We start from the raw sequence: 531,093 nt of genomic DNA, 5'->3' as shown, positions 1-531,093 counted from the left end.
CTGATTTGCGTTTTTAATGCGCTACAAAATCTAAGCCGCAGAAGATTAGCGCTACAAAAATGATTGCACTTAAACAGCGCTTCATTCCGCTACACGGCACAGGAACTGCAGAGGTACATGAGCTGCAGAACAATTTATAACCTCAAATATGCTACAAAGTAATAACAGCTGCAGAGGCATCCAAGCTGCACTGTTGGGTACTACAAAGAAACCAGCTGTAGAGGGATATGAGCTGCAGAGTAAATTTACTTTGTCTTCTTAGAAGGGGGACCCCACCCTTTGTCTCTTTTAACATACCTTTTTTGGAATGGCTCCCACTACGTTTTTCTGCAGGACGGTTTTCTGCAGGCTGATGGTGGTAGACAAAATGGAGCCCCAGGCAAAAATTAGTGTTTAATATTCTGCCCACACCGTTCCTGCTATAGCGGTGGAGTGGAGGGGCCCTAACTTGAGTGTAAAAGAGAAGAGTATTTTGGTGGTGGCAGAGCGGGCTGCCTTTTCTAGTTGCGCTTGATTGAAGTGGCGGTGTAGATGTAGTGGTGGCGCGAATCAGCGTCCAGCAACAGTTTGTGGAAACTGTTCGTTTGCTTGCTATTGGGGGGTGGGGGTTGGATCTGGAGGGAATTGCTCTTGTTGCACGAAATGAATCTGGCTGTTGGAGGCTGGTGGGAGGGGTTTGGGGAGGGGGATCCTGGGAGAGGCATGCAGCGAGTCTCATACCTGCCCCGCCCATTCTAGCACGCCTTCTCTGCAGTGTCTGCTCATAGTGCCCTTAGCGCCTCCCAGCGCCTACTTAAAGCGCGCCTCCTCTGCAGCGCGCCTTCCCAGAACGCGCCTTCCTCGAGCGCGCCTTCTAGACCCTGCCTCCCCAGGCCCCGCCCTTCTCTGAGCCCACCTCCTCCCTGGTGGCTCCCCAGACTCCGCCTCTCTCTGAGCCCGCCTCCTCCCGAGTGGCTCCGCAGACCCCGCCTCTCTGAGCCCGCCTCCTCCCGGGTGGCTCCCCAGACCCCGCCTCTGAGCCCGCCTCCTCCCGGGTGGCTCCCCAGGCCCCGCCTCTCTCTGAGCCCGCCTCCTCCTGGGTGGCTCCCCAGGCCCCGCCTTTCTCTGAGCCCGCCTCCTCCTGGGTGGCTCCCCAGGCCCCGCCTCTCTCTGAGCCCGCCTCCTCCCGGGTGGCTGCCCAGACCCCGCCTCTGAGCCCGCCTCCTCCCGGGTGGCTCCCCAGACCCCGCCTCTCTCTGAGCCCGCCTCCTCCCTGGTGGCTCCGCAGACCACGCCTCTCTGAGCCAGCCTCTGAGGTGATTCCCCCAGACTACGCCTGTCCAAAGCTTGGCCCCTCCCTGAGCCAGCCTCCTCTGAGTTGGCCAACGGCCCCGCCTCCTCCCAGAGCTCATGCGCCTGCGCAATACGAGCCTCCAGTCCCACCCTATCAGGCCCGCGTCTGTGCCTGCGCGCCTTCAGTACCTGAGCCTGGCGGCATAGCCCCGCCCTCCTGCGGTTTCTCTACTGCTCCGGTTTTGCTTTTTATCCACAAGTGTCTAATTAATATAAGAATAATAAAGTACAATTAACAATAATTATACCTGGAATTAATACGCACTTTTTATAAGTGCTTTGCATATTTACATAATAATCTCACAATTTAAAATCTTGTCAGTGGGTTATAAAGGATGCTTCTAAAGTGGCACGACTGGCAACTCTAAAGCCAATCCAGCTAAGTGTTTTTATACAAATGAAAAATAGAGTATTTTAAATACTTTAACATTTAAGGTTGGTTTTGTGTGTGTGTGTAACACTATTGGACCTTTGTGATGGTACCTACTGGAATCCTATGCCTTGGTGGATACAAAATAAGAACAACTTGAACTGTTTCATAGGAGCTTTAAGTGGCTTATTGGTGCTGCTGGCTTGGCCTCTGAGCAAGGATCAGGTGTTTTTCTGCGTGTTTATGAAGCTAGATATTTTTTCTTGGAATTCTAGGGTATTATCTGTGGCTAACTTAACTACATATTTACTAATTGTGCCTGGCACATGGTAGGCACTCATTATATATGTCTTAAATGACCAGAGTAAACTATTTTATTGTGTTTTCTTGGTGTCTGCAGGTTTTTTCTGGTGTCTTGCGCCTTGCTTTTTCCATTGCTTGCCTTATCTCACATTTAACAGGATCTTTAAAAATATTTATGCATTTTTAAACTACAATAATGTAAGCTGTAATTACAATACAAAACAACTAAATTTAAAATACTCTAAATAATTAGCACTTAAAAAAATAAAAACCAAAAGCTAATTATTTAAATTTGGGGCAAGTGGATTATTTAGTGGTAAATAATTGTCATACTTAAAATTTTTGAAATGTAACAAAGCGGTTACATTTACAAAATATAGATTAAACACCTTTATAAAACAAATTAATATTTTGCTGCCCGTGAGACGTACCATGTCTCTAAATAAATGAAAAAATTTAAAAACATGGCTTTACTTATTATAAACCATGAGCCAGATTTTGGGGGCTATGGCTCCCCAAAATCTGTCACACCCTACTCCACCCCCAACAAGTATACAAACATTTGCTTATAGTAATTACAGCTTTCAGTAAGTCCTCAGGTCTCTTTTACCCACCTTGGTACCCTGACACCCCCTCCTCTTGGAGATTTTGTATCTACATTTTAAAGAAGTTCAAAACAGTGGTAAAAACGTGTACATATTAATGAACTTGCATTTTACAAATAGTACAGACACATAGTACTCAAAAAGAAATTTGGACATTTGAAAATGTAAAACAATTAAGAATTGCTTAATGAAGTGTCATTTCCTAATGGAACATTTAATGTACAGTGGCTTTGTCATGTTTGGGGAATAGAAATGTTTAGAGGTCATCCTGATGAGTCAAAGATTAAATAAATGTATGTATTTAATTCCTAAATAGACTAACACAGAACTCTTCTCCATATGTAAAAATGGCGTCTGTCCCAGGTAACTTGGTTTTATGCTGGGTGTCCTTTCCCATTTTGGGAAAGGGGCCTCTTGACTCCTGCTTCCCCAGTCCAGCCCCTATTAAGGGGGCATTTAAGGAACTATAGTTCCGTAATTTTAATGCAGTCACGATGCTCCTGTTCCCTTGTTAACCCCTGTTCCAGTTGCTGTTAAAAATGTTTTAAAACTACTTACACTGATAGTTAACCTGCCTGCCCACTACACTATCACTTTTAATAGTTAAAGCACTGTGTGCTGGACATTAATCTCTTTCAGAACTTAAGAGTCCCATTCCAAAATTACAGTTTCTAGAGGTGGGGGTTCAAGGCCTGATATTAGTAAAGGTCAGGGGTCTCAAACTGGTGACCTTGCAGGCCAAATAAGGCCCTGAATTTGTTTGACCAGCACTAGATTAAAATCTTTTAAAAGAATTAAAAGAATTGAATGTATTTTGGGAGAGGGGCTTGCATCTCCAAGTTGCATAGTTGCAGCTCCTCCCTATTGTTTAAACTCCAGTCTCTTCTGTTTTATATTACTTTCCTGTCTACCAAAAGCATTTGAATTTTAAACCCTTATTGATCTTCTATTTCCCTAAACAATTCAGTGATTGTTTGCTAATTTCCTAGTGTTGTCATTTCTAACCTATTTTTGTGTTTTGCAGATGGTTAAAACTCTCAGATCTGGGCCTGAATAAAATGCACCCCATTGACTGATTGACGTGTTGGTTAACCTTCCTGACCTTGGTCAGGCTGCACCAGGCCTTTTCAGAATTCTGTGTTTTGAAAGTATTAATGTTTAGATGGTAGAAATGCACCTGAGTCACCTGACCTGTGCTTATTAGTTTCCTAATGGGACAGTAACACTCTTTATCCATTACATTTAATAAATAAAAATTGCATTATTTTGTGACCTTACATTGTAAGTGTCACCAATAAAGTTGTTTTTAAGATGTTGGAAATGAAATAAATGTCAAATTATGATGTGTTAATTGCATCTTCTGATTTTTTCTAAACTTAAATATTTTATCTTGAATGTCAATTATTTATTGTTTTTGTAGCCTAATTTATTAAAGTTATTAAATAGAAAGTTAACACTATTAAAATGGCATGGTAAATCTGTCCCTGAAGGATTTTGCTTGCTGTATAGCCATTCCTTGGAGAGGCTACACCAACATCACAGGGCATAGGAAAAGTAGCCGTGGGTGTCAGTATTGGGGCAAAGGAGGGTCCTAAAGGATTAGGAGGAGTCTTAGGAAGTAAAGAGGAAGGGGTATTTTCTCTATAGCCAGGGAAAGAGCTGAAGTTTACAGGTATATTTGATTACCACCACCTTTATTTATTTATTTTTACTTGTACCTTCCTATTATTTGAAATAGTAGCTATTTTTCACCTAACTTCTCTGAATAATACATGCTTATCTTTTTTGTTTTGTTTTATGTAGTTAATTTGGTATCCATTTTTATCTTTATAAGTCAGAGAGGAACAGGACTGCCAAGTTAAAACTTAGTGAATAGGTAGTCTGCTTGCTTTATACATATTGTTTCTAAACTTTTGAGCACTTCCCTAGAGTTTTCCAAAAAGAATCTGATGCTCATTAAAAAATCATTGAAAAGTTAAAATAATTTAAGTTACTCTACAAACATTTAACCCTATATTCAGGAAGTATATAGGCACTGTGTGATGATTTATTGTATGTGATTTATTATCACTATACACATAAATAGGACATTTAATCTCTTCATTAATATCAACTAATAGTTATTGAAAACTCACTATGTGCTTTCCATTTTCTTATTAATAATTTTATTAATAACAGCCAAAGTTATTGAAAACTCACTATGTGCTTTAATTGGATTATTTAATTAAATCCTTAATATAAGTTTGAGGTGTACTATTATTGGGCTTCTTCCAATGTCCCATTTTATATACAGCCCAGCTTCTCCTAGGAGGTAGCCACTAATATTTGTTGATTGCCTGCATGATGAAGTGGAAAACTGATATACACATGTTGCTGCTCAGTGCCATTTATGTCCCATAGAGAATTCTCTTTGGGAAATCAAATTATGGTCAGAAAAGTAATTTAGACAATCCTGTGGGTTTTATGGCATTTTGTTTTGTTTTGTTTTGCTCCCTATTGACTGGAATATTATCTGTTATTCAGGTAACTTCTTTAATTACAATTATCATTTTGGCTTTTTTGTGTGTAATTGAAAGTTTCTTGCTTGGCTCTCTGGATTCAAAACTACTTGTTTGGAGTGTCTCAGCGTTCTTTTATAGTCAGTAGAGTTAAGCAATGTACTGTTGATAGTTAGATGTTGTTGTGTCATAATGAACAGGTGACTTTTGAGGAGGTAAACTTCATTTGGACATCAAAAAGAGGGTGCTTTTTATGCTCTGTTGTCTCTTTGTAACAGTTTTGTTTGTTTATTAACAATGTAAACAAGTAAAGAGATACTTCAAATACATGAGTATTTAGTAGAGACTTTAAATGCTAAAATCTTTATATTGTTCTGCTTTGACAGTACATGTTCAATTATGCTTTTATCCTCATTTACAGAAACAAAAAGCTTTTGAAAACAAAAAGAAGAAAGAGTGGAAGAGGAGGCCAGGATCCAGGCCTCCATCCCCACAGGATTGAAGATACATCTGGGAGGTCCCCTCCCACCCCAACTTTCACCCTGGGGCCCGACTGCCCACCTCCTCCTCCTCCTCCTCCCCCCAACGACCCCTCCTCCTCCGCCAACATCTGCGAGAGCGACCAGTACATTCCCACCTTGGCTGAATGTGGGAGAGAGGAGCTCTCTGAAGAGATCAACAACCTTAGAGAGAAGGTCATGAGGCAGTCCGAGGAGAACAACAATCTGCAGAACCAGGTGCAGAAGCTTACAGAGGAGAACTCAAACCTTCGTGAGCAGGTGGAGCCCACCCCCCAGGATGATGAGGAAGACCTTGAGCTCCATGGCGCTGCAGCTGCTGCAGCCCCACCCCCTCCCGTAGAGGAGGAGTGCCCAGAAGACCTTCCTGAGAAGTTTGATGGCAACCCAGACATGCTGGCTCCTTTCATGTCCCAGTGCCAGGTCTTCATGGAAAAGAGCACCAGAGATTTCTCAGTTGATCGTGTCCGTGTCTGCTTCGTGACAAGCATGATGACCGGCCGTGCTGCCCGCTGGGCATCTGCAAAGCTGGAGCGAGCCCATTACCTGATGCACAACTACCCAGCCTTCATGACCGAGATGAAGCATGTCTTTGAAGACCCCCAGAGGCGAGAGGCAGCCAAACGCAAGATCAGACGTCTGCGCCAAGGCATGGGGTCAGTGGTCGACTATTCCAATGCTTTCCAGATGATTGCCCAGGACCTGGATTGGAATGAGCCTGCACTGATTGACCAGTACCACGAGGGCCTCAGCGACCACATTCAGGCTGAGCTCTCTCGCCATGAAGTCGCCAAGACACTGTCTGCGCTCATCAGCCAGTGCATCCACATTGAGAAGAGGCTGGCCAGGGCAGCCGCAGCCCGCAAGCAGCGTTCCCCACCACGTGCGCTGGTGTTGCCTCGTGTCTCCAGCCACCACCAGGCTGACCCCACCGAGCCGGTGGGTGGTGCGCGCATGCGCCTGACCCAGGAAGAAAAAGAAAGACGCAGAAAGCTGAACCTGTGTCTCTACTGTGGAAACCCAGGTCACTACGCTGACAACTGTCCTGCCAAGGCCTCGAAGGCTTCGCCGGCGGGAAACTCCCCGGCCCCGCTGTAGAGGGACCTTCAGCGACCGGGCCAGAAATAATAAGGTCCCCACCAGATGATGCTTCATCTCACCTGCAAGTGATACTCCAGATTCATCTTCCAGGCAGACACACCCTGTTTGTCCGAGCCATGATCGATTCTGGTGCTTCTGGCAACTTCATTGATCATGAATATGTTGCCCGAAATGCAATTCCTCTAAGGATCAAGGATTGGCCAATACTGGTGGAAGCGATTGATGGACATCCCGTAGCATCGGGCCCAGTTGTCCACGAAACCCATGACCTAGTAGTCGACTTGGGAGAACACCGTGAAGTGCTGTCATTTGATGTGACTCAGTCTCCATTCTTCCCCGTCGTCCTAGGGGTTCGCTGGCTGAGCACACATGATCCCAACATCACCTGGAGCACCCGATCGATCGTCTTCGATTCTGAATACTGCCGATACCACTGCCGGATGTATTCTCCAATACCACCAGTTCTCCCACCACCAGCACAACCGTTCTTCTACTACCCAGTTGAGGGTTACAGAGTTTACCAGCCAGTGAGGTATTACTATGTCCAGAATGTGTATACTCCAGTGGATGAAAACGTCTACCCAGATCACCGCCTGGTAGACCCCACCATTGAGATGATCCCTGGAGCACACAGTATTCCCAGCGGACATGTGTACTCACTGTCCGAACCTGAAATGGCGGCTCTGCGTGATTTCGTGGCCAGACATGTGAAAGATGGGCTGATTACGCCAACAGTCGCGCCTAACGGAGCCCAAGTACTCCAGGTGAAAAGAGGATGGAAGCTGCAAGTTTCTTACGACTGCCGAGCTCCCAACAGTTTCACAATCCAGAATCAGTATCCTCGGCTCACAATTCCAAATTTAGATGACCAAGCTCACCTGGCGACCTATACTGAATACATACCTCAAGTACCTGGATACCCAACGTACCCAGCATATGGCACATACCCAACCTACCCGGTTGGGTTCGCCTGGTATCCAGTGGGACGAGACGGGCATGGGCGGCCGCTCTATGTTCCTGTGATGATCACCTGGAACCCGCATTGGTACCGTCAGCCTCCGGTACCCCAGTACCCGCCGCCGTCTTACAGTCCCATGTAAAAACTGTCATGTCCTTCAGGATCTCTGCCCTCCAAATGTTCCTGTGCAGCTTCTCAATCAGTGACTGTATGCTAAATCGGGCTATTCTATCTTCAGGCCAACCTGAGGTGCAGTCCTTGGAAATGGCTACAGGTCAGGGCCACCCTGGACTGGCACACAACCTAAAAGCACCAAAAAAGTTCCACTATTTTCTGGGAGTGACAGAAATTTGACCAACAAATTATCTCTGTTTTCCACCTAAACTGCCAATCTAACGAGAATTCGTAATAAGTTTACTTCCCAGTAAAGCTTGGAAGCCTGGATTAGTATTTACAGAGAAGCTGATGCAAACGCAGGAAATGCTGATTTCTGTATGGAGGGGGAGACAAGGAGGAGGAGAACATGACTTGTTTTTCAGTTTCGGTACTCTCTTTATATGATTGGAGGACCGACGCCTTATTAAGGAAGCCGCGATTGGTGCAGTGTGAAATGGCTTCCGTGATGTTTTTGCTGCACCCTTAGAAACTTCACTGTCTACAAACTCTTCTTTCATGATTCTGTTAATTCTCAAGGAGCAGCAGCCCGACTGGGTCTCTCAGGAGCAGGCAAAATCCCTACACCAGATACACCTCAGGCTTGAGAAGGAAGCACCCTTTCAGACAGACTCTTGCATGCTGAGTGTGCCTTCACATCCTGGTGCAAATCACATGTACCCAAGGACTCTGGCTTTGTCACACCTTACCATCATCATGCCAGCAGTGGCTTCCACAAAATGTTACCCCTGGTAACCAGAAACTGTTGGTGGCTCCAAATGTGTTAGGTGTTTGTGAATGTGACCACCTGTCAATCACGAGGGCTAACAAGTAGCAAATCAACCACTGGAAGTCTTGGGAGCATCTACCCACGTCTCTGCCTCCTTATGCATCTGGGCATTTCATCATCAGGCCCCTCATTAAACTGTAGCATCAGGATGCTTAAGGAGGGGAAGTGATTTTAGCACCTACACCCACACTCATGCCTGGAAGGGATGTTTTTGAAGAAGAGAACTTGGGGCACTGGATATGGTCTGGAGATATGGACTTCTTTAGTGAGCCTCAAATCCAGCTGCCAATGAATGAGAGGCCTCAGAAAGCAACTCACAATGACTCAAAGCAACAGACAACACTTGTGTTGTCTTCAGTCCAGTGACATCATCTGGTGTCTCCTGGATGCTTTGTGCTAACCTGGGACTGCCTGACTTCCTTAGCCTGGTCCCTTGCTACTACCTTGAACTGTTTGTCTAACCTCTCTTTCTGTTTAATTCTTTACTACTGCCATTAACCCTGCTGCAGAATTGGCATCATCGTTTCTGCCTGGTTGCTGAGATTCCATTTTGCTGCCACGCACAGAGAAGAAAGAAGCAGGCTACAAGGAGCATGTGTTATAACACACAGTCTCCAATTGCCAAAATACAGTTTAGGCAGTAGAAACCAGCATGGTATATATTTTAAATTGCCTGTCAGGAAGAGGAGTTTCATTTTTCATCAGCATCATGTTTCACATCTTCACTATCATTCACTCTTATTCTTGCATGTTTAAATACGTAAATCTTTTAGCTCTAGATTAGTAGTGTTCTTTAATAGTGTTTTAAAGTGGTGACTGCTCAGAAATTATTTCCATTGAATTACAAAGTACTATCCAATTTTTACTGTGTTAGAGTTAAGCTAATTAAAATTGGTAAGTAATGTAGTATAAAATAGTTCTTTACTGTGAACTTCTCTTACAAACACTGTGAATGAAAGGCTCCTCAGAACTGGAGTTTTGTATAATAGTTCATCCTGTTCATCTTCAATCTTCTCTTTTAACATCATATATAAGTTCAGTTTTATCAATTAGGCCTTTAAAAGTCACACCAAAATATCCAAATTCAAAGAAGATGCCTGATTGGCTCTTCAATCCAAAATAATTTTTTTTTCTTTTTCAATGGAATCAGAAAAATCTGTCAGTCACTCATGTGTTTTAGAGTATGTGATTATTTTTTAAATGGTGCATTTGTGCTTCTGGATTATTTTGAAGCGTCACTCCAGTTTACCTCAGATATCAATACATCCTCCATATATTTGAATTCAAGTTGTGTTGTATCAGATTTACAGTTGTCAGTTGATCTTCAAGCTGCAGGGGGCCTAGAAACGGGTCATTGTCTGCAGCCGCAGCATGTGCACACGGACATTTGCCATCTCTGCAAGCAAGTCTGGAGATGTTGGCCAACAACAAGAACAGTCAGGGAGAGCATGGTGGTATGGGTTAACAACTCACGGATGAAGTCCCTGACACACATATGGCTGTTCAGTAAAGCTTGTGAAAATGTTTGGCAGTGTGTACTATGCCCTATTGCTATATATGCTATCTATAAATGTAGGTGTTAAGGATAAGTAATCTCAAATTTGTTGTTTTTATAGCATCAGAATTTTACTAAGTTTCCTTTCAATTGGTTTATTTTGTTGCTATTGATCAAATTTGTGTTAATTGGATACTTTTTAAAATTCTTGGCATTTCCACCAAAAATGCCTTTATTCGTAAGAAAGAGCAAAGTCAGTAAATCTCTAAAGAAGTTAGAAAGGGAGCAGAATGAGAACATAAAGGAGATAAATTTAAGTCAACATCAGAATTATTAAAGCCAATAGTCAACCCTTTGAAACAAATTGGCAATATTGATTGACTTTTGGCCCAAATTGGCAATGTCAATTTAAAAAGGAAGAAGTGATGAGCTCCCATTTTTTAGGCAAACTTGGAGAGAACTAGCTAAGGTCATCATGCTAGGATATTGAAGAAGTTTACATAGATTTCTAAGGGTTGATTTAGTTTGAGCAATGAGGTGCTTGTATTAGATACTGGCAAATGAAGAATTAGTTGATTAAATCATGTGAGGTAGCAGAGTGAACTAGCCAGTGAACAAAATAAGAGGGGCACATTGATACTGTGCAGTCTGAATTTCTGTTTAAGTTTGCAGGTACCTCTTAGACTCCTGAATCGATCCAGTTGTCATCCACCACAGACATTTAACATCAGATGGAATGATTGGCAGCAGAGAAGACTGATGGGAAAGACCTGGGCAGAAATGCAGGACAACCTGCAGAGATGAAAAGCCGGTGGGAACCACACTACGTTTTCATCGGAAGAAAGAATGCACATCTTGTGGGACTGAAAGTTCTCTGTTGTCTCAGATTGTAGAATGATATGGAATTGGTCTGTGGAAGATTGCGTTTTTATATCTTTGTGTAATCAGTTTAAGTAATAGGGGGTATAGATAATCATAAGTAATTTTAGGGTGGGAGGGATTATTAAGTAATCTTAGATGGGTGGGATTAGTTAAACAGCATGATTATATATTAGATATCTCTATAAGTAGACATATATACTTGTGATCATTTACCTTGTGATTGCTACCCTTAAAATTTTCAATCAAACTCGGAGGGAACTGCAGGGAGATTAACCTATTTAGGGTAACTTGAAGATGGATAAAACCTTAGAGAGATAAAATCCAAAGGTGATTGGATAGATCATTTAATAGAGGCTCTTTGCCCTGGGTATTAACTCCAGGGATCAAGATTGTGAGCAAAGTCTTTAGAGAGTTACAGGGTGGATAAATACTCTTTGAGAAATTGTTGCTGAAGTGACATTGATAATGATGAATGGTAATGAATATTCATGGAAGTTCTATGAAATGATGAATGGGAAATGAAAATGATGAATAAGAAACGTTGCTCCCATGAGTGGCCCTCCTCTTTACCCCCGCCTCTTCTCTCTACCCCTACATCTCCTCCCTACAACTGTCCCATATCTCCCTATTATGATTGCTGTATTCCCTTTATATTTCTCTCAAATTACTAATACTGCATTGATGTTATAATAAATTCATTTAATAAAGATTTAGTGGTTAAGTGCAAATTGTGTCCTGATCATTTCAGCGTCCACCACTATCAAGGGAATTGAGGGGGAGGGAGAGGGAGTGGACAGGGTTGGGGTGTTGGGGTTGGGGAGTGGACAGGTGAGGGAATGGGCAGGGTGGGAAATTGGGGGGTGGGGAAGTGGGTAGAGTTGGGAGTGGACAGAGTAGGGAGTGATGAGGGAAGGGGGAAGGAAGAGGGAGGAATGAGAAGGGTCGTGTAGGTGGGAGGAGTCCAGAGGAAGGGGTAGGGGATGGGAAGAAGAGGTGTGGAGTGTGGAGTTGGCAGTAAGTTTGGAAATGGGGCGGGGGGAGTGAACTAAAGAATACATTCATCAAGCAAGCCAGTATCAATTATCCAGAATACTCCAGGAAATCAATTAAATTGCTACAGCTGCAAAACTTGTAAAAAATAGTCACAATTAATAGTGACTATTGATATAGTATAAAAAATGAAAGCTGCAAAGCTTTAACACAGCATAAACCCACACAATATATTCTATTGACACATAAAACTTATTTTTATTATCAATTTTACTTGGAATATTTGAGATTTATTAATTGAAAATTATGAAAACATTAGGACAAAAAGGAAGACGTACCAAATGAAGCCAGGTAGTGAGTGATATGTGGGAAATTAACATACAGATGTTTTTAATACCAATTAATAGGACATCAGAGTGATTGTAGAAGTGATCTGAAGTGACAAATGAGGTTTGTTAGGCACTCATCATATTTTCAAAACAATGACATTAGTCAAGAGTTGTAGAATAATAGGGTGCATGTAGAAAACCTGAACTAAATTAATAGTGGTAATATTTCAATACATATAAGTCAAACCATTATGCTGCACACCTTAAACTTACAGTGATGTATGTCAGTTAGGTCCCAATAAAAAAGGGAGAAAAAAAAAAACAAGGCCAGCTGATTTCCACCCCCCAACCCTTCCCCACACAAAACACCCCAAAAAGGAGACTTAACGATGTGTCAGTTTTGAAGAGTTGCTGGTTTCATATGACATGGCGATCACATAAACATGGGTATTTATTGAGAAGGATACATGGTATATAAAGACTAAATGGAAAGATCTGGGGTAATATGAAAACAACTTAAAAACTCTCCAGCAGCAGGGTACCCTGAATAGTTGTCCTTCTAGCCCAGAGTTCACACTTACACGGGGTGCAGCGTGGATGGTGGAACTGGAGAAATTGGGAGGGGGGCTCAAATCAAATGACTATTAAATGCCTGCTTGAGGGGTTGCTTATTTAAATCATGTGGTATAAAAGCTACAGACCAAATCACTCTAAAATGAAATTGAAATAATATATTCATCCTTGTTCTTTATACCTAGACTCCTCCCCATCCCGACCCCCACTCCTTTCCATAAATTACATCATTAAAGAAAACAAGGGAAACAATAAAAGTTGCTGAGCCTCAAGAATGTATTACAAGGCTAGTCCAGAACATTAAACACAATTGTACATAACAATGGTAAAATTAGTTGAAACCCATACCAGTTTAAAAAAAGAAAAGAAAAAAAAAGGGCCTTCTCAGAGGGATATCAACAAGTCTCTCAATAGATGCAGAAATTGCTTAAAGAATCCCTTTTATCCAGTACAGTCCACGCCAGTCATTAACCAAAACAATTGTTTAAAATGAAAACCACACGATATTAACTTAAAACACTTAAATGTATGTTCATTTGTCAATCTTGAAAGAAGCTTGTTTCACTGGTTGGAGCTCTGAGTTACTGTTCTTGAATAAATTGTATCAGTAACACAAAATACAGCCATAGGAAAATACAGAACTTCAAAAAAACACAAAAACAACGTTAGTGTGGAGAAGAATCACTTTTGATACTTACCTCAAAAAATACACCAGTGAATTCCAGATAAATCAAGAACTACAAGAACTTAATGGTGAGGAGGGTAAACAGATTATTCAGGGAATAATACCAGCAATAGCAATCAAAACCAAGATGAATGGTTTTGAATTCATAAAGAAGGTGCACAACAAGAATGAGGAAATATTGGGGGCATAACTATAAATCATGTGATAACTTATTACCCAAGCACTTAATATTTTTCTGGAGAAATTAAATACCCAACCCCCCACCCTTTATTCCCTTTTTGGCTTCTTTGAATATATATAGAGAGAAATCTGAATGGATAAATAATAAATAAATACCTAGACAGATGGATTGGTGGATAGAGAGATAAATGAATAAAAGCGTGTGTTCAATTGCTTTCTTTAATGTGACAGAGGTTAAGTAACTACCTGATCCACACCCTTCACTCTTTTTCTGCCTTCTTTGATTATATGTAGAGACAAATCTGGATGGATAATTAATTAGTTAGGTGAGTGAATGAGTAAATGGATAGGTGGATGGACAAACAGATGGATGAATGGATAGGTAAATGAATTCAGTATCCTCTCACTTATCGAGGGTATTACATTCTAGACACCCCGCCCCGCGCTAGGTGAAAATCCATGAAGTAGGAACCTTACATTTATTTTAGTATTTATATATATTTTGAGGCTTTATAAACCCTTCCCACACACTTATAAACCATTCCCAGTCCCTTATTAACCTTTCCCACTCCCTTATTAACCTTTTCCACACTTTTATAAACACTATTTATGTTATTAAACATATTCTACACTCTTAAACCAATGTAACTTTAACAACATACGTATACAGTACCGCAAAATCCCAGCAATATAGCGAAAAATCCACGATAAATAATTAAATATAATATTTTTTAAAATCCTGTGATACTGTGAGGCCACAATAAGTGAACCGCGATATAGAGAAGGACTACTGTAAATGTGTATGTGTGTATTAAATAACTATTGATTTCTTCCGATGTGCCATAACTAGATTAAGTGTTGGGGCACACAATGCTGGGCACAGATCTTACATTGAGATACCTAATACAGTTGAAGGAGGAGCACCCAATGATTCTCCAGCCAGGTACCCCAACTTTCTTAGATACCATGGTTGTCCAAGTCATTTGGGAAGAGGCGCTATTACATCATCATTAATGCAGGAAAAGAATCTTAATTTTTGGCATTTGAGTTCTAGAATACACTGAAGTTCTTAAATGTTTATTTTTATTAGTGTTTGAGAATTCAAAAGGATCAACAAGAGAAAGAGAGACTACTTGGTTCTTTCTTCCCAAATTAACCTCCAAAGAAACCTTTTGAGCACTCTATAAAGCTCCCTTATTCTATTCCCAGATAATCCCTAGAGATAGCTGACACATTACATTAGGAATCCTGCTTCTTGGTAACTCAAAATAATTTATAGAATGACATTTGACCCAAAACAACCTCTCTAAAGAGAGAGCAAATGAACCCCTGGAAAATCATTAATTACTGTTTTCTATCTGATCTTAGATTCCTTACATAAGCAAATCACTGAACTAAAATTATCACCCACATAACTTGTATCATTGGCTAGTTCTTCTCAAGGAATCCCCATCATAAGCCAAGAAAGAAATAGGTAGATGCTGTATCCTGATACAGCCTCTCATGAAAATTCATTATAAATAAAATCCTTTTTTTAAATATGAAAACATACTTTCTATTCTAAGAGTTTTCATCATTATTTATATCTCATTTACATCAACCTGATGTTAAAATGCATCTAGTAAAATATCATAAAATCCTATCTTCTTTTGCCAAAATGATTTCAAAACTATGTATTTCTCATTTGTATAACTTTGAGTCACCTGAGTATCACCCCGACTTTTATCACTGACTGGAGTTCTTGAGATTAATTGCAGTACGGTGGTGGCATTTTACTAGCTTTAGGACCATAAAATTGGCATATCAAATTACTCCATCAGCCCAACACTGAAATAATGCCTAATTCTGAGAACTAGATGTAAACCTTGTTACTAAATACTAAAATCCAATGTTGGGTTTGAGAGACTGTTCACTAATCACTTCTCTTTTGAACCTATTTGAGAATGAACACAGGAAGTTAGATGTGATTTAAAGTGTTTTTTTTTTCTTTTTTAAATTAATTTTTAAACTGAGGTATAATCGACATATAACAGTTTCAGGTATACAACATAATGATTATATATATATGTAAACATATATATATGATCACAATAAGTCTAACACTCATCATCATACATACATACAAAATATTTTTCTTGTGATGACAACTTCTAAGGCTTGCTTTCTTAGATACTTTTAAGTATACAATACAATATTATTATCTATAGACACCATGCTGTATGTTATATCTATAGGAGTTATTTATTTTATAACTGAAAGTCTGTACCTTTTGACCACTTTCACCCATTCCCCCCACCCCAATCCATGCCCTCATCTTTACTAACCACCAATCTCTTCTCTGTACCTATGAGTTCTTTATTTTCTCTTGCTGTTTTTTTAAGATTCTGCATGTCAGTGGGATCATATGGTATCTTTTGCTGTCTGACTTACTTAGCATAGTTTCTTCAAGGTCCATCCATGTTGTCACAAATGACAAGATTTCCTTCTTTTATATGGCTGAATAATAGTTCATAACATTTTATTCATCCATTTATCCATTGACACTTAGGTTGTTTCCGTATCTTAACTATTGTAAATAATGTTACAACGAGCATGAGGCTGCAGATATCTTTTTGAATTAGTGTTGTTGTTTCCTTTGGATAAATGTCCAGAAGTGACATGCTGAATCACATAGTAATTCCATTTTTAACTTTTTGAGTAACCTCTATACTGTTTTCCATAGTGACTTCACCAGTTTTCAGTCCCACCAACGGTGTACCAGTTCCCTTTTCTCCACATCCTGGTCAACTCTTGCTATCTTGTCTTTTTTTTGGTAATAGCCATTCTAACAGATGTGAGGTAATATCTCATTGTGGTTTTGATTTGCATTTTCCTAACGATTAGTGATGTTGAGCATCTTTTCATATACTGTTGGTTATCGTATGTCTACTGTGAAAAAAAGTCTATTCGGATCCTCTGTCCATTTTATTAAAATCAGACTGTATTTTACTATTGAGTTCTATGAGTTTTATATATTTTGGGTATTAATCCTTTATCAGATATATGCTTTGCAAATACTTTCTCCCATTTGGTGGGCTGCTTTTTTATATCGTTGATGGTTTCCTTTACTGTGCAGAAGAAGTATTTTAGTTTGATGTGGTCCCACTTGCTTATTTATGCCTTTGTTGCCTGCACTTTTGATGTCATATCCAAAAATGTATTGTTATGGCCAATGTCACAAAGCTTTATCCCTTTATTTTATTCTAGGTCTTTTATAGATATTCCTTATCAAGTTAAAGAAGTCCCCATCAAATTCCATGTTGCTGAAAGTTTTTGTCCTGTATGTATGTTGGACTTTATCAAATGCATTTTTTGTCTAGTGATATGATCGTGTAATTTTTCTTTTTTAGCCTATTGATGTGATGCATTATGTTTGATTTTAAAATGTTGAGCAAGCCTTTCATACCTGGGATATAATGTATAATTACATATAATTCTTTTTATACCGTTTTTTGAGGCTTTTTGCACCTATGTTCATGAGAGAGGGACATCTGCAGTTTTCTTGTAATGTCTTTGTCTGGATCTGGTATTAGGATAATGCTGGCCTCATAAATGCATTAGGAATTATTCCTTCTGCCTCCATCCTTTGAAAGAGATTGTACAGAATTGGTATAGTTTATTCCTTGAATGTTTGGTAGAATTCACTAGTTGGGGCATTAGGCTTTCTGTTTGGGAAGTTTCTTAACCATTGATTCAAAGTCTTTAGTAGATATAAAGATTGTCTATTTCCTCTTGTGTGAGTTATGTCAAATCATGTCTTTCAAGAACTTGGTCCATTTCATCTAGATAATCAAATTTGTGAGCAGAGAGTTGTTCATAGTATTTATGTATTATCTTTTTACTCTCCATAGGATTTGTATTGATGACCTCTCTTTTATTTCTGATATTGATAATCTGTGTCTTCTCTCTTTTTTTCTTGGTTAGCCTGGCCACAGGTTTACCAGGTTTATAAATTTTACTAATTTTTTTAAAGTCAAGTTTTGATTCTACTAATTTTCACTAATTTTTTTTCTTTTCAGTAGCATTAATTTCTGCTTTTATTTTTGTTTTTTTCTTTATTTTTTTCCTGCTTCCTATAGGGTATAAATTGGTCTTCTTTCTCTGGATTGCCAAGGTTGATTATTAATTTTGGATTTCCTTCTTTTCTAAAATAGACATTTAATGCTATTAAATTTCTAGCTTAGCACTGCTTTCCTTCATTCTACAAATTTTGAAGTTATATTTTTATTTTCATTAAGTTCAAAATTTTTAATAATTGTTTGAGATCTTTCTTGATCCTTGCGTTATTTGGGTGTATGTTGTTTACTCTCCAAATATTAGGGAATTTTTCCAGTCTAAAATTTCTTGATCTGGTTTAATTCCATTGTGGTCTTACAGCACACTTTGTATGATTTCTATTCTTTTAAGTGTTTATGTCTTAGATTGTAGTCTACCTTCATAACTGTTCCGTATGTGCTAGAGAACAATGTGTATTCAGCTATTAGGGTATAGAATATTCTATACATGTCAATTAGATCAAGTTGATTGATAGTGCTGTTCCAGTCAATTATATTCATCTTGATTTTCTTTTTGTTTCATCTATACATTACTTAACAATGAGTTTTTGAAGTCTCCACATGTAATAGATTTACTTATTTCTCCTAGCAGCTCTATCAATTTTGCCTCATATTTTTGAAGGTCTATTGTTGTCTTCCTGGAGAATTGCCAACTTTGATATTGTGTGATGTGTATTTTTGCCCCTAATAATTTTCTTTTCTGAAATCTTCTTTTTTTGAAATTCATATAGCTAATCCAGCTTTCTTTTTTTATTAATGTTAGCATAGTACATCTTTTCTATCTGTTTACTTTTAATATTTTATAGTTACGGTAGCTTTTTTTGCAAACAACATACTATATAATTAGGTTTGATTTTTAACCTTTCTGACAATGTCTATATTTAACTACTATATTTAGACTACTCATAAAGTTATTATTAATATAATTTGATTAATATCTACCTTCTTTATAACAGTTTCCTATTCATTGTACTTGATTTTTTGTTTGTTTTTCCTCTTTTTCTGTTTTCTGTGGCTCAGTTGAATGTTTTATGATTTCACTTATCTTAAGGCACACTAATTATACTTCTTTTAAAAATAGTTTAGTAGGGGTTGCCCTGGAGTGTTCAATATTTATGTTTAACTAATAAAATTTTACCTTCAAATAACAAGGGAGGCTGGGAAAGCAAGTATCTTGGCTTCTTCCTTGACAATGCTCATAAGGTGGGAAATTCTGCAAATATTGAAAGAATATTGCTGGGCAGCTGGAAAGAATGGCAAATGTCTACTAAATATTTTCTTAACTATTGCTAAAAATATTTTCTACCTCTTTGCTTAGTGCCTAAAACAGCAAATTCCTTTTTACTTTATCTTCTAGTCATTAGGTCATTCTACAAACACTTTATTACTATGTAATCATACAATTTTCTTTTTCAAAAATATAGTGTCATGCTTTTACTTTTCAAGAACCCTCTTATTCTGATAGTTTTATTCTTTGGATACAATAATCTTTCAAATCTATTTGAAGAAATGAATTTTAAATACTTAGAAGGTTAGCTTTTCTTCTCTATATTTCTGATTCATGTTGGTGTCTCTTCTCTCTATTTGTCTTCCTCAAAATATCTGCTAACTCATTTTTTTTGGTATTTATGTAACAGAACCCCTGGGCTGCTCCGATTGAAACAGAACCCACAGGCTGTTTAGTTAGGGGTCCGATTGCCCGCCGCCAGAATCATAACTCTAAATACCAGAGTTTGGTGAAAAGAAAAAGAATTGTTTATTTACACAAAGTCCTGCCTCCCCCTCCCAGACCTGGCCAGACTTAGGAAAGTCAGAAACACCGTTTCCCTACTTCCTAGGCACAGTTCAGCTTTACCAGTAGCTGCCAATCACTCAGTTCTGATTGGGGAGGTCCTTTCTGTGCTATGGTGCTCTCCAGCTCTCAATGCAGGACCGCCTGGATTCTCAGCCTCCTTGTAAACTGCCTTCTTCCTGCAAGCCGCATGGATCTTCTCTCCTTCTCAAAACCGCATGGCGAGAGCTTCTTCTTAAAGCAGCCTGGAGATCCCTGCTCCTCCAAGCCAGATGGAGGGAGCCCACAAGAGCCAGAGAGTGAGGGCGTGAGGGCCAGAGAGAGCCTGAGAGAGAGAGAGCCTCCTAGAGCCAGAGCCAGCCCAAAAAATGTCTGCAGCTCCTTCTCTCTTCCTCTCTGCCTCCTCTCTCCCCCTGTGTCCTCTCACGCAGTGGGTGTTGCAAACAGTTCTGACCATTCACAGAACCCTATGTAGGCTCTGTCTCCTTCCCTACCAGCCCACAGTCCAAGATCCCTCCCATCTTCCTGAGTCTTAGAAGTAAAGCGGATCTTTGCAACAATGTATCCAGCCACTAGCTCCAGGCATGCAAGGGCATCCTGAAAGCTGCTTCCTCCTCCCTATCTCCCAGCTGCAAACTCCGGGGTTTGTTTTTTGACTCCCCTGTTTCTGTAACATTTATATATATAAATGAAGGACATGGTTCATCAGTTTTGGTGTCATGAAGTTCCTTAGCTATGAGATGAAACCTTAACAAAACCAGAATTATCTTCTGGAGGGCGGACCCCTTGTAATACAGGCTTCCCCTGCTAGGTGAGTGTTCTAGGAACCCATCTGTATCAGGATACTAGCAGGCATTGTTGTGAGAGGCTGCATTCGGCTTCATTGAATTTTTTTTGAAGACTCTTTCAATGCATTTGCCATTTCATGATAATGCACCTGCCCACATTGAGCTGAGGGTTCAGCAGTTTTTGACCAAAAAGCAAAATGCAAGTCCCCTGTGCCCCACCCTCTCTATTCACCTGATCTCGCCCTGAGCTACTTATTTTTGTTTCCCAGGATGAAAAGTCCTCAAAGGGAAATGTTTTGTGGATGTCGAAGAAGCGAAACAAAAAAAGGCAGAAGCACTAAAGAGCATCAAAATCGATCAGTTCAAACACTCTTTTGAGCAGTGGAAAAAACATCTCAGTAGGTGTATTGCATCAAATGGAGAGTACTTTGAAGGTGATTGAAATTTAAAGAATAAGTACACAAATTTTTATAAATAAATTCCTGTTTTTTTGGCTCCCCCTCATATTTTCAAGCTTTGTTTCTTAGCAATAACTGTCCCTTAAAGAGTAAGAGTAACTTTAGGGTTTCTTATGTGTAATGAGAAAAATCTTAAGAAATGCTTCTTATGACAGATAAAGAGCAGCTTTTCTGAAGGGCCCATGGATAATAAGCAGATGGATGACCTACTGACCTTCCTGTAAGAACAGTAAGATAAGGAAAGGATCACTGTGCTGCAACTCAATTAGCCTGAAGCTCCATGTCCTTGTTTTTTTCTTTATGTCCATTTATGTTCACTTGAGGGTCAGATTTTGCATTTTATCATACTCCACCCAAGTTGCTCATGGTGGATCTTTATTCTACACAAGTCTGGATTTCCACCTTGTTTCACTCTTCTAACAGGATTTCGCCTATAGGCCAAAAGTTGGGACTGTCCAATTATTGCACAACTGTTTAATGAATTGGCTCACTAATTGGCCTATGGCCAGACTCCATTACCAACTCTGCTGATTCAATGCCTTGCATTTTTCCAGGGTTTCTAGGACCCATCCTGCTATCTACTGTATATTTTATAGAAATTCTTCAAAATTTCTGTGTGACAATGGCACCCTGATGTCTCTAGTGCTGTTATTGATTTGTTCCTTTTCTTATATCACTCCAGTTTTTCAAGGTGACTTTTACAAATGGAAGCAAATAGTGTCTGTCATCCCTGTGTGGTGGCCACATTTGTTCTTTTCACTTCACAATGGGCAACTGAATCACTGGGTAAAATCAGAAAGAACAGGTTCACTTAGACTACACATGTGTTGATTTGATGAAAATTCAGATTTTTCATCTGTATATTTGGAATTTATGCTTTGGCCAAAACTCTTGGACATGGGTATCTTTAATATATTACTTTAAAATGCAAAGTATTATTTGACATTTATACAATTTACTTCAGTACCTCTGAGAAATGTTTTCTTAGCTCATCTGACCCACATACATGTTTATTAACATAAAAAATGTTAACATAAATATATTTTTATATGAAGATGAAAGTATTTGTTATGGGTATCGTGGAAGGTGGAATTTTGAGTGACATTTTTGTTTTTAGGTTTTATTTTCTAAATTTTCTACAATAAATGTATGTAATTAAAGAAGGGGCATTTAAAAATAAGTATTTTTAGCACTAGCCAGGTAGATCAGTTGGTTAGAGCATCATCCTGATACACCAAGGTTGTAAGTTCGATCTCTGGTCAGGAAACATACAAGAAGCAACCAACAATGAATGCATAAATAAGTGGAACAACAAATTGATGTTTCTTTCTCTCTCTTCCTTCCTCTCTCTCTCTAAAAAATAAATAAATATATAAAATAAGAGTGTTTAGTGTGTTTTCTTTCAATTTTCTAGACAAATACACCATGCCCATAGTAACAGAGAAGTATTCACATTTTGAGCAATATATTTAAGGTATGAAAATCTAGAAGCATTAATAGCCTTATGTGTATGGATTGCATAGAGATTTGTGTGTGTGTATGTGTGTGTGTGTGTTTATGAACTTTAAAACCTCATACATTACTTTTTCTGTGCTTTTTCTTGCCAGGTCCTAACTTTAAAAACAACATACTATTGAGATGACTCACAAGAATCAGTGTGAATTGAAACGTGTTACTGCTGGAAGATTTTCCTCCTCAGGCTGCTTAGTACTATTTGGCATATTGTATAAATCAAGAATAAGTTATAAAAACTGAGATTAGAAATTAAGTCTGTCAGCACACCTTAAAAGAACTATAATTTTGTTAGGAGTGTGCAACAAAATAATTAATGTTAATGATTCATTAAACAATAACATTTATTATGCAGGAGAAATACTGCATTACCAGCATTATAAGATAAGTTCTCGCAGGCCGACGCTCAATCCACTGAGCCAAACCAGTCAGGGCACATCAGAGAAGGAAAACTCTGACTCCAAAAAACCTCCGCTGCCTTGCGGCATACCTCTTCAGGGGAAAGGCTAAGGGAGTAAACCCCGACAGAAAATCCGGAGCCGGAGTCCCTAAGGCGGTTTGACGTTGTAGTCAACACCGGCAACTCCTGCGGCGCACCTGAAGCCAAGCTGTATTGACTCCGTCTTTCCCTTGGACCCTTCAGCTGCGAAGAGAGGGGGGGTCTGCTGCATGGGCAACAGCAGACCCTCCATATCACCCTGCCCAGGCTCTGTAGCTTCAGCTTCACTGGAGAGGACACTCCAGCGTCATCGCAAGATGTCGATTCAACACGGGAGGAGACAGATACCGTGTCACTCCCGAGTCGGACTGCACAACCATTCTCGGTGGTGCAGATGGACTCTTAAGAAGCTACACCATCGTCTCTCGAGACGGACGGCTGCCGACGAAGATAAGTTCTCTTCTAAGGTTGAACATGGCAAATACAAAGCTCTGTAGGCTCCATTATAAGTTGGCTAACAACAACTCACATCTCTCAAATTTCTCCATAAACTATATGAAAGTGTATGCACAAAGATTATTTTATTAAAATATTATAACATTAGCATTGTTAAAGTTTAATATTTGGGACTCAACTTTATCAAAGTGCCTAAATAAAAGATGGTCCTAAATGTGGAAGGGACATTGGGAGGCATACTCAAAATCTGGGAATAATAAAAGAGTACAAAGTGTTAACATATTTATTTGCTGCAAAAAAAAAAAAAAAAAAAAAAAAGGGCTACATTTGAAAGTGAGATGAAAAGTTGGGTACCATGTCCCTTCATTATCATACCAAAATGACAGCCACACAATGATTATCGGGAAACATGGTTCTCAAACTGCACTGTGCACTAGAATCACCTGAAGGATTTACTCACAGTTTGGGTGTAAACCCCACCCAGGGTTTCTGATTCTCTAGGTCTGGCATGGGGCCTGAGAATTTTTATTTCTAATAAATTTCAGGTCATGCAGATGCTCCTGATCCAGGGGCTACAGTTTCAGAAGTGCCTACTATACCTACTGTACACTATCAGTTTAAGTTTTCAGACATTAATTTATAAACTGTTAAGTTAATTAAGCCAGCAGCCCTTTAGACTGATGTGGTTCTAAATGCCCTGGTGGCCAATGTAAGCCAGCCAAAATCTAAGCCTGTAAATGCTTCAAGCTTCTAAAATCAGAACCTGAGGACAACCAATCACGAACAGCCAACTGGGTTTTAGCCAGGCAAACTATTTCCTTTCTTGGCTGCTGTTGCCTGAGTGCTACTAAACACTGCCTATTTGGAGTGTCTGATTTGAATCAATTTTTTACTTCTGCTTAAGTAAATTCTTAAAAATTTTTATATGCCTCAGTTTATCTTTTAACAAGACTTGTGTTCAATAGAAATAGCAATAGTCTCTGTCTAGTGAGGCAGATAACCCTAAATATTGTTGGCCTGCAAGACTTTATCTGTTTTGTATCTTATCCAATTATCTAAACATTTTTGTGTGAATGTGTGTGTACACTCATAGGTGTGTACAATAGCTTCTTAAATGCTTCTTGAGTTGATTTGAACAGCTTACTGGTTTCTTCATGAATTAGTTCAATAACACTTTAGTCGTCGTCGTCGGCAGCCGTCCGTCTCGAGAGACGATGGTGTAGCTTCTTAAGAGTCCATCTGCACCGCCGAGAATGGCTGTGCAGTCCGACTCGGGAGTGACATGGTAGTATCTGTCTCCTCCCGTGTTGAATCGACATCTTGCGATGACGTTGAAGCTACAGAGCCTGGGCAGGGTAATATGGAGGGTCTGCTGTTGCCCATGCAGCAGACCCCCCCTCTCTTCGCAGCTGAAGGATCCAAGGGAAAGACAGAGTCAATACAGCTTGGCTTCAGGTGCGCCGCAGGAGTTGCCGGTGTTGACTACAACGTCAAACCGCCTTAGGGACTCCGGCTCCGGATTTTCTGTCGGGGTTTACTCCCTTAGCCTTTCCCCTGAAGAGGTATGCCGCAAGGCAGCGGAGGTTTTTTGGAGTCAGAGTTTTCCTTCTCTGAATAACACTTTAGTACACGTTAATATTATATTTGTATGACAGTCATGATTTTTAAATAAAATTATACTTTAATACATACATATGAATCAATTTTACTAAATCTTGGTGCTCTTCTGGACTTCATTATATTATTGTAAACAAGTATTGTACACAGACCATCAACATTTTTAAAATTGAAAATTACATGTTTTGTGAAACATTAAAGTTACTTAAAAATTTCTTATGTTATTTCCACAGACTTCCTTACTTGCCTCAAATTTATGTGCCTTTACATTTTCTTAAACCTTTATCAGGAAGTTGTATTGTATGATGATTATCAGTCAGAAATAATTTCTGCTTCATTTTCATTAAAGTAGAGTTTTTAAAATGTTAACATGGTTCTATGTATGTTTTCCCTAAAAATTGGGTGGCATCCACATTAGGTAGTAAAAAAATACATATGTTAGCATAGGAAAAATAATAACAGAACATTGAAGCCAGTTTATGTGTGCTTCTAGGAATGAGCCAGGAGATCCATAGTTACAAATTCAACCACCAATTTATCATTAATTTCCTATGAATCTTGGAACATTACTAAGTTTCAAATTCCTTTGTAGTGTTATTTGCCAAGTATTGTAATATTTTCAGGTATAGGATATGGTGATTAATAAAGTTACAGGCAAGGTTTATGAATTGGATGGTCTAGTGCAAAAATAAAGTTGTATCAAAAATATAAATCTTCAAAACCACCATGAGATGGTATTTCATATCATTAAAATGACTACTTTAAAAAGAAAAAACAAATGTTGACAAAGATGTGCAGAAATTGAGAAATTGGAGCCCTTACTCTGTTGGTGGAAATGAAAATAGTGCACTTGCTATGGAAAACAGTGTGGAAGTTCCTTAAAATATTAAAAATAGAATTAACATATGATCCAACAATACCACTGCTGGGCATATATCCAAAAGAATTGAAAGCAGTATGTTGAAGAGGTATTTGCACACTCATGTTCATAGTAACATTATTCACAACAGCTGGGAGGTAGAAGCAACCCAAACATAGGTGGTATATACATACAATGGAAATTGTCATATACTATGACATGGATGAGCCATGAGGACACTATGCTAAGTGAAATAAGCCAGTCACAAAAGGACAAACACTGTTTGACTCCACTTACACCTAAAGCAGTCAATTCATAGAACAGTGGAGGAGTGCCAGAGGCTACGGGAAAGGAAACATGGGGAGTCCTTGAATGGTTAGTTTCAGTTTTGCAAGATGAAAAAGTTCTAAAGATGTATTACACAACGATGTGAATCTACTTAACCCTCAGGAACTGCACACTTAAAGAAGTATAAGATGGTAAACTAGGCTTTTTGAACCACAATTAAATATAGAAAAAAATATAAATCTTGCTGGGTAGAACTAACTTGATGGCTTTATAAGAAGGCATTTAGGGAGCATAATTTACGGCTTACCAAAGGCTTTTCTTCTCTCTAACCTGTCTTTACGTCTTAAATGTCCCAATGTCCCCCCACAGAGCATCATACCTGTGGTTATGCGCATATTCCCTACTGTGAGGAAATGCCTAACATAATGACCTGTAATCAAGTATTCACATTTTAAGAACGTCATGTCAGGTTGTTAGATAGGCTTTGATAGACTACGGGAAGGAAAAGAGTAGCAGGGCAGGGGGTCCCCGGGGAATGGGGAGTCAGAGCCTGATGAAGCCTGAATGTTTATCCCCAAATTCACCTATTTAACTCCACCTCCGACCCACAGAAATATTTTCCCTTCTTACTTCCTGTTGCCCTGGGGAAAGGTGCTGTTACCATAGAAAAGGGGTTCAATGTGTGTAACCTATGCATTCCTTTCCAGGGGCGGACAAAAGGAACTTTGTGAGCGAGTTCCTTGCACAGCTCCTCACCTCCAGTCCATTAGCATGCTCGGTTTTCAGCAGTATTTTTCCTGGATTTGAAGTTAAATCGTTTACTGTTTTTTCTCACTGCAGCACCTTCCTTAAGTTTAGTTGAAGAACATTATTTTCATTACAAAGAGACCAAGTGTCCACCTATTTTAAGGTTGATTTAAACACAGACCACTCACCTCTCAGCCTTGTGCTGTGGAACTAACTTCTTAATTTTGAGATTTTTACACATGTTCTCTTAAAAAAAAAAAAGCGGTTACCATGGAAACTGGGGAGTAAGTGACTTGGTAACTTTAACAGAAATGCATACTTACTATTGCCAAAGCTGGAATAACAATAGTGTGCTTACCAGGGGAATACAGAACTTTCTATCATAAAGTTGGCCATATTTTTTGCCAGGTGTTTTGTAACTCTTCAAGTGTATTCCCAATACAGAAACAATATTTTCTGTGTTAATTGACAAAGGAAATTTCTGACATAGCAGTATGGTGGTTAGTGAAAAAAATTAAATTAAGACTTGATTTATATTACCTTACGTGTCTACATCTTTCTCTTCTCTTCTGTCTGAGGATTCAAATGGGCATTCATGAATGTTTTGTGGATTTGGGTTCCCCTTATTTTTAATTAAACATTGAAGTGATTTATTATATATACGGAATTTGGAGAACAGAGTAAAATGTAAAGAAGGTGAAAAGAGCCATAAACTCAATATCCTGACTCAATTTTAGTTAATAATTTGATTTATGTTCTTCCAGAATGTTTTCTTAAGCATTTTTGTTTTTTAGCATTGCTGAGATTATTAAAGATTTTAATTGCACTTGTGAAAGAAATCGCAGACTCCTTGTTTAAGTGGCTGGGGCACATGTATAAAACTGCTTTCTTCAGTATTTCTTTCCCTTTATTCTTCAGCAGTAGGATCTAGCCAAGCCATCTATTAGTCAACATTTCTTTAAAATATGCTTTCAATTTTGCTATAATTTTTTTTCTATTTGATAAGTAAGGTTTATGTAATTTTGGATTTTTCATTTGATTAAAACATTATTATTTGATTGATAAATATTTGCTTTGAAGAAGAAATCAAGCAAAACTTTCAGTGCCAGAGTGTCAGAATCTGAATTTATCCGGAAAATACTTCCGCTGACAGGTGAGTGCTATGGGATTTACAATGCCAAGAGGGCACATGTGATGATGAGAGGAGACTTCTGTGGCTGAGGCTGAGTGTTGGTGATTACTTCCATCTCTTACGAGAATGTCTCTAGCTGTGGCTTATGGGGTTGGCTTATGAAGTTGTGTCTTATAAGGTGATGGGCCTGAGAATGTGTGCAACTGAAAGTTGCAAGGAACTAGAAAATGCTGTTATCAGAAAAAGGGTTTTGGACTTACATAAGTTTCCAACAAAATGTAACTCTGTATACGAAGGCTAGCAACAGTAATAGCCTCTTTCTTAGGATACTGATAGATAGCACTTACTGAATGCTTTGGTATGTCAGACACATACATTCATTATCTCGTGAAATCCTCTCAACAGTCCTATAAATTAAGTAGTGTTATTTCCCTCATTTTAGCAATGAAAAAACTGAGTTACAGAGAAAGAAAATAACTTGCTTCAATCAATGGCTAGTTAGAAATGAAGTCAGATTTTGAACGTTGGCAATCTGACTTGAGAGCTTGCTTTGTTAACCATGTTTTTCTGCATCCCACCTGGAAGAGTCAAATAAAAAACATTCTTAATGGAGAAATGGGAACCCTAGTGCACTGTTGGTGGGAATGCAGACTGGGAATCCACTATGGAAAACAGTATGGAATTACCTCAAAAGATTAAAAATGGAACTGCCTTTTGATCCAGTGATTCCACTGCTGGGATTATACCCTAAAATCCCGAAACACCAATTCTAAAGAACCTATGCACCCCCATCCTATGTTCATAGCAGTGCTATTTACAACAATCGAATGCTGAAAAAAAACTAAGTGCCCATCTGTAGATGAGTGGATCAAAAAACTGTGGTACATTTACACAATGGAATACTATGTAGCAGAGAGAAAGAAGGAACTCCTGCCATTTGCAACAACATGGATGGAACTAGAGAGAATTATGCTTAGTGAAATAAGCCAGGCAAATAAAGAAAAATACCCTATGACATCACCTAATACAGGAGACTAATGAACAACACAAACAAATGAACAAAATTGAACAAGGAACAGAATAACAGTTATCAGGGGGGAGGGGGAGAAGGGGGATAAGTAGGGGAAGAGTCTAATCAAGGAACATGTATAAATGACCCATGGACATGGACAACGAGGTGGGGAATGACTGTGGGAGAAGGGGTGGGCTGGGTGGGGGGGAACAATGGGGGGAAAAAAATGGGACAGTTGTAATTTAAAAAAAACAAAAAAACAAAAAAAAACTTCCAGCAACACACCATTGCTTATAACAACCTGCTGAATAAAATAAGCTTTATTAAAAAAAAAAAAATCTTAAGACTAGATTTATGAGTCTTGTTATCAGTCTTTTCTGAAAAAGTAAAACCAATTACCAAATGTCAGATTTAGAGAGTTTGTTTTTTTGTCAGTATTTATTTTAAATCTCAGGCAAAAAGTGAACTCAAAAATGTTTAAATTAAACTCATTACCTTCTCTCTTTTGAAATGAACCACGAAGATTACTGGATGTCTTCAGTAGGAGAAGCACGCCATAACCAGAATCTGATTTTATAGGCTCTCCATACGTTTCTTGTCTTTGAGCTATTTCAAAATTCTTATAAATTGTAGGTAACTGATGGCAATGCAGATAATAGCTGTCCGAAATTATGCAAATAGATTTTGTCTGGCATTAGTGCAGTTGATTTCTCTGTACCTCCTATGGAATAAGCCAGTTTTGCAACTATTTGTAAATTAATGTCAGCATACATAATCTTCATATGTGTGTGATTCTTTAACTCTCACTTTATGCAATTGTAACATTTATGACTCCCTCATTAATAATGAGTCAAATAAAATCCTTGGCATGTGTCCATTTTATGGTTGTATGGGAGTCACGATTACATCCTCTTTTAAAACCGCAAACTTCCTTTTCCTCTTTTACTCTGTTCAGTCTCCATACTGCAAATATGTTTTAAAGCTATTTTTCCTATTATGTTCTTGCAGAGGCAAAATAAAGAATTATTAGAAAAGATTTGGTCATTTGAATCAGGAGCACTATTACCTGTGAACAATAATGAGTTATAACCTAAGTCATCGTAAATCAAAATGACAACATATTTTACAATACAAATAAAAGAAGATAACAAAATTGCAAGGATTGTTAACTGGCCTGAAAAGAAGAACTTCTTAATCAAGAACATAATAAAGTCAGTAGAAATTGCAGGATATTATTCTAGTGATACACAGAATTTCTGCTAAACTTTCCGTTTACACAGAAAGTAATGAATAATCTTCTATTGCCCTTGTTTAAAGCAGATTAACTATTTCAAAATCAATATATGTTTTCACAGGGAAAAAATAAAATTCCAGTATTACATTAATTTAGTTTTTGGCAATAAAGACTACTAACATATCTTTATAAATAAGGCCATCAATATTAAGAACATTTTGCTTAAATTTTAACATACTTTATTCTCTTTCAGACTCAGATACTATAAAGTATGGCAAATAAAATTCACATTTCTTAAATCTTCCTCAACTTGCTATATACACTCAAGTTTTATCCTTCCCTATGTTCTTTAAAATTCTGGAACAATGTAAGCTTTACTATCGAATAAATCTATTCTTTTTTTTTCCTCAAAAAACATGCCAGCCTACCTCTTTTGATTGTCAGGGGCTGTACTTCTCTTTCTCATTTTGTATGGTTTCATTTTTTTCCTAATTTGATGAGATTTGTTATGTGACCCATAGTATGGTCTACTTGGAGATGTTCCATGTTCATTTGAACGATCAACATAGACAGTGTCTCTCTTTATCCCAAGTAATATTTCCATGTTTTGAATTTTCCTTTATATGATATTAATGTAGATACTCCAAGTTTCTTTTGATCAATGTGTACTTATACTTTTTAAATCATTTTAACCTATTGAAGAAAGAGTAATAAATTGCAAAGGAGCAGGGGGAAATGTTGGGATTGCTGGAGATACTCAGTATCTTGATTGGTAATGCTATCACAAGAGATATAAATCTGTTAAAACTCATCAAATTGTCTCCTTGAATTGAGTGCAGTTTTTGGTATAAAGATTATACTTCAGTAAGGTTGATTAAAGATAGAATATAATTAAAAATATCTAGAAACTCTCCACTATTTGGAAATAAATGCACACCTAAATAAACTTTGAGTTAAAAAAAGAATCACAATGAAAATCTAAAATATTTTGAACTGAATAATGAAAAGACTTCATATAAGTATGCAGCATGCAGCTAGAGCAATGTTTAGAGAGCAATTTATAGTTCTAAATATTTATGTTAGGCATATAGAAACATTTAACAATATTAATTTAAGGTTCTACCATAGGAACCTAAGTACAGAAATTAAATCCAAAGTAAGTCAAAAGAAAAAAAACAATAAAGATCAGAGGAGAAATTAATGAAATTGAAAATGACCAACTAATAGAGAAAATTAACAAGGCAATATTTTGTTCTTTGAAATTATTAATATGATTAATAAATTACTGGACTGGAAACATGCTGTTTGTTTTCTTCTGGGAAATGAGCACACTTACAAAAGAAAATTAGATATCTCAGTGTTCTAGATTATATTATTGTTTATCCTGAACATTGCCAGAACAACTGTGAATATTAGTCTTTACTAATAGAATTAGGTAAGATTCTTCAGTATTATTATAAACAGTGATGAGAGGGACATTCTCAGTTATCCATGCACAGACGTTAAATTATGAACAAGCATGTTATGGTCACAGTTTATGAAAAATTATCCAAAGCTTGGAAATAAAGCCAAGAGGGTACAGTATATATTTTCAGTGTGATACTGGACAATTATTTAATTCTTTAAGAAAACTTAACTGGCACTTTTACCTGACTTTTACCATTCTTTTTATTATTTGATTAGAGCCGGGATGGTGACATTCATATTATCTTGTGTGATAGAAAATTAACTCCCGGAATTATGTTGGATGTTTTTGTTTGTTGGTTGGTTTTTACTGTGAAGTAACCAGTTTTATATCTAAGCTAACAATCTTATTCTAACATTGCTTTACTCAAGTATCTGCAAATAGACATTCCTCAAAATGTTTTTTTTATTAGTTTTATCTTGTTTCACTAGGAGACAATTTTCCATGAGTCTCTTGCATTTTTGTGTGCAAACTGTGGTTTGAAGAACTGACAAGAAATAGGCTTGTGCTCAGGCTGCTTGCTGTGCCATTAGGGATGCATTTCTTTTTGCTTCTGACCGACAGACTTCTGCTGGCCATGGCAGGTAACTGTTTAGCTTGCAAGTAGGATAAAATCTAAGATCCTTCACAGTTCTTGCCAGGCTCTTCATTATTTAAAAAATTGGACAAATGTTTGACTTGGGTTCATTCTAAATATATATGAGAGCTATGTTTCAATTCTTTGAAAATTGTACTTTAACACGTTGGTAGGTCACTCACTGAGATACTCAGGTGGACTTATCTGCTGGATTCAATAGAATGGCACTGTGCAAGAAGTGAATTTTCATGAGCTGTGAAGCTGAGCATGTCTTCTCTTGGTTCATGTAGTGATTTCCAGTCAACTGTGGAAGTTTACCTTTGTTGACTGATTTTTTTTCCAGTTTTATCCCTTTCTTTTTTTTCTCCCTCCTGATTTTTGTTTTCTTTCTGGTCCTTGGTCAAAACATAGTTGGTCTGTGTTTTGTCTGAGTGTTTAGATTAAGCTGGTCTCTGCAACTGAGAACAAGAATGAATATCTAGGCTGTTGGTCTTGAGCTTCATCAGTCGAGCACCTTGTGTGTACAAGGATTTGATTTGTGTGTGGCTAATTGATTACAATAATGATTGGTAATTATTTGTATGGTCTTCTCATTTACTAATCTCTGTAAGGGTGTTGGGAATCTGCTCTTCATCGGGTAAGAGACAACAGAGAACATGGCTGGTTTTTCCTGTTTGGCTGTTTGTGAACTCCTACCAATTAAGAAAATATTTGTCCATTGGAAAGGAGAATAGCCCTTTGATATCTGAACTGTGGAGTTTTGTGTCTGTGTTTACTTTTTCCTGTGACTAAGCTTGTAGAACTAAAGCTACAAGCTCTCTGTGTTTTGTTTTGTTTTGTTTAATGAAGAAAAATCTTTAGCTCCTTTTTGGTAAATTCGAATATTTTCCCATCTCAAGAAGGTATTACTAAATTAAACTGTAAAGTCTCCCAAAAGGAATGAGTTCTGTTCTGCTTGATTTACAGAACTTAATAAATTATATCACAAATCTAAAATTCCAAGAATTTCTAGAAATTAATGAAGCTAGATTTTTACATAAGAATCCAAATTTATATTACCAAGATGAAAATTTTGGACAAATGAAACTGGATTCATAATTCTGATTTAACCTAGAGTTTCTCTACTTTGACACTGTTGACATTTTGGGCCAGAAAATGAGACTTTAAAAACTTAAACTTTTTCAAAAGACACCTTATATTACATTTTCACTTACACATCTTTATTTTTTATTTTAAAAATTTAAGGGAACAAAGATAACTTATTGGATCCATGGAACAAATGTAAGAAATCTTAAATATTTAAAATATGAAAAATTAAACTCACTTTGTATTAACAAAATATCTTGCTAAACATTTTTACATGTTGATAAAATTGGTAAAAAGACATAGTGTTGATTTTAAGCTATAATTAAATTACTCTAATTTTCTCAGAGTATTGTCGATTTAAGAAAAATATATTTTTTATTTTTAAATATAAATAGATTACTATAATAAAATACTAAAAATTTTAAAGACTGGAATTTTGCCAAAAGTTCTCAGCATGCAGTTTTTCTTTCAACTAGGAGCCACTTCCATTATTTAAACTCACAGGTAACTTTTCCTCCAAGTTTCACTCTTGGCAAAGGAAAATATACAAAAGAAGCACAAACAATTTAATATTTCCTCTGTCCCCCTTATATTTTGGAAATTCTTGACTTTATATCTGCATGAGATAGTCCTAGAATTTACACATAATGACAGAACAATGTTCATGAAAAAATTAATTTCCAAAGAGAAGAGAACAAGAAAATGAAAAGAAGTGGAAAAGAAGAATCAAGAGGAAGCCAGCTTACGACAGATATAAAGTTATCACTGTAAAAAGCTAACTGCCTAAATTCTCAAGGAGGAGAAGAGCTAGATGAAAGGAACCCCATTTTTACACATACCCATACTGGAGGAAAAACATTACAGTTTATTTAAACAATATCTGGGACCTTTAATGATTCCATCAAACCTCATGATTAAAAAATTAGTACTTAGTATTCAGCCAAGTAGAAAAATTTGAGCAGCTAATCTCATGTTAAACAGTGCTGTAATCTCTCATTTGGACACACAAGTCAGAGAATCTCCTCTGAAGGGTTTCTTCCTATTTGTTCTAATTTGTCCTTCAAATGATTCATCTCGTTCATTTTAGAAATAGCCTGAAGTGGTCACAGCAATTCTAAATTCTGCTTGGTGAAATGAGGTCAGTTAGAGAAAGAGGAACATGAATGAAAGCGTGAAGGCACACTTGGGCCCAGAACGTCAGAGAAGAGCTGCCTAGTAAGAATCTGCGCAATCAGCAAGTCTCACAGCTTCGAGACTTCCAGCTCCAAGCAAAAGAACCTAAGTGAAGTAATTACCAAAGGCATAAAGGCGATACTGAGAAAAGTTCTTAATTGGGTTTAGACGGGTGGCCCAAGGCTAACTTGGTATGATAAGGATGCTGGTCTGATGAGACCTGAATTTGTCAGTCCGTATGGATGGATTGAGAGATAAACTATAGAACCTTGCTCCTCTGAATTTTCTCTTATGGACTCACAACAGAAAAGTGATTAGAATAGAAAAAGAACCAAAACATTGTGTTATTAGTACCCACTCAGGTTTTCCTCTGACTATGAGTTTTCACATCTGACCAGAAAACCACAAGATTCCCAAGAGGACCCCTCATTCCCAGGGCACAGAATAAACTCAGTTTCCGTGGCTTCACATTAGGCTATTGGGCCTATCTCACCACTGCAACGGCAGAGACCCCTGAACATGAGGTTCGAGAAGCCTCAAAGGTATATGTGATTTCAGACCAGAGGGTTTTGAGCCCTGTCAACCATCAGATCTTGTGGCCTCCAGGATTGTCACTATCAATTTTTAAAAAAAAGAAGAAAAATCTGTTGATCAAACAAAGCTGTTTATTGCATTTATTGTAATAAGGAAGAGCATCAACTTGAAAGTCTTAGTAGTGTCTCCAAAGGGAGATTTGAAGATTTAATATTTGTAGGGTTTAGGGGGCAGGGCTTAGGAGGTTTTAAAGGAAGTCTTTCAGGGCAGGTAACTGGTTGTGACAGGATTAGGGGACACAGCAAGGTGTTTTTTTGAGTGAACTGCTGAAAGATAAGGAAGCTGTTTGCCCAAGCTATCTATCTATTGTCCCAGGAAGAGTTGCTTATCCAAATGAGCAAAGTAAAATATTTGCCTGGAGAAAACTGGTTTGCATAAATTCCCTGAGCAAGCAGTAAAATCTCCTGATTTTTGGTCTTATGTTCCTGGACCAAAGTTCTCTGGAATAAACAGTTGTGTCATGACAGCACAGGTGGACTGCATCCTAAGAGCCCTTCTGTTCTGTGACCTCTACTTTGGCTGGTTCAGTGGTGTGCCTGAAAGTTATGATTGCCTTAAGATGACTTTCCAGGTAAGAATCAGTTAATGTTTTTAGAGTAAAAATTTCCTTCTGTTTCTTTAGAAATACTTTTTCTTTAGAATGCTATTATCCTTTCATTGATCTGGGAATATTTCTGTTTTTACTTGCAAATAACAGATTAGAGTTAAAAGAGGTTTTACCAGAGTTTGACTCTCACTTTGTTATTTTGGGTACACTTCTATAACTTGTTCCCACTCGTTTCTAGTCAGATTTTATCACATTTCTAAGGCTGGTAGAAATTTCTTTTGACTTTAATAATTTGCAATTACTTCCATTAAAATCTTGGTTCAGAAAAATTAACAGCTTGCCTTTGTGACCATTTTCAAAGCAAACAAGGTGGACATTTTCCTTCTTACATCACTCGTGAAGTAAAAAATAAGATTACAGATCACAAAATCACTCTGGTCACTTGGTAATATGAGCTATTTTGTCATTTTGGACTGGAGCAAAAATGTCTTTGTCAATGGTAATGCCGTGAAGCAGTTACTGAAACAGAGAAACTAAAACCTAAATGTGACTCACTAAATTTTAGAAACATTTCTATAGTACAATCCCAAAAGCTTTTTAACTTGACAAGTCAGATTAAGAAGCAAACATACAGGCAACGAAGATCTATAAAGAAAATGATCCTACTGCATGTAGAAGTGTCAATAGAAAGATCTTAAATGTCAAGAGGGCAAAAGCCAGATAAAGCCATGGGGATGTCTGGGCTTTAATTAGGTATCTTCTAATATTTATAAAAACTTATTGTTGTAAGAGATAGGAAGAAAGAACACGAATAGAACGTAAGATATGGTGAATTCCAAAGGGTTTTGAAGGTAGGCAGGAAGATATTGAAATATCTTAGGAGACAAAGAAGTGAAAATCCAACGGAGATGATGAAGGAAGTGGCAATAGTCTTGAAGTGGGCTGTACATGCCTTTTAGAAGACAAAGGCAGGCATTTCCTAATTCATGTCATTAAACTGTTTCGACAATAAGCACTTACGCAAACAATTGTTAACAGAAGCTATGTCAATTATTTCAAGTAACAAAACTTTTAATAGTTAACAATTGTGGGTTTTTTTTAAAAAGTGCTTTTACTCCCACCTTCTAAATTCTTCTAGCTGGACTAATTAACAGAGAAAGATTAACAAGAGAAAATCAGATTTTAAGACATGCCCATGGGGAATTTACATAAGCATGAAAATTCCCAAGACAGTGAGGTAAAATTTGGCATATGCATCATTTTGGACAAAGGAGAAAAGAAGGATGGGGGGGGTCTGAGATTTCAAAGGAAGTAAGCAGTTTACAGGTAGTTGGGGAAGAGCAGAACATATGTGGTGGGGGAATTTTTGCGAGGTAACGCAGAAGCCGATGAGACACAGGCATGATTGGTAACACAGGCCTTTCTGCTTGACTCCCTCCCATCCATCATACTCAATTCAAAGTAAGCTGGTAAGATGAACATCCTAAGATTTCTCTCCCGGAGCAGGTCTTTCCTCTGAATCTCGTAGGCAGGAAAAGGGGTAGGGTCAAAGGTTCTTTCTGAAACTTCTGTTTCTTAATAACCAGCTTAAAATCAGTATCTTAAAAGGCAGCTTTTGGATAGCAACACTTTGCTTCCCTTCACCATCAATTCGATGCCTCCAACCAGTTTCTTCAAATACAGAAAACAGTTGCATATAAGTGACAGATTTTAATGTTGGGATGTGATTTTATTATAACTAAATGTTTCATTGTATGCAGTAATGCTGAAATGTCTCTTTGTACGCTATGGGCATCATAAGGGTCACGTCTCTTTTATTGATGTTATAGTATGCTTGTCAAGGCTTCTACACTGATTCTGTCATTCTATCGATCATATTTGGATCACGACTTGAGGAATTTTCTTTTCATCATTTCAGTAAAAAATATATTGCTTTGAGATTTTGGGACACAAATATACATTTTCCCTCATATAAACAAGAGCCTAAAATATTGTTTTGAGAAATAAATATGTTTTATGAAGTCAGGGGTATTAAAATCCAAGAGGCATCCGAGTGGGAAAATCTTAACTGAGGTGAGGACCAGCAGTATATGTAAGAAAATGTGTAACTTATTTGTGACCTGAATTCAGGATGATGAACTATGTGAAACTCTTCTCCACCCCTTTTTAAAAGTATAGTGATTATAGCTATGACTTAGTTTGAGCTCCTCACTGTTGTTATGAAGAGTCATCCTAGAATTCTGCCTTAACAAAGAACAAAATTGTGACACTCACGATACGAATGAACTTTTAGGACATTATGCTAAAGTGAAATAAGCAATTACGTAAAGACACACACTGTTTGATGCTACGCATAGGAAGTATCTAGAATAGTCAAATTCATAGGATGAAAAAGTGGAATGGTGGGTGCCATGGTTTGTGGGGAGGGAGAAACAGGGAATTGTTATTTAACGGATATTAGAATTTCAGCTTTTCAAGATGAAAAAGTCCTGGAGACTGGTTGCACAACCATGTGAATATAGTCACCACTACTAAACTGTTCACTTAGAAATGGTAAGTGGTAAATATTATGTTATGCATTTTTTACTACAATGAAAAAGGAAAAAGAAGGAAAAAATAATTCTAGAACTTCACCTTACTCAGAGGTGTAAAAAAAATTTTTTTTCGGTATAACATAATGATTTCTTTAGTGATTAAGCATTTTTTCACCAAGAAAGAATTAGAAAAATATATATATATATATATATAAATCTTAAGAAAATAAATACATTCCTTGACTGGTGTGGCTCAGTGGGTTGAGCGTTGTCCCGCAAACTGAAAGGTTGACTGTTCAATTCCTGATTCGGGCACATACTTGGGTGGTGCACCAGGTCCCGGGATGGGGACATGTGAGAGGCAACTGATCGATGATCGATGTTTCTCTTACACATCAATGTCTCTCTCCCTCTCTTTCTCTCTCCCTTCCCCTGCCCCCCAAAATAAATAAATAAAATTACTTTTAAAAAGAAAATATATAATGTTAATATTTTATATTAAGGAATCTTATGTATTTGATACTATATTTTCTTATACTGCTTTTTTGTCTTATTAGCTTTGCAATTCCATTTTATGAAATATACTTGTGTGAATCGTTTAGGTTTGTGACATTAAATTTAATTCTTACTAAATTTATGTACATCCTTGAAAAATTTAAGATAATTTGAGATATTTTTAAGTTTGGTTTATGAAATTCTTAAGAGTAGCGAGGAAGGCTGTGTTTAACTTAGACAATTGTACGGCTGAAAAGAAAATTAAATATTTTAATATACAATGGGAAAGGAAATTTAATAGGCTCAGATTTTAAAGGTATTTAATAAGGTTCTAAAATCCCCCTTAAAGGCTATTGTAAAAATTTGCTAGACTTTTCTAAAAAGAATTCAAAGACTATAAGGTAAGTTAAAAGCTTAAGGAAGTATCAAGCAAATGAAATTTTTATTTAAAAGGAAAGCCAAGTCAACCTCTAAGTGGTCTTTCCTACACATAAAAACTGTCCTTGAGGCCATCAAGAAATTCACTTTCACACTGGGAACAGCATTGTATGTACAAATGAGAACTAGAATTGGGTGGCAGTACTGCCACTCTCATGGTGTGGGCAGTTGGGTATCTCACAGAACAGAAATAGAACTAAATTCAAGGACTGTAGAGAACCACAGCAAAAAATGTAGATGTGGAGTATTTGCCTTCCTATTTTTTTTTTTTTCTGTTTTACTCATTGATTGTTTATTTTCTGATTCCTCCAATATAATATGAAAACTGAGAGGGTAGGGACTGTTTTGTTAGCTGCTTCATGACCAACTTTGAGGACATTTGTTAACAAAATAAAAATCTGTTGAATAAATTAATCAATATAAAATGATTATTAATTGAGATTAAAGAAATTATCCCAAACTCTTTTTGGTAATTTTTAACCTCAGAGTCTTTACTCGGTTCTTTATTCATTGACTGCCTTACCAGCAGGCAATTTGTGAGTTCTAGGTCGGCCTGAACCTGTGGGGCCAAGACTACCAGGAGCCTTGGTAATGAGCTGCCTAATTCTCTCTTCCTCTCCAGGACAGAGTAACTTATAATTCTGCTCAGGTGCAAAGCAGTTTGAAACTGACGCTGTCTCCAGTTCTCAAAGGTTTTTCTCACAGTCAAAAAATAGATTTTCTTTTCTTTTTAAGTAATCAGCAAAGCACCCTGCTCAGTAACATGCACATGGAATAATTTGGGGGGAAGATAATAAGGATGACCCGGTGTGATACCATTTTAATGAGCCAGTCTGTCTCTAAGAAGGCTCTGGGCTGTGGTGAATCTAAGGTACATTTTTAAATGAGTCAGAATCACTTATTGATCACCCTCTGTGTGTAAATGACTGTGTTAGTGTTGTTGACAATTTAAAAGAATAGCAAAAGGAAAAGCCTTAGACTTCAAAGTGTTTCCGGCAGCCTTTTTGGAATATGGAACACTTCTGGGCAGGCAAGGCCAGGGCAACCCGTGGCAGATGGATGTCAGGGCACGAGGTCACACAGCAGGAGACCAGGAAAGGAAATGAAAACTAGAAGTAGGCTATAAAATGAAACTGCCTCCACAGATACCCTCAGACTATGGTCCAATGGAGCATGTCTAGCAGGGACTAGGGAAAACCATCCAAAATTATACTTCTTACTAACTACAAGACTTGGTCCAATGAAGACTTCCAAATTAAAAAAAAAAAATCACTGATCTCCTAGAAAGATTGAAAATACAAACAGACAATGCCAGAATATATATGATGATATACCTCAGCCCCACACCCTCTGCTGCCCAAAACCATCAAGACTTGATCAATGACTGCCAGCTTCTTCTAATTTTCACCCCAGCTTCCAGCTCAGGACCAATCAGAGAAAGCCAAATATTTTCTAGCTGGCTATGCTCCAGCCTCCCTGAAGCCAACAACCTTCAATCAGAGCATACCTGAGGCCTGCTTTTTTTCCCCCCACTATAAATCTTCCCTGCTAATCTTGGAGTCTCTGCCAAAAACAATTCAGAGTGGCTGCCTTTTAAAGCTTTCTTTTGGGTGGTACTCATTTATTTCTACAGTTTTCCTGGAGGCCCCACCTAAATATAGTCTGCACTGCCTGTTGCCATGAACCCCAGGCTTCAACCAGCTGCAGAAGCCAAGGAGGCCCCGGTGCCTTGTGCTTGTGGCCTGTGACTTTCTCTGCCATGTGAAACTCAGCACTGGATCTGCACACTACTGTCTCTGCATTGAGTTCCTCAGCTATTTGTCTCCAATTTGATAAATAGGTTTTGTTATCAAATCCATTTGTTTAGCATTCTTGGTGCAATGGGTTCATTCCTTTTCACCTCTTTTGCTCTGTTTGGTGCTTCTATTGTGGGCTGTGCTTTCTGAAAGTGTTGCTTGTTGTAAAGAGAAGGATGGGGGATAGCACAGGCTGAAGTTCTACATGCCTGTTGTTCCATCGAGCCTCACACTCCTGAATTTGTTGTTCTTACCGGAGACGCTTTCATTTGGACAAATTCTGCTGAAAGTCATGAAAAACCATATGAGTTTCTCTTTCTATCTTGACATTTTGTCTTGAGAGCTAGGTTTTGATCCAGACAGAGTGTCTGCTCTGGTTTTCCACCTGCCAGGCGGAAAGTGGGAGGTGGGGGTGAGTGCAGATTATTGGGCTGTATTTGGAGGCCAACTTTTAGTTTGAGGCCCAAAATATGAGGTGCACAAACATCACATTTATCCTGACCATTGCCAGCTCTCATGGAGTCATTTAAGCCTAAATACTTTCTTCTCTAGGAAAAATTCCTTCTTATATACTCGTATACTCTTATTAAGAATTCTAATTCTTGCACCTATCTTTTTAAATGGCATAACTTCACCAAGGAAGGTCTGGGCTTTGGAAGCCACTCTGGGGAACATTTTACTTGAACAAAAGTGTTCATTTGAGAGGAACCTCAGAAAAGAAAAGGAATAAGATTTCTTGGTTCTAATGAGTAGCATTTTTTGATTAGGATGCAGAGACCTTTAAATGAAATTCTGAATACAAAATTGTTTCACTAAGTGAGTCTTCAGCCAAACAAAAACAAGGCCAAATTCTGAAGTCCTTGCCCAATTTTGTCTTCCACTACCTCCTTCTTCTTCCCTGATGCTCTGATCTCACGCCTCACCTCCATGGACTCCTCCTTCTCTTCCCTGGTCCAGATACTACTCTTCCTTTTGCCAACAACTCCCCAAAGACCTGAAAATTCCACTTCCCTCTGAAGGTCCATTCCTCCCATGAACCAGGTATGCAGGCAACTGTAGAATTTAAACCTTTGACTCTAGGTTAATTAAAAGCTGTAATTAAGAATTTCTTTAAACCCAGACAAGACCAGCAATGATTCATAGGTGAATTTAGAGTTCTTCTAGGTGCATACAACCCAGGGCTACCTGGCCTATAGCAACATGTACACGTGTTGGTCAGAACATTTGATGCTTATTCCTGGATGGCAAAAGTTGATTGGATCAACTCAGAAAGAAACCTACAAGAACCCGGTTTTGACAGTAAATTTGAAAAAGGCTCAAAAAAGAGGTCAAAGTCTCCTAAAAGCCAAGCTCAAAACATTTTCAATAAAAATTGATTGAACTATAATTGAATTATGGAAACAGAGAAAAGATGAAAGTATAGGAACAGGCCTTCAATCAAGATTTAAAACATCCAATTTCTCTTGTGATTCAGTTCTGATATAATATGTAGATGACAATGTGCTTTGTTCAGAGAACAAGGAAACTTGTAGAAAAGATTCCATTTATTTGTTCTCAGCCATAGCAAAAAGAGACATAAATTTTCAAAAGATGTTACCGTTTTACCAAAATACTGCCCATTATTTAGGGCATGACCTCATTAACAAGAGAAAAACACTCTCTCTTAATAGGCTAAGGACCATTAAAACTGATTTCACACCAGTTGTAAAAAGATAATTGACAGGATTTCTAAGTTTAACAGGATATTGTAGACACTGGTGCCAAATCTTTCTGAGTTTATAACACCTTTTTACAAATTGAAGTTCTTTCAGTGCCTTTGACTATAGAGATTGGTGAAGATCTGGATCACTAGCCTTCCCCGAATTGTTCAACATCTCAAAAGTGAAAGAATGACCCAAGGGGTGGGGTGGGGGATGAGAGATTAAATATATAAACTGACAATGGCCAGACCACATGTGCAATCCAACTCTGACACACAGACTCTGCTAAAACCAGCCCAGAAAGATCAGAACTTGGTCGATGACTGCCAGTTTCTCTCATTTTTGCCCAGGCTTACAGCCCCGGCTGAACCAGAAAAAGCTAAATAATCTCCCCTAAACCAATCACATAGGAATGCACCATTTCTAGTTAGTGCTTTTTTCCCACTGTAAAGCCTTGGCACTCCCCTGCCTGCCTTGGAGTCTCTGCCAAATGCCGGTGATGGAAGCTTGCCGTAGCAAACTCTTTATAAATAAGCCCTGTCTAATCTCACTTGGGTTGTTTTTGTTTATTTCCATATCTTCCACTAAACATTTTCCCATCTGAAAAAATTTGATTCCTAGTTATAAGTTCCTGAGCACCATTAATCATACCCAGAACCAGTATAAAGATTATACTGCTTGATCCTGAATTCCAGAGTCAACACATCTGAGTAATATTGCCATTTTGTCTTGTTCTAATGAAATATATACAAACATATCATTTATCTGTGCCCAGAGCTGCATGGTAACTGTCAGTTTACCCAAGAATGATGGAGGTCTCAATTCAAAGGTGTTTGGAGCCAAGCTGGCTCATCTATGCTTGACTATCTCTTTAATAAAACCAGTTTATGGTCATCTCACTTTCTAGACCAACCTCTGAAAATTAACCCTATAACTACATGAATCCTGAGTAGTAAAATTTCCAGTGACTTCAAATATCTCCTTTAGCAGAGATTAGGAGGGCTGCTGGTAAGAAGAGAAGTTTGGGGAACACATTTTTTAGATATGTAGTTTTATAGAAATGCCAAAATTATACTCAGTAAAACCAGCCAGCCCTGCAGAGAGGCATCATATTATCTCCACCACTGTGGTAGAAAAATTATCCAAAAGTCAAAAGTGAGTATTGGGTATTCTTTAAACACGGTACTGGGCTTGGAGCTTGGATTAACTTCCTGTCGCCTGCATTGTTTTACAACTCTGTAGGAACAGAAGTTAACATGCAGATTTTTGTCCAGTAGAGAGGCAGATAACTTCTACCATATATCCTTATTGTCCTGTAAGACATGAACCAGTTTAGTGTCTACCCCAGAAATCTAATACTAAAATACTTTTATTAAGATACCTACAGATTCCTAGTTCCTTGAATGCTCTCTTGACTAGTTTTAACATTTTACTATTCCCTCATTAGTTAATGAGTTGAATAAAATCTTTGACACATGTTCATTTGATATTTTCATGAAAGACATCATTTTACCTTTTTGAAAATTATATTTTTATCATTAAGAATTTATTCTCTTGAAGAAAGATAACATAGACCAGTTTTCTTCTTAAATATTGTAATATGATAATATGTACTAATAGTGACTCTAATATTTAATCAACCTTACATTCCTGGGCTTTACTATATATGATATTGTGGTACCAAATTTGGTTTGCTAGTATTTGTATTTAGTATATTTACAGTTATAATTATTAAATACTTTTCAGCAAAAGGGAAAATCGTAATGCTTATACAAATACAAAAATAAACATATGTTAAAGAATTTATTTTATTCTTCTCATATAAGGGAACCTAACAGATATTATAAAAAGTTCACAGGAAAAGTTAAAACAAAAACAAAAGTTGTGTGGAGTAAGAGAATGTTATGAGGAACTGCAAAGTGTGAAAATCTGCTGCTTTTTAAAGAAGGAAGGAAATCAATTAAAATCATTACCAGACAAGACAGAATTTACATAATTATCAGTTACCTAAATATAAAAAGAGATGCAAAATAGCTTAAAGACATTAAACTGGGCTAGAATCTGATGACCTAGAAGGGTGTGACACAGATGATAGGCAGTTTCTATTGAAAAACAATTTTTTTTAATGATATTGGTCTGTAATTCAAAATTTTCATGTAAACTTCATTGCATTTGGTATTGCAAAGGAAAGACTATATTTCTCCAACCCTTCCATCAAAGAAGAATTTCAAGACACGAACATCAGTAAAAATGATGGAGTATGAACATACAGGGGTCTGTGTCTCTCAAGAAACATTAACGACAGCAACAAAAAAAGCAAAAACTCCCAGAATTGACCTTAATAGGAACTCTGGAAAACGGTCAATGATTTGCAGCAACCAGGAGAAAGGCTGTTGATAGAGGGTAACAGAATTTTGTGACAGTTAGTTTAGCCTTGCCCTGCCCCTCTCCCCAGCACAACAGCAGTGTTGAAGACAGTAACCTGTGTTCCTCATATGAGAACATGGTTCCAGAGCGAACCAAGCAGACCTTGTTCTTGGGAATTGTGTTTTTCTCTTTTGACCTGACCGTGGGTTCCCTGAAGGAATGAGGCAAGGGGGCTGCCTTTATTTCACCTAACTTGGAACTCTCTCAAGGTGGAAAAGTAGCTACATGGAGGATGATCTTTTGAAACATGAAAAGTCAAAAGCCGCTAGGAGCAAAAATAACAGTTGGGACAAAGAATAGGCACATGGAAAGCTGGGAATAAAAATTTGAAGAGTGAGAATCTTTGGAGAATAAAGAGCTTTGAAAAGCTCCTGCCTGTAATAGGAAGCTAGAAATCCACACACATGCCCAGGGCGGGAAGCCTGCTCAGAAAAGACCTTAGAAGAACATAACCTTTCACTTCTGGCTGATCTTTAGGTTCAATGAAAGCAGGAAGTGAAGGCTGAGTGAATGTTAAAAACAGACTGGCTAAGCAATAAAGGGGTGCCAGTCTTCAAAGATCTGGAGCATATTGTTTTTCTTTCTTCCCTCTGTTATTATTATTAATATTATTATTATTATTATTACTATTATTATTATTGGAGGGGTCCAGGAGTTTAAGGAAATCTCTATCCAGCATTTAACTAACAACTAAATTAAAGGAATAGAGACCTCATAGACACATGTGATAAAGAATGTAGTCTTTACAAAAATAATTTAGAAAAATCACTAAAACAAACACTACAATTCACAGCAAGCAAAAACAAAAAATCCTGGAGAGAGGGGATAATTTAATTTTCTGAGTTATCATATCATAATTTTCAAAGTGTATATTTTTTAACAAAAAATTATGAGGCATACAAAGAAAGAAAAATATATGGCTCTTTCACAAGTGGGAAAAAGAAATGAACAAAACCTGTCCCTGAGTAAGTACAAACTTTGTGCTTAAGTAGACAAAGATCTTAATAAATTGTCTTATATATGCTCAAAGAGCTAAAGGAAACCATGGATAAATATATAAAGAAAATTAGAAAAGTGATATTTCAATAAATAGAAAACATCAATAAAGAGATAGAAATTATAAAAAAGGGACCAAATAGCACAGTTGGAACTGAAAAATACAGTAACTGAAATGAAATATTTTCTGGAGGGATTCAATGCCAAACTTGAGCAAGCAAAAGAGAAAACCAGAGAATTTAAAGATAAGTCAAACCTGAGGAGCAGAAAAAAAAAAAAAAAGAATGAAGAAAAATAAACAGAGCTTAAGAGAATTGTGGGACACCAAGAAACGTATTGAAAAATACATAATGGAAATTCCAGAAGAATAGGAGAGGGAGTAAGGGGCAGGAAGACTTTAAGAAGAATTCTCAATTCCTCAAAAAATAGTGGCTGAAAAATTTTCAGTTTAATAAAGGCATGAATCTATACATCCAAGAAAATTCAACACATGCTGTGATTGAGCAACTTTTCGTACTTTTAGTAGTCATTTCTGTTTTCTCTTCTGGTAACTGCCAGTTCATTTTTCTAATATTTTGGTATGTATACGGTGCTTTCTAAAATAAAAACCATTAATTTATATATATTTAATATTAGCCATTTATTAAATTCTCAAGCTATCCATAATAGTTTTCAAAACTGAGTCTCTTGGATTTTTTAGGTACAGAGTCATAGTAACTATAGATAATAATTTTCTTATTTTAATAATTCTTTGCACTTATTGCATTGACCAGAATGTTTAGAAAAAATTAATAATGATGATGATAACAGATACTCCTGTCTTTTCTCTGGTTTTAATGACCGACTTTAGCATTTTTCTATTTGTATAATTTTTGTTTTCAGTGGTGTTTTCTGGTAAAAACTCTTTTCATCTTTAAGGAAATGCTCTCTATTCCTTTTGATTAGAGTAGTAATCAAGAAAGGCTGATTAATTTAACCAAAATTTATAAAATTATCAATTAATATAATCACTTAGTTTAGCTTTTAGTAATTGTAAATATTACATTGATAGATTACATAACTATATTGACCTTTCTAGTGTAAATCTTACTGCTTTTTGAGTAGAATTCAGACTTCCCATGTTCTGCAGGATCTGGTTCTTATCTACCTCCAACATCTTTCCAAACCAGTTTCCCCCTTGTCCCTTGTTTACAACTATCTCACCCCACTGCCCTTTCTTTTAACTCCCCAAAATCATCAAACCCTTCTTACCTATTGCTGTCTTTGCCAGGAATGCTCCCTCCCTGGTTCTTCACATGTCAGACACGGTCTCAACCTGTAGACCTCTGTGTCTTCTCCAACTAGCTTTCCTTGACCAGTTCATCTAAAGATGACTCTTCCAGTATTCTCCTTCTCATAAATCAATTCCTTTTCTTTCCATCAGCTTTTCAAAACTGTAATTATTATGTTGTTTCTTTATGATCTATTTCAAGGTCAGTAAATTTTTTCCATAAAGACATAGGTAGTCAATATTTTAGACTTTGTGGTCTTTATGGTCTCTGTCACAACTACTCGATTCTGCCATCATTGTGTAAAAGTGGTCATAGACAATACATGACAATACATAAAGAAATAGATGTGGCTGTGTTTCAATAAAACTCTTTACAAAACAGGCAACAAGCTGGATTTGGCAGATAGGCTTGAGTTTGCTGACTCCTGTCGTTATACCCTCTACCTTTCTAGCCTGTGAGATGAAGATATCCTGTAGATAATGTTCATGTTGTATTTCTAATGCCAGGCAAATTGCCAGGTCGAATGGTGGTCAGTACTTTCCGAATAAATAAACTTTTATGTTTATATAGTCCAGTTAGCTACCTTTAGTTAACAAATTCAACTACCTACCCTATTGTGAGCAATTTGTCATGTTACAAATATTTATTTTGGGGGCTTTTACTTATTTTCTGTAGTCTAATTAGCTCAAATAAACAGAGGGTTTCTACTCCTGGGAAGTTAGGTAAGGTTTAGATGTAAAACTATTCTTGACTATCATCTTTTTTATTCTACATCTTTAACAACTGTTTCTTGATTTGTTCTGAATTTTCCGGTTCTTCTTGGGCATATAATTAAAATTTATGTTTTATTAAAAGTTTCCATTTGTGTCAGATTTTCAAAGTTATTTCTACAAAGTGCCATATAATATGCTTATGATAGATTGTAAAATGGCCCTAATTTTTTGGAACATTTTCCATCACCAGAAAATGGAATCTATTTCCTCAAATTGTAATTTGCTTTGGCCAATAGAATGCAGCAGAAATGACATGGTGTAAATTCAGAGCATGGACCTCAAGAGCATATGTATACTTCTGCTCTTTCTCTAGAACTCATGACATCTATTTGAACAAGCCCAGGAAAACTGATGGAGGATGAGAGATCAAGCTGAGAGAGTCTTCATTCCTTCTATTTGTCTCAGCTGAGGACTTCAAAAAACAGCCAGCCTCAACTGGCTGCCAGCTCACAGCAGGTACCTGAGGCCAGCAGAGATCAGCAGATCCCAGTCCACAGCAGAAAAAGAACCCCAGCTGAGTCCTAGCTCAACTCACATCGCCTAACTGCTGAATTGCAAACTAAATAGATACTTTTGTTTTAATTCATTAAATTTGAGGACGTTTGTCATACAACAAAAGGTAACTAATGCACAGTTTAATTAATTCATGTTCTACCTCTAATAATTTTCTTCTCTTTTTTTAGTTTACTTCTTTGTGACTTTTGTTGTGTTTTTCCCTAAGTTTACCAAATGATTCAAGACTCCTTAGCTATGTTCTTTTTGTTTTTATCCAATGTGTTATCTTTTCCATTACTCTCTTGGTGAATTTATGTTCCACTTTAAAGTTCATATTTTTTCTTGGGACCATATTAAAGGGTGCTTTCAATTATGAATCAGCTAAGTTTATATTGATTTGTGGGGAGTTACTGAATTCAGTTCTTCCACATTTTAATGAAAGAAAATTATTAACTCTTAATTTATACTTTTTCCCAGATTTTTATCTGCCTAATTTCAGGTTATTTTTATAAGTGTTCTATGAGTGTAATAAAATAAGAAACTATGTGATAGAGATAAATAGATACAAAATATCATATTCATATATATGTCGATCATTGTTATATTAAAAATCTATAGTCTTAGTTATTTAGTAAGTAAATAGTAGTGATTATCATATCAATTTTATTGTATTTTTAACATTATAAATATTCTTCTTTTTGTTGAGTTCTTCAAAATCCTATTACACCTTATATTAATAATCTCATTGAACAGGCTGCCTAGGCCCAGACTGGTACACGATCTGACGCCACCAGGGCCAGATCCAGGAAGTGCAGATCAATCTAAGAAGCATCAACAAACAAGAAAAGTCACAAAAATGAAGAGACAGAGAAACCACCAACCATCGAAAGGAAGGGAAGAATCCCCAGAAAGAATGCTAAAAGAAATAGAGGTAAGCAAACTATCAGACATAGAATTCAAAAGATGGATTATAGGGAAGCTCAATGAGATCAGCGAGATCAAAGAAAACTACAAAGAACTCCAGAGAAACTACAAGGAACTTACTGAGAATTACACCAGCATGAGAAAGGACATAGAAGCTATCAATAAGAGCCAGGAGGAAATGAAGAATACAATTTCTGAATTGAAGAACACAGTAGAAGGAATTAAGAGCAGGTTAGAGGAAGCAGAAGATCGGATCTGTGAACTGGAGGACAACATAGAAAAAAATTCCCAGACAGTGAAACAAAATGATAAAAGACTGAAAAAGAATGAAGAGGTTTTAAGAGAGCTGCAGGACAGCATGAAACGTAATAATATCCGTATCATAGGCATTCCAGAAGGAGAAGAAGACGAGCAAGGAATGGAAAACCTGTTTGAAAAACTAATGACAGAAAACTTTCCTAACTTGATGAGAGAAGGAGTCATACAAGTTCAGGAAGCACAGAGGGTCCCAATGAAGATGAACCCCCACAGGCCCACTTCAAGACACATCATAATTAAAATGGCAACATTCAAAGATAAAGAGAGAATCCTAAAAGCAACAAGAGAGAAACAGCTAATAACATACAAGGGAGCTCCAATAAGGCTATCATCAGATTTCTCAGCAGAAACACTACAAGCCAGAGGGGAATGGCAAAAAATATTCCAAGTAATGAAAAAAAAAGGCCTACAACCAAGAATACTCTACCCAGCAAGGCTTTCATTCAAAATGGAAGGTGAAATAAGGAGTTTCCAAGATAAAATAAAGCTAAAAGAATACATCTCCACCAAACCAGCATTGCAAAAGATGCTAAAGGGTCTGCTTTAAAAAGATGAAGAAACAGAGAGAGACAGAGAGGAATACAAGTACAAAATGAGGAAAATGACAATGAATAATAATTATTACTATTATCTCAATAATAACCTTAAATGTAAATGGATTAAATGCACCAACCAAAAGACATAGGGTAGCTGAATGGATTAGAAAGCATGACTCACATATATGCTGTCTACGAGAGACCCACTTTAGAACAAACGATCTACACAGACTGAAAGTGAAGGAATGGAAAAAAGAATTTCAAGCAAATGGACATAGAAAAAAAGCTGGGGTAGCAATACTTACATCAGACAAAACAGATTTCACAGCAAAGGCCATAAAAAGAGACAAAGAAGGGTATTTCATAATACTTAAGGGAAAAATTCATCAAGAAGATATAATCCTTGTAAACATATATGCACCCAACATAGGAGCACCCACATATGTAAGGAAAATTTTGAAAGACTTTAGGAAGGACATAGACAACAACACACTCATAGCATGGGACTTTAACACCCCATTATCAACAATGGACAGATTTCTGAAGCAAAGAAACACCAAAGATATTGAGACATTGAACAACACTCTAGATCAAATGGACTTAGTTGATATATATAGAACTTTTCACCCCAAAGAAGCAAAATATACATTCTTCTCAAGTGCACGTGGAACATTTTCAAAGACAGACCACATGGTAAGACACAAAACACACCTTAACAAATTCAAGAATATTGAAATTACATCAAGCATCTTCTCAGATCACAATGGCTTAAAACTGGAAATCAACCTCAAGAAAAAAACTCAAAAACATTCAAACTTATGGAGAATGAATAACATGCTATTAAATAACAAATGGGTTAACAATGACATCAAGGAAGAAATCAAAAAGTTTCTGGAAACAAATGATAATGAACACACAACAACTCAAAACCTTTGGGATACAGCAAAATCAGTGTTGAGAGGAAAGTTCATAACATACAGGCCTACATAAGAAGGATAGAAGAATCTCTAATAAAAATCTAACCCTGCAGCTACAAGAACTAAAGGAACAGCAACAAACAAAGCCCAGAGTGAGTAGTAGGAAGGAAATCATCAAGATGAGAGCAGAATTAAATGACATAGAGACTAAACAAACAATTCAAAAGATCAACAAAAGTAGGAGCTGGTTATTTGAAAAGATAAACAAAATTTACAAGTCTTTAACTAGGCTCATCAAGAACAAAAAAGAGAGGTCCCAAATAAATAAAATTAGAAATGAAAGAGGAGAAATCACAACTGATACCACAGAAATACAAAGGATTGTCAAAAATTATTACGAACAACTGTATGGCAAGAAATTTGACAACCTAGACAAAATGGAAGAATTTCTGGAAACATATAATCTTCCAAAACTGAATCAAGAAGAAGCAGAAAGCCTGAACAGACCAATAACAACTAGTGAAATTGAAGCAGTAATCAAAAAACTCCTGGCACACAAAAGCCCTGGACTGGATGGCTTCAGAGGTGAATTTTACAAAACATTTAGGAAAGAACTAACTCCTATTCTTCTCAGATTATTCCAAAAAATCTAAGAAGAGGGAAGACTCCCAAACTCGTTCTATGAAGTCTGTATTACCCTAATTCCAAAACCAGGTCAAGACACAACAAACAAAGAAAACTACAGGCCAATATCACTGATGAACATAGATGCTAAAATCCTCAACAAAATATTGGCAAACCGAATCCAGCAACACATTAGAAAGATCATACACCATGACCAAGTAGGATTCATCCCAGGGAAGCAAGGATGGCTTAATATTTGCAAATCAATAAATGTAATACATCACATAAACAAAATGAAGGACAAAAACCACGTGATCATATCAATAGATGCAGAAAAAGCATTTGATAAAGTACAACACCCATTTATGATGAAAACTCTCAGCAAAATGGGAATACAGGGAGCATACCTCAACATAATAAAGGCCATATATGAGAAACCTGAAACCAACATCACAATCAATGGGCAAAAACTGAAAGCATTCCCCCTGAGGTCAGTAACAAGACAAGGCTGTCCACTTTCTCCACTCTTATTCAACATAATCTTGGAAGTTCTAGCCACAGCAATCAGACAAGAAAGAGAAGTAAAAGGCATCCAAATTGGAAACGAGGAAGTAAAACAGTCATTATTCGAAGATGACATTGTAGTGTACATAGAAAACCCTAAAGACTCCATGAAAAAACTACTCAACCTAATAAGTGAATTTGGCAAAATAGCAGGGTACAAAGTCAATATTCAGAAATCAGACATTTCTGTACACCAACAATAAATTATCAGAGGTAGAAACTAGAAAAAAAAATCCCATTTACCATAACAACAAGAAAAATAAAGTACCTAGGAATAAACTTAACCAAGGAGGTAAAAGACCTTCACTCAGAAAACTACATTATACTGAAGAAAGAAATTAAGGAAGATGCAAATAAATGGAAGCATATACCATGTTCATGGATGGGAAGAATTAACATCATTAAAATGTCCATACTACCCAAAGCAATTTATAGATTCAATGCAATCCCTATAAAAATACCAATGACATATTTCACAGACCTAGAACAAATACTTCAAAAATTTATATGGAACCAAAAAGAACCCAAAATAGCCACACCAATCTTGAGGAAGAAGAACACAGTAGGAGGAATCACAGTACCTGATATCAAACTATACTACAAGGCCACGGTAATCAAAACAGTTCGGTACTGGCATAAGAACAGACATATAGATCAATGGAACAGAATAGAGAGCCCAGAAATAAACCCAGGTCTATATGGTAAACCAATATTTGACAAAGGGGGAAGGAACATAAAATGGAGTGTAAAGAGCCTCTTCAACAAATTGTTTTGGGAGAACTGGACAGGGACATGGAAAAAATGAAACTAGACCACCAACTTACACCATACACCAGAATGAACTCAAGATGAATCGAAGACTTAAATGTAAGCTGTGACACCATAAAAGTCCTGAAGCAAAACATAGACTGGAAAATTTCAGATATCCCACATAGCAACATTTTCACTGAAGTGGTATTTCAGGATTCTTTGGATATAATCCTAGCAATGGAATTGCTGGTTCAAAAGGCAGTTCCATTCTTAGTTTTTTTGAGGAAATGCCAAACTGTTTTCCATAGTGGATTCCCAGTCTGCATTCGCACCAGCAACAGTGCACTAGGATTCCCTTTTCTCTGCATCCTCGCCAGAACAAGTTGTTTGTTGATTTGTTGATGATGGCCATTCTGACTGGTGTGAGGTGGTATCTCAATGCGGCTTTTATTTGCATCTCTCTGATGGCTAATGATGTTGAGCATTTTTTCATATGTCTATGAATCCTCCGTGTGTCCTCTTTGGAGAAGTGTTTGTTTGGGTCCTTTGCCCATTTTTTAATTGGGTTGTCTGTCTTCTTGGTGTTGAGTCATATGAGTTCTTTATATATTTTGGAGATAAATCTCTTGTCTGAAGTATCATTGGCAAATATATTTTCCCATATGGTTGGTTCCCTTTTCATCTTGCTGATGTTTTCTTTTGCTGAGCAGAAACTCTTCAGTTTGATGCAGTCCCATTTGTTTATTCTTTTCTTTATTTCCCTTGTCTTAGGAGATACATCAGTGACAAGGGGGGAGCGGGGAGGATGAAGAAGAGGTTAGAAGGGGAAGGGTCTAGTCAAAGAACATGTATAAATGACCCATGGACATGGAAAACTGGGTGGGGACTAACTGTGGGAAAAGGGGTGGGCAGGGTGCGGGGAAGCAATAGGGAAAAATGTGGGACAACTGTAATAGAAAAACAAGCAAACAAAAATTTTTAGTGGGGGAAAAAAAGAAAATATAAAGAATGGAAATGAAATTTTAGTGAATATTAGAAGGACAAGGATTTTCCTTCACACTGTATATTTTCTCCCTACCTGATCCCTCCAGAATCTGGCATTCTGAAGAAGTAAGTAATGACATAAGGTTCTTTGCATAAAACTAATAAGACCAGTTGTTAATAAAGGTTTTGTTGACCAAGATTTTGACGTGAATGTCATACCTAAAGGAGACATGCTTGGGCTCTGGTTGTTACCAAAAAGCCCTGAGGAACTAGGATTGACTTCAAAAGTAATAAAAGCCCACGAGAAAAAAGGCCTGGTACCTTGGTTGGTTGTGCGGTCCATGGAAATCTCTCCACAGAAGGAACAAAGATTGCTTTCCTGAAAGATGGCTAGAAGGAACCTTAAGGCACAATGGAAAACCTGAAGGACTTGGAAAAGACAGGTATTTACAGGCAAGGCTGAAAGGCAGGTATGTGGCTCAGCTTCTGTGCCCTGAATGGCAGACTGAAAGTCACCTAAAAGGCTCCTAGTATAAGTTCCAGCAAAGCAGACTTAAAGATCATAAGTGATCATTTGCTGCTCTTGTAGTTTTATGCAAATGAACAGGATAAATTAAAAATGAACTTAATGCAGGCCCTTTAATGACAAGGAGGGTAATCTTAAGGAGAAAAATCGTGATTCAAGGAAAATCACAATGCTCAGTGGTAGACTATAAAGTAGTGCAGCTAACTATCTTTAAAGTTTCTTTTCATTTAAAGTTTGTTTTTATTTGAAAGTTAAACTATGTCTGTGGCATCATCAAAGATGCTCAATTTACAGGCAAGAAGAATGTCAAATGCCTTGCAACTGGATGTCTTTCCAATAAGACAGTCTTATAGATTTAGAGACTGGTTTGTGTGTTATGTTGCATAAATTAACATGTGTTTTCTATTTTTGAGCGATTGTCTGTACATATAGGCCTCACTTAATCCTGTCTGCATTGCTGCCTCCTGAGACTCAACGGTGTGGCTGAACTAAATGGCTGGAATACAACAAGGATGCCAGCCTGTTAAATCAAGCATGCCGTTGTCTGGGGACAGCCAACTGACCTGGAGTCTGCAAGATCCTTTCCCATGTGGGAAGGCCACCCTCCCCTCCAGACCCCCACTCTTAATAGGTATTTCTGGACCCAAGGGTAGGTAGGACGACAACCATGCCCAGCTTGAAGCAGCTAGAGGAGCATGAGACCTTCGCCCGTTGTCCTTTATAAGATTATATAGGGTCTTAAGTCTGAGAGGGAGATATTGTTATTTTTAATTGTTATAAAAAGTTAATTAATTAATTAATCATTAAGAAAAAAAAGAATAATATGGGATAGGGTGAAGCCGGAGAGCTTGTTTGCATGACACATGCACATGAACTAGGGGAGGGGGGTGGGATTGCTGGGGGAGGTAGGGTACTGGGAGGAGGAGAGCAAGGGGGGAAAAATTTGAAACTATTGTAACAATATAATCAATAAAATTTTTAAAAATCTCATCATCTTGTTTTTTATTTGTATTTGCATTACATATCTTTTCTCAATCCATTTATTTTCATTCTTTATTTGTTTCTTTTGTCAATATATGGCTATATTTTATTTCCTAAACCAATCTGAAAGTCTCTTTTCATAGGGGAATTTAACCAAATCAATTATTCAGTTTAATTTTTATTCAACATTTTTTATATTTGTTCTTTAGTATATTTTGTAATATTCTTGTTTTCTCTTCCCAGGTGTTTCTGCACTGATCTTCTAAAAAATTATATTTTCTCTTTATGATTTATTTTGTTATATAACTTTATTTTAATTAATCATATTTAAGCTTCTAAATTTCTCTATTGATATGCCAAAATGAAATAATAATTGCTGTATTGCTCTGCCTCAACTCTCTCTGCTGTCATTCTCTGCTTTTTGCTGATACAGGGGATTGCTGGTCTCTGAGCTACAAAACAAAGCTGTGGAGGCAAAATATCCACTACTAATTCTCAAGGTCTCTTAGATATTCTAAATGACTGTGGAAACAATGAGCTAATGAGGAGGGGAGCAAAGGGAGAAGAATCTCCTCCCTCAGAAAGTATCAGCAATGAGAAGGTGGTGTCCAGCCAGTTTCCATGTCCTTGATCCTCTTCCTGTCACAGGGCTGCATCCCTTCCCTGCAGCATTGCTTCAAGGCAAAAGGTCAAATGTACATTGGCTATGTTTTAGACTTGTTTAAACCTTAACATCTGCTTGTAATTAGTATGAATCCTTCCAAGAGTCAGATATGTATGATGAATTCTAATCATTAGTTTCCAGAGCCATTGCACATGTTTTTCTAAGATGGGTTTTTACATATATTACATAAAAGTTTTGAGGATATTTTTTAGTTATTGCAACAGTAAGACACAATGTTGACATTTGGAAGTTGCAGGATAGTCCCCCCAAAAGAAAATACCCATAATTCATTTATATAGACATGTTTTTAGATTTAGATATAATAATTCTGATTTTGTATCTATTCTTCTAATGTTAGAGTCAATATATTTGTGAACTATTTTATATTTTATCATGAATATGTAGTGCCAGCAGTATATTTTTTGTTATTTAGTATTCCACCTATAATTTCCAGAGAGTTATTTTCAAGTTTATTAGTAAAATTATGCAGTACTTCATCTTTTAATATCCTCTACACTCTGTATTTATCCACTTTCTCATTCTTAAATTTATTCATTTGTGTTTACCTGCTAATATTTTTTATAAGATTGTGGAGAGGTTATTATACTTATCTCTCTTTTTAAAATCAATACTTTAAAAAATTTTTGGTAAAATTTTATTTTAATATTATTTCAAACTTCTCAAAAGTTGAATGAATAGGACAGGAAACTCTCATATGCCCATTGTTTACATTTTACCCATTTGCTGTATTCTTTTATACACAGGGTGGGGAAAAATAGGTTTATGGTTGTGAGTACATAAAATAGAGTTTATTTTTGTATTCTTATTTATTAATTATATTATTTTTCATATGAACAACTGTAAATTTACATTTGCTCTACCCTGCTATATGTTATATATAAAATGTATATCATATATGTATTTCTACCACTATTCTCCATTATGCTATTTTTTTCTGAACCCTTTGGGAGTAAGTTGAAACTATCCTTTTTTTCTCCTTGAATATGTCCATGTGTATTACCTAAGAACAAGGATTTTTCTTACGTAAGCACAGTATAGTTGTAAAAATTAGGGAATTAGGCATTGATATACTATTGTTGAATCCATAGTTCATATTCAAAATTATTTATGCCTCAGTAATGTCCTTTAAGGCATTGCTTCAGTTATCACATCTCTTTAGTTTTTCTTTAGTCTGAAGAGTTCCTCAGTCTTTCTTTATTTTTCCTGACATTGACATTTTGAAGCAGGCAGTGCTGTTAATTGCCAAATGTCACTCAATGTGACTTTGTCTAATATTTCCTCATGATAAGGTTTAGGTTATGCATTTTGGTGGAAATATCACTAAAGTGATGTGTCATTGTCAGCGATATTAGTTTTGATCACTTAGTTAAGGTGGTATCTGAAGGGTTCTCCACTTTAGAGTAATTGTTAATCTTTGTCATTAAAAGTAATCTGTGGAGAGATAATTTGAGGCTATGGAAATGTCTTGATACTTTCATCCTCTAACTTTAACATCTTGATGATTTTTAACTAGATCATTCCTTTTGTATTCATTGACACTCTACTGGAAGAAAGACTGTTTATTCTCTCCTTTTAACTTTTATATGTATGGGTTTATGAATTCTTATGCTATTAAATTTATTATAATCCATTGCTCTATTTATCTTGATTGACAACTCATCCTGAGGTTACCCCATATGAGTTCCTTGAACTTGTCTTCTTTATTCCTTTATTTAACCTTCAAAATGTATTGCTTTTTTGGTAAGCTTTATTAACTATTTCCTATTGTCAAATGTGTTTCCATGTGTACTCATCAATTATTACATTGACTTGTGATGTGTAGGAGATAACTTTTGAAATTTCAAACTTTACTCAAACATATCCAATACAAATAATCTTAACTTGGTAAGAAATTTCCTGAATTAGAAAATAAATCATAGGTAAAACAGAAGATACTATCAGATATCAAACACACTAACTTTTTCTCTTGTTTTTTATCATTTTAGATTTTAATATGGTAACTTTTTGATAAGCATCTGTGTTTTTATTTTTTTAATTATTTTATTTTAGAGAGGCAAAGGGATGGAGAGAAGCATCTATCCAGTGTCCTGACCAGAATTGAACCAACTGAGTCACACTGGCCTGGGTGGAAAAGCAGCTGTTGTTTTTGGGCTTAGGATAACTGTCTTCTTTATATGACATGGCAGGAGGGCCTCATTGGATTTGTTAATATCCTAATAACAATTCTTTATTGTTTGCACTATGAATCTATATAATCTATGACATGCTTTTGATTTTCAATAACTATTTTACTCTTATTCATTTTAAGAGTTTGTAGATCTTTACTCTCTATGCACTCCAGGCTTTCATTTTAAAAAATGTTAACAAGAGTATTCTTTGAGTTTATCAATGTGTTTGTAAATGTATAAAGATAATTAATTTCTTCTGAGATTTTTATCCTAGGTATTTGAGAAAAGATAGAGAAATGGAAACATAGGCATGAGTCCAGACTTGCTTTTATAAATGTGTGAAGAGAAATTCTCTGTTACTTATCATTCTCTTTGAAAGTTTTCTAACCTTCTTTGCATGCATATTGGAATTCTTTCTTCCTTGGTCTCTAGTCTTGACTTGTTATGGTGGGGTTTTCTTATTTGTTACTTAAATGTTATTCAGAATATGCCTGTTGAAGATGTAAAAAATCCAGGAGGTATCTGTTGGAGACTTGGTTCCTTATAGGGTTGTTCCTAACCAATGCCCCTACCTGTCCTCTCGTCTTAGCAGTAGGGGCCACAGGTTGCAGTCCATGCTTCCACTGAGGCTTTTCTTTAAGTCTTTTAACACGTTCTTATTTGAAGTTTTTAAGAAATCCTAGTTATTTTCAGTCAAAAATGGCATCTAGATAGTAAGATCTAAGTGCCTTATGTATAATCATCACTACTAATGTGTTATTCATTGTCTCTAGTCTCTTTCAGCAAAGACAACTAGGATTTATTTTTGTTCATTTATATCCATATGCTACATCTGTATTTATTTTCATGCCTATGTTTCCATTTCTATATCTAAAAAAAAAAAAAAACTATGAGTTTCATTTCTGATTCAACACCACAAGGCATATACTTATTCTCTCCTTTTAATATTTTTATCCCTCTTTCACTGTTCCTGAACTTTTTACTGATCCAAAATCTGGATTCCATTATTCTCAACACTTTTTATTCAGTTTCACAAGTCTGGCATACACAGAGGTTAGTGTTGGCATTCTCAACTCATACCACTGAGAAAAGTAAGCCTACTAACAAGAACCTTGTTCACAGATTTGATTTTAAGCAAAACTTATATACATTTAGCCACACAAAACCTAAGCCTACAATTAATGACTTTTGTAAAGTATGTACACACATATAATACACATCCTATCAAAATAATTTTATATCTAAAAATGTACAACATTTGTATATATATATTAAAAGTAAAATTGTTATCAGCTTAAGTAAACTGTTTCAGACATATGATGTTTTATGCAATTCTCAGGGTAGCCATAAGGCAAAACCTATAGTAGAAACACAAAAGGTAGACAGAAACAAATCAAAACATGTCTCTACAAAAAAATTATCAAAACACAAAATAAGAAGGCAAGGAGTATTGAAGGAATAGAGGAATTACAAAATAACCAGAAAGAATTTTTAAAAATGGCATTTGTAAATCCATACCTCTCAATAATTACTTTAATTGTAAAAGCAATGAATTCTTCAATTAAAAAACAGAATGGCTGAATGGATTTAAAAAAATAATAAGACCCACCATGTATATGCTGCCTGCAAGAAACTAACTTCAGTTTTAACGACACACAAACACTGAAAGTGAAAGGATGGGAAAAGATATTCTGTGCCAATGGAAACCGAGAGAAATTAGGGATGGCTATATGTGTATCAGATTAAACAGATTTTAAGCCAAAGACTGTAACAGGGACAAAGAAAGTCATTATGCAATGAAAAATGAGTCAATTACTCAAAAAGAGATAACACTAGTAAATATTTATGCATCCAGAACAGAAGTACTTAAATACATAAAGCAAATACTAACAGGTTTGAAGGAAGAAATTGACAACAATACAATAATGGTATGGGATTTTAATATCCCACTTTCAACAATGCATAGATTGTCCAGACAGAAAGTCAGTAACGAAACATTGAACTTAAATTACATGTTAGATCAGATGAAACTAACAGACATTTACAGAACATTTCATCCAACAGCAGCAGAATACAGGATACATTCTTCTTAAGTGTGCATGGAACATTCTCTAGAATAGTTTCTATGTTTGGCCACAAAAGAATCTTTAAAAATTCAAGAAACTTAGACTCATATCAAGCACCTTTTCTTACCAGAAGAAATGAAACTAGAAATCAATTATAAACAGAAAACTAGAAAATTCATAAATATATGTAGATTCGAAAACAAAGAATTGAAAAAAGGTTTGTCAAAGAAAAAACCAAGAGAGAAATAAAAAAAATATCTTAAGACAAATGAAAATGGAAACACAAGATACCAAATCTATAGGATGTGACAAAATCAATTCCAACAGAGATATTTATAACAATAAATTCCCTACATTAAGAAATAACAAACTTAATTTTACACCTCAAGAAACTAGAAAAAGAACAAACTAGGCCCAATGTTAGTAGAAGGAAGAAAATAACAAAGATCAGAGCAGAAATACATGAGATAGAGACTAAAAGACAACAGAAAAGACCAATGAGACTAAGCTGGTTTTTTGAAAATATAAACAAAGTAGGCAAATCTTTAGTTGACTCACCAAGAAAAATGTTACAAGACTCAAATAAATAACAGTATAAATTAAAGAAGAGACATTATAACAAATACCACACAAATACAAAGGATAAGAGACTACTATGAGCAATTATACACCAAAAAAAGGACAATGTAAAAGAACTGGATAAATTCTAGAATAATACAAGCAAGACAGAATCATGAAGAAATGAAATATTGGAACAGACTGATTATTAGTAAAAAGATTGAAACCTTCCAGAAAAAAAAAAATCCAAAACCAGAGGGCTTCACTGGTAAATTCTATCAAACATTTAAAGAAGACTTAATACCAGTTTTTCTCAACCTCTTCCAGAAAATTAGAAGAGGATAGAACACCTCCAAACTCATTTTATGAGGCCACCATTATCCTTAATACCAAAACCAGACAAAAACACTACAAGTAAGTAAAATTACAGGCCAATATCCCTGATGAATGTAAATGAAAAAATCCTCAATAAAATATTAGTAAACCAAATTCAACAGTATATTAAAAAGATCATTCTCCATGATCAAATGGGATTTGTTTCAGGGATGCAATGATGTTTCAATACAAACTGATACACAAAACAATCAATGTGATACACCATATTAACAGAATGAGAAATAAAAATCAAGTTTATGTCAATAGATGGCAAGAAAAGCATTTGACAAAATTCAACATCCATTCATGATAAAAAAAAAAAACTCAACAAAGTGAGCATAGAATGTACCTCAACATAATTAATGAACCCACAGCCAATATCATAATCAATGATGAAAAGCTAAAAGCTTTTCCTCTAAGATTCAAAACAAAACAAAAATGCCCGTTCTTGCCACTTTCATTCAACATAGCATTGGACATCCTCAGCAATTACACAAGAAAAAGAAATAAAAGGCATCCAAATTAAAAAAAAAAAGTATAACTATCTCTATTTGCAGATGACATGATTTCATATGTATATATATATGTATGAAATCATGTCATCTGCAAATAGAGATAGTTATACTTTTTTTTTTAATATATATATGTATACAGAGAAGGAAAACTCTGATTCCAAAAAACCTCCGCTGCCTTGCGGCATACCTCTTCAGGGGAAAGGCTAAGGGAGTAAACCCCGACAGAAAATCCGGAGCTGGAGTCCCTAAGGCGGTTTGACGTTGTAGTCAACACCGGCAACTCCTGCGGCGCACCTGAAGCCAAGCTGTATTGACTCCGTCTTTCCCTTGGATCCTTCAGCTGCGAAGAGAGGGGGGGTCTGCTGCATGGGCAACAGCAGACCCTCCATATCACCCTGCCCAGGCTCTGTAGCTTCAGCTCCACTGGAGAGGACACTCCAGCGTCATCGCAAGATGTCGATTCAACACGGGAGGAGACAGATACCGTGTCACTCCCGAGTCGGACTGCACAGCCATTCTCGGCGGTGCAGATAGACTCTTAAGAAGCTACACCATCGTCTCTCGAGATGGACGGCTGCCGATATATATGTATATATATATCCCTAAAGATGATACCAAAAAGCTGTTAGGACTAATACATTAATCAGGTAAAGTTACAGAATAGAAAATCACTACACAAAAATTAGTTGCATTTTTACACACTAACAACAAACTTTCAGAAAGAGAAATTAAGAAAATAATCCCATTTACAACGGTATTAAAAAAAAGAAAATATTTAGAAATAAATTTTATCAGGAAGGTGAAATTTCTGTACACTGAAAATTGTGAGACATTGATTTAAAAAAAGTGAAGAAGACACAAATAAATGCAAAGACTTTCCATGTCCATGGTTGGAAAAAATGATGTAGGTTAAATATAGTTATCTTGTTTCAAACTATAGTAAGATTTAGATATTTTTTCATCATATATTTATTTGAATTAGAATTGCCATATAAAGTACTTACTATTTAGCTCAGTGGATTGAGCGTCGGCCTGCGAGCTAAGTGTCGCTGGTTCGATCTTCCAGTCAGGGTACATCAGAGAAGGAAAACTCTGACTCCAAAAAACCTCCGCTGCCTTGCGGCATACCTCTTCAGGGGAAAGGCTAAGGGAGTAAACCCCGACAGAAAATCCGGAGCCGGAGTCCCTAAGGCGGTTTGACGTTGTAGTCAACACCGGCAACTCCTGCGGCGCACCTGAAGCCAAGCTGTATTGACTCCGTCTTTCCCTTGGATCCTTCAGCTGCGAAGAGAGGGGGGGTCTACTGCATGGGCAACAGCAGACCCTCCATATCACCCTGCCCAGGCTCTGTAGCTTCAGTAGAAGCTACACCATCGTCTCTCGAGACGGACGGATGCCAACAACAAAAATTACAAAATCACAGAATCTCTAAATTAAGCTCTTACCAAAGTCTAATGTTACTTTTCATTTGATACTCGAATCCCTTGAAACAAATCACTTATTATCATATTTAACACTGGTAAAAATCCAGACAAAAAATATTGTAAATACAACCTATTCTAGTTATGCACATTTCTTCTTCTTTTTTAAAAATTTTATGTATTTATTTATTTATTTTAGAGAGAGGGGAAAAGAGAAAGAGAGGGAGAGAAGCATCATTGTGTGGTTGCCTTTCACGCGTCCCCAACTGGGCACCTGACATGCAACCTAGTCATGTGCTCTGAGTGGGAATCGATCCAGCGACACTTGGTTCGCAGGCCGACGCTCAATCCACTGAGCCACAGCAGCCAGGTAGTTTTGCATATTTCTGATGTACTCATTAACCCATTCACTATCTGGTTTGTTTTGTTTGCTACGACTTTTCCCATATTTATTTTTCCCCAACCACCTCCCCCACTCAAATTTTTAAAATAAATAATGAGAGAATGAACTTTTCATCAGCCCAAGCTAACTCTTTGGAACTTCTCTTTCTTCTTAATAATCAAACTAAAAGAAACAAGTCGATGATTGTATCTAGATCTTGCTCACTAATAAAATTGTATACCTAGAAAAATAAAAGGTCTCCAACTTGAATCAACCAAATCATATTAGACAAATACATATTTAAATTATTCTATTTTAGTATTTAAAAAAAACAGAACAAAGGATAATGTCAAAATCAAAAGCTCAAAATTGTGACAAAAGGAGTTTGAATTGAATTAGTCTTTACGTGAAAAAGAACATTTCTGCCCTGGCTGGTGTGGCTCAGTGGATTGAGCACTGGCCTGTGAACCAAAAGGTCACTGGTTTGATTCCAGGTCAGGACACATGCCTGGGTTGTGGACCAGGACCCAAATATGAGCAACTGATCGATGTTTCTCTCACACATTGATGGTTCTCTTCCTATCTTTCTCCCTCCCTTCCCTTCTCTCTAAAAATAAATAAAGTCTTTAAAAAGAACATTTCTTTACAAAAAGTATATGCTGTGGCAATGGATTAGAGTTAGTATAACCTTATGTTTAGCTTAATATAAATACAGATGCTTATATATATAAAGGTTTATAGTGTATGTCTATGCAGTGGTTCATAAGCACATATATTTCCTCATTTCCTTGCTCTGTCAGCAGAGAGTGCTTGAAACACTGACATTCCAGTAGAAGTAAGGACGCCTAATGCCTAGATCTTGGCTTCTATTACCTTTCTCAAAAAAAAATAAATAAATAAATAAATAAATAAAAAGAAAAGAAAAAGAAAAACAAACACATGATTGGGGGTATGTCTAAGGGACACATTAGCAAACTAAAAGATTTTCCAATGATCCAAGATGAAACAATTTGAACAATTACAAAAAACAGTTCTGGGTTATACCACAAAGTATGAAATAAATATCCATGAGCCCACACTGATATAACTAAACGACCCAATAAATAAACAATAAAGCGGAAGAAATAAATTTCCCATACAGAGAGTTCCAAATGATTTCTGTAGATAATTTGCTGTCATGAAATAGAAACGTAACCCCCCATTTATTTTTTTTAACAAGTAAGAATTGCCACCACTCTTAATGTGGATCGTGCATAGTGACCTCCAAAGGATATGGTATGGAAAGAGGGGGAGAAAGTAATTTTACAGTGGAGAAACCTGGCACACACTACCTCAGCCAGCTGATCAAGGTTTTAACATTGATGATGTAAGTCATATGAATAGTAAGTACTCTTGATAGAAGGTGATGGAAACAGCGTTCTACCTCTGTAGTTTTCCTTCCCAAAATTCATAACTCAAGTCTAAGGATGAGAAAAAATATCAGACAAATTCCAATAGAACTAACTTCTACAGAATATGTGGGAAGTGCTCCTCACAACTGCCAAGGTCATCCAAAACAAGTCAAGTCTGAGAATTTATCAGAGCTAAGAGGAGACATGATAACTAAATGTAATATAGTATCCTGGATGAAATCCTGCAACAGAAAAGACATTAGGTTAAACCCAAGGAAATTTGAATTATATGTGATTTTTAGATAATAATGTATCATATTAGCTCGTTAATTATGACAAATATATCATATGGATATATGAAGTCAATAAGGGAAACTGGGTGTGTGGTATAAGGAAACTATATTATCATCTTGATTTTCTATAAATCTAAAACTATTTTCAAAAGCAAAATCCATATATTTAAATTATATATTGAAGTATAAAAAGCCCACACAGTTTGGGATTGTATGTATAAACTCCTAGCAGTCTAAAGGTCAATTGCATTGAGTTATTATTCATTATTCTTTCCTTGGTTCGCAATGTTAACTGCATTCTTTTCACAAAATAATTCAAAGTTATTTACTTTCACTCCCTCAGGCAAAAACTTCCTCCTATGCTCTTCAATATGTTATTCAGTAACCTCATATTGCAATACTTTTTAATAAAAATCCCTTTCAAAAACAATACATTATGGAGTTGGGTTTTCAACTTTATTGAGTGAAAGACAGCAGTTCTTCCCGTCACAAGTTCTAATAAATCTTGCATTCAAGATTCAGATCTCACATATATTACTTTTACACTGAGAAGGAAAATGTGCTTTGTGAGATAAACATAATACAGTGCAATCTGTGACAGCTGTGGCTCTTCAGTGTTGAAAGTGACCCTGGAACAAGGAACTCCAAGTACAGCATTGTACAAATGATTCCAACAATGACTAAATCATGGCAGCCAGGGCAAAAAGAAAGTAAAATAAATTAATATATATATATATATAAACCTCAAAGCACATCATAAGTTTAGATATTTAGAAACAATAGTCATATAATAAGGTCTTTTTTATCAGGGTTGTCAATATAGCATAGAAATATACTTGGGGGACTGTTTGCCATATTCATATTACTGTAGTCAATTCCTGTGTCCCTGTTTTTGTAATATTAAGATCAAAGTGTCTTCCCTGATATTAAAATACTGTACAACCCTGGAAAAATTACAGAAGAAAAGTTATTTTTTCCTTTGTGCAAGAGTGTATATTCTGAGATGCCAACGGGTAGAATTCATTTCAAATTGGTTGCTTTCCCTTGTGTTAGAACTACAGAAGACAGGCACTTCAGGTATTGGGGTAAGAAACTGGTACCACCAAAGAAAATTATACCAATCCGAAATAGGAGAAAAGCATGACTTTATGCCTTTTTAATATCACAATGAAACATTGTCTAACAGACCACACAAGGGTGATCTAATTCTCTATGGGATGTATCTTTGCCCCCCTAGTTACCTTTGATTAAGGCCAACATCCTGCGAATTACATGTCAATGGTATGGATTTTTTTTCTTGCAGAGGTGCAAATGATTTCTCTCTGGTAGAAAAGATAACCTGAAGGGTTATAGTTTTATTGCCCTGTAGGTTATTAATCAATTTTGTCTCTCACTGAGTAAACTAAGCAAGTCCTCTTTTTCCTGAGTGACAATTAAAATTAATCACTCTGTGTGTTTATGTACACATATAATACACACATATATAAATAATATGCAGATATAATATATATTATATGTGTATATACACCTCAAATGTTCTTTGAGCCAGCTTAACTGTTTTACTGACACCCTTATTAATAAGTCAAACACATCTTTAGCACATATCAATTCTATATTTGTATGGGGGTCATGTTCTAATAAAATGATTTAAATTTATTATTTTTACTTCCCCAGGTGAGACATTCTACATATGCTCTTTAAATCTCTAAAATGGGTCACTGAAAAAAATATTTATCTGTACATGTGTTGGTTTAGAGCTACATTACCACCACTAGAATTCATTTCTTCCTTGCTGCTAATATGTCCTCATCTATTTACAATTTTGAGGTTGCTCAAGATAGTCTTTGTGAGCTATTATCAATGGTGTCAGGATATGCAAAACTGAACATTTTGACTTTGTGATGGATGAACAACTTGAATATACCATAAGCTTTCAGAGCTTATAAGCAGATATCAATTGGAGAAAATGCTTTTAACATTTACACTTTAAAAGAAAACCACTTCATTAATGAAAATCAATATTTACTCATCTTCCATCAAATATTATCCTCAAAGGAATGAAATGAAATAGATTTCAGTCTGTGAGTTATTTAGATGGGGTGGTGGTGGTGGTAATATAATCAATTAGCATAATTTATCAAGTAGTCAGTTCTTAAAATTCTCTCTTGTGATACAGTCACCACAGGATCAAAGTCCATTACATAAATAACTGAAATACATAGAACAAGGGTAAAATACTATTATGTTAAACTTCTTGAAATGATCATGTAGATAAATTAATGAACAACAAAATCACCTGGCATCTCTATCAGCCTAGAAATGAAGTTCCACAAAATGACAGTCATCTATGAGACTTTCCTGTATGTAACTTCTGGGACAAAATAAAAAATTGTTAGCAAAGCTATCTGTGTGGTGTGACCAGTATTGAAGATGAGAAAGGCTCAATTTTTAGGTGTCTACATACGCAGTTGCATTTCACAAATAAAGGGTCATGGAAGTACAAACCCTGTCCCAGGGGAAAACCTTTGCTTCTCCTGCTATGTTCACTTATCAGGGTTCTTACTGAATCTGTAATTTACAAGTCATCTTCAAGAACCAGTAAATAGCATGGCTGAGATTTGAATACAAGACTTTTAACTGTTTTTTTAGTGGTTTCTGCAAAAGATGATAGTATCTATATATTCAGCCCATCTTTTTTTTTAGCCTGGATGTTTTATTTTTTGTTATTTTTTATTGATTCTGCTATTACAGCTGTCTCAAATTTTTCCCTTTTGCCCTCTCCACCCAACACCCTCCACTCCCTATGGCAATCCCCCTTCCTTTGTTCTTGTCCTTGCAACATGCATATAAGTTCTTTGGCAACTCCTTATCTTATACTTGCTCTTAACATCCCCCTGCCTACTCTGTAACTACCAATTTGTACTTCTTAATCCCTTCATCTTTTACCTCATTTCCCCAGACCCCCTCCCCACTGGCCATCATCCCAATGTTCTCCATAAGTATGATTCCACTTCTGTTCTGCTTGTTCACTTATTTTGTTTTTTAGATTCAATTGTTGATAGTTACCATGTGTATTTATTGTCATTTTAATGCCTAGAGTTTTGATCTTCTTTTTCTTATATAAGTCCCTTTAACATTTCATTTAATAATGGTTCGGTGGTGATGAACTCCTTTCATTTTTTTTTTGGTCTGGGGAGCTCTTTATCTGCCCTTTGATTCTAAATGATAGTTTTGCTGGATAGAGTGATCCAGGTTGTAGGTCTTTGCTTCTCATCACTTCAAATCTTCTTGCCAATCATTTCGAGCTGCAAAGTTTCTTTTGAGAAATCACATGATGATAGTCTTAATGGGAACTCCTTTGTAGATAATTATCTGCTTTTCTCTTGCTGCTTTTAAGATTCTCTCTTTAGCTTTAAACTTTGGCAGTTTAATTATGATGTGTCTTGGTGTGGTTTTATTTGTGTCCATCTTGTTTGGGACTCTGTGCTACCTAGACTTGTATGTCTATTTCCTTCACCAAATTACAAAAGTTTTCTTTTATTATTTTCTCAAATAAGTTTCCAATTTCTTGCTTTTTATACTTTCCTTCTGGCATCCTTATGATGCAAATATTGGAATGTTTGAAGTTGTCTCAGAGGCTCCTTACATGATCCTCGATTTTTTGGATTTTCTTCTCTTCTTGCTGTACTGACTGGATGCCTTTTTCTTCTTATGTTCCAAATTGTTGATTTGATTCTCGGCTTCATCTACTCCATTGCTGATTTTCTGAAAATTGTTCTTCATTTCAGTTAGTATTACCTTCATTTCTGCCTGTGTTATTTTTATGCTGTTGAAGTATCTACTGAGCTCCTTGAGCATCCTTATAACCAGTGTTTTGAACTCTACATCTGGTAGATTGCTTGTCTCCATTTTTAGTTCTTTTCTAGAGTTTTGTTCTGCTCTTTCATTTGAGCCATATTTCTTTGTCTCCTCATTTTTGCAGCCTCCCTGTGCTTGTTTCTAGTATTAGGTAGAGCTGCCTTGACTTCACAGTCACCCCTGTTTCCCAAGCTGTGTACTCGAGGTGCCCCCTCTGTGTGGGCTGAGTACTCCCTCCTCTTGTAGATGAGCCTTGATTGTCATCAGCAGATCAGTGGAAAGAATTTACCCAGTCCAGACAGCAGTTATGACTGGCCAGCAACAAGTTTCCTCTGTGGCTTGTGGAGGGGGCTGAACAGTGCTCCGATATGGTCTGTAACTGTTTGCTGGGTGTGCAGGTTCTGGGGTTTCCCCGGTGGTGCAGGCCAAGGTCAGTCCATGCCTGTGTTCTGTCTGGAGTCCTTTGACATAAGCTATAAAGTGACCTGCAGATGGCTGCTGCTAGTGCCGGGTCTGGGACCACTCAGCAAGAGGTATGGGGCTGGGCTCAGCAGTTGCTTATTTGAGCGGATTTAGGAAGGTATGATGCCTGCGCCTAGCCTAACGCTTCATATGGAAAAGGCACTGTTACCAGGGTAGGAGGGTTGCTTGGGTGGGCCTGTAATTTGGATGGGGAAGACCCTGAGGCAATGGTCAGGGCAGGGTTTACTATGTGAGCCAGGTTGATGGAGATTGAGATATGGGGCCACTGGTCTGTGGGTCTATGTTCCCCAGCTCTTGGTCTGATGCCAGAAATTTCAGTTCCTCCCCATATGCCACTGGTGCCCTTCAAGCTGCTGTCCTGGTGCTGGAGCACAGAGGGAGTGAGTCTGAGTAAGTGCATGTGCAGTGTGAGGCTCATTAAGGGGAGAGGCCTAAGAATCCCGCAGTTTCTTCCACTAACCCAACTCCCACTGCTTTTCATAGCCAGAAGTTATAGTGATTTATCTTTCTGGCACTGGAAACTTTGGCTGATTGGTCTGCTGTGGGAGGGTGGGATCTGTCAGTCCTAAGATATCTTCAATTTTATATCTACCACATGTGGGTCTGGAACTAGTTGGTTCCACGTCTTCTCATCTTCACGTCTCTGCCCCTCCATCCCTCCTACCCATGTAGATGAATGTGGTTTTTAAAATTCTTTACATACAACTTGATTTTATGATGGTTCTGAGTGATGCTTGTTCTATATTTTAGTTGTAATTTTGCTGTGGTTGTGTGAGAAGGTGAGCTGTCTTTACCTATGCCTCCATCTTGACTGAAAATCATATTCTGCACTTCTTGACAACATCATTTCAGATCAAGGTTTATTAAAACCTTATTCCATGTTTCAGCAAGGGAAACAATATTCTCAAGGTTTTACTGCATAGGAACACAATGTATACATATAGAGTAAATTCTGAATTACCGAGGAAAATAAAGAACATTAGCATAAAAAATAAAAACATTATAACTAGTGTACCACTTGAATAGAGAAAGTTCCCAATTGCAAAGAAGTGAATGTATGTTCCATTCAGATTTATATGTTTCATGACAAAACCAAATAGTTAACTCCTAATTGTATCCCACATATTTTATGTCCAAAATATTCAGAAAACTTGAGGGTTTATTATTTTTTTTTGCTGAACTATTATCTTTATTACTGAGGCAAAATATACTTTTGACCAACTGGTCAACAAATCTAGTAAGTGTCTTTGAGTTTTCAACTACTGTAATAGACATATGAGGTCTGTCCAGAAGGTATCCAACTATGTAATATGAAAAATAGAGACATTTATTGAAGAAGATACAAGACACATGAAGCATTATATATAAGACAATAATACCTCAGTCACCTTCAAAGTAGGCACCTTGGGACTTCACAGAGTTCTTCCAGTCTCCATCAGCTGCCCTGTCAAATTTCCCAAATCTCATTGACTATCTGAAATCTCTTCTCTTGCAAAAGTGATTTTAGTTTTGGGAAAAGCCAGAAATTGCAGAGTGCCAAATCTGGGCTGTAGGGGGACTGAGTCACTTGGGTGGTTTGATGTTTTGCCAAATACTCTGCATGAGACATGATGCATGAACAGGCACGTTGTCATGATGAAGCTGCAAATCACCAGTTGCCCTTAGTTGCAGCCTTTTGAATCATCTGAGTAGTTTCTGTGGAGGAATATTCCAGCTTAACACAAAATTTGATGCAGATTCATTGTTCTATTCCCTCAGTCATTTTGAATGTGATGACCACACAGCATACATGCTCACTCAACTGCATCTACTGCCCCCACTGACTAGTTCAATGAAGTCATCATTGTTCACACATGAACATTTCAGTCCACTCTCCTTGGCTGCCAGGTTACATTGATGTCATACAAACCACTCTCATTATATTAACAATGGCTGGACTTTTTCTGACCATTTGGACAGTCTTCAAACATAAAGGTGACATAAATAAGTTAAGTAGAAAAGCCCATCACACTGAATTGGGGACTAAGAACCTTAGGTTCTATCTGTAGTGTGACAGGATGAAATTAGACAATCACCAAAAACTGTTCTCCTCAACAGGAAAACCAGAGGGCAGGATTGACTTCTAGAAAATATCTAAGTTCTTTCTCTTTCATATCATAATTCACTGACTTCTCAAATTTTTTCATTATGAAAAATGAATTCTAAATAAAATTCAATTTTTGAAAACATAAATAAGCATCTAAAATTTAAATAGATATTTCTACTAGGAGAAAAGAGAAAGAAGTTATTATAATTGCATCTAGTTTTTACACTTAATTGATAAAAGCTGAGATAACCTTTATAATACAATAATGCATTTTTTATTACTGAAGAAATTTTGAATTTATTGTAACAAAACCTGTAACTGTACCAAGTAGGAAAAAAATTGTAATTATTTCTTAAAACTAGGGCATTCTGAAGTATATTTGATATATTGATTTAAAATACAACTATATTCGACTTATGGCCAAAACGGAGGCCTAGACTGACACACTCCATCTCCCTCCACAACTAAGAAGGACTACAACTACTGAAAAACCAGAAATAACCAGAAGTTCCAGAAAATAAAGCTACATGGAAGTCCAGCGTATGAAGTTATAAACAAGTGGTGCTCATCCGAATGGGTAGGAGGGGCAAAGCCAGGGTGGAGGGGTCAAGCTGTGCTACCAGTGGCAGCTACAGCGACAAGCGGCAGGACTGTGATAAGCGCCAGGGGAGCATCCCCAGGTGCAGTCCAGACCCATCAGCTCGCGATTCCAATGCCTGGGAAAGCAGACCCCATTGCCTCAAACTGTGAGGCCCAGAGGGCGTGGGGACAGAGGAGGAGGCCCCCAGTCTCTCAGCGGAGAGTGAATGGCAGGAATCCATCTTGGGCCCCCATCCCCACACAAAGCGCCACAGTGTGGTGAGAAGGGTTGCCCGGTAGTGACGAGTGCACGGGGCTCTGCCCCCGATAGTGTAGGAGGTGTGACAGCCCTGCCCAAGAAGGAAAGGTAAACAAACCTGTCAGGATGGCAGGGATAATGATAGAGATACCAATCATGCAGCTGACCAGAAAGCAAATACACAAATTAACAGATGAACATATAGATAATCTTTCTGAGGCTCAGTTTAGAGCTATAGTTATAAGACACCTTACAGGACTAACAGTGGGACTTAATCAAGATGGGAAAGGAATGAAGGCTAGTCCTGCTGAAATGAATGAAAACACATACAAAACAAGTGGTGAGGGAAAGAAAACCAGGGATCAAATCAACAAATCGGAACATACGGAAGGAACAAACAGTCAACCAGTGCAGAAAGAAGAAACAAAAAGTGAGGAAAATGAGGAGAAGCTCAGAAACCTCTGGGACAACTATAAGAGAGCGAATATCTGAATTATAGGGTTGCCACAAGGTGAAGAAGAAGAACTAGAAATTGAAAAATTACGTGAAAAAATAATGAAGCAGAACTTCCCCAATTTGGGGAAGGAAATAGACTTACAGGTCCAGGAAGCACAGAGAGTTCCAAAACAACTGGACCCAGGGAGAACCACACCAAGACACATTATAATCAAATTGTCAGAAGTTAAAGGTAAAGAGAGAATCTTAAAAGCAACAAGAGAGAAGAGAATTATGTACAAAAGGGTCCCAATTAGACTATCAGCTGATTTCTCAAAGGAAACTCTGCAGGCAAGAAGGGACGGGCAAGAAATATTTAAAGTAATGAAAATCAAAAATCTACAGCCATGATTACTCTATCTAGTGAAGCTGTCATTCAGAATAGAAGGGCAGAGAAAGTGCTTCCAGGACAAAGTAAAATGGAAGGAGTTCATCAGATCCAAACCACTGTTATATGAAATGTTAAAGGGACTTGTTTAGAAGAAGAAGGATCAAAACTATGAACAGTAAAATGAAAACTGTATCACAACAACCAAGAACAGAAGCTAGGGAATCGAAACAAAGGCAAACTAAGTAGGCAATGAGAGTGGAAAAAGAATTATAGGTAAGGGGAACATATTGGGGAGAGGTCAGCGGGGAGGTGGGAGGGGAAAAGGGAGGGAGATGATGCAGGACTTAAGAAGCATAGTAGGAGGGAGTTGAGTAGACAGGAAGATGTTGAGAAGAACTATATGCACAACCAATGGGCATGGACTAAGGGGGGGGAGAACAACTCGAGGGAGGAGGGTCACTGGGTGGAGGGGAGAAGAGGGAAAAGAGATTGGGACAACTGTAACAGCATAATCAATAAAACATTTAAAAATGCAACTATATTAAATGCTAAGGATTATAAAATAACTTTTAAAGTAAGCATTTTACAGATTAAGTCACTTATTTATCCACCACTTATTTACAAACGCATGAATAATTATAGCATTCACTTTTCAGTATGACTGATGAAATAAATGGTAAAATCTACATAGCTGAAATGCCCAACTTTGAAAATGAAAAAATTTGTAAGTATGAATTCTATCAGCTTTTGTTTTCCAGAACTCGAATTCTTCTTTTCCCATCAAAATATTATTTTCTCACTTAAATATTTTTAGCATCATTAATAGCCAAGTCAATGTGGTCTGACAATAATTCGGCACCTTAGCTAAGGCTAAAAAATAAAAATTAAAACATAGCTTTTTCTATTAGTGCTGGCATTTTAGTTTTGTTCAGAGACCCTCTCAAATTTAGCTGGAGATAGTTTCCATGGTAACGGAAGAATGTACTCTTACTAGTCCCAAAACAGACAAATAAGAATCTTTGCTTCTTATAAGTGGGCAACAGTTTACCTTCTTAATGCTTAATGGAAGACATTTGAATCTATTTTGGTTTCAGATAAAAGTTGGAAAAAGGCCAGTTCTGTCAATTATACAGAGTCTGATGAGTAGATATTAGCAAAGTTGGGGTTAGTACAGAAAATTGGTATACATCTCAGCTGTATTAGCTTTTCCAAGATACATATTCTGAAAGGAGGAACATTGTTTTCTGGTATTAAATATCTTATGCTAACACGAAAAATTTCAGAAACTAATTTTCTTAGTTCAAGGAAATATATCACTTTCCACTGTAATTGTCAGTTTTAATGAATTACTTCTTGTGGAATATATAATGCAAAGTTATAACACTACAAAAAATAAAAATGATGTTTAATTTTTTATGGTTCCTTTTTGGGGTGGAGAAAAAGTTAGTATAGATTAATGGGAATGTACAAGTCAGTACGTGAAAGAGTGAAATACTTGCTAACTAATTGAAAAGCAGGCACAGCCTTTCAAAATCTTAAAAAAAACGTCAGGACCCTACTTGAAAGTCCCTCTGCATAAACTTGTAGAGCAAAGATAGTAAAAAAGATAAATCTACCCCAGCTCAAAGACAAAAATCAACAAAAAGACAGTCAGCTCCCTAGAGAGGAATCTGTGTTTCCCTTGGTTGCTACATTGGTTACCAAGGTAGTGATCGTATTTGAGAGGTCCCTGGCTAATAAACCCATTCCCTTGAAGACCTCAGGGGAATCTAAATCAAACAGACCTTTATAATGGATTAATTTGTGCTTCCTAGTGCTGAACACCTGAAGTGCAGCAAATGAAACTTCTCTGTTCCAGAGCACAGGCAAAAAAATCAAAGCAATTATTGAAAAGTTTGGTTTAAAACTGCTTTTACCTGAATTTTCTAGGACAAAAAGTTGGACGTCTGTCAGCATTTAGAATCCTGTGGCCCAGGATAGCTACTAGCCCACGTGTTATATTTATGTGACTGAGAGGATAGGAGTGCTGGTTGGGTTCAGAGCCAGTAAAGCATAAATTGGATTTAAACTCCTCCTTACACCTTTGTCCATACATATTTGTGCAGTATGTAAACTAGTGGACCTATTGTTGGGTCTTGAGTATGCAGTGATAAATAGAACAGGCCAAGAAATACCAATATAGAGCAATGATTTGGATCTGCTTATTAAAGGACTATTATTATTTAAACAAATATGATCAACATTTATTGAAAACCTACTGTGTGCCAGAAATACTGTGTAAGGAAGGCAGGGATGGGATCTAAGAAGTCTTAACAATGGACCTTTGTTTTCCAGGCTCTATGGAAGGGTGTAATCCTAACTTCAACCACTACAAAATGTATCTCAGCACATAAGGACTCCTAACAATAAGCCCTTGCCCACTACTTTCTTAGAATATTTATTAAAAAAGCAAAAACAAAAATAAAAAAAGCCTTGCAATTATAAGTCTTTCCCCATCCCTTTGAGATCTATATGTATATGCTTTCTAAGACCAAGAAATGTCTTTCTCAAGGACCTGATAGCCATTCCTTCAAAATGTGAACGTCAAGGGCAGAATCTCTGTCTCCCAGTCTCTGTGGGAGAATATATCTTAACTTCAATAGCTGCAGATGAGCAGACATAGCTGACTTAACTGCCTTTTACCCATTTTTTGCAATTTTTTACACCCCTGACACTGCTGAGCACTCTCCTCCCTCCCTCCTTCCCTCCATCCCTCCCTCATTCTCCCTATAAACAGTCACCTCTGCACAAGTTGGAATGGAGCTCAGTTCTTTCCCCTACTGTCAGCAGTTACTGAATAAAATCTTTCACCACTTTAAGTGTGGCTTTGTTTATCTTTGACAGATCTAAAGGAAATATTCTAGGGTGAAAACCAAATAGGTTCAAAAATGAACATAAAATACAGAAGAAAAATACTATGATAGTACATTTGATTAATTACATTGATAGTATGTAATGTAAGGCCTGAATATTGGTACAGATGATAATATCATAATATCTGAGAAGAAGAGAAACATCCATTGGGCAGAAGAGGAAGGCAATATGGAAGAAATGGAACTTTGTCTGGGCTTTAATAGTTTGCATTTGAACAAGGAAAATGGAGAATTTAATTTAGGATTGACCTAAGTTCATATTTTTCCAGAAGATGTAATAATTGTAATAACCGTACCAATAAGTTCCAAGATCCATAAGGGGAGAGATCTTTTCAGACATTTTTTTTTTTTGCATATTTGTGTCATCAGTATGTATAACACAAGAGCTCAACAAAAAGTCATTAAATTAACAAATAAATGAGCTATATTTAAGTAAAAAATCTAAATATGTGAACTAAAACACAGTTTATGTAAATTTTATCAGAAATAAAAGAAAAGACATTACAATTGATGCCACGGAAATAAAAATGATTACGAGACTATTGCCAATAATGAAAAATAGATAAATTCCTAGAACAAGACAATCTATCAGACTGAATAATTTTTTTAAAAGTCTGAACAGACCTATAACTAGTATAGAGATGGAATCAATAATAAAAATTTCCCAACAAAGAAAAGTCCAGAACTAGATGGCTATACTGGTGAGTTCTACTAAAGATTTAAAGGCGAATTAGTGCCAATCCTTATCAAGTTCTAAAAACTGTGGTAGGGAACTCTTCCAAACTCACTTCATGAGGACAGCATTACCCTGTTACCAAAGCCAGACAAAGTCAACACAGAAAACTGTGGGCCAATATCCCTTATGAACACAGATGCCACAATACTCTACAAAATATGAGCAAACCAAATCCAACAGCACATTAAAAAGAATCATACACCATTATCAACTTGGATTTATTCCTGGGACGCAAGATGGCTCGACATGTGAAAATCAGTTACATCATACACTACATGAACAAAATAAGTATAAAATCACATCATCACCTCAATAAAAGCTGAAAAAGCACTTGAAAACATTTAAAACCCTTTCATGATAAAAAAGTTCAAACTAGTAAGGTAGATTAACATAACAAAGGGGATATACGAAAACCCACAGCTGACATCATAATCAATGGTGAAAAATTTAAAACTTTCCAAGATTAGGAATGAGGCAAGAATATTCATTCTTGCAACTTTATTGAACATTGTACCAGAAGGCTTAGTGAGAACAATAAGCAAAAACACTTGGGAATACATCTGAAGAGGAGTCTATGATTCCTTGGCTTGAACCTGTGGAGCGTTGGTCAATAAATAGAGTGTATCAGGAATGATGCTCTAAAACTTCTGAGGCTTTGTTAACAAAGCCTCTGTTTAAAAGTAAATGCCTCAATATTTCAATATCATTATTATTGTACTAAATAAACTCGTTGATTTGCATAATGTGTTAGTACACATGTTTTGGTTAAAGTGACTAAAATGTATCTTACAATTAACACCTACAATTGTGCTTACTTTTACTTTTTAGAAAATTCCATAAACAAATTCAAAAATAGACAAAGAGACTCGTAGCTTTGCTTACAGCACTCAGCTTTCAAACCACATGAATCACAATCATTAAGAAGGAAAATAAAATAATTGCATAAGGCCAGTTTTTCCTGATTATTCTACAAAGAAGTTGAGAGGGGCTGGCTAGCGGCTGCACAGTTGGTAGAAGGCAAAGTGAGGGGTAGAGGAAGTTAATAAGACCAAGTCCAGGACAACAGGATACACAAAGGTCAGTTCGACACATCAGAGGGCTGAAGGTGGAAGTGTGATAGCATGGCATTGAAGTGGTCCTGTCCTAGACCAAAGTCCTTTATCTTCATGGCCTTAAGAAGGAACTGCATAGAGGTCCTGAAATACAGCCCATCGCTGCCACCGAAAAGCTGAATTCACAGCACCACGAGTCACTCGCCAGGACATGTGTGAGAACAAATGAGGGGAACATTGCTAAGTGGTGTTTGTATGTTGCACAGAACTAGGGCAGCTGCAAGCAGAGCATCCAAACCCAAATTCATGGAGAGAACACATAAACAAAGCTTGCAGTAAAACTGCTTAGCAACAGAATGTGGGTGGGTAGAAGTTGACAACAGCAATTAAATTTGCAGGAATCGGAGTCAATGTATTGATTTTTATCCCGCAGGACCAAGACATGCCGTACATGAAACGGAGATCATTAATGCACAAGTGTTGAGTGCAGAGACTATAGCTTCCCAGGAGAACAGCGTGAACTTTCTACATCTGCTTGTTTCTCTAAAACAAAACATGAAAATGTATCTACCTCCATTTTTCTCTCTCTCTGTTCAAGCTCTTCTTCCAATTTGAAATAATTTCTTTACTCCTGATACCACTACAAAGACTTTCTCTCCTTTAATGTCTGGTCCAAATCTCCTTGATTGAACCCTGCTCAATACAATACATCTCTCAAATGCTTTAACATTTTTCACCAATGTAATGTTGCTTTGTAAGTATACCTGAGGGTTATTAAGTGGGATCTATAATTTTTACTAGACTGTAAACTCCTAGAGATGAGTGTCCAAACTTTTTCCCACTTTTATTGAGATATAATTGACATAAAATTGTATACATTTAAGGTGTACACGTGTTGGTTTGATACACATTTATTGCGATATAATTACTACTGTAGCATTAGTTAACACCATCAAATCAGATACTTACCATTTCTTTGTTTTTGTAGTGAAAATATTTCAGATCTACTCCCTTAACAATTTTTAAGTATACACTCATATAATATAGCACTGTCAACTCTAATTACAATGCCGTGTATTCAATTCCCCAGAACTTGTTCATCTTCTAACTGGAAGTCTGCACTTTTTGACCAACATCTCCCTAATTCCTCCACCCCTCCGCCCCTGGTGACCACTTCTCTACTCCTAGTTTCTATGAGTTTGGCATATAAGTGAGATCATACATTATATATATACTACATCTTCTTTAGCCATTTATTCGCTGATGGATGCTTAGGTTGTTTCTGTCCCTTGGCTATTGTGAGTAAACGTAAGAGTGCAGATATTATTTTGATACTGTGTTTTCATTTCCTTTGGATATATTTCTAAAAGTAGGATTACTGGATCATATAATAATTCTACTTTTAATTTTTTTACCCTCCATACTGTTTTCCATCATGGCTGTACCAATTTACCTTCCTACCAACGGTACACTAGGGTTCTCTTTTCTTCACATCCTCATCAGCCCTCGTCTCTTATCTTTTTGATGATAGCCATTTTAACAAGTGTGAGATGATATCTCATTGTCGTTTTGATTTGCATTTGCTTGATGGTTTGTGATGTTGGACATCTTTTCATATACTTGTTGACCATATGTATATTTCTTTGGAAAAAATTAGCAAATAGAAGTCAATAGCATATTAAAAAGATCATACACCACAATCAAGAGGGATTAACCTTGGGATGAAAGGATGGTTCAACATACACAAAGCACTAAAGCAATAAATGTGATACATTACATTAACAGAATGGAAGATAAAATTCATATTTACTGAAAAGGGGACCAGACTGGAGTGGGTTCTTCACTTTGTGCAGGAAAGATTTCACAGAGGAGTCCACATGATTTTATTAAACCTGGGAACAGTGAAACAAGTAAAGACTTAGGATAGAAGAAGCAACAGGAGGGAGCCTATGCAATGTTGCTTTGGTTCTCTAAAAATATTATGGTAAAGAAATGAGCCTAGTCAAGGCTGCTTTGGCTCACTGAGAGGTCAAAGAAAAGGGGGCCTTGGAGACACAGGTTCAGGAGGTTGTCCCAAGTTGAGCTGTACCTGCCAATTGCTTCCCTGGTTGCAAGTCTCCTCGATTCCCTTAGAGTTTAGGAGGTGTGTGACTGGGGGGAGAAGAGGGGGAAGGGAAAGGCACAAGTGTGCTCCTGATAGGGAGAACACATGCTGGGTCTTTGCTTTGAGGGTTTTAAAGGCTGGGAGTTTAGGGGAGGTCTTAGAGGACGATCTCAATAGAATATTCATTAGCTTTATGCTGATTTGCCAAAATGAGATTTATTCCCTTAAATTCATCTGTGCTTGATTGTGGTTGGCACAAATGACACTAATTGGATTTCTGCTATCTATCTCCCTGGGTAGGGTTTACCCTCTGGTAAACCATGTATCTTTAAGTATCCTTGGTTTAGGAAAGATAGGATTTACTAATGGCTGTAAACTGCTTGGCCATTTAACTATCTGTCTCAGTTTCCCCTATTCCACTTGCAAAGGAATTTTCCTAGCTTCTTACTATCCTGCCTCAATAAGACCATCTCAATAGATCCAGAAAAAATATTTGACAAGATATAACATTCTTTTATGATAATACCCTCAACAAATTGGGTTTGGAAAGAACATTCCTTAACATAAGAAAAAACATATATAACAAGCCACAGCTAATATCATACTCAATGGTAAAAGATTGAAAGCTTTTCCTTTAACATCAGGAACAAGAGAAGGAAAAGGAGGCAGAAACAAGATTGGAAATGATATCCAGGAATTTTCCTAAACTAATGAGATATGTAAATAAATTCAAGAACCTTAGGGTATTCCAGGCAGGATAAATAAAGACAACTACAGATTAGGCCCATTATAGTAAAACGACTGAAAACAAAAGAGAATCACATAAAAACAGCCACAGGGGGAAAAAAAACCCCACTATTTACAGTACAGCAAGTCTTTGAATAACATCATTTTATTCAACATCATTAGTTGTAACCACGATTAGGAAAAAAAATTGATTTCCTGCCAAGGCCACTGTATGTGTGGAGTTTGCTGTTCTCTGTCTGCCTGGTTTTCTCTTCATACTGTGATTTCCTCCCATGTCCCAAAGATGTGCACATTATGTGAATTGACATGTCTGAATTGTCCCAGTCTGTGTGAGTGTATGTATTTGTGTGTGTGTGTGTGTGTGTGTGTGTGTGTGTAAGTGGCTCTGTGATGGGAAGACTTCCTGCTGGGATGGATTCTACCTGGTGCCCAGAGTTGCCCAGACAAGCTCTGGTCACCCATGACTCTGAACTGAAATAAGTGGGTTGAAAAAGAATGATCTGACTTGTTTTTTTTCATCTTCCCTAAATATATATAGAGGTCATATTTATTTCAATGTTTGGTATTAGAAGTGTTCGGGTCTTTATTTAGAAGTTTAGTTGTGTTTGTGACCAGAAATATGGCCTAGGAACTTAACGCTTGTTTATATCAATTAGCCTGTAGAAAAATTGATTTTGTTATATATTCTTTCACTTAAAGTCACAGTTTCCACAAACCTATGGAGGATGCTAAGTGACTGACTGTAATAGAAATAAAGTTTTCCCTTAACTTTTCAAAAGAAATAGTGCATGTAGAAGACAAGTGAATGACATCTTTAAGGTGCTGAAATAAAAAAAAAGCTAACTTGTAACTTTATACTCGGCAAAAACATCATTGAAAAGGAAAGTGGAATAAAGATGCTTAGAGATAAACAAAAGCTGAAATAATTGTCAGCACAGCAACAGTACAAGAAATACTAAAGTAAATTATTTAAGCTGAAATAAACTGTTACCAGGTAAAAGTATGGATTTGCAGGAAGGAAGGAAGAGTATCTGAAAAGATAAATATGTGGGTAAATATAAAAAATTACTTATTTAAATCAGGAATTACATTAATATCATACTGAATTTATAACAAATGTACAAGTAAAATAGATGTTGGTAATACTATCAAGGCAGGGAATTGGTAAATGTAGTAAAACCATTGAAAGCTTTCTAACTTATTCATAAAATGGTAAAATGACCAATATGATATAGTCTGAACCACTTAAAAATTAATACAAAGGTTACATCTAAGAATTTAGAAGAGATAAAATAACTTAAAAAAAACCTATTTAATTCAACAAAAAGGCAGTGAGGAAGAAAATTAGAGCAAAAGAGAAAGCAAACAAGATGGTAGTCATATCCAACTATACCAGTAATTACATTGAGTGTAATATAATAAAATACTAAAATTAAGGGAAGATAGACAGATTTTGTAAAATTATCCAATATATTCTATTCACAATAGACAGTAAAAATATGAAATTGATAGGGTGAAAGAACAAGAATGATAAGCTAAACCATACAAATATTAACCAAGAGAAAGCTGATGTGATATTATCGTAAGACAAAGTAAACTTTGATGCAAGTGGTATTACATGAGTTGAAGATAAACATCTGATGATAAAAGATTCAATTCACCGGAAGCATAAAACTACTACTTCTTTCCACCTAATCGTGGTTACAGAATAAAATTAGATAAAACCAAGAGGTAGAAATAGACAAATCAATGATCACAGAAGAAGATATTAACACAACTCTTCCAGCAAATATTGGAATGAGCTGACAAAAACATCAGTAAGGATATAAAAGAATTGACTATATCATTAAACAATGTGACCTAATGACTTGTTTGGCTAACACTTACTATAATTGTAGAATACATTCTTTCTAACTGCACAAGAAACTTTACCAAACAACATACCACACACTGGATCCAAAAACATGTTTCCAAAAGTTAAAAAAGGTTGAAATAGTGGAGTAATAAATTAAAAATCTATAGCAGAAATAAAAGCACAAAATCCCTCTAAATGTAAGTACTAATAAATTTCACTACGTAAGAAAAAAAATCATAATGAAAATTAGAAAATATGTTGAACTGAACATAATGTAAATAAACGTATTTGAGAAATAGTTAATTTCATGCTTTAAATTCATATATTAGAAAAAAATGGAAAAAGAGAGTTTCCATCTCAAGAATGTAGAAAAAGAAGCATAAATTAGACAAAAAAAAAATGTAAAAAGTAAGAAAATAATAAAGGTAAGAATGTAATTAAATAAAAAGCAGACACGCTATACAGATAATTGATAGAACATAAAGTTAATTATATGAAAATATTTAAAAAATTTGTAACCCCCAGAAAGGTAGATCCAAAATTATTTTTAAAAAATGAGAAAACTCAAATTGCACTATCAAGAATGGAAAAGGTGAAGTCACCACTAAAAGGGAGAGTAATATTCTATATACATTTTTAAAAATCAGGGGATATTGCAAATTTAACAGGTTGGATAAAATTTAAAAAAATCTTCTTAAAAATATAAAAACAAAACTAACACAAAAAGAAATAGAAAATCTGAAAACCATGTTTTTCTGCTACTATAACTGAAACCTTCCCACAATGAAAATTCCAGGCCAGAAGGGCTGCAATGGCAAATTATTTCAAACATTTAAGGAAGAAACAATATAAATTTTATGCAACCTCTTTGCCACAATAGAGAAAAATGAAAGACTTCCTAATCTGTTCTGTGACCCTAGCATAATCTTGAACCAAATTACCAAATCCTTACAGGGACATTACAAGCAAGTAATGTTACAGGCAATATCTCTCATGAATATAGATTTTAAAATCCTGAACAAAATATTACCAAATAATTCTAGCAATAAATATAATGTATATAAATATATGTAAATTATTGTCGTTGTCGGCAGCCGTCTGTCTCGAGAGACGATGGTGTAGCTTCTTAAGAGTCCATCTGCACCGCCGAGAATGGCTGTGCAGTCCGACTCGGGAGTGACACGGTATCTGTCTCCTCCCGTGTTGAATCGACATCTTGCGATGACGCTGGAGTGTCCTCTCCAGTGAAGCTGAAGCTACAGAGCCTGGGCGGGGTGATATGGAGGGTCTGCTGTTGCCCATGCAGCAGACCCCCCCTCTCTTCGCAGCTGAAGGGTCCAAGGGAAAGACGGAGTCAATACAGCTTGGCTTCAGGTGCGCCGCAGGAGTTGCCGGTGTTGACTACAACGTCAAACCGCCTTAGGGACTCCGGCTCCGGATTTTCTGTCGGGGTTTACTCCCTTAGCCTTTCCCCTGAAGAGGTATGCCGCAAGGCAGCGGAGGTTTTTTGGAGTCAGAGTTTTCCTTCTCTGATGTGCCCTGACTGGAAGATCGAACCAGCGACACTTAGCTCGCAGGCCGACGCTCAATCCACTGAGCCAAACCAGCCAGGGTTTATGTAAATTATATAACCACTATATATACTATATATAAACAGTGTTGTTTTACATTAGAAAAAATGAATTTTTTTTATTTCAGGAATGTAAGATTAGTGTAATATTTGAAAAGCAAACAATGTAATTTGCCACATTAACAAAACAAATTAAAATAACCACATGACCATTTCAAAAGATGAAAAAACAATTTAAAAAATTAAAATTCTATTTATATTATAAAGATTATTTTTTCAGGGAGCTAGGAATGGAATAAAACTTCTTTAATCTGAAAAAAATATATATATATATATACAGAAAAACTTCTTCTGTCATCAAATTTAATAGGGATATATTAAATAATTTCTCCTTAAAATCCAGAACAAGACAAACTAAATAGAAGCACAATTCTAACCAATGTTGTGCTAGAGGTCTTAATTCAGCAAGATTAAATTAATAAACAGGACAGGAGAGAATAGAAAAGAAAGAAAGAGATCTAACTCTATAATTTCATATATACAAAGCCCCCAAATACACTCCAAAGAAATCATTACATTACTAATGAATTTAGCAGGATTGATGGATTCATGTTAAGCATACAAAAATCCATTGGATCTCTATATACTAGCAACAAATTTTTGGATTTTTATTTACGTGAAACAAATTATTAGAAGAAAGTTACAGGTACCATTCATATTAGAATTTTAAAAATATTAAATACTCAGATATAATCTATTGAAAATATGAAAAACTTCTTCACTGAAAAACATAAAATACTGATAAGGTTTTAGTATCTATATTTATGTGTATTGTCTCCAAGTGTCACCGAACATGAGGAGTTTGTCCCAGCGTTAGCAGAGCCAAGCAGAATTGCAGTGGAGAAATATTGGCTATTTTATTATGAATGGCACCACCAAGGAGAACAGGAAGCTAATGCTCAAAAGCTCAGCTCTTGGATGGCTTGTAGGTTAAAGATTATCTAGTGCAAAATCACAAGACACTGTTGATGAGAGGGTTTGGGGTCCTGCTGGGAGCTGATTGGTCAGACTTCAGATAAAGTTAATGAGTCATTCTGTCACCTTTTGAGGATAGTTCCGAGGTCAGTTCAGGTGTCTCTCTGCGTGGTTTTGAAACCAGAAAAGCCGGTGTCCGTGCTGCCCGTCACCTACCAGACCCAATGAGCAGAGACAAGGATTGAATCTTTATGGGCGCTTTACTCAGGTGGTTGGTGGTTTGAGAAGACAGAGGATTTGTACCCCAACAGACTGTCTTAAATTCCATTATAAACAGACCTTTTTATAAAAGTGTAGGCAAGGGGTTTGGAATTCAGGGAAAAAGCTAATCAGATAAAAGCTTCAGCATTCTTTCATCTGTGTCCTGGGTGGTGGTCTTTATGTCTTGGGTGGTGGTGGTCTCTCCCTGGAGCACAATAACCCAGATACCGTCTTGATTGCTTGCCATCCTCCTGAGACACAAAGGTGGAACAGCTTATGGTCTCCTGGAGTCAAGGTGGGTCATACCTCCAGTTCCTGAAATAATAGCTTTTTACATACAATGATTACTAAGCTTATTAGCTGTTACTTGAAACTAAAATTTTTCAACATTTGAGTCCCCCATCAGTTTCAGGGGAAGTAGCCAGGGGGTTCATTTCTCCTTAGGGCTCAGAAGCTAAAACATAGCTTACAGAAAGATGTTATCTTTTACCTGCTAGGGTTGGGACCTTGTGATCTTTAGATCCAGGCTACTGTCTTCTGTTTCCTGGTTGGTGGGGAGGGGGTTACTAAGTAAAAGCTAGGCCTGAGAGAAAGATGATTTCTTAAGTGAGGACTTAAAGTTAAATTTAATCAAAGTCATAGGACCCTTGGTGTCAAAACTAACCATGAGCCTTCTAGAGCAGATACAGATTAAGTCCTTATATCAATAACCATATCAATTCCCATTTGTCCCAATTCTTCTTTATCTTCTTCTTCTCCTTCTCCTTCTTCTCCTTCTCCTTCTTCTCCTTCTCCTTCTTCTTCTTCGAATACATGGAAAAGTCAGATTAGATGTCACCCTGATGGGGGACTCAAATGTTAGAAAATTTTAGTTTCAGGTAACACTAATAAGCTTAGTAATCAATATGTATGTAAAAAGCTATTGTTTCAGGAACTGGAGGTATGACCCACCTTGACTCCAGGAAAGCATAAGCTGTTCCACCTTTGTGCTTCAGGAGGCCTGCAAGCAATCAAGACGCTATCTGAGCCATTGTGCTCCAGGGAGAGACCACCACCACCCAGGACATAAAGACCACCACCCAGGACACAGATGAAAGAATGCTGAAGCTTTTATCTGATTAACTTTTTCTCTGAATTCCAAACCCCTTGCCTACACTTTTATAAAAAGGTCTGTTTATAATGGAATTTAAGGTAGTCTGTTAGGAGACAAACCCACTGTCTTCTCAGATCTCCAACCACCTGAATAAAGCGCCCATAAAGATTCAATCCCTGTTTCTGCTTATTGGGTCTGGTAGGTGATGGGCAGCACGAACATCGGCTTTTCCGGTTTCAACCCTACCAGTATTGGGGTCTGTACTGTAGGCTAGGAACCATAAAAGTATAAATATATACATTTACATAAAAGAGAAATAGCTGTGTGACTTTACCTCCTGGGAGGAGAGGAGACTTTGTTCCCTAACTGTAAACATTCCCGGAGAAGATAAAGAGAATGATCCAGTTCTCCTACCTTTGAGAATGTAAATAGTCTTTAGGAAAGATAAGACTAGTGTCTTTGAGTTTTACAACCAAGATTGTATCTCTTAGCTTTAGAATTTATCCCCTTGGAGTGAAAACTCATACTTTTTTGAATAAGGCCTCATTGTCAATTTGGTTAACATTTAATTTCCAAGGTTTGTGTTGTAGCCCAGGTTTCAGCTTTCTTCACTTCAGGAAGCCCTAACCATGCAAAATCATTATGAAAAAAATTCTCTATAGCTCCATCAGTACTACTCAAATACTTAAAAAAAAATCTTAATAGGAAACCACAAAGATCTATAATACTCAAGACAAGTTTGAAAAATACAAAGATGTAGAGGATACAGTTCTAGGTTTTAATACTCACGAACAAAATAGAAACAGACTCATAGAGAACAGACTGAGATGTCAGTGCAGGGGGGGGGGTTGTGGGTCTGGGTGAAAAAGGTAAAGGGATTAAGAAGGAAGAAAGAGAGAAAGAAAAAAGAAAAACAAAAAATAACTCATAGACACAGCCAACAGCCTGGTGATTACCAGAAGGAAAGGGATGGGGGAAGTAGGAGAGGGTGTAGAGGTGATAAATGGTGGTGGAAGGAGACTTGACTTGGAGTGGTGACCACACAATACAGTGTACAGATGATGTATTACAGAATTGTACACCTGAAGCCTATATGATTTATGAACCTATGCCACCCCAATGAATTCAATTAAAAAAAGAAAACTGTAAAACTTAAGGCCCTATGATACTGAAACTGGAAAAGCTGGTGTTCATACTCCCTGTCATCTACCAGACCCAATAAGCAGAGACAGGGATTGAATCTTTACGGCCGCTTTATTCAGATGGTCGGTGATCTGAGAAGACAGAGGTTTGTACCCTAATAGACTGTCTTAAATTCCATTATAAACAGACCCTTTTTATAAGGAGAAGAAAAGTGTAGGTAAGGGGTTTGGAATTCAGGGAAAAGTAATCAGATAAAAGCTTCAGCATTCTTTCATCTGTGTCCTGGGAGGTAGTCCTTGTGTCCTGGGTGGTGGTCACCTCTCCCTGGAGCACAATGGCTCAGATAGCATCTTGATTGCTTGCAGTCCTCCCGAGGCACAAAGGTGGAACAGCTTACGCTTTCCTGGAATCAAGGTGGGTCATACCTCCAGTTCCTGAAACAATAGCTTTTTATATACATTGATTGCTAAGCTTATTAGCTGTTACCTGAAACTAAAATTTTTCAACAGTTGAGTTCCCCATCAATATTAGTGCAAGGGATAGGCAAAGAATCCAACAGAACTGAAAAATGTACGAAAATAGACCATTTATATATGACCAATTGTTTTAAGACAGATTAGTTAGTTAAATTTCAAAAGCGAATGGATTGTCTTTGCAATAAATGGTACTGAACCAATAGGTTATCCCTAGCCACATCTATATTGGAAAGCCCTACATTACAAAGGAAAAATAGTTAAGCTTCTAAAATAAGAGAATACTTATATGACATTGGAATAAGCAGTATTTCTTAAACAGAACACAACCCCAGCAAATTAACTATTAATAAATATCATTAACTGTCCAATATTATTAGTCACCAGGAAAGTTCTTATTAAAACCACAATGGGAGCACATTTCATATTTATTGGAATGGCTAAAATATAAAAAACTATATAGCAAGGTTGGTTAATATGGAGCAATTAGAACTCACATACATTGCTGATGGAAGGAAAACTAGCCATTGAAGAAAACTGGCCGTGCCTAATGAAGCCAAACCAACATCTATCCTATAATGTAGGAACATCCATCAATTTCAGCCATCAATTTCATGAAAAATAAGTTCATATGCCCACCAAAATATGTGTACAAGAATGTTCAAAGCAATTTTCTTCATCATAACCTAAAACTAGAAGTAACCCAAATGTCTATAAACTGGGGAATGGATGAATACATTTTGATTAATTTATACAATGGAATACTACACAGTAATATATAATTAATGCACTACTAATAAGTACGGGATGGGTACCCATCCCGTGGCTACCGTCCTCTGTGCCGTGACTGCATTAGGAAGTAAGTGGAGCGGAGCTGCATTTAGTCAAAATGGCCTAAATGAACATCCACAGCAATTCTGATTTTTTAAAATATCTATTATCAGCACCCCACTCCTTCAGTATGCACGCACATTCTAGTACTTGGTTTTGATATATTTTTCCACTTTCTGTTTTTTTTCCTCTTTCCCTAATGTCTGAAGACATTTCTGTACTACCCCTTTATATATTATTATTCTGAAATTTATTATTATTTATTCATATATTAAATATATGAATTGCCCTGGCTGGTTTAGCTCAGTGGATTGAGCGTCGGCCTGCGAGCTAAGTGTCGCTGGTTCGATCTTCCAGTCAGGGTACATCAGAGAAGGAAAACTCTGACTCCAAAAAACCTCCGCTGCCTTGAGGCATACCTCTTCAGGGGAAAGGCTAAGGGAGTAAACCCTGACAGAAAATCCGGAGCCGGAGTCCCTAAGGCGGTTTGACGTTGTAGTCAACACCGGCAACTCCTGCGGCGCAACTGATCCCAAGCTGTATCGACTTCGTCTTTCCCTTGGACCCTTCAGCTGCGAAGAGAGGGGGGGTCTGCTGCATGGGCAACAGCAGACCCTCCATATTACCCTGCCCAGGCTCTGTAGCTTCAGCGTCATCACAAGATGTCGATTCAACACGGGAGGAGACAGATACCATGTCACTCCCGAGTCGGACTGCACAACCATTCACGGCGGTGCAGATAGACTCTTAAGAAGCTACACCATCGTCTCTCGAGACGGACGGCTGCCGACGACTAATAAGTACAACTGTTACACAGACATTCTGTTGAGCAAAAGATACTGGAGAAAGAAGGGTATATAATTCTGACTGAAGAAAGCTTATCTAAACCATATCTGTTCTCCATAAGGCACATCAGGGCCTTCTTGTGCTTAGGAATACTAGAAAGTGCTACAACTCTGTGTTAGGGGTCATTTAGAACAGGAAGATCACCAACTAAAACAAAAAGGAGCAAAAACCATAGCATTAAATAGACCCCCAAAAGGACAGTATGAGAGCTGAAACAAGAAGGCACAGCGTCACCTTGTTCGACCTCAGCTGGGAACATGCCTGTCAGACAACTCATTTTTTTATTGTTGTTTGTTTTACCACTCTGTACAATGCCCACCAATGACCACAAAAGGTGATATAAATATTGGTCTGGGGACCACAGATACATTTTAGTGAGTAGGCAAACTTGCAAATATGGAATCCATGAGTAATGAGAACTGATAAATGTTACTAGGAGACTATACAATACACACGTCTTTCAAGTCTCAAATTTAGGAAAAATGTCCTAAATTGATTTGGAAGACCTCTAGGTAGATATAGAAGGAAGTGTGTATAAACTGATAAACTATCAAGGCAGAGAAGGAAGTAAGAATAATAAAGCAAAATTGCACAAAGCAATGAGGAAGAACAGAAGGGATCACTGATAGAATATTAAGGAGATAAAATGGGGTGTGTCATCTCATAGAATCGACTAAAAACCCAAACTCATCTCTTTTCTCCCTTCTAAGCTTTTCCATCATGTCTTCTGGAAAATCCATAATGACTTCATGTTTTACTAATTTAGTAGAAATTTATTTAAAAGATCTTAAACCCATGATAATAAACCACAATAATGTTAATGTAGATATAACAAAATTGACATTTAGAATGGACATACATGCACATTTCATACCTTATCAGTCAGGAGAGTAGAGATTATGGTGCACTAACAAACAACTTCAAAATCTCAGTGGCTTCACACAATAAGGGGATTTTTATTTGTTTGTTTGTTTCTTTAGTTTTCTCACACAACATGTCCTGATCAATTGGAGACTCTGCTTTAGCCATAACCTCACTTCAGGGAGGAGCCACCATATCAAAAATTGCCTCTGGAGTGTAGCAGAGGGAAAGAAATAATTTTGGAGAGTTTTATATTCACAATAAATGCTTCAACAGAGAAGTGACACACATAGATTGTACTCATAGCCTTCAGCCAAATATAGTTAAATATCTTCATTTAACTAAAAGGGGGCTTAATATTTTGTTAAGCATATTTATGACCATGCTTATGAAGAATATTGATCTATAGTTTTCTTATAACATTTTTATCTCATTTTAGTATGAGGGTAGTGCTAGCCTCATAAAACGAATTGATAAGAGTTTCTTCCTTCTCTATTTCTGAAAGAAATGTTCTAAAATTGGAATTATTTCACTCTTAAACATTTATTAAATTTAGCATGAAGCAATCTGAGCCTAGAGTTTTCCTTATACTTAAAAGGGATAAGAGCAATCAGATTTTTCTAATTTTTCTCAAGTCAGGTTTGATGTTATATCTTTCGAGGAACTTGTTCATTTAATATAAATAGTTGAATTTATTGGCATAAAGATATTCATAATATTCTCTTATAATCTGTAATCTGTAAGATGTATAGGTGATATCGCCTCTTTCATTCCTGATATTGGTCATTTTTATCTTCTTGTTTTTTCAGATTACTATGAATACAATTTTATAAATTTTATTGTTTTCAAAAAGAGCTTTTGACTTTATCTTTTCTGTTGATGGATGAGAGATAGGTGGTGTCTGGAGTTAGGTGACCACTCCCTCCCACCCAGCTCTGAGTCCAGTGTTTGTGGATAGGGTTGGGTTAAAAAACAAGGCATTAGTCCAAGGGGCAGCTCCCAATAGACACTGGCATCCAAATGCTAGAAATGCAGGATAAACTGGAATTGCTGAGAACATCAGCCAGATTAAAAGAACTCCTGGGAGTTTCTCTTACAGATCTCTAAGGTGGCTAATACCAGTGCCAGGCAAATACTGATGTTCATTCATTGTTTGTTAAATAAATCCCCCCAAACTGTAGATGACCCAGATGCTTAAGAGAAGGTATGATCAGAAAATGGTGGGCTGCCCCAGCAGAAGGCAATATCACCAAGAGACCCTACAATGACTGTCACCAGGGCGAGATGGTGGAGATGGGATATTGCCATCTGATTAAAGGGACTTAGGAAGCAGAGGTCATTGCAGCTGGTTAAGTGAGACATGCTCTAGAAGATGAGACTGAAACATTGGAACAACAGACTATTGTTATTGTATCAAGTGAATCTAACTTTTAACAAAACTTTACTCAAACTTTGTGGGCCATGTGTTTGCAAAAAAGGTCCCTGGTAACCGAACTTTGGTATTAATGCAGATGCTTCTATCAGCAGAGAGATTTTTCTAGATTCTAGATGGAATTCAAATCAAGTGATTGAATCAAGTGATAGATAATTCTCCTGTTTCTATCTTATCTCCCTTACCAGAATCTAGAATGTTATAATTATTTGAATTTCCTATGATGTAACCCTGGCTCATCATATTTTGAAGTGTAATTTTTTGAGGGAGTGTGATATTAATATATATCAACACACACACTATTTATCCTCCTCTTACCTTTCAGCCAAGTTCATAAACTATTTATTTTATTTTACCATTTTCTAGAACATTTCCCATATTGTCCTATAGGGAAAAATCAGAAGACTACTGAGGCTGGGTAAAGATGGAGGTTATGTGTATATTTTCAGTTGAAGTGTTGCGGCATAACAGTAAATGATACTCATATACTCCCAATCCTCCGCTAAGTTAATTGTTATTTTTCTTCAGCATTAGTGTGAATCAGTGATTTTCAGTCCATGTACCTTGGCAATACTTATTTATTCAGGAGCACTGACCTCTTTTCCCTTAGATTTTCAAATAAAAAATGACAACAGCCAACACAACAATAGCTGACCAGTGTGAGTGAATCAAAATTAAACCTATTTTTTGTCAGATCAGCAAAAAATAATTTTTTTGGTGTGCTGTGGAATTTAAATGTATTAGTTTCTGTGTGCCATGAGGTGAAAAAGATTGAAAATCACTGATGTAGATCATGTGCATTGACTATGTTTCTGAAATTAAAGGAGAAACTAAGCAAATGCTGCAGGGGAGATATTTAATCAAGAAATTCACAAAAATCAACATTGTAATAAAACTGTACAACTATTTCGCTAAATTGCAAAACTGCGATGAGTGTTTTCAGCATGCAATTTGGCATTATAACAAATCACAAGACAAACCAAGCCTTTGTGCAATAGCAAAGGTGAAATGAGTAAAATTATACAAGGTTGTTTGCAAGCTCTAAAACAATTGTTTACTTGAATTTTTTTTGAAGGTTGTTTAATTAAATACGCTTGATATCTTGTGTTGCATGTCATCTTCCATTTCTTAGTGCTTTGAAGGTTTCTTAATTGGGAATTATGCACTACATATTCTGAAAATAAAGTTTGGGATATCATTTTGACTATTTATGAATGATTAATTTTATTGCCAGTTCTTTTTTACCATTTACCAAATATTCTTCTGTCCAGTCATCTCTATCCTTATAATCCATTTTACAGGAAGAGTGGGACCTTCATGAATGTTTTCAACTAAGGATTGCAAAAACTTATTAGTTTAATAATGTATCTTGAATGTATAATATTGCTTACACTGATATAGGGCTTAGAAGAATGGGGGGGAAGAGGTTAATTAGAATATATATGTTTTAATAGCAAAATGATGATATTGAAAGTCAAAAAATAATTAGTTCTGTAGCCTTTTTTTTCTTCTTATTTTCACTGTATAGAACCACAACACACTTAAGAAGAAAGTCTTTTATCTGCACTGTGATTAGTTTTAATTTGGAACCCTGAACATATCTTATCAGCATCTGTCACTCTGAGCCAATTTTTCCAATCTGAATTTAAGGTCCCACTTTCTTTTCTTTGTTCTTCCACTCACCTGTTAGTTAATATGTGCTGCATTGCTACAGGTGCTTTTAAGTTTTGCTGTTGTTGTTGTCCTTGAATTCTTAAATTATTCTTCAAACCATTCTGTCCATTTATACTTGTAGGTATGTGAAACATGTAAATCTTACCATTTCCAGTTCCCTAGCAGTCAATTCCAATTCTATTTTATTTAGAATTGTGTAAAACTTAGGGTACATACCAATATGGACATACTGATTTTATACCCATTAATGTATTACATATCTCACTCAGTTCATTTATAAAATAAATATTGAGAACTGTTCAGATGTATTCATTTTGCATCGTGAAGGATGCAAATGAGAGTGATATTCTAAAGTTTGGTTAGCGTGAGAAATTATACACAGAAATGGTCATTAATCCATATTAAATATACAATGAAGTTCACAGATACATAGGATATTTAATCACTGGTTGCCAGATTGGTCAGAGAACATTTTATTTTTGAAATTCAGAGTAATAATACCAATTTTGATTGTCACATTTATGGAATTCAACAAATTTATGAATCATTAGCATAGTATCTTATTTTCCAAAAACTTAAAAGTGACTCTCATACAAATACAGAATGAATACTTGTCATAGATGTATAAAGTTATTGAGGGAATCAGTAATATGGTAAAGCTTGTTCAAAGACCAGTTTCTCCAACTGGCATTTTGGGAGCAGTGAGTGGACAATGTTAAATACAAACTAGTTAATGTCCTACAGGACAATTAAATCATAACCTAGTTTTGATTATTACCAAATAGAAATCTATAAGTTAACATGTCACTCACAGTACTACCTGCTCTCGGATCAAAGAGAAAAATAGCAGAGTCAAGCATGGGCACATTCTCTTAGAGAGCTAAGGGCCTTTTACATAACAGTCTATATTACATTGAAAGGTCATACTGCTCCCCTTCCTCCCATTTCCAAGTTTTAGGTAAATTTGCTTTTAACATTATTTTACCCTTTTGGTTGCTATAAGTAAATCAGAACTTCTTGGTCTCTCCTTCTCTCTCTCTCTCTTTTTTAATTTAAATTCATTTTCCTCACAATGGGGTTAATATGCTACTGTGCAGAGTCTTGAAAAGGTAACATACTTCATAGTTACTAATTATTAGTATATGTCCAACTCAATACTCATCATGGAATAGTTACATGAGATTCTATTTTTATCTTTTTTCTGGCATGTTTTGATTGGTTAGGAACCTGTCTCTTTCCTATATGAATTTCAGGTGTTCTTGCGCATTGTGACTCATGGTAGACATCTAATAAATGTATGCTGGATGAATACCTGGCTAGTTTTTGTGGAATTCACTTTTTGTTAATCAGTTGTATGTGGTGTTCAAAAACACCTCCTCATGAATTTTTTTTACTATGGCCATAATGTAATGGTTTTTCTCCTGAAGTAAACACCATGTTCTTTATTCCAACAGATCTATGTCTTCTTTGTAAAAACATTAAATTAGCCTGGAGAAGTATTTTCAATTTTGATGTCACACTTATCTTTAACTGGAGTGGGGATGTTATTCTATTTATTAGTAGCTGTTTGATTTATTTTATTAGCTAAAAGTTAATAATAATCCATCCACTTACTAGTTTTTTATAGCAACTAATGTCAACACTTATTATGATTAAGCATCAGATTATTAATCATTTTTTCCTCTGCAATTCTTTATTGAAACATTGAAACAAATATTTTTATAATTTATTCACTTGAATTAAAAACAACTTAATGGACCTTCATAATTGTAGTTATTCTTAATTCAAATACCATAACACTATTTTTATTTGTCATAAATAGTGTAAATCCTCACTATTGTTAGAGACAGCATCATTTAGTGAAAAGGAAAAAGTATTGAGCTAAGACAGAGTGTAAATTTTGGCTGTCTGTCTTGCCAGGTTTAAAAAATTACAGAAGATTAACTTTTAGGGATATGGAGGAACCTAATAAAACTTAGACAGGCACTGACCTTACAAATCCCAAATGCCAATATGTCTTATTCCTACAAAATATTTATGATTTCTCAGTGATAAGAAATAGGAATAGGTACAACAAAATTTCATGTTGTAATAATCATTTTACGGGCACCAGATATAAGGAGAAAAGCAAAAACATGTCCTAATTTCAGAAAATCTCACCAAAGCAAGCTCAGGGTGAATCTCTTAGCTTGAATTGGCATTAACAACATATCATAGACTGAGTGGCTTAAACAACAGACATTAATTTCTTATAGTTCTGGAAGCTGGGAAGTCTGAGATCAATCTGCCAGTAGATTCAGTTCTTGGTAAAGGCTCTCTTCTTGGTTTGCAGACAGCCACCTCTTTCCTGTGTCCTCACATGGCAGAGACTGGAAACTCTGGTCTGTTTTTCTTCTCATAAAGGTGCAAATCTCATCTACACCTGATTACCTCCCAAGGGCCTCAGTTCCTAACATCATCACATTGAGAGTTAGGGCTTTAACATATGAATTGGAGGTGGTGGGAAACACAAACTTTCAGTCCACAACAGTGGGTATCTATATCAAATCTTCTGCATTTGGGGAAGGATGGGAGAAGTCAAGGCATGGGTATTCTTCTGTGAATCTCCCTTAATGACTGTGAATAAAGAAAACATTGTATATTCTCTAGGTTAGCAAGTTGCTGTGACTCTATGAGAGCTTTTGATGTAGTATGTTTGGTGTAATTTCTGGGAATATCACTTCTATTAACCATTCTAACTGATTTTGACTCAGGTAGTCTCTGGACTGTATACTATGACTAAACACTGAATTAGATGATCTGTGAAGTCGTTTAAATATCTAAAATGCTGATTAGAAAAGCCTAAGAATTTGTTAAAATTCCATTTGATTTTTCTGTGTTCTAGTACAGATTGCCAAAGAAAAAACCTTACTTGTGAGTTATCATGATAATTACCTAAGGAAGATCAATACATCATCTTTGAGATTACTTTGAAAACTTAACTTAAATAAATAATTGAGGTCTTTTGTCTTTTGCTTCACGTAATACATTCATTTTGCCCTGGGAGGATTAGATATTCATTGTTAATAGGTCTTCCTTTTCATATTTTCTCATTTTCCATTTCTCATTTTTATATTTATTCACACTTCCTCTGGGACACTAAAAATGCAGCTATGCATAATTCTACCATAGCCAATATCATTGGTAAGTATTCGTGTGTCCCTGTACATACTAGTCATTATTTTCCCTTTCATTTTTTATTTAATTTTTATGAGGCAGTCTGGGCCACAGTGCACTTGTGTAGTTCAAATTGTTTCTAATTAGAGTATCAGCATCAGTTGCTTTTTAATAATGCCCTTGAGCTGTTCACTTCCATCAGTGTTAAAAAAGGGATCGAGAGTGATATAGAGGAAGAAGTTAGAGCACCTGACGTCTATAGTCTTGCACAGTCTGTAAAGCTACTTTGCTTCTCAAATAAGAACCTTTTCTATGTTTGCGTTGTTTTCTATTTTCCTGATAATATGTGCCCACCATTAATAATTTACGGTACACAAAAGCTCGACAAAACAGCAATATGTACTCAGTGATAGTTTTCCTTTTGCTCTGCCTCTTCATAGCACAAGAAATAAGGTTCCTTGGTGCAGTGACCACCTCTATTGTCAAGAGCTCTTGGCCAGCTTCCAGGTCAGTGAAGCTTCTGAGAAACCAAATAATTTAAATACCCTGGAGCTAAATTAAGGAGCTCTATTCAAGTAGACATTAGCAAAGGTAATAGTATTTCCACAATTCCGTTAACAAATCATGAAGTTGCAGCAAATGTTGATGAGTCAATTTAATCTCCATGGTTAAAACAAATACAGCTTAGGGGAGATCCAAGATGGCGGAGGAGTAAATGGAAGCTACACTAACCTCCTCCCAGGACCAGTCTGGATTTACAACTTAATTTTGGAGAAATCATCTGGAATAACCAATGGAACACTAGCTGGAAAGAAGTCTTATAACCACGGAGAGACAGAAAAGGCCGCTACATCACAACTTGACCGGTAGGGAGTGCGGAGACGCGGAAGGGCTGGCTGGGCTCACATGGGTGGCAGCTGAAGGGACTGAGAAACAGCTCAGCAGCCGGGGATTCCCCCTGAGAAGGGCAGGGTCTAAACCCCCAGCTGGGCTTCCCAGCCTACAGCAACAGAGTGGAAAGTAAAACAGTATCAGCTGTGAAAAGCGAAAAGCCACAGGGTTTCTTGCTAGCCGGAGAGAAACAGCAGGAGAAAAAGAGCTCTTAAGTGGATCACATACGAAAATATTTTCGCCACCACTTACCCTGGGCTCAAGCAGAGGGAAGGCAGAGAGGACTGGAGACACTTGGGGAGAGTTTGGTGTGGTGGCTTTGAAGGGAGAACTGGAGGAGCAGCCGACTGGGTCCCAGTGCTGACTCATCCCCAGTACTGCGGGTAGACCATTCCCCTCCAAGTGGCATCAGCCTGAGGGGAAGCAAAAGCCCTGCCTACAGGAATTAAGCTGCCACACCCACAGTCCTTAAGCCTGACAGCTAATCACAGATTGAGTAGATTAACAATCAAAGAAGACAGACAACAGCAGTAGATCCCTGGAAGTCTCCAACAGGCTGCCTAGGGCCAGACTGGTACATGATCTGACGCCACCAGAGGCAGATCCAGGAAGTGCAGATCATTCTAAGAAGCACCAACAAACAATAGGAGTCAAAAAAATGGGGAGACAGAGAAACAACCTCCCATCAAAAGGAAAGGGAGAATCCCCAGAAAGAGTGCTAAATGAAATAGAGGGGAGCGAACTATCAGATATGAAATTGAAAGCATGCATTATGGAGAAGCTCAATGAGCTCAGCGGAAACTACAAAGAACTCCAGGGAAACTACAAGGAACTCCAGAAAAACTACAAGGAACTCACAGAGAATTACACGAGCATGAAAAAGGACATAGAAGCTATCAATGAGAGCCAGGAGGAAATGAAGAATACGATCTCTGAATTGAAGAACACAGTAGAAGGAATTAAAAGCAGGCTAGAGGAAGCAGAAGATCGGATCAGCGAGCTGGAGGACAACCTACACAAAAACTCCCAGACAATGCAACAAAATGAAAAAAGACTGAACAAGACTGAAGAGGTTCTAAGACAGCTGCAGGACAACATGAAACGTAATAATATCCGTATCATAGGAATTCCAGAAGGAGAAGAAGAAGAGCAAGGGATAGAAAACCTCTTTGAAAAACTAATGACAGAAAACTTCCCTCACATGAGGAGAGAAAGAGTCATGCAAGTCCAGGAAGCACAGAGGGTCCCAATGAAGATGAACCCCAACAGGCCCACCTCAAGACACATCATAATTAAAATGGCAACATTCAAAGACAAAGAGAGGATCCTAAAAGCAGCAAGAGAAAAACAACTAATAACATACAAGGGTACTCCAATAAGGCTATCATCAGATTTCTCAGCAGAAACACTACAAGCCAGAAGGGAATGGCAAAAAATATTCCAAGCAATGAAAAACAAAGGCCTACGACCTAGAATACTATACCCAGCAAAGCTCTCATTCAAAATGGAGGCTGAAATAAGGAGCTTCCAAGACAAAAGAAGGCTAAAAAAATACACCTCCACCAAACCAGCAATGCAAGAGATGCTAAAGGCTCTGCTCTAAGAAGATAAAGAAACAGAGAGAGACAGAGAAGAACACGAGTACAAAGGGGAAAAATGACAATGAATAAGTACTTATCGGTAATAAACTTAAATGTAAATGGATTAAACGCTCCAATTAAAAGACATAGGGTAGCTGAATGGATTAGAAAGAATGACCCACATATATGCTGTCTACAAGAGATCCACCTTAGAACAAAAGATCTACACAGACTGAAAGTAAAGGGATGGAAAAAAGTATTTCAAGCAAATGGGCATGAAAAAAAAGCCGGGGTAGCAATACTTATATCAGACAAAACAGATTTCACAGCAAAGTCCATAAAAAGAGACAAAGAAGGGTATTTCATAATACTTAAGGGAAAAATCCATCAAGAAGATATAACCCTTATAAATATATATGCACCCAACTTAGGAGCACCCAAATATATAAGGAAACTTTTGAAAGACTCCAAGAAAGATATAGACAACAACACACTCATAGTAGGGGACGTTAACACCCCATTGTCAACAATGGACAGATCTTCGAAGCAAAGAAACACCAAAGATATTGAGGCACTGAACAACACTCTAGATCAAATGGACTTAGTCGATATATATAGAAGTTTTCACCCCAAAGAAGCAAAATATACATACTTCTCAAGTGCACATGGAACATTTTCAAAGATAGACCACATGGTAGGACACAAAACAAGCCTTAACAAATTCAAGAAAATTGAAATTATATCAAGCATCTTCTCAGATCACAATGGCTTAAAATTGGAAATCAACCTCAAGGAAAAAACTCAAAAACATTCAAACTCATGGAGAATGAATAACATGCTATTAAATAATGAATGGGTTAACAATGACATCAAGGAAGAAATCAAAAAGTTTCTGGAAACTAATGATAATGAACACACAACAACCCAAAACCTATGGGATACAGTGAAAGCAGTCCTAAGAGGAAAGTTCATAGCAATACAGGCCTACCTAAAAAAGCTAGAGGAATATCTAATAAAAAATTTAACCCTACAGCTACAAGATCTAGAGGAAGAACAACAAGCAAAGCCCAGATCAAGTAGAAGGAAGGAAATCATCAAGATCAGAGCAGAATTAAATGACATAGAGTCTAAACTAACAATTCAAAAGATCAACAAAAGTAGGAGCTGGTTCTTTGAAAAAATAAACAAAATTGACAAGCCTTTAACGAGGCTCATCAAGAAAAAAAGAGAGAGGACCCAAATAAATAAAATCAGAAATGAAAGAGGAGAAATCACAACTGATACAACAGAAATACAAAGGATTATAAGAAATTATTACGAACAACTGTATGGCAAGAAATTTGACAACCTAGAGGAAATGGACAAATTCCTGGAAACCTATAGTCTTCCCAAACTGAATCAAGAAGAAGCAGAAAGTCTGAATAGACCAATAACAGCTAGTGAAATTGAAGCAGTAATCAAAAAACTCCCAGCACACAAAAGCCCTGGACCGGATGGCTTCACAAGTGAATTCTACAAAACATTTAGGAAAGAAATAACTCCTATCCTTCTCAGACTATTCCAAAAGATACAAGAAGAGGGAAGACTGCCAAACTCATTCTATGAAGCCAGTATAACCCTAATTCCAAAACCAGGTCAAGACGCAACAAAGAAAGAAAACTACAGGCCAATATCGCTGATGAACATAGATGCTAAAATCCTCAACAAAATATTGGCAAACCGGATCCAGCAACACATTAGAAAGATCATACACCACGATCAAGTAGGATTCATCCCAGGGATGCAAGGATGGTTTAACATTCACAAATCAATAAACGTAATACACCACATAAACAAAATGAAAGACAAAAACCACATGATAATATCAATAGATGCAGAAAAAGCATTTGATAAAGTACAACACCCATTTATGATAAAAACTCTCAGCAAAATGGGAATAGAGGGAGCATACCTCAACATAATAAAGGCCATATATGAGAAACCTGAAGCCAACATCATACTCAATGGGCAAAAACTGAGAGCATTCCCCCTGAGATCAGGAACAAGACAAGGATGTCCGCTCTCCCCACTCCTATTCAACATAGTCTTGGAAGTTCTAGCCACCGCAATCAGACAAGAAAGAGAAATAAAAGGCATCCAAATTGGAAAAGAGGAAGTAAAACTGTCATTATTTGCAGATGACATGATAGTGTACATAGAAAACCCTATAGACTCCACAAAAAAACTACTCGACCTAATAAGTGAATTCGGAAAAATAGCAGGATACAAAGTCAATATTAAGAAATCAAAGGCATTTTTATACACCAACAATAAAAACTCAGAGATAGAAACTGAAAGAAAAATCCCATTTACTATAGCAACAAGAAAAATAAAATACCTAGGAATAAACTTAACCAAGGAGGTAAAAGACCTGTACTCAGAAAACTACATAACACTGAAGAAAGAAATTAAAGAAGATACAAATAAATGGAAGCATATACCAGGCTCATGGATGGGAAGAATCAACATCATTAAAATGTCCATACTACCCAAAGCAATTTATAGATTCAATGCAATCCCTATTAAAATACCAGCAACGTATTTCACAGACCTAGAACAAATACTTCAAAAATTTATATGGAACCAAAAAAGAGCCCGAATAGCCACAGCAATTTTGAGGAAGAACACAGTAGGAGGAATCACAATACCTGATATCAAACTATACTACAAGGCCACGGTAATCAAAACAGTCTGGTACTGGCATAAAAACAGACATATAGATCAATGGAACAGAATAGAGAGCCCAGAAATAAACCCAGGTTCATATGGTCAACTAATATTTGACAAAGGGGGAAAGAACATCAAATGGAGTGAAAAGAGCCTCTTTAACAAATGGTGTTGGGAGAACTGGACAGGGACATGCAAAAAAATGAAACTAGACCACCAACTTACACCATACAGCAGAATAAACTCAAAATGGATCAAAGACTTAAATGTAATCCGTGATACCATAAAAGTCCTAGAGGAAAATATAGGCAGGAAAATTTCAGATATCCCACATAGCAACATTTTCACTGATATATCTCCTAAGGCAAGGGAAATAAAGGAAAGAATAAACAAATGAGACTACATCAAACTAAAAAGTTTCTGCTCAGCTAAAGAAAACATCAGCAAGATGAAAAGGAAACCAACCATATGGGAAAATATATTCACCAATGACATCTCAGACAAGGGATTGATCTCCAAAATATATAAAGAACTCATACGACTCAACACCAAGAAGACAGACAACCCAATTAAAAAATGGGCAAAGGATCTGAACAAACACTTCTCTAAAGAAGACATACAGAGGGCCCATAGACATATGAAAGTATGCTCAACATCACTAGCCATCAGAGAGATGCAAATAAAAACCACAATGAGATACCACCTCACACCAGTCAGAATGGCCATAATCAACAAATCAACAAACAACTTGTGCTGGAGAGGATGTGGAGAAACGGGAACCCTGGTGCATTGCTGGTGGGAATGCAGACTGGTGCAGCCACTATGGAAAACAGTTTGGAATTTCCTCAAAAAACTAAAAATGGAACTGCCTTTTGAACCAGCAATTCCATTGCTAGGATTATATCCGAAAAATCCTGAAACACCAATTCAAAAGAACCTATGCACTCCAATGTTCACAGCAGCACTATTTACAATAGCCAAGTGCTGGAAACAACCTAAATGCCCATCTGTAGATGAGTGGATCAAAAAACTGTGGTACATTTACACAATGGAGTTCTATGTAGCAGAAAGAAAGAAGGAACTTCTACCATTTGCAACAACATGGATGGAACTAGAGAGAATTATGCTTAGCAAAATAAGCCAGGCAACGAAAGAAAAATACATTATGCTGTCACCTATTACAGGAAACTAATGAACAACACAAACAAATGAGCAAAATTGAACCAGAGGTATGTAAACATGGAGTAGACTAACAGTAACAAGGGGGGAGGTGGGAGCGAGAAAAGGGGGTAAGAAGGGGAAGTGTCAAATCAAAGAACATGTATAAATGACCCACAGACATGGGCAACTGAATGGGGACTGAATGTGGGGGAAGGGAGGGGCAGGATACAGGGAAGCAAGAGGGGAAAAAAAAAGTGAGACAATTGTAATGGAAAAACAAACAAAAAATTTTTTTTAGTGGGGGAAAATGAAAATATGAAGAATGGAAATGCCAGTTCAGTGAATATTAGGACAAAGATTTTCCTTCACATTGTATATTTTTCTCCCTATTTGATCTCTCCAGAGTTTGGCATTCTAAACAAGTAAGTAATGACTTAAGTTTCTTTGCATAGAACTAATAAGACCAGTTGTTAATAGAGGTTCCTTTTTCTGACCAAGCCTTTGACTGGAATGTCAAGCCTAAATGAGACATGCTTGGGCTCAGGTTGTTACCAAAAAGCCCTAAGGAACTGGGAATGACTTTCAAAGGTAATAAAAGCCCGCGAAATAAAAGGCCTGCTGCCATGGTTGGTTGTGCGGTCCACAGCAATCTCTCCAGGGAAGGAACGAAGGTTGTTTTCCTGAAAGATGGCTAGAAGGGACCTTAAGGCACAATGGAAAACCAGAAAGACTTGGAAAGGACAGGTGTGTACAGGCAAGGATGAATGCCAGGTATGTGGCCCAGCTTCTGTGCCCTGAAGAGCAGACTGAGGGCCACCCTAAATGTTCCTTGGGTAAGTTCCAGCAAAACAGAACTAAAGATCATAAGTGATCATTTGCTGCTCTTGTTATGTTTATGCAAACGAACAGGATAAATTAAAAATGGACTTAATGTAGTCCCTTTAAAGACAAGGAGAGTAATCTTAGGGAGAAAAATCATTATTCAAGGAAAATCACAATGATCAGTAGTAGACTGTAAAGTAGGGCAGCTAACCGTCTTAAAAGTTTCTTCTCACTTAAAAAATGGTTTCACTTGAAAATTAAACCATATCTGTGATATCACCAAAGAGATTCAAGTTGCAGGCAAGTAGAATGTCAAGTGCCTTGCAACTGGATGTCTTCCCAATAAGACAGTCTTACAGATTTAGAGACTTGTTTGTTGGTTATGTTACATAAATTAACATGTGTTTTCTGTTTTCAAAGGGCATAAGCCTATGACCGCATTACCTGAATGATTGTCTGTACGCATAAGCCTCACTTAATCCTCTCTGCAGCGCTGCCTCCTGAGACTCAACAGTTTGGCTGAACTAAATGGCTGGGTTGGTGAAGAATGGGGTGGTCTGTGGGCTTCACTTTAAAACTGAATTCTCTTTTCTATCCTAATGGCTTGGACAGAAAGGACCCAGAGGTCTGAGAGGGGGGAAACAGAAACTATTTCCCTCAGCCCAAACTAAATATAATGGGCAAAAGGGTTTTGGACAGGCGAGATGTGCCTAGCACACCTTCCTCCAAAGAAGCCCCTTTTTTTTTTCTCCTAATGTGGAACATTGAAAAATTAATTCCTGCCTTTTGTCACCTAGTAGTTATGGATTGAATGATGCTTTTTAACCCTTTTTGCCAAATCTGTTGCCCCCAGAACACAACAAGGATGCCAGCCTGCTAAACCAAGCACGCCGTTGTCCAGAGACAGCCAACTGACCTGGAGTCTGCACAATCCTTCCCCATGTGGGAAGGCCACCCTCCCCTCCACACCCCCACTATTATTAGGGATTTCTGGACCCAAGGGTAGGTAGGACGACGACCATGTCCAGCTTGAAGCAGCTAGAGGAGCTTGAGACCTTCGCCCATTGTCCTTTACAAGATTACAAAGGGTCTTAATATCTGAGAGGGAGGGATAGTTATTTTTTACGAACCATGGTTATGGACTTGGGGGGGGGGATTGCTGGGGGAGGGAGATGCTGGGTGGAGGGGAGTAAAGGGGAAAAAATTGGAACTACTGTAACAACATAATCAATAAAATATACTTAAAAAAAAAAGTCAAAAAAAAAAACAAAAAGAAAACAAATACAGCTTAGATTCTGCTAGTTTTTCTTCATCCACAAAACTTCAATTTGACTTTTTCTCTTTAATGAAGGATATTAAGGAGAAAAGAAGGCTTTGGAATTATAGTAGGTTGCTTCATATTCTAGACTTACTCCTTAATAATAGTTTTAGGGAGATTATGTAACATCTCTGATTTTTAGAGAGGTTATGTAACCTCTCGCAGCAAAATCGGAAAACACAGCCTACATCATAGAGCGATTGTAGGACTTGATATAAGACCCAATGCAACATGCTTAGTACAGTGCCTCCCATACACATTGCCCTTAATAAAAGGTAGTTATTTTTTAGCAAGAGGCCAAATATTGACATAGATGAATATGCATGCCTTCTTCCCTCATTCCCTTCTAGGCCTTTTTATTGTTTTCCTCCATCCTACCACTGGTGCTTGCCTATCTGCTTATTCTTGCTCCCATGACTTCCATACCCATCCCTTTCCCCAGGCCCCTGATGGAGCTCTGTATTTCCTATCCTGACCTTGTTCTTCCTGTTGATGTGTTGTTTTAAGGAATGTCCTGACTCTGTTGTAATTGAAATAGGACTTACCTTTTACATGATTTTCATTTCTTTATTTCCATATTCCATATATTTTATAGGGAATGTACCAACCAGTGTGGTGGATAATAGTAACAATGACTTACTTTAAGATAACATACTGCCATTTTTACCTGTATTTGGAAAAAAAGATCTCATCTCTTAAGAATGACTTCAGAGGGGACATTATAATCACCATAGCCAATCCAGTAAATGAGGTATTGGTTGACAGGGGAGACTCACATGTGAACCTTGTCAAGAAGGAAAACCTTTTTCTCTACTCTCTTAGGATCAGTACTGGGGACCTGTGAATTAAACAAATGGAGGACAGATTAATAGGAGAAAAGACACACAATTTTTCTTAATATTCACATCCATGGAAGTTCACAGAAAAGAGTTGAAACTCAAAGAAGTGGTTGGAATTGGGGGCTTATATACCATTAAAAAAAAAAGGAAAAGGGATCTGGGAGATGATAAGCCATAAGGAAGTGACTAGGCAATATATTAGGCAACAAATGCAAGATAAAGGTAATTTTAGTAAAGTTTGTTTATGTAAGTTCATTTAGGTAGATGTAAACTCTCCATATCTGGTAATAAAAGTTACTCTTTTCCTGGTGGGGAATAGGAAAAGGGAAGAAACACCTTCTCAAATGGAAATTTATGCCTTCTTTTAGGCAGATGATAGGGAGGGCATTTATTGGTTGTCAACTGCCTTCAGCTCAAAAATAATCCTTATGTCCAAGTGGCATATTTGGGAGTGGCATATCCTGCTCTTCAACTTTACACAACACCATATAAACAGATAGATGACTACTTTCATGATATATTCATAATAATCTCACAAATGCTATCAATATCATTGTGTGTCTCCTTAAAAATATAGACTAATAATCCCTCTTTCCAACCTATCTCTGGAGATTCTGATCTGCATTGTCAACAACCAGCCAAGGTGATTGTTATGCAATTTAAAATTTGAAAAATCCCCTTGTGTCTCTTTAGGTACATACATATAACAAAACAGCAATAATGACCTTATAAATAACATTTACCAGGTTTTCAGGAAGGCCTGATTATGAGTTGTAAGTTATGTCTTGCAAGTACTGTAAATGAAATCCTTCTGCCTAAAGTAAAAGAGATTGCTTGAGATCCTGCTGTTTTACTTTGCCCAATTCTGGAAGTTGGGGTTATAAACAGAACCAAGCTGAGTTCTATTTTGAGACATATTAACCTCCCCTGGAGAGCTATTAAAACTCCTGATGCTCAGGCCCTGACTGGTGTGGTTGAGTTGATTGGACATCGTCCAGCAAAGCAAAAGGTTGCCAGTTCATTCTTGATCAGGGCACATGCCTGGGTGCAGGTTCAGGTCCTTGGTTGGGGCATGAGAGGCAACTGATGTTTCTCTCTCACATCAGTGTTTCTCTCCCTCCCTTTCTCTCTCTCTCTTCCTCTCTCTCTCTAAAAGTAAATAAATAAAATATTTTAATAAAAATCTTGATGCTCAGGCCATACTCCATAACAATGATGTCAAGACCTTTGAGGTGGGATCCAAACATTTTTAAAAAGTTTTTCAAGGCATTGCAACATGCAGCCACCTTTAAAAATCACTGTACTTAGAGTCATGATTCTCAACCCTGACTGCATATTAGAATTACAAAAGACAGCTTCTTGGAGATCCACTCCCAGAGATTATCATATAATTGTTCTGGAGGTACTCAAATTATACAATGGACTGTGAACACAGGCACTAGAACCACAATTCAAAGTGAGACAAAGGAAGGGTAGTGAGAAGGAAAACTCACTTTTAGATTTGAAACAGAGAGGAGGAAAGGGGAAAGGGGAGGATCAAGTTTAGAGTTTCAGAGCAGAAAAGAAGCTAGTTTACATCAAATGATCCAGCATAGGCAATGTAATATAAAAGTGAGCTAACATTTCAAGCACCCTAATCTTGAATGCACAGTCCAGCGGCAGATTGTTTCTATTTGAAAGACTAAACGCTATAGTCTTCAGAGAGGCAATTATTCTATTATCAACACCAGGTGTGTTTTGAATAGCGTAAGAAATGTTAGAGATCTTTCACTGGTGTTCAAGGTATGTGGTTGACTAGGAAGACTGTCTAGGGCCTCCTGTCCCTGCATGAACAGAGTATTAGAATTTACCAAGATCAATGGTCTATCATGCTGATACTCAGAATATTGTCTAGGCTAGCAGCAACAGCAATAGGAGAGATTTTGTTAGAAAGGCAGGGTCTCAGGCTGCAATCCAGACACGAGAATCAGATTTGTGTTTTAATGAAATCTGCATATGACAAGATTTCTGTGAACTTTAAAGTTGGGAATATATTTAGCAGCACCTTAGACGTGATATTTTGAACCAGTCCTATATTTTGTCCTCTGACTCCTGAAAGGAGGAGGGTAGCTGAATTCTGCTGCTATAATATTGTATAGTATTCCCAAATGAAACTTTCATACAGGAAGCTTGTTGGAGGGTCTAGAAAAATAGAACAGACTATTGGGATGTCTTTGAACTTATGGAACAGCTCGTGTTTGCTTGCTAATAAGTGGGTGCACGTGTGGTGGAATTTGGTCTGAAATTTCCTTTGTTGTAATACATCTCAACTAATAGCAATGTTGTGTTAGCCTTTACCTCTAAATATTGGTGGCTACCTATAGCTATCAAAGGGAATCTAATTAATTATAAATTTAAAAATCAATTTCAGTCAGTCACAAGGTTAGTCCAACCTCTACACTTGACAGATTAGAACACTGGGGTCCGGAGAGGCTAGAGCCTTACCCAGGTCCCACTGATTTGTGAAAACTAGGACTAGAACCCAAAACTTCTGACTCTCAAGTTTAGTCTTTAGATTTATACCACCCAACTTCTTTAGGTGCTACTGGATCCTTTTTTATTTGCCTAGAAGTAGAGGAATGAAAATAAAGGTGAAGTAATAAACTTCAAGCTTATCAAGCTTAAAAAAAGAAACTTCAGTATTGCTTGCTTAGGCATTTCTTCTGAGCCAGCCTTATGCACAAGGAGAGCAGAGGCCACTTAGAAGATATGTTTTAAGAGCAAAAAGGTCTTCTCCCCTAAAGCATAGTTTTATTGATATCACAACTGAAGAATCATTTCAGTTTATGCATGGCACTTCTAAAATTCTGGGGAAAAATGTGTTAGCTAGCTAACATATCATGAATAACTATTTTAACTGAGTTAAAAGATAATTCTCAGAAGAAAGTAAAATAATGACTTTAATATAAATATTTAAAGATGACTCATATAGTGTTAAAGATTTTATTTTACTGGTTAATCAATGAGGGATTAACTGGTTCACCATTGATCGTGGTAAATTATAATACCCTGCTTGTGAAGGAGCAGACTATATACACAGTCTTCCTAGCCAACCACATAGTTTGAACACCAGTGAAAAATCTCTAACATTTTCTATGCTAGTTCAAAACATATCTGGTGTTGATAATACTTAGAATAGCTGTCTAGCTAAAGCAGAATATAGTGTTGCTTAGCCTTTCAAAGAGAAACAACCTACCCTTGGACTGTGCATTCAGGATTACAGTGCTTGAAATGAGGGAACTGGATAGATGTTAACAATGCTTCAAAGGAAAATTCAAAAAGCACAATTCATATGGAATAAAAGATCTGGATTACAAAGAGAGGCAGACTTTCTTTCCACAGGAGTTAGAGAAGTCAAACAAAACTCTCCTAGATAATAGTTTCCATACACATCAGTTATATGCAATTTAAAAAGAAGTCCAAGGTTCAAAGACAAATTTAACAGAGTTATTACTACACAACCTGTTGAAAGATGTATTACAGACAATGCAATTTTTCAGTGAAGTACAAAATACTTTTCTATTTTTTCAAAAGATTTTATTTATTTATTTTTAGAGAGAGGAGAATGGAAGGAGAAAGGGAGAGAAACATTGACATGAGAGAAACATCAGTCACGTGCCTCTCTTATGTGCCCCAACTGGTGACTGAACCTGAAACCCAGGTATGTGCCCTGACTGGGAATTGAACCAGCGACCCTTTGCTTTGCAGGACGACGCCCAACCAACTGAGCCACACTGGTCAGGGTGAAGTACAAAGTATGTATTATTAACTGTTTAAATAACTTATTAATCTTTATTTTTCCATATCTATTACAATGTCTATGTGTTCATTTCCCTTAAAAATAATTTAGAATAATAAAACATGATCACTACTTAACACTATTCAAAAGGCAAACTTCAGATGGATGAAAGACCTAAATGTGAAAAGCAAACACATCATATCAAAGAAAGATACTGTAAGAAAATATCTTTGTGGTAGAGAGATAAGAAAGAAGACCCAAAGTGTACAAATTATAAGGCAAAAAAGAATGACATATATCAATGCACCAAAATTAAAGATCAACACAGGTGAAGTTAGAGACATGACAGATTAGGACATGTGAAATTTGCATTGTCTAGAATCAGAAAAAGATTAGAATGTAATATGTGGGGAACTCAACAAGGAAAATCATGAACTCCAGTAAAATAATTGACTGAGAAGTTTATCTAAGACTTTCTTTCATTGTAACATATGAGTTTATCCCAAGGTCCAACCATTTGCCTTTAATCGATGAGGACCACTAATACTTTTTTTCAAATAATTCAACAATTGTTGAATGGCTAGATTCACTTAGCAACGTCAGCCAAAAGTTTCTGTGATGGAAACACTAGACTGGAAAGTTTTGACACTGGGAAAGAGGAAGTCAGGAACACAAAACACTGCACTGAAAGATTCTGCTGGGAAAAGAAATGTTCATGCCCAGGCGAAAACAAGGTGACCGGGACCTGGGGAGTCAAAGAGCATTAACAGAATCAGCAAGATGTCTACACAGATGAACACAAAGCATAATTTGCCATCTGGCTTGATCTTTGTTGCTCCTTACACCTTCTACTTAGCAACCTGAAACCTGAGAAGCTACTGCACTTACAGACCAAGAAAACCAAACCTAAAATTGTACATGCACATACAGTATATGTATTTACATTTGTATATTTAATCACTTAAGTTTAATATACTTTTCATGATATATTGTGCTTTATGCAATCAACATAAATCCCAAGAAGATAGTTAAGTTAAAATTTGTATTTTGATAAAATGAGTCGTCGGCAGCCGTCCGTCTCGAGAGATGATGGTGTAGCTTCTTAAGAGTCTATCTGCACCGCCGAGAATGGCTGTGCAGTCCGACTCGGGAGTGACACGGTATCTGTCTCCTCCCGTGTTGAATCGACATCTTGCGATGACGCTGGAGTGTCCTCTCCAGTGAAGCTGAAGCTACAGAGCCTGGGCAGGGTGATATGGAGGGTCTGCTGTTGCCCATGCAGCAGACCCCCCCTCTCTTCGCAGCTGAAGGGTCCAAGGGAAAGACGGAGTCGATACAGCTTGGCTTCAGGTGCGCCGCAGGAGTTGCCGGTGTTGACTACAACGTCAAACCGCCTTAGGGACTCCGGCTCCGGATTTTCTGTCGGGGTTTACTCCCTTAGCCTTTTCCCTGAAGAGGTATGCCGCAAGGCAGCGGAGGTTTTTTGGAGTCAGAGTTTTCCTTCTCTGATGTGCCCTGACTGGAAGATCGAACCAGCGACACTTAGCTCGCAGGCCGACGCTCGTCGTCGTCGGCAGCCGTCCGTCTCGAGAGACGATGGTGTAGCTGATAAAATGAGTACGATTCGGTATATATACATGTGTATGTATATATATATATATATATATATATATATATATATATATGCATAGCTTATTAATTAATGACTTGGTACAATTTATGGATGACAGTTCCTAGTGTTTAGTACTATGCATCACAAGTGGTAAATGTTCAGTAAATAATTGTTGACTGCAGGAACATAAGTATTTTATGTCTTGATAAAATATTTTAATGTCAATGAACAATTATTACCCCAACAAACTACTCATTATTTAATTATTATATTGTTCCCAGAAAGAATGGCTTAAGAGCAACCAGTATTACGTGAAAGTTACCATTTGTGGCAATATTTGCCAATATTTTATAAACTTATATCTGATGACCCTACATGGGAGATCGAGTTAATGAACCTAAGAATACATTTTGCAACTAGTTCATCTTGCAAAGTTTACTAGAATATTATATACTTAAAAAAAAAACAGATCTTTTAAAGGTGCTTTATTGAGATATTTTATGTATAACCTCCTGTAAATATTTCCCAAGCAAAAATAATTATGACAATGTGCTGTTCTCTCTGAAGTAAGACATTGAGGTCTCTCTCATCCAATTATCTAAGCATATATCAAGAAGACTCAGAATTACTTTTGGAAGAAAATCTTGGTTTTAGACCTTTGGCACATCTCTGTTGGAAGCAGTCTGATTTTCTCTACAAACATGTGCATGCTCAGTGGCCTTAATTTTCATAAGAAGTAACTTTCCCATTTTGACAGTGAGTTGATTGTCAGAACATAGCAGCCTTTCTTTATTTGGCGAAATTATTATGTTCATTCCAAATTCCTACCAAAGAGTATGTCCTAGATTGCTAATTGTCAATTCTTATAATCTTGGTAAGGAAAAAATTTTTAAAGGATTGATAGAATTATTTCAAGTGCATTTCTCCATTTATGTTACTCAAGTCTTATTTTCTGTATTTTTGGTACTTTGACATCCGGAGGGACTGCTCTTTCCAAAGTTAGCTAATTCCTAGAGATGGTAAATGACACACCCGTGAGAGTCCCTTTCAAATGGAAACTCACCAATCCACAGTTCACACTTCCAAACATTCCTTTTTGGGCTCTCACAGAGTTCTCAAACTCAGGGCCACTATTCGCTTGCCCTAATCACCCAAGGGCCAAGTATCACACAACTAGCATAGCACTTCACCCTAGAGCCTGCTGAAGTTATTCAAGGTAGCCAATTCTAAGCAGGTTTACCTTGCTTCACCTGTCTTCCCACAGAAAAATACAGGGGTGGGCAAAAGTATGTTTACAGTTGTAACACAAATAAATAATACAATAAATAGTAAATAATACAAGAATAAAATCTGTTTTGCATGCTCAGAACTGTAAAACTACTTTCTGCCCACCTCCTGGTATAATTGGCTCTTGTCATGTTTCTCTCCTGATCCTTCTGCCTCCCGGCGTGGTGTGCACTTTCTTCCTGCGAACTATGAGTGACTATCTCTCTTTACAGGGTCAGTCATCTCCTGATCTCCTGATCTGTTGCTTTCACCGAGTTTGAATAATAGCAAAACCTACATTTTAAAAAACCTCTGGAAAAACAGAAAAATAAAACACCATTGGAGCAAACCAGACATTCAAAATGTATCCAAATATCAAATCTAACTGTTTAGATCTCTTAGTGACTTGTGTTAATTGAATAATCTTTTTTTTAATTATGCTATCCACCTATGTTGCAGGATTTTAAAAGAAGCAAAAATGCAAATAATTGATTAGATAAAAGTGAAGTTGTTAATGGCATAATCCACTATTGTCATAAAATGTGTCTTTATGAATTTATACAAAAGAAATGTAGTTTCAAACATAGTTTAAATCTCATATTTTACTTTGAGCAGTATAATGCTCCAATTTTAACATGTCTTTTTGCTCAAAAATTTTCTGTAAAACTTTTTTTTAAAGAAAACCCGTGATCATTTTATTGAACTTATTACCTGTCAATGTATTCTTTTTAATGATACATGGTTTTCTTCATTGGTGGGTTGGAGCTGGTTCCTACTGGCTTGTGAGAGCTGACTGTTAAATTTTCAGGAATTATATGCTGGTAGTTTGTAATTAGCCACGGTTGGAGTAATTACACCATGGAAATTGGCAAATATTGCAAATCACAGCTTCCCTAATCTCTATGGAGAGTAAATTGTTAAACATTTACCAGCAAATGACTGGTTTTTCTTACATTTGTTGTATAAACTAGTATACCTCTAAATATAGAGAAGAGTTTTCAACATTTTTGAAACATCAGCCCTGTCTACGTAAAATATTTTTAAATTTGCCATTTAATGAAACCAAATATGAAGTTTCAGACCAATAGCAAAGCTGCTTGATTTTTTATTAGACAAATTAAATGTATTGATATAATCTGCTCTTTAAATGAATAAAGAAATTCAACTTGATTCCTTAGGTCAGCGGTTCTCAACTTGTGGGTTGCGACCCCTTTGGGGGTCGAATGATTCTTTCGCAGGGGTCGCCTAAGACCATCGGAAAACACATATATAATTACATATTGTTTTTCTGATTAATCACTATGCTTTAATTATGTTCAATTTGTAACAATGAAAACATACATCCTGCATATCAGATATTTACATTATGATTCATAACAGTAGCAAAATTACAGTTATGAAGTAACAACAAAAATAATTTTATGGTTGGGGGTCACCACAACATGAGGAACTGTATTAAAGGGTTGCGGCATTAGGAAGGTTGAGAACCACTGTCTTAGGTGAAAGTGAAACAAGTGAAATGAACATGTATTTGTCATTTATAGATGTTTAAGGCTAACTAGGTATACAGCTCCTACTTGGCTGCTAAGAATGGAAGAGAGTAAGTGAGAGAGAGAGAAAAAAAGAGAGAAAGAGAGAGAGAGAATGAATACAAATTTCAAAGTAGAAAACAAGAGTACAGCCCAATGACAGATATTCCAGAGTTCAGACAGGAATTGGAGTCTTCTATCACTCAAGTTCAGGGAATTAACTTCATGGCAAAAGTACCAGAAAACTGATGGTAGCTAATTCATCAGAGCAAAGATAAGTCTGAGTTAGGTTGCACCAGCTAAATTTATTTCTTGTCAGAGCAGAACATGTCTCCACCTAATCCCAAAGTGGAGTCAGAATCAAAATGGCATCTGGATTCATGATCAAATAGTTGTTTGACTTTTTGTTCTGCATTAGTAAAGTAAGAAGTCAGACCTGCAATTACGAATACAAAATTCAAGGTTAAAAGAACTTAAACATTATATACTTCCAAAGTATACAGTACTTAGATTTTTACAACACAGCTAAGTAATAAAATGCTTGAAAATTAAGGAAGCAATTTTTATTCTTTCTGAGGCATTTATAAAGTGAGGAATATGAAACTTGGCAAAGTACATTTGTGTATGAATTATTTTCTCCTGCCAATTAACCTTGATTTGGATCATTCTCTAGGGACTGTCATACATGTAAAATTATTTTTCTTTGTTATAGAGTCAACTTGTAGTAATGAAAGTACACTTTTTTCTCTATTAATAAAAATTCATAACATTTACTATCAATTTTTTTAAAGTGTACAGTATATACTATCAACACATTGTTGTGCAACTATTATCTAGAACTTTTTCAACTTCCAAAACTGAAACTCAATATCTGTACCATTTCACATTTCACCAACAGGGCACGAGGATTTTAATTTTTCCACATCCTCACTATTTTCTTGAGTTTTATTTTTTATTTTTTTAATACAGCTATTTATGGCTGTGAGGTGACATCTCATTGTGGTTTTGATTTGCATTTCCCTGATGATTAATGACGTTGAGTGCCTTTTCATATACTTGTTGGCTATTTGCATATCTTCTTTAGAGAAATGTCTACTCAAAGCCTATGCTCATTTGTAGATTGCAATTTTTTATTGAGTTGTAGGAGTTCTTTATATATTCGGGATATTGCCCTTTTATCAGATTTCAGGTTTGCAAGTATTTTTTCCTGTTTCATAAGTTGCCTTTCATTTTGCTGACTGTTTCTTTGCTTCACAGAAACTTTTAAGTTAATGTAGTTTTAAATGTATTTTTGCCTTTTTTAAAAGTATATTTTATTATGTTGTTACAGTAGTTCCAATTTCTTCCCCTTTTGCTCCCCTCTGCCCAGTATCCCCCTTCCTTCCAGCAATCCCACCCCCCTTAGTTCATGTCCATGAGTCGTGCATATAAGTTCTTTGGCTTCACCCTTTCCTACATTATTCTTAACTTCCCCCTGTCTATTTTGTACCTACCAATTATGCTTCTTAATCCCTGCACCATTTCCCCACTTCTCCCCCTTCCTCCTCCCAGCTGATAAGCCTCCAATGATCCCCTTAATTATGATTCTGTTCTTATTCTGCTTTGCTTAGTTGGATCTTTTTTTTTTTTTTTTTTTTAGATTCTATTGTTGATAGCTGTATTTGTTGTCATTTTAGTGTTCATAGTGTTGATCTTCTTTTTCTTAAGTAATGGCTTGGTGATGATGAACTCCTTTAGCTTCACCTTGTCTGGGAAGCACTTCAACTGCCCTTCTATTCCAAATGATAGCCTTGCTGGATAGAATAATCCTGGTTGTAGGTTGCCTTTCATCACATTGAATACTGCTTGCCAGTCCCTTCTTGCCTGCAAAGTGTCCTCTGAGAAATCAGCTGATAGTCCTATAGGCATCCCCCTGTAGGCAACTCTCCACCTCTCTCTTGCTGCCTCCAGGACTCTGTCTTTATCTTTCACCTTTGGCATCTCTGTCATGATTCATCCTGTTGTGGTCCCCTCTGGGTCCAGCTCGCCCGGGACCCGCTGTGCTTCCCGGACCTGAATGTCCACCTCCTTCATAAAATTTGGGAAGTTTTTCTCATTTTTTTCAATTCTTGCTTCCTCATTCCGCACTGGTTGACTGTTTTTTTCTTCCTTATGTTCCAAATCATTGATTTGAACCCCAGTTTTCTTCCCTTCACCATTGGTTTTGTGTGGATTGTCCTTCGTTTCACTTAGCATAGCCTTCATTTCTTCTCTTATGTGTTTGTCATACTCAAGCATATCTGTCAAGCCTGTGAGCATCTTTACCACCAGTGTTTGAAATTCTGCGTCTGTTAGGTTGTCTATCTCCTCATCTGTTAGGTTGGCTATCTCCTAGTCTGTGAGATTGTCTATCTCCTTGTCGCTTAGTTCTCTCACTGGAACCTTGATCCACTTCCCCTTTTGGGCCATACTTCTCTGTCTCCTCATTCTGACAGGCTCCTGTGTTTGTTTGCCTCTGCATCCCAGGTAGAGCTGTCGCTTCTATTACATTGTAAGGGGCGAAACCTTAGGGATTCATCAGTACAGGGTGACCTGTTTCAACATGTTGTGGCACTGTGTGTGTGGGAGGGATCTGAGGGGGAACAATGCTGCCTGCCCAGCACTCGCCCCCTTTCCAGGCACCTCTCCCACTTCCGCACCAGACTGGCTCCCCTCTAGCTGCTGCTCTGGCCGTCGTTCCCACAGTGGGTGGGTCTGCGGACGTTCTAGGACCTGGGGGCCCTTTAAACAAGCGGATTCTGCTGGTACCAGCAGTTTCTGCCTCCACCCCAACCCCCACTGGTCTGCACAGTCAGAAGCAATGAGGCTTGATTTTCCCCAGTGCTGGCACCGTGAGCTGCAAGGTCCGGTGAGGAGCAGGGAACACTCCCCAGGTGTCCCTCCTGACTTTTTAAAATGTGTGACTGCTCTTTCTGCCAGCCTGCCACTGCCGCCGCTGCTGCCACCACCACACCGCATTCTCTCTGCCCTGGCTCCGCCCCTCCTCCCTGTCTGGATGAGTGTTTCTTCTTTATACCTTTGTTTGCTGACTTCCATGTAGTTTGATTTTCTGGAACTTCTGGTTGTTTCTAGTTTTGAGGTAGTTGTATTCCTTCTTAGATGTGGAGGGAGATGCAGCGTGTCTGTCTATGCCTCCATCTTGGCTGGAAGTCTTCTATTTTTGCCTTTTGTTGCCTGAGCTTTTAGTGTCATCTCAAAAAATTCATTGCTAAATTCAACATCATAATGATTTTTCCCATATGTTTTTTTCTAGGGTGTTTACAGATTCAGGTGTTACATTGCGGTCTTTAATTCATTGTGGGTTAATTTTTGTATATGGTGTAACATAAGGGTCTGACTTCATTCTTTTACAGCTTTATATTGTGTTTTGTTTTGTATTATATTTGTTGAAGAAACTGTCGTTTCTCATTGTGTAGCACTGGCATCTTTGTTGAAGATCATTTGGTTATATGAGAATATATGTATGGGTTTATTTCCGGGTTCTCTATTCTGTCCCATTGGTCTGTATAAATGTCATTTTGCCAGTACCATACTATTTTGAATGCTGTAGCTTTGTAACATCTTTTTCAAGATGAAGTTATGCTTTTAACAATGAAAATGAAACAATGCAAATTGATTATGAGACAACCACATTTTTAACAATGAAAACTGGCTTTGATAAAATACTATGTGTCAATTTGTTACACACTTTTATCTAATGTGCTAGGAACAACTTTCCTTCTTATGATGAAGCTGTGTAGTATTACCTACTACATTGTAAATAGTGATTGTTGTTATTTGTTGGTGTAATATTAGTTATATAATAAATGCTCAAACATTGTTAACCTTAACTGTGTCAATAATGAAGTGTGATTAAAATACAATAAAACAAACACATAAATAATGCATTAAAATGAGCGTTATCCCCTTCCAAGAATATACTTTTTCAAATAATGCTATAAACCATGCTTTAGAGCTCTTTTTTTTTTTTTTTTTTGTTATGAACTGGCCTCTGATCCAGTGACCTACTTAATAAAATTGGATTCCTTACCTTCATTTCTTATATCATATTTGACTACAGATGACTTTAGATTATTTATAAATATCTAATTCTATTTCACAGAAGGCAGATCTTCATTATTGAGAGAAGACTTAGAAGATTGCTTTGAGGTAAGCCTTGTTTGAATGTAAATTTTGGATATAATGTTTAAAAATCATTTACATTGCCTGATATATACTTACTTATATGTAGAAAAAGTTTTGACTTTTTGTGAGACATCTTAGAAAATAAAACAACAACAAACAAATAGAACCAGGTATTTAGAGACGTTATCTGCCCATGAGTACCTGACATATTCCCTTCTAATTTTTAGATATGTCAAATTGGATAAAGAATTATTTTTATATATATTCATTTATCTTCACTGAATTCCAAAAATTATTTTAAGCAAGGTACAGATAACTTCAATGCCAGTCACAGGGATTCTGTAATCCCCAATACATACAGAGTGTAATTATTGATCTACTGCAGTGACTTTCAATGGTGGGCCATGGCAGGCATACTGGGGTGCTGCAAGAATTTTTAAAACATGCAATACCTGACTACTTAGGGGCACTGACCTCTTTCCCCTTAGATCATCAAATAAAAAAATAATAACAGTCAACACAACAACAGACACCTGGTGTCAATGAATCAAAATTATACATATTTTTTTGTCAGATCTGCAAAAAATATATTTTTTGGTGTGCTGTAGAATTTTAGTCATTAGTTTATGTGTCCCATGAGGTGAGAAAGGTTGAAAATTGCTGATCTCATGTTTTGATACTTAGATAAACTACATTTCATTTCCAGTTTTTTCTTTTTTTTTTTTTTGCTTACCACGTGCAGACTCTCACATAACTGTAAAGATCTGAGCTATTCTTTTTAATTTTGTTCAGCAGTTCTTAAGCTGCAATGTGAATTATTTCTGACCTAAATATTTAGTACTTTAAGAGAACCATTCAGTGATAAGCGACAGTGTTAGTCCATAAAGTTAACTTAATTCAAAATATAGGAATTGTACTAGACCTAGGCCCTTGGTGATTGACTTTTTTCAATTTAGCATAATGTTTTCAAGTTTCATCCATGTGGTAGTATGTATCAGTACTTCATTTATATTTCTTGCCACCTATATTCCATTATGTAGCTACAGTACATTTTATTTATTCCTTCATAATTTAATGAACTTCTGTGTTGCTTTTCATGTTTTGGCTATTATTAATAATGCTGCTATGAACATTACTATGTATAATCCAAAGATCCTTTATCTAAGTGTTTGGAAATAAAGAAGGGGAACTGTATAGAAACCCTGATGTCTGACATTGTAAGGAAAATATTACAGTTCAGCAGAAATCTATGTAATGTTTAGACCACATTCTTCCAGACATCTGATTTCAGTCTTCCTTTGTCTTTGAGTTATTTTACAACTCTGTGAAGCATAGATAGCTGATGGCAATGTAGGGTAATTCTTGTCTATAGTCCTTCAAATTCTTGTCAAGTCTGTAGGTTCATTTGCCTTCTCTCTCCTGCTGGAGAAGAGACTATTTCACTTTCATGTACACATTAATTTTAATATTGCTGATCTATAAATGTGTGTTTTTAAAAAATGATCTCCCTTGAACTGGTTGTAATATCTTGCCAGTTTTCTCATTAATGAATTAGATAAAATCATAACATGTTTTCATTTTTAAATCTGCGTGAGAGTCGTGATTTTACCTTTTTTAAAAACACTCTTTTTAACAACATGCTCAGTATTTGGCTGCCTCCCAAATTTCTCCATTTTCTGGTGGAATTAGAATTTCAGTGGCTCTGAGAAGTATGCTTCATTTGGTCGAAAAAATTTTGAAACCTCAATAAAGGCAGCTAACATATCACTGTATTCTCAAATTTACATACATTCTGTCTAAGAGACTAAAATTTTTCTGGATAGTCTTGAAGTTAGAGTAAAGTTTTGAGCGGAGAGACCCAAAAAGACTTCTCAATTCTTGGAAAGGTGAGTACCATATTCACAAGTTTTTCTAGGCTACTTGGATTAATATAGAGAGCCAATAAGGCTGTAACTCTAAAGCATTGGGTGTCACTATCATCTAAGCCAAAAAGCCAGGATTAGACTTTCATCACAAAAAAGCACATCAGGGAAGATGCGGCCAGCGTGGTTTCTGGTGCCTCTTGTTCATGGTCCCAGAAGCTTCCCTACGTATATTCCAACCCTGCCACACAGGGTTCATGCAATAGTGATTCAGGAGTGAGCACTATAGGTGTAAGCCAGACATTATGAACTTATTAGATTCTAATATCAGTTATATCCTCTAGTTTCATTTCCTAAATGTCCATCTTCTGTCCAGCTGCACAACAGAATCACCTTGGGAACAGTGTGGAGTTTATTAGATTCTGCCCAATGGGCTGGAGTGGGACCCAGGAATTTAAATCTGATTGAGCTCTTCGTTGATTCTGATTTTCACATTAGGTTTAGAGCCAGAGGATATGATACTACTAATGAAGATAAATAATTTCTAAATTTTGCAACATAATTTGTATTTTCTCATATTTATTTCCAAGCATTCTTGACAAAGACAAGGACAGCTGTCACTTAACTTTCATGTCTAGCACTATACCAGGGAATTAAATCCAGATAAACAAACTTTCTGTGAGCAAAGAACATCACAGAATTTTATTAACTTATTCAATAAAAACTTCAGAGGCCACATAATTGGTTTCTTACAAACCTAACTAATATATAAGACAGTTTACTTTCTTTTTAAATTGAATTATTGGGGTGACATTGGTAAATAAAATTGTGTAGGTTTCAGGTATACAATTTTATAATATTTATTTTAAAAAATTAAATCCTGCCATGGCCTGTGTGACTCAGTTGATTGGAGTGTCATCTTGTAACTGAAGGGTTGCAGGCTTGATCTCTATTTGGGTGTGTACAAGCCTGGTATGGGTACATACAGGAAGTAACCAATTGATGCTTCTTCATAGCATTGATGTTTCTTTCTTTCTATCTAAAAATCAATGAAAAAAATGTCTTCTGGTGAGGATTTAAAAAAGCACTTATCTCAAAAAGTGCTTTCAAAACATCTAAATCCTAAGAACTATACAAAATCAATTGTGCATTTGATTTATACAGGGTGAACCTACAAGATACTAATTTATTAGAAACATTTTGTATTGTTTTTATTGATCCCTTGGTTAGTTTTAAGTTGTGTGTTCTTATATTTCTTAGGTTTTACATATCCAAACATACAGTTAGAATCTTGCAGAGATATACCTTCCATAGTTGGAGACAATTTTATTTAAAGCAAAATAAATATCATCATAGTATGCAATGATCTTGTAATTAGAAAATCCCACAGAAACTATCACAATGGTGTTAATAAGGTGACCATGATGTACAAACATTTTGGAAGCTGTTCCTCTCTGTAAACATGTAAGTTTCTGGGTCAGCACCCCTCTGAGAGAGTAGTATCTCAGCATCAATTGGAAGCTTAGTGTTAGATTTTTGAAGGTGCATTGTTTTTCAGAAAACAAAACTATAACACATAATAAATGACTATTTGTTTATGCATCTAAATGCCTTATGTGGCCTTGGCTCAACTTTCCTATGGGTGAGCATGTGGTAGTCTGTCATTTGATTGTATGTTGCTGGCCTTGCTTAATTTCTGAGGCTCTTAATATGAGTTCAACTTACGAATTTGCAAAATATGTATACTTGGCACACCTTATATTATCGTACACTGTATTCAAATACATGTACTTTATTGTAAGAAAATTAAATATTCAGGCTTCACAAAATGTCAGACTAGATTGCTAGATTCTCAAACACAGCAAAATTTTTTAAAAATTCAGTGTTCCTTCCCTTTAAAGCTACAAAAGGTCAAATGTACATTCTCAGCAAAGATGATATCTTGTTTTTGCTTTTGAGACTATACTATTTAACCACCTTCTAAAATTTTAATTAATATCAGCTCAATTTCATTTCACATTAATGTGTTTATTTCTATTCTCAGTAACATAAAATATGATCCAGATAGGTATTAAGCTGTTTCCAACTATTAACTGTGCTGTTTCTATCTTCACAAAATAAACAAGATGTCTAGATTATTATTTCTGTTTTTGTCACAATTCAATATGGAAACTAAATAGCATATTTTCTATTTGCATGGACATGTGTCACCACGGTGCCCATAGTTTTCTTTTAAAAGTAACTTGGCAAAAGGGACCAAACACTTGGCTCATAGGGCAAAGAATTATTAATGTAGAATTTAATAGTGTTTTGTTCAACTAAACAAAAATCACAAGTTAGATAAGACACAAAATTTGTAGACTAACTGTTTTTTTTATTTTAACTTACACAAATACACTTTACAAAACTAAAATATTACAATTTTAGTCAGGAGAGTTTTCTTTTTTTGTAACAACAATACAAAAAAGCCGAGAAAGTGTGTGATTCATCAATACATTTAGACTCTAATAAGAGATACTAATTGAGTGAATAACTATATCATGGCTTAGTCAAGAAGAAACTAAGTCCAGCAACATTTCCAAATCTTATCACAGTGCTGAGTGACAGAACTAGACCAGAACAAGAGGGTTTGGTTGCTCAAGATCTGCCCACTGATTAGGACAAATACTTGTTCATAATTCATCCAAATCAAAAATTTAATGGTGTAAAAACATGTAAGGCATTATGATATGTTTTATAACTTTATTTGAAACAATGTGTTAAAATAGTGATATTTCATGAGTGTCTATGCTAGATATCAGGATTATGGCTAAGAACCTGTGGAAAGGGTGCTAACAATTTCATAGCAATTTTTTTATTATTTTTAAAAGCAGGTGATCACATGTACAAATTAAATACTAGAGTTTTCTTAAAATGCAGTGTGTTATAATTTGAATTTTGTAAAAAAGTGGGACTATAAGGGATCTCCTCACGGAGGTTTTATTTCTGGAACTAGACTGGAAATTGAAATAAAATCACAGAAATCTCCTGTTTAACTATAGGCAAATGAGATGTTTATTTACTTTGAATAATTGCTTCACCAAGGCTAATGCTATGAAATAAAGAAGCTATTGAGAAACCTTTGTTATTCTTTGATTCTGTCCTCCATATTTTTCACCACTAAGAGTGTTTTGGACAGCTATCATATAGCTCAAGAACTAGGCTTACCATCTCTAGAGTAAGAGTACTGAATATGAATTCCAGTACAATGTTTTCAATTTGAATCTCAGTTTGATGCTTTGCTAACTGCTCTCTCAGTGAAGGATCACTGTGTCTCTTCTGTTTGTTTCAGTTTTGAAATAATAAATTATTTTGAAGCAGAGTAGACAACAGACCAATCCCAAGGGTACCTGAGTTCAGGTATACCCTATGGTGGAGGGCAGGTAGATGAGAGTCCCCTGACTAGAGTCCTTCAGCCAGAGGGCTAATCTGCTGAAAGTAATAAAATGGGCATCTGTGGAAGCAGATAAATACCCACACTTGTTTTTTAAACATGCAATTTGTACCACTATAAAACAAAAATCTGAAAGAATGGATATAGCAGCTATTGTTTCAACTTTGGCAGCAGTAACAGTAATGAAAACATACCAATGTCTAGTCCAATGAAACTCTTGGTTTTCTGTGCTTTGTGTGGGCAACCAAATAAACTAAAAATAGGGTACAAAGAAGATGCATAACTTCAGCCTACACACACTGTGTAAATCTACTTTAGTTTATTTGTAGAACTAAGATATTAGTAATAAGTGAAAATGACTTTAAGAAACCCCAAGAAGTTCTGTAGTTTATTAGTTGTAGGAAATAAAAGTAAATACTCAAACTTATCATGAGCTTCCTTTCAGGATGTAAAGCCAAGATACTGGCTGTGTTGGAGAACGAGAAATAGACTAAGTTGACCATAAATTTTCAGTGACGTGGCCAAACCATTAATGTAGGTAGAAAGTCATGCTGACTCAATTTATTTGGACAGAAATGACACCTTTTAGATTGCAAAATCCATTTATTGATTTAAATTTAATTTTAGAGCTAGCATCACAAAATCAGACTGATCTGAGGGCAACAAAGCTCTCTGATATTTACAAATATAAAATTAGCAGTTATAACTAAACTTCTGGTGAAATGTCGTATTCTTATCATCAAGTTTTTCATATTAATATTGGTAAAAAACAGTAGTATTAGTAAAATATTCTTTTATGCCAAAGTTATGTGTAAAATAACCTACGGGTATCGCTTTCATTACTTTGCCTACTCCATAAAGATATTATTCTGGAGATGTGTAAGTTTATTCTTTTCTCCCTTTTATGTACTTCTATTAACTGAAAATCATCCAGGTGCCTCTTGCTATAAATTTAGGAGTAATAGGCAGTCTGCAAGCTCAGCTTAATTAATTTTCCTTACTCTTAAAATTTGATTAAGGCTTGATTTTAAGCTTAATTTCACAACTTCAGCCAATATTTCACTTATACACATGAAAGAAAATTTAATTCTTTGAATAGTTACTTAGAATACCCATTATGAAAATGTAAAAAAAAATATGTAGAAATCCCTAAAACAGTGTGAGATGCATTTTGTATTGTACTCTTTGTTTATCAATTAATCTTATGGTCTAGTCTTTTTTTTTTTTAAGTATATTTTATTGATTATATTGTTACAATAGTTCCAATTTTTTCCCCTTTGCTCCCCTCTGCCCAGTACTATCCCTCCCCCAGCAATCCCGCCCCCCACACCCCAGTCCATGCCCATGGGTCGTACATACAAGTTCTCTGGCTTCGCCCTTTCCTATATTATTCTTTTTAAAAATTAATTAATTAATTAATTATTTTAACAATAAAAAATAACAATCCCCCCTTCTCAGACTTAAGACCCTTTATAATCTTATAAAGGACAATGGGTGAAGGTCTTGAGCTCCTCTAGCTGCTTCAAGCTGGACGTGGTCATCATCCTACCTACCCTTGGGTCCAGAAATCCCTAATAAGAGTGGGGGAGTGGAGGGGAGGGTGGCCTTTCCACCTGGGGAAGGGTCGTGCAGACTCCAGGTCAGTTGGCTGTCCCTGGACAATGGTGTGCTTGATTTAACAGGCTGGCATCCTTGTGGTATTCTGGGGGCAACAGAGTTGACAACAGGGTTAAAAGGCATCATTAAATCCATAACCACTAGATAACAAAAGGCAGGTATTAATTTTTCAATGTCCCACATTAGGGAAAAAAAGGGCTTCTTTGAAGGAAGGTATGCCAGGCACATCTCATCTGTCCAAAACCCTTTTGCCCATTATACTTAGTTTGGGCTGAGGGAAATATTTTAGGTTTCCTACCTCTCAGACCTCTGGGCCCTTTCTGTCCAAGCCATTAGGACAGAAAAGAGAAACCAGTTTTAAAGTGAAGCCCACAGACCACCCCATTCTTCACCAACCCAGCCACTTAGTCCAGCCAAACTGTTGAGTCTCAGGAGGCAGTAATGCAGACAGGATTAAGTGAGGCCTATATGTACAGACAGTCACTCAGGTAATGAGATCATAGGCTTATGCCCTTTGAAAACAGAAAACATATGTTAATTTATGCAACATAACACACAAACAAGTCTCTAAATCTGTAAGACTGTCTTATTGGGAAGACATCCAGTTGCAAGGCATTTGACATTCTTCTTGCCTGTTAATTAAATACCTTTGATGATACCACAGACATAGTTTAACTTTCAAATGAAAACATATTTTAAATAAAAAGAAACTTTAAAGACAGTTAGCTGCACTACTTTATAATCTACCACTGATCATTGTGATTTTCCTTAAATAATCATTTTTCTCCCTAAGATTACCCTTCTTGTCATTAAAGGGACTGCATTAAGTCCATTTTTAATTTACCCTGTTCATTTGCATAAACACAACAAGAGCAGCAAATGATCACTTATGATCTTTAGTTCTGCTTTGCTGGAACTTACACAAGGAACATTTAGGGTGACCTTCAGTCTGCTCTTCAGGGCACAGAAGCTGAGTCACGTACCTGCCATTCAGCCTTGCCTGTACACACCTGTCTTTTCCAAGTCCTTCAGGTTTTCCATTGTGCCTTAGGGTCCCTTCTAGCCATCTTTAAGGAAAACAACCTTCATTCCTTCCCTGGAAAGATTGCTGTTATGGTCTAGTCTTACTAAGTGTGATATTATTGGTTACAAAGGAAATCAGAATAACAGCCCACAATATTTTATGTAACTTATGAAAGAAGTCACACATGAAAACCAACCCCTTCTCCCAAGTACATTGCATTTGGGTGCCTTGCATGTCAGTACTACACTTTTTATGTGGAAACACTGTCCCCGCTCCTTTCCATTGGAACATACAAAATTAAAACCTTGAATCCCCAATGCATTAATGATCTACTATTGAGCTAATTTTTAACCCTTATGAAGTCAATATACCTTTCCTAATTTATAGAAGTGCAAATGTTGTCTAGGATAACACTGTCCAGTAGAAATTTCTGGGATGGAAATGTTCTGTATCCAGTGTCCAACAGAGTAGCTAATGAGTTCTTCAAATGTGGCTAATATGGAACTGAATTTTTAATTGTATTTAATTTTAATTAAATACATATTGGATTATTACTGGCCTAGTAGGGCCTTCAAACATTCAGATAAGTGTAGAAGTGGAAAGTAGATTACGGGCAATCAGGAATCTTAAATTATCAGCATTATATTTTTAAACTCTGTTATTGATTCCCTCAGTATGACTTTTTCTAGGAGGTTTACATTTCAAAAAACAAAACAAAAAATAAATAAATAAAAGAAATACAAACCAATCAAAATTTTTAAGCTGGTTTTCTGTGTGAATCATCTTTTTTGCAAAGAGGTGTAAGACTGATTTTATTGCCAACTCTGCCCCCATTTCTATAGATAAATTCAGTGATTAGATCCCTGCATTTTTTTAGGTTATTCTTCTAAAAAAACATGGTTTCTTTACTGCAAATAATTGACAAAAACTTTTTCATTAAATTACTCCAGACAGCACAAACATTCTTTCCAAAAGTGGAGACTGGAACCACAGGCCCGTTACATTGCCTGTTACATCTGTTTACACTTATAGAAGTGACATCTACGTCTTAGACAGAGAATGCCAATTTCCTGGGAAAACACCCAGAATTTGGTGGGACTTGAAGAAAAATTTCACTGTTCAAAATAAAAGACACATAGATTAGCTACAAAGCCCTTTTGAAATTAAGGGAGAAAAGATTTTATTCCTAGATTGTGGATTCTGTGTACAGACTTGCCTGAGTTCCTAACCAGCCATAATCATTTGCTGCTGATAAAGTGTGGGTAAGTTACGAAGCCTAAACCTCAGTTTTCCTATCTGTAAAATACATATAATAACAGTTCTGTTGGGAAAACTTGTGCAAGACTCTGAAATGGGCGAAAGATTACTGGGTGTCCTTTCAATGGAAAATTGGATGTTATCTACAGGAATGTGGAATTTCGTGGTTTTACAGTAATCTGAACCTTAGACTGCCTTTGGCTAGGCTGTTTTACTAACCTATAAGCTTTAGAAATTCACAGTAATGTAAATGGTTCCTATAGATAAAGGAATGATTTTGTTTCTTAGAGACACAGTTGATTACTACCTGTGGAACAGATAATTCAAAGCATCATATTTTAGTACCTTATACAATATTAACCAGTTTTGCTTCTTTACTGATCGTCCATAAAGATCTCTTCCTCACAGCCTCATATGAATGTGTTGCAATATCTTGCTGGTTCCCTTCCTAATCAATGAGTCAAATAACATTTTTGACACATCTTCATTTTATGTTTCTATGAGTCATGCTTCCTGAAAAATTATCCGTTAAGAATTTCTACTCCAAAGAGTTTTTGAGAAGATTGGTTTAAAGGCCTGTATTGACTATCATGATTGGTTTCATCGTTTGCAGTTAGGTGTAACACTACCAGTATTTTGGGGGGTGGGTAGGAAGGAGGGGATACTGAGCATTTGTTTATAAAAGGGTGAGGGTCTGAAAAACAATGTCCTGACCAGCATGTCAGAAGGCCTCATCAGCCCTTTCCTATTAGCAGTGGAGGCTGAAGGCCAAGGTGGTTGGTAGGTGGGGTGCAGTGGCCTGGTGGAGCCACACGGGGCTCTGGGCCCTGGGCCTAGCCAGGTGTAGGCCTGGAGGGTTTGGATGCCCTGAGGTCACAGAGTTAACTGTAGACTTTTTGGGCTCCAGCAGCGCGCAGCCCAAGACCCCAGTTCCCGCGGAACCAATATCCTAGCAGAAAGGCGGCCAAGCCCCACTAGTGCAGGCTGTGCCCCGGCCCGCGAGGCCCGTTGCCCATCGCCGAGGGGGTGGGGCGGCCTCGCCTCGGGTCGGTGCTTTTCGCCCTCGGTTGGCCGCCAGAGGCTCCCTCTCTCTCTCTCTTTCTTTCTCTCCCTCTTCCTCTCTCTCTCTCTCTTTCTCTTTCTCTCTCTCTCCCTCCCTCTCCTGGGATTTTGCTGCCCGGCTCTCTCACTCTCTCTCTCTCTGCGGCCCTAGAGTTAATCCCATCAGCCGAGGTGAGGCACCTGTTACCCCAGGCCTTCCTCACCCCCGCGGCCTGTCCCCTATTACACCCCGACTCCCTGACCGGCCAAACGGCCAGTGCGGGTGACTGCACGTGGGCGAAGCCCCTTCCTGGGTCGGGACGTCCCGGCCCCAGGCCGGCCCGAGTGTGCGAGCGCGCCGGGCCGGCCGCCGCCCGCCCGCCGCCCGCCATGGCGTTCGGGAGCCCCGCGCGCCTCCTGGGGTTGCCCGCCGCGGCCAGGGCGTGCGTGGGGGCCGCGATGCGAGTGGAAGCGGCCGCCGCAGCCGCCCTCCGTGCCGCGCCGTGAGGAGTGGGTGGAGGGCACCAGGCGGGCGGCGGAGCAGCGGCCACCGGGGGGCGGGGGCGCCTCGGAGGAGGGGTGGGAGCGCGGCCGCCCGAGCCTCCCGCAGGCGGCGGCTCCCGCTCGGGTAAGGGGGAGGCTGCTCGCGGGGCGAGGAGTTGGGGAGGGCAGAGATGAAGAGGGAAAACCTCGGCATATACAAAGGCTGACTTGCAGGCTAGGGGTGGGGGTGGGCTGTGGTTGGGAGCGATAGGTTGGAGATCGGAGGCATATCAGTGGGATCTATTGTTTCCTGGCACAGTGAGAGGAAAAACAAAGGAATTTATGATCATTACCCTGTAATTTTTTTTTTCCTTTTTCCTTATTTAATGTGGCTAGGGAGCTCGGCTCTCCCCGTGCCACACTGGGATCCGCCTGGCAGCCGCTGGGAGCCGCAGCCAATGTGTTAGGACTTCAGGTGCTTCTTGGCACAAAGCTAGACTGCGACCTCCTACCATAGCGCTTGGCGTCACCTGCTCTCCCGGCCCTGCTCGGGGGCCGAGGACCTGGCTTAGGAATCGGCCGCCTCTCAAGTTGGTGTTATTTATGTTTGTCTTTTGTGAGGGCAGGTTTTGAATCCCCCGGCGGCCCCATCTCCCCCGCTCCCGCCCCCTTGGGCTCGAATAGGCGGGGGAGGCAGTGGGGAGAGGGTGGGGGAGGGGAGGACGTGTGAAGCTGAAGCAAATGTTAGGGCAGGTAGAAGGAGATTGTCGATGCCTTACCAAAACCGAGGCACCACACTCTAAAGCCATTCTTGTTTGTCTGCATGGGCCATGCATGCCTGCTGGGCCAGGAGCCGAGTTTGGAGATGATTTAAGTGGAAGTGTATGCATCCTCAGCCGATGGTGCATGGGGCTGATGTGGCTCGCCCTAATATTAAAAACCAAAACAAAACGAAAAATCTTTAGAACTACATTGTCTGTTCCTCAGAAGTTCTTGAAGTGTTTATTGCCACACTATTGATAGAAAATCCAGCTGTGGTCTCCAGGAGACCAGCAAGCCTGCCTTGCCTTGCCTTTTGAGCTTGTAGCAAGTTGGAGGCAAGTAAAAATAAACAAATCAGGGCTATGAAAAGAATTTCATGGTACATTTGCTTTCTGACCATCACATTCTCATGCTTTTATGCCCATGACGTTCTACATCCCTTTCTGTAATTAATAATTTCCATTCTTAGGAAATTTCCAAATATTTGCTATAACTGGACCTAGAGTGAAACTTATTGCCATTTAAGAACTTTGTTCTGCTTATTTTGGTTTGAAATTGTACTAGTATCACTTTGGGGGTGCTGTAAATGAGAACATTGGACCAGAAAGAGGGAAATAAGCCTCTATAGGCATGCTTTGAAGTTTGTAAACATAGATTCCAAACTTTTAATTGTACTTATATGGAAAGAATACATTCTATCTGATGTGGAGAGTCTGAATGAAGTTCATTTTTCTGGACAGTTTGATGATTTCTTAAAGATGTATGACTTGATGATTTATTTTAAGGTGATTCACAAAAGCAACCAAAACTTGGGCTAAAGTATTGCTTTTAAATGTACTTGTGTATAACTTGTATGTGTGTGAGTTTAGTAGAGATCTCCGAATTGTGTTTAAAACATTTTGTTACTAAAGACCAATCAGAGTTACAACTTTTAAAGTCTTTAAAGTTTTAAGTTCCAATTTCAATTAGTAATATCCTCTGCTTGAAGCCACTTTGAAAGGAAAAGTGTGTGTTAGTTGAATAAACATAAATTCCTGTAAGTAAATGAATTCAGAAATTCATTCTTTTCTGTTACAGATGAACCTCTAGTCTTGCTTTGAAAAAAAGCCATTTTGTGTAACTCTTGACCGAATAATTTCCTATTACACCTGTTGCGAGGATCACTGACACAGTATGCCATGTGAGAGGTACTTTTTCTTGATCAAATACTGGTGATTAGAGAAGAGAGGTGTTTTGTTTCTTTTTTTCCCCCCTGATCATTATGAACATTGGCTTTTCACCCTGAAGTAAAAATGTTGAAAACCGAGTCTTCAGGCGAACGAAGCACTCTCAGAAGTGCCTCTCCTCACAGGAATGCATATAGAACTGAGTTCCAGGCACTGAAAAGTACCTTTGACAAACCCAAGTCAGATGGGGAACAGAAAACAAAAGAAGGTGAGGGCTCCCAACAGAGCAGGGGAAGGAAATATGGCTCCAATGTCAACCGAATTAAAAATCTATTTATGCAGATGGGTATGGAACCCAATGAGAATGCTGCAGTCATTGCCAAAACAAGGGGGAAAGGTGGATCTTCATCTCCTCAGAGAAGAATGAAGCCCAAAGAATTTCTGGAGAAAACAGATGGCTCAGTTGTTAAGTTGGAGTCCTCTGTTTCAGAACGAATTAGTAGATTCGACACAATGCACGATGGCCCTTCATATTCTAAGTTCACAGAAACTCGAAAGTTGTTTGAGAGAAGTGTGCATGAATCAGGACAAAACAACCGTTATTCCCCAAAGAAAGAGAAAGCTGGAGGGAGTGAACCTCAGGATGAATGGGGTGGATCGAAGTCCAACAGAGGCAGTACTGATTCCTTGGACAGCCTGAGCTCCCGGACAGAGGCTGTGTCCCCAACTGTGAGCCAACTGAGTGCAGTATTTGAGAACACCGATTCCCCCAGTTCAGTTGTTTCTGAGAAGGCTGAAAACAATGAATATTCAGTGACTGGACATTATCCCCTAAATTTACCAGCTGTGACTGTTACAAATCTTGACACCTTTGGTCACCTTAAGGATTCTAGCTCTTGGTCTCCTCCAAGCAAACAGGGTGATGATTCAGAGGATGCTCAGAAGAGTAACACATCCCCAGTAACAGAAGTGGCTTTGAAAAGTACCTCTCTAGCTTCGATGCCTAGTGAAGAGACACAGCAGAGCAGGGAAGCTGAGGAATCCACAGCTAACCAAGAGACTCCTGACAGAGTTGACAAAGACATTCCTGAAGAACCTTGTGCTGAGAATAAGGCAATGCCAAAGTCTGACGTCCTTTCACCACAAAATGAACCTTTAGAAGATGCCAAAGCTAATTTGGTTGGGAGTGAGGCAGCAATGCCACAGAAGAAAGAACTTGCAGGTGGTGATTTTATCTCGGCTGATGCTTCTGGGTCCAGTTGTGAGAAGGAAGTATCTGAAGATATAAATAATGTTGAGAGTTCCCATGTTTACATGCACAGTGACTATAATGTTTATAGGGTCAGATCCAGGTATAATTCAGACTGGGGAGAGACAGGCACTGAACAGGATGAGCAGGAAGATAGTGATGAGAACAATTACTATCAGCCTGACATGGAATACTCGGAAATCGTTGGATTGCCAGAAGAAGACGATATCCCAGCAAATAGGAAAATTAAGTTTAGTAGTGCTCCAATTAAGGTAAGTATGTTTTCTCAGTTTGTTTTCCAAGTTTTTTCTAAGTCTTCTTAGTATTTGGGCCTAACTGTGTGCAGAACAGATTTTGACAACTATAAGGAACTCAAGGTTGTTGATACACAGAATGTTGTCAGGTGATTTAAAAAATTTGGAGTTTGAGATCTGGCCATCATATTTCCTAATGTGTTTTATACTTGCATAAGCCAATATTGAATAATATTAAAGTTGAAGAAGTTTGGGGATTGTGAGGTACTTTTCAATGGACTGGAGTGTGAATAATATGAACACTGAAAATCAGAAGTGTCAGTTTGTAATAGAATTACTTCTAGAACTAGTTTTACCTAAGATTATCCATAAATAATATTTTCTGAACCTAAACACTAGGATAGCAAGTGTAATGCAAAATGGGAGAGTTATGGTAACCTTGAGGTAATACTCTTTATTTCCTTGCTGAAGAAAATCTGAATTATCACATATGTGTAAGTGAATTGTGAGGAATGTTGGAGCTATTTTTTTTCTGCACTGCTACTTGGTAGTGAAAGTTTGATTCATGGAAATATATTAGTGGGCTTTAATTGGAAAGCTATGACTGTAAATAGCTTTGCGTTCAGAATTTGATAGGGAGTTTTAAAATGAAATTTTGTGAAAGGAAGTTAAATTGATTTGCCATTCATGGATTTATTTTTGCTTCTTAAAAACTGGATAAATGCCAACTGAATTCAGACGCTCCATTCTAACGACTTCACTTAGTTCACATTTGATATAGAGGAATAGCGCAAAGTACATCCGCCGCGAGTGGTGAAACATTATTAGCTGGTAATGACAACAGGGAGGGAGGTTGAGTGTCAGAATCTCCTGGAGTGCTTTTTCAAAGTGCACTTGCCCACCAGCCCCTTCCTGAGAGTCTGGCGTACCTCCTAGGAGGGTCTGGAGGGTTGCGGTGGCAGAATGTGTGGTCTGAAACCATTTTCTAGGGGCTTCTAGCTTACACAGTGTATTTATGATAGACTTGGAATTCGATAGGGTATCTTTGAAAATTTTCTCCTCAAAATCTCTTATCACTGTCTATTGTCATTTCCATCTGATGAAACTCCCATGTAAAGCTGTAGTATAGTTTACATAGCAAAGAGAAATCTGATTTTGTTTTAATGATGCAATACTGTTCTGAAATAAAGTAATAATCTATGAAATTGTCTACAGGTGTTAGCTGGGAAACTTTGGTTTCGCTAGTGTAAGGCAAAAGTTCTGGATCAGAAGGGGCCATGTCTGGTCCAACTGTGTTTAAAGTAACTAGAATTGGGAGACAGGTTTCTGAGTAAGCTAAGAGTCTCTGCAGTGCTTTGCCCTTTTCCTCTGCTATTCTCTCCCCTAGCCCCTACTTCCAGGCACTGTCTTTAGTGAGCCAGATCCAGGCCTGTTCAGTGAGCTCCTGAGTCTCACAGTTGTGTCCTCTATGCAAGTATTCTCCTTTGAACATCCTCTTTCTACCCCTTAGGAGAAAGCAGTAAGATCAAATTGTTTCCCACTGAGCAAGGCAAGAATAACTGAAATGAACTCTTCAAGGAGTTTGTTAAAACCGGTCACTGACCCCCTAATGAGGATTAGCAGTTTATGAAAATTTATCAAGTAGGACGCTACCCACTCAGCGCATTTGGACATCAGCCTTGTGTTTGGTTCCTGTGCTGCCCAAAATATAACAGCACAGTAACAGGTTTAATGCGTTTTAAAGGATTTATCATTGAAATATGGCTGTTCATATTGTGATCAAAAGAGGTTTGGGGTATGAGATTTTGAAATAGAAGTGATTTTTTTTTCTACTGTTGCTTATACCAGTAAGTATTTTGCCTTTTAGTTTTCATACAATAAAGATACTGTGTATTTCTTATAACAGAATGAAATAAATTACATATATTTAAGTTGAACACATTTCATCAAGTACATACGTCAAGCAAAAGATCTGTAAAACAGAGATAATGCCTTGTGTTTTAGTGGGCAGTTAACAGTACTAGTTGGAGTGGATTAATTTTGCAAACAGAAGATTCATTCTTTGCCCTTTGCATGAATAAGACTCTTTCTTGTTGTTCCCATTGTTTAACATGTAAGTGAATTCACTTGGAAATTTTGAGAGTTACTTTTCTACTGGGGGATGATGGTGATGGTAGTGCTTAGATTAATATCCAATGAAGATTTTTGCCCCAGAGACTGGTAATACTTAATTAAATTCAATAAGTATTTATTGAAGGCTTATCATGCGTCTATTCTCATGCTGTTAGCTGCAGGAGAACAAAAACTTATAAGGTTACCTTTTCCTCTGTGAGCTTGTAGAGTCAATTCTTAAACACGTGGTATTTAAAAGCCCTGTAACAGTGTAAAAACTTGTGCCAAAATGTCTAATGAATACTTGAACTGTCTGGCTGTGCTAGGTCCACAGAGTGAACAGGATCTGATTGATCATGTGGAAGGGAATACGCTCAGCTATTCCATATGTCTGTTTTTAAATTCTTTTTATAAAGCATTATTTATAGAATGGGAAGTTATGATTTCCAAACGAAATCTTTTCCTTTGAAATTTCAACACATTCTATCTTTCAGAAGCAATAGGAAGCATACTCCTTACTGAAGTGATCTTCAGAACTTTCACATAACTTTTCCTGGTAACTCCAATCTTATTCTTCACTAGGGTAAAAGTTCTGAACAATTTTAGCCTTCTGTTTTAGATCTTGTTTATGATCTCTATGTATGTGATGATGTCCTTGGTTTCTATTTCAATTCTTCTGTAGATGTTTTAAATAGATATTTCCCTTGATTTTAAATCTGATCTTCAATCTCGACTTAGAAAATCATGCCAATCATAGCTGATATTTTCTGTGTGGCATATTCCTCATACATAATTTTTGGTGACTTTTAGAAATGGTTGGATTGTTTCTTAATGGTTAGGTTAATGTGTTTCCTAGTGTCCTGGAAAACTATAATGAGATTAATAATAGAAAATGTAAATGATAACTTTGAGCTAGAGAGTAAAGGAGTATCATGAATGATGCTAATTTGAGATGTGGAATCATGCCTTCGTTCTAGGAATTTCTCAAAACCAAGGGATTGAGTTAATTAAATCTGTCTTAGATGAATCAAGGATAGGAAAGGTGATATTTTACATTCTTTTTCCTGTTAATTCAGCGTGTTTACAGAGCCCTTACTATATGACAGGAGCTATGCAAATGTAATAAATACATAAAATGACTGGAGTCAATCAAATCAGAAACTGCTGGTAGGTGCGTAATGTACAGCCCACTAAGAATGCTTCTAAGACTATTCTGCTCAGTTCTGTTTTTGAATAATCTTTCTAAGGTCACTGAAACTTTATAAAGGAAGTCATACCTCTTTCTCTGTTTCTGGTAGACATGTCATTTGAATTAGTGCTCTTGAAATATTGTGTATATGAAAAAGGGTATTTTCCCAGCAAGAAGATCACAGGGTTAATGTTGAGGTGCATTGTGCTCTCCTTTTCTGAGCGTTTCCTCAAACTCTACAGAGCTTTACAGAGCTGGGTTCATAGGAGACTTGCCATGGGCAGTGACATTGCTCTAAACCCTACATGATAAGTTGTTGAAAATGGTTCCCTTAGCGTTTGTCCCTCATTTGGGGCTTCACGTTGTCAGGGGTACACAAGGCCTTTTATTCAGGATGGTGTTCAGAGCATAGTTCTGAGATCCCAATTTCCATCTTTGTGGAGCTTTTTCTTTCAAATAGTCTAGCTCAGTGCTTCTTAAACTCAATGTGCATATGAATTACCTGGGGATCTTCTAAAACGCAAATTTGTGATTCAGTAGGTGTTTTGTGTGCAATTACCTTGATGCAATGGTTAGCCTCCACGTATACTACCAGCTATTTCGGAGGTTATGGCGTAGACAGGCTCAGCAACCGAATTAAAATGGTTGAATCACACAATTTATAAACGCAGCTTAAAACCAACAGCTAGACGCCAGAGGAAAGCCATGGAGTAAGTTCACATACTTGTAGAGCTAACAAGTTCAGAAGGACCACACTACCTGAGTCCCTGTACACAGTATTCATGTGTACTGTTCCTCTTTCACATCAGCCTTTCCTATCCGTGGTGTGGTTATGAGAACTAAAGTTGATATTTGAGCAAGGACTTCCCCGACTAAGGATGCCCTGGGCTAATACATACTTGCTCTATCCGAGAGTGGGGACCAATGCACTTAGGTATAGCTGTAGCCTTGCCAGTTTGCCTGCTGATGAACCAGGGGTTTATTTGCATTTCTTGAGTAGAGCACCTTTGCGTCTGGGATAGGACCATACTGAGTGTCCTTGGTTGGTGGCTGACATGGAGAAGACATAGCTGTCAAGAGATGACATGATTCTAACTTGATTTTTCCACCCCTTTCTATTTGCAAGCACACCTTTTGTTTGTTCCATCATATTTTCTATTTTGGCATGTCTTACAGGTTACTAACTTGTTTATTTTTTAACACATGAATTTTACCTTCCTCTTAAAGCTTTCATTACCTAAATTTAATCGAGCATCTGAGTGTTGCTTCTTTTATAAGCTACTAGCTTATCAGATCATCAAATATTACCACTTCCTATGAGTCTCTCAATCTTTGTAACAGAATTTAATATTCCCAGTAATTCTCAAATAATACATCAAGCTCACAAAACAGTAGGTCTGGGATGCGATTTTGCATTTCTAAGAAGCTCTCAAGTTCAAAATAGTCTCGTCTGGTCAACAGACTGCTCTTTGGAATATGATTTTGAATTACAGTCTCCTGGCTTCTGAAAGGGGCTTGTCCTAAAGTGTTGGGAAAGCTCATTTAACAAATCCGCTTTCCAGATGGGAGTGCTGTCTGTAGCTGGTTGTGTGGAATAATATTCTTTGAAGATGAAACAGGTGTAAACTTGTAAAGTGCATGGAGCACTCTGTAGATAATCATCCCGAAATTCATAAGGAGTTTGGGTCATCAAAAATTCTAGGCTCTTTATGTGGCCTAAGTTTTCAAGTATAAAAAGACAGGAGGAGGAAGTTTTTTATAGAGTCAGAAATTCTATTTCTTTCATTTCTTTTGGAAGTCTAAATTAATACATTTCTAGAGAGAGAGTAAGCATTGTCATCTTATTTAGCTTGTTTTTATTTGAATAACTTTGATGTCATAATATGTAACTTGGATTTCATTTTAAGTTTTGATGATTTGTTCATAGTGCATAACCAGATAAACATGTAAAATATTTTAATGTACTCTGTAAAATCAAATAATGAATATTTGTTGAATGAACCCCCTTTCTAATATTGAGTGTGTATACTAATACCTCTTTTTGTCACTGAACATTGATCATTTGGCATGTAAAAAGAGTTCTGTACAGCAAAACATTACAGACATTTGCTATTATTTATTTGTAGTAGAAAGATTTGAAGTTTCTTGCTTTTTGTATCATCCATAATATTTTATCTTTCCCTCTAAACATCCTCACAAAGGACCTTAGATGTTGGGTTAAAGGTAAGAGGCTGAATTTTGGGGAAAATAACTTTATTATGTTATTCATATGTCGTTTACCCAGTTATATGCCCCTCAGCAGTAATTTGATTTAAACCTCATTTACATTACCTTTTCTCTAACATCCTCTTCACCACTCAAAAACAAAAAGGTTTCAGAATTTCTGTAGAAATATACAATTAGTTAAAGGATAAATTCTCTATAAACAAAACAAACATTGCTGTATTAAACTCTGAGTATTACTTCTTGGCTGTTTGCTCTGACAGCACATATACTGAATATTATTTCTCAGTTTTTGTGCTGTTATCTAACTTATTTAATATTTTTTCATAATTTTCCTTTTTGGATCCATTTCATTTTGGTTCTTTTGCTTCCGTATAGTCTACAGTTTCTCATTTTGAATAGGAAGAAAACTTTTCAAGTAATGCTTTATACTTTTTATTCTTGGTCACTTAAAAAATTTCCCCTGGTTCTAACCTCTTCATTTTGGTTTGTGACGTAGCAACTTTAAGATAAAAAGTACTTAAGTGCAATCTAGTGTAATTTCCCACTCACTTCAGTTAGCCCTTCAGTAGCATATTGCTGACAGATGATCATTCAGCTTCTGCTTGAATGATTCCACTATGAGGAGTTTATTTTCTGCAAGGTCAAAAGAAAGTTAGAAGAAGGGACATGCTGTGTGTGAGAGTGCACATGTGCATAAACACGCATGTGCTTATTTTCATTTATTTTTAATTTGCAATTCTTTATTGAGGTAAAAATCAAGTAACATAAAACTCACCATTTTAAATGTGTGGAAGTCAGTGGTTCTCAGTATATTTGCAGTGTTGGGCAACCGTCACTATTTTCTAACTCTAGAAAATTTCCATCACCCTAGAAAGAAACCCTGTGTCTGTTAGCAGTCACTACCAATTTTTCTTCCTCGCATTCTCTAGCAACCACTAATCTACTTCCTGTCTCTCTGGATTAGCCTCTTCTGGACATTTCATATAAATGGAATCGGGGACAGGCTTTGTGAAATGAGTGTAGGACACAATGAGTATGACTTGGGATAGGTTAAAACTGAGCTACTGTGAGGATAGCAGACTATGGGAAAGTCTAGGGAGCAAAGGCAAAGAATTTTCTGGATTGTGGCATGGTCTAAAGATTAAGTGGCAATATGTGCAAGCAACAAATTCTGTCTGCCCTTTAATCAATGTCATGGAGCGAAAGAAGACAAGAAACTGAGGAGACAGCAAGATCCGGAAAGGATGAGGGTATGTATTTGGTAAGAGAGGAAGAATAATGTATGCAGCAAAGAGGATGACTGGAATGAGTCCCTTGTTTGGGACACTGCACTTCTCTTCATGTGATCTGAAACTGCTGTTGGTGAAGCTCAAGTCTTTGCTTCAGCAGAGCATGTCTTTAAAGGCACGAATAGCGCTAATGCTGATTTTTATCTTTACGTTGGTCTTTTCTAGCATGAAGGGACCCTTACTTTTTCTAGTGATCCGATACTTATTTCCATCCTACTGCTCTTATGTTGTTGCTTTTAGGATTCTTTTATGTTGATTGGAATTGTTCATGGACAAATGTCAACTCTTTATTTTTAAACTTCTCCTCATTCTTTATTATTTCAATATAAATTTCATATGCCATACTTGCTATTATCTGTAATATAACCATCCGTGAGTAAGTAATTTTGGGTGGGTGTTTATTTAGTTTACTGCACATTGTCTGTATATATATATATATATATATATATATATATATATACACACACACACACACATACATACAAACACTATTAAGTATTACTAACTGGTAATGAGAGTAACCAAGAGTTACTTGATATTCTGTAAACTTGGGGAAATTTGTCTCTTAAGGCTTTCGTTCTCTTATTTGTAATTGAGGCTATCTTACTTGTAATTTATCACTAAGGCCCCTTTATCAGCTTTAACATCTTGTGATTCTCTGATTATCTTTTAAACAGTTGTATAATATCACTATTATAAATGTGCTATCATTTCAAAGGAAACATTTTGGACACTTTTTGTTGAAGAATGTGCATAAAATTGCTCTTGGAAATATTATTTATGCTATACATTGTAGTAAGAACTTTAAAATGCTTAAAATATTCAGTCCAAGGGAGTACATTTTTATAGAGCGGCTCTTCAGAGCAGCCTGATTATTGAAATTAGTGGCTGAACTATATATTTGAAACACCCTGCTGAGGAACCTAATAATAAAGAAAAATGTTTTGTAATACAGTTACTGACATATTAATTGCTTCACTCACTTTTGTTCTGGAAATAGCTACACAGCATAGTTCAACATGATGGAGATATTGATAATGTTTTTGCATAGTTTCTAAGTTTTTAACCTAACTTGCTTTCTCTTTCTCATGCACCTATCCTTAGCAAAAGGACAATGAAATAGAGTATAAAGATATCTGGAAATGTAATATTTTAGGAGGGAAGTCTCATTCTTTGCTTATTTAATCTATTTCAGAGGGATTTTAAGAAAGCATGTGTAGAGTTAAATCCGTTCCTTATGTATTTATGTATAAAAGAAAAGTGGTTTTAGATGAAATGGCTCACAGACATGTTAGCCTACTTCTCTTTAAAATCAGGTAATGAGTTGTTTTCTGGGGAATGCTCATCTTCCAAATTATTTGCTATTTATAGTGAGCTAGGTTAGGACCTATAGTAGTTGACAAGGGTCAAAAAGAAACACAGAGTGAGGACCATGGAGGCTTCTTTCCTGGAGTGACCAGATGAGTAGGTATTTGGTGTTTTTCTCTTGATGCCTTTGGACTGGAATGGCCTTGAGAAGCCTTGAGTCTGTCACTTTATAGTGACATGGACCTTTCTCTTTCATCCACTTCAGACCCCTCCTTCAAAAATTACTTCTAATTTTCTTTCAAAAATTTGTCAGGACAGAGCTTTGTGGAGGGTACATTTATACTGGGAAATATGTCTAGTCTTGAATGCAGGGACTTGAAATAGTCCTCCAAGTCAGACGTGTCTGCTCAGGCTATTGAAAGGTTTTTCCTCTACTGTAAGAGACCTCGGTAGATGAGAGAGCTAAACAGCTTTATAGGTTGGTGTTTAAGATCCTCTTGTGAGTCAGTGCTATATTGATGGATTCTTTCACTAAGCACGTGTTTCAGACAAAATAGATGTACAAAGTTGTTACATAAAGGGAGAAAAAGGTAAATCCACATTTTTTATTATGAATCAACTGATAAAGATATTTTCTCTGAAGAAACCATCCCTCAAGGAGAAAGGCGAAACTTTGTTGGAAGGTGTTTGAATATCATCTTATGCACAAATATGTAAAATATATTTACCTTCAGAAGTTTATTCTGTAGGTGAAATAATAAAGGGCAGTAATTTCCTTAATAGAAATTTTGAGGTTGAGCACTGAACATTAAAAAAAATGCACAAACAAGCCTTATGAAAAATAAAAGCTGATTCAGAAATGAGAATCCATGATAAAACAGGAAAAGCAGAATACAAGAATGATAATAATGTAGATCAGTTCTTCATTGACTTTTGGTATCTGTGCATAATGCTGAATTAACATTGAAAGGAAATTAACTCTATATACTTTTTTTTGTTCAGCATTTAAAATTATTTAGACTATTTAGATAGATTACTCAAAGTAAAATTATTGGCTAAAATATTTTAAAGCTCTTGAATCGTGCTACCTGAATTCTTATTCAGAAGGTCTGTATTGGTTTATGACTAGCACTCCCTTGGAATGGTTTTCTCACAGTTTCTGAACCAGCGCTTGCTATTATTTATATGCTTTGTAGTTTTCCATTTGGTAGGTGAAAAATGGCTTTTGTTATTTCTATGTATTATGTTGATTTTTGGTGAGTTTGAATGTTTTCATGTGTTTACAGGCCTTTTTTGGATTGAATGCCAAATGTTTATTGCCCTTTTTTTTTTGGTCAGTGATTGTAATGATTTTATTAAAAGAACTCATGAATCCAATAAAAGGGAAGTGGATAAATTCATTGTGTTATATACATATAGTGTAATAAGATAAAGCTGTTTTAAATAATGTTTTCTGGAATTTTTTAAAATGAGAAATACTTTACAATATATAGTATAGGGTAAAAAGGCTGGTTAATAATTGCATTTTTATCATTATTTTATTTTAAAGTATATGTTTTTGCATCTAAGACAAAAACTGAAAGCACATATATCAAAATGTTAACTCTAGTTGTTTCCTGGATGGAGCAAATAAAGGTGATGTTTAAAACATTATTTTTATATTTCCAGATTTACTAAACTTTCTACAATGAGCATATTATTGCTTTAATTATATAAACATGAAAAAGGTGATGGGGTCATAATTGGAATGATCAGTAATAACAATTTAGGAAGTTGACAAAAACAAAATTTTAATACTTTCCAAGATTCTAATAATTTTTAATGTAATAGTCTTTGGAGGTGAATATGTCATAGAAAAACATTTTGATTGAGGAGTATAAATTTATGGAATACTGAAGAAGGTTTGGGTGAACTTTGACAGTTGAATTCATTAAGTGCATGGTTTTTAATCCTTGGTAAAACTGATCTCACATTTGTGGCTAAGCTTGTACGTATTATGGGGGGAAGACCTTCCATTGTATTTTAAATAATGATGGTAACATTTGCATATCTTTTAGATATTTTCCTTGAGTTGCTGTTGTGTTATTTAAAGTATGCTTTTAATATGCATGTATTCTGGATTTGAAGTGTAAAATATTTTAATAAGCAGTCTTACTAAAAATAATACATATTTGTTTAAAGAAAGCCTAACAACTACCCCAGGTGAGATTATGTCTTTCTTTTTGATCTGTTAAATTACTGAGCCTCAAGAGGGTTTCTCTTTCAGAAGCTGAGACAGTAGAGAAATCAAGTTTAAGTATCTTGCCTATATGTAATCCTATGAAAACACTTGCATGCACTCAGTTAAAAACAGGATTTTGAGTTCTAGACCTCCAGAGTGTCCTTTTGAATATGTTTCCTGTTCCAAAACCCCAGCCAGTATGTAGTTTCCTGTTGTTCTTCCTAACAAAACTTTTAGCTGAAAAGAGAATCATTTGATGTATGATTAGATTATATGGTAGTATATAATATTTTTAGTTGGAGACAAAGGGTCAGTTCCTCTCATACACTGGGTAGTGTTCTACCTTTGTAAAGCTTTTGTAGATAATGCTGGAGTTTATTATAAAGTAGAAAAATATTTTTGTTGGGTGGCAGAGTTTTTTGAAATTAGAAATTTAAAGTATTTCTCCTGGCCTAATTAGATCAACTGATAAATATTTTTAAAAATAGTTTATCTTTTACTGTATTTTTTTCCATTACAACTTATCTCCCTTATATCCTCTTCTGCCTCCACCCACCACCCCCTGCAATTACTAAACTGTTGTCTGTGTCCATGGGTCCTTTTTCTTATTTACTCTATCCCCCCACCCTTCCAAACCCCTCTCCTCAGAGCTGTAAGCCTGCTTTCTGTCTTTGAGTCTGTCATAACTCAAATCTTAACAGTTTTAAACAATGTGGCATTTTATAATTAAATTGTCTTACTATATAATCTGGTGCCACATTATTTTTTATTAGGTATACTTAAAAACTTACTATAATATGGCTAACCCATTCTGTTTGCATTTCATTGAATATTGATTTATAGTAATAATTCTTAGATGATGATATATAATTGTAAGGACAATTGAAAGAAAAAAAGCAATATTATTATGCATCCAACCAAGTTTGAGACGAGACTTGTTTTTGCATTGGAGACCACGATGCTTGTGGAATTATGTCGCTGGTTTCCTTTCTGAATGAGTTCTGCGCCTTGTATGTTTAAGAAACTCAAGAGTTTGTCCTATATGCAGATATAGAAGTTGGAAGTTTTAGTTAAAAGTTACTTGGTTTTCGCCCTTAATGAAATTCTTACCTTAATTTAGAAAGGAACCATTGACTATGTCGAGTTGATCGGTCTCAATGGAGGATGGTGGAAATAAACTATAAATATTGACATGAAATAATTTGAAGGTGCCTTTTTTACATGTCTTATATTTAATATTTAGGTAATATATTAGTCAGGGTTCTCCAAAGAAATAGAACCAATAGGAGGTGTGTGTGTGCGTGTGCGTGCGTGCGCGCGCATGAGCACACATGGTCTGTCTGGAAAGTATCCATCCATGCACTAGGAAAAATAGAGACATTTATTGAAGAAGGTACAAGATACAAGAAATATTATACAAAGGACAATAGTGCCTCAGTCCCCTTCAAAGTAGCCACCTTGGCACCCCACACAGTTCTCCCAGTCATTATCAGCTGCCCTGTTGTATTTTCCTGAATCTCATCGATGGTCTGAAATCTCTTCCCTTTCAAAGGTGATTTTAGTTTTGGGAAAAGCGAGAAGTCATAGGGCACCGAATCTGGGCTGTAGCAGGGCTGAGTCACCTGGGTGATTTGATGTTTTGCCAAAAATCTCTGCATGATATGTGATGCATGAATGACACATTGTCGTGATGAAGCTGCCAATTGCCAGTTGCCCATAGCTGCAGCCTTCTGAATCACCTGACTAGTTTCCATGGGGGAATGTTCAAACTTCATGCAAAATTTGATGCAGATTCACTGTTTTACCTGCTCAGCCATTTTGAATGTGACAGCCACACAGTACACATGCTTACTCAGCATCTACCACACCCACTGACTAGTACAGTGAAGTTGTCATTGTTCATGCATGTGCATTGCAGTCCACTCTCCTTGGCTGCCAGGTTACACTGATGTCACACAAACCACTCTCTTTATATTAACAATGGTTAGACTTTTTCTGGATAGACCTAGTATATGTATATGTATATGGAGAGAGGGAGAGACTTAAGGAATTGGCTCATATGATTATGGAGGTTGACAAATCCAAGATTGTAGGGTGTGCTGTCAGGCTAGAGACATGGCAAAGACCTGAGGTTGCAGTTCAAGTCCAAAAAGTGTCAAGCTGGAGACCCAGGGAAAGACCCAAGCTAGAGACTCAGGGTTCAAGCTCAAAGATTATCTACTGGAAAATTTCTTCTTGCTCAGGGGAAGTCAGTCTTTTGTGCTTTCTAGGCCTTCAACTGATTGGCTGAGGCCCACTCACATTGTGGAGGGCAATATGCTCTACTCAAAGTTAACCAATTTAAATGTTAATCTTATTAAAAAATAATCTCATAGAAGCATCCAGAATAATGTTTGGCCAACGTCTGGGCTAAATTGACAAAAAATTAATCATTATGGTCTGGGATTCTTATTTGGGTGTACCCTCTGCAGTTGTTTAAGGGAATAAAAACCTAAATTTTTCCCACATATCTCACTGGAGGAATTAGAAAACCTGCTGAAGAGTCTCTCCCTCTTGGGGCAGTATGTAGTAGAAGTAGGTTTGGAACGAGACCGAGATTCAGACCCTGCTGACATATGATCTTCTGAGGAAAGAATGTTTAAACTTTAAAAGCAGGGACTTTGTTTTATGGTGTGTCTCTAGGCCTGTTACATCATCAGGCACATAGCAGGCATACAGGTAGTGTTAGTAAACTTTGATGTCCATCTCTCATGCTCCTTCACCTTTCCTATTCCTTCCCCCCATAGGAAGGTCCAAAGTGGGGTGATGGTGATAATATTTGTACATGTATAATGATTGTATAATTTATTTGTAGGTAAAAACCCTTCAAGTTAGCAGTTATAAATGAAATCTGAGTGATTCCAGTACAGATTGTAGGGTTTCCACCCCCTCCTCTGGCTTGTGGAAGCTGTTGTGCTCCCTTCCATTTGGGAAATCTCAGTCTATTGCCCTATAATGACAGTTTATAAGTAAGCAGAAGCAGTCATTAAAGTATGGTTGCATGAGATATGGCTATGAGGATAGAAGGGGGAGGGTATTCATTTTACCTGAACTTTATTTCTGTTTTGAGTGATTGCTCAACCTTGTAATTAGTTGCAAGCAAATGTAAAAATTGAAGCTCTATATGAAAAATGTAAAGCTTCTTATTTAGAAATTGCAGTAATATACTACAACTTTGGTAATTTGAATATATGAGTCTATCTGTATTTTTACATGAAAATTTAAAGAAGGCAATTGAATTATTTCCTACCATTTAGTCTTTGCCCACCTTTTATTTCTTGACCTTCTTATTAAAATGTGTGTATTTTTTTGTTGTTGTTGTTCTTTTCAGTCATTAGAAGGGAATTACCCTTTTGATTATTTTTGCCTCCCTCTACCCTCAATAGTAATTTTAGAAATGTCCTTGGTTTTAGTTCCAGAGCTAAGTTATAATTTTGTAATTATTTTTGTAGTTATCTCATTCTCTAATCACTCTCTTGCTGAATATGACTTAGGCTTATCCAGAAAATCATTTTTAATCTTTTTCAGTGATGAAAGTAATGAACTTCATGGGAACAAATAATCCACAGTCTTGAAATCATATTTTCTTTTTGCCTGTATGTTTCCTCCATGAATTACCTTCTCTAGAAGATGTCTGACAGTTGTCATTAGGCTGAAATATGAAATGGCTTTGCTTGTTCATATAAATTTGTTTATGTACCTAATGCATATCATTTTCCCTTGGCAGAAATAGATTTTAATGGCACCTTAATGAAGAGAATTGCTAAGCTGTTTTCTGCATTTTTCTTTTTAAATAAAAACACAATAACTTTTCTTGAGTTTATATACATTTCTGGAGACACAAAAAAAGTATTCTGTAAAAAATAGCATCAGCTGTGAATGGTGTGGCTCAGTTGGTTGGGTGTTGTCCCGCAAAGTGAAAGGTCATTATTTCAATTCCTGGTCAGGGCACATACGTAGGTTGAGGTTGCAGGTTTGGTCCCAGGTTGGGGCATGTATGAGAGGCAACCAGCTGATGTTTCTCTCTCACATCAATGTTTCTCTCTCTCTCTTTTCACCCTCCTTTCCCCTCTCTCTAAAATAAATAAATAAATAAATTAAAAAACATCACCCTTTAGTACTAGTGATGTTGGTAAGAACGTATGACAGTATGAAAGTTCATCATCTTATTTGAATAAACTGAGTCAGTATGTCAAATACGATACCATTACTGCTAATGATATATTTTGTGTTGAGATTAATGTGATTATAATATTTGAATTACTGTGTGGGCCGTAGTCAGGGCTGATAAATCACATATTATTTGGTTGTTTATAAATAACTGGTTCGCTACAGCTACTTAGAGAGGCATTGTCTTCTGAATTGATAACAGGCAACAAACATTGAATATACTTAATATGTGTTGAGCATTGGGCTCTTCTGTGTGGATATTAATATAAGTAAAACAATCCTTTGTTCCTCAAGAAATTGTTAGTCTTATAAAGGAGATAGTTAGAGAAAACATTTATAGGATAGAGTGATAAGTGTTGTGATATAGGTATATACAGAAGGTGATCATATATAATATGTTGTCCAAACTGTGACTCTTTTCAGAAAAAAGGGGTGAATAATAATTATACATATTTGAGAAGTGAGTGTGTGTATAATTTTTTATTTACTTATTTTTTAATAATATCATAGACCATTGCTTAGTAGTCTCTGTAGCACACGGTATCTAGGGTGACTATGTAGTTTATGGTGAAACTGGGACACTTTTTGATAGTGAGAGAGATGCTATTAATACTCATGTTGGGACAATAGGCATAACCTAGTACTTACCCAGGGCAGCCAGTACACAGGGTCAGCTGTATGTAACAGGGTCCAGAGGTGCTCCTGAGCAGGGGTGTCTGCCTTCAGTGGAAGGAGGAGAATCATCACGGAGGGCTTTCTCAGAAGAAGTGATACTTGAGTCTTTAAAGATGAGTAAGAATTAATTAGGTAGTAAGTTGAGGGAAAAACATGTTTGAGGTAACTACAAATAAATCAGAACAGCTGGAGGAACAGGAGGTGTGTGTGCATAATGTGAGAAAGTAGGCAGGTAGTATTTCAGGGAGGGATCTGTATACCAAGGGATTAGAAATTAAATGCAAACTCTGGGAAGTCATTGAAGAACTTTAAGGGTGAGATGAGCTCATCATTTTGCTGTGGTGACTCCGTTCTATAAATCTTGGTGGTTACAGAATGTTGGAGGAAATGCATCGGTTCTCTTTCATTTTCTCTGTTCTTTCAGTTAACATTTATCTTAGAAACTTTCAGCTTGCTGGGTTAACTGATGCTTTCCTTTTGTGGGATAAGGCTTATTGACTGACTGATGCCATCCAAATGATTCAGGCTTGCAGACTGTACTTATGGCCTCACTACTCATCCTGCCAAGTTGAGTTGTAGGCTAACTATGGGTTAGTTATGTATTTCTTTAAATCTGTTTTTGCTCATGTTACTTAACAGTGTGTATTTAACTGATTATGTAAATTGATGAAATATGGTTATGATTATGAGAAGAAAGGTTTTTTTCCTATAAATATTTCAATTGAATTTTTGTAAAGATCTGATAAAGAGGCCACTTAAAAATCTTGCTGTTGAAATAAATAAGGGGAATATGGATGAATAAAACTTTTGGACCAATATCTACCAAGCTTATTTTGCAAGTGTCTTTACATTTTTGCTCCATTTGAAGAGGGCAGTCATAGCCAGTACAAGAAAGATAATCCCTATTGTTAATCTGTAAACCCAAACTCAAACAAAGGCCCTGGCTTGATGACTGGTGAGTGAATGCACCTTTAAGTATCTTACATTATTATAGACCTAATTAGATATATATCAGTTTTAATGGATCCCCACTTCAACTGCCTCTTTCAATTAACTGACAAATTCTTAGTCTAAATTACATTTGCTAAGAGCACCTCTTCTTGTAAAGAGTGTCTGCTCTAAGTTAGGCACTATGCCAGTTACCTAAATTACATAGTAGAACATACCCTCTCTCAAGGAGCCTGCATTCCAGTGGGAGGGATGGACATATGAGCCAGCAGGTGACCAGGTAGTGAGAGGAGCGCTGTGGTAGAGGTGTGCACAGGACATGGTGAGTGCAGAAAAAGGGCTCTGGGGTTCTGGAGGCAAGTTAGGGGAACCTTCTGGGAGGAAATTAAGCACTAGCTGAGTTTTGAAGGTTTGGTGAGTGTTTACAGGGAAGGGGGCAGGTGTGCAAGGTAGCAGGAAGGCACAGAAAAGAGAAAAACCTGCAGTCTTTTGCAGATCTTAAAGTAATTTAATAATTTTGGGACATAGTAAGGCACAGACTGATCAGGAGGGCTCCTTTGTCCTTGACATAGGAGTTCGCAGGCTTTTCTGAAAACTTATCAGTCGTTGGAAGGGATTTTGAGCAGCGAAGGTCGTGGTTGGGTTTGTGTATGAGAAAGAGCACTCTGATGGGGAGCGGACGATGGGTTGAAGGGACAGGTGTAGAGATGGGGGTGGGGTGGGGGTGAAGGAGTCCAAGTGAACCAGGATAAGGCTAATGAATGTAAGAATGGGGCTCAAGACAGGCAAAGGGCAAGCTGGGTTAGGAAGATGTTGAGAGGTGCTGGTTTTTATAAAATTAACATTTCATTGCAAAAATCACGTGCAACTATTTCTTACTCATCTATGTATTTCTCCTTCCCTGCAAAGGACCTTTCCTGGTGCTTGATTTATAAATCAACAGATATATAACTCAGCCAATGAGACATAATGAAGGAATTAGCCAGACATAAAGAGAGAGTTCACAGTCTTTGATCCAATATTTGCAATACAGGATAGGTGAATGAATGGTGCCCTTGGAGTGAAGGCAGTGGATCTGAGAGTTGGATCTTGGTATCTGTGCCATTGGGTACAATGAGAAGAGAAAAGACTGGCCTAAGGGAGTAAGACCTGATGGAAGTATTTGGAGACAGCAGATGGTGCAGGCCTACATTTTGGAGGAATAGAATTAGAGACAGTGCTTTGGAGAAAGCTCAAAAGAGGAGATTAGAAAGAGTTACAGAAGTACAAAGGTTTAACGGCTGACCTTGCTGGTGGGTTGATAGAAGAAGTAAAGAACTCTTGTGTAATTCCAATGAAAACTGGTGATAGTTGTGAATTGAGTCTGGGGGAAGAGCACTTCCAACCGGGGAAGGTAAAAGAGGTACAGAGATTTATTTCTGATAAATTAACTAAGTACATTTAAACTATACAATTGTAACTCTGGGCTTTGCACAAGGTTGGTGGCAGATTTGGAATCAGAGTTCAGGGCCTCAAAGAACCAATGCTGAGCTTAGCTGTCAGAGCCTTGAAGGTTTAATGTAGGTGGCTAATGTATCTATTCACAGTAGTCAGTTGTGCAAATTGATGGTGCCTTCTGTAGAATTACTTTGCCTGGTCACCTACAAGTTTTTCCTTTTTTCTGTTGAAGATTTTTTCAGCTGTATTTTGCCCTCTGATATGATGAATCTGTAATGATGCTAAACAAAGGCTGCAGAGTAACATATATGAATATTATTTTAAATCAGTAGTAGATCAAAATACTATGTCTTTTAACCTTAATTTATGTTGCAAAAATAAGTACTCATTAGTAGAATGTTGTGTTTGTTCTGTTTCCTCAAGGCACTGGAAGCTTCAGGTGGTTATCTGGTAACCCCTAATTTATGACCCAGTTGATTTCAAGCAATAGCCTTTTGACAGGTCATTATAAATTAAAATCTTTGTCCTATTGGCTTCATGTCACATAGTGAGATTTCAATCTAGAAATAGATGTTGCCTTATAAAAATACTAAAATTAGTCATGGAAATGCATAAAGAGAACGTAAAGTAAAAGTTTATGCAAATGTTAGGTATACTAACCAACACAATAATAATGTTCATGTTCCTTTTAGGGGATATTTCTGCATGAATTAGACTGACTGTGGGTTTTTAAAATACCACTTGTATGAGTAAGAATGTGTGCCTCTGAAAGTATTTAGATGGGAGTGGCTGTTTCCATGGCTATTTCTCCTCCAGTGAATTTTTGCTGCTAAATCTACACTGACCTGGCTTTTGGCATTCAATTCACTTGAGGTACGTGTTGGGCTGGGCATTCACCAGTTTTAAAGACAAGTTCAGTTTTATTTGCTGTTTATAAGATAAGCTGGCAAATGCTGTGTTTGAGCCTTTCTATCTCAGGGTGTCTAGAAACATCTACTTAGTACTGGCCCCTCTTTAAAAAGAATGGATTATGATTATTATTCTTAAACAAATCAGTATTTTCTAGCTGAAAGATGCTTTGGATTTTGTGCAGTTATATTTTGCTTTTTGAATTTGTAAAAGGTTGAATTGGTACCAGCTCCCTACTTGAATTCTCTATAGTGACGGTGCTGGATTACATGATCTTCATATCTAGAAGTCTCTTGTAGATACAGAATTTTGAGCCTATGTTGCATAATTCTTAGTTCACTTCATGAATAGTCAGACCCCTTACCTTTGTGAATGTTGTTTTGAAGTGTGAATTTAGTGTTTGCTAAATTTATTAGAACTGAAGCAAAGTTTCAGAGAGCTATTTCTGCAAGTTAAACTTGAGCCTATGTTAAAATTGAGGGATATGTATTCACAGCATTTGACCTTATAATTCTAGGTAGGAGTGATTGAGAGGAAGGGAAAGGGGGATGGTGGGACTCATTGTGACAGCTCATGAATTAAATTAACCACCTACTCTACCAATAATAATTGTGATACATCTTTATTTTTTATGCTGCTCTTCATTTACTAAGATGGAGATGGGGATTCCAACCTACTTGGGGCCTATGCTTGTTTGCCAGGAAGGGTTTTGATTCATCCACACGGCACTGACTGATTTCCTGTGTGACTGGTGTTGCATAACTGTGAAACAGATGGTTTGGCGTATACTATATATCTGCAGAACATCACTGCGTGACGAAATATGTGCCTATACGATTAAAAGTCAGGAAAGAATTGACTTTGATATAAAACACTAACACACATAGATTGCCTTTGGCAATATATGTAGACCCACATCTCTCTGCACATGTATGTATATAGCATATATAGTGTTCTGCCATCATTTAGGAAAATTTCAGTGCTTTATTTTTTAAAATTATATTTTATTTATTATGCTATTATAGTTGTCCAGATTTTTCCCCCTTTGCCCACCTCCACCCAGCACCACCCACTCCCACAAGCTGTTCCCCCACCATTGTTCTTGTCCATGGGCCATGTGTATAAGGTTTTTGGCCACTCCATTTCCTGTACTGTACTTTACATCCCCATGGGTATTCTGTAACTACCTATCAATATTTGTACTTCTTAATCCCCTCAGCTCTTCGACCCATCCTCCCACACCCCCTCCCATCTGGCAACCATCAAGACACTGTCCATATCCATGATTTCCGTATCCATGATTCTGTGTGTTCTTGTTTGCTTAGTTCGTGTTTTAGATTCAATTGTTGATAGATTTGTATTTTTGCCATTTTATTGTTTATAGTTTTGATCTTCTTTTTCTTCAATATGTCCCTTGAACATTTCATATAAATATTGGTTTGGTGATGATGAACTCCTTTAGTTTTTTCTTGTCTCAGAAGCTCTTTAGCTGCCCTTCAATGCTAAATGATACCTTTGCTAGGTAAAGCAATCTTGGCTGTAGGTCCCTGCTTTTCATGACTTTGAATATTTCTTGCCAATTCCTTCTAGCTTCCAAAGTTTCTTTTGAGAAATCACATGACAGACTTATGGGAATTCCCCTGTAGGTAACTAACTTCTTTTGTCTTGCTGCTTTACCTTTAACCTTTGGCATTTTAGTTATGATGTGTCTTGCAGTGGGCCTCTCTGCATCCATCTTGTATGGGACTCTCTGGACTTCCTGGACTTGCATGTCTATTTCCTTCACCAAATTAGGGAAGTTTTCTTTCATTATTTCTTCAAATACATTTCCAATTTATTGCTCTTTCTCTTCTCCTTCTGGCACCCCTATGATGTGAATGTTGGACTCCTTGAAGTTGTTCCAGAGACTGCTTATACTATCCTCATTTTTTTTGGATTTCTTTTTCTTCTTGTTCTGAATGGTTGTTTTTTGTTTCCTTATGTTCCATATCATTGATTTGATTCTCAACTTCATCCACTCTACTGTTGTTTCCCTGTAAATTGTTCTTCATTTCAATTAGTATATCCTTCGTTTCTGACTGGATCATTCATATGCTGTTGAGGTCCTCCCTAAATTTCTTGAGCATACTTATAACCAGTGTTTTGAACTCTGCATCTGCTAGATAGCTTATCTCCATTTTGTTTAGCTCTTTGTCTGGAGTTTTGATCTGTTCTTTCATTTGGGCCATGTTTCTTTGTCTCCTTGTTTTGGCAGCCTCCCTATGTTTGTTTCTATATATTAGGCACAGCTGCTTTGACTCCATGTCTTGGTAATGTGGCCTGATGTAGTAGGTGTCCCATAGGGTCCAGTGGCACAGCTTCCCCTTTCACCCAAGGTGGGTACTTGAGGTATGTCCTCCATGTGGGCTGAGTACACCCTTCTCTTGTAGTTGAGCCTTGTTGGAACATCAGTGGGAGGGATTTACCCAGGCCAGTCAGCTGCAAGGATTGGCTATGACCTCTGAATTATCAACCTCTGTCCTCCATGGAAAATCAGCTGTGCAGGGGCAGGCAGGGTGGTGGTGCTCTGATGTGGTCTGTAGCTATCCACTGGGTGCTCTGGCCCTGAGGTTTCCTGGGTTGTGCATGCCAAGGTCAGTTCCCTGTGCTTTGCCCAGTGCTACCCTACCTGAGCTATAAAGCAATCTTAGATGGCTGGTACTTGTGTTGGGCTTGGAGATTCTTAGGTGAAGCCAAGCTGTGAATCTAGGGTGGCTGCTGCTAGTACCAGGCCTGGGGCTCACTGAGGCCAGCTGTTGCTTGTTTGATAGGATTTAGGAAGATGTGACACATGAGCCAAGACCAGCCATTCGTATGGAAAAGCAGCTTGGATGGGCCATAAATTAGGTGGGGCAGAGTCTCTGGCAATCTCCGAGGCAGGTCAAACAGTTTTAGCCAGATTGATGGTCTCAGGTATGGCAGCAGCTTATTGGCTCTGTGGGGAGAGGGTTTAGAAAAGGGATAATGACCTCTGCTTGCCATGATGCCACACACTTCAGTTTCTTACTATATACCATTGGGTGCCTTTCAAACTTCTATTCTGGTGCTAGAGCTCAGAGGGAGTGAGTCTGTGTAGGTGAGTCCATGTTTGGGTTATTAAAAAGGAACTGCTTGGCGCTCCAGCAATTTCTTCTAGTGAGTCAATTGCCACTGGTTTTTGCAGCCAGAAGTTGTGGGTACTTATCTTTTTGGCACTGGAACCCTGGGCTGGGGGGTCTGGTGTGTGGCTTGGACTCCTAGTGTCCAAGATATCTCTCCCAAACTTTTATCTACCACACATGGGTGAGGGACCAACCCGTTCTGCGTCTGTGCCCCTCCTACCAGCCTGGATGAATGTGGTTTCTTTAATTTTGTGACTTCCATTCAACTCAATTTCTGATGGTTGTTCTATATTTTAGTTGTAATTTTGATATGGTTGTGCAAAGAGGTGAACCATGTCTGCCTATGCTGCCATCTTGACTGGAAGTCTCCAGTGCTTTAATTTTTAAGAACAGTTACATTTTCAGACTACAAAGTTGAAAGAAATTCTCTGGGATCACAGTTGACCATTAGTCCACTGGAAAGGTTTACACTTACAAGGCAATTAACAGAGACAAATTTATTATGGTTCATTTTTAAACTATAGGCTGCTCTTTCTCTGAAAAGTCCGAAATACAAATTGAAGTTAAAATGTTCTGACCTATTTTAATAAATGCCACTGAAGCATGTAAAATATCAAAATACTTCTTAACATCACTGAATTTAGATAGGCAGAGACATCATAATAGAACTAAAGTGGGAGTCATTCTCTTCCCTCTTTCAACTGTATTGGGCACAGAGTCAGTGTGGTTAATGTTATGTGCTTGTATTTGAAAGTCAGTGTGGTCAAAGCCTCCAACCTGTAGACTCTATGAGCTGAAGAGTGGCAAAATAAGGCAAAGGAGGGAAGTATAATGAGATTAGGGTGCTCATAGCCCCCAGATAAAGTCACCTGAGTAAATTTTAGTTTAATATCTTTGTTTCTATTCTGTAACCATAGAAGAAATTTTCCTAACCAGTTGAATACTTCACAGTGATAGAATAACAAGACACGGCCTTGATTTCCCAATTAATAAAATAGCCTCTGAAGGTTCTTGAGTATAGGTATTCTATGCATTACGAGTGAATCAACAGTCAAGCCAGTGTTAAGAGTGCCTACTTATCCTAGCCCCTGAGAGCACCAGGAAACTCATTTGTACTCCATCTCACAAACTTCTCTTTTAACGATTGTTTTGTTTCTCTGCTTCAACCAAGTAATCTACATGACTGTGAGCCCCATAAGGGAAGCTCTATGACTTTGCAATTTTATGTCCCCACTGCCTATGGCACCAATTATGTGCTCATTAATTAATTGTGAATGAATGCAACTTCATAGCCATCTACTCCTAATTTAGTTATATGAGTATAAGTCCTGATTTACAGAGTTCTGAGGCATTAATTAGAGTAAGGAAGCCTATGAATTACAGTCTATGGCAGTAAGTGGTTTGCTTTCATACAGAACTCTATGAATCTCATATAAACAGTTTTAAGAGAAAAATTGGAGAAATAAAAAAATACATTTCTTTTCCTATCTGAAATTAAAAACAAAAACCAAAACAAAACAAAAAATTTTAAAAAATCTACCTGAAGAACCAGGCCGTTATATAGGAGGCCCTGGTGATGGATATTGCCTTTCCTGTAAAGTGTTATAGTATTTTGGATAGGTTGCCAACCATGTCGCCTCTTAGATTAATTTGGAATGACTTTCACAGTTTGTTTTCTTGCATAGATTTGGAATATTGCATGTTCTCATTTGTTGAATATTTGCTTTGGGCATGGTAATATTTTTTAGATGTCTTTCCGTGTACTCACAGAGGGATTTGCTCTTCCCTTGCCATTATCCTAGCAAATTTATGACATTGCTTATGTGAGGGGAGCAGATATTTGACATGTTATTTATTTAAGTGACATACTTAACTCCTTTGGACAGTGGAGGGAGGTGCTTTATGAATTTCAAACATCTTGTTACTATACCTCGTAGAATTCTGGGGGTGTACAGAAGTGGTGTTTCCATTTCTTAATAGTTTAAATTTTGTTTTTATTTAAAATACTGTGAAATATATTGCTAAGATTTTAAAAATATTATGTTAATTATTATATGTATAACTTTTATTTTTTTCTCATTTTGTTTCTGTTTTCAATGTTTTTCAGTCTCCCCTGTGAGAAGGTTATTGGAGCCCTTGAATCTGCTGTCTTTGTCTTTTATAGCTTGTTGATATGATCAAATAATTTTTTCTTTTAGTTAAAAAAACTAAATGGTGTTTCTGTTTCAGCAACATAAATTTAAATTTGGTTTTATTTCACTTGTAATCTGGTTATAATTTTTGTAAGGTCCAGACTCCCTAGTTAAGTTGGTATGTGTACTTTTGTTACAAAATTGCTGTTTTAATGCTGCCACTTTCCCCTATAAATCTCTTCATAGAATTCCCCCCTTTGTCATATATGTAATAATCAGATTTCTACCCTTTTCCTAATATTTCCTGCTGTTTTCCATCTTATTTTATTTTGCTTACGTAAACATATTTTTCCTCATGGGAAAAACTTCACTTTTAAAAGTGGCTTTTAAAATAATTTTGCACATGGCATTTCACAAAGGATATCAAGTGATTTACAGCAAGAAAACACAATAAAAGCAAATAATAGCTAGAGAATCAGGGATAAAGCAGAGAGGACCCCAATATGGAGACTGTAAATCAGCAGAATTGGTTGCTCTGTTTATGTTTCGCATGTGATCCTAAATGTCCTCTGAATCATAATGAAAAGGAGATACACTCAGTTACATGCTTCTGTTATGAAGTCAAAGCAGCATTTTTTACCTTGGAAGCCACAAAACTCCTTAGTTTTGTTCCTAAAGAAGAAGTTTTTACATGGGATATTATCATGTTCATGATAATAAAAATATCTAGCATTTACCCTGCTAGGTACTGTCTTAAAGGATATTATTCGTGTTAGTTCATTTAGTCCTTAGGATAGCCAGTCAGTTTACAACAGCGGAAACCTAGACACAAAGCACTTGAACATGGAGCCCACAGCATATATGGGTGGACCTAGCATGTGGCCAAGGTAGTCTGGCCCCAGAGCCTGTGCTCTTTACTATTGTAAGACTCACTCTTTAGAGTAAGCCCTTCATAATAAGCTATTTTCTTCCTGTATTTTTACCTTACTTGGAAAACAGTTTTCCTATATGTGTTTTTAAGTTGAGTTTAGAACTGAGTACCATTGCATAGCATGATCAAAGTAAATTTCAAATTCTTAATTTGAGACAAATGAAACTCTATAACATTTTCAGTTTTTCTTTGTTAATGTTATTTTATTGACTAGTCTTTGAAAAATGTCTGTGGAGTAGTTTGTATTTTTTAAATGGGGATCCAGAATCAGGGTGTTGAATCCACCAGAGCAGGGTAATTTAAGAGATTGCCCAGGAGTAATTTGAAGATAGTGTTCTGTTTGGGCAACATTTTGGCCTTTTACAGGGTGTACTTTTTACATCCAGACTGCAGCATTGGATCATTGATCAGTTCATGTGTTTTTCCTCTATCAGACTCACTGACAGCTCAGTAAGTATATTGAGTCACAGCAGCATACCCTTCACAATTTAGACATCAAACACTTGCTTTGAACATATTGTCCTTTGTTTAATCTCCTCTAAAGTGACCTTTCAAAACCCTTAACATGTGGTATAAATTTGGGAGTTTCTCAACCTTAACTGCTAAGATCTATCTTGAGTTTTATTATCTAAATATTACCCCTCATATTTATAAATTATTATTTTTTGTCAAAAAGATCTGGCCTTTGAATTCAGAACAGATTCATTGTAGAGGTAAGAAAATACTTCAAAGCAAGTACAGTTAGCAATTTACTATACATGTTTAGCCTGCTATCTGAACCTTTGTCATTTTTGCCCTTTTATCTTTTTTTGTAGATTATCCTTGTAAAATACATGTTTCTGGAGTATTGAATATAATGTTGTGAGGTCATGCTGGACATGGCTCCTCCTACACCCGCAGTGGAAGGCTGGCCCGAGGGCCCCTGGCCAGAAGGAATGTGTACTACTTTGGAAATGGATTGCAGTTCCTTCCTTATCTCCTTTTGGGAATGTCTTCTTGTCCTGTGTGACTGCTTCTTGACCTTTTCTCTTTGCATGTACACACTGAAGTATTGTAGTTTAGTCATGTGCAACACAGGTGCCCTTTTTGTCTGGGACCCCTTAAAACAAGTCTCAGGCTCAGAGAGGGGCTGTCCTACTTTGCTGATCTGCTGCCATCAGTGCCCCTGTGATATGAATAATAAAGGCCATGTCTGCTCCATCCAGTTCTCCTTGTGGATGAACTTATCCAAATGAGCAGTCGAGATTCCCGGGCTGACCTCCTGTGTTACAAATGTTTTGATTAGGAACAATTTTAACAGAAGAGTACGTAATAAGTGTGAGAATAATAGATGGAGAGTTTTGAGCTTTAAGACATAGAGATTGTATACTCATAAATAATCTACCTTGTGTTTTCATATATTATCTCTGGAGAGGTAATTTTAACTGCCTGAAATTGGTCACCTTCAGTTCTTTCTTTTCTCTCTTCCAATGTAAATAAAGATGGTAGAGCTGTTCTATACCCTAAACAGTATTGCTTTCCATAACCCGTTATAGAGCACCAATGAGCAAGGGTTTTGTATAGTGTAGAGTCAAATGACAAGATGTGGTGGCATATGCCAGAGATGTAGATTATTTTACCGAATATTGGTTGTTTAAGGAATACTGTGAAAAAAAAAAAGTGATTCTGCAGTTAAATATGTTTGGGAAACTTTAGCAATTCTTAGAGAATCACAAGACAACCTACTCAAGGCTCCTTGGAGACCACACTGTTATATTAAAAAAAAAATTCTTTTCCTACCTTACTCTTTTAAATTTAGCATTCCATGATATTATTTAACATTCTTTGACTCATGGACACACTTTTGGAAAAATTTAGTACAGTTTTAATTATTTTTTCTTTTTAAATTATTTTATTTATTATGATATTACAGTTGTCCTGATTTTTCCCCCATTGCCCCTCCTCCACGCAGCAACCCCAACTCCCTCAGGCAATCCCCCCACCATTGTTCTTGTCCATGGGTCATGCTATAAGTTCTTTGACTACTTCCTTTCCTATACTGTACTTTACATCCCCATGGCTGTTCTGGAACTACCTATTTGTACTTCTTAGTCCCCTCACCTCTTCACCCATTCCCCTGCATCACCCTCCCATCTGGCAATCATCAAAACTCTGTCGATATTCATGATTCTGTCTTTGTCCCTTTAGCATTTCATATAATGATTTGGTGATGATGAACTCCTTTAGTTTTTTTCTTGTCTGGGAAGCTCTTTATCTGTCCTTTCATTCTAAATGATAGCTTTGCTGGGTAGTGTAGGGTCCAGTAGTATAGCCTCCTGTATCACCCAAGCTGGGTACTCGAGGTGTGCCCTTTGTGTTGGTGGAGTACTCCCTCCTCTTGTCATTGAGCCTTGTGGCTGTTGGGGGGTCAATGGGAGGTTTAGTCAGGCCAGTCAGCTGCAAGAATTGGCTTGACCACTGACCACTGCTCTCTATCCTCCAAGGAGGATCAGTTGTTCCTGGTCAGGGTGGTGGTGCTCTGATGTGGTCTGTAGCTGTGTACTGGATGCACTGGTCCTGGGGTTTCCCAAGTGGTGCAGGCCAAGGTCAGCCCCCACCAGTGTTCTGCTTGGGGCCACCCTGCCTGAGCTGTAAAGCAATGTGATATGGCTGCTACTTGTGCTGGGCTTGGAGATTCCCGGCAAAGCCAAGCTGTAAATCTACGCTGACTGATGCTAGTGCTGGGCCTTGGGTCACTTAGCAAGAGGTACAGGGGTTTAGGGTTTACTGAGGCCAGCTTTTGCTTGTTTGATAGGGTTTAGGAAGTTGTGAAGCATGAGTTAAGACCAACCATTCATATGGAAAAGTCACTGTTAACAGCTTAGGTGGGTGTAAGTTGGGTGGGACAGAGTCTGAGGGATCTCTAGGGTGGGGAAAACAGTGTTCACCAGATTGATGGAATCTTAGATGGCACCTGCCTGCCACCTCTGTGAGTCTGTGGGGTAGAGGGTTCAGCAAAGGGACAATGGCCCCTTCCCACCATTCTGTCTGGGAGAAAGCTGTCTACCAGCTCCCGCCTTAATGCCAGACAGTTCAGTTCCTCCCTATATGCCACTGGTGCCATTGAAGCTACTACCCCATTGCTGGAGCTCTGAGGGAGTGAGTCTGAGTAAGTCCATGGGTGGTTTCTTTAAAGGGAACTGCTTGGGACTCCAGAAGTTTTTTCCACCAACTCAATCCCTGCTGATTTTCTCAGCCTGAAGTTATGGGGACTTATCTTCCTGGCATTGGAACCCTGGGCTGGGGGGCCTTGTTTGGGGCTTGGATGCATCACTTCCAAGGTATCCCTCCCGAATATTTATCCACCACACGTGGATGTGGGACAACCTGTTCTGTGTCTCTGCACCTCCTACCAATCTGGATGGATGTGGTTTCTTTAATTCCATAGTTGTCAGACTTCCATTCAACTCAATTTCTGACAGTTCTTAGTGATGGTGGTTCTGTGTTATAGTTATGATTTTAATGTGGTTGTGTGAGGAGGTGAGCCCTGTCCACCTATGTTACCATCTGTACTGGAAGAGATGTACAGTTTTTAAAACCTACTTTTTTTCTTTTAAATTACATGACAAAAGTTCAGTTGCTCTTACTGCCTTCCCCTTTCTGCCCTCATTGATTATCCTAGAAATGTGAAATTTTATAATTATGAAAGTTTGTTATGATAAAATGGTTTTGAATAATGAAGTACTGCTATGATAAAGTACTTTCAGCTCTCACTAACACTTGCTGATTGAATTGCTATTTCATTTTAGAAATCAGAGATTCTGTGTTTAAAATTTTCTTTTAATCTGAATCAGCCTGGATTATAGCATGCTATATTTTCAGGTTCTTGATAACCATATTGCAATAAAATATAAGGAAAATTTTAAAAATCCCATTTTCTTACTGTTTAATTGGTAAGAATGAAGTAAATATTTTAGACTATGATTACATTTGGAAAAGGAGATCTGAGCAGTGATCTCACCCCATGGGGATAGCCTATTTGGATAACTAAGCCTAAATGAAGGTAGTTTTCTTCAATCACTAAGTTCAGTGATGCTGTGTAGAGGCTAGGGAAGGCATTGGGCTTGGAGTGAGGATACTTTTGGACACTCCTGGCTGTATTCTTCTATTGGTAATCATTAGCTATGAGTGATCCTTTCCACTCTCTAAAGTAAGAGTTCTATTAGATGATCTTTTTAGGATCTCTTCTAGCTCCTAAAATAAATTTTCCTTAATTCTGCATGTCAACAACAATTTTAGTTCTTTTTTTTTTTTTTTTTTAACCTGGAAAAGCTTTTAACACCAAATCGGGCTTAGGCTAGTAACATGCTTTATTCTTTGATAATACTGGAGGTCCAAAAAATAGAGCTTCTCTCTTTTCATCCTCCTATCTTCTCTTTCACTTCATGCACTGACTTCTTTAATCTGTGTACTTAAACAGAACTTTTTGAGGAAGACCCACTTATCTTGATTTATAGACAGTAAAACATGAACAAACATGAAAAAATCATTTGAAAGTAATTTACACTGAAATAATATTAAAATTGTTTACATCAATATATTAATAAAACTTTTTATTAAGTACAGGGAGAATGAAAAAATATATACCTAATAGGGCAGAAGTAGGTTCACAGTTTTTTGTGGAAAATAATACAGTAATATGTAATAATACAAGAATACACTTAATTGAAAAAATGAAGGGGGTTTAAGAAGCCTTTGAGACAAAGTGAAGCATAACAGCATCTGCATCAGAAGAATACCAGAAAGAGAAGAGAGTGAGCAAGGGATCAAAGACCTAGTTGAAGAAATAATGGCTGAAAACTTCTTTAACATGGTGAAGAAAAAAGACACACAAGTCCAAGAAGTGCAGAGTGTCCCAAACAAGATGGACCCAAAGAAGCCCAAATTAAGATGCATCATAATTAAAATGGCAAAGCTTAAAGACAGGAAGAGAATCTTAAAAGCAGCAAAGAAAAAGCAGTTAGTTATCTACAAGGGTGCTCCCATTAGACTGTCATCTGGTATCTCAACAGAAACATTTCAGGCCAGAAGGTATTGGCATGAAATATTCAAAGTGATGAAAAGCAAGGACCTATGACCAAGGCTACTTTACCTAACAAGACTATCACTTAAAATTGAAGAAGAAATAAAGAACTTCCCATACAAGAAAAAGCTAAAGAAGTATTGCAATGAATGTTAAAGGGCTTGCTTTATGAAGAAGAAGAAGAAAAAAACACACACACACACACACACACACAAAAACAGAGGAAAATAGTTAAAAATAAAATAGCAATAAATACATATCTATCCATAATCACTTTAAATGTAAATATCTTCAATGGATAGATCTTCCAGACAGAAAATCGACAAGGAGACAACAGCAGCCTTAACACACTAGCTCAACTGGATTTACTTGATATCTTCAGAGCATTTCACCCCCAAACATCAGAATATACATACTTTTCAAGTGCATATGGAACATTTTCTAGGATAAGCCCACGTGTTAGGATATAAAACAAGTCTCAATAAATTTAAGAAGACTGAAATCATATCAAGCATCTTCTTTGACCACAACTTATGCAACTAGAAATCAATCAAGAAGAACACTGAAAAACACACAACGATATGGAAACAAAATAGCATGTTATTAAACAATGAATGGGTCAACAACAAGATCATGGAAGAAATAAAAAGATACCTTGAAACAAATGAAAATGAGAACACAACAATACAAAATCTGTGGGCACAGGGAAAGCAAAGAGGGAAATTCATAGCAGTACCAGCCTATCTCAAACGAGAAAAAGCTCAAATAAGTGATCTAACTATACACTGAAAGGAACTTGAAAGAGAACAACAAAGACCAAAGTGAATACAAGAAAGGAAATAATAAAGATGAGAGCAGAAATAAAGTAGTCTAAAAAAAAAAAAAGATACAAATGACCTATGAATCCAAGAACTGGTTCTTTGAAAAGATAAACAAGATTGACAAGCTAGACTCATCAAGAAAAAAAGAGAGAGGACCCAAATAAATAAAATCTGAAATGAAAGAGGAGAAATAACAACTGACACCAAAGAAATGCAAAGGATTGTAAGAAAATATTATGAACAACTATATGCCAACAAACTGGACAACCTGGATAAAATGGATAAATTTCTAGAAATGTATAATCTTCTAAAACTAAATCAGGAAGAATCGGAGAATCTGAATAGACTGATTATGCCTAGTAAAATGAAGCACTGATCAAAAAATTCCCAACAAACAAAAGCCCTGGACTGATTGTCTTCAGAGGTGAATTTTACCAAACATTCCAAGAAGAAATAATACCTCTGCTTCTCAAACTATTGCAAAAAAATTGAACAAGAGGGAAGGCTCCCAAACTCATTTTATGAGGCCACCATTATTCTAATTGCAAAACCAGATAAAGACATTACAAAAAAAGAAAATCACAAGCCAATATTTCTGGTGAACATAGATGCTAAAACCCTCAACAAAATTTAGCAAAGTGAATACAGCAGTACATCAGAAAGATCATCAAGTGGGATTTATTCTGCGAGTGCAAGGTTGGTACAACCTTTGCACACCAATAAACAAAATGAAGGATAAAACCTACATGATCATATCAATAGATTCAGAAAAAGCATTTGATAAAATCCAGCACCCACTTATGATAAAAATTCTCAGGAAAGGGGGAATAGAGGGAACATACCTAAACATAATAAAGGCCATATATGACAAATCAGCTGCCAGCATCATACTCAATGGGCAAAAATTAAAAGTGTTCCCCTTAAGATCAGGAACAAGATAGGATGTCCACGTTCACCTCTCTTATTCAACATAGTACTGTGAAGCCTTAGCTATAGCAATCAGAGAAGAAGAAATAAAAGGCATCCAAATTGGAAAGGAAGAAGTAAAACTAATGTCTTTATTTTCAGGTGGCATGATGCTGTACATAGAAAACCCCAAAGAACAAGAGAATTCTCCAGAAGAAGAACTAGATGAAATGGAGGCAAGAAATTTATCAGACAGAGAGTTTAGAGTAATGATTATAAGGATACTCAATAGCATGAAAAAAGACATAGAAACGATAAAAAAAGGATCAGTCAGAAATAAATAATGCAATATCTGGGATGTCCACTTTTACCTCTCTTATTCAACATATTACTGGAAGTCCTAGCCATAGCAATCAGACAAGAAGAAGAAATAAAGGGCATCCAAATTGGAAAGGAAGGAGCAAAACTGTCAGATATCACCTCATACCCGTCAGAATGGCTATCATCTATAAATCAACAAACAATAAGTGCTGAGGAGGATGTGGAGAAAAGAGAACCCTTTTGTACCGTTGGTAGGAATGAAGATTGGTTCAGTCACTGTGGAAAGCAGTGTAGAGATACCTCAAAAAATTAAAAATGAAACTGAATTATGACTCAGTGATTCGATTTCTGGGAATTTATCTGAAGAAACCAAAAACTCTTAATTCAAAAGAATATAAGCATCCGCATGTTCATTGCAGCATTATTTACAATCTCCAAATTTGGAAGCAGCCCAAGTATCCATAAGTAGATGAGTGGATAAAACAACTATGGGACATTAACACAATGGAATACTACTCAGCCATAAAAAGGAAGAGAATTTTACCTTTTGTGAAAGCATGGATGGACCTGGAGAACATTATGCTAAGTTAAATAAGCCAGTCAGAGAAAGACAAATACCATATGATTTCTCTCGTATGTGGAATCTAATAAACAAACTGTACTAACAAGCAAAATAGAGACAGACTCATAGAGAGCAGGATGACAGCCCCAGTGGGTAGGGTGGGAGGTGGAGGGGTCAAGCAGAACGGGTAAAAGACCCATGGACACAGATAGCTCTGTGATGATTACGGGAGGGGGTATATAAGGGGAATAAAGGGTAATAAAAATTAAAAATTAAAAAAAGAATAAACTGTGTTTTGCATACTCACAATCTACTTTTACCCTACTGTGTACATAAGTGTGTGTGTATATATATGTATTTGTACATAAATATATTTGTTTATTTCTAAGAATAACATAATAGCTCAAAATAAGTAATAATTCTAGTACTGAGGGGAGCTAATATCAAATGGTAAAACATTAATTCTGTAATATATGCAGTTTAATGAATGACCAGCCCATAGTCATTAATTGCTTCTCTGACCTTGAGAAAGTCATTTCTCCAGTCCTCAGACTCACATATGAAAGTAAAATAGGACCATACCCTTTTCTTTTTGTTTTTCATTGTTCTTCCTTTTTTCAATTAATAGTATGACATTCAAAGCTATTATGAGGTCATTCCGTGTCTGTGTATCATTATTTTTAATACCTCCTAAGTATAGATGTTATAATTTATTCTTTACCCTTCCCCTATTGATGGATACTCGATTATTTCCAAATTTTTTTGCCGCCTTGAGAAGTGCTGCAAACAGAATTTTGATATTTTTGTTATGCACGTCAGTGCTGTTTAGGATGGATTCCTAGCAGTGCTGCTATTCAGAGTCTTCTCCTGTATTGTGGCTGGTTGTATCACTCTCTAAGCACCCGAAGCTCCCAGTGCATCCTTCTATCACAGTACTGAACCATATTTTATTGAAAGTATGAGGCTATCACTCTCAAATGATGTTCTTAGGGGATACAGATCGTGATTCATTTATTGTTGTATTCCCAGGACTGAGTGCATATAGTCGTTAAAATTAAATTTGAACTGAACTTGGAACTTAAATATTATTATTCAACTTTTCCATTTTAAAGTCTTGGCCTGTCTCTCATAGACTTCTTTAACACTCCAAAAATTTTTTTCCAGTGCATTTGAATCGTGACAACATAGATCTCCTAATATCCAAAGCTGTCAACATATAGAGTTGCTCCTCTGTTCCTTGCCACTTCAGTTTCAGAAGCTTGGCATGACCCAGTTACACAGGTGTGGTTTCTTACAGAAAGAAATGTTTTACAAGTCTCTTGAGATAATTCTCCTAATTAGATATCAGGGGCTGAGAACTTTGTGTAGAGTGAAAAGAAGACAGGTTTTGGAGTCAGATATTTAAAAGAATCTTCTCTGTGGCACACTAGAGTCATTTTCATAGGATAAGTTTATTGGTCTCTGTGAGACCCATTTCCTCATCTGTAAAAGGAAGATAATATATATTAAGAGGGGTTGTTGGAAGGATTACAGCAAGTCTTAAATGTGAAATGCCTAACATGGGACTTAGTTCATGGTAGACACTTGGGAAATGTTAGTTCCCTCCCCCACGGACCTTCAGAGTTTTCTAACCGTAAGGGGAACTGACCTCACACAATATCCACTATGGTTTTCTTTCCCACTGGGATACTCTGGTAGAGTAGAGGGCTGTTACAATTGACAGGCATTCAGACATTTTAGATAATTACTGTTTTTCTTTTTGCCATTCAGACCTATCACCTGTCTCCAAAAAATTTTCTCTTTGGGGTGAATATATTGACTGTGACCAGGAGAAAAGTACTCCTAATTTACCACTGTTAATGACTTCATATTTGTATTGCAAGTTTTTTTTTTTTTCTGTCACCCTTTTTAATGCAGTTTATTTGAAAAATTTTCTTGATTGGGCCTGTTTCAAAGTGAGTCATATTATACTTGTCAAAAGATGAGAAATGGTCTTCGTTCTCTTCTTTCTTGATCAAACCCATCTTTAAACTCATTTGTAAATTTCTTCAGACCAATTTGTGAACAAACAGTACAACTACTTTCAAGAGCATACACTGGCAGAGATAGAATTAGTTGGTTCTTTTCTAAGTAAGTATTCCTTTTTGGGGGTGCATGTAGCTTTGGGGAGTGAATGAGTTCTCGTGGTATTTTCTCATATAATCTTAGACAAGTATCATGATGTGGGTATAGTATTACTGTGTTTTTAAAGGGAGAAATAAATGGTGATTTTCTTCTTCCAAACTGTAAGAAAAACAGTATGTGGATTTTATGAGTAAATGTATTATTATTTGTTTACTGGTATACTTATGCTAAGCAAGGAAGTCACTGATATGTGATGTGGGTGATTCATTCACTGTGGAGGCCCTGAGGTAGAGAGGATGAAGTAGAGACTCAGCTCCAGAGCTTACTAGTTGTGTGATAGTGTATGAATAGCTCTTCCCAGGCTCAATTTCTTTATCTAGGAAAAGGGATAATAATACTTTTCACAGTGTTGTTTGGAAATTAGAGAGTGAATATGTGAAAGCAATTTCTAAACTCAAAAGTATTACCTACATATTGTTACTCAGCACATAACTCAGTGCTGATAGATAGTGGGTAGACAATAAATACTTTGTCAATAAATAAACCAGGGGAAAATTTATCTGGAACAATTTGCTTCTCAACAAACATTTAGGTTATCCCTTTTAATTTTCTTCTTCATATGTATTCCAACGAAGAAATATTAACCTTCTAATACATAGATTTTTAGCAGACAAAAGTTTTTGATAATAATAATGGGCTGCTCAGTATTTAGTTGGATGATAGAGCACTCAGTCAACAAAAGACTGAGAATACAAATTATTTATATTGTTAAAGTTTACATAACATTTATTGAACATATACTATGTACTTAACATTTAGTCAGTTAGGTAAACATTGATTGGGAGCACATTAGTGTTCAAACCCAAGGGATTCTTTGGTGTTGTGGCTAGCTCACCTGACCATCCAAACTGCCAGATAGACTCCATCTCTTTGCTTCCTACCTTACCCTGACCTGACCTGATTGTTGATTTCAAGAGCCTCAGTACGGGGTTGCATTTTCTTCACTCCTGTGCCACCAGCACTTGGTATGGTGCCTACGGCAAACAACTGCTCAATAAATATTTGTTCAGTCATGAATAGATAAAGGTCCTGATTTAACAGTGTGTACAGAAAAGAACTGGAGCCATAACTTACAAGTCACGCTCAATGCTAAGTGATCTACAGGCAATAACTCATTTAATTCTCTCATAATACCTGGAAAAAGCTACTGTTATTATTCACATTTTTACATACGAAGAATTTGCATCTCAGAGAGGTTAGGCAATTTGCATGATGCCTTAGAGCGCTCCCCATTTCTTTTTTCCATCCACTCAGGAGGATCAAATGTAGCATAACCTCTCCTTTTTCTTTTTCTTCTGCTACAACTTAGTTAACTTGAACCTAGTCTGACTGATCCAGATGTACGGCATCCTTCATTAACACTGTTTTCCCTTCCCTTCTAACTCACTCCTACTTACTCTGAAGAATTTCTTCCCTTGATTTGTGAGCCAAAGATGATGCCAGTCATAAACATGATATTGGTATTAATGTTATATTTGTAATAAAGGAAAAGGAAAGCTTCAAACTTTAAAGTAAGATGAACCTCTGGAGTCCTTGAAAATAATTAAAAGTCGATTCTGGATCCCTGCAAATGGCTTCATCTACTTTATCTTTCTCCACTGAAACCTGCTTTTTCCAAGACCAGAATGCAAGATCAAAAAATAAAATAACATATACAAGACTTTTTTGGTAGATTCATAGAATTTGAAAATTGGAAACAAGTTTATTTTTTAAATTGGGGAATATCTTTTATAAATTAGAGAACATCAAAAATAAGTTAGGAAACTGGGATTCTTAGTGGTAATGCTGCCAAAAACCAACATGCCAAGCCCCCATGTTTCTTTAAGCCATAAGCAAATCCTTCATAATGAAGAAATAGATATCTATGAGCAACAGCAAAATCAAAGAAGAGCTGAAAATTTGAAGATTACATTCCACATACCCTCACTATGATTCTGCATTTTGCCCAAAGGAATGAAAGATAAGTATCTTCTATGTGGATTGATGTAATCTATGAAAGACCAACGTTTTTTAAAATTGAGAAATAGCAGGACAGAGTAACATACAAGGACAAAGATAAAAGTGGAGAAAGAGGTTAAAAAAAAGCAGTGGCATTTAGAAGCCATTGCAAGAGCAGATGAGACAAACAGAAATAAAGGCCCAAAGCAGAGATTAGTTTTGCCATGAACATGTGCTGTGATGAGATTGTGTGTGGGTGAAGAGATTGTGTGTGTGTGTGTGTGCGTGCGAGCGCGTGTGTGAGTGTGTCTGAGACCTAAACCTCAGTGATGATACAGACATTGGAATTGTATCCTGAGCTCTCTCAATTGCTGCCTGTACCCCTGCATATGTGACAGTATGACTGATTGATAATTTGTATCTCTTCGGTGTGTTCTTTTTAAGAAGACATGGAAGTATGTTTTCTTATTTCACAAAGGAACTTATCTAATGCTTCCTAAAACACAGTTTGATACCTAAGTGGTTAAGCCTCAATTAACTGGTAACTATTTTCCCTTTTTTTGCCCTTTTAACTTTGTCAAAATTAAAAGCTACTCATCTTTGGGGGTCTGATTAGCTTTTGTGGGATGGCAAGTGTGGAAACCTAATTTCTATTTAAATCTTGATTTTGTACAATTAAATTTTAATTTCTGCACATCTTTAAAATCTTTAAAAACTCATCTTGATAATAAAAGTAGGAGTGCTATCTTTATTTCTATAGTCAAAGAAATGAAAAATTTTAGTGAGGCAATATAGTTTATTGGAAAGAACATAGGCTTGGTTATTTAAGTTTCAGTTTCCATGTCCTTTATGATACTTTGGGCTGAAGTGATTTTCTTTGACCCCCCTTTCCTCACCTGAAGATAGAAATTATTTTTGCCTTACATGATTTTGTAATTACATGAAATGTAATCACTCAATAAATATTATTTTCCCCACTGCTATCTTATTCTTAGATACGATATTTTTCTCTGGTTCTTACCCTGGGCCAGTCACTCAGAAGCTGTAATAGCCTAAAAGTCAGTTTCCCTAAGCCATAGAATTCCTTAGGAGTTTAACATGAGCTTCAAATTACTCCTTCTGTGTTCTGCAGCAGGAAATGGCACTTCCTATGCTGGGGTGGGGGCTGAAAAGGATTACCAGTCCATCTAGGAATGAGTCAACAATCTCATTAAAAGGCAGTCACCATAATTGAATAATTTAGAACAGAGGTTGGCAAGCTATGACCCCTTGGCCAAATCTAGACCTTTGCTTGTTTTTGTAAATAAAGTTTTATAGAAGACAGCCATGCCCATTTCATTAAATACCGTCTGTAACTGCTTTCAAACTATATAGGCAGAGTGAGTAGTTGCAACAGAGATTATATGGCCAGCAAAGTCTAAAGTATTTATTGTTTTGCCTTTATGTAATAAGTTTGCCAACTGCTAATTTAGAAAACTGTGATAGTTTCTTTAGCTGAATATTTCCTGACAAACTTTGGCTTAAATATTCGTGTTTGGATAACTGCATTAATTTTCTTATTAAAAATCCATCTTACAACTTTTGAGAGTTTGCTACATTTAGTCTAGGTGAGCTAAAATGTGATCTGAAATACATAGATCTCAATATTTTACAACTCTTGAGCTAATTAGGTGTTTTGGAGAGATCATGTAGTCTTGATTATTAATATTTCCTGTGTGTTTTCTGAATATTTCAGGAAACCTTTTTGAAGATTACTAAAACTTAGTTAACTGCTGATTAAAATAATTTTATAAATGCTTATATTACATAACACCTGCTTTTGTCTGTATCTACTTCATCTACTAATGTATTTTGAATTGTTATAGTGCAGGGTGGTGTGGGAGACGGTGGGAGACTGCAGTGGTGGACATATTTATGGAATGTGTTTCAGACACAGAAGTAGGTTGGCCCTTGTCCATATTGACATTTTAATAGACAGGCCTATGTATTATCAACACGTCTATGCATACTAGATAGTGATAGCTTATAAAAGAGGTTGAAACGTATTGAGGATTCAAATCTCTTACACTGGGGTGTGATTATGAGAGAACCAATAGAGGCCAAATTGTGGTCTACATTTTAGCAAAACTGGACTATTTAAAAAATTTTTTTCAATTACAGTTTTACTTGCAGTATTATTTTGTATTGGTTTCAGGTGTACAGCATAGGGATTGGACAATCATATACTTTACGCAGTGTTCCTGCAGATATTTTCAGTATCCTCTAGTCAATAATGTTGAAATAATTATTTCTTAAATGTCAGTTTGCTCATTTCTGAGTTTATTCCCTTTGTATATGCGTGTCCTGTCTTGATTTCAAGTCTGTTTCCAGTGACACCTTCTCCTTGAGCCTCTCCTTCCTTCCTTGCCCTCCCATCCCAACACACATAACCCCTTTGATATAATCCCTTTGATCACCTGTCTCTTTAGACTTCTCTATGATACTTCAGTGAAATAATGTCGGACGTTGTCACCACTAGGGTTCAGCATCATGTTCTCCACACACTTACTAAACATTTAAAATATAAATAGTAAAATAGTTTGTGACTATAGTAGAAATGTGCTTCATTTAAGGAAAAAAAAGATCATCGCTACTCTTCCTTGAAGTTGATTCATGGTTCATTAGCTCAGCTAACTTTTACTGAAGGGGTAAGAGGGCCCATTGTTTCATATACTTGCAGTTAACAGTTAAATTTTGATTAAAACCAAAGTGATACAAAACATTTACTTTTATTGACAGATTCGTTTAATTTTAGAAATCTAAATCCCTTTTCAGGGCAGTTTGTATGGCCACTTTTTGTATACTTGGTTGGACTCTCTGACTCTTTTCTCAAAATAGGAGATTGCATGAATTTACATTCCGTTTACCTCAGATGAGAATTTTGAGAGGTTCTGCAAAATTTTAATTGAATTCCGTTATTTCAGGGCGTTGAGGATAATGCTTTTCAGATGTGCATGGATAGTTAAATTCCAAGGATTTAAAACAACTGAAATTCTTAATTAAATTTTGGATCCGAAGTCCAGATTCTCCATGCAGTTTTAATGGGTTTGGGGGGGTTGGTCCATGATGTCTGCTAATAAAATTGCATAAGAGAATACTTTTTGAAAGCACACAGTAGCTAAGAGGCAGACTTAGGTTTCTAAAGATATGTTGATTGCCATTACCTTTCCTTTATAAGTACCTTTAATTTTCATAAGATGTACATGTATATAAAAATAATCAGAACAAGGTGGTAGAAAAAGCATTCAGGCTAGCTCTCTGCAAGCTTGAGTAACCCCATGTGGGTTATTTAACCTCCACTACTTTTCTTTCCTCTTACAAAATGAGAACGATTATACCTTCCTAAGTGGAGATTGTGGGGCTTATTTTCATGACATATACAAAAGACAGGGATTCTTAAGGTCAAATGAACATAGCAGGGGTTATCCTGATAATTAAGGCTGATACCGTGAGAAAAACATTTTATGGGGGTTGAGTGACATATTTCAGAGAGGGTGTCTAAATAATTTAAGTGGATAAATTATATTTGTCCCAGTTCACTGAGCAATAGCCAACGTTTTGTTTTGTTGTGTATGAAGTTGGCATAAAACTGCCATTTTCATCATTTCATATTTATGCCCAGGTCACAAACATCCTCTTGCTGTTCAGTCACAGCGAGAAGACAGTAACATCCTATTAAAGTCTATCAGTTGAAATAGACTAAAATATTTATGAACATATGTTTTGAAACTTGGAAATGCTGGAGGAGAGGAATCAATAAAGATGTAAATTTGTTTTGTTAAAACAGTTTAAATGTGTTAAATATTTTCTTAGTAACTGGCTTGACATGTACCAAAGCACTATAAAGAGAAGTAAAAGAACTTGTTAACAAAGGAGTTTGCCTAAGTACAGAATTTACTTTTAGGATTTTGTTTTATTAGCCTAAGTATTAATTTTAATTTATTTTCCTATATCAGTGGCTCATATAACATTAGTTCTGGGAACTTAAAATCATCAGAAAGCCAATAAGATGCTAGGAATGTACAGAGATTCTTAATAAAGTCTTGAAATTAAACAGGAAAAAGACGTATTAAGACTATTCCCAAACTTAAATGCCATCTGTACTATAGCAGAGGTTCTGAAAGCTTTTTCCCCCCTTTAGAACTAGCACTTTAAAGCTCTGTAGAAAATCTGGCCTTAAGGGTTTGGGATACAAGTATGGCCCAATGATTTTTCTTTTGCTTCCTTAAGCACAGCTGAGATAAGTTAGCATTTTCAACGGGAAATTCTTAAATACTGAGGGAGAATGTGTACCCATCTATTTCCAGTTTATTTAGGAGATTTATATATACTGCTTTATTTAATTTTCAGCAGCATCATATGAGTTGATTCCCCACCCTGAGTTTTATTGAGATATAATTGACACACATCACTGTGTATGTTTAAGGTATTTAGCATAATGCTTTGACTTCATGTATATTGTGAAATGATTACCATGTTAAGTTTAGTTAGCATCCATCATTTCATATAGATACAATAAAAAGCAAAGAAGAAGAAAAAATTTCTTGTGGTGAGAACTTCTAGGATTCACACTCTCAACTTGCATGTGCAGCTGACCCTTGAACAATGTGGGGGTTAGGGGTGCTGACCCTCTCGCACGGTCAAAAATCTGCATACAACTTTCCACTCCCCCCAAACTTACCTAACAGCCAGCCTATATATTTTATATGTTGTTTATATTATTTTTACTGTATTCTTACAATGAAGGAAGCTAGAGAAAAGTAAGTCATGAGGACAAAATACATTTATAATATTTAATGAAAACATTTCATGTATAAATGGACCTGTGCCATTCAAATGTGTGCTGTTCAAGGGTCACCTGTATGTCATACAGCAGTATTAACTATAGTCATCACATATGCATTACAGCCCTAATACTTATTTATCTGCTAACTGGAAGTTTGTACCTTTGACCTCCTTCCTCCAACCCCCCTGGCCCCCACTTCCTCTGGTAAGCACAAAGCTGATCCCTTTTTGTATGAGTTAGGTTTTTGACTAGAGCAAGAGGAGCCAAGGTAAAGGGATTGGGCTTGTGTGAGAGCTTTGGGGGGTTTACATGGGGCATACTCAAAAGGCTAGTACTTACCTTGGGCAGTTTATGTCTAATTCTCCTGAATCCCTCAACTGGCTTTTTGTTTCTGCCCTCACAAACTTCCACCGTTCACCCACTGATACAAGGAGGAAGAGGAGCAGCAAAAGGTGAATTTCATGAAGCCCATTTGCTGACTCAGGGAATGGGGCACCTAGTGGGTTAGCTCAGGAGGGTCCTCACCATTTTGGATGAATGCTCTCTGTGGCTCCCAAATAAAACACGAGTGGGATTTACTGAATATAAAAGGTGCTGTGACTTACCTTAGGACTTTGAGTGCTCTATTAGGCCAGTCTGTGGCTCAGACAGCCCCGGAGTTCTTCCGAGTGTGGAGCCACGTGTAATGATGGCAGTTTAACAGGGTCACACAGCTCTGGAAAGCTTCCTAAGAGGGCAGGAGCTTCACCTGGGGCTGGTGGGATGGTGATAGGGGAAACCAGTCCTCTTTAGAGCGTCTTAAGTCTACAGATGATTGCTTCCAGGAACCCTTCGGATACAAAAATCCGACACCAAGATGATCACATTTGTTATATTAAACGGTGTAACATTTGCATAGAACCTATGTACATCCTCCTGTACACTTTAAACCATCTCTGGATTACTTATAAAACCTAATACAATGTAAATGTTGTATAAATAGTTGTCATATTGTATTGTTCAAGGAATAACAACAAAAAAGTCTGTACTTGGTCAGTACAGATGCAACCATTGTAGATATAAGTACATACTATACACATCAGTGCAATGTAACATGCCCCCCCGCCCCCCCAACTGTGTCGGTGGTTGGTGGATCCCATGGATAAGGGACTGTGAATATAGAAGGCTGACTATAATGTTGAAGTTGTTTGCTCCCCTCTCCATTGGAGCATTTCTCTACAGAGGTTATGTCTTCTGGTGGTAGAGCGGTCATTTCAAAATGGTTCAGACTTCAAAATGACATGAGGCTCTCCCCAAATGTGCCTCTTCTTTTAAGAGGTGCACTTGCCCCACCTTTTTAAAAAGCAGCAATTCTCAAACTTTTTTTCAAGCAGAAGTTTTATTTAAAATGTAAAAGAAATGGTTCTTGAATTCTCAAACTTTTTGATGTCAAGACTCCTTTACCCAAGAATTATTCAGAACCCCAAGCATTTTCGTCTAGGTATATTATACCTATTGTACAATGAAGACTTAATTTTCTATTGACAGTATTTGTCTCTGCTGTTTTTGGCTCTTTACTTATCGCAATAATTTATACTTTTTTTCCCAAGACACTGAAGAAGGTAGGATGAGTGACGGTTCTACTTGGAATTCTTGGAGTATGGATAGCATATGTTGGAAGTTTTACATTTTTTACATTTTACATCGTTAGGTATAGTTCAGAGAGCAGAATCACAGAGCCAGGGTAGAAGGCTAGGCCAGCTCTTTGTGATGTTCGTTTATGTGCACACACACACACACACAGTTCTGTTTCTGGGATCTCTCTTCTGTTCTGATGATTGATTCATTTTTCTTTTTACATCAATCACAAACTCATTTGTCAATTTCCATTTTGATAGATAGTGCAGTATCCCCACTTTGTTCTTCATTAAGTGTGTCTTTGCTCATCTTAGCCCTTTGCTTTTCTGTGTAATTTTATAATCAGCCTGTGAAATTCTTCAAAAATCTTGATTAGAATGTCCTTGAATATCTACATCAGATTTGAGCAATTTTTTATGATAATTTTTATGACTAGTTTTCTAGTCCTTGGCTATGGAAAGGTATATGGTTATACCTTTTTGTTTTTTGGGTCTTCTCTAGTATCTTTATTATGTTTTATTCGGCAGCCGTCCGTCTCGAGACGATGGTGTAGCTTCTTAAGAGTCTATCTGCACCGCCGAGAATGGCTATGCAGTCCGACTCGGGAGTGACACGGTATCTGTCTCCTCCCGTGTTGAATCGACATCTTGCGATGGCGCTGGAGTGTCCTCTCCAGTGAAGCTGAAGCTACAGAGCCTGGGCAGGGTGATATGGAGGGTCTGCTGTTGCCCATGCAGCACACCCCCCCTCTCTTCGCAGCTGAAGGGTCCAAGGGAAAGACGGAGTCAATACAGCTTGGCTTCAGGTGCGCCGCAGGAGTTGCCGGTGTTGACTACAACGTCAAACCGCCTTAGGGACTCCGGCTCCGGATTTTCTGTCGGAGTTTACTCCCTTAGCCTTTCCCCTGAAGAGGTATGCCGCAAGGCAGCGGAGGTTTTTTGGAGTCAGAGTTTTCCTTCTCTGATGTGCCCTGACTGGAAGATCGAACCAGCGACACTTAGCTCGCAGGCCGACGCTCAATCCACTGAGCCAAACCAGCCAGGGTTATCTTTATTATGTAATTTTTATGTTATTATACAACTTGTTTAAATTTTTTTGTTACTATTCCATCTTTTATTTTTGTTAATGAATTGAAAGTCAGATGATTTTTAATATTGTTCTATGACTGGTGACCTTCAGAATTATAATTAATTTAGAGTTTTTCTTGAAGATTATTTGGGTTTTTAAAAAAGTATGATCAAATAATAGCTTAATAAGTTTATTTCTTCATTTCTAAGCCTTTACTTTTGTCTTTCTTTTCTTGTCTTACATAGACCTGCCTTAACAGATTGGCCAGAGCTGGTGGTAGTGGACTTTTTTGTCTTGTTCTAGATTTTTTTTTTTTTTAAATTTTTTTATTTTGGTTTTTCAATTACAGTTGTCCCCTTTTCCCCCAATTTCTCTCCCCCACCCAACCCTTGTTCTAGATTTTAATGGAAATTACTTTACTACTTTATTATTATATACAATATGTGCTTTATTTTTTTATCAGGTTAAGAAAGTTCTGTTCAGTTGCTGTTTATTTGCTGTTTTGTTTTTAAAATTGTAAATAAATGTTGAATTTATTGAACTTATGTTCTGTATCAATTTAGATGATCACATAGGATTTCTTCTTTAATTATATTACTAGGTATAAATCTAAATTTGTTATACATATTTTTATTTGATTGATTTTTTTTTTTTTTGCTAATATTTTCTTCAGAAGGTTTGCATCAGAAGAGGTTCTCCTATTTTCTGAAATTGTTAGTGTAATGATGGATTGATCTCTTCCTGGAGTGATTGATTCAGTTACTTCTAAGGCCATATAGGCATTTTTTTTTATGTTTGTTTGTGAGGGGATTTATAGTTTTCAGTCACTATTTTTAAAGATTATAGCACTATTAAATCTACAGTCACTTCTGTGTCAATTTTGGTTGGTTATATTTGTTAGGAAATTATTTTGTCTGAGTTTTAGAATTATTACTAAACTTGTTTATAATATTCTCTCTCTTCAAAAAATTTTTGCTGTGTCCTAATATTGTTAACTTGTCTTCTTAATTCAGTACACATATGCCAATTTTAGTCTTCTTGAAAGAAGCAACTTTTGTCTTTGTTGATCTTCTCTGTTATTTTTTGTTTTGCTAATTTTCCTACTTGTCTTTTCTTCCATTTTTCTTTTTTGTGTTCTTTTGTAAATTTTTAGTTTAATGTTTAGCTAATAAATTTTCAGCTTTTCTTCTAATACAAAATTTTAAGGTTAATTTTTACCCTATCTAATACTTTAGCTAAATCTCACACTTTTATATTTAGTATCTTTTCCTTATTCATTTTAAATATTTTCTAACTTCTGTTGTGATCACCTCTTTACCCATGAATTATTTAGAAGTGTACTTAATTTTTTTCTAATGCATGCTTTCATTCGTCTATGTTTTTATTATTTATTTTGAACTTCACCTGCATTATGATCAGAGAATATGGTCTATATGATACTTTAAAAAAAAAATTAAGACTGGCTTTAAGATATATTATCTATGGCCAGTTTTTATAGCTGTTCCCTTGAAAGGAGTTCATGGTTACCATTTTCTGACAATTTTTTAAAAATATAAATATTAACTAAAGTTTGATACTTATGTGGTTGAACTTTGTATCTTTGTTAAGCATTTTATAAGCTTTATTTATTAATAGTGAGAGAGTTGTGTTCCTCTTTTCACTGATGATTTTTCTATTTATCTATTTTGAAGCTAAGTGTAAAAAGTTTAGTTATGTTTTCCTTTCTTATTTTTAAAATCAGTCTTTACTTATGTATCATTATATGTCATTTCATTATTTCTATTTAAAATCTGTGATGTCTGATCTAAATAAAGCTATATCAGCTTTCCTTAGTAGGCCTAGTACATCGTTTTTAATGTTTTTACTCATAAATATTTTGTGCCCTTACGATTTAGACATTTAAATGAACAACAGGGCATTGGGTTTTGTTTTATTAAAAATTAAACCATACTTCTCTTTTAAGTAGGGAGTTTGATCTACTTAGATTTGTTAAGCTATATTTGTGTTCATTTTTAGTGTTTTTTGTTTACACGCCCACTTTTGCTCTTTTTTTCTCTCTTTTGGTGAATTTTTGAGTCTTTCCTTCTGACTTGTTTTCTACTCTTCACTAGTTTGAAAGTCACTGAGTCTGTTTTAAATTGTTTATTCTAGAAATGTGTTTGTGTGTATACATATATAATATGTGTATGTATGTATGTATATCTTATCAAAGTCTAAAATTATCCAGGATAGTTACTCCCTTTATAAACCATAAAAGTAATTTTTATTACTGCTTTTCCAATGTCTTTTTTGAAAGTTATCAAGTTAAGCAATTATTGTTAATATGATCATTGTTTATTTATGTACCTGTTGTTTAATTTTCTTTTTTTATTGTTTATTCATGTATTCCAGATTTTCCTCTGGCATTAGTTTCCTTTTTCCTTAAGTATATCTGCTTTAATAAAGGATTATTAGTATTAACCCCTCCCATATTTGTGTCTGAGATTGTATGCTTGTTTTTAAGCAAATTTAATTAATATGCTATCTGATTATTATTGTAGTGAAACAAATTTAGTGTAAACATTTTACTTCTTAAAATATATAACAAAGTTTAATGATTTTTATATCTAGTACTTTGTGTTATTCATACCACTCTACTCTTTTCGTGGCAGGGATAATCAAGAATAGCTTGTAGGAGGTTCAGAGTCTTTTTTTTTCCTATCACAATATTGACCCAAAATAGTTCTCCTATTTTTTTTGATTCCCACTGGGTGGTACTTCCTTTTTTGCTCTAATTACTGTCCTACAAAAATATCCAAACATGACTTGTGTTAATTTTCTTTAGTTCCTGCAACTGTCTTGGCATTGAATTTCCTCCTAAATGTGGAATAGCTATTCTCAGTACATTCTCATTTTTTTTTTTTTTTTTTTTGCAAATGGGTTGCTTCTTATGATTTTAAAATTTAGTACTTATTTAAGGGTGAAATAGGATTTAGGATTTCTTCATTTGTCTAGTTCTTCTTTTTCAGTTTTGACTTTGTGATGCCCTGCATGACTTGGTGTCTCCGAATTCTACCAGGCTCCCGTAAGCTCGCCCCACTTTCTGAATCGGTCATGACTTTGGCTTTGGGGCCAATATTGTTTGGAGGTGAGGAAGGTTAGTGTCCTGTGCCTGTGTTGTATAGGATGGGAGTCTGTGTCTGGCTTCCCGTGTGTGCTTGTCTGCCTTCATGGTTCCTCGGCAACCTTAGCTGGGATCTCCCTATATGCTGCCAGGCTTGCCTGCCTACCTGCCAGTCTGTACCTGTCACAGAGTTGCTCACTCTATCCTGTTGCCTGATGCTGTGTTCTCCAGTTACTTATGGCCCCCAACTTGGTTGGAATCCTTCCATCAGGAATGCTGCTGGCTGAACTTCCATGCCAGTCATTTCAGGAGGCGTGTCTAAATTTTCCAGGACAGCTCATTTTGTTGGTATCTGAACCCTTGTTCTAAGTATCTGTGGGTATTTCAAAAAGGACAAAGTTGGTTTGTTACAGAGGCTTTCAAGAGAAAATTAGCTGCAGGCAAGACACCTTCTTTTCATAAAGAAACTTATTAAAAACATACCGAGAGTTAAGATTCTGTTTGTAGTTTATTCCAAACAAAAAATATAACCACCAACTATGTGTCGTAGACTTTTACATTGCTTATTTTGTATATAAAGATTTATTTTTAAATTTTATTCTTCATTTTGTACTTAATATTTTGTTCTATTTAATTTTACTAAACAAATGGATTATTTTTGTACAGGACTGAAACACTACCTAGCTAATTTCTTTCATTTTTTAGTTGCTACCTTGTGATTAAGCTTTGTAAATCAGCTATAGTTGCACTATAGTATGACTGGTTAAAATTCAGCAGCAGGAAATTTTATAACTGATGGCAGCAGTAGTAAAAAAATGTTTTCCAGAACATGCATTTTTGTCTCTCTGAGCTGTACTTTTGGGTGTAAAGGGAAATGAGAGCAGTAAATGCATTTGATTTCCCTTCTCAAATAATTCTGTCATCAAACTGATATTTTTAAGTAATTTTTCTCTCTTCTGAGTTCCCATGCCTTCCAGCTTATGTTAACTTTCTTGTGTGAATAACCACTTTTTACTTAAAGTTAAGAAGTATATATATGGATTGCTATAGCCCTCTGAAGGCAAATCTTACCTTCCTTTTTTCTACAGTCTTGGCTCTATGCTTGTCCACAGTGCATAGTGTGGCTTCAATCAACGTCTGAAGAGAGAGCAATCAGATGAGCTAGCATTGACATTTAGATTCCGAATTTTCATGTCAATATTTGTAAATATACAGGTAATTAGAAGATAGTTACTTTCCTGCAGTTGTTTATATACAGATATCAGTATACATGATCAATTTCCTTTTCACAAAAAAAGTATTAAACATCAAAGTGGTTTCTATCATATTTAAAAATTCTTTCAAAATTTAATGATTTTATGTACTTTATTTTTTTTTAGCATATATGAGAGTTCTCAAGTTTTTTTTTTTTTTTTTGTCTTTGGAGCAAGTACGAAATTTGGTTCTTTATACCCGTCTGTTTTAAAACTATACTGTAGCAATTTTATCTGTTAAGAGTGGATTTATTGTGGATTTATTCTTGGCACTGCATCAGATGGTTGAAGGGAAGATAGTTTCTGCCTCATTCGTAGCATAAAGGGTCAGTCATTTGTAGTCAGACTCCCCTCTAGACTACTCAGCAGTCATTTCAGATAAGGGTTAAGCCTCAAAGCTCCTTATCTCTTAAACATTTTTGTGTTGCTGAGTACAATCCTGTCAACATTCTGACAACATTCTTGCAAGACTATGTCTCAAGGAAGGAGGAATTTTGAAAAGAAATGATTCTGCTAGGTAGTAAAGGATAAAAGAATGTTTTGGGGAGTTCTGATGGAAGAGTGAAAGCCAGAATTTTAGGAAGAGAGGGATTAGGGGACAGGTGGAAGTGTAACTACTGGTTATTCTCAAGCGTAGATGGAGCTGGATTCCAGAAGTTAGGCAAAGGGAAAGGGGGGGATTGTTGCGTGTTTTCTTTTCTTCCTTCCTTCCTTCCTTCCTTCCTTCCTTCCTTCCTTCCTTCCTTCCTTCCTTCCTTCCTTCCTTCCTTCCTTCCTTCCTTTCTTTCTTTCTTTTCTGCTGTGGATGTTTGTTTGGGCTTTGAGTTTATTGTATTACTGTAGGTGGTATGCACCTCATTTTTAACTTTTTCCCAACATAAATTTGGTATATTAATTAAACCAAGTTGTCTTTAATTCCTTTCCTGTATCCATTTTCTGTTACTTTTGAAATTATCTGTGTCAAACTTGGGAGCAAACTTTTATCCTTCAGCAAATGGAAGAATTTGGACTCCTGCTGCTGCTTTCAAAAGGACTGACATTGGCCAGTGGAAAACCGGCACCTGAAGTATCATGCTGAACCTCTTTTGGTAGTAGCAACAGTAACAGTAGGAAGTAAGCCATACCAAGTAAAGCAATTATAATTTTTTCTTTCTACCTTTGGCCAAAGAGCTATGAGAACATATATGTGATAGGCCTTTTATCGTGATTTCTGGGTAAAAATCTTACAAGCAGCTAATACTTTTAGATTAGAAACTGGCTCAGTGGGTGAGGTACTGGTGTTAGATTCTTATTTTTTATTAATCATTAATCAGCCACAGGTATGAATTTTAAGTGTCCACCAAAGGCAAAACATAACATGTATTCTGTGTGTAAAAAAGCCTAAGATGTGATAACTGGTCTCAGTAGATCCAGCGCTTGCCAAGAACATGGTAGGAACTACTTCAAGTTTGTGAATGCTGTGCCGAAAAAAGTTTATAAATTTGGTTGCAGATACCATGGCCTTTGTGCTTGACCTAGGTGACTGTCTGGCCTGAACCTCCCAGCTTCCAGATATTTGCATGGTTGGTCCCTGTTACCCAGGCCACTGTCCTACATGTTGCCTCATCAGAGGACTTCCCTGTTCTCCAGTTTAAATGAGCCTCTGAGGCCCTATAATATCCCACCTTTTGTTCCCACAATACAGCTTATCAATACCTGATGTTTTCTCTTTCGGTTATTCCTCTTCTATTAGAGTTTATGTTGCAGGTAATGGAGACTTTGTGTCTCTAATTCACCTCTTTATCCCCTACGCCTGGTGTCCGGGACAGGACGCATGCTCAAAAATATTCAACAATAGAATGTATATTTTTTCATTCATACCCTTTTTTCGTTGTTGTTTGCTCTCACAGTACTGTGGAAGTTCTCACGGAAATAAATGGTAGTTGAGCTCTAAAACAATACAAATGGCCATGTCAAATTAGGTCTCTGGGGTCGATATAGTTTCATTCAGTCATCAACAATATTAAATTAAGCTTTAAGATTGTATTTGCTTTCTTGTTATATCGATTATACATGTATTTACATTCATAAAAATTGAAACATGGCTAAAATCCCAGATTATTTCAACTGTTTCTTTTTTTAACTGACTTGGTTATTTTCAAAGAAAAGAGACATTTTCTGTATGACTGCCCAAATTTCCTTCAGGGCTTTCACAACAATATTGCTTAAAGTACCAAGGACTGATATAGTTACAAATTTTAGAGATTATATTGTTGGGAAAGTAGTTAATGAACTACTTCTACAAAATTAATGAGAAAAGTTAATGAACAACCACTAGAAAGCAGAATAAAAGAATTTCATTTATATCCAAACGAAATCTAGAGTGTGATAATGAATGGACACTCTAGATTTCGTTTGGATATAAATAAAAGAGCACAAAGTGTGTTAGTAAGCATTTCATTTTACTTTTGGGAAGAGTCATTTATTTGTACCTTCAGTATTAAGTAATCATCTGTAGTTGAAGGGATTCTATTAATTCACATTCTGTGGAAGTAACCAAAGTAGCCACATTTGAACCTGTCATTCAATCTGATATATTTAATATGGTGTTTTTGGAACTCTTGTGCATACTGGTTGTGTACAGAAAAAATTATCCAGGAATTATACTGATTTTAAAAATTATTATTTAAAGTTACAGATTCAAATTCATAGTTTTACATTTGGCTTGTAAGTTCAATTTATATGTTATGTTGTCCTTGTTATAAGTCTTTTAAATTTTAGGAATTTAAAGATTTCAAATAATTTTTAGTCACATTTACAATCTTAAAACATTAAGCCATTTGAAACTCTACTTATATAAAATTTATTTGAGTCCTTTTCTGGAAACCAACATAATTCTTACACATCTCACAAATTAAACTTACACATATAGTGACTCTAAAGTTCCCAGAGTATGTTAACACTGTGCACAGAGCTGGGGAGGCTTCTACTTACAGTCATTGGCCTAAGTCAGTTACTCTATTTTGTATTTTATTTGGAATTACAAGGCTGACCTATCACTCTGATAGGTCAAATTCTCTTAAAAGTTGCAAATACTTAATATATAAATGAACTTATTAACCTAGAATAGTAATGATATGAGTTTGATTTAAAATTAAATCTCCTCAAGCAGTTTTCTCAACCATCTGAGGCTGCATGAGGAATTTGAGCAGGATGCTTATTAGACTCTTGTACCTTCATTTCATAGATACATTAAATTTTATTTATAGATAACAAGAACATATTAAGTGAGTTTTTTCTTAATCATATATATAGCCCACATCCTGATTCTGCCCATGTATAGAATGTTGTCTATAATACTTGGTTGGGTTTTGTATTTCTTTGGCTCATAATTTAAATCTTTCATCAGAAATTTTAAAGACTTGTGAAATTGATGGACTTCTCTCTAACTTTCTTTTTTAAATGTTCTTTCCATCTGGCTGGAGCACAAAAATCTTACTGATATTAAAAATATCTGATTGAATGCTGGCATCCTATCAAGACTGTTCAGTCACAACTTCCAAGGTCATTTGGCTGATATTAAGTAAAAATGATCAATGAACTCTGTTAGTCTCTTGACCCCTTCTTCAAGGGCTTGTGTATGTTCTGTGTAGTAGGAAGAAAAAAAGAAAGTGCTCTTAAAAGGCACATTGATGCTAATCCTATGATATCTTTATATTATGAATGACAGCCTCTGTTTCTTTTGGTTTAGGTCAAAATAAAATAAAGAGAGAGAACTCTGAAATCCTTTTAGAAGGTAGGAGAGGATAAAGGAAATAACATTAAGCCCTATACTTTGCCGCGTGTTTTACATGTATTTTCTAATTTTAATTAATTTCTTTCTTACCACATACCTGTCAGATAGGTCTTTTTAAGTTCCTTATGAAGTGTCTTTATAGATACTAAGACAGTGGTTCAGTGAGGTTAATAATTGGCCCGAGGTCATAAAACTCTTAAGTTATGGAGCCAGAATTTGAATCTAGATCTTCTGTGTCCAGATCTCTTTCCCTGCTTTGTCAGAAGATAAATGAAAATCAAATGGAGATTGTGTTTATTTAAAAAATATGCTTCCTCATATTTGCTTGTTTTCCCTGCTAATGCAGTTAGTAGAAAAGCAAAAGTCAATGCATTTCTTAAATTACTCCTCTTGGTTTCGTAGACTCCCTTGTTGGCAAGGAAAGATGCATGTTCATAGCGCTGGCATCCACGTTCAAGTTTCCATAGCCTTTCTTTGTGTAAACTGAATTGTTAAAGGGGAGAGTTGAGTAATGTTATTGATGTTTCTAGTCGGAAAGGGAAACTCCCAAATTCAATACCTTCCCCACTCTGGTTTGTTCTCTTCTCCTTTCTCTGCTTTATAAGGAGACCAAACTGACTAATGCAATGACAGATTTGCCCTTGAAGGGGATTAGGATGTGCTCCCCAAAACATGCCATGGTGGCATAAGGATTATTTTGAGCTGAAGTAGATTGATTCAACAATTCAGGAAGAGTTCTCTGCACTCCCTTCTCTGCCTAAAAGCATGGCAGAAATTTCCCTTAGGAAGGTTTTTTCCCACCTGTATCTCAAAGAGGACAGTGACTCTTATCACCAGGTTTGGGTGAGTCTGCATAAATATACCATATTAAAATAGGTCTTATCTGCTGAGAGCTTTTTATCAAAAATGGGTGCTAAATTTTATCAAATGCTGTTTCTACACCTATTGATATGACCATGTGATTTTTTTCCTTCATTTTGTTTATGTGGTACATCACATTTATTAATTTGTGAATATTGTACCAACCTTGCATCCCTGGAATAAATCCCACTTGGTCATGGTGTATGATCTTTTTAATGTATCGTCTGATCTTATTTGCTAATATTTGGTTGAAGACTTTAGCATGGAAGAGATTAGCCAAAGAACATACATGCACATATGAATGGCCTATGGATATAGACAATGATGTGTGAAAGCCTGGTGGGGGGTGGGGACTAGGTGGAGGAGGGCAAAGGGAAGAAAATGTGTGACATTTGTAATAGTGTCAACAATAATGAAAAGATATAATCATAGGTCTGTACACAGGAAAACAAAAAGTCTTATGTTCCATTAATTTTCCCCATACACTTCCTAGTCATTTACCCATAATTTCTCATCCCTCGGACTCTCAAACCCTCTTTCCTTTGGTAAAGTGGCATATAAAGCCTTGAGTCTAACCACTTCTTTCTGTTTCACATCTTTCTGTGACTTTCCATTAAAAAATAAGATAAAACTTATGTGCCTTTCTCCTGTTAATCTGCCTTTTGCTATTTTAGTTTGTAGGCTCACCATCACTGAACCTAAGAGAGCAGAGGCAAAGTTATTTTTCTTTCACATCGAAAAGGGAAACTTAAAGCTTATGAGGAGTAATTTATTTTTCATATAGCTGGGGTACCTTCTGGCTGTATCAAATGTTTATGCTTTTCAAAATGATATCATGACTAATAACTATGTTATTCTAATATAGAACCCAGTGGGTTGGATAGGACAGGTATGATTCCTACTTCATTAATAAGTAAATTTAAAAAAGTGAATAACCTGAATCACTTACCTCAGGCTAATTAAGAGTAGGAAATCTATAATCTTTTAAATGAAAGGAGGACTATGAGGTTCCTAATAAATATAAAATTAAATAGATTTAGGAGTTCTAGCTGGTTATTTTTATAAGGAGTTGGAGCACCTAAGGAATTAAGGTTAATTTTAGAAATGACTGGTGCCCCTTTGGAAAACTATTTTGAAATATTTATACCCAGGTGTCCCCTTTGCAAAAACTATTTCTGAAATATGTATACCCACTGTGGGAGCAAATAGTGCCACATTTGGATGTAAATGATGCCTTAGGCAACCAATTACCATACAAAGTTTGAGTTAAACTATTTGGAAAATGTTTGTCTTAGCCTTTTAAGACACTCTTGTTTTACTTGTGATTTGAGCACATATCCTAGAGCAGATTTTTACTGGCACAGCCAGCGTACTTGGGCAGAGCCTGAGGGTCGCTGTCAGAGGAAGCTCATTTTGCCTTAATTTGTGAATATCTTGATGATAAAAGAAATATCTGAACGTTTCTTACCTAATATGAATCTTTTGAGTGATATATTATTGAATCTACTTTTTAAATCTTCAATGAGCTTTAGAATGGAAACTTACTTTACACTCAAGTGAATTTCCTAGAATTCACTGCAGATCAATAATTCCCTAGTCTTTATTTAGATCTCACTCTTCTAGAATTGGGGATTTTTTTTGGGGGGGGAGGGGAGGAGGTACAATTTATCTGTGTATCCATTCATTCTTTATATACAATGAGTTTTTAAAAATATTGGTTTATGTTCAGTTTATTCTCAGATTATCTCATGCTATATTTTTGTGCAGCTTACTGTTCCTAAAATTCATAAATCTCAAAAATGTAGTACTCAGGTATCTTTTAATTTTACTAAGTATGGGATACTGTCAACGCAAATGGCTTAGCTGTTCTTAGATTTTTAAAGAACTTCTGTAACAATGGAAAATTGTAATGGTGGGAAATTGTAACCCACTCGCCATTCTTTTGTCATTGTTACTGTAAGTGGGGACTCTAATATGTGGCTTGTAGGTGAACAGCATTTTGTATAAGAACCCTAGGAACTAACTTGAAAAGATAGATTCCGACCTTAGGCATCTCAGCTCCAGGCCATTTGCAAACCTTCAACTGCAGGGCCAGGATGATATGAAACCGGATCGATGTGAAACCTGCATGACTAAACCAGGATGACGCACACTGGACCATCACTTGCCTGACTGGAATGGACTGTGCTCGTCTGCACGTAGAGGGAACTTTTCAACCCTCTTTCTTGATCTCTTTGTTCTGTTGCCCTCTCCCTCCTTATCAAAACCTCTGCCTCCACTGAGATGTGGAGATGGGCTTTGTGACATGAGTCCCCCATCTTCCCAGGAGATGGGCTTTGTGACATGAGTCCCCCATCTTCCCAGGAGATGGGCTTTGTGACATGAGTCTCCTGTCTTCCAGGTGGCCAGCATCTGAAAATAAACCATTTTCCTTTACATCAGCACCTGCCTATTGAGTGTTGGCTTTTGTAGCTGCAGGCAGCCAGACCTGTGTTTGGTTACACTTCCTGATAAAGAAAGGTTGTGAGATATTATTATATTGGGTTGTCAGTTGAACAACCCAGTATAAAACTAGTGAGTTTTTTTTTTTTCAATTTCACTTAATAGTTTTAAAATACTCAGAAGCGATTTTCCCCTCTATATAGGGGATTTATGACATTTGACCCTAAATTGGATATCTTTAATCTCTCCCTCATAAGAAAACCTTACTTTTCTGTATTAAGAATTGTAAAACTTATTCCTTATACAGAGAAAATCTAGATTTGTATTTATAAGCATATAATATTCAAGGGAAAAAAAAAACCTCATGTTGAAAATTCAGATACATAGCTAGCAAAATGACCTTATATTTAAAAAAAAATTAAATGATGCATGAAGAATCTAAAAAATAAATATACTTTAATTGCAACGAAACCCACCTTAATTTTAGGCTTGATCTTGGGGATCTGACTATAGCATCATTGACTTGAGCATAAAAGGATAAAGTATATCCCCACTGGAGTCAAGCTAGCATAGTAACACAGCTCCCTTTGAATTTCTGAATCTGTGGGTTCCAGTGTAGGCAGAAGACTTGCCACAGAGTAGCGGGATAATACATAGTAGCTCTTAGAGAAAGAAATTTTCTTTTCTGGATTTTTTTTCTTTTTCATATGTGCTTTATCAGTGAAATGATTTGCTTTTGAATATATAAAGTCACAGCATTTCACACTTCAGATAGAAATCATTTAAATACAGTAATTATCTCTTTAGTCAAGATGCTTAGGGAATCAAGCATTTAGATTTGTAGAACCACATAGCCTTTTTAATATTCTCAAAATATTAAAATAAAAATTTTTATATTAAAACTTTTTTGACTCTGTAAGTACTGTTTTTCTCAATGATTGAGCATGATGTTTTAGGCATATGAAATGTAACCTTTATTGTGAAACATGAAATGCAAGTTTGTGACTGAGGATTTCCAAATTCTAGTATGCCAGATAAATTCATTTTCAACTATAGTTACTAATTTATTTTATTTTATTTTATTTTTTTAAGTAAAATACTGTGTTCTTTCTTTTTTTTTTTTTTTTTTTTGGTTTTTCAATTACAGTTGTCCCCTTTTCCCCCAATTTCTCTCCCCCACCCAACTCACCCCCTCTCCCGCGATCATATCCCTCCCCATTGTCCATGTCCATGAGTCATTTATACAGGTTCTTTGACTAAACCCTTCCCTTATTTTATTTTATTTTTTAAATTTACTTTTAGAGAGAGGGCAAGGGAGGGAGAGAAACATCAATTTGTGTGGTTGCCTCTCATGTGCCCCCAGCTGGGGACCTGGCCTGCAACCCAGGCATGTGCCCTGACTGGGAATTGAACCGGGGACCCTTTGGTTTGCAGGCTGGTGCTCAATCCACTGAGCCACTCCAGCCAGGGCTAGTTACTAATTTTTATAACATCTTTTTTGAGATATAATTCACATACCATAAAATTGCTTTTAGTCTATGCACAGTTACTCAACCATCACCACAATCAATTTTAGAAAATTTCACCACCCCTGAAAGGAACCCATTACCAAGCCACTCCCTTTGCTCCTCTCACCCCAACTACAGGGAACTGCTAATCTACTTTTTGTTTCTGAACTTCATGTTCTGTACATTTTATATAAACAGAATCAGACAGTATGTGGTCTTCTGTATCTGGTTTCTTTCACTTCGCAAAATGTTCTCAAGGTTCATCTGTGTTGTAGCATGAAGAAATACTTTATGACTTTTTAAAGCCAAATAATCCATTACAGTGTGTGGACATGCCACATTTAGTTATCCATTTATCAGTTGATGGACATTTGGGATTCTTTCCCTTTCTTTGTTATTATGAATAATTCTGCTGTGGACATTAATGTATAACTTTTTGTAGGGACATAGTTTTTGGGTTTTTTTGGGTGGATATGTATCTAGAAGTGTATAGTATGTATTTGAAAACATTAATTTTACATTGTTAAAGGTAAATAATGTTCTCAATATAATGAACTAACATAAGGAAACATTTCTGAGTAGTGGAAATGGGATTTTTAGTCCTGGCTCTAGTATTTAAACCATTTATACCTCTAATGGCAAGTGAGAGTTGAAGTGGGAGGTCTCTGTGTTTCATTTGTGTGTGTGTGTGTGTGTGTGTGTGTTTCCTCACTCAGCAAACGTTTGTTAAGTATCTGCTCTGTGGCAGGCTTATAAAAGGATTTGGGGATAGCAAGTCTTCAGAGGAGCTCAGAGGCTAGTGGAAAGGTGGGGAGTGGGAATTCCTAAGTCAATAGTTAGAAACCAGTGTGCATGGCCAGAGGAGGGTAGCAATCACCGAACACTGGTGGGCCATTGAGGAGTGGGGGTGGGGGGAGGCAGTTCTGGGAATATCTCTTGGAGGAAATGACACTTAAGCAATCCTCACGGGTCAGCCAAGTGGAGTAAGGGGTAAATGGCATTTTATAACAAAAGCTACTTGGTAATCATTCATGCTTAAAATTTTGAGTAAATGAACTATTCAAGTTGACCAAAGAAGAAAAAACTGTAACACTTTTATTTTTCTTTACTACTCATTGCCAGACTTCCTAGTTATTTTCTCATTGCAAAAGAATGTAAAACAAGCTGATTAAGCTTAAAATAACTTTTAACTGTACTTGAACTCTTAGTTGGACTCCCCTACTCACCTTCAAAACTTACTTGAACTCTTAACATGAACTTCTCTAGTCAACTGCAGAACTATTTGGGATCAGCATGAGAGAATTCAATCTTTTTTTGTTTTTCAAAAAGAAATTAAATTTTATTTGTTTAATCATTTACTATTTCAGTAGTTAAATTTCTCTTCCCAAGGAAATGCCCAGGAAATGGCCTTGGCTGAGGGCTCCTAGATGAGAAAGCCTCAGAGGAATGAAAATCTGTGTAGATGCATAGCCAGCTTCCACCTGGGCATGGGGGAGATGGTGGATGAGCCTGAGTCTTGACTGACAACATCGAATGTGTGGAGGGCAACTTTCCTCTGTGAGTTCTGTCTGATACAGCCTTTATCTTTTGTCACTTTTGAGGCTCTTGGCCTCACCCACTCACCCTTCCTTCCTTCCTTCCTTGAGATGTAATTGACATGTAACATTGTATAAGTTTAAGGTGTACAGAATGTTGATTTGATAAGTTTATATATTGCAGTATGATTATCATTGTGGCGTTAGCTTACACTTCTGCTGTGAGAAATTTAAGATCTAGTCTCTTAGCAACTTTGAGGACTATAATGTGGTATTGTTAACTATAATCACAATGTGTGCATTACATCTCCAGAACTTATGCACCGTCTAACTGGAAGTTTATACCCTTTGACTTACATCTCCCTAATTTTCTCACCCCCAGGTCCTGGTAACCACCATTCCACTCTTTGTTTCTAGGAGTTCAGCATTTTTAGATTCCATGTATAAGTGATATCATACAGTATTTGTCTTTTTGTGTCTGACACACATATATATATATATACATACATACTGTATATATGTGTATCTATTGATTTAAAATAAAAATACAGAGATATTTCTGCTCTGAACATGATGTCTGAAGTGCTTGCAGAAGATGACTATGGGATATGAATGACAACTCTTAATTTTAACTCATAATTCAGTTTTCTGTTATTTCAGGTATCTTTGGTTTTATACATATTATTTCAGGGTCTTGTTATTTTTATTAGGCAGTTTGTCTCTTCTAAGTTTTAGTTCCATATCTATAAGTGGGTAAGATTCATATTGATCTCAGCTTTCATGGTTTGTTACCTTGAGGCAAATCAAACATAGAGAAGAGAGAAGGGAAATAAACTTTCTTAGATAAAGCAATACATCTTTAACTTGTGCTGTTAAGATTTCTTTCTTTTTTGTTTGTGTGACAAATGTGAGAGACCAATCACTCTCTGGCAGTGACCTCTGCCTTGGCCCTGACTAAGCTAGGATGATGGCTCTTTGTGCAAATATTTTCTCAACCTTCAATTTGTCACAAGTAACTAAGCATTATCCCATGAATAATAGATTTATGATTTTTGGAAACTTAGCAGAGTGGCTGGGATACTAACTTGTTCCAGCTGTGTTTCCTGAGTCTGGTTTTTCATCTCAGGAACTGACCTTTCTAAGCAAGAAGAAAATGAATGCCAGTTAAATAGATTTGCAAGTGGTGTGTACTGGTGCAGCCCTGAGGAAGATTACTCTGAAGATAGGTTTAGGTCACCTGTAATACTTTAGGCCTTTGATGATCTGACTGTCAAGTGTCTCTAAGTCGTGGGACCAGGTGGCTGCATGTTACCAACAGGGATATTGAATCAGAGAGATAGAGAGACTTGCCCAAAATTTGTCTCATTCTTAATTTAATACACACTTCTGACTCCCAAGTTTCCTGTTCTTTCTATTCCATTGTAGTACTATAAAGACCTATAAAATAAATAATTTTAATGGTGAGAAAATAGCTACTTCCTGGAAAGAGTAATTAATTTAAAAAATTTAACCAGAGGTTGCTATTACTTACTACATTTGCTGGATGTTGGCCATTTAAAACAACGGAGAGATTTTACTTCCTTCACTTTTTTTGCCTTATGAATATTTTGTCTGTCTTTATTAGATGCTGTGAAAACAAGGAACCTTCACAAAACATAAAGTAAAAAATATATTCACTGCATCATAAAAATAATGTATGTGTTTGAGTGTTTTGGTTATTGTTTACTAAGATATTTTCTGCCTTAAATGATAAATTCCTACAGTAAATGGGCCAAACTATTTTTTTAACCTAATGATGCTCAATGTTGTATTGTTTTTTAAAAGAAATATAAGATTTTGTATTGGTAGAGTGGAAGAAGAAGATACTCCAAGATAAGAGTAGCTTGAATAAAATCATGTTTTGGGGACCACTGGAATTAACTGATTTAGTGTAGTTGGTGGGGCCTTACATGCGATCCCTGGGATTTGGACATAATTAAAGGAATAATAAAGACCAATATTGACTGTTGAGTAAGAGAGACATTTAAAAAAAGTGCTTTAGTAAGATTGTTGTCTAGGCGACGTGGAGCGAACAGAAGGCTGGAAGAACGTCTGACAGGAATTGCAATAATGTGGTGTGTTGAGAGCCAAGTAGGGAGTTTGGGATTAAAGCTTTCCCGCGAAGGACGCCTATGTAAAAGAGGGGTGGGCATTACAGATTTTGGGCAGCGGTTGGTGGTGGAGTATATCAGACTAAAATGACTACAACCACTGGATTATATTTTGAATGAGGGTTTGTGACTGGAGCAGAGGATATCTGGGGAACTAGAGAGAGGAAGCTTGGGATCAGGTTAGAGAGACTCAAAAATTAGGAAGATGAGTTTTAATTATGGTATGTAAGTCAAGACAAGTTATAGAGCAAAGAAAACTTTAAAAATGTTTTAGAAATTTCAGTTTGAGAAATTGTTGACACCATTTAGGAAATCGATTGTGGTTTTAGGATCTTGGACTCTGGTAGTAAGAGGATTTAACAGAGGAAGGATGTACTATCGGATGAACTGAATGAGTTAAGTCTGAATATAAGGTATAAATTCTCGAACTTTAATGTGCATTAGAATCACCCGAGGAGCTTGTTAAAAATTCCCAGATAATACTCTTTGAGGTGCTAGTTTTGGAAGGGTATTAGAGTACCTTTTTACTCTAGGTAATTCTGATGTTAGTGGCACACCAGAGTTCCCAGCCCAGGACATTGGGATAATCACAGAGGGAGACATAGAAATGAAGGGAGTAATTCTGTGAGGCAAATTTTGAGTTTGTTTTTGGACAGGTTGACTGTGATCTTTAGATGCCATAATGAGTTTGATGGCAGGACATCCAAATGGAAAGAGCTCTTGTAAAAATGGGTCTTTGCATTGAATACAGTGCATTTGTCTGGCTGTGAGAACGGACGACATATGTAGAGGAATGGTGTTGGAAAAAGAGCAAGCGTGTGACCTTTTTTTCTCAGGAATTTACCTCAGAAACACCAGGGCACTGATGGATCTCTTTAGTTAGGTCAGCCCAACAGGGCTTCATTCTTGTTTTTCATCTAAAGAACATTGATATTTCTTGTTTTGTTTTCTCAGCTCCTGGGAAATACACATAAATGTCTTTGGCAGAGTCAAGCTTGTCTTGACATAGCTAACAGTATTTTCACCGCTGAAGACAGCTGTTTGAGTTACTCAGTTGAGGCACATTAAAATAATTCATAAATATGTAAAGCACTGTTAATTATTATAGCACTAATCTGTGACAATATGTCAGTGACTTATTTGGATCTGTGCTCTATTCCTTACCTATTGCCAATGCCTATTGTAGGCATTGGATTGTTATTATGTTAATATTATCTGAAATATCCATATCTATATGTGATTCTCAATCCATATTTTTAGAAACCCCAGAAATCTTTTTGATAATTTTAGCTCGTAGTTTGAAATTCTCAAAAATTAATTCTAATTTTTCTTAATTTGGAAAACAAAAACTGTATAAGAGGGGACCCAAAACACCCGGGATTTATTTATAAAAAATTGCATATTTATTCTTACATGTTTAAACTTTAGTCACCTTCAAAGTACTCTTCATTTGAAATGTATGTCTTTTCCATTGCTTGAAACAGTCTTTGAACTCCTCAATTTTGATGCCTTTTAGTGCTTCTGCTTTTTGTTTCACCTCATCCACACCTGCGGCAAAACGGTTCCCTTTGAGGACATTTTTATCTGGGGAAACAATAAAAAGTCACTCAGAGCGAGGTAGGGTGAAAAGTGGGGGAGGGGCATGGTGGTGGTCAGACACCGCTGAACACTCGGCACTGTGTGGGCAGGTGTGCTCACAAGTGCCCATCGTGAAATGGGCAAACCTGTTGAAAGAGTCTTCCAAAGAAAAAAAAACAATTTCACTGAACCTGAACACAGCCTCTCACGACACCAGCTGGTACACTGATGCAGATGGGTTCCTAGAACACTCACCTAGTGGGGGAAGCCTGTACTGTACTACAAGGGGCCCACCCTCCAGTAGACAATTCTGGTTTCTTTTTGGGTCCCCCCTCCTACAGTTCAGAGAGTCTGGGTATATAAGTTATTCTGGTCTCTAAATTAAATAAGTGACACTGTACTTCAACTCCCAAATTGATATGAATCACCATGATAAAGGAGCTTAGTATATTCATAGAGGCAGAAAAGTAGCCTGGTAGCTTGAAGCCCTTCTTTTGTCTTTGCTGCAGATTTTGGAAAACTTAAGCAGGCTCATTCACCTCTGGACCAGCTGGAGGTCTTTGAAACCATGCCATCTGAGTGGAGGAGGCCTAATACAAAGTGACTTATTCTTAAACGTATTCAGAAATGCTAAGGGCCAGATGGAATCCCATGAAACCTATCCTATATACAGATAGTTTCCAGCATACAAGCCAGTTGTGTTTCAAAAGTTTATGTGTAAGGCAGCTGTTTGGAACTCAGAACACATTTTTTTCTGTCTTACTGAAAGAGTATAAAAAATATTGGCAATGTTCCCGGGCCAGCTCACAAGTCTTTTTAACCCAAAACATACCTTAAGTTTTAACTACAGTTTTATTTTATTACATGTATATTTTTGTTTCTGTGGGAAAATACATTCCAAATCAGTTTGGAAGAAAGAGGTTATGTGTGATTAGTTGGGTTAGGGTCTTCTCAGAAGATGTCACTGATCAAGCTTGGAACCAGTAAACTTATTAACTGCACATTCATAAATAGCTATCACCTCCCCATAAAAAGCCTTCTTTTTAGGTTATTCCTTCTCCTGGTGATTACTTTTTTAGAAAGATGGCTCTTTTCTTCTACTTCCTCTTCTCTCCAGATGTGAGTGCATGTTCGTAAATCAGGGGTTGCCTGTAACAGACTTTGCTATAAAATATTTAGCACTCCGCTGTTTCATAACCAGCATTAATTAACAGGGTTAATCACTTTCTGTCTTAAACAGGGCTTGTGAGGACTTATGATGTAAAGCTTGTTTGGGAAATTATCTGTTATTTGGCAAAGGTGATGATGATTGGTGTTAACCAGGGCAAAAAACGGAAACACCAAATTATCAGTGACATAAAATTATATGAACTATTATAGCATTGTCTGTTATATTGGATGTGAATGCTTTGAACTTTGATGAGCCATCCATAATGCATTATCTCTATTATAATTTACATGTTTTATTCTTAGTCCATGTTTTGTTTGGACTGGTCATGATTGGTGAATATGTATTCATTAAATGAAAGGGGCTCCGTAGAAGAATGATTCAATGGTTTTAGGTTCAACCTTCAGTAATGCTTTTACCTTGATGGGATTGCTGTTGTTCTGAGAGTGGAATTGAGGATCAGTAACTTCTCATTCATCCATTTAATTATTCTCTCTATGTGTATTTTTCGAGGCTCTACTTTGTGTCAGGCTGTATTCTAGGTACTGGCGATACTGCAGTGACCAAAACAGACATGGTCCCTTCCCATATGTAGCATATTATATTCTTGGTGGGAGTGTAGGGGATAAACAATAACTGAATAAGTAAACATATAGCGTCTCTTGACATATTGTGACGGTAGATCCCACTTGGCTAACAGACTAGCTGTGGTGTATGAGAGTCAAAGATATAGGCAGAGATAGCGGCCCAAGCTATCTGGAAGCATGTTACTGCCTTTTCTCACTATGAGGAAGACTGCAGGAGCTGGGGGCTTGGAGGCACTGGGTGGGGGGAGAATCAAGAATATAGTTTTAACATATTAAATTTGATGTACACGCTAGGCATTTAAATTGAGATACTCAGTAGGCAATTTAGTGGGAAAGTCTGGGTTGGAGATAGAAAGTTGGCTATTGTCACTAGAGAGTGGATATAAAAGAGAAGAGGCCCAAGGGTGAGCCCTGGAACACTGCAACATTGAGAGACTGGGGAGATGCTGAATTAGGAAAGGAGACGAGACGAGTAGACAGTGAACAAGAAGAACCAAGGTAGTTGGTGCCGAGTTAAAAAAATGTTTCAAGAAAAAGAGAATGATCAGTTCTGTTAAATGTTGCTTATAGTGCAACTGATATGAAAATTGACATACATTGAGCAATACTGAAGACATTGGTGACTTCTGACAGGTTATTTTCAGGGGAGGTGGAGACAGAAGCCTGTATGGGGTGGGTTCAGGAGAGAATTTTTTGAAGGAGAGAAATGAAACAGGCATATAGACAGTTGACAGACTGTGAGTCCTTGAGGGCACAGTGGCAGCATTTCAGGCTCTTAGGAAAGATGGGAGATGGGACCAGATCAAGGAATAGAGAGAGCATTATGGGGATGAGAGCCAGGTGGTGAAGGGTGATTTGGGCTCCTTGAACTTCTTGTAATGACTGATGTCAAGTGGAACAAAGGACATAATGCATTTATCCCTAGTAGTCTGCGAAGTAGATTGTGATGCAAAGCCGATGTATGTGGAGGGACAGGAAAGTGGATGTCTGGCCAACATCACCTAAAGCAATAGGTTGTAGCTTGATCTTGGCCAAGAAAATGATTTCTTATATAGAACATTTTGCTAAGGAATAGTCTAGGAAAGTAAGTTGCTCCAGTTTACCTGAGCTGTCATCTATTTGTAACTCCAGATCAAATTTTTAGTTTTTTAAGCCATAAATTGCCTTAATCTCAGTTTAATAATGGTCAAGCATATTCCATATATCTCCATCAGTGAGTATTTGTAGGACAGAATAATTATGAATCAGTGTCATCTCATGTGAATTTTGTTGGAGGGCTCTCAATGGGATGTGTGGTGTGAGTGTATCACTGTTATATTTTTACAGAAGATAGTAAGCACTAATGTTAAATGCTACTTACCAAATAGATACAAAGGATTGACAGTAATTTTAGGTTATGCCTGGATAATGTGGACTTAAATATTTATTTTTTAGAAAAATTTTTTTCAGTTGACTTAGCAATTACTTATACTCTGTTATTATCAAGGTCACCTCATGGAAGATCTCTGACTACTCATGGAACCATGTATAGGTATTACCTTTAATTTTCCACAGGGGAGGTATCTGTGGAGGCTTAGGTGGAAGAATAAGGCTTGTTACCTAGTTTTTGTTCTGACTGGTAACCGTATAGTTATCTTCTGTATCCTATGGCCAGTTATTTAACACAGTGGAAGTCCAATTCTAGCATGATGTTATATAGGTATAAATCACAATTACCTAATAAGAGGAACAATTGTGTATAATTCATACTGGTTGACAGTACAAAAAAAGCCATTATCTTTTGGCTTCAGAATACCTTTTATTACTTGTAAGGACTGAAATAATAGATGTGAAAACTAATACTTGTGAAGAACCATTTGTATAATTGTCCAGATCAGTGTTTTTTAAAAAAAATTGACCACAACTTATAAATTATAATAAGAACCCATTCTACATCTAACCCAGTGCATAGACTTGTACATTGATGTGAGTGCACACATATGTATGTGCACATATGTTAATAATTAGTTGTAATATATAATAAACAATGTTTCATGAAATATTAATTCTTAACAGTACATTAGAATGTTTCTATTCTAATTAATTAAAGATATTATTCATGAGCTAAATTGATTTCATAGCCCATTAATGAGTCATGATTGGCCAGTAGAATAATCCTGGCCTGGTCAATCTTCAAGGTGCACCACAGCTATAGAAGGTTATACTATGACAGTATAAATAAAAATAACTTTTTTCTGGTTCTTATGAGCATGATGATAAAAGTGTTGAATATTTACTTAAAGTCCACTGATCCTAAGAAAGTGATCTTCATCATCAGATAGTTTAAGAAATGCTGATTTATTCATACAACTAGTCTTCTATTGAGTGGCAGTTGTGCGTCAGATTCTGAACTGACCCCTGAACATCCTAAGGTGGAAAAACAGAGGCTGTCTTTAGCTCTGAGGAACTTCCAGTGTAGTAGAGGAGATAATAAACAAGTAAACAAATATTGTAATATAGAATAATGGAGAATGGTTGCTTGCTTACAGGTTTTAAACCCCCTCATTTATGTATAGTTGAAAGAATGAAAATGGGACCTAATAGCCTAAGATTTTGGTCAGATCCTACTTCTCAGGTATGGTACTCTCTTCCTATATGCCCTCTTAGGCAGGAAGTCTAATGAACAATTTTTAAAAATTTTATTAAAGATAACTTTCATTTGGTCATTTTTCACTTTGTATTAGGGGTCATTTTCTTTTGGAATTTTTTTTTTAACTTTGTATTATGGATAATATTCTTTCCAGCCTCCAGTTTCTGTTTAGTATTTTCAAACAAAATTCTTATCTCGGGTAGTTTACCATGCTTAACTTAGTTTATAATTATACATATGTATCTATATGTATATTCTAATACAAATAATTTTCTATTTATAATTTTTCAACACTGATGTCCATATTTCCATAGCAATCATAAAGAAAAATTAGGTTGTTAGAAATCATTGTTATTATAGAGGAGGGTTTCTTATGAATGAAAGTGTTTCCCCAAGCTGCTCTCTATTTTTGTATATGAAATGGAATTATAAAGTTTTCATATTTTCCAATTTAATTCTAATAGCAGATGTTATTGCTATGCATGGATGTATGTGAGAAACTTTTGAGAACATGAGATGTTAAAGAAGATTTGACATGTGGGAGGAAGGGAAGTGGTAGTCCTTTTCAGATTTTCAGTGGATTAGGGACTGTACCTTTTTTTAAAAGCTTCAGAAACTAACTTGAGATCAGCAGGTAGAAAATATTATTTTTAGTTGAATAATTTTGGATATGCTAGATAGGTTCTTTCAAGTTTGTGCTCTACTATTACCACTACTGTTACCTTCTTTTTAGTTAAATCTGTAGTCCATTGCTCAGGTTCTAGAAGGACCTGGTCTGACTTCTTTCCTTACACTAATATTCTTGCCTACTTGATTTCACTCTTTCTTACAATAAAATAATTAAAATTGGTATCGCAATGGAGTAAAATAGTGATATTCAGAGGTGAAATTCATGATTCTGATTTTTGGGTAGAATGTACACTTTTTTAAATGATGGTTCCAGGTTTATATATTTTGATTTGCCTTTCTAGAAATAGGATTTTTTAACCTAGCTTTGGCTGTGACTTTGTTGATTATGTATTCAGCAAAGAAACAATATTTCAAACTTTGTTTAAAGATAAGAATTGTAAATTCGGTGTAACTACAAAAACAATGGAAGATTTGGAAATTAAATACTGTTAAGAAAATAGTATCTTAGCTATTGTGCGGATCGCCTGAGGGAGTGGGGGTTGCTGGGTAGGGGGGGCAAATGGGGAAAAATTGGGACAACTGTAATAGCATATCTAATAAAATAGAAATAAAAAAAGAAAAAGTAATACTTCTTTGGTATTAAGTATGACAGCAGGAGAAGAAACACTTTCTCCAATAAAAATTAAGACATGATCATATCCTTTCAGTTAGTAGGCCTACTTCTCAAAATGTATCCTATATAAATAAGCCAAAAAAGAAGGGAAAATTTTTTGTAGCATTATTTACATTAGTGAACATATATACCTTACATATACATATATATTTCTTTATCCTAAAGTACAACATTTTAGATATCTTCCCTGAATCTTATACTATGCAATCATTAAAAGTAGTATATTTATTATAGCAACATGGGTCCTATAAAAATGCTTAACACAATGAAATTTATATACCATTAATGTATGAGCCAGTTTTTAAATTCTCAGAAAATGCCCTCATCTTTTGAAAACATTTAAAATAGTTTTTTCCCTTTTGACTTATTTGCTGCCTTACTTTTAACACCAGTTGCTCCTTATTTAGATTTCTAGCTTTATTCTTATGAAACATTGTCCTTTGAAGTGCAGCTCTCTTGTATCCTAAATTAGTGAATATCTTAGCTTACAGGTGAGAAAACACATTCTTTCGTGTATAAGTTTTTGTCTGTTGGATTTAAAAAATAGCTAATACAATAAAAACTTGCAGTTGGATCAGAGGTCCATTACCCTTCACACTTGTGAACAAGAGGCCTAGGAATTTGTCATCTGTGCCCAGATGGGAAACCCTTACCTTTTGGTATTTGATCTTCATTACTACTAAAATACCAGAAAATTTTGTTAGAAGCAGATGTTAAGAATATGTAGATATAATCCAAATGTGTATATTGCAACTATGGAGGAAGTAATTCAATTAAAACAATAATAACAAAAAAAGAATCGGAATATTAAAGGCCCTTTATGATTTGATGGTATAACTTTTATATCCTCTCATATTCTAGCATTTATTTTAGACATTTGTAATTTAACTATTGAAGAAGAAGCCTATCAGCTTTTTAAAATATTGCTGGTTAAGAGGTCAGCTCAGCAGTTTTGTAAGTTTTTTTTCCTTAATGTTTTCATTTGGTAACACTATGTATTTAAGTAATTAGTGAATTGGAGAGATTGAGCCAGTTTCCAACAGATCTGATTAGATTACAAAGCCAGGCTAAATAATTCTTTTTGCATATAAAAACAGTATCTGAGTAGTATCTAAATTATGAGGGTAATTCTGTTACACTTTCTTAAGCTTTGTTGAAAATAGCAGAAAAGTGAAATAAGAAACTTGTACTACTTGATAAAAGATGAGGAGAAAGTGGAGAGATGAATGGGCAGAACACAGGATTTTTAGGGCGGTGAAAACCTCTGCATGATATTATGGTGGATATATATTATTATACGTTTGTCCAAGCCCATAGAATGAACAAACACTGAGGTTAAACCCCAAAGTAAACTATGGACTTGGGGTGATTATTATGTGTTATCATAGGTTTATTCTGGTGAGTGGTATTGATAATGGGAGGCCATGCATATGTGGGGGACTGGAGGTATGTGGGAAATCTTTGTACTTCTCAATTTTGTGGTAAACCTTGAACTGCGCTTAAAACAATAGCCTAGAGTCAATAAAAGACCACAATTAACTAACAAAGGGTGTGCACTACAGTCCTTTTCTTCCCCCCACTGGAGCGCACTGTAATCTTTTTTTCCCTTCATCCCCAATTCCCTTACAGCGGTTTACTGTAGAACTTGCCCTAAAGGTAGTGATCACCTATTTAGCAAACCATCCAAGTGATTCTTTTTTTTTTTTTCTTGGTTTTTCAATTACAGTTGTCCCATTTTTCCCCCACTGCTCTCCCTCACCCAGCCCATCCATTCTCAAGTGATTTCTGATATACTCTAAAGTTTTTGAAAATAAGTAGAAAAAGGCTCTGTTTTGATCCATTGTAAGATGTGCTTCATAAAACATTTGATTCATCAAAATATTAAAAACTGAAGTTGAAGATCTTTTAGTAGGGAAGATCTTAAACTAGCTTTTTTACACATAATAGAATGTGTCCCATAATTCTATAAGGACCCTGTTTTAAGAGGCCACGTGGTATAATGCAAAGAGCACTGAATTTAGGAAGTCAGGCCTGGTTGTTCTGCAGCAAGTTCATTATAGAATTTGTAATTCACGATGGTGGTGGGAAGACAAAGATAAATGCAGTAAGGCTCTTGTAATGACAGGAGCTTGCTTTTTGGATCACAGTTTTCTCAAGTATAAAACCTGGATGGTAGAGCCAAGTGAGATCCAAGGTCCTCTTAAGCGCTAACATTATATGCTATTTTGGATATTGCACAGTGGAAATCGTTAAGTGTGTGCTACATTGTAGTTGTTCGCCATTTCTCTTTCTCATTTTCCCCTTGCATTTTCAAAGCCTGATTGGTTATGGTTTCTTCTTTTAAAATAACTTTATTGAGGTATAGCCAACATCTGAAAAAACACACATGTTTAAAATATAACATTTGGTAAGTTTGAACATAATGTATACAACTATCAGGCCATCCCAGCAATGAAGATAATGAACTATCATCACATCCAAAAATTTCTTGGAGCCCCTCTGTAATTTCCTCCCTCTCACTCCAGACAACTACCGAGATGCTTTCTGCCTTTGAAGCATTTTCTAATGTTTTACATATATGGAATTATAAGGTATGTATTCTTTTTTTAGTATGTTTTTTTGACAGCGTAATTATCATCTTGTGCACGTATCAATTCTTCACACTTTTTCATTGCTGAGTAGAGTTCTATTTTATGTTACAGCACAATTTGTTTATCCATTCACCTGATGAAACAATAGGGATTGTCTCCAGTTTAGGGTATTACAAATAAGGTTGCTATGGAATGTGTGTATATACCTTTGTTGGGGGGGGTAGGTAAATACACAGGAGTGAGTTGATCAGATCAGATGGTAGGTATATGTTTAACTTTTTAAGAAACTTGTAAACTGTTCCAAAGTGGTTGTACAACTTTACTTTCCCATTAACAGTGTATGAGAATTTCAGTTTCTTTAGTTCTGCATCAGCACTTGATACAGGCTATCTTTTTAATTTTAGTCATTCTCATAGGTGTGTAGTTGAATGTTGTGGTTTTAATTAGAATTTTCTTAAGGATGAATGATACTGAGCATCTTTTAATGAGCCCTTTGTTTTTCATTCATATATCTTATTGTATGAATGTCTGATGAAATATTTTCCAATTTTTTAAATTAAGTTGTTTTCTTATTGTTGAGTTTTAAAATTTCTTCATATACTCTAGATACAAGCCCTTTATCAGATATATGCTTTTTAAATACTCTCTTCCAGTCTGCAGTTTGTCCTTTTATTCTCTTAATAGTATCTTTTGGATAGAAGAAGCTTTTTAAATTTTGAAGTCTGGTTTAGTATTTTTTTTCTTTTATGAATCATCTAGTCAACTTTTTGACCATTTGGTACAGTTATAATGATGGTTTCATGTCCTTATTTATCATTTCTAAAATTTGTGTCAGTTCTAGGTTGGTTTCAATTGCTTGATTTTTTTCAGCACCATTGTTAAAAATTTCCAACTTCTTTGCATTTGTTATAATTCTTGCTTGGATGCCAGCCATTATGGGGTGCTAGGTATTTTTGTATTTTTATTAATACTTTTTAGCTTTTCTCCCCCTAGGATGCAGTGAAGTTATGTGAAAACAGTATGATTTTTCCCCAATCTTGCTTGTAAATATTTGTTGGGCAGGACAAGAACAGCATGTCCTCCAGGACTCATTATTCCTCACTAGTGAGACAGGGCCCTTCTCTCCACAGTGCCCCATAGGTTGTGATATTTTCCAGTCTGGCTGAAACAACTAGATAAAGCTTTTGGGGGGAAAAATGTATCTTGACTCCTAGCTCATGATATATACATATTTTAATTTGTGATGAATAATAGGAAATCATATGAAAATATTTTCATGGCCTGAAGATAAGAAATGACTTATTATACAAGGCATAGAAAGCACTAAGCATAAAAGAAAAATTGATAAATTGGACTTGATAAAAATTAAAATCTTATCGTCAAAGGCACTGTTAAAAATGAGTAGGAATACTAAGGACTAGGAAGAAATATTTGCCATACCTGTCTTTGACAAAGACTCCTATGTAAACAATTTGAAGAACTAAAGATGCTTTCAGATTTTCTTTCTGTCACTGGTTTTCAGTAACGCTGCATTGATGTACTCTGATGTGGTTTTTCCTTGCGCATACATATCCCACTTGGGCTTCTTCTACATATGACTTCATTATTTTTATAAAAAATCTGGAAAATTACTGGTCATTATTTCCTCAAGTGCTTTATTTTACCTTTCCTTCTTCCCTTCTTGATTTTGACTTCATACTTCAGGCTGTTTAACATTGTCTCACAGGTTACTTAGGCTCTATTCATTTTTTTGCAGTCTTTTCCTCTCTTCCATTTTTGTTAGTTTCTATTGCTATGTTTTAAATGTGATAATCTTTTCATTTCAGATTCTGTATTTTTGATTTTCATAAGTTTCATTTTTATGCCTTTCATTTTCCTTTTATCATGTTTTTTTTCTTTTTTTATTGAATCTATTGGGCTGATATTGGTTAATAAAATCATGTAGATTTCTGGTGTACAATTCTACATCATCTGCTTATCATGTAAAGCAGACGTGACTTGGGGTGGTAAACATACAACATCATATTTTGTTTTAAGTACTTGAGCCTATTCATATAAATTGTTTTAAAGTTTGCATGTTTGATGAGTTTATCAGTTTTTGTATTTTGGGGTCTGTTTTGTTCTTTGTCCCCACTCCACCCATTTTGGATTACATTTTTGTCTTTACTTATGCTTGAATTTTTTGATTGACTGTCAGATATTATGACTGTTATGTTATTAAGTGACTAGATTTTATTGTGTTCCTTTAAATCTTTGAAATTTGATTCAAGTAACAGCTAGGTTACTGTGCCTTAACATGATATTTTAAGGCTTTTTTCAAAGCTTTATTAGGGTGGGTCTAACGGCACCTCCACATAGGTTGGTTTAGGGCTATAATGAATATGTAACATTTCTGGTGTATGTGTTTACTGCCTGGGGTGTTCGACAAGTCTCCCCACTCACGTCCATCAGAACTCGAAAGTCTTCCAGCCCAGTGAGACCACCTGGAGTTATTTAGCTTATGGTTCCCTAGAAGTTAGTCCAACCTCATGGTGTTTTCTCCCTACATATGGATAACTTAAGTCAGCCATAGACTCAAGGGACCTTTGTGCAGATTTCTGGACCTTTTTCTCCACCAAGCTTCTGACTCTGGTACTCTGCCCCGCCAACTCCAGTCTCTTCAGTGTCCCCAAAATCTTATTCCTATCTCCTCAACTAAGTGAGAAAGCCATGATCAACTTTCAGGACGTTTCCCTCCCTGCACTTTGAAAGTGCCTCCTGGAAGAAGAATTTCACTCATTTGTCTGGTTTTCTTCACTCATGGATCATGGTTCTGGGTTTCCTATTGTCCCAATGTCTGAAAATATAATATTTTACAATCTATTAGTTGTTTATGGTGAAAGGGCATGATGAGTTCTACTTATTTTATTATAGCAGAAGCGGAACAGTTTCTGTTTTTAATAGAAGTATTTATTATTGCAGTCTTGATTTTGAATAAATGTGATCTGAGATTATTTATTTTTGTTGTTTTCTGAGTAATTCTTTCTAGCAGCAGAGCCCTCCCTCACCCCCCATTTTTCAAATGCAATTCCACACGGGGCTCCGATATAGAAAACAGTGAAAACTTCATCTGCTCTCAGTTAAGTGAGGTTTGGAGCTGGCTTGGTTTCCACCTAACCCTGGAGCATTCTGGTACTCCTGAAAATAAAATTTGAAGACCAGTGAACTATTTACCCCTCTCATTTTACATGTGAGGAAACTAACTTCTAAAAGGGTCAAATGTTTTGTCCTAAAGTAATGAATCTTAAACTATCTTGCTCATATGGGTTTTTTCTAGCATTTGAAATAAGACCTCTTACACCCAAACTCAGTGTCTTATTCTCCCTTAAGGCAGCTTGATTGAAAAAAAAAAAAAAAAATAAGTCTCTTTGATTTTGAGCTGTTTCAGCATTAGATTCTTAGAGAAATCCTTTTCCTATTAACCTTCGTGCAGGGCATTGAACATGCACGGTCTCTGTTGTAACTTTTACATGTTTAACAATCTTTGAACAGTTTATTTTAAAACCAACCCAGCATTTTGACTTATTATTTCTCAATACTTTTGTATATTAGGTTTCTGCTTATTCATTTTACAAGAATTCTGTATGAAGATGGCCACATACATTTATTTTATTCCTCCTTCCTCCAGTTCTTATGGTTATGTTACTTAATCTGGAAACTACTTGGACTGAATTCTAAAGAATGTTGTACTTTGAACTCTAAGTAGTAGATTGTAGGTAGTGACCTTGAATTGTTGGGGAAGTTTTTATGAAGGAAGCAGAGTGTCAGCAGCTTGCATTGTATTTCTTGGCAAAAATCTGCTCTGTGTGCACCTGGGGCCATCTGCAATCTGAATCTAAGAGCTTACACTTTAATTATTTCATCCTGAAAGCCATCCTGTGTTCTTCACTGCTTTATTAGTGTGCTTTAGACAAGTGAGAAAAACACCATAGATGAATGAGAGGTAGATGGGCAGGGTAGATAAATAGCATTGATTTGTGCCTTCAGTAGGCTGGCTATAGCTAGACTTTAATTTTGAAGAATTATGATGCTGCTATTATATTTTTTCTTCTTACTGAAAAGGGAAATCAAAAGAAAATACCAAATGATTTAGTTATGTATTGTGTCCTTGTTGTAGTCTTAAAGTTAAGATTTCCTTTGAGACACATCTGTAGTGACTCTTAGGGGATCAAAGAATATTTCTCCAGTAAACAAATGAACCAGGCCCAATAAAACCAAGAAACATCTCAAAGTAAATTGTTGATGATGTGACTATTGAGTTGCATTATTTTACAGAACAAGAAGAATATGATCGCTATTTGGTAAAATTAGTTGAGTTGCCTTATTTTTCCATTAAAGTTAGTCCTGCAGTGTTCATATAGTTCTTTGATTAGTGTAGGAAAAATTACCTCTTACTCATCTTCTAGACCTCAATGTGCTTGCTCAGGATAGATGCCCAGAAGGTGTTTGTGGATTGAGACAGTACATCTATTACAGTTCAGTGCACTCATGGGCAGGCAGATCCTAAGAAAGCTATATCATCATGGCTGTAATGATTGTATATGGATTTTTGCATGTATACTTCATATACACATATGTTTACTCTCTAATTGTTATATGTATTAGTAACCATTTCTTTTCTAACATTGACTAGAAATTTTTATTTTTAAAAAACTTTTGTTTTTTAATGCAGTATTTGATGCTTTGTGTGTGTGTGTGTGTGTGTGTGCGTACCCTACTTATAGCTTAAATAACTTGAATTTAATTTTTGTCCTTTCCCAGGTGAAAACTTCCCACTTATTGATAATTTAATTTGTAGCTTTTTGACTGATTTTGCCTTATACATTTATAAAAGATGGAATAATTTAGGGAGGGTTTTCATGCCTGTTATCATATTTGCTCCCTCAAGTTATTTGTAAGGTAGACAGGCAGTGAAAGTAAGTTATGCAGATAAGAGTTACACAGCTAGTTAAGCTGCAGGGTTAGGACTCCAAGGTCAGTATTCTTTTGCTGATCCTAAACTGTCTCTGGATATTATGTTTCAAGAAGTGACATAATCTATTTGCTTTAATTAACTTTTATTATAATGACTTGCCATTTTGATTAAAGAAAATGATAAGAAAATAACACTGTACTTAGAGGTAAAATTTCAGGAGTTGATTCATATATATGCAGGGGTTGGCCAAAGTAGGTTTACAGTCGTTTGTATGGAAAATCTTACAATAATTAATAAATAATGTAAGAATAAACTTTCACATACAACTGCAAACTTACTTTTGCCCACCTCGTATATGTATGTGTGTGTGTGTGTGTGTGTGTGTGTATCTATATATCTATATATCTATATATAGAGATATATATATATAAAATATTATATGTAAAAAAATATATATCTTGTACTTGTGATTTTCTTGTCTAGGGCCCTGTGTTGTAACATCCTCAATTCAACAATTTGTTTCTGATATAAGCAGATAGTGAGAAAACAATTATTCCCAGATCTGCTATTACTACAGTTGGTATTTGATGTTTTACACATAAGAATTTTGACTAGTGGGAGACTAGTCTGGAATTCATTTCTCAGGGGACCTATGTTGTTTAGATTAGGAAATGTAACTGCACTAGAATTCCAGAAGGTTGTTATAAACAATGATTTGACCTGCATTAAAATTTGAATTTTTCTGTAGCTATTTCTTTGAGCTATTAAAATTTTTATAAAAGTTACCTTAATTCTGAGATAGAAAATTTGAAGCTTTTCAAATGCTTTTTTCTTTCTCGTACCAAAGAATTATCACAGTGATAGGCATTCATTTATATATAAAGTCAGAAAAGTTGAAAGTCAGAGATATTAAATCTTTGCAGTGAATAAAGAACCTTTATGTCATGTAGTACCTTGAAAAGAAATAAAATTCTGAGACTGTTAACAGATCTAATTGCGATGTGACTCCAACAATTGACTCTTGTATGAGGAGAATAAAATGCCTTGAAAGACTTTGGCAACATTTAAAATCAGTTGAAACACAAATTTTGTTTTGATTTGTTGTCCTCATTTATTTAAAATTACTTATCTTTCATTTTCCGTATTTCTCATATTTTTGGTTAGTGTTTTTTGTTCATTAGTTCAAAAGGAGTTAACTTTTTACTGCCTTCTGAAAGTTGAAGATAACCTATATCACAAATTTTTTAAATGTATTGAAAACAAGGAAATTCATTAAATTCTGATATTAAGCTCTTATTTTCCAGAGGCATATTTAAAAAAGCAAAGAAAACTTTAGTACTCTTTCTAAGTGGCATTAATTCAGGTATGTTCACTCTAAAAGTTAATCACTGACAGAATAACTTGAAATGTTTTTGTATTTGTGTGAACATCAGCAGCCCTGCTTTTTCGAAAGGAGAGCTTTGTAGTGAGTGCCCTCTTTGCGGAGGTTGTAAAGTGGCCTCATCTATGGTAAATACTAATGTTACCCATCAAGGGGGGAGTAGCTAGCCCTTCAAAGTACATTGTGGGAGTGAAAATTGCCTTTCATACTGAAACGTGCTCACTTCTAGTGGTTAACGGGAGGTTCCAGACTGTCCAGACCTGTGTGATTAGAAATACATGAGTGTGGCATTTTAAGTATATGAAGTAGTACAGAAATTACAGTATTACAAATTAGGGTCAATTTATACATGAAGGTCTAATATGTTGATGTGAATAATAATCCACTTTTTTTGAAGCAGAAGTCAGGATTATGAGTGATCTGGGAGTTTATCCAAGTCCTGTAAATTCCAGAAAGGAAAGGAAGGAAAGAAGAGTTGAGAGGTAGCTGGGTAGGTGTCTAGATGGGATAGGTGATGATGGGAGTAAGTTTCGTCTTAGAGGACCCGAGAAAGGTGGTGGGTGCTGAAAATCAAAGGCACCTAGTTGGGATTCTTGTTAGGAGAACCCAGGGATCTCCACAGACATGAACTCACTCAGGTGAAAGTGAAGCGAGCAATTCAGACTTGTACATGAATTTGTGGGTTTGGAACCCAGAATTAATAGACACTACACAGAATTGAAAGCTACTGTGTGGCTTAAGATCAGAAATAGAATGCTCTAATAGGAAAGGAAAGCGAAAGAGGAAATGCCACCTCAAAGGAAAAACAGAACAGTGGGGGTCAGAAAGAGATCATGGCACCCTTTAACCTGGGATTAGCTACTCGAATGGCATTATGGGTGTCTAAGTCCTGGGTGTACTCTGTGCATTTCTGATTCTTCTGACTTTGCTCTGTGTTTACATTCTATCAGTGAAAGGTGCCGTAGCTATGTCTAGAAGAGGCAATGCCAGCCTCATAGCATCTTCCATAGACACACTGCTATCGTTATCTGGGGGATGTGTCTGTGGGAACCTGATGTGGAGGCCTTCTGATTGGGGAGTTGCCAGTGTCATTGTAGCACATAAAGAAGCCTCATCAGGTACATATGAAGGATTCGTGTAAATCAGTAGAAGATCGCCTTTTAAAAATGTTATTTCTTTTTCTCTTTAGGATTTATTAATAATGACTGTTCATATGGTGTTATTCTTAATGACTAAAGAAACAATTGTTTTCTTCAGTTTCCAGTTGTCAGATTCAAGCCTGTTATGAAAAACTTATGAGTAATTATTTTTATGTCTTAGTTAAGTCAAGAATCTTGTATACAATGTAGGTCCATGTTTATCTCCAAAATAAACAGGAAATACAGTTTCCAGGCTCTGTTCATTGTTACAAAACAAGGTTACTCAGCTATTATTCTGTACTTTGTGGGGAAAAGTTTCCTTGTTGAGTCCAAGTGGAATCATTTGGAAATTAAATCCAATCATATGAATTTAGAAACATGATATTTATAAGGGTATGTGAGGAGGGACCCCCCCCAAATTGGAATTTATTTATTAAAAATTGTGTATTCTTACACGTTTAAACTTCATTTACCTTCAAAGTACTCTCCATTCAATGCAATACACCCATCAAGACATTTTTTCCACTGCTCAAAACAGTTTTTGAACTCATTAATTTTGAGGTCTTTTAGTGCTTTGGCTTTTTGTTTCACCTCTTCCACATCGGCAGCAAAAACATTTCCCTTTGAGGACTTTTTTCATCTGGGGAAACACTAAAAAGTCACTTGGGGTGAGATAGGGTGAATAAGGAGGGTAGGGCACCAGGGTCATGCTATTTTTGGTTAAAAACTGCTGAACACTCAGCATGGTGTGGGCATGTGTGCTCGTAAATCACCCATCATGAAATGGGCAAACACGTTTTCTTGAAAAAATCTTCAAGAAAAAAATTCACTGAAGCTGAACACAACCTCTCACAACAATATCAGCTGGTATACTGGTATGTATGGGTTCCTAGAACATTCACCTAATGGGGGCAAGCCTCTACTACATGGGGCCCATCTTCTGGAAGGTAATTCCAGTTTTTGGGGGGTGTTCCACCCTCATATTCCTTCAGCCTGAAACTCTGACAAGGAAGCGAAAATATAGCAATAGTGTCTTGAGACTCAGAAATCTGTGTTGATGAAAAACACTGTTTTTCATCTTTGTATAAATTTTTGCAGAAATAATTTAAAGGAGGGAGAGGCAACCTTCAATCCTAAACATGGGTCTTCTGATTTGTTTGACCTATGACATTGGCTCTCAGCAGTGGCTGCTCTTTAGAATCATTTGGGGAGGTTCTTAACATGATCAGTGTGGTCTCATGCCCAGAGATTTTGATTTTTTTATTGGTCTAGAGAGAGGCTTGGGAATGTTGAGTTCCATAGGTAATTGCAGTAGGTAGTCAGAATAAAGAACCACTGCCTTGGAAACATTCAATTGAACTTTCTTTTGTCTTTATATGAATTCAGGAGGGGAAAGAGGAAGAAAAGAAGTGACTGGTAACCTTAGCTACCATCTGTGCTTATTCTAAGGGATCACAGTCAAGACGCAGGTGAAGGCCTGGAGTTTGCATTCTGCACACAAGGACATGTGGGCTAGTGTCCAGTGTTGGAAGAAATGTTCTTGAATGTTGCAGTGTGGTCTCATTTCTTGCCAGAAGTGAAGGGAATGCTAGGTTAGTTTTGCTTCTCCAGTTCTGCTCGACTTCGAGTAAAAAGTGGACCGTCTCCTGCTCTTGTAGCATTTTATGGTACAAGAATATCAGGTAATCTGTCAGAAAAATATGTGATGGAACAGTTCTGTGTGTATCACATCAAACCAAAGTTTAAGAGCACTCCTTTTTGCTTTCTGGCTAAGCTGTGGCAGTTCAATCACTGATAATTTTGTAAAGATGTTTATTTTAAAACAGCATGAAAGCCAAAAAAAAAAAAAAAAGCTGTTAGTGGAAGAGGAAGAGAGGGCATATTTAGGTTATACTGTGTCTCCTCTAAAACCTGTGAGAAGGGTTTAAAATCTTTGAAGAAAGATTTGTCGTTTTATCCCATTTCTATTACACTTTTTATATAAACCTATTTCTACATTTCTAAATTAACTAATTTATGAACACATATTTATTGAATGAGTTCCATGTATATGGAACTATTTAAAGACTCTGAAAAGTAAAATAGGGATATGTCTTGTAAACAGCTGTTCTGGACACTGTATACCTGAATTAACTTTTTGTCCCCTGAGTCTGGAGTAGTACATAGTGAAACTGGTCTCTTGTTAAGTATCGCTACCCTGGAGTCATTTTTAGGGGCGTGTTTTACCCAACATTTGCTGCTGCACACGCCATGTTTAAGGGAGGACATGCTGGAAATGATGATTCCTTCCCACTGATGACAGCAAATACCCTGTCAAAGATCTGATAGGTGTTTCCTTTTGGAAAAAAAGAATAGATTTTTTTCCTCAGTCATTTGGATAAAGATTTTTGATTATCCTAGAACAGAAGTGATGGAAATAGTTTTTGCGGCAACATACACTCTTTTGTTAAAGTGGATTTGCATTCTGTTGGTTGGGTTCCAGGCATCTAGACTCCAAGCTCCATCTGCACAGGGGTTTTGTCTATTTTACTCACTATTGTATCCTCAATACAATTTGAACCATTTAAAATTTTGATGATGTCATTTATTTACTTTTTATCTTTTTCATTCTTGTTATTTCATTTTGTAGTTATATGCTATAATCCATTTATAGCTTTCTCCACAGGGCTAAATAGAGTAACATTTTACAATTTATTAAAGATTTGTGAATGATTTATGACTGAATTTAATAGAGAATAACAGTTTAAAAAACTAATGACCTGAACATTAAATTAGTATTGAGCCTTTCTTTTAATAATGAGCTTTTAGAAGCATTTAAATAAGATTTTAAAGTGTCCAAGGCATGTAATCACAGATATTAAACATATTAAAGAATTCCATTCAGAATCATACTAGTTTGTTTACATTTGAAAACACTTAACTGTGTACAAAATTTTCTACAGGATGGTATTAAATTACTCACCTAGTCAGTTTAAACCTAATTTTATTTTTGAAAACTCAAATTTCAGATAATTTTAGAACTGTATATATTATAAAATATGATATACCCTAGCATCTGGTTATGGTCAACATCTACCAGAAAATTTAATATAGACCTTCTTTAAGATGTATGGTTCAGAAGAATGTCCTGGCTGTATTTATAGTAGCCTGTATATACCAGCTCATAATATTTATGAATTCTTTCCCTCCTATGAACAGATGCTAGTAGAAAAATTAATTAGCTTTTTTCTATTATCTGGCATAAATTATTTTTACCTAAATGTACACAAAAATTAATTATGTACAGAATCATACAATTTTAGAGTTGGCTGGGATCTTAGAAATAATCTAGACTTATTTTCAGCATATTGATTATCGATCGTAATTTTGTAAAAAGCTTGGTGGTGTTTTTATGGAGGGACATTTTAATTAAGTTTTTGGTGCCTTAACATTCTTGCAATAGCTTTACTTGTTAATTTTTGCCAAGAGTCCCACTGAGAGATCTAACGACTTGCTCCAATTTGCTATTTACATGAGGATGAAAATAAATTGAGATCTTGAGAACAGTTTTTATACCTCTGATTTTTGAAAAGAAGCCCCTAAATAAGATGCACTACCTGTTATAACTAATGTTTAAAACTATTTTTACAACATGAGAAACTCACTTTTTATTCAATAGGGTATTGCCTTCTGGTAACCTTTTGAGAAAAAATTAACGTGACTACATTTTAATTTTAAGGATCATTTTGTCAGAACACCCCCTTCAACCCCCCCCTTCTCAATTCTGACATGGCCTGCATAGGGTCAGACAGGGTTTACTTCTTCAGCAGTTCGGTTGTCTTATCACTGTCCCCTTCTCCTATCTTTTAAGAAACACATTTCAAGGTGTGTACGTGTGCATGTGTGTTTTATATACATGATCTAGCTACCCTTCCATCTTTTGGGAGTAATCATTTTTCTTTGAATGCTTATCCTAAGTTTTAGGCACTTAATTGGAATATCATTTTGCCCGAGGTTTTAAATTATTCTAGGGCAGGGTTTCTCAACCTATGCTCTGTGATTTTTAAATCAGGTAAGCTTTTGTTTGGGGGGAGCTGTCTTGTGCCTTCTAGGATGCTTAACAGTGTTCTGGATCTCTCTACCCACTAGATGCCAGTGGAACCTTCTCCCCCTAGTTTTGACAATCAAAAATATCTCCAGACATTATTAGGTGCACTCTGGGGCCAAAATTCTGGTCGAGAAGCACACAAGTGACTCTCCTAATTGTATATGATATGTAAACAAACAAACAAAACAATAAATTTTTACTGAATTGAAATATTAACTTTATTTCAAGGCCTTATTATACTGTATTGAAATGGTAATTTGTATTTTACAGCTTTTGTATATCAACAAATATATAAAAGCTTGGAGAGGAAATACAGTGCAATTCAAGTTTAGTATACATAAGAGTTAGTGTTATTTATTTGTTACAAAATTATGAAACCTAATATTTCTCAGTTTGTATCTTCTGTAAAATGGAGATGATATCTATTTCATAGCTTTGTTGTGAGGATCAAATTTCTTGGTTATTATATAGTAGACTAAGCCCAGCTGCCTTTGGTGGGTATACTTTGATGGTACCCTTCCCCCTACTTTAACATTTGCATTGGTGGCTTTCCAGGGCTACCAGCATCTAGGTATTAGGGAGTTAGGGGTTCCCCTTTGATTAGCACATTTCTAGACCCATCAGAGCTGAATCTGGATGACATGTGATAGGAGGTAGATATCAGGAGTAATTCATGGATTCTTGAAAGTGCTCCTTTTGGTTCTGAAGAATATGGGGGAGTTGTATGACCCTGCTAAATGGGGGGCTTCTGGAAATCAGGAAGGTAGGTCATAGAGTCATTGGCCAAGCAACTAGGAGTTTAAAAATCATTGCAAGTCAATTGAAATTATATATATATATTCATCAGCTGGTGACACTGGAAAAATCTGATTACTTAGATAGAAAGTGGCTCTCTCCTTCAAAAGGCCACTTTGCCCAGCTGGGTAGAGTGGAGAGAATACAAGGCAGAATGACTTAGCAGGAGAGCAGTGTTCCTCGCCAGGGAGGGTAAATGTCAGGTTTTATAGACATGGTCAGGTGAGCAACCAATTATTCAATTATAAGAAAAACAGAATACTTTTATATTAAATCACTCATTGATAGATCCTATTAAGAACCTTTGCATGCTAGAGAGCTTATATAAACATATTTAACATTTGGATACTATATGTACTAATTGGAGGGTATGGAATGTTAACAGTTCCAAGAATGTTAATATCAAAGATATTTACAGATATTAAATTTCATACCCTGCTCTAAATACAATCTAATTTCTGAAGTTATTCCATTTTTGTTTGTAAGTTTGATAATTATCTCTACTTTTAAATGAAAGTGATTTTTTCTTTAATTTTATTTTCTTTTTGGTTTCTGCCACTGAATTCCATTCATAATGCATATTTGTAGCAAGCAGCAGGGGGTTAAATTATATATTATTTAAATTGATTTGTATCTTTTTGTGTAACTACTCAATATTGAAGTGTATTGTCAGGAACACTTATGAATATCTTCTGTAGTTTGTAGGTCTTTGAGTTTTTTCTTTCTTTTTAAAAAGATATCTTATTGTTATTCTATTACAGTTGTCTCATTTTTTTCCCCCTTTGCCCTCTTCTGCACAGCCCACCCCTGCTCCCACAGTTATTCCCCACCCTGTTGTCCATGTCCATGGGTCATTCATATATGTCCCTTGACTAGTCCTTTTCCCTTCTTTCTGCCCTTATCCCTATCCCTTGTCCCCTCTGATCACTGTCAGTCTGTTCCTTGTTTCCATGACTCTGGTTCTATTTTTCTCATTTGTTTGTTTTGTTCATTAGGTTCTTGTATTAGGTAAGATAATAAGGTATTTGTCTTTTGCTGCCTGGTTTATTTCACTTAGCATGATACTCTCCATTTCCATCCATGCTATCATGAAGGGTGAGAGTTCCTTCTTTCTTTCTGCTGTGCAGTATTCCATTGTGAAAATGTAGCACAGTTTTTTGATCTACTCATCTACTGTTTCTAGCACTTGGCTATTATAAATAGCACTGCTATGAACATGGGGGTGCATAGGTTCTTTTGAATTGGGGTTTCAGGATTCTTAGGGTATATTCCCAGCAGTGGAATCAGTGGGTCAAAAGGCAGTTCCATTTTTAGTTTTTTTTTGTTTTTTTTTTTTGAGGACATTTCACACTGTTTTCCACAATGGTTGCACCAGTCTGCATTCCCACCAGCAGTGCACTAGGGTTCCCTTTTCTCCACATCCTCACCAACACTTGTTCTTTGCTGATTTATTGATGATAGTAGCCATTCTGACCCATGTGAGGTGGTATCTCATTGTGGTTTTAATCTGCATCTCTCTGATAGCTAGTGATGTTGAGCATCCTTTCATATGTCTATGGCCCCTCTGTATGTCCTCCTTGGAGAAGAGTCTATTCAAGTCCTTTGCCCATTTTTTAATTGGATTGTTTGACTTCCTAGTGTTGAGTCATATGAGTTCTTTATATATTTTGAAGATCAAACCCTTGTCTGAGATATAATTGGCAAGATATCCCATAGGATTGGTTCCCTTTTCATTTTGATGATGGTTTCTTTAGCCATGCAGAAACTCTTTAGTTTAATGTAGTCTCGTTTGTTTATTTTTTCCATTATTTCCCTTGCCTTAGGAGATATATTGGCAAAAATATTGCCATGTGTGATATATCAAATTTTACTGCCTATTTTTTCCTCTAGGACTTTTGTGGGGTCATGATGTATATTTAAGTCTTTTATCCATTTTTGAGTTCATTTTGGTGTATGGTGAGTTTTTTCTTCTCTTGTCTTTTGGTTTACCTTAAAATACATAATCAAGAGTATACAGGTTTAAAAAAAATTCTGTGTCCTATTGTTTATAAAAATTATAACTATTTTAACCAGGAAGAAATTCATCAAACTGCAGAGTATTATATTTTAAATAACTCTTATTGGTAGAAATAACACACACACACACATATTTCAGAAATTTTGAGTTTCTGCCTTATGTTGCTATAACATATAATATTTCAAAATTGAAAGTAAACAGGAATATTTGTTAAAAGAACAATATTCTTGTATTGATGTTCTGACTTTAGTTATATATGATGTTGTTGTTCATAAAAATACACAAGTTCTGCTGATGTCAGTATTGCACACAGCAGATGGATGAAAATGATGAATTGAATGAGCTGGATAGAAATGCAGTGTGAAAAGAGAATTTTCCTCTTTGAATAGAACTCTCTTTATACTTGGCCTGAATTTCTTTAAGATAACAATACTGCCTTTCAAAATTCAGCCTTTTTCTAAAGATATTTTTCATATCAGCATATTACATACCAAATACCTCAAGCTAATATTATGTTAAATTTAAAATGAGGATAATCTATATATTAATATCTGAATTAAACACATCAAAACTAATTTTATACTTTGAAACGTGGAAATTACCACAGAGCATTCTTTCACAAGGTTAAGTTTTAGATTATCTCAGGAGTGAAAGCATCTGAAAAATTTTGGCCAGCATGGCCTTGTTCAGAGTGAGTATGACTTTCTTTTTATAAGAAAGTCCTGACAGATTGTGGTCTGTTTCACGAACTACTGATGGTGGGGTGGTGAAATAAAGATGGTATTTATTTTTTGATTTTCTTTAAACTGAACAGTCAAGTTAAAGCCTATGATAATGTTTCAAAAGTAATCACCATATATGTGTTTTTATCCTTTTATCTTTATTTTCTCTGCAACTAACAAGCTGATTATAAAAATTATATGACAGCTCAAAAAATCTAGAATAAACAAAGCTGTTTTCATTACTAATAGTTTATAAAACCTCATAGTTGCCACTCTTCATGAAACACAGGATTGTGGCTTTCTTTGTTAAGACTTTGGAAGAAATGTAGGATATATTCTCTGTGACAGAACTAGAACTTAAACTCTGTAACCTTAGGGTATAACACAACAAGTCATAAAAGAAAATATCGATTAATAGAATTTTATAAAATTAATAAACATTTTTTCTTAAAATACTCATTAGGAAACAAAAAGTCAAGACCAAGGGAAAACATATACAAAATATATATCAGAGTACTTGTGTCCAGAATACAATAAATACACTTTCAATTTAATAATGAGAGGACAGACAATCCAATTAAAAAATAGTGGACAACTATTTGGACACTTCACGAAAGAAAATATTTGAATGATTGATTAGCACGTGAAAAGATGACCAGCATAATTTGTTATCAGAGAAATGCAAAGTAAAATGACATTTTTATTGTGGTATAGGGAGCATGTGGAGCAACTAGAACTTTTATGTTTTAATGTACATATGAATGCAATGAAAAAAGATATAATGACTTTGATAGACAATTTGGCAGTTGCTTAAAACGTTAAGTATACAAGTACCCTATAAACCATCCAACCAATTCCAAGTTATGTACAGAAAAGAAACGGTAACATATGCCCACACAAAGATTTGTACATGAATGTTTATAGCAATTTCCTCTGTAATAGTCAAATCAGGAAACAACCCAAATGTCAAAAACAAGTGAATGGATAAACAGCATCTAACCATATAGTGGATTACTACTCAGCAGTAAAAAAGAACACACTGCTAATATATGCAACATTATGAATGAATCTTAAACTAATTACACTTAAGCCAAAGAATACATATTTTGTAATTCTATTTATATACAGTTCTAGAAAGCCCAAATGAATCTGTAATGACATAAGGTAGATTAGTGTTATCTTGGCAACAGTGGTAGAGTGAGGGATGAATTATAAAGAATTGCAAGGAAGTTCTTGAGACTGGTAGAAATGTTTGTTATCTTGATTGGAATAATGGTTTCATGAGTGTATGTAGGTCAGAACTCATCAAATTATACATTTTAAATATATGTATGTCACTGTACGTCAATTAAATCTCAATAAAATTGAATTGGAAAAGGAAGACAGTTTTAAATTAAATACTTTATTATTTTTTAGAATATTCAATTTGTAAGTCTGGCTTTATTTGTTTCAAATATTTTTGATTGTGGCCTTAAGAATGATTTGGCCATACCGTCAGTCATATCTTGGTACTCGTCAGCTTCAGAACTCGTCAGACCTGGTACACATCACATATTGACAAGGGAAAAATGTTTCAGCACTTGGCGTTTGCTCGCCACACATCCTAGAACTTGTATGAGTCATGACATGACACGCATGAGACAATGCTTCATCAGTCATCACTTGCTCGCCACAGGTCGGAATGAATTAATGACGAGTACCAAAGTACCACTGTATTTAGGTTTGGGGATAACATAAAACTAATTTGTTTTTAATTGGCCTTACTTCCCCCAACTATACATTTAGGGTTATAACAGATCACCAATGAGTCTTCTATTACTGGAACTCTGTAATTGTGATTGTGAATAGATTGGTCTTTTGGTATTCAGAATCAACCATAAGAGAGAACACTGTAGACAGACCAGGAATATCTAGTCATAGAGTTCATGTTAATTTTTTCAGAGAATATTCTGAATAATTTTAGACCAATCTGGTAATGCAAAGTTGGACAATCAGAGAGCAACTACCCAAAGATGAAAACCCAGTCTTTGTCTGGATGAGCTAGTACTTATAATCAGGAGTATAAATGAAATATGATAAGAATAAATTTTTATTGTATAGAGATGAATTTATAGTGTTTCCTGTGTATTTGGAATGATTTCAAAGCACAATCTCATGCTTTGCTCAAGGAAATTCTGAAGTTAACACAAAAATTTTATTAATACATAGTTAATATAATTGCACATGTCAACATTCACTACTTTAGGTAAGTTTTTAGTAGAATTAATGTGACAGGGAAGGTATTAGATAACCTCAGGGATAGGGAAAGAATGAGTTTAATTGGCTAAACAGAACATGGAGCATTGGTGTAGAGAATTAAGAAAAAGTATCTTTTTTATTTCCAGTTTTAACAACTAGGTTTTTATTACCTTTAGTAACTACAACTCAGAACAAGAAAAACAAAGATCAATAAAATGAGACTCGCTGTAATGCCAAAAAATTTTAAAGACACACTGAGCGAGAACCTAATTCCATTCAAGAAAAAGTATCCTTTTAATGTTAAAAATGCTTTTTTAATGTACTAAGAATATGCTTGTAAGTTTTACTCTGATATACTTGTTACATAAAGAACGTCCTGTTTGATACATACAAGTTTCATAGACAGACGTCCCTAGTGACAGAAATGAACCACCTACAGAAGTTGTTTGTGTCAGGGCTGCGCTGATATAATAGTCCTCTTTGAGTGGAGCCTGAAGCAGGAAGATAGCTCTAGTGACCAAACGTTGGGGTTTCACTCTTTAGGCCATGCTTGGCCAAACAAGGAGGTCAGTGTGCACAGTCTATTTGTGGGTTGGTCTCAGAAGAAATTCTCAGAAGTTATTTTTAAAAAGCCAAAGAAAACAGAGCTCCTGTTTTTGGTGCATATGTCACAGCTGAGCCCCTCTGTTTGAAGAACTTCATTTAATATTTTTTGCCTTTTGGAGTGTAAGCGCTAGACTATATCCTAGACACTGTAGCATTGATAAAAAGTTAATATACAGAAGCTCTGTGTACCAAATACTTTCCTTCCTCACAGTGCTCTGCCACAACTCTTTTTCACAGGGTGAGGAAGTATTTCATGGATGGCCAAGCCAGATTTAAAAGATGGTGTGAAAACATGAGTTGAAATTTATTATTGTTATTATTATATTTGTTGTAAGTTCTACATTTATGGAACTTTCTAGTATTCTGGAAATGTAAGCAGGTTTTGAGCCCACTGAAAGTAGGCCAGATTTTGATTTAGAAAAAAAACTTCTTTTAAATTAGGAAAATCAAAATGACAACAGTGTGGTGATTGTGGGGGCAGGTATAAGAAGACTAAATGCTAATTAAAAATACAATAAAAATGACAAAAATAAAAATTTTTATTTAAGAAAAAGAATCATAATTGCAATAATTGGTTGGTATCAAGCAATAGCTTATGTTCTTAAAATTCTAAATAATTTGATAGAATGCATATTGAAATGATAATTAACTGTTCAATTATCAGTGAATGAAGGGAGCCCATAAATCCTGATTTGTCTTAAGAAATTAGTCTTGAGAAGCTATGTGTGTATGCCAAGGGAAATAGGGTTTTTTTTTTTTTTTGTCCTTAATAAGTTCAGTAAAGTACAGTTAGGTATAGCAGATTTATAACTCTACTTCTGAAATTGTTGTAATAAATTTTTAAATGAGAGCTTTACCTAACAAATCCCAGGGAAGAAAATTTAAGTTTGAAGCTTGTCATTTGCTTTTTTGGAAAATTATTTAGATATGTGTTTGCTTTCTTATTTCTGATGCATATTTTACTGAATCAGAACTGACATACATTTTCATAGCAGTTGTTTACTGTATTACATGATTGGTACGTGTCCTGCAGTTTTTGTGTTATGGTCTTAAAGTGACAGGAGGTCTAGCCTAGCATCGTGGCTAGTACAGAGACTAGGGCTCCCTCCATTGCCTTTCAGGAGCCTGTGTAGGGTGAATACGGTAATGACAGTGAGGGCACAGCTCCACAGTCATATGTTTCTTCACAGACTCTTTTATTTCTTGGAATGTCCTTTTGTTAGAATTTTAAGTTTCTTTAGGGACCCTTTTAGGTTTCTTTTATGCAGTTCACATCTGCTGGTGCTCTTTTTTCCAGATGCCATGTTTTAGTGTTCAAATCCAACTGAGTATTGGGGAGAGATGTTCAAGAGCATCAATTTCCTCCTCTGTGAAATAGAGATAATAGCATGTATCTCAAAATAAATGGTCACATCCAGGTGAGAAAATATTTAGAAAAGGCTTTTTCTAAATAAAAGCATTATTTAAATGTTATTTATCTTAACTCACTGTTTAGTCAGTAAATTGAATTGAACTGATAACCTTTTGGCATCTGGCGGTATTCTAGATAGCCAGTAGGTACTTTTCCATTCAAGTTCCTCTGAGACTATACAGTTGGAGGAAACACCTGTGTATTTTAATATTTCATTGAAAACCTTTTTTTTTCCCCTCACAAACTGAGACTAGGGAATGAATCTTACATACACTTCTAAAGAGCTGACTTCTGAGATGTGAATACTTTGTACACAGGCTGGCAGAGTTCTCTTGTCCAAGTGTTGGTTCTAAACTTCTTACTGTTGTAATGATAACACAAGAGAGATGTGGCAGCCCAGAAAAGGACAAAGAATAATTCTGACTGTGCACCTTCGTGAAGCTGCCAGTAACCTGACCAATTCAACCAACGAAATAGTATAATTTAGTAAGTCAGACCCACTTAAACTCTGGTTTTTCCTTTATAATGTAAAAAAAACATTTAATACTTAATTCCGGTTGACCCAAGAGTGGTTTTCCAAATACTTTACAATCGGTATAGCATGGGCACCAAGGTGTTAAGATTGGAACAGTATATTGGGGTGGGGGAACCCTGTTCCTCTAGGGGTTAGGTCTTTGGTTGTATAATTGTGGGGAATTTAGGGCAGATGGCCCATGCAGGGGTTCTGGCCAAGGGGACTGGCCCTTGGGCTCCTTGTTAACAGCAGCTGATGGCCAAGTAGACAGAAATCTGTATGTAACTATTGAATATCAGCCTTAAGTTTACCTGAATATGCATGTCCAAACTGGATTTGTTGTTCCTAATTTTTAATTGAATTTTACAGAAACTTATTTTATTTTTCTTCTTTAATGAGCTGGGGGTGATAGTTGCAGGTATAACTTAATATAACATTAGTTGCCTTTTAAAGAAGGTATAGTATATAAATATGTTTGTTTTCTCAGAACTTATATTGTTATTTATTAAAGCTATTTAAAGAAACCTTAATTTGAATCTCTTCATGAAATGATTTTACTTTATCTTAGTTATAACATTGAATTTTTATTTATTGGATTTGTTATAAGAACAGTATTAAGAAAGCATGGACTCTTAGATAGTACATAGTTGTGGGAGGACTGATTTACATATAACCACAGAGTTGGGAAAAGAACCAGAATGGTCCCACTCATGTGTGGTCAGTCACCCAGCTGGTAAATGTCAGAGCCAGCACGTCTGATGCGTTTCCTGTTATTTCTGCTGTACCTTATTTGTATTAGAAGCAGTGACACTATTTGCCTGTCTTCTTCAGATCACTTTGGCAACAGTTATGATATATGGCCTTCAAGATATGTAGCATGAATGTTATTGTTTCCATGTGAAATATGGGGTAACTGGGGTCCAGTATTCCTTGGTTCCTGATCTGTCTAATTTCACTGTTCACACTTGTCACTTTTCCTGCATAGCCAGCCAGAGGTATCCTCTGTCTTCTCTTGGTTGGTTAAGGTCACGGTGAGAGTTAATAGATGGGGCAGATCTATGGACTTCTCAGATATACATGTTGTGAAGTGTATAACTAGGGAGAGAAAACTTGGTGCTTGCATTTTGTTTCTTTTGTAGTTGAATGAAAAAATGTGATCCAGGGAAGCCAGCCCACTCAGGAGAATTTACTCCTCAAACTGATGGCAGGATTAGTAGAACTAATTGAATCCCTTCTCCATTCTACCCAAGCCTAAATCTTATCCCTTAAGATGGAGACCAAAGGATATCTCTCTCATGTAGCCTTCTCTGGAGAAGGTAATATATGACTTAAACTGGGCAGTCTGACTTAAGAACATCAAAATGGGAAAAACCTGAACCTAGAAGTTATGTTTTTAAGGAGAATCTTTACTTTTGCATATATAGCCTAGGTTACGTGGAAAATTGTAACTATCTGGTCTGACTAAATTATTTCAGTACACTTAAGAAAAATCTGCTTTCACACGCACAACAGTGTATAAAACAGTTGAACAATGTGTAAAGTTATGAATAATTATAAAATTAACACCCATGTACCCACATCCTTATTACTCAATAGAATATTTTCATCACCTCAGAAGTCATTCTGATTTTTGGAGGTAACCAGTATCTCTGACTTTAATGATAAGCACGTTGTTGTTTTTCAAGTATAATTATTTTTTAACTTTTATATGTATCCCTAAATAATTCACTCTGTTCTTTACTTTTCCTGTTTTTAAATACATATTCAGGTTCTTTGTTCCTTTTTCATGCTATGGGCTATGCTTCCTGGTCAGTTTGTAGAATTTCTGCATAGAGTTAGACCAGAAACCTTTTGTTGCTTTTATGGGTTCCAGTATCTTGTCTCACTCTATACCATGTTTTTTCACTCCTTATTACACTTTTTGTTGAACACCATTTATTATTTTTAACTTAGCCAAGTTTATAAATTATTTCCTTTATGGTTAGTGCTTATAGTATGCTGTTTAAGAAATCTTTTCTCCTCCCAAGATCATGAGGTCTTTCTCCTATATTTTAAAAGCTTTGCAGTTTTGTCTTTTACATTAAGGCCTGAACATTCACCTGAAGTTTTTTGTTTTGCAGTTTGTTTTTTTCTGGAGAGTGTGAGGGAATGATCCAAGTTAATTTTTTTTTTTTTCATATGGCTATCTAATTGGCCCAACATTGTTTATTGAGAAGACTTTCCTTTCTGTACTTCCATGAGGTGCTACTTTTGTCCTAAATCAATTTTTCATACATTGTGGGACTGTTTCAAGGTTCTTGAGTTGGTCCCAGTTGTCTTTTGTCTTTGTGTTGCTGCACCAATACTGTGCTGCGTTAACTGCTGTTTTGTATAAAACTCTTTGTATCTGATAGAGTTTTTCACTTTATTCTTCTGCAAGATTGTCTGTTTGTTCTTGGCCTTTTGCATTTAGTTTTTTAGAATTAGCCAGTCAATTTCCACACAGACCATTTTGTAATTTTAGGTTGTGATTACACTGAATCCATAGAACAAGCTGAAGAAAAGTGACCCTTTAAGCCATATAAATAGTATCTCTTTACCTGTCTTCAAGTGTCTCAATAAAATTTTATAAAGTTATGCTTTCAATGTTTATGTATTTTATTAGATGTATTTCCATTTAGCAAGGTTTCTGGTATACAAAATAAAAATAAAAATTAGTAGTATGTATAACAGCAACAAACAAAATAAAAATTTAAAATATGCAGTTTACAAAAACATTTGTTTTCAATATATTTTAACTTAAGTTTTAAACGTACCTTATTTTGTGCTTTCAACTCATAAATTTTATGCTCTTTGATTTTATCAAGATAGCAGTACCCTACTTCCCCACCAGTTGTTTGTGCAGTTTTATCAATTATTCAGAATTATGATAGATTCTAATTTGAGAAGTAATATTTGATTTTACAGTTGCAAATAATCATTTAACACCTTGAACAATCTGAGCACAGCATTATGGTTCCTATTGTGTAGCAGATGAAACAAACACAGGGATGTTAATTAGTTTGTCCATTATCACAGGGCTAGAAAGTTGTGGGCACCTTGATATGAACCAGGTTGTGTCTAACACCATCTTCCATGATGTTTTCATTTAACATTTGGTCACCTATCAATAAGTCCTGCGAGAGCAGCGCAGTATTTCAGAATGGGATGATAATTGATTATGATAATGAGAAAGCTGAAGCATCAAAAGACCAGTTAATATTCATTTTATTTTGTTTCACTCAGCAAGAAAGAAGATGATACATTTTGAAAAGATTTCTAATCAATAAATTAACATAAAAGTTTAAGCTTACTGAGCTTTATGACTCAAATTAATTCAAACAATTTTTACCAAAGAGGGTGGGATATGTAAGGCATAAATATAGTACTCATTAATGCTCTCTATTTGTTAATGTAGAAAAATAGTTTATAGTTAAGAACTCCACTTTTTACATAAAGCTCAATTCTTTAGGATAGAAAAATGTGAAACTTTAGCTTATATTTATATATCTGTTCTCCTTCTGTCAGTGACTGCCACCTTGCCAAATCTGTGGGAGTTTTAAGATCTGTTATCCTCTGAGATCTGTGGATTCATTTAACATTTTGCTGTGACTTTATTGGTTTTGGAATGAAGAACTAAAAACTGACTATAGTTCACTATTCATTTAACAAGATTTAAGGATGCTTAGTTTTTAAAAGTTCCTTTGGTCCCCATTAGATTTATTTCTGTTTGACTAATGAGTAGATGGAGGAAAAAAATTCAAACATTGCATATGGTTTCTGGAAGTTGTTTTAATAAAAAAAAAAAAAATAGGTCTGGTCAAAGAAAGCTTTCAGAAAATGATTTTGTGAAAAACTCGCATTCTTTTAAATCAAGAACAGTTTCCCCCCAAACTTAAACATCAGTCATTAGCACTTTTTTCCCCCTTATTTTCTATTCTCCATTTTTAGTTTCTTAAAAATATTTCTTAGCTATGTGGAGACTTGCCTGAGAGCTGTTTCCTACTTAGTTAGGGGTCAATAAATTGAGAGCTGGAAAAACTCCATATGTTTACCATGAAGGCTAGGATGCAATAAAAGAAAAATCAGTAAATGCTGTTGTGATTTTCTATGATATACTTGTAGCTCTCTTAATAAGACTGTGGTGTAAGCAGGGTCCTTGCAATGGGTCACGAAATAGAGTTCAACCATTTCAATCAATATTTTATTTAATTAATAGAATAGAATAGTGGAAATTTAAATTTAAACATCAACATAAATTTAAGGGAATTTTAAGCAGGACAAGTAGAATAGAAAAATTAGTATTACATAATAAAATTAAGGATCAGTTCATGAAAATTTAGTATCCGTTCCACAGACACACTGATATATCTAATAGTGTGTGTCAGGATTTAGTTCAGGAAACAGAAACAACATGTGTTTTAAGCAGAGAATTAGGTGCTTATAAAATTGAATGAAGATGTACAGGATGGGTTCTAGGCTGTTCCTACTAGAATGACTTCCACGGAGAATAGGACTGAGCCCCCTAAGAGCTGCTTACACCTGAGGCTGTTGCTAGAGCAACACAATCCCATAGCTGCAGTTCAGTCATCAGCAAGCCAGAATTAACCTGCCGCTGCTGTGGCCACAATTGCCACTTGACAGCCAGAAAATTGGGAAGTGCTACTATAAGCACCATTGTACAAAACCTCACATTTCTGTGTCTTTGTTTGCATCTGGAACAGCCCACATTCTGCAGGAAAATGGCCTCTGCTTCGATTTTGTTTTTATCATCGTAGATAAGTCACTTCCATTTGCAGAACTAATTATCACCCAGAATTCTAAGGACAAAAGAAACATTCTTAGGTTATTGACCTGTCCAACTATTTAGGTGGAGGGAAGAAGGGCAGATGAGAATCAGTGCACATTATTTAACTCAATTAACCTGTTTTGTTTCTCAAAGCTCACATGTACTCTCCTACCCATGCTTCGGTTTCCAAACACCAGTGGCTCCCACTCCTATGCAGGAAATGAGCTCACTTCTCCCTGGAGGAGGTTAGAACAAAGTCACTTTACCCAGTGAATGGACCTTCTTATCCAGTAGAGATGCATACTGAGCTATTTGTGCGTTATCTGGAATTTGCTTTAAAATATTCTGCAAAAAAAAAAAAAAAAAAGTGGGAGGGAGAGATAAGGCAAGATTAGCAAAAATGTTGAAAATTATTGAGACTGAATTATAGATACATAGAGGTCCGTTATTTTTCTTTAATTTTCTATGTATTTGAAAATTTCTGTAAGTAGAAAATTTAAGAATATATAAATGTAAATCTTTGCCAGTAATCCTTTCACTTGAAAAATTGGCTATTACTTTTGGGAAAAGTAACAGACAGCATCAGTGAAACAAAGAAACTGAACTAGTAATAAAGACCTATACAAAGGAGAATATTGAGTCTCCTCATATTCTGAAAAGTTTTTATTAGTGTTGCATTAATAAATATAAAGCATTGTAACTCTCATCTTCTTATTTTAAAATGAAAATGCTACCTAGGGTTATGATAATTATAACACCCACATACATTATGACAAAAATGATTTTATATCTATTTGATTGACTTAAGGTGAGAGTAATTAAAGGAAGATGTGATGTATTACATCTGAAACGTCTCAAGGCCAGAGCTTCTTACCCTAAATACCAGATCTACTCCATTGTAATGCACTTAAGTTGTTATCAGTCGTTAGCATCTTTGATGTGTTCTCTACATGCATTTTCTTCCCTTCTCTGTTGAGAATAGGGATCTGAAATAATGGGGGGTGTGTGTGTGTGTATGTTTGTGTGTGTATTTTAACACCAGATTAATATAAAAAGTGGAGGCTGGGACTTGCAGTTTCAGCTCTGACACTGAAAGGTCTTGGAAGTTGTCATTCCCATCCTTACAACCAGAAAAAGCTGGACAAGTTAAAAAATTCACTCTCTCCCATAACAGAACTGAGGTTAACCGCCATGCTGAAATCTGGAGAGATGGGTATATCCAGAGGTGTTAGCTGAGATAGGCTTACCTGGAACAGAAGCTGCTGAAGCAGTGACACTTAAGTGGTAATTATCAACAGTTGCTTGGCTGAGTATGGCCCAGTGTGAGAGTTAAAATCTCTTGGGGCCTGTAGTCTTCAGGTGGACCACCAGCCCTCACATATTCATGAGCCTTACCTATAGGAACCCCACTAGGTTCTCCCAGTGAATATCTGAGAATAAGCCCTTCATGGCTCTCAGAGGAGGAGTGGGGAAATAATCACCATAAAGTACATCCAGAGCCTTCTTCATGAGAAGCCAACTCTCTAGGGTGAAAGATTTTATGGAGCCTTGTCCTATTGTCATGAGAGAAGGGCATTCCTTTCTAGCTCCCTGTTGCCTTCCTGTCTCACTTAAGGAAACAGGGGGAAGCTGTTCAAGAAGAAACACTTGTAATGGTCACAATCTAGAGACACAGAACTGCTAAAAGACTGAAATTTAATCAGAAGATATTGAAAGCTACCTCTTAACCACATTTTACCACTATACCAACAGGTCCCCTGTATAATAGTGATTTACAACTGAAGGAACTACAAGACAAAAACTTGTTCTGAGGAGAAGTACATGGGGAAGTGCAAAGTCAAGTGGGGAGACAAAAACAAGGACATGAGGAATCTGATGCCTCGGACACCTGTAGCTGTGACAGACATTAAACACAGCCCAGGCCATGGCCAGATGAACATAAATCCTCTCTCTGAAGGCCTGTTTACTTCAGTTTTTGTTTCTCAATGCAACATGTCTGCTTTTACCAAAAAATTTACAAGACATGCCAAAAAGCAAGAAAAGAGTCTGAAGAGACAAAATGATCAGAACCAGACTCAGATATGACACAGATGTTAGAATTATCAGACAGGCAATTTAAAATAACTATGATTGAAGTGTAAAGGGCTCTAATCAAAGAAGTAGACAACATGTAGGAAAAGAGAATAAAGAGAGAAAGGAGCAGAAAAAGTATTTGACTTGATAGTGGCCCAAACTTTCCAAAATTAGTGACAGAAAACCACTGACACAGGATACTCAGAAAATACCAGGTAGTGTAAACTCCAAACCCGTCGAGCAATTAAAAAATGAAAAACGAAAACCAACAGTGCTCACCTAGGCACATCATATTCAAATTGCCAAAAACTAAAGGCAAAGAGAAAATCTGAAAATAAGCCAGAGGGGAAAATCACCTTAGTGATGATTTACAAGGAGAAGAAAGGTGGATGTTGAAGCTAAGTTACATATACTTAATGACACTTATTTAGCGATTTAACAAGGATGTGTTAAATGCCTGCTAAATGTCATGTGTTATAAAAGGTGATACAGGCTAAATAAGACCTAATATCCTCACTCTTCCCCAATCAAGCAGTTAAAATCAAATAGGAGAAAGTAAGAAAATAGTAATAATAATACACAGGTTTTAAAGTTATCACAAGTTAGGTACCAAAAAAGTGTTATGTGGGCCTTAGGAGAGGAACAGACCACGGGCTGAGTGAGTCAGGACCAGCTTCATGAATGATGATGTTACGCGGTTATTGTACTTAAGGAGTCAGCTTCCTTTTCTATTACCCGAAGGAGTTGACCCAAAACTTGACTTTTATGACCTTCGTCATTTTCCTTACATCTCTTCCAATTTTCATCTGCCCTTCAGTCAGTTTCACTCTCCTATTTCATGGTGACTGTAGTGACAATAGAGAAACTAGGGCCTTTCATTTCTGCCCTTTTCTTCAGGCCACATCCGGTTTTCACAACGTACTTTTCATTCTCTGCACAAATTGTTTAATACACTCTCTCTTGTCTGTTTCTACAGGTACAGCCTCAACCCTGGCCTGTCTTGCATGATTATTTTGATGATCCTTTCACTCTTCTCCCAACACCGTCTTTCCAGCCTCCTCTACATTCTCCATGAAACAGATCATTCATCTCTCCTCCATGCTTAAACCCCTCTACACTTCTCACATTCCTACAGAATAAAATCTGCCTCTTTAGCCTGTCTCTCAAGGACTTGCACATTCTTCCCTAAATTGTATTTTGTGATTTCTTAGAGGAGACACACCATGAAGTATTTTCCAAATTTATTTGACAGAGATCCACTGAAAGTCTCCTGAGTCCATAATGTTTGGCAGAGTATAGTTTGGGAAATGCTGGGATTGAATAAAGAATGTGAGCTTTTGGGAATGGGAACAGGAGGGAAAGCATGACTAAAGTCATCTCAGTCGTAACGAGCACGGAGACGGGGCCAGCTGCATACGAGGTCATGACATGCATTAGTACTTGAGTCTCAGAATGCTGATTGCTTCTCCAAGATTTTTAGGAGTGATCCTCTGCGTCTGTTTATAATCTACAAAGACTCTGTCATGCAGAAAAACGAGGAGGAAAAACCTTTCCGCTCTTAATCTCAGGGGAAAGATTTTAACCATGTTTTTGGAAACTTGCATTGGCAGAATTTAAAGCTTTCCAGAGAGCTCAGTTTTATTTCACTTGTAGTTATATTTCATTTTAACAATATGAGTGTAGGATTATTTGGCAAATAAGAGAAGAATAATGCATTTTCATTTCTTAGGAATTTTGTGTTGCTTTTTACAGCCTCTGTAGAATATTATTTACACGTATCTGCTTGTCATCCAAAAATCTGAATGTATAGTTGATAATGCTTCTATCACCAAAGCTGTGGTTCATTGGGTATTCATTTACTGAAATTTCTTATGGCTGGAAATCTTTTCCTTTACTGGAACTGGGATAATTGAATATTTATTGCCTTGTCCTTATGGACTACTAAATCACTCTGAAGTGACTTATGACACATCAAAAATATTAATTATAATTTATTATAATATAAATTACATTTTAGTTATTATATTATGATGATTTAAAAATTCATTATTTCTTTAAACTCTTTTCAGGACCTGGGCTGGAGGGCCAGTTTGAGGGACTGACCATTTACACTGGGTTTTGCAAACGAGAATGATAACCTAGAACCTGTGTGTAGAGGGCAAAATGCATGGCAAGCCAATGGTATATACCCTTAGGAACAGAAGACTATTTGTGAGCATGGCTTACAGGTGGGGAGAGGGGCCTCATATCTTTCTGTGCCTGGATCCACCTGGTTCCAGGCCTGGGTGTGGTAGAGACTGTGGGCAGCAGGGGTTTCCTGGGCTTCAGGGAAGGCAGGTGGCCTGGCTGCTCTTACTGCCCCCATGGAATCCCCAGTCTAGTTGTGTATGAAATACATATATTTAAAGTTAAAGCGTTGAACTTTAGTATCATACCATAGTATTGACTTTTCAGAACATGTAGAATTAGGAGTAGAGAAGGGGAAAAAGTGCTTAGGGACCCCCTGATACAAATTCATCATGACAATGAAATGGGGCCTTTCTGAAATTTTCGCTTAAAACTCTGAAATGCTTGCTTGTGTTACTGCTTTTTGGAACTGATATTCTTTATTAGAAGAGTCAGAAGGCATGTCTCTTTAGATAGAGAACTTTTTACATCACATTAATTTAAGAAGGCTATCTTACTGATCCTGTTTTTGTGTTAAGGTACCTATGCCATTTTTTAGTCCCATCAAATGAAAATACCAAATTTTGGTAAGGCCATGTTTTATTTATGATGCCTTGAAAAATAAACCATTCACTGTGATTAATGTAAGTTTTAGATCATTGGCACTGTTTCAGTTTTCTTTATTATGTGATCTCTAAATATCTCTGCCTGTGCAACCTACCTGTTTCTGTGAGTGTAAAATAATGGGAACCTCATGGTGTCATGATATAAAGTAAAACTTCTTATTGATATTGAATTTAGTCAGTAGATTGTCTAATATTATTTTCATGATCAAGACATAGAGAAAGATATCAAGCTACCAAAAACAGAATGCTGCTTAAAGCATTACTCACATGTTGAAATAAATTGCAAACAGTCCTAGACTTTTAGCTGGTAACTTTCATTTTGGAATTATGTTTCTGATAGATATGAAAGTATATTTTTGCTGAAAAATATTCCAGTAAGACAGATTTTAGATATTCTGTCTGCTATGCAGTTTTACTAACTTAGAATATTTTAAAAAAATGTTCTCCCTTCATAGCTAAAGACATGGGTATTTTGCTACCGTGCAAAATGTATAAAGAATGAGACTGCTAAATTAAATCTTCTTTACTTTTTAAAACTATATAATCACATTCCTTTGTGATATTTCCATCACTTAGGGGAATGAGGTTTTGAATTAAATTCTAGGGAGGTCTAACTTCCCCTCGGGTTCTCTTTCACTGCAGTGTGTGTATGTGATGTGGTAATTAGTGGTGGCTCATTAGGGTAATGCAGGCAGGGCTGTAAGACTTACTTCTTCCTTCAATAACTGTGCTGAGAAAAAACAGACACGTACCACTGAATCCATACCTTTGCTTTCTATACTGTTATAATACCTTGGACAGTAATAGATTAACATACAGCACGAACAAAAAAAAGACTTATAAGTGATGTACTCCTCTAATAATACTGTTAACACATCACTTCCAAATGTGGAGTTAACTTTCTACATACCACAGGCTGCCCCAGACGTTGTTTTCTACTCCTAATTCTGTGTTTTTTTTGCCTTAATAATCTCCCCATCTCTTTCCTTACATACTAACCTCCTATTCACTAATTTGCATAGGTTTTGAAGAAGTTCAGAGATAAGATTTAGTGGATTATTCTTTAGCGTGGCCAAGATTTAAATTCCACTTATCTCAGAAGAAAAATAACACATTGGAGGAATTTGACTGGAAAGGAGAAACACCAAGAGAAGCCCTAGGGTGAGTGAGGGGGAAATGAGGCCATTACTGTTTTCTTAGTTGTTTGTAGTTAATTTCCGGTCACTGTTCTCCTGGGGGCTGTTCTAAACTACTTCCTCTGTCCTTCAGTCCCTAAAGCCACACTTTATCCATCATTCTCACCTCCTATTGACTGAGAAGATTGAGGCCACCTGAAGTGACTTTCCTCTACTTCCTTCCCTCCTTCCTTAACTGTTGCTCTTTGTCATCATTCAAGTTCTTTTTATGTGTTTTCTACCGTAAGTGAAGTTTAAAAGAAAAAAAAAAAAAAAGTGAGCATCTTGCCCCTGCAGTATCCTTTGAGAGAATCTAATGTCCATTTTCTGTTTTTAACTTGAAAGGTTTTAATGAGTCTAAAAGAGAAAATAAATATGATAATGGCTTGAAAATTATAAAGGGTTTTATGATAAATAAGCTGTTGTTACAAAAAATCTTTTCTGTTGTTTGACCTGGGTATTGTTTGACCCAGTTTTTGTTAATGGAATAGATTTGGTTTAAGAGGATGCAGCAAAATTTGAGTGGGTTCAGTAAAGAGCAAGAATGATAAAAAGAGAAAATAGATCCTAAGAATAAAATTGAAAAGGCTTGGTTGGGACTTTATTTTGTCCTTGTACAATTTGGTAAGATTACTAACTCCTTCAACTATATGAATTATTATTATATTGACACATGCTATACATTATCTTTTGAAAAATCAAAGGATGAAGATGGTCTTAAATTGCAGCAACAGAGAATAATTCATTATAACTTCTGAATTAAAGAGTTATTGAACACTGTAACAGGCGACTAAAGGAAGCTGTAGAATTCTCAGCATTGTGTATCGTTAAGATTGGGTATTATTTCTATTAAATGTTGCAGATTTTTTTAAAAAGCACATAACCTAATGACCTCTTGCATCACCTATAATCTTTTGTAATCTACTGTTTTTGCAACATTGGAATTTAGAGCACTATATGCAGCACTTTTTTCCCTCTTCCCTTATATTCAAAATTTTCCCAACTATGCACATTTTCTAAGAAGACACTTTTTTAGAAAGAAGACATGGATACCTGCATGGATAGTAGCTGGATTGAGTCCTATAGGTTCTCTACTGTGGATTCCAGGTTATGGGGACATCAGATATACTTATTTGCTACTCACTTCTCACCACCTTCTTTTGCATACCAGTTTGAAATGGCTTGTTTCTAAAGAATCTATCATCTTTGATTAAATTAGACCAAAAATAAAAGCCCATGGGTCCTCAAATAAAAAACAAACAAACATTCAGATCTTGGTCACCCCGTAATTCCAAAATTATTTCTAAATGCTTATTACCAGCTTGGTTGATTAAGTCTTCTTGTTTTTTTCCTTTGCCGGTAAACAATAACCTTCAGCTATCTATGACCGCTGAGCCAAATGCATTGTGATATTTGTGATCAAAATCTTTGCGTTTGTCTTGGTTTTGGCGCTGGCCTCTCTCCTGGATTTGTTGATTTCAACAATGGAGTAATTCAGGAGAGCAGAGGGGGACCAGTTAGAGCCCTCCAGGTGCTGGGTAACACACACCATTGTTGGCAGCAGCTGAGAGTTATTTCACATTTACCTCCACTGGAGTTCTAGCCGTTCCAGCCCCAAGATTAAAGTCAGCTGTCATCTCTTTGTATTATTTTTAATGACTCTTTACTTCTAGAGTGTAAATGAATACTTATATCAGTAGGGACTACTGAGTTAGTTTTTAGGAACAGATGTTTTAAAGAACATTTTTTAGTTTTTGTGTAGCATGTCAGATACAGAGAGCCATCAATACAGGTCCAGTCTTGAATAACATAGTCTTTATCATTTCCAAGTCACTGTAAACCTTTCCTTTTTAAAAAAAAATCCGCTTCTTGAGCCATTATTGCTTTAGCTCAGGATCTTTTTTTTTTTTTTTTTTGCCTGTTTTGAATGAACTCATTGTTTATTCACAGTAAAGAATGTTTCTGATACTGCTTTGTGGTAAATAGAGTTGAGTGCTCTAGCTGACATTCTTGTTGAGCCCAAAAAAGTTTATTCTGAGTACACTTTCTCTCAGACTCTACCTTTGCCGAAAGTGAAGGAGATTTTGAAGAATTTTCCCAGCCTCACTAGGTTATTTTAGAGGTCTTCAGTTTTCCTTTTGGATTTGAAATAACTGTTGCCAGTTATGGAGATCAGTTCATTGTGGACGACTTCATCTCTTTTGCATTGTCTTATGGGGCATATATTTAAAGGAGACACATTATTGAAGCAGCTTTATTCTTTTTGGCTTTGGCAGTTGGAAGTAATCCATATAGAAGGGGTTTGAAAGTTTTTTGTTTTTTTTTAATGTATGCTGTAGGCTAAGCAGATGTAGCAAAATATAAGTGTATAGGCATGCTGATTAATAATTAGTTCCTGTTTATCCTTAGAATATAGTTTTACTTTATTATCAAATTAAAATAAGACTTTAATTATATTTTTCCAGGTTGGATATTTATTTTAAAAAGGATCAGCTATTAATAGAGGAAGAAAGACTTCATTATGTTTTTAATTCCTCATCTAGTTTTACATAAAACAAAATATATATTCAATCATAGTAAAAAATAAAGTCTAACATAAAACCAGTTGTAGTACAAATATTGACTTTTATTTTTCATTGAGCATTTTTCTACTTACTAGTAGGCATTCATTAAATCTATCTCATGACTTCTTGTATTATAACCCCTTCATTCATCAATTTTAAAATGTTCATTCAAAAACAACTTTGTGACTGGCAGGGTTTTAGGATAAATAGGATAATCATTTCCTCAAAGCCGACTTGAAAAACTTGGATGTGAAAGATAAACAAATATTATGCAAGAAGCACAATAATAGAAATATTATGATCGCAGCTTATTTTACATAATTTCTCCTCTACTTTTTAAGAAAACCTCTAGGATAAGCTTTACCTGTGATTTCCAGATTGTGTGTGGTCGGTGAATTTAAGAGTTCTGCAAATCCCAGTCTTGACTGTAGGTTAAATTACTAATTTGTGACTCATATATGTACTACTGTTTTCCATGTGTATTTAGAAGAAATCCTACTCAGTGAAATGCGAATTCGTTTATATAGTTATCAAAGTCATAGCACCTTTTTGGTCATCCTATGACCTTCCAGAGAGCTGACACTTAAAGTGCATCTGCTATCATGTGATTAGTCTCTGAAAATTGTAGATTTTGAAAATGAATGTCCAGACTGTTGCCGTTGGACTCGTGGCTTTAGAGAGCGTGTGTAGGTGCTCATAGGGCTGTCATAGTTAGTAAGAGAAGTTTGAGTCTTTGCCGAAAATGACTCTTTGGTGTGGCCTCCTTTCTGATGATCACATCTTTAATTAAATGATATTGTCAACTCTGTGCATAATGCTTTCATTGGATTCACCTTTTGTGTTTCTGTTAAGCCTCTCCTAGAAAACTAGATACTTAGAGAGTCTAGCTGCCTCTTCTCATCTCATGGTCAGATGTTACCTTTCCTAGAAGCCCTGAACACTGACTTCCCTTTCAGAACAAAAGCTTTTCAGGCTTTACTATGGTGACTCGGTACTTTTGACATTGGCGCTTTCTGCCTTTTCATTTTCATCAAATGATTTTCATTTTGCTCAGAATAGTTTAAGTATGATACTAGCCTGTGTCATCTTATTGACTCTTAATTATTTTTTGCTTCGAATAAGTCAAATCCCTTTTGAATGATTGAAAATTATACAGTTGTGACTGACTCAAAACAATAGCAGTTCATAAAACCATAACAAAACTTTTTTTCTAAAAAAGGTGGTGTTTAATGTCTGAAAATTCTGCACTGAGTCGTTTTCTGTAGGTATCAGCATTCATAAAACTTTGCAGTAAGTTTAAATTTTCTTAATTGTTTCATGTCTCTGAGTTGACACTTAGAGAATTAGCAGTACTCATGAGAAACATTTGTTAGAATATGTTATTTGGTAACGATGGGTAATTAGAGTATCCTTTTTTGATTAAAGAAACCTGTTTGACTGCCACATTGCTCTTTGTTTAAATATGGTGAGCTTATAGTTCTTTTTTTGCTTAGAACAATGGCAGATGAGTTACTGGTTTTTTAATTAAACTTATTGGGATAACATTGGCTAATAATATATAAATTCCAGCTGTACAACTTTATAATGCAATATTCAAATACTCCATTGTGCGCTCACCACCCAAAGTTTAGTCTCCTCCCATCACCGTATTTTGACCCTCTTTATCCTCTTTGTTTTCACCTCCACTCCCCTTCCCCTCTGGTAATCACTATTCTGTTTTCAATGTCTATGAGTTCATTGCCTTTTGCTTTATGTCTCACATATGAGTGAAGTCATATGATCCTTGTTCTTTTCCCTCTGACTTATTTTATTTAGCATGATACTCTCAAGATCCATTCATGTTGTTGCAAATAGCAATACTTCATTTTTTTAATGGGTAAGTGCTATTCCATAGTATATATATATACCACATCTTTTTTTATCCACTCTTTCATCAAAGGACACTTAACATTGTTTCCGTGTCTTAGCTACTGTAATAATAATGCTGCAGTGAATAAGGGTGCATATGTCTTCATGAATAAGTGTTTTCAAATATTTTGGGTAGATAGATTGCTGGGTCATATGGTAGCTCTATTAATTTTTTTTTTTGTGGAACTTTTATACTGTTTTCCAGATGTAGTGGCTCTACCATTTCACATTCCCACCAACAGTGTATGAGGGTTCCTTTTTTAAAACATCTTCTCTAACACTTGTTATTTCTTGTCCTCTTGATGATAGCCATTCTAACAGATGTGAGGTGGTATCTCATTGAGGTTTTGATTTTCTTTTCCCTTATAAATAGAGAAGTTGAGCATCTTTTCATATATCTGTTGGCTATCTGTATGTTTTTATCAGAAAAGTTTCTATTCAGGTCTTCTGCCTGTTGTTTTTTACTGCATTTTGTGTTTTTGTTTTGTTATTGTTGAGTTGCTTGAGTTCTTCATGTATTTTGGATATTAGCCTCTTATCAGAGGTATCATATATAAATATCTTATCTCATTCACTTTGTTGCCTTTTTGTTTTGTTGTCGGTTTCTTTTGTTGTGCAGAAGCTTTTTAGCTTGATACAATGCCCATTCATTTCGGTTAATTTTTGTGTATGGTGTCAGCAGTTTAGTTTTGTAAGCACTGTTCAGGTTTTTTGAAGAAGCTTTTCTTTCTTCATTGTATGTTTTTGGCTCCTTTGTTGAAAATTAGTTGCCCATATATATGTGGGTTTACTTCTGGGCTATCATTCTGTTTCAGTCGTGTGTGTGTCTGTTTTTCCTGCCAGTCGCATACTGCTTTGACTATTGTAGCTTTGTCATTCAGTTTGAAGTCAGGGAGTGTGATACTTCTGGCTTTGTTCTTTTTTTTCTCAGGATTGCTTTGGCTATTCAGGGGTATTTTGTGGTTCCATATAAATTTGAAGATTTTTTTTTCGTATTTCTGTGAAAAATATCATTGGGATTTCAATGGTGATTATATTAAATCTGTATATTGCTTTAAGTAATAGGGCCATTGCAACAATGTTATTTTTTTTCAATTCATGAACGTGGAATATCTTTCCATTTCTTTGTATCTTCTTCAGTTTCTTTCAGATGTGTAGTAGTTTTCAGTATGCAGGTCATCCACTTCCTTTGCTAAGTTTATTACTAGGTATTTTGTCCTTTTTGTTGCAATTATAAATGGAATTGTTTTCCTCATTTATTTTTTTCATGTTTTATTGTTATATATAGAAATGGAGTGGATTTTGTATATCAATTCTGTATTCTGCCAGTTTACTGTATTTGTTTAATGTTTCTAATAGATTTTTTTTGGTGGAATCTTTAGGGTTTTCTGTAGGTAGAATCATGTCATCTGTAAATAGTGGCAGTTTTACTTCTTCATTCCCAGTTTGGATGCCTTTTATTTCTTTTTTCTTATCTGATTGCTCTGGCTAGTACTTCCAGTACTATGTTGAATTAATGTCTTATTTCTGATCATGGAGGAAAAGCTTTTAGTCTTTCACCATTGAGTATGATATTAAAGTAAGTATTCTGTCTAGAAAATCTTAGAATTCAGCTACTTTGCTAAATAGAACAAGAATATACCAAGAAATGTATGTTTCCACTATTATATATTTTTCCATTTGTTCTTTTTTTATTGTAATATACTTGAGCCAGTTTAATTAAGATCAATGTAAAAACTCTTTGTTCTTGGATTTAGACAAATTTTTCTTTTTTTGTTTTTTAAATATTTTATTTATTTGTTTTTAGAGAGAGGGAGATAAACATCCATGTGTGAGAGAAACATAGTGTATTTCCTCCTGCATACCCCCATCTGGGGACCTGGCCCACAACCCAAGCATGTGCCTTTATTGGGAATTGAACCAAGGAACTTCTGGTTCACAGGCCAGTGCTCAGTCCACTGAGCCATATCAGTAAGAGCTGACTTAGACAAATTTTTAGATATTTATATAATTAATGTAGTTGTTTAATGCTTACAAGATTTAGCATGTTTTTTCCCTCTATTTCAAAAAATTATATTTATATAATGCTATTGTGGCTTTTGTTCTTTGATTCTCAAATCAGGGGTGTTAGAAGTGAGTAAAAATTTTATTGTCTATGTCATTGAATTACATAATATTAAATCATTAAATTTCTCTCTTCTTGCTTGATATCTCTACATGGGTGGCCTATCAGTTTCTCATCTTCTCTGCAACACCTAATTTTTCTTATGTGTTCCCATTTTTAGTTATTGGCATCAGCCAGGAGCTCAGGATAGCAATCTTGGAGTAATTTTTAATTTTTGTTGTTGTTGTTCTTACACTTCTATGTCCAATCAGTTGCTGTGTGCCATCAGTTTTAAATCTGCAGTTTCTCTATTGCCACCACTTTATTTTGTCACTGCTCCTGCTCCACGTCATGCTCTCATCATTTTTACACTGGAAACGTAGGAAAGCCTGCTTCTCTCTGTTCCCCCCTCTGCTAATTCATTATTGACTAAACCCTCGAAGTAGTCTTTCTCCATGATGAAACATGATGCTTTTATGGAAGCTAGTTCATTGTTTTTTAATAGGGTTGGTGGGACTATTTCCCTGTGTCCTCATGTTCCCATTTAAATGTTTTCATAGTTTGGGTCTCTATGTGTTGAGATGGATGTGAAGGATCTTATTATCGAAAGAAGGGCCAAAAAAAAAAGTTTTCACAAAATCAAATCTCAGGGAAGGTAACAGAAATGGATTATGTCTCTTATCAATAAGACTTTGGTATGTGCTTGTCAGTAAATTGCAAAGCAGAGTAACAGTGGAAATTGAACCATACATGAAAGAAGTATATCTACAATTTTCTCCCAATACAACTGACTGGAGGAATCTCCTTCAAGTACATGGAAGAAATATTACAGTAAAACTCAACAAGCTGTTACATTTCTCGAGACCATAAAAATACTAGATAATGGTGAAAACAATATTGGAAATGACATGGAAAGGCTAATATTAGGTTTTAATGCACTTTTAAATTCTAGTGGGAGAGAGTGAGTGGGAGGCAAGTCCAGCACACACTTTTTGGAAAGAGCTTTTAACAACTTGGATCTGTAAAGCTGAGACAAAGGCAGCTCAGTCCAGAATCTCTGTGTGAACCACTTGCCACATTGTTCTGTGTGGTGGTTTGTGGTGCAGACCACAGGATCTTTCCTCACTTAGAGTTCTGCTGCTCTCACCAAACGTCGGAAGCCTCATCAGCTGTTCTACTTGGGCGGCAGGCAATAGCATGGAGAAATAGAATCACACTGCTTTGGAAAGCTGCTTAATAAAATGCATTATACACAACTCATTTAAGTATATTGAAGCTAGGGAAGGTTTGCAGAGTTAATCACAAAATTATGTTTAGCCCAGAAAGGTAAATCTGATAGAGGAGAATGTTAAAAACAGCTACAATAAGCATCTCTAGATAGCTTATGTTGGATAAGTACAGAAGCATGACATTTTAGAATGGGTACATTGATCCTTTTAGATTAGTCCACTGTGGCTTACTCCAATGATTCTCTATTGTATTTGGGATTTAATTCTAAGCTTTTATTATTCATTGCCTGGAACTAGGGTCACCATTTATCATCAAAATCAGAATTCTTGAGAGTGAAAGAAAGTGCTATTACTACTTACACCTGAAGAACAGGAGTACCTAACTCTGTCTTAGGCAAATGGGGATCTAAGGTTGCCTGAACTCTAAGATCCTATGGATCCTGGCTCCCTGGTCCCTACTTGCCCCTCCCACCTCATCTCCTACTTTTTCCCACATCCCACACTGGCCTTTTTTCTCCTTCTTGACTGGTCTATGTTTGTTCTTGTTTTGGAGCTTTTATACAGGGCTGAGCAAATGTAAATTTACACTTGTTTGTGTAGAAAACAGTACAATAATTAATAAATAATAATACAAGAATAAACTGTGTTTTGTGTACTCAGAACTGTAAAAGCTAGCTTTGCCTACACCTGTACCTCCTTTTTCTGCCTGAAACACTGTGCCCCCAAATCCTCACATGGCTAACTTCTTTCTTGGCACATGTGTCATTTGTCCTGGCACAAATACCACTCAGGTCTTGGCACAAATATCACTGCAACAGTGAGACCTTCCTTGTCCTTCTATCTAAACAAGCCCTTCTCCTTCTCAGCACATCAATGTTTGTTTTTCATAGCACTTCACACTTTTGAAATGGTGTGTGTGTGTGTGTGTGTGTGTGTGTGTGTGTTTACTTCCAGTGCTTAGGACAGTGCCTGGTATGTAAGGTTCAAAAATACTTGTTGAATGAATAAAAATAAGTTCATTGTTACAACTTAAATGATCCGTTCCTGATGAATCATGTATCATGATGTTAAAACTAAATTTATTCTGAGAAAAGAGCCTTAGTATAGGAGGCAGAAAATACTGTTTCCTTGGATTATCTTTGTCTTTGACTGATTGTCATTGCCTCCCTGAAACTCAGTTTTCAGATCTGTTAAGTGGGGAATAACGATTTCGTTGCCCAGCTCCCCACTGTAATAGTATAAAGCAAACCTTTTGGGAAGGACTAGCCTAAATGTTTGGGGGGGGGGTGATGATTAGAAGGGCTTACCATACCTGTTGCACTTCTCTCCCATTTAAACTTTTGCTATTTTCCAACTTCCCTACCTCTGTCAAGATCTCCAGGCTAAAACTTCTCTTTTGTTCTTGATTTGGATTTAAGTCTCTAAGCTCTGTTAATTCTTCCTTTGAAACATCTCCGATATCAGTTTTCATTACCACTACTTAATTCCCAACTCTATTGCCTCATCACTTTTTCCTCGATTACTCTGATAGCATTTAATATCTTTGTTTTCTCTTCCCCATCTAACTCACTGAGGCAGGTTATTTATTCTTCCTTGCAAGAGATGTTTGCTGACAATCTTCATTGATCCCCCCCACAGCCTATTTGAAAACATTCACATTTCTAGCTTGGTCTCTGGGATCTCTGCTTGTTAATTTCTGCCTCATGTCCATATCTCCTCAGTTTCTTATGAATACACCCATTTCTGTTTTTCCCCCTCAATTGTTTTTCACTATAACTTGGGATGTTCTTCTACTCAAGTATCCTTTTCTTCAGGAAGCCTTTTCTGACACCTCCCACATTTAATCTCAACGTACTTTAAGAATGTCTTGCATTTATTTTCTGTCACATAAACATTGTGCACCAATTCGAGCTTCCATGTATTGAGTACCCACCACATGCCGGGAATAATATTCTAAATGTTCAATTTAATAATTACTAAAGTCAATCCAAAGCAACCCAAGAAAGGCATTAAAACAGCTATTTACTAGCCTGTGTTATTATTTAACTGTTGTATGTAAAAGTGCCCTCAATCTACAAAATTTAAAGACTTTCAGAATGTAAGACCTGTGTCTCACACGTCCTCACTTGCACATACTATTAGCCATATTAAGTTCTTACTTATACTTGTTAAAATTGTGTATCTGTTGTATATTTCCTAAAGGCTGACTTTTCTTATCATCAGGCACACTTGATACTTATGAATTTGTGTGTTAAGAAACTTTAATGGCCCCAAAAGTTCTTATCTAAACAATTAAATTGAAATCACAAAAATTCAGCGAGGTTTTCTAATTGCCTTGTAATCATTCATTATCCAGGAACAATTTTATGACCACGGGATTTATGTGGTATTCACCCTTCCTCCCCCAAAATCAACACATTGGTTTTATAGTTATGCAAAGATAGTTTCAGTGTAACAGTGAAATACTTTGAGCAGCATAGCAGATTTTCCCCCCCTTTCTTTTAATACTAGTTACTTCAAACCCTGGGGCTCATGGTGGTTTGAGGTTAATGAAGTGTTGCATTCTTATTAGCTATGGTGAGTTTACCAGGCTTTTCTTCCCATTTGATTTTTCCCCCTTGCTATATGATTTTGACGCATTTTTCAGTTTGCAAGTAGTACATGCACTGTGTTACCATATTCCCAGAAGTCACTTGGTGATAGCCAAGTTTGCCTGATGTAATACTAATGGCATTTACAGCTGTATATAATATCAGTTCACCTCATGAAGCTTATCACTGATCTGTTTAAACCAGATATTTTATCAGTGCATTTTTGCAGGTATTCACTTTAACAGAAGCTCTTAAGAAAAATTGAATTTATATACCACTGAATCTTGAAAAGGCCAAAATCTAAATGAAATATTTATATTTGGACATTTGCTGTGTACTTCAGCCAGGGCAGTTCTAAAAATAATCAGACACATCATCCCTAAAATTTGTGAGACTTCAAATTGCATCTAAATGTCGATTAAATTATCAATGCAATTTACTGTTTTTAAAAAAAATTGTGGAAGTTTTATCTCTCTCTGTCTCCAACCCCCTCCTTTGCGACCCATAAATTGTTTGGAGACTTCACTTAGAAAAAAAGAGGAATTTATGACTTCATCAAAAGCCTCATTAGGGAATATATTTGGCTTTCATGCAGAGTTTCTTCTTCTTTTTTTTACTCTTGTTGTTCCCAAGAATTTCAGTCTTTGCACTCACATAATTTGGGGGATTTCAAATACTGCATCATTCAACCACAGCTGTTTTAGATATGCCTCAAATTGTAGTTGTATGAAATTGATTTTTTTCTGAATATGTAGAAAAGCAAAGAATACAGAAAAGAAAACAAAACAGGGAAAATTTGAACTGTCTCCATAGTAATTGAATAATTCACACAGCCAAAATGCTATAGCTTAGTAGTAACTACCTTGCTTTTAATGCAACGTCAAGTACTAGTGGTTTGTTTCTCATTTAGTGCAGATGTGGAATATTCTGCCTCTCTAGGGTGGCTTATAAGAAATTACGGTCATGGAAGAGAGGTTTAATTTGGGTGCACTCCATGAACTTGAGGCATTTTTCCCAACAAGGAACTGGCAGATGAATTTTATGTACATTAAAGAAGTAAATACAGATAGCTTTCACAACGTCTACAACTTGGAAAACCACCCCTGTGTTTTATTTATTTTTTCTAATTTTCTCTGAGCTCATTTGTTAATAACCCTCTTCTTTACTAACTCATTTTTATCTCACCCAATCTTCTACTTGGAATAACTTTTTGTCTAACAAACTCAGTTGGATTTCTTCTTCCTGTACCCTTTTACAAGTATAGTGTTGAAGAGAAATTAGTTGTATTGAACAATTGTACCTTCTCCCTAATCATCTTTTTTTTTCTTTCATTTTGAACTTTAGTACATCAAGAATTGGAAAGACTTGTTCTGAATAATTGGAATGACCAATATTTGCCAATTAGAGTTAAATAGAGCAATGGTACTAGAAACTCACGGAGAACACTTGGAAACACATATATTCAAGTGTGTACCTAAAGATTCTGACTTAGTAAGCCCAAAGTGGCCCTGTGAATAAGTACCGGAAGTAACTGACAACCATGTTTATAAGTCACCTTGATAGATACTCTAGGGCAACAAGTTTCAACTGCTGTGCTGCAAGAATTTTTAAAACATGCAATACCTGTTTAGTCAGGGGCACTGACCTCTTTTACCTTAAATTGTCAAATAAAAAAAAATGACAACACAACAATAGCTGCATGGTGTGAATGAATCAAAGTTATACCTATTTTTCTTGTCAGATCAGCAAAAATTATATTTTTTGGTGTGCCACAGAATTTTAGTAATTAGTTTTTGTGTGCCATGAGATGAAAAAGGTTGAAAATTGGTGTTGTAAGTATTGGTTTAAAAAGAAAAAAAAAATTCTTCTATAGATTTACTTCTCAAAAATCTTATCCTTTACTATACTATTTAGTTGGATTATAAGTAAAAAAGAATGATTTAGGCTAACCTAAAGTAATTGGACTACTAATAGATTGATCAGTAGGTATTAGATGTATTATTAGAGCATTAGATGGGTGATGTAGAAAATACAAAGAATTATAAGATGTTTTGCCTAGAAAAAGAAAAAATGTGTATCGGAAGATGTATCAGAAGATATGTGTTTGTGCTGGAGATGGAACCAGTTGAATAAATGAGACCATGGAGTTTGCAGGAATATAGTCTTTAGCCTCGTGTTAAAGGGGAAAGAGTCTGAGAGGCCGATTGTGAAGCATTGGCTAGAGAGGTGGGAAGAAGACAGGAAACATGTGTTGAGACAGGGCAAAGGAACATTTCAAGGAGTGAAGAGTCAAGTTGTCTGAAGCTGCCACAGAGGTCAAGTTGAATGAGGACTAGAAAACTGGCTTTACCAAAGTGGGAGCAGAGTGGGGATGGGGGGGGCTGGAAGGTTTTTGTATCAAAGACATATTTCGTAAACTTTAGTTATTTATGTGTCATCTCCATAATTTTTCCATTTCTAACTATCATCCTATCTATTTTCACTGTTTTTCTTCTTTACTTTTATAAGCGATGTTACATGATTAAAAGCAATCAAAATTGTATAAAAAAATGTATTTAAGATTCACTTCACAATCATCCCAGGCCTCTTCTACCCCTTCACCTACCTCACTCCTTATAAGCAACCGTTCTTATAGTTTCTTGTCTGTCTTTTTGTGTTTTTTTCTACAAAGTCCCAGAAAAATCTATCACATAGCTTTTTAACCCTTATGAAAATCCTACCCTCTCTACAGTACAAGTGAATAATAACATAGTAATAAGCTCCAGGTTCTCAGCCTGGGACTCACAAGAGAGCCATCAGCCAGTCTGCCATGTGACTGTCCAACCACATGTCCCCAAATAGTCTGTGGCCTGAGGACTAAAGGTAGCCATAAAATTCATGTTTTATTACTTCATCTTTCTCTGTTAATCCTAGAACATAACCAGTTAGCATGTTGTGTGAACATGACAGAATTTATTTAAATTGTGCAGTTTTTAAGGATAAAATACTCTATGATAAATTCACCCCCACACAATAATTTTGTAGCTCAATACTCTACCACTCTGACTAGAATTTGAATTATGCACCGAGTCCTTTCACAATCATGGAGACATTAGATCCCGATCCAGACCTTGCTTCAGCCCTTTTACTTTTGTCCTACAACCATTGGAAAAACACAGCAACATCAAGGAGTTCCTACAAAATGTGTGACTGAGATCTTTTTGCTTCTGGTGTTGGGAGGGATTAAGGTGAGGCAAGAGTTATAGTCTGAGAGACATCTAGCAGACAACTTGGAAATGGTCCTGGAAATGGAAAAAAAAAAACGAGGATATAGATGAACTGGTTCTCTAAGCCAGTATCTCCAGTGCCTTCAGGCCTAATAGGACTCGTCGGCAGCCGTCCGTCTCGAGAGACGATGGTGTAGCTTCTTAAGAGTCTATCTGCACCGCCGAGAATGGCTGTGCAGTCCAGCTCGGGAGTGACACGGTATCTGTCTCCTCCCGTGTTGAATCGACATCTTGTGATGACGCTGGAGTGTCCTCTCCAGTGAAGCTGAAGCTACAGAGCCTGGGCAGGGTGATATGGAGCGTCTGCTGTTGCCCATGCAGCAGACCCCCCCTCTCTTCGCAGCTGAAGGGTCCAAGGGAAAGACGGAGTCAATACAGCTTGGCTTCAGGTGCGCCGCAGGAGTTGCCGGTGTTGACCACAACGTCTAACCGCCTTAGGGACTCCGGCTCCGGATTTTCTGTCGGGGTTTACTCCCTTAGCCTTTCCCCTGAAGAGGTATGCCGCAAGGCAGCGGAGGGTTTTTGGAGTCAGAGTTTTCCTTCTCTGATGTGCCCTGACTGGAAGATCGAACCAGCGACACTTAGCTCGCAGGCCGACGCTCAATCCACTGAGCCAAACCAGCCAGGACTACAGCCCAGCTTTTTATGTGTCCAGGCTCACTTAAGACAGACACTGAAATCCAAGTATCTGACTTCTTGTCGCACAATTATGTTGAGTCTGACAAGTAAGCGTCTGGGTAAGCCCAGTGCCCACACTGGACACCTCTGACTGTGCGAGTCTGAGGCAGCCATGGGTTTGGCAAGAACTGAGTGAGAGTTGGGAATTTATATAAGTTACTTTATGGAGCAGGAATCAAGGTACACGTTAGGAATTGAACTTGGACATTAACCAGTAAATACCAGATACATAAAAGAAGGTGAAAGACAAATACCATATGATTTTACTTATATGTGGAGTCTAATGAACAAAATAAACTAACAAAATAGAAACAGACTCATAGATACAGAGAACAGACTGACAGCCGTCAGAGGGGTGGGGGGTTGGGAGGCTGAGTGCGATAGGTGAAAGGATTAAGCAAAACAACCACAACCACAACAACAACCACAACCACAACCAAACCCCTCATAGACACAGACAGCAGCATGGTGATCACCAAAAGGAACGGGGGTGGGGGAGGTAGAAGAGGGTAAAGGGGGGATAAATGGTGACAGAGAAGAACACTTGACTATGGGTTGTGAACACACAATACAATATATATAGATGATATATTATAGAATTTGCACACTTGAAACCTATATGATTAATAATGTCAACCCAATAAATTCAATAAAAATTAAAACAAACAAACAAAAAAACCAGAAAGAAAAGTGAAGTGGCCATGACCTGTCCTCACCCAGACCATGCCCACTTCTTCATTCAGTGCCCATCAGAGGGTACTGGAAACTGATCGGGTGGTTACATAAATTAGAGAAGGGAAACATTGAGTCTTGGTTTGCTATGTACCACAGTTAAAGAGATAAGGTCAGAAGCTCTCACACCTTCCCCACAAGGTAAAATTACATTTAGATGCTGTCATCATCTAAATGTAATTTTACAACCTCAGAAATTGGCCCTTAGACCCCACCGAAATTGATTGGGTCAAGTAGCCAGATCGGCTGTGGGGGATCCATATTTCAATTTAAATATGACTTTACCATAACAACCTGGTAGCATGTAGCGGCAAGCCCATGTACGTATACATTACTCAACTGTGTATATACTCTCCAAATGAGGCCTCTTAGTGAACGTGAATAGTCCATTGATCCCAGTGTAATTCAGGTTCTGAATGTGCAGTTGTTAGGCTAGGAGATATTCCTCCTTCATGGGGTAGATGCCCCAGGAAAGCTGGGAACCAAAGTAATGGCTGGGATATGGAGTGTTGATACAGTGCACACACAGAAACTTTGCCTTCAGCTTTAAGTATGTATGTTGAGGCATAAATTTATTACAACAGACATCTATAACAACATGGGATTTAAAAAATCATTTGTGTTATAAGGGAAGCCCTCCATTCAGACAATGAAAACACCTGGACAAAAAAGACACCTGGAATTTTATGGCCTTCTTGCCGTCCTAGGCTTGTGCTAGGCTCAATACAATGGTCCCATTGGGAAGTTGTCTTTGGAAATCCATAGGAAGTTTTAAACACAGTGTGAACTAACCTCTATAAAAGCGAATAGGGGAAAATTCTATAGGCAATATTCTCATAAATGCAGTTTAGAATACTATCACTTAGGTGATAAAGTAATTTATAAGAAATACAATAGACCTTTAAAATGAGTTGTCATCCTTCTTTGTGTGGCTTTGTCTCTATTATCAACATGATGTGGAGTAGATACGATAAAACTTTATTAATACAGAACAGTGTACCTGAAAAAAGGCCTGTAAATAATAGTTTTTAAGATAAAAACAGTGACCTACTAGACTAGTGAGTGGAGAATCTGTTTAAAATACCTTAGAGATTTGAACAAACCTGTATTACCATGAATAAATGCTAGATTAGGGCCCAAATTCTTTTTAAATTAAGCCACAGGGCAGTTTAATTGAAGAGTCTCATTAGCTTGTATCATCTGATAATTGTCTTGGTTCTCATTTTCCCTTGACAAGAGCAGTTGTGTGTATCTTGAAGATAGAAGATAGTCTGCTCCTTCGCACAGCTGACTCGGCGCGTGGAGTCGGGGATGAATTAGGTGACCTTTTGAGTGAATGGGGCATTCTGCCCAAGACTTTGTTAGAGTACAGATTCAGAAACCAGTGTCTTTAGGCTCAAAGTCTCACCCTGGTTCTTATGAGAGGGCTTAAGAAGGGAATTGCACACCCCAACTTCCCAGTCCCATATGTGCTGGTGTGCAAAAGAAAACCACAAATGTGCTCAGCACATCCTTCTTGCTTCTACAAATGGAAGTAGCTCAGCTCATACATGAGTGATTTGTTTTTCCCTTTCAGCTGTGATTGTTGTAGTATGATTATGAAACTCTCCGTTTTCTTTACCAGCCCCCTTTCTTGTTTTTAGCAGAGCCACTAAATGTTTTAAAGAAAGATATCCACAACAGGCTTTGCTGTCAAAGTCCTTATATCTGTGTTTCTCCTTTTACGAAAGGAGTGTCGCTTAGTAGCAGTAGGGTTGTGGGTGTCTGATGGCAGATGGGGGCTGCGGGGCTGCAGCTGCAGTCTTGCAAATATTGTTCAAATAAACTTCCATTGCAAATTGACTGGTCAAATAGCGTCTTTGTAATGAAGCAGAGTTGAAAGTTGAATGTGAAAAAGAGAAAAAGCACAGGGCTGCAGCTGCAATCTGCAAATATTGTTCAAATAAACCTCCATTGCAAATTGACTGGTCAAATAGAGTGCCGTTGTGACGAAGCAGAGCTGAAAGTCAAATGTGAAAAGAGAGAAAGCATTTATCTTATTCATGGAAACTTTCATGGTGAACAGTGTCCATAATATTTCTGGGAAGAGAATCGGTGGGCTGTGACCTGAAGAGGCCCTTAGGGAATGACTGGAGAAAGTACTAATCTGGTATTTTGATGAAAGAGAGAGCAATTACATTACTTATTCTAAGAAGTTTTCATTTCACAAACTAATCTTGTATAACCTTTCATGTGTGCATAAGATCAAATTTGGATATGGTAAGTTTGCATATTAATTAGATGTTACTTTGTCCTATACTGGACAGTACAGATATATTAGAGATATATAGTCATTGCAATTAAAAGCTTGGTATCTGGAGCTATACTGCCTGGGACTGAACCCCAATTTTAGCATTTACTATTTGTGACACCATGGACAATTATTTTAACATCTTAGTCTCACTTTCCTTTTGTTTAAAACAATGGTCAGTAGGAGGAGACAACTATATCTTACAGAAGTTATGTGAACACTTAATCATGAAAAGGTACTTGGAATAGTTTCTGACAATACAGAACTATAGTATATTAGCTGTTATTTTTTCAAGAATTTATTTTATTCTTTCTACTATTTGTAGATTATCTCATTTTAATATTACTATAATTTGTTGATCTGTCCCCCTTTATAGACTATTGAGCTGTTTCCCCATTTTACATTATTTAAACAATACTGCAAAGATTGTCTTTGTTCTTATGATTTTGTATACATGTGATATAAATATAGAAAGTCCTTAAAACATAATTCCTGTGTCAAAGACTCCATATTTTAAGTTGCCTTCGGTATTGCTAAATTGCCTTACAAATTGTGTGAGACTGCCTTTCTCCTCCTGTCTTCTTCAATACTACACATTAGTGATTTTTCAATTTTTACTAATGTGATTGGTGACTGGTGATGCTAATTTTTATTTTAATTTATATTTAATTGCAAATAGACTCGAATATGAGTAATTTCAAAATAGTGAAGGGAAGATGGACTATTAAATAAATGATACTCACGAAACATGCTAACCATTTGGTAAAAAATAAAGATAGATCCTAACTTTATTTCTTATGCCAAAGTCAATTTGCAATGGATCAAAGATTTAAAAGTTAGAATTATTCTATGAATAATGTTTTTGGCCCTTTTGTATTTTTTCCCATGATGTAATTGGCCCCATTTCCTATTGGTTTATCAATGCATTTCATATTGCTTTGTAAGAACACTTCATCTTTAAAGGACTAACCATCTGTCAACCCATTTACTCTGTAATTTTCTCAGTTTATTATTGACTTTCAAATAACATATTTATGGCTTTTCTTATTATGGCCATGCTTAATCTAATTTTTTAAATTCTCACCCAAGGATATGTTTATTGTTTTTTGAGAGAAGAAAGTAGGGAAGGGAGGGAGAGAGGGAGAGAAAGAGAGAGAAGAATTGATATGAGAGAAAGCATCGATTGGTTGCCTCCCATACACACTGACTGGGGATCAAACCTGCAGCCTTTTGGTGTACTAGATGATGCTCCAACCAACTGAACCAATGGTCAAGGCTATTCTAATTTTGTGTATTCAGATTTACATGTTTTTATTTTATTATTGCTTCTGGGTATTGTATCATTCTTCAAAAGGTCTTTCCCAGTATGGGGTCATATTTAAGAAGATTCATTCTTCTATGCCTTCAGTGCTTTTGTAATTATATTTTTACCTTTAAATATTTGATGCATTGGAAACTCACCTTGGTAAAAGAAATAAATTAAAGGTCTAGCTTTATTTTTTTCCCAGCTGGTTAGCATGTTTTACCAATATCATTTATTGAATATTCCATCTTCCCTTTACTATTTTGAAATGTTATATGTCTCATAAACTGAAGTTTTATATATATTAAAGTTACTGTATTTTTCACACTATAAGATGCAACTGACCATAAGACACACCTAGGTTTAGAGGAGGAAAACAAGAAAAAAATAAATTCTGAACCAAATGGTGTACTAAAATATTTAATAAGATATAACGGAATAAGCCCTGGCTGCTGTGGCTCAGTGGATTGAGCGTCGGCCTGCGAGCCAAATGTCGCTGGTTCGATTCCCAGTCAGGGCACATGACTAGGTTGCACGTCAGGTCCCCAGTTGGGGGCGCGAGTGAGAGGCAACCAGACAGTGATATTTCTCTCCCTCTCTTTCTCCTTTCCCCTCTCTCTAATAAATAAATAAATTTGTTAAAAAAAATAAAAAAAAATAAAAAAGATATAACGGAATAATATTTCAACCATGTAAAGTGAACAGCAGTCAACAGCTGTATTAAGAACCATCATCACTGTCATCAACAGATGAGAAGAGACTTTAAGGTTCAAGTATTCTTTTAGTTTTCTGGGAACCCCAAGAACTCATCATGGCTAGTATCAGAATTTATGAAGCTCTGTTGCTCACAATCACTGATATCACTTTCTTTGCTATCTTCATACTGACCAGACACCCTGAGATTCAACAGTAAGCATCCCCAGGGGTTTCGTGTGGGTCCACCGCTTCCTCTTCTAACAGCTGTCACCACCGCTGACAGGTCAGGTATCACACATCCCAGTCTGTGATGCAATATTTGCTGCATAAGACAGACATTTCCCCCTTACTTTTGGGGGAAAAAAAGTGTGTTTTATGGAGCAAAAAGTATGGTAGTTCTTTCTGGGCTCTCTGTTTTGTTCATCAATCTTTTGTCGGCTATTACACTAGTAGTATGCAATCTTAATTATTGTATATTTCTAATACAGTACGTCCTGACTTAACATTGTTGTAAGGTTCTGCAACCTTGATTAAGCAAAACAACATATAATGAATCCAACTTTACTGTAGGCTAATTGATACAAACAAGAGTTAAGTTTTTAAGGTACCTGATTAACATAAAGAAATGACTCTAAATGATGTTATTTGAAAAGCTGCTATACTTTAAAATTTCTGTTATATTTAGCTACCCTCACCAAACATGATTTTCTTCCAGATAGTTTTAGTTCTTTCTTTAATGTGTTTTTCCTGGAAAACTTAAATATCTTTGTCATATTTCAAAATTAAAGCACCATAAAATTTGTAGGTTATTTTAACTAAGAGTCCATTGGGTTTGTAAATTCAGTAGGACTTAATATCTTAATATTCAGTGGGACTTAATTCCTGAGGTCAGCGTAAATGAGATATTTTCTCCCATTAGATTTTCTGTCATTATTGTTTATATATGAGAAAGCTTTCATTTTACATACACACACATATATATATATATATATTAGCTTTATAATCGACTCTTTCCTTAATGATAATGTTTCTAATATTTTCCATTTGATTTCTTTTGCTTTCATTATATTACTTGCAAATTATAGCTATGTTTCTTTTCTTCAAATATTTATGCCATTATTCAATGTTTATACTTTTTTTTCTTGTCTCATTTCACTGGATGGTTCTTTCTAACAAGTGTCATTGTACTTACAACTTTTTTGAATGATGTTTTAACAGATCCTTTTGTGTAAATAGAGTTGAGTTTTAGTTTTTAATTCAGTTTGAAATTCTTTCTTATGCAGATAACTGACTGCTCAGTAAGCAATTATTATGACAAAATGTTTGATTGTAATTTTGCCAGCTTTGTTTCTAAAAATTTAAGTTATATAATCTGTGATTACTTTTTAAAGATTTTACTTATTTATTTTCAGAGCGAGGGAAAGGGAGGGAGGGAGAGAGGGAGAGAAACATCGCTATGTGAGAGAACACATCAGTCAGTTGCTCATTCCAGACATGTGCCCTGACTGGGAATTGAACCGGTGACCTTTCAGTTTGCTGCCAATGCTCAATCCACTGAGCCACACCAGCCAGAGCTAATCTGTGATTACCTTTAACTAAGAGATTATCTATTACCAACTTGTTAATGGAATATGAAGATATTAGTATACTTTGACAGGTGTCAGAATACGCCACCCCAAAATATGCCATTTTGACATAAGGATTATTTTGAACTGAAGGCCACTGAGAACAGCAGACATAGGAGCAAGTTTCTGCCTTCCCCCTTTCTGCCTAAAGGTAGGGAATAAATTTTCCTTTGTGAGGGTGCAATAAAATTTTACCTGTAAAAGTGCCCCTCTTCCCTGTACCAAGAAGAGGAGAATGATTCTTGTTATATGAGGTGGCATTATCTGCATAACAAACATTGCTGAACTACCCTTATCTATCACACATTTCCCAGTCACCTCCCCAAATCCCCATTTTCTTTCTTTAATCACTTCTCCACAATTTATTCCCCTTTGGTAAAATGGTTGATAAGCCAAGCCCCCAGGTCTAATCACCTCTTTGAGTTTTCACTTTTCATCTATGAATCCCCTGTACATTTAAAGACATCAATAACATTTGTATGCCTTTTCTCCTGTCAGTATGTCTTGTGTCAGTTTAATTTGTAGTCTTTAGTCACAGAACCTAAGAGGATAGAGAAACATATATTTCTCTCCTACAACTTATATTTTCTTTTTATTTGTTTAATCCTCACCTGAGGACATTTTTTTCATTGCTTCTAGACAAAGAGGAAGGAAGGGAGAGAGAGAGAGAAAGAGAAAGAGAGAAACCTAAATCGGGGGGAGAAACATTGACCAGTTGCCTTCCTGTATGCGCCCTGACTGGGGATTGAACCCACAACTTGGGTATGTGCCCTGACCAGGACTCAAATCTGCGACCTTTCGGTCTATGTGGCGATGTTCCAACGAAAGTCATGGTTTTGACTTTTATTTACTTTATTAAAAGATAATTTTTGGAAAAAGATAAAATTATGTCTTTTATATAGATTTAATAATGAACATGAATTAAAGAATTAACTCATGATATGAGGGAACCAAGTAGGTGTTATAACAGGGTCCAAGAAAGTCAGCACAGCACAGATTTATATGAGGTAAAGAAATGTTGAGATGACCTGTAAATGGAAGTAAAACTACAGAGGGTAGGAAGTCAGTTAAAACACTGTCAGGCAGGTCACAATGCACATCTCAGATCAGTTAACTATAACTGGCAAAGAGTTACAAAATACCTCAAAGATAATAATAGGACTGGAATTCATTAACCCTGGAGGGTATTACTATGTAAAATGCATAGTTTCCATTAGAACACAGATTATTTTGCTTTGATTTTACATTTACATAGGAAATGTTTATATTTATATTATATATTATTATGTAATTAACAGTTGTTTAGTTTTCATTCTCCATATCAGGGGTTAGGACATTTTTTATTTAAAGGTCCAGATAGCAAATATTCCAGGTTTTGTGAAACACATATGATTTCTGTCATGTATTCTTTGTTTTATTATTTTTATTTTCTCTCTACAACTTGTTCCGAGTGTAAGAACTACTATTAGCTTCTGTGCTGTATAGAGACAGGTTACAGGCTGTATTTTGCTGACTTTGCTTTATACAAATAATTTGAAATTTAACAACAGTCTTTTCATAACATCAATTTCCAAATCTTGAGATCTTTATTTTGGTAAATCATGTACATGCAAACACAAACTCATTCTCCTGAGAAAGCTCATTGACGCAATGTCGTTATTTTCTGTTAGTCTCTGCAAGTTTCTCAGTGCTTTCATGTGGCTCAGTGACACCCAAGGACAGCGCAGTGGGAGGGATGACCCTAGCTACAGGCTGGACAGAGGTGTGTAGGGGAGGAAAACTTTTCTTCTACCTTTCTGATTTTATTTATTTGGTGACTCTAATAATTAAATCAACATAAGGCAGATTGACAGGAATAAAGGCAAATATAATTTTGTATGTACAGGAGCCCGGAAGATATGAGGCTCAGTTGAAGCTTATATGCTGCCCTGAGCTAAGGCATGGGAGTATGGACCTGGGACTTCAAAGCTGGGGAGAGTAATTTATAGGTTAATAGAAAGAGCAGGTATTTGGTCATTCCATGTCTACCCTGCCATACAGATCGGTCCTGCAGATAAAAAAAATTATCTCTGGCAGTAACTTTCTCTTTCCTGTGATAGGCCAGGCCCCTGATATAAATTCTTCTAAGTAGTTAAGGGAGAGGTAAAAATTATTCTTGAGTCAGCCTTAAATAATTCACATGCCAAAGGGGTGCCTTTTTGAGGTGGCAAATTCAGCTTCCCTTCAGGGGTATTGCATGCAGGAAAATTTAAATAATAATAAAGCTGAATACAAGTTGGTCTATCCAAGTTCATTTCAAGAGTAAATTCACCTTCTACTTCCATCTGTGATGCACTAACAAAGACCTGATTTAGTTTCCTCCTCGAAACAACAAAATGTACAAACTGTGAAACAAAGTGAAGACATTGGCTGTCAGGCAGTAAAGAACAGTGCCTCACCTGAAGGAAGTCACCAGAACAGGGTGCAGCTAAGTGGAACCCAGGCAGAGCTTAGCACTGTCACTGAGATGAAGTGACAGAGCTGGGGGCCTGGGGAAGCCAAAACAGCCAGAGTCCCCAAGGTAGAGTAGAAATGAGGAGAGAGCTGCATGAGCAAGAACTCTAGAGAACTCCAGAGGATCCTCCTCCAAGATTGAGTTGAATACTTTTCAGTGCATGCACATGAGAACACCACCCAAGGTAGGAGAAGAAAACACCAGAAAGAATTAGAGGGACCAGTGCCTAAACGTTACATCTGGTATTGAATAGTGCTTATTTCCAGCAGTGAGAGTGGAAAACCCCATAATTCTGAAGGTATTTGTTAGAGTACCTTCAGAAGGGTCTTATCTCCTTAGAGGATTAAAAAGAGAGAAAGAAAGAAAGGAAGAAAGAAAGGAAGAAAAAAAGAAAGAAAGAAAGAAAGAAAGAAAGAAAGAAAGAAAGAAAGAAATGTAAAACTACACTAAATACAGCTTAAAATCAGGACTTGAATGTATCATTTCCAAGTAACTTAGCTATGTTACAGAAAAAAATTACTCAAGAATATTTGTGAAACTATAAAAATTTCCAGCAACTGGGAACCTAAGATTCACACTATCTGGCATTCAATTATAAATTTCCAAGCATTCAAAGGAGAAGGGACACAAAAGCATACTTAGGAGAAAAAGTCATCATCAGAACCGACCCTGAAATGTCATGAGTAGTAGAAATAGTACACAACTGTATTAAAAGAACTATTTGACTGTGTTCCCTGTGTTTGGGATATTAGAGAAAAGAATGAAAGTATCAGTAGAGACATGAAAGTTATTTTTTTTAAAAAAGATCCAAGTTAAACTTCTAGAGATAAGCAATTGAATGAAGTGAAAAATACAACGGATGGACTTAACTTCAAGTAGACAGTTGACAGGTAAAGTGCAGTGAAATTGAAGATAGAGCAATAGAAACTCTCCAGAATGAAGCAGGGAGAAAAAAGACTGGAATGAGGCAGGTGTGGGGCGACCCTGAAAAATGTATTAGTAAACTGTAAGGAAACTTTAGTGGCCCAAAAATACATGTAGTGATGTCAGTGGGGATGGTGGAGTAAGGACTCTGAAAATCTCCTTTGTAAAAATGATACTGGCAAAAATGGTCAGAATCAACCTTTTTTCTGAGATTAATGAAAGGAAGTTAACCAAAGGCTTGCAGCAATTAGGAAGCATTTATTCAAGGAAAACAACTGAATCTCAGTAAGAAGAGCAAACTTTGTGGTGTTTTCACTTGCTCTTACCTCCCTGCCAAACCCTCCAGCTCTAGTAGCCTTGAAAACCACCATTCTGGCGACCGCTGGAGGGGTATATGGTGCTAGAGCTCTGTAGAAACCCTACTTCCATAGAATGGTCATTAGTTGACCTGTCCAGCGATCCTCTGGAAGACCCCGCTTACAAAGTTTGTCTTTATTTGATCTCACTCAGTGCTTTTCCAGTGCCAACAATTCTTTATGGGAGAGTAGGTATTTGTCACAATTGTTTAACATACCTGCTGACTTAAGTGGCATGTATCATTAGAACAATAAACAGGCTAATCAAAAGCTTAAAAGGAAAGCTGGGGAGTAACATGTTCACATGGGGCTTTGAAGAAGCTCTGACACATTCCTGGGAATCTAGAAGACTGTACAAATGTTTAGGGCAACAAGCGTGCTAAAGAAATACCTGCAAAAGGCCTAAGCTCTCAGCTTTGGCTGACATTGAGGCTCTATACAAGTTGGAAGAGAAGGCTAAGGCAGAGTTGTCTCCTGGGTGATGAAAGTGTGCTCCAGCACACACAAAGCTCTGTGGCAAAGACTGGGAGACTTAATGGTTCCAGGTGGTTAAAGAAATCTTGTCTAATTAGTAGCTAACTACTCAGCTAACCAAGCAGAGTAGCCACACAACACAAAGAATATAGACTACATAGAATTCATGTAGAAAAGTCACTACCTACCACTCCCCACCACCAGAAACAGGAGTGGGAAAGATATGTGTGAGTGGATTCCAAAAGGAGATGCAGATTGAAAAGCCATTTGAAGAAATAATGCTGAAAATTTTCCCGGTTTCCTAAGTTCATAGATCCAAGGAATTTAAAGAACTCAACTATAAAAAATATGACTAGTACTGCAGTGAGGTGCATTATAATCAGAATGCTTAGAACTAATGAGCAATAAAAAGAAAAATGTAGAAGTGACCAGTGACTACAGGAATATTGCAAATAAAGGCACAAAAACAAAGATGACAGCATATTTCTTATCAGAAGCAAAGAAAGCCAGAAAACAGAGCAAGGACATCTTTAAAGTCCTTAAAGAAAAAAAACTGTTCACTTTATTAAAAGAGAAAAGAAAAACGGACTACTGTTTACCAAGGAGCTGACAGAATTTAAAGCTGTAGTCTAATAATAGTCATTGTGAATGTAGTGTTTGATTTTTTTCCCCCGGGTGTACGTAGCCAGGAAGTCCTCTGAAACTGCACTAATGTTACTGGTTTGTGACACAGGGAGGGACTCTAGAACTTAGATGGGAGAAGCTTCTCACTCTACGTTAGTCAAGAAAGGCTCATAAATGAAGTTACGTCTACATTGAATCTTAAAGGTTAAGTCATTTGTAAGATGGATAAGAGGACCATGAAAGGGAATTCTGATCCTTTTAAGTAGTTTGAGACCTTCAGATGGCTGGAGATACTGTTAAGAGTGTTCAGGGAGAAGATGAGGAGAATGTTCAATGAGAGAATATTAAAAGAAATCTTGTAAGATCTGTTATATTGTTAGAACTTGATCTGGTAGCTTATAAGAAGCCACTGGAGATTTTAAACATAGAAGCAATTTTTTTTTTCTCTTTAAGCAAAGCAGAGTCCTGATGAAATTAGTGTTTTTAGAAAAGCACTTTAGTGATAATGTAGGGTGATTAGAGTGGTACCCGAGTAGTAGCTGAGAACTGATATGTCATAATCAACGTAATTTATCAATGAGAGGAACATTTGTCATTGTGGAAGAGAGGAAGGAAACTCAGGCTGTTTAAGGGGGTGAGTTCACTAGATCTGATCCTCCGATTTCTAGTTTAAGAGGTCTAAATGGATGGTGGTGGCCTTACAAAAGCCTCCATTTTTATTTTTAGAGCATGGTATTTTATATTACACACTTTATAACTTTAAATTTTGGAAGTTTCGCTGAAGTTTTGTAAGCACTCAGAAAACACTGTGCAATAAGGGAACCTTAATAATAAGAGTGGATGAACTACACCCATAATTACCTGTGTTCTTGAACAAACTTTTTAAAGTTAAAGTTTGAACAATATTCTTCCTCTCTGATAAATTTGGAACCATTTGGCAGGTAACTTAATAAAAGGTATAGCTGTAGAAATGAAAGTATTCCCTCTTCAACAGACTGAATGTGAGGATGTAGCTTAGGTTCATAGGAACAGCGGGCTCCCTAAATTCTGAACTCCCAAATTCTACTGACCCATCCAGTCCCTCCTGGCACTGAAGACCTCGGCCCAAGAGAAAGCCCCCCAAATTACAGCACCGAGGAACAGACCAGAATATAGGCTTTCTGCAGACAGCCTGTTCTTGAAGGGAAGAACAGCACAGAGGCCTAGTTTCTCATCCCTAAAGGGCCAGCCAGGGTGGCATGAATACATGAGGGGACCTGGAAGCTCATACACTAGCTGACTGCTGTCCCTTCCCATGAAAAATCAAGCCAGGGGAAAGGTGTTTTTCTCTGTCAGTGGCACTGCTAAGGCTGGGAACCATTACTGGGAAATCAAATAGCAGATTTATTGTAGGTATAGTTTTGGAATTTCAGAGCTGACAGTGATCTTGGAGACCACTTACTTCACTCCTTTTGTTAAAAATGGGGAAAGTGTGGGCCTAAAAAAGGTCAACTTACTTAAGATAACACCAGTGGAAGAGCAGATCCTCTGAGTCATCATGCCAAGATCTATTTATAAGTAGGAATGCTAATGTATTATCTTTTCATTAGAAAATTAAGTGAATTTTCTCATTTCCATCTTTGTGTGCAGAACACCAAAATGTGAGAATATTAAAGACAATGAAGCAAGTTCATAATTCAGTTCCATTAAAACAACTATCATCTTTAATATTTTTTTCAAGTGTTTCGAACACATAAACCTCCTACTGAAGTAAAACTGACATCCAAATTTGAATGTTTGCTGAGGAGGGTTCAGTTTAGTTCCTGTGAAAGGACTTATTTTGCCACCTGCCTTTTTCATAGAGAAAAATTCTGAACGAATACAAGGTAGTATCAAGAATACACTATAACACACCTGGAAATTACTGTTCTAACATCAGCTTTGTTTAACTGTAATCTTGGATTACCTCCCTTGAAACTAAGAGATTAAACCAGGTATGACAAACATGTTTGTTTTCTCCTTCCCCTAACTTGATCAATTAGCAGCGAACCCAGTGAAAATGGTGGGGAGATGGATGGACTTAGCTAGCATTATTTACCTGGTGAACCCACCACATGGAAGGGATGGTATTTATGGTAATTATAGGCATTCCTAGTTGGGCAATTGCCAAGATCCCATCTGGCTGTAAAATTCTGTAATCATATATTATAGAAGCTATTTTTTTCCCTCTGAATTAAACTAATTTATCATTTCACTGGGTTTTAAATAAAGGTATTCTTCAGACTAATCAGGATGGCATACTTATCTATAGATATAACTCAGGGGACCAGTCTTCTATTTTCATATAATGAAAAAAATCATTCCATATAAACACACAAAGCCCTGGTGAACTCAGCCCAGAATACTTCAGCTGAAGCATAGGTTAGTTTTTGCTAAGCATAAGCAGTGATTTTCCACTGAGCAGACCCTCAGCCAGATTTCTGAAAGAAGAGAATGTAAGTTGACTTCCGTGTAGCTTATTCTCAGAATTAAACCACAGTGTTCCATTAACTAAACTCTCTTGAATAGGAAGCACCATCAAGATCTTTGTTGTCCAGGATCAAGGTTTTGGTAGTGTTTTGTATTCAAGGTCAAAACTCAAATGTTTCTTTTTTTTCCTTTCTGTCAATGATACCTTAATTGTCAAGCACAGTTTCTAAATTGCTTGGCACAAATATGCTTATTACATTAAAAAATTATGATGATTTTACTTTACATTTAAGTTTTATAAAACACAATGTCTTTTTGTTCCTCAGTCTCATCATTGCAAACTTAGTTATCACTATATAAATTACCACTGGAAGTGCTATTAAAATATATTTTAAATTAATATAAAGCCAGACAAACTTGCTTTTATAGTATGTAGAAAGACTTATGTTCCTTGATTATTCAAGATTTGGTAATGAGTGTTTTTAAAATAACATTTATTATTCTTTCATTTATTTACTAAAGCTCTGTTTATAAAAAGCCAGAAAAAATATAAAGAAAATAAGATCATTTATAATCCTAGTATCCAGAAATTATATGATCTATATATATATAAATAATTGAAATCATTCATATATTCTGGCTATGTGTACACACACGTTGTGTTATCTTTCCACATACCATATACTGAACGTTTTTTGTGTCATTAAATAATCTTACAGAGCATGGTTGTTATATTGTCAGTGTGTTGCATCTTATGGCTGTGCCATTATTTATTCATTTTTCCTTTTTCTGACATTTAGATTTATTCAGAATTTTTCCCTGTTGTAAACAGCGCTGTGATTAATGTCAGTGTACACAAATGTTCCGTTATATCTATGATTTCATTAGATTAAATTCTTAGAATCCATTAGGTCAATTGATACTGAAGTTTTTAAGACTTTTAACACATTTCCCTCTAGAAAGTTATGCCAGTTTATTTTATTCACAGTGCATTAGAATGATAGCTCATTTATTCCTTTGCCTGGTTTTGAATCTTTGTAGATGAAAAATGCTATATTTAATTTGCATTTTGTTAGTTACTAGTAAGTATGAATTTCCCTCCTATTTATTGGACCTTTGCAGTTGGTGTGTGTGTGTTTCTATTACAGCTAGTCCCACTTTTCTCCCAATGGCTTCTCCCCACCCGCCCACCCCTTCTCCCACAGTCAATCCCCACCCCCATTGTCCATGTCCATGGGTCATTTATACCTGTACCTTGACTAGACCCTTCCCCTTCTTACCCCTCATATGTGTGTTTTATATAGGGATGCTTATTTTATATTTTGGCATTTTAAATAATGCTTCATCTCCTAAAGCTGTATGGCATGGGGCAGAGAGCATGAACTTTTAATTCATCCAGGCCTGGGCTTGGATTTCAGTTGTCACTTAGATATTTTCCATGTGTCTTTGGGCAAAACTACCTGTCATCTATGAGCCTGAAGTTCACTGATCTGCAAAATAGGACCACGATGAGATTTAAACGAGTCACTCAGTGATAGCTACAGTTATCCTCCTCTTCCTTATCTCTTCATTATCATCTCCCTGTCATTGCTCTGTTAAGATCTTTTTAAGCAAGATTGAAGCAAAGGTTCAACCAAGTCTGCTTTTTGCCCAAAAACAGTGGGTAGGTAGGTGCTCCTTATGGTCCCCCTAATGGTCACTGTTGAAATCTTCTTTTCACTACTTATTAATGGAAGCTGATTGATATATACAGAGTGGGGCAAAAATAGATTTAGCCCTGGCTGGTATGGCTCAGTGGATTGAGCACTGGCCTGTGACTTTAAAGGTCACTGATTTGATTCCAAGTCAGGGCACATGCCTGGGTTGCAGGCCAGGTCCCTCTTTCTCCCTCCCTTCCCCTCTCTCTAAAAGTAAATAAATAGAAATCTTAAAAAAATAGATTTAGAGTTGTTTGTATGGAGAATAATACAATAATTAATAAATAATAATGCAAGAATAAACTCTGTTTTTGTATTCACAACTATAAGCCTACTTTTGCTTGCTCTATATTTACATTATATGCCATGAGAAAGGAGTAGAAAGAGCCAGCAACAGAACAGGCCCAACTACCAGAGAAGCAGCTTTTTCTGTTCTGTGTCCGATACTACCTCTTGTTAAGGGCTGGCTCCCTGTGTTGCATTTTTTATGCTCCTGGTAAGAGCTGCCAGAATCTCAGTGCCCTAAACGCCAAAGCTTTAGTGGAAGCCAACAGGGTAGAGCAGACAGTGACGAAGATTCCTTGCCAGCTTATCTAGAAAACTTGAACAACTATTTAAATGAATGAATGGGGCACCTGTTCAAGGGAGTTTAGTTACAGAATTTCCAAAAGAACTGTATTTATCAAAAAGTGGCCCTTCTAAGCCACTTCTCTCAACAAACATCTGTTGGGTAGGTACCCTGTGTCAGGCACAGCGTCAAATGTTGGAGACGCAGGCAGGACTAAGACGCTAGTCTTTTGTTGAAAAGACCAAATAGGGATAAGATTTAAATACATATATTATTATTCACAAATATAAAGCAGGATGTAAGTACTAAATATTTGATAGAGGACTCAAGGAGTTTTGGAGAAGGAAGTAATTGAATATTGGAGGATATTATCATAATGAACCTCTAAAATATTCAACAAATTGATTACTGTATTTTGAAACAGTTCTCTTTGTTTCTTTCTAAATGAAAAGGCGAGGCACAGTTTTCCTTTGTCTCAAACTTTGCTTCTAAGTGCTTTGGCTACATCAGATTGAGTCACAGGAGAGAATGAGCATCTGAGTACGTCACATTTAGGACATGGGGCACACACTTGTACCCTCCCAATGTCAGTGTGGTAGGTGGAGATGACATGGCAACAGATTTTGGTGGACTTGAGCTCTTACACACTGAATTGTTTGTGGGTTTTTTAGGGGGAGGGGGCGGGGCTTGAGAGAGACCATCAAATGAAGTTTCTCATGGGTAGACCAACATGACCAGAATACAGAACTGTAAAAGTGACTGCTGGGTTTTAATCAGCAAGTCTGCCAAAGTTGTGACACATTGGGGCCTTAACCAACCCCAAATTATCTAGGGACAGATGCTGGACCCAAGGCTACAAAGGGAGCCAACCACTTTTATATATTTACACATTTAATTCAGTGTCTAACCACAATTGAAATACTTGAAATTTCTCCCTTTTCAACCAGAGAAACCAATATTTGATATTATTATATCTCTCAAATGATCATTTTTCATAAACAATTAAGTCAGTTATCCTTGACTGTCCTATTCCTACCAATACAATTTTTATATTAGCATTTCACAATACATTTAAAAAATGATCAGCTCTACCAAAGTGACTTCTCTTGTCAGTCATACTAAACTGATCAAAAAGGGGAGCATTAAAAAATTTCTTAGTAGAAGCTAAGTGGCCTTTAATAAAGGAGATTAGTGGTCTTTTTCATATTATCTACAATAGAATAGAAAATTAATTTTAATAACAAATATTTATCCTTTGGTAATACCTGACTTCATTAAGACCATGTTATTAAGTCATCTCCTCTAATATATAGCCTTGTAAATGATTATACTGATGGGACACTGTAATAGGCTTATCTGGCTAATAGATGAACACTAAAGGTCATCCCCAGTTATGTATATGTGAAGACTTCTTTGTTTTGAAGTTGTAAGTTTTATTTTAAAGTTTTTAATGATTGGGGCTCCCTTTTATCTTTTAAAGGTCACTTTTCTTTTGTTCAAAAGCAGTTCTGATTTAAGGTTTCATGTGTATATATAGACCACTGATGATTATAAAATACCCATTGCTTTTAAGACATTGTATTGTTAATAGTAGGTGATACTGGGTGTGGTAAACATTTCACAATGTAGCCATACATTAAACATCATGTTGCTAAATAGTTATTTCATGTTAAATAGATACAATTTTTGTTAATTATACTTTAATAAAGCTGGAGAAAAAAAGAAAAGAAAAAACCCCAAACCAGTAGGTGATAAAAAGATGAATAAGACTACCATACACAAAAAAGCTGACAGCTTATTTGAATAGAAAATGTGGCCACAGATAAATACAATATGTAGCAGAATATGATAATTCTGTAGGATGGATGCAAAAAATGCGAAAGAAAGCTTTGCAAATATATAACAAAGCAGTGTGTTTTTAGATGATGGAGTAAGTGAAAGGAAGTAGTGTTAGGGAAAGGCTAGCGATGTAGGCAGGAGTCAGATCTTGGAGAATTCTGATGTCCTTATAAAATATTTGAGCTTTATTCATGAGGGAAAGAAGAATGTCGGGAGGCTTTTTAGAGCATCCTCTCCCATTAGAAAATAATAGTTGGCCACTATACAAAATTGGAAAGTACAGAAAAAAGTTCTGAAGAAATGTAGTATCACTGATCAATTCACACTCTCTTTCTGTTCCCCACCCCAATCTTGTCTCTGACTTCTGTCCCTGATTCACCGTGCCGTGATTAAAGCCACAGTTTGGGAATGGTACTTAGAGGTGGCATGTAATAAGTTTTAGAAGAGCAGATTGTAATGGATATATTGCAAAATAATTTAATTATTAGGGATCTGAGCAGTCAGAAAGGAATGAGAACAAGAATCCCTTTAAAGATAAAATCAACAGGAAATTTCAACTACTTTTAAGTGAGTGTGTATGAGGAAATGTAAAGGAAGATTAGTTCTATGACTGACTGCCTTTTCAAGCCCACGTGACCAAAAGGATCTGGCTCACATCAAACGGGAGAGACCTTACAGGAGGCAGAGGCTGGGAGACAGCAGTTTTTATTTGGGGTACTTTGATTTTGAGGTGCTTCTGTGAAGGCACTGCACTCATCCAGAGTGTGGGCTGTCTGTATGGAATCAGGGATCCAGGCCACAGTGACTGTTGCATCCTCTTCACTGTTTACAGAGCATTCACCTGTTTTTAACATATCACCACTCGGCTTTGCTGGCATCTTCTTTTTTTATGGACAATTTCTGAGGTTGTGGAGACAATTGATTTAAGAAGCACAGCAGTGCACATGGTATTTACAAAGCCATTTCTTTTACAAGACATATGTGTGAGGTCAAAGTTAGTGGGATTCAAGGGTCAGTGATCTCCAGGTTTGACCATTAATCGTATGGTAATGGAATAGATGGCAGCTTCCCCCTCAAACATCCCAAGAGTGATGTGACAGCTCTGTCCTGCACATGGTTATCGTGTTTTCTATAAAGCACTCCTGCCCTTTAGGTTTTGCTTATAAATAAGGGAAGCATAAGACAGATCCCATTTGTAGATTTCATGTATGTTTACGTTGTCAGGGTTGATCCAGAATCAGTCAATTATATTTGACTGTAGTTCTTGGAGAAGTCTAAATGGAAGGGTCAGTTTGTTTATAAGAAAGCAGAGTCTTTCGTGCTTTATGGGGTAACATGATTAATTTTAACATCGGATCACAGCTGGCCAGAACAGTTCCTTTTGTGGAAGTCTTGGGGTTCCAAACTCAGCCCTGTACCATAGCATCAGTAGATCCGTATGTACATATGCATTCCCTAGCAATTGGTGATTTGTGTTTCAGTCTTGTTTTCTCAGTTTTTCCACCATCTGATGTCTGGCCTCAGCTTGCAGAGTTTAAAAATTAGGCATATGTCACTCATGACCTTTACAAAAATTAAAATTTTTAATTGGCTAAGTTGGTCTCAGTTGGTGCTAGAAATGTTTGCTAAAAGTTTTTTTTTTCTTTCCCTACCCTCTGTCAGCATCTGAACCTATTTGATGTTTTAGAAGATTGTGCAACCTTTATTTTTATAATTTGATTCCTGGTAGAGAATGATAAACTTCATGAATGGATTCTCTTTCCAGATTCCAGCACACAACTGAAGTACAGTACAAGATTTTAGGTAAACCTTTACCTTTTGTGATTTCTACGTAATTTCCCCCTGAAAACATTACAGATATAGTCAGTAGAGGAGGCCTTTTGTTGCTGTCGTCGCTCACATGCCTCTGCTGTCCTGGCCGACCCTGGAAGCAGAACTTCAGTTCTCAGGGTCTTGCTTTCCTCATGCTCCTCTGAGGCTGAGGATGCCTGTGTTCTAACTTCCCAGTCTTTCCGCGAGGGCAGTGAGCCCCTGTGCCTGCCTCCCTTCTGTGTTGTGTGGACTACTGGACCCACCAATGGGGACAGCTGAGGGAACCTCATCTAGTACCTTCAGGGCCTATGCTCCCACTAAGTCCTCCAAAAAGGGGTGCAGACAGAGAATTGCTAGAGCTGCTAGCTCATCTCATCTTCTAATTCTGGTCCCCTCTCCTCTTCTTCATAAACCCCTGTTCTCTTTCTGGGTTTGAGCACGTGAACTTCATTCACACAACAGATCATATGCCGTAAATCTCTCACTGTGTGCTTTTTCCCCGTCTCCTATCATTCACTCACCACTCCAATTTTGGCCATATTGAATTACTTCCTGTTGTATCTGTTCTACTCTTTTATTCCTATCTTGTCCATGCTACTCTTTCTCCCAGAATGTCTTCCACGTACCTTCCCTTACCCACGTATCATTTGCTGATGCTAACCATAGCTGGCTGAAGTTTGCGCTTTTAAGGTCTCTTAAGAATCCTTTCTTGCTCACCTTTCCTCCTTTTTACCCCAGGCGGGATTGCGTTTCTCCCCTATGTGGCCCACAGCATCATCTTCATCCCTGATTTATAGATCTTATGCTGGTTATAGTCACTGGTCTGAGATAAATTAAGTATTTCCAGTAGGAACCATAGTCCAACCACTGAACTGATGCTCAATAAAAATTTGAAGTAAGAATCAATGGCTCAAAAAGCAGAGGGAGTGTCAAGGATAATTATGCTGACATCTGCTGGCATCTTTCATGGGCTCAGTAGTTTGAGAAGCTTCTACTATCTGCTTTGACTTTTAGAATAGAATGTAAATTAAATGGGAATCTTTATGTGGATTAGATTTTTTTGAAATTGTTTCTTATGTGTACTGTTTACCTCAAGACTTGGTACAGGCATATACCAAGAGTAATGTGTACTCTTACTACTTATAATAAACACTCATTTTTTCTATTCTATTGTTTTCTGTTTAACTTTTCTCAGTGCTGTTCATGACCCATTCGATTGGTTTCATAAAATCCTATAGGTCACAGTCAACATTTTGGAAGCCACTGCTCTAAATTATTGTACTTTGTCCTATGATGAAGACTTGAAGTGCAGGTATACCAGTCAGGGTTCAACCAGAGAAACTGAACTGGTAGGAGATATATGTTAAGAGATTTATTACAAGGAATTGGCTTATGCAAGCTGGGAGGCAGTGTGGGACTCTGCAACAAGCTGAAGCTACTGTCCACAGGCAAAATTTCTTCTTCCTCCTGGAAGCCTCAGCTCTGCTCCTGAGGCCTTTAAATCAGGTCCACCAGTTACATAGGCTAATCTCCCTCACTTAAAGTCGACTGATTGTGGACTTGAATCACATCTACTAAATACCTGATGGCATTGCTTAGATTAGTGTTTTTATTGAAAAATTTTCAACTACAGTTTACATTCAATATTATTTTGTATTGGTTTCAGGAGTATGACATAGTGTTTAGATAAATATATACTTTACATAGTTATTATAATATTATTGATTGTATTTCCTATGCTGTACTTTACACCCCCATGACTATTTTATAACTACCAATCTGCACTCCTCAATTCCTTCACCTTTTTTACCCAGTACCCCAACTCCCCTTCCCCCTGACAACCACCAGTCTGTTCCCTGTATCTATGAGTCTGTTTCTGTTTTATTTGTTCATTTACATTGTTCTTTAGATTCCACATATAAGTGCAATGGTATGGTATTTCTCTTTCTCTAGTTAGTGTAATACACTCTAGGTCCATTCATACTGTCTAAAATGGTAAGATTTCATTTTCTTTTCAACCAAATAACATTCCATTGTATCATTGGCAAATATGTTTTTCCATTCAATGGGTTGTCTATTCATTCCATTGATAATTTCCTTTGTTGGGCAAAAATTTAGTTTGACGTGGTCCCGTGTGTTTATTTATTTCTTTTGTTTCCCTTGCCCAAGGAAATATACCAGAAAAAAATATTACTAAGAGAAGTGTTCAGGATTTTACTGCCTATGCTTTCTTCAAAGATTTGTGTAGTTTTGGATCTTACATTTAAGTTTTTAAATCTATTTTGAGTTTATTTTTGTATATGATATAAGAAGGTGGCCTAGTTTCATTGTTTTGCATGTATCTGTCCTATTTTTCCAACACCATTTATTGAATAGACTGTCTTTACCCCATTGTATGTTCTTGCCTCCTTTGTCGGATATTAATTCATTATATGGGATTGATTTCTGGGCTCTCTATTCTGTTCCATTGATCTATGCATCTGTTTTTATACCAGTAACCATGCTGTTTTGATTACTGTGGCCTTGTACTAGTTTGATATCAGATATTGTGATCCTTCCAACTGTGTTCTTCTTTCTGATTGATGTGGCTATTAGGGGTCTTTTGTGGTTCCATATAAATTTTTGGAGTATTCTAGTTTTGCTAGGCATTGTATTGAATCTATAGATGGCTTTAACAATGTGAATTTTTCCTATCCATGAGCATGGTATATGCTTTCATTTGTTTGTATCTTCCTCAGTTTCTTTCTTTAGTGTCTTATAATTTTTCAAATGCAGGTCTTTTACCTCTTCGGTAAAATTTATTCTTAAGTATTTTCTATGCAATTATAAATGGGATAGTTTTCTTTGTTTCCTTCTCTGATAGTTCAAAATTTGTCTATAAAAATTCAACCAATTTCTGAATATTAATTTGTACCCTGCTACTTTTCTGTATTTATCAGTTCCAGTAGTTTTTTGGTGGAATCTTTAGGGTTATCTATATGCAGTATCATGTCATCTAAAAATAATGACAGTTTTACTTCTTTCTTTCCAGTTTAGATGCCTTTTATTTCTTCTTCTTGTCTACGTACTGTGGTTAGGACTTCCAGTACTGTGTTGCATGAGAGAGGTGAAAGTGTACATCCCTGTCTTGTTTCTGATCTTAAAAGAAATGCTTTTAGTTTTTCCTCATTGAGTATGATGTTAGCTGTGGGTTGTCCTATATGGCCTTTATGTTGAAATACATTTCCTGTGTCCCCACTTTGCTAAGAGTTTTATCATAAATGGGTTGTGGATTTTGTGAAAAGCTTTTTCTCCATCTATTGATAGGATTAGGTGATTTTAACCTTTCATTTTGTTTACATGGTGTATCATGTTAATTGATTTGCAGATTCTGTACCAACCTTGCATCCCAGGAATAAATCCCACTTGATCATGTTGTATATATTTTCTAATGTATTGCTCCATTCAGTTTGCTAATATTTTGTTGAGAATTCTTACATCTATGTTCATCAGGGATATTTATTGCCCTATAATTTTGTCCTTCATAGTGTCTTTATTTGATTTTAGAATTAGGATAATGCTGGTTTCATAAACTGAGATTGGGACTCTTCCTTCCTGTGAATTTTTTGAAATAGTTTGAGAAAAATAGGTTTTAGTTCTTTTTTGAATATTTGGTAAAATACACCTGTGAAATGATCTGGTTTAGGATTTCCGTTTGTTGGAAGCTTTTTTATTACTGCTTCAATTTCACTAGTTGTAATTGGTCTGTTCAAATTTTCCATTTCTTCTTGATTCAGTTTTGGGTAATTGTCTGTTTCTAGGAATTTAGCCACTTCGTCCAGATTGTTCAATTTGTTGGCATATAGATTTTTGTACTCCTCTGTATTTTTGGGGTATCAGTTGTTACTTCTCCTTTTTCATTTCTGATTTTCATTATTTAGGTCCTCTCTTTTTTTCTTGATGAGTCTGATTAAGTTTTATCAATATTGTTAATTTTTTCAAAGAACCAGTTCTTGGTTTCATTGATCTTTTGTATTGTTTTTTAGACCCTGTTTCATTTATTTCTGCTGTGATCTTAATTATTTTCTTTCTTCTGCTCACTTTAGGCTGTGTTTGTTGTTGTTTTTTTTTCAAGATCCTTTAAGTGTAAGGTTAAATTATTTATTTGAGGTTTTTCTTGTTTCTTGAGGTAGGTCTCTAATGCTATGGATTTTCCTTTTAGGACAGCTTTCACTTTGTCTCATACATTTTGAATTATTGTTTTCTCATTTTCATTTCTTTTAAGGTATTTTTGATTTCTGCCTTGATCTCCTCATTAACCCATTCATTGTTTAGTAACACATTATTTAGCCTCCATCTGTTTGTATGATTTTCTTTTTTTCCTTGTGTTTGATTTTCAGTTTTATACCACTCTGGTTAGAGAAGACCCTTGATATGATTTCAGGCTTCGTAAATTTACTGAGACTTGTTTTGTGTTCTAACATGTGGTCTATCCTAGAAGATATTCCATGTGCACTTGAAAAGAAAGTATATTCTGTTGCTTTGGGATGAAATGGCCTGAAGATATCAATGAAATCCATGTAGTGTCTCATTTAAGGCTACTGTTTCCTTGTTTATTTTCTCTCTGGAAGATGTATACATTGATGTCAATGAAGTGTTAAAATCCCTTACTATGACTATATTACTGTTGATCTCTCCCTTTATATCCATCAAGATTTCTTTATATTTTTAGGTGCTCCTATGTTGGGTATACAAGGGTTATATCTTCTTGTTGGATTGATCCCTTTATCATTATATAGTGTCCTTTTTTGTCTTTTATTATAGCCTTTGATTTAATGTCTATTTTGTCAGATATAAGTACTTCTATCCCAGCTTTCACTCCCATTTTCATGCTCATGAAATATCTTTTTTTATCTCTTTACTTTTATCTGTGTATGTCTTTTGTCCTTAGATACATCTCTTATAGATAATATGTACATGGGTTTTGTTTTGTTTTTCATTCCACTATATGTTTTTTCATTGGAACATTTAAGTCATTTATATTTAAAGTAACTATTGATAGATATGTATTTATTGCCACTTTATTCTTTATAACTGTGTTCCTCTCTCCCTCTTTTTCTCTCTGTCTTCTTAAAGAAGACCCTTTAACATTTCTTGTAATACTGGTTTGGTGGTAATAAACTCTTTTATCTTTTTATTATCTGGGAAGCTCTTAATTTCTCCAATTTTAAATGATAACCTTGCTGGGTAAAGTAGTCTTGGTTGTAGTTCCTTACTTTTCATCACTCTGAATACTTTGTGCCAATCTTTTCCAGCCTGGAATGTTTCTCTTGAGAAATCAGCTGACAGTCTTATGGGAGCTCCCTTGTAGGTAACAAACTGTCTTTCTTTTGCTGCTTTTAAGATTATCTATTTGTCTTTAACTTTTGCCATTTTAGTTATGATGTGTCTTGGTGTGTGCCTCTGTGTGTATCTTGTTTGGAACTCTCTGCACTTTCTGGACTTGAGTGTCTTTTTCCTTCACCAGGTTAGGGGAGTGATCAGTTATTTCTTCAAATAGGTTCTAAGTTCCTTGATTTCTCTTAACTCCTTCTGTCCCCCTATGATGCTGATGCTGTTATGTTTCATGTTGTCCCAAAGGTTTCTTAAACTCTCCTCATTTTTTAAACATTCTTTTTTTATTTTTGCTGCTCTGATTCAATGTCTTCTGTTACATTTTTCAAAAAAATGAAATGGAATGCTTCATGGATTTGTGTGTCATACTTGCACAGTAGCCATGTTAATCTTCTCTGTCTTATTCCAATTTTAGTAGATGTGCTACTGAGGCAAGCACTAGATTAGTGTTTGATTCAATAACAGGAACCTGTAGGCTCATCAACTTGACACATGAAAGACCACCACCATTAGTGTGTAGTGTCTGTTCATCAACACACTTCATCTAAGGAATAGGAATCCATTCTAGTTTCCCCACCACTATGATGCTCACATCACATTACTTTCTTCCACTGTTCTGAAGTTAGCATTCTTGAAATTCTTACCACTATTTGACTCAATTCAGTGTCTTTCATGTTTTTTCATTATCTTTGTGTTAGAAACCCCTCTGCCTTTAACCCACACTGTTACTTGTGATGATCTTTAAAAATGGTCAAGTTCCCTTCAAGGCTATTTTACTCTGTTTCTAGGCAAATTCTTAAGATGAGGTGCTCTTCTCAAGGTTCCTAAGAACTTAAAGTTTAGTGTTTAGTTTTTATGATGCCCTTTAGCCCTTCCATAAGAGGTATGGTCACCCTTGGGGGCTTGGCATGGGAGAGTATAAACTTTTATACCCAAGAAACTCCTATACTTTAGGAAAGTCTCACGCGGTTTTCCCAGCTTTGAGAAGCTCTCAAATGTTCTTTGGTGTGGCCACTGTCCCCCCTTCTCCTTTTTAATCTCAACACCCACATATTATATAGCACTCTTCTCCACCTGTTTTTCTGTTAAGACAATTCAAAATAATCTCCTTCCATGAGGCTTTAGAAACACAGTGGTAGCTCTGGTAGTGAAAGAATAAGTGAATACCAGCTGCTAAGACAAATGCTAGAACAGAATCTGATATACTAACTCATCCTGTTGCATCTGTACACAAGTATTAATTTCTGTGAGTGATAAATCAGCTGTTTCTCTTAGGAGATGACCCCATCCCCCAAAAAGGTGCCAATAAATGCCAGTTCAGTTTTTCTGTGATGGTGACACCTGTCCAGTGGGAACTGGACCAATGCCACCAGTTTATTTCATGCTGGCTTCCAGTTGTCAGTTTGTGAAGCATATGTCTCCAATTTAAACCAAAAATCTGGTTGAGCTGAAAGAGAACATTGCTAATTCTTCATTGGTATGTTTAATTGTTTAGAATAATTTGAAAAATACTGTGAAAAACATGAGCATCAGTGCAATTGCCCACTTTTCTATTAAACTGTCTACTGGAAAAACTCACTAATTTGAGCTTCACTGTTTTAGAATTTGTCCAAATTTAGAACAATCTAAGTTTATAATTATTTATGATAGAATTTCTTCCTGATTACTTTAATGCCATAAACTGTTTTTTGCAAGGAGAAATTAAACTCACTTTAAAAACTTGTTTATGGACTATAACAACACTTATTTGCAGATAAATGATACTAATTATAATTGAATTCTATTTTGTCAAAAGGGAATTATATAGAACCTTCTTATCTTTTTGTTTCATTAATAATTTCTGTATATTTAACCTTAACAAATCTCCACTTACCTTGAAGTATTCTTTCATTAAATGTCTCCATATATATAACTTATCCTTCCACAGAATGAACTATAGCTATTCTAAATTTGAAGATTTTATATCCTCCACTTGGTTGTTGATTATCTAGAAGTATGACGTGGTTGGTGCCAATGATAATAAAAATGTATATATTATCATGGGTTTTGTATACATTCTACAAATATATCTGGGGATATGGAAATTTACAACACTCCAAATGATATGAGAAAAACACTATCAAGATATGATTTTATTTTTCAGATGACAAAAGACTAGTTTTTTGTGCTAGAGAATATTCTATTTTAAGGGATTTGTGATGGATAATTTTATGTGTCAACTTGGATGGGACATGGTGCCCAGATACTTGGTCAGACAGTATTTTAGATGTCTCTGTGAGGCTGTTTTTGAATGAGATCAACATTTGAATTGATGGACTTTGAGTAAGGCAAATTGCCCTCTACCGTGAGAGTGGACCTCACCCAACCAATTGAAGGCCTTAATAGAAAAGGACTGACCTCCTGTGAAGCAGAGGGAGCTCTGGTAGCAGACTGACTTTGGACTTGAACTGCAGTATCAACTTTTCCTGGGGTTTCCAGCGTGCTGGCCTACCCTGCAGATTTTGGATTTGTCAGCCTTTCTATATAACCCCGTGAGCCAATTTTTAAAAATAAATCTAGTTTACTATAAATACAAATGTAATACCATATATATAATTACAGACACATCCTGTTGGTTCTGTTTTTCTGGAGAACCCTGAGAAACACAGGTTTCTTTGTTTTGCCTTTTAAACGAGCTGGCTGTGCTCTCAACTGCCCTTTATGTACAGAATGTTTATTTTTTCGCTTCCTGTTCTTTAGTTTCCCATGAAAACACTAGGCTTAGACTTAGTGACATATACCTTTGTCCTTATAGCCTTTGTCTTCATTATTATCCTTATATGCAGCGTGAATAGCTCTCTTGAGTTTCAAATTTCTTATGTAAAAATACAAAAAGTGGGCACTCTCTTTACTTGTTTGTGTCTTACTGGAACAACTGGTACAAGAGTTAATGATAATTTGTGCAAAGTTCTATATTGTCTGTAATTTACTTCTGATTACTTTATCATATACATCACAATGTTTATGGGGTTAACTTTGTTTTAGGAATCATTAATTAGCATTCCATGTACACCAATCACCAATCATGAATCCTCCCTCTAGGATTAGTTAATTAGTATTTGAAAGACCCTACTTAGAAGTCTACATTCCAGAGACAGCTACTTTAAATCTGCACAAGAAGGTTACATTAGGGATGTTATTGTACAAATTATTGGTGATATGAGTGATATTGAAAATATGTGGATTGGCCTTAGAAGTATTTTATGTGAATGGACTTTGAGTGAGACAAGGCCAGCAAGCTAATAGCCTTTGAAGTTACACCTAACTCTAGTACTCATTTGGTCCTGTTTTTTGATATGTAGCATTCTCCTGAGTGATCGAATTAGGTTAGACACATTCTACTGTAGAATACCGTCCTAACTGCTTTAAGTACACCTTTATGCAGGTTACTTGTCAGAGTACCTTAAGGACAGACATCTGGGGCTTGACTGAGTTTATAAAATAGAGCTGTGCGTTTGCTTTTTCACCTTCCTGCTCATCAGTGTTTTTATACGCAGCAGAAGGCCCTCACCTATTTAGAATCTTTGGAGACTACAGCGTTGACCCCAAATGCCTAATAATTGTGAACCCTGGTTTGGCTTATATCACTTTGCAACAAGAACCTAACATACTCTTCAGCACACAGTAGTCATTAAAAACTCTCTCTCTTATTATCATAAATCAGTGAACTGGCCTTGGTTCTGGGGAAAGAAAAGGAAGGCTGAAGTTATGATACATTGTTCTAAAGCTGTCAGGATCCTCCCTTCTGAGGATGGTTTACTGGCAGATTTCTTTTTAAAACTTCAGGCATGGACCATCTTCTCCACGCTTTCTTAGTCTCAGGCTAGAGTCTCTTCAGCAGACCCACTAAAATCATGTGAAGGTGAGTTAGTTCTACTGTGGAAGCGTGTGCTCCGTGGGGTGTGTTTGTGGAAGCATGTGGATGCTTGGCTGATCCCCAGGAACACGCTGTGCCAGGCCATCATCTGAAGGCAGCATGCTAGAACTGGGAACATTTTCCATCTTTGATGTGTCGAGAACATGAAGCGGAACCCAGACGACAGGCGGAACGGAGACCTTGTGGAAGCATTGTGGGAGATTCCTTCCAGTCACTGTTTACAGAAAATCCTGAATTTATTTTGACCTGCCTTGATTAACAAAAATGTGTCGTAAGGAAGTTAAGGAAATAAGTTGTTTTTCTTGTTTTTGAAAAAGTGTTACTGTTGTTTTGAAAAAGTGTTTGTAGCTCAAACTACAAGAAGTGTGAAAAAGAATGATTCTAGTTGAAATCTTATAATATGCTAATTTTAACTTGATTTGTTTTTCATACTCTTGGATTACTGGGTCAGAAATGTCATTGCTAACTCTATTGTGAACTGGTTACCCCTAAAAGCCTGCCTCTGCTGCAAAGCAGAGGTCAAGGTCTTGTGCTGTTTCTTTTGATAAAGGAACAGAATATCTTGTTAGCTCTGAAGCAAGAAGTCTTATATATAAACATCCTTTTGTTTGCTTTTCTCATTCAAGTAACACAGGAACAATCTGAAGGTGACTGTACCAAATATATATGTATATTTCAATAGTGTTTTTGGATCCTGAAGAAAGTCAGGAAGGTGTTAATTTCTTTGAGACAGTTCCCTCATAGTTAGATTTTAAAAATCTATATCTATACACACTTTGTATACATATATATTTATTCACTTACTATGTAGTAGCAAAATTGAACTGTATTCTAGAGTGAATGTCATTTAAAGCCTTTATCTGCAACCATATATTTGGACCTGTTAGCGAAAGTAGATGAGTGGCAAATATTAATGGAATAATTTTCAGTCATATCCTTAATAGTTTCCAGGGGACATGTAAGTTCCAGACTGGCTACCTTTTTTGTTTGTGTTATTAAGTTTTGCTCCTCTAGACATGTTATCCTGTAGTCCACTCAACTATTGATGTTTTCAAAAAGATACAGACACAGATTTTCTTTGTTTAAGGTCTTATATTTGAAATACACATTCTACCACTTTTACACTCAAATATGTGAGTCCTTGTTTGTCCTTTAAGACAACTCAAATATTTTTTTCCTCCATGAAATCCTTCCCTTTCTCAGGCAAATATAAAAAGATTGCTTGGTATATTCCTCTGTTTTATCAATTATTACATCATATTGTAGCTGTTTATTTTTACTTTTGTGTTGTGACTAAGGTGCGAGCTACTTGACACTGTGCTTTCTCCAATGTGTAGCACAATGTCAGGCCTAGAGTTGCTAACTCTAAATTTTTTACGAATGAATAAATGTGAATAAGTTATTACCAAAACATATAAGGAAGGTGAAAGGTCAAAAGGGCTGTCTAAGAGAACATCATAAATCTGACAATTTAAGAAAAATATTAGGGGGTTCTATACAAGAGTCATAGGAAGAAGTGGATTATATGAAAAGATGACTAAAACAGGTACAAACCCCATGTAGGAATATGCATTTTGAGGTAGTAATGTTTATTATGGTGGAGAAATGTGGTAGAGACCAAGCAAGTGGCACGAGGCTATAAAAATATGTCTACAGTCAGGAAGAAAAACAGAATTCATCCTGGTATAAATCCTGTAAATGATATGATTCTGAGAAATACATACCACTAGGAACTATGCTACATCTGCTTCTATATGTGCAATATGTATTCTTGGCTTATAGGTTACCATATATAGTGCATGAGAGTTGCCAGTTTTCCAATAATGTGAATGTAAAGCACACCTGGACAAGCAGGGCTGGCTTTGTAGGCAATGAACTTGACTTTTTTTATCCCTGATTTTCATTTATGCTTTCAATTTTTATTGTAGCTTTTTATATATATTTTTTCAAAAACAACTCATTCCTAGTTTTTAAGATTTGGGGGTACATACAGAGTTTTTTAAGGTACATTTTAGATATTTAATTGTTGAGTTTAATTGAAAATGTCAGTTTTTATATTATACCTACTAATTGGACTTGATGAATTGTAAGTTTCTTTTAAACATTCTTCAGTGTAGTAAGCAAGGGATTGTATATCTATTTTATTTTTTTCAAATAAAACAAATATTTCAGCAGAAATAAGAACAATCAAATTTCTTATGGCTATATCTGAAGACCACATTTAATAGTCTTTTGAATGATTAGGAAAGAAAGAGCTGGTAACTCCTATTTGTTCTGCTGCTCTTGAGCAATATTTTGATAGCCATTACATAGAAAGGTTCAATGAGAATTTAATTTAAATCTACATGCAAGTAAAGTGAGAGATGACAAATGAAAGCTTAACACAGCCCAGTACAGTATAAAATAGAAATCAGTTTCAGTGATTTTATGATTGAAATATAATGATAGTTCTGACACACTGCAGTGTTGGGCTTGTATAGGTCATACCATGAAACAGGTTCATTGTGGGTATTTGCTTAGGTAGCAGCTTCAGGATGCTTTACCTTAGTTTTTTCAGGAACAAGCACTGCAGCTAGTATGCCATGCCCTGATTCTACAAAAAGTGATTAATATTGCTTTCCAAGTGTGTTCTGTGGCTACTGTTGTCTCTTAAATTGTTAACAGTGGTAGAAGGACTCATACAGTAAACAAAAAATAAGTTATGTTTATTCTCATTCATTTTTCCTCTTCCTAACATCTTAATCGATTTGAAAAACAGAACAGTTGTTTAGGTGAAATTCAGAATATAGAATTTTTAACTTCCATACTTTTGGATACTTAAAATTTTTTTGTAATTAATAAAGCCATCTTTTCAATTATCTTCTTTTTGCTGCTCTCTTCTTACAGGTTTTCAGTACATACTCCAATGAAGATTATGACAGGAGAAATGATGAAGTTGACCCAGTGGCTGCTTCAGCCGAGTATGAACTTGAAAAGCGTGTAGAAAAGCTGGAACTTTTCCCAGTGGAACTGGAGAAAGGTATATGCATGCGCTCTACAATGTTTATATTATGATATTGCTATGTTAATAATAAAGAAATAACTTTATTTTTCGTAAGTATAGTTTTTTGTCCCTTAAGATTGGATCAAGCTTGAATTCTCATGCAGAAGTTTATTAAATTTCAAAAAGAGTTGATAAAAATTCTATATAGATGGTGGATTGAAAGATTCTCTCCACCTTTCCACTTCCACTCCATGAGTTGACTGGATGGTGGCTCAGAGGAGGGGGACAGGAGTGAGCTGGGCTGCGTGGTTGGTACCCTAGCAGAGGGCCAGCGAAGTGAGCGCCTCGAGTGAGCTGCTGTGAGTGAGAGCTGGGGGTAGGTGGTTGTTTTTTGTTTTTTTGGGTTTTTTTGGTGGAGGAAGAGCAGTCATGGTTAGATTCTGAATTTGGTAATATGGGCAGTGCTGGACTTTGAGAAAATTATGGTTTTGGGTTGAAGGCAGTGGAATCCTTTTTATCTCTGAGGAGGAAGGGCTAAAAGAGAGCAGGGAGACCCAGAGCAGGGTGGCTTCCCCTTAAATTCTCTCCCTGGGATAACAGCCTACCTGCTTCGGTAACTGAGGACTCACAAGGCCAGAGGCTGCTATGTTTATTATCATGTAAGATGCGAAGGTGGGAACTAGACTCTGACCAATAAACAGAAGACTATCACATCTCAGAGAGTTTTAGGAAAAAAGAAGAACAGGTGATGACTTGAATAACAAAAAAAGAAACAATGAAACACAAAACCAAATAAGGATATTCAAGTATGGCTTTGAAAAAGAATTCTTAATCAAATTAACAATAACAAAAAAAATAATGTTGATTTTTAAAAATAAAAATGTCAGTAGAACCCTGGCTGGTGTGGCTCAGTAGATTAAGCACTGACCTGCATGTGAACCAAAAGGTCTCCAGTTCGATTCCCAGCTGGGGCACATGCCTGCGTTTGCAGGTCAGATCCCAAACTGGAGTGCACAAGAGGCAACCAAACATTGATGTCTCTATCCCTCTCTTTCTCCTTCCATTCCCCTCTATCTAAAAATAAATAAATAAAATCTTTAAGAAAAAAATGTCAGTAGAGGAATTAAAGAGAAAAGGATGATTATTGTTGAAATCAAATTGGTGACATAGAAGTTCAAGCATAAGAAATGTCCCAAACTAATGACAGAGCAAAAATCCAAGAAAAATCATGGAGACCTAATCTACACATTGTAGGCAATAGGAGAGGAAATGGCAATAGAGGATGAAAGAAATTCTAGACAAATAATAGAGGAATTTTTCCTGAGCTCAAAGAAGACCTGATCCTTGTATTTGAAAGGGCTTAGCCAACTGGTTACAAGGACTCAAAAAAATTCCACACTTAAGAATAGGCTGTGGAAAATCCCAATCTTCAAACATAAAGTGAAAAGTTTGCAAAATACCAAGCCAAAATCAAGGCAAACAAAGAAGCAAAGGTACTTGCAAAGGCAAGATTATTAGACTATCATCAGATTTCTCATTTGGAACACTGGAAGTATGGAGACATACATATGTAATTTCACATACCACTAAGAAGAAAAAGATGGTGGTCTAAGAATCCTACATCCATCCCAGAAGTGGAAGAAAGAGATTTGCTGATACATAAGAATTTAAAGACCACATCATCCACATAACTTCCCAATTAGTAGGAAGGGAAAGAATTGACAAGCAACTTGTTGAAAACAGCAAAAATGAGGGGAAAAGAGTGAAAACCATATAAGTAGTACTAAACATAAAATTGCTTACATGAAAAAAAAAATAAAGAATACCAGTCATTACATTAAGCATGACTGACTAATCATTCATATTAAATGGCACTTTCATTTGATCTTAAATAGAATGTAAGAGCTATGCTTGTGTTTTCATCCATTTAAAAAATGTAAAAACCATTCTTACCTCATGGTTCATACAGCTGGATTTGGCTGTGGCTCATTGTATTGGTTATCATACCAAAAATGGGAACAAGCCAAATACTTATCAATGATAGAAAAGGATATGTAAATTATAACATATCTGTTCAATAAAATATCACTCAGCAGTAAAACAAAGAAGCCACAGTTTCCTTATGTAAGACTGTTAAAACATAACACTGAGGGGTGGGGAGAGCGAATCACAGAAGTCATTTAGGGGATTCCATTCATTTAAGTTTCAAAGCCAAGACCAACTAAACAGCATGGTGTTTAGAGATACACAAGTAAGTGGTTTTAAAAGACAGTATTAAGAAAAGGAGGGAATGATTAGCACAATATTTAAGATAATGGTTACTGAGGGAAGAGTCAGATATTGGGGAGGAGCACAGAATGGGCTTTTGGGGTATTGGTAATGTTCTGTGTCTTCGTTGGTACAGGGATGTTTGTTTTATTCCTTAAATGCATTTTGTAGATAAATCATTTCATAATGTTTGTTTGTATGCAATATTTTTTAATAAAAGTGAAACTGGAAAGATTACACAGGAAGAGAACCAAATGAAGTACAATTATTTTTAATTTTTTGAGGAACCTTCATACTGTTTTCCACCGTGACTGCACCAATTTACCTTCCCACCAACAGTGCACAATGCTGTTTTATTCGTGGTTCGGAGGAGCTTGGGAGTTTATGTGGAAGCACAGGACGCTTCTCCTTCAGGCTTCTGCTGAGAACTGCTGAGAAATTACACACTGTTATTTCCACTTAAATTCTATTGACCAAAACAAGTCATTTCACCCATTCCTCTTTCAAGGAGCAGGAACATACATCCCGCCCCACAGTAAGAGGCACTGTGAAGTTATGTGGTAAACTCAGTAGAAAAACTGGCAATGGTGAAGACTTAGAAACCTAACAGCCCATGCTCATGTCAATGAAAGCTCAAATATCACTAGAAATGGGAGTACTGCTAAACCAACTGGAATTTCTTGCCTGAGAGAAAATAAGCTCTGAACTCCAGAGTATGGAGATAACATCCTTTGTAATAACACAGCCTCACAGTCTTTGCCACCCTTTCTTGGCTGCTTTGCCTACTTATGCTCATCCCTAGGTAGGTATAAACAGAGGAAGGCAGGGTGGCTGCAAGAATCAGTGGCCATCAAGTACGTGGCTCTGGATTTCACCCATGCATGACAGACACATCTTGGAAAGCTGTAAGGAGATGAGATCAGTCCTCTGGTCTCTGTGGGTTGATTGTACTCTTCTTTTAATTGCCTTTTAGTAATCACCATTTCTTCCAGGTACTCTGCATTGGAATGAAGGATAGCTCAAATGAGATTTCCCACAATCAGGTTTCAGCTATGCAAAACTGAGTAATTTTCTAGTTAGTGCAACAGGAGGAGTGATAGACGGAAGAAACATAATTTTACTAAAGCCCGAGTCCAGGAAGGGAAAATGGATTTAAAAACTAAGATGTAATTTTCACTCAAGATATTTGCAGGAAGAAACTATTGAATAGCATAAGAGTGCAGAGAGTTGACATTTGAAAGGAAAAGTTTCATTTACAGCTGAACATTGGCTCAGCATGGGATTATTCGCAATGAAGAGAAACTCCTATAAATACAATGAATGTGAACAAGAACTCAGCTAATATTTGATATACACCAGAGATTTCATACAGGAGATAAACCCCATGGCATTATTCAGTTTGGAAGAATACAGAGATCATCTCTTGAACAACACAAGAGCACACATACTGGGGTGGAAAACTCATTTGGATATATACATGATGTGAAGGCTTTGGGTCATCATTCATCCCTTCTCCATCATGAACAAATTTACACTTTGTAGAAAGCCTATTAATGTGGGCAAGAATTCAGTACATACAGCTAATCTTTATACACGTAAAGAGAATGCATGTACAAGAGAAGAAACTTTAGGCACGTAACCAGTAAAGAAGATCCTTCAGCACAGACCAAACATTCATGTGCACCAGAAAACACATTCTGGGGAGAAACACTAAAACTGTAGTGAATATAGGAAAATTATTAGCAAGAGAAAGCCTCCTGATGAACAATTGGAATTAAATAAATATGGGAAGTCACAGGTGTGCCAACATTCTAAATGTAAGAAATGAAGGAAAGTCTCCAGCCATCACTCCTACGTTAGTCAACATTAAAGTTCTCCCACTGGAAACGTCTTCAGCTGGGGATCACATCAGACCATTCCTTGGGGGAGAGCACTCCATAAATCTTTCTTTAGCACACAGCTGAGCAAATAAATCATACTATGGTCAAATGACATATTTTAAAACATCTTTATTTAGGATGTAAGATTATGAATTGGACTTAGAAATATTTAAAACAAAAGTTGGTGAAAAGCAATGATCAATGAGATGAATCCTATTAAAAAGATTACTAATTAAGAATACTTACTAAATCAAAGGTTATTGTTTAAAAGTCTTTTAAAAGCATCAAGCTTTCTGTTGAGTATGTGAGCCAGGTTTTCTTTAATAACCCACCACTGTTGATTAGCTAATATCTATTTCTTATGCAGCTAGTTTTCCATAAATACAAAGTCTTTGAGGCTATCAGAAAATAACTTTGAATGTTAACCAAAAATATGTGGAATGCAAAATAATGTACCATTTATTTCATTGATGTTAAAGTATATATGCTCATAGACAGGACAAATGGAAATATGGATAAACACATGATTTATGAGCGAATTAAAAACAAGGTGTTTGTCAGTATCATTCACTGGGCCAATAAAATGGAAACAAATACGTTTGCCTGTCAGCAGAGAAGTGGTTGCATATGTTATGATACCATCTCACAATGATCAGCCAGAATGGTCAACCTAGTTATATTGCTATAAAATTACTGAACCTCAAAGAATTATTTGCGAAAGGAGGGCAAAAAAATGAGTAACTAATTAAAGTGAAATCAGACTAGCCTCCAAGTGACTAGAAGACAATAGAACTTTCTTTTCTTTTCTCAAGAAAAGAAAATATAACTCAAGAATTTTATTACCCTCCCCAAATAAACAAACAAGTAAAAGAATATATATGTGTTTAACTGTGTAAGCTTTTGTGCTTAAAATATTATTGTTTAGGGATACTATGTTTTAAGGCAGATTGATTACTCAATAATCAAGTTAATACATTTTCTTAGGATCACAGTAACTATCTAACTGCAGTATTAAAATGACCCTGAACTCATGAGCCTTTTGGAGGGTTCTCATTTGACACCCTTGCTCCCAGCACAGAAAAAAAATTCTTCCAAGGCAAGCATATATGATATAGACTATGTGGTGGTCCATGAAGAACAAAATTAAAAGGAGTAAAAGGTCTCACCAGTTCACTGTAGACTAGTTTAACACTTAAATTGTTGTATTTCCCCCCCTTTTTCATAGATGAGGATGGACTTGGCATAAGTATTATTGGAATGGGTGTTGGAGCAGATGCTGGACTTGAAAAGCTGGGAATATTTGTCAAGACAGTAACGGAAGGTGGTGCTGCTCAGAGGGATGGCAGGTAAGCGAACTGCTGTTACTGATAACTAAACTCTAGGAAACTGGGAATTTCTTTCAATGGTAGCTTTCTTCCTTTTTTTTTTAGGACAGAATTTCTGAGTGTTTCTCATATGTGAAAAATATTAAAATACTTGAATTTCTTTCTGATTTGTAGGCAGAATACCTGATGAAAATGGGTAGATGGATTTATTGTCTATGCCTTTGTATCTATCCATTTATTCTTTATATAGTAGGAAGTGAGAAGAAACATGGGTGTATATATTAGTTTAGAACATATGCTATGGAGATCAGCATATAGTTTCACCTCAGAATGTCAAAACAAATAATAATAGTTTTGTCACTTTTGAGAGAAATGACAGAAGGAAGATAGAAACTCTAATTCTGCAATGGTGATAATCTGGTGGGGAGAGGAGTCAATGTTTCTCAAAGTGTGTTCTGTCTGAACATGCAGATTCTGGGGTGCCACCTAAAGCTGTGGAATTAACACCATTAGGAGCAGGAACTGACAGTCTTTTATTGCTGGCAATAAAAATAAAAGTTGACCCAAAACTATGAGTGCCAGATTCCAAGAAATGTGTTTTTACTTCTCTTGGAACGCAAATACCTGGCTTTGACTTTTTTCAAAGCTTAAGTATATATCACTTAACATCTTCTCAATAAATAATAAAGCATGTTGAAAATCATTTGCGAATCTCTACTGAGACCCATAATAGCATTAATTCTTTTGAAATGCTAAAAATACATATTGATATATGCAGATAATTCCCAGTGGGAACTAACTTGATTTATTTACACGGAAGACCACGCCATCAGTGTCATCTCTTTCCATGAGGATAGGGACCACATCTTAGTCAGCAGCCTTAATTGAATTTCCATAGCGCCTGGGCAGAGAAGGTCTGAAGTGAATCTTTTGAATGAATATTCAGCTGACTGGATGTGAATGTCTATTTCATACACTTAAAAAAGAAAGTGGGTTATTAATATTTTATGTTTTAAAAGTACTTTGTTAACAGTCTTCCTTCATTTCAGAATAGTTAAAAATACCTCTTTGCCCTATATAATAGTAGTAGTAAATATTTTTCATTTATTTATAACCTTTTCTCCAAGTGAGCTAAGTGTGTTTGTAAAATCTACATAATTTCTTTTTAAGTTTCATAAAAAATTAAAAAGTCATTCTAAAGTGATAGGAAATAATTCTTATAATTAGTATTCAAACCATACTAAATTATTATGAACAGTCTCTCTTAAGTAAATGGACCACAAAGCCAAACCAAAATACAAATTGATTAAAAACAAAAAGGAAGAATATTTTGCATTTAGCTCTTGGCCAGATCCTTGTTGTTATAAACTCAGATCTGTTCATTTTTTCATCACTCATTTTAGAAATTAGGTGTGTTTTCTATTAACTTATTTATTGATTTGTTCTCCTGAGTAGTTTTAGTCTTTACACCAACATGAGCACGGCTTCAATCCTTTTAAATGAATGTTTTCCTAGTATAGTAATTCTGTTGTTATTATAATAGATGCTTAATAAATGCCTTGGTGACTCTATTCAAAAGGCAACTTAATATAATGAAATGAGCAGAATCTTTGGGATCATGTGAACGGAAGTCTTAATTTCATTCTCTCTACTTACAGCTATGGGATATTGAACAAATTACTTATTTTTCATGTTATTTAAGTTGTTGTAAGTATTAAATAAGCTTATGTAAATAAAAAGCCTTTTACAGTACAGTTTGTTAAACTGTTTTAGAATGAAATAAGAATACGCTTGTTAGTTACCAAAAAATATATAATAGTTACAAGAAGTCTAATGAAAAACTATAGAAAAATATATAAAATATGTCCAAAATATTAAAATTTTGGAGGTCAGAGGGACTTTAGAGATATTTTAATCTATAACTTTTGTTGTATATATATGGAAATTGAAGATATAATATGAAAATAAGAGATTTTATTATTAAACCTATCATAGTATCTGTATTATTATATTATTATTACCACTGTTACTTGTGTGTTCATTTGCATAGTATTTAAATATTTACTATTTAAAAAGTATCAGTATAAAAAAGGAACAGTGGATTGGTGCCTCCCGTAGGTAATAATTTAAAAAATTATGTTATATGTGCTTACCGACACAGAAAAATATTGTATTAAGGACTTACAGAACATTATGGCGAGTATGATGTTATTCATGTGTGGATAGGGTTTCTATTTATGGACACCCCCCCCTTAACCTATTGTCCTCCCTCTCTCCCTCTCTCTCTCTTAACTGAGAATTAATGCACACTGAAGTGTTGAATGACTCTAGTCTTTTTTTGGGGGGGGTAGATTTCAGCTAATATGGAATATTACATTTTTATAAAGAATAAGTAAGTAATACTTGTATATATTTTTTAAACTACAACTAAAAATAATAAAGTTATCACTGTGTGACCTTGGGAAAGTTACTCTTCAGAACTCAGTTGTGGACAAAATTCAACTTCTGAATTAGATGTTGTTTATAGTTCCTTTTAGCTTTAAAAGGATAAGTCTGTAATATACCTTACCAGCTTGCTTTAGTGTCTTAATAACTTTTCCGTATTTGAGAAAAGATATCATCCAAAGAAGCAACACATTCCATTGTACAATTTTATGGGTTTTAAAAATGTTGTTGGTAGCAACTTGAAATGCTTTTGTCTAAAAAAATAAACAGACAAATAGGTATTCAAAGATGATTCTGTGTGACAGAACTTCTCAGTAATTGAATAAATAAAAGATCAAACTATCTCATCAATAATTTCTAAACCGAAAGCAGGACCCAGAGATTGAACTCATGACCAAAGCATCACGACCTTCCTCTAAACAAACTTTGGACAAATCAAAAGAATTAGAAGCTACTGATTATACCACAAATTATTACTCTATTGACTTTGTCATTAAAAAAAATCAGCCACCATGGCCAGGTGGGCCCCCATTGTACTAATGCAAAGTGGGAAGAACACGCCCTCCCATCACGGGAGGGAAGTTGTAACCTGCCATAGCATCACCTAGATTCAGCACAGGTAGGTTCCAGGTTTGAAATACAGTGCAGCTACAAGTGTGTCTAAACACAGGGATGATGCTAAGACTTGCAACAATAATGGCTGTGACGCAGCCAGAAATGCCCCCAGTGGTCTGACAGAAGGTGGAAAGAGACATGTCTCATGACATACCTGTATTCTCCATGGTGGTGGCTGTTGCAAGTGTCGGAGATCTTGTACGCCAGGTGGACTGCAGGTGCACTGGTGGCAAGCGTGAACACTAGTGCCTGTGATCATGGGGAAGGTGTTATACTCTGCAATGAGGTTGTGGATGTTCCTCCTCCTGCAGCAGCCATGCTGTGGCCAGATGGATCCCCAGTTAAGAAAAGAGGTGGTGACTTTAGCCAAGGGAATGTTGCCACTGGGTGGTATGTGGTCAGAATTAGGAAGGGCAAGGACAGGGGGCAGTGGTTTTCCTATGGAGCAGGAGTGGTGTCCATAGGCTCCTCGGGGTCCATGGCAGGGATTTGGTGAACTGCCATGGATCTTACACTGCCACCTGGAGATGATACGACTGTGGTGGCATAGTACGGAGGAGTCGTGTCCATTTCGGTGTCATCATCCTGTAAAGCGGGCCGAGAGGTCAAACGTGTAGATGCTCTGGCAGTGATGTTAACAGGGGCCTGCCCCATTTGAGTGGCCAGGGGAAGGGTTCCTGCAGGCACCGAGGCAGGTGGAGGCAGAGAAGCAGCAGGCTGAGTGACCTGGGTCTTGTCCCCCGCAGTCTTTTTCCTTGGACCCTCAGATCTTTCCATGGTGTGCAGCTTTGGGTCCATGGCAAGGCAAGGAAGTTTAGCAGGCGGGGGCAGCTCACCTCGATCCCACCGCAGTGGTGGCAGTGGAAGCAAGAGCGGCCCAGACTGCTTTCTTTTGCGGGGCCTCCTGCTGGCAGAGGCCGGGGGAGAATTGCTGCTGGATTGCTTCTCCTTCCCTACACATACTGAATCTGGAGTGCTGGGCAGATGCCCACTGCTGTGGGGGCTGTCCCCATGATCCTGCCCTTTTTCCTCTACCTGGCTGGTCTTGTGTGCCGGGCCTTTTGGGGACTCTTCCCGGACCTTCCCCACCACCTCCTTTGGGAAAGGAAGTGGGACGATTATAGAGGGTCCCGGCTCCTCAGCCTTGACTGCCTGCTCAGGTGGTGAGCGCAGGCCAGAAGATCTGCGACCTGAATGACGAATAGGGCCCGGTCTCAAGCTTCCAGACCTCCCGGATGTACAAGCAGGAAGCACAGGCTTCTGCGGGGGGTCCTTCCATTTCACCAACCGGTGGACTTCCATAGGGAAGCGCACTGTCTGTGGGAGAGGACACCGCCCTCTCGGGACAAGGCCGAAGGCCGATGGACCAGCAGCATGACAGAAATGAAATAGTGGGTGGAAATGGCTGACAGCAGGGTGGTCCCAGCCAGGTGGGCCATAATCACGGGTGACAGGGTGATGGCCACCAGGCAAGGGATGGTGGCCGCGGCGGAGGCGGCAGAAGAACAAGCTAATCCGAGAAAGGAAATTGCCCATGTAGGGGCAGTTGTGCGCCAAACGAACTCAAATAAGAGTGGAAACAGGGAGAGTCTCTCCTTTGCTTCCTCCTCCTCTGGGGTTCTAGCACGCACTGAACTGACTTCAGCTAGGACCTTCTGATGTCTCCATGGAAACATCAATGGACCTTGAGAGGTCACAGAGGAAGGGGCGGGGCCTCCCTGAATGGCCAATCCCATCATGACCTTCTAGCACCTGGGACCTGCATCTCTGTGTAGCAAGTGTTTGGCACCTGCCTTGCCCTCCATGAGGCCTTTGTCCCATACCACTGAGGCCCCACCTGCCTGACATCACCGTGTCTGGCCACTGGCTCTGTGGGAGCTTTGGCGCCTGCCCCACTGTTGTCCCAGGGGCCAGGTCCTGCTCAAAGTCAGTACGGGAGCCACCCGGCTCCTTCCTGGACATGGCCCACCTCCTCAGGGGACCTTTTCAGCTTCTCTTGGAAGCCCGAGGCAGGTGCACTTTCTCCATGTCTGCCCTGGCCACCAGCCTCACCAGTCAGCTGTGAAACACTGTGAGGTGGAGTGGGCACAAAGCCCTAACCAACAGGCTGCTGCACCTGGAGACATCCCAGAAAAGAGCTGGCAGCTAGCAGGGGTGTAAACCCAATGTGCTGAATTACTAATGAATAAAAAGGGAAGGAACTAATGGAAATCAAAGCATACTGAATTGCTCAGAAGGAACATACATATATATTAATTTTAGAATTTGTTAAACATGTGAAATGTTTAAAAACGACTATTAAAATGAAAACAGAAGCCTGGCTGGTGTGTTTCAGTGGAATGGGCGCCACCCTGTGAAGCAAAAGGTCACCGGTTCAATTCCCAGTCCGGACACATGCCTGCGTTACAGGACAGGTCCCCGTTTGGGGGCATGCGAGAGGTAAAATTGGTCAAGGTATCTCTTACACACTGATGTTTCTCTCCGTCTTTTTCTCCCTCCTTTTCCCTCTCTCTAAAAGGAAATAAATAAAATCTTTAAAGAAAGAAAACAATAGAATTAGCTATAACTTCCAAGTCAGTAGAGAAAACACAAAGTAAAAATATTTCAATCATTCCCAAATAAGTCACTCTAATATTAGAAAAGAAGAAAAAGCAGGATAAATTGAAAGCGAAAAGTAACTATTAGGAAAAAGTACAACTCCATGAGAAATATAAGTAATTGATCAGTTCAAGGCAGATATTTTCAGATTGTGTTAAAATATCCTAGCTGTATTGTTTAAAGAGACTTGTAACACATAAGAACCCAGAAATATGTTTAAAAATCAGTTTGTTAAACATAGGTATAGCTATATTATTATCAAACAAAATATACTTAAAGGTTTAAAAAAAGAGAAAGACATTGCTAAAGTGGAGCCTGTAACATAATTTAATACTCTCATTCCCTAAGAATACATAACATGATAATTCTAAATTACTTTGTGCCTAAAAACAAGCCAAAATGGACATAAAGCAAAAAGAGAAATAATTACAAAAGAAATTGACAAAGTGAGTCAAGGCAATTGAATGTACTTGGATGCAGAATATATTAAAACAACTTTTTTAGGAACTGAGAAATAAGTAGGCAAAACAAGTATGTGAGCTTATAATAGATAAAAGCATTGAAAATTGGAGAACAGCATTGAAAAATTGGAGAATAGACATATTTCAGGAACAAAGGGGACATTTATGATAACTGACCACATATTAGATGATATCTTTCTTGGAATATATAGTTTTATGGCAAATGTCCTATAAGAAAATAGTTTCAATAAGACCGTTAAGTAATCTAAGTTTTAGTGAACATAAGCCATAACCTCTGATTTTAGTGATATTAATTACATTTGCAAATATAAATTTATGAACTTTTCTCATGAAAGTCAAATTTTGAGTATTGTAAGCTGATAAGGTTTGATTAGTCTCTTTGTGTTCTAGGCAGTAGGTTATGGAGCTTAGGCCATTCTGGGAAAGGAACTGTCTCTAGGGAGAAATTTAGTTTCACTTACATGGGAAATTTCATAGAGAAGAACTTGTTATTCCAATGAAGATTTTGTTTAGTAGTAGTGCCCTGGCTGGTTTGGCTCAGTGGATTGAGCGTCGGCCTGCGAGCTAAGTGTCGCTGGTTCGATCTTCCAGTCAGGGCACATCAGAGAAGGAAAACTCTGACTCCAAAAAAAAAACCTCCGCTGCCTTGCTGCATACCTCTTCAGGGGAAAGGCTAAGGGAGTAAACCCCGACAGAAAATCCGGAGCCGGAGTCCCTAAGGCGGTTTGACGTTGTAGTCAACACCGGCAACTCCTGCGGCGCACCTGAAGCCAAGCTGTATTGACTCCGTCTTTCCCTTGGACCCTTCAGCTGCGAAGAGAGGGGGGGTCTGCTGCATGGGCAACAGCAGACCCTCCATATCACCCTGCCCAGGCTCTGTAGCTTCAGCTCCACTGGAGAGGACACTCCAGCGTCATCGCAAGATGTCGATTCAACATGGGAGGAGACAGATACCATGTCACTCCCGAGTCGGACTGCACAGCCATTCTCGGCGGTGCAGATAGACTCTTAAGAAGCTACACCATCATCTCTCGAGACGGACGGCTGCCGACGACGATTTGAGAAAACGATTTCAATTTAATCTCAGATTTGGTCACACTATTTTCAAGGGATGTTAAAAAACAGACATATATAGAAAATTCTTTTCTCCTGCCTTCCCACCCCAATCCAAGAAACCTTTTTTATTGTGATTGCTTTTACCCCTTACAAACATCTCAAACTATCACCACATTTTTAGTACTTTTGATAATTCACCACGGATATTTATCTCCTGAGTCATCCAGTATAGTTAGAGTTGTGGATCCTTATTCTTTGATATTATGCCCTCCTTTCTAACTTTTCTTTTGTCAAGCTTTTCATGTCCGCCGGTTCCTTTTCATATGATGCCTGCAAATGTAGAGGGTGCTCCATAAATTTTTGTTGAATGGATGATACTTGTGCTTCAATCACTTTCAAAACATTTACTTGGACCTAACATTTTACTTCTCTTTTTTCTCTTCTCTCCTCCTCTGCCTTCTCTCCCTTCTTTCTCTCTCTTTTGTGCAACCTCGCCTCTTACAACTAACTAGTAATTTAGCTGAGTGACATGGTAACTATTTTAGTTCTAATTTTATAGTAAAATAATATTACTTCTAATTATATAGTAAAATAATATTCATTTTTGCTGCCATAAATTTCGTGATTGTACACAGGATACTTTAACACACTAATTATTTCTCCAATCCTCCTCAATGAATCTATAAAGCAAAATGAATTTTATAATGCAATTGAAAATCCTGGTAGAATAAATTATGTGGATGATAACTGACAAAAGATAGTAACAACGCTGTGCTAAAGAGGCAAGTTCAGATTGTATTGGGGATCTGCTCTTTTCTGTCTCCTATGGTTGTTTCTTAACCTTTTGCATATCATCACTTTCCAGCATCATTCTTTTCAGGTTTGAGGGAAAATATCAAATGTGAAATGAAGGTGCTGTGTAATTTATCCTTATTCAAGTGTTGGGTTTCAAATAATTTGAATTGGTTTTAACCATCCTTTGGGTAACACCACAATATAAACCAGATGAAGCGTCCTAGTCTTATGCTCACCCTGCAGGAAACTCTCCCTCCTGGAGGACCCATCCGTGTCCCTGAGGTGCCCTCAAGCCTGGAATGGCCCTGAGTGGAAACTGCCATCTTAGTTGTTCCCACCTGTCATAATCCCATGGCCCGTGGGTTCGTCTCTGTGTGCACACTCTTGTGTCACTCTTCTGAGCAGATTTTTGCTTGTTCACCCCTTAGTATTTTCATATACAGTTAGAACTTCACTTTCTAGGATTTTGGGAAGACTGTGGGCCGAAGTTCATTAATGTTGCTCCCTTTCATTCATTGTTGGCAGCTTTGTTTACGTAAGCCCTGTGATGTAGAATATTTTTAAAATTATTTATTTATTTGTTTATTTATTTATTTATTTTTAGAGAGAGGGGAAAGGAGAAAGAGAGGGAGAGAGACATTACTGTGTGGTTGCCTCTCACTCGCGCCCCCAACTGGGGACCTGACGTGTAACTTAGTCATGTGCCCTGACTGGGAACTGAACCAGTGACACTTGGCTCGCAGGCCGATGCTCAATCCACTGAGCCACAGCAGCCAGGGCTGATGTAGAATTTTTGTTTTTGTTTCTCCTTGTCCAGTGCATCATGTCCATAACAGTACGCAAAGCCCAGAATAATCCAGTTTATATAGTTTTATTAACCTTACCCCGTTGATGCTGGTTTAGAGATTCAGAATTGAGGGGCGTAAGAAACACCAGCCTGTGGCTGACGAACAGCGGGGTGGCACAGGTGTTTATCAGCATGGGGAAACTGCTGAGAAAATGGCCAGCACTAGATACCTTTACAGATGAGCGAGGTACGTTCCCATAAATTCCATTCCAGTACACAGTGTTTCCAGGGGAAAACAGGCTGTTCTCCCTGCTTAATTCTGGAAGATATTTGGAAAATCCAGATTATATGCATTCTTCATACTCTGGGTTGGTCTGTTGCAGAGAGCTGTCCATTTAATTTTTACTGCCAGGACTTTTCCCTTGTCTTTTCTGTGCTTCTAATTATGAGCCAAGACTTGAGAGCGATTTTCAGTGTTTCTGTTCTGTTAGGTTGCATCTAAAAGTTGTCCTTTCTCAGGAAAGGAAATTTGAGAAAAAAGAAATCATTTCTTCAAACCCTCCTCAATTTAATATCACACTCAAGTTTTGATCTTCAGTATTTTCTTTCATATTCTAGACCTGTTGGACGCTTTGCTTTAGGACTAAACTACTATCCTTTTTCTGGAAAAACAAAATTTTTTTTCATGAATTCATCTGCACAATTATTTTTTTCTGACACTGTACCTTCTGCCATAGTCTCAGTTGTCCCTATTAAATTCAACTTGTGGCTCACTTAACTAACATGTACTTAACAACCTTCACTGGCAGAGAGGAATTTGATAATAATTGGAAATCATGCTTAAGCTGTGTGTTTTAAATCAAAATTATTCCTCTTATTCATTCATAGATTCACTTTTATTATGTGAAATTGGGCTCTCATAAAAATTTTTTCTGAGCCTCTAGCAGAATTTTTTAAGAAGGATTTTTTCTTAAGTGTCTAGCACATTTAAAGTTTTCATTAGATACTAGAATGTAAGATTCATTAAAGTGTTTAATATTCTCTATGAACTGATTAGACTATTGCTTCTTTATTAAATCCCCTCTTAAGTTAGAAACATACTTCATATGCACACAGTGAGACATAATGGCTTCTCTCAACTACAGCCACCAGGCAATTTGTAGCTTCATTTCTGCAATCTCAGAAACAGGTTAAATAACCAAAGAAACACAAAAACTCACTGGTCAAGATTTCAAAGGACTATTTTCCTTTATAATGTCCAGGAAATTTTTTAATGAAATGCTTTGAGCTCACGAAAAGACAAAGAAATTAAAGGATAACAACTCTATTTTTTAGAATCGTCTTTCACGTTATAATAGGTAATGATGATAGATTTCTATAATCCCAATAGAGGTCTGGAATGGTGAGATTATAAAATTACATTCCCAATCATTGTTGTTAACAGTGGAAAATTATTTATTGTTGTTGTACAAATTAGATCCAGAATTAAACCGACCAAGAACCAGTTAAAAAAAAAATCTAAAGTACTAACTTAGAAAAAAAAACATAGTAGCAAAGGTAAAATTCCATTGCTGCTTTAGAAACACTCTGGAGATTAACCTAAAATGTGGCTGGTCTTAAACAATCCATGAAGTGCATTGCTGTGGTAATACAATTGAAATGGCTTTGAGAATCTCCTCTGGAATCTTGGTGGAACCTTCAAATTATTATAGGCTAAAAGTTAAAAATGATGACTTTCATAAATATAAAATGAACATGTATCAGACTTTCTTCAACTCACTAATTAAGAGAACATTTTAGGAGTAGCTATTTAAAAGCAAATTAATAAAATGATGTTAGAATAACATTGCAAGTTTGATGCAGAACTGGTTAATATTCTCCAGAGAAATAAACTATGGCCTATGGGATTATCTTTTCTAACAGAAAGAAAGTATCTGAATTTTTTTCAGAACAAAATCTACAAATTGACATGCAGCTGCACTATATGCAGGGCTTTTAATCAATTTTAAGTAGTGGATCATTTAAAATATATTTCCCCAAATTATCCTTGAGTGGGCCTGTTAAGTAATGTACCTACATGGCAATGAAAGGAAATGTTGCTCTCCTTTTATTCATATTTCCAAGCTTTAAATAATTTTACTTAATACATGGTACAACATGGTATATGTAACACTTGCCCGGGGTTATTATAGTAGAAATCAAATTTTATTGATGAGAATAGTCTGCATGATAAAGATACCAGTTTTCCATAAACTAATCTTAAAAATCAGTATAATTTATTAAAACATGAACAAGTGTTTTTACAAAACTTGGCAAGTAAATCCAAAACAAATTATAAAGAGAAGCTCAAAAATAGCTCAGGAATTTTTGAAGGCCACGAACTAGGTAAAGGAAATTGTCCTATGAAATTTCAACACTGATTATGAAACAAGGGAATATGCAGAGACAGATGACCAGACACTTAGAAACTAACACAGAACCCAAAACATGTTGATGCACATGTGAAAACCGTTACACGTCAATGGAGTAAAATGTGGACTCTTTATTAAATGTTGTTAAGTCAATTGTTTATACACTTGGAAAAAATAAAAACAGATTGCTAATACATTATATTAAAAAATAATTTCTAGGTAAACAAGTATAAATGCAGGAAAACCAAATGTTGAAACCTTTAAAAAATATGTAGAATAATTTTATAATCTTGAGGCTGGAAAACATTTCTTAAAATACAAAAACTAATATAAAGCTAAAGTTATAAATGGGGTTCTGTATATTTTTACATTGTTTTCCTCAAAACCAATTTTTTCCAGAAAAATATGAAAAGATGAGCTACAGATGTGGGGGTAAAACTATTTGAGATGTTAATATACAGGATATATGAAAACATTATATAAACCAATAAGAAAAAAAAAGACAACCCAGCATTAACAAAAATGGGTAATCAACACGACCTAACAGTGTGCAGAAGTGGGCAACTGAATCTTAAATATATGAAAAAACATTCAGCCTTACAAGTAGTTAGGGAAATGCAATTAACATCACAATGTGATATCTTTTTTGCACTGACAAGGTCTGTAGTATGTAAAGGGTATGAATATACCAGGTATTGGTGAGGGTGTGTAGAGTCAGGATTTGGAAATGAAATTTGTCAGTTCGTTCAAGTTGAAAATGTGTCTGATCTTGAACTCAGGAATCCTATTTCTAAGTATATACCTGGAGAAACACACATATCTGTAAAGAGACATTTATGAAATTGGTTATTACGACAGTACTCATAATAGCTAAAACTTAAAATAATACAATTTTCCAAAATATAGATGACTATATTTTGGTATATTTATAAAAATAATAATATATAGTTGTTTAAATAAACTAGCTAAAATTGTATTTATAATCATGGATAAATCTTTATATATAATGTTGACTGAAGCAAACTAAACTGTAGAAAAAGAGGTTTACTATGAAGTTTGAAAACTGGTCGTGTATACATGTTATTCTTATTCATGCATATGTGTTATTTCTATTTCAAAACATCAATAGAAAGGCTAACCATCAAAATTAGTACAATGGTTACCTCTGTGGAAGCAGTGAATGGAATAGAATTAGGGACAAATTATAATAAAGGGACTTCAATTTTTCTGTAGTAAATTTATTATTATTATCTAATAATAATATTTGCACTTATTATCTTAATTCTTTCTTCATTTCTCCATGATTGAAATACTTCATTTTGAGGAATTAAAAAATATATATATATATATAAAACATGTATCTAAATTTAGAAGCTTTCTACACTAAACAACACTAATGCTGTATATTGCTCCTAAACGTAAGTAAATACATATACATGCACACATATACACCTTTATGTGTATATATATGAAATTTATGTATGTGAAGGATTCCCTGCAATTCTTGTTGTTGTTTTTCCTTGGCAAGGAGAGGTTGGAATAGGTATGGAGCCCAAAGGGTGTTTCAGCTGTATCTGTAATGTTTTAAATAGTTTTTAAGGACAAAAAAATGCAAATCTGTCACACGTTAACAGCAGTTCTTTATGACAGTAATATGGATGTTGTGTAAACTGAATCTCTTCATTTGGTATTACTTATTTCTCTTCTTCCAAACAATCTTTTAAAAACATTAAGTGTTTAATTAAGATCTGGATCTGATAGGTAAAAGGCAAATTTTGTATCAATAAGAGTATCCTAAAACTCAAGTATTTTGTCAATTCATATATTGTAAATAGTAATGTATTATAAGAAAAATTAATTGTGGGTAATTTTTCTCTTTTCCCATAGAATACAAGTCAATGACCAGATTGTAGAAGTGGATGGAATCAGCTTGGTGGGTGTCACACAGAATTTTGCAGCAACAGTTCTCAGAAACACCAAGGGCAATGTCAGGTAAACATGTGCTTCAGATATGTATAATTTGGTTCCTTGATGTTTTGTTAAATTTAAGTTTTCTATTATGCCAATACAAATATGTAATTACAATGAGAATTTTATCTAAATGTTAAAATACTTGTCCATAATTTTTAATTTTTTTATTGCAATTAGTTCATTTGAATGTAATTTAAAACTAGACATTATAGTATTCTAGAAAAACAAGAAGATATGGAGTGTACCATGTGAATCAATATGGTTAATTATTGCCCTGACTGGTATAGCTCAGTTGGTTGGGTGTTGTCCTGCAAAGCGACTGGTTGCCAGCTTGATTCCCAGTCAGGGCATATGCCTCGGTTGTGGATTTGGTTCCAGGCTGGGGCATGTATGAGAGGCAATCAATTGATGTTTCTTTCTCACATTGATGATTCTCTTTCTTTCTTTCTCCCTCCCTTACCCACTCTCTAAAAATAAATAAATAAAATTATTAAAAAATATATGGTTAATTATTGAGCTATGTTAGTGTGCCTTATTGCTAATATCATAAGAATTGCTAGAAAGATAGAATGTCTGGTTATATCCTCAATAAATGTCACTTTAGGCTTCAAATCCTTTTAATAAAACCAGCCACACAGCAAATTGAAATAGAAATGATTATGTGTATATACAATAATACGTGTTATTTAGACAAGCTGGCTGAATGATTTGAGGTTAATAAATGTATTTTTGAAAATACTTTTATTGCTTTAAAGAAGCAGGCAAGACTTATCTTTGGTAAAATATAACTTTTCCACCTTTAGTAGAACAGAAGGCATATTGTTTTGTACCTTAAAATTTATATCCAATCCTGGGGTTCTGAAAATTGTAGCTTGGAAAACAAATGAGCCAACTAAGGTCAAAATTTGAAATTTGTTTTGCTTACTCATAGGGGGCTTATTTTTTAATGAAGCGTTGCTTGTGTCTTATACTTCCCCAGACATCCTATGAAGGAATACATTGTTTAGTATGTGTCATTATGAACATGTCTTAGTGTTATCATCAAAATAAAATTGCCAAATATTCTGAAAATATTAATGAGGTAAGTGGTCTAAAAGGGTAAAACTATTATTTCATTGCAGCAAGCTTTATGTTGCACACGCATGTAAGTTCTAGAATTTAGGGTTTTTCCATTGGAAAGCACCCATTAATGCTGAGGAGAATGTTTAAGAAGTAGAATCCTCAATGACTTTTGTGGGTGGTATGTTTATGCTTCAAGAATACTTATAGTCCTGAGGAAGGCGGGAAAGCAATTGGAAAGAGTGCAGGACCAGCCATGCTGTCCTGTCGGTAAATGTGACTGCCCTTCCGGATTGAGGTGCTGCCTGAAGCTGAGACAGCACTTTCCTGTGTCCGTATAGAGCTTGGTTTTGAAGCTGCGCATTACATGTTATTATGAATTTAAAAATGAGGTAAGATACTCATTCAACTTACAAAAACATTTATCAGTTGGAAAAATGTTTGTAGTTACATGAAACCATAGTCATTCCTTCCTTCCTCTTCATGATGTTTTATAGTCTTCTAAAAATATTTATTTATTTATTTTTAGAGAGAGGGAAAGGGAGGGAGGAAGAGAGGGAGAGAAGCACTGATGTGCAAGAGAAACATTCACTGCTTGCCTCTCACGCGCCCCCAACTGTGGACCTGGCCCGCAGCCCAGGCACGTGCCCTGACCAGGAACCAGACCAGCAACATTTAGGTTTGCAGGCTGGCACTCAATCCACTGAGTCACACTAGCCAGGGCGGCTCTCTTCATAATTTTGTGCTGTTATCATTTCAAGCCCTGTATGAATTGCCCAAGGCTACTCAACTGGTCTCCCGGAGGATTTCAGCCTCTCCCTTTTGGAAACTGTCCTCCTCATTCTCACCTCTAATGGAGGAACATGAGCGCAGTATTCAGATATATGAAGGGCTCTTGGAGAAAGCAGTTGACTCCTGTGTAACTCTAGTAGTACAACTAAGATCTGTCATAGAAGTAATGATTCCACATCCGTTTTGTCCCGCTCCTCTTCAGAAACCTTCAGTGGCCTTCCAGTCTAGGTAGAAGCTAAGCTCTTTATCCTGGTATTAAAAATCTTCCATCACTGGGTCTTATCACTTACCTCTTCCTATGGTCCTGGTCTGGTGCAGTCATGCTAGTGTAGTTACCATCCTTCAAATGAGATTTGTGAATTATTTTGTGCTTTTCTCTGACTTTTTTATTTTCCATTAAAAATACTCTGTTTAGAATCTACTTATCCTGAAGAACATAATTCAAATTCTTTTCCCTCCAAAAAGTACTCCTTGACTTTACTGTCTCCTAGTCACCTCTCCTTCCTAGTACACTAACCATTTCAGTTCTTGGACCTTGAAGTTACAGCACATTCTAGTTTCATCTTTTAAAGTCATACATCTTATTTTCCAATTCACTTTGCAAAAATATTGATATCAAAATGGGACCTTATCCTGCTTTAACCCTGGGTCTTAAAGTGATTAAAATTATATAAATGAAGATCTTAATTGAATGTAAGAAAAAAGTCACAATTTTAACTTACTAAAAATAATATTTGAATCCCCTGAATGTATTTTATATTGTAGTCCTTCATAAGGTATTAATGCAAAAACAGGATTCAAAGGCCAAACCTGTTGTTTTAATGAACTGTTTAAAATGAGGATTTAAAATATATATGGTTCTTTATTTCTTATTTATTGGTACCTTAGCTACCACATTCAGTGGTTACGAAACTTTTTTTTTTTAAGAGTATTTAAGAATTACTAAATTTAGTTTGTATTTTTCTAACTACTGAGCACAAATCTGGGAGGAATTTGTTGGAACTCATGGCTTTAAAGAGCCACGAAAGGGAAACATAAATTAGTGGTGATTAGAAAATTGAAACTGAGATTTGGATAGTGATTGTAAGTATTGGAGATCAAGACTGATTTATTTACTGAAAATGTATATGAAATTGGTGCCCGCATTGGATATGAATCAAATTCACACAATGAAATTGTGTGACTTCACCCACACTTACAGTGAATAATTTTTATTTGACCTCTTAGTCTGCTTTATTTTATTAAACTTTGAATTGCTATACCTGAATTTATGAACTAATAGTACTAATGAAGACACCATTAATTGCAATTTTTAACACACTAAGGACATCATAATACAAGTACTGTAATATAATAACTTCCAAGGGTATTTATGTTTTTCAACCTTACATCATTTATATGAATTTAGACCACCTTGAAGAAGGGGTTCAGCTCAAACCACTTCTAGGTTCCTAGGTATGGAAAGCCCAAGCCTGGCTCAGTGCATTGTTAAATGATTATTAGTTCATCTATTTTACTGATATCACTTGAACTATGTACTGACAATGAGTACTGTGCTCATATCATGTCAGTTACTTTAAGTGATTGATTAGGGAGAGGATTCACTTAGAAATGAGGCAACACAACAACAGTGGGAGAAAGATAATGATTGAAGGGGTGGTCACGTAGGGCTCAGATGTAGCCTTCATTATCACCCTTCCACTGGGTCTCCCAGAACGTGTTCATCTCCCGATTTTAAACCACCATGACATGCTCAGGAAGTACCTTGGTACTAAGAAGCCCAAAGTCTGTGTGTGGTAGGGGTGTGTCATAGTGAGTTGGTCATGTAGGTTCATTCATACTACATAGCAGCTCAACCATTGAAAACCCCCAGACTCCACCAAAACCAGGTACAAGTAATAAATCCAATTATTATTGCCAAGCAATTCGGATAGGCTGGTATACCTTGCCTTGAAACAACTCATGGACTCATGTTTTCAAAACGTTGTTTATCCCTGGTTAGTACATTTCATAGCTATGACCAGGGGTCAGCACTATGCTTTAGGCAACTCTGTAAATAAGCACTTTGTTGGTCCAGAATGGCTCTAGATTAATTTATGCTACATCATACATATTGCATAGCACATTCACTTTAGACTCCTTTGGCTTTTGACTTTAAATTCATACTGTTTAATATGTCCTTATTATATATTTCAATGTTACCTGGTGAAACCTAAAAAGAAAATGTTGTAACAGTTATATAAAAACCTATAATCTTTTTGGTGGTTGATAAAATGTAATTTGCAAAATGTAATATGGTTAAAAAATTAGAACAGCTCTGGCCCAGTTGATTTCATGTTTGAAATTCAACCTATGGAATTTTCCATACTAATAGAATAATGGAGAAAAACCATATGCTCATATGTTTATCTCAGTAGATGAGATTAAAAAACAAACAAACAAACAAACAAACAAACAAACAAAAAAACCCCTCTCAGGCAAAGTAAAAGGTTTCCAGTTTGATACCGAGTCAGGGCTCATATCTGGGTTGTGGGTTCAATCTCTGGTTGGGGTGCATATGAGAGGCGACAGATCGATGTTCTCTCTCTACATCAATGTTTCTCTCTCTCTCTCTTCCTCCTTCCCTTTCCTTCTCTCAAAAAAATAAATAAATAAGAAATGTTTTAAAACTCTCAGGAAACTTAAAATATAAGGGAATTTCCTCAATGTGATAATTAGCATCTAAGTGAAACCTACAGCTAAGATACTTAATGATGCAAGATCAAATACTTCTCCTTAGTGGAAGGACAGTGCAACTATGATCACTTTCACCACTCTGTTCAGCATTGTACGAGATCATAGCTAGTTCTGAAGCAAGAACAAGAAATGGAAAACACTTAGATTGGAATGGAAGAAGTAAAACTTTATTCACAGACAACATGGTCCTCTATGTAGAAAATTCTAAGGAATCTACAGAAGTTGCCACTAGAACTGATAACTGAGTTAAGTAAGGTTACAGGAGATAGGTTGATGTATAAAAATCAATTCTATTTCTACATACTAGCAACAACAAAGAACTGAATATTCAGATTTCATAGTATTCATGATAGCATCAAAAACATGGAATATTAAGGATAATCTGACAATATATTGAATATTTCAGCAAAATTCTTCTGAGAGGAAAATATAGACAACTTAAGTGAGTGAAGAAATAGACCATGTTCATGGATCAGAATATTCAGTACTGTTAAGATTTCAATCCCCTGTCCCAAATCTACAAATTAAACACAATCTCAATGAAAATCTCCAAGTTTTTTTTTTTTTGTAGAAATTAACATTTTTTAGAAAAGAACAAAGTTGGGGACTTTCATTGCCTGAAAGCTACACTAATTACATCCATCTGATTTAGGCATAAGGATATAAATATAGATGAATGGAGCAGAATAGGGAGTTCCCGTATAGAACTGCACAGAAATAAACAATTGACTTTTGACTAATGCACTAAGGAAATCAATGGGAGAAATTATATTCACTTCAAAAATCAGTGCCAGAACAATTGGATAACTACATTTTTTAAAAACCCAAAACTTGATCTTCCTTCCACAGTCTATACAAAAATTAATGCAAGATTGATCATAGATTTAAGTACAACAGCTGAAACCATAAAATTTCTAGAAAAAGCCAAAAATCTCAGTTAATCTGGGTTAATAAAGGATCTTTTAAGACACAAAAAGAAAAAGTTGAGAAATGGTCATGTGCATCAAAATTTTAAGCATTTGTTTTGAAAAATACTCTTAAGAAAATAAGAAAAGCAAGCTAAAGACTGAATTTCTGAAAAACATTTATCTGATAAAGGACTATTATTTAGAAGACATGAGAAACTCTTATAGTTCATTAAGAAGATATATAGCCCTATTAAAAAAGTGCAAATCAATTAAAGCGACACTTCACTGAGGAAGATATACAGTTAAGCACCTGAAATGCTGTAATAAAAACATATATCGATCCAAAGACTCATGTTTGCATATTCATAGGGGCTTTGTTCATAAAATTGAAAACTGGAAAAATTGAGTTTAGATGTTCTTTAACTGATAAATTGACGTACACAATTTGTATATATCACAATATACAGGGGTGAAAATGAGTCAGTTAATAATAATAAATACAATAAATAATACAATAATAAACTTCCATGTACTCACAACTGTACACCTGCTTTTGCCTACCCCTACAATTTATTTGTTTACTGTTGCATACCTTATCTTAAGAATAACACTGAAAATTTTGAAACTTTTTAGGAAAGACTTACCAGGATGGAGAGAAGTCAAAACGTTTTTCCTTCTACGTAGAAAAGTAAAAATTCTACAAACTTTTGCCTAAAAACTTAGAAAATTTAAAAAAGACATGGTGACAATTGTAACGCATTTGACAGAGCAAACTGTGGAAAAAGGATGAGGTTTTCTTTTTAACTCCAGGCAGCTGTCCTCGTACTGAGGGGCGGCAGTTATGGAAAGTGATGCAGCAGTGAGATGGGGCTTCAATACGAGAAAAGTCTATCAGAGCATATGTTTGCTCTTTAAAACCATGCACATTTAACTTGGCATGCTTTCTGGCAAGTACCTGCTGCTACGATCATTAAGTGTTCATAATGTTTCTATCCCCAGCGTATTCATTTAATGGCTTTTTTGACATTGGGCTGTATGTACATCACTGCTGGAGGTCAGGATTTGATGGGAATTGTAATTACACATAATAGAAAATAAATTAATCTGAGGGTCTTAGATATCTCTGCCCTGTTTGGAAGACACTATAATGTTAAAAAGAAAATTTTAATGAATTTAGTGAATTTTTATAGATATGAAGATGTTTATTTAGGATTAATACCTGGGCATGTAATTTCTAAATATGGAAATTAAAAAAAATTTTTACTTAAAATCATTGGTATATCTGATATTTCCATTTGAAATGCACTAAATTTTGAAATTTTTTCACTTCATTTATGTCATTTTAATAAGAATTTTGTTGCCATTACACACAAAGGGGAATTGAGACTTCTACTTTTTACCAAAGTGATTTTGGGGTGGAGCATAATGGGATGCCCTATCTAGTGGAGGGCAGTGAAGGAGTTGCCACACTCATGGACATCATCAGTCCTTGTGGGTTTTGTGTTTACATTACTCCTAAGGCTGCAGACAAAGAGGAGCAGCCACTGTGAATTTCGGACCATGGGTAGTAGAACTTTTTTTTAAAGATTTTATTTACTTATTTTTAGAGTGAAGGGAAGGGAAGGAGAAAGAGAGCGAAATGTACATGTGAGAGAGAAACATTGATTGGTTGCCTCTCCTACACACCTAACTGACCCAGGACCAAACCCACAATCAAAGCATATGCCCTGACTAGGAATCCAAATGGCAACCTTTTGCTTTGTGAACAATGCCCAACCAAGTGACCCACACTGGTCAGGGTGAACTTTTTTTCTTGCATATATGAGAATGGTCAACAGTTACTGATGGTAAAAAAGAAGATTAAAAAGAGTGAAAACTTCAAAAACCTACTTTAAAAAAGACTTTGGCTTAATGGGATATTCTCTGGTGTCACTATATGCAGACTAACCTTTTAAAAATTTCCTTTTGTGTTTATATGCATACTTGAGACGTCAACATTAATTTTTAAATATAAAAATGTCATGTCTTGAGAGGAAGTAGCATTTCTAGAAAATATCATTTAAGTTTATACCTATCACATAGTATATAGTCCTTAAAGTAGCATGTGTTAGACATTTAAAAAAAAATCATTCAACTACAATCAAGTATCCCTTAATGATGGGGATATATTCTGAGAAGTGTGTTATTAAGTGATTCTGTCATCATGTGAACATCACAGAGTGCACTTATCAAACCTAGATGGTATAACCTGGTACACACCTAGGCTGTATGTTATGGTCTATTGCTCCTAGGTTACAAGCCTGTAGAGCATGTTACGGTACTGAATTCTGGAGGTGGTTATAACACAATGGTACTTCTGTATCTAAACATAGACAAGGCACAATAAAAATATGGTATAAAAGATTAAAATGGCATACCTGTGTAGCGCACTTGCCATGAATGGAGTCTGCAGGACTGAAAGTTGCCCTGGGTGCATCAGTGAGTGAGTGTGAAGGCCCAGGACATCACGGCCCACTGCTGTAGACTTCGTAAACGCTGTACACCAGCATCGCCAAAAACGTGGAAGTAATGCACTGCGCTGCAACATTATGGTGGCTTTGATGTCACCAGGTGATAGAAAGGTCTCAGCTCCATTGTAATTATGAGACAACTGTTGTATAAACACACAGTCCACCACTGACTGAAATGTTATTATGCAGCACATGGCTGTACTTTTTGTTTACATTGAAACAGAGTATAGAAAAATGTTCCGATGATCAGTATTGGGTTAAATACAAAATTCAAAGAACTAATGCTTACAATTAAATTTAACTATTTCAGGTTTAGATGTTACAGGTCTAGCTTTTAAAAGCAACATTTTCCTAGATGGATATGAAGTGGGTTTTTTTGTTTTTTTTTTAAATAATTTATTTATTTGTTTGTTTATTTTTAGAGGGGGGGAAAGGAGAAAGAAAGGGAGAGAAACATCACTGTGTGGTTGCCTCTCACTTGCGCCCCAACTGGGGACCTGACGTGCAACCTAGTCATGTGCCCTGACTGGGAATCAAACCAGCGACACTTGGTTCGCAGGCCGATGCTCTATCCACTGAGCCACAGCAGCCAGGGCGATATGAAATGTTTTTAATGTTAAATATGTAATATGTTATAGCACACCATATATCTAGCTAGGAAGGAAAAATATGTAAGAGTATGCAAGCACAAGAAAGAAGCAAAAACCTGGATGTCTAGGACTTTGATGTCTAAACACTAGCAGCAAAATTTGTTTATTTATTTATGACTTTTTCCATTGACATTTAGTTCCCTTATAGCCACCCCTGCCCTCCATAATCACCATTTTACCATTTTTCAGCAAATTTTAGTGAAAGTGCCAAATATATCAATACGTACATTTACCAGCACTTGCTAAGTAGAATTAAGTGAAATACTTAAAAAGCTACCAAGTTCAGAGTTAGGTCATAAAATGTGATCAAATATAGGAAAAATGAAACACTTAAAAAAAAAAGTTCAAAAGTATCAATGTCCTTGTGATCCAAAGCTCAAGTCCTGAGAAGTATGAGAGTAGGTCTTGTACAGGTATTTTTCTTTTGTTTTTAAAGATACAGTAGTCCTTCTCTATATCGCAGTTCACTTATCGCAGCCTCACTGTATTGCGGGATTTTTAAAAATATTATATTTAATTATTTATCGTGGATTTTTTTCCTATATCGCGGGATTTTGCGGTACTGTATACATACGTATGTTGTTAAAGTTACGTAGGTTTAAGAGTGTAGAATATGTTTAAGAACATAAGTAGTGTTTATAAAAGTGTGGAAAAGGTTAATAAGGGAGTGGGAAAGGTTAATAAGGGACTGGGAACAGTTTCTAAGTGTGTGGGAAGGGTTTATAAAGCCTTAAAATATATATAAATACTAAAATAAATGTAAGGTTCCTATTTCGTGGATTTTCACCTATTGTGGGCAGGGGGGGTGTCTAGAATGTAATACTCGCAATAAGTGAGGGAATACTGTACATCATTCAGGGTTTTGATGTACATACAATAAATATTTGTTTAAAGAATAGGTGAATGAAAGAACTGATTATGTAAAATTAATAACTATATCCTGATACAACTTTTCCTTTTGTAAGTTAGTTTAATTCCCCATTGAGAATTTTTAAATTGTGACATCAAATGCCATTTTCACTAATGTATCACTTGTATTAGAATAACTTTTGTCTGTAAAACAAAACACTTATAAAGGATTTTTCAACATCAGCTCTCACATCATTCACACAGAACATGTAGAATCTTTATGACTTCAATTCAGCAAATTTTAAGTGCAACTTTATAGTTTATAGTTGTTTATTTTTTGAGAGCTCACTGGAGAATTCAATAAACTAATCAGATGAATCCAATATAATCTTGTCATCTAAACTCCAAAGGACAGTGTGTGGGCATTGCTTGCTCTGATAATAAATGAAAAGAAAAACTGATTTATCTGACTGCCTATTGTTTCTCAGCTGAGGGCAAGAGAGGACAGTTTTTAGTGAAATAGTTCACATTGAAAGAAGATGATTGTTTTAAACACTAGAACCAAGCCATGCTAAAAACATAAACATTAGTTGTATATTTTGGTCTTAGTATTGCCATGATATACACATAACCTTAGAAAATACCTAATTTTTAAATTTAAATATCCATTACAGTTTGGCTCCTGTTCCTCATTCTTTATAGCTAAAAAAATTAAGAGACCACACAATTTCTAGTGGAAGAAAAGAAAAAATTTAAGAAAGTAACAAGAAAAAGTATATTTTTCTTAAAGGATCTTGAAGTTTAGAAACAGGCTGATTTTATTGCGTGTGTCATTTCTGTTGGAGATACTGTCTAAAATATATATCATAATCGTGCACAAGTATCACATATTTAGAGAGACTGATTATTGCAGACTTTTGTTATATTTTTGATGATATTTAAAATTCAATTTAATGTGATCATGTAATCCATACTTTTATCTTTTGAGGGTGACTGATATTAACATATTCAGAGCACACTAGTGCAAGTATTTTATCTTTTTCCTGTGGTTGATTCACAAAAATCCAGTCTACTTTCAAAACTAGTGTGATTCAAATAAGAGGTAATTGGGACAGTGTGTACAGATAGTACATTTAAATACACTTAATCCTATTTATATTTTAATACATTATCTAGATAAAAACAACAGTAAACATTTATTAAATACTCTCTAGGTGCCAGGTAATTAGTTAAGCTTTTTGTATGGATTATATAATATTTATTTGTTAAGTTATATCAAAGCCATTTTTTTTCTTTTACAGACCCTTTATACTAGGAATATGAATCTATAATTGAAATAATAACCTTACTTTTAATTTTACATTCTCTACTGAATTCTATATGTGCTAGATTATACAAATACTGTTACAGGACATATTTATAAAGACTGCTTAAAAATAGACCAAACATTTAATAACATAGAGAAAGGTAATTTGAATGTTATACATCTTCCAAATGGGAGACTTTTTATCAGTTTTGTTATAAAAATAATAGTGCCTTAAAGTCCTTTCATGTTTATACCACATTTTATTCTTTTATCACTTCTTTAGACACATGAAGTAGTTACTAATTTTCAATGAGGAAAGTAAAGACAGAGAATAGTTAGTTGCACTTCTGGCTGCTTTCCCTCTGGGCCATACTCATCACAGTGAATTCTGATACTGCAAATATGTGCTATAAATTATAGTGGATTACAAGACTTTAAAGATGTGTAGAGCTAGATGCTATAAAGCCACTCACATTACCTGCTTAAATGAAGAGATGTGTAAATTAACAACACTTTTAAGTGAGTATATTTCCAGAGAGGAATTGTCTATTTTATATGCCATTACAAATCACTTCTGTTCCATCAAATTGTGAAGTAATTTCAATTGCAAACTATTATTGGGCAAATAGTGAATAATGTTAAATTGCAGGAGTAAATTCATAAAGAAAGCCAAGCTGTGATTTTGAGCAACTATGCCTTCATGATTTAAAATGCTGGTTTCTTATGCAATATGAAACAATTCTTATTTATTCTGAAACTTTTATTATATGCATTTGTTCCCTTTAGTTTTAGAATTTATAAATAATTCTGGTTTAGAATTAGGGGTCATGTTTTAAAGATAGGAAGAAACTTGCACATCATATTGGAGTTTTGATTTATTATATCATGTAATTACATAACTTATTATATAACTTAGACTTAAAAAAATTTTCTGCGTTAAAAATTTCTCACAAGGTCTTTCTTAAGATTCCTTCATTAATCTCTAAAATCAGCAATTAAAATCAGTTTCAACTATCTTGCAAATGGACTACATCTTAAGTTTTTCTCTTCCTGAATTATATTTAGATTAACTTTAAACATTTGCCTTGCAGAGGAAATAAACTTTCCATTCTTAGGGAAAAGTGTTAAACTAAAAGACTGACAATGTAATTCTCAAATAAGTTTAAAGAATTTATGGCCTAAATGAATGTGAATTCTAATTTATTTACTGTGAGCTTGGCCACTTAATTGCTGCCTTAAATCTCTTGTCATCTTTATAATATGTAAGTTATACTCTCTTAAACTCCACTCTGTTATGTGTAAAGAGAGAAAAGATCAGTATAAAAATTGAGATGTAAACCACAGATAGGCAGAATATAATAAATCAAACAAGAACATGCACATATGTCATTTGTTTGTGTATCTGTGTGTATGTATGTATCTGCAATATATATAGGTAAGAATATGTAAATAGATATCCAGAATATGTAAAGAATCATTACAACTCAATAATAAAAAGTCAGACAACCCATTTTTTTTAAATGGGAAAAAAATTTGAAAAGATATTTCACTGAGAAAGACATATGAATGGTCAAAAAGTGCATGAAAAGACACTTAAAATCGTTAGTCATCAGGGCATCACAAATTAAAACCATTATAAAATACAATTAGATACCCAGTAGAATGGCTAAAATTTTAAAAGATAATACTAAGTGTTAGTGAGGAGGTAAAGCAACTTCAATTTTCATTCATTGCTAGTAGGAATATAAAATGGCACCAGTAAAATATTTGTAATATTGTATCCTCAACCAATGACATTTTTTCATTGCTTTTTAGAAGTTAATTAATTCACCACCTGTCCTCATTTTATAGTTTTTCGTTTTAAAACCCAAACCAAAAAAAGTCCATTTGTTTCCCCCCTTTTTCCTTATTTGCAGAGTTATAATAACTTAGCAAAAAATTCATACCCCTCTCTCTATTATACATTTACCCACCTAAGGTATGCTATACCTCAAAAAGTTTTGAAGCAGTTTTTGTTTTATAAAGAGGACATTATTATAGAAATCTTAAGTTCAGTAGTACAGGGAATTAGGAGTTTGCTTCCATATGTAGAGCATCAAAAATGTGTCAGTACTGTTGAATGAAATACATTTGTTTTATCTTCTTGTAAGGTAATATGTTTTCATGATCATTTATCTCTTTTCCTTTGGGCTGCCAAAAAAATCACTCAAATTACTCAGCTAACCTCTCCGGCCACCCAGGCCTGCCGTTTAAAATGTAGTGGTGATATTACTATTTTTTGAGGCTTCTTGAACCCTGATGAGATGTCATGGTTGGTTACTTTTCTTAGCTCTCCTTTTTGGGAGACAGTCTAACTAAATGTGTCTTCTTTAACCTTCCTGCAGATTTGTTATTGGGCGAGAAAAACCAGGACAAGTGAGTGAGGTTGCCCAGCTGATAAGCCAGACGCTGGAACAAGAGCGGCGCCAGAGAGAACTGCTGGAGCAGCACTACGCCCAGTACGATGCTGACGATGACGAGGTAGGTCACCCATGCGACAGTCTTCTTCCTACATTTCTCCTTACTAGCTTCCTACTTTGTAAAACTCTATTTGCTTTATAACAATGTGGCAGATTCATTGCCGTTTCCCAAGGAGAATGTGGCTACGTTCAGCCTCACCAGAAAGAAATATTACTTGCATTTGTTATTCACAAGTAATGGTGTTCCGTTTACAGTGTGAAGACTTGGGAACCAAAGAAGTCGTCTTTGAGCACTCCATTATAAGAAATTCATTGAAACAAAAAAGGAGTTAAAACAAAAAAATGTCAATAGTAGCTATCTTTATTGTTTGAATTAGGTGATTTTCTTTCTCAGCTTTATGTTTTATCAGTTTTTACCAGATTTGCTACAAGTACATAATGCTCTTCAAAAAAAAAAAAAAAAAAAATCAGTGTACATTTTGTGTTAAAAAGCACATACATACAAACACAGGAAAGTACTAAAAATCTAAGTGTTTTTTTTTTTTTCCAGGAAGAGTATGTTCTTTGGATCTGCTCACTATGATTTGTGCTAACATAATGCAGAACAAAGCTTTTCCACCAGCACATATTCCATAGAGTAGATACATATTGGAATAATTTTGCATCCTGTTCTCTGTAGAAGATCAAGTAAATGAATAGAAGCTAACCCCCAAGTGAAAACGGCTGTCCGGAACCCTTGTGTGTTGTAATATAATACAGATGCTGGTCTATTTCTAATGTAAATGCCAAACATACATTGATGTAATGGGACTACATGCTTTGTTTTAAACATGCATGTGTTTCATATCGGCATGTCAAAAGATCCATCAACAATTTAGCTGTAGTATTTCATACTCCATAAACATAGTAAATATTCAGGTAAAATAAATATTCTTTATCCCAGCTCATGTAAGCACAGTACAACTTAATATGTTCAACCTCTACTCATCTGAATTTATTCTTTCTCCAGAACTTTTTTGGTTCTTAGCCAGGATGTAGTGAAGATGAATAAACAGACATTCAAATATTTTTCATGTATCTTTAGTTTGGAATGTTTTAACATAAATATATATTAGTTTTTTCATTTGCTGATAGTATAGTGAGGATGTAATCTTTATTTATTATAGTAGGAAATTTAAAACAGCACATTAACTTTTTTTTTTAGTTTTATTCTTAATTTTTATTTTTTTTATTTTTATTTTTTAATGCATTTTATTGATTATATTGTTACAATAGTTCCAATTTTCTCCCCTTACTCCTCTCCACCCAGTATCTCCCTCCCCCAGCAATCCCCCCCAAGTCCATACCCATGGTTCATAAAAAATAACTATCCCTCTCTTTCAGATATTAAGACCCTTTGTAATCTTGTAAAGGACAATGGGCAAAGGTCTCAAGCTCCTCTAGCTGCTTCAAGCTGGACATGGTCGTCGTCCTACCTACCCTTGGGTCCAGAAATCCTTAATAATAGTGGGGGTGTAGAGGGGAGGGTGGCCTTCCCACATGGGGAAGGATCGTGCAGACTCCAGGTCAGTTGGCTGTCTCTGGACAACAGCATGCTTGGTTTAACAGGCTGGCATCCTTGTTGTGTTCTGGGGGCAACAGATTTGGCAAAAAGGGTTAAAAGACATCATTCAATCCATAACTACTAGATGACAAAAGGCAGGGATTAATTTTTCAATGTTCCACATTAGGAGAAATAAAGGGCTTCTTTGGAGGAAGGTGTGCTAGGCACATCTCACCTGTCCAAAACCCTTTGCCCATTATACTTAGTTTTGGCTGAGGGAAATAGTTTAGGTTTCCCCCATCTCAGACCTCTGGGCCCTTTCTGTCCAAGCCATTAGGATAGAAAAGAGAAACCAGTTTTAAAGGAAAGCCCACAGACCACCCCATTCTTCACCAACTCAGCCATTTAGTTCAGCCAAACCGTTGAGTCTCAGGAGGCAGCGCTGCAGAGAGGATTAAGTGAGGCTTATGCGTACAGACAATCACTCAGGTAATGCGGTCATAGGCTTATGCCCTTTGAAAACAGAAAACACATGCTAATTTATGTAACATAACCCACAAACAAGTCTCTAAATCTGTAAGACTGTCTTATTGGGAAGACATCCAGTTGCAAAGCACTTGACGTTCTACTTGCCTGCAACTTGAATATCTTTGATGATATCACAGACATGGTTTAATTTTCAAGTGAAACCATATTTTAAATGAAAAGAAACTTTTAAGAGGTTAGCTGCCCTGCTTTATAGTCTACTACTGATCATTGTGATTTTCCTTGAATAATGATTTTTCTCCCTAAGATTACCCTCCTTGTCTTTAAAGGGACTACATTAAGTCCATTTTTAATTTATCCTTTTCATTTGCATAAACATAACAAGAGCAGCAAATGATCACTTATGATCTTTAGTTCTGCTTTGCTGGAACTTACGCAAGGAACATTTAGGGTGACCCTCAGTCTGCTCTTCAGGGCCCAGAAGCTGAGCCACATACCTGGCATTCATCCTTGCCTGTACACAGCTGTCCTTTCCAAGTCTTTCTGGTTTTCCATTGTGCCTTAAGGTCCCTTCTAGCCATCTTTCAGGAAAACAACCTTCATTCCTTCCCTGGAAAGATTGCTGTGGACCCCACAACCAACCATGGTACCAGGCCTTTTATCTCACGGGCTTTTATTACCTTGAAAGTCATTCCCAGTTTCTCAGGGCTTTTTGGTAACAACCTGAGCCCAAGTATGTCTCCTTTAGGCTTGACATTCCAGTCAAAGACTTGGTCAAAAAAAATAAAAAATAAAAAAAGGAACCTCTATTAACAACTGGTCTTATTAGTTCTATGCAAAGAAACTTATGTCATTACTTACTTGTTTAGAATGCCAAACTCTGGAGGGATCAAATAGGGAGAAAAATATACAACGTGAAGGAAAATCTTTGTCCTAATATTCACTGAACTGGCATTTCCATTCTTCATATTTTCATTTTTCCCCCACTAAAAAAATTTTTTTATTTGTTTTTCCATTACAGTTGTCTCACTTTTTTCCCCCTCTTGCTTCCCTGCACCCTGCCCCTCCCTTCCCCCACATTCAGTCCCCACTCAGTTGCCCATCTCCGTGGGTCATTTATACATGTTATTTGACTTGACCCTTCCCCTTCTTACCCCCTTCTCTCCCTCCCACCTCCCCCCTTGTTACTGTTAGTCTACTTCTTGTTTACATATCTCTGGTTCAATTTTGCTCATTTGTTTGTGTTGTTCATTAGTTTCCTGTAATAGGTGACAGCATAAGGTATTTTTCTTTCGTTGCCTGGCTTATTTCGCTAAGCATAATTCTCTCTAGTTCCATCCATGTTGTTGCAAATGGTAGAAGTTCCTTCTTTCTTTCTGCTGCATAGAACTCCATTGTGTAAATGTACCACAGTTTTTTGATCCACTCATCTACAGATGGGCATTTAGGTTGTTTCCAGCACTTGGCTATTGTGAATAGTGCTGCTATGAACATTGGAGTGCATAGGTTCTTTTGAATTGGTGTTTCAGGATTTTTCGGATATAATCCTAGCAATGGAATTGCTGGTTCAAAAGGCAGTTCCATTTTTAGTTTTTTGAGGAAATTCCAAACTGTTTTCCATAGCGGCTGCACCAGTCTGCATTCCCACCAGCAATGCACCAGGGTTCCCGTTTCTCCGCATCCTCTCCAGCACAAGTTGTTTGTTGATTTGTTGATGATGGCCATTCTGACTGGTGTGAGGTGGTATCTCATTGTGGTTTTTATTTGCATCTCTCTGATGGCTAGTGATGTTTAGCATACTTTCATATGTCTATGGGCCTTCTGTATGTCTTCTTTGGAGAAGTGTTTGTTCAGGTCCTTTGCCCATTTTTTAATTGGGTTGTCTGTCTTCTTGGTGTTGAGTCATATGAGTTCTTTATATATTTTGGAGATCAATCCCTTGTCTGAGGTGTCATTGGCGAATATATTTTCCCATATGGTTGGTTTCCTTTTCATCTTGCTGATATTTTCTTTAGCTGAGCAGAAACTTTTTAGTTTGATGTAGTCCCATTTGTTTATTCTTTCCTTTATTTCCCTCACCTTAGGAGATATATCAGTGAAAATGTTGCTCCGTGGGGTATCTGAAATTTTCCTGCCTATGTTTTCCTCTAGGACTTTTATGGTATCACGGCTTACATTTAAGTCTTTGATCCATTTTGAGTTTATTCTCGTGTATGGTGTAAGTTGGTGGTCTAGTTTCATTTTTTTGCACGTCCCTGTCCAGTTCTCCCAACACCATTTGTTGAAGCATTAATTAACTTTTGATCAGAGTACACATTAGAAAGTCCTCACATGAGTGACTAGTCTCTTAGAATTCTATTTAGTTGATTTAGTTTTTTCCACTTGCAGAATTCATTTGAAGTGGTATTTTTTAATTATACTGAGATATTACATATGAAAATGTTATCTTGGTTTTAGAAGTTGCAAGAGTGATTTCCTCGGATAGTTCAACTTTCTTCTTACCTAGTTTTCCATTCTCTGTGCTAGTGTTCTGTGTTTTAGCAGAGATACTGATTTGCTTTGACTACAAGTCTACTTTAGGGCCATAGAATCATTCTCTGCAGGTCTGGTTTTTACCTGCTCACTCTGTTAGAATTTGGCTCTGACGTCCAGGGGAGTAAGGCTGACTATGGCTGTGTTGGAAGCTGAGGAGACCATACAGTCTCTGTGGGCCTCCATGTCTCTGGTTTTAAAGCACAGGGATTGCGCTAAATCTCTAAATTCTTTCTAGCTTCTAATATTCCATGAAGCTCAAATTTAAAGCATCTGGTCTAATGAAGAAAGAGGGAAAACGAAATAGTTTTTTAAGGTTCTCCAAGTGAAAATTTTAGGCCACTTACTACATACTTCTCAGGTTATTTTGAAGAACTTATCACATTCACCCCTAAAAGTTTTTTGATTTAAGCAGCTAAAGCTTTTTATATAAATATATATACAAGGGGTGCCCAGAAATGGTATTTATTTATAAAAAATGGTGTATTTTTACATGTTTAAATATCAGTGACCTTTAGAGTACTCTCCATTTGATACAATACACCTATCGAGAGTTTTTCTACTGCCCAAAAACAGTTCTTGGACTTGTCCATTTTGACGCCTTTTAGTGCTTCTGCAGTTTTTTGTTTCCCCTCTTCCACATCAGCACAAATTTCCTTTTGAGTACTTTTTTTTCATCCAGGGAAACAAAAAAAGTCATTTGGGGCGAGATCAGGTGAATAGAGAGGGGTGTAGCACAGGGGTCATGCCATTTTTGGTCAAAAAGGGCTGAACACTCAGTGTGGTATGGGGCAGGTGCACCCCTAAATCACCCATTGTGAAATGGCCAAACACGTTGAAAGAGTCTTGAAAAAAATTCACTCAAGCCGAATGCAGCTTCTCACATCATCAGCTGGTCCACTGATACAGGTGGGTTTCTAAAAGACTCACCTAGCAGGGGAGGCCTGTACTACTAGGGGCCCACCCTCCGAGAGATGTAATAGTTCCAGTTTCATTTTCACTCCCCCCTCATATATACACACAATTTTCTCTACTGTAATAATATGAGTAAATGCTAAAGGAATACTTGTTAACTCAACATTTATATTGAGGAAAACATCATATGGATTTTTTTTTTTTTTTTTTTTGCCTATTTTTATAAGGGAAGCAGTGTTGATTGTCACTTTAAGCAGGTATTCTCCGGGGGAACGGGGGTAAATATTCAGTGCCAGGCACTTTGCAAGTCCCCTTTCCCACATAATTTCATGTAGCCTTGCAGGAAAAGAGAGATTCTTTTTTTTCCTCTTTAGGAATGCAGCAATGGAAGCTTTTCCTAGTGGTACGGCTCACAGTTGGCAATTTAGGATGGAGAGAGGGTGTTCCTGGCTCCAAAGCCTGGACTCTACAACCCACTTCATTTTTTTAGTGGAGTGGACTGAACTGATGTGTCTGTCTGTGTTCAGGCACACACACAATAACTGGGTAACCAGAAATGTCACTAAGAGGATTCTTGTTTAAGGTGATGGAATATTTTGTCATACTTTGGTTCTGTGACTCTGTTTTGTTTTTCTAATAATAAGGGAATCGAATTCTTGGAGGGTAGTTTACTCAAGGTGAATACTTAATCCATAAGTATCCTATGAAGATAGGATACTTTAAGGGAATAATAATCGAGTGTTCAAGTATTTTACAAAAAATAGAATTTAGCATTAGGTTAAACTTTTTCTTCTGTCTTCAAGTTGTAGAAATAGAAATCAGGTGCTTGCCACTATGACATTCAAAGTAACCTTCACTTTATTGAAACGGTTGAGAAGCCTTTCCTTGGTCTCTCTTCCTCATGCTCCTGTCTGACTTGTGTTTCTCCCTTCCCTGCTGCTGCCCACAACCTCACCAACACACGCCCAGCTACAATCAGCTGTTAATTTTCTGTGCATCAGAGAGATGAAGGCTGTACAAAGGATGAAAACTCACCGTGTAAACACTTTAACTTATCTATATGACTTAAATTCATTTTACTAATGCTACCTACTATTCTTAAATTGATTTGAATGTTATGTCTCTATTTCTTATTTACTCTCTTTCTCTGTTAATAAAAAGTAAAATGTCCAAGAAACATAATGGAAATGAGATGAGCCAATACTGGTTATCTATCCAATGGGTAAATGGTCCTTGCATAATTTAGTTAATTTTATATGTAATTGAGCAATTTATTGATTTACATATCTTGGTTAATCCTGGATTATGTAATCACTTGATTTCTCATTCTTCTTATTTATAGAATAATTTTATGATTTCAAAGATAGGATCATTTTTATTTCAATGTATCCCCTGTGACATTCCATGAGCCAGCCAGGAAAACCTCTAATTAAATGCAGAACAACCACGTTCATCCAAGTAATTTCCAGAGCCAGCACTTAGATCAGCATTGTCTCCTGAAAGATAGATAGCTTCTGGCTTTGGTCAAATCATCCAAAGTTGATTCTAACTTGGAACTTGTCACATTGACAAAGGGGAGTTGCTCGCTTGAATTGCCTACAGGGAAAACATTGCAATGTGAGAAATATATCCAGAAACTAAAGGTACAGTGATCTTCCATGAACCATATTTAAGATTAAGAATACTTTATCTTGTATAGTGTGTGCTTCGATATATCTGTTTTAATGCTTTAGGAAAGTATAAATTATACTCCAAAATAATTTAAAATATATAGATAACATCCAAACTCTACTTAAATATCTGCATTTTTCTGGGCTTTTCTTTTTCCTCCAAGTAGTTAAACTAGAAGAGTTTATAATAAGCAAAGAGTCAATTTAATTTTAATTTTCATACCTGTATCTTTTTACGCTCAATGTTAACCATTCTTATTTTTAAAAAGCAAAGTTAAAATGGCTCTACCTAAAGGCTGAAGGATAAAGGGGATCCTACAAAGAAGAGGGATATATAAATCTGAAAAATTGAAAAATATTAAATATGGATCTGTGATTAGTGACTGCATTTCTGAATTTAATAGAATTATTGTTCATTTCTTTTTCTTTCTCTCTTTCTCCCTCCCTTCCTCCATCCCTCCCTTTCTTCCTTCATTCTTCATTCCCTCTCTCCCTCCCTCCCTTCTTCCTTCCTCCCTCTCTTCTTCCTTCCTTTCTTCCTTCCTTCTTTCCTTCCTTCCTTCCTTCCTTCCCTCCAACAATCTGAAAGGTAATCATGGAGGATTTCAGTAAACCTCTCAGGCACTCAGCACTGTCACATGAAATTCTGGGGGTATGGTAAATTTTTCAACTGGATTTTAATTTTCGATAACAAATTAAATCTCCTATCATACTCTACACAATCAATCTTTAACCTTTGAGTAATTGGATGATGTAATTCTGGTATGTTTTGTGTGATGTGGGTTTTGTATGTATATTCTGTGTGCTTCTATCAGAGAGCATTTTCCAATGTGAAACACTGTGGGCTCAGACTGGAAATGAAGTACAAGCCAGTACTCTACCACTTTTTTTAAATTAAAAGATACATATGGTCATTCATGTGAAAATGAGCTATTTTACATGCACATTTAAAGTTACATGGTTATTTTGCTTTTGCTTCTCTATGTATCATTTTAAAATTACTATTCATTATATTTTAAAGTCTTAGATTATAGCTGGCATTTCAGTCCTTTTTAGGCAGTAGTTCATAACAATATTAATCCTCACTCCAGAAACAGAGGCCACCTTTTTTTAAACATAACTTAATTTTTCTATAATTTGTTTCCATTATTGGAAATTAGTATCATTATAACTATATAATGGCAATATTTGTCATTTTTTTTAGAATCTTAAAAGTATTGAATACAGTTTAGAGCAGCTACCTACATGGATATGCATTTTCATTGCTTGTGTAAACATGTAATAATCAGAGGCAGAAATATAATGGAAGCTCTGGCTTGTATAAGTGTTAAAAGGTTTACAAGAATTGAATTTTTATGTGAAAAGCATTAAAGGGATAACATTCTATTTGACTCGTGCTGTTTGCTATTCCTGGTTGGAACAGCTTGTGTTGTGTGAACAAGAAATTGCAATTATTATGGATGGCCTTTTAATCATGTGAATTGACTTTATCCTGTGTTTATAATGTTCAGAAACCAAGGTGAAGGCGTTCTCTTACTTCTCGAAAGTGTATGTTGTAGCAGGCACTGGAACTTCAGTGTTTGTTTTTGTTTTGTTTTCTTTGGTTTTTTAATTCTTTATCATTAGGCTGCTCTCTTTAGTGGGGATAAAGCTTTTTTAATTTTTGTTGTCAACCATTTTAGAACACTGTGGCTGAATTGCAAGGCGTGTCTGGCAACTGCAATAACAGTAACAACCATTTCCTTAAGGTTTGTGTTCTGGTGGGAAATATGCTTATCTGCACCTTCCTGCTTCACGTGTGAAATTAAATATTCTATGTCTTATTAACTAGCATATGCTCAGAAGAACTCCTCTAGACCTGTGTGTTTTGAATGTTGAATGATGGTTTGAAGATTACTGTTTGAAAAATAATATTTAATTCTGAAGGTTATTCTAAATATTTTAGGTGCAGGCTCTGCAATTTGGACTCGCTTCCTAGTATTTAACCATGGATGTTTTTAACCCCTAACACTTTAAATAGTTTGTAATTCACATTAAAGGGAAACAAGAGACAAGTAGACCTTTGTCTACTCAAGGCTCATCCAAAATGGGATATATACCATACTTTTCGCACTATTAGATGCACCTGACCATAAGACGCACCTAGGTTTGGAGGAGGAAAACAAGAAAAAAAAATCCGAACCAAATGGTGTTCTAAAATATTTAATAAAATATAACAATAATATTTCAACCATGTAAAGTAAATAGCAGTCAACAGCAGTATTAAGAATCATCATCACTGTCATTAACAAATTAGGAGAGACTTTAAGGTTCAAGTACTCTTCTAGTTTTCTGGGAACCCTAAGAACTCATCATGGCTAGTGTCAGAATTTATGAAGCTCATTGCTCACAATCACTGATATCACTTTCTTCACTATCTTCATATATGATACTATCTTCAGTTCCATCTAAGGCATTGCTAGTGGCACATTTTTTGAATGACTGTACAACAGTTTTATCCTTCACTGACAGGTCAGGTAATACACATCACGGTCTGTGATGCAGTATTTGCTCCATAAGATGCACAGACATTTCCCCCCACTTTTGAGGGGAAAAATTTATCCTATGGAATGAAAAATATGGTAATTGGAGATGTTCAGCCTAAAGCTAGAGCCCTAGGCACTCCACTGCTCTGTAAGATGAAAATAAGCTTGATTTTCCACCTCAGGGACTGTGAGGGAATTTGCCAATGTCAAACCTCGGTGCTGAGTGGAAGAGAAGAAAAATTTCTTCTGAGAAATTGTGGTCACAGGAACCTGAATTTATGCTACCTTTTAGGAGAGAGAGAGAGAGAGAGAGAGAGAGAGAGAGAGAGAGAGAGAGAGAGAGAAAGAGAGAGAGAGAAGCATATCCTTCCTTGAGGGATTTCACCCCCAGCCAAAGCCTGAAAGTTAAAGTTTCAAGAAATAAGAGATTATAATGTCAAAGTACAAAATTCAAAGGGCTATATATCACCATAGTATCAATCAGCAGGAGAAAGAGAGGGAGAGGGAGGAAAGGAGAAATGAAGGGAAAAAGAAAGAAGAAAAGAAAGACCAGTTGTATTATTACTTATATCAAACTGGAACAAATATCTCCAGCCACATATAACTATTTCCAGAAGACAAAAAAATGAAAGTAGTACAACTCTGATACCAATGAAACTTTGAGAGTGTGAAATGTTTAAGGTAGTGACAGAGGTACAACCTTGGTATCAAAACCAAGTAATGATGAAAAAGTAGTCTTGCAGTTTCATCCTAGTCATAAAAATAATGCAAAAAAAAAAAAAATCCTCAACAAAATATTAGCAAATCATATCCAATAACATATAAAAGAGGTCATGGCTTAGTTGAGATTAATCAATAATGTACGTATGGTTTAACATTTGAAAGTGTCATTTCTTACCTTTAACATCATATTGGAAGGCAAGAAGGAGAAATATAAGAAATAGATTGGAAAGGAAAAATGAAACTTGTTATTCACTAGTGATGTAATTGTCTGTTTAGAAAACCTCCAACATGCCTAGATTAATTATTATAAATAATATAATATTTTAGCAAGATTGCTGGAAATATAATTAATAAAACATAATATCTATCTCGGTGTGTCTCACAGGGAAAATGTAATTTATAAGTTACGGTGTTAAAAAGCAAGCCCTTACCTAATAGGCAAGATCTTCATGGAGAAAAATAAATTTTATTGATATATATATATATATATATTTAAGTTTATATAAAATTACAAAGAACCCTTTTTTTGTAGATTAAAAGACTCAATAGCTTAATTAAGTCAATTTTCTCACAGTTGATTTATACCTTTGATGTAATTCCAGCAAAAATAATTCTAACGATTTTTAAATAGGATTTGGTAAGCTATTACAAAAATATATATGAAAGAACAGTGCATCCGAAATAACCATAACATTTCACATGCCTTAAAAAAGAGATATTTATTATTACACTGTATAAATCTAGACCCTGGAGCAAAAGAATGACCGTGTTGGTCAAGGGGCCCAGAAACAGGCCCTCACATATATGAATATTTGATTTTTGACATAGCTAGAATACTCAAGAAGAGTTAAGAAATGTTATGCTTCTCAATGAAGGAAAAATGGTGAAATTGCAACCCCCATCTCAACTGGTATCCTGAAGTTTATTCCAGATGGATTGGCTACTCAAATGTATAAAGTAAAACCACTAAATATAGGAGATGGTGTAGAAGAATATATGTATTCATGACCTTAATCTAAGAAATGATTTTTTATACAAGACACTTAAGGAAAAACCATACAGGAAAGTGTTGAGAAAATTGACTATGTTAAAATTAAGAACTCTTGTTCCTTAAAAGAATAACTTTATGAAAGCAAAAAGACAAACCAGAAGCTGGAAGAAAATATTTGCAAAATAAATAACTGAAAGAGAATTATAGAGAATTATATAAAAAGTTCTACGAGCCAATAAGAAAAGACTAGTATAGGCTATTGGCTTAATCAGTCATGTCATAAGAAAGGAAAACTTCAGTGGCCAAAGAACATATGAAAAGATGTCCAACCATATAATCAATGAGGATGTGAAAATTAAAAACCAAAATGAAATATTTCAACCTACTGAATTGATTTAAATCATATATTTTAGGTTTTGGTGAGAATATAGAGTAAAAAGACCTCTTATTCTCTGCACATAGAAATATAAATTGGCACATCCACTCTAAAAAACAATTTGCCATTTTCTAGTAAATTGACTCAACAACTATATTTCTTACTAAACACATTAGTAAAGCTCTTATATCCATGAGCTATAAGAAATGTATAATGTTCTTCCAATAGACAAAAACTGGATGCAACTGATATCATTATCAACAAGAGAAGGAGTAAATATATTGTAGTGTATCATACAGTAATATAATATACAGAAATTGTCTCAGCAATCCACAGCAATGGGTGAAATCTCAGGAGTGTACGTTAAAAACACAAAGGCACAGAAGAATGCAAACAGTATAATTTCATTTATGTGACGTTTACAATCACATAAAAATAAATGATAATTTTTTTAGTTATAATAAAACTAGAGAAAATTAAGGGTGATAAAAATTCAGCAGGATTACTCTGTAGGGCAAGTGTTAGGAATAGATTCAAGGAGACACACACAGAGAACCATAATTAAAATGTAGTGGTCCTACTCCTGTTTTTGAACTATGTTGTTAGTTCATTGGTGGTGGTTATATTATCATTAATCATTATATTTTCTTATATTACATAAATTCTCGGCATCAACTCAATATTAATGAAAAAATTAAAACCTGCCATGTACAGTTGCTTCTATTTATCAGTGGTACAGATAAGAAACGTAGGTGACATAGTTTGTGCTCATCAAGGACGTAAAAAATGACTTAAGACCCTGTGTCTAAACTTGTCTGAATGAGAGGATCTCATGGTACTTCTTTAAAATTACAGATTTCTCCCCTAGCCTCTGACCTACTGAAACAGAGTATGCACGATAGAGGGCCTAGGGTTGTGGGAGTGTGTGTGTGGGGGGGTTAGATACCATCAGTTGTCCAATTTAAAGATGCCAGAAAGACTAATGTAAAGACCTTTGACTCCTGGTATTGCAGAGACTTTGCAAAAAGGTATTGCTGCCACGAACCACCAGATAACCATAATGAGGAAAGGAGTAGAATGGTCTTCCCTCCGAGGAAATTGTAAGATTGAGATTATATTTATTATTAATGGATAGATAATCCATAGACGTACCATTAATGATGCTTTTGTTGATTTTACTTTATTGTTTACTATACATTCTATATCTATAACTTCTGGTCCTATTTTATTACTTGTTAACATTTTTGCAATCATATGAGTTAGTTTTTAACATAAACACATTGTATTTACCAAGATTCAAATAGTTGTATATTTATAGAATCATTAAAATAATAATAACATGCACCACCACTTTGGTCACTGTACTTGTCCTCTTCTGCAGGTTAAAATTCAAGGAAATACAAATCTCTTAGTCTCTTCCCACAGTTTTGTTGGCATCAGAATAAGTGCTTCATTGTTTCCTAGGCAAGTAAAATGAAACTCGAGGAAGGCTGCCAACTTGAAATTGCAGTGTGACATTTGAATTACAGAGGTCTGCTTTGGTTTGTTGACTGTTCAGTTCTGGATCTCAGTGGAAAAAATAGGGATCACTGATTCCCTCCTCATACAGAATATATTTATCAGGGACTTAAAGACAATGGCATTTATGTCTTAGCAAATGGATAACATTTATTAAGAGGAATTGAATTGGGACTATTGAGTCATGGAAAAATACAGTTAATACTCCCATGAAGCTTGCTATTTTGCTGTGGAAACAATAAACATATATGGTAAAGAATTTAAGTCATTTTCAAGGCAAACTGTGAAAAGGCACATAACCATAGTGTAAAGGAATCATCATAACTAAGGACATACAAAGTAAAAGCATGAATTTGAGATTTGTGGTTTCAAATTTGATTGCAATAAATTTTTTGTTGTTTAAACTTATTTGTTTTCTGTAACTGAGAAACCAGCTCAATGTTGCGAGTATTCAAAAAATAAAAAGACAAGTTTATCTGCAGAGTATATAGAAAAGGCAGAGTGTTCAGAAAGTCTTTGAAAAGGTAAATTGAACAATATTGTAGAAATTTTCAAAATCAGCTGAATTTTTAGACTCTTTTTTTATTAAATAATAATTGGGGAACAGTTCTCTACTGGGCTCTTCCTTTCTGGGGCATTCAGAAATGCCCTTTGAGCTGGACTATCTTTAAGTGTTTGTGTATGAACACAGCCTTCAGATAGTCTTTCCCTTTGGAGCAAGAGCAGTAATACTTACTGTCTATTATAAAAGATGCAGTTTACCCAAGCTCTGGGGTCCTCTCCTGTCATGTCTATGTATGTAGGCATCATCTGGCCCTCTTCTCATCACTCTTTGGAAATTGTGGCTTGTGGTACCAGCATAAAAATCATGATAGACTATATCAACTAGTATGAAGAACCATTCAGGGTTAGAGGAAGGACCTGACCTTGTTCAGACACTTACAGAGAAACACACCCACACTGAGGATGAAAGGAAGGAATTTGCAATTGCCATGGCCATAGGCCTAGGAATCCCTTAGAACTTTGGCTGTTTTTCTGGAGAGATAATGGGGCAAGGCACATAACACTGGGTAAGGAGAAATGGCGACAGTTGGGCTGCCTTTTATTACCTCAGTGCCTCCTGCAGTTTATCATGCCAACTTTAGATTCACTTAGACAGTAAATGATCTCAAAGCCTTTCGTAGTAGGTCTTGGATGCTCTAAGGGTATATTGGTCTTGCCAAGGAGATTTCCTTGAGATAGACAAACTCATGTGGGAAAACACTGCTGAGTATTTGGGCCCTAACTGATCTATAACATTGGTGAAAGTAACCCTCTGGAGAATAAGAACGAGTTTCCAATTCTTACAGTTAGCCTCACCACCTGGGGAAACCTCACCCTCCCTTATGTTCAAACCAGATTTATCGCTGAACTCCAGATTGATATACTCCATAACAGAGTCCCTGCTGTGGGAGTCAAGACTATGGCTTCTGAGTCAGGCTCCCCAAATCTAAATAGGTTGTGTTAGTGAGGATGACTCACCTTACACAGTGCTTTAGGCAGACATTGGAAGTTTAGTTAAAACCTGAGTAATCACTGCCTGGCTCGATATTGGATATGACTGGCACAGAGCTGCTCTCTGCTTCCATGCCCCTTGATGCCTCCTCCTTCTGCTCTGGCCTTAAGGAGAAAGATGACTAGGGGTAAGGTTGGGATCTTTTTGTCCTTCAGAGAGACCAAATGCTATATGAATCCCTTGAGTATGCTGGGGAACTTTGGGAGGAGAGGCACCGAAATTTTATGATTCTGTGAATACTGGATCACAGATCACATCTCACCCAGTTCCACAGTGAGAAAAGACCCAAATTCAACTAATGTGGTTTGGGCAGCATTCACAGTGGGAAGGGAAGCTAAAACGGCCTTGTAGGTATGACTCTTTGGGCAAATGCAAGGTAATGCTGTTATGGTTCTTACTGTTAGGTGTGTAATGGAATTGATGTGTTATATGGCTGTACATCTTTGTCCCATTAGTGCCAATGGAGATCTTCCATTCAGGGATTGTCACATGTAAAGCAGTAATAGTAGAACATATAGAACACTCTCCCTGTTTTCTCCCAGGTGGTCCAGAAGCAATATAGAGAAGATAAGGGGAAATCGCACCTTACTTAAGTACTTAATGGCTGGCAGAACACTCGGACCATTTCTCAATACAACAACACTACATGCATGATGCAGCAAAAACAACAAAAACAGAAACAAAACTCACATGGGGGTGGAGGAAAGCAATTAATCTTCTACCAAGCCCTTATAGAAACTGAAACTGAATGCCCGATCTATGAGGGCCTTGTGGCTCTCTCACTTAAATGTTCTCAGTTTGAGATGGGTCAACTCACTGACCAGTAAGGTTGGAAGGGCCCAACAAACCTTGCTTATCAAATAGAAGGGATAGATTTAAGAAAGCTGCCACCCTGGCCCGACAGCATCTTAGATTTCCATGAACAAGTCCAGCTTTCCATTTTAGGGAAACTTTATCCACCTCCAGAAACAAGGCCTCTAGTTCAGTGAGGCCTTCAATTCATAGAGGTTTTCTTAAATACCTGGGCTTGCTTCACTGATGGCTCAGCTAAGCTGTCTAATGCCATCTGCTGTTTCCCAACCTCAACACCAGCTACACACACCTCACAATGGACTTGATCACTTTGCTCAATCAGTCGCAGAACTCAAGACCATCCTTAGAGTTCTGGCCATTACTTCCCTTGATGAACCTTGTTATATTTTTGCAAACTCACGAGGTGTTGTCAATGACCTGTTTGGTCCCTTGGAAAATTATAGATTGACAAACTGTGAAAACAAATTGTGGCAATTGATCAAATTCCATGGGCTATTCATGTAGCTGCACCTTTGGGGTGGTCTTAAGAGGCTTTTGTGTATTGAAAAAAACACCATCTTCAGTCCATGTACCACTCAGATGATCCAGAAATCCCCCCAAAAGGAGGCTATTCTTGGTTACTGTGGGTTGCTTTCCTGAGAGTTAGCTGATATGTATCCTGCAGACAGTTGTTCTTAGGATCAAACTCATTTAATTAGACAAAGTGGTACAAAATTTGAATGACTTGAGGTGATGTGATCATGACACCACCTCCATCCTCAAAAGCATTCAGACCACCTCAACCAGCTGGTCAAGGTTATTAGAGATGATAGAATTGCTCTGAACCCTAAATTTTCTTCCTGTGCCCCCCCAACTCTGTACCATCACTGATACATCCTGCTATATCTGAATTAATACCTTAGGAAAGCGGAAAAAGGTCAATGAAGAAACAAAGGAGAAAGCCACATGGGTTTCTAAGGTAGAGCCTGATGGTTTATGGTATTTGTTTAGCCAGTAGGGTGTAGAAACCTTAGGGAATATGTTGATCTAAATACTACAGGTTAGACTCATTCAGCTGCTTAGAGATCTTTTAATAGAACTCCTAATTATATGTAGTGAGACAGACAGAATGGATTTGGTCCTAGCCACTGTTGGTCACATTGATGAATGTAGCCAAGGGAATATCATACTCATGGGACATTCACCAGAAGCCAAGATGGTGCAGAAATGAGAGTGGATATTGTTTGGAGACAATCCCTCATGGGTCTGTCACCTCTCTGCATGTCCTATGAGTAGAGACACTGATGGCTGTTGTTCCAAGTTCTCTTTTCAGTGACGTTTATCTAGTGTCTCTCTTTAGGGCAGGTGACAGACTTCCATACCACCCATTATAAAAAATTTGGGTTTCCTAAGCTCGGAATTCTTAACAAAAGACTGTGCTTACACCTTCTGCTTCATTTTTAGACCATGTTCTCTGGGAGGTGCCTTGGGTTTGAACTTTGTTTGGAGTCCATTTCTTAATTTTAGAATCACTCATTTCACAAGAGACATTTCCCACTTTCTTACAGAAGGTGAGAACGTTGCTAAGCTTTCTGCCACTACATGAAGGATCCCCTTCCAAATTTCCACCTACAGTTGGTTCAAGGCAATTCAGGCTTGCTTTAACGTACCTTCAAAATCCTCCCAGCCTTCCTTCATTGCCTGTTTCCAAAGTCACTTTACCATTTTTTCTGTATTATATCCCCTTTCTATTTCTGTATAACAACTTTCTACCAAAACCTAGCAACTTAATATTTATACATTACAGTATCTGTGTGTCAGTTTAATGGGATGCCTCTGACTCAGGATTCCTCCTGAGGCTGTAAATAAGGTGTCAGCCAGAGCTGCAGTCATCTAAATGCTCAACTGGGGGAAGATCTGCTTCCAAGTTCACTCACAGCTGTTGGCAGAACACAGGAGATCCACTTCCAAGCTCCCTCATGTGAACTGTTGGCAGGTTTCAGGCCCTTGCTGGCTGTTGGCCAGAAACATTGTTCCTTTTGACATGAACCTTTCCATCGGGCTGCACGCAACATGGCCACTTGTTTCTTAAGAGCAAGAGGACAAAAGAGATGCAAGTCCCAGTCTTTTTGTGAAGTAATCTCAGAAGTGGCAGTTCACATTCAAGGGGAAGGGACTTTACAAGAGCATGATTACCAGGAAGGAGGGTCCCTTTGAGGAGTACATTTTCTCAAAGGAAGGGGGTTACTAAAGAAGTCTTTAAATTATTATAAAATCAATGCTACTTTATGAATGGTCTACCACAACAGCTAGAAAATTTTAAGAAGGGAAAGATGAGTTTGAGTTTATAGGCAAATCTTAACTATCTGGTCAGACATTTTAGGAGGAATAATTTGTCAGCAGTATTACCAGTGACCTGGAGAGCTGAGCACCTACAAACAGGGAACACAGAAGGCCATCTTAGTAACCTAGATACAGATTTTTAGATTTTTCTTGATTTTGGGACTAGACAGTAAGAACAGAGTGAAATATCAGAAAACATTCTGAGAACAAAGATTGACCAGAAAAATTTGATTGACTTGATAACTAAGATGAGAAATGGGCCAGGAATCATGTGGGATGTCTTACGTATTTTACTTCTTTGGATCTTAGCAATATGCCCATGAGACTGGTGTTTTCTGTACCATTTTATAGAAGAGGAGCGCACAACAGATACAAGCCAAAGGACTTGCCCACTAGCATGCAAGCAAGACATTGTTTTTTCTCTTTTGTGGCCCCTGTCTCTCCAACCCCAATGCCCACCCTCTTTTCTTGTGGTACTGCTTTGTGGCACCATATTGGAGAAACCAGGGATGGGGGAAATAACCAGAATCATGCAGCCATCTACTCAGGTAGCATATTCTAGGCACTGTGATGAGTACTTTGAATATATCACTACTGGAAATGCTCCCACCAAACTTATGAAGAAGGTGCTGTTATTCCCACTTGACAGATGAGCAAATGATGTTAAAAGAAACTAAGTGGCCTAACATTACAAAACTAGAACACAGAGAAGTCAACTGACAGCAAATAAAAAGAGAGGCCTTTGCAGAGAAGGGGATACTTTGCTGAAAGCCATCTGGATGGTTGGCACAGATTTAGGAATTTCAAACATTAAAGTGTTAGTTTGAGGTCTTTTCTTCTCCAGATAGAAGCAATTCTCTTGTATTCACTCACAGAACTGAGTCTGAAAATATACATAACCAAACTCAAATCCAATAAACAAATTCCAACACAAACTACATAATTAAGGCTATTTTTATGATTAGCACCATTTAGTTTCCCTGAATATACCAGAGCAAACATTGCTACAGCAAAACTGACTGCTAATGGTTGAGGCTAACAATAAGAGAAAATCCCCCAAAGGATCATGTAGGCCCCAACTACAGCTGTGCTTCACTATAGTTCTTACTTGAAAGCTGAGAAATAACAGGAAAATTAGGTTCTGCTCTGCTATGCAGATGTAGCTAAGACAGTATTAACTTATTTAGCAAGCACGTCTTCAGTGCCTATGATACGCCAAGCAGTGTGCTAGCCACACTGGAATCGTGGGAGCAAATCCTACCTTGGCTCTCTCACAAACTTGCACTTGAAGGAAGGTTATGGGAGAAGGCAGATATAAACAGCCACGTTTTATACGCGATAGAAGGCATGTAGTGGAAACATAAAGGGGTGGAACAGAAGAGTTTTAAGGCTGCAGCTTCCTAGGAGGTGCTAGGTAGATGGGTACTGATTTCTGGTCACTGGGGTAGGAGAGGATCCAGTTATGAGAAGAGAACAGAGGCCTGGGAGCTTTCCTGGTCTGGGCTAGAAGCTGATGCCTACTCCCAAACTGGGGATGTGAGAAAAGGACTAAGTTTAAGGAATGGAGGGATTTTATTTCAGAAATGACCGATTTTCTTATAAAAGATTCAAGTGGCGAGGTCATTTAGGGCATTATATTTGTGAGACCAGATCTTATTAGCAAATGTGTGGTGATAAGATAGATTTGGAGAAGCTTTAGCATGTTGCTGTTATAGCATTAGTACAGCCAGCAACAAGAGCAGCAATTGCTTATTTTGAGCACCTACCACATGGCAGAGTTTGTATTAAACACTTCACAGGTGCCATCTAATTTAATGTCATGACAAACTTGTTGGCACAGGGCTAGGATTTGAACATAGGCCCAGGTGACTTCAAAACCAAGATTCTTTCATTGGTCTCTACTTCACCAACTCACCAATGTAACAGATATATCTGCTCCTTCTGTACAACCCAGGCTGAGATCTACAGCTCTCCTGGATGTTCAAGGCTCTAGTATGTCGACACACATCTGCTCCCACTAGTCAAAAGTTACACGTTTACTAAGAGACAGAACATCTGCACTGATTATTGTAATCATGTATTTTAATAGAATATTAAGTGCTGTGATCTAATATGATTATAAAGAAAGTTATGTCTGTGAAAATGAGATAAAGTGCTTAGGGGAGATTTAGTATTGACTGGTAGCTCAAGAAAATTAGATATGAGAAGGAAATGATATAAACCACAAGCATCTAGTAGAATTTCACATTCATTTACCTTTCAAATATCTCTTTCATCTTTTTTAAGACACTGCAGCAATTCTGTAGATTGTACACTATGGTTCTGGTTTATGTAGGAAAGAATGCATGAGCCCTGGCCCGGTGGCTCGGTTGGTTGGAGCATTGTCCCACGCACCAGAAGGCTGTGGATTCAATTCCTGGTCGGAGCACATATGCAAGGCAACCAATTAATGTTTCACTCTCTCTCTCTGTCCCCTCTCTCTAAAATCAATAAACACATTAAAAAAAATTTTTTTTATAAAAGAGAGAGTACATCAAACATTAGTCAGCTGCCCCATAAGCCAACTATTTTGAAGAAGATATTATCAGAGAAAAAAAGAGGATAAGAACTTTGGAGCTCACTAGAGACACTTAATCTTCAAAGTGAATGGAATGATAATGTTCAAAGATGTGGAAGGGGGAATCTCAGCACAACAGGATTATGCACTAGGGTTCTGGTTGGGGAGAAATAAAAGGAATGTATTTCTGGTTGTTTTTTTTTTTTTTTTTGTGTGTGTGTGTGTGTGTGTGTGTTTTCCCTGTGAAGCTTTAGTTCATGTATACTGCAGACAGCATGTCATAGGAAAAAACAGCACAGACTTTGGAATATGTCAGATGTAGCTTCAAGAACATAACTAATAGTCTGATCTTGGGTAAAGTTTCCTAGTTTCAGTTTCATCAAAGTAAGATGGCATAGTAATATAGTTTTTAAGAAATGTGCAGTGTTGGGCACAGAGTAAGTTATAAAATAATGGTTACTCATATTTTGCCCCCTTTGGGGGGAGCTATTAAAAAGTATGAAGTCTATCTGGAAAAAGTCCAACCATTGTTAAAATAATAAGAACGGTTTGTGCGGCAAACCGGAAAGTGAGTGAACAATGACAGCTTCACTGTACTGATCAGTGGGGGCCGCAGATGCCATTGAGTGAGCATGTGTACTGTGTGGTCATCACATTCAAAATGACTGAGTGAGTAGAGCAATGAACTTGCATCAAATTTTACGTGAAGCTTGAACATTCCTCTGAGGAAACTATTCACATGATTCAGAAGGTGGCAGCTATGGGCAACTGGTGACTGGCAGCTTCATCACAACAATGCACCTGCTCATGCATCACATCTTGTGCAGAGTTTTTGGTGAAACATTAAATTACCCAGGTGACTCAGCACCCTTACAGCCCAGATTTGGTGCCCTGCGAATTCTGGCTTTTCCTATAACTAAAATCACCTTTGAAAGGGAAGAGATTTCACCCTGTCAACGAGATTCAGGAAAATATGACAGGGCAGCTGATGGTAAATGGGAGAACTATGTGTGGTCCCAAGCTGCCTACTTTGAAGGGGACTGGGGGGTCATTGTCCTGTGTACAATGTTTCTTGTATTTTGTGTCTTCTTTAATAGGTGTGTCTATTTTTCATATTACATGGCTGGATATCTCTGAACAGACCTTGTGTAAGATAGTAATCAAGAAAGTAGGCAAGGAGATGAAAAAGGAACATTTACTATCTCTGTCAATTCTTATGTAAATAATTATTCTTGCCTCATTTCAAGTGGGTTTGCAGGTTGGGACAAACAACTTTCAAGAGTGTCTGTTTACTTGAAAGATGTTGAATCTAGCTAGAAATAAAGATAAAAAACTAGATACTTTTGTAAATATTTTGTTGTAGCAACTGCTTTTTTGTACATTGTTGTCCACCAACCTCTGTAAATCCCAGATTTAGCCCAATCTAGCTTTGTGGTTTATGCTATTCTGCTAATGTATCTTTCCATGTAATTTAGTTTACTTGCAGATTAACTGTCAAAGGAATGTCCATTTTCAATAAAGATAAAACAATCAGAAGAACACATTCTTAGTCTAATAAATGTAACCTTTTAACTCCTAGATGTTTATGAGGTTCTGTAGTAAATGCATCCTTATTCAGGGTGGGAATGGTAAATGATCAGCAAAAGAGACTGGCAACATAAGCTTTTCAGCACCTTACCCAGAGCCTCTAATAAGTAATTAATATAATCAAGGTAGTAAAGGACATATTTTGCCCCCGGCATATTTTTAAGACTAATAAGAAAGAGAAACATTAGGAGGGAAAAAGATTAAATGAAAAATAAAAAGAATTTTAGCAAAATTGCAGGTTACTTGCATATTGAGATGGAAAGGAAACTGGCGAAGTCAAAAAATAAAAATCAAGAGGAAACCTTCTTAATAACTTGGATTTATTAAGATTATTTTGATAACTAAATTGGATGACAAAGCCAGAGCTATACTTAGAGGTAAGACTTGCATATCTTGTGTATATGCTAATGCTGTTATTCAGTATAAGGAGAATTGAAAAATAAATGAGACAAAATACTCCCTTCTTAACAAATGACTTCCCAGTACATTTTCCTGATAGTACTGATATAGAAATAAATTTTATACACCTGTTTAGGCCTTTATAATATAAATGTGGCTGTGGTGCTAGATGTAATTATAGGGTTAAAAACAAGCATTGGGTAATATTATTCTAAGTGAAATAGCTGGGTGGCAAAAGACAAATACCATATGATCTCACATATAAGTGGAACCTAATGAACAAAACAAACAAATGAGCAAAACAGAACCAGAGACATGGAAACAAACTGACATCAAGCAGAGGGGAAAGGAAAGGCAGGTAACAGGGAAAAGAAGAGGAAGGTTCTAGTCAAGGAACAAGTATAAAGGACCCATGGGCATGGACAAGTTGGTGGTGATTGACTGTGGGAGTCAGGGGGTGTAGGGGAGGAGTGCACCACAGGGGAAAATTGGGACAACTATAATTGGACAACAATAAAATAAAATAAATGAACAAAAAGAAAGAAAAACTTTCAGCAAGATATCTTGAGATTCTGTATGTACCAGCCTTGCTACATTCCTATTGATTAATACCACCTGGATTTACAAAGTACCTATTGGTTCTAAATATACAAGGTCTGTCCAGAAGGTATCCAGCCATGTAATATGAAAAATAGACACATCTATTGAAGAAGGTACAAGACAAAAGAAACATTGCACATAGGACAGTGACGTTTCAGTCCCCTTCAAAGTAGGCTCCTTGGAACCTCACACAGTTCTCTCAGTTGCCATCAGCTGCCCCATCGTATTTTCCGGAATCTCATTGACAGGTTGAAATCTCTTCCCTTTCAAAGGTGATTTTAATTTCAGGAAAAGCCAGAAGTCACAGGGCACCAAATCTGAGCTGTAGGGGGGCTGAGTCCCCTAGGTAATTTGATGTTTCATCAAAAATCTGCATGAGACATGATGCACGAGCCAACCTGTAGTTGTGATGAAGCTGCCAATCACCAGTTGCCCATAGCTGCCGCCTTCTGAATCATCTGAACAGTTTCCTCAGAGGAATGTTCAAGCTTCATGTAGAATTTGATATAGGTTCATTGTTTTACTCACTGAGTCATTTTGAATGTGATGGCCAGAGTACACATGTTCACTCAGTGACATCTATGGCCCCCACTGACTAGTACAGTGGAGTCATCATTGTCCATGCATATGCATTCCAGTCCACTCTCCTTGGTTGCCTGATTATATCAATGTTGCACAAACCATTTTCCTTATATTAACAATGCAGGACTTTTTCCAGATAGACCTCATTGTATGTATAAATAGGAGATGAATTAATTTACAGAATATCACAAAAAAAACACATCAAATCTGGAATTAGAGTTCTTTTAAGATTTGTAGGATCTAATCATACCAACAAATGAAAGCTATCTGGAACCAACCAGTCCCCACTCTTTAGCTACGTTCCCTGGCCAGTGCAAAGGACACTTGGAATGGTATTTTTATAGCTTTGAAAATTTTCAAACTGATTTCTAAAGGGTCCTAGACTTTCAGGTACTATTACACACAAATGCCATAAGAGTCAAGGTCTTCATGATAATAACCTCCGTCTGGGAAGAAGAGAGTGAAGGATGCCAAGGCAGTTTGTTTATCATGGTTGATGGTCCTCAGATTCCTTCATAGAAATTGTGTCTACTTCTGGGCCCTATAATTTAAGAAAAATGTGGAAAACTTATGGAAAATCAGAATACAGAATCACAGAGGAGAACTATGAGAAAACTAGAATTGTTTTACTTGAAAAGGAAAAGTCAGAATGGCAATTTAATAATGGTCTTCCAGACATGAGGGACTATTACAATGAGGTTAATGACCATATTTCCTTCATATGCAAACATAGCAAAAGAAGTTAGTAAGTTTCAGCCTTAGTAAGAACAGTACAGGACTAAAAGAAAAGAAGCAATCAGATACTAAGCCTATTTAATCAGAGAAATAGATCATTCAGTATACTGTTTATGAAAGTTTTTTTTAAGGCAATATGAATTCCTATCTGTTTTACATATTAGATATAACTACCTGAAGGAACAAAGATGAATTAAATGAACTTTGCTTTTTCAACCCTGTGAATCAGTAGTCTCTGTTTTAGCATAAGGTATAGATTTCAAACAGTTACTTTGAATTAGCATCCCATAGCCTGACACTGCAGAGCAGAGCTACCTTCTAATAATGTTAAGGAGGTTAGTGGTCAGGAGGAATATTTATCCCAGGGGTTATGAACTCAGATACCTTCAGGGGACCGTGGGAATCATGCAGGAGGGAAGCTAACAGCATAGAATGATGTAGTTACAGAAGTTGTGGTGTTCCATCCAAAAGGGACAACCACTGCTAAATAGGGCCAATTATTATTATGTCACAATGTGCCTGTATTGCTAGGTCGTTGGCTTTCTCAAGAAAAACTAGAAATCTAGAATATGTGAATGTTTTACATTGACAAAATACTAAGCTTTATCAAAGTGCTCTGCACTAAAGCAATACACCTGTGTGGGATGTTAATTTAGAAATCTTTGGATTACCCTTTAGGTCACTAGTTAACCACAATAGTTAAACAAATAAATGAAATAGGACTGAATGAATTCCAAAGCTTAGGTGAATGAGTCTACTAAACTTTTGTAAGGTTAATGAAGGTCCCTGCCCACTCTGAATCTTTTGAACTCCCCCTCCTTCCCTGCTTCTAGAATCGGGTGACTTATTCACACTGAGAATTTAAAGGAATTGTTTCCCTTAGCAACATACTTTCACTTAATAAAACCATCAAATACTTAGATTGAAAACTTTTGTTGCTATACTAAAGACACTACTGACACTATTAGATTTTTAGAAATGTGCTTGTACGTGGCATAGACATGTCCCTTTGAGTGTTTGAACTAACATTTGTTTATAACATTGGCTGCGTTAGGCATGCTTGACTTAAAAGCCTACTTACGCTTTTACCACTTGGTGACATTTTATTTCTCTTTTATAACATATTTTCAAATAGCCCATCTCCATCTGGGGTAAGGACAGCTAGATTTCTGAAATCTGCTTCCTTTCAGACAGGAGAATATGCCACAGATGAAGAGGAGGATGAGGTAGGACCTGTCCTCCCTGGCGGTGACATGGCCATTGAAGTCTTTGAGCTGCCTGAGAATGAGGATATGTTTTCCCCATCAGACCTGGACACAGCCAAGCTCAGTCACAAGTTCAAAGAGGTAAGCTTCTGATCTGCAAAATGTTTTTGATACCTGTCCATTTCATTATTAAGTGTATATTTTTGTTTGAAAAAGGTAGTAAGAATAACCAGTTTTCAAAATAGAGCCTTTTAATAATGGATTGTCTTGAATCACATTGAATTTCAAGGTAAGTTTAAGTGGCTCTCACTCCACCATCATTAATTTAAATGTTTGTTACTTGTCACAGTGACAGCTTACAACTTGTCTATTCCATAATTTCAAGCTGAGGCTTAAATGTGCAGTTTTCACGATAAGTTCAGGTTATATTTTTCCAGGTCTTTTGGAAATTTTGGGACCTGTTAATAAGCTTTCCTTTAAGGCAGTGATTTCTAAAAAGTTTCTTTCCCTTTTCCTAAAAGAGACAAGGTCCCAAAAGAGTGAATGACCTTTGACCAGAGTGAATAGATGGCGACGTGCACAGGGCCTGGCAACAACAGGCAGCTGTTACCGTCCTTTGCCTTAATGGTAAAGAGAGAGATGGCTTTCTGAAGGAGGTCCATTCAACATCTGCAGCTGCATAAGATGCAGCCACTGCTAACAGCTACACCCTGGGGCCCTGGGTGATGTATACCCAGACCTTCCTCTGTTCCTGCTGGTGCCTCCCATTGATCCAAACCAGGCAGGGCAGCTGGGAGACGCAGTCTTGAAACCTGAAGAGGTCACTGCTCTCGAGGCGGGAGCTGTCAGAAAAGACCAAGAATGGATCCTTTGGGGGAACTCTTCCTAGTTCTAAATCAAATATGAATGTTTCAGTACAATGAATATACACTGTTATATAATGATCACAAACTCAGAATTTCCTTACAGTGATGCCTTAGGAACATTTCTTACAAAGGCTTTCTAGATTAACTGCACACCAGAAAGCACTGCAGAAAACGTTTTGCAGGAAATGGTTGAGTGGAAGAAAGAGGTGTAATCTGGATACCCGTTTCTCAGTGGCTCTGATTTGGCCCAAGAATAAAGATTATCAAGAAGAGTAGATGGACCTTGTTCTTTCAGAAATCTTCCTCGAATGCTGTAACTCTCAATCCAACTTCGAGGCAGTGAAGTTAAGGTAGTATGCCCTGGCAAAAGCCTATAGTACAACTTTTTCATGTTATCACCTGAGTATGGTCCCTACTCTTTAGTAGATAACAGAACTGGAAGTAGGATCCATATTCTTTTATGGAAGTTAAAGCCTAAATGTAGAAATAGTATATGGAAAGTTATATCCTTCATTTTCTGAATTGAGCCAAGGACTCAGTGCTCCATAAGTATTATTTGAAGTGTATAACTTGAGTAGACAATTGCGTGATCTAGATCAGCAAACTATAACCCATCACCCAAATCTAACCCACTGCCTTTTTGTAAATAAAGTTTTATTCCAACACAGCCATGGACATGCATTTATATATTGTTTGTGGCTGCTTTCATGCAACAACAGCAAAGTTGAGCAGTGATATAGAGACCACGTGTCTGCAAATCCTAAATTGTTTGGCATATGACCTTTTACAGAAAATGGTTGTGGACCTTGATGTAGCCCGCTGCATGATCTGAACCCATTCTGTATAACAGAGCTGATTTATTCTTAGCTTGAATAACCAAATCTGTAGTTTTCTTTATAATTTTGGTTTTTAAGAATTAAAGGTTTGTCCCCACCTCAGAACAAATACCACATCATTTCACTTCCAATGTATGTATTTTCATTTGTTTTATATGTCACATTAACATATTCAGGAGATTGCCGGAGTATTGGCTGTGTGGCACTCTTACACAGCATCTTCTACAGTGTCCATGTCATAGTTTTAAACTTTTTTATGTAATTAACATATGTGTCCAAATACTGGATAGCCCAGATATTTTCCATAAGGTTATGCACAAAACCTAGGGTGGAGATGGATAGTTGTGTTGTATTGGAATCTTTACAAAGTCTCATATTACAGAGGGTTCTCTTAACTACATTATTTCAAGCAAAAGTACATGTCATACTATTTGGGTAAAGCACTTTAGAATGGCATCTTAATTAGTCCCACTTTTGGCCTGTTATGTATCTTCCTAGTAGACTTTAAGCTCCTCTGTTTTACTCACTATTGTATCCTCAATCTTTGCACAGTCCTTGGCAAATAGAGCTTAAATATTTGCTAAATGATTGCTATTAAGCATATATTGGAAATTTTTTGTATACAGCAAGAAAAGCACCTTAATTTTTTTCAAATAGTTAACAAGATCGCTAGCACTTTTATTAAATGCTTAAACCTATTTCCCTCTGATTGGAGGGCCAGCATTATTAGCTTAAAATTTTATATTTTTTACAGTCTGTACTGCTTTTGGCTTCCGTATTCTGTTCCATTTTGTCATTCTTTGCTGAAATATTATTAGAATATGTATTAAACATTGATGGAATAAATCATATCTATCTAACTCTTCTGAAATTACTTTTCAACATAAGAAAACATATGAATCACTTTATAATCCCCTTGGAAAAAACTTCTTTGTAATTTTTACTGTAATTACATTAAACTAGTAAATTAACTTGCAGAAAACTGGCATTTTTATCATATTGACTCTTATAATCCAAGCTTATGGAATATAACTCATTAATTCAAGTCTTTTTTCTGATCCCTAAAATTTTATAGCCCCCTTATTAGTTAATATAAGCGTCCACCTGTACATAACAGAAAATCTTATCTGGAGTGGATTAATCAAAAGCTGCCACAAAGGTTATATTAGCTTTGATATAAGTTAACAAGTTTTTATTATTTTTCTATTTTCAGAAGTGACTTTAATAAGAGAGACTTAATGACTTGCATAAGGTAGAAATTACTGTTCCCTGAAAGGTTGTCCTTACTCAGCTATAAAACCAACTGTGCCTTTGTGGAGGAAGATTTTAAATACCTTTTATAATAGCTATTACTTTATTCAAGTTTTCAAGTTTTTTTTTGAGCTAATTTTGATTTGTTTGCATTTCTCAAGAATACATTCCTCATATATTTCCTAAGCATTCATATTTATTAACTTATATTTTTATAGTATAATTTTAAGGTACTGAAATCTTTAATATCTATAATTAGTTACTCTTTTTCTTTTATTTATTTGAATATTTTCATTTTTTAGTTTTTTTCTAGAATTTTGTCTGCAATGTTATTTTTTACATTCCTATTTTTTCTTTTTAAATTAAAAATACTTATTTATTTCCTACCAATACTGTATCTTTATTTTTTATCCTTTCCTCTTTATTGGTATTAATCAGCGTGTTTACTACATTTATTTTGGATAACTCTTGCATTCTGTAAGTATATTTAAAGCTATATATTTTTTCTGAATATTGCTTTAGCTACATGTCACACGTTTTTACATTTAGAATGTCATTGTCACTTAGATCTATTTTCTCTTGGGATCTCATCTTTAACAAAAATTATTTAGTGACATATTTTACTTTCTAGACATATGGAGCCTTATTTTGTTATCCTTTGGTTATTGAGTTCTAATTTTATTACACTCTGGTCAGAAAAGATATTCCATATGATAGCTGTTTAGAATTTTTTACTTTTGTAGCTTAATGCATAAACAAAGTTTGTTTAAATATTTCTCATGTATGCAACAAGCACTCATATTCTATGTTTGGGTATGAAATTTATATATGTTTTTTATTTATGTAAGATTTTAATGAACATGGACAACAGTGTGGAGATTGTGGCGGGGGTAGAGACGGAAAAGGGTATAAGAGGGATAAATGGTAATGGAAAAAATACAATAAAAAACTATTTTTAAAAAGATTAACAATACAAATACACACTTTTCTATAGCACAGCTTATATTTTATCTTATCAACTAATTCTGAAAATCATGTTAAGTCAAAAGCTACAAGTTTCTTTCCTATAATTCTATCAATTATAGTTTTATATATTTTAAATCTTTGCTGTTATCTTCATATACATCCAGGATCATTACAACTTCTTGATTTATTATAATACTTCTCTTGTAACTTATGATCTATTTTACTCCAAATTCTATTTTATTTTATAGGAAAAATTCAACACTGTCCCCTTTTTGCTTCATATTTGCTTCACAGCATCTATTGTCTATATTTTATATTCGTTTTTAACCATACCATATCCTTTTATTTAAATGTGTTTTATTTTGTCAACCTGTTTCTGAATCTTGCCTTTGTATCACCCTGATAGTCTTTGTCAATTAATTGGTGAATTTAACCCATTTACATTTACTTTGGTAACTTTAATATTAGAACTTCAATCTGCTGACTTACTTTATAATTTACAATTTTCATGCTTATTGTTTTTTCATCTTTTACCTACTTTTCATTAGAGAAAATTTTCACCTGCTACTTAAAAGTTAAACATCTTTTCTACTTTTCTAGAGATTTCCCCTGAGTAACTTTGACTCAGCCTTAAGTTATACTCTCCCATGAATAAAGAAAACAGATCAATAGCTATGTTGTAACCATTTAACAGGATTATAGCCACCACATACTCTTATCTACCTCTTCTCTCCAATTTTATTTATTTTGTATTTCAGGAGTTTTAAATATATTTATAGGTATGCCTTTTATAAAATGAATAGTTTCCACTCACCTACACTTCTTTCCAACGTGAATGGGATGGCAGTGCTGCCCTGATGTTAATTCCCCATTGTTCTGGTGCTGCTACCTCACCACAGGGAATTGAAGATTAATGCAGTGGCCAGGATTATCCAAACTTCAGGGCATCGCAATTGATTGGCCCTGATTTACCTCCAGCTGTAGGTTTACTTGGGTCACCTGTGAAAAATTATAGATTGATTAGATTGCTGACTCCCATTCCTGATTGCTGACGTTTTCCTATTTCAGATCCTCATTTTTCCCCCAAACATCTAGAAACATCTGTGTTCTGTCTTAGAGTTTCTCACAAGCTTTTTTTCTGAATTGATGAATGAGACTCTGAAGCCCATTTGTGCTCCTTTTTTTCTTTTTTGTCATCTTTGAAGTTGAATTCAGGAGAGGCAATAAATACCTTTTTTTAGTTTGCCATGTTGTACTAAACTGGAAGTTTTCTCCTAACTAACTCCTAACTAATTTATCTCTACCTTCTTCTTAAAATTAATCCCATCATCCTGTTATCATTAGAAATGTTTAATTTCTTTTAACTTCTTTCATTAAACAACTTATTGTAATACTTATTTTCTAAATACAAAAGCACTTAAAACTATGAATCTCTCTGATTAGGTCTTTGCCTACATCTTTTATTTTAGTTTAAATGGGCATTCTTGTTATCATTTTGCAGATAGTCCATATTTTTAATTTTTACTATTTTCATTTACTCTTTGACTTGAATAATTGAGGAAACAGTTCTTAGTTTGTAATTTTTTTGCACTTAATGTTTCTTACATTGTGGTCAGATAGTAGTTTTTTACAAGTTTTGATTTTTTAAGGTAGTGTTTTTATTTTAGATCAATATGGGTATTTGTGAAAAAAGTGATATGTGTTTTATACCCTCTGTATCCTTATTAACTTTTACTATTTAATAAACAGAACCATTTAGTAAAATTACACCTCATTATAATATTTTGTATCTAACAGCTTATTTTAATGTCATGTTGAAAGCACATAAAATATGACTTAAAGATTTGTAAGTATCCCTTGTCAGATGTTAATAATCTGCTACTTTTGTTTGTAGTTTCTGAATAAACACACTAGTGTATATGTGTATGCCTACTTTTAACATAAACCTTACTGAAGCACTTTTTTTAATTTTAGATTTAAAAAATACTATTTTGGAACCTAAGAAAATCTAACAATTTAAATTTATTGCTTAATGTTTGTTAAAATTTAATTGCCACGTTTTTTGCTCTCAGTTAGCTTTATAAAATATGTACAACAATATACTCTCAGCTTACTCAGTTTCACCTTACTCTGGTTTTGTTTCTTTCTTTAGAAACAGGGTCATTAAAAATAAAAAAAATAAAAAAATAAAAAAGAAACAGGGTCATTATTATCTTTTTCATGCTTTATTTCATTTTCCATTGTTTCGATGTCTGCGATTGTTCTCAAGTGTGTCCTCTCATATCAGTGATTCCACTTTCTGAAGAATTAAATATTCTTTTGACTTCAAATCCATTGATGCTCTTCAACACCTCTAAGATGACTTAATTCTTTATTATGTTTTTAGTTTCCTTACTCATCATCCATTTCTCATGCTTCTTCACTTTCTCTACATCCTGGTATTTCATAGTTACCTTAAAAGATCTTTTTACTATAGAATACATCATTTTCACAGGTTTACTAATTTGAGTTTTCAAGTTGATACTCTTTTTACCTTGATCTGAAGGTATCAGCTGCCTATTTCTCCTTTGTTTACCATGAAATGAGACAAAGCCTTTTTGTATTTGATGTTCGTCAGCAATTATCCACTTTTGTGATTATGAATCCCCTTCCTAGACCTGCAAGAGGAAGGCATATCTGTGTGTCTGGCTTCCAGTCTAGTAACCTAGTCCAGTTCTCTCTACTAAAGGGAGAGATTTCCATATCTCACCACTTGTTTTCTAAGTTAAAGGGGGAAAAAAGATTATTTCCTCCTATCAAAGCAACTACTACGACCACCCCTGTCTGTATTGCTCAACTTTGGGGTCTGCAGCTAAAAGTATGCAACGCGGCACTAGTGGCCAACTTTCTGCAATCTTACTCTATTCTAATCGTCGCCTCTGAATGACTACGGACACTGAGAGATCTGGGGGGCCTCATCTGAGGACAGCTCCTGGGAAAGGCAGGAGAGGTTGCCCGACTTTCCCATTGAACAGACTTGAGAGCTAGAGCAGTCGGTGAGGGTGGCATCTTGGTCTTTGGAGTAGAGCTTGGATTGGTTTTTCTTGATTCAATTTCATGACTTCTTCATATTTTACTAACAGTGGTTTTTAGTTTTAGTGTCCATTTGGTTGTGACTCTTTTTCTTTTTCTTTTCCTGTGATTCTGTTGCAGATTTAGTGAGAAGTAGGAAGAGGCTGAATCAGAAACTGTGGACCAGGTGTTTAAACAGACTGCCCAGTGTTTCCGGTCCTCCCCTCCTCCTCAGCAGTCAGGGCCATTAGCTCCCCATAAAGACAGTTCTATGTTTATCTTAAGGGAAAAAGTCAAGTGTAAAAAAATGCATTATTTTACTTAAGTCATAATGAATGTACAAAAATAATCTAAAAAAGGTATGAATGAATTTAAACAGTAAAACAAAGTTTTCTTTGTGGAGCTTTGCATTAACATGTAAAGAAGCTATAAAATGTTACTTACCCAGCAGTAAACAAATATTTGTTTCAAAAGGGACTGTAATTACAGGCTGTCACCTACATCCAGCACCTTCACCATTAATCACCAACTGATGAGTTCCTACTTAGAGAGTGACCTTGTTGGAACATCTCACCTCTTGCTACATGTGCTGCAATTAGTGTTGTCATTCAGATTGGATTGTCAGCCGGTTTCAGTGAATTTTGCATAAACTATTCCCTGAGAATAACAGTTTTGTTCATGTAAAGATAGGTTCCATATGTAAAGCTTTGAGGAGAATTTTAACAGCACCAAAGTAGAGGCAGAAACAGCTCTGATTCCTTCTTTTGTGGAGCTTACACTGTCAAGGATAAGACCGACTCCAAATAATCACAAGAATAATTGTGAAAATTTTAATTCCAAGACTGAAATGCCTTCACAAAGTATAGCATTTATTATTTTGCCCTTCTAAAGTAAGAGCAGAGAATGTTGCTCTTATGTGATTGTAAAGTCTCTACTACGAGCTATCCTAAAATCTTTCCTGTGAAGATACTTTTCACTTAAAAAAAAAAAAAAAAAAAAAAAAAGCTTCCCATGCTTCCACAGGATAAGGAAAAGACAATGCAAAAGTTCAGTCTTATTATTTATGTTAGTTTATAAGGATGTTTCTGTTTCTCGTGCAGTTATATTTGGATTATATTGATTCAGTGATATGAGCACATGTTCTGTATTCATCTTGCTGAGAGAAATAAACAGAAACTATACCCAGCAGGTACACATGCAGAACGTTACACGAGAGCTACTGTAAATGAGAATGTTTATTTGTTCAGTAATCCTGGGGTGGATCTCTATAGCATTTATGTTCAAGATGACAAAGAGATTAAAGAGATTGGTTTTACACGTTCAAACACACTGACCTGAGATTTTACTTACCTCCCCCCTTCCCAATTCTTTCCTCCAGTCCTAGATTCTCTGAAGGCTGTGAGTTCCAGCAGGTTTTTCATGTTCTGTTCCTGTTAACCAATCCTGTTGACCTCCTCTGCCTGTAATGAGTCAGCATGACCAGACTTGGGGCGGCAGGCGAGCCCTTAGACCTGTACTCTGGAGAGGTTATTGAACATGTGGAAGAACTGCTCTAGAATAAGAAAACAACCTTTTACCAACTGTGCTTCTCTCGTCGAGTTGCTTTACCTCTTCGAAGAGTAATTTTCTCTTCCTTGTGGAGATATCTCGGCCCGTTGTGCCGACTTGGTCTGGAAAGTAGGGTCCGCAGTGGGAGTTGTGACAAAAAGGCCAAAGCCTAAGGTCACGTGACTGGGTTATAGGAATAATAGACTAATTGGGCCATCTAAGAGCAGGTTCCCCTGTTGTTTCTCTCTGGGTGACCTGGAAACTTCTCTCAGGAGGTGGTGTTTATTAATCTCCCTGTAGTACGTGTCGTGAAGATAGAGTCAGTGTCACGTTCTTGTATCCTGAGTGACTAGCACAGCACCTGGCACATAGTCTCATTCAGTAAATGCTGGTTGAATAATGAGGCAGGTATTTCTTCCAGATTTCTGTAAGTAATAACAGCAGCTGGCTGAGCACCAGTTTGTATTCAGTGTCCCTGGTTTCCAGTCGGAGTAATACTTTCTCATCTGGGAGGTGACAACCATGACATATGCCTTGGGGTTTATGTGAGGTTGAAATGAAAAACGCATCCCAGAGCTGGTTCAGATGAAGTGCATGGTGAAGGGAAGAACAGGGGTGGGGGCACCTGACCACCTGCATCTATGGGAACTTGAAGAAGCCACGTAACTTCCCTGAGCCCCTTTCCCCATGTGAGCAGTGAGATGAACAGAGTCTGGCTCACTGCCCTCACAGCCTCGTTTGCAATGCTAAAGGAGATGATAAAAACGATAAAAGGTCATGCCAGAAACGTAGTGTTAGTGGAAAAAACCGTGGACTGAAATGTATAAAACCTGGCTTTGACGCTTATAAGCTCTGCAACTGAAGCTACTGAGACACAATTTCTTTCTCCATAAAATGAAACAGTTCAGTTGCTTTATTTTCCTGTTAACAGTGATGAATTTCTAGAAAGTTGTTTTCAGTCCATACAGGATTAAAATAATCACATACTTATAACTTTAGACCTTATGAAGTACTAAGAATACTTTGCACGAAAACTTTTGTGCATCTTCTGAATAACGTCTGATTTTTACACACTCCATTCTGCCTTCCTGTATCTGAAGAGCTGGGCTGTACTTAGGAACCCTGCAAGCTTATTAACAGTGTTCTTCTCCTGAGTTCAGCTCTCTTCTGTTACCCATTTCGGTGAGATAGGAGGGGTGGGGTAACTGAAGACAGAAGTGTCTGTTGGGCGATTTTACCTAGGTTTGTCCCACACAGCAGAAGATTAATCTGGCATATGCATTCAGAGGGCTGAAAAGGCTGGCTTTGGACAAGAATTTCTAGACTGCAACCATGACAACCATCTCTGTGCTCTCCATTGCATAAATGTCACACCTGTAGTGCTTCCACAACCTTGTAGTTTGTCCTATCCAGCTCTCTCACTTCTCATATGGGAAACTAGGACCCAGAGAAGCAACTTGCCAGAGGCCACAGTAATTGAGCAAAGAAAATCCAAAGTCTCAGCAAGTTGCATGCTGGATAGTTGGTTATCCTAGAGGGACTTAACCACTGAGAAAATAAAATCTGGCACTTCCCCATAGTGTTCATTGTAAAATCTGCCTTTTTGGTTTTTTGCTACTATTCAAATAGAACCAGAGGTGTTTGCTTTATTTCAGGTGTGACATTTTACAGCAGTAATCACTTTTAACTGAGAGGTAATCATATTTGAGTTCTTCTGATCATTCTTTCTTAATCTTGGCTAACTTTATAGAAGACTGATTCTCTGGTAGTCACTATGCTAAAAACTTTATATGGGTTATCTCATTTAATCTTCCAATAAGAAAGGTTAAGACCTATGAGGAACTGCATTCTACAGGAGAGGAAAGTGAAGGTAAGAAAGGTTAAGTTATTTTCCAACACCATATAGCTAGTACATGATAGGCCTGAGATGAATTTAGTTTGTAGATATGTTCTTGTAACTGGAGTGAGAGGATTTATAATTAAACCAATTTTACGCCAGGATATCTGATGAAAACAACAGTTAAGTTTGGTATCTCATCAACATTATAATGAAACAACTTTCAGTGACAAAATGGACATTGGGGACCTGCTGTAGTCTTTACGCATGGCACATGGTAGAAAGAAAAAGGAGTTGATCTCCTTGTCAATAATAATTGCAGATTCTGCAAAATCCCCTAGGTATGTGGACTGATTGGGTGCCCAAGTTATTCACACTGAAGTACAAGATCTCTATAGAAAATAATTCCTTATAGCTATATATGTGTGTGCATGTGCATCGCATATATATATATTTATGTTTATATATAAGTAATGTATCTTTTCTAATATCTGAGTACTTTTGCCATTTTAGTTTATTAATAGATATTGGGAGGGTAGATTAACACTGATATTTATTAGAAAGAAAAAGTTATTTTTACATCCTCTTACATGTAACAGCTCTTTAATAAATGTCTGCTGAATCAATCCTTATTTTCTAAGGAAAGTGGCACTGGATCAGGAGCCAAAAGATCCAGGGTCTATCTAAATCCTGGTTTTAACAGCAGTTCCCTGTTAGAGCTAGCCCAGGTCGGTTTTCGGCTATGAGCCTTGTTTTTCCATCTCCAAAGTGAGTCCTGAAGTGTGAGGATGGGCGATTCTGCAGTAGTGCGGCCACTCAAGCTTGTCAGGTTGGGTTGCCTGGACTTGCCAGGTCCCAAATGAGTCATCTAGTTGGGATTGCTTCCTCTGCAGAGACTGTGAGCGCACAGAAGCCCCTAGGAATCAGGGAGGGTCAAAAGAGCCACATGGGCCAGAAAAGTGGTGTGAGCAAGACAGAAACAAATTTAAACCAGTGTCATGATCACCCTCGGGAGGTGGAGCAATATCAGAGCTGAAGCAGCGTGGACCCCGGGGCTTGAAGCAGAACAGGAGCCCTGAAATCATCAAGGAGGGAGCACTTTGCAAGGATCCTGGGGGCCCTCAGGTCTGAGCTTTTATTCACCAGCACCTAAGGGTGCTGGATTCTGACTTCTTTCCCTGGGTAGCCAGGTCAAAACAAGGAGATGCAGATTACAAACCAGAGAGAGAGCTAAAGCTTCTGAGGCGTCGTGATCTCCAAAGTTTCACGTTTCTAACCTGCCATCAGCCGACTCACTTTTTCTGATAAGAAAACCTTAGACTTATCTGATTACAGTAATATTAGAAGTTTCCAGTCCCTCTTGTTCAATCCTAAATCCAAAATGGTCTGAAAACAGATTTCTAAAATAATTGTGTGGCAAACTCACTTGCAGGTCAAGCTGACTAAAGCTGACAGGAGATCATTTACAATTTCTATATACTTCAGTTAGATGAAATAGTCATGTGCAGAAACATCCGTGGGTTTGATTAGAGAGCGCCTCCACCCATGCTGCCTTGGGTAAAATGCAACTTAGAAAAACGCGTCTTTCTACCTTTCGAAAACCGAGAGAATTCTGAATTCCAAAATCATCTGGCCCCAAGGATTTCAGAGAAGAGACTGTCAATCCCTATATTGTTTACCATATATGTTGGTGTCTTTATTTATTTCCGGAGGATATGAATATTTCGTTTTCTCTCTCCTTCACAGATAAAACAAGTGGAGGGAGGAGAGAAGCAAAACAAATGTAAATGGGGGGCTCTCGTGTTAATGAACTGTAGCTGTAGCTTTTGGGGACCCGGGTTCTCAACATAGGTAGGTATTTTGGAGGATAGGAATCTAGATCTTTCTTACATTAAAAAATAAAATGCAGATTTCGCCGCGAAACTGCATCATCCCCGGCTCCCCCTTCACAGCAGCCGGAGCTGTAAAGAGCTGCTCAGCCTAGTGACCCGCGGTACCACAGCGCCACCTTCCTTCCAGGTTCGGAATCGAATCTTTTCACGCTGCCGCTAGCCGGACTTGCCTGCTTAAGCTTCAATCGACAGGACGGCAAGAAAACAATTTCTTGGCACTCAAATCATAAAGGAAGAGCTGCAGAGAGGGCAAAAAAAATAAAAAATGAAATAAATTTAAAGAGTCTTTTTTCCCCTTTGATCCCTGAGTAATTAAATATGTAACTTAATCCGATGTTAGGGAGTGTGGGCTGTACACCCTGCGTTTAATTACTTTGCACCTAGTGAGTCATTTTACACACTAGACATTTTAATTTACAACCTGCTGCATTGCAACACTTTCCTAGGCTTTCTGCTGTGTAACACGATATTCTTTTAGTGGCTGGGACTTGAAAAATATAGATACAGTTTCTTAGTTCCGATTTTTCTTTCTTTTCAATTTTCAGTTGCAAATCAAACATGCAGTTACAGAAGCAGAGATTCAAAAATTGAAGACCAAGGTAAGCACCAATCAATACATGGTGTTTGAGCAGTACTTTTTAAATTTCAGAGGTTATGAATAAATTCAGCTCTAGGAATAAAGGATTTGTTCCTTTGCGTACATTTGAAAGAATGCAAATGCCAGATTTATTTCTACTGTTAGATGCATAGAGAAGCCTGCCAACAGGACCATGCACCCCTTTATGGAAAATTGCACAATATTTTTAAAATACATATTTACATATTTACACATATGTGATTCCCTCCAAGCTTCCCCCCAAAAGTATATATTTATTTTTAATAGTTCACACATCCGAATTACATTTTGACCACTAATTCCTTAGGCACAAGTTATTATATTATATCTCTTTCTCTTTATCTTATTATAAATAGGCTTAATAATTTATTTTTTACTTATTCATCAGAAACAATGTATTTTAACATAGCATATTATTTTGTATAGAAAAATTCCAATTTCTAAAATTAAATATCATGAAATTTAATATAATATGTGAATAATTGCTGTAGGTGCCAAATGTTACCAGAAAATTTTAGTCATTTAGTTCACATTATTTAAATGTGTGGGGAAAAACAGGTCATGATGAAGGGTTTTATGTATTTTTAGTTTCTATATAATACAAGATTCAAAAGGGCATTTTTAATTAGTGAGTTTTAAGGTACTTGTCAATTCCTAAAATTGTGTCCAGTTTTATCAAATATGTGATTTCAGAGATTTAAAACTATCTTTTGAATTACTTTTAATACAATATTCTTTATTGTTTTTATGGTCTTTTAAAAATTAAGACATAATTCCTTCCCCACCACTAACAATCTGTTTTCCTGTTCACATTGAACACTTGTTTTAGGTTTTCCATGTGTTTTAAATGGAGATGAATTCGCAAGGCTATTTTGGTTAAATGGTATTCCCAGCTAATAACTCTGTAGTTCTTTAGTCAAAACATGTCTATATGTCTTTCATGGTATCAGCCAAGCTCTGTGAATAATAATTTTAAATTAGCAGCGGTTGGTAAATAAATGACTTAAGTGCAAAACGTTGCTTAATAAAAGAAGCAATAAAACCCCAGTCCCATTTTAAGTTGCTATTGTTTCTTGGCATAGAATGAAAGAATATAAGTATTTTTTTAATTGTTGGTTACAATTAGAGAAAAGATTCCCCTGTGATTATAAGTGCTTTGACAAAGCTTATGTTTTTTAATCTAAACATTTAATTTAGAAATCCTCTAAATTAGTATTTTGTATTTTCTCATTATTTTATTGGTATATAATATCCATAGATTAGCTTACTTTACTGTGACTATATCCTTGTCACTAACACAGTTTTTTATTTTGAAATGTTTTTGATTGCTGTGTACTTTGTAATCTGTTTTGCAATATGTTTAGTTTAAAATATGCATAAAACAATTATTTTATTTGCTGAATGCTGTATAATTTAGGGATGTCTTAAATTTTGAAAATTGATAGTTTATAATGACTCTGCATCCCTTTGAAACTTAGAAAAGGCATGTGAAACAAATGAAGCACTAGTTTAAAGGGCAGATAATTATTGTGAGTAAATGACCTTGGACCCCTCACCTAAAGGATCAGCCTTGAGTTTCTGTAGAAATGAGGGGGTGGAACTAGTACATTTTCTATTGCTAACAGTCCCTGAAAGTAGAAACCACAAGAAGCTGCCTTTCTGTTCCATTGGAAGGATTTAAATTAATTTTACTTCTACTATCTTTTATATTTATGAAGAATAGGGTTTATAAGGCTCAAAACACTGAGCAAAATAACAAACTACAAACCATGTTCATTTCCATTGATATAAAGAATGTAATAATATTATCAAAAGGAATAAAAACAAAAATAACTAACATGTATCAGATTATGATTATGCTCAAGGAGCTCTTACAAGCACACTGATGTTAGAGAACTTAAGTTACTTGCCCAAGGTTTAAAGGACAATAGCAGCACAGTGATGGCCAAGTGTGTGGGGGCCAGATAGGTGCCTGAAGCTTGAGGGGGAGGCATTTGTAAATTTCACAGTTGTCTAACCACTTTGCTGTACATCTGAAACTAACACAGAATTATGTTGAATGTAAACTGTAATTGAAAAAAATAATTAATTAAAAAAATAAATTGGTGAAGAGGTGGGGATTAAGAAGTGCAAATAGGTAGTCACAGAATAGCCATGGGGATGTAAAGTACAGTATAGGGAATGGAATAGCCAAAGGACTTATACACATGACCCATGGACATGAACAATGGTGTAGGGATTGCCTGAGGGAGTGGGGGGTGCTCGGTGGAGGGGAGCAAAGGGGGGGAAATTGGAACAACTGTAATAATATAATATATAAAATATAATGTAAAGAATAAATTAAATAAAATGAAAAAAAAGACTTATAGTGGCAGAGCTAGGATTCACATTTTAACCTGATGACACCACAGCCCTCCCCCTGCGAACCGATAAGGCCACACTCTGCTCTGCCACTCTCTCCTCCATGCTTGTCTCTTTTCCCTCTCTTTTCAGTTAACTCTTTTTACATACATTTTACATACATTTTTAAAAATCTCTAGAGGAAAACCTGTTGAATGCATTAGCTAGAGTTCGTCAAAATCTAAAACATTTTTTTACTGCTCACAGAATTCCACAGCACATACTGTGACAGAAAGATAGTGGGAGTTGGAGTCAAACCCACATTTTGTCATTTATCAGCTGTGTGACCTTGGGTGAAGCATTTTCTTTTTCAAGGCTTCCATTTTATAATTCAGGAAATAATGAAAACAATACTTGCTCCTCTCCTCTCGAGGTGTTTGGTGATTGAGTATATGTAGCGATTGAATTTAATCAAAAACATGTTGTAAAAATGGGAGGGATTTTTGGTACCAAAGTACCCATATTATCTTTGCCTTGACATTTTTCTTAACCAGCTGCAAGCAGCAGAAAATGAGAAAGTGAGGTGGGAACTAGAGAAAACTCAACTCCAACAGAATATAGAAGAGAATAAAGAAAGAATGTTGAAGCTGGAGAGCTACTGGATCGAGGCTCAAACATTGTGCCACACCGTAAATGAACATCTCAAAGAGACTCAAAGCCAGTACCAGGCCTTGGAAAAGAAATACAACAAGGCAAAGAAATTGATTAAGGATTTTCAACAAAAGTAAGCAGCTTCTAATGGCTAAAGAATATCTGTGTGCATATAAAGGTTTATAGCCAATAATTTTTAAATATCTAGTGGAATAGAAAAGATGACTTCAGAGTTATCTCTCTAAGAAACATAGAGCAAAAAATAGACATTAAGTTTAAAAAGCACTGCTACCGTGTTTTTCATAGGAGATTATATTTTGTTTATTTTATCAGTTTTTGGCAACCAGGTACATCATGAAATTTTTTTTTTGATCATTACTTATTGATAGTAACTGTTAAAACATTTGAATCTCTATCTTTTCTGAAACATCCCTATAATTCAGAAGCAGGACTGTATGCTACGTGCAAAGCAGCAATCGGGGCCTTGCTGAGGCTGTTTCTGTCTCTGTTCCTATCATTGGTAATTGCTGAATTTTCCCACAGAAGACAGTATAAATATTGACAAGCAAGACCCCATGCCCTGCCATTTCCCTGCAGTAAGAGAGACCATCACCACATTCTGCTCTTGAGTTTCAGCAGCTCTTTCTCAGCTAATGCTGCTTTGCCTCCATCTGTTGGATATTGGTGTAATTTCAGGGAGACTGACCAAGGAGATTTTTACTGGTTTTTTTCATCAGTTACATCTGGCTAACTATAGCAATAAAAAGTCATGCCACTCATTACCTCTTCTGGTCTTCCATGCCGAGCCTTAGAAGCCAAGCATATATATAAGATTCATTGTATCTCTGTTATTCCCTATCATGGAAATAAAGTTTTCAATATTTAAAAGAAAATGCTATGTAAATAAAATATAAAAATAACAAAGTTTAACAAAGATGGGTGGAAGCTGACACAACTCTTCTTAGCACACTGAATTTTAAGTCATTTGCAGAGTTTGATTAAAAAATAAAATGAAAATTATAATCTAAAAATAAGTTTGTTTGAAAAGGGGAAACAGCTCTTTGTAACTGTGAATTCAGCACAACACTATTTTAACTCTTCTTGCCAAAAATATCATAACAAACTCTATTTCATGTAATAATTTTATAATAATAATAATTTTATAATTATAATAAGTTTTGCTGTCAAAGTGGAGATATTTCTCCTTCTCCCCAATTATCCTCAGGTGTGTAAGTGACAGCCCCCCCCGCTGTTTTTCTGGCCCACCCAGCCCTTTTCCACTGTCATTTGCAAGAAGCAATCTTATAATTATCTCTTACCATTCAGTTCCCTCAGTTTACTAGATATATTACTTTGTACATATGGAACTATATCTACCTGGCATGTAATTATCTCCACTAAATTACTCAAGGTGAGTCATTAATTAGTTTATTAGCTCCTATCTAAAGATGTATGGGTGCTCTAGAATCAGGAGATACAAATGAAAATCATAATACATAGAATCAAAGCACTTTTATTTTCTTTGTGAGCCATTAAAATGTTTTATTTGCTTTCATTACTATATACCTTTTCTCTAACTGTGATTGAATTTTATTTATTTAAATATCTGTCTTTATCCCACTGTGCAGTTTATTGGTTCTGATAAGAGATAAAAATCTTCCATATATTTTCTCGAGAGTTTGATGCAATCAGATCTATTATTTTCTTCTTAAGAGAACTTGATTTCATCAAGAGACAGGAAGCAGAAAGAAAGAAAATAGAAGATTTGGAAAAAGCTCATGTTGTGGAAGTTCAAGGCCTACAAGTACGGGTGAGTTATGTGATCAAAGCCACTTAATAATACAATAGATTTGCCTGGTACTGGGAGAGCAGTGCTGGTTTAGAGTTTTATAAAGGGATTTTTTTTTTTCTTAGATTAGAGATTTGGAAGCTGAGGTGTTCAGGCTTCTGAAGCAAAATGGGACTCAAGTTAATAATAACAACAACATCTTTGAGAGAAGAACATCTCTTGGTGAAGTCTCTAAAGGGGATACCATGGAGAATTTGGATGTCAAGCAGATGTCTTGCCAAGATGGCCTGAGTCAAGGTTTGTTTAACCTCCTCACAAACATCATGTTTATTGACTGTAAAATGTGGCTTTACATTCTTCTTTGTCTTATCCAGAGATTTAAAAGTTGAAAATGCCTTCCTGTCATGGGAAGAAAGGAAAGGTTTATCAAATAAGAATTCATCATTTAACGCTTATCGTATATCAAAAATAAATGCTTTGATGTAAAGAAGCAGAATCCAACTTAAGCAAGCCAAATACTTTAAAACCATCATAACATTGATAGACTTAATCTACTTTAAAGTAATAGTTCATCTCAGCTAGATTGAGCTACACTACTTGTATTTTAATGAGTAAGGCCTTAACATTTTTGAAATCATTGGAGTAAAGATGTTTTTCATAACATCAGAAGGCTGGCCAGCTGCTTCCAGCCCTTGGAATTCATTGAGTTAAGAAGTTTGGTATAAGTGTGCTTCTCTCATGCTGTCCTATATATAATTCTCATTCTTTTATTCTGTCAAAGACCAAAAACCAAAACAATGGAAACATTTTCTATCTCAATGGTTGCCTTCTTTCATACAGCAGCCATAAATAAATCACCAGTTTTCTTGCACACATACACGCCCATACATAAAACGTGTATATATGAATGAATATCTATAGTACATATACAAATTAGAAAATATGTAAGAATTTATCATTATAAATACACAGGAGGATATAAAACTTTTGGTTAAAATAGCTACCTAGTGGTCCCTGGGAAAAGGGGGAAACAGAAGAATGTGCAGCAACGATGTCATGGATGTCATGTGAGGACTGACAGTCACATGCAGCGATGGACAGGCAGTACAGCTCTGCTCACTGATGAGCTGCTTTGTGTGATGCTCTTTCTCATGTATTAAAATTTCTCCAATGAGATTTTTTTATAAATACATGTTTAGATCATATGGTTAGATGACCACAGAAAATATAAAGTATTGAAAATCTTCATTAAAATTGAAGTGATATCTAAAGATTTGCATCCATTCACTAAGTTTATATTCTTTTTCTGGGTGTTCCCTTAATAAGGTACAGTCTGTGTCTAATGCCTCCTGGACAGCTTAAATTTGAGTATTTAGGCTCCAACCTTACCATTTACTGAAGAGCTGTGTGACTTCATTAAGGTCCTTCAACTCAGCTGGGTTGGTTTTACTATCATATGTAAATAGTAATACTTCTTTCTCCCCCACCCTAAAGGGCGTATTGAGGCTATATGACTGACTTAGTCTGTGAGGTAAAAAAAAGCAATTTTATTAGAGCTCTTATACAATTACAATTTTTATATCTGGAACTCTGAAAGATTGATTTCTAAAGTAAAATTTCAGAAATCAACCCAAAATTTCTTCTTGTGTTTGAATATTTTAATTTGTAAAAGTAATTGTGTTTTATAGTAAATACATGTCCTGTGTGGCATATGCACAAGCGTGATCAGTAACCAGTAGCTTTTCAGAGGCTGATTCATTTCTGCTCATTTTTTTCAGTTCAGGAATATGTATCTTGTCAGACATATAATTAATGATATTTATTAAGTTATATGACTACAGAAGATCAACAAACTGTACTATTAACATGCTGATTTAGATCAAAACCTTACGCTTCTTCTGAACCTTTTTTCCCTTCTACACCCTCCATTTTGCCATGTAATTATCAGTTTCCCTAGCAACACTGTCAGTTCACAGGAAGATGCAGAGAAACCCATCCATGCTTGTGCAATAGAGGTAGACTCCGTCATCTCAGACATTAGTGGTATACATGTCAAGAGGCGCTCTTCCAGTTTTGTTGCCAAGGACAGTCAGTGATAAATCTCCTTGAATTTCAATTGCTTGATCACATAAACTAAATGGCTTGGTCAGTAGCTAGATAGGAATGCTTTGGAAAGCACTTTTCTTAATGGATCCTTTGCTTCTGTTGCTAGGGAATGCTGAAGTCCTAGAGGTTTAGAACAGGAAGTAAACCTGCAGACCAGACACAGGCCATTCAGCACTTGAGGATCCCCACAGTCTCCTGCCTACACCTTGCTGCAGCAGGTAGCGTCAGGCGCTGCAGTCCGTTCTGCCAGTTCCTGCCCCTTGGACTCAGTGCTCTGCTTCCCCCCCCTCCTGGAGACTGGCCAGTTCTCATTTGCTTTCCAAGCACTGGATGCTTTATTGATTAGCATACTGTCAGGCTTTGAGGCAGCTCAATGAAGCAAAAGGATTATCAAGTATAGGTCAATGAAAATGATGTTTGAATGAAATAGTGAAAGAAAGAGAAAGTAAGGGGAGAGTGGAGAAGTCAGGAAGAAAAGAGGGGAAGGGGAAAGCAAATAAGCAGCCTTTTCTTCACATGCACCCATGTTCTTCTAGGACAGAGCATCCCAGGGGATGAATTCATTATGTGACTCTCAATATCAAATTATTGGAAATTCCTGGCTGCTGTGGCTCAGTGGCTTGAGTGTCGGCCTGCGAACCAAGTGTCACTGGTTTGATTCCCAGTCAGGGCACATGGCTAGGTTGCACGCCAGGTCCCCAGTTGGGGGTGCATGAGAGGCAACCACACTTTGATGTTTCTCTCCCTCTCTTTCTCTTTTCCCCTCTCTCTAAAAACAGATAAATAAAATAAAATTAAAAAATAAAATAAAATAAAGTAACCTTGTTAAAAAATTAATTAATTAATATATATTTTAAAAAGACAGCATTCCATGAATGTTGTTTAAAAAAAATTATTGGAAATTTTTACAATGCTAAAGCCATTTTTAAAACCATGCACAAATTTACCACATTAAAGTTATATCTGAACATCATTTGTTCAGTTCTCTCGATAAACTAAGCCCACTCAAATATCTCATTAAATGTTTGATAGAACATATATACACCTATATTATTTAATATATTTGAATGCTTTTTTCTTATAATATATAAAACAAATATAACTTTTTTTTCACCAAGAACTTAAAAAAGCCTTAAACCCCTTCTAGTTTGTGACAGTGTTCCAGTCAAATATTATTTTACATGTGTTTCAGAATGTGGAAATTAATTTTGCCCTCCTGCCATGCTGAGTGTTTGTCATTTCTTAGTGCCCGAGGGAGTTTGGTCTATGTAAGAGTTTTCTGCATTGTATCTAAGTGCCCTGGAGTGACTAGATGTGTGTGTGACTGCCCAGCTAGCTGTGTCAGCATTAGACTAAGAGCAGAGTCACGCATGTTAGAGAGATCATGGTAGGGAAAAGGTTCATAGTCTTAGTCTGATTAGATTCCCTAGAAAAGTCACTTTAACAACAGGCTCTTCCTAAGCTTCCCCATATTCCAGGATTCTTATAATACTGTTTTCAACTTCAAGTATTTTAAAGACTTTGTTAATGAAAAATTATGCATATTCCATAGAGATACTGAAAGAAAGACTAGGACTGAAAGGTGGAAATCAGATGAAGGCAGATTATGAAAGTACCTTCCCTTTAGAAAAGTTATGCTGAACCCTGAAAGCCTGGTGGCACACTAACTTGTGACAGGGAGGGTGGCTACTTGATAGAAAGAGCAGTGTGTGGGCCTGTTAAGTATACAGCAAAGTACATGATTTGTAAGAGGGCTGGGGTCAAGGGTAGGGAAGATAAAGGGTTTTATGTAAGACAAATAAATAGAAGACATTTTCAGAAATGAGCAGGAGTTTGAAGGAAAGAAAAAAATGAATAAAATCAGAATAATGTTTCCCTGATTTGTAGACCTTCCTTATGTGAAAGGCGGAGCCTTATGTCAGTGGTGTGCCACTAGGTATTCTTGGAGTAACTGTAGGCTTTCAATGCCTGAAGAAGAGTATACTTAATTCTATAAGCATTGTGACCTATTAACAGTGTTGAGGCATAACAGGAGCTGGGTCATGTTTTATCAATGTAGTCTGAGGATCTTAGTGATTTTTTTTTTTTACAAGATACCAATTATCACAGCAACAAAAAAGATAAGGTAGCTAGTATGAATTCAACAAAAGAAGCTCAAGACCTGTGGAAAGATATTTAAGGAGACTTCCATAAATCAAAGAAGTAGGAAACTTCAATATTATAAAAAATGTCATTATTCCAAATTAATCCATATGTTCCATATAGTTTTTGGTTAGAATTTAAATAGGGCCCTTATAATTTTTTTTTTTATTAGAACTAAACAAGTTGTTTCTAAAATATATGGAACAACACTTGGCCCAGAATAGTCAAGATAGTCCTGAAGAAATACAGTTGGAAAGAACTTGTTCCTTCCGATACCAAGATTCATTGTAAAGTAATAGTGATTGAGATGGTGTGGTGTAGCCTCGTCAGTTGACAAGTAGACCAGGGCAACAGAGTGGAGTCTGGAAACAGACTGACCCATTTATGCCAATCTGAGAATAATACAGAACAGACTCTGCAGATTAGGGGAGAAAGGATGGACTAACAAATGGTGCTAGGAAAATTTACTACTCAAATAGAGGAAAATGAAATTGGATCTGACCTCATAGCATTCATGAAATAGATTCCAAATGTACTAAAAATTCAAATATGAGAGGCAATATTCAAACCTTTTAAAAGGAAATGTACGAGAATATTTATATGATTTCCTAAGACACAAAATTCCAAATCATATAAAAAGGTTGATAAACCTGACCACAGTAATCTTAAGAAAATCCGTCTTCAAAAGACACTATAAAGAACTTGGAAAGAAATGCCAAAAATTGAGAGAAGGTATTTATAGCCCATATAATTAAGAAAAAGGGCTGTTATCCAGAATATACTAAGAACTCACACCAATCACAGGAAAACAGAACTAAACTGACAAAAGACATAAGCAATCAGTTCACAAAAGAGGAAACCCAAGGTTGGTGAATGTATGTAAACATTCAAGGTTATTAGTAAAGATCAAGTTTGTGGCTAAGATAGTTTCACAGTAATATATGCTTGCTAGGATGCAGAAAAAAAGAGAAATTCATACAATTTTTTGTTTAAACAATTTGGTATTATCCAGTAAGATGGAAGATGTATAAATTCTATGGCCCAATAAGTCCATATATGTATATATACACACACTCTCTAGAAACTTGCCACTGTGTACTAAAAGACATCCTAAAAGTGCACAGCAGCATTGCTTATGATAGCTGCAGTAGAAATCAGCCCTAATCATACCTTTCAACTTGAGCCAACAACCAACTAAATGGTTTGCAGGATATTATGTACAGTTCATTAGCATGTACATAAAGTTAAAAAGCTAACAAAATTAATCATTATATTCCTTAGGGATACGGTGTGGAATAGTCAGGAGAAAAATAACCAAGGACTATGACTAGAAATGGGGCACATAGAGGGCTTCAAAAGTTCTAATTTTATTTTTTAGGCTTGATGGTAAGCACATGAGTATCTTTTTTTTCCTCCTTTTTTGTGACTCACACATATGGTATAAATTTTTGTATACATAAAATACTTTAAAATAGAAAAAGTTTAACTAGCATAATTGAAAGATAGGAATGAAGAAAACCACAAAAGATTTTTTTTTTTAGGCTTAAAATATTAGTCTAAGATTTAGTATGGAAAAAAAAAAAGCCAACACTAGGTAGACATGTACATCCATGAAGTGACTGAGGTCATCGGGCTCCACCAAGAAATCATTTTCTGCCGAGACTGTAACCTCTGTGGCCTTTGTCCTTTGTGCCTCTCCCAGGGCCCTCAGTGAGAATGGCTCTTTTCAGATACCTGCAGCTGTGAGGCCAGGCCAGACCCCGACCACCACGGCTGATTCATTTCCTAATAGAGTCTGAGAGTACATTCAGCATTCACTTTTAGCATTGGAACCCAGAATTTTAAAATAAAGTTAAAGGCATGATTAAAGCCAGAATTCATTGCATGGAAAGTCATTAAAGGAAAGGGGATCTCGCACTATGTCATCAGGAGCGTCTTGCACAGCAGCGTTAGACACAGAGTGATGAGGTGCCTATTTCATGCTGTCGCACTGTTTAGTTCTAAATTGGGGCGGAGGAGAATCTGGAGTGGAGCCAAACTTTCTTTATCATGAATTCAGGTTTAGTTTCTTGGTAAACTTGCACAATTTTAATTTTTTCCAGAACAAATTATTTTTAATAACTCTTAATCCCCAGTACATAATTTTGACCATGAGATATTACTGAATTGTAATTAAAGGGTGAAAATTTGCAGTAAATCACTATGGAAGATTTTCATGAACACACCAAAGGAACAAGAAATCAATACTGATTGATTGTTTTTTGCATGTCATTAAACTCAAAATCTGCCCTCTTCCTCAAAACACAGAGCACCTAAAGTGCCTGTAAACTTTTGTGCAAGTTTTGCATCTGTCTTTGTGTTAACCAGAGAGACTTTTGTTGCCAAACCAACATGGCATTCAAAAGGAGGCATTTGGTTGCAAAATGACAACTCTCCTTTTATTGCTGTAAGTTCATAGAAGTCACCAGACCCTTCCATCATACGGAGGTACGCATTAGTGCAAGGAGATATCTGAAGTTGTTTTGGTAGAAAACAAGTTACTTTGTCAGAATGAGCTTAAACTTAGTAATTTTATGTCCTTTTTAGGAAAAGCAGGCTACTTTATATTTTATTTTGGCTTTTGAGTTTTATTTGTTTGCAGTCAAACTATAAGGTAGATTATGATCTTCTGGAAGTAAAGACCATTTTAACCCAAATGCGGGATATAGTCCCTTTTCAAGAAAACTTCACAAGATAACTGTATTCTGAAATGCTTCTTGAATTTTATAAGTGCTCTGGCTTAGCATGGAATTCTAATTATATAGATTGGAAGATACCATGTCATTATTGCTAAGGTCAACTGACTAAAAGAATAGGCTGGGATCAGAATCGGGGGATATAAAAACAGGAAGGAGAAGATGATGCAGGGAGTGGTTTGTATATGAAGTACATTCCTATAGGTTGTGATGGGCCACACATTCTGCTTAAGATTTCTGCCAGCCCAGAGAGAAATCCAATCAATCATGAGATTACAGTATCTATAAAATGAAAACTCAACAGTGAACAGCTATTTCTGGAATGAGGACCAGAAAATTCTCTTTGTGTATATGATTTTGAACATTGTGCCAACCATATTGTTTCAATAGTTACAGTATCTAGGTCCTGAAGATTTTTAATAGTAATGTGGGCACTAACAACAGGTTGTAACTCAATTCCTTTAGGTGGACATAAAGCAGTATTCTATTCTACTTCCATACTGTATTGTAATTATGCCTGAGACCTAGAGGAAATTCCACTTACAAGGAAATTTAAGAAACATTAGGAAGTAAAAACTCTATTGATTATGATTTAAAAAAAAAAAATGAAACAGAAGGGTTTGGGAACATCACAAAAGCCATCTGGATTTTTATTTTGGTTTTAAAATTGTTTGGTTTATTCAGGTTTCATTATCAAAGACCTAGTTTTTTAAACATTTGAATTTGGTTTACAAATCACTATTAAGGAAACTTTGAATATTTAGTCCCTATTTAGAAACAGCTAATTGAACAGCTACACTGAAACTTGCATTTATAATTTTGTTATGTTTGATTTCCTTTGTAAAGTACTATTATTAGCAACCGGCAGTCTTCATGAGTGCTTAAGAAATTTTTATATTATATTATACTTACAAGTGTTAAATTTTAATTTTCTTCTAATGCTGTACATATCTAGGTCTTACTTTCATTGATTGGGCAGGCATGGGAAAAAGATACTTTCCTATGGCTTCCTTGGCCAACAACTGTTAGCTCAAGTAACTTAGGTTATTTTCTGCCAAAGGCATAAGACCTGAATTCTTCCTATACTAATCAAGGAAGTTATAATATTAAAATATCGCCCTGGCTGATGTGGCTCAGTGGATTGAGCACCAGACTGTCAACTGAAGGGTCACATCTTCCATTCCCAGTCAGGTCACATGCCTAGGTTATGGGCCAGGTCCCCAGTTGGGGGCATGCGAGAGGCAACCAGACGTTGATGTTTCTCTCCCTCTCTTTCTCCCTCCCTTACCCTCTCTGTAAAAATAAATAAATAAAATCTTGATACACACACACACACACACACACACACAATTTGGGGAATTGCCTAATTAGCATGCTTGGGATTACTAATGTCCAGAGATATTTGACTGAGAAACTGATTAGATTCTTGAATGAGAGCACAGAATATTGTTGTCATGTCAAAGACACTATAATGTCAAGAAGGAGATATTTACACATCCCACCTTCCGAGACCCAGCTTTTGCACATAACCTCATAGTTCAACTCACAGAAGTCTGTCATTTCTAACCAGTGAGATTTTACATTTCTTTGAATTTTAGGTTATGCAGATCTTTTCTATCAGATTGTAAAGATGTCTGACACTGAAGGACTCCTAAGATATTTAAATGCATTTCCATGTTGTCTACATCTATATTCTGTATCCTTTCATAGTTTGTGAATCAAGCAACTCTTACAAGAGTTTCAAATGATATATGATGGGAATTAGGACAACTCACATAGTTTTCTGACTCATGGCCACTACCTCTACAGAAGTCTAGTGGCATTACTGAAGACTCATTGCTGAGATGTGGCTAGCAGAATTCAGACCTTTCTGCCATCTGAGAACAGGAGTACAGGTTAACCTTATGATAAAGAAGCTTAACTTTGGGTATCAGACTGCACTAAAGAACTCATAACCAAATTATGCTTCATAGGATATATGGATAGTTTTGAAATTGCGTTTATTGACAAAGAGGTAAAAAAATGAATTCCTTAACATTTTTCAAAGATTAGCAAGTGAAATGTATAGTTCATGCAACAATAAACTCAGACCTAATTAAAAGATTAGGAAACATCAATAATTTTCTGCTTGTTCTGAAACAATAAGAAATCAGCTTTCTAAAATTGTATGAATACTACTTGGGATAGAAAATTTATCAACTTTTAGTAGTTATAAAGAAACCAACTATTAATAAAGTTGAGGGTGAGAGGTGCCCAGGGACAGGTTCCTAACCAAGGTGTTATCATAAGATGAGCTGAAGTAGTGTAACTTGGTCTCAGATTACGGTTTCTGATTCCATACATCTTCCCAGTATGATGCTAAAACAAAGTAGTAACTGGAAGCTAAGCCATAGCGCTTTATTAAGGCCAAAAATTCAGGCAGTTAGTCAAGTAGCAAGGCAGGCAGACTCTTTACAGATGTCGTGACAGAGCAGCCTCCTCCCCTGGAGAAGGCTGGTAGTCATGTGGGTTTTGGCAGTTACCAGGACTAACATTTGGGAATACTGAGTCCTACAACCCAGAGTTATCAGATTAGAATGGAATGAAGATGTCTGTAAAGAAATTGTGCTGAATCGGGTTTTTTTTCTTTTTAATTAATTTTAACTACATAAGTAATACATAAATGCAGAAAATACATAATACAAGAAAATGTTAACATTATAAATTAGATTAAAGTACCTGTTGACCAACATCTCCAAATCTAATACCTTCTTTGGAAGTGACCATCCTTATCTATCTGTCCAAAGTGTATCTTTCTCATGTTTTTTTTCCTTTATGCAATTATATGCGTGTATTTACCATTAGATAATATATTTTATGTTGCTCTTTTTTAATATTTATGGTGAATATACATATTGTTCCACAAGTTGTTTTAGTCACTTAAGACTATCTTGCTAAGCTTTTCATTGTCAGTAAATAGATATTTATTGATTGGTTATTGTGTACCAGTCATTCTTTTAAGCCCTTACATATCTTTTTTATGCATTTAGTCCTCAAAATGCAATTATTATTGTGTTATGTTATTATCATGTCAGTTTTGCTGTTGAGGATTCTGAGGGACAGGGTACTGGTAAATTGCCCAATTTAGTCTCAGAGCCACTGTTCTGGGTTCTTTTCAAGGAAGTCTAACCCCCAGACTACCTCCATGGTAACTATTTCACACCGCCCCTGCGCAATACATAAACCTACCTCTTAACGCTGTATGTGCGAACCCAAAGCCCCATGGGTCCACCTTTTATGAACCTGCAGTGACTGTGAATGATATGCACCAAGCGTTGCATTATGCTCAGCAGTTCAGTGATAATAGCACAAGCCAGGCAGCATGATGGTATAAGGTCTGACTGTTTTTGAGAAGAATAATGCGCATAAGAATGCGGAGGGGACCCCATTGTCATGCTGCTCCATTCTCCTCCTTCCCCTGCTGCCTGTGTCTGAGCCGTGGGCAGCATTCCATTTACGTCAAAAATAACGTCAATCTAGTGAAAAAACGGCGTGACTCACAGCATTACTTTAGGGAACTGATCTCTGTGTAATATGATATATTGCATCCCAATTTCACAGAACATTTTTCATAACATCTGCTAAAGTCATATTCGAATCTATTAAATTTCTTTCAAAGGATCCAATTCAAAGCTGTAATAATGAAGCTATTCTTAAGAGGCAGGTATACTGAGGCGGAGTCCCACCCACTTAAAATTGCTCTATCATCAGCTACTTTATATCTTTTCTGTATTTGTCTGTCTATACTCATTGATTCACTTGAGTCTGCTCTTCTTTTGTATGTCTAGTTGAATTTGAGTCAGAAAAAAATAAAAAAAGCTATTTCAGAGACCGGAGGGCCTAAAAGAAAGAACAGAGAAGAAAGGAGACAGGAAAATGAAACTTTCCTCTGATTCTTAGGGACAATGGAGCAAAATGCCCTGGAGAGAAGGGGTGGAGGAGGAACCCAGGGTCTTCGGTTCCTGAAAGTAGTCCCGTGCTATTGATTGAGATCTCTGTAGAGAATGAACGATGGTGAGAGGATTTGGCCACCTAAGCCCTTACATGTAGGAGCACAGAGCTTAGAACCATTATGCTGGTGGGATTTCTCTTGCCACAGCACCAGCCACAGAACTGACAGATCATTTTGTTATGTAAGAATTTTATTTCTTGGATAAACATAAAGCCAAATAAAAATTCCTCAATTATTTTTATTTTATTCTGGTGCTGTATACTTCTGGGAATTGGCAAAATTTGCCTTTGACATGTATTTTTGTTTGGAACATAAAGAGTAAAAAGAGGTTTCAAAGACGGCAGATGACTTGTGACATTTCCTTTCAGACTTGAGAGTGACCTTCTAGAAGCACAAGCTTCTGAGACTGAACTCTGTCCAGTCTCCTCCACAGAGTAACTGTGATACAGTTAGAGGAGAAGTTGGTAACCTTACAGCCTTAATTTTCCTGTCTGAGAAAGAAGGGTGGGCTAGAATCTTTCCAGTTCTTTTGAATTATAATATTCTGATTCCTCTCTGACAGGAAGGAAAAAGATAGTCTCTAATGGTTGCCCAGATTGCTCTTGCAGTACCAGCAGCATAACCCTGTACACAAGGCCTCCTTTTCTCATATCTCCTCCAATACTCCCAAGGGCGACGCGACTTGTGGTGTCTCCAGGACAGCGTTCCTTCTGACTTCCTCCTGGTACAAGAGCTGTTGAAGTAAATGATCTCAGCTACATTCCATTTTTCCAATTTTTTACTTTAAAACTCCTTTTTCAGTTGGAATATAAATTACTGATTTGTAATCCATGAATAACTATTATAAAGTGGCCCCGAGGTCTTTGTTTTCAGGTACTTAAAAATTGTTAGTCAGGTGTGCTGCATTGTTGGGCACTTAGATGATGGCTTAAAGGCACTGCTTTGCAGATTACAGCTGACTGTGTGTGTGCTTCAGAGGTTACACCCTGGTCAGTGGTAGCTGATATTAAAGCAGATATACCAGACTGCCATTTGGGGTTGACTGACACGAGTAACAGGAAAATTACTGAATAGCGGTGGAGCCAGAAGTCCCAGAATAAACTCTGTACGTTCTAAACCCTGCTGAGACGTAGTTCTCCTGTTTGCTCACTCTGCTCAGTACCTAGTGATGGGGTCGCTACTGCAGTCCTGGATGTTGAGTGCTGTGTCGGGTCCCCCAGGGCCAAGGGTCCATTGCAAATGGAGCCATATTCACAAGAGTAGACTGAGCTTCCTCCTTAGGTCTTTTTGTCACCAAGTAACCAAAGCTGTTATTAAACCAAACAAGAAGTCATCTGAGAGTTTTTTTTTTTTTTTATGGTTTCCAATGTCTCCATTTTTATGCTCTCTTAACACTTATGTGGAAGGTTAATGGTAATATTTCATTTACTTCTCTATTGGAGAATAAATTTCTTAAACTAGTCACACGATATGTGATTTTATAACTGAAAACACAACTCTACTGGCATTAAAATCTTATTCTAATAACTTGTTTAACACTAACTAAATTGAAGTGCACAGAGTAGTAGCCTGAGAGTCAAAAAAGCTAGAATAATCATGGGATCTCATCAACTAGCTAGGTAAATGACAGGAAGTCACTCAAGTTCTTTGAGCTCAGGAGAGGAAAAACATACTTAGCTGCTTGTCTCTTACAGCTCCTGTGAGGAACACAGGAGATGGTGTATGTGACAGTACTTTGTGTCATAGAACATAAAATCCAAGTATGAAACAGATAAGCTATAAAATATGCATGTATGACAGTATATCTAGTTATATTATTGCTTTCATCTATTTGGTATTTTCAAATTTTTATGTAAACAAGATCTTGTGAGGTTGGTTCTTTCTCAATTACCACAATTAATGAACTCTTAATGGGTAGCTGCAAATTTAGATTTTAATGGAAGGAGGACATTAAAGTGATCAATCAAGGACATTATTTTTTTCTCCATTGACATGTAAAAAATAAAGACTACTAGAAAATAGTTAGCTGTCCTTTATACATACCTGAATAGTCTGACTTTTCTGAATATTCACTTTTCTTTCAAATACAGAAACTGAAAAGTCAAAATCTTCTTTAAATAATGTCATTCAACAGATGTATCTCCCGGGGAAAAATATGTTTGTTAGAATCATATGCCAAGTGCTAAGTTCCATAGGTAAGAGAGGTACAACCTGAAGTACTTACTTGTTTTAGTTTTGTGATATAATGTATTCAGAGCACACCTTTATAATAACACTGTGAAAAGGAATTTCCTGGGGTAATGCTACTGTAAGAAATTGTTTTATTCTATTAATAGCAGTACTTAATTTTTTTTTACAACTCAGTTATTTGCTTTATTTTAAAAACTTAAATCCAGAAGTACTTAATTATTAATTTCTTGACCATTAAGATTTCATTTAATGACTGCCACTCTGAAAAGGTAAAATGGTAAAAGCCTATTTGTAAATTTTGCTCAAGAAAAGTTACGCTGATGGTCGTCTTTGTTACCTATACTTGACCAGGCACCTTACTTCTGTAGGTTTTTGCCCTCAGTTTCTAAGATCTCCCAACTTTGATAGACCTTCCTCTTATGTATTTGTTCATGAAATGCTCCAACATACATACACATAAATAAATAAAAACAAATCAGTGATTTTTATAATTATGTTGTAGGATGGTTTTGTGCTCTTTGGATCTTAGATCTTTGTTGTTGCCTTGGTTATCTTAAGTGTCCGGTTTATTCCCCCTAAGGCTTTGTACATTTCTTTTAGATATCCCTGATTTTTTTTATTTTTTTTATTTTTTTTATTATCTCTAGGATATTAGGCCATCATGATTGTCACCTGTTTCTTGGCTGGTATTACCAAGATTTTGTTATCAGTGTTTGTGGTCTCTGGATCAATCCTCTCCAAAGTTTCTCTCCTTGACTCTTTTGCAATGTTCTTTCCTTAGACTTGAATGAAGCCATCCCAGAGACCGAGCGCCTGGATTCTAAAGCACTGAAAACGCGGGCCCAGCTCTCCGTGAAGAACAGACGCCAGAGGCCCTCTCGGACAAGACTCTATGATAGTGTCAGTTCAACAGATGGGGAGGATAGTCTAGAGCGAAAGGTGAGCACCCTTGGCTGTTTTCTGACTTACAGTGTTAGGCTGTGTCCTTGCTCCTACCTTTTATTGATTTTCTGTAATCAGACTCAATGACCTAGTTGGAAATAGCTGTAATAATTCACTTTTCTGTCTCCAGAATCCTTACTCAACTTGATACATTGTTGTAATTCAAATTCTTTCTGTACTCATTCAATGAACTAACCTAGAGCATTATCCATATTGTCATATTTCATGATGATCTTTTTGATATTCAGCATTTGGTTTTACCTAGTGGGAAATACAGAATGTACAAGTAATTGTTTCTATATGTCTTAGGTTTCTGTTTTAGTTACAATGGTAATATGGTGAGTTATTGTGAACTATGGAGTCTCTTTTGTAAACCAACAAACAAAATCGGTTTTCATGGGTATTTACTAGAAAAAAGGTTGATCTGATTTCAAAGTAAGTATTGCATGGAACTGATGCCCTTAGAGCAATAGCCGTCTAACAGTTTCTGTAACCGCATGTGTATTACCAAATCACTTCTGCCCAAGGGTTTGAGAACTTCCTCTCCAGAATCAGATTCTGGTGCTCCATCCCTCATCTCCATGGCTGGCAGTGTGCCCTTCTTGGAGTCTGACCACACAGTTGAATTTGAAGGACCAGTGCCCTCAGAAAGGGAGGCCTCCTCCTCTGGTTGGGGAGATACATCACTCTCCTCTCCTTCAAAATCTGATCGTGAAATGGAAGACTCTCCCTGCCACCATCAAGATACCACCAAGAAAGCAGCACGAGAAAAAGGTACTATTCAATTTTTTTGTTCTCCTTTCGTTTTGTCTACCTTCACTAACACCTTGATTTGTGCAATATAAAAATGGCTTTTTTTTCTCTCATAATTCTAAGTCCTTTGTCTTCTCACAGCTAATAATATCACTTTTTTGATTATGCTATAGGATAAGAGAACATCCCCCTTTCATTTATTTATTTATTTATTATCTTTTCGTACCCGGTTAGTAATTTTACTTCTTTAGCTCTCCACAAGTTTACTAATAAAGGAAATTCTTCAGGAGGCCTTCTAGAGATTTTGTGGAATAGTAGCCAAGTTTCAATAAACACTAAAACAGTCATATAGAAAAGCATATATATTTGAAGACAAAAGTGATATAGGTATTAACCCATCAATTTGGTTTTTATTTAGAAGAAATTTTCACAATAATGATTTATGTTATGAAAGAATGTGATAGAAAGCTATGACAAAGATAGTGCAGGGAGATTAGTCAATTAAATTTTTTTAAAGGTTCCTAGAATTAATAACAGAATTCCAAAGCAGTGTCAATAGATATTTGTCTTTTTAATAATATGTTTTAATATATAGAAGTAACAAATTCCTGTTTAAACAAGTTAAATGATCCAGAGATAACTAAAGAGTAGGTTTATTCTCTTCCTATCACATCTGACATGTTCTTTTAAAGTAACCAAGTAGACTGGGCTACATAGTGACCCTTCAACTTTGTAGGTCTAGGAACACTGACCCTCACACAAAGATTCACATACAAATTTTGACTTCCCAAAAACTGAACTACAGTTGTCCCTAAGTATCCATGGGGGGGTTCCAGGATCCGCCACAGGTACTAAAATTCGTGAATGCTCAAATCCCTTATATAAAATGGTATAGAATAAAGTGTACAGTTGGCCCTCCCTATCCATACATTTCCAACCAAAGATCAAAAATACTATTTTTAATTCATGGTTGGTTGAATCCATGGATGCAAAACCCAGAGATACAGAGGGCAGATTGTATATTTATTGTAAAAAAGCTATGCATAAGTGGACCCATGCCATGCAAACCCATGTTGTTCAAGGGTCAACTGTATTATCTTTCACATCTGAAATACATATAATATATATAGTATATATTATATATATATTAGACAAGCCATCATGATTGTCACCTGCTGTGTGTGTACGTGTATATACATTCACACAATACACACAAGATATAAAGTAATTATATAAAATAAATATTTTGATGTGTATAAGGGTGAAGTATCTGCAACTTACTCTGAAATGCAATTAAAAATTAATGGATTAATAGATGAGTAGAGTGGGATGGCTATATGATAAAAAAAATGTAGCAAGATGGAAATTGTAGAAGCTAGGTGGTGGATATATATTTGTGCACTGTAAAATTATTTTGTCATTAAAAAAAATTAAATAGCAAAAGAGAAATCTCATTTCTGTCCATACTGATCTAGGGATTCTGTCCAACAGACATTTTGTGGAACTTGGCAACCTGATTCTAAATCTATAAGAAAGAAAAAAAAAAAGGCCTAAAATACCTGAAACTCTTAAAGTCTGTCTCTCTTCTTCCTCCCCCTTCCTCTCTCTCTAAAGTCAATAAATATAATTTAAATTATAAAAGCAACAACTTAATACTCAGTTGCTAGTATGAAAACCATTGTTAGGTATTAACTGTGACCAGATGAAAGCAGTGCCTCACATTCTTTTCTTCTCCTGATAGAAGTCTCCAATCGTAAGTTTCTATACCTTCAATATTTATTGACATTAATCTGTTCGTTCGTGTATTCATTCCACAAATAGTTATTGAGCATCTACGCTGTGTCAGACATTGTGCTAAAGGCTAAATATACAACTGTGAGATTCCATACTTCCCCTCAAGGCCGTTGCAGAATAGAGTCAGTGTCTGCCAGTCTGTTCCTGTATGTGTGTCTCTCTCTCATTTATTGCTTGTTTGTTTTGTGACACACTTTGTTTCTCTGATGCCCCACAACCGCCACCACCAACAACAACAAGTGGGAAGGCTCTATACTGCTTGCCTTCCACTTTCAGGCTCTGCTGAACCTTGAATTAAAAGATGTCAAGAAGACCTGTCAGCCAGCTGACTTTCAGAAAGTAACCTATTTTAATCAAGTTCGGAGGGACTGATTCATGCTGTTTAAGCTTAGAAAAAAATAATTTCTAAACCAGAATATTAATTTTCTGATTTACTTCGGGAGGTAAGCTTATATAATAACCAGCTTCATTCATATGTCTTGTTCTCTTCTGGTTGTTAGGTTCAGAAATCAGCGAGCATACAATTAAAGTTTAACTAGACATGTGTATGGAATATGCTCATTAGACTGGGCTGACCGATGACTGCTTGTGTCATTGGAGCACCACCATTAGTATGGCTCTTTCATGTCCCTCAAGGACTCCCTTCCTAGTTCCCAAGATGGACTTCAGTATCATTGGAACACTGGGAAAATACTATGCTTCCAATTTTATGACATTTCAGGATCTAGCTTCATTGTCCTTAAAATCCAATCTGGAGAACAGCATTCTGAGAAATCCTTGCATTCTTTGCTATCTGAGACTAATTCACTACGCAGACCTAGATAGCTCAGAGGTGAAGTATGATTAACCTGCTATCCTTCTGTGTGTGTTTATATGTGTGGTTTTCTTACAACTCATTGGCTCATCAATAAATAAACCAGAATGGCGTTTTAATGATACTCATTAGTAAAAACTAGACTTCATATTTACATTCTTACCTAATACTCCACTCCAGGAAATGTCTAGTCCTTCTTCAGAGCCCAACTTAAATCTCATCTCCTTCCCTAGATCCTTAGTACCCCCACCCCATTCCCAGGCAGAGTGAATTATTGTCTTCTCATCCCACAGAAATGTTCGCACTGTTACTTCTGCTTCTATCACTTTGTGTATGATAATAAGTGATCAAGTTGTCAAATGTGAGCCAGTTTTCTCATTCATCTTGTTCATCTTTGTATTTTTAACCCCCTAAAAGAGTATGGCATATAATTGATGCATAATAAGTTTCTTGGGTGAATTAATAAGTATGCCTCTGCAGATGACCAATGCAGGTCTTCTAGAACAGAGATCATCAAACCAAATCCAGCCTTCACCTGTCCTTATAAAGTCTGATTGGAACACAGCCACACTCATGCAGTTCCATACTGTCTTCTTTCATGCTGTAGCAGCTGAGTTGAGCAGTTGCAACAGAGATAAGAGCCCACAAGCCTAAATTTGTTACTGACTGTCCCTTTATAGAAAAAGCTTGCTGACCCCCAGTTTCGACAAACGTTTTCTTCCACCAAACATTGCCAGATAAACTGTGAAAATGTCTTAGTCATTGGTTGCCCTTTACCTATCGGTTGATTTTTTAAAAAAGTAATACACCATTGCTTTTGGCCTATCAGGTGACTACGAAGGTAATCACTGTTATAGCTGTGCTGGATTGCAGTGCTGAGGATGCGGCTCTGGTGTTATTGAACACCTCATTGAAGCTGGGTGTTTTCTCAGCGGTGTCAATACTGCATTCACAAGTTATCATTTTGTTGTTGTATTTATGGGACCTCAATTGAAACTAAGATAGAAAGAGTCATGTTTTAACTGCCTAAATGGTGAGCATCTAAACTCATTTCAGTTAAAATTAGAGGAAGTAAAAGATTATTTCTCGAGGTTTGTAGAACAAGTTATATGGTAGTGGGAAGCATGAACATACTTTTCCAGTGCCTATTCTCTGAGTAACCTCATACTGAATTTTTGATCTCTAAACTTACACAGCAATAGGCCTTCATTCAGACAAGATTAATTAGAGTAAATTAAGCACTATTGGTTTTCTACTGGTGATTTCTAGAGATTATGATTCTAATTTTATATGTAGCTATTAGCACATTGCCTAGCACAGAACATGCCTTCAAAAACTTTGTTGAATTAATGTCCTAGCAAGTAGAATTATTTACAAATTCATTTCCTATTAATATGTTGCATTAGGCCTTTATACATATAAAGATAGTACATTTTCTCATTGCTCACAGGAGGGTGATGTTGTTAAACAAGATGTGACAAAGAACATACAGTTAGGGTAACCACTGAAGAACTGGAAAAACAAAAAGGGTAGGTAGGAAGGTGTGTCGAGCAGGGAGAGATGGCATTGCTGGAGGCAGGCACACAGGAGATGAATTTAAAGAAATGAGCCTGGTCCGGCATGCCAGAACTAGTTTGTTTACATGGTTTAGAATGGTTGCACATAAACTCGAACAGGTAAGTCTACAGCTGTTGAATTTAAATACCTTTGCTACCTTCCTTTACTAGAAAACCACAAGATTTTTGAGCAGAGGAATAAACAGGGAAAGGCACTGGGTGTGGGAAGGTGAGTTAGGAGACACGCTGAGCTGATCACCTCTAAGGAGGAGCAGTAGACAGTGACAGGAAATATGCAAGAATCTCTGAAAGACATGCTGACTAGATATAGCAGGGAGAAAGGGGGTCAAAACTGACCACAGGGCTTCTAGCCTCAGAAAATGTGGTCTTGTCTTGAATAGAAAATAGGAAATCAGAAACCTTAAGGGGAAAAGATAATCAACTCATTCTGTAATAAAGGAGGTTGTGTGCTCAGGAGAGAAGGAAGGCCTGGGAGGTAGGTTTGGGAGTTCCCACAATAAAGGGAGAGGTAGTCAAGAGTCCTGTTGCAGTGAGATTGAAGAGAATGAAGTCCATAAAGTCCTTTGTATTTAGCTGTCAGAAGATCTTTCATTACCTTTGAAAACACGGACCAGCCCTGGCCAGGTGGGTCAGTTGGTTGGAGCATCTTCCTGTACACCAAAAAGGTGGTGGGTTTGATCCCAAGTCGGGGTGTGTACAGGAGGCAACTGATCACTATTTCTCCCTCACATCGATATTTTTTTTCTTTCTCCCTTTCTCTCTCTAAAAAGTCCATAAACATATCCTCAAGTGAAGATTAAAAAGAAAAAGAAAGAGGAAGAAAGAAAGAAAGAAAGGAAGGAAGGGAGGGAGGGAGGGAGGGAGAGAGGGAAGAAGGAAGGAAGGAAGAAAGAAAGAAAGGAAGAAAGGAAGAAAGAAAGAAAAAGAAAAGAAAGAAAACAAGAACCAGGTCACCAGACTTCTAATTGCTTACGAAAGTAGTGTTTGAGAGATTTCAGAAAGCCTAATAGAACTTTTACATAAAGCTAAGTAAACTAACAAAAATGTCACATTTCCTTTTTCTGAAATCATAACATACCAATGTTCGTTTTGAGGCAGGCTAGAAATTCTGATGCCCATTAATGTGTACTTGATTGATTCAGAATGGGAAAGTGCATTATTACTTAATCTTGCCCCTGAATTCAGCCTTTTGAAAGCATTCATCTAAGTGTTCCTTGGAACACACTTTGGCAAGTGTGAGGTTGCCTAGCAGCAGGCTCTGCCATGGGCAGAATCAGGCTTTTGGTCCCAAGACTGCAACTTGCAGAGGTTGCGGAGTGTTTCCATGTACCCCGTCTCACCTGGCCCTCCCACCACTCGGGAACGCATCTCCCAGCCACCTCTCATTCAGAAAGTAATTAACCGTCTCCTTCGTAACTTTGCACAGCCCTAGCCGTTAAGAGTTGCTTTAGGATTCATCTGGAAGAACCCAGCACTTTCTTTTCTTTGGCTTCTCTTAGGATAATTGAAATTCTGCTTCTTTTTTTTTTTAATGTCCATTAGCAAAATCACCTCAGTGGGTATTTGTGCCACGTCTGTGGATTTTCTTTGTGTGTCTGTGTCCTCACCTGTGCCTGTTTAGTTCAGTTACCCAAAGAGTAATGATGCAAATACTCATAATATGAGGTGAGAAGTATATTTTGACATGGACCTATTTCTCACTCTTGTATTTTATTTTATTTATTATTATTTTTTTATCCTCACCTGAGGACATGCTTGTTGATTTTAGAGGGAGGGGAAAAGAGGGAGAAAAACATGGATGTGAGAGAGAAACATCGATCAGTTGCCTCTGGCACACACCCCAACCGACAACCAAACCCTCCACCCAGGCACGTGCCCTGACTGAGAATCAAACCAGTGACCTTTCGCTTTGTGGACAACACCCAACCAACTGAACCATTCCAGCCAGGGCATTTCAAGGAATTATTGTAACCTAAGTATCATGGGCTCAAAATACGCAAAGCACATTGTGAAAAATCCTCAGAGTGTTTGTCAACATCCTGTGCTTCTTCAGAGTTTTGAATATAGACCCCTTAATGAGAACTGTGTGTGTACTGCATGTTTTGTAAGTATGTGTGTTAAGAAATTTCTCCTGAAATAAATAATATTATAAGAAAAATTAACCTGCATGGTTAATTGAACCCTTTTTAGAAGGACTACTCTCTGTACTCCACACCAGGAAGTTGCTGGAGTCTTTTTTAATTTTAAAGAGATATAGACAGACACCAACAGACAGTCAGGGAGGAGTAGTTTCACACTCTAATATGCATCAAAATTAAAACATCCTGTGTTAATTATCTCAGATAACTGGATATGCTAGAAGATAACACAAAACATCATCCTTTGCTAGATAGTTCCAGATAGTGTCTTAGGAGTTATCTGCCTTGTCCAAAGTGGAATAAATTGTACCAGTAGAATCTAGCTCCTTCACTTGACATTGAACTCCATTCTCAAGGCCTCTCCACTGGTTGGTTTTTGGCATTAGTTCGAGTGTCCCCATTTCCAGCAGCTGCTGCCATTCAGAGAGCTAGCAAAACTCAAAGAGGCCAAGATGACTCAGCTCCAAACACTGAGGAGCGTTTGGCGTCTTCAGCATCACGGGAGGCCAGCCAAGTTATGCTCCACCCTAACTTTAAAGAGAGAACTTTAAGAGATATCAATGTCTTAGCGCTGAGCCCCTGCTAAGAACATCCTCCCCATGTCCTGCCCTCCTCCATCCCGGGAGTGGCCACAGGCAAGCGCAGCAAGGGAGACACCAGCAGGGAAAGCTCTGACTCTCACTTTCTCCCTAAGTCTATCTGACTCAGGATGCCTTTCTGTTCTGGACTTGAGAGATAAGGGGGCTGGGTTCCTGTCAGAAGGCAGAGGAACAAAAGGAAAGTCATGTTGGTCCCTGCTTTTGATGTAGAGGGTGATTTGATAGTGTTTATTCTTCTTTATTTCGTTCATTCCAAAATATATTTGAAGCTAAAGCTCTTTGTGATGTATACTGGGCCTCGGTCCAACAGGACATCTCCTGGCTTAACTGAATGTTCCTCAACAGAGCTATGTCTCCTTTATCTTTAAAGAAAAAAAGGAAGTGTGCTTTATTTTCTTTTACAGTTAGAGATTGAGGCAAATCCCTTCAGAGATGATGCATTGACTTTTGACTCATGGCTTTAAAAAAATAATAATTGGCTTTTTTTTACATACCTGTGTATTCTAGATGGTGCCAAAGGTCCCAGATCCCCAAGGGCATCCAGGTCATTGGTGGTACAAGGAGGAAAAATTAAGCGGAAATTTGTGGCTCTGGGGTAAGCACCTTATAATGTAAAGAGTAAAGCCCTCTATAAAAGGAGGACTAAAGGAGAAAATGCCAGCTTTCCTTTTCTGACTGTGCACTGTCATTATAGGGCACCGTTGCGAAGGAACTCCAACAAGGGAAAGAAATGGAGAGAAAAAGAAAAAGAGTCCCATAGGTTTTCTCCAGGTAGCAGGTACGGGTGAGTGATTAAGAACACAGATTTATCTCTGTATCTGAACTTTCTGGCCCCCTTCCATTGTTAACCAAAATCAGTGGTCATTATCTTTGGTAGACCTCAAGGTGAGATGAAAGAAGAATTTCACAGTTTCTATTTTTCTTACTTCAGTTAAAACCTACACCAGGCCTTGGGTATATCCATTGGCTTAATGGCAGAATTATGATCACATGAATAGTTTCACCAAATATTTATCTAAATACAGCATAATTATATCTCTGTGATATCAAGTACCTGTTGACTTTCAAGATTCTTCAGTCCATGTGCATGAAAGAACGACTACCGCCTCTTGCTGGACGTGGCTGTTTGTTTTTAGGCCTTATCCTCTCTGCTTACTGTTCGGTAAAGACTGGCCTTTAGAGAACTGGGCTTTGTACAGCATGTTGTCAACTTTTCCCAATTTTGTTCTGAGATAACTTCATTTTAAACTTAGGTATATGTAAAAAGATAGTAAAGCATTTAGCTCTGAAGTTCAGCTTTCTGGGTTTGAATCAGAGCTCTCACCTTTAAAATTTCAGACAAGTTATCTGCCTCTGTGTCTCCCATTTTCTCATATGCGAAATGAGGGTAATAACAGTATCTACCTTATAACGTTAGTATTAAGGGTGAAATGAGTTTTCATGTAAAACATTTAAAATGGTGCCTGGCACATAGGGAGTTATTCAAAAATAATAATAAACACAACCATTTGCAAGTTACAGAGAAGTTTTATATTTATCATTTTATTTGCTCCTTATAATAAGGTCAGGAGGTCTGATAGTAATACCATACTTTATTGATGAAGAACTTCACCTTTACATAATTTAATTAATTACCCCAGGATTATGCAAGAAGCAATTAATACCAATTAGCTGTGGCTTGTGCCTCCTGGCTGGTGTCTTTCTGACATTCATATCATCTTCAGGTACCTATGCATTTAATGCTTTAAAAAATTTTTCATTTACAGTTTACATTGAATATTATTTTTATATGATTTCCAGGTATACAGCATAGTGGTTAGAGAATCATTTACTTTACAAAGTGCTCCCCTGATATTTCCAGCACCTACCTGGACCCATACATAGTTACTACAGTATTATTGATTATATTCCCTCTGCTGTGCTTTACATCTCGTGCCTGTTTTGTAACTACGAATTTGTACTTATTAATCCCTTTTCACTCAGCCCCCCAACCGTACCTCTGACAACTAGCAGTCTGTTCTGTGTATCTATGAATCTGTTTCTATTATGTGTGTTCTTTTATTTCGGTCCTTAGATTCTACCTATAAGTGAAATTATATGGTATTTGTCTCTGTCTGACTTATTTCTGTTTCCTTATGAAATTTGGGAATCGTCTCAAAAGCAAAGACTAAGGAAGGTATGGACAAAATGCTAAGGATAAAAGACAGTAAAATCATTGGGACCACTCGTCCACTTCATACGTTGTCCTCTGTTGTCTCCTTTTGTCTTTTTCTCTTTTCTGGCAAACCACATGGTGAGAAATTATACCTTCTCCTGGGATTACAGAAGAATGGGGTGGGGGATGAGAAGAGAGGATTCCAAATTAATTATTTTTGTTAGGCGAGGTTTCCATTATGCTGTATAGTCAAGAAAGAGTAGAAAACTCTGTGTGTATTGAGGACAGCAATCTCAGAAGAGGGGAAAAAAAGACCATAATGCATCTCAAAAGAGATTTCACTTTGTATGATCTTGGAGCAAGAAATATAAAACAGTCTACTTTTGTGCCTTAAAGTTAAGAACAGGAAACTATCAAATACTCATAGGGGAAAGAAAAGAAACAAATAGGGAAACTTTTGAAGAGAGAGAAAGATGTCCAGATACACAGTGGGAGAAAAACTTGGACACCTCCAAAGGGAGACTTTGTCCTCCCTTTTGTCCCTCGGCCTCTGCGTGCAGCAGGTGTGAGAAGGTTCAACTGAATGTCATCATAGTGCCCAGAGAGCATTCCCGCCTTGTGTAGCTTCCAGGTGATGATCAAGCAAATCTTGATTCTGTCGGTGAGTGCTCGCCTAACTCTAGGCAGTATCCTGGGTGCTCAGTGGTGGCTGTCGCCCGCTCGCTGCAGCACCGTGGCTAATGCCAGCATTTGACCCAGACACGCTTCTCACTTGGCTGTCTAGCCAGCTCTGTATTTTTAAAACATGAACTCTGGAATCTCTCTGCTTCAGTAGTCACAGATAGCGCCCCGTGTACCAGCACTACAACGTAGTTGTGAATTAGAATAATAATTTTCAAATTATTTGTAATTAATTTAGAATTCTGACAGGACTGAAAGGAATTCATATAATGGAAATAGTTGAATAGGGGAGAAGATAGACTTTTCTGTTTCAAAAAATTTTTTTTGAGCTATCACAGTCATTTGGTAAATCTGATGACAGCCTTTGTTCTTCTATGTAGATTGATAATGGGCCCAGAGCCTTATAAAACATACCCCAAGTGGGAGCGCAGTGCAGTTGGTCAGGTGCCAGGCCTGTGAAGGCAGGCAGGTGAGAGGGGCCAGTAGCCGCCACGTCCCTCTGCCGCTGTGGAGAGCTGGGGATACATTCAACGCCCTGTGAGGCTGTCTCCAAAAAAACAGAGTTTAATTCATTGATTGAGTTTGTAATCTTATCTCATAGGCATTTCTTCCAGTTTTTATAAGATTGTGAAAATCTGATGAAGTCATTCAGCTATAATCTGACGCTATCCAACATTAAAAAGGCAAAATATTTGCTAAATGTGGTCTTGGTTTTAGTTTTTTTCTTCCCAAAGAATAAAGAATTTGCATCATTGTATTCTGTGTAGAGATACAGTGACTCAAATACATGACCGACATGAAACAAATAGATGAGTTAAAATAATAATAAACAAATGAAGAAGCTCTAAAGAGAAATATGGTTGGGTTTTATCCTTTTAAAATATGTGCTCAGTGAACACTCTGATTTAAATAGGGAGCGTAGCAGAGAACAAAAGCAGGAGACATGTAGTTGTTCGAGCTTCTTCATCCCTTAGAGGACATGCCAAAGAGGAAAACACAACCCCATCTGAAACTCTGAAGTGAGTAGCCGTGAGGTCAGAGGACCGTCTACTTTGGAGCTCTGTGGGCGAATCTCCCGGCTTAGGCACTGAATGGAGAGCCCTGTGAGCGGATGTGTGAGTCTTGGGACAAGGCAGAGGGCAGCTGCGGGAAAGTGACAGGGAGGGGAGCTGACACTTCTCTGGGGAAGTGAGTCTCCATTTACCTTAAGTGTGAACAGTGGCAGAAACACTGAGCTGGGATCCAAGTATCATCCTGACTTTGCCGCGGATGAGTCTCTGAATTCCTTGGACCTTGATTCTTACTAAAAAATGAGGGAGATGCACTAACAGAGGCCAGTCTCTAAGCCCCCAACCATTTCCATCTGCACTGTCCAGTGTGCAGCCTCGAGTCAGGTGTGGCCACTACGCACCGGAAATGTGGCTAGTTTATATGGAGATGTATTGTTAGAGAAAATGCGTGCTGGATTTCAAAAACAGTATGAAAAAAGAGAATAGTAAATATCTTATTAATAATTTTCTACTGATTACTAGAAAGTTTTAATTTATATACTGTGGTTCATATTATATTTCTATTGGATAGTGTTGATCCATATGATTCTATGAAAAACAAATACGCTTTTGATCTTTAAATTAGTATGTATTCATTTGTTTATTCTTTTTTATCTGTATATACTTCCCTTTACTGTACTCCAAATATGGTCTGTTTATATACAAAAGGTACATATGATACAATATAATTTATTTTAAAAGTAAATTGGATAAGGAAAATAAGAGAAAGCAAAAGGTAAGATTGGTACCTAAAATAGAACATCTTCCACAATACCTTCATAGTAAATATAACAATGGTCTTCAGTAAAAGCCAATGGCATAATGTCAAAGTGCTTAAGAGCCTGGGTTCAAATCCCAGCTGAGCCACTTACATCTTGGGCAAGTTCCTTCACCTCTGTGCCACAGTTTTCTCATCTATAAGAGAGAAACATATATATATATATATATATATATATATATATATATATATATATATATATATATATATTTCACATACCTATTCAGGTCATTGGGAAAATTGAGAGAATCACATTTAAACACATTTAAAACTCTTAATATAAGTGACTATCATTGTCATATTTAAAGCAATTCTCATCACGGGGATATAAAACAAAGTATTGTCCAGATGCATTTTGCTGGCAGTCTTCTTCAATCCCAGGATGACTTTGGTAATATCTTGAAGAATGAATGGACTCTGGATTATGGTTCAGACAACTCTTCACAGATGTTTCTCTTGAAGAAGCTTTAGCTAAATCATGACATTACAGTGAATTTGAGATCACACCCTATAACCAGTCCCTGGAGGCAGCTCTGCCCCACTGCTGAGCACCGGCAGCGGCAGCACCTGAGCTGGCAACACACGTTCAGAAGAGCTGAGGAGCTGGCCGAGCACATGTACAGGAGTAGAAAACATGTCCCCTCTGCCCAAATCTGGCCCTCAGAGTACCCAGAGAGGAACCAGAATTGTCCTTTTAAAAAAGTTAAAAAAAACCACCACCAATAACAGGAAATAAAATGCCGTTGTAAATGGCCAGCAGAAAATGACCATTATAGAAAAGCAAGATTAATTGGAGCCAGGAAAGTCTGAAAGCAAACGTTCCTGAGCCACTTTGTGGCCATGCACAGCGATGACCAGAGCTCCATGAAGCACCGGTGCTGCTTGACTTTGGCAGCGTAACCTCTATGGGGTCTCCCGTTCACCTGATATTCTTAATGTCCAGAGGTACCTGTGTTCTTACAAAGAGGGGTATTTGGGTTATAGATTAAGAGTAATTTATTAAAGTCTCTCATTTAAAAACTTAGCTTTTTTTGAGTTTCAGTTCAATTTACAGATCTTGTCATTTTGTTTATGCATCTTTTATTTTTGTATAAAATAAAAGCAGTCACTTTCACAGAGACCTTTGAATAATATGAGCTTAACCTCAGTAGAATAGACTTTATTCCCCATAATCATCTGTCCTGCTTTTAGGCACATTTATGGGTTTAATCTACTCAGTTTTCTTTTTAAGTACTTTCCAATGCCTGAAATCGGACAAACTTACATTCCTAAAAAGTCAACACTTTTCTATTCTTAAAGAACTAAAAAAAAAAAAGAAAAAAGTCAAATAAGTTAAAATGTTAACTGTAATGACTCTAAACATCCCAATATTCTTATCAGTGTGTTTATTTTACATATTAAATAGGTAAATCTGAAATTAGTTAAATATATTAAGATACACTCAATAGACACATGTCTCTCTCAGAATTTTAATAATACAATTTTTTTAAATTTAAGCAATGTATTATTCCTAAACTTAACATTTTTATTTTGAGAATATGGATTTTATTTATATGGTCATCTTGCTGTTGCATTTTTAACCTTTGTAGTATGGGAAAGACTCGCTAAGAGAACACTTTCTCCATCTCAAATGAGTGTAGGGGAGGTAAAAACAAAATCTTTTTCTGTCTACCTTCCCAGGTATTCTGGTTGGAGCCCTGGATATTAGGTTGACAAAAGACAGATTGACAAGGGAAGAGCATATCAACAAATTTAATATAATGTTTATGTGACACAGGAGCCTTCCTAAGGAAATGGAGACCCAAAGAAGGGGTTAAGCCTGAGTATTTTTATGAAAAGTGCAGAATTGTGGGAAAACGTGATGGGACAAAGGGTTGAGCAAAGGACAGCAAGCTGGGAAGCGCAGCAAGGCCTGTGCCTTTAGTCATGCGGATTCCTCGTGGAATCTGTGGAGGTAAGGACACTCCCTGCCTCCCTGGAGGAGGGCAGCTCTCACATGAAGGTCTTATGACCTGCTTCAGTGGAGACAGGACAAGTCAGAGAGCCCTTCCAGCGTGCACCATTTCTCAAATTATGCCAAGGTGCCATATTTGGGGGCAGCTTTCCTGAGCCTTGTCCTAAGTTAAAGTTGAACACTCTACAGTGACCATCTCAGATGGACTGTTAGTGTTGATCAGAGATTTAGACCTGGATCTGGAAGCAGGATATACCCAGAAGTCCCTAAGGCGGTTTGATGTTGTGGTCAACACCGGCAACTCCTGCGGCGCACCTGAACCCAAGCTGTATCGACTCCGTCTTTCCCTTGGACCCTTCAGCTGTGAAGAGAGGGGGGGTCTGTTGCATGGGCAACAGCAGACCCTCCATATCACCCTGCCCAGGCTCTGTAGCTTCAGTGTCATCGCAAGATGTCGATTCAACACGGGAGGAGACAGATACCGTGTCACTCCCGAGTCCGACTGCACAGCCATTCTCGGCGGTGCAGATGGACTCTTAAGAAGCTACACCATTGTCTCTCGAGACGGACGGCTGCCGACGATATACCCAGGTGATTGCCAGAGCTGCAGATGGACATGTGCTTGTCAGAACTGTTACCTTTAAGGGTCTCCAAGTCCCCTTCAGAAGGCTTTACAATGTCAGTCTCCTTGGTAGATGTTAGAACCTTACAAAGTTACTTCACCTGATGTGAGTAAATGGAAGTCAGCAACCCTTCCTCTGGTTGCACCTAACTTTCTTCAATTAACCTCCTTTATTATCTGCTTGAATTCTATATTCTGTTTATGCTTTTTCTTCTGGCAGTTCCTAAACTCCTAATTAAGTTTTGGTGACATCCAATAGATTCTGAATACCTTGTGTTCAAAGTTAAAATCAACCCCCCCAAAAATCACCATGGAAGGTTTACCTGAACAATTTAATTTTGGAGTGCTAGCCCCAGGATAAATTGGTTTCAAGATACATGTAAATGAGTTCCTGGTTCTGTAAAGTTGTGAACTATTTATAAACCATTTAAACGCCAGGAAACAGTTACTCTAACTCCATCTCATCCCCACCCCAAAAGACATTTTAACACCACAGAGACTTAATTTCAAGCCGTTTTTCCTTCTAGTTCCTAGTAATAAAATAATCAGAAATATAGCTGATTTGTGATTCTGTTTTTTCCAAAAACTCTAGTGAGCCATTAGTATACAAACTAAAAAAGAGAAGTGAAGGAAATATAGAACACATACCTGTTTTCATGTCCTGGAAATTATTTTCAGATCCATTAAGAGTTTATTTTCATCAATCTTAATTTTTTAAGGAAATTATTAAGGATGTATATAGAGCTTATGCACCTTAGCCCATAACCTGCCCCCAGAGTAAAAAAATGTTAAGGGAGAGAAGAAGGGAAGGAAAAGAAGAAAGGGAAGGAATAAATTTATGTTATTCTTAATACGTTCTCCACAAAGTGAAACAGACTATACCAATGGTCAATAGTAGAATAACTGCTACCAGAACTCCTCTGCTCCGTTTGTAGATTCAAGAGTTTAATTTATCCAGAAGGAAATTGGCAGTTACTTTAGAAAGCATGTCTGGTAAGCTGACAGGTCTGTGATCTTAAAGTCATGGAGAGTCTGCTTTCTTAAATGAATATTCTGTACTCTAGTCCAAGCAAATGGGAGCATACCACTGTTCAGTTCTCTATGGATACTGGCAAACACACAAAGGTTACATCAGTTCATGGAGTTGTAGAGTCAAGGATACCCACATAAATGAGGGGGACAGGGTTGCATTGCTTTCTCCATGACTTTTCCTCCCCGCCTTCCATCATCTTCGTCATGTGAGAAGGCCTTTGGTTCTCACCTGGAATGGAGCTTCCACGCTCTCTGTCACCCCACTCCCACTGCAGCCTCTAGGCCTGTCTTCAGTGCGCCATGTCCACGTCTACCTGGAATCATCAGTGTTGAATATTTTCCTGGCAGCAGGAATTTTAGGGAAGTATTTAGATGTGGTCTTCAGATTTTGTTTGAAATGTTGCCTGGCCAGAATTCGAACTACCAAAAATCCTTTTCAAATAAGTTATTAGAATCACAAAAAAAGTAGGCACCAATGTTCTTATTACCTGCCTATTAAAAAAAAAAAAAAAAAAAAGGTGGTGGTGGTTGTTCCAAAAGCATTGTTATAAAGGCAGTCCACTTGAGAATAGGACAAGATAGTCATGCTCTCAGTAATAACGGCCTATTTGTAAACTTGAAAACAGTATCTGTGCGTTGAAGTACTACCATACCTTATTGGAACTGTGGCTGGAACTCTGAAAGAATTTCCCATGTTAGTTTGATTCATTGTTTCACAAATATATGACCAAAAGCGAAAAATAATCATCAGGTCCAGTTTATTTCAAATATGTGCTATTATGAGAGTATGAAACTACAGAGAAAATATTTTTATATTTCTGTACAGCTAGAGCTTTTTCAGCATTTTTATTGAATTGTGGGACCTGAGCTAAAAGACATGAGTTAAATTGTTGATAGATAGTGAGGTCTGCAGAGAGATTCCCCTCCCCAGAGATGTGTAGTTACATTTTTAAGGAGTGGAGATGGGGAGAGAGGGATGAGACCCACCTCTATGAAGACATTCCCAAGGCTGTATAGCTGGACACCCTTGTTTTATCACCCCCTAGGACATGCATTACTTTCCCAAGGCTTAGAACCCAAGATCCTTCCCAAGTTGAATTTGTTTACATCGAGGAGGTAAGATCTGTCTCCCCCTCTGAGGGGGGGGGGGGATGGCTGCCCCTCTCTTGTGTGACCATCCAGACTCATATTTTTTAGATTTCTCACCTTCAGTGTAGACCTAGTATAGGACATCTGGCTCTCATTATGTCACCCTGGAGAGAGAGATTACAATAGAGGAACCAATGCAATAATTTTCTGTGAGTAAATAATAACCTACTCTGATCCAGAAACCTCATATTTGCATTCAGGATAATATTAATAAATATAGATAGTAAAAAGTTGAAGAGCTCATGTATGTGTTAAAGTAGATTCTAGGTCAACTCCTCTTTTCTTCTCCCCCAAATTATAATTCAGTAAGTCTGGGTGTCCAAGAATCTGCATTTGAACAGCTGCCCCAGATTCTTACCAGACTGGTCCACGACCCAGAAATAAAAAGCACTTCCTGCAGAGGAACAGCCTGCCTCTGCTGGCATGCTTTCTCAAGTTCAGTTATTATACCCATCTCCTCCTTTTGATAGTAAGTCAGTGGGCTTAAGGATACAAAACTTTAGAATTAAATTGAAGTTTGACACATCTCTGGTTGGTCTTTCACTGTTATCCTTTCAGACGTGTGTGTGTGTGTGTGTGTGTGTGTGTGTGTGTGTGTGTGTGTGTGTGCGTGTTTTAAGATGGACATACAGGTCTGGGAAGCACAGAGGGTCGCAGGCAAGCTGGACCCAGAGGGAACCACACCAGGACGCATCATGAATGGATGCCAAAGGTGAAAGAAAGAGAGATTCCTGGGGGCAGCAAGAGAGAGGTGGAGAGTTGCCTACAGCAGGGTGCCTATAGAACTATCAGCTGATTCCTCAGAGGACACTTTGCAGGCAGGAAGGGACTGACAAACAGTATTCAATGTGATGAAAAGCAACCTGCAACCAAGATTACTCTATCCAGCAAGGCTATCATTTGGAATGAAAGGGCAGATGAAGTGCTTCTCAGACAAGGTGAAGCTAAAGGAGCTCATCATCACCAAGCCATTATTATATGAAATGTCAAAGGGATTTTCTTAAGAAAAAGAAGACCAAAACTTTGAACACCAAAATGACAACAAACTCACAACTACCAATAACTGAATCTAAAAAATAAAAGCAAAATCCAACTAAGCAAACCAGAATAAAAACAGAATCATAGGGATGGGGATCATTTGGAGGGTTATCAGCTGGGAGGAAGAAGGGGGAGAAATAGGGAAGTGGTGCAGGGATTAAGAAGCATAATTGGTTGGTACAAAATAGACAGGGGGAAGTTAAGAGTAAATAGGAAGGGGTGAAGCCAAAGAACTTATATGCACGATCCATGGACATGAACTAAGGGGGGTGGGATTGCTGGAGGGAAGAGGGTACTGGGCAGAGGGGAGCAAAGGGGAAAAAATTGGCACTACTGTAACAACATAATCAATAAAATATAATTTAAAAAAAGAAATACACCATTTAAATCATCAGATCTTTTGGACTTTGGTGTGATCAACAATTTCTCTCTCTTAACCTGTGATGTCAGTGTTCTACCAAAACTTCACTGACTTCTCCATTCTCTTTACTTACCATCTTTACAGTCCCTTTCCATTTGTATATTTACAGTGTATAAGGTGTTTTTACATTTATTGTCCCATTTGATTCTCACAATAATCTTTGGGTATGAACAAGAATTGCTAGGAGTTATACTGTTTATGTAAATTAGAAATATGTAATATTTCAAAATATTTTAAATAAGATGTGAGAAGATTGATATTCAGTATCCATGTCAGACATAAGTTGTCTAGCTAAGATGGTGAGGCATTTTTAAATGAAAGGGAATCTCTGTTGTCATGATGTCAACAGCTAACAAATTAAAGGCATTGCATCAAATGTCATTTGGACATTTTGAGGGTGACTTCTTCCAAGATTCACAGAAACTACTGCCCATTCCTGCCTCAGCTCTAATAATTACATTTCTCTAACCAAAACATAAATATAAATATGCAAGATATTAAGAAAAATGCCTGTTTTCTAAATGTTCTCAAATGCCTTTGAATGTTAAACAGTAGGCGTAGAGCATTATAGTTTTCAAGGCACTTTTAACATATATTATCTCATTTAATTCTTAGCCGCGTATGAGACATAAAGTATCCACCCTTTAGAGTTAAGGAAAGAGACTGAGAGAGTCCCAAAGCCGTGTGTTCAGGAGGCAGCAGAGTCTGGACCTCCAGGGAGAGGGTATTGAGATTTCAGGTCCAGTGCCCCTCCTGTGAAAAGGCCCTAAGATGATGATGAAAAACCAACAAGGTGTGTCTTCTGCTTAAAGGATCCTGAGCCCTGAAATTTCCAAATTTCTTAAGTACATATATCATTTTCTAAAGTGTAAACTCTTGGGAGTATGAGTTCAGAGGAGGCCAGGAAAGAATGCTGATAATGAGCTAAATGTCACTAGCACTGAAGCTCTGGTGTGTGTGACCCAAACAAAGGAAATGCTGTGACAACTGACTGCATAGCAGTTCCTAGAAGATGGTGCTCTTCCCTGATTTTAATTCATCCACATATTCAGGGTGGGGCAAAAGTAGGTTTACAGTTCTGAGTACGTGAAATGCCAAGTTTATTCTCATGTTATGTATTAATTTTTGTATTATTTTCCATATGAACAGCTGTTGACTTACTTCTGCCCACCCCTGTATATATTAAGCACATTTCATAAAAATTCTCCATGGCAATAGCAGTACAAAAATGTCTATCAATACAAAACCCATGTAGATGCAAAAAAACGTTAACGAGTAAGGTAAATGTTCTAATCAAAAGTGAAAATTTTTACTCTTACCTGTTGTGTAGGACAGTTTCTCAACGCTGTTCAGTTCAGAGCTGCTGTGCCCTTTCTTTGTCTAACACCCGCTTCTTCTCCTGAACAGGATCTTCAGAGGCAGGCTGGAGCACTGGAAACCGAAGCCGGCCTCCGTGGTGCCCGCCTCCCCGCGCTCACCCTGCATGCCTTTCTCCTGGTTTCATGACAGCCGCAAAGGATCCTATTCCTTCAGGAACCTGCCTTCACCTCCAAGTCCCCTCCAGCCTTCTCCTGAAACTCTAAACTCAGATAAAAGGGGGTCCAAGGTAGAAAACACACGGATTAAAAAAAGCAAACAAGGAAACCCCAAATCTCTTCCTCCTCTTCAATCTTTGGAAAGCATTCTCAACTTCTGTGTATGCTCTGGATCCAAGAAACCAATGTTATAACACTGCAATAAACCATGCATGGTATTTCCTGTGTGGGGAAAAAGAAAGCCTCATTTAACCATCACCTCCTTTAATACTGTTCCATTCTAGATTGTGCATTAATCTTTGATTTGCCTGTCTTTTCACATATTGCTGTTTAATCTCAGTTTGACAGTTAAGCCATGCTGGGAAAGATGCATTTGAATTATGGCACAGTGTGATAGATCTGTTTACCAAGTATTCCTTTTTAAATTACGTTACAAAACTGTTTTTGCTGCGCTTTTCAGGATTTACTGGAAAACAAATAAATTTGGGGACTGAATATGTGTTCAGTACATCTAAATGAAACTCTTTAAAACAAACCAGTGCTGACAAAGCACCCTTACTTATTTTTTCTCTTAAATCAAATTTCCACGTCGAACAACTGTTGTAATTCTATCACAAAAGTTCTTTAACTTTAGCAGAATTAGGAATTATGTGCATGGACGCTACTGGTTTTTAAATGCATGATGGTTATTTCCAGCATGACACTGCAAACCTTATCTAACATTTTATTGAAACGTACGGTGGCTAACTTTCACATGTTGTTTGGTCTCCTTTTATCTGTGTTGACTTTCTCAAACAGAAATGTGTGGTTAATGTTACTTGAATTTAATGCTTTTCTTGTGGTCAGCAGCTCACAGGGTTTTGATGGGCTTTGGGGTTGTATTTCCACTGACAGTATCCAATGGTAACATGCTATGTTAAATGCCTTCCTGCTTAACTGTTCTACTAGCCTAGCCCCATGTGCTCTGATTTAACTTCCTTTTCTAAAGATTTAGCGAACCTTGGAGTTTGTTTGGTACTGAATTTTTAGCCTCTGGCATGGTATTTATTCTTCACAACCAACTAAACCCTGTACAAGAGAACCTAATGGAAAAGTAACAGTCCAATTTCTCAGGAAGTGACAGAGAAAACAAGATGGTGTTGGTCAAGTTCTTAGAGTCCCTGGGAAGCCAGTCATTCTAGAATTAGAAAAGTTTTGACAGCAGTAAACCACCTTGGCCTTGAAACATTTTCAGTATTGGATCTGATATATCTCAATGTTGTTTGAGTAATTCTACCATTACCTTACACTGGAGAGACTTCAGATTTGGTTTCAAATGTTTTCACAAATGCAGCTCTGTAGTCATTGTGAATTTATTTGATTTTAATATCCACCAAACATTTTAATGATGTTCTGGGGAAGTTTTCCTTCTACATCCCCACCTCCCCCACCCCCAGGTAGTTATTTGGGAACGTGTATCTTTTTGTGGCGTGGCCTCTTTGGTGGGTGCTGAGGGAGAGTTGTCCCTTAGCCTGTAAATAGCAGAGTGTCAGATTGTGACCTCCCCCAGAACATATCATCCTGAAGGTTACATCCAGGAGAGGACCTGCCATTTCTCACAGTATTTATCATAGCCAACAGCACGCTTTCCTTCCGCGGGGGAGTGGGGGGTGGGGGGGCCTCAACCTATCTTTCTAATATGGATTCCCATCTGTTCCTAATAACTTAGGCTCTCTGCACCATCTTGTATTTGTTTTACTTACACGGTTACTCATCACAATTAGGGTCAAAGAAGATAGGATCATTAATATCACTCCTCTGAGCAGTTGCAGAGGATAATGAACTCTGTACCCTTGAGGAGAGATTGAAGAAGCATTACCGCAAAATGCCTAGCCTTTCATCTGATGGAGAAAGCACTCAGAGTTTCCCATTCACCACAAAAGGTGCAGGGTTCTGAAACACTGCCTAATCAAAGGCCAGCACCAAACCAAAGATGAATTTCTCCTAATATTACTTCTAAATAACCTTTTTAGAACTTGTAAGCACAACCTACCTCAGGTTCATTCATGGTGCTCATTTAACACTGAGCTTCATTTATTTTTACAGAATTTTACCTTCAATGAAGACTTCAGTCCCAGCAGCACCAGTTCAGCAGACCTGAGCGGCCTAGGAGCAGAACCCAAAACCCCGGGGCTCTCCCAGTCCCTGGCGCTGTCATCAGATGAGGTACGATCATGGCACTTCCAACAAAACTGCTTTCTCGGTCACGCATTTGATAGTCGGTGTGATACCCATGAACTGTCACAGGGAAACTGTTTAGGTAGATTTTGCATGTCAGGACCACGGTTTCCTATTTGATAGGAAATTGTCCTCACCCTCTCTCTCTGTCTCAACGTGGAAGCAAAGTATTGTTTCTGAGCCCCTTGAAGCTGTCCAGGAACCTTCCTCACTATGTACCCTATACTTGGCCTTTCTGATTTAAGGGGGATGGCTCAGCAGAGGTGTGGGGACGAGAGGCTGGGCACTGGAGAGCAAACATAGGAGACAGCTCAGACATCTCATGGAGTTTCACATTTGCCATTCCCTTGGCCCCGCTCCTTCCCTACCATCACCTGCACCCTAAAATCCCTATATTCCTTGAGCTGGGCATGGTCCCTGACTGAGAATCACTGCATTGGAAAGGGGAGAGTTGCGGTTTGATAAGGAAGGATAACTAAGTAAGAGCCACTCACTTAGAAGCCAGGGTTAAAATAGCATTGCTAGGAATTCTCAGGAAATAAGTATATACAAGAGAGGCAGGAAATTACACCAGTGATTGACTTAGTGCCCCAAGAGGTAAGTAGAGGAAAGAGATACCGGTCCTGGGGTGGCAGGAACAGGGAGAGGCACTGTCACTAAAGGTATTTGTTCTTAATATGTGTTTTTAGTTATTTCTTTCTATCGTGGTTTTTTTGTTTGTTTGGTTTTTTGTTTTGTTTTGTAAAACATTTGTTTTCTCTTAAACTTTTCTGCCCACATTCTTCAGGCTTGGCATGACTTTAATTTTATTAAGACTGTACTGGATACGTTGTGTCTCCTGTTTCTGTAACACTTTTCTCTTTGATTCCTTTGTTGCTCCCTTACTCAGAGCCTGGATATGATAGATGACGAGGTGAGCTCTCAGTGGTCTGTGTGTGGTGGCCTTTTCGGTATTGTCTGAATCTGTTCTCCCTTTGCAGATGATTTAAAACCCAAACAATGAAGAGCACTTGCATGTAGTGGGGGAGTTCCTTGTGTTCGGTAGTTTTACTCTCTGCCCTCGTCTGTGTCTCGGTTCAAACCATATTTCTGATTCAAGAGGATCCCCAGGTGTCCTGCAATGTGTCCCCCTCACTATCGCCTGACTGACACAGTTCACTGTTCTGCCTCCTCTGCCTTCATCTTGGCTTACCCACCCCTCTCCTGTGTTTCCCTGCCGGTCACTGAGGTGACTTCTGTCTCCCCTCCCAGGCCTGTCATCACCTCACCTCCTCAGCTTAGTGATTCTAGGAACCAACCTACCCTTTCCACTATTAAAAATAATATTCTGCATTGGACAGATTTGTAGACTTTCAGAACCTCAGTTTTCTCATTTATTGAAAGTAATTATTGGTACTAGCTGCCCACCCCTTCCCCACAGGTTTGCTCGCTGCTCAAAAGAAATAATGGCTGTGAGACTTCCCCCTAAAAGTGCCTGAGGGTTTCATGCTCTCCTCTTCCAAGTGAAAGATATCGCAATATTTTAAAATCTGTGTTTACATTTCTCTAATGTCTTACCAGAGGAGAAACGCAGAGGGATGCATTGCATATAGGGATTAATGAAATATTTGTTTTCTGTATCTGATACTCTCCCCAAAGTGTTTTAATGTAGAAGCTGGCAACATTATAGTGTATTTGTCAATATTAAACTTCACACATTGAAAATGCAGTTTCATGTGGGGGCATTTTTAAACTTTCAATGGTTTAAAAACATGTAGGTAATAACTGTGTATGTGTGTAACTTACACAAGTAGAACCATTAGCTTATCACTTGATGCTTTGAAAATTAATATACCTCTAGTAGGTGAGACATTCATGTTGATAGCATAATACACCATGCTGAGCCATAGCCCTTTGGGCCTTTAACAACACTGCATAAATTCCTACCTCAGATCCTTGATGATGGACAGTCTCCCAAACACAGTCAGTACCAGAATCGGGCTGTTCAGGAGTGGAGTGTGCAGCAGGTTTCTCACTGGCTAATGAGCCTAAATCTGGAGCAGTATGTATCTGAATTCAGTGCCCAAAACATCACTGGAGAGCAGCTTCTGCAGTTGGATGGAAATAAACTGAAGGTAAAGAATTACATGTCTGTATTAGGTTGCCAAGTGTAATTTGTATTACCCATAGCACCTATGTTTTCGTTAGATAAGAGCATTCTGCATATGAGAGCGGTAATTCTCATCAACAGTCAGCGGAAAGGATGTTGAATTATTTCTGTGTAGTAAATGAGGTATCAGAAAGTTGTCAGGGGTCCTGAAGAGTAGGCTGCTTGCTGAGTAGGAGAGCTAGGGACTCACTCCATGGCTTCCACCTAGCAACACATGGTCCATGGATTAACTCCACTTACTCCGATGTGGTAGGAGTTTAATGATGGCCAATGTGGACTCTTTCACTGCGTAAGAGTTAAACCCTAAATCCATCAATCTTCCCTTTGTTATTTGTTTCTCCTCCACCCGACTTGTCCCTGCACACCACTCCAAAACGGGGGTGATGTTTTCCCCAGAACTTTCTTCCCCAGATATGTGCAGGCCTGTCTTGCCTCCCCCTCTGCTGCACTCACATTTTCATCTGTGTGGCTCATCTCTTTGCAGAGCCTGAGGTGGCTCCCACCCCTATGGAAAAAGGGCAAAAGGAGCTTATAGCCAGCTCTCCACCCCCACCCTCAGCCTCCTGCTGGGTGGATGGGCGCATGAGTATCTCTTGAGGGTCTTGAAAAGGTTAGAGATCAATCAATTTCCTGTGAAGATGAAGGCTCCATTGACAAGGCTGTCCCCGTTGGAGAGATGGATGCATCCTGCTGTTGATTCTGAAGGTCATGAAACGTTTATAGTATGCATCCAGCTCTCCTTATGCTGAATTCCAAGCTCCTCACAATAATCAGGCTTCCTGCATAGGTGTGCCTGCTGGGAGAGGGTGGCTAGCCGTGCTGGCATGGACACTGTGGTCCTGCAGACACTTTGGTCCCCACTACAAATGAATATGTCTGCAGGAAGGACACCGTGTGGATCCTTCCTACCCTTCTTGGAGCCCTCGGTGGTAGCGGGGCGGGGCGGGGGGGGGCACTCCTGTCTTTTACCTGTAATTGTCTACAGCTGAAAGATTGGAGAAGCAGAATTGTACCCTCTTTTTAATTCATTCACCCATTAATTACCAATGTGGAAAGCATTTACTTAATGAGGCTTAGGGAGTACTGTGCTAGGGACTTCAAGGAACAAAAGAACAAATAAAGCTTAGTCTCCTGGTATGTAGATTTTTGGCAAATGTAATCAGCTCTTGTTCAGTTTTTACCTCTTCACTTGTTTAAATTCGTTTTTGAGTTTGAACATAACTGCGATTATCGACCTCATCATAAGCGAGAGGTCATTGGTTTTCAGGTGCAGTTTGCTTCTATTTCCTTCTTAGGCCCTTGGAATGACATCATCCCAGGACCGAGCAGTGGTCAAAAAAAAACTCAAGGAAATGAAGGCGTCTCTGGAGAAGGCTCGGAAGGCTCAAGAGAAAATGGAAAAGCAAAGAGAAAAGCTGAGGAGGAAGGAACGAGAGCAGATGCAGAGGAAATATAAAAAGACAGAGAAGATGACAGCTGCGCCCGAGGGAGCTGGGGAGCAGTAACACACACCCTTCCAAGGGGTGGGGAGCTCCGAGAGAGCCCCTCCCCCATCCCGTCCCGCTCTCCTCCGGAGGAATGAAGAAGAAACTGATGACAGGGGTAATGTGCTGTAGGCAGGTTGGGGAACCTGGTGTTATTAACCGCATTTTCTGTGATAATGGAACACTCTTCATTTTAACCTACTGAAATAATCCCAAGCAACCTTTAGTTTACTAACAAACCAAGGAGCTCATTCGTGAGAGATGCAAATTAGCTAGGTTTCCCTCTTCTCTTACTTCCCAATATCTTGTGCTGTGTTGGGAGGGTGGGTGGGTGCGTCACTTGGAAAACCCGCGTGACAACGCCCAACAAGAGCGTGACACACCCTGGGGGTATTATGGGAGCGCCATGGATTCCCAGCGTGGGATCCCGACTGCGCACGTACACCTATCTGCATGGCTGCGAGCTCCTCTCTGCTGTGAGATCGGGGCTGCAGAATCCACTCCAGTGTGTGGGAAAGGTTCCCCCTCATTTCTGTGTCTGGGCAGTGAGACAACCCCACTGTAGAAACATGGGTGTTTGGCCACATGGTTACCTACGACAGCAAAAGGTGAGCAAACCGTTCCACTTCCTGGGCATCTGAAAAGGAGAAAAGAGTTATAGTTATTTGTTAACCCCAGAAGGAAGCAAAGTCATACGAGTGTGGGTGTGGGTATTACCTTGGGATTCAGAGGGTAGGTAACATTTATCCTCTAGATTTAGTCGAACAAAGGAAAAATCAGTCGTTAACGCAGCCATGGGGTATTGGGATCTGCTGTTTACTTTGCTTCTGCTGTGCTTCAGTATTTTAGCAACCTCGACACACACAACACAGTTCCTTTTTCCGAACAAATTGAACAGGAAATTGATTTTTAAAGGAACCAACATTTTCAGGTGTCCTCTCCTGGGGAACATTCTGGCTAGTCTAAAGCCTGCCTATGACACAGTCAGGAACTTGTCACATATTTTCTACTCAAAAGATTTCCCAAGTGGACTCAGTTAGTGTTTTAACAAATGTACTTATAAGAAAAAGAGAAATACGAGTTGGAGAAAATTTAGATTTGACTAACATTCAACCAGAGAGGCGTTTTTATTGAGCACACTGAATGTTCCACTAAAGGAGAGCTGTCAGTTCTATTTAGTGTCTTCCCATGTTTTTTCTGAGCCATTCTGTGCCGCTCTTCAGAGGTTTTCACTTTGCAGTTAAGGTCTGTTTCACAGTACCTAGGATATAGTCTGGCAGTGGAGGCAGTTCAGTGTATATTAAAGCCAGCCTTAAGGATCTCAGTATTTCATCAAACTAATTCAAGTGTCGGAGACTAGGGCAGAAGGAGGAAAAAATAACTCATCCTGAGAAATTTCAAATGATGGATTTTATCTTTGTTTTTGTTGTGGTGCTGCTTTTGGTTTATGTATCTGGTCCTCTTTGCTTCATTGGCTCTAAAAATGAGGTCATCCACTTTCCAAGGGACAGGTTCCCATATATGAGTTGAGGGCAGACACATTCTTGGACAAGTATTTTACTTCCATTACCACATGGAGAGTCTCTGTTCCTATCTTCCACTGGAAATGTTATATACGCAGAGCTTGGGGTGGGAGTTTTGGAGGTTTCAGGTAACAGATAATATAAAGGGAAGGGTTCCCACCCATATAGCTTCATCTCATATTTTGAACATTATGATTTTATTTTTGGCTTGTCTGAATATTCGAAATCTGGAATTGTCTAAACTAGAAAATCACAATTCTGTTTTTTCCCAAATGTATTATCTGTTAAACTTCAGTGCTTTTGTCATAGGTACAGATCATTCATTCCATCCTCAGAAACACTGACATAAAGTTACACTGTGTTTAGAGTTATCAAAGTCACCATGTATGTTTTTATGTCCATCTGTATTTGGGGATATGATAATGGAACTGCCGTACTGGATATTCTGTTAATATTTTGAGATATGTGGTGCTTTGCTATTGATTAATGCCCTGAGAAACAAAGAACCACTATTGATAAACTACAAAATCCAACAAATCTTTTCCATTACTAAAAGACTAAATTAGTCAAAATCTGGTAATACTACTGCTTGCTATCGTAAGTTTTTGCCATTTTTGCTCATCTTTAAAAAAAAGTAATCTGGGTCACACTGGAAGTTACACTGTATTCATTTTAAGAATGGAAATAGAAGGATGATTATCTTATGTTTACACTTTGGTAATATTTGAAAATGGATGTATATACTGGAATACCTGTAAGTCTCAGTCTCTGCACATAACTTATGATCTATTATATTGCATTTTCTTAAATGTCTTAGAATATTGTTCTTTGTCTTCAATTTATTTGTACACTTCCAATGTTTAAATTAATGACGAGCTGACAATATTATTAATCAAATTCTTTTTCTTCAAATCATTTAGTTTGTGTTATAACTATTTTGATTTTTAAGTTAAATTATAGTAATTTTCATCTCAATGAGTTATATTTTAACATTACTATGTAAAACTGCTGAAATTATAAGAGGCACTTGATTTGATTGCCCAACAAAGGATAAAATGTAAACTGATTGATAAAAGGGTATGAAAACAGAGTGAAGGACCTCAGAACTCGTGAGCATTTTGTTTTCCTACTATATTTTTATCGACTCTAGTGCATGATGTCTAGTTGGGTGCCAGTGTCTTACATGATTCCTGCTTCAATGCTAGCGCTTTTCAGTGTCCATGCAATCTAACGTAGAACTGTTGCTTCATGAACCTTAAAGATGTCGCAGTTTTTTCTTTATCAGAAAACGAACAGAAAAGGAATATTTGTTTACTGTGAACTCTACAGTCCCTAAATGATAGTTCTGTATGAGTCTGACATAGCCAGAAGTGTTTGGGGGTACAGGTAATGCTTTGGGGGTCAAGAAATGTGTGGTGAGGCCAAGCTGTGGACCAAGAGCATTGTATGAGCTCTGTCTAGGCTGGGGTTTTCCATTGAAGGGCTTTAGTTTTATAACAGAATTACTTTACTTAAGACCATCTCCCTTAAAGTAACTCACAGTTTGTGTAATAGTTATATCTTTTTTTTTTCCTTTGCCTGAATCACAAGTTAACTTAAGAGTAATAAGTTATGGCAGAAACCCAATTTTGCCCATTCTAACAGACTGATGAAGTCCACCTCTAGTTTTATGACAATAAAGCTATTCTATACTATCTTTCTTTAGCTAAGTTGATGAATTTCCTACCCTCAACGTCAAATAAGCATTTTTAACCCAGGTGCTAATGCCAAACTCAGCTTTTAAGAGGCATGGAATGGGAACACCTACCTGGTGCTCCTTTGGTATTGTTGAGAACAAAGTGGCAAGTGGGTGCATGAGGAACCAAATTGACCCTTGCCGCTACCTTGTACACTGCAGCCATCTCCAGCCTGAAATCTTATGATATCCTAGACCCAACCTACAAAAGTAGTCACAGATTGTTCGACCTTAATTAGCCTGTATGGTTGCTTGTGTGATTGGATTAGCATGTGCTTTAAAATTATATTTTAAAAGGTAAATGAAAGTTTGCATTTATATGGATATTTAACTCATTTATACGTGTTAAAGGTTTTATGGGCAAAGCCTCAAGAGAAAAAAACCATGTGTTTAAAAATAGTATTCAAGAAGATTCTAGAGAGGCATCCTAATGATGCTAAAGAAATATCTGCACTTTGAAGGTGTTATAGCCCCCTCGCTACATTGAGAAATTTAAGAATTACAGAATTCCCTGTGGGTAACTAAATGTACTGTCCCAAGAGAGCTGTAGAATGGGGGCATTTCATTTGGTGGACATCTGTCTAGGGTCCGTGTCCCCTACCTAACGCTAAGTCCTGAGCACTTCCTGAATTTTTCAAATTTACCTTTAATCAAGGGTCTACCTGTACACTATTCTGAAGCTAAGCCTTTAGGATGAGGTCCAGAAATAGAATATCCATATTTTCTACCAGAGTTGTTTTCATTATGATGATGGGAAGGGCAAGTAAATTTCTAAAGAAAAGTGTTGTAAGAATATGAATGTGGTTGCTGCAGTTCACTTCTGAAAAAGCAGCCATGGTCTGCAGGCAGATTTTATTTACATTTGTCTTAGTTATTTAAAGTCTCAGGAAATTTAGTCTTGGTCCAAAACACTGGGGCGGGGCGGGGGGGGGGGGGAATAACAGCGGACAGTACACCAGCAGTATTTGCATAACTTAAAGGAGTTGTAGAGAATAGACCCAGCCAAGAAGTCAGAGGGCAAAGAAAAAGCCTAGAGATCCATTTCCCCCTGGAAAATGAAAGTGTCATGTTCTACTTGATGGTGAACAGAGGGCCCCTACCTGCCCATACGTGGGTGTCTGTGTGGATGTGTTGAGGGCATGGTTGTTACTTGAAGGCTCACATACCAAGTACAGCACATGCCCTTGCTTCCAAGTCTATAGAGTGGAGAAGGAAAGAAACATGATGATTTCCCATCATTGGCCCTACCCCGATTCCAACCCCCAAACTGCTAGGGATTCAAGAATGAATAAGAGGCAACATCTCAATAATGTGCATGCCACTTGTGTAGATATACAGACTACATATGTGTGAATATATCTCCCACCTTACACACACATACTGCAATGACATGGCATTAAAAAAAGTATTGTATTTGGAACTTGGTATTGTCAGTTAGGACCCCCATCAGTAATCAGCCTTATTGCCACTTTTTGTGTTGTATATACATTGAATGGCTCATAAGATTTTAAGAGATTTTTTTAATGTATTTCTTCTACTAAATGCACTTATCCTTCTACATGTCTATATATTTTGGTAAAATTGATTTATTAGAAACTTGGTATTTTAGTAATATAAGATTTCCTGAAATGTTTGGTTAATGCTTTGATGTCAAGATTGCACATTGCTGAGTTGAAGCTCATAAGTTTATGCAGCTTTGGGCGTTTCCCACTGCAGTTTCCTTGGCTAAAAATTGCACTGTGTGTTCTTGTGCATTCGGTCATGCTCTGCTATGATATTTTTGGTAGCCGTGATGCGTAAGTCACTAACTACTGGCTCTCTGATGGCAGCATTGCCATCACATGACCATTTATCTTCCTTTTGCTGAGTGATGGCCTGGTTAGGTCATTGCCAAATGGATGTGAGTGTAAGTATGTTGTTGGAAGGTGTACACTTCTAGTTCTCTCAGCTCTTTTATTTACACACCTGAGTTTTCTGGTAAGGATTTAATCTTTCATGTGTGAAAGAACAATTGGCCAAAGATAATCAAATTACCTTAAAAAGTGGGAATTAAGAGGCAGTCTGGCTAGATAACACTTCCCAACAACCTAAGATTTAGTTAGTGCATAGTGAAATCCCTTAAATATTTATGTATGTGTTTCCTTAATATTATTTATGGTCATCACTACTGCTTTTGTATTTTTTTAATGGAGTTACAATTAAACAAGTACGCGTGCTGCCTATGACTAACAAACTGACTGAAAATGAAAAAGAGAGAGAATGAATTCTGTTCCATTGTAGGAAGTTGATTTATTTTATTCTTTCCTTATATAAAGGGAAAAAAAGTTGTTTGAGAGTAATTTTAAGTCCAATAAATACGAATAGCATGTTATCTGACATTTCTGATTTGTACCTTTTGGTGTCTGGTCATTTGCATGGAAGAGACAATAGTGCCACGTCTGAATTGTCCTCTTGTGCTTGGTTTATATGTATTTCTCTAGATTGTTCTGTTTCAAATGGCCTTTCTTACTCTTTGGTTTTCAGAAGCATTCAAAGCAAAATATCCTTTGTTTTCTGACCAATCTAAAAATACATGTGATTAACTTTAATTTGTTAGTGTAAATAAATTCCTTGCCAATGAGTATTATTGTTGTTAGACAACGAATGCAATAAAAAGAGAAACACTGAGATCTGTCGAAGGAATTTTTTTCACCTTCATTTTCCATTTTCACCTTCAACAAGCCTTGACTGGGTAACCCTGAATTAACTGTCAAAATACATCTATCAATCAAGAGCAAAGTGCATATTTTCCATGGAAATGAAACTAAAAATAAGTTTCAGCCCAGGTAAAGTGTAAATTGGCAGCTAGAGTTCCATTTGAAAGCACAATTACAGAACTGGGCATAAAGATAAAAGATCAAAGCTTCCCTAGAAGCTCCCTCCACCCATCTTGCTGTTCCCACTGTGGCTTCACCATCACAGTTTCTGACACCTGTTGGCCAGGAGAAAGTTGGTGACAAATCTTTAAGCAGCTGGCCTCACACAGTCCCTCAGTGTGGCTGTTGGGGCAAGCTAAGAATTGGACCATCCCAGAGTATGGGGTTCCTTTCAACAATTTTATTTCCAAAACTTTAAGTGGTGAGAAGATTTGAATATATCGAATGAGAGGGTGTTAATTTCTCACAAGCACATGCACACATGCAGACCATGGTTTATCTATGACTAAACCTTTGGCAATGCAAAAAATGTAGGTCAAAGCATCCGAATAAATGAATTAAGCTGTTTTTCTTGGAGTGGGTTAAGAAATTCCTAACCAAGAGGAAGCATGTGTCACTTTTACAATTATCTTAATTGTAAGCTATGTCAGGCTGGATAGCTTTCTCTTTTCAAGGGGAGCAGAATTTGCTTATTCTGTTAAAAATCAGAGAACAGACGGTGGTCATTTTATTGATGATATCAAGTAATATCTTTTTAAAGAAAATAATGTGGCTTTTTTCAACGTAAGTACCATAGCTACTGATGGTTTCAAAACAATATTTCGGAGAATCCAGCTTCAGAAGCTGCAAGCGGCATCACTAAATAACATGACATCATGATCACTGAAATTATGACGAAAATAACTCTTCAGTTGGGAGGAAAGTGTTTTTCAATCCAAACAAAATGTTCCTGTTTATTACTTGAAGTCAGTGGTCTTAAACTATTAGCTGTTCTCAATTTTTCAGCAAAACATTTTTCTCCAAAGGCCAGACCATCATCACGGCAAATGCCTTAGAAAAACTTTGTTTCTAACACAACTGCCTTAACATCCCATAGAGGTCATTCATCCTGGAAGCCATAGCTCCGTAGGGCTTTTATAAGAAAATAACAGCCATCTCCCCCCCCCCCCCCCGCCCTTTTTTTCAGTGTCCTGTCTCAGAACATAGCCAAAGGTCTATTTTTGTTTACTTTTACATTGTTTTCTTCTTAGCCTCCATAGCAAGTTAAAATAGAAAAAGAAAAACCACCACCTCAACAACAGGGTTATCTTGGGGCAATTAGCTTTACCCCACATCAGTTATGGGCATCCTTCTGTATCCAATCACTGATGTGAACGAACTCCTTCTTTTTACCAGATCAAAGAAACTAAAATGTATAATGCATGCTGACATAAGAGACACTCATATAATTTTTAAGTGTGACAACACTCCCAACAATTTTGAGATTTTCTTACATGCCATTTTCTAGAGGAGAATTGAATAAGCAAGAATAAAAGGGGAGTTGGGGTATTTAAGTTTGTATTTACTAAGAAAGTCGTAAGTAAGTAGAGGGGGGAACATAAGTCCGACTCTGCAGCGTGCCTAATGGCTTCACTTAGGGAGAGATGCCTGGAACTGACGGCTGATTTTTAGGGCATGTCCAGTTGTCCGGCACATGAACTAGAGTCCCTGGGTGCGTACTGGGCTTCTGATGGCCCATGAAGCCATGTTGCTCTCCTGTTTTCTTTTTTTCTTTTTAGATACATATTTTTTTTAATCCTCACTGAAGGATATATTGATTTTAGAGGAAGGAGAGAGAAACATTGATGTGAGAGAAAAACATCAATCGGTTGCCTCCTGTTTGCACCCCAACTGGGATCAAACCTGCAACCTAGGTATGTGTCCTCACCAGGAATCGAACCCACAACCTTTTGGTGTATGGGACAACCCTCCAACCAACTGAGCAACTCGGCCAGGGCCTGCTGTCCTGTTTTCTGAATAAGATCCAGCAAGGCAGCAATAAGCTCATGTGTGCTTAGGAACGCAGGTCTTAGGGAAAGTACCTTTTGAGTCCTTTTGTAGTTTCAGGATTTAATGACTACCTGATAACTGATGTGACAACATTAACCACTTTATTGTAAATGAGGTTTTCAAGTCTCCCAAGACTGATTTGATATTGTACTCTCAAAAGCCTTACACATTGTATTTCTCAGATGAACAGTACTTTCATCCCTAACTGTGTCCTCATTTAGGGTCGGTGTTCATCGTTCAGATGAGATCATGGTAGTCTCTTTGAGGTGGCAAGCAGTTGAAATGACAGGCTCACGGTCTCCATGGTGTGGGTGCAACTTGGCCTATTAGAGCTTGCAGTAAAGGGCTTTTTGGTACACAGTGCCAATCAGCAGTTTTCCCTTGTACACAGCAGCAACTGAACTTCCCTGCAACACTGTACCGTTTTCTGCATAAATCACTGTGACTTTGGGTTCTTCTGTTAAAATGTTCTGGATTTGGAGTACCTAGCAAAGAAATCATATTTGGTTAATATTTTTTTAATCACTTAAAACATAACTTTAAATATGGAGTCATTCCTCCAGAAGAAGCCTTTAGGTAAATCATATTTTGTTCTAAAAGTATTTTCAATATAAGAAACCTGCTCCCTCATTAGCAAAATGACAGGCCTGCAGAGGCAAGGCAAAGAATAAATGAGGAGCACAGCTTGAGTGTGAGACATTAGGGAAGAGGAGGGACTATGGTAAATTTTGGGGCAGGGGACTGTTAGTAATAGTGAAATTATTGCCATGCTGACATTCAGGACAGATTTTGTCTATTTTCAAGTAAACTAAGAATCTGGATGTTTATATTTAACTCTTGGTTTTTAAATGCTGGCAATCAAAAAAAAAAATTATGTCCCAAAAAAGAATATATCTCTGTACCACACTTCTCCATTTCTCTGAACTTAAGATCCCAACTCTAAATTAGATTTTGTAAGTTCAGTTTCCTTCATTTAGTTGAGCAGAAATATGATTGTATATCATGAGCAACAATGTAGTAGCATGTTAGACTGACTACATGAAATAACCCGTATTTGACTTTTTTAGGTGATAAAATGTCAGTTTCATATGATTCATTTTACTCTAACAAGCACACTGTAAGCCTGGAGTCCAAGGTTGTGTTTTGGATCTTCTATTAACCATTCGTTTCTCATCTGTGAAACGAGGTGGGTGGGACAATGTTAAGTTCCCTTCCGACTTTCTATTCTTAAGTTTCTAGGGTGAAATACAATGACTTGAAGAAAGATTACCTACATACAAAAATATCAAACCTGGCGGACCAGAAAGGCCAGTGCCTAGATATTAAAGGGTCAGTAGGAGTATTTAAAGAGACCTCTTTAAGACATTTACTGACACCAAAGACAGACGTTTTAGAAAATTGCTGCAGCATTAAATTGCAGTAGCTACTTACTGGGAAATAGTTGATGGTGCACCTTGGCTCAAGTAATTAAGCCTCTTTTAATAAACCGAAAGTACTCTTCTATAGGGCAGTGCTTTCGATAATGGACTGTTATTACTTTTTGCTATGCTTTAACAGATCCATCATTAGAAAGTGTTTTTTTTCCAGATCAGCAAACCAAGTTCATGCTATAGCAAATGACCCAAGTTCGCCAAATGAGCTAACAAACAAGAACAAATTAGAACCTAACATTCTGCTAAGATCCAGTGAACACACCACAGTATATATTTCTTCAATTCTATTAAACCTACCATACAACATCTTACTAGTAAGAATGAGCAAAAGGCTCAAGGAATTGCCATGAAACATAATCACAATTGTCCTATAAACCCAAAAACAAAAGGTATGAAGGACTATAATGTAACTGGAAGTATACATTTGGTGTGTGATTTTAAAGTATATTTTATTGATTATGTTGTTATAGTTGCCCCAATTTCTTTTCCCTTTGCTCCCCACTTCCCAGTACCCACCTTCCCTCCAGCTAACCCCTTAGTTCATGTCCATGGGTCATGCATATAAGTTATTTGGCTTTGCCCTTTCCTATATATTAACTCCCCCCTGTATTTTGTAACAACCGATTATGCTTCTTAGTTCCTGCACCATTTTCCCATTTTTCCCCCTTCCCCTCTCAGCTAATAACCTTGCAAATAATCCCCACACCTATGATGCTGTTCCTGTTCTGGTTGTTTGTATAGTTTGTTTTTGTTTTTATTTTTTAGATTCAGTTGTTGATAGTTGTGAGTTTGTTGTCATTTTAATGTTCATAGTGTTGATCTTCTTTTATTAAATAAATTCCTTTAACATTTCATATAATAATGGCTTGGTGATGATGAACTCCTATAGCTTTACCTTGTCTGGGAAGCACTTTATCTGCCCTTCCATTCTAAATGATAGCTTTGCTGGATAGAGTAATCTTGGTTGTAGGTCCTTGCTTTTCATCACATTGAATACTTCTTGCCAGTCCCTTCTTGCCTACAAAGTTTCTTTTGAGAAATCAGCTGATAGACTTATAGGCGCCCCTTTGTACGCAACTCTCTGCTTCTTTCTTGCTGCTTTTAGGATTCTCTCTTTATCTTTCACCTTTGGCATTTTAATCATGATGTGTCTTGGTGTGGTCCCCTCTGGGTCCAGCTCACCCGGGACTCTCTGTGCTTCCTGGACTTGTATGTCTATTTCCTTCACCAAATTTGGGAAGTTTTCCTTCATTATTTTTTCACATAAGCTTTTTTGATTTCTTGCTTTTCCTCTTCTCCTTCTAACACCCTTATGATTTGGATGTTGGCACGTTTAAAGTTGTCCCAGAGGTTCCTAAGCCTCTCCTCATTTTTTTTGCAATTCTTGTTTCCTCATTCTGTATTGGCTGACTGTTTTTTCCTTCCTTATATTCCAAATCAATGATTTGAACGACAGTTTCCTTCTCTTCACCATTGGTTTTGTGTGGATTTTCCTGCATTTCACTTAGCATAGCCTTCACTTCTTCCCTTATTCATTTGCCATACTTAAGTATATCTGTCAAGCCTTTGAGCATCTTCATCACCAGTGTTTTGAACTCTGCATCTGTTAGGTTGGCTAGCTCCTCATTGCTTAGTTCTCCCACTGGAAGGAACCTTGATCCATTCCCCCTTTTGGGCCATATTTCTCTGTCTCATCTTGACAGGCTCCTGTGTTTGTTTGCCTCTTTGTCTTAGGTAGAGCTGTCACACCTGTTACGTTGTAAGGGGCAAAGCCTTTGGTATTCGTCAGTACAGGGCGACAGCTCTCACCATGTTGTGGTGCTGTGTGTTGGGGAAGGGTCTGAGAGGGAACAATTCCACTTGCTCAGCACTCACCCCTTTTCCAGACACTTCTCCCACTTCTGTATGGGCCTGGTGCCTCTCTAGCTGTTGCCCTGGCCGATGTGGGGGCCCTTTAAACAAATGGACTGTGCGGAGATACTGGCAGTTTCTGCCATTGCCCCAACTCCCACTTGTTTGCACAGTCAGAAGCAATGAGCCTTTATTATCCCAAGCACTGGAACTGTGAGCTGTGTGGTCTCTTCTGGTATTGGGAGCACTCCCCAGGTGTCCCTCTCGACATTTTTAAATGTTTGACTGCACTTTCTGCCAGCCTGCTGCTGCCGCATCTGCTGCTGCCACCACACCGCATCCTCTCTGCCCCGTCTCCACCCCCCTACCTGTCTGGATGAGTATTTCTCCTTTAAATGTTTGTTTGCTGGACTTCCATGCAGCTCTATTTTCTGGAACTTCTGGTTGTCTATAGTTATATTCTTCCTTAATTATGGAGAGAGATGTAGCATGTCTGTCTAGGCCTCCATCTTGGCCAGAAGTTTCTTTTTCTTTTTTTAGATTCAAGACTCATAGGCTATAAAAATTTATTTTTTCTGTTGAGAGGTAGTGTGAGACTTATTCTTAAAACTAAGCTTTAAAAAGTATACATCTCAATAGATTATGTCAAAAATAATACCATATATTTGATGTAAATAATGAGTATAATTAGTACATACTGAAAACTCACAATGACAAACCCCAGGTAAGTCATAGTAAGCATTTTAATGTCTGTGGCAAAGTGAATTCCAAGTTCTTACTTGTACTGACAAAATAGTCCACTAACTAAAGACCATGGACACAAGTAGGGACTTTGGGTAGTACAACTAAGATGGAAGAAAAGGTCTTTTAATCTAAGATAATTTTGGCATATGACTTATCTTCTCTTCCAGGGAAGGTCAGAGGTTGCTCACTTGTGCTTCAGGAGAGGTTCACTGTGTTAACTTGTGTATATACTGACTCAGAGGAAGGGGCGGTTGAGTAGGCAGGCAGATAACAAATGATGAGACCATAGCAATTTGGTACATTATATGTTTTAAACTACTGTGAATTCCCAAGTTGGAGAAACTCATTAGTGAAATAAAGACACAGACCCCAGTTCAATGCTGGCCACCCTAACCCAGCCCCCAGGTCCACTCTCCACTCAGCTCAGATGCACAAAGACTGACTTTGAGGTCTCCCTTGCCCTTCAACTCCCAATTAGGATCCACAAAGGGTCAGCAGGAGCGGGGAATGGGAAGTCTGAGGGGGAGGTGGGGTACCTGTCCTCCAGGCATCCTCCCTGTGGGTCTCTGCTCATTGGCTACATCCCTCAACCAGAGAGAGACCAGGTTCCTCTCAGAAGACCCTTTCCACACACAGCTCTCTTCTTGTTCTGGTTTCTGTAAGCATTCCCAGCCCCCTTGCCAACCCTGTGGGTTTCCCTATACTTGGCCCACAACTGTGCACGAGGTGTCCTTATTTAATCCCCTCAAGTCACCCAGTTTAAATGTGCCACCATCTGTCCCCTGACTGGACTCTGCCTAAAACATCTCCCAAAGTCAAATTCCTTTTTCCATCTGATCATTTGGACCATCTATCCATGTCCTCCCTTTTATTTGCCCATATAATTGAGACTTATGTTTTTAACTGAAAAACAGCTGGGAATAAAGTTACTGAACGGATTCATTTTCACACTAACCTCTGATGCGGGAGGGTGCTCCGCGTCATAGGAGAAGATTCTTACGCCATTGGGATGGCATCCAACCCACAGGTCCCCTGTCACAGGATCCACGGATATGTTATCCACAAGTGTGTTAGAGACCAGGGACTTCCAGAGTAAAAACAAGGGGAGAACAAAAGGCAGAAAGTGAAAAAAAAAAAAAAAAAAGAGAGAGATGATAGAGCAATATGTCAGTGAAACGACTGTCTTGTCCTTGGTCGCCACACTGCTGGTGGCAGGAACACAGTGATTCTGCCCATTTCAAGAGCACTCATGGAATCCCATCCTTGCTAGTGTTTGATCAGGACAGATGAGGGAAAGGGAAGATACAGAAAACCAAGAAAGAGTATTAAAATTCTGATGAAATCATCTGGACTAACCTCTGTGTATCAACCTAAAAACGAAGGGGGAAAGACCAGTTTTTTAAGTGCAGTTTAAAACAGTTCACTTCTAAAACAGCATGCACAAATGTATTTTTATAAGCATTCAGAAAACAACCAGGAAATTCAGATTCCTTTCTGATGAGAACCTCAGTGAAATGTAGGCTCATCTTCAGCCACTAATCACAGGCTGTGCAGCTGGAGGACAAAAGATCACCTGGGGTCGACTTTCTCCCTAGGAGTTGGGAAGAAGTTTCTTCTTTAGTTTCCTGATGTTATTTAACTCCCTGTTCTTCTGCTGTTTATTTGCTAAATATAAGTAGCAAGCATGTGATGACCGCCCAGATTGCTGTCAAGGCTTTGCAACAGGATCGTAAATAACACCAACGATTCTTAATTCCACCATTCATCATCTTGGCTGCCTTCTATTGGGAAGAAATCACATCTATTTGTTTCCCTCTCACTCTCAGTTGGAGAAGCAATATCTAGTGTGTACCTCAAACAGAGGCCAGCACACCTCAGTGCCCAGAGACTGGAATACCTGGCGGTGATGCATTGCCAAGACCAGAGTGTGGGCAGGCCCCTGCAGGGAGACAGCCACCCCGTGCTCCTTCCTCAAAATGAGAGCCATCCCCACATGTCCCTGAAGGGACTAGAGGGCTCAAGCATCATGGCAGAGTCTCCTTTTCACCTTCATGCAAATCCATCGCTCATTCATACTTTGACAACAGGCAAGGCTGGCCAAAGGGGGTAGCTGAGCAATCATGCTTTCTGGCCAAGACCATCTCCAGGCCTTCTCCACCAGCCAAGCCCCCATCTATCACAGTGTCAGACATTCTGCTCTGATATGTTACTTTCTTTAAGTGAGGGAAATATTTGTCTCAGGGCTCTGCTATTATCTTTGGAAGAGATGATAGCCAATGGGTGAATTCCATAGCAGATAAAAGCCTATAAGTTGGGAGTCCGTGGTGAAGGTGGGAGAAAGACACAGAAGCCCAGGGTCCCATTCATTCAACACACACCTCCTGAGCTTCTACCATGTGCTCTGCAAGGAGTTCAGCCCATGGAGAGAGTAGAGTGAGCGGCAGACCTGGTTCCTGCCAAGGAAATGCTCACGGTCCAAAAGGGAGCCTGTGCTGGTCTCTTGCCTTGCAAACCTGTAATTCCTGCCAATACTAACTCACCACAGTGCACACACGCAAGCTATGTGGCGAGCCTCCACAAAGTCAACTGGAAATTTTTACATTCCTTGGTCAAGGAAACTTAATAAACTATTCTTTTTGGGAAAAACAGTATCCTCTGTTAACAAATATCCCAATTTTTAGGGAACTGTAATTCATTGAAGTGAGACTAATTCATTGACTGCCTTGAATTTGGGGCAGGGGATTGTTTTCATTGTGGTAAGAGATGTGTAACATGGAATTTGTCATTTTAACAGTTTTCATCATACAATTCAGTGGCATTAAGTACATTCACAATGTTGTACAACCATCACCTCTATCTACTTCCAGAACCTTTCATCACCCCGAACAGAAACTGCCCAAAAGCTCCACATTCCTCCATGCTCCAGCCCCTGGTAGCTTCTATTGCACTTCCTATCTGTGAATTTGCCTAATCTAGGTACCTCATATAAGTGGGATCCTAGAATATTCTCCCTTTTGTGTCTAGCTTATGTCACTTAGCATAATATCTTCAAGGCTCATTCATGTTGTTGCATGTATTAGTACTTCATTTCTTTTTAACACTGAATAATACTTCATTGTATGTATATGTCACACTTTGATAAGACATAAACCCATCCACATCTCACTGAAAATTCTAAGATCAGTCTCAGCGAGTTTTATCAAATTTCTTAGCACTCCAGGTATTAATTAACTGGCTTAATCCCTATGACCCTTCAAAAGGAAGAACGTTTTAGTGGCAGGAATAGTCTCAACTGAGTTATGTCAAGAGACAGGCATGATCTGTTGCCGAACGTGGGAGCCAAACCTCAAATAAGCCTTGCCCTCAACCTTGCCTTGCCGGGAGCCACAGCTTTATCATTGTATGTTGAACGTATATTGGATTAGATTCTAAGAAAATCCTTTAACTTTCAATTTACAGAAGTACGTATAGCTATAACGACAGTTTGTTCTTATTCTCTCAGCCAGTATAAGTGTGTGAAATTCCTTTTACTTTAATACCAAACTGGCCCTGCCAATGATTTTTAATCTCAAACATAATGTTACATTTGTTGTTGCTTCAAGGTGATTTTCTCAGGGTGGAGACCGTCCTGACAGTTCCTCGAATGTGCAAACAGGAACAGTCATGGGGCCTGGTGACAGCACTTCATGCTGTGGGCGGTTACGGCAGGGGCAGGGGGCTACGTCCACAATGTTCCACTTTGCTCTTACTCTCTCTTTCCTCTCTTTTTGTGTTTTTACCTCTTTGGAACCAAATCTTCAAAATGGGTCAAAAGTGGTGGGGGCAGAAGAGGAGCCCCTGAAACACACCCAGCCCCATCATACTAAATTAGCAAGTACTTGCTGAATAGTGAAGAGATTGGGGGGAAGTCTTACAGGGACAAATGGGGGTGGGAATCTGTCCTTGTGGAGCTTATAGCCTAGTGGGAGAGGCAGCCAACAGAGAGGCTAAATAAAATATATGGTGTGTTCGTGATAAATGCTGAAGGGAAAATAAAGTTGTAAAGGAGATAGGAAGTGTGTGTGTGTGTGTGTGTGTGTGTGTGTAGGGTGGACAGAGATGCAACTGCAGTTTAGTAGCCAGGGGAGGCCTCACTGTGGTGACATTTTAGTAAAACCTGAAAGGATATGAAGGAGAGAACTATGGCCATCTGAAGGAAATGCACGGGAGCAGAGGGGACGGTGCCCCATCAGGAGGCGGGACCACACCAGGCAAGCCCCAGGCCTGTGCAAGCAGGAGAGGCTGAGCAGAGGGACAAGGCTGGAGATAAAGGCAACACGGGGTGGGCTGCTGGGGCACATGGCAGCCATTGATGGTGCTTAGGCTTTGTGACTATGGTGGAGAGCTGTCATATGAAATACCAGTTGAGGTTATTTCTTGCTTTTTCCATCAACATAGAGGAAAAAAGAAAGAGGGAGAAAGAAAGGAGAGGAAGAGGAGGGAGAAAGAGAGAGGGAAAGAGAGAAAAAATGAAGGGAAAAAGAGAAGGAAGGAGAACAGGAAGGAAGGAAGGGAGGGAGGGAGAGAGAAAGATAGGTCTAGGAAACAATGCCAAGCTTAAAACTCACTAGAGTAGAAGGAATCCAAGTTTCCTTAGGTGAGCCGTGTGCTCTGGGGCTTCCCACTCCACAGCCGAGTAAAAGTGAGCAACACATACAGAAGATGCCGAAGGCTCTTCATAAAGGAGTGAAAAAGCGGTTCTCACCCACTCCAGTCAGACAATCCTCTTTTCCTCACTTTTAATTTCACAAATCAGTTAGAATCTAATTATCACTCTGCAAACTGAAGCGTTAATACAGCTTACCTTCAATGAAGTTAAAGTCCAATTAGCGTGCTTTTCATACACATGAATCTTATGAGCCAGAATTTCAGATATATAGACGTACCTTCAAAGAAGAAAGAGCTCCATCAAAGCACTCGAAGTGATGTGATCCTAAAGGTGATGGGGAAGTTGTGATAACTCTTCCTCAAGAAGAACTTTGCTTAGAGACTGAAAATGGAGCCCCTCTCAAAGTATGCCAAGATTCTGAAAGAACTAATGACTTTACACAGGAGGTTTCATCCTGTAAAGTTATTTCTAAGGGTAGGAAACTAGTTGGCCCTGTCAGTAGTGAAGGAACTTAGCCCTAAACACCAGCTCTTACATCTGGGAGATAAAAGCATTGCAATGCATCTCTTAGTTTGTCAATATAGGGGTGAGCCCCAGGTTCTGCATGTCAGAGAGTCGGGATTCTCCCCAACAGGCTGCGGGGAAGCCCTTTGACACTCAGCCCCTTGTTTTATGCCAGAGAAATAAAGCATGAGAGAGGACAGGATGCTTGTCCTGGATTGGAAAGAAGCCTCCCTCTCTCCTGCCCCAAGTCTGGTCCTGACCCTGTAGATTTAGTATTTTGTGCACAGTGCAATGGCACACTCATCATAAAGACCTGTGGTCAATCTAAGCGCAGTGATCTCAGAACAAAGAAAGAATGATTATCTGCTATTTTTGCAGACCAGGAGATGATACGAATAATTGCAAGCTATTCACGTTGGTATCTCTAAATATGTCACTAACCCTCTGGAACTCATGGTGTTACAGATGAGGAAGGGTATACAGGTGGATAGAGACAGATTATATATGGCAATGCACCCAAAGTGGGAATTTGCTTGTTTCAAGGTCACCACCAGATAATAATGTAAATCAACTACATCACTGAGCCCACTGCTTAGTTGATTTTCTTCCCCTAGTAGCACTTTTTTGATGAAGGAAGCAGTGCCTTGATTTACATTTTGGTGCAAGCACTGTATTTTGTCATAGAAGCAGCACTACTGATATATACACCTACTGGTATTAATCTCATTATACACTAAAAAATCTTCCCTCAAAGCAAAGCTATTTCGTAGTACTAAATGTTTATCACAGTATTATTTAGCAATGCTAAACACCTTTCACAGTAATAATTAGTAATACTAAATGTGTATTCACCCTTTTGGAATGTACTTTCCCTGCCCCCCCAATTCAAAAGTATATCTTCACAAAATAGAAAACTTTGATTTGATAAATTAAGATATCTTACATTTTTTCTTAATTTCCTCTTACTAGGATAACATGTTAAAATGTACTATGTTACTTAGGGAAGGAATATGTTCAGAAAGATATCTAACAAGAATACAGGGAAGTGCGTGACATTTTTGAAAGTTTCCATACTTGCCATCAGGTGAAATGTTGATTCCATTAGCGAAATCAAACCCATCTGCCACCACTTTGACTTCATCTGGACTATAGTAAACAACATACGACCACGCCAAGCCCAAATATCGCTCCCAGGATTTCAAGTCGGGGTCGACAAAATAGTGATCGTTTGTGCCATAAAAGTGCTCAGGTCCCACAGCAACAATATCATTCAAGCTGCAATTCAAACACACACATATCATATACACAGCTGAAGGTATTGTATATTACAGGATTATACATTGGCATTCATTAATACCTATTCCTAAAATCAAGATATGGGATGGAGCCTTCACTCTACCTATATGGCAGGGAACTCATATGAAATCAGTCCCACTGTACAATCCTCCAAGACCAGAATTACTCTAAGAACCCCTAAGAGAAGATTAAAATATAATATAAAAGTCCTATTTACTATATCTTAAAATAGTGCTATGGCTTGGGGGGGGGGGGTTGCATGCCTGTGTGTGTGTGTGTGTGTGTGTGTAGGTACTAAATTCAGTACATATTAGGCCAGGAATCATTATTGAGGCAAAATGTATTTATGCTCTTATAGTGCTCACTCTCATAGACAGCAGTCCAAGGCCTCATCAGGCAATAGAGAGGACACTGGCAGTATTATGACTTGCATTTTAGTTAAAGCTTTGCTACTATTTCTGTGTGATTTAGGGAGAATCATTCATTTCACATTTCAGGGCCTCAGTTTCTTTGCCTGTAAAGAAGGATGCAATGGACTGATCTGTTTCAGCTTTAGAGAGTCACTTCCACCTTTAAAGTTTCATGATTCTGAGTAAAATGTCCGTGAAAAACACTGCTCAGAAATAGAATGCTATGGCTTTTTTTCTTTCTGATTTTCATTCTCTCTCTGTTACTGAAAATCTAAGATATATGAGCCTATTTTTCTGCTTTAATAGGTACAACAGCAAACACGTAAGTGAGTCATTCTTTGCTGATTGAGGTGACAGAAGTTCCCTGGGGCCATTATCTGGGAGAGAATAATCTCCTCTCTATTGCAGAACTCTGACGTTGCTCTGGGCTCCTGGGTGAGTTAGATAAGTGTACAAAGCCTCAGTTTTCTCATCTGTAAAGAGAGGTTAAATGATTTTCCCAAAGTCATGCAGCTCATTAGTCTAAGACTATGGGTCAGAATCTTAATTTGTGGAGATGCAGCATGAATTACAATGAGACAGTGCCTGTGGTGTGATTTGCAGGGAACCGGCCCCTCACCAAACCCTCAGTCAATGGTAGCCACTGTCACTATGTGAGAAAAAAAAGGTCCAGGAATTTAAGATTAGTTTGTGCAGGCTCCAGGCATAAACCTGCAAGCTGGGTTTTTTTTCCCCTTTCTTTTTCAAAAGCAAATTTCCAAAATTAGTATGCTTCACAATCATTTGCTGTTTTTCAAACAAAGGAGTATAGCAGAATGGTTTAGGGTGATAGTTTGAAAATCTTATGGACTCCATATGAATCCCGACTTCATTTGCTGTCACCTGTGGGGTCACAGCTTGTCACTAAACTCTGAGCCTCAGTTTCCATTCTATGCCTTGAAAACTTGTGGTAAGAATCAAATGATATAATGAGTGCAAAGCCCTTGGCACTATTCCCAACATATGGTAAATGACCAATAATGACCATTGTGTTATTATTAGTAATAACAAGCTTAACTTATAATAGATTAGTAATTCAAAAATTAATGTTGTAAACAAACACCGAATACAAAGCAGAAAATATACCTGGGTAGTCCTAGGGTAGAGAGAGCAGAACTTCAATTAATTGTGGCACTATAGTTATTTTCAGTTCTACATTGCCAAAGACAATATTTTTGTAATTGGCCCAGGAAAAAAAACAAAATTTAAAAAACCTCTAATCCTGAGAAATTATACAAGTCTGGGATTTCCAAGATTAGATGGTGAAACAAATATGTTTTCACTATTTTATAGTGGTTCCATTCACCAACTCCAGACTCAAGCTACCAGGATTAAAATCCCAGCTGTACACTTACCAATGGTGACATGGGGCCAGTTAAATACTCCAGGCCTCAAATTTTAAAAATCTAAATGGTATAATAATAAAACCAAGACTAGAAGGTATTTGTAAAACATTAATAAAAATAACCTGTTTAAATTGGTTATTGCAGCACCTAATGCAGTTAAAGCTCCATAAGTTGCTATTACTACTACTACTACCACTACTATTATTATTAGTCCAGCTTCTCCATCCTACATACTTTTCCCGAATTTAGATCTTGGTTTTTGGCACATTCTCGGTGTTCTCATTCTCTTCCTAAAATATAATATATTGTGGCATGAATGTACAGATAAACTCTCCCATCAAAAGCTCTTTTCTGAACTTTCACTCATCCTTTGGCTGCAGAAAAACACGTGGGCCATAGTTCCTAATCAGCCACTAATTGGTTGATTGACCTTCAAAACCACCAGGTTAAAAAATAGGAGAGGAAAAGGCGCTGGTAACACTGAGTGCAAACTATTAATATATGCCAGGTGCATTGCTAGGTACCTGCATAAATAACACATCATTTAAAAGAATCTAGATTTACAAATACTGAGGTAGTTGAAAGCTGTATGTGAATTATTCCAATAGGGGTGGGGATGCTAGAATTCCTTAATAGAGGATAAAAACTGTTTGGGAAAAAAAGTGTAGATTATTATCCTAAATCCATCACTTGCCTCATAAATCAAACCTTAAGGTAAGCAAGGAAGTTGACTTTGTGTTGGATTGACAGGGATCAGGGGTCTTTGAGTATTTCTTTTTTCCATATGTCATGTTTTCAAGGAGCCCAGGGTGGAGCTGTTATCACATTATCACAGATCTGCGGTTTCATAAATCAGGTGCAGCCTAACTGCAGCAGAGGCAGTGACCGAGGGTCTTAGAGGCACTGGATTTCAGGTATCCTCTAGCTATATGTGTCTAATTCATAGAAACATCAAAGATTCCATTTTTTAAAACATAAAAATAAATTACAAATAGATAAACTCAAGGTATGAAATTCATCTATGAAACTGGTTTGGGTTTGAAATTATTAAGTCTGTTTTTTGAAAAGAGCAGAGATTTTCCTTGGTAAAAGCTCTAACAGACATTCAGAGGCCAGGAGTCATAAGCCAGTACCCAGACAACTTAAAAAATGAGAGCCAAATGGAATGGGTCCTCTCTGAGAGGCTTGGGTTCTCAAAAGTTTCTCAGGAGAACATTTGGAGGAGTGTATGATCACCAGAAAGCAGAGGCGGATTAAGGTCGGTTGAGGCGCCGGGTGCAGAAGAAAATATTGGGCCCCTTAAAAAAGAGAGAGAGACAGGGAAAATAAGAGTATTTATTTATATGCACAGAAAACTATTTTTAAAACCGTAAGTGAAACAAGTACATATCCACAAACTAATTTACATCCTTGCATATTTGCGTATATTGTAAGTCTGTGCTGAAGGAGAACCTTTGTAAGTACGAAGTAGCAAATATGACTCTATTGCTCCGATGAGCAGTAGCACAGCCGCGTGGGGCCTATGCAGCGTGATAATGAAATAATGAAAATAAGCGAATATAAATTTACTATCAGGTTGTACCACCGATTGTAAACTTCTACGTAATTAAAATTGCACATATGAAACTAAACTTGGTGTCATTAGAAAGAAGTGTAAAGTTGGGGTTTTGTGGGGCCCTTCAGAAGTCAGGGTCCATGGCTTGCACCCGGTGCACCCGCTGTTAAATTCGCCTCTGCCAGAAAGGAGAGTTGAACAGCCATTATCCTCCTTACCATCCCCAACCCCCTTGCCCTGCCCAGTCAAGAGGAAAAGCTAGAATTGAATTAACCATTCACCAGTGTTAAAAGGAAATAGAAATAAGATAGACTTCAATACTTAGGTAAAAGTTTGTGTCTGATGGTTTTCAGATGCAAAAGTGATTTTTCTTCTTCTTGAAATTTAAACAACTCGACAGTGGACTTGACATCTGGATGGTTCACCACCAGCAGGTACACAGTATTATCTGAGAAGAGATTAAAAACAAAGTTCGAAACATTCACTAAGCTCTCAGCTGTCAGAACTGTCTCCAAAAAGCAATTTCAACCCACCTCCAACTAGTACTTAGGGTGTCAGGCAGATGGAATATTTTCATCTCTTTGTAGAGAGAAGCATTTGTGATTGTTCCAAAGAGAAATGGCTAAAGGAGAAACCAGTGACAGTCTCTAAAAAACTCCACACTCCACAGGGGGGAAAATACCCTCAAATTAAGAATGAGCAGTGCTTGACACTAAAACTCCAAAGAGCTTGTTAAGCTTTCTATTGCAGATGGTCTCAGTGAGATGCAGAGTGGAGATAAAAGAGATAAAAGAAGTGGGAAATACTAATATGAGAAGATGTGTTCAGGTATAATTCACACAGTATAAGATGATAAATTCCATAAAATAACACCCGAGAGAGTATCAAAGGAAGCCACTTCTGTGAGTCAGTGCAGCTTTGGGACATGAAAGAGACCCACCTAACTGGTCAAGAAGGAGGCAAGTAAAGTTAGATTATCGTCTTAAGAATCAGTAAGTTTTTGGAAACCTTTGACATGCCCAAACTGGTGTTTAATGGAAAACAATGCAAAGTTTAGTAGGTTGAAATGAACAGATTTGAGAAGAGAAGTCATCTAGAAGGCTCTTCATTCAACAAGTAAGTATTTAATTTATTTTAGTTAGTATTAAGTGACCCAAAGGGAAAATAAAATGGAACAAAATGATGAAAAGTAATAAAGTTTTCTCTGTGGCAGTCAAAGAAGTTCTCTCTGAGGAGGTGATGTTAAAGCAGAGACCTAAATGAAATAAGAGATGAAACCATGTGAATATCTGGTGAAAGAACATATCAGGCTGAGCGAAGAGAATGTGCAAAGGGCCTGAGGCAAGAGCTCCTTGGCACATTCCTGTAGTAGCGAGGTTGTAGTTGGAGGAAAGTGAGTGACAGAAAGAGTGGGAGGGCTGAAGCCATAGGTAGGGAGGCAAGGTTGGTTTTGCTAGGGTTTATGGTAAGGATCCACACTTTACTCAGGGGGAATGTGAGCCAACGAGTAACATACTCCAAGGCTACAGCAGCAACCAGGCATGTAGAGAAAAGGGACCGGACCAGGAGGAGAGGCAGGAAAGGAGGCATTTGACAGGAAGTATCAAAAGCCCCTGATGATGTCTGAGGAATGAGCAAGTCAGATAGCAAACATAAGTGAGGATTAAATCCCAGATTCATGTTTTGCACAGTCAAATCTACCTCTAAGAATTTATACTAAGGAAATATACACAGAAGATGTATGTGCAAGAACATTATTTTAGCATTCTTTGCAATGACCATAAAGGTAGATACCAACCAACTATCCATTAACAGCCATTGCAAAGTAGCTCTAAATGCACTGTCGTAGAAAGGAGTGTACTGTTTAATGCAAATGCAACTTAGAGAAATGTTTATCTAATATTTGTGTAGTATTTGCCCATTTTTATTTAAAAGTATATACATGCCCAACACTATATTTCTTTGCACTTAAAATATTTTGAAAATAAAATATAATGTTGATAAATACATAGAGAGATCATCAAAAGGGAGAATCTCTCTCTCTCTCTCTCTCTCTCTCTCTCTCTCTCTCTCTCTCTCGCTCTCTCAATTGTATGAAGTAGAAGTGAAAAAGAGAAGATCAAAATATGGAAAATAATTTTGCAGTATTTTGAGTTGAAAGTGGCTGTAGCAGAGGAACCAAATAGAACTATCAAGTAAGCTGAAGGAATGGAACTAAAGAACTGGTTAAAAAAAAAAAAAACTCCATTGGAGGTGTTCTCCAAGAAAGTTGGTACAGTTATAGTTGTGATATGGTTAAACTTTCTGAAATGAAGAAAATAAAGAAGAGACAAAAGAGCAGTCCTTTGGAAAATGCTCAGAGGTTTTGAAATGAATGACAAAAGGAGGAGCAGGAGAGAAAACCTGCTGTAGGATCAGAGGGAGGAGCAAGTTACTTAAAGGATGGCATGGTCACCTGCATAAAATGAGGTGGAGGAAGTCAGGAACAGAGGGAGAGAGGGAGGGAGGGAGGAAGGGAAGAAGAGCTGAAAGAAAGGAAGGTTTGTTAATAAGGACCGAAGACTTTCAGTGCAGCAATGCTGGCCACCCACAATGGGTATAGTCTGCAATAAGGACTGAAGGAGGGATTGTCTGACAAGGAAGTGGTGGCCACAAGCGTAGACAGGTCCTCAAACCTCGCCTTACATTTTTATCACCCACTGGGAGAACTTTTAAGAAATACTGCCACCCAGGTGCCTCTCAGACTGATTGAATCATAACATTTGGGGCTGGGTGCTGGGCATCAAGCTTTTGAAAACTTCCCAGATGCTTCCATGTACAATTTGGGGTTAAGAATTAATGTAGAGACCATTGAAATGAGAGAGAGAGAGAGAGAGAGAGAGAGAGAGAGAGAGAGAGAGAGAGAGAGAGAGAGAGAGAGAGAGAAGGAAGAAAAGGAAGGAAGGCAGGTAGACAGGTAGGCAATGAAGACATAAGGGATGGGGGGCAGGTAACATATTAAAATGTAGAGAAGCAGTCCAAAGACAAAACAGAGGAACCAGTGGACAGGGAGCCATTGAAGGGAACAGGGCTGAGAGAAAGCTGACCATAGTGACTCTGTCAGTGCATCTATAGGCTGCAGATGGCTTATGTTAGAAAAATCTATTCCTGCACATGCTTGGACCTGCAAAATGGTTTAAAACTTCAAAACCTATACTATTAGGGCTGAATATTATTATTACAGTAATTATAGGAATAATGTGAATGCTGGTAGTATTTTCTTAAATTAGGTGCATTAGAAATCTTAAATATTTTAACATTCTCAAGCACTTGAATAGTTATAATATACTTAATTAACATAGGAAGTACATTTAAAATGCAACTAAAGTACAATTATTATTCATGATTGTATTTTAGTTGAATGAAAATAAATATTCATCCATTAACTTTTTTTAATGTAGTTTTATTTCTAAGAAACATTAAATATTGTTACCTTCATCTGTAAATGTGCTGATCCCATGAGGGTTAAATGAAGAGAGATCAAATGTACTGCCAGTGATCTTCAGTTCTATCACTGTTGGATCTTCCTCATTCAGGTCCATCAGAAGTATTTTTCCAGGCTTATTGGGTTCAAAGCTCTTTATTCCAGGATATTTTAATCCCTTATGAATAATGAAGAGAAAAGGCCAGGACTATTACAAATGCTGAGGGGGTGGTAGGTGGGTTCACTCTGTCTGCTTCGCACAACAAGGCCACATGGGCAGCCTCTTAGCTGCCTTGCGCAGTAAGCCCACAGTAGGCCCTAGAAGCCACATGCTCCATCAGCGGGTACCTACACACACAGGCACAGACCCATCCCATGCAACAAAGCTATATGAGTCCCGTATCACAGCTACCAACCCATGAGAAAGATTAAAAAATGGCAGAACAGACCAAGGGAAACTTACTAATGAGGTTTAACAGTATAGACAGGGACTGTAAGGGAGCACCTCAGGTACAGAGGTTTAGGGGTAGTCTAGTGAGCCTTTAGCTGAGAACAACACAGCTCGTATTGGTTTCAGACATGGGGGCCCTGTGTGTAATTTGGCTTAAAATATGTATTCTGTTGCTTTAAAAAAAAAGGTTTGCAAGAGTCTGTTGTAGAGGATGACTGGTCCTCCATCTTCATAAGAGAACACTGGACTACATAAATTACAACTGGCAGGAGAGGGTTTTCAATGGCTGGATGACCCGTATACTGTATCCTCTAACTCTGTCATCCTAGACTACGTTGTTGTCTTTTGTCTGGAGCTATTCCACTTCCACAGTGATCTGCATGCATGAGAGTATCCATCAACATGGTGGATTCTCTCTTCAAAGTTGAGAAATATGAAATTACCTATCAGCAATTTTATATTAAAGAACTTATTCTGAAAAGTACCAAAAAAAAGGTAAAAATCTAAATGACATGTGAGGTATAAAAGTAAACTAAATCCAGCAAATATTTGAGTACACTGCTTAAATGAGTCAAAGGATAAAGAGTTGAATGGGAAGCCATTCTTGAACTTATTGGGCTCACAAATTGTCACAATGGAAGAATAGGTAATGTAAGAGTTCAGTGTGCACACAAGAATACAAATATGCACAGAGCTTATAGGGTCATAATTATAACACCAGTGAAAACACATATATACTTTGTTTTTTGAACCATATGACTGCTCATTTTATGTGAAGGTGAACATCGGTATATAGAAGGATTAAATGAAAGACTTAAGTTCCTGGTTCTAGAAAATGGTATAGTGAAACAACACACTTACGGAGCTAATCAACGCCAGTCCATTAGGAAGTATCTCCAAGTCTTCAGAGCCAGTTTCTGCCAGGAAGGAGAACAAAGAGCATGGATTGTTTCACGCTATTGCAGGAAGCTAGTGGTCCTGTTTTTAAGTCATTCCTAACTTAAAAATGAGACTATACATGCAGCTTTCTTTGATGGCTCAGAATAATCGATTATTTTATGTATTTTTCCAATTGACTACTGAAATTATACAAAAATTAAAAGATTCATATATTCATATAATTGCATGTATTTAAAATTTACACTTAATATATTTGTTTTTAATTGATGGACTAAAACATTTTTCCCAGAGTTTGAAATCTCACATAAAGTTCATGTAAATTCATAAAATGTACAAAAGGTATGGTAGTTTGAAAATAGCTTGCTAATTCTTAAAGACACATAGTCGTCGTCGGCAGCCGTCCGTCTCGAGAGACGATGGTGTAGCTTCTTAAGAGTCTATCTGCACCGCCGAGAATGGCTGTGCAGTCCGACTCGGGAGTGACACGGTATCTGTCTCCTACCGTGTTGAATCGACATCTTGCGATGTCGCTGGAGTGTCCTCTCCAGTGAAGCTGAAGCTACAGAGCCTGGGCAGGGTGATATGGAGGGTCTGCTGTTGCCCATGCAGCAGACCCCCCCTCTCTTCGCAGCTGAAGGATCCAAGGGAAAGACGGAGTCAATACAGCTTGGCTTCAGGTGCGCCGCAGGAGTTGCCGGTGTTGACTACAACGTCAAACCGCCTTAGGGACTCCGGCTCCGGATTTTCTGTCGGGGTTTACTCCCCTAGCCTTTCCCCTGAAGAGGTATGCCGCAAGGCAGCGGAAAAGACACATAGTAAACTACCAATATATATTTATATTATAAGTATGAATAGTTCTAAATATATATTGATATAATATATATTAATAGTTCCAAATCAAATAAACTCTTGAAAACCACATTGGAAATATAAGCGAATTCTAAACACTTCAGTTAAAATGAGGATACATTTCATATGCAGAATATGCATTTACTTATTAAATATAAACATCAATAAAATATCAAGTTAGTTATAATTTAAATACATGTAAATTTAGAAAATTTCAACAAATCTAAAAACAAATGAGAACTTTTAGTTTTATATTGATACTCTTAGAAGGTGTATTTGTTTTTAAAATATATAATGATATTTAATATCAATATCATATCTGTTCTCTAGAAAAAAAACTCACTATAAGATATCTGACCAAGCTTATCCATTCTAACTGAATAAGTCATCTGGTCTAGAATTCTAATGTTAGGCAACTAAGGTAAATATTTTTTTTAAAAGAACAAACAGCCAAAAAAAAAAAAAAAAGCATGGATTTCAGACAAGTTGTCCTCAAATAACAAAGCTGGTTGGTTGAAACCAGATGGGGACTCAAGTGTTATGACATTCCCTGTTGATGGCCTACCAGCTGTTATTCCCCTGCTCTATCATCTTTGCTGACAGGTCCTGACTCCTACAATGGAGGCCTGATAACTACTTCCCCAGCTTCCTTTGCAGCTAGGGCAGCAGTCAGTTGTCTAGCTCTGACTAATGAGACCCAAGGAGAAATCTGCTGAGAAACTCAAGAAGTCTTGTGGTTAATTACTAAGGTATGTTAGGGCTTTTAAAAAATTTACCTCTCCTTGTCCTGGCCTAGGTCAGCTGATTACAGCATCCTCCCAATATGCCAAGGTTGGGGTTCGATCTCCAGTCAGGGCACATACAATAAGCAACCAATGAATGTGTACATGAGTGGAACAACAAATTAATGTTTCTCTCTCTCTCTTCCTCTCTCTTTTTATAATCAATAAGTTTAATTTTTTTTAAGTTTTACTCTTTACTCACTGCCTTTTCTCCCTTCTATCTCTCCTCTGCCACCTCCACACATTGTATTACCACAAAATCAAACATTGTTCTATTGTTTTACTAAACTGACCAAACAAAAACAAATGATCAAAACACTGTCAACACCTTGGCAATATGCTAGTGAAGTTAAAAGACAAATAATTTATTTATAGTAAAATTAACTGACTTAATCATACTCTTTAGGTTTATAGTTTTATTCTGGAAGAAAATTGAATAGGAGTAGTAATCATATATATAGCAAAATAATACTGTAAGTTAAAATAAGATATTTCCTTCTCTCACATACTTACCTATTCCTTTAACTAAATTACATGTAGGAAGTTCTACTGGTGTTACTTCTCGGAAAGCATTAAGTCGTGCTCTGGAAAAGAAAATAAAAGAATAAAATACACATGAAACTATTCAGAAATTACAATTAAGTTGCAAAGGTAAGTAGCCAGTAAAGTCTTCCTTAACTTTACTTTGCCTGGGTTTCAACCCCAGGGTTTGTGGTCCTTGGATCCTGAGCAATTCTACTAGGCAAGGCCAGAGCAAGACATGTGAGGCTTGTAGGTACAACAGTTAGTATTAATTAGGCAGAGGTGAATAGATACATGAAGATGATACATAATGTCCTCTTCAGGGCTCTGTGTACTTTGGCAGGAAGAGAAACTATTTCATCAGCAATGTAAGAGTCCTATGTGGAAATTTGGATTAAATAGCAACATGGTTCCAATGTATTCCATTGATGTTTTAGGGCTGCTCACAGATGTGCCTCCAGCTCATCTGCCCAGTCAGACCACAGGGCCTGGACTGGGCATCTGCTGTCAGGTGTGTCACTTGAAAAATAGGGGTGCACTTGAAAGGATTTATAACTTTTCAAAATCATACCTAAGGCTAGCATATAAAAAGCTATTTCACACAAACAGACTCAAAAACAACTTATTAAATCTGAATGCATATGCATGAAGGGGGCATAGGTGTGATGGACAAAGGAAAAAAGAACAGATGTGAGAAGAAGGTACTAGCAGGCTGTCTGAACAAAGCAAAGCTACTGATGAGAAATGGACTGCCGCATTGGCCCAGCCAAGAGATTCAAACAACAAACAATTTGCTAAATATATTATCATAGTCATAATGAGCAGTAACAATATCTAAGAATCCCTGGAAATCTTATTTGGCTAAAGATAGACAGCCCCCAAATGAACTTACCTTACTGATAATTTAGTCTCACAGAAGGAAGAGGATGGGCTAGAGGTCAATGGACATGTTGGATAAAATTCTTACCAACGTGGTACAAAATGATAGGAATTTAGGGGCAATTGATCTTTCATTATTCTTCCAGGGAAAAAAACAATGTGGTATGTTCCTACCACCATGCCACTGGCTACCAGTTCTACCTTCTAAGAGGGTCTGACCTGAAAGGCTAGGAGCAGGGTGCAGCAATTGGCTTTGTTAAAGCACCACAGTTCCTCCTGATGCACAAGCAGGATAGAGAACCAGTGGTCTGGCTGCCAGAGATCCCGAGACGAGGAAGGCTAACCTGTGAGGAGCCGCTGTGCCCCTGAATGATGGGCAGGAACTTAGAAACTTCAAAGGAAGGTTGGGGTGTGCTCCACAACCTGAGACACTAAAAGGCATTTCAAAAACAAGAATCTGACATACAGTCACAAAAATTCACAATAAATAAATAAATAGGGAAGTGATGGAACAGTGGCTTGAACATTTTCAGACTGAGACCCGCATTAGGACACACATTTTGTATAGTAGAAACACAGCACACACACTCTTACACTGCACTCATCTGAAATAAGGTTCACAAACGAATTCTCACCTGGATTCATGTGATAGATACACCCTTTACTCTTTGATTTAATTTTATTTAATTTATTTTAAAATACTGGTCATGATCAGCTACATGGATTTGGTGACCCACCATTTGGAAAAACACTGCACTAGAGGAAGCTCAGTGAATCCTCATACGGGGCCACAGGGAACCCAAAGGACTGGTACAAGATGTGAAGGGTGAAGGTATAATCATGGAGTGCAAAGAGGGCATGGAAGAAGAGGTTCAAGGATGTGAAATTGCTGAATGGGCCAAGGGTTGTGAAGAATGTCAAGGAGAGCCAAATTAGCTTTTCTTAGAGTCAAATCCACATGAGAAGAGTCAGCATACTGCCTGGCTCCCAAGGTTCATTAAATGTGGTGGGTTCACTGAGGGCAGAGAAAAGCTGAACTACTCAGCCTCTCTTCTAATTCCAGCTTCTCTCTCATGATAGATAATCTCTAGCCTGGAAAGCATTAGATGATCACAGTTAAGAAGAGTCAAGGGTAGGTAAGGAGGTATTAACTCAACACTAAGTTGCTTTGAGTTCCAATCTGTTGCCAGAACAAATCGTGTCTCAGTAGAATAATTACTACTACTACATTTCAGGTACTGTATACACCCTCACTTAATCCACAAACACCTCCCTGAGACATTATTTTCACTATTTTACAGATGATAGGATTAAATGGCTTTCCAAGGCCATCAAGTTATGAAGTGGCCGAGCTGGGATTTGAACTCAAGTATACTGCTCATGTTCAGTCCTCTACCAAGAAAAGTGACAGACGGCAGTGCTTAAAAGCCAGAGGAAGCACCAGAGGACAATTCTGCCTATGTTACTGTAATCCTTCTCATATTTTTCTATCTTGTTCTCAACTATTAAGAAATATCCTGTCAAGGCCTTGATTAACTCCAAATATTCCAGGTCTAGGGGATAAAGTGCACTGTCTGAGCTGTGTTCCTGATTTACAAGCCTCTGAACTCTGGCTGGAAATCACATGCTCCCTGCTGTGAATTATTCTTTGCAAATATGTGCTTGCTCACTACAAAAGCAAGTGAAGATCTTCAGCAATGCATTAGGAAATCCATTCTGGAACTTTCCTTGGGGCCAGATTCACCCTCTTCAGTCTATTTTCTGCCACTGCACACTCCTCATTTGTTATGTGCCCGCTCCTGTGCTCAGAGGTCTCGCACTTGCTTCCTTGTTTAATCTCCTTAGTCACCTCTGAGGCAAGGATTAATATTTTACCCATTTCATGGGTAAGTAAACTGAGGCACAGAGAAGCTAAATAGTTTGTCTGTGGTCAATTATTTAAAAAGGTAGAGTTGAGATTTGAAATTAGGTGTCATGATACTGAGGACCCTTGCCTCTGTTGCTTTCACACCCCTTTTCATTTGCTCATGCTTTTCCCTTCACCTCCTAACCCACTGGGAAAACTCCTACTCATGTCCTTCTGTAGCTCTTCCTCATCTTCTGGGCTACGATTTAATAACTCCTTCATTTATCCTCAGGAACTTTCATGTATACTTCTATCGAGTCTCGTACCATAGTGTTTACAGTTATTAGTTTTTGGCCTTGTTCCTCCCAGTAAACTCTGAAATCTATGAGTGAATCCTACAACCTATTCATCCCCGTGACATCCAGCATAAACAGTGCCCATGGAAAGAAGGTACTCGGTAGATGTTTGTTTCATGTAACTAGTAGGCGAGTGTGTCAGACGGAGGACGTGGTGTTGGTTGCATTGATAAAGTAGACTGGGGAGTTATTTGTCCTTAGCTTAGGGTCTCAGTGAGGTAGTGCCACAGTATATGTTCAAGAATCACTCATTAGGTGGATCGTTCATTGGTGGATTTTTGTGATAGGAGATGGCAATAATAAAAGCTAACATGTACAGACCACCTTCCATGTGCCAGATTTTATATACATTCTACTAAGATATATATTATCATTCCATAAATTGCAGGTGGAGAAGAGGCCCAGCATGGTGAAGTGACTTGAAAGTTGTAGAAATGAGATCCAGCCCAGGTCAGCCGGAATCCGCCACGGCTCTCCTCCCACTAGAGCCTGTTGCCTGGAGTGAGCGTGGGGGTGGCAGAAATGCAGTGGGAGGACTGGGAGGACTAAGGCTAGTCCCGTGGTCTCCTTCTAATAAAGGGAAACAATGGACTCACCCACTACAATTGGCAATTTAGGAATGGTAAGTTGCCACAGAGATGTGGGACTGCAACATTGTGCACTCCCAGAGGGTGCTGTTAATACCATAGTCTGTTCCCTGGATTTGCTTGGTGCACATCTGCAAGGCCACAGGAAGATGACAATGAAGATGGGGGGAGATACTATTGATCCAATGGAGTTCTCTCAGTTTCTTCATCTGTGTGGCTATCACTTTGGAAGTGTCAGGGACAGTGCCAAGTCATCCCTGTGTTGTTCCACAAGTTTCCTCCAACCTTAGGCCTGTATAACTTCTGTGAACCGGCTCTACTCCCATATACCCATCTCTGAAGAAGAAAAAAAGATGTACCCACTGGGGATCTGGCTTGCACCTGACGCAGACCTCTGGTCATAATCTCTGCCCTTCTCTCCCTTGGGCACATTCATGATCTTCCCTGGGACTCAGGGGCCTTATCTCTAAAATGGGGATGAAGGTATTCTACTGATCCTCCAGGATCTGTTGATCTGGTTCTAACACGGATGGTGCAGGGGTTGAATGTCCTTTAGAGATGTGCATACAAATCCCCTGGGGAGCTTGTTGAAAAAATGCTGATTCTGATTCAATACTGTGGAATGGGGCCTAAGATTCTGCAAGTCCAAGGAGCTCCCAGGTGATGCTCACACATCTGGCCCATAGCCCCTTTGAGTAAGGAGGCTTCAGGGCTTATCTGCCTGGGCTGCTCCAGCAACCTCTGCACCCATCCTCCATCATCCTAACCGCTCATCTTCTCAGGCCTGCATGGCTTCTATGCCTGCTCTTCAAGCCCACTTTCCATTCTAAAACTAGAGGTCCATCCATCCCAGTTGCACTTTGCTTTTCCCTCCTCAGTCATCTCATTACAGCTGGAAGTTCAAGGACTGAAGCTCACTCCCCAGTCAATGGATCCAAGTGCTGAGTGCAACACAGTAAATCTTACTTACACACCAGACCCCAGCTCTTCCCACAGCAGGATCCCTGTGGCAAAGTATCTCCTGCAGGCATGCTCTGCACATGGGGAAACCACAGGCAATGCCAACAAAGGGATTCTCAGAGACTAGTGACGTGTTCAGCCATGACCTTAGTGTACTTTGGTCCTTCTCAGGAAAATTAGAACCGGATTCGGGGCCCTGAAACCATTTTCCCTCGACAATTTATTTGTTTCTCTATATGAGCTTCCCCCTAATGCCCAAGGCCAAGACCTATCTTCCTCAGGGTGAAACCTGAGTACTGGTGCAAGTCAATGGTATAGAATATCCCTTCTCAAACTATCTCACAAACTAATTTTCACATGATTTAAAATCCCAAATCACTCTTTCTTTTTTCTAATAGTTCATGATTCCAAAAATAAGCAACAATTAGGAAAGAAAAATACCTAATAGCTTAAAAAAACCAAACCAACAAACCCTTTTCTGAATTTAAACTTCTAATTAGTCCATAGGGTTATATAATTAAAAAAAAAAAATCCAAAATGTTCTATTTGATTTTTTGCAATGTTTTACTTCAAAGTAAACAACAAGGTCCTCGTTGACTAAATCTTAGAGATTAAGTTGTCTCTAGACTTTGAACCCCTATAAAACGTCACCACAAAAACTACTGATACCCTCTTAGAAGCTAGCTGCCCTCCCTTCCCCACTATCTAACAATATAAAAATGCTTTAAGGGGGACAGGGCATTAACATTCACTGAGTCCCTATGTCCCAAGCACAGCGTTACTTGCTTCCGATGTAAGTGTGTATTACCATTTCAGGTTTACTGGAGCAGCGCACATCAGAGTTGTAAAGTGATTTGCCCGAGATCCCAGAATGTAGGAGACAGAGCGAAAACCCAGGACGTCAAATGCCAGCGCCAGGATTCATCCCCACACCGGGCACCCTACCCAGTCCCCACTGGAGAGCAGGGGCCACGCAGCCACGGTGGGAACCCCGTTCCTTAATCCACACATTATCAGGGCGACTGTTTTGAAAAGGGATTGAGAAGTGAATCCCTAGCGAAGGCACACAGGTCTTCGTGAAAAATTAAGTCACGGACACGAACACCTTGGCCACCCACAGCACTGACCACTGTCTCCTTACCCCACCTCTCAGACTGCAAGCAGGGAAGGAGACGTTCCCAAATTAGACAATCATTTGTGAACCCCCTGCGGGATGCGCATCCAGCACTTGCCTATAGACTTTCTGTTTGGAACCTGGGCCCCACTTTCCGGGGCGGGGGTGTCCCGGGCCTGCGGTGCGTGGTGGGGAGGACAGGTGCTGCATGTAGCCCTCGCGACAGCCCGACTTACTGGTAGGAAGACTGGTGGTCCCTGACGAGTGTCAGTCCCAGTCCCAAGAGGGTGAACATCAGCTTCGCCATGGCCTGGGACAGAGAACAGTGAACGGGTGATGCACCCGATGCCCCCGCGGCGGGGAGAGCCCGTCTGCCTGCGACAGGAGTCCCGCTTGCGCGGCCTGGGACTGGCCCTCCGGGCCCCGCCCGCACAGACGGTGCTGGCTCCGGGTCAGCACCTGCCTGCAGCCAGGAGCTGCGTGCTCCCAAAGACCTGAAAAAGAGGAAACCACCAACACGTCTAGACCAGGAAAGATGGGGGGAACAAGCAGACCGGAGCTAACGCAGAGCGGTGGGAAGAGAGAGCCAAGCTTTGATGAGCGCTCACTTTGTGCCAATAAAAATCCTAATCTTTGTGGCTCAGAGGGGTTCTGTAACTTGATCCCCCTCACTCAGCCAGAAAAGGCATGGCAGGAAGGGAGGGCTGTGATTGGAACCCTGAAGATCTAACTTTATTCTCCCCAGCATACCACTGTGCCTCACTTTCAGACATCAGGGTGTCAAGCATCTCATTCTCTCTGCACCACCCTGACCTTATAGCTCATCAAGGACATGGCTCCGGGGTTCATTCCTTCCAGCACTCGCTGACATTCATTACCTGCTACCTGCCAGAAGTCAGTGAAATATACTACTACTGCATATATAGTGCCGTGGCTACTGCACATATTCTATGGAGAAGTATAAAGCAGGGAGGGAAAATAGGGAGTACTGAGATGCCATGGAAGGAAGGACTCACTGATAGGGGACCTCACTGTTCAGGCTACGTCTGAGCACAGCCAGATAGGAGGTGCACACCCATCTCCCCTGTCACCATGAATCAGGTGTTGCCTGCTTCACTAGTGGCCAGCCCCTCCCTTTCTCTGGGTCCCTTTCTTTCTCAAGGATTTTGGTCCCAGTTACACCTTCTCTTGCCTATAGTACCCATCTCTTCTTTTTTTCTGAAATATTGCCATCAGACACCAAAATACTGTACTGTCACTCATAGTTTTCTGGGGGAAATATTCTTCGATCCCACATTCTAACTACTGTCCTCTTTCTCTACTCCTGTAAAAAAAGTAAAATCTCTTCGAAAGACTTGTCATCAGTTGCTGCTTCCACTTTATCACTTCTTGTAACCGATTAACAATACCCACAAATTCCTTCTCACTCCTCCCATTGACAAGTGGGGTATAGGATCACTTCCCTCAAGTTGGTGCTGACTCTGTGAATGCTTTGATTCATACAATATAGTGGTGCTATTTCAGTATGAAAGCATAGCCTCAAACACCAGGAGCTTCTACCTCCTGTGATTTGGAACACTTGCTTTTTAACGTTGAGCTTCTACATAATAAACCTGACCTCCCCACTGGAGTGTCCACTTGAATGACCCTGAACACATGGAGAAGGAAAGTGGCGAGCTAAGGCCAGCCTTCTAGACACCTGTACCAAGGCAGCAGATGTAGGAGTGCTGTCTTCTTGGATGCGGCAGACTAGCCCAATCCAGCCACCAACTGAAGCACCCCAGCTGATACCATGTGGAGCAGAAGAATGGGTCTGCTGAGCCCTGCCCAAATCCCTTACTCGTTGTTTATAAGAATAAGAAAATGATTGTTTGGTTCAGCAACTAACTTTGGGGAATATCTCCAATCCCCCATTCTTTACTTAACCCATTCTAATGTAGCTTGTACTCCCATCACTCATCTGTGGAACTGCCTTTTACTAAATCACCCATAGCATCCATGTTATCAAATCCAGTGGTTTCTTTTCTTCTGTAATCATACTCAACTTATAACCACATTGGACATTGATCGCTACTCCCTTTAAAAACAAAACAAAACAAAACTTTCCTCTTTTGGATTTGGTGATCCCATTCTCTCCCACTTCTCCTCCTGCTATATGGTCTTCTTTGCAGGTGCCTCCTAACTCTGAACTTTAAATGATGAAAGCCCTGGGACTGGCTCTGAGACATTGTCTCTTTCTACGTTCTCCCTGAGGAACTCTCATCAATTGCAGTGGCATTAAATGCCATCATTCTGCTGGAGTTTCCAAAACAAATACACCCAGCTCAAGCTTCTTTCTGTGGCTTTAAAAAATTACCCTTAATTTAAGTAAAGTAGAATGCCCCACCTCCAACAACCTTTGACATTATTCCATTTCTTCCTTACTTATTGTTTCTGAAATCATCTTGTTAATCTGTGGTCTGTTGCTGAATAATGGAGCAGAAACTCATTGAGGTTTGTCCTGTTTCACACTATGACACCAAGGCACAGAAAAGAACCTGACCAAGAATGATCTCTTATTAGACATTTGATGACAGTTGGCTGGTGAACATTCATTTAGTATTCATTGATTGGCCACCTGGTTGACATTCCCACTGGGATGTCTAATAGTCTCTTCAAAATATGTCCAAAGCAGAATACGTTCTGCTTTGGTTCCCCCATTCCAACATGTCATATTTCCCAAACTCTCCACATGTCCATAAGTGGCACCAGTTTATCAAATCCAAAATAAAGACATTTTTCATCCATCCATTTCTCTCAAATCTCCTTTCACCAAATATATCAGTCCCATGACCTCTACTTCTGTATTACTTATCGATTGCTGCACAACAAACTAAGTGAAAACTTAGCAGTTAAAAACAACAAATGTTATCATTTCACAATTTCTGTGGGTCAAGAATCTCAGCTTGGCACAGCTGATTGGATACCTCTGGCTCAAGGTCTCTCATGAGCTGGCAACCAGCATTGTGATGGTTAATTTTATGTGTCAACTTGACTGGGCTAAGGGATTTCTAGGTAACTGGTAAAACATTACTTCTGGGTGTGTCTGTCTGTGAGAATCTTTCCAGAAGAGATTAGTATTTGAATTGGCAGACTGAGTCAAGATCTATCATTATCAAAGTTGTCTAGCACCATCTCTTCCTTTGAAGGTCTGTATAGAACAAAAGGGGGAAGGAAGGAGGATTTGCTCTCTTTACTCAGCTGAGACACCCATCTTCTTCTGCCCGTAGACATTGGAGCTTCTGGTTCTCGGGCATTTGGACTCTGGAACTTATATCAGCAGCTCCCTCATTTCTCAGGACTTCAGACAGGACTAAATCACACTACTGGTTTTCCTGGGTCTCCAGCAAGCAGATGGCATATTGTGGCATATCCTAGCCTTCATAACCATGCCCGTTATGAACCTTATCTATCTATCCATCTCTCTATCATTGCTTGTGTTTCTCTCGAGAACCATGACTAACACAGTTGTAGTCTCATCTAAAAACTGATCTAGACCAGGGTGGAGGAGGATGTGAGATCAACTTCCAAGATCACTCACATACATGGTTCTTGACAGGCTCTAGTCCCCTGCCACAGGGACATCTCCTCAGAGCAGCAGCATAACAAGGTAGCTGGCTTCCGCTAGGGTGAGGAATTTACAGATCAAGACAACATGCCCCACCCCCACCCCAAATGGAAGCCACTATTTTTTAATAACAATCTCAGAAGTGATATCTCTTCTTCTGCCATATTCCCTCTGCTAGGAGAAAAAAATCTAAATGCAACCCACATTCAAAAGGAGAAGATTAAAGCTCCACTTCTTGAGGGGAAGCACATCAAAGATGAGTGGACATATCTTTAAAACCACCACAACTTTCAAATAAATCTTGAATCAGCCCACTTCTTTCCAATTTCACTGCTCTCACGATGGTCCAGGCTACTGTTACCTATGTGCTCAATCAACCTCTTCACTATTTTCTCCTTAACTGCACCTTCCCCCAAATCCTGTCTCCTAACTGAAGTCAGAGTAATCTTTTAAAAATGTAAATCAGGTCATATTTTCCTGCTTAAAGTCTTCCTTCTCATGGATTCTCATTTTACTTTTTAATCCTGGCCAAAAGCTCATTCCCACTCCCCGACCTGGCCTGTGCCTTTCATCTGACCTAATTTCTTATCATTCACTCAGCATAATGTTCTAGCAAAATTAACCTTCTTTTCATTCTGTAAACACGGCAAGTTGATTGCACCTTACCACTTTAGTCTTCGCTACTTTTTTGTTGTATTAAATGTGGTCGAGGGAGCGGGAGCAATTTCAGCAAGGAGAATTAGTTGGTTGGAGGGCTGCCGCATGCTCTGGCAGGTCAGCAATGAGCGGCGCAAAGACCTCTCCTTTTATTGAGTTGTACAAGTATAGAAATCAATAAGGAGGGTAAGGAATGAGCTCAACAGGCGCATTCCAATATTGATTACAATATACAATTACTTACTTGGGATTACAACAAAAGGAGGTTAATATATAAACTATAACGAATGATTCCTATCAAAAACAAAAAACAGGAATTAAATCATCTATTCTTTTAAGACTATGGGAACAGATACACTGTTCCTTAAACATTAACAGAAAGCACGCAGGGTCAAGCACTACCTGTGATCGGCTTTGTTTGGTTTCCTTGTCAACATCAGGGAGGATGGAGTATTCAGCAAGATTTCTTTTAAGTCACAGAATGTTTTGAAACCCTGAGGCCTGATCAGTCAAAGACTGTCGGCGCTAGCAAGTCCAGCTCACCAGCTCGGGTCATAGAACGCCTGGACCGAGAGGCATGAGAATATGCCTCAGTTTAGGAACCTTGATTTCCAGCATCATTTTTTAGCTAGATTGCTCTCTCTATCCCTCACCTACCTGCTCCCTGAGTTTTTCTTCCTTGTCATTCAGGCTTTAGCTTATATGTCACTTTCCCTGGGAGACCAGGTCCAATGTTACTGTCTATAATGCCCTCCCTTGTGTCCTCTGCCTCCCATCAGTCACTGATACCCCAGAGCTGATACCAAATGATTAGTACAGAGTTACTGATTGTTGGAATAGTGCCACATTTCTGTGCTCATTGGTGTATAGCTACTTCATAACCTCCCCACAATGCTGGGGTCCCTCACAACGCTGACAATTCCCTTTCCCTCTTCCTTCACCGTGATCCAGCAACTAAGGGGTTACTGTCTGGCACTGCAGAGTCTTTAGACTCTTCTCCCACACAGTGCCCTGCTCAACTGCGACTGATCCAGGATGTGCTATACAAGGTTGTTAAGGATTCTCTCTCCCCTGTTTTTCCCAACATTCTTTTTTCTTAGGTAAAGTTAAAATATAGTTGACAATATGGTGTTCGACATAATGATTCAACATTTAAATATCTTACAAAGTGATTGCCACAATAATCTCTCTCTCTCTCTCTCTCTCTCACACACACACACACACACACACATATGTAATATATATAAAGAACTCATACAACTCAACATAAAAATAAACAATCTGATTAAAAAATGGGCAGAGGACTTGAATAGACATAAGATGGCCAACAGACACATGAAAAGATGCTCAACATCACTATTCACAGCACTCATCACCATACAAAACGATCTTATTCATCTCTTTGTTTACTTGTATGCAGACTGCCTTCCATTACTAGTGTGTAAACTTGAAGAGGGCACGGACATTGACCGATTCACCATCTACCTTCTTTTCCACTCCTAGAACAGTTTCTGGCACAAGTGGAACAGGAACTGAAGGATGGGTTGGGGAATAGACAAGAGATGCCACTCCCTCCTCCTCTGACCCAGTTAACTTATTAATGTACTAATTTATTTACTGTATAAATTATACAAGATATGAATATCCTTTCCAATTTGTTTGTTCACTCTGTGAGACCTTAGAGAAGTGGTTCTTAACTCTTCTTGAAGGAACCCAACCGACTTTGAGACTTCGATGGCCCGCTCTTGGATTCATACAACCACAAAACACTCACATTTGATTTCAGTGGATTCTCTCTCACAGCACCCTGAATGCCATGACGACTGAGGTCAGACACTAAGAACCCTAGTCTAAAAGAAAAGTAAAAACTCTTGAGTAAGTAATGATATCCAATGGGCTATCAATTACTTTGAAATGGCCTACATTCTGTGGAATTCTCGCCCTGAGCCTTTGCATCTACTCTTTTGTCTAAAACACATTTCTCCCATAGCCTCTCTATTGCCTAGTTTTGATATGACCAAATCCAAGCATCAATTTGGATTTATTTCAGCTAGTCTTTCTTGACCCTTAAATATTACTTTTCTCATATGTCCATTGCATCATTTCATTATTATTATTACTGCTTTATTATTAATACTCTTTCCTGGTTTTCTCACTAGACTATCAACCTATGTAACAATGCCTTGTTTATTGTTACAGCCCTAACACATGGTACAGCACCTAACACAGGCTAAGTGCTCAATATACAGCTGCATAAGTAAATGAATACATGTTCTAAAACCATTACAGGAGCTCCCATAATATATTGGAATACTTCAATATACCATATTGTAATGACTTTAAAGTGCCATAAGTGTTAAATTCATAATTACTTTTTAAATTCTTTTATTGCTTAATTATTTTATTATACTATGTACCACCAAGAAAAAAGAAAACTATCAATTATCCCACAACTGGATTCTAAGGAACTATTAATTATGTAATGATTTTCTATTTCAGAGTTGTTAAAATATGTAAAAAATTGTGTATTAGAGTCTATGAAAATTTAAAATTTATGGGACATTTTGGAGGTTTTTAAAGATCCAATATATTTTTATCACCAGTAATTTATAACACAACATTAAAATAAAAGCTCTTATAAAACACTCAGATATCACTGTGACTTTTATAATTCCTTTCCTTTCCGCCCTTGGTCCTCATGGCCTAAATATTTATATACATATGTTCAAATGTTACTTCCTAAATATATTTTGTAAAAAGATTATTTGCTAATTCTTTTATTTTCCTACCAAAAAAAGAAAGAAAGAAAGAAAGAACTGAGTAACCAGTTCATGCATTGGTAGAGAGCCAAAGCCAAATTTGGGGAGTTTCATTCTATGCAGGCACAGAAGGGTTAATTTAGTGGCTGCGCTGGGTGTTCTTCCACCCAGCTGCAACATTCTCAGGTGTCTGAAAATGTGAAATTCCCATGTCCTAAGAACTCCAATGACAACATTCTGCATGAGTCATGAGGCAGCTCTGGGAAAGAAGGAAAAAGCCCAAACCATGCTTGGTTTTGAATACTGGATTCATGGTAACTTCCTGAATTTCTACAATAGCAGAAATAACATTCATAAAATAAAAATAATTCCTGTAGGTTTGCCATATGAAATAAAGTAATAAAGTACTTGTAAAAATTCCATGCAACTATAAAGCAATGGCAGTGCAAAGTTCTATCCAAGTGTACAAATGAGTTTAAAATTGCTTTCATATCTGCATAAGCTCTCCACATCCTCATAACTGGGATAGGACCAATGTTATCCCATTTCATGCCCTGTCATTAGTTAGTACATGAGCCCCAAATGTGTATGTCTAGCTTGAGCAATCCAGAATTTATATGCATCTAGAAATAGAACCTCAAAGTATATAAAACAAAAAATGAACAGAACTATCCCAGCTCACTTCAGTTACGTAAATATGCATCTTAAAAACTGAAAAACCTGAAGAGAGTAGAAGGATGGAAATAATGAAGATTAGACCAACAATCAATAAAGTAGAAAACAAATTAAAAAAAAAAAAAAGAATGTCCATCTTTTGGAATGTTATTCAGTCATAAAAAATAAAATCTTGATACATGCTATAACATGAATGCACCTTGAAAATATGCTAAGTGAAAGAAGCCTGACCAAAAAAAAAAAAAAAGGCTACATATTGTGTGATACCATTTATACAAAATTGTCAAATGAGGCACATGCACAGAGACAGGAAGCAGATTAGTAGTTGCCAAGGACTGAGGGAAGAGGGAACCAGAATAAACAGATAATCTCAAATTTTTATGTTTATTAAAGAAATTATGAATTTAGCCCTGACTGGTGGGGTTCATTTGGTTGGGTGTCATTGCCACAAGGCAAAGAGTCATCTGTTCGGTTCCTTGTCAGGGCGCATGACTGGGTTGTGGGTTCCGTCCCAGGTCGGGGAGCATTCAAGAGGCAACCAATTGATGTTCCTCTCTCACCTGATGTTCCTCTCTCTCTCGTTCTCCTTCCCTTTCCCTCTCTCTAAAAATAAATAAATATAATATTAAAAAAATAAATTACGCATTTAAATTATGAAATCCATAATTTAAAATGCTCAGTCCTGACCAATATGGCTCAGTTGATTGGACATTGTCCCACAAACTGAAAGGTCATTTGTTCAATTCTGGTCAGGGCACATGCCTGGGTTGCAGGTTAAATCCCCAGTCGGGGCACCTATGAGAGGCAACTGATTGATGTTTTTCTCTCACATCAAAGTTCCTCTCCCTGTTTGTCCCCCTTCTCTCCCCCCTCGGTCTAAAAATAAATAATTAAATCTCTTAAAAAATATTCAGTCCCATATCACTTCATGAGTAAATGCTTCCAAACAATTAAAGAAGAAAAAATGCTAACTTTTATGCAAACTCTTCCAGAGACTAGAAAAACTCTCCTCTACTCTTTTAACAAACCAGCATAATCTTGATACCAAAACCTAACAAGTTAATTATAAGAAAGAAAAATTAAAATTATAGGCCAATATTTATCATGAACATAGACATTAATATCTTAAACACACTATTAGTCAATGGAATCAACAATACATAAACAGATAATATATTAGGACTGAGTGGGGTATATTCCCAATACACAAGTTTGGCTTAAAGCTTTAATCAATAATACACTTAATAGAATAAAGGAGAAAAATAATATGATCATCTCAATAGGTTCAGAAAAATGTTTTAAATTTTAATACCCATTTATGATTTTAAAACTGCTATTAAATTAGAAATAAATAAAAATTTATTAATCATATAAAAATAGGTACCAAAGGGGAAAAGCTACAGCAAACAATACACTTGATGAGAAATTGAAAGCTTTCACTGGTGATACAGAAATAGACAAGGATGCTCACTATTATAGGTATACTTTATATTAAACTAGGGGTTAAAAAAAAGAAAGATACCAAGTTAAAAAAAAAAACTGAAACACTCATTATTCACAGAGAACATGATTGGTATATGGATAATCTAAAAGACAGATAAATATTAAAATTAGTATGTAAATTTATCAAGGTAACTAGCTACAGGGTCAGCATACAGAATTATTATATTTTGTATAATAATTAATAATTAGAAGAGGAAATAAAAAATAACATCTATAATAACATCAAAACCACTAAATTCTTAGGAACTAACAAAAGATATATAAAATCTCTACACAGAAAACTACAAAACTTTATTGACAGAAACTAAAGATCTAAATAAATATACAGTATATACTAATTTCAGTTATTAGAAGACTTAAAATTTAATGATGTCCATTATCCCCAAATGATCTTACAATCAATGCAACCCCAGTCAAAATTCTACCAAGATTGTGTAGTAATTGACAGATTCTAAATTTTAGTGGCAGTGAAATGAATAAAGAATTAGCCATAAAAATTTTGAGGAAGAATAAATTTGAAAGATTTTACCACCTAAAATCAAAATTTATTATAAATGTATTATAATCAAAACAATGTGATATTGGTGCACTGATTAATAATCTAATGAAACAGAATAAAGAATTCAGATATAAACCCAGACACCTATAGCCATCTTCTTTATGACAAAGTGCCACTGTTGTAAAGAAAGTATATTCTTTTCAATAAAATAATGTTGCATTAATTGTATATACATGTGGCCACAAATAAATCTTGATCCCTACTCACATGATACCCTAAAGTATATTCCAGATAGGCATAAATCTAGATGTGGAAAATAAAACAGTGAATCTTTTATAAGATAACCAAAAAGCTTATTTTATAACCTGTGCAAAAAAATTTTAATAAGATATATACAAAGCCACATCCCTAGAGGAAAATATTGATAAATTGAATTTTATTAAAATTATACATTTTCTGTTTATCAAAAGACATGATTGAGAAGGTGAAAATACTCACCAAAAGGTAGAATATATGTTCAATACAAAGGACTCAGACCTTTCAAGTTAATAAGAAAAATGATGTCAATCAAATTTTTAAAAGGACAAAAGTTGAACATTCACTGCACGAAAAGACTCCAAATGGCCATTAAACATAAGAAAATGTGTTCAATTCCATTAGTCACCTGAGGATTGCTAAAAATCACAATGAGATATAACTATATACCTATTTGAATAGTTAAAATTTTTAAAAAGAAGAGGAAGAAATAAAAACGGGCACTGTTAACTGTTGATAAGGAAGTGGAGCAACCAGAACTCTCCAGCATTGAGTGAGAGAGGATAATGATACAGCCACTTTGGAAAATAGCTTGGCAATATCTACCTACACGTATGTATTCCCTATTATCCAGTAATTCCAATTCTGTATATATACCCAACAGAAATGCATATATATATGTACATTAAAATATATTGTACAAAAAGTCCATTGGATCTTAATTTGTAATATTAAAAAACCAACATAGCATAAATGTTTATTAATAGTAGAACAGATACATAAATTGTGGTATAGTAATACAAAGAAATGGTATACACAACAAATGAAAAGGAATTAACTATTGCAGCTTGCTAACCAGAGGCTTACAACAACAATGGTTTATTTATTGCGCATTCTACATGTCCACTGAAGGCTGGCTGCAGCTCTGGTTCCTAGTATCACCAATCCAGGATCCAGGCTGGCACTACAGACTTTGTCTAGAATATTGCCAGTTTGGAGGCAAAGAGACACAGTGAAACACATTCTACTTGGCAATGACATATGGTTACTTCGACGAACATATCATTGGCCAAACTAAGTCATATGGCCACCTAAGTTCAAGAGTACAGAGATGTATTGGCCCACTGAAATCAGCATACCAAAAACAGAACCAGGGTATTTGGGCCACAGTTATCCAGCCTACCATAGAAGCTGAGAAAGTGAGCATCTGGCTTCCCCCCTGGGCAAGTAGAAGTCATGTTGAATGTGTGCATCTGGTTTCTTAGAAGCAGAAGCTGAGAGAGGACTTCAGAAGCATGTGATTTAATGAGAGAGTGCCTATCAGGGAAAATCCTGGAAAGAAGTGAAGGTAGCAAGATAAAAATAAGAAAAGGACTGAAATATTTAAATCTGCTAATGGAAGGGCACATCTGACTTTATTACTTCCAATATTTATGTACATATTGTGTGTGTGTGTGTGTGTGTGTGTAACTTTTAGCATATAATATGATTGTTTTGAATATTGGTGGGCTTCTCTAGAATCCATTCATGAACAATTTGTTTTAAGATCTTGAGTTTACATTCTACCCACAGACAATCTTCAGATTCCACCGAGGAAACCACTATTTTTTTCTGTAGTGGAAATTGCTAACAGTCCACAGAATGCTCCATCTGCTCTTCATTTAGGTTTTACTTCTTAATACAATCAATGACTTCTTCAAGTTTATGTGATTTATCAGTTAGCTCTTAGGAACCACAGGGATCCTCTGCTGGGGTATGCCTGGAGCTCAATGAACACAATTTTGTGGTAAGTATTTATATTCCCAGTTCCCAAAGACATCCCCAATGGACTGAGCTTTTTCTGCTGTGTCTGTTCTAGACAGTATCAAGCTGAGTGTTAAAAGTTTCCATTATCTTCTGTGCTTCTACTTCAGCACGTTCTTCTTGATTTTCCTCAATTGGATAACTTGCCCTTGGCTCTGCTAGTTTTGGTCTTTTACATCTCCAGTAAATTGCTTTTCTGAACAACCTCATTGCATGGGAAAAATGAATCTTGCCAAAAGGTAAGTGACTTATTTTCTTGCTATAGAAAAAGTCCTGTAATATTATGGCAAACAATACAAACATAGTACATCAACAATACCAAGTGGGCAGCAGGTGTTCTATGATGGTGTAATGGAGAAACTAAATCAACACATGCCACCTCTTTTCCAATATCCTTTGGATGCAGTGTTTTAAAACACTGGCTACATATAGGGATGGTGTGGAGAAATTTTATAAAATCTATAAAACCCTACCTGGGCAGGAGGTAGTAGGACTCCATTCTTCTAGTGTGCCTTCCCGTCATGTAGAGGTAGAAACTAGAACCTATATTTCTGTAATTCTCTTGAAGCCACATTCCAATATGTAACTGAATGTAAATCAGAATGGCTGGAGCAATACTAAAATTTGAAACTAATTGAGGAAAGAGGCAGTATGGTAAGCATGTTTTGCTAATGTGGACCTTGGCTGCAGATATGGTTCTGACCCCTATGGTACTTTTGATTCCTTGAGTTCTGATCTTACCTCTCTTGGCTGCAACTATCTACACTTCCACTAACAATGCAGAAAGGTTCCTTATATCCACACCTCCCCATCAATGCTTGGCAATATCTAGCCTTTTAATTTCTGCTCGTTAAATAGAGCTAAAGTGATTTACGTGTGCTATTTTAATTGACACCTCTCTCATTACTAAAGACTGTCAACATCTTTTCATGTGCTTCTGTAAATTGTCTCTTCACACCATTTGCCTCTTATTCCTTGGAGTTTCTATCTCCACTTTGTCCCTAATATGTTCTACTTATTAATACCTTGTCAGTTAAACATTTCAAATATTTCTCATTCTTCTATTAATCTACCCTCTGTGTTAATGGTGTCCTTTCCTGAATAAAAACCCTCAATTGTGATGACTCAAATTTAGTCAACATTTTTGTCTTAGGGTTTATATTTTTGAACTTTTATTTCAGAAGACTTTCCCTACCATAGGTCATAAAGATACTCTCCTGCATCATCTTCTATTAGCTCTAAAGTTTATAGACCCTTGTTTGGTAGTTACCTGGTGAGGTTTACTATGACATAGTTTTCCTTCTTTCCATAGAGTGAATACATCCTCCCAATACCATGCCCTAAACAAAAATCCTTTCCCTTTTAATTGGTACTGCTAACTTAATCTTATACTAATTCCCTAAAGATATATATGCCTGAGATCTTTATTCTATTCCATTTATCTTTTTTTTTTCACAAATAGTAAATCGTTTTTATTAGGCCTATCCCTGGCTTTCATTTTAAATTTTGAAGTTGACTTAGTTTTTATATATGGATGAAAAACCTATTGTGAGATATATTATGTATATCTTAGAGTTTATAGAACACATATGTACAGTTATAGAGTAAAACAAGTATCAATGTAAGCCATAGTCCAGGTCAGCAAATTTAATATTGCCAGCACTCCAGAAGTTTCCTATGGATCTTGCCCTGACCGCAATCACCATCTTCCCTAGAGGCAACCAGTGTCTTAACTTTTTAAAAAATACATTTTATTTATTTATTTATTTATTTATTTATTTATTTATTTATTTATTATTGTTAATCTTCACCAGTGGATAATTTTATTGATTTTGGGGAGAGAGGAAGGGGGAGAGAAAGAGAATAAGAGAGAGAAACATCAATGTGAGAGAGAAACATTGATCAGTTGCCTCCTGCACACGCCCCAACTAGGAACCAGGGATCGAACCCGCAGCCTTTTTGGTGGATGGGATGATGCTCCCCATTCTCTCTAACTTAACCATCTATGCATACACCCTTAAGTAACATTGTTTATTGTGTCTGTGTTAGAATTCCCCCCCCCAAAAAATTATACACATGTGTTCATTTTTGGTTTATTTAGATCAATAATATTTGAGAAATTTATACATGTTATTGCATGTACCTTTAGTTGTGATATGCATTGCTATACGGTATTTCATTATATGAATTAACTATAAGTTACTTATTTATTTCAACTTTATCAACACTTGATTGTCTCTAGTTTTTAATTTCCTTTAATGTAAAGATTTTTAAATCACTAACTCAATTTCTTTTATAGTTTTAGAATTATGATTTCCAAACTCTTTCTGAGTCATTTTAAGGACCTATGGTGTGGACACTAGCTACCTATGCAAATCTCTCCTTTCTGGGCACAAGGCTACCCAGAAAACTGAATTTCCCAGCCTCCTTTCCAATTAAGAATAGCCGTATGACTATGTTCATAATAATAAAGTTGCAACAGCTGGGGTGGGGGGTACAGATCTTCCCCACAGCCCATGGTTTTGGGGATAGGGGAAATAAGATAACACAGCTTTTAAGGTATTCACACACATATAGCAAACTGATAGCTAGATAATAGCTGTGCTACTGCCCCAGGGCAAAAGGTGTACTGACTTCCAGGGTTTAAAAGAAGGGCAGGCAGGCAGCTTTGAGCAGAGGAGTGCAAAGGAGATGCATCCTGTAAGGGTGCCCTGATGCAGGAGGATGTTGTAGCAGCCCTGTGGGAAGCAGCATATGGCTATGCAGTTTGTGGTCAGGATTTGGCCACGCAGCCTGAGCCAGTAGGAAAGAAGGCATGCTGCTGCTTTGATCGTGCCAGTTCTAACTGACTCTGAAGCTACGAAGGACTCTGCCTGGCGGACTTGGACTCTATCTGGACTCTCGGAACTTGAAATATATGGAAAGGACCACTCTCTTAGGACTTGAGCCTTTCCAGGACTTCACCATGATCCATTGGCACATGCTTTCCTGGACTATTATATAGAGGCTGAAGACAACATATCCCAGATCCTGAAGGAGACAGCTGACAGATAAGGAATGGGGAACTGTTGGGCTTGGTTTTGGTTTTTAGCCTGTTAGGGGGCAGAGAAGTGCTGGGTCTTGTGGGAGAACAGCTGAAGTGCTCCCAGCACCCCCAAGGCTGGAGTAGTTAAATAAAGACCTGTTTTTCTCAACACTAATTGTTGGGTCATAGACCAAAGGGCCACATGAACGAGCCCCAGTTTGCTCAGTAACCGAATGTCAATAAAAGCAATTTGTCTATATTCTTGAAGCCCCTTTATTTAGAGTCACTTTGTTACAATAGCTTAGTGTGACCTTAAAATGTAAAAATTTGAACCTAGAGTGGGATTCTAAAAACAACATGCAATATGTGGTTAGACTAGAACTGAGGCAACAGAGCTCACAGGCTGCACAGTTTCTGTGAGCAAGCTAGCAACGCCAAGTTTTTTTTATATAACCTAGCTTCAGCAGTTACACACCATCATTTCTGCTATATGTATTGTTCACACAGGTCATCCACGCTTGATGTGGGAGGGAGCTACACATGGGAATGAACACCAGGAGGTAAGGATCATTTGGGGCCATCTTATAGCTTTTGCCACATTGGTTTTTGTTCTTATCCTTACCATCCTTTTTCCTGAGCTCAACTACTCCTGATCATCACTCTAATATTCCCACCAGTATTCCCACCCACAATTCTGACAGAGCCAGTGCTCAGGAGCCCACCAGCATCTAAATGTCCTTAGTTTTCCCATCTCTGACTCTCTGTGTTCTCCCTAATCTTGTAAATTTGATCTAATTTAATGGGGATAGGAAAAAAAAAAACAAAACTATAATATACATGCTCAGTTTTGTTTTCTTTTTTTCAGCATCTACCTGGTTTTTAAGCTTTTGGAACTTAAAATCTCAGAACTAACTATAACATTCTGCTGAGCTATTTCTCCTCTGAAACAATGGAAACTTCTATCTTACTCTCTAAATTAGAAAGTTACATGGGCTAAAAAGTAGAGTTTTATGCTGCTACGAAACTTTTCAGCAAAACTTTCATCTAAATGAGCAAAATTCTCTAGGAAATAGAGGCCTCCCCAATTCCCCAATCTCAAAAGAGAGAGAGAGAAAAACGAAAAAAAAAAAAAAAAAAAAAAAATCTAATCACTTCCCAGTAAAAGTCAGAGAAGCTTAAGGAGGTGGGGTGCTGATTTCCATTAATGATTTGCTAAAGGCTGTCCTGGTTTTTGACCAAGAAAGGGACGTTTCTATTCATTCTAATAATACTACGGTTGAGTTGGACCTTAAGATAGAACTGTAGCCTGGATCCATGTTATTTCTGATTCCTCACGGCCAAATCTACAGGATGTTGCTTAATTGGTGTTTATTGCATTAACCAGGAAAGCAAGCTTAAGGCACTCAGAGGTAACATCTCTGAGGCTCCATCTCATGGTTTGGAGCAAAGCTGATTACAATGCTTCAGATTCAAAAAACACTAAAATAGTCTCCCCTTATCTGGGGGGAGTATGTTCTAAAACCCCCAGTGGACACCTGGAACTGCGGATAGTACCAAACCCTGTGTATACTGTGTTTTGTCCTATACATACATACTTACAAAGGTGGGCAAAAGTAGGTTTATAGTTATGGGTGTGCAAAAGTTTATTCTTGTATTATTTATCAATTATTGGATGATTTATTTGTACTACAACTGTAAACCTTTTCCCCACAACTGGATTATAAAGTTTAATTTATAAATTAGGCACAGTAAGAGATTAATAATAACTAATAATAAAATAGAACAATTATAACTATATACTGTAATGAAAGTTAGGTGAATAGCTCTGGGGCCATTGTTAGATAAAATAAGGGTTACTTAAACACAAGCACGGTGATACCACGTGCCAGTCAATGTGATAACCCAGAGGGTTACTGAGTGATTAACAGGTAGGGAGCACGTACAGCAGGCAGACGCCGGACAAACAGATGAGTCCTGTCCGGGGCAGCAGGGCACGGATGACTCAAGATTTCACTGTTCTACTCAGAATGCCATATGCAATTTAAAACTTGTTATTTTTTTTCTGGAATTTTTAACTTGATATTTTTGGACTGTGACTGGCCATGGATAACTGAGCAATGGAAAGTGAAACCACAGAGAAGGGGCCACTATTGTACAAGTAAAGACCTATTACAAAGGAAGAGATCAGCCCTGCTTGCCCTCATTGAAGCCTCTCTCAGTCAGATTCTCCAGAAACTGATTTCCTGTGTCTGTATTAGGGAGAATGCACGCTTGAGGAGGTCTCTGGGGAGTCTCATGATGCCAGTTCTTGCTTTTACCCATGTTCTGGGCATTTGAGTTGCAGTCTGTGCCTAACACAATGGAAACAAGAGTAGGGAGGTCATAAGTAGTTGAACATTAGCTTTTTTCCTAGTCTGGATGGCAGGAGGTTCAGAACATGATAGTTCTAGGGGGTGATTTTGCTGCACACTTACCAAGGAGTCCTAAGTGAGCTGGTTTCCCCACTCACCACATCTTCCTGTGGAAAGAACATTGAGGATCCTAGACAAAAAGAGTGGAGAGACTTGGCTTATTGTTGGACTGTTACTATCCTGACTTTCAATGTGGAGAATGTTATGTAACTTCTCTGCTTCTTTACTTCTATCCATAAGAAAAGCCAGACACATTTTGCTGGTGTTCATTATTTACTTGCAGTTCCACTTCTCACAGAATGAGGGGTTTACTTTTACCAAGCATGTAGACTTTTGGGGTTACCCGGAGTCTAGAGCACACAGTACAGAGCTCTGTGAAATATGGTGCCTATGAGAAGTTTCCTGTTGTATACAGAAGCCACGGTGCTGCCCTGAAGCACAGAGCCGTTATTGGCATACTCGGTGCTTATGCTGGGCTTCTCAGACAGAACATTCTGGATGCGAAGAACCTGCCAAGAAAAGATGGTTTGTTAGTGCACTGTATGAGCAAACAGCCACCAGGGACGTTTTCCTTCCCAGATACTCCAGGACTGATAGAGTTCTCAGAAATCAATATGCTAAAATTTGTAAATCTTCCATCATTCTTTTTTTTTTTTGTCTTCTGATGAAAGTATTAATGACCAAATAATATCTTTGCAGTCAGATGGACTAGTAATCTGACATTAGACATGACAGAAACACAGGAGGAAATGAAAACAGGACATCTAGTTAGTAAGCCAACCTAACCTTGTAATCAGTAGGATGGAGACCCTCACATCCCAGAAGTGGCTGGAAAGCGTAAAGAATGCATACTTTGGAATTCAATCTCACTCATCCCTACCTCTTACAGTTATTGATCCCCAGGATTAACATACTTTAGATTGCTAATCAGTAAATATATAAGTGCTCAGGTTTCCAAAGAGACTGGATGAAGTTCACTCAAACAGGATGTGACTGGAATGAAAGAAAACCAATTCGAAGTTCATGAGTCATGAGTTTAGTTTATATCGGCATCTCTTATTAAAATAGTTTAGTTGAATTTTGTTTTTTTTTATCTTAAGAAAAATCCTACAACTTCATCTCAGGTTTGTTACCGGAAAGTATGCAAGCTTGGAACTCATGTAAAAAATATCAGCTTCAACCAAAAAGAAAGGGTGTCAGTGATTAGGAAGAAAGAAGTCTTACCTAAAATAAATGAATGACTAAACTTGAAAACACAGACATGAAAAAGATCCTAAACTATTTTCAAATTATCATATAGACTGTAGTTTCATTGTCTTTAAAGCAGGCATTTTTGTTGCATGTTTATAGAATAGTTACCACTGTTGGGGGGATGCATATCTGAGACAAGGGTAGCTTGCTAGGTTAGGGTAACAATTCTTCAAGGCTTCAGGTTCAGGCTTGACTTTTATTTCTTTTAACATTTCTGGCTGTTTGTTTTTTAAAAGAAGCTGTGACTAATATGTTAGTAAGAGAAACAATTTAAAACAACCGAAGAACAGCAGTATGAAGGAGGACCCAAAAAACTGAAATTAACTTTTGGGGGACTAGTGAGTGTTCAAGGAATTCATCTGTATCAGTGTACTTGCTGGGGTTGTTGTGAGAAGCTGCATTTGGCTTCAGTGGGGTTTTTTTTTTTTTTTTTTCAAGCAGAAAAAAGAATTCTGCTTTTGAATGACATTCTTACAGGTGTGATCTGTTGTACCTCTAACATTTTATTTAAAAATCTCTAAGACTGACAGTTCACTTTGGAATATGCAATGGACAGTGACCATGATTTCCAATAAACTAATAAGAAATAATTTAAATAACAAATTAGCTTAATTTTAGTTTATAATAATCTAATATTTTGGAAATATTTATTTACTTACATATTACAATGACATTTATTAGAATATATGCTTATTTTCAGAGATTTATAAAGATGCAATATACATAATTCTGTACAATATCCATAACCCTTTGGTAGACTTAACATTGGAAGTTTAAGCACTTTCATTTTTTTTTAAATTGTTTTTATTTTTGGTTTTTCAATTACCGTTGTCCCATTTTTCCCCCATTTCTCTTCCCCACCCAACCCACCACCCCCCCGCAATCATATCCCTCCCCGTTGTCCGTGTCCATGAGTCATTTATACATGTTATTTGACTAAACCCTTCCTTTACTTATCCCCCTTCTCTCCCTCCCCCCTCCCCCCTATTGACTGCTCTTCTGCTCTTTGTTCTATTTAGTTCTTTTGTTTGTGTTGCTCTTTAGTGTCCTGTATTAGGTGATATCATATGGTATTTTTCTTTCTTTGCCTGGCTTATTTCACTAAGCATAATTCTCTCTAGTTCCATCCATGTTGTTGCAAATGACAACCTAAGTGCCCATCTGTAGATGAGTAAAAAAAAAAAAAAAACTGTGGTACATTTACACAATGGAATACTATGTAGCAGAAAGAAAGAACTCCTGCCATTCAGTGGGTTTTTTAAAAAGACTTTTTCAATGTGTGTGCCCATTTTATGCTGGGTGATTTATGGGCACACCTGCCCCCACTGTGCTGAGTGGTCAGCAGTTTTTGACCAAAAACAGCAGGACCCCCCATGCCCTACCCTCCCTATTTACCTGATCTTACCCCAATCACTTTTGTTGTTTCCCTGAATGTAAAAAGTCCTCAAAGGGAATTGTTTTGCTGATGTGGAAGAGGTGAAACAAAAAACGTCAGAAGCTCTAAAAGGAATCAAAATCGACGAGTTCAAAAACTGTTTTGAATAGTGGTAAAAAGTATTAATAGGTGTGTTGCATCAGATGGAGAGTACTTTGAAGGTGACTGAAGTTTAAATATGTAAAAATAAATACACAATTTTTAATAAATAAACTCTGTTTTTTGAGGGGGTCTCCCCTCATACTGGAAGCAGAAATAATCGTATGTTCTAATTCACCCATGGGTCAGTTATGAGGCTAAGGTTTGAATCCCAATTTCCCAGCTGCCCCAACCAGGAATCAAACATTGGGCCTTTCCTCAAACCTAACTGCCTACCCTGATCTCTCCATTTAACCATAGGACCTGCCCATCCCCCTGTTCATACTAATCCTGATCCTATTTACTCTATTATACCTTTTTCCCATAAAGCGCACCACCTTCAAACTTATTATAAAATTTAGTATTTCTTATGCTTATTGTTTATTGTGTGTTCCCCCTTCCTAAAGCAAAGCTTGTGTATATTTTATTTGTTGATATATCCCAAGCATGAAAATTAAGTTTGGTATATTATATGTGCTTAATATATTTTTGTGACTAAATATCTCAGAATATGTCTGCCAAGAATTTATATCAATATTTAAAGTCACTTGAGATATTTTTATTCTTAAACTCAATGCTATAGAAAATGCAATGGATTATGCTATTGTTTTTAATGCCCTGTAAAATTCAATGGTATATCGTGGGGGACCAGTTCTTGTGATTTCAGGAATTGTAGCCCAAGCCATGAGCCAGGCCCCCCAGGGAGGCCTTTAAGTCTTAACAGAAAACTGGAAGGCTGAGTCTGACAGGACCGAAGGCCACTCAGAGGGTTCCCATGGGAATTGGGTTTAAAGAATACATATTATGCTTTAGAGCTTGCTCCACTTTTCTTATCTCTTAGTTAACTATAAACAATCTGTAGCTAAAATGTATAAGGCTTTGCATCTGGTATCAGCATGGCATCAAGATGTTTAATAGACTCTGACACAGACTGGTTATTGTGCCCTCTATGTTGATATCTATAATCTGTAACTGTCAACTGTAATCCAGGCACCTAAAAGTTAATTGATGATTTATGAATTTTGATCTTGTAACTCCCATGCATACCTTTCTCAATGAAAAACATGGGGTATGTAGGTCTTGCACTTTCTCCACTAGAGGGAACAGCCACCTCCTTTTTTTCCCCCAGACAAAATACAGTGTCCTGGATAAATTTGTTCCACCGTGGTCATGAAACCTCTGCTGGACAGAGAAGTTTCCAGCTGAGCCGGGGCCTTGGAGGCAGCTCAGCCTCAGTATAGATGAGATGTTAAGTAACACAAATAATATCTTTAAAATGAGACATTCTTTAAAACTATCCTATATGTTAAAACCTGGTGTTGAAAAATTAATTTTGTTTTGAGACTACAATCATTGAAACCCTTTCATGTGAGCTTCAGGTTTGATAGTGTGAAAGAAAGTGGTTCTATTTATCACTCTCCTCAGGGTCTCTCTGAGCCTCCATCTTGATTGGAATTATGAATAGCAGTCCTAGTCAATATGAATAATCAAGCTCTTATTTTCCCATTATTCTCAGTGGTATGTATAGCCCTTGCTAGGATAGGGCACATTGTCTAGCACTGATGTTAAGTTGGTACCCCGTAACCTGAAAGGGTTAATGGGCCATCTCTTCTCCTCCTGGCAAAATCTTTATTCTTTCCATTTGTCCATTTGTTCATTTCTAGAACAACACATGTGACCCACTAAATTTTCCCAAGTTGCCACAACAAATTGTTTGTCTTACAGCCTTGCCTGTGAGCTCAGAAAAGTACAGGAACTTACTTCTGATCCTGGAGGATCCTTGGGGTTATAGAGCACCAGCTTCATGGCATTAGGATGGCATCCTGCCAAAATATCTCCTGTGTCAGGATCAACCGTTAAGTTATCCACGAGGGTGCCCAACTGTATGATCTACCAACAAAGAGGAGGTAGTGAAGATGTTGTTTTGACTTCCTTCCTTACCCCTCCTCCCTCGCACCAGCTTCTCCTGGCTCCTGAAGTTGGCATTTGTAATGGACTTTGTTACTGAATTTTAGAAGTGCAAGCACTCCCTCACCACCTTTTTCTTTTTTCAGTTGACATGTTTCCTTCATTCAAGGAGCACATTCCTAGGTCAAGCATGGGAGCTGATGTAAGAGGTCATGTTGTGTGGGAAGCCAGGGTACCTTTACCTTCAGTTGAGTTAAATCCCAGTTATCATGCATTTTCATTACATGAATGTTCTTATCCGCTACATCAGCTACATAGATATACCTTTGAAGTAAATCACATTCACATTTAAGCAAGTAGTATTAAGAGATTACACTAACTTTTAATTTGGAAAAGGTGTATAAAAATTCACAATAGATCAAAATACCACTACAGTGGCTGTCTCAATCATAGCAAAAAAAAAATGAAGGAGTGGTATTTTTAATATTTTTGAAGGGCTTTACATAAGCTTTGACTATAGATTATGACTATAAAGTAATGAAATTGGTGTTTCTAGATGACATATAAGTTCAAACTCACTACTTGGGACTCTGTAAATTGAATGTCTTTAAATTGAATGGAGATAGGTGGACCTTAAAATCGAATGGAGGTAAGGGGACCTTTTATAAGACAAAAAGAGTCTATACTTCCAAAAACTAGTCCTTGGAAAGAACAATCAGATGACCATGAAGCTCAATCACAATCATTTCTAAAAAGAGGAAGAACACTTAGAGTTGTTTTCCTCAGGAATCATCTCTATTCATCACCTCAAATTTATGTATCTGTTTATGGTACTAAAAAAAATAAAAAGACTTCCATTTTGAAACATTTCAAAATAATTTTCCATAAGACTGCATGCTTCATAAAAAGTATTTTCTCATAGAAAAGTTTGCTGGAGAGAATTAATAAGTCTGAAATGTATACAATTGCAATACCCAATCTAATAAGAATTTTTGGGTAACTAAACTTAGTATAAGCGGTTAAAGGCCTTCCAGCCTCATGAGAGGCAGAGGTATTGTGCCTTTCCTTTCCTTTTTAGTGTGTCAGGTTAATTGTATTTCTAGAGTCACATAAGAAAACTGAAACACGGACTTTATATCCTTCAGTCCAAATCCCTCATTTCACTGGGGGGAGCAAAAAGTGCGAGAAGCAAATAGTTTGTTTAAGATCACACATTTAGTAAAAACCCTGGCTACTGCTGAGCCCTCCACACATATATCAACGACTTAAGCTAAGGAGGTAACCCACCTCTTAAGAGAAGGAGTCCACTAAAATGTCAAGGCCAAAGGGTAGAAAATTATCAAAGAGCTTACTTACTTTTTGTCTAGTGAGATTGTGATCCCATTGGCAGAACTAAATCCTTTGGCCACCACTTTGACCTCAGTTGGACTATAGAAAAGAACATAAGTCCAGTGAAGATCCATGATCATCTCCAGCAGTGACAAAAAGAAGCTGGTGAAATAGTGGTCACGGGTGGCATAGAACTGTTCCGGTCCAAGAACCACAATGTCATTCACACTGAAGTGGAAAGAGAGAGAGAGAACCCATGGAGTATTTTAAAATAGTGATTGTTGACAAAGTCACCACATCTCTACAAAGACCAATATGTCCATCAGTTTGAAAAAGTATACATGAACTAGTATGAATTTTCTAAATCCACAGAAAATACATGCCTTTTCATTGCCCTGATTCTTTTTAAGTTGTTGTTTTCTCACTCCTCCCTTCCGCAGAAGTCAGCAAAAAAAAAAAAAATAATAATAATAATAATAATAACTACACAAACAAGCCTCAAACTCCAAATCTTTGACTTAGAAATGTTTATAATAGTTATCTGTGCCAGTCATAGTACAGCTCACCAATAGTTCTGGTTCTCCTCTTTCTGGAATTAGGCAACTCCAATGCCCTGGATGTTAGGCATGGCCATGTGACTTGCTTTGGCCAATGAAATGAAGTGATGTGTGTGGCTTTCAGATGGAAGATTTTAAGATCCAGTTCGTGACCTACCATGCTTCCCCCACTCTTCCACAGGAGCCAGCAACTTTTCTGATGATACATAGTGTAGTCCTCCTAGGGCCCCACATAAGGATAATATAAAACTGAGTCCCTGTATCACCTACATTAGAGACATGGTGTGAGTGAGAAAACGAAACACAACTTTGTGGTTTTGAACCCCTAAAGATGTTAGGGGTTTTCTTTTCTGCTATTGTAGCATAGCCCAGTTCATCATGATCTTTATATTTTCTCTGAATAGGTGAAATTATAAGTTCTTTCTTATTTATGTTCTTCAATACCATTAACTTTTTTTCATTATTTATTTATTTGTTTATTTATTTATTTATTTTTACAGAGAGGGGAAAGGGGAAAGGGAGAGAAACATCACTGTGTGGTTGCCTCTCACTCGTGCCCCTAACTGGGGACCTGACATGCAACCTAGTCATGTGCCCTGACTGGGGATCGAACCAGCGACACTTGGTTTGCAGGCTGACGCTCAATCCACTGAGCCACAGCAGCCAGGTCCCATTAACATTTTTAAATGAAGCAAGTCTTACAATATCTTTTAAAAAAGTCATTTCAATTTTGGAAAAGTAAAAACAAAACAGTAACTTGAAAGAATGTAAAAAAAAAATGAATCTTTTTAGATTAAATTGGGAAAAAGAAAATTGACTGAATCTGGAGAATATCCTGAGGTTTTGATGTGCAATGACTTTCCCAGCATCATCTTTTGGGTGTCAGCTTAAGCATTCCTTCCTTTAAAAAGTATTACCTGGTCCCATAGATTAAATTAACTTCCTTCACAATGTTTTTTTCTATTGCACCTTGTTCTACACCTTAAAATGCTTGTTCAGTGTGTATATCCAGAACACAGGATATCACCAGACACGACTTAGGAATTACACATGTACAGAAGTGTAACACCTCTTGAGGCAAACCTTTTACTCATTGGAGATAAACTCTTTGTTTGTTCTTACCCTGACCAGATTGTCCTTATGTGGCTTACTGGAACATGATTCCATACATTTAGCAGTGGCTCACCTGATAATGTATTTGCTATAAACTGTTATCTGTATGAGTGACTGGAAGTGCTGCCATGACAAAGTACCATTAATATGGTGGCATAAAACAACAGAAATGTATTGTCTTATAGTTCTGGAGGCCAGAAGTCTGAAATCAAGGCACTGACAGGGCCATGCTCCCTTGAAGGCTCTGTGGTGGGATCCTTCCCTGGCTCTCCCTGCTTCTAGCAGCCCCAGGCGTTCCTTGGCTCCTAGACATATCACTTCAGCCTCCCTCTCCATCCTCACATGGCATTCTCCCTGTATGTCTGTATTTTCTTATAAGGAAACCAGTCATATTTAATTAAGGGCCGACCAATATGGTGGGACTTAACTATTAATAATATCTATTAATGATCCTATTTCCAAATCAGGTCATGTTCCGAAATATTGGGGTTAACATTGCAACGTATCTGTTTTAGAGAACACAGTTCAACTCATAACACCTCCTTGTCCCTGCCTCAGGCTGGTCTCTCACTTTTGTGTCCTGGAATTGTACTCCCTAATCAAGTAGTCATGTATGGAGTTTTCTTCCAGGGTGTGATTTCTGATGAATTCTACCTGTGAGGTCATACGTTATTGCATTTGATCTTCACAATCCCCAGTCAGGTGGGTTAGGCCAATAAGAGAATCCTCATTTTCTGAGAAAATTGAGACACAGTCTCTCAGTCACTGTGTGGCAGTCCTGCTTTCCACTGTGCCTCAGAACCCAGCACAATGTGTCAGGAGAGAAGTTCAGTAACTTCACCTTTCCTTACTTTTTCTGCCCTCTGCCTTTAGTGCTCCCAGATTCTATAGGAGAGGTTCATACACAATGTTGAGAAAGAGAGCAAGACGAGAAGGTGAACTTCCTTTTCTTTCCCCCTTCTTCTATCTCATGGAAAGATTAACCTCTACTGTGTTAGAACCCGCCTTTTAGTGTTGGGTCCATTTTATAAAAGACAAAGTCTTCATTGTTTGTTACAGCCTGAAACAGACAACCTATCCACTAAGAAACTTACTATTTTTTCCAACACAATAAGGAAGATATTTCTCATTGTAACTGAGAGCCCAGCTTTGAATTCAGACAGATCTAGGTTTACACTCTGGTTCTGCCACTTACAAATTATGTAACATGGGCAATTATGTAATCTCAAACTCTGAGTCTCAGCTTACTCATGCTTATTACTAAAGGCTGTTGTGAGAATTAAGTATTTTGGTACAGTGCCTGGCACATCATCAAAACTTGATAAATGTGAATTTTTTAATGTGCCCACAGGCTTTTAAAATTCCACTTTAAAGCTCTCGTTGAACAAAGGAAGAGCCCATCTGGAGGTTGGTTCTAATACCTGGTGGGTGCAGCTCTTGGAACACAACCTACCATGACAACTAGAAGTGGGTGTAGGTGTTTAAAGAGAGCCCCGTAGTCGCTACTGCATTATTGTGGTATAGAGGATGGAATTAGAGCTGGGAATCTGATTGAGCCCCTTTGTAGGATTAACATGCTTTCAAGAAGTTGGAGGGTATAAAGATATTCAATACTAATACAACAATTTCTAGTGAGGTGCTGGGCAGTGTCACCATGGGAACCTTTGGAAAGCTTCATAAAACAATGCTAGAAAACAAAAGTTTAAGGAAGCCTGCTGAACCGGAGAAAAGAAAGCATACAGCAGAGGTGCAAAATAAATAGAAGTGCAAAGTACTTTAATTCCATACCTTTTGAGGAGTTCGTGTTCTATAGTTTTCAGGTGTACCAGAGAGCGTTGTTGTTCCTCAAATTTAAATATCTCCACAGTGGACTTCATATGGGGATGATTCACAACATAAAGATACACAGTATGGTCTAAAGTGGGAAAAAACATAATTTCCCATAAGTTTACTTCGATTGCAGCTATTATTAGACTTGCTGTACAACTTGGTCACGTCCAAGGATTTTTCTCATACATCTTGCATTTGATTCCCACAGCCCACCTGATGGGTAAGTCAGACAAATGCCAGTGTCCCTATTTTATTGAGGAAATTGAGACTCAGAAGGGGAATGACTTGTCAGCAATTTTACCACCACCAAGTGGCGTAGCCAAGTCCCAACATTTCTACATGGCCTCTTCACCCTCACCTGCACCCCCTTTCTAACAGGAAGAGACAGAACTACAGTGGTGCATAAATGCGGACGTGGGTGCCCCAGATGGCTCTTCAGCAGAAGTGGGGGCAAGCAAACAAAGCTTTGCTGAGAATTATTTTCGGTGAGAATTCCCTACATTGCAACATTCATTCAAAAAATGTTAGGGCTGTGTGAATGTCTTAAACTAAGCAACACTTCCTAGCTAGAGAATGAACTGACTCCAGTCAACTACCTGAGGTGACAATATTTAGTGAGCCCAATGAACACAGAATGTGAATATGAACACAAGAGGAAAGAGACTAGCTGATTTGGGGTATTACTCAACTACTGGTTTTCAAATTGGTACGTGAACTGCGGTGAACAGGACTGAGGGTAGTAATCTGACTTCTCCAAGGACTTTTCTGATTTCTTGGGGATGCTAGGTCAGATGAGCTCTGGAGTTTGAAAAAGCCTGCCTTCACCCCCCACCACCCACAGGACCTGATCTGCATTCATCTCACCGAGTCCCCCCCCCCTTGGTGGGGTTTCCAAGCATATCATGGAACAAACTCAGACCCTCAGATGGCCCCCAAAACCACACAGACACCTTGACCCAAATTAAGGAAAGGGGCTCCCTCACAGATGAATCTTACTTTGGTCTGACCCAGCTCTGTTCCAGGGATGGGGCTTTCTTTGGACTGTAGCCCTCAGCCAGATGCTCCTGTCAGACCTGATATGGACTAACAAGATGTGTGCTGCCCTGGCCTCACTCCTCCTTAGGCCTCCACTGGGCCCCTCCTTCCACATAAGCAATGCTTGGTGGGAACCATGTTCTTCTCTGTCTCCTCATTTCCTTCCAATTTACATGTGATGCTTTGGCCTTATGAATTAAATGCATAATCAAGGGAGATAATTAACAAAATAAGATGTCAATCATCATATCTGCAGCTTCTGAAAGCCTGATTAAATGCCTGAGGGTTAATCTGTAAACGGTACCACCTCCTACTCTCCCCCACAAAAAAACAAAAACAAAATACCTTCACCTCTAACACTACCCCATGCAATAAAATAGCTCCACGTTCACCTGATCATTTATTACACCTTCTCCAGTGAAGCATCATTTCTAGTTAGGTGTCAGCCCAAACCAGTGGTCACTTTTGTATTATTCAAGTAGAGCCTGGAGACCCAATTTTACCTGAGTAAAGAATATAGAATTAGAGGTAAGACCACCAGGGCTCTAGTCCTGGAACTGCCATTGACTAATGACAGGAGTGAAGCCACACTTGGCTGCATTTCTCTAAACTCCATTTCTGCGTCTAAAAAACTGAGCACTGAAACTGATACAGTGCTTGGCTTTATAGACGGAGAAATCTATAAAACTGTCTCCTAGGGTCCATTCATTTATTCATTTAACACATGTCCATAGAGCAGCAGGTATGGTTTTAGAATCTGGGAATCCAGCAATGAACAAGTTGCATATGCTTCTATGGTGATTATATTCTAACGAAGAAAACAGGGAGGGAATAATTCTTAAGTAAAACAAACTGAAGTGGGAGATGCCTTCTTCATAGAGTGGCAGCCCCTTGAACAGTGACGGTTAAGCTTGACTCCAAAGATAAGAAGGCACTCACTATAGAGCAATGGTGGAAGAAGGAAAGTGGTATCTCTTTTTTTTTTAAAAGGTTTTATTTATTTATTTTTAGAGAGAGGGAAAGGGAGGGAAAAAGAGAAGGAAAGAACCATCAATGTGTAGTTGCTTCTTGCACGCTCCCAACTGGGGACCAGGCCTGCAACCCAGGCATGTGCCCTGACTGGGAATCGAACCAGCGACACTCTGGTTCACAAGCTGACACTCAATCCGCTGAGCCACACCAACCAGAACAAAAGTGATATCTTTTAACATTAATAAAAAACATTAATTGCCATTTTGATGGGTGCTAAAAGAAGTACATTGAGAAGAAATATAATAAGGTTTGTATCCTGAAATAAGATGGTGGGAAGGCTTCCCTGAGAAGGGGACATTTAAGCTGAGGCCTGAATGATGAGGAAGAGTAAGCCAGAAGCAGTGGATCCAGTCTGAGGGAACTGCCAATGCAACGGCCCTCAGGCATGTAGCATTTTACGGGACTAAAAGAAATCCCTGTGTGGCTGGTCTGTAGAGTCAGGGGAAGAGGGATGTCCAGTGAGGCTGGAGAGAGCACCCAGATGTTAGAATGTGTCAGAGGAGCAACTAGGAACCCATGTCTTTTTGAAGATTTGGGGTTTATCCTCAGAGCAATGAGAACAAGGTGGAGACTTTTAAGAAGACCGTGACATGATCAGATTTGCATAGGAAATAACTCTTGCTTATGAAAATGGATTGAGGTAGTATACGAGGGAAGGTACAGTCATGGGAAAGATGTGTTTGATGCCTGGAGTGGGATGGTGGCAGTGAGGATGGGGAGAGGCAGACAGCTTGCATAGATATTTAAAAGGGAAATTGGACAGAACATTGTAATTAGTTGACTAAATGGGGCAGGGAGAGGACAAGTGTCAGGCTGGACCCAGGGTTTTATTTTGAGGAATAAATAAATTACATATACGTGAAAATGCTTGTAAACTAAGCAATACAAAATTGTCAGGTACAATTACCTTTTAAAGAAGGACTTGCTAAGCAAATAAACAGCTATACAGGGGTGAGCAAAAGTAGGTTTATAGTTGTTTGTATGAAAAAAGACATGCAGGTTATGAGTTATTACAATAGCTCATAATGAATGTCACAATGGCAAAGTAAATCTATTTTTGCCCACCCCTGTATAATATTTCAGGGCAATATTTAACCTACTTAACAAAATAGTATTCAAGCATTTTAAAAGATACCCATTTATTTAAAATTGAACAAGTCAGGTGCAGAGCAAAGTTACTGGATAAGTGGATAGGAATAATTATGAATCCATCCTTTTTATTCATTAAATCAGTCCAACAAATTTATACATAATTCCAGCATGTATTTGGAAGAATTAAAGCACCAGTCCTTTAAACATTCCAAACTGACACACTTCCATTTGGCCTTCCCTTATATAGTTACTATTAGTTAGGTTTCACTGTTCTTATTTCTATGTGCTCCACGGACCCACAAATATTTAAAAATTAAATAGATCTGAAATTACAAACTATTGACAAGTAAAAATAACATTGGAAATTGTTTTATAGCATATGCAATGTATTACTATGTATGTTTTGTTTTTGTAACAGCTCTTTTGAGATATAACTGATACTTTTAAAATGTACAACTTAGTGTTTCTTATTATGTTCACAGGTGGTACAACCATAACCACTGTTTAGTACCAGAACATTTTCATTATCCCAAGAAGAAACCACAAACCCTGTTCCCCACTCCCCCCAGCCCCTGCCAACCACTAATCTAGGTTTTGTCTCTATGGATTTTCTTATTCTGCACACGATATAAATGGAATCATATATTATGTGGCCTTTTGTGATTGAGTTCTTTCATTTAGCATAATGTTTACAAGGTTCATCCATGTTGTAGCATGTATCAGTATGTCATTCCTTATAATTGCTGAATAATATCCCATTACATAAATATCCCACTATTTTATACATTCATCAGTTGATGGGAATTTAGGTTATTTATACCTTGGGGGTATCAGGAGTAATGCTGCTATGAACATCTGTGTATAGTGTTTGTGTGGACCTATGTTTTCAATTCTCTTGGGCTTATACCAAGGAGTGGAGTTTCTGCCTCATATGGTAACTCTATGTCTAACATTTTAAGGACCTGCTAAACTGCTTTAAAAAAATGATTGTACCATTTTAGAATCTCTCCGGCGAGGTGTGAGGGTTCCAGTTTTTCCACATTCTTGTCAACATTTATTATAGTCTGTTTGTTATCGTGAAGTGGTATCTCAGGGTGGTTTTGATTTGCATTTCCCTAATGACTAAGGATATTGAGTAGCTTTTCATGCATTGCCATTTGCATGTCTCTTAAAATATGTCTACTATAATCATTTGCTGATATTTTAATTGGGTTATTTATCACTTTATTGCTGAGTTGTAAGAATTATTTATGTATCCTGGATACAAGCCTCTTACCAGATGTATGATATGCAAATATTTTCTTTCATTCTTTGGGTTGTTTCTTCACTTTCCTCATCGTGACTTTTGAAACAGGAAGCTTTAATTTTGGTGAAGTCTGATTTATCTATTTTTTTTCCTTCATGTTATGCTTATAATATCACACAATTGTTTTCAAAGGGCTTTTAGTTTATAGGTTAGATTTCCGAGAATAATATGCAAACTGGCTCTGATGGTCAAATGAGAAGAAAAGGGGGATAGGAGGAAGAGGGAGTGATCACTTTAACGCTCCCTTCTTTAGTGTGATGTTTAAAAATGTGTTGATACATATGTACTGTCTTACAAATATATTATTTTTATGGTAATATAGCATCTTCTCTCCTTTCACAAACATGTTAAGTAGTTGGTGCTGAGTTGTTTGTGTTTCCCTCATTCCCCCTCATTCCTAAGCTTTTGGGCTTTACCTTTGTCAATGAAGGTACTGATCCCATGTGGATTAAATGATGCTTTGTCAAAAGCATCATTGATGTTTAGTGCCTGGACCATGGGGTTTGGCTCATTCAAATCCATCATGAAGATATGTCCTGGCTCATCAGGTGCAAAGCATGGCATGCCTGGATATTTTAATCCCTATAAAAAATAGAGAATAAACATGAACATATATACATATCAAAACAATGTTTTCATACTGAAGTTAAAGTCTCAAAACCTAACAAAAGTGTTCAAAACTCTAAATTTCTTTTCAATTTCTAGGACTTTTTCCTCTGTCAGCTGTTGCCATTATCTGATCTGAGAGATCAATGTCATCTAAACCATTGGGAGTGGAAAAAACCCAGAGTCAATTTTTAATATAGAGAGAAAGGGTTTAACCAAAATGGACAATGCAAGAGACTAGGCTGTGTTACTGTGTGCGAGACCCTTGGCCCACCTTTGCCTTCGGTTCCTCCTTTGGAAAATGAGGACGTTAAAATGTATGACGGCCAAGAGTCTATCCAGTCCTGATATGCTATAACTAACCTTCCTCAAAGCAGAGAGAAAGGGTGTATAGTTTCATTGCATTGCTTCCATCCCTACATCCACTATATTTCATAACAGAATTAGCCAAGAATTAACTTAGGGGAACCAGTCTCAGAGAGTTGACTGTTTCTGACCTATTTTGTTCCCATAGACAGATCTGAAAATTTTAACAGGAATCTTTTTCTCTAACTAATGCAAAAAGCTCATTTCAGTAATTAGTGGCTCTGTTTATTGGAAGAACCAGGTGTTTATCAGCCAATGATGATAGGCATCCTGAATGTAATGGGCCTTTGCTGCAGCCCTGGTCTTTGTATCAGATCTTGGGATTGGTTTATTCTACAGAAGTTACAAAACTCAGTCCACTTTTCCCTGGCATCCCTCCCCCATCACTCTGATATATATTAATGTCAACCACCTTGTATCTTTTCTTGTAATCTCATTTCAGCTTATACTCAATTTAAATTCTCTCTTTCCTACTTGACCTTCTGTCTCTGTCTCTCTCCCTTTCTTATAAATACACACACACTCTCTTTCTTACTTATAATACTACTATTCTTGGCTCCTTCCACTGTGCCTCACCTCACACCTGGGGGAATGACTCTGCATCTGCCAGATTTTCTTAGAACAATCCTTCTATGTCTAAATATTACTGGAAACCAGCTTTCCCTAAGGCAATGCTGAAACACATCAGAGTAGGTGCTATGCCCTTTCACATCCTCCTTAAGTCACTACACCTGGAGGCGAGAGCAGCCTGCTCCTAGCCAAAAACTTCTCCTTCCAGACCTCAAATCTGCTATCATCAACCAGTGGCTTGTCTTCTAAGGAAGCCACACCCTTTGCTTACTGCCTCCTTGTCAATTTCCTTACCCTTTGCCCCTCTGCTCCACCTCCTATAGGACTAGTCTAAAATCAGGTCAGAAGAACTTTCATATAAAGTTATCATTCCAACTTCAGCCAGACATTCAATGATGTTTATCAACTTTTTATTTATTCTATTAGGTAATCTTTGCATTTCTCCAAGTGTCCGTTCTAAATTTATTTCTCTGTCTTCCAGAGCCCATACCTTCTTTCCCTTTATTCTCAATGGATAACTTTACCTCCTATTTCTCTTGGGAAAAAAAAGTCACAAGCAAATATATCACCCAACATAAATTTCCTCTGATTTCCTGCTTTCTCTCTCTAATTCTTCAGTTTTATCAATTCTCTTCCTTTCTCCCTCTTTTCTTAAGGAAAGACTATCCTTCTTTTGTTTTTAAGTTAAGTCCATCACTTGTTTATTTGGTTGCTTGTTGCCTAGGGTTTGTCTTTAGAAATTACATTCTCTCCCTTGCTTTACCACTTATTTTTCACCAATATCCCCTTCTTTTGCCTGAAAAATTGCTCATTTCTTGTTCCTTGAAACAAATTGCCCCTTTACTTCTTCAAACATGCATTTATCTTGCCTTCATTTTACTGTCAAATTTCTCGGAAACATCACTTGATCTCGTTACCTGATTTAATTGGCTCCAACTCTCAATTGCCTGAAATCAGTGTTCTACAGTTTATAAATGTATCCATAAAGGTCATATCAATGGCTTTCAAAATACCTTATTTGACAACCCGTCTACTTTCTCTTACCTATATGTCTGCAGCATTTGATACTATGGTATACCCCTTTGTTTTTTTGTCAAAAAACCAAAAGCATTATAGAATTTCCCAATAGAAGTCCTGTTCTCTTTCTCCTTCTGTTCTTATCCCTCCCTCTTTCCTTCTAGCTCAATACTCTTTCCTTGCAGATCTTATTCATATATTCTCCTATACCAAAGATTTTCATATCTACACATTTACCTGGAATCTCTCTTCAGAGTTTTAACTTGTATTCCCAAGTTCTTCCTAAGGGCAGCTCATAATCAAATTGTCAAAACCAAAATCAACATTTTCTCCTCGAATCCTGCTTCTCACTCCTGCCTATTATTATCCTTTAGGGGCTTCCTGAATATCAGGCTACAAAGTTCAGTCTTTATGAGGCAGGATAGTAGGAAGCTGGGAAAATTTCCTGGCAAGTATAATGGGGAAATTGAGGCAGATAGTTGTACACACCAGTCATGGTGTTTAGATCCTCCTGACCTTTCCTCTCTAGAGATAACATGTAGGCCTCAGTCATATTTTAGCTCCAGCCCCAGAAAAGCAGAAAAACCAGGCAGTCTATGCCAGGCCCAACTGCAATGACTCATGACACCCTGTCCTCGCACCCACTAATCAGTAGAGACCATGACCCTGAAAGGACACACCTGAAAAGGCTGATGACTATTCTATTAAGTCTCCCCTAAGACTGCCCTAAAATCCCAGCCTTTAAAACTCTCAACACAAAGGTCTCAGTAGGCACTCTTACTCCCAGGAGCACACCTGTGCCTTCCTCCTCTCTTCTTCTCCCGCAGGCACGCACCTTCTAAACTCTAAGGGACCCCATGAGACATGCAACCAGGGGAGCAGCGAGCAGCAGCAACTCATCACAGACTAACCCCCTGAACCTGTCTCCAAGGCCCCCTTTTCTCTGATTTCTCAGCAAGGCAAAGCAGACACACCTTGACTCATTTTTTCCTATAATATTCCTAAGAGCCAAAGCAACCCTGCGTAGGCTATCTCCTGCTGCTTCTTCTGTCTCAGGTCCTTTCTTGCTTCCCTGTCCCCAGCTGCAATAAAAATAATGTCAAAATCATCTGGACTTGTGAAATCTTTCCTGCACAAAGCCAAGAACCTACACACTATAGGGCAGCCCGAGGCAGACCCACTCTGGGCCTGATCTACCTTTTCCCTCATAGTCAGTTGGTCACCAAGCCCAGTAACTTAGATAATAGTAGCATTGAGGGGGGAAAGAACGTCAGAGACATCTAATCTTTCCCTTTCCACCTGTAGAAAACCTTACCTTTCACCTGAGGAAAAGTAAGTCCAGAGAAGTCAACAGCCTAAATCACTCAGATCATTAATTGTATAGCCTCTTTTGCCACACCATAAAGAAAGGTTTGACGGGAGAGAATGTTGTGCAGGAAGGTAGCTCAAGGCAGAACACCACAGCAAATACCATGATAGCTTGGGGGAATGGGAGGGTATTGTCAACTAGTACAAAAACTAGTTATACTAGAAATGAAAACGATTTGATAGGGAAATAAGGGTGGAGCATTGTCAAAAACTTGGCCTAGATTAAGTGTCATGATAAATGAAGCATCTCTAATAAGATGGCTTTCCATTCACTGGTTTTCTGTTTAAGGCCATTGGGTGAGAATTTGCAGCAAGTGACTGCAAGTAATTTTTTTTATATCCTTCACCACTGAAAATGGTGAAAATCACTTGGAGGTGAGGTGGAATAGTAAGAAGCTAGGAGAGTTCCTGGGCAAGTGGAGTGGTGAAACTCAGATAAGACAATTAAACAAGGCCAAACAGTTTGAGCGACTTTTTTACAGCCAGCTGGTGAATCTCAAGACCTTATCTCCCCTAACCAAGGACACCCAAGAGCAAATGGTTTATACCTCTCCTCCCTAACCAGAAAATACATAGTTTAAATCTCCCAGGTCTGGGAAATAGAGAACAGAGACTCCATTAATGCCATTTGTGCCAGCTAAACTCAAGGACAGAATAAGTCAAGAGATCAAATGAATAAAAACCCCATTAAAAGTCAGACAGACCCAAGGTAAAAGTATAACAGTGTAACAGACCGAAGAATATTCCCAAACTCCTCTATGTGCTCGTTTAATGCATTAGCATATTAAAAATGCATCTTGAAAGCAGGCGAATATTCTGCTGAAACCCTCCTCTAAGATTCTCACCTGTAAAGAAAGATAAAAAGCCCTCCGGACAAAGACCCAGCGTGGTCTCCCTCGAGAGCATGCCCATGCCCCTTTCCAGGCGTGAACTTTTTACTTTTTCCTAAACTCTGAGGGTCCCCAGGAGACTTGCAGCCAGGGGAGCACAGGGCAGTGGCAGCTCCACCTGATCTTACCCCTGATCCTGCCTCCAAGGCCCCCTTTTCATATGACTTCCCAGTGAACTAACAGCAGCCCCACCTTGGCTCACTCCCTATAACTTTTCTAGGGATCCAAAGCCTAGGCTCTCTCCTCTTACTTCTCCTACACAAATTCCTTCCTTTGTTTCACTGTCCCCAGCCTTAATAATTGTCCTCTCAAAATCCCCTGGACTCATGTCATGAAATCTTTCCTATACAAAGTCAAGAACCCACACACTACAGAACGGCCTGAGGCAGACACACTCTGGGCCTGGTTCCTGTCCTGGTAGCAGAGGTACAACCACCTTATTTTCCCTGACAGATTACATACAGCTAAATGAAGACAGGCATTGAAGTCCTCCTCTGGCCTTATTCACCAGCACGTGCATTCAGTAAATATTCAAGCACCTGTGTATGCCAGGTAGCATGTGTGGTGCTGAGTGTGGCCATGAACACACCAAAGTCCTGGCCTTGAGGAGCTTGAAATCCTCCAAGACAGCACCAAGCAAGCTCATCAGCTATGGTATTGGATGTAAGGGCCTAAGCACAGGGAACCCAAGGGACCAGAAAAGAGGCACCCAGCCATCAGGAGTGTTAGAGAAGACTCTCCTCAGGAATTAAAGTGCCATCACAGTGAGACCTCATGGAGAACTAAAAGTTAGCCAATACCAATACGTATAAAGAAGGGAGTGACATTGCAGGTCAAGGACCAAGGTAAGGAAGCAAAGAGCCTGCTTAGCACCTCTAAATAGACTAAGAATATCTATTGTACAGAATTAGCCTTGAGAACAGCAGCTTCCAAACATGTTCTAGGATGGCAAGCTAGGGTGACAGGAGAATATAGGAATAAGGGCTTGAAATGATTATAGTCATAAAGATTAAAAATAAGCAAAGAACATCCTCTTTAGCCTGTAAGTTATCAGCTGTTTGCTAGTTTATGAAAATAGCTCCATTATTTAAAACTTCATGTTAACATTTTTCATGGAATTATTTGTGACAAAAATCTCGATTTTCTGTATAGCAGGAAGTCAGTACTTTTAGTTCCAGTGAAAATAGAAAAGAAGCATACAGGAAGAGCTACAAATATTATTTCCTAACAGCGCAGAAATCTAGCAATACTTATAATCATTTTGAAAGGTCTATTTGGCATAACATTGAAAATCTAAATTGTCAATAGAAAATTTAAGTCAACAAAGAAAAAGCTTTTTCTAGACAGCTTTGTTTTATCTTTGGTTTGGGAGGAAAACTAAAGAAATAAAATTTCTCCCACCCCTATGCATACCACCACCAGCAGCAATTTAAAATACAAACAAGACCCTGACTATACTGTGCATATTTAAGAATTTAGAAATTCAGGCCATTGAAAGTTATTATATGTGCCCCCTTTTTGACTGAAATAATATAGCTTTAAAAGTTCATGTTATTTGGTAGCATTTTCTTGGCTAAAATGGAATAAATATTAAGACATGCAATTCCAGAAATCATAATTCACATTGAAAATGTAGTCAACCTACTTCTTCAACATCTTACATCCCATTTCAAATTGCAATTGATTTAACAAATGTATGATGATTTTCAACATCTTCACAACACATAAACTTTAATTAATTGAAATTCAATCCCTCATATAGCTTCCTGATCATCCCAAGCCTGTGAAAATAGTATTGGGAATAAAATTCAGGCTTTTCTCTACTTCTCTTTGAAAGAGCTGGAAAAAATGATAGGGAACCCAAGATGCAGAATGCTTAGGGTTTTTAATCCAGTAATATGGGTAACATTCAATCCACAAACATTTACTTAGCACCAAGCACAGGCAGGCATGGTGAGAAGAATACTAGTTACTGAGATGACTACCAGAAGCTAAGCCTGGCCGAATACAGCAAAGATGGGGATGGACAGAAAAGGAAAGAGCTGGAGATTCGTTTAAGAATTGAACGAAAATCATTAGAAATTTACTAAGACCCTGCTGAGTATGAAATTGCCCATAGGGAGCAAGCCTGAGCATTTCTGTGGTGTCCTGATTAGCCCTCCAGAATCCTGCAAGTGGGATGAGTGTGTGGGGGTCCATCTGGCAGCTTTAGTTGGCATTAATGTGCTGTCTATACACTTACTGACATGAGCATCTAAGGGGTATGGGAAATACTTACACTGGAGATAAAAGCCAGCCCACTAGGAAGTATATCAATATCTTCAGAGCCATTTTCTGCAAAAGAAGTGGAGGATCAGAAAAATGCATGTTTGAAGGCTTAAAAGATAAATCTCACAGTCAAAACTTGGAACTTCTTTTGGGAACTCCATTGACTTTTTGTAACTATTTACTTGGTAAACTACGTTAACTTGCAGGAATCCCAGAGGCATGCTATTCTACAATAAAACCCAAGTCAGACTCCAATACTAATTTTTAGAATTCAATCTCAAGGGAAAAATAGCAATTTACTATAAAATAGATATACTAGATTTATTCTTTAAATAATGACATCTATGGTCTTGTTCTGAGAGATTCCAATTTATTCCCCCTAGAAGACTGATCTATATAGCCTGATTGGTGATATCTCTTAAAGGCCTCTCTGCCAAGAATTTTTCTGTTTCTAACTTGTTTGAGACTTTAAAAGTCTATTATTATTTAATCATATTGGTAAATTTTTGAGTAATTGCTCTGTTTTACAAAGGTAATATGCCTTAAGATGAACTATTAAATATAAATGAATTTGAAAGAGTTTGGTCAGATCTCTTTCGATTGAGAGCTGGTCTTGAGCATTTTTCTTTGGAAAGAGGCATATAATAAGTGAGTTAAGACTGAGACCAGGATTAAAAAGGGGTTTGCATGGCCCCTAGTAGAGACAGAACCACAGATGACATGGTCCAGCAGGCAGGACTGAGGGTGAAGGCATTGGTTATCTAGTGTGGAAAATGTATTTTACAAACATGGTAGAATCAATATGTATCATGGCCACAAGCTCTTCTTTTTTATAACCCTTGCACGAGGATATATATTTATTGATTTTAGAGAGAGAGGAAGGGGGAGAGAGAGAGGGAACAACTTCTTGGTGTACTTGAAGAGCCAGGGCCACATGCTCTTCTTAAAATGTGTCCCATCAAGAGATAGTCTCTATTCTCTCCCCTTGGGTAGACCTTTGTAACTGTTTTGACAAACAGAATGAGGTGGAAGTAATGCCACAGGATAGACATATAAAGTCACAGCCATAGATTTTAGCTTATTCTCTCTCCCTCTTTCTCTCTCTCTCTCTCTCTGTCTTTCTCTATCTTTATCTCTATCTCTATATCTATCTCAGGCTACCTTCAAGCTGCTGAGGAGAGACTACAGAGAGACCACACATGTTAGAAAGGGTCATGCCAAAGCATGACTATCAAATAATACTATCATCACATCACATCTTAGAGTGAAAGTTGTGACAGCCATCTAAAAAAACAAATGAAACTTAGTATGGAGTAGCAATATATCTTGGAGAAACAGGAAGCTGCAGGAGGGGAAAAGGGATGGAGGGGAAGATAGGAAGACACCAAAACACTATGGTTGCCCACTTGATCATGCTGCTCAGGACAAGTCCTAATAAAGCCATTCAGATTTCAAGTGTAGCTTTGAGGAAATGCCAAGGGCAGCCAAATAACAGCCTGGTTAAATAATACCCTGGTTAAAACAATCATTGACTCTCAAAACCTTGGGAAAAAGATAAACTTAATACAAAAACATCTATGAGATATGATTTCTGGAGATTAGAATTATTTTACCGTTCATCCTTTCTACCCAGAAAGAATCCTGGGGCAGGAAAACAAGAAGAGAATTTCTTGCACCAATAAGATAAATCCCCAAATTCTAAGTCTTGAAGAAAACACAAATCAGAACTTCCCCCCAACTCTGTTGCTGCCTACCACACCCTGCCTAAAATCCCTTAGTGGTTTCCCATTGTTTCATAAAGCCATTCACTCATCAGGTAATTGGGTCTTGTGAGTATTGTCTCATTAGTGATCTTGTTTTGATCAGCCTTACTTATTAATAGTTCACCTTTTTGCATCTCAGACTTTGTTTTCTGCTACCATCACACTTTCTCGAATCTTCTGTAATAAGAACATGTCGGCAGTAGAGAAAGGTAGTAGTATACCACAGAGCGTACAACGCATGGAAGAAATCCATCCTGGCTCATAATCTAGGTCTGCTGCCTGCTAGTTCTGGGCAAGAGACCTCATTCTTCTGTATGTCAGTGTCTAATCTGCAGGGACAGAGAGCAGCACCTGCCTCGCAGATCAGTTATGAGGATGACGTGCATGGTGGTAAAGGACTCAGCAGAATGCCCATAGAAGCTAGGCAATATTAGTATTTCTAAATACATATCAACATTGTCCTATTGACAAATAACCATGGTCATTCTAACTTGCTTAGTTCTCCAAAATAAAATGTAAATATGCTATCAGACACAAGAAGTAATGTGGCATTTTTTTCTTCTACTCCCAGTCAGCTTCCTTTAAATCATTCTCTTCAAAATATTTGGATAATCAGTATATTGATTTATGTGTTACAATGTTAGCTGTAGTTTTATCTTCTCAAATATGTTTGAATTACACAATCTGAGAGTACAACTAGATACTAGCAATGATCCAGTCCAGCGATTTTCAACTTTTTTCATCTCATGGCACACATAAATTATTAAAATTCTGTGGTATACCAAAATATATGTTATATTTTTTGTCAATATGACTAAAAAATTAGTATAATTTTGATTTATTCACACTGGATGGCTGTTGTGTTAGCGGTTGTCTTTTTTTTTTTTTTTTTGACAGTCTAAGGGAAGAGAGGTCAGTGCCCCTGACTAAATAGTCAAGTATTGCATGTTTCAAAAACTCTTGCGGCACACTGGTTAAAGATCACTGATTTAGACAATTCTGTCACTGCCATGTCCTGTATAAGCACAGGACTTTTGCACAGGCTGGGACACACCGCACAAAGAATCTAGCCTCCATAAAGATGCCTTGTAGCCTTTCCTTCCTAGGTCTTGCTTCTACCCCGGGATACTGTCAAGCAGTGGGACAAGGGTTCCTGTTATTCAAAAACCCACATATTCTTATCCCTTCTCCATTAGAACCCCTTCCAGGAGCTCAGGCTTTTAAAAACAGAAGCCAGGAAGGAATTTGTCTTCAACTCTTTCTGCTTTCCAGCTAGCAGCACAAACCTCCTCTAAGATCAGGAAGCACAAAGGCCAGGCAACTTTTCTTTTAGCAATTGAGAGGGGAAAAAAAAAAAAAAGGAAAGAAAGGAGATCAAATTTTAAAAGGGTTCTTATTCTTTATGATTTTATATATCTATATTACAAACTCCTATCACAATGAACTATGCTGCCATCCTGTCACATGTTGATAAATAAGTCACAGTCCTTGACCCTCGGGAGTTTGCAATCTGATATTGAGAGAAAACACTGCTAGCTATAAAATAAAGCTTGTGGTAGGTGTCATAAGTGAACCAGACTTTCAGAGTGCTGTGAGAATTCAAGGTAGGAGAGAAATTTGCAGCAGACTTCAGCAAGCAGAGATGAAATTAGTGGAGGGAATTTTATGAGCAAAGGTGAGAGAGTGAAAAGCGCTCATTCCCAGAACAATGAACAGAAACTATTTTTTCTAGAAGTGTCAGAGAAAATGGGAGGCTTGGAGCCCAAATCAGCAGTCATGGCAGTAACTAGCAGGGGAGATCAGCCCTGTGTCAGGCACTAGGAGGCTGCTGTCAACATGTGTCATGTGGAACAATGAGGGACGAGGGGAAACAATGGTTCTTGGATTGTGAACTGAGCCTCTTTGAGAATGGGGGTATCATGCGTGAGGGAAGTCTAGAAGAAGAGCTGGTTGTGGGTAGTGGGTTAAGGGAGAAAATACCAGAAATGCAAAGTAGAATAAAGTGGATTTCAGCCTAGAAAAGAAGGCCTGCTGTTGGAGAGGTTAGAGATCTGGCTATGGATTTTAATTAATTTCTTTAAAGACACCTCAGTAAGCTGCGAGGTACTGGAGGACAAGGACTAAGTCATATTCCTCTTGGTACTTGCAGATACACTTTGAATGAAGTGACACTGGAAGCCAGAAATATCATGGAGAGGGAAGATGAAAAAGGAAGGGAGGTAAGATGGGCAACAGAGGACAGAGAAGGGAGAGAAATATCACAGAAGGGACGAGAGGAGAAATATCACAGTGAGGAACAGGCTAAGGACTAGTCAATGACATTCTTCAAGTGGTAGAGAGACATCAGTAAGAAAGGGTGCTGAGAGAAAGCTGCTGGCTTTGACATGGGAGAGACCCCTTGAGAACCTGTGATGAGGCAGCTGGGGTAAGTGCAGGGTTAAGGAGTAGCAAGGGGTTAAATCAGCTGGCAGCCTCACTCAGGTGGATGGTGACCAAGAAACTGTGCTGGCTCCTCTTGGTACTGTCACATACATACCAATTCCTTCGATGAGATGACAGTTACGGGGTTCTACTGGCTCCACCTCTCGAAATGCATTAGTTCTTTGTCTGTGGAAGACAAAAATACTGGAGGCGAATGCATGACTTCCAAAATCGATGTCTCACTGTGGTCTTTAATTCCTTTCATATTCATTAACTCTTTCATCGTGTATTCGCAATATAACAAGTAGGCAACTCCTTTCATTTACATTTATTTGCATGATTGGACATTGTGTGGGTAATGTGCCTATATCAGCTAACCTCACCCAGTTATGGTTGAAAGACTAAAATGCAATTATACATGGACAACACTTTGCTGCCCAAATAAGTGATAATATTTAATAGTATGAGTAACTAACTGCACAGTATTATTAATTTAAATGCACAAGATGTGTTATTTAATTTGATAAACTATTGTCTGTTATAAATCTGCACTTTGGCTCCCCTTAATCTACTATGGCCTTGTCTTTTGACTCACAACCCGCCTCCCCAAACTGCTTTCCCCAAGTTCAAATTCCCCAATAACTAAACCCTGTAGCCTTTGCTTTCATTATTTTAAAGATTTTATGCTGAGTTACTTCACAATTCATCAAACTGACCACAATCTAAATAATTGGTCACATTATTTTTCAATATAGTGTTCTTGTTTCCACAGTGAAACATTCATTTAAATGGCAGGGATATGTTTAAATTTTTATTAAAGAATATTCAGGAAGACTCATTACTTAGATTTATCTTACTGTCACTTTTTAAAAAATATGCCTTATAACTACTTTATAGTAATTATTTTTTATTATTTTCTCTTGGGTACACTGGGAGTAAATGTTACAATAAACATACTCAAGCTCAACTAGAAAGAATTACCAAAAGCATCAGGCTCTTCAAGAGATTACAGCTTCTACTTAGAGAAATAAATAAGAGACACCCCGAAGACAACTGAAGGCAAGCAAAGGTTTTAGATCCACTCAGAAATGTGTAGTAACCCCTAACATTTTTTTTTCCTAGCCCAGTATTGACTCTTCCTGAGATATTTTGGGCTATCACCACTAGATCTTCCACTTCAAAACCTCAGACACCTACAAAATGCCAGTTACCACATGCAAGTTCAGGCTCATTTCCCTCCTGTCTGAATAGCTCTCAATCTGTGATGAGGTCTGCAGCCTAGTATTCCTCAATGTTTAACCGGCCCTGGGCAATGTCAGAGTCAGCCCCAACATCCAGCTGGTAGTCTGGTCCCCAACCCCAAACCCAGCGCTTCCGACGTTGTTTTTGTAGGAGCAGAATGCTGAGAGCGACCTGCAAGTGGGGCTTGGGCAGGTGACTGGCAGAAAATAAGCGGGAGCATTTCTGTCCTACTCTCTTACGAAAGGCAAGCAATTCACTCACTTTCCACATCGGTTTGCTGGGTGGAACTGAGGAGTGAGGTTCCAAAACTGCTCACTCTTACTGGCTAGGAAGGCGGCACCGGGCAGCCCTTGACCTTATTTGAAAGACGAAAGAGGGCCAAGGACGCCCCATCAAGATGCCAACTCACCTAAACGCCACAAACCTCTCCCCGATTAGGGCCAGGACGGTCCCGAGCAGGGCCACCACCGCCAGCTTCCCCATGGTCCGGGGTACTCAGTGGCGAGGAGCCCGAGCAGAGTCCTCTTGGGGGCGGGGCGGGCAGGTTCCCAGATCCGCCCTGGATTGCTGCCCGCCCCGCCTTCCCGTACCTGCGGGCAGGTGCGCTGCGGGGCGCTGCGGCCGTGATGTCTCCCGGTCCCTCCTCCTCCGCCGCCCTAGGTTCTAGGCCATCTTTTGCGGGGGTGGGGAATCCAAGGCTACCTTGACGCAAGAGATTCAAGGCCACCTATATGCGTGAGATTCAAGGCGAAACCTTGACTCGAGGGATTTTTTTTTTTTTTTCTTTTTCTTCAAGGATCGAAGTACAGGGACAGAGTCCGGAGCCGCAGGTAAAAGTCTGTTTTTCGTCCTCTTGGCAGCTTTGTCAAGAACACACCCAATGGTGTGTAGAGGGAGTTAGCCGTGAAAAGCTGCAGAATTCTACTTAAGCTCCTCAAATGAACAGAAGGGGCCTCGGGGAGCACAAGTTCAGAGCCCCAACTTCCGGTTTCTGAAAGGCAAGAAGTGAGTTGAGCTGGAGAATTGCTTCCGGCCAATGGGAGGACTGGTAAACGAAGCTAATGGAAGCTAATGGAAGCTAATGGAAACGAAGAGCTTTTTAACTCACCCTGCTCCTCGATTCCCGGCACAGGACCTCACCTCCTGGCTTCACGCCCTGCTACAGGACGCTGGCTATGGGGGGCACCCGGGTCAGTGTGTCGACTGGGTGGATTTGTGACTCTCAGTATCTCCCCTCAGCATTAATAGAATAAAGACAAATCGGGAAAAGTGAAGAAAAAAAAAATAGAATAGGTAACAGGAAGATGAGCAGAGTGGGGGGAAGGCAGAATAGTTTTGAGGGTGGTGGTTAGATTTTTAAAAGCCTCCCTGAGCTTTCTTCTGGGTCCTCAGTTTCCACCCCGTGAGGAATGTACGTTCCCCACTCCTAGTGAAGGCCAGACTGGAGGGAGTGGGGCTGAGGATAGGGAAGACTGAGGAATTTGAGCAAAGCAGAGTAGCATCTTCTAGCATGATCTGTTTTTATTTACCAACAGAAACAGTAGTTCGATTGAATTCAACTGATGTGATAAGAAAAAAAAATTTACCAGGCCTGGAGATATTAAGAAAAGAAAAGGTGGCTTCTGATCTGTGGGGTACATGATTATAATATGAATGCATACTTATGCTGTGAATAACAAAGCCTGCTACTAATGCAGCACCTACTATGTGTCTGGCATTGTGCTTAGAACTATAAACATATGTTCATGTCTATTCAATGTATATCGTTCTCTGGAATGGTATGTGGGTGGGGCCATGGGAGGCTGAGAGAGAAGGGGAGGAACATTTCTTGTCATTCAACATATAGCAATATTTGATGGTCACTTACAACTACTTGCTTAGCATTGAAGGCATAGTGCAAACATGATGCCCTTACCTTCAGGGAGTTTACATTCTGGTGGGGAAATATATTTTGGGGGAGGGAGGGAGGGAGCAAGGAAGGGGAGAAGAGAAGGAGTGAAGGAGGGAGGAGAGAGGGAAGGGAAAAAAGACAAAGGAAACAAGCAAGCTCTTTTGTATTTTTTTATGAAATTGTCAATGAAATGTGGCCACAAGAAGAGACAGAGAAGCTAAAAAAAAAAAAAAAACAATTTATTGCACTCCCAAGTCCTGGAGACAGGCTGCATGGCACACCATGCAGGGCCACATGGGAAAGACACCAGGGTGGTCAGGAGGCAGAAGGCAGGAGGGGAAGGTTTAGGTTCCTGCTCTTATTGGTTTCTTCAGGAAAGGCACAAGAGGACCAGCTGAGCAGTTTAGTATTGGTGAGTACAAAAAGTGTCACCAGGCATGGGCTGTAGGATGGTCCCTCGTTACGTGGCACCTGGCCTTACGATGACTGCACGGAGGAACATTGTCTCCTGGTGTGTAGGGGCTCAATAGAGGACTTATAGCTCCAAAGACATACTCGTGCTGAGCCCTTTGCTCTCTCTAGGAATTGGGACGGTCTCCCTCCAGAGGTGACATTAAACTGAGACCCTAAGTAAGAGAAGACACTAAGAGCAGAGAAGCATTCCAGGAGAAGGAAAGAGCGACATCAGCTGGGCTCAGGCAGTTGCAGGAGAAGAACCATGCCAACGGAAGTGCAAGAGGGAAGCAGAGCCAGATCCCACGGCACTTGCAGGCCTCCACAGAGAGACTGGACGACTCAGGAAGGCTTTAAGCAGGGGATAGTATGGTCCAAGGACTTCGCTACTGAGGAGAAAATGGGTTGGAGAGGGTGGAATACTGGCACAGAAAGACTCACCGGGAAAACGTCTGGGTGTGAAGTAATAGAGGGCCCAACTGCAGAGCTGCCAGCGGAGGTAGGAGAATACATTGCAGCGATCAGTTGGAGATGGAATCAGGTGAAGTTTCTGATGGTTAAGGACAAAGATAAAATCAAGGATGACTGCAAGGTTGTATCTGGGGATATTAATTTTGGAGCACAGACGGTCCCGTACTTATAAGAGTTTGACTCACGATTGTTTGACTTTACAATGGTGTGAAAGTATAACCGTGCAAACTGGGGCTCAGCCACTTGGTGCCTTAAATCTATGTGATGGAACAGTTTGTGTTGAAGGAAACAGGTTTTTATTAACAGGGTTCCAACCTCGTGGTGGGGGGTGGGGGGGCGGCGCTGAGAGCACTTCTGCACTGAGATCACTTCTGCGCTGAGCCCTTTTCTTCCGTGAGACCCAGCACTTCCCTTTCTCCTCAAGAGGCTACAAGCCAAAACCATGCCCCAAAGTTCCCCATCTCCATATCTGTCCATTAGCCCGTTGTGTAAACGGATCTTCATCCTCCCTAGAACATGCACCTACGGGGTTCAGAGTCACCATCCTCTCACAGCAGCTCTCTCCTTCAGGATCTAGGGTATGCTGTTCTCCGTCTCCCTGTGGCAGTCCAGGAAACTGTGTGCCGTGCTACACTGTCCCAGAGACCAGAGCCCAGGGAGGCTCCCATCCCTGCATGGGCCCCTGCCTCCAGGAATGGGCCCCCATCCTCTGCAGGGCCTAAGCCCCTGGTGGGCCCTGGATCTCCTGGTCCCATGAGCACTCCTGTCTGTGAGCGGAGCAGGGTCAGAGGCCCAGAATATCCAAATGCCAAAAGCACCAAGTTCCAAAGTCACGTACCAAGAGAGCAACGTCTCTGTATGTCCTTCAGAAAAGCAGAAGGCTGCAGTTCAGCATTCCAGGTCTCAGTTCAGCTTCAAGCACCTCTCACGTGTCTGTGGGGTTGGCCAGGCAGGTCCCCTCAGCTCCACCAGCTCTGCTGCTGCCTTCTCCCGACAGATCTCTAGGCAGACCTCCCAACCTCGTGGCCGACGTCCCTTCAGACCTCCTATTACTCAGCGTGCTCTAATCTGAACGCTCCGCTCAGAACTTCCTGCATGACCTTACATCCCGCTCTTCCTATGGTGCCTTAGTGTCCACCATTTTTGTCAGTTCTTGGGTGTCTTTGACCCTCTTTCGGCTGCCATCTTTAGTCAGGGCAAGAGTTCCCAGTGACTCACGGCCTTCTGGGGTGGGCAGCCATGCCCACAGCTAATGCAGGTGCTGTATGATCCCCGCCCCCACCAGCCTTGTCAAGAGTCACTCTGCCGGTGCACATTCTCACAGTCAGGTGCACAATTTGCAGCTTCTGCACATTTTCCCTGAAGGCAGGCATGGCTGTTAATCTGCCTTTGTTATGGAATGTCCCTCAGATGCTGCCCCCTGCAGGATTTGGGGCAATGGTGGGGCTCCCCTACCCTCAGAGGACCCATGCTCTGTACCCCATTACAATAGTGATACACATTCACTAGAAACTGTAATTTGAATTTTGAACTTTGACCTTTTCCCAGGCTAGTGACATGCAGTACCATACTCTCTCATGGTGCTGCGCAGTGGCAGGGAGCCGCAGCTCCCAGGCAGCCACACCATCGTGAAAGTAAACAGTGACACTCCAGTGTCCTGTGTTGCTGGCGTTTGGGGATACTGTGTTCTGTTACATTTAAGGTAGGCTAGGCTAAGGTGTAACGTTCAATTGGTTAGATGTATTAAATGCTTTTTTATGAGATCTCCAACTCCCTATCAAATGGTGCAGAAAAACAAAAGCCTCTATACTTGCAAACTGATAATCGATGATTGGTAAATATAGGTAAAGTAAATACAGGTAGTCACTGAATGAGGTTTTCAATTTTTCACTAGGTTTAAACTTTTCAGAACCTGGGGGGGTGTTGGTTTCTTCAAATTATTCTCTAGTCACATTTGTTTAGTTTCTTCTGATCACTACATCTCAATCAATTTACCATCTATTTCCTCATTTGTTGAATCTCTCATTGAATATGGGCATCTTGTTTGGTTCTCTGTTGTATCCTAGGGCCCAGCACAGGCATGGTTACAGAAAAGCCATTTAGTATATTAAAAATTTTTTAAGTAAAAGTTATTCTTTTTTACAGTTATAAAAATTAGACTAGGGTCTTCTGTCTTCTTTGCTGCCTTCTTTTCATAAAATAAAACTCTTGAAAACCAGGAGCAGAAAGCTAGGAGATAGCTAATGGGATTCCCCCAATACTTCTCTCACACCTGGAAATCCTTTCATGTGAAGCTGAGCAATGAAAACTACAAGTAGCCAAGGAAGGGTGGATGTGGGCGGTGTGGTGGTGGGTGCTGTTAGTTCCTCATTGCTTTGCTAAGTGATATTCCCCAGCCTAGGTAGCTTGTCACTCCAGGAAAGGATTCAAACTGAACTAATCAAACTCTAGAAGGCAAAACCTTAGATTAGTTATCATTAACCAATTAAATAATCAATACACAAAATGAATTAGGCATTTGTGCTCACATGTAGCTGTTATAAAAGAATGGAAGTTGTGTAAAACAAACAAAATGATATTTATCGTCACTGAATAGGATTTCAGATTTACACACACACACACATGCACACACACGCACACACACGACCTATATCCAACTATAGTGGTGGCATATCCCAATTGCAATTTCAGTCCTTTTGAAAGATCTGACCTCTGAATAACCAACCACCTTGTTAAACTGAATACATGATCACAGTAAGAGCACCATAAATATACAATATATTTATAATTAGGTAAAATAGAATACTTCAGTGGCCCAGAGGCCAGAGTTTATTTTTAAAATTCTTTCTGCATTTATAAGACAAATAATACATGTGCTTATTATATTTACCTGTGTCCAAATAAAATTTCTAATAAATACAATAAAAAAATAAGTTCATTTTATGCCTATTGTGTTCTGATACTTTTAGTGAAAGTAGTTTTTTAGATAGTCTGTTATAATTTAAAATTAAAATATATGCTTCTTGGTTTTGGATCCCTAGTGAATATTTAATTTTGCTTTATTCATCTATGACTTAACATTTTTCCTATGGATAACGGAAACAGCAAAAAATAACAAAAACCAAATAACTATTTTAGCATAAAATAGTGCCAATATACATTCGTAACAGACTTTAAAAATGTAAATAAAAACACAGGCCAAATGGACAGAGGCTAAGTTTTAGAATACTTCTGCAATTTATTTTGAAAAGCCATTAAATGATTCATCTAAAAGCAGAAATCAACTAATATATGAAGAAAAAGGAGAAACTATACATTAGAAAAAAAAATTAAATAACAAGGTCCTCATTAGTCTCATCAGTAGCTTTCTGTGTAAAACCTCTGGCATCAGAAATACAGAACCACCCCTTACTAGGTGTGACTTTGAACATCTGTAAAGTGTTAACTATGATATATGATATCAATACCTACTCCCTTAGGGCTCTAATTTAATTAAATGAGATAATGGACATTTTTAATGCATTGCCTGGCACATGGTAAGTAACTGCCATATATTTTGATAATGCTGCTGAAGATGGGGGAAAGTATGAGAAGTGAAGTAAAGTGCTTTTTGGTTACAATGGGAAGTCTTTCTCAAGGGCTTATGATGATTTTATAGGAGGTATAGAGAGTAGAAAGAACTCTGCCCTGTGAGGCAGGCACACTTGGCCTTGAACCTAGCATTGTAGGACTAACCATGTGGACAGCTAACTTCAGTCTCTCTTGATGAAATTCACAGTTGTGTTCAATGGGGACGTGGCTTGACCTTCCAGTTCCAACCTTTTATCTCTTCTTTGTAGGCACAGTGGGTTCCCGTTAGGAAAAGAGCTGATGGAGCACTCCATACTGAGATTCTGGGTTGCCATATTTAGTTCGTTGTTTTATTTTTTTCAAATAAATAGCACATTTACATTCAGCTTTCAGTGAGAAATGAGAGAAATTAACATTACCATGCCCACCTGTCCCAAAGAAGCAGCCATTTTCCCATTCCCCCTGAGGACCTGCCTTAAGAATTAAACACAGACAAAACCTGGATTTCAGTTAGTCTTTAATATAACTCCAACTCTTTAATAGTAAACAATGATGTAAGTATAAAACATCCAAACATGTTATCTCTCAGTAGTTCTGAACAGTCACAGTGGTTACACTGTTGGCATGAAGCTCACTCACATTTTAAGGAAACAGATCTACCCTGTTACTGTGGAATTCATCTCTGGCAATTGGAAGGAAGAGGTAAGGCTTCTTTTGTGCAAAGTGTATTCACTTTACCAAAAGCAGCTTTCTTCTCTCTCCTTAACTTGGCATTTTAAAAAACTGTTCATTTTCCTTTTATGTTAAAAGTGCTACAAGAACTGAAGGGCCTTTCCTTACCGAAATAAAATTAACTAAACAAGTCATACATTCTTGGCTCAACTTGGCTGGTTAAATTCCCTCAGAATTAGCAATTCACAGAAAATTAAGAGAAGTTAGCACGCTTGCATACCAAAGGTACTATTCAGAGTTCACAATACAAGGCTCTGTGGTACAAAGTGCCTATAAGCAGCTTCCTATCATACAGCGAGGCCACAGAACTTCCCTGGAGAACAGATCCGTTGTTGGCATAAACTGTTGTCACTGTAGGCTTCTCTGATAGAATATTCTGGATGCGGAGAACCTATTCAGGAGAGACAAAGGATTACTATAGAACCACCATATACGCTCATGTCAGTCCATCACAAGTCATCCCTGTCTTCCACAATGAAACAATAATTAGGAGGACATGCTGTTGAAAAACAGCAGCTACCAATATTTTTAGATGTTTAATTAAAGTACTTTCTTATACCTTCAAAGAAAGTACTTTCTTAAACCATCTATTTATTTCATGCCAACACACAGGATTTAGTGCTATTATAGTAATTGAGCATTAGCAGAAATACTTCCACACTAATGCGCCTACCTTCACACTACTTTAGCTTGAACAAAAGTCATGACATGTGGTGAGCTGACAATAAGCCAGGTATTTAAAAAATTGCCAGAATACCACATGGGGAGGCCACATGTCTTTATAAAAATGCCTTTTGACTAGCTGCCACCATAATTTAATACATCAAAAGATTACCCTTCTAAAAGATTCTGAACAATGTGAAATTCTGCCAATTATTGACTTAAAGCACTTGCAAAACCACTACAGTAGTTTACTGTATTATTGCTTTAAAAGGACTAACTAAGTAAACTATCCCCATGACAGTTTATTGTATTGTTAGTTCAAAAAGACTTGAATAATTATGGTTGAAAAACTAAAAATACAAAAACCTCTGATGAAGGAGGATTGTTCGGGTCATAAATGAAGAGCTTCTGGCCATTAGGATGACAGCCTACCAAGATGTCCCCCGAGGAAGGATCAATAGATAAATTATCCACCAGTGTGTCCAACTTGAGTACCTTACAAATGAAAAAATGTCAATACCTAAATGACATGAGAAACTTGATTAAATAATTTAGAACTAATCTTTCCTGCCTCTATGCATGTGAGGAAATTACATCTCCCTGCTTCCACCCCTTTAACATCAATATTGCTTCAAATAAATTTAATACACTGATTTAGAGTCACTCTTCATCTTCTCTGAAATTAAGAAAGTTAGGGTGATAATCAATCTCTCTAAAAAATGAACTCCTTTTTCCCTTAAAAGATGCACAATGATCAGTTAGTCAAAGAACCCATTCAAAGCAAAATAGGAAATTCTTAATCAATCTAAAATATGTGTTGTCAAGCAGGAAGAAAATAATAATGGTGTGGAACCCAATTTCTACCTTCATTTATTATTGAAAGAACTGACAATGTGCATAAATCTTCATTTCAGAATTCATCTATTAGTCTTTTCAATTGTGAAAATTCTTATTGGAATTCATCAGGTGCCATCAGTACTTCATGTTATGGGCTCGAAATCTGATGCAAATATCACTCCCAACCCACTGCTGCATGTAATCACAGGCAATCTTCATGATTGCTGGAAAAGGTGACTTGGCCATTTATAAGGTGGTGATATTTAAAAAACCAGAATAGCAACACTGACATCCACATTCTGTTCTAAGTGAGGTATTGCTATAATATAGTATAGTTATGTAATTTCAAAGTATAATAGATTAATGTTGATTTTATATTTAAAAAAATATTTTACCTTCAGCTGAGTTAAATTCATATTGGGATGTTTTTCAAAAACGTGAATTTCATGAGCCAATGTATCAGCAACATAGATGTACCTTTGCAGAAAGGACACACGGGTTAGAGCTCCATGGCAATAAAAGGTTCGTTAACACAGTATGTGAGAATAAGTCTTAATAATCTACAAAGAAGTTAATCAATGATGGGCCCTCAAGCAAAGCCTGATAAAGGTCAATTTTTATTTAAAAAGAGAGCTTTCAAAATCAGTGTTGCTACAACAATCATGGAATTGTTAAATTACTTTTCAAAAAGGTGTGTAGGAAATATAATATAGGACATCATTTTGAATATAAAGTTTGTGATATTTGCCACTGAAAGGGCAATAGAACAAATGTTTGACTTCAGAAAAAAAGCTTTTACATTTCACAATATAATTTGATATTTCTGGATATAATTTACATTTCATGGTAGAAAACAATTTTACTAGATTATTTATTAATACCCATTAATTAATAAAATATTTATGAACATACTGAGAATTTTAGGGGTAAGAGCTAAGTATCCATTCAGAACAATCTGTCCAAACAATGAATTAATGGACTACTTTAATTTCACTCACTGAGGTCACTTCCATGGCAACTGTTCTATGGAGCAATTATCATGTGGAAAGCCTTGAACTCGGTATTGTGACAGACAGAAATATAAAAAAGACACAGCCTTTTTTCTGAAAAGTTTATGGTATATTGGAATGATCAGACTGTTTTGTACACATTAAACAAATAATGCAGCATGACTAGCACTATAAGAAACACTTCAGGTCCCAAGATTGACGAAACATCTGACTCTTGAGAACACAGAAAGGCTCACAAAGGAAGGGGCATCTGCACTGATATGGAACTGGAGGCCGGGTCTGAGGGTATGAGGACAAAACACCTTCAACAGAAGAAATCATGTGAACTAATTAATGCACAGGGGCAAGAATGAGAGAGGCACGTTTGCAAAATAATGAGTTCTTTGTCTGAAGCATGAAATGTATCGAAACAGTTGAAAAGGGAGGTTGGCGTTAGCCTATTAAATTCCAACCCTTTAGCTTGCCTTGACTTAATAAGCAATTGGGTTCCACTGAATTTTTTAGAATAACAAAGAGGCATAATAACAAATGGTCACTTCCATTCAACAATTACTGAGCATTTGCTCTGCACCTGGCAGTGCTCAGTGTGAGTCAAAGATGAAGCAGACAGCGCTCCCTCTTTTGGCGGCTCTTAAAGGCTAGTGGAACAGAGAAAGAAAAATTGGCAACAGTGGCAAAAAATGAAAGTTGGCTGAAAACAAGTTGGAAGACCGTCTAATACTCTAGCCAGAGAAGAGACCACAGCAGGCAGATGTCAGTGGGAAGGAAAGGGAGTGAGAGTAGGGGGACGAACAGGCAGAACCAACATGACTCACTCACTGGAAAGAAATGGTGCAAGAGAAGGATTAAAGCTGAAGCCCCTTTATCATTATTATTTTTTAGCTTGAATGACTGGGAAGTTTGACTCTCAGAAAGGTCAGAGTTGGAAAGAAAAACAGATTTGGCTGGAGGTTAGATTGGGTCAGTTAGGGGCGAGGTAAATTAAATTATTATATGTGCATTTTCTGTAATCAACATGAAAGAAGAAATTGTGTCATGAAAATAAAGATATTTAGTTGTCAAGCACTGCTGAATTTATTTCACGTTATAGTTGTAGTAGTTTAAATTGTTCAGAGTGCTAAGGCAGTAAAAAGGAAAGTAATAAAGAATTTAATATCCTTTCTATAGGCTGTGGTTGGACATATAAAAATAGTAAGATAAATATGGCAGGCAATTTGACAATATCTATTAAAGATATTTAAAGGATTCACTCTTTGAGCAAACACGTCTATTTTAAGGGGCTGTTCTACAGAAACACTTGTACAAATGTGCAAAGAGGAGGGGCTCACTGGTTCCACATTTAAGCCAGTGCCCCGCTGGCATTTGAAACTGGGTCTGTATGACTCCCCAAACTGAAGCTGTAACCATTATTCTATAATGCTACCACAGGGAGTTTTTCCTTAAAAAATATTTGGATAAGTTTAAGTAGTAGATTAGAAATACAACATGGTTTTTACAAAGGAAAAAATAAACAACCTTCATATCCATCAATGGAGAGTAAAATTAATTAACCATCCTCATAATGGAATAATATACAGTCAATAAAACAGTGAGATATTTATTTTATATGTATATATATATAAAGATACAAATATAATCCTATGTTACTTAAAAATTTATAAAATTATATTCTATAATGATATATACCAAAATTTATATATTGTATATAAAGAAACAATATATAATACATAGAATTACATATTATAGATATTTAATCATATATCACATTTAATATATTATATATAATAGGCCAAAAATATCAAATATGCTATTTCCACACTGAAAACAAAACAAAACAAAACAAAGTAAAGAATTTGGCCCACAACCATGACTGAGAGGAAATGAAGCTACTTTTATAAGGGATCATACTTTTTATCAGGTGAAATATTGATCCCATTTGCTGAATCAAATCCTTCTGCTACCACTTTAACTTCATTTGGACTATAGTAAACAACATTTGTCCAGTGTAAGTTCAAGTACGTTTCCAAATACTTTAAGAAAGGATCAGAGAAATAGTGGTCATTGGTGGCATAGAAATGTGCAGGTCCAACAGCTATGATATCATTCACACTGAAAGAGAAAAGTAACATGTGAGAGGAAATAAAAAGCCAGTTGCTTTCCATATTCAAGATTAGGAATCCAGAAGATTTACACAGTAAGTGCTTTAAATTTTTCTCAGGAAAAACTAAAATCGCATAACTCTAGTAAAACGCAATCTATTATAGTACCATTTGCCAAAGGACAATTTTGTATGGTACCAGGTAATTTGAAGACAGGACATTTAGCAATTAAGGCAGGATTATTATATAAAAAAAGGACTAGGTGCCAACAGACAGTATGCTTTTTGACAGCAAGAAATGTAGGGAGATAGCTATGCTTAGTAGAGAGCTGGATAGAGCCTTTTCGGTTGGTGAGCTGGCTGGGAGGTCAGAAACATTTACCTGGCTTCCATTTTACTCAGTTGCTGGGTCTTCTTGAGTTTCTTTTCTTAGTTATTAGTCAAACTAGTAACTGTTCAATTTCTACCTGACTCACAAAGCCAACCAGCCGAGAATGAACAGGCACTCTATAAACACTTGCAGAGGAACGGATGATGAAATTGCCATAGCACAATGCTTCAGGTGAGATTTATATGCTAAAAACAATTACGTTTTTAAAACCAGTTAGGCAAAGGTGTTATTAAATTTAAATTCCAATTACCCGATGCAAAGTTTTCTGAAAGAGCTGTTTTCTCCTTTGTTAAATGAAAAACAGAGCTAAGGGTAGGTGGGTCCGCTCTTTCTGAAAGATCCCTGTCATGCAGAGGCTGCCTGGGTGGTATTTATGCACCTGTTTATTATGAAGTGCATTTCTGGAAGAATGACTGAAGTTACATGCTTCCCTAAGTAGGGAAGTAGAAATTAAAAATATCCATTAACTTCAAACTTTAAAGAAGCAGTAGGCTTCTAAAGCAAGCAGAGCTGGGGAGGTCCACGATTCTCTTTTAGTCACATTATTAACCAGCCATGTGTTCATGAGGTAGTAGCAACCCACTTCCAATCTGAATCCCTCCAACTCTGTAGGGTCATTAGCTCACAGCTACCGCTAACCCTGTGAAAGCACCTTGTATTAGTTCCACACAAAGCATACAAACTCCATATAAAGCAGGCTATTCTTCCTTCACAGGACAGGTATTATTACTAGTTGGGTGATGAGTCATCTGAGATGGAAGGTGACAGCAGGGAAAATAGTGAGGTTCATCTTTTACTCCCATGGTGGCCCTGAAGAGCTCTTCCCCTGTAGTCTAGAATTTCATTATTTCTCAAGGGAGTCCACAGAGACCACTGTTTATTGTAATGAGGAACATCAACTTCCCCTGCTCTACAAGGAGACCACACACACTCACAAATGCATGTGTGTGTGTGTGTGTATTTTAGGTGAAAGGACCACCACGGGGAATATCTGAAAATGCTGGAGATAAATTAGAGAATGAACAAAGGACTAAATACCTTGGAAGAAGCTCATGTTTGATTGTTTTTAGATGCAAAAGAGAATTATCTTCTTCTTCAAATTTAAAAATTTCCACTGTATTCTTGAATTCTGGGTGGTTTACAACAAAGAGATAAACTGTGTCATCTGAAAAATGGAAAGAACAAAGTTAATTTAGGAGACAGCCATAGGACCTCTGGGCAGGCAATGACATTTAAACACCACGGGCAAGGAAAGGTTAAATGTCTAAGCTGTAAGACGACCTAACAGATCATTCTTCTTCCCTGTCTTTCCCATCACTGTTTGTCTGGTATTATTTCTGATCACTGGTCCCCTGACCTTTAAGAAAGAATGTTTCCCACTCCAATACAGAATTCATGAATAATCCATTTACAGTTTAATTCAGAAATATAGCTTTTTAATGCAATGATCATAGGTGTATATAAAAAGGTTATGAAGTCTAAACATTCTTTCATGTGTTAATGGTTAGAAATTTCAAAATGTAGCATAACTTACAGTTAGCTGAAGAGGCAAAAGATCAATTTATTTGTATGAAGAAGACAGGAATAATTCATGAGTTAATTGCTCTCTTACAATAGACATGATCCGAATCCATTTTCTACAGTCATTTACAAACCCTGATAAGTTTCATTATGTTGGTAGCTCATCAGCTCTTACCGTCTATGAAAGTGCTGATACCATGTGGATTAAATGAAGCCAAATTAAACCCACGGCTAATTCTTAATTCTAATGCCCTCGGGTTTTCATCGTCTAGATCCATCAGCAGTATTCCTCCAGGCTTATCTGGTGCAAAACTGTGGAGTCCTGGACATTTTAGACCCTTTCAAAACAGAGGAAAAGGTTAAATATAAAGGCTTTAAGTATTTTTATAGACTAGAGTGGGAACTATAAATAAGTGATAAATACAGACTTTGGTTAAAAGGAGTGGTCTAAAGCTACAAACACAAAAAAAGCAGAGAGGAGATAAGAAAAAAATAATTAGAAGCTAAAAAGCTGAAAGGTGGACAACAACTGATTTTTCTGAGTTGAGGCAAAAGATTAGGGATTTAGTCTCTTCAGAGGGTAACCAGAAGGTTCGTGGGCGGGAAGATACCAGCTAGAGTTGAGGATGAAGATACGTGAAAGTTTACACACTGACTGTTGACCCTCCAGCCCACACCCTGTACTTTGCTTCTACAAAGTCTTAGTGAATGGAATTAGTCAAGATCCTCCTCCTTGTCTCACATCCCATAGTCACTGCATTAGCAAATCCTGTTGACTCTGTCTTGAAAATATATCCCTTGATAAGGGTGTAAACAGCTTTCATCACTGCCTCCATGACCACCCTGGCCCAGACCACCACCGTGACTACACAACAGCCTCCTGCCTGGCCTTGGTGTTTTCCCTAACTCCCTGCAGAAACCTAGACTCACATCAATGTCCACATTCTGTCAGATGATGTGTCACACCTCTAATCAACACTCTCATCTCACTCAGATTAAAAGTGAAAATTCCTACAATTGCCTAAAGGTCCTATATGATCTGCCCTGCTCACCCTCTTTGACCCTACCCCACCCCAAATTCTCTGTCTCTGTGCCTTCACTTCCTATTACCCTTGTCCTCGTGCATGTAGCCTTGGCCATATTGCTTCACAGATGTTCTTCAAACCAATCAAGCATGTTCTTACCTCAGGACCTTTATGCACACCGTTCCCTCTGCTTGGGACTGCTGCCTCTCCCCTGAGGTCTAGGGCTTCTTCGCTCAACTTCTGTATATCTGTGCCAAATGTCCCTTGCTGCCATTTGACATATATGCATATACAAATGGCAGCCTGACTCCACCCTCCCCACAGCTGTCCCTCTCCACTGCCTCACCTTACTTTATGTTTTGTTAAACTGAGAACACTAACTGACATCTCTTTGTCCTCTCCGCATTGGACCATGAGTCAGGAATTTGTCTCATTTGTTCATTGCTAGAACCCAGGACCTGGGTCAGTGAATGGCACGTGGTCTGTCCTTTTTCCACTCATTCCAAATGTCACCTTTATCACATGCTAGATTCTTGTTTACATATTGGTCTGTTTGAGGACTCAAGCCTATTCATATGCTACATATTAATGACTACAGCTTTATTTATAAGATATGGCAAGATATATAATATTTGGCAAGTCCCCATTTCCCATACTTATTGTTTTATCTGTACATTGTAGTCTTAAATATTTCTGCTCATATATTTTCCTGTACAAATTTTGGAAATTAGGTTGCTGCTCTGAATAAAATATTATTATTATTACTACAACTGCATTTTTGTATTTGGTTTTTCCTAGTGCATAGGAAAGCCATTGAGTTCTCTGTGTTCCTTTTTAAAAATTTATTTATTTGAGAGAGAAATATTGATTTGTTGTTCCACTTATTCATGCATTCATTGGTTTATTCTTGTATACGTCCTGACCAGGGAACAAGCCTGCAACCTGGGCATATCAGGAAAATGCTCTAACCAACTGATCTACCGGCCAAGGCAGATATATGTTCATTTTGAACCCATTTCATTGAACTCTATTCTTATGTCTAAAAATCTGTTAACTGAATCTCTTGGCTTGTTTAAAAAACAGGTAATCACACTGTCTGAAAATAATGGCAATTTTGCCTATTTTTTTCTACCTCATATTTCTTTTTCTTGTTTTCTTGGGTTATTAAGAACTTTAGAAGATTGCTGATGGTTATAGTATTTGGGGGGCAATTTCCTCCTTTTTAAACATTCATGGGAAGGCAGCTAATGATTTACCACTAAGAATTATGTTGGCTACAGGTTTCTGGGAAGTTTCCTTCTAGTTCTAGCTTTACTGAAGCTTCTAATCAGGAATGAGTGTTGAATTTTATTTAATGATTTTCTGGCACCCACTAAAATAATCAAGGTCTTTTCTCTTAAAATTTTTTTCACTCATAAAAGAGTATCAAAAGAAATCTCACTTTATGCACAAAATTGGACATAAGAGAAACTCTCTCCAATTAAAAAAAAAATTATCAAGGTTGGCAGGGCCAGTAAGCAGAATACAACTGGAATTATGCTATTGCTATCCAGCAGTGCCACTTCAGTGGTTAATAATCTCTGTTCTTTATCAATATCCCACAAAGAATAGCATGGTTTCCATGCACAGGAAGCTTTACCAGGGATGGTGATAACTATTCCTGGTTATTTTAATTCTCCCTATCATTTAAATCTGTTTTTCCTCCTTTTTACAATTTTATTTTATTTTTACTTACAGTAAAATATATACAAAATTTACTATCTTCACCATTTTTAAGTGTATAGTTCAGTAGTGTCAAGTACATCCACATTGCCATTTAAATCTTTTCTATAATCTATTCTGTGTCATCCAATTTCTCATTAAGTGTGATGTTAGTTTTGAAATGACCCTCAAACCCATAACTACGGAATAGGATGCGTTGGATGGGCTAAAATGCTTGGAAGAAGAATAAACAGGTGACATGATATATGAGTTATTAATTTAGAAAGGACCGTATTCTGGAAAATATTAGAAACGACGTTGAGTAAATTAAGGGAATAAGTGGGCTTGTTTCTAAATTTGAAAAAAAAAAAAAAAAGGAAGTCATATAACCGAGGAAGGATACAGAAAAAAAGAAAGAGGAAATTCTGTTGACACAGTTATGAGACCACTGTGACTATAATAAGCCCCTCAGCTGAAATGGCTATACAGATTTAGCCCTGGCTGGTGTGGCTCAGTTAGTTAGAGCACGTTCCCATAAACCAAAAGGTCACAGGTTTGATTCCCAGCCAGGGCACATACCCAGGTTGTGGGTTTGATCCCTAGTTGGGGTGTGTATGAGAGGGTAGCCGATTGATGTTTCCCTATCTCCCTCTCTCTATCCCTTCCCCTTCTCTCTCGAAAAAGTGTCCTCAGAAAAAGATAAAAAAAGAAAAGAAAGAAAATGGAAGAAAAGAAATGGTATAGATTTATATACTTGGAAACCTTAGTCCTTCAAATTCAGATATATTTCTATAGGGAGAAAATCTTGAAATAGGTGTGTTCTGGATTACACAAATCTCTGAGAGCACCTCCTTTTCAAAAAATTAAAATTAAAAAAGCAACTGCCTTCTACTTTCCTCAGGAGTTACGCATCTCCAGTTATGAATAAATTTGACTCGTAGTCCTAGTGTGTTTTCCTTAGCCTGTAGGCATACGTGCAAGCATGTGTTTCTAAACAAGCGCAGAGTCCTACTAGAAATATCATTTCACTCATTCTATGTAGGTTATTAAATAAAACATCTTTTACGACTGTATTTTCAAATTTTAATATACACATTGGTGTTTCTGCCAAAGGCCCCAGCATTTCCGTTTTCCCTCAGTGCTAACAACCAGCTGCTCACTGTCTTTCACATAAAAACCATCAGGAGCCCAAAGAGTGGTCTAACCTCATTCTCATCTAAGCTGAGTTCTCTCACCTTTCTCATAAGTCTGACAACTATTTTATTAGTGTTGTGACTCTCTTCTAAAGCATCTCCGACTTTTTCACATGCCTCCTGAATCTCAGAGCCTGGAAATAACAGATGCCCAGAGGAAGAAGAGTAATTACAGGCTGCCTCCAAAGTTGGATTCTTCTTCCTCAAGAAAAACCAGACCCATGAAGATGCCAAGGATCTCTGCTTCGGGCCCAGCCCAGAAAGAAAGATGGTTCGAATGTGCTCATCGACCAACAGAAAGCGTTTTCCAATTACAATGGATAGTGATGTCAACCAGTATCACACGGGCCAATCAGCTTTAAAGTCCTTCTCGTGCATGCCCTGCAAAGATTATTATTTTTCTGCTTGCAAGAATTAAGGCACAGTAAAGGGTATAAATAAGCTCAGCCAATGACTTTCTACTTATGATGGGCTATACGTGGGGAAAGAAAAGAAAGAAACACATTGGCCTTATCTGGGAAAGTTAGTACAGTGCTTGAAAATAAATAAATAACAGCAAGAATAATAGCTCAAAGTTGAATACTGAATGGAAAGAAAGGTAGATGTTGTACTTAAATCAGTATAATGTACTATCAAATTTTCACAATAATGCTAAAAATACTCTTTTTAATAACAAACTTTTAAAACAGATTGCACTGGAATATTTTAGTGCAATGCAGTGGGGACATAAAGAGCAATAAATCAGCTGATACAGACTTTTTCATCTCTGCATTTAGATAAGTTTGAGGAAATTTTCCAAGATCCTGTTTGACCTATCTTTTTTTATTTTTGGATATATTTTTAAAGTGAGGAATTTAAAAAATAAGTTACTGCTCTGCAGGCCTCATCAAACTTCCTTGTACCTCCTCCAACTGAGATTGGGAAGAAAGAAGGTACTCACCACACTAAAGAAAGCCAGACCATTGGGAAGTATGTCAATATCCTCAGCGCCAGCCTCTGCAAGTTCAAGAAACAGATAAATGTCATGTTCAAATTCTGTTATTTGTTTAACAGAGCGTAACTAGGACTTTGTTTACTTTATCAGCATCTGTATCTTTAGGAATGGTTCCGATTTTTTTCCAGGGAACTACTCACCTCAATAAACGTCAGTCTAAATCCCTTCCTGCAGTGAACTTCTGACTTTAAATGTTACATATTTTATGTTTCCTCAAATCAAAGTCAAGTAATCACCACATTTCCAGTGATAATATGGAAAAAGTTGACATCTGTACACCCTTATGATAAACATCCAGATGTCTGTACAAAAGTAATTGACATCAGGGGAATATTACTTTCAGAATGAAGGGCTCCTAGTCATTTAACCATGCAAATAGCCTCGTCCCTTTCTCTGCTCATTCAATCTGAAGCAAACATAGACATTTCTCTCATTAGCAGAGATAAAACACCTGGGATTACATATGCCCTCTTTCAAAAAACAATGTCTGCTTGTTCTTGTGAGCAAAGAAAGTTTTCTGTTTAATCTTTAAATTTAGGCTTTAAATTACAGAGGAAAAACACTAGGAGGATTAATGAAAAATACCATGCATCTAAGCCAATTGAAGATTCTAATGCATGTCTCTGAGGCAGACTACAATGACTATTGATTGTTTATTGATTGTTAGCAGTACACTCCACACAGCACGGCAAATAATTAGACATAAGACCTTCCCAGTGGTCTCCCTGTGTAAATTCCTCAGACACATAATGGACCCAGCACAAGAAAAGGGGAATAAAAATGGCTTAGATTAAGCCAAATCATGACCCATTCTTTGAGCTCACCAAACCAAATCTTCCCCTTTCTGTAGGATTTCTCCAAGATTATTTCTAGGTTGTCAGAGACCCAACAGCAGCTAGCTGGCCATTTTGGTTTTGATTCATGAGTTTGCATTTGGCTGGTTGTCTCCTGTGTTCCTGGCTCTAACACAGTAGAGAAAAGTGAAAGAAAATAAAAATACCAAGAACTTTACTTTGTAAAGATGTTCCATCTGCCTGTTCCTTAGAAAGGAGATATGTATCAGCTTAAACATGATTTAGTGAAAGTACTTTTAAGCTGGGGTCTGGGGATCCCTAAGGTGCCAAAAGGGGTTTCAAAGAGTCTATAGATCTTTTGAATTTTTATGCAATGTAAACACATCTGCTGTACGTGCAGATGAGAAATTTTTTGTGAAGAGGCTCCTAGGCTTTCAGCAGATCAAAAAAGGTCTGTGATAGCCCCCAAAAGGTTAAGAACCACTAGAGTCTAATCCCATGGTGGGACGAGGGGAACTCTACACAACTCTCTCTCTCCCTCTCCCCCCTCCACCCGCCCCCCTCTCTCCTAGTCCAAGTTTTGCTTTCTGGATCCATTTAGTAGGAGCTCAATTAAAATTTGTAATTCCTGAAAATTATTTAAGGCCATTTAATTTCCATACATTCCATGCTTACACACAGACAATAAAAGAGATAAAATTTTTTTTTAATGTTTCTTTGGATGGTAGGATTATGAATACTTTTCATTTCCTTCTTTATATTTTTCTTTGTTTAAAATTTTCTACAAATGATAGTAGTGTTTAAATAATCAAGAAAGAACAATGTTTTTAAAAGATCTTTTCATTTCAACTACATTGTAACTTCTTCTTTATTTTAATTCTATGGCCTAATTCTAAGGGGGAAAAAGGACTTATCTGCAGCTTTCTTTAGAATTTTTCCAGATTTACTCCCCTATCTTCATTTCTATGGCCATTACTTAGGCTTTTATCATCTTTTATCACCTCTTTGGTGCTAGTACTGCAAGGTAGTCAAATACTGGAGACATTTTTTTCTCCAATAATGTAAGGAGTAGTAGTATCAGTAGCAGCAGTAATAGCTGCTAACATATTGTTTACCAAGTATCAGGCTCCTTCTAAGTAAAGATACACATTATTTCACATAATTTTCATAACCCTTAGAAGCAATGTCATTATCTCTTGTTTTAGAATAGAGAATATAGAGGCTTTGAAAGGTTAAGCAAACTATTCAAGATCACAGGCTAGAAAGCTGGGACTCAGATCCTTTTGTTCTGACTTAAAAGCACATAGGAAAAACAAAAACAAAAAAAACAGCCTAGCATTTAATGAATCTTCTGTCAGAAACATCCCCTGTCCTCTCCACAGACACTTCGCTTTGTAAATTCAAGTGTGGCCAATTCCATATGTTGGCTTTGCCCCCAAAATGCTTGTTGCCATGCCTACCACCAAGATGTTTACCCATTCCTATCCTGTTCTTTTCTTTAAAACCTCTTCCAAAACTCTTTTTCTCTAGACAGCCTTCTAGCTTAGCACATCTGATTTCGATCCCTTCTCATCCTGTTAACAATCACCCATCTGCGTCAGAGATGGCCCACTGCTCCCCAGTATCCGTATTCCCCTTCTTTCTTTTCAGCTACAGGCACATGGCAACAAAGCTTCAGACATTTCCCACCCTTTCCTGCTGGCAGATGTGGTCATTTGGCTAAGTTTAGGTTAACGGGATGTGATAGTAGTACAAGATGTATGCAACTACTAGGTAAAATTAAGTAAAACTAATATCTATGTAAATTTTCTTTCTACCCTGTCCTGCTGGGAAATGGCAACTAAGCAGAGTTCTAGTCTTGGACCAAGATGGGAGCAATATCAAAACGACAGTCATGTTGCTTCATCAGCCTTTGTCCCAGAATGACCATGTGGGACACAGTCATCTCATCACCCTAGGCCACTGGCCCATCTTGGGACTATCATGTTAGAGAAAATAAGTTTCCCTCTTCTCTAAGTTACTTACTGTAACTTTATAACAGCAAATAAGCCCTTGCCATGCCCAACAGAGAGTATCCAGTATGTAATGTAGCCTATGTTTTCCCACTTTTTCAGTTTATTAGTTTAGTACATGTATTAATTACTCTGGGAGACTGATATCAGAAAGAGAATGTGCAAAAGTTACCTGAGCCTTGGGTCCTCATCTGTTATAAAAAGGAAAAAAAAAAAAAAAAAAAAAAAAAAGAACCTTTATCTCATAGTAGTAGGTTTTTGTTGTTTTCCTATTCACAGGAAGACTGTAAAGTCCTTGATGACTAGGGCTACAAATTTTAATGCTTAAAAAAAAAAAAAAAAAATCTCCCAAACAGCAGTTGTTGTAAAGGTCTTGATTGCCAAGTATATAAAATTGTTAATTCACTCAAGCAAGATAATACATTCAAAATTTTGTTTTAGTCCAGGACTCTGAATGTTAGCATTTTCGAAAACATTTAGAAAATGTTTTAAACTTTCAAGTTTCAAAAAGTTGACTAGCTCCTGTCATTATAATTTTTGTTATTTAGATACTGATATCATGCCAAATCTTGGGTGTGTAAAAGCCTAGTTTCTGACTGTAAGATACACTGGGAAGGAATACAAATAAATGGAATAGTGAACCCCCTTTCCGTCCCACAGGAGGTACACATCCTGTATGATATGTGGTAGATGATTATTATTTATTAAGACAGAAAGACATGATATGATACGGATAAAGCACCCAAGAGTTGCCAAGAGTTCATTTCCAGTCACGGTAAGGGTAACATTGCTGTGTGTGTTTGTGTGTTCAGTCTTCGCTCTTGGAGGGATTACTTGCCCTCAAGTACATGGCTACTACTGTTTCCAGAGTGGAAAGTAGACCTGAGAACCTCTCTATCCTTGCCTATATGGGAAAGTAAGCCCAGCACACTGTTATTCCTTATAATCAAAGACCACCCAATAAGCAACTGTTGTTAAAAACATATAACCACAAGCTATTATTAACCACTATGCATTACTAACACAGCATTCAACAAATGTTCATAGAGTGTGTGCTAACCACAGAGCACAACCAAAAGAAAGAAAAGAGGGCCAGTTCTAATTGGATCTAAAAATGTATCCCAAATGTGCTTCTAATCATTCATCGTCTTCGCTCTGTTGCCTTTTGAAGTGTCTCTGAGGCATTAAACACTTCACAAGAGGGGCCAGAGGTGACATATTTCCTCACTCTTTCCAATTCCAGACAGCAGCTCACACACATCACAACATAAAGGTCACAAACACAGACAGATGCTTGTTCAGAATACAAATGTTGTTGGGCTTGTTTTTCTCTGAGGAGCCCTCCATCCCAAGGAGTTAAAACAGCAACACATTTGGCAGTTTGTCCTGCACTGTGTCTGGCTGTGCCCTGCTGTCTGTTCCGAGACTTGAATTCACAGAAGGTGGGCTTCACAAGACAAGGGCTGCTTAATAATCTGACGATTATTAACTCTGTAGCAAAAGTAACCTTAAAGATCACTGACTCAACCTCCCAACATCCCTCCCAAATGCCATCTGGCTTTTGCTTAGTGACCAATTCTGAGGGGGCTCTTCGCAACGGCAGCCAGAAGGCAGGATGCACTGCTGAGTTTCTTGGGATTCCAGGTAACCTTCGTTCTAGAACTGTCTGTATTACTCAGCACAGATCTGGCCCATCTGGTATTTGGTACTGAGTTTGTATCTTTCTGCTAAATGTTTGGGCAACTGAAACAAAGAGAAGCCCCAGGAGGAAGAAGTCAAGAAGTCTAAGTGAAGAGAGATTGGACTGGGAAAAGCAGAAAAGCAGCAACAGAAGAAAGGAGACAGCACCTCAGAAACAGATGTGTAAAGGAAGAAAAAACTTGGAAGTGGAAAAGGCTCTCCTGGATACTGACAGAGTTCATGGAACTGAAGCCTTCTTGGGTGTGACCAAGAAAGATCACTACACTTTTTTGTTTTGGGTAAAAGAGCACTGTGAACCCTGTCTGGTGAGGATGTGGTTATAAATATGAGTATTGAGTTTATGAATGTTGCCAACCTGAGGACAATGTCACAATGACTATTCAAACTGTAAACATATATGCTAAATGAACAACAACCCCACTGTTAAGGATTTATCCTACAGACAAATGCAAGAGCTATACATACAATGATGTTCACTGATTTGTTTGTAGTTGCCAAAATTATAACCACCCAAATGTGCATTAAGAAGGGAAATGGTTAAATAAATCATGGTACATGTATATACCAAAATGAATGAGGTAAATCCACAGGGTCTGATGTGGAAAGCTGTTCACACTGCATTCAGAATAAAGCAGGTTGAACTGAGACGCCATTTGTGAAGAAAATAGATATATATGCGCTTCCCAGATGTTGTGTTTCTTACAAATTAAAAGCAACACCCTCACTAGCAAAAAGGCAGTAACTCACTTTATTGCAAGAGTCGCTTTATTGCGGTGGTCTGGAACCAAATCAGCAATATTTCTGTATTTGTTTGCATTTGCATTGGAAGTATCAGGAAGGATAAGAAAAAACCTTTATAGAAATAAAGGACTATTTCTGTGGGGAACAGAGATTTTGTTGAGACATTTTTATTTTCTGCTTTATAACTTCTTTTCCTTCTGTCTTACCTCTACCAGCTAACTTCCACACTAATGGAACACAGGTCTCAAGAGGCCATATACGACAAATTTAGGATTATAATAAACATATGATTATACACATTAACACTGGGGAACAATTTTTAACATAATTCCTGTTGATTTCAATTTTTCAGCTGTTTTAGCCTTAAATAGGCATGCTGATTTCAAAACTGCAGTTAGTTTTCTTCTATCACATCAAGTTTTCCTCTACAGCTTACTTTAATGTGACCACTCTAAGCTGAATTGAGCCTGGATCAAGGGAAGCACTAAGTGCTCTCCTATTGGCTGAGAGCAAAGCTCCCTCGAGTTGGGAGGGGTGGGGGACAACCTTGGAGATCAGTGACAGGCTCATACTTGTCTAGGCTATTCAGTTACTCATGAGACAATGTGGTGAGAGGTTGTGTGCTGCTCTATATAGCAGATCGCATTCTGAAGTGTAGTTCAAGTTCTTGTCTGTATACAAGGAGTTAGCAGAATTTATTTTTTTATTTACATACGTACTTATTTCTTTTCCTTCAGATCATGTCTGCCTCTGCTATTTCTTGTCGTAAGGGCCTAAACAACCCTGATTTGTTTTGTTACATCTCTGGCAGTTTCATCATTCCCAAAGGACAAATCAGTGCATTTGTCAGGCAAGCTTATTTTACATATTTTAAAGTAAAACTTGGTGATCAAGGTAAGTGTTGGGCCCCTCACAAGGTCGGCAAGCAGTGTGTTGAGAGTTGACGGATGTGGATGAAGGGAACATGTGATAAACTGCCATTTGGTATACCTATGGTTTGGCAAGAGCCCAGAGATCATTCAAGTGACTGTTACTTTTATACAGTGAAAAGGTCAGGATAGAACAAGAAAAATAAATGTAAAATAGAGTATCCTAGTCTACCATCAGCTATACACCCAGTGCCTTATTCAGCTGAAATCCCAGTGCCAGTTTTCATTGAACTACCCCCTTTCAAAAAACAGGGGTATGGTGAGGAACTAAGTGACAACAACGATGAAGATTTTGAAATTAAAGGTGACTCAGTTTGTAAGGGATTTGATCAGCATGAGTTGAATGATTTGGCACGAGATTTGGGACTATCCAAAAAGGCTTCAGAACTCCTAGCATCAAGACTGCGCGAGAAAAACTTGCTTAAAAAAGGAGCGAAGGCATCCTACTTTCGATCAAGAGAAAGTGCATTTCTACAGTACTTTCGAAGTGACGGTGGCTTTGTGTATTGCCATAACATACATGGTTTAATGGAGGAATTGGGAATTCCAATCTATAACGCAAATGAATGGCGACTGTTCATCAACAGCTCAAAGCGGAGCTTGAAGTGTGTCCTCCTCCACAATGGCAATTTATTTGGTGCAGTCCCAACTGGCCATTCAGTTTGTGTTTGTGAAGAATATGAAGACATAAAGAGAGTCATTGATCTGTTGCAATATCACAAGCAAAATTAGATGATCTGTGGACCTTAATATGGTCTGCTTCCTTCTTGGTCAGCAACGCGGATACACCAGGTATCCCTGTCTTCTGTGTATGGGGGACAGCAGAGCTCATGAGAAGCATTGGGTGGAGTCGAATTGGCCTCCAAGATATGACCTCAAAACTGGTGATCCAAACATTCTACATGAGCCACTTGCTGACAGAAAGAACATTATATTCCCACCTCTGCACATAAAACTGGTTCTCATGAAGCAATTTGTTAAAGCTTTGCCAACTGAAGGAGACTGTTTCAAGTATCTCATTTTGGCATTTCCTAGCCTGTCATTTAAAAAGATAAAGGCCAGTGTGTTTGATGGTCCATAGATTCAGCAGCTCATTAAAGATGAACATGTCAGAATTCTAAAACAATGCTCAGTTGTCATTCAAAAACTTTGTCAAGAACTTTCTTGGAAACACACAAGCACAGAATTACACCAAAATTATCCAGAAACTCTTGGAGAGCTTCAAAATGCTTGGCTACAACACGGCCATCAAGGTACATTTTCTGCATAGCCATCCTGTTGACTTCCTGAGAAACCTTGGTGCAGTCAGTGATGAGCAAGGTGAACCATTCCACCAAGAATTGAAGGTCATGGAGGCACGGTATCAGGGTAGATGGGATGTACATATGACAGCTAACTACTGTTGGAGCATCGGGAAAGATTGTCCACAGATTGAACACTCTAGGAAAAGCTATAAGCGTAAATTTTTACCTTAATTTGTATGTTTGGTGGCAGAACTTTACTACTTGTACACAATTTGACTTACAGTAGCAATATATAGCCTTTATATGAATAAATAACTCTAAATAAACAGTATATTCAGGTAATTTTTTTCTTTATTTTCCTTTGTATGTACATTTTGTATGATTTTTAGGACAAAGGGAGAGTATCCTGTACCTTAAAAAGTTGACGTGATAAGGGAAAAACTGGGGTCATTTTTGGATTCAGATGCCAAAAGTTAGTCAAAAACAAGTGTCGGCTCTAACTCAAGAGAACTGTGTTTCCCAGTGTACAGTAGTCCCTCTCTATACCATGGTTCATTTATTGTGGCCTAAATGTAATTAAATTATATTTAGTTATTTATTGTGGATTTTTCACTATATCGCAGTATTTTGTGGTACTGTATACGTATGTTGTTAAAGTTACGTAGGTTTAAGAGTGTAGAATATGTTTAAGAACATAAATAGTGTTTATAAAGTGTGGAAAAGGTTAATAAGGGAGTGGGAAAGGTTAATAAGGGACTGGGAAGGGTTTATAAGTGTGTGGGAAGGGTTTATAAAGCCTTAAAATATATATAAATACTAAAATAAATGTAAGGTTCCTACTTTGCGGATTTTCACCTGTCGAAGGGGCGGGTCTAGAACGTAATACCCACGATAAGTGAGGGAATGCTGTAATTAATAAATTACAGTCAGAGTAAAAGAGGAGAAGAAATACAGGGTGCATCAGACCAAAAGAGGCTGGCAAGAGGTTTCACTGGTCTAATGTGGTTTTTCCTCTGATAAACAGTAATTGTGTGCCAAAATATTCTTAAAAGAGTTTTTGAATGTTGGTGGCCAAACAATGTGAGGTGGATAACAAGCATTTTCTCACGCTTACCGATTCCTTTAATCAGACGGCAGTTTGGAAGGTCTACAGATTCTCCTTCACTGGAAGCTTTAAGTCGATTCCTGTTTAAAAACAAAAACAAAAGCATCTGTATATACATTCCCTGCTTTGTTGCAGAAAAAGCTGAAGAGGCTTACAGCCATACAGAAAACACAGCATTAATCTAAAGCAGAGAAGAGAGAAGGTAGAAAGACAAGGGGAAGAACATAAAAGGGCATCAGAAATGAAGTTAAAATAACAATGCATATCACAGAGTTCTACAGGGGAATGTGGGTTCTAAAAGGAAGTCAATAAGTCAACAAGTAACACCTCTAATGCAAGTTCCTACACAAATATAAACCTGGCCCCAGGTCACATGTCTCATAGCTCTGGTGTTGTGGGAAGAGCTCTATCTCTAGATGCATAACCAGGAGCCCTGTCTTCCCTGTGAGGACCCAGAGAGCCAGGAAATGCTCAGACCCTCTACAAAATGACACAGTGATTGAAGGGAGGGTAAGAGAAAATGGCATTGTTCAGAGCCTGGCACACAGAAGACATTCCACAAATAGTTACTAAGAAACAGGTGAAGAAGGTCTCATTAACCTGACAATATACTTTGGGGTGAGGAGGTTGGAGAAGACCACTTACTTTGGCAAAACCACTTGCTCTTGTTTCAGGAAAACTAACGTGCAGAAATAGTGAGAAAATGCTGAGCTCTAAGGAAGTATCTTTCCTCTTCCTTCCCACCCTGGAGTAGAAGGCCACAGAGCAGTCTGGGCAAACACATCTGGGATGCATTGTTTTGAAGGCCACATACTATAGGCCGTGCCCTCATCTGCTCTTGTATTTTTCTCAGAAAGGAGCAAAGAAAGCTGTGTTTGTCTTAGCAGCAAGACTGCATGACCATTGACAAGTTAGTCAATCTCTATAGGCCTCAATCTTCTTTACGTATGAAATAAAGATGAGACTAGATGACCTCCAAGGTTCTGTTGACCTTGTATGAGCCCAGGTGTAGCTATATCAGTAGGTCACAGCTGCAGTTTTAATCATGATTCTGTATCACTCGTTTGAATGTGTTTTCCACAATTTGCTATTATGCCCATTTGACTGTACAAAAACAGGGATGATGACTACCATCTACCTTTTTCAAAGATAGACTAGATGGATAAAATAAAATCCAGATGTGTTAGAATAGTTTAATATGGGGTGTTTTTCAGAGTCAACTTAGTTTGCATAAATGACTGATGATTATACTTTGCTAATAGAACAATCTTCATCAAATAGTTTGGTCGTGTAATATCATCTCTCAATAGGCAGACTGCCTGCTTATTAAAACTGAAGAGTTACATAACGGCTATGCATAGCTTCCAGTTAATCAAATCATGTTTTCCTGTCTTTAGGATAAAAGGAAGAGGGAATTTTGCTTCCGTCTTTTGGGATCTATCAAGAATTTGGAATTCTTTCAGTAGAGAACAACTAGGATTTTGCGAGGCAGAACTACCAGTTCCCTGCTCATCGGTGCATGGACCTCTACTCCAGGGGGACAGACCTATGAGCTGGCAAACCTAAACTCGTTCTCACCCCCTGCTTCCTGGAGCCTTCCCACTGCAGAGGCGGGAAAGGGAAATATTTGCTTTCCAGCCTCCTTTGTATTTCAGGATAACCATATGACCTAGGCTTTTAGAGAAGATAGTTTTTGTTCCAGATAGGAAAGGCAGACACAAGAAGAGAGCTAACCGGCATCACGTCTCCTTTCATGATTGGAGCACACATGCAGTGCTTGGGACTACAGCCGCCATGCAGCATCCTCAATATAAGTGTGGGGTCATAAAGTCATTAGTGAGGGGTCTAAGGACAACAATATAAGAACCTAGTTCCAGTGATTCGATGGACAAACTCTAAAATGACTCACTGTGTTTTTATCATGTGAAAAAAATAAGCCTCTCTTTGTATAAGCTATCATTAATTTGATGTATGTTCTTGCAGCTGAAAGCACTCCTGATTAATAGACTTTTGGGGAATATACAAGAGGGAGCTAGACAAACGTCTTTGGACTAGCAAATCAATAAGCTTAAATGCATTTATGCTTGCATAAATAAATAAATAAATAAATGGTACAAGCACAATGAAGCGCTATTTTTGCTAAAGCCTATTGCTCCCAACACTTGATGTCCATAGCATGCCTATGAATGGACTAGGCCAGACGGCGTGGCTGTTCCCACTCCGCTGTCTGCAGACATTGCTAATCAATCACTGCATTCTTCCCCATAACCTAGAGCTAGCCTCAGACACCAGGTTCCAGGCAACGACTACCACTCTACAAAAATGGACATTGAAGATGAAAGCTATTTGCCCTCTCTGTTCTAGGTTCCTTTTCTTTCTCCCATGTTCCTTTTCTTTTTCATTAAAATTTGGTTATCTTTCTTTGAGTTACAAGTGTATGATATGTGCAATACAGGAAAGACTATGTCCTGCCTTCTTTCAACCCAGTCAGTAATCACTCTCCAGATGGTGACCACCAAAAACATGCACTCAGGGTTCTTAATCTGGGGTCCAGTGACCTTTAAGGAATCCATGGGCAAAACTGAGAGACTCATGACCTTGGGCGGAGAAAAATACAACTTTACTTAAACCTCTAACTGAAGTTGAGTATTTCCTTTGATGGTGAGAGTAGGCAACTAGCAGCACCCGCAACTCTGTCACTAATAGAAATTACAGACATTGTTACATCACATGTCAGTTGTGGTAGACATCTTAAAACATCGTTTATACTCATCACTACTTCAAAATATCTACTGTCAGATACTCAATTACCTCTAGATCTATTTAAGGCTTTAATCAAGAAGCCCATGTTTTTGTATCATACATGAGATCTTAAAAATAGTTTGACAATGGTATTTAAGTATTCAAGAATACTTTGGTTTGCTTTGTACTCCTATGTATTTTATATTATGTGTTTACAAACATGATGCTGAGGAGTCAGGGCTTCCCCAGACTGCCAGAGGGAACCCACGGCATAAAAAGGCTAGAACCCCTGCTTGCACACCACTGCCATCATAGGTTGTTTTACTGAAGACTTACTAGGTGTCTGACATTGTTCTAGCACTTTCCAAGAATGACCTCATTCATTTTTCACAGCCCCGCTATGGGGCAGGTAGGATAATTATTCCCATCCTACAGATCAGGACACTGAGACACAAAACAGTGAAATAAAAAGACAAGGTCTCAGGTAAGCGGTGGAGCTAGGAAATGAATTCAGGCTCTCTGGCCACAAAGCATGAACCAATGGTCATGACCATGAAATCGATCAATATCTCTTTCACTCAGGAAACAGTATTACCCATCCAGAGTGGAATGAGACAGGGCGGTTAGTTATTCTCATGCCTCACTGACTGGACGGTAGCAATAAGGGTGCACCAGGCTGTGTTACCAGTGTGCCTAGAGTAAACTGGAACATGGTCTTGCTGCCAGGCATTAGTGTGTTCTATATTTCACAGCCTTTGAATTTACAAGTGACTGATGGGCTTTATCTTTTAAGTACAGACTTAAATAGGGACACACTGGGGCTTTATCTTTTACCTACAGACTTGCAAAACCCCTTTGGAATTTACCCTTTGAGCCCCTTTAATGCTTGTACTTAGTAACTAAGAGTTGGTGTTTAAGCATGCAAAACTGGGATAATTCTATTCTGATGGCAGAAAAGGTTGGAGGCCGTGGGGGAGCTGGGGTAATTGGTATTTGGAATGAGAAGACCTGGCTTTGAGTACATGTTCAGCACTAATTACCTGTTGAATTAACTAGTTAACCTCTCCCAGCCTCAGTTATTACATACATAATATTGAAAGGAAGGCATATATGAAGACTGAATAAATCAGAAATGTAAAAGGGCTTACTTTTCAAATGTCAGTAAATGTACATTTTGTTTTAATATAAAGAACTTCTGACACTTCTGAGACAGTGATGAGCACACCGTCAATGAATAGGAGGACGGTGGTTTAAGAAATAAGCCTGATCCCTTAGAGATATTCAAAAGTAGACTGGATAACTTCTTGGGGGAGCTGTTACAAAAGTGTCAGGCAAGAAGCAGAACATTCAGATGTTTGTTTTGGGGGTTTCTGCCCACACACAGATCTCTGAGGCACGCAAGTCTCATGATTCATTCCAAGGTGTATACATTGCAACAGAAAGTAACTGGTCTGGGGATATTTGTGCATTTCTATTTTCCCTTTTATTTCTCAACCAGGGAGGAGTGGAAAAGTTGAGTGTATTATACCATCCTCCCCTGGGAACCTTAGCCAGTTACAGTTCAGAGGAAAAGAGACAACTTTGAATCCATTTATCCATCTGGGACATACTTACACTGAAAAATTATTCATTGTTTAGCTGAAATTCAAGTTAAAATTTAAGTGGGAACCCTGGGGGAGAGAAATAACTTGACTGCCAAAGTACCATCTTTAAAAATGGAATAATGAAATTGCAGGTACCAGATTACAGCAAAACAAACCAACCGGAAAAACCCTGTTTTTTTCAAGAACCATTCCTGTTGGGAGGTGGGAACATGCTGCTTTTGAAATAGATTCTAAGGGTCTGAAAGGAGAAATGTTACACATTTGCGCACTCCACCAAACTCTATCAACAACAGGTACTTGATATCCTACAATCATGAAGTTGCCAAATAAAATATAAGATGCCCAGTTAAATTTGAATTTCAGATAAATAATAAATGATATTTTAGTATAGTTATGTGCCAAGTATTGCATGGGATATGCTTATACTAAAAAATAATTTGTTGTTTATCTGAATTTCAAATTTAATTGGGCATCCTGCATTTTTATTTGCAAAATCTTGCCAGCCATCACTCATCCCAACATTCTCACATCAGCTGATTTAGGCTTTCATCTGTCCAATGAAGTTACCACCCTATAAAGTCACTCTCAATAAAGTTTATTATAGTCAGATCTTTATAAAGAAAAAATGCATTAAATTGTAAATAACCTATCAGGTGCATTCTGTGTATCTAAGTTTTATTTGCTTTTTCTTAGGTTTGCAACAATGACATTTATCATCTAAAGGGACTTAAATTTAAAACCTCAGGATTAGATTACACAATGGAATACTATGCAGCAGAAAGAAGTCCTGCCTTTTGTGACAGCATAGATGGAACTGGAGACTATCATGCTAAGTGAAATAAGCCAGTCAGTGAAAGACAAATACCACATAATCTCATTTATAAGAGGAATCTAATGAACAAAATAAACTAATGAGAAAAATAGAAACAGAGACATGGAAACATGGAATAGATTGATAGCTGTAGGAGGGGAGAAGGGATGGGGGAATGGTGGACGGAAGGGGAAGGGACTAGTCAAAGAACATGTATGAATGACTCATGGACATGGACAACGGAGAGGGGATTGACTGTAGGATAGAGGGGTGGGCTGGCTGGAGGGGGGCAAAAGGGAAAACAATTGGGACAACTGTAATAGAATAAACAATAAAAAAAGAAAAAAATCTCAGTTTTCATCTACCTTGAATATTTATGAGCTGTGTGGATGTGATAAAACTAAACTATTTAATACTTTAATTAAATAATTGAGAAAATAATGGTAGCATACAATGAACAGTTGTAAAATATCTGAAAACTATAAACTATATAAATTAAAAAATGTATTACAAGTTAAAAAAAAGACCTCGAGATTAGTAAAAAGAAAAAAATTGTTAATTGAGAAAACTTTAATTTGTAGTAATACTGGTGGGTTGAGATTTAGGGACAACTTAATGAGCTTGTGAAATTTGGTGGGCTTGCCTTTGAAACTGAGAGCTGGTCAGATCATACAAAACCATCCAACTCAAGAACGTTCTGCAGAGCAGGATAGGCATTTATATAACATGAAAATTAAGGGCAACATGTCCATTTCTTACCCATACACGAGCCTCTTCCCACTCTTAACTACCACCAACCCCCTCAACACACATACAACCCTGTATCTGCAGATGAAGCTATAGTTACTGGAGAGGAGAGCTGAAAACTCTGCTATTACCCGTAACTTGCCCCGTTTCTGAGGTTCCAGAGTTTGGGCCTCTTGTTATTCCCTCCAAACTACCACAATACCCTAACTAGTTTCCCCACGTGTTCTCTATTCTAATACTTCTCAACTCTAGAATTAGGAGAGCAACTGAGTCAGGATCTGTGGGCGCACAGCCCAGCCCAGACATCAGCCCTTCAGGATCTGTGGGCGCACAGCCCAGCCCAGACATCAGCCCTCCAGGAGAACCGAATGCGCAGCCCGGATTGAGAACTACTGCTCTATTCCAATTCATCTTTCCAAGTTCACCTCTACCCTGCACAACTGTTTGTGCTTTATGTGGCTTAATGGGCTCCTGTTTAAAGCAAAAACAAAACGAACATCAACAGTTCCACATTGCCTATCAAAGCAGACCCGAATTTTGTAACACTTTTAGCCATCTCAAATCCACTCCCCAACTATTGTCTCATACCTTACTTACCTTTATGCTCCCCTCAAAATGTTCTACTGCAAGTCTCCCAACTTCTACACCATAATCCCTGGGTTCAAGCTGCACCTTGGATGGCCTCCTCCATCCCCCCGAGTTTCATCCATCCTACAAGGTGTCTTCCTACTGAACTCCACATTTAGGGGGTGTAATCTTTCTTCCTTTGGCCTGTAGGAGGTGGTTGTACCTGCCCTGGACATCCTAATTTACACACACACGCATACATATATTTTTTTCCTCCTCCCCTGTAATAGGGTAAACTCCTTAAGGGTCAGGGCTGTGCTTTATTATGGGAGCCTAGGAAATAGGAAAGCACACCACACTTAGGAAGTGCTCAATATTTCTGGAATTCTTTTGCATGAGGTTTTATAAAATTTGAGTTGGGAGTTTAGGAATGATGGTGTCTACCCACTCTTATCTTTTCATTATCACTAAAATGTGAGATAGACCTGGCTTGTATTGTCTGGCATTCCGGCTTCAGGGTTCCAGAATGAAGAGATAAATAAGGAAGTGATGTAAGACCGGTAGCTGAATATCGCAAGTATCTTGGATCCGGCGCGCCAAGATTAGAAAACGGCTCGAACTATGCAGGGCAGATGGAGAACAACTTTATTAGGCGGAGGCTAGTGTGGGCAACAAAGAGAAGCAGCACCAATGACCCGAAATAAACTTTTCTAATTAACGTTTCAATGCGTGAGGCATCGTTTTGTTTCCATGTTAAAGCCCTTAGGTTTGCCTTCGATGACTTGCAAAGCACTTGCTTGTCCACCTAGGTAGAAGAGAACTTTGTAAGCCGCAAAGGCTCGCAAACTTTCTAAGAAGTCTCAAGATTCAGGCCAAACTGTGCTGGGTTTTGCAGAAAGCTGGGGGTGGGATCAGGGGTTCAGCCAGCGAGGGACAGGAGAGCGATCAGAAGTTCCCCACCGGCCACGTCCGCGGCGCTGAGAACCCCTCCGCGGCCTCCGCCCTTTGCCGCAGCCCGCGCGCGGCCCCCGGAGCCCGGGGACCCGCGGGCCGGGAGCCTCCCGGGGAGGGCGCCCCGGAGCCGGGCGGCCGGCCGCGCGGACAGCTCGCTCCCAGAGGGCCCCACCTACCTGAGCAACAGGAGCCTCTCGCCCAGCAGCGCCAGCGCTATGCCCAGCAGGGTCAGACCCACCAGCCGCCCCATGGCTCGGGAACCGGAGCGCTCCCCGGAGCCGGCGCGGGAGCTCTGTGGGCGGTGCCCGCGTCCGGCCCGGGCGCGCTCCGCCTTGTCTCCGGCCTAGGCGGGCTCCGCCCCCGGCCCGGCCCTGGGCCTTTGTCACCACAAACCTGCTTTCCCAGTAGTACCCTCCCGGGGACTGGGGATGGTCCTCCCGTGCCCCAGTTGAAGCAAAGGTCGTGCAACTCTGAATTCCTTCACCGCCTTCCCCAAACAACCCCCTAAGAAACCTAGGCAGCCCGCGTACTTTTCTCATTTCCCTAGTCTTCAAAAACAGTCCTTACCTCGTATTCCAATAAAAATCTCAAGTTCTAACGATTCTTTATTATAGGAAAGTACACTGAGTCATGTCTTGTAAATATTTTATGTTGGAATTATGAAAGGTAAGAAACATCCTATTTCTAGTAATGCTTAATCTAGAAGTCTAAGGACTTAGAAACTTTTTTAAAAATCTAAATTCTTTGTCAATCTTTGGAGAAGAGAAGAGCCTCACATATGAAATCAGAATTTAGAACAAAGGCCTAAAAGAGAGAGCGTGGGACTGTAGCCAGGGCTTCTGATTTAGTTCTGAGAATATTGTTCTAAGGATTCTGGATAGTGACAAGGACACAAAACTATGCCTCATGGACTCTAGGTCAGAAGCCAGGGTTCAATGCCTTCCCACATGGGTCACAAAATGAGTAAACCATAAACTACAAATAAGGTTAACTTGTTGTGTGCTATTCTCTCTGTTTCCCTTTTGCTATTCCCAGGTTTGTTGTTGCTGTTGTATTCTTAATAACTCAGCCTGGTTTCAGCTGAAATGAAAGGGTTTGAAGGGTGTCTCTTTTAGGATGTACTCAGGATAGAATAACAAAATACAGCTCTTGTGCAGATTCCCTCTTCTTCCCTTGCCCATGGCAAACATCACTAATTAATTCTGTTACTCACCAAGCCTAGACTTGTCCTCACAATCATTCCAAACAGCAACAGAAGGGAAATAATCCCTGAGGGTGCCACTGGCAAACTTCAATTCAGGATGAAGCCTAGTGAGCCTTGGTGCTAGGCCACCGATGAGAACAACGCTTTGGAGTTGAGGACAGAGGCATTCGTGGGGAAGAACCAGGACTTGCAAGTCCTCCAAACCTACCTGACCTCAATCTCAGAGAATCTTGGAGTTACCTCTGTTTAATTTTATTAACATCACCAGTGAGTTCCCTCAGACTTGACCTCCTAATGCCCTCATTACTCTGTGTGAACAATGCTATAGCTCCGTTCTCCTTCTCTTCTGAGTGCTGCGCTGGAAACAACTTCTGCAGAAGTAGTCCGCTCCTTACCCCCATCCCTGCCACGGTGCTAGGGCTCAGAATCATCATTTCTCACAGGCGCATGGGGAGGAGAAAGGTTTTCCGATCTGCAAATCAGAAGCCTTTCTTCTCCATTGTAAGGTTGGAGAAGACTGGTTATTAATTTTTATAGTATATACCAGTTATTGAATTTTATAGGATAGCTTAGCAATCTTTTGGTTTATGGGCTACACCAAGAACGTGACCCTGGGTTTATGTTATCTCATGGGAAAATGGTTTCTGACTCTGAAAGAATAATCAAGTTACCCAATACAAAAAAACTTGTTCTGGAGTGTGTTTGTATGCTGGCAACTTCTTACACTTGGTATCAAACAGTCTTTCCCAAATAATGACATATAACTAGTTTACAATTAGAAATTGAATAGTTCTTCAGCAAAATTTCAGAAATAATAATACCCTTTCATCAATGCTTCTCAAATTATGTGTAGTGAAGGACAGGTTTTTCTTTGACTTTCAAAGTACAATGAAAATAAATTACCAGGAAATGAAGTAAAAAAAAAAGAGAGAGAGAAATCAGACATACAAACTACAAGCCCAAATCTTTTCTTATTTGACTCAACAGATGTAAAATTACTTTGTCAATTTTCTATTATAGTTTCTAAATGCCTAAGTTAAAATTTTCTTACTTATCTCATGGTGGACCAGAAACAGAGTTCACTGACGGGAAATGGTCCTTGGGGCACACTGTCAGCGGACTGCCTTTCATAGTTGTACTTCTAACTCTTCCCAGTTGTCTGCAGTGTGCTGTTGTGTGCAATGTTCCTGGTAATTTGTAAAATAAGTGGCTCATGGGTATTGCCATTTTGTGATGGGCGTTGGTCCCTCCATATCCCTTTTATTTCCTTCCTCTCTTTACCTCTGTTTTAAAAGGGGGCAAATCTTTGGACATAAAAGCACCTTCAAGAGATGTTATAAAAGATAGTTATTATCAGTAAAAGAAAGATCTGCTTATAGATGTGTCACTCTAGGGCTTCTCAGAAGGTAAAAGAAAGGCCTCTCGGTCACCAAGCCATTTTCTAGAATTCCAATATATTAAAATGTGAAGACATGAAATAACAGGAAAATAATTGTGTATATATTTAACATTTATAGTGAACAAATGAACATTCTTCAATTAGTAGTTTGAGCAATGTGAACTTGCTGTTTATTGAAGTCAAAAACACATACAAATATAAAATACAAGGTAATATGCTAGTTATAAAATAATGCAATTTATAGAAACATATTTTTTCCCTGGTTTCCTCTAGGAGTGATCTAGTAATGGAACTCAGGATTGAAATGAATGCATTTTTTTCCTTTCCCCAGCTTCCTCTAAGCTGCTTGGTTCTTCTATGGAAGCTAAGACCGCATTGCTGTGAGGCCCTCACTTCATCTGGGGACTAGCACCTCTCCAGGCAGCATTTGCCTTGGTCTCTCGAGCTCACCTGCATCTGCTCCGCCCTTATCCTGAGGTGAAGGTGAGGGAAGGTAAGATCCATGCTGTCATTAGAGCAGCTGATGTAAATGTGGAACCTTTCTGGTCAGGCTTGTTTGCAAAGGCTCTGGCCAGTGTCAACATCTGGAGCCCCATCTGCAATGTAGGGGTTGGTTGACCTGCCCCAGTAAGAGGTCCAATCCCTTCCCCACTGCTGCCCCAGCTGAGAAAGAAGAATCTGAGGAGTCTTGATGATGACATGGGCTTTGGGCTTTTTGACTAAACCTCTTTTGTAACACATTCAGTAAGAAGCTGAACTCTGAAAACAAGGGAAAAAAAATAAAACAAATTGGTTTTTTTTTCAGTTGTATCAATATACCTCTCAGAGATAAACAAATTTTGAGATAATGTTGAAAGTCAACCAGATGGCCCACCTGTCCCCACTAGACCGAAGCCTGTTTCTATAGAGGGGTGTACCATTTGCTCTTCCAGGACCAGTCGGTCCTTGGAGAGAGGACAAAGGGGTAAAAATCACTGGGAGAAAGAAGAATTGGGGACACCAGAGAAAATCTTTCAACCTCTTCCACAGGCTGACTCTATGGAAAAAGTAAAGACATGTTTCTCCCATTCTAGAAAATGCAGGCATGTTTTCCAATGTTTAATAGCAATAATGTTTCTAGTTATCTGTTAATGGACAGTACTGTCAACCTCTTCAGAATAACAGCCACAGCTATTATGTATTGAACATTTCCTACTCCATACAGTTGACATAGACTACGTACATCATTTACTCCCCATAACAACGATTTGAATTAGGTACTATTCTTATCTCAACTTATAATTGATGAAACTGAAGCCCAGGGTTACATACCTGGAAAATGGGAGAGCCAGAATCCAATATAAGAAAATTTATATTAAGAACCCCATTTCCACCCCTGACACATTTTCTGTTAATTATCAAATTAAAAGATTGCTATTCCTTTGGTAACCATGGTAAGAGCAGAGATGAATGAGCTGGTGTTGAGAGTTGTAGAAACTGATCTTCTATCAACTCTTGTCACCAGTGAAGGAGTTCTTGTCCTCCCTCAAGATAGAAATCAGGAGAGGAGGCAAAGCAGATTTTTTTAAAAAAGAGGTTTACTGAAAGCAAGGTGGAGGGAAAGGAGAAAGAGTCTGATGCCTCATGGGAGCACTCAATAAGGAAAGCCTAGCTCCTGGGACTGCTGCTGGGGCCAGGCCTTTCTGTAGGGCTGGGTGCTGTGCGCAGACGCAGAGATTCCTTTGCTGTCCAGGCTCTCACCACAGCTGGCATTGACCGCCAGAGGCACAGAGAAAGCTCTGGGGAGTGCCTGAAGGGAAACCTGAAACTTAGCTAAGAGAGGCTTTAAAAAAATAACTGGCTCTTTTTCGTGGCGCCTCGGAGGCATTCGGGTGCCTCAGGATGAAGCTGAACATCTCTTTCCCAGCCACTGGCTGCCAGAAACTCATTGAAGTGGACGATGAACGCAAACTTCGGACCTTTTATGAGAAGCGTATGGCCACAGAAGTTGCCGCTGACGCTCTGGGTGAAGAATGGAAGGGTTATGTGGTTCGAATCAGTGGTGGGAACGACAAACAAGGTTTCCCCATGAAGCAGGGGGTCTTGACCCACGGCCGCGTCTGCCTGCTGCTGAGCAAGGGCCATTCCTGTTACAGACCCAGGAGGACTGGAGAGCGAAAGCGCAAATCTGTTCGCGGTTGCATTGTGGACGCCAACCTCAGCGTTCTCAACTTGGTCATTGTGAAAAAAGGGGAGAAAGATATTCCTGGTCTCACTGATACTACTGTGCCTCGGCGCCTGGGGCCCAAAAGAGCCAGCAGGATAGGCAAGCTTTTCAACCTCTCTAAAGAAGATGATGTCCGCCAGTATGTTGTGAGAAAGCCCCTGAACAAAGAAGGTAAGAAACCTAGGACTAAAGCACCTAAGATTCAGCGACTCGTTACTCCACGTGTCCTGCAACACAAACGTCGGCGCATTGCTCTGAAGAAACAACGTACTAAGAAAAATAAGTAAGAGGCTGCAGAATATGCTAAACTTTTGGCTAAGAGGATGAAGGAGGCCAAAGAAAAACGCCAGGAACAGATTGCCAAGAGACGCAGGCTGTCCTCTCTGAGAGCTTCTACTTCTAAGTCTGAGTCCAGTCAAAAATGAGGTTTTCTAAGAGTAACAAATAAATAAGAACTAACATAAAAAAAATAAATAACTGAAGAGTATTCTCATTCATTTAAGAGGCTCAGCCTGTCTACCTCTCAGAAGAGAGTCTTTAAAACTATGCTGCTTTTTATACGTTTCCTCCTCCCGCTGGCATTACTTCAGTTCGGTGAGCATGTTCTGCGTCTCCAAGCAGTAACTGGGAATTCAAATGGAAGGAGGCACATATTCCTGCCTTGTCAGAGGTCATAGTCTAGTGAGAGAGAGGGGCACCTGGTCAAACATATGCAGTGCTTTGTGTCAAGGGCTAAGAACTTTGATCTTCAGCCTGTATATGTAGGAGGGAGCATTTGTGTACTACAGAGGTCACTTTACTGGCTGTGGAAAGGTGAGTAGGAGTACACTTCCCAAGCCTACTTGAGAGAAGATACAGATGTGAACAAGGCAGAGGCAGTGTGGGGGGAGGGGAGGGAACAGAATGGAGGAATTTCAGTACTTCAACAGAAATGGGTGATGGATATGTCTTGGGGGGAAGGAGGAGGTGAAGATGAGGTGCTCGAATGGATGTACACTAACTGGATGGGAGAGGAGCACTTTGGGGTTGCAGGGGCAGGAGAGGATTGAAGAGTACATTTGACGCATGGAAAACCCAGGAGACAATTTCAGACAAGTTCTGGTTCTCAGGAGTAAGGTCAGGTCTGGACACAGAGACGCAGGGCTTGTTAGCGGAGAACACAGCAAGCTGCGTAGATAGCCTTCAGGAAGGCTTAAGGTTGTAGTCTGAAGTGGAATGGTATATATAAAAGGCCCAAATGCTTTATGTGTGTGTTAGTGGTTGGAAGGCAGTTTGAAAAGTGGGGAGTGTGATGAAGAATTAGTCATTGAATTGAGCTTTAGGGATCATCTTAAATAGGGAGAGCAGATACTGGCATAGAGATGGCCATTTACCCTTCCTCCTAAATATGGATGTGGCCTTGAAGCTCTTCATACCACAGTGCTCCAGAAACTCACCCCCTGTCCATGGAGAATGATACCTAGTTGCTACCCCTCCACAGGGACTGAGAAACATGTAGAAGATGAAGGTGGGGGATATTGCAAAGAAATCTCCAGAGTTATTTGGGCTTGACCTAAGACAGCCGCTCCTCTGGCCTTTATATCTCCACTGGCAGGAGGGACAAGAAAGCCCCGAAGCATGTTTCTGGGGAGAACGCGCTCTTCTTCATCACTCACTGCCTTGCCTCCAAAATTTGTGTAATCTCATTCGAACCTTTGTTAACATGTTACGTGGTCACCATGAGAAGCCCAGGCTCCCTAGCCAACTGTCATCCTTCAGACTCTCCTTTCTTATGGCTGTGTCCTTCCTCCCATCTCCCTAGTCCCCACGCCAACTTCCAAAACTTTTGTTGTGTCCTCTGGAAGTCATAACAAACTCTTCTATGCCCTTGGCATCTTCTCTAAACATCTTCTCCAACTTTCTGTGTTATGTACTGACCCCCAAACCTGGGACACTCTCCCATCTGTCCTGGAAGATTCTCGCTCCTGGCTCGCAGCCAATCACTTTTAGACTAGATTGTCAGTATTCTTGGTGATTTAAACATTCACCTGTTTAACCTTTTCAGACCCAGCTTTTCAGTCCCATAACCTCCTTTCCTCCAGTGACCTTATCACTGCCCCACGCTGCCACCTCCGCCTGTGGTGATACTTTAAGATTTCCTCACTGCCCATAATTACACCACCTCCCAACCTCAGTTTTAAGGTATCATTTTACAGTCACCACCTCTCCTGTTTTTAGCTTACTGCTTTTGGTACTCTTCTTCTCACCCTCTTTGGATATCTGACTTCTTTTTGAAAACCATTGCCTTTCACTGCACATACACTCCATTTAATTCCACTTTGCATAGTGCCAGTTGTTTATAATGTAATTTCTTTTTACTGAAATAACATATATGTATGTAAATTCAATGTCGTATACTACAACTATATATGTATTGTTTCCTAAGTTCTGTGGGCAATCATATCCTCTTATGACAGTAAGAACTGGTGAAAAACTATTCTGGTAATTTCTTCAAGTAGGTGAGTTTTTTGAAAAATGTACAAATTCCTCCTGTAAGTGCCCCTTTGTACCATGTATTCTTTGCCCTGGTAAACAGCTTTGACTCCTACATGTGGACAAAGGGGGTGCAGGTGATAGAACCGAGGAGACAAAGGAAGAACATCATGATGGATTTCAGTTATAGACAGACTCAAATCCCATTCAAGGAAGCATCTGAGGAACAGAACTAAAGATTAGCCAGCTGATTCTCAGATTCTGACACTAGTCCTTGACATGGTCAGGGACAGTATGACCTTACTGCAGCCTGGTCAAGAGGACAAGCCAGCATTTGAAAGAGTAGAGGCTGAAAGCAACCATTATTACAGTCAGAGAAGGGACAGGGATGGGCACTGGGAGAAGTCAAGAGCTGTGTTTATAGGTGGCAATGTTATAAAGATCAGAAAACTGTCACTCAGTTAATGGTTAATGCTCCCATTTCCAGGAACCCCACCCTATTTGCTCGTGAACTAGGTGTGCACTGCACTGGCAAGCAGGAGGAACTTAGATTTTATTGTTTATTATTTTAGGAGAGTAGATATGAGAATCTTAAGGAATTACTTTTAAAGACCTATTTCTTTTTCTGCCCTCCATTTGTTTTTTTCCTGTGAGCAATTGTATTATTATCATCATTGTTTCTTTTTAAGCCTGTACATTTTGTTTTATTATTTGATATTTCACAGAAGCTGTGGAACTTGAATTTACCTGGGTGCTTTAGGGGAAAGATGAGCTCACTTTTAGCATGGAAATTACAGACAGGCCTATTTCTTTTTTCAGACACAGGTAGTGGTTATCATATATTTTGACTTAATATTTTATGACTTAAAAAGATATGGTTGTTTACATGAAGTGTGATTAATTGCAAAGATGGAGGGGGAGATGCTAAATTAAGTCCTCACTATTTTGTTGTAATCTTATGATTCATTTCTAATAATTTCTTTTACATTCTTTGACACTGATACATATATAAAAATATTTTTAAAATCTTAAAAAATAAATCTTGTGACTTTTATATGATGAGAAGAAACTGAAGTTACTTGAGGGTCATCAGAGTGAGAAATGAAGCCAATTCTATCAGCGTGAGGCATATAAGCCCATGAGTCACAAGAAATCAAAGGAGTGTGTCCAGGCAGGCCAGTGACAAAATGGAAAATTCTTGGTGAAGGAAATTGGATAGAACTAGACAGTGCAGAGCATGCAGGAGGAAGAGAGGAAAGAAACAGTGGTCTTGGGCGGGGACAGCCTCTGCTCAGGCTCCAGGCTGGTGATTGTCCAAGGAGTGTGAACTACTGACCTTCTGCTAGCCCAAGGGCAGCTCTGCAGTTGACTTGGAATCAAAAGCTATCCCCAGTGGCATCCGCAGAGACTAGAGTAAAACTCACCCAGGCAGTCACCTAAGTCTTTGGTGTGCAACCTCCTTTCTCCAAAGAGGGACACAGCAAGAAAAATCACCTTTTCTTCACTCCACCCAGTTCCCTTGCTTTCATGGAATTTGTGTGGTTTATTGGTTTTAGGTTGGTGTGGTCGGAGGTTGCATTGGTATTTACTAATTCTACTACTACTATTAACCAGAAAATAAATTCCCTTAAACACTAAAGAAGCTATTGAAGGCTTAGAGGAAATGGTGATATTGAAGAAAATTGGGAGTGGACAAGTTGATAGATAAACTAAATGACAGATGGATGGGCAAAGAAGTAGATAATGAATCTCAGAGTCAGTGGAATAAGTAGAACCATCCTTTGAGCTCTTCATTTCTCCATATCTGGTGTCAATGATTGTGTAATCCACATCATAGCCCCGAGGTATTCCCCAGACCTACAGATATTAGGTTATCTTTCACTTTAATGTATTTAAAAACCCCATCTCACATAATCTACTCCAAAGACTCCTCAGAATGAAGTTCAGGAATCACTCAAGTTCAATTATATCACCCTTCTTGCTGCTTCGAATTCTTCATCTTTGCTGTGTCTTATTTCTCTTCTCTCAACACTGCGGTAAGCAGCTTCCTTCCCCTGACTTTAATGATCGACAAAGAATCAGCGAGACAGTTAATTAATGAATAAGGCACTGAAGATTTAAGTAGGTGGGGGATGGAGGAGAGTCACATCACCGCTCAAACGAACAGTGGAAAAGTTATCAAGTATCCTTCTTTTTCTTAACCTTGTTCTAGTTCTCAGGCAGCTCCATCCCTGGACATTTCTCTCTGGTCTTGGCTCCTCCCTGTGCCCAGCTGTCCCATTCCATTTCTCCAGCCCCGCTTTCCCAGTCTCAGGCTTCCAAAAGCAAAAACAAAGTTCTCTGTGTTTTCTTATTGTCCCAGGAGGGCACTGAAGAATGTTTCTCTGTAAATAATCCCAATTGCCCTTTCGTTGATTAATAATACATAACATCCTATGTGGGAACAGAAATGATCTTTATTGCCAGCATCCCTACACACTGCCCTCTGTGGTGGTGGTCTGCGTGGAGAGTCGGGGGAAGAGCCACTGGTCACCTGGGGTTCCTACAGAGTTAACTTCTGCCCATGAATTGGGTGTCTCACCTGGATAGAGTGGATGCTTCCTCTTTCAAGGCTTAACATGTAGGAGCAAAGGAAAATTGAATCAAATATTTCAGCTCCTGGCTCTAGTTTCCAGGTCAAAATGTCTCCCGTGCTGGACAAGTTTTACACATAATTTTAGCAAAGAGTTTGGTAATCCTATTAGATATTACTAAAGCTTTAACCAGGAAAGACAATATGTGCTATTGATCACTTTTTTTTCTTTAGTTTTTAAAAAAATACTTTATTTATTTTTAGAGAGACAAAGGAGGGAAAAAGACAAGGAGAGAAATGTTGATGTGTGAGAGATACGTTGATTGCTTGCCTCTCACATGCCCCCAGCTGGGGACCTGGCCCACACCCCAGGTATGTGCCCTGGCTGGGAGTCAAACCTACCAACTTTAGGTTAGCAGGCTGGCACTCAATCCACTGAGTCTCACCAGCCAGGACTGATCTCTTTCTTGAATAAATAATGAATAAAATGTAAAATCCCATAATTTTACAACCTAATGAAATCTTCTAAGCACAAGTTTTTAACAGATAAAAATAATCTTAATTAAATATCTCATCTTCCAAAACCCGTTGTGTACCAGCTCCAGTGTTGCCACTTTATTTTGCCTATTTGTTTTCTAAAATGGGATCATAGATGATAATTATAAAGGGACTTTGATCCCAGGACACTTGGCTTCAATATTAGGACCCTCCCAGTTTTGCCCTAGGATGGAAAATTTATGCCAGAGATTTTAACTTTTCCTTTGTTCTGCCTTCTCTTCCAGGCCAGCAACGTTAACTCCATTGGACACAGGCTTGTTCTGAGACAACCTAGAGAGTCGGAAGTACCTATGTTGACCCTGAATATTGAACCCAAATGGATACGCTTAAATTTTTTAAATTTATTTTTACTTACACAAGCAACACATGAATCCTTTCACATGAAGAATATTCAAGAGTTACTGATAAATTAAAACCTTCCTGATCTTTTTCTGAGGGTAAACACCATTCTTACTTTTGTATGTATTCTTTTCTTTGTCCATTATTTTCTTATAGTTGTACCTGTAGAAACATAAGGTATTAGTGTGTGTTTACTAAATAATATTGCCAACTAATTTTTTTGTACCTTGAGGATGGCCTTTTGCTATAAAAAACACATCTCAGAAGTAATCTTTGTTTTAAAAATCAGTATTTTTTTTAAGTTACAGCTTATGGAACCTAGATCTTACATTTAAGATAGAACTTATAAATCTTATTATTCTGTTCATAGAAAATTTTAACAATCACTTGTAAGAGGTCTTTGATTTATATTAAGAACAATTTATAAAATTAGGTATTTAAACTTGTTTATTTCAAAGACATTTTTATTCATGAAAGTAATATATTATATATCTTGTTTTTTCATTTTAAAAATCTATAACACATAGATCAATAAATCACTTATACAATATCACAGTGATTAGAAATTTTTTATAATTTAAATTAAAAAATGATAATGTGTTCATATATATGTCTGTTGTGTATACATCTGCGAGTTTATTTGACATGTAGGCCTAAGAGTAAAATTGCTGGGTCATGCAATGTGTGTATATGTATCTTCTATTTTCTTAGGTATTTATAAATTTCTCTGCAAACGGGTTACACCAGTTTACACTTTGAGTATGAAATCATCCATTTTACTTTATCCTTATTTGCCAGTTTGATGGGTATGAATAAGGATTTAAATACAGGGTGGGGCAAAAGTAGGTTTACAGTTGTTCACATGGAAAATAATATAACAAATTAAAAATTAAAAATTATAAACCTACTTTTGCCCCACCCTGTATTCTATTTCCTTTTAAAATTCTACAATGTCTGACTTAACAAATAAAAATTTTCCAAGTAGTTAAATAGCTCATATCAAATAAATTATAGTTGTTTATAAATAAGTGATTCTTAAATTTTCATAATGTTCCATTAATGTTTATGAAGCACAGATATTACATTAAAATCACAAGCCTAAGTAAATTATATAATAATACACTTTAAATTGAAATCACAAAATGTTGTTCTAATAAGCTATTATTCTATTAGGCCAAATTCTAAATATTACATGTATATAGATTATAAATACATGAAAAATTCTTAACAGTAAATTATTGAAAACACAGATTTGTTTATCTTGAGTTATGTTCTTTTTAAAATTGTTATTGAATATTTTAGGGTGACGTTATTTAATAAAATATACAGGTTTCAAGTGTACAATTCTGTAATACATAATCTATATATTATATTGTTTGTTCACCATCCAAAATTGACAGTTATGTTCTTAATATCAGATTTTCTTAGAATTGAAAGATGCTTACCTACTTAAGGAAAATTATGCTATCTCACATGATTTTGGGGTTACTTTCCTATATAATTGCGGTGTTGGTTTTTGTTTTTGTTTTTGTTTTTGCTTGGTGGAGTTTTGTAACAGGCAGAAGGTGTATATCACTGGATCACGGTGACTCTGATGGTGTGCACTGATCCTTACTTATATGAAAAGTTGCAAAGCCAAAGACTTCATAACTTTAAGATACAGCTTACATCCCTGGACTCCTATCATTACTGGATTAGTCAGAGAAATAGAACCAGTAGAACATACATATGGAGAGAGAGAGAGAGAGAGAGAGAGAATATGAGAGAATGATGAGAATGGGAATTGGCTCATGTGATTATGGTGGTTTAAAGTCCAAAATCTGCAGGGTGGGCTGCAGTTCAAGTCCAAAGGCAGTCTGCTGACAGAATGTTTTTTTGCCCAGGGGAGGTTAGTCTTTGTTTTAGTAAGTCCTTTAACTGATTGGACAAGGCCCACCCACATTATGGAGGTAATCTATTTTACTCAAAGTCCATAAGTTTATATTTTAATTTTATTAAAAAAAAAAAAAACTTTCTCAGAAACATCCAGAATAATGCATCACTAAATATCTGGGCACTGTAGACCAGCCAATTTGACATATAGAACTAATCATCACAATTACTCATCATTTAAATCAGATTAGACTATGAAATCCTACCCAGCTGGCAACAACACTTAATTAAAATCTGCAGTTCTAAGGCAAAACTAAGTAAATGTATTTCCTTTTAATTCTAATGACCTTTGAGTTTGCAAGGATCCTACTTGAATTCTTTTCACATAGTCAGTCGTGTGCTGCTTAACCATCTGGCTACATTTGGAGGAATGTGTTGTTAGGCATTTTTGATGTTGTGCAAACATCACAGAGTGCACTTACATAGATAGGATAGCCTCCTACACACCTGCTATATGGTAGAGCCTATTGCTCCTAGGCTACGAGCCTGTATAGCAAGTCACTTTACAAAATAACACAAAATTAAAGCAAGTACAAGCAGAAATAAAGCAATCAGGAGACTCAGTAAACACAAGACGTATGGGGCTACCAGCATAACATGGCACACTGTCTAATAGTCAACATTTTTCTTATAATTAGAAAGCGTACACTCTAAATGATAAAAGTATAATGTTCGTCGGCAGCCGTCCGTCTCGAGAGACGATGGTGTAGCTTCTTAAGAGTCTATCTGCACCGCCGAGAATGGCTGTGCAGTCCGACTCGGGAGTGACACGGTATCTGTCTCCTCCCGTGTTGAATCGACATCTTGCGATGACGCTGGAGTGTCCTCTCCAGTGAAGCTGAAGCTACAGAGCCTGGGCAGGGTGATATGGAGGGTCTGCTGTTGCCCATGCAGCAGACCCCCCCTCTCTTCGCAGCTGAAGGGTCCAAGGGAAAGGCAGAGTCAACACAGCTTGGCTTCAGGTGTGCCGCAGGAGTTGCCGGTGTTGACTACAATGTCAAACCGCCTTAGGGACTCCGGCTCCGGATTTTCTGTCGGGGTTTACTCCCTTAGCCTTTCCCCTGAAGAGGTATGCCGCAAGGCAGCGGAGGTTTTTTGGAGTCAGAGTTTTCCTTCTCTGAAAAGTATAATGTAGTAAATGCATAACCCAGTAAAACAGTCACTTATCAATATTATCAAGTATCATAAATGGTATATAATTGTATGTGCTATACTCATATGACTAGCAAAGAAAAGGTTTCTTTACATCAGCATCATCACAAACACGTGAGTAATGCATTGTGCTGAGGTTAAGGTTACAACATTACTAGGCACTAGGAATTTTTCAGTTCCATTATAATCTTGTGGGACCACCATAGTATATGTGGCATGTGACTGTACTGTTTATCAATAGTGCCTATCATTAAGGCCCCATAACACTCTTATAGATATTTAAATTATCTCTCTGAACATATGGTCACCTATGTATATTTTCCATGTTACTGCTTCTCACAGCAGTACTTCATTCTTTGATGCATAATATTCCACTGCATGAATGAACCATAGCTGAACTGTTTCTAATCAATAGATATTCAGATTTTTTCTAATTTTTGCTATCGTAAATAACTGTGCAATAAATAATCTGCAGTGTGGTTTTTGTGCATAAGTACAAACACTTCTATAGGGTAAATCTCTAGAAATAGATTTGCTGAGTCTTAGGGTTTGCACATATATAGTGTTAATTGACTGCCGTGCCCTGACCGATGTGGCTCGTGGATTGGGGGTTGGCCTACAAACTAAAAGGTAACCAGTTCAATTCCCAGTCAGGACACGTACTTGGGTTTTGGGCCAGGTCCCCAAATGGGGGTATGTGAAAGGCAACTGATAAATGTATCTCTCTTGCATCAATGTTTCTTTCTCTCTCTTTCTCCCTCTCTCTAAAAATGAATAAAATTGTTTTTTAAAAAATTGACTGCTGCACTGCCTAATTGCCCTCCACAGTGGCTATACTAATTCAGTGCACCCACAATGTGAATACATTTTCCTATAATCTTTACCCGTTACTAACCATTTTATTTTTTGCCAAACTGTTGCATGAAAAAAGGTATTTTATTTTCCTTTTTATTTGTATTCTTCTGAACCTTTGTGAGGCCGTGTGTCTTTTTGGATATTCATTTGCCATTGTACTTCTTCTGCAGTTTGGCTTTCTTATATATTCATTGGTCTTTTATAACATCTTTATTCTTTTTTGTATTAGTCTTTTGTTATTCTGCCAATAACACACTGTTTAAATTCTATGGATTTATAATATGATTGCATATTAGATTGAACAAACTATATTGATTTAGACCACTTATCTCTTTCTAAAACAAAAATACGTTCGTTATTCATAAAATTCACACTTCCATATAAATTTTATAATCAGTATGTAAAATTTATAAAAAATTCTATTGACCTTAGACATGGGATTCACTAAATTTACAGATTAATTTTTAGAGAATTGATATAAACGATATAAAATGATGACTCTTACCATCCATGAATTTGGATTTGTTCATTTATTTAGGTCTTCATTTTGCCTTTCTGTAAAAATATATGATTTTTTTCTTATTAAAATTACGTACACTTAAAATTGGTAATTTAGAGTTTTTGTGGTATTATGAATGGTATACTAACTTCCTAGGACTGCTATTAAAAAATTATCACAAATTGGATGGCTTAAAATGACAGAAATTTGTTCTTATAGCTCTTGAAGTTCAGAAGTTTGAAATCAAAGTGTGGGCAGGGCCAAACATCCTCCAAAAACTCTTGGAGAGGATTATTCCTTGCTTCTTCTAGTTTCTGCTGGCTCCTGGCATTCCTTGGTGTGTGGCAGCACCTCCCCAATCCCTGCCTCCTTTTTCATGTGTCCTTCTTCCCTGTGTCTCAAAAATCTCTCCCTCCTTTCTCTTAGAAAGACATCAGTCATGATTTAGAACCTATCCTAAATCCAGGATGATTTTAATCTTAAGATCCTTAACTAATTATATCTGCAAAGACCCTGTTTCCAAAGAGAGTCATATTCTGAGTTTCTGGGCAGGCATAAGTTTTAGGAGGACACAATTCAATCCACCACAAATAGGAACTTACTTTTTAAAAACATTTTTTATTGGTTACTAAGAAGATATAAAAAGATTATTTTCTGCATGTAGATCATATATCTTGGCTCCTTTGCTGAAAATTCAAGAAAAATTGTGCCAGTTTCTTCTTAGGTTCACTTAACATTTTTGAACTGTCAATATTTTTTACTGCAAAAAAAGACCAATGTTAAATCTTTCTTTTGACCATTTATACTTTGTTTTCTCTATCTCTTTCATTGTTTATGACTTCTAATAAAATGTTGAATACTTTTTATTTTATTTAAGTCTTTTTTCCCATCTTTCAATAGTTTCATAGTTTCTCCACAAAGGTCTTATATATATTTTAAATCAAATTTATTTCTGAATACTTTGATTTTGTTGCTTATGTGGAAGAGACATTGAAAAAAAATTTTTGATTTATTGAAGGAGACAGTTTTGAACATTGTATTTTCTACTTAATTTTTACTAATATTTAGAAATATTATTTTAAGAATGGATCTTTACTTTATGCCTTAAGAACTTTTTCTGTACTTCTACTCCAGATTTTCTAGTAGAAAATAATATTTTCTCCAAATAAAGAGAATTTTCCCTTTTCCCAGCATTTATATATTGTATTCCTTTTTTGTCATCACATGAGCTCTCCAAGATACAATGAATATTAATAAAAAGTGAATAAGTGACTCTAAGAATTTCTAAAAGTTAATTATTAAATACAGTTTAGGTTTTTGTTAAGTACTTTTGTGCAAGTCACCATTCCATCCTAATAACAAGGAAAAAGATTTAAAAAACTGAAAAATCAAGAATTCTATATAGATCTGAGAAATTTTGTCACCAGGTAAACTGCTGCCCCTCCCCCCAAAATTGGAAAGACAGACAGGTGGATACACAGAATTTCAACTTCCTAGAGCAAAAGCCCATGAGGAGAATCCACTTTAGGAGCCAGTGCCACAGTAGGAAAACCTGAACTGTAATAATTAAAGATTGTTAGAGGCTTAGTATGGACGAGGTTGAGAGTTAAAAACTCCTGGGGACATCCCCACACTTTTGTAGGTTTTACCTCTAGGAGCTCAATCAGTTTCTCACAGTGAATATCAGAGAAAAATCCCTGCGTGCTTCCAGCAGGGAGAGGGGAAATATACTACTTCATTCTATTCTTCTGAACAAAGGCTAAGGAGAAACTGTATTACCAGAGCCTAACCTGCTGGGGTTTTATCAGACCCTTATCTGCCTGGGAGAAGATAAATATCCAACTCCAGCAGCCTGTAGCTATCCTGTCCTACCTAATATGGGGAAAAATCTTAGAAGCACTGGTGAAGTTCATAGGGCGGGGGCACATGCTCACCCAAAGACTGAGACCTCATCATAGGACTATAGAATGTTCCCCTCCTCCCATGCCTTACCATTACTGAAGACCTGCTTCCAGGTGCTCCTTTCACCCAGTATATCATGTCTGGCTCTCAATGGAAAATTATGAAGCATACTGAAAGGCATAAAACAGAGTTTTAAAGACTGAACAGCCCTGGCTGGTGTGGCTCAGTTTGTTGGGCATTGTCCCACAAACCAGAATGTTGCAGGTTTGATTCACAGTCCCGGTGCATGCCTAGGTTGCAAGTTGGGTTCCTGGTCTGGGTGCCTATGAAAGGCAATCAATTAATGTTTCTTTCTCACATTGATGTTTCTTTCCCTTTCTTTCTCCCTCCTTTCTCCTCTCTCTAAAATCAGTAAACATGTCCTTGGGTAAGGATATAAACACACACACAAACAAACAAACACACTGAACAAGCATCAGAACCAGGGTCGAATATAATGGAATATTGGAGATATCAGACCACAAAGTTAAAACAACCATGATTAATATTCTGAGGGCTCTCATGGAAAAAAGTAGACAACATGCAAGAACAGATGGGCAATGTAAGCAGACAGATGGGGATGCTAAGAAAAAGTCAAAGAGAAGTGCTGGGGATTAAACACACTGTAACAGAAATGAAGGCTGCCTTTAATGGTCTCATTAGCAGACTGGTCACAACTGAGGAAAGAATCTCTGAGCATGAGGATATGACAATAGAAACTCAAAACTGGAAAGCAAAAAGGAAGAAAAGAGGGATGGAAAAAAACCCCAGAATATCTAAGAACTATGAGGCATCTACAAAAGATCTAATATATGCATAAAGGGAATATCAGAAGGAGAAGAAAGAGAGAAAAGAATGGAAGCAATATTTCAGCAATAATGACTGAGGATTTCTCCAGATTAATGTCAGACACCAAACCGCAGATGCAGGAAGTTCAGAGAACACTAAACAGGATTAATGACTGGGGGGAAAAAAAGAGAGGTAGAGAAAAAAGATAAAAAGCCAAAAACAAACAACTACACATAGGTGAATTATATTCAAACTCCAGAAAATCCAAGATAAAGAAAAAATCTTTTAAAAAGCCAGAGGGAAAAAACACCTACCTATCTACAGGGGAGCAAAGATAATGATAACATCCAACTTCTCTTCAGAAAGGATGCAAGCAGGAAGAGAGTGGAGCAAAATATTTAAAGTATCAAGGAAAAAGAAAATCAGAATTCTGTAACTTGTGAAATTATTCTTCAAAGGTTAAGAAGAAATAAAGACCTTTTTATCAAATGCACAAAAATTGAAGAAAATTTTTAAAAGAGATTTTATATATTTATTTTTAGAGAGACTGGAAAGGAGGGGAAAGAGAGAGAAACATCAATGTGCGGTTGCCTCTCCCGCACTCCCAACTGGGGACCTGGCCCAAAACCCAGGCATGTGCCCTGACTGGGACTTGAACTGGCAACCCTTTGGTTCACAGGCCAGCACTCAATCCACTGAGCCACATCAGCCAGGATCGAGAGAATTTTTTTTACCAGTAGATTTGCCATGCAAAAGATGTTAAAAGTTCTTTAGAGAGAAGAAAATGATTTAGGTCAGAAACTTGGCTCAACATAAAGAAAGAAGTAGCCAGTAATCTAAATACTGAACAAAATGATTCCTGGACTACCTCCATGTTATGTGAAATTAACCTCTGATATTATTTCTTGAGTAGGACTTGCTTTGTTTTTATCTTGAGATTATAATAGCTTTGTAAAAGAACTATGTAGCTGTGTAGTATATGGTCAAATTTTGTAATGAGCAATGAATATCTGATAAGTATTTATATCTAATTATTAAGTGCAGTTTGCTCTGTTTCTTACAAATTGAACATTTTTAATAGAATTAGTCAAGTATATATTTATATTGTTTTGAATATAGTCTCTTCTCTGCTCTTCCTAAAAGGACTTTTTTAATATAGTATGTTCCAACACTCCTATTAGATAAAATATGAATCTTGTGGATAATCGTTAGAGCCTCGGTCTTTCTTTTCTTACTTTACATCATTTTATTGTGTATGTGTCTCATATTCTGGGGGAAAAATTTTGGATTTTTCCTCCAGCTCCTTAATTTGCTCTTTTTGTGTGTGTCCCATCTGCTCTTCTACTCATTTACTGAATGATTCATTTCAATGATGAGAATTTTAATTTACATGATTGCTGGTTGATGCTTTTTAAAGAATTGTTGGTTAAAATACTCTCTTGTATCTCTTGGAACACACTGTATTAATCAAGCTTAGCATAAAAACGTAAGTCCTCACAGTGGCCCAGAATGTCCTAAAGTATCAGACCCTTGTGGATTCTCTGAACTTGTACCTTCTGGCCCATGCCACTTCAAACATTTTGGTCTTCCTTCTGGTGTCAGCATTTCAGTCCCTCCAGACACTTCCACACATTCCTCCACCTGCTTGCCCTATTCTTCCCCTGGATGTTAGAAGGCTCACTCCTGCTCATAATTCAGATCATTGTTCAAAGCTTACCTCTTCAAGAGAGATATCCCCTGACTACCTTATCCAAAGCAGCACTCAATATCCTCACACACATATACGCTCTTTGTCTCCCCCACTCCCGACTTACTGTGCATTATTGCCTTTACCTAAAACATATTTTGCTCTGATTCTTTTTTTGTTTATTTTTTTATTGTTGTTCATCTCTATCAGTAAATTGGAATGTCCATGATGGTAGGAACCGTGCCTGTTGTGTTTTCCATAGTACCTTCAAACGTTAAAAAAGTGCCTGGTACATATAAGAGAGGCTCAAGAAATATGTTAAGTGAAGTAATCATGGTGTTTCTAAAATCCAGTGCTGCCTGCTCTGTTACTTCTTTGTGTGTGCATTCTTCCATGCTTGCTTCCTCCTTCATAATGCTGGCTTATCTCAGTTGGTGAACGGTTGTGTGCGTATCTTTGTATTTGTGATGCTCTGCTAAGCTATCCTGGGAGAGCTCCATCAATTTCCTGCCAACAGCATATGGAAGAGGTTTCTGGTGTGATGCTGGAAGTGGGCGGGCAGACTGCCTTTTCACTCTGGGGCAGACGCAGACAACTGATTGGGATGAACCCCTAAGTCAGTCTCCAGGGTGGGCACTCCTCATGCCTTCTGACTGACCATTGTTGTAAGGCCCTAGCCTTTCTTTTCCAACAGAAGTTCCTACATGTATTGTTGATGTCTAAAGCTGGACACTACTTTTGCTTATCGCTTTATACAGAGAGAAGCATGGCATGGTTGACCTACTTGCTTTCTCCTACTGGGATGACCTTGATTGATATCTTGCTATCAGTTGCCCCAGGGCTCCCTCCTACTTCAAATGTCTTTTATTTGTTTTCATAGAGTAACACCTTTTCTTAAAAGTAACTTTTTATTTTGAAATAGTTTAAGACTCACAAAAAGTTGCAAAGTGGTACAAGAATTCCCATCTACCCTTCACTCAGTACAATGTACAGAGGTCACTGTCAAAGTGAGGAAACTCACATTGACACAATATTATTAACTCAGATCTAGACTTCACTCAGATTTGACCAGTTTTTACATGCACTCCTTATATTTTTTTAAAATACTTTTAGTGAGGTATTATTCATACATCATATGCCATGCAATTCATATACCAAAAACCAAGTTAAAGTATACAAGTAAATGATTTTTAGTATATTCATAGAATTATGCAACCATTAACACAATTTAATTTTACTTCCAAAAAGAAAACCTGTACCCATTAACAGTCACTCTTGCATCCCCACCTTCCAGTCCTAGGCAATCACTAATTTCTTTTCTGGCTTTATAAATTTTCCAATGTTTTCACTCATTTTTATTGACACATAAAAGTTTATTGTACTGATATACTACATTTTGTATAGCCATTCATCAGTGATGGACATTTGGGTTGTTTCTAGTTTTTTATTATTATGAATGACAGTCTTATATACTGTGTTTTTTGAGAAGGAGGTAATTTTATAAAATTTTATCACATAGATTCATCGCTATTATAATAGCATAACTATTATGCTAACCAGCATACAGAACTGTTTCATCATCATAACTGAAATCCTTCATTTTATCCCTTAATATTCACAAGCTTATCCCAACCCTTACCCCTGACTCCAACTGGTTCTCCATCACTATATTTTGTCCCTTTAAGATTGTGATGCAGTTATTTCCTGTCAAGATGGAGAATAGGTAAAATGGCTCACCTCCTTGCACACCCACATCAAAATTACAACTAAAATGTAGAACAACCATCACTCAGAACTGTCAGAAATCAAGTTGAATTTAAGTCCAACAGCTAGGAAATTAAAGAAACCATGTCCATCCAGAGTGGTAGGAGGGGCGAACACATGCAATGGGATGGGTAAAAATTTAAGAAGGATATCTTGGAAGCTAGGAGACCCAACCCAACACCAGGCCTCCCAGCCCAGGGTTCCAGTGCCAGGAAGATAAGTCCCCATAACTTATAACTGTAAGGAGCAGTGGGGATTGAGTTGGTGGAAGAAATTGCTGGAGCCCCTAGCAGTTCCTCTTAAAGAACCCACACATGGGCTCACCTACTCAGACTCACTCCCTCTGAGCTCTAGCACTAGGGTAATAGCTTGAAAGGCACCAATGGCATACAGGGAAGAACAAAAATGCCTAGCATCAAGGCAGGAACTAAGGAACAGCTTTCTCCCAGACAGAAAGATGGGCAGAAGCCATTGTCCCTTTTCTGAGCCTTCCCCCCACAAACCCACAGAACTGGCAGGCAGGTGCCATATATAATATTCCCTCAACCTGACTAACACTGTTTGCTTCTGCCATCTGCCCTCCCCGTGACCCCCCTGGAGATCTCCTGAGACTCCATCCCACCCAACTTATGGGCCCACCTAAACTGTTAACCTTGACTTTTCCATATGAATAGCTGGTCTTGGCTTATGCTTCACAACTTCCCAACCTCATCACACAAGCAACAGCCAGCCTCAGTAAACCCCCAGGACCCATGCTTCTTGCTAAGTGGCCCCAGGACTGGCACTAGCAGCAGCCAATCTAGATTGGCAGTTTGGTTTCACCTAGGAATTTCTAAATGTAGCGCAGGTAG

At 37.4% G+C, this 531,093-nt stretch overlaps 5 protein-coding genes, 1 long non-coding RNA gene, 1 other non-coding gene and 1 pseudogene across 7 annotated transcripts; 4 read left to right on the top strand and 4 right to left on the bottom strand.

The window, feature by feature from the left end:
- Positions 1 to 5,533: 5,533 nt before the first annotated feature.
- Positions 5,534 to 11,733, top strand: PEG10 (paternally expressed 10). The gene is given in 2 exon segments (XM_090287221.1): positions 5,534 to 6,695; positions 6,698 to 11,733. Coding segments are annotated over 2 exon segments (2,019 nt in total). The 5' UTR covers positions 5,534 to 5,806; the 3' UTR covers positions 7,828 to 11,733.
- A 118,509-nt stretch (positions 11,734 to 130,242) lies between these two features.
- On the top strand, positions 130,243 to 396,410 carry PPP1R9A (protein phosphatase 1 regulatory subunit 9A). Its single transcript, XM_090287220.1, has 21 exons — positions 130,243 to 130,320; positions 131,570 to 133,179; positions 280,783 to 280,915; positions 286,253 to 286,373; positions 299,429 to 299,533; positions 312,707 to 312,842; positions 321,610 to 321,675; positions 338,401 to 338,556; positions 351,208 to 351,261; positions 354,173 to 354,402; positions 355,983 to 356,079; positions 356,184 to 356,355; positions 370,004 to 370,161; positions 370,638 to 370,938; positions 378,347 to 378,434; positions 378,534 to 378,617; positions 390,126 to 390,324; positions 392,339 to 392,458; positions 393,360 to 393,383; positions 394,402 to 394,584; positions 395,915 to 396,410. The coding sequence occupies exons 2-21, from the start codon at positions 131,785 to 131,787 to the stop codon at positions 396,122 to 396,124; spliced, it is 4,032 nt and encodes a 1,343-aa protein (XP_090143346.1). The 5' UTR covers positions 130,243 to 130,320; positions 131,570 to 131,784; the 3' UTR covers positions 396,125 to 396,410.
- On the bottom strand, positions 274,313 to 274,419 carry LOC150001515 (U6 spliceosomal RNA). Its single transcript, XR_016513268.1, has one exon. It is a non-coding gene; the product is annotated as a U6 spliceosomal RNA (small nuclear RNA).
- A 7,938-nt stretch (positions 396,411 to 404,348) lies between the features above and the next one.
- Positions 404,349 to 435,016, bottom strand: PON1 (paraoxonase 1). The gene is made up of 10 exons (XM_090287836.1): positions 434,915 to 435,016; positions 430,878 to 430,951; positions 424,891 to 424,961; positions 422,708 to 422,763; positions 421,405 to 421,573; positions 418,254 to 418,380; positions 414,361 to 414,561; positions 412,978 to 413,059; positions 409,090 to 409,218; positions 404,349 to 404,591 (listed from the first exon to the last, which is right to left on the bottom strand). Exons 2-10 carry the CDS (start codon positions 430,946 to 430,948, stop codon positions 404,433 to 404,435), a joined length of 1,065 nt encoding a protein of 354 aa, XP_090143962.1. The 5' UTR covers positions 430,949 to 430,951; positions 434,915 to 435,016; the 3' UTR covers positions 404,349 to 404,432.
- A 13,073-nt stretch (positions 435,017 to 448,089) lies between these two features.
- PON3 (paraoxonase 3) lies at positions 448,090 to 474,948 on the bottom strand. Its single transcript, XM_090287218.1, has 9 exons — positions 474,782 to 474,948; positions 473,246 to 473,316; positions 468,957 to 469,012; positions 462,278 to 462,443; positions 457,355 to 457,481; positions 453,924 to 454,124; positions 452,810 to 452,891; positions 452,421 to 452,549; positions 448,090 to 448,344 (listed from the first exon to the last, which is right to left on the bottom strand). Exons 1-9 carry the CDS (start codon positions 474,853 to 474,855, stop codon positions 448,186 to 448,188), a joined length of 1,065 nt encoding a protein of 354 aa, XP_090143344.1. The 5' UTR covers positions 474,856 to 474,948; the 3' UTR covers positions 448,090 to 448,185.
- On the top strand, positions 472,292 to 476,970 carry LOC150001511 (uncharacterized). The gene is made up of 5 exons (XR_016513049.1): positions 472,292 to 472,384; positions 472,859 to 472,928; positions 475,169 to 475,202; positions 475,908 to 476,006; positions 476,846 to 476,970. It is a non-coding gene; the product is annotated as an uncharacterized LOC150001511 (long non-coding RNA).
- A 4,287-nt stretch (positions 476,971 to 481,257) lies between these two features.
- PON2 (paraoxonase 2) lies at positions 481,258 to 509,196 on the bottom strand. Its single transcript, XM_090287219.1, has 9 exons — positions 509,050 to 509,196; positions 501,458 to 501,528; positions 492,869 to 492,924; positions 488,185 to 488,347; positions 487,527 to 487,653; positions 485,908 to 486,108; positions 483,385 to 483,466; positions 482,519 to 482,647; positions 481,258 to 481,880 (listed from the first exon to the last, which is right to left on the bottom strand). The coding sequence occupies exons 1-9, from the start codon at positions 509,121 to 509,123 to the stop codon at positions 481,722 to 481,724; spliced, it is 1,062 nt and encodes a 353-aa protein (XP_090143345.1). The 5' UTR covers positions 509,124 to 509,196; the 3' UTR covers positions 481,258 to 481,721.
- A 4,126-nt stretch (positions 509,197 to 513,322) lies between these two features.
- Positions 513,323 to 514,146, top strand: LOC150001509 (small ribosomal subunit protein eS6 pseudogene; annotated as a pseudogene).
- Positions 514,147 to 531,093: the final 16,947 nt, after the last annotated feature.

Source organism: Furipterus horrens, unplaced genomic scaffold (assembly GCF_987537825.1).
Source record: "Furipterus horrens unplaced genomic scaffold, mFurHor1.1.pri manual_scaffold_9, whole genome shotgun sequence".
NCBI lineage: Eukaryota > Metazoa > Chordata > Mammalia > Chiroptera > Furipteridae > Furipterus > Furipterus horrens.
Note: the sequence above shows the minus strand (reverse complement) of the source record. Positions and strands in the feature narration are given on the sequence as shown.

Coding starts and splice junctions, on each gene's coding strand:
- PPP1R9A (XM_090287220.1), top strand. CDS start 131,785: ATGTTGAAAACCGAGTCTTCAGGCGAACGAAGCACTCTCAGAAGTGCC. Junction 338,557..351,207: donor TCAGTCACAAGTTCAAAGAG/GTAAGCTTCTGA, acceptor TTCAATTTTCAG/TTGCAAATCAAACATGCAGT. Junction 390,325..392,338: donor CAGATAAAAGGGGGTCCAAG/GTAGAAAACACA, acceptor TTATTTTTACAG/AATTTTACCTTCAATGAAGA.
- PON1 (XM_090287836.1), bottom strand. CDS start 430,948: ATGGCGAAGCTGATGTTCACCCTCTTGGGACTGGGACTGACACTCGTC. Junction 418,381..421,404: donor CAGCACATTTACAGATGAAG/GTAACAATATTT, acceptor ATCTCTTCTCAG/ATAATACTGTGTACCTGCTG. Junction 404,592..409,089: donor AGCACCCTCCCGCATCAGAG/GTTAGTGTGAAA, acceptor TTTCTTTGCTAG/GTACTCCAAATCCAGAACAT.
- PON3 (XM_090287218.1), bottom strand. CDS start 474,855: ATGGGGAAGCTGGCGGTGGTGGCCCTGCTCGGGACCGTCCTGGCCCTA. Junction 469,013..473,245: donor TCATCTCATCGAAGGAATTG/GTATGTATGTGA, acceptor CTTCTTTTGCAG/AAAATGGCTCTGAAGATATT. Junction 448,345..452,420: donor AGGATCCTCCAGGATCAGAA/GTAAGTTCCTGT, acceptor TTTTCTTGGCAG/GTTCTTCGCATCCAGAATGT.
- PON2 (XM_090287219.1), bottom strand. CDS start 509,123: ATGGGGCGGCTGGTGGGTCTGACCCTGCTGGGCATAGCGCTGGCGCTG. Junction 487,654..488,184: donor TATCAGCACTTTCATAGACG/GTAAGAGCTGAT, acceptor TCCATTTTTCAG/ATGACACAGTTTATCTCTTT. Junction 486,109..487,526: donor AAACATGAGCTTCTTCCAAG/GTATTTAGTCCT, acceptor TTTCTCTTTCAG/TGTGAATGATATCATAGCTG.